This window comes from Brassica rapa, chromosome A05, assembly GCF_000309985.2.
Source record: "Brassica rapa cultivar Chiifu-401-42 chromosome A05, CAAS_Brap_v3.01, whole genome shotgun sequence".
In the NCBI taxonomy this organism is placed as follows: domain Eukaryota; kingdom Viridiplantae; phylum Streptophyta; class Magnoliopsida; order Brassicales; family Brassicaceae; genus Brassica; species Brassica rapa.
Genome location: NC_024799.2, coordinates 3,986,124 through 4,477,350, shown reverse-complemented (window position 1 = coordinate 4,477,350; position 491,227 = coordinate 3,986,124). Strand labels below are relative to the sequence as shown.

The window sequence follows — 491,227 nt, the reverse complement described above, 5'->3', positions numbered from 1 at the left end:
TTCTCTTCTTAATCTAGATTCACTATTTTATTTATTTTTTTTTTTAAAAGGAAAAATCAGTAACAAAAAGTTATTGATGTTTGCTTTTAGTGTAGCACTAAAAGCTAATATTATAATTGAAATACAAAAAAAAGGAGTTTCATGTTTTGAAGCTTTTATACAAGATTCTCTTGAATCTCTTGATTTTTTTTTTTTTTGATCAACCTCTACAACTTCATTTGAATATGGCAACTTCGGTAGATGGAAACCAGCGGAGCTAAAGGGACAACTGAACAATTTTGTTCAAACACTTATTATTCACATGAGCGAACATATAATTTATTTGAATTTTGTCTCATGGCTATGTTACAGAACAATGTTGCTTGTTACAAAACTCCACGACTAACAACTTTCCTACCATTTTTTCCTTTTAGAAACGTATATCTATTCTATTAAAAGGGAAGCAGTTTACATAAATCTACTTATAAATATTGTTTGGACCCTTTCATTAACTTTTTTTTGGCCTCACCTAATTAATAACTATTTATTATATTTTGTACGTTAACTTTATATAATTAATTACTCTAACTGATACGATTAACAGGATTATCTTCTCCAATCTTAACATAATTTTCTTTTCTCTTTTATTGTTTGCTTTCCGATTCGAACTGAATCTTTTGCGTTTGAATCAGATAAAAAATTCCGACTTAGATTTGTTCAAAGTTTGAATCTGTTTTTGTTTTTTTTTTTCGCTTTCGACTTTCCTCTTCACCGATAGCTAAAGCTCTCAAATGTTGGTTAATGAAAATCCTAATGGTTTTATCAACCGGTTTTTCTTCCTCTGTGTTCATGCTCGATCTTCTCTTTCTGAGAAAGTTATATTCTTCACTGTCCCGTTGATGTAGGCGTAATAGGTTAGAAATAGATGAAGCTTTTCTTTGGATCAATAAGATCGAGGTGTTGTTCTTGGAGATTAAACTGGGTTGGTGACTTAAGAAACCATGATTGGCCTTGATTTGTTCCTGTGGAAGGAGTTTTGTGATGGTGATGATGCTCAGGTGAGCCACGCGGCAGTGCTCATGCAGACCGTGTATCTCATGTACTGGATTCTTTTTTTTTCTCACATTGTCAACATTGGTGGGCTTTAGTTCAATCAAAATGTAAATGGGGTCGAATTTTTCTTTTCCGAATCATCAATTATTCACTTTGTATGTTTCATTGAAATAAAACACGTTACAAAACAAGTCGATGACAGAGAAAAAATCAGCTCCCTAAAGGATATTAATTTATTTCGAGAGACCATGTGTTTGTTTCCTATAGTACACAGTGTCTTAGACATATATTTTACGAAGACCTACTGGTTTGTAAAAAATAATAATGTATTTTTAATTAACATAAGGTCATAATACTTATGTTGTCTAATACCATATAAAGTAACTTAATAAGCAAAACAATTTATGGTAAATATAAAAAAAACATTACTTTAATTGTAAAACGTATGAGGTTATATTTGATAGTAGATAAAAATAATTTTAAAAAATTAAGTTATATTTGATAAAAGATATTAATTCAACTGAATAATAAATTTGAATTTTTACATACTATCATATAAGTAAATCTTTATAGTAATAATATCTAATTTAATTTATAAAAAACATTGATAAATTAGGTTACTATGTATTCACATAATAGAGATAAAATTGATTAATATTAACTAATATTAGTTGATTATATATTAGACCGGTTCACATTTGTATTTACAAGTTATTTCATTAAACATGTAATGTGAAAAAAAGAAATATTTCATTTTTATTATACAAATTGATTCATACAAAAAATAACAATGCTAAACATGTTAAATAAATAGATTAGTCTACTTTTCTCTCACATATTTATAATTTCATTTAAGTATAATATTTTTAAAATATAATATTATAAAAAATATATATTATTAAAAAATAATCATTCTAAAACTACTATGAAAGATAATTAGACTTATGTATAACTATTTATTGTTTTATCGTAATATTAATCATTATAGCCACACAATATTTTAAATATTTTAAGTAAATCATATATTACTCTTCATTTTACGTAAGACTTTTTTCTAAATATATTTATCAACGAATATATATTTGGACTTAACTATATATTTGAAATTTTTGGTTAGAATTTGTGTCAGTTCTTTTCGAGTTCAGAGAGGTTTGGGTCAATAATTTAAATACATGTTATTTCAGGTATGTAATGGATCTAGATCGGTTTGGCTATTTAAGACCCGTAGAAAATTCGAAGTACCAAAAAAAACCCTAGAATACCGAAACACGAAAAATACCTAAAACGTAAACAAATATCTGAAAATATTCAAATACCCAAAAACCCCAAAATTTTATCCGTAATCTGTATGAAGAACCAAAAAGTACACAATTCTAAATACTCAAAATATTTCTTACAAATTTGAAATATTACCCAAAACCCGAACTATAACTGAAAACCTGAACCTAAAACTTTTAAAAAAAATTGGTACTACCAAAACATATCTGAAATACCTAATGTTGCATATACACGCAGGTCTCGGATAGCATCCTGACTCGAACACAAACCCGCGGGTTCAAGAAAAACTTAATAGCCATTTTTTCCTGGATCCGGAACCGATCGAACCTGTATTTTTGGGCGGTTTCAGTTTGAATTTTTGGGTCTAGATTAAATATCGAGGCCTAAAAAATCACGTAAGAATGTATGTACAAAATTTCTTTTTCGTTAGTTACAATTTTGTAATATAATAATGTACAAAAATTTCAAAAATACTAATTCATTCCAAAATTTGTTTATAGTTCAGAAAAATCCGCGCTTCAAGCGCGGATCAAAATCTAGTCTAATCTATTAAAATAGAGTCTTATTTTTATCTACTTTTGAAGATTGTCATTTAAATTTGGACCTATTCATCTCTTTTATCAAAACAAAAATATTATGTTGTACCTAACATCTATTTGTGTGTGATATATATATATATATATATATTAATATATAAATTATAATCTACCTAATGAAATCTAACTAAATCATATATTTGATTTTTCTCCCACACACGATTGGTTTGAAAAAATGGGTATTGGTTTGGCAAATGACATACATTCGTATCACTTCAAATATTAACTTAGTTTATTACTTTCATAATGTGTTGCAAATAAAAATAAATTTCACAAAAATACAGGTACATTTTATTTAAATATTTAATAAATATCAACTATATTTCATATTACTTCAGAATTTCTAATATAACTGAAAAAAATTACTTCAAATTTTCTAAACATGTAATCAACAATTTATATAAAATGTGTCTTTTCATAGCATATTAAACAAATTAACCAAATTATAAGAACTTATTCAAAAATTACAACACATCAAATATTTTATACAAGATTATGATCAAAAGAGATAACACTAAATATATTTTTACGAACAATTTAAGTTTTATGAATAAAATCCCGCCAGTTCAGGCGGGTCCGGATCTAGTGATATTTTAAAACAATACTTATCCACATGAAACTAAATTCCAACTCGCTCATATTTAAGTACAATATGTTAGAATAACTTCATTTTAGTATATAAAGTTGCCAAAAGGAAAATATTCCTCGTGTTAGTTTGATGTCAACATCCATTGATACAAAATATGGTTAAGAGACAAATGAAGAAATGAAAATAATAAGGAATAATTTTCTTTGGTAAGCCATAATTAATCATATGATGGTCCAGACTCTAGGTGTCAAATGAAGGAAATTTGGCATATGAGTCAATATAAAAAAAAACTAACATCGAATATATACAAATATAGTAAACTCATACGTAATGCATAAATTACAAAATAATATAAGTATATTGTTACATGTTATAAAAATATAGATATTTCACATGTTATTAAGCAATATATATGTATATATATTTTAAAATATATAAAAAGAAAGAAAATTAATCTTATGAATATGATCAATGATAATAAAAAGATAAATTGAAATTGGCATGCATATACTCTGCCAAAGAAGGATTAAAGGAATTAGTAGGTCACATGTCTAAGAAAGGAAGTTTTAGTTAATATTTTTTTTTTTTGCTAAATGCTAAATATCATTTCAGAAATGAACTGTTGAAACTTACAAGATGCGTTAAACAAACTGGAAACCTCTAAAACTTACTTTCATGGCAAAAAAAAGTAAAAACATGAAAGCAGAAACAATCTAACTTGAAACCGTTCTGATTTGGAATGAACAGGACATCAAGTATCAGTACAAACTTGTAGTAGCCGGATGGAAGGTTGAGCCGAGACAAGCATGAAAGGAGAGACCCGAAGACCTAGAACACGAGGAACACAACGCTAGTGGGAAGTGGATTCAACGGCCGCCTGCACAAATTGCTTTCCTCCGAGGAGCAGAAACAGAACCGCTCAAGGACAGTCCTCTACGTCCGGGGTGGGAAGGAACTAAACCAGGAATTTAGCAATAGACGGGACATCACACACCACGAGTGCTTAATAGCGCTCAACCAAATCGACCGCACTCGCCCTCTAAGTCGGTACAGAGTAAGGGGCGGCATCACCACCTCCCGAGTCTTACTACCTCCTCCAACCGCAAAGTATTACCCGATTCTCCAAGAAAACGAAGAACCTCCACAACCAGCTCGAATAAACCTGCAATTCCAATCTAAACTAACAAGCAATGCCAACACCAATAACAAAGGAGGGGAGAGGAGCTAAATTAATGCATCACTCAATAGTTAATCGACTTATCTTGACTCAGCGGAGTGACAGAGATGACCCTATCGCATCCAGTCCGAGGTCCCGAGACATCTAGCTCAGCCGACACGTACCCGGTTAGCCTTTGGAGGCAGAGACCAAAAGCGACATTTATTTTCCAATACGGTGAGAAGAGTCAGGAGTGACAAAAGCTTTGGTGAAGAGGAGGATGAAGCAGCGGCACAGTCGCTAGAGACACCGCGTCGTGAATCCTTCTCAGCTTCGACGAATTGAACATGTCATCTACGAAGACAACGACCAGAAGCAGAGTCACAACACCAACAGATCTTCACGCTGGAGATGGATTTGGATATGACGGGGTCGGCAAGAGCCCTCTCACAGCGCCAAACGGCACCGGAGAGCCAATCGGGAGAAAGGCGAAGGAAGATGTGAAACTAGGTTTGGGAAAAAAATTGTGGGCGCGTGTAACGCGCAATGATCTTTAATATTCACCCGATTCGTTTTAGTTATTATCATTACACATACTAAGTAGGCTAAAACATGCGCCTTGTAAATTTATATGAAAATTATTTAAGAAAAATCGTATAGAAATTTTTTATATTATTGACGAATTAATATATTTGGCCCTTAAACAAATTTTTAAGAACTTTTTGTTAATTACATAATTTGTTTACTAATGAAATGATCATATTTTTAAAAATATTTTAGGTCAAAAAATTATTTATCGCATAAAAACCTAACGTTTAGGTCGAAGAATCTCATGCCTACTATTTGGTTACAATGAAACTATGTCAGCTCGGTTTTATATCATGATTTAGCAATTTAAAAGTTAATTATGGTTATGAGAAGTTTACATTCACGTGTCAATCTTATCTATCTTTAATATTTTTCTTCTTTTTGTGTCATTTTGGTTATTGCTTGATATAAATATTGATTTTTATTATCTCTTTCTTTTATTTTCGCCTGAGATTTAGAAAATGTTTAAGATTAAAAATTATTAAAGAGATAAATACTTAGGTTAAGATATGCGCCTTGTGCAGAATAAATACTTATTTTATATTTTTCTGCATAATATGAAATAATAAAATAATAATTATATATAAATAACTAAGAAATCTATTACTATTATGTGATAAATTGGCTTGCACATATAAATCAAATGACCGTTCTTGTTTATTCGCCATTTAAGAATAAATAAATAAAAAATATCAATCTTATCTATCGTATATGATATATAATTAAATTTAAATGATATGAAGTATATATATTAACATAAACACCTATTAAAATAAAATTATTTATTTATATGATTTTAGTATCATTGTATCTTATTATAGAAAAAAATTTAAACATTGATCACAAAAGTTATGTGAGACTTTTAACAGTTTTAGTAATTTATACTCGTTTTAAAAAATTCAAAATACAACTTATACAAAAAAACTAAAATTTTAATATATGATTAATGTAATTGTGTAATTTATTTTAATAGTAAAGAATTAAACAAAAATTATAGAAAGCATACAGATTATTAGCAAATCTTCATTATTAAAAATCACTAATTACTATATATATCATAATCACATTAGGTAATTCCGTAGATTTTGATTAAAGAAATAATACATAATAAATAATCACATTACTTTAGTTAATATCATATGATATCTTATAGTTGGTATTAAATGTTTTTAGTGAGATAAAAATCGAATTGGACCAACATGTTTTTCAATTTCAATGTAAGGCTGACACATATGATTAATTAGCTACCTAATTGATTAACACATAAGCAAAAAATATTTTTTAATTATTACAAAATTGAGTTTAATCTTTTCAAATGTTCCTCAATTAATATATAGGGGATCTGTAGCGATCAATTTATATATTTCACGTATCATTTCCAGACGAGTTACCATATAACAAATAATTTTATTGTCTGATAGTTTTTTTAGTGCTTGGCATTTTTAGTCTTATATCATTGTTACTATACACCAAGTAATTTACAAACGTAGTAGTATACAAGCTTTATACCATATAATTTAGTGACATTTGTTCACTTACAAACAAACTATAAATATGGGAAAGCAATATTTAAGCAATCCTTTAAAACCTTATAATTCATTTTTTTCCATCACAAACACATATAGAACTCTTGTAAATATTTAAACTTATTTAAGTTTTGTACACTTTGGATCATTTTAGGTTTTCCATAATATTCTACCAATCAGAAGTTCAAAGTTTTCACTAACCATGGGCGTTTTTTGTTCGGATTCGGATCAATTTTATCAGGTTCATGTTCTTCCGGTTTTAGAGATTTGTACCTATTTAAGTATTTGTAAATATTTATTTATGTATAGAGTCGGTTTCTCTTGGTTCTGGATTGGTTCGACTCTAAATATTTTATACCTATAAATACTCCAAAAAGGAGAATAATTCGCTTTTGGTTCCGGTTCGGTTCTTTGATCCAAAATCGGTTAAAATTTAGTTGAAACCCATAATGTTTATCTAATTTTTTTAAAAATAACCAAAAATAAATTATTAATAATTGAAACAAAACATTTTAAGACACATTATTTTGACATTTCATTTTTTTTTCATATTACTTGAGAATGTTACAACATAATAATAGAGATTGTGAAAAATTCATTACAATTAAATCATAAACTAAAAGGTAGAAAATAAATTACATGGAGTCATAATTTTAGATATTCATGCTTTTAAGTCGGTACAGATCAGTTTTTATTGGGTTAGGTCTACTCGGGTCGGTTCTTATTGGATCGAATCTATTTGGATCGGTTTTTTTTCGGTTCGTATTCTTTCGGGTAGAGGAATTTGAGACTTATTTAGGTACTTGTAAATTTTTGGTTTTATTTCGGATCAGATATTTTTATGCCGGTTCCCGTTTTGGATTTTTGAGTCTGGGTAAAATGTCCATATTTAGTTTTCATTTATCTCAAAGCACCCAAAAGAATAAAAAAAATTGAGCATTTATATATATGTCAGACTAACAAAAAAAAAGTAGAAACTAAAGTAAGATGAGTGGCACATGTATCATGATCAAAACTATACCTATGCAAAAATTATATGGTCCAAAATATAATCTGAAAAGTACAAACTCTCGTTACACTAGTTATCAAAAATAAAAATACATGCTAAGAAGAATAAAGAAAAATTTAAGGTTTATTATAGTCTGTGTAAGCCAAGTATTAATGACATCAATACTAGCTAAAAGTGAGTCAGTCTTATAGAATAAGGTCTTCATTCTCTTACTCTTTGTCATCTTCAAAACCCTCTTCACACTTGACAAATCATTTCTCTGCTTGTTCATCTTGTCTATCTTCATCTTCTTTCTTGTCTTTTTGTCAATGATCTCTCAATCTCAACAAACATTCGACCATGGAAAAGATGATCACAATCCAACCAATTGTGATCACTTATCAAACTTCACAACAAATGGATACCTTGTCTTCAAGGTATCCTCCAAAGGCTGTAGAGATTTTACCAAAGTTCAAGATGCCATAGATGCCATTACTCCGTCAAGACAAGTCAAAAATCTCATCCTAATTGACTTTGGAATCTACATGTAAGTGCATATATTCATTCATGTTCTGTTTATGATAATCTTTGAATTTTTTAACATAAAAGATGCTAATGAAATTCATGAATTTGTTAGGGAAAGAGTCCTTGTTTCCTCAAACAAGATGAACTTATCGGATTTTACTAACATATATAATAATCATGATGCATAGATACAAACAAAAAATATTGAGATATAGATTATTTCTATAAGAAGTCACATTCATGTCTAGTTTCCAAACAAGACCATATTCCTATATACAATAGAGTTCATGTGTTTAATTATCTTCCTCATTCTATACCTATATACTTTAATATTTTTAAAAGTATAGTTAATCTCTGAGAAAATTTTACCAATCTACATAAGTAAAACAAAATTACTTATGTGTCACAAATCGTAGTCACTGCTTAACTAAGACCATGTGTATAGTTAAAATTTTAATACTCTTCGTCTTCTTCACTTATTTGGTATAACTATTATTAGTAAATTATTAGTTTGGTTCTAAGTCTTAAACTTTTGATTTCACCATTTGTTTGCTTATTTTTGCTCATATTTTGCTTATTTTTCTCATTTTTCCTAAATATTTGTTTATTTTATTCAACTTACTTTTTTCATTTTTTCTTATCTATAAGTGACCAACATGGGGATGAAGTATCACACACTTTCCGAGATGAAACAACAAAACAAAAATGTTAATTGGATGATGTTAACAACCAATTTCATGCTTTTCATATTAATAAAATAATTGATTGATTAAATTTGTTAATGCTTTTCTATAAGTTACATCGATCAAGTTCAAAGATTAAGTAGAGTTTCAACTCACTCTTATTATCCAAATTTGGAGACTGAGAGTTTTGTCACTCCAAACAATCTTTAATAATCGCTCTAGATTCACAATCATGATGAAGACCATAATTCATTTTCATTACTTTGTTTTACAATACTTATAAGTATAGTATAGCATTTAAATAAACATGGGGTCCATGATCATAAAACTGAACGAAACAATGCTAGATATAAAATTAACTTTGAACAAATCTTGTCTCTATTCTTACAAAATGTTAAACTTTGAGCCTAAACGAACAAAACTCTCATTTGAATGGTTCATCTGAGTTCTGAAACGAACAGTTCCTTGGAGAGATGATTTCTGATATGTAAGTATTCGAGAATACAACAGTTGATAATTTTGGTATAAGAAGACAAACTATATGGTTTCTACTTTAACATTTGTTATTGGCTTATTGCATGTATTCAAATGTATCTATTAATTATGTTTGGTGGAAAACCTTGATATAAAAAAACAAACTAGACCTGCGAAAATTATTAACTCGTATTAACTCACCTGAAAAGTGATTGTGGCAACTTGATAATCTCACAGGTGTGATATTAGTATGTTATGGTTTTCTAGAAAACTAATACACAATTTCACTACTCAGAATTTAACAATCTTGGTATAGCAATACAGATTTGGCCAGCGAAAATTAAACAAGCTTGCTTAATCGAATAAATAATTTCTATTTTCGGTTAAGGGTTTGCTTTAAGCAATGATTTTTGGTTTGGTTTGAATCGTTTGATGATCGGTTAGTTATATTTTACCTTATAAAAAAATTATAACTAAATCCTACCGGTTTGACTAAACTGAAATCACATTCCAATTTCGAACCAAATTAATTGAATTTAATCTATTACCTAAAGTTATAACCAAATTAAACTAAAATCAAACCGTAATCAGAGTTTGGTAAAATTTAGAGAGAGCAAAAACAAATTAGACTGCTTATCAAACCGAACCGAACCAAATTTCAGTTTGATCAATTTCATTAGATTTTGTGCGAACCGAAATAACCAAAAATCAAATCACTCGAACCGACCTTACCGTCTAAACCGAACTCGCAGCTAATCCCAAGCTCTGCAAGGTTAAATAAACCAAATAGATAGATTATAAATAGCTCTTTAGTTTAGATTCCAACCGCCAAAAGTTATGAGTTCAAGCTTCAAATCCAAGAAACATCAATGCCTTGTCTTCCTCAAACTCTGTTCCTCCATCAAACATCTCTTACAGATCCATGCCCAAGTCCATCTCTCTGCTCTCCAGTCCGACAGCTTTATCATCAGCGAGCTTGTACGTGTTTCTTCACTATCTCACTCCAAAGACCTCACCTTTGCTCGAACCCTTCTCCTTCACTCCTCCGATTCGTCTCCTTCCACTTGGAACATGCTCAGCAGAGGTTACGCTTCAAGTGATTCCCCTGTAGATTCGATTCGGATCTACTCCGAGATGAAACGACGACGAATCAAACCCAACAAGCTCACGTTTCCGTTTCTTCTCAACGCTTGCGCTTCCTTTCTGGGGCTCACGGCGGGGAGACAGATACAAGTCGACGTTTTGAAACATGGGTTTGATTCCGATGTGTATGTCGGGAACAATCTGATTCATTTGTACGGTTCTTGTAAGAAAACTTCGGATGCTAGGAAGGTGTTCGACGAAATGCCTGAGAGAAACGTTGTTTCTTGGAACTCTATTATGACTTCTTTTGTCGAGAATGGTAAGTTTAATTTGGCGAATGCGTGTTTTTTGGAGATGATCGGTGCACGGTTCTGTCCTGATGAGACGACAATGGTGGTTTTGCTCTCTGCTTGTGTCGGTAACTTGAGCTTGGGGAAGTTGGTGCATTCGCAGGTTATGGTGAGAGAGTTGGAGTTGAACTGTAGACTTGGTACTGCGCTTGTCGATATGTATGCAAAGTCTGGTGGGTTAGAGTATGCTAGGTTAGTTTTCGAGAGAATGTGTGACAGAAACGTTTGGACATGGAGTGCGATGATCGTAGGGTTAGCACAAAATGGATTTGCGGAGGAAGCTCTTGAGCTTTTTACCAAGATGAAGAAGGAATCATCGGTGAGACCAAACTACGTGACGTTTCTCGGTGTTCTATGCGCTTGCAGCCACGTGGGATTGGTGGAGGAAGGGTACAGATACTTCAGCGAGATGGAGAGAACACACAAGATCAAACCGATGATGATTCACTACGGGGCGATGGTAGATATCTTGGGACGTGCAGGTAGATTAAACGAGGCGTATGGCTTCATAAAGAAGATGCCTTTTGAGCCTGACGCGGTTGTTTGGAGGACGCTGCTCTCTGCTTGCAGTGTCCATCACGATGAAGATGGGGAAGGGATTGGAGAGAAAGTGAAAGAGAGGTTGATTGAGTTGGAGCCAAAGAGGAGTGGCAATTTGGTGATTGTGGCGAATATGTTTGCGGAAGCGAGGATGTGGGATGAGGCAGCGGAAGTTAGGAGAGTGATGAAGGAGAATAAGTTGAAGAAGATAGCTGGGGAGAGTTGTCTGGCTCTGGGAGGGTCAGTTCATAGATTCTTCTCAGGGTATGATCCTCGTTTTGAGTATGTATCTGTCTATGAGTTACTAGATTTGTTCAAGTTGCATTTGATAAGTGACAATTATATGGTCAGTGATTCAAATTCATTTTCTTGACTTGTAGAGACAAAACTTGTTCAAAATTTAACATTTTGTAAGGATAATGAATGGCTAGGAAAGTTTTTTCTTATAATCTATAAGTTTTATGAAGTACCAACCGTCATGTAAAACTTTCATGTATTTACAAAAATTATTTATCTAATCATAAATTACAAAATATATAATCAGTCACAATGTATTACTTTTCTTTCAGACACGTTATAAATGCAATCACAATGTAATTGAAATCTATAGGAAGTGTAAAATTAAAATTGGAAATATGAATGGATGTGTGATTGGAGCTACAATTAAAAAAAAACGTAAACAATGGAAATATGGTATATCCAACAGAACATTCTCAATTCATGTCTTATATAGTTTCACAAATATATTTTATTTTAAAAAAAAATCAGTTGCAAAAAGTCAAATCAAAAGCATTGTTATTGATTTCTGCTTCTAGTGTTGCATTAGTTTTATAGTGACGTATGAGATACATACTCTTAATTATTGTTTTGGACGAGTTTCAATTATGTAAATTAATACTTTTAGAGCAGTTTTTTCCAACAAGGAACTCCAAATTTTTACTAAGTAATCCATTAGTTTTATCACTTAGGCTAACCAGTCGCTGGTAGGTTTCATTTGACTCAAAAGGATCAAACTGAACTAAACTCAGGATTCATAATGAAAATAATTTCTAAAATGTTATAAACAATCATAAATGAAATACAAAGAGAGTGGTTTACACTAGAGTTCCAAAAGTACTAACGACCAAAGTAAACAAAAATCAGCCACTCTCACATAGAAACATCCACTGATGCATATTAACGTGAATCAACAACATAACAATTGATCATCACCAAAGTAATTAATATGGTGATTATTCTGTGTTTAATAGTTTATGTATCTATCTTAGGTATAGAATACGAACCAGAATAACAAAGACAAAAAATGCATGCCCGATATTTTAGTTATTTGATGGTTTGTAGGCATCGCATACTTATGATCCATCTTAGGATTTATGAACTTCCACACTTGTGTTTTTTTTTTGTTTAATTTCGTAGGTATTGTATTATTAATGTATTCATTAAACAAAATAACTAATGAAATCGGATCCCATTTTCTTAAAGAAGCAAGAAAGTAAAGCAAAATGATTTATGACAAAAAGGTATATTCATGTGAGTGTGATTGAAGCTGAAGTGAAAAGTAGCTGTGGAAATATGGCATATCCCTTGGAAGATTCTCATATTTCTCAACCCATCATTTTGTTTTTCAAATGTAGAGTGAGGATGTAAAATATTGCTGAGACATGCATGTAGACTATGTGTGCGAGTCTATAAAGAGAGCATAAAAGCATCAAAGGAAACCCTCTTCCACAACACCAATATGACGGTGGTGTTGGCTCTTCTATGAAGAACCTAGGGAAGCTGAAACCCGCTGTCTCAGCAAGCGGGTTCTCCTATCTATGTGAATAGGGCAACTCGATCGGATCCTTTGGCATTTCTTTCTAAGTGGGACTGAAGAAGATGATGTGTGTATCTTCTTCCCTTTGAGAGTTCTTTTCAACTTGTGTTGTGGTTTATAGTTTTACTTCCCCTGGTTTGTATTATTTGCCTTTTAATGTTTTTTTTATATTTTCTCTCCAGTCTCCATCTGTGTGCTTGTGCTATATATCTGTTATAAAACTTGATACTATCCTATCGTTTATGAGTGATGCTGAATTTTGATTTGTAATGTTTTCACTGTATTTTATTTTATTGTTGAACTAGTCCCCTCATTAATATAACTTCTCTTCTATGAACCTTTTTGTTGGATTTATTTGTAGAAACACAAATATACTATTTTATCAAAATAAGGTTTGTTTTTAACTTTCATAATAAGTAACCTAATTGGGTTGTAGTGAAAAATACGTTAAACAAATAATCTAATACCTACTATATACAATGATAAGCCTTGTATTGACTGAATCCAAGTAATGGGGGTGATTGGTTGGACTGTAATTTTAGAAAATTTACTTTAGAATTTAGTCTGTAAAATTTTTTGATTTAGCTTTAACGGATGTAGCTTTAAAATTTCCTACAGCTAAAAAGATGAGGCTTTAGAAAATAAGATTTTTACAACCATTTTTTGTATATTTTTGCTGTAGTTTTAGTTTTTTGGTTGTAGCTTTAAAAATTAAGATAAAACATGATTGGTAGTAATTAAGGTTGTAGATAAAAATTAAAGCTAAAGTCATTTCCTAAGCACAACCAATCACCCCCAATATATTCTAAAAAAAATCATTCGATGTTAACATTACATGGATTTTTGCAAAGGTCAACAAAATATAAGAGAGTTACACTCTATCTGGTTCTGTGAAGGTTACAAGATTGTCCTAGGGAAAATCAATTACTAGGAGAGTGTTCTTACCAGTTCATCTCATTTCTGAGTCAAAACATCTCACTTAGCATCTCTGAGCACCAAAACCACTAGATGATATAATACACAGCAGCAGCCGCTAGAGATGTGTTCCAAATGACTGTTAGTTCATGATGATGTTGATTGAAAGTAAAAGCTTTTCCTATACAAGAACCAACCAGGGAATGTCGTTGTTAATCAGAATCAGAATCTGAATCTTCACTCGCTTCTGGAGTCTCCAAATTACAGAAACGAGCCGAGTTTCTGAGGGAAAATGATCTGCTCGCCTTTGGAACCATTGTTCTCTTTCGTTTTAAAGAAAAGCCGTTAGCAGCAGTAAGCGTCTCAAACAACTCCCCCATCTCCATTTTCTTCCTCAAGCCATTGTGTTCGTCCATGAACCTTCACAGAACCAAATTAAACATAAGATTCTACCACAAAAGTAAAAGAGAACGGTGTCTCCCATCTGATTAGAGCAAGAGAATGAGAATCATTTTGATACAGTATGCAACAACATTTGGTATCAAAACAGCACCTTTCTCGTATCGCTTTGAAGGCGTCTAGAGTTGCATAAGCAAGCCCAGTTTTTGGATCTCTGTACCTGTCTCACCCATAAAACAAACATTAGATAATGCTAGTTGTTACAATGCAGAGCTAAAACATAGTTAGCTTCTTTACACAGAGCTAAAAAGAATCTAGTTGTGTTCGTTCCACGAGTTCTTTATGTACAAAGTAGAAGAAGAGAAAAGTTCTCACTTGGCAGGTAATCCAGTAATCACACATACAGCTTTTTCTGGATCTGCAAAAGAGAAACCAAACTAAAGTAAATCTAGAGATCAAATGGATTATAGGTAACAGAACTCACTTCTGTTCATCTACAAACACCACTTACATGGAACAGACTTGGTGGAAATCTCTGAACTGAATGATGCACCATTACAAAACTCTAAATAGTTGCATCCTGCAAGTAAAACCGCTTTCATGATTTCTACTTTTTTCTGAAAAGAACCAAATGAGATGAGAGAACACTATCTTAACAGGAGAGCTTACCATCTTTTGAAAGAAACCGAACCTGAGGACCCTTGTAAACATCTTTATGCACGATAGCTTTCTTTTTCACTTCTTCTTCCCTTGCCAATACACGTTCTAAATTCCTCAAGTTCATGATCTCTGCACAAAAAAAAAATACTTTAACCATCCAAGTCTCTGAATCTGATATAGAAACAGATAATAAAACTCAAACCTGTCTGAGCAGCTTCCAGAAGCATCTCTTCTTGCGTCATCCGCTTCTCCTCTCCTACTTTCTTCCTTATTATCGGCTAAAACAAGCACATAAAACGAGTTCAAACCTTTGTGTAGCCATTAGTGAAAAATAGCTAATGCACAAGAAAAAAAAAAAACCTTTGTTGTGGCTTGTATAGCAGCACGCAATGCATCTCGTTCAGCTTGTCTCACAATCACTGAAGTCCGAGTAGACTTTCTTATGACCTTCTCACTTTCCATATCTTCTTGTGTTTCATTCGGTTCCTTTTCATCTTCTTCTTCCTTGTCTCCCATTTCTTCATCTTCATGAGCGTCTTCGAGCTTCGAAACTAGCTTCTTCTTCTTGTTCTTCTTTGGAGCTGTTTTGCCAGGGTAAATCAACCGCTTCTTTGGCACATCCCTGCAACAAGAGAGATGATATAATACATAATAGCAATCGTAAGATGAACTTTGGAGGATGGTTCAAACTCAAACCTCTCTTCTTTTTCATTTTCTGCTACTGCTTCAGGTTCAGGCTCCTATTCCCCCATAAGGCAAACAAGAAAGGACGTTTTAAGAACACTTTGATGAATAAAAGTACTTAATATTCAACAAGACAAGGAACAAAGTAGTTACATCGTCATTGAAGTCGCTGTCAAACTCATCAGCAACTTCAGCTTCTGCTTCATAGTTATCATCATGCTCTTCCTGCAGATACCAAGATATATAAATACACAATCTGTAGTAGCAACTACACATAAGAGGGTATATAAAGAGAACCTCTTTAAGAGCTTCTTGATTCCAAAACTGTTCATCTTCTTCTACTTCGTCATCGAGCAGCTTGGTCATTCTACAAAAACACAATTAAAGATTCCACACAATCTCAGAGTGAAGTGCAACCCTTTTCTCTAATTAGTTTCGAGTGGGTTGTTCCTTACCGTTTACCCCGTGTAGCTCGGGTTGTACGATCCAAGAACACCATTTGCTCTTCTTCTTTATCGCTTTCCATTGATATAACTAACTTGCTCCTGCAAAGTTCACTACTTTAACGAAATCTGACAACACACAGAAGGGAATCGAGATAAGAGTCTTTAAAGAAGCTTACGGGTTGCGAGTTTCGGATTCAAAGGATGAAACTTTATGAGGTTGGAGGAGTTTCTTCGACGAGCACGTTCCTCGCCGGTGACTCGCCGCAATGTGATTAAACTCTTTCAGATGGTTTGGATCTCGTGCAGCTATAGTTAATGGGCTTTATGTATTATTGGGCCTTCTAATACAGCAATTTAAAAGCCCGTGTTATATTAGTCACCACTATTGAAACTACAAATCTTCTTCGTGCATGTGAAAAACTGTAGGATGTCTAGTTGACAAAAAAAAAAAGAGTTTGTAGGATGTGTAATGGTTGTCATGTTTCTGATTTTCCGATCTTTCATTTATTAGATTAGTCATCACATTTAAAACTAAAAAGTAATGGTTATTGTTGATGAGTTTTCCGCAAGAAACTTGGGAGACAAGGAAATGACAAAAGGTGATGTGTTCTTGACCAAGGAAGAAAAAGAGAGAACAATAACAAATTGCTTTATTCGTTACAAACACACAAAGTACTTAAAATTAATAGTTTTCTATGGACAAAACACACATATGTTGATGAAAAATGAACTCTCACATTGATAGCGATAGTTTGAAAAAAATTAATTAATATAAAATGATGTAACTATCCGCCAATTATCTTTAAACCCATGCTAAATCTGAATTTGACTAGATCCATATTTTTAATCCATCAACTGTCGAGAAACGCCCATAGCATCAAGCGAATCTACAGTCTCTTGTCATTCTGGCAAACCAGCTTCTTGATATGGAATCTTCACATTCTTCAGCCTAATAGGAAACCCGGACTGGGTGGTCCGGCTTACGACATTCTTAAACCTCGCTGTGTTGTGAGGCGTCGAGACAATCGTTACCGCCACACCGCGCTGAGCCAAGAGCCGTGCTATCAACCATGTGGATCATGTGGCCTTGAACATCAACGGGAAGAACAAAGTGAATACTAGGATGGAATTGTTGGGTTATTCTGAAGCCATGAAGAATTCTCTTAAGTGTTTTGGTCTTATTTTGATTTGTCGGGTTTCTCATGAAAAAAGGAAAAAGAAAAGGTTAGAGAGTCAAGGAAAGAGAGAAAGCGATGTTTGAGAGAACATGTAAGCAAATTGGCTTATTGCTTAGGGAGCCACGTTCCGTGGCGGCCCACTCACATGTGTTCTTTTGTACTCATAAACCACAAACAAATAAGAGAATATCTTCATGAGTACGTCGAAAACAAAGTGAAAAGTGTTCACAGCCGCAAAATTAACGAAAAAAATCAAACGTGGGTTCTCTATTTATCTCTTTGGACAACTACATATTCTACATATCAAAATTCAAAAATAACATCTGAAAAACAAAATAAGTGATAAAAACATAACTTATTTTGACAGATAATATTTTGGTAAATCGTTAAAAAATTAAACTAACTAAATAAATGTAAGTAAATTTTTTTTTTGTTTTTTTGATAAGTATGTGAATCTCATTAAACGAATAATGAAGCAGAGAGATACAATCGGCTTTGACGAATCTAATCCTAATGTATCTAAGTCGCTAAGTCAGAAGACAAAGCAGATGTGTGTTAGGTAGCCATAAAAAAAAATAAAAAAGACTAACTAAGACAAAGAAGGTTCAAGCACAACCATACAGAAGCACTGAAGCTTAGCTAGAACATTACAATTTCATGGACAACACTTAGCTAGCAGGAGACCAATGTGTTTCTCTTGAAGCCGGGACCTGCTTCAAAATCACATTGCACATAAGAGAACACAACCGGAGAACGGTCTGAGGGACCGCAGACCATCCCTAAGGCAACTCCGACAGAGGGACAGGCGAAGCAGGGTCGGCAAGTCTTGGTCCGTCCATCGCTACTGGTGAAGTTTACTCCAGACGTTGCAATCTCAAGAAGATGTCAGACCGTCCTCTAGGAATCCAAACTGACACAGAGAAACCGGCTGATGAAGTACAGGTGAAGTACTGGCTGGTGGAAGCGGAGGTTTTAACGGCTCGACTTCGGTCCCACCACACTAGCAGAGCACAAAGGAATCCAGTCGCAGAGCATCAAGAGAGGCAGGGGACAGTAGCAATCTTCCTTCTGAAGCTTGAAAGCGGAGGAGCAGGAAGCCCCTACAAGGATATAGCAGAGTAACAGAATGAAAGCTCCAATCAAACCCGAGACCCCAGACAGTTCAAAGCCCAACATAACACCATGGTGGTTGTCGAGAAATCATACCCAAGAAGAAGTCCCCAACGATAAGCCTTTATATCGTCTTTTCAACTTGAAACAAGTGAGGGAAGTTCTTACCAAAGCAGCCAGATGAGGAGACAGGGGGTGACAGTGGAAGCAGCGAACAGACCAGAACGGCGAAGGCAGCGACGCTACACCACTCCGGCGGGCACTCCGAGAGAGATCTGACCCAGATCTGCTCAAGGTCAAACCCTAGATCTACCATCAAGACGGCGCCTCCTTCTCAGATCCGACTAGCCACGACCTCGCCATCACTCCAGGGAAGCTGTAGACGCCCACAGACTCCAATTTAGGACGCCGGATCCGGCCGCAACCCGACGAAGAACAGAGTAGATGAAGCAAGGAGGAAGGGGCAGAGTCGTAGCTGGAGAAGGGGAAGGCTGGACACACGGGAGACAGGGGTGGCGACCGACGGGTAGAGACCCTCCGTCGGCCACCGGAAACTGGAGACAGAGAGGCTGAGTCGAGAAGAGGAAGTCGGAGATGATATCTTGCATATTTGCATTGTTTTATCCATTCATCCATGAGCATTTTCATCATATAGATTAGGATTCAGACATGTTTAGGTTGCATTTTGCATACATGAGTCTCTATTAGGTACTGGAGTACCACATGAGGTTATTTGGAGCTCAAAAGAGGTGAAAAGAGTGATCTTTGGACGAGCACAGCCGGAGCGACCTCTCGGAGCGACGGCATGAGGTCGCTGTGCACCACATCCCGGAGCGACTCATCCAGAGCGACTGCACAAGGTCGCTCGCATTTTCACGTCTGGAGACACACATTTACACCTCGGAGCGACCTTCCAGAGCGACGTGCTGAAGTCGCTCCCGAAGCTCAGAGCGACCATACCAGAGCGACAGGGAGAAGTCGCTCGCGTTTTCATCACCCGGAGATGCTCAGAACGAGCCCGGAGCGACCACTCGCAGCGACACAGCGAGGTCGCTCCCGAAGCCTGGAGCGACTTGTCGGAGCGACGGGCTGAGGTCGCTCCGTGTTTTGTTTCTGCTCGAACTTGTGATTTCTCAAGGGCATTTTGGTCATTTCATTATGCACGTTTTTATTTTCTAAACCTATGTTTTATTACTCTGTAAGCCACCAGGAGGCAGATGATCTTTTGTTCTGAGAAAAACCACCAAAAACCTTTGGAAAGGGATCTCTTTGAATGAATTGATCAGTTTGTTATTGAAATTCTGTGTTCCTTTTATTTCATGTATTTCTCTACATGATTAATCTGAAATCCAATATGGGTTTAAGAGGAATCATGGAGATTAGTGAGTAATCACCTTTTGAATTCATGGGTTAGGGAGATTAAGGGTGATTAGGTTAGAGCTAGGATGTTTTAGTGTAGATCATTCATATTTCCTTGCTAGTAGAGTAATCATAATGCATCTTCTGAGTTGGCCACTCAGTTGTTGATCCTTAGGCATTTCTCACCCGAAAGGTGTTCGATGAAATGCCCGAGACAACTCTTCTAGGCTTTTAGTATACTTTGCCAAAGACATTTGTTGTTAAAGGTACTAAGATAGCTAATAGACTTGTTAGTAATGATTGCTTTCATATTATTCAACCAAAGACATTTGATGTTTGAGATATGTTAGCAAATGAGCATTCATCTAGACATAGAGCTTGCTTAGAATTGTGTCTAGGCTTAAGGTTGATAGTTTGATTGATCATCTGCCATCCTTAGTTCGATACTTGATCACCCAAGGTCTAATCCCTATACCCATGAGTTCTCTTTTCCTTTAGTCAAGAAAGTATCATTCTGTTATTGCTTTCTAGTTTTAGTCATAGTTTAAAACCCATCTAAATCATTGGTTGCACTTAGATTAAGTGAGTACTTGCATTCTCAGTGATTTGATATCCCTCAGAACTGGTTCGACAATCATCTATACTACAACATTTGTCTTAGGAGCCTTGAAAACTCCTAACATCAAATTGGCGCCGTTGCCAAATTCTGAGTAGATTTGAACATTGAGATTTAGTCACTTGCTTGAGACTAAGTCATTTTTATTTTCTTTTGTTACTGACTCTTCTTCACCTCCCTTTAATCTACAGGTGTATGAACTTGAGGAGCAGGGGTCCATCAAACCTAGTTCCAAGAGCAGCAGACATCAGGGCTTTAGAGAGAGAGTGTACTAGAAAGAGAAGAGAAGAAGAACATCAGGCTCAATTGCAGAGACTGAACACTGACATGGGAGACGTTCATCAAGAAGATGCAGGCGTCAATGGCGCTAACAACAATGGCCCACCTAACCAACAGCGAGCAGCTCGACCCATTGGCACTTACGACCGTCCAAACATTCATGGTCATAGATTGGGAATCCGAGCACCCGCTGTGGCAGCCAACAACTTTGAGATCAAGTCAGGACTCTTCAACGTGATCGAGAACAACAAGTATCATGGCTTGGCTCTAGAGGATCCATTTGATCACTTGGACAGGTTCGACAGCTACTGTGGGTTGTCAAAAACCAATGGTGTGTCCGAAGATGCCTTAAAGCTCAAGCTATTCCCTTTCTCTTTGGGGGATAAGGCACGTCAGTGGGAGAAGTCTCTACCCAGTGACTCCATCACTACTTGGGATGACTGCAAGAAAGCATTCTTGGAGAAGTTCTTCTCTACTTCAAGAACTGCTAAGCTGAGAAACGAGATTTCCAGCTTTCAACAGAAGAACTTGGAAGGCTTCAGTGAAGCCTGGGAGAGATTCAAGGGCTACCAAGCTCAATGCCCACACCATGGCTTTTCTAAGGAGAGCTTGCTAAGCACATTCTACCGTGGTGCTCTTCCTAAGTACAGAGCCAGACTGGATACAGCTAGCAATGGGTTCTTCTTGGGGAGAACTGAGGAGGATGCAGAAGAACTGGTTGACAACATGGTAAAGAGTGATGCAGTCTACAGTGGAGACCACGACAGAAGCAGTAGAACTGAGGATAAGCAAACGAGGAAGGAGTTGAAAGCTCTACAGGATAAGATAGACATCCTCCTTGCTGATAAAGCTACCCAAGAGCAGCTGCACTTTGTCGGCAACCCAAGCCAAGAGACACCAGCTATTGTCCATGAATTTGAGGGTTTGGAAGGTCAGGAAGAGCTGTGTTTCATCAACAACAATGGTAGCTGGTACAAGAAAGAACCCAACTTTCAGTACAACAACTACCAACAGAAGTCCTATTCCAACAACCAGCAGAGTGGCTATCCGCGAAGAAACAACCAGCAAGGCAGCTATCAGCCTCAGCAAAACCCCTCGTCTGGTTCCTCTGCTCCTCAAGAGAGCAGCACTGATACCTTACTGAAGCAAATCTTGGAGTCTCAGACTAGAAGTGAGAAGCAAGTTGGTTATGAGTTGAAGAACCTTCATTCCAAGATTGATGGGAGCTACAATGAGCTCAACAACAAATTCTCACACCTTGCTTCTACAGTCAGGAATTTAGAGAATCAATTTGCTTCCATGAACACTCACCAGAATCGCCAGCAAGGATCTCTACCTGGAAAGTCTGACCAAAATTCCAAGGAGGCCAAAGCTATCACCCTTAGGAGCGGTAAGCAGTTACCTCCTAGAACCCTCACCAAGGATGCTGAGAAATTAGGTGAGGGGGTTGCCATCAACATAGATGATGAAGTGGTGATTGTTGATGAGAAGATCAATGACGAGATCTTGGAGAAGATAGTGGAAGCCAAAGGTAAAGGAAAGGTTGGAGAGGAGAAGAAGACAGTAAAGGATGGTGAAGTTGTTACTCCAGCAAATGAAAGTTCTTTTGTTCCTCCTCCCTATGAACCCAAACTTCCATTCCCTGGTAGATTCAAGAAGCAGCTGCTAGAGAAATACAAAGCCCTGTTTGAGAAGCAAATGAGTGAAGCTCAGGTTGCAATGCCCATCATCGATGCGTTCATGTTGATTCCTCAATACAACAATTTCCTGAAAGATGTTGTAGCTGCAAAGAAGAAGAAGATGGAAAGCATGATGAATCTTACCCATGAGTGCAATGCCATCATCCAGAGGCTTGATATTCCAGAGAAATTAGAGGATCCAGGAAGCTTCACACTACCTTGTGCTCTTGGACCTATGGTATTTGAGAAAAGTCTCTGCGATTTGGGAGCTAGTGTCAGCTTGATGCCTTTGTCTGTTGCAAAGAAGCTTGGATTCACTCAGTACAAGAAGTGTAGACTCTCTTTGGTGTTAGCTGATCGTTCAGTGAAGTACCCTGTGGGCATCTTAGAGGACCTCCCTGTGAAGATTGGAAGGTATGAGATACCTACGGATTTTGTGGTGCTTGAGATGGGTGAGGAGGCTCAAGATCCATTGATTCTAGGAAGGCCATTCTTAGCTACAGCTGGAGCTATTGTTAATGTGAAGGAGGGCACGATTGATCTCCATTTGGGTAAAGAGAACATCCTCTACTTTGACATCAAGAGGAAAATGAGGAAACCAACTGTGTTCGGGCAAGCCTTCTACATTGAAGAGATGGGCACTCCTGCTGATGAGCACCTTGAAGAGTTACCACCTGAGGACGACGAGGAGGGAGCATCTCCCTCTACTCATTCCCTATAGAAGGTAACCCACCACACTCCCTTGTATATACCATTTCATTTTTGCATATTAGTCTTCTTTTTGGTATCTCTCTCTACTTGACGACACAGAGACTATGTAACTCAAGTTTGGGGGAGGTACCAAGTATTTGATCATGTTTGCTTTGATGTTGTTTCATTGAGTCATGCATTGCATACCTATTTGCATAAAAAAAAAACCAATCATTTAGTTTGCATCATTTGCATTTTTAGGAGAGTCTAGAGCATATAGGTTGCATTCACTTGCATTGGGAGCAATGATTTTGAATGCCTTGTAAAGAACACTACGTTGCACCTGAGTAGCTTTTGCACCTCTCAAAAAGACTTGTATGTTTCGAGCCTTGAAAACTCTTCCTGAAACTTGTTGATTGCTGAAACTCAGTCTTTGAAGCCAACTACAACCTTATTAGAAATGAATGAACTTAATGCTTCTTGCTTAGGGTCCCTTGTGTACTGAGTCATGGCTATACACACTGGAGTTGTCACATCTTTTATGCCAATCTTTTTGACAAACTCTAGTGGTAGACCACTCCCAAAACCTTTCCTTCCTTTTAAGCTTTCATTGTTTGATGAGTGAGGCCTTCTTCGGAAAGTCTTACATGCGCATAATGTTGAGAGTATCGGGAACGACAATGCTTGATCTTCATTTTTGCTAGATTGGACACTCTTTTGTCTAGCTATAGGTGGGAGGGTGAGTGTTGTGATCATGATTTGGGAGAAATGAAAAATAAAAAGGATAGACTCTTTGTGCTTAAGTGAATTGATTTTCTGGGATAAGTAGAGAACCTCTAGCTCTAGTTTTGAAAAGTCTTGGCCCCCAACCTAAAAAAAAAAAAAAAAATATATATATAAAAAAAAAAAAGAAATCGAAAAAAAAAAAAGAAAAGAAAGAAAAGGGGGCTAGCAAAGTTGTTAGGAGCTAAGAAATGTTTTGAGGTTGTAGAAAAATCCCTTGTAGATTTCAAAAAGAAAGAGTTAAAGTCCTTAAGATCTTTTGGTGAGAGATGTGAGTTGGGTTTGACATTTGGGAATGATTGTGTAATGATATGTTTGGGAAAAGGGTAGAACAATGGAGATTGAGCATTGTATGCATGAGTTGGTCCCTTTCTTAGATATATTATGTGCAATGTCAAGGCTACTTGTTTTGAGAGTAAACCACCTTAAAGATCATATGTTTTGAACCTCTTGAATCACTTGAATAAAAGCCTTCCCTTACCCAACCAAATGACTTGGACCAACTGACCATTTGCAAGAATTCACCTGATGTTTTGTGCTTAATGAATGTGAGAGTTGGTTGATTTGAATGTGTGGATGCTTGATGATGAGTGTAAGAACAAAAAGAGTTAAGATAGGCCTAGAGAAGCTAGAGTGTAATAAGAGAGTGTGCTAGTTGTGTTTCTTTTGGCTATGTGCTCCCACCTTCAACCTCTCTTCCTATGAGTTCTAGAAAGTTCACTTGTGGACAAGTAAAAGAACAAGTTTGGGGGAGTTGATATCTTGCATATTTGCATTGTTTTATCCATTCATCCATGAGCATTTTCATCATATAGATTAGGATTCAGACATGTTTAGGTTGCATTTTGCATACATGAGTCTCTATTAGGTACTGGAGTACCACATGAGGTTATTTGGAGCTCAAAAGAGGTGAAAAGAGTGATCTTTGGACGAGCACAGCCGGAGCGACCTCTCGGAGCGACGGCATGAGGTCGCTGTGCACCACATCCTGGAGCGACTCATCCAGAGCGACTGCACAAGGTCGCTCGCGTTTTCACGTCTGGAGACACACATTTACACCTCGGAGCGACCTTCCAGAGCGACGTGCTGAAGTCGCTCCCGAAGCTCAGAGCGACCATACCAGAGCGACAGGGAGAAGTCGCTCGCGTTTTCATCACCCGGAGATGCTCAGAACGAGCCCGGAGCGACCACTCGCAGCGACACAGCGAGGTCGCTCCCGAAGCCTGGAGCGACTTGTCGGAGCGACGGGCTGAGGTCGCTCCGTGTTTTGTTTCTGCTCGAACTTGTGATTTCTCAAGGGCATTTTGGTCATTTCATTATGCACGTTTTTATTTTCTAAACCTATGTTTTATTACTCTGTAAGCCACCAGGAGGCAGATGATCTTTTGTTCTGAGAAAAACCACCAAAAACCTTTGGAAAGGGATCTCTTTGAATGAATTGATCAGTTTGTTATTGAAATTCTGTGTTCCTTTTATTTCCTGTATTTCTCTACATGATTAATCTGAAATCCAATATGGGTTTAAGAGGAATCATGGAGATTAGTGAGTAATCACCTTTTGAATTCATGGGTTAGGGAGATTAAGGGTGATTAGGTTAGAGCTAGGATGTTTTAGTGTAGATCATTCATATTTCCTTGCTAGTAGAGTAATCATAATGCATCTTCTGAGTTGGCCACTCAGTTGTTGATCATTAGGCATTTCTCACCCGAAAGGTGTTCGATGAAATGCCCGAGACAACTCTTCTAGGCTTTTAGTATACTTTGCCAAAGACATTTGTTGTTAAAGGTACTAAGATAGCTAATAGACTTGTTAGTAATGATTGCTTTCATATTATTCAACCAAAGACATTTGATGTTTGAGATATGTTAGCAAATGAGCATTCATCTAGACATAGAGCTTGCTTAGAATTGTGTCTAGGCTTAAGGTTGATAGTTTGATTGATCATCTGCCATCCTTAGTTCGATACTTGATCACCCAAGGTCTAATCCCTATATCCATGAGTTCTCTTTTCCTTTAGTCAAGAAAGTATCATTCTGTTATTGCTTTCTAGTTTTAGTCATAGTTTAAAACCCATCTAAATCATTGGTTGCACTTAGATTAAGTGAGTACTTGCATTCTCAGTGATTTGATATCCCTCAGAACTGGTTCGACAATCTTTTATACTACAACATTTGTCTTAGGAGCCTTGAAAACTCCTAACATCAGGAGAGGAAAGAGAAAAGAGAGAAAAAGGACTCTCTCTCACCTCTCTCTACTAAACCATTTAACAAGTGATAACATTTAAAAGCCGTAAGCTAAAATATATATATATATATATATATATATATATATGGTAAGATCACCTCCAATGGTGATTTTTAACAAAATCTTTAACATTAAATTTATTATAATAAACTGTGGAACCCTTTATATTTAAAAATATGTGCCAAATTAATTTTTAGCTAAGGATTAATCTTCCATAGATTTTTTACTGTGCACGAGTTCTATCGCCACGTGGAAACCCATGATTGGTTCTCTTTTTTTTTTTTTAACTGACTAAAAAATAAAAATAATAAACTAATAAAAAAATTTACCTTGGTTATGGAGAGAGAGTATCAGCATTGCTGATGCTCTAATAAAGCTCCACGTTGACGGGGGCGGTGGGGAAATGGGTCCTGTCAAATTCACACGGAAACAAATAATCTGTTGATAAGTCTGAGCTCTGAGGAGCTGCTAGGAGAAATATCAAAGTTGAACTCCTCAGAAGCCAGGACCACCTAAACAGCTGTTTCTACACTCTACTACACTTCAAAATATTTGAAAGAGATCATAATTTAAAAAATAGCAAATAACTTTTAGACAGTTTTACATATTTTCATTGAACTGTTAAGAATACCCTTGGTTTCTTAATATAATGTGTTCTTAACATAGACGTCTACCGTTGTCGCATAAGTTATGCGGCATAACCATGCGATCTAGGTATAACAATGCCTCCCATGCACGCTTACGTAAAATATATACAATATCAAGATAATAAAGCACCTGCTTAGATGATTTAAATAGGAGATTATTGAATCAACTAAATGTCCACATAAAAAATAACATGTTATGGCGGAAAATCACACACGTGACACGTACGATACTAGGATTATAGTGAAAGAAGAAACGACGTTCAATATGTGCTTGTTGTCAACTCATGATTAGCATTTGGCTGGTTAACTCTATCAGAATGTGGGTTTTTTTATTTTCTTTTTTCTAACTGGTTTTCATTATTTTAATACGAGTTTGGTAGCTGAATCTTGAATTCTTGATTAATTAATAACAAACACGTTACATGCATATATATGATCCTATGAAGAGCAAAGATAAAATCAAGTCTTGATTTGTGCTTGTTGCATTATGTCTTCCAAGAGTAATGTGATGTTGAAATGAGAAGAGCCTCCTTCATCAACAGCCTTGTGAGCTAATTCACCAAGCTTTTTGACTCTTTCTTTCCTCTCTTTAGCTTCGTCACTATCACCCATCAATGCTTCCACTGCTTTCTTCACTCCTTCTTTATCCACCAATACTCCAATTTTCTCCTCTTCTCCCCAACTCATGGGATCTTCAACACCTGACTGCACACCTACTTTTAATACCTCCACAGCCAGTTTCTCATTGCAGAATTGGTCTCCAAACAATGGCCATGTGAGCAAAGGAACTCCTGAGGTGATTCCTTCAAGAGTCGAGTTCCATCCACAGTGTGTCAAGAATCCTCCAACGGCAGGATGCGAAAGGATAAGCACTTGTGGCGACCATCCTCTTATGAGAAGACCCCTTTCTTTGATTCTTTCTTTAAATCCGCTCTCTGAGATCCATGTATCTAATTCATTATACTTCTCCAAACTTCTTATGACCCAAATGAAAGGTCTTTGGGATTTCTCAAGGCCAAGCCCTAGTTCTTTGAGCTGAGCCAGAGGAAGATTGCATATACTTCCAAGGCAAACATATAGCACCGACCCTTCTTCTTTAGAATCAAGCCATTTGAAACACTCTTCTTGACCTATGGCCGCCTTATTTCCCCTCTCAGCTTTGTCTAAACCTACCTTGTTGCACAAGGAAACCGGTCCGATGCTCCATACCTTACCTGCCTTAACCTTTTTGTAGTCTCTAACATAAGCTGGTTCAAGCTCTTCAAACGTATTGACAATCACACCATAAGAAGTGTTATCCCCATCAATCATCCCGTCCAAAATCTCTTTCCAATCTCCATCACCAGTTACCAGCGGAAGCTGAGCTTTTGTGAACTCAACTCTGCCTGGAAAATTTGGGATGGGGAAGTACTCCTTATTAGACTCTATAGTTTCCCAAAACTCGTAGTTTTGCCGCATGATGTGCAGACAAAGAAGGTTGAAGCAACACATGCCATGAAAGATGATCTTCGGTATACCAAAGTTCTTGGCGATTCTGTTTGTAAAAGGCAAACACATGTCGGCGATTATGCAGTTTGGCCTTGGTTCAATCTCTTTCAAGAGCTTCTCCACCGGTTCCTCGAGCATATTAATATCTGTAAAGAAAGTTGCTAACGGCACCGATGAATCAAGCAAGTCCACATTCTCGTGTCCTTGTGGTGAACCCGGTTCTTGAGATGGAAACTTCACCTGGACAACGTTGATGGGCAAGCCGGACTGAATGGCCCGGTTAAGAACGTTCTTGAACCGGGAAGCGTTGTGAGGTGTTGTGACAATGGTTATAGTCACACCTCGCTGAGCCAAGAGCCTTGCAATATCGACCATGGGGATCATGTGGCCTTGCGCCATGAAAGGGAAGAGAACAAAGTGAAGATGAGGATGAAATTGTCGGGTTGTTTTGGAAGCCATGAGAAACTCTCTTTAAGTTTTTTTTTTGTTTGCTTTGATTTGGATTGTGTGTGTGTGTTGTGTAATTGCTCTGCTTACATATATGTATATTTATAGACTCATGAAAAGAATGGAATTCAAGAAAAATAAATAAAAAGTGTTGTAAAAGAGAACAATAACAAGTTGGTTTATTCATTACAAAACACAATATGGTTCACAAGTACATTCCTTGGCGGGGACGAATACGTCGTTTTGTATTTATATAACTATATGCCAAAAAGAACTGGAGTAATATTCTTGAGAACTACAACGAAAAGATAGCGTAGAGCTCACAGCCTCAAAAATTGTTAAACTATAATCTAATCTCTCCTTAATACATTTACATAAGTTAGTTATTTATGTTATTACACAAAGAGTTGTAATTCTTCATATTGTGTTCTTTAGTATAAAGTGTTGTGTCTCTTATACTTGTACTGATTCGATCTCTATATAAAGATCAATCATCTGTTGTAAACACATCACCGAATCTCAATAATACAAAAGTATTTTCAGAAAAGTTTATAAGCCTGAAACGTCTATCTTATTCTTTCTCTCGAACTCGTGTGTAACACAATGTGATCGTTATGTAACACAAGCAGTTCGTAAGAGATTAACAAAAATCAAATATTTTCTTCTCATTGTCCTGTCCTTTTGTGACTATTCTGCGTCTCCTAGTGTCCTTTATTTCCCTTGAAAGTTACTAATAGGTAATTAAATCTAGATACTTGATGCGCAAGACACAAAATCAATTTTAACTCTCTGGGACATCACCAAAATCAAATTTTCTTTGAAACTTCAACGTTCATTTCAAAGCCTTCAAATCAAGCTTCTCCCACGGTAATCTCTATAACATTATTTGGATAAAAATATAGAATATATTAGTCCTTGTTTTGGGGTTCAAATTTGGATAAAGATAGCTTTGATATTTACAACCATCAAAGCACCAATAAAAAGGCAGAAGACTTAAGAGTACTCATCTTCAAAAGTATATAGGACAATTACATACTAAGATATTCTGTACTACTATGGTTTTTGCATGCCAAAATCTTCCCAGGGATGGAATATATTAGTCCTTGTTTTTGAGGGTTCATATTCTGTCTAGCTACATAGCTTTACAGACTAATTTCCATATAACTTGTTTATTTTTGTTAACCAGACCTAACTCTAGACTTATCTATTAAGCGCATTGAGTTTTGTCGTTTAAGACATTTATGGTGACAAACTGTTACTGAAATTTTCGTGGGAGATTCTAATCGTTATTTTTTTTTTGCTTAAAAGGGATAAAACACATATGTTACCTATACTACTGAAGCCAAAGCTGTTGTTTACGTAAGTGTTGCGCCTAAGAAGATTGTTCGAATTATGAACGGGAGCAAAGAGTGTTCGAACTCGAATTGGAACGGAAAAAATTGTTGAAACTGGAAAAATGGTGGAACTAAGTATATGTTTCACCCATTTATCATTTTGTTTCATTGATACTACCTCCGTTCCACTAAAAGTTTTGGGGAAAATATTGTTTTGCAAATATATAATTTTGTGTATTCAGTAAATTTTATATTATTTAATGATAATAAATCGTAAAAAATTATATTTATAAAAATTAATACATCTATTATAAATTGAATATGTTTTCTTAATACTATAAACGAAAACAAATATTTTTATGAAGCCGCAGTACTAAAGATTGAAAAAGAAAGATAATCCTCATGAAAAAAAGCCATTCATAATAATATATCATGACCATCAAAAGATAAGTAAATCTACAACACTTTTGTGTATTAAGTCCACAGCCGCCAAATTAAACTTGCCATGTAGAAATACAAATGAAAGCTTCGTCGTATGATAAACTAGTTTACTTGAGATTTTATTTATCTTTAATATTGTTTATCTTTTCTATGATAAACTACATTATTATAGGAATGATAAACTATAGTTTACTTAAGAAAGACATTATTGGTAACTTTATTTTTATAGCTTTAAGAAAATATTGACGTATAATCAATTCCTGGATTGTGCTAACTGCGATATGTCTTGTAAGAGGAATGTGATGTCAGAATGAGAAGAGCCTCCTTCATCCACAGCCCTGTGAGCTAATTCTCCAAGCTCTTTGGCTCTTCTTCTTCTCTCCTTAGCATCATCACCATCACCCATCAACTCTTCAACTGCCTTCTTCACACCTTCATTATCCACCAATACTCCTATCTTCTCCTCTTCACCCCATTTCATAACCTCTTCAATCCCAGCTCCTACACCGACTTTAAGAACTTGCACGATCAGCTTCTGGTTACAAAACTGATCTCCAAACAATGGCCATGTGAGCAATGGAACACCCGAGGTGATTCCTTCTAGAGTTGAGTTCCATCCACAATGTGTCAAGAATCCTCCAACAGAAGGATGTGAAAGGATAAGCACTTGAGGTGCCCATCCTTTTATGAGAAGCCCTCTCTCTTTGACCCTTTCTTCAAAACCGCTCTCTAATAACCACTCAGCGAGCTCATTATACTTTTCCCAACCTCTAATGACCCAGATGAAAGGTCTTTGAGATTTCTCTAGGCCAAGCCCTAGCTCCTTGAGCTGAGAGAGAGGAAGATTGCAGATACTTCCAAGGCAAACATATATCACCGACCCTTTTTCTTTAGAATCAAGCCACTTGATACACTCTTCTTGGCCAATAACCGCCTTGTTTCCCCTCTCAGCTTTGTCTTCTATCTTGTTGCACAAGGAAACAGGTCCAATTGACCATACTTTCCCATCTCTAGCGTCTTTGTACTCTTTGACATAAGCAGGTTCCAGCTCTTGAAATGTGTTGGTGATTACACCGTAAGATGTGTTATCTGCTTCTATCATTGCGTCCAAGATGTCCGTCCAACCTCCCTTTTCATTGGTGCTCACAGGGAACTGAGGCTTTGTGAATTGAACTCTGTCAGGAAAACTAGGAACAAAGAAATACTCTTTGTCAGACTTTAAGTTCTGCAAGATGTCTAGGTTTTGGCGTAAAACATGCATGCACAAAAGACAAAAGCAAGACAATCCATGGAAAACGATCTTTGGTATATTGAACGCCTTGGCGACTTTACTTGTATAAGGCAAACAAAAAGAAGAAACTAGACAGCTTGGTCTAGGTTTCATATCTTCTAGTAGCTTCAGGACCGGCTCTTCTAGCATGTTAGCTGCTTTAAAGAAAGGTACCCTGAACTCTATCGAGTCGAGCAAGTCGAGATTCTCTTTTCCTTCTGGCAGCCCAGCTTCTGCATATGGAAGCTTCACATGCACTACGTTGATGGGCAAACCAGACTCGATGGCACGGTCGAATACATTCTTGAACCTCTCTGCGTTGTGAGGAGTTGTGACAATTGTTATGGTCACACCGCGCTGAGCCAGAAGCCTTGCAATATCAACCATGGGAATCATGTGGCCCTGAGCCATGAAAGGGAAGAGAACAAAGTGAAGAGGAGGATGAAGTTGTTGAGAGTTTTGGGAAGCCATAGTGATTTCAACTTTCAAGTTTGTTTTGCTTGTGTTGTGGGTGTGTGATCGACTGATCGTTGGCTTATATAAGATGTATAAGACCAAACTGATGTAGTACATGACGTCAAGCAACACATAATATTGTTGACATAAAAGACAGATTACTACGTTCAAGAAGACGTTTCTTGGCCAATACTTTCTTCTGTTGTCCTTTTGTGACTATTCTGCGTCTCCTAGTGTCCTTTATTTCCCTTGAAAGTTACTAAGAGGTAATTAAAATTAATTAAGATACTTGATGCGCAAGACGCAAAATCAATTTTAACTCTCTCGGACATTACCAAAATCAAATTGTCTTTGAAACTTCAACGTTCATTTCAAAGCCTTCAAATCAAGCTTCGCCCACGGTAATCTCTATAACTTCGCCCACGGTAATCTCTATAACATTATCTGGATAAACATAGATTTGATATTTACAACCATCAAAGCACCAATAAAAAGGCATAAAACTTAAGAGTACTCATCTTCAAAAGTATATAGGACAATTACATACTAAGATATATGCTGTACCACTATGGTTTTTGCATGCCAAAATCTTCCAAGGGATGGTATATATTAGTCCTTGTTTTGAGGGTTCATATTCTGTCTAGCCACATAGCTTTAAAGACTAATTTGCATATAACGTACGTGTTTCTTTTTGTTAACCAGACCAAATTAACTCTAGACTTATCTATTAAGCACATTGATCAGTTTTCTTGTCATTTAAGACATGAAGACATGTATAGTGACAAACTGTTATTGAAATTTTCGTGGATTCTAATCATGGTCCCCCATATTTTTTTACAAAGAGACAATACCTACTACTGAAGCCAATTATCCAAAGCTGTTGTTTACGTAAGTTTTGCGCCTAAGAAGATTGTTCGAATTTGGAACTGGAGTAAAGAGTGTTAGAACTCGAAGTGGAACTACAAAAATTGTTGGAACTCGAAGAAAATGGTGGAACTAAGTATAGGTTTCACCCATTTATCATTTTGTTTCATTGATACTACCTCCGTTAATTCCACTAAAAAGTTTGGGGAAAATTTTGTTTTGCAAATATAGAATTTTCGTGTATTCTGTAAATTTTATATTATTTAATGATAACAAATCGTAACTTTATTAAAAAAATATATTTATAAAAATTAATACATTTATTATAAATTTAATATGTCTTCTTAATACTATGAACAAAAAAAAAAATTTATGAAACCGAAAAGTACTAATATATATACCATCAAAAGATATATATTAGATAATCCTCATAAAACAAAAAATGAAAAAAAGATCTATTACTTCACGTTCATAATATATCATGACCATCAAAAGATAAGTAAATCACAACACTTGTGTATTAAGTCCACAGCCGCCAAATAAACTTGCCATGCAAAAAAAAAAAAAAAGACTTGCCATGCAAATATATAAATGAAAGCTTCGTCGTACAACATTTTATTTATTTTTTTGCTAAGAATGCTAATATCATATTTAATGATGTTCAGATTTTACAAAGTAGAATCTAAAAAAAACTCTACCTAGGCAAAAACAAATAAAACAAAGGTAGATTAAGTAGAGCAACATTACACAAAGATTAAGTGATCCAAAGAGATCAAGAGGGTACGAAATTGCTTCCTATTTCTTCTTGCCAAGATCGTATTGTTGACATCCTTATAAATCATTTTCGAGATCACAGGAGAAAGAACCACACAGCTGTTGTGATAAGCGGTGTTTCTCTGTTTCCAAAGATGAAAGATAGTCGCTTGAGTCGCCAACATTTTACAACATTTTATTTATCTTTAGTATTGTTTATCTTTTCTGTGATAAACTATATTATTAGAAGAATGATAAACTATATTTTCTTAAGAAAGACATTATTGGTAACATTTTTTTATAGCTTTAAGAAAATATTGACGTAATCAATTCTTGGATTGTGCTAACTACGATATGTCTTGTAAGAGGAATGTGATGTTAGAATAAGAAGAGCCTCCTTCATACATAGCCCTGTGAGACAGCTTTCCAAGCTCTTTGGCTCTTCTTCTTCTCTCCTTAGCATCATCACCATCACCCATCAATTCTTCCACTGCCTTCTTCACACCTTCATTATCCACCAACACGCCTATCTTCTCCTCTTCTCCCCATTTCATAACCTCTTCAATCCCAGCTCCTACACCGGCTTTAAGAACCTGCACGATTGGTATTAGTTTTAGTTATTCATTTATAAAATTTTTAAGATATGTCTAAAAGAAATTTAAGCTGACTTTCGGAATTTGACTTCAGAAAGTGAAAGTTATTATCATTGACTTGTCTTCTGCTGGACTTGCTGACTAAGTCTCCAATTATAAATAAAGCAAGGGAAATAGAGCTGAATGACAAAAAAACATAATTAAGTATATAACCAAAGAAATAAAAAATAAAAAAGCTTTCCTTATATTATCACAACATATACTAATAAATCACTTTTATTAATCGGTTAATGAGAAAGAGCAAACAATATATACTTATTTATAGAAGTTTTCACATATGATGCTTTTAATTAAAAACAAAAATTATTCATTCAAGTCATCAAATATTTCAAAAGATATGTATTATAATATGATATATCATACAAATTACACTAAATATAATGTTATGCAATATTTTTTAATTAGATAGATTATTTTTCAGTTTTCAATATACTATATAATAAAAGTATATTCGTTACATAGAAAGTCTTGTCATATAATAATATGTTAGACACGAATCCTAGAATAACATGTTAGTCCATTGAATTTGATTTTTGCTGCCTCTGATAGTTATTTCCGTGGGCAAAGCTTAGATTAGGAGACTTTGAACTGAACGTTGAATTTTCAAAGACAAATTGATTTTGGTAATGTCCGAGAGAGAGAGAGAGAGTTCAATTTGATTTGTGTCTTCTTGAACGTAATAATCTGTCTTTAAAGTACAGTTTTACGTCATCTACTACATCATTTTGGTTAAGCCATTTTTATTCCCACTCTTCTTATCCTCCATATAGTCAAAAACAAAACTCGAAAGTTCTTCACTGATTTAAAACAAGTATGGCTTCCCAAAAACCTCAACAAGCTCATCCACCTCTTCACTTTGTTCTCTTCCCTTTCATGGCTCAAGGCCACATGATTCCCATGGTCGATATTGCAAGGCTCCTGGCTCAGCGCGGCGTGACCATATAACAATTGTCACGACGCCCCACAACGCAGAGAGGTTCAAGAATGTCTTAAACCGTGCCGTGGAGGCTGGTTTGCCCATCAACGTAGTGCATGTGAAGCTTCCATACCAAGAAGCTGGGCTGCCAGAAGGAAAAGAGAACATGGATTCGCTTGACTCCAAGGATTTGATAGTACCTTTCTTTAAAATGGTTAACATGCTCGAAGAACCGGTCATGAAGCTACTGGAAGAGATGAAGCCTAGACCAAGCTGTCTAATATGTGATTTGTGTTTGCCTTATACAAGCAAAATCGCCAAGGCCTTCAATATACCAAAGATCGTTTTTCATGGATTCTCTTGCTTTTGCCTTTTGTGTATGCATGTTTTACGCCAAAACCTAGAGATCTTGCAGAATTTGAAGTCGGAAAAAGAGTATTTCTTTGTTCCTAATTTTCCTGACAAAGTTGAATTCACAAAGCCTCAAGTTCCAGTGAGAATCAATGCAACTGGAGACTGGAAGGAGTTCTTGGATGCAATGGCAGAAGCAGAAAACACATCATATGGTGTAATAATCAACACATTTCAGGAGTTAGAGGATGCTTATGTCAAAGATTACAAAGAGGCTAGAGATGGGAAAGTATGGTCCATTGGACCTGTTTCCTTGTGCAACAAGAAAGGAGCTGACAAAGCCGAGAGGGGAAACAAGGCGGTCATTGATCAAGAAGAATGTTTTGAATGGCTTGATTCTAAAGAAGAAGGGTCAGTGCTATATGTTTGCCTTGGAAGTATTTGCAATCTTCCTCTGTCTCAGCTAAAGGAGCTAGGGCTAGGCCTAGAGAAATCCCAAAGACCTTTTATTTGGGTCATTAGAGGTTGGGAAAAGTATAATGAGCTAGCTGAGTGGTTCTTAGAGAGTGGTTTTGAAGAAAGGGTCAAAGAGAGAGGGCTTCTCATAAAAGGATGGGCACCACAAGTGCTTATCCTTTCACACCCTTCTGTAGGAGGATTCTTGACTCATTGTGGATGGAACTCGACTCTAGAAGGAATCACCTCAGGTGTTCCATTGCTCACATGGCCATTGTTTGGAGACCAGTTCTGCAACCAGAAACTGGTTGTGCAGGTTCTTAAAGTTGGTGTAGGAGCTGGGATTGAAGAAACTATGAAATGGGGAGAAGAGGATAAAATAGGAGTGTTGGTGGATAACGAAGGAGTGAAGAAGGCAGTTGACGAATTGATGGGTGATGGTGATGATGCAAAAGAGAGAAGACGAGTAGTCAAAGAGCTTGGAAAGGTAGCTCACAGGGCTGTGGATGAAGGAGGCTCTTCTCATTCTAACATCACATTCCTCTTACAAGACATATCGCAATTAGCACAATCCAAGAACTAATTAAGTTATTTTAATATATATTTGTTTAAATTTATAAAATAGATGTTACAAATAATTTTTTTTCTTAAATAAAATACAGTTTAACATGAGTGTATTTTATTATTATAAATGTTGACTCAAAAATGTTTTTCTCGACTTTAAAAGAAAAAATAAAACAAAAAAAAATTGAAAACTGTTAAATCAAGCTTTTACTTATATATTTTCATGACCTCCTCTTTTGAATATGTAGATTTTTGTTGCTTCTTAATAGCCAAGTCTAATGTTAAAAGAAATATAAACATTTGACCAATTTCCCTACAAATAATTACATGATTACACTTCTAAGAATATATCAAACAGATATTAGAAAGGTGAAAGTGAACAAATAAAAGGAAGCTGACAATATCAAATTTTATATGACAATATTGATTACTTGGTTTAGAATCAACCAAAATTCTAGTTGTTCATAAAAGTTTATAGATATGTTTAAAAAGAAGTTTAACCTAACTTCTGAACTTGACTTCAAAAAGGGAAAGTTATTATCACTGACTTGTCTTCTGCTGGACGTGTTGGACTAAGTCTCATATCCTCCAAACAAAGTAAATGAAGAATAATGTATAAATGTCTATTTCTTTTAACAATGACATAAATCAATTATTGGATTGTGCTAGTTGCATTATGTCTTCTAACAGTAATGTGATATTAGAATGCGAAGAGCCTCCTTCTTCCACAGCCTTGTGAGCTAACTCTCCAAGCTCTTTGGCTCTTTTTCTCCTCTCCTTAGCCTCATCATTCTCACCCATTAACTCTTCAACTGCCTTCTTAACACCTTCTTTATCCACCAACACACCTATCTTCTCCTCTTCTCCCCATTTCATAGGCTCCTCAACCCCTACTTTCACACCAGCTTTTAGCACCTCCACCACTAATTTCTCATTACAGAATTGGTCAGCAAATAGCGGCCATGTAAGCAGTGGGAGACCAAAGGTTATCCCCTCAAGAGTTGAGTTCCATCCGCAGTGTGTCAAGAATCCTCCAACAGAAGGGTGTGAAAGGATAAGCACTTGAGGTGCCCATCCTTTAATGAGAAGCCCTCTCTCTTTCACCCTTTCTTCAAAGCCGCTCTCCAAGATCCACACAGCAAGCTCTTTATATTTTTCCCAACCTCTTATGACCCAAATGAAAGGTCTTTGAGATTCTTCTAGGCCTAGGCCAAGCTCCTTGAGCTGAGACAGAGGAAGATTGCAGACACTTCCTAGACAAACGTAGAGCACAGAACCACCTTCCTTAGAATCAAGCCATTTAAGGCATTCATCTTTATCAATATCTGATTTATTTCCTCTCTCAGCTTTATCTTCTCCCACCTTGTTGCACAAGGAAACAGGTCCAATGGACCATGCTTTACCTGACCTTGCTTCCTTGTAGTCTTTGACATAAGCAGGCTCCAGTTCTTGAAATGTGTTGACCACCACTCCATAGGATGTCTTATCAGCTTCTTTAATTCCATCCAAGAACTCCTTCCACTCTCCAGGAACATATGTTTCAACAGGAACTTGAGGTCTTGTGAATTCAACTTTGTCAGGAAAATAAGGAACGGTGAAGTACTCTTTGTCTGACTCCAAACTCTCCAAGATCTCAAGATTTTCGCGTAAAATATGCATACACAGAAGACCAAAGCAACACATGCCATGGAAGAGGATCTTTGGTATATTGAACGTCTTGGCGAGTTTGCTTGTATAAAACAAACACATGTCAGAGATTAAGCAGCTTGGTGGAGGGCTCATCTCTTCCATGAGCTTCTGAACCGGTTCTTCGAGCATGTTAACTGCTTTAAAGAAAGGTATCATCATCTCTATGGAGTCGAGCAAATCTATATTTTCTTTTCCCTCTGGCATACCAGCTTCTTGAGATGGAAACTTCACATGCACTACCTTGATGGGCAAGCCAGCTGACTCAATGGCACGGCTTAGAACATTCTTGAACCTCCCTGCATTGTAAGGCGTTGTGACAATGGTTATGGTCACACCTCGCTGAGCCAAGAGCCTTGCGATATCCACCATGGGAATCATGTGGCCTTGAGCCATGAAAGGGAAGAGAACAAAGTGAAGAGGATAAGATTTTTTAGCTGTTTCAGAACCCATGCTGATGATAAACTCTCAAGTTTTGTCTTGGTTCTGGATTATATTTGTGAGAGCGAGAGAGCTTATATAGAACAAAGATGCGTGGAGAGCAAAAAAAAAACTGAACAGAAGACGTAATACATGACGTAAAATAGATTTTACTTGACAAACACATCCAATACAGTCCACAGATTGTGTATCCATAGTTTGTCCCTTTGCGACCCTATCTTGCATCCTGTAATGACTTTCCCTTACACAAAGAAGATAATTCAGACACAAAAACAACAACTTGGAGGCCTGTTGATAGCTACATGTTCTGTAAATCCTTAAATTGTTACAATAAAGGCACCTAAATTAATAATTTAACCCCAAGGAGAAGTGTTTGAAACTTTAAAGATCGATTAAACTCCAATCCAATATAAACAGTACGAGAAGATAAATCCAACTTTGGACTCTTTTCAAGACAGCTATATGTATCAAGAAGCCTCAAAAATCACAATCAATAAAAAAAAAGAACATAGGTCCAGAGCCTACAACACTTTCGTGTGAATGTTTCTTTCCTGAGTTCGGTAATGGAAAAAGATTCTATAGATAATGAGATGATAAGACTTTTAAGAATTAGATCAAACAAAGATTAGAAAGGTGAATGCAAAAAGGAGCAATATAGAAAATGAGTGAACAAAAACCAAAGGAAGCTGACGATATCAAACTTATATGACAGATTTATATTTGATTTACTTGGTTGAGAATCCACCAAAAATTCTAGTTGTTCATTAAAGTTTTTAGATATGTTTAAAAGAAGTTTAACCTAACTTTATGGACGTGTTGGACTAAGTCTCCTATCCTCCAAATAAAGAATGTATAAATATTTGTATTTCTTTTAACAATGACATAATCAATTATTGGATTGTGCTAGTTGCATTATGTCTTCTAAGAGGGAAGTGATATTAGAATGAGAAGAGCCTCCTTCTTCCACAGCCTTGTGAGCTAACTCTCCAAGCTCTTTGGCTCTTCTTCTTCTCTCCTTTGCATCATCACTCTCACCCATTAACTCTTCAACTGCCTTCTTAACACCTTCTTTATCCACCAACACTCCTATCTTCTCTTCCTCTCCCCATTTCATAGGCTGCTCAACCCCGGCTTTCACACCGGCCTTTAGTACCTGCACAACTAGTTTCTCATTGCAGAATTGGTCTGCAAATAGAGGCCATGTGAGGAGTGGGAGACCAGAGGTTATCCCCTCAAGAGTTGAGTTCCATCCACAATGTGTCAAGAATCCCCCAACAGAAGAATGTGAAAGGATAAGCACTTGAGGTGCCCATCCTTTTATGAGAAGCCCTCTCTCTTTCACCCTTTCTTCAAAGCCGCTCTCTAGGATCCACTCAGCAAGCTCATTATACTTTTCCCAACCTCTTATGACCCAAATGAAAGGTCTTTGGGATTCTTCTAAGCCTAACCCAAGCTCCTTGAGCTGAGACAGAGGAAGATTACAGATACTTCCAAGGCAAACATATAGCACCGACCCTTCTTCTCTAGCATCAAGCCATTTAAAACATTCATCTTGACCAATGACCGCCTTGTTTCCCCTCTCAGCTTTATCTTCTCCTATCTTGTTGCACAAGGAAACAGGTCCAATGGACCATGCTTTACCTGACCTTGCCTCCTTGTAGCCCTTGACATAAGCAGGCTCCAGCTCTTGAAATGTGTTGACCACCACTCCATAGGATGTCTTGTCCGCTTCTTTAATCTCATCCAAGAACTCCTTCCAGTCTCCAGGAACATATGTTTCCACAGGAACCTGAGGTCTTGTGAATTCAACTCTATCAGGAAAATAAGGAACAGTGAAGTACTCTTTGTCTGACTCCAAATTCTCCAAGATCTCAAGATTTTCGCGTAAAACATGCATACACAGAAGACAAAAGCAACACATGCCGTGGAAGAGGATCTTTGGTATATTGAACTTCTTGGCGAGTTTGCTTGTATAAAACAAACACATGTCAGAGATTAAGCAGCTTGGCCTAGGGCTCATCTCTTCCATGAGCTTCTGGACCGGTTCTTCGAGCATGTTAACCGCTTTAAAGAAAGGTATCATCAGCTCCATGGAGTCGAGCATGTCGATATTCTCTTTTCCCTCTGGCATGCCAGCTTCTTGAGATGGGAACTTCACATGCACTACTTTGATGGGCAAGCCAGAGTCAATGGCACGGCTTAGAACATTCTTGAACCTCCCTGCATTGTAAGGCGTTGTGACAATGGTTATGGTCACGCCGCGCTGAGCCAAGAGCCTTGCGATATCCACCATGGGAATCATGTGGCCTTGAGCCATGAAAGGAAAGAGAACAAAGTGAAGAGGAGGACAAGATTTTTGAGCTGTTTCGGAACCCATGCTGATGATTCAGCTAAAAGAGAAGTTTTGTTTTGATTCTTGATTATACTTTGTGAGGAGCTTATATAGAAACAAAGATGCGTGGAGAGCAAAAAGAAACTTAGCTGTAGACGTAAGAGATGACGTAAAACAGATTTTACTTGCCGAACACATCCAACCAAGTCCACACAGATTGATGTTACTACAAGACATTCTTAGCCAATCCATAGTTTGTCTGTTTGTGACCCTATCTTGCATCCTCTATTGTCTTCCCCTTAGACACAAAAGCAAAAACTTGGAGGCTCGCTAGCCACATCTACTGCAACTTTTATGAATTGCTGCAATAAAGGCAGTATATTGATTTGTGTTTGAAACTTTAAAGATTGATTAAAGTCTAATATAAAGCCGTAGTAAGAAGATAAATACAACTTTGGACTCTTCTCAAGACAGCTATATGTACCAAGAAGCCTCAAAAATCACAATCAACAAAAGAGGAGCAAGAGGTCCAGAAGCATACAACACTTTTCGTGTGTATGTTTCTTTCCTGAGTTCGGTAATTTAGATTACCACACTAGTCACAGTTTCCTTCTAAGATAAAAAAAAAAACATAAATCACTTTACGACTCCAAAACTTTTTGGCAGGAACCGTTTTGAACCTCTTTGACGAGGAATAGTAAAGATTCTCTAATAAAAGCTTGAAGAACATTGGATGAAACTTTAAGAATATTATTCTTAAAAAAACAGTAATTCAAACCAATGATTTGATAGCATATAGATTTTTTTCTGTAACAATATTCAAAGGAGATAATCCTCTCTATACACACACCATATTCAACTTTGCTCAGATCATATATCTTTATCTGCCTGTAATAAGTTCCGCAATTCCAAAACTCTAGCCGTAGAAGAACCTTGACAAGTACATAACCAAACCAGTTGTGCTTAACGGTCGATGAAGGACTTATTCATCAGGTCCACAGCATTATCCATGAACTGCAGTATCAGAGGTACAACAGAGAGAATCAATTGTTAAATCAACATGAATGAATAATCTTAAAAGTCTTACAAAACAATAAAATAAGTACAACGTGCTTATGTAACCAATGCGTTCATGCTATGTTCTGAGCACATTTCATTACTACTTACGATAAAGAATCTTAGACCAGAAACAGTCTCAGGGTAACCCCATGGATAGTTTCAGCTTTGCCCAAAGAAACAAGCTAAACCCAAAAAGAAGATGCCAACTATGATCTTGATATAGAAAAACCAAAACTTCAAATCACACACACACTAGCCTTAAGATGTCCTCTGAGATACTGACTAATACTAGAAAAAGTGAATTACATCAAATTCAGACACAAAAGCAATAACATGTCGTGTCTTTTTTTACCTTCCCAAGCATCTTCAGCTCTTTCCCCACAGGTTCCAAGAACTTAAGATCAACTTCAACAGGCCACACCTACACAAACATCAAACAAACATGATGAAAACAACTCTTACACAAATCGAAACCTCATAAACGCAAATAAATAAAAAAGACATTTCCATAAATATAAAGCTAAGTAGTCCTCAAGAGTGTAACCTTAACACCAAGAAGGCGAAGAGGCGTGACTTGACCAGGAACAACGCATTCAGGTCCTGCAGATTCAAGCACTGCTTCCATCGCCAAACCACCTCCTACTGGATTCGGATGCTGCAGAGCAATCAAAACACAATTGAGTCTCTCCAAATATATTAATAATCAATCATAAAGGCAAAACCTTCATGACGGCAATGGCGTAATCGGTCTCTGGGCTTTGAGAGATGGAGAGAACAGGTGAGCGGCTGATTCGAGGGACTGGCTTTACTGAGGAGACTCGCCACGGTGCGTCCTCGGCGAGTGTTGCTCCTCCTCCTCCTCCTTTCTTCGCCATTTTTCACCTAAAACGATTATCTTCTTTCTGGATAGGATTAGAAAGAAAGGTTTATGTGATTGTGAAAGTGAAAGTGAGAAGCTTTGTGGTTAGCTTTCGGATTGTGTTCGTGTGCTTCTTGTTAAAAGAGATGCTCCATTTTTTCGGTTTCTCCTTCAACTATAGACCCCTTGTTAAGAATTTAATTACGGCACTGCCACTTTCGCTATTGGGCTTAAACTTGGCCCATTTAATAGAAGAGAGGAAGATAAAGGGTCCATTCTCAAAGACGTCTCAGCCCCATACAAATACAAAGGACTCGAACCATCTCCTTTTTGCAGGGGAATCTCCTTCGGTTGATTATCTAACCATTAGCTTAGCTTCTTCTTTCTACACTTTCATCTACTAAACTAACAATCAAACTCGAACCATATATTTACATATTAAATCGTTATCGTCACTATCCTACAGTCATATACTCTTGCTATGTGCTGAGGTGAGCTGATGTTTCTCAAGTCTGAATATTTCACTCCCAACCCATCAAAGTACACCTCACTTGTTCCTCTAACTTGTTTCTCTGGACCGGTTAGATATCTTCTTAGTTGATCAACACTTTGTCCACCTTCCAGTTACAGCCTGTTAAACACATTGTTAAGGTCGGTTTTTGCTGTGAGTTTGAATGGTGTGATTGGATTGAGTTATACACCGAGAAGATGTTCTTCGGGGCAAGTGCAATGTGGTGGAAGACGTGTGGCCATCCTTTTCGTGATAAAACTCAACATGGTTTCAGTATCTGGTCCTTGATTCATCATTACCTCTCTCTCAAAGGTTGTTCAAGCTCTGCTCTTAAACAAGTAATCAATGCATCTTCCTTGCAAAATGAATAAGTCCATCACTCAGATATGAGAAAACCAATGCACAAACCTGAATGTTGAAATGCTTGAAGGTTCTTATAAATTCATAGAGTAGGCATTTCTGATCTTTGACAAGTGATTTAAACGCGTGTGTAAGAACACGATTAAGCCAAGTAAAAGAAACCCGTTACACAAAATGAAGTAAGTCATCATCAATCAATGCATAGTCAAAGCCCAGTATCACAACATTCAAGCTAGAGAAAAAAACACACAAACAAGATTCCAAAGAGATTAAAAAAAAATCCAAAAGCGAGCTTTCAATGATGTTCTAACAAACTCTACAAAAGCTCATTTACATTCCCAACAAACAAGTTTCTTCTACTTCCAACACTAAACCTCTCAAGTCTCAACGTTCGCTCTGTTTCCGGCAAGGATGATGGAGATCTCGAGTCCACGACTGAAGGCCTGGTTGAAGAGTAGACGAGACTGGAACGTCGAGATGAACGGGAACCAGGAGAGGAGAGCAATGGGAGCAAAGATGAGCATCCCCATCGCAGCATCATAAATACGTCCAAACTCGCGGACCGTTTCCCACAACCCAAACAGCTTGATCAACCGCTTCCACGTGATGGCTAAAGACAGTATGGCCCAACCTGTCGGGATGAAGCCGAGTACACATGCAAACATGTCTGGAATGGATAGATCTGTCAACGCAATTGCTAAAGCGATGAGGGCGATGACTACGAGAGAAACCACTCCCTGAAGGAAACGCAGAGCCAGCAGGATGTTGCTGGACTTCCTGGGGCTATACCAGAATAGCTGAAGAGACAATGATACAAATGTTAGCGGATGAGTAGGAAAATATAAAATCAAATCTGGAGATGGAAAGATACAATCGAAAATCTTAGCACATACCTTAAACAGGAGCACAACTGCAACCAACACTATCCAGGAGTAGCCATATAACTGCAAAGCAAAAAAGCAAAATTAACTTTCTTGCAATAATAGTAAGGGGTATTGCATAACAATTTGCAAATACTCGATTAAAGTGAATTAAATACAAGCGAATCAAAAGTCAGCTTTACCGCAAGTGAGGTGTCTTTCGCAGTGAGATTGAGCTTGTACACGACGCCATACTGAAACATGAAGAACCTCAAGCTCAAAATGGTCTCCAGAATCCGTCCTCTTAATGTTTGGATATGCATCTGTGAAGGAACCCATGATATTTACAGAAACTTAAGTGAGGTATAGAGTACAATAGCAAATACCCTAAAGCAGAAAAAATATTGAACAAACCTGTTCTTCCTCCCACCACGACTCCCAACTGAGCTCTCCCTTTACTCCTACTCCACCTTTGTACATCAGCCAACTGACCCAATTATCGAAATCCTCAACGGTCCTAACTCAAGCAGGTGAAATTAAATGTCAATATTGAACACAATTTAAGATGTGGCACCACAGGTAATCAAGTGAATACGAAATGAAATGAAGACCAAACAATAGGAATTATACTTACTTTTGCCATTCGAATCCAGATGGGTTGAAGATGTACGGTGCAAACAGCCAGGAGATTACCAGGAACCAACTGCTGATAGTAAGCAGAACGAACGAGACAGCACCTCCATCCGTATACCCGTAGGCAATGTAGACAATCAGCAGTAGAGCTACTTCAAAACTGGATAGAGAAAGAGGTTAACATCAGTCAGTTCACATTGTAACTGATACTGAACTTTGGAAGCTCTTATTACCATTGTGAACATCAAAGAGCATGCCAGAGGACTTACGCTTTCACAAAATGACTTCTGGAATAGAGTCTGTAATTATCCGCAAACTTGATGTGCTGAACCACAAAGCCTCTGCCAGTAGCTCGATACTGTTGTTAAAACAAAAAAAAAAATGAACACGCGTTTGGAAAAGTTAACAAGCAGAAAGAAGTAAATGTTTATTTTCATGTATACAAGGAAAAATACCTTTGCACCACCATGAAGGATAGTACGTCCAAAGTAATGAGTCCTTGTCCCAAGTGAAAATGTGAAAAAGACCGAGCACAGCTGAAATTGCATCGTAATAAAGCTGAAAATAGCCTGTGACATGAAAAACATTACGCTTCATGAGACTTCAGTTGAAGAGCACGCATTCTGAAAGCTATTTCTGTTTTGTAAGCAAAACAAAACATAGAGAATTGGTCGACCAACCTTCAGTAACCCAAGTTCAAGTATGAAACCCATAACCATAGGAACCGCAGTAAAGACTCCAATCTGGACCAAAAACTGTGCATTGAGCGCAGCATCCAGTGCAGTGTTACCAGAGAGTTTGGCTACTCTTGAGATTGCACGATCAGAACCCGAAAAGGCCTGAAAAGACCAAAAAGTATATCATCTCGAATGAAGTATGTCAAAAGCTTCATGACTATAAGAAGTGACTTAACAAATAAAAGAAACACACAAAAGTGAAATCAGTGCACAGATGCTTTCAATTCTCAAAAGGTGGTAGGCCAAGTACTATGGAGTACCCCACATGTACTAAAGCTTACTACATAGACCAGTACGCTCTATAGAGGACAACAAACAAAAATAACAGTATCGATACTAAAAATTGCAGTAAACAAAAATGTTTTAAGAGATTAAGCATTCGCCACTCTCCACATTGGAGAGAGCAATTACTACTCTCATTTCATAATGAAGAAAAAGGCTCTATGACATACCAGATACACTCTTCCGTAGAGAAACACGTACACAGTAAGGACGGTCATCTGCATCAAAGAGAAAGGTTTTACTACATGTGATAATGAAGGAAACAGAAGTATAGAACGCTAGAGAAGGAAAGTACCATTGTGCAGACATAGAACCCAACCGTTGTGAAGTAGAACGACATCATCCTAAAGAAATCAAACAGCTGCCCAATCCTGTAGACATCCCTACTAAGAACTTGTTCTCCATTTCCACCCGCCACCTTCCCTTCAAATAGGGCAATCTGGTTGAGTCCTACATCTCTTCCTTTACCAACCTACATGAAAGAAGATGTATATAGATCACGTTTTCAGATCTACGGGAGATACTAGTAAAGTAAAAATGTATCAAGTGTAAAAAGTCGTTGACCTGAATGTACTCATGGTGGGTGATATTTCCCTGCCTGAGTGTCGAGTTAAATCCTACGAAATATTACAGAGTTGAGCTCAGTCAGAAATGGTAACACCGAGTGTATTACAAACAATTTGCACACACGTTCAAAATATTACAGTAACGACTCAACATTTATGTAATGAATAAACCTATATACAACGCATACCAGCATATATATCTTCACTGATGTTAATAACACGGGATGCTTTGCTGATCCCACCGCGAGTTATATGAAATACTCTATCGAACACATCTGGATGCCCATAGTGCATTCGAACTCTGCAAAAGATTAGTTTTGCACAGATTAAAACTAAGCTGTCACTAAAAAGTGGAAATAGATTGAATTAAAACAATCCAGTAAACCGGAAACAAGTAATAAAATCACGTTAAAACCGGAATCAAGTAATGGAAACAGATGAGAAGAATGCTATAACAAGTACAAGCTACACAACAAAAGATTTAAAATGAAATATGTTCCTATTGGGCAAGTTAAAAGTCTGAAGCGAGTATACTCACTTAAGTGGATATGCTAAGACACGTTGACCCAGAGTCACAAAACTGGTTTCTTGATTGGACATAAACCACGCCAATGATGAAACACTGCAATATAAATTTAACATCAGTGTAAAGGAGATAAACAATAAAATATTAAACATAACAACTAATTTATCAAGGAGACGACTCCAAACCTTCCCGTGAAAACATGCTCTCTAACGCCCAAAATGGTAGGACGTCGAATTCCATGCTTTCCATGAAACTCTTCAAGTAGATTTCTCATTTTGATTGCCTCCTCGAGATAATTGTCCTGAAGACAAAAATAGGAATATAGTGGATCAGCGAAAAGTGCTACAATATGAACGACGCCAGCATATTGCTGCTACTTAATTTTACCAATCCTTGTTATATGGGAGAAGAAAAGTGACAATTGGCCACGTAATGATGGCCAAAAGCGGAACTTAGGAATCTAAGAAAATGAATATCCTAGCATGTACGACAGGTTTAGCTTAATGCCAATACGACTCTCTCACTCAAACACACAACTTTTACAACGCTAAATTTTCATATTGCTAATGCAATGACAGATAAATGATGAATAACCTGATTCATATCTATGGTCTGGATGGCTTCTCCACGAGTGAAAACGATCGCATGATTTTGATTCTCAGGCTTTCCTTCCCCAAGTTTAGGATCTCCGGGAAGTTTAATTGAATAAATTTCCTGTAGAAAAAGTGAGACTTATTGTATGCTGTATATCATTACCCAGATCAGGAAAATAAGCACTATTGGACCAAAATCACTATTGGTTTTTCGTGCATTTCAACATCTAAAACCATCTTTCCAAATTAACCACTGCAAGCCTCGACAGAAATATCATGTACCTGATCTTTTCCGTGAATGTCAGCTTTTACTAACTTAGAATAGAATTCCTTTTTCCCTTCAACACCAACATCCTCTGAGTGTATGAAAGCGACTCGAAGTGCCTCAAATCTAGTTGTGACAGTAAATATGGATTAATAGAATTTCTGTAAGATGATATCACTAAAAGATGTTCCATTGAAGACTGAATATAAAGATAGCAACTGTATCAAACTCATATATTCACTCATACATAAGAAAAAAAAAATGATTGCAGGTAAAATAGAAAATCTGCAAGGTTCCAGGTCAATCTAGTATCTCGGCAACCAAAGAACAATCAACAGAAAATGGGACGAATTGAAAAACTATTTAGCCGTTCCTATAAGACATTGCACTTTATGACAAAACGAATGATTATAGCCTCAAAATTTATAAACAAATATAAATGATTGGCGGGAAAAAAATAACGCATACCTTTGCAACAAAAGTGCGATATCAGTAGCCTCTGGTTTCTTTTGCTGTTTCTGTTGCCCATAAATTTGACATGACACAACATATGTAAATTTCAGGTCTGCTTGAGCTCGTGCTTCAGGTGATGCTTCAAACCCTCGTGGCATGTTGGTCAGAGAAAAATCATCCACTGTAGAAAAAAAAAGTTGCTGTTACAGAACATGCCTTTCCCATGAAGGTAAAACTGCAACAAAAGTTAGAAATCAAGTACCTCCCAAGCCTCGTCTTTCTAAGAAACTCTGGAGCATCAACGCCCTTCGGTAATACATCATTCCTCGCACTTTATGTCCAGACAAACAAATTTGAATCAGGCATTCAAGCGTGAAACACCAAATTTTCACATTAAAACCCAAACGTAATGAGCTTAATTCTATTTGCGAAACTATATTTGGAGTGATGATTAGCATAGATAGTATCTAACCTGTCCTTGCTAAAGTCTGGCCTCGAAAAGACACCCAAAATCGAAGCTCCAAAGCATCAGTTGCACTTTCTTGAAGATCTGCGTCCCCTGTTGAGTCAGACCTACCAATCCTCTCCAAAAAATTCTCCCATTCATCTATATCCAGAAACAAGAGATCTCAGCTAAAGACTATGGACTAAGAAACGACCTAACACGCCCAGAAGTAGTATCTATTTACCAGGAAATATCTTCTGAAGATAAAAGAGAGTAGATATCCCATCTTCATTCTCACTTCGCAGTTCTGAGGAACTATAGATAACTGTCTCACTGTAGTATGGGGTGAAGACACTGTTCACAGAAACAATTTAAGAAAGCTATATTAATCTATTGGAAACAAAACAAAAGAGGCTAAAATGTAAGGCAAGTGCTACCATACATACCTAAACGGTACCATTTCAGCAACGGGCTTTGCTTGGGGCATATCCATAAATAAAGAATTTGTAAAAAACTCCAATCTTCTCCTAGCTTCAAGATTTTTTGGGACATTAGCAGCAGCATCCTTCACAGTAAGAAGAAGGTGTAGCCGCTTGACCTGCTCTATCTGCAAATATACAAAATAATATTATTGCATAAGACCACAAAATCAGTATTTGGAATGAATTTCCGTCTTGCTTCTTCTCGAGGGGCTTACAATTTCTGGATCTCTAGGCCACTCAATATTAGAAAAGAGACTCCCCTCGTTTCTAGCCCGTGCTAGAATATTCCATGTATCGAGCTGATCCCTGGATGCATACATAAGTGAAACCGTAAGATATTTTCTTCAGGACGGTTTCCAATACAGGTTGATATTTGTGTGAGCAAGTAATCGTTCCAATATACCTCAAATTCTCTGCAAGAAGGTCATGCGTGACCACCTCGTAAAAATCAAACATAGCTTTTGCCGCACCTTTTGCAAGAGCTGGAGTTTCGTTTCGAATCTGGGACATGTCATTTATTCCATAGAGAATGTTCAGCAACCAAAGCAAACACGAGGTGAAACAATTGAAATTCTAACAACCAATAGTATATATACATGTGCAGTTACAATTTGAGTATGATTCTAAAATATCAGATGTAAAGACACTTCTACTAAAAACATATATCCGGTAGTACTTATTGACACAATAAGACCACTCTTACCTACGGCTTAAGCTACCTAAACTCCATGATAGAAGGAAAGATATAATTTAAGAGAAGCTTGTTTCGAACCAATAAGAACTGAAAAAGAGAAGTCAGACCTACCAAGTAGACTAAGAAAATTAAACAGCTTACAATATTTGTAAGAAGGATCATAACTCTTTAAGGAAAAGAAAGAAGTTTTGTTGGATACAAACAAAAACAGAGATGAGAAAGGTAAAGAAAGAGTGTCTAAGCGTGCCCGGGTTCCAGTAGGATCAACAGGGAAAATCTTTCTTCTCCACATTTAGTGCTTATTAAACCAACGTCAGAAAATGAAAAACAGTAAAAACAAAAACTGGTTTGGTACATCCAAGCAGCAAGAGATGATTCAATTTGCATGGATATATCTATGAATTTCTGAAAACGGGATTATCTCACAGAAATTAGAACGTTTGGCATAACTGGCTTAGTACATCCAATATGTTTAAACTTTCAAACAAAAGAGTACTAGCCACAGAATTAAGCCAGAGAAGCGTACCAAAAGCCCAGTTAATGCCGTAAATCTGGAAACGACCAACTGAAGCTTCTTAAGATTCAGAGTTATAGCAAGGGAACCCTCCTGTATACTGTTGCTAATTTCCATAAAAACTCTTTCCACCCTATTACCAGTGTGAAAACGAGGCATAAATTGAAGTGACACAAGTATAATTCCAAAAATATCGATCTGTTGAAAATAAACAAATTGAAAGACTGTACCAACGTCGCCCTACACCATCAACCATGGAATTCAATATGTTCTGAACGCTGTAATAGCACTCCTGAACAGCATACGCCATGTATTCATCGTCGCATATTTGTCTCCAAAGTACACCCTGCGTTTCTGTGCACTCCATGGCTAAATCAATGGCTACCAAAATCTGAGAAAAAAAAAACAGAAGGAATTCAGAATAATTCACACAGGAGAGAACAATATCACACCTGATGAAATTTAAAACAAACTGACCTTACTGCAGAGAAGAAACAAGGGCCACTGGACTAGTCCAAGACTTCCCGTGTTACTGGGTATAGAAAGCAAATCCATCTCCCTATAATCACAGTACTCAAAAGTATAACTTAGAGGCCTTGCAGAAAATGGCAAATAAACGAAAGAACAAGAAAGCAAGAAATATGTATTAACCTGTTGCTTATATAATCTTCCTCTCTTAAGCTTTTTATTATCTCATTCCAAAAAGGGGAAAACATTGCAGCATATGCCTTGTTCATGTCTTGACCATCCTGCAAAACAGTCGGAATATATCATTACCCTGAAAAAACAAGTTATAGACTGGTAATCAACATATAAAATTCCACTACACAAAGGAGGAAGCAATAGACAGAGAAACAGTAAGATAACAGTCAGCGCTATGCACAACTACCAATGAAGTATAAAAAAGGGGGAGGGGTACATTTACGGAAAAGTATTAGGAGAGAACGAAACAGTAGGCAAATAAATTTCCAGATACAATCACAAGTATCACCTACTTTATTTTTCCTATTAAGTACAGAGCTAAAAGCACAAGATAGGAAGGAATGTTCAGTACAGCCAAAACAGTTAGTTTAAACATCTACTTTTTGCGAACACATTATCAGTTCTCACTGTCAACAGATACAAAGCCCAAAAACTCAATAGAAGATTGCTGAGCCAATTTTGGAAGAACTAACAATGGAAGGCATGCAAGAATAGTTCTTAAAACGCCAAGTGATGAGACAAATAGTTAAACTTATTACTAACCTGAGAAGTATGTTGGCCGAATGATACTCTGAAATATAAAATTACAACAGAGTTTAGACCTTGAAGTGAGCCCAACAGAAAAAACTTTGCATAAACTAGTAATCATAAAAATTATTTTTTTAGTGTCAAGGAAATTGTAAACTAGTAATCATAATAGATAACCTTTTTACAACAGGAGAGACAAGGTTCTTGGCAAAAGCTTCTGGAAAACTCTCAAAACGCTTATGAACCATCTCAATGGAGCGTATCTAAAATAGACAAACTGAACATGTTTAGTAAAGGGACCAAGATTTTGAAGAGTAGCACATTTCTTAAAAGAATTCCAGTAGACTAGTATTCAACAGTACCTCGCCTAGACGAGCTTTTGCTCCCATCACACCACCAATGATAGCAGACAAGAGTGTGTACCATATATGAATATCCATAAGATATATCTGGACATTAGTATTCCACAATTAGTAACCTTTAAGCCCACAAGTTTATTAAAAATAACTGACGAAAGAAAACCAGGCCTCAAAGAAAAAAATAACAACGAGATCTTAGACCATCAAACCTCTGAAATTATGAGGAACAGTAAGGTAAATACTCACACACACAACTGGAGCCCACAAGCTAACAATGGTCAGCGCATGATCGTTACCTGCCAATTTTATAATCCGCAGAACCATTGATGTCAGCAACATTTTGAAAGACGGCCAAACGGCATTCAACAACAGGTTCTAGTTAGTATTATAGTTGATCATATACAAAACTAATATTCTTCAGTTGAGGTTCCAGAGGCTCGTGTAGCCAATGAAGCAGGCAAATAGGAGTTAAGTGCATGGCTACCTTACCAGGTTACTGAGTTGTATGTTATGGTTTTTGGTCACATCATATTAAGCCAAGTAACAGCCAGCAAATAATTTTGATCGAGTACCTAAGTATACAAGCACTTACTTTTTGAGACAATATCATGCCATGAATATTCAAACGAAGGAAGATCAATGATCGTCTTGGTGGGTTTAACAAGTGGTTTGATCTGCAACATGAAGAAGGTTTAACCGTCAGTGCATTATCATAGATGCGCTTAGTTAGTTAAATATGTACAGTAGCAAAAATATATAGCTGTAGAAACATCCTTGCCTGGAGAAAGTATGCAAACGTGAACTTGGAGGCCAGGACAATCAACCAAAACGCCACATACCTGAATAATATAGGAAAAAGTTCGAATAAACTCTGGAACCGTGCGTGTAAATACGAAATTTTTCTAAGAGTCCAAATCAGTTGTAACCATCTAAAAGCCACTAAATCATTATGTGCAACCTCACGAATTACATCAGGTGAAACTGGTACACAGACATTCAGGATATCTACTCTCAACAGCCAACTCCCCTACTAACTAATCATATATGCCAATAGTTTATTCGAATTCCAAATCTTATTTCAACTAGCCAGTGAGTACCGAATTCTTTTTGGTAATTATCTATAGTTTGAAAAGGCAGGTATTCAAAACCTGCAATAATCGCTAATGTTCTCAAAGAGGCCACGGCCAACGAAGTAACGTTCCTGAAAGAGAGAAGAAACGTCAACAATGTCCTTACTATTTATGATATCTGAAGTCTTACTGAATGAATACCTGATATATCCACTTGAAAAACTGGAAGAAAGATTGATCTGACATTTCTGACAGAGCATGGCATGCTGGAAGCTTGACTAAAAGTCCAAAGATGAGGCGAACAGCGGCATAACTACCCAATACAAGAATGTATAAGCGGTAGAAGAACTCATCTGAGGTTCGTTTATTTCTTTCCTGCAGAACTTGCCTGCAATAATTTTCTCACAATAGTTCAGCTGTTCTGCATACAAATTTTATCAAGAAAAGATACCTCGAAGTAGACAGATTGGATACGTACACATAAACATATACCACAAATACTGAGCCCAAGCCCCACCAGAAAAACTTAATAAACACCCTGGATATAGCCATTCCTCTTGCCATGCTATAGGCGCCATACATAAGTACAACATCAAGAAAACCTGCATAGATCACAAACAAGTAATGCTCAAAAAACAAGGTACAGTAGAACTTTACAATCTGATTCTGAGTTTTCTAATGGTAACAGAGTCCATCAGAGAATTTTACTTTCAATGAAGTTCATTATAGCATATGTAGCTCCAGCACTGAGCAAGATTTTGAAAGTATCTTTATCGAGATGCTCTTTCCTGAAGGCTATAATCGCCAAAGCCTGAAGAAAGGTAAAATAACAATAATAATTAAGTCGAATTATCAAATTAAGCAGAGAATACTGTTCGTAATTGCCACACCAACCTGGAACATTATAACCATGAAGATCCAAAGTCGGTGAAAACTTCTGAAAAGGTGAAGGTATGTCCGATGCTCAACAAAGCTGCTTTTACCAGTCTATCATTGAATTTCAAAAAAATGGATGTCAAAAGATTTTGTAGACACATGGAAATGAAAGAAGAAGATAGAAGAAGAAGCTGAGACATCTTTGGTAGTGAAAATGAAAATGACTCTTGACAAGTATATGCAGTGCTTTATAATTAAAATGGTTGGAAACTAATTCTCATTGGAGAAATGCCCTATATAGACACAGAAGAGAAAAATAACTCTTAAGCAGAGCAGAACTCATAAAAAATGAAGCCGCATGAACAAGACTCACCCTTTTCCGCCCTTTGGGACCAGTTAGAAATTTTGACTCTGTTTTCATAGGCCAGCTTAACTCAAAGCAGCCAGGCGTCCTGAACATAACAACACAATTAGTCGATACTCCTCGAGATGCGATTATACTAACAAATGTAAAAATATTAGCAAACAACAAACCAAAAGTATTCATTGAAGTCATCATAATTCCGCCATTCAGAATGCGCAGCTTTCCCATTGTTGTTTCGAAGAGTTTCCTACATGAATATCAATTTCAAAACCAAGTTAAGTTCTTGCACGACCATGTAGCATATCCATTAAAACACACCCTTAAATCCACCTTTCAAGTTTCAAAGATAGTATGTTACGAATTCCTCAAAAATATAGAAATAAGATCTAAACTTAAACGAAGTAGGGATGTTCTGCAAACACAGAACCAGAAACACTTGGATACTATGTCAAGAACCTGATTAGTTCTGCTAGGAGATACTACAATAAGCATTATAAGTAATATGGAAGTTTAATACACAATCTTGGATACTAAATATACTTAACAATAACAACATACCAATAACTGAGTGAGAAACCGTCAAAAGAAAGCTAATTAAGAAAAAAAAAAAAGTTATGATGCACAGAAATGATTGTAGTAGCAGGGACTCACCGCTGACATTGCTGCATATATAGGGGAGATAACTCGATCAAGAAATGATACAGAACCATTTTCAATTACGCAACTGTCAGCACGGACAGCTTCTCCGTGATCCAATTTTGCATCCAATTCCTTGGCCATCTAACAAACAAAAGCAACTGCGTGTGAAAAGATCTGTCGTTCCAGGATAAGGGTCCTTTCTAAATTAAATCATGTCAGGCTGGTGCTTTAAAAGAAACTAAGAGCCAGATGCAGAGGGAATCAAATGCTACAGCAGTGCTGACAAATCTCTTCTTGGCTTGGTTGTGTGTGTGTGTGGTTTACAGGAGGAAAAAACAACTATGAACAGCATAACAACACTAACAAAAAAAATAAAAATATATATTCACTAAGCAACTAGAAAACAAAATATGAGTACACTGATAGCGGAAAGTCGGTATGTAATTAACACTAAGATGGTATCTTACATTGTGAAAAATATAGCAGATACACTCTGGAAGAAACCGGACATTAGCAGCTTCACCCCAGATTAGGAAGTACAACGAAACAAGAAACAGCTTCCTGTCCCGGTTAATGGCTTCTAACCTAATAGAGAAACTCAAATTTGATCAAATTACATAAATTAAGCCACCATTTCCATATCAGAACTAGACCAAAAAAATTACTTGTTGTAAACAAGGCGTATCCTCAAGTATTTGCACCACTTGATGTAGTTATCCAAAACCTTCAAGAAAACCTCATTGACTGCTTTCTCATCAATTTTCTACACATAAAGGTGAAGATTTTAAGATGACAATCACTACACCAACGAGACAATCATGACTGTTGTCAAAAAGGAAGAACTCACTGGGTCATTCGGGCTGGGTAAACCGAGCTGAGATTGTGCATTTGAAAGTGTGAGAACCAGATGCTCCCTTTGGTTCCTTACATTATCTTTCTGAGATAATGTTCAATAAATAATAGTGTAAGTGACAAGAATCAACAGCAATCAAGGGAAGATTTTGATACAATAATAACAGTATACCTGAAACCCGAAGATGTACTCCAATAAATCAAACATGTCTGCATCACGTTGTCCGGAAATCTCATAATCATCAGGAAGCTTAGGGAAATGTTCAGTGTATCTAATCGCCTGTATCGCACCACGGACCTAAATAAAGACAAAAGACTCTTTCCTGAGCAAGAAAAACTTGGCAGGTAAAAAAATACTAACAAAAAAATGAAAATAATTGCTTTCATTCTTGTTTGACTCACTTCCGGGAAAACACTTATTGCATTGGTCATGGACTGCGCTTCTAGAGGGACAATATTGTAAGGAGTTAGTTCCGCAGACAAAGTTGCATCAGCTTTTTTAATTCGCCCAAGCTGAAAACATAAACAACTCAGTTAGCTCATATAAGATAAGTATATAAGATGACAACTTCCAATGACTGATCTAATGATATTAGGAAACAATTATAACCATTCAGTAAGATCTTTCGAAAGGCATCACCAAAACAGGAAGCGTGAAGCAGATTAAATTTCTTTAGAATTACAAGAGAAGTACCTCCTCTCTGATAGACCTCCCAACACCATTTGGATCTGCATCTCTACTTAACACCTCTAACACTTCAACTAAGGCCCTCAAAGTGGCAAAGACCTTCCTCATCTTCAAGATCCTATGAAAGAGGGAGAGAGAAAGAAAAAAAGTACTGGTCAGTCAAAAAGGACCCAAAGATTTGTCCCAAAATAAGAAAACCACAAGGATTAAGTAAGCACATACTCCCCAACATTAGACGAAAAAGCAGTTCCTGATTCCCTCCATTTTTGCTCTTCCCTTTGGATATCATCCACTCTATGCCGTCTTTTATAAAGTTGGTAAAACTGCCATAGTCGTTCAATATCACGATCACGGTTTATCGAAGCTCCATCTCTCTTGGCAAGTTTTTGCTGCAAAAGTAAACAAACCCCTTCGATTCAGAACAAGTAATCACACCAATTGACATAACATAGAAAAAAAAACGCAAGAAAGAATGATGTTTCCACCTTAAATCTCACATATAATGGTAGCCAGAGAGTAACAATCATACTAAAACCATAGACTACATGTGACCAAAACCAATACACAAAAAGAACAATTGACAAATATATATACAAGTCAAGAAGATGAAAAATACCTTAATGACTGACATCAAACCAGTTTTGAATTGAAGAACACCTCTACCATCACTGTTAGGGTCCAAGTTCTGCGCCATAGAGTACGCTTGCTCACACACTGCATCACACAAAAGCAGAGTCTAATCAATTTGCAAACAATCACAATCACTTTCTCCTCACTCATTCATCCATCATCTCTTCTCCTTAACAACGCTATACTCTCAAAATCAACGAATCCCACACAAAAAACTTACGGATCCTCGCGACGTTAGGATCTTCGGCCTGAATCTCGTCAGCAGCTTGTAAGATAGCATCGATGTTCGTAGCTCGGCCGAGTGACGGCGGAACGGCTCCGGCGAGTCCGCTGTTGACACGCTCATGGCCTTGGCCTGAATCTCGTAACTGCTCTCTTCTCAAGGTGGCTCGAACCAGCCTATCCCAATTGCTGTAAACCCTAGCCATTCTCGATTCAGAATCAAAAGCTCGGGCCCTAAACTCGCTGAGCCAGCATGGGGGTTGAAAGCTTGAAGAAGCTGAAGGAACGAAAACCCGACCCGGGGTATGCGATTCGAACCCGGATGTGGCGGTATTGTGTCGGATCTGTGAATAAACGAGTCGATGAAGATTCCTTCGTATAGTGGTTTTTCAGAAATAAAAGATGTAAAAAGAAAAAAAAAATAAAAGTGGGTTTGACAGAAGAAAAAGGTGGAGCGAATGAAATTACGGTATTGACCCTACGTTTGAAAATGTAACCGTCAGGGTCGAAACACGGATTGACTACTAAACGCTGTCGTTTTTTCCTTTGTGAAACCGCGTGCTTGATGCTTTTTACACGCTACTTTCTATATGTTGACATTTCAGCCCATGATTACAATATTAATAGGGCTCAATAAATTTACAAAACCCAAAACAAATGGAAACTGAAAACAAAGTCTGTGGGCTTCAAATTGACCTAAAGATTATCAGCAACTAACTACGGTCTTTAGAAGATTAACTTCTACCTCTCAGGCCTAGCTATGGACTTATCGGCCCATTATTAAATACAAGATTCATGGCCGTGTGATATTTAGGGAAAAAAAATATATAAAATTAAAATTCCGACCTGCCGGAATCGAACCAGCGACCTAAAGATTACAGCTACAACTACAGTCTTCCGCTCTACCAACTGAGCTAAGGTCGGGATTAATATTTTCCTGCTATAAATTATATATATCCACTATATATGGAAATTTGTGCTTTCTATGCTTTAACTCATGCAAAACGGTTTAAAAATAATTATAGATTAAGTCTCAAATATAAAATTATTACTAATCTTGTATATCATTTGAACTACTCACATCTTATTCTCTCAACCTATCTGATAAACCATTCAAACAAAATTCACTATTTGCTGATTAACTATAACTACTTCAAAAAGAATAGATTGTATGAATTTTTCTATACTCAATGAAAATAATCAAACAAAAAAATGGAAAGACAGAGATATAGAAAAGGACATTGCTTGAAAGGAGACAATGTCTGTCGAAACTCAAAGACAAGGCTAGCCAACCCACTATAATATGCAGATCTCATCAATGCCCAATGAAATCGTTTCGACGTGAAAGTTCGAAAGCCCTTGGCTTTTTGTTTGTTTCCTGATAATAATGTTTCTAGTATTGTCGATAATATTAGTGTTTCTAATGCTTTTCATTAAAAAAAAAAATGTTTCTAATCCTAAGACCATCTCCAATAGCTTACTCTATTTTTTACTCTAAAATAGAGTAACTCTATAATAGAGTTTGAGTTTGCTCCAATGGTACTCTATTTTAGAGTAGAAAATAGAGTGATGAACAAAAAAAAAAACAAATTACTCTATATTTGGAGTAAATCTATTTTTTACTCTATTATAGAGTGAGAAATAGAGTACAATTGAAGCATTTTTTACTCTAAACTCTAAGGGTTACCATGATGATATATTGATGTTCCACAAATTCCATACGATGGACACTATAGACTAGTGTATTGTTTCTAAGATGTTGTATGATAAAGCCTCTCGGTAGTTTAACAACGTATTCTCTACATAGTACTCTGATTGAGTGTTATTAGATTTCTTACGTCGCAATTAGGAAGCACGTGGGAGAAACAATGTAGAGATAGATTTTTATTAGCTTCGAAAGATTGAATCTAGTTTTCAGCAACATTTTCAATGTCTTTAATAAAAAAAATTCAAATCGTTTTGCGTATCTTAACTTTTAATTAAGAATAAAGTATGCCAATTCCGACAATTATCTATCAGAACATAATTTTAATGGAAGATTAGGGTCAGTTCACTTATGAGATATTTGGATCAAAGTTCAATTAATCTTTGATGATGACAGTACTAACGGGAAATTTGATCTGGTATTTTCTAATGAAACTTGAAATATGGTTTCATGTCATTTGGTCGAGCAAATAGTAAATTTTAGCAGAATTTAAATTCACGACATACTGATTTATGCTTTGTCCCAAGTTTTTTTTTTCTTACCACCATTATAGTAATACTTATGAGCTCACAGTGATGTCCCAAAAAAAAAGAGCTCACAGTACTAGTTTTCGCACGGTTCCTACCTTTGATTATGGCTTACTCTGCCACTCGCATAAATGTCCACGGGAAGACATGGACGGATTCCATCTAAACTGCTTACGATCTATTTTATATCTTTTGTTGGAAAAAAATTAGTTCTTAAGAGAATATGAAAAAATCATAATGAAAAAGAAAATAAAGTTACATTCGAACATCTACAACCACATTTGAAGTTATGAATGAATGTCAACGTTCTCATAAAATACCAAAAGAGGAAAAGAGAAGCATGGGTCAGTAGTGCTTGTGGGCTATTTTTGTTAACGAATGTTTGATGTTTTCAATCGTCTTGTACGCATCTACCAAATTCAGATGGAATACTCCTGCTCATTGTTTAGTCGTATTCAACCATCATTCCATTTATTTATAAATAATACGAAAAATATCACAGAAGATATTGTTTTTTTAATATCATGCGATAAAAATTCATTTGACCAGTGAATAATGTTTTCGGATGTCATTCACAGAAATTTATAAAGTGTATAATCTAAACAATGTATCTACTTACCTATCTAAAAAAATCATGAGAAATATATTTCTGTTTAGGGGACTAATTAATCATTAACGGTGATTCCCAAAACACATATAATTCATTTATTTATATGATTCAATATTTACGATATCTTAATTATATATATATATATATATATATATATATATATATATTCAGGAAGATTTACGGCTGACTTAGATTAAATTTCCAAATTGTTTCCAAGAACTTTACTGATAAAAATAGTATTTTGGAAAAATAATTGTGGAATTTTACTATTTTGAAGTTGCTTCTTTTCTATCTAAGGTTTTTGATTGGTGATTATATATTATTTATTAGAATCCAACTATCAAAATATATTATATATTAGGAGCTTGATCGACAAGTGATGTAGATCTTTTCAATCACAACCATAATTTTTATATAGCACTAAATATCTTCCAATCATTTATGGAGATGTTTTTATAAAGATTTTTTTTGGCTACAAAATGCAAAATATATAGGACACAAATATATTGGTATGAGAAATTTATGAATAAAGTATAATTTAATGAAATTTTGATTAGTAAATCCTTGAAAATTTAAGTATTAATAATTTGAAACTAGTTTATTTAATATAATTTATTTTAAAAATAATTATGGATCATGTTTTATAAAATAAATAGATTAAATTTTAATATAAGTATACATATTTATATTTAGTTATTCACATATAATACATATCAACTTTCTATTTTAAAATCGTTTTTGCCATTTTATATGATTCTGTATTTCTCTGCTTAGCTTAGTTTAATTCCACATAGTCAACTGTCCGGAAAGTAAATGTATAAGCCATATTGAATAATATACTCAAATTAATTGAAATAACCTTTCTAAAAATAAAATAAAAGAAAATCGAATTTATATGAAATTAATATTTTCATCTTGATCAGTTGCAGTCTTACTTGTCATTTTGGTCCTGACATTTATTTCTTTGCAATGCATTTGAAACTTTGTCGATTGTTTTCTCTCGATATTTAATGTGGATCTTTTTGTAAATTGTTATTCTTGAAAAAATCACCACATATATACCTATATGCTTGGTTTCATCATAATTTTCTAAGTACAAATTTTCCAGACGATGATAAACAGTTATATATGCTTGGCTTCATCATATTACTCTCAAAGATTCGATGAAGGCCAGAAATTAAAGAATTGGAACCCTTCTCCAAGAGAAAATAATTGGATTTAGAATTATTGGACCGGATAGTTATTAGTGTTTTTATCTATAAAGATTGAACTAGATAGCCTGAAATTTGTTTATAGCCTGATGATGTAAAAAATAATAGTATGTAATATCAAGCAGTCGTTTGAGATCGGTCGATAATAATTTCGTGACGGTTAAATAAGTTGTTAGCTAAAATATATTTTCCTGTAAATTTTGCATCGCTCTAGCTAATAGCCTTGTACCCTCCATTTTATTGACAATTGATATGTAAATTGCTAAGATAAATCTGATCATGTTATGGAATAACGAAACAACATTCAATCTTTTTTTTTGGAACACATTTGACCAACAATATGGTATTGGAAACATTTACATATTCGACAAGATGATAAGCAAAGAGAAAAAAGAAACCTTTATTTTGTGAAACAAAGAAAAAACAGACAATAATGTAGTAGCATAAAACCTTTAGAATTTCCCAATTTTTGCAAAACTTTCTTAATGAAAATTAAAACTTTCAAACCTCAGAACATTTTTCAAATTTTCTTCTAACGCCCACATTCCGGCGTTAAAGAATGATCGCGTTTATAATCTTTGCAATAATTGTATACCATATTATGTGTTTGCACCCATCTCATTGCTTGGTATTGCTTCCGAGTTAATCCGCCAGAACGGTATGGTGAAGCCGACAGTGGATGGCACCGTGCGGATGAGTAGGCGGTGCAACCAATCGCTTTAAAATTGGTGTACTTGGCAGTGAAAGGTTGATATTTATAGTCAGCTTTGTATTTACCATTCTCAGTTGCCCATGAAGAAGCATCCCATATAGAACCATAAAGCCACATTGGTCTTAGTGGAAATGTAGCCGCACTCTTTTTTGGGTATCTTCTTATGGGAATATCATCCACCAAAAATCTGAAAACACAAATGAAACAAAAACAATATTTGTTTGAATACTAAATAAGGAATATATATATCCCCTGATAAAAATATGTATGTTATGTTTTATATAGTAACATTCTGGTAAGAAATTGTGAGATCTAATTCTAAAATAGTTAGAAAATATTTCTATATATTAAATGCTTAGAATGGTAGGTAGATTCTGTATGTCCCATTGATGTGGTCGCACCTCATAGGTGTAAAGGAATCATACTTGGTTAAAGGAACTAAAAATTAGTAAAGCTGGCATTTTGGTTATGCCTAGAAACGAATAACATGAGAAAATCATTAATTATTTGTGACTAACAAAAAAATCAAGTATAGTTGTCCACCGTCGTACGGTCGTTGTCTTTTCTTGTTTGTCTCTAATTATATCTCTCCTTGCACGAATAATGCAACCCTACGGAAGATCTTTTCCATTTATAAAATAAAATTTCAACTATCTTTGTTTACTATATGGCTCTAGATACATCCACCTAGATCTGCGGCCATAAAATAATTTTATAGTTTTCTCTTTTCAGAAAACGGATCTTTTATAACTACACTAGTTATAACGTGTTAGGTTCAACAAAAACAATTTTAAATTAATTTGTTCATAAGACCATTAAGGAGAAGAATGCTTACATGATTTCTCTAGGGTTCCAAAGAATAGCATAATGGTGAAAATCCGAAGTGGGATCAAACCACAAGCGAAACTTCATCTCGCGACCAATGATTTTGCCATCACCACTTCCTCTAATGTACACATTTGTTTGAAGTGTGTAAGGCTTCCCAAATGTTGTCCCCAAGAATTCGATGTCCACCTCATCATGGAATCCTGGATGTGCCTCATTATTTGATAGCTGCAACAATTAATCTTAGTTAGTTTTAATTAAGGTCATTAAATGTAACTAGAGAGCTACTTGAGAGTCTCTAACTCACATATAGAGATGTGATGACTCCAGCAGTGTAGCCAGGTTGGAGTTTGATGGATGCTCCAAAGTAACCTGATCTGAATGGCTTCACTGACTTAAATCCACTTCCTATGCATAGAAAGCCCAAATACATTATCAATAAAAAGAAACAAAAACTTCAAAAAAAAATTTTGAAATATCCACTTGAGAAAATGAAAAGCAGAGTTTAATCACAATACCTGAGGTTCTATCAAGCCAGATGGTGAGGGCATTTTGGTCCATTCTCTGATGCTGAGGACCCCAAAGATTCCTAAAACCTTTGTAGAAGTTCAAGGAGCCAACCTTGGAGCTTGGCCAGTAACCAGGTGATGGTGGCCAATAAGCATTCACTGAGGATCCTAATAACACCAACAAGTGGAAGATTGGGAGAAGAGAGATGAGAGAGTTAGTCATGTTTTGGTTCTCTTCTTTTGTGTGGAGTGGAGCAAAGAAGAGTGCAGTATATAAATGCAGGGAGAGAGATGATGTGGGGATGGATGGACATCAGTATGGCATATATTATAAGCGCTTATGATGGAAACTGGAAATGAAAAAAAAAAAAAAAAAAAAAACTGGAAATGAAATGGTCCCACTCAGAAAATTACATAATGAAAATGGGTGGCCCACTCACCTAAGACTCTGAAACGGTCCAAAAATATATAACATCACTAGCATTATTACGTTGCTCTCGTGAAATATACTTAAATTTATGGAAAAATCTTAGGTTAAGATTACATTCACACAAATTGACCGATCAATTACAAAGGGTTTCAACATCGATTGACATGGCCTACTACAACCATAATCTTGTATTATGAACTCGTTGAGTACATTAATGGAGACCGCAGATTTTTGTTAAAATACACATGGAAGTGATGTTACAAAGTAGTAGATATCGTAATCTTCTCGTTCTCCATTTACCACTCTTGTTCCGCATGTTGAGAGAATTGATGATAATTGTCGAAGCAGCAATGCCAATCAATACAACAAGCTACTAGTAACTTAACGGAAATTAATAAGACGATGATTAGTATGTTTTTCGTCATCTTGATTCTTGCATCAATTTTTTCCCCTTTAATATCATAGTTTTATGGTAATGTTTTTAGAAGCTAAAAAACTTGTGGAAATAGTGCAATAGTAATAAAAACAATTATTACGATAGAGCCAATGAATGTCAGATGTGTGTTTCATTAAAGTGTATATAAATGCATTCATTGGATATCTTTCTTTAGCAAAGTTTCATTATTGTACTTACCATAAATGTAAAAAGGAAAAAACAGTAGAAATTTTTGATGGTACAAAATCACGGTAAAATCTTCTCATGACCGGCCGAGTCGGATAATTAAGCATGGAGCAATACCGTGATACAACGTTACCAAACTAAGTACCGATCACACTAGTAAATTTAGGGGTGGACACTTTACCCGATATTCGAAGTGGCACCCGAACCCGATCCGAAAAACCCGAACCGAAATCCGAACCGAAGTAGCAAAATACCCGAACGGGTATTGAATAAGAAGAGATTGGATACCCGAACCCGAACGGATAATACCCGAACCCGAATGGATATCCGAAGATAACCGAACATATGTATAATTAACCATATATTTCTAGTTTATATCTCTCATTTTATATAAAATATTTATATTGATACTACACATACTTTAAGTTCATATGATATACATACAATTATGGAAAAAATGATTTGTTAATCACTTAAAATGCATGTCAAGTTTTTTATTTCAAAAATTAACAAAAACTTACGTAAAAAAACTAAATTAATGCCTTTTTAGTTTTAAAATGTTATGTCCAAATCTATTAACCATTCAATCTATTAAAAATAGAAAATTAGTTAACTAAAAGTTATATTTTTAAATACAACAAACTTGAGAAATGAAAATTTTAATTTTTTTTTTCAAAATCTAAATATCCGAACCCGATCCGAATTAACCGAATCCGAACTAAAAATACCCGAACCCGACCCGAAGTACAGAAATACCCGAACGGGTTCTAGACCTCTATACCGAAATACCCGAAAATCCGAAATACCCGACCCGAACCCGAACAGGTACCCGAACGCCCACCCCTAAGTAAATTCTTCATTTATAAATTCTTTACTAACTTTACCGCAATATTTTCTTTAAAAAAAAATCATCACCGCAGTATATATATACTAGTATTCTCTCCCGTGCTAAAAGCACGGGCATTGTTTTATGTCCATATATATTTTTAAATTATATAATTTACAATAAAATAAATATTACTTAAAGGTTATTAGTGATAAACTTAATTGATTTCTCTTTTCCATAACCAACAAAAAGTATTTTATATGAAATTCAGGGAAAACATATCACTTGCTCAAAATCAATTAAAACATTAACATTATTTTTGTAGATAAATTAACGTCAATATATCTATAGTTTTTAGTTCCTCTCCATGTGTATTTATTTTTCTTCATTTTCAGCTCTACGAAATTTGGTGACATTATATAAGAAAAAAAAGTGTATGTTACTCTAAGTAAACAAAAACAATATCTCTATACAATTATAAAATCATATATCAAAATTAAGGAAAACCAACCTGAGATGGGAGTCCTTCTCGTTTATTAGGAGGCCTTGTAAATCTTTAAGGTGAGCTTCGTACTTTCTTTTCTCGTATTATCACCACCACAACCAATAAACATTTTCAAGAAAATCGAAAATTAATTTAGTTAATTTCAAAATTGGTTTTAACCTAGTTTATGATGTTTACCTTTTTTAGTCACAGACTGCTTATAAGTATGTCGATTAGCCAAAATCCACAGAGAAAAAGAAAAAAAAAGTAGGTTAGGAAAAAAAAAGTTTCATCAAAAAAATCAACATGACATAACTTAGGATTTGAGTATTGAATAGTTTAACGTATTTAGTCTCACTAATCTGGATTTTAACCTTCATCTTCTAATTTTGAAAATATATTTTCTTAAAAGAGTATTGGTGTGATGCCTTGGCACAAAGACCATGCCGATCTCGATATATAACTGTTGACTTGACAATGTTGATACAATCATCAGAAGTCATCGATCTGTCTTGTTAGAAATTGAAATTTGATCACTCTCATATAGAGAGAGTCAATGGAGCAATTACATGTAGAGAAGAATTCATAGCATCGTAAGATAGAAAAAAGGTTAACGGTTTTAAAGATTGTGGGATCATGATGTTAGTGGGAGAAATAATAAAAAAAATTATTTTATATAGATTTTAATTTGGTACGGAAAATATATATGAATCAGTTATTTTAATAAACGAAACTGTTTTCTCTTAAAAACCTTTTTCAGAATTTACATTTTAAAAAAAAAATTAAATCATATGCCATGTGTCAAAATTTTATTGGGCATGCGACTTGCGCTTTAGTATATAAAGGATTACGAGACTAAATCTGTTTTGGACAAAAGTACGGAGACTGTGGTAGATAACTGTCTTTTGAAACTCTGTAAAAGTATTATTTTGAGTTTTCTGAATTTATTTAAAATATATTTTCTGTTATATGACTTTTTCATTTGTTTCAGAAATATTTAAAATTTTAATTTGACAAGAAGCCCAATACACAAGATGTTTGTGTTGATAGATTATGATTTAATCATAACGTAAAACCATTAAACATGCATAACATGTCAAAGAAAAGTAGAAAACATTACACATCGTGTTTCTTCGATCAACAATGTCAACTAACAATAGTTTTGAACAAATGTCATTTCCACCGATCTACTCTCAGGCTCTCAGCCATCTTTGTAATAATACTTTTTTTTTGTCGACATGACTTTAATATGCCTCACACAACTTTGTCTTCACTTAAGGGTTATCATATATTTAGCTTTTTTATTTTTCTGCAAATCATATATTAGCTTAACTTCAAAAAAATTGGTTGACGAAGAAAATTTATATTTGAGCTCAAGTACTTTATTTAAAATCACATTTTTCATTGTTCTCGAAGAAAAAAACAAATTCTAAATTTTCGGTCATGTTTTTTAGGTAGAAAAACATTAGGATCGCCAGTGATTTAGGTCTCAAATTAATCATTGACTGTTTGTAATTTGTAAACTAGTTTTTAGCTTTTGTTTTTTTAACAAAACTACTTTGTTTATTTACTAATCAAGATTTTGTTAAAAAAGATTTTCTAAAAACTAGAAAACTAGTTTCCAAACAACTATTTAATTCTACACAAAAACCAAAATCTGTATTTTTAGATTTACCAACAATGATTTTTTATTTTTTATTTATCATTTACATTTTTTGAAAGATTTCTTCTTTCATATTTTTCCAATGCTTATTCCCCTTCTCACTCTCATACTTTCACTTCACCAGTCACCATCATGTCATCAAATAAAATAAGTGATTATACATACAATTGGACCAATTATTTTTCATTGATCATATGTTCCCATACTCAATTATGTAAATTCACATTAATAAATAAACTATGCAATAAAATACTAATTTAAAAAAAAAATTAAAAATAATCGGAATTATTCAGAATGACAAAGGGTGGATGATCATATTCATGCAAAACTGGTTTAGAAACAAATTCATCAAATTATTCAGAATGACAAATCCATATTACTATCTTTGAATGTGTGTTTTAGGTAGTATTTTATATTTTTTATTATATTCATAAGATATTTTATTGTTAATATTGATTATTATTCATCAATTTAATCAACTTTTCTTAAAAACATATACTAAAATCCAGAATTTAACATCTAAAATCACCATTCAATTTTTTTTCCAAAAACTAAAAAAAAAGAACTAGAAATCGAAATCCAAAAATAAAATAAAAACTAAAATCTAAAATTTATATAGACAATCATCACCTAAATATCTAATATATTGGTTGATTGGTATGATGTTCAGAGTGAAGTGCTTAGCAATATACATTCTTACACTATAACTATCCTAGCTGTAACAAACATTACATTTAATCACAAAAACTATATTGGAAAATATGATGTTGAATTTTAAAAATCTTAATCAGCATATTTGCTGCTTACAGGAAATTTATGTTAAGAATAAAGATTGATTTATGTAAAATATCTTCTGCCACTTTAGTCATGATTCTTAAGGACTAATTTTGAAAAATCGAAATATTTTTCTTACTAAAATTCAAATATTGTTTAGTATTGATGAGAAATATCCCGCATTGGAAATATAAGAATTAATCTACTACTATATAAAAGGTTAATGTCAATCCACTCATTACCAATTAGTTTTCAGTTGATAACCTATAATCAACCTGAATCTAAAATGGTATCAAAGCGATAAGATCTTTTGACCTAATTTACTACAACTACTACTACTATACCGATGTTGGACCTTCTGTGGATGTTATTCCCACATTGTCCACGCTTCAGACTTAGATGTCTGAGCGTAAGGGAGGGTATTGATGAGAAACATCCTATATTAGAAATATAAGAATTAATCTCAATCTATTCATTACCAATTAGTTTTAAATTGGAAATCCATAATAAATCTGAATCTAACATTTAGAGTATATCTATATATATATAATGTTGCCTAATTCATTGTAACAAAATAGCTTTATATGAATATTTTTTTTTTTGAAGAAAGCTTTATATGAATATTGAACTTAAACCAACACGATCATCAGCCTTAAACTTATATCGATTATAAATGTCAATATTCAGTTTTTCGAGAGATTATATATTGTGTTATTTTAAATTATGAAGTACTTCTGATCCTCTTTTCTTTTACTCGAGCTTGGTAGAAAATTATTTTTTATATTTTAACATAAACAAATTAAATTGGCAGATGTCCCTGAGGACAAGGTTGAAATTCAATAGTATTTTATAATTTAAATTAAATGAATGATTATTATGAAATAAACGAAATTTTATTTAACTGAAAAAAAAAAAAAAGCTTTCACTATATTTGTCGGCAACGGTGATATGAGTCTTGATAGTCGACGGTTGTGGGTCCCTTATGACCGACAAAAAATTCATTAGCTATTTTATTTTTTGTCAACAAAACCAACTTCATTACAGTATTATTTTGCATATTTGATTTTTATAAATTCGTATCAGATCGATCAAGATTACATTATAAAATTTGTCACAGTATCCAGATCATTTAACGCAGTCGTATGATGGTTTAGAGCGAGTTCCTGAGTTTGAGTAATAAACAATGAATCATGCGTTTGGATTTTAGATTTTTAAGATAATTACTTGCATAAATGTTGGTCGAAAATGGGACCGCAATTTTTTTTGTTTTTTTTTTCTAATGAAGTTAAAAATTTACCTAAATTGGATTCGAAATAAGAAGGCTCATTACATTCTGTCGGCTGCTAGACAACTAATGAAAACGTTGACAAAAAAAAAGATAACTAATGAAAACACAAAAACAGTAAAACTTTTTTTATCGGCTGTCACAAGATCCAAAATAAACACAGCGTTACAATTTACAAAATACAGGTGTTTCAATAGAAATTTTCAAAACCAAAACATAGAATCAGTCAACTTTTAACTTTAAATATAATATCAGATGATAACCTCCAACGTGCGTGGATGAATTTTTTATACTAATATTTGTTTATCAAATAGTTTTAACATTTTACAATATTCACATTTTTAACGATCGTAAAATAACGAATATAAATATTAGTTTTTAAATTTATCATTTTTGTTGAAAAATTAATGTATTACATTTCATTTTAATTATTTTAAGATTTGATAAGCAAAAAATAAAATTAAATTTTGAGACTAACACAAATCACCAAAACCAGATAGGTAACATCGATTGAATGACAAAAAAAAATTAGGTTTTCTGCTCTCGATTTGTTTACTATTAATGCTCTATAAGTGATTTCATTTTCTACATCTATAAATTTATGCATTCGTTCTCGTTTATGTTTCACTGATATGAATTTTGTTTCTTTTTTTTAAAAAAAAAATCTGTAAATTGCATAAATGTCAATTTAAAAAGATGCAGATATGTAAAAATTAGTTTATCTCCAGATAAATATCTAAAAATCAAAATTTTGAAAAAAATCACCGACAAATTATATTAACAAGTTAGTGTTCAAATCTAATATATCAAACTGTTATAGAATATAAGTGAAGATTCTAAGTATAAATGTTTGTCTAGTATATATTCACTGTCTGTTCTAAAAATCATCTAATTATAGAAAAACAAATTATTTATTTCCTACGCTTTTTAAGTTTAGTTACTTAAAAGTATACAGATAATATATATATAGTACTTTATCATTCTAGTATATATAAACTATGTATAAAATAAGTGCTATTTGATTTATTAAATGACTAACGAAAAAACCATAATAAATCGTTTAAATCTTTCATTCTTACAATTATAATAACTAGATAGGGTATTACGGAGAAACAAGTATTAGACGAATGATCAAATCTCTTATTCTTTGAACAAACTCAAAAGAAGATGATTAGAATCATGTAATGATATTTTAAAAGCCTTTAAGGAATAAAATCAAGACTAAATTATTTAATATAAATGAAATAATATATATATATATAGTGCTTACAATATTAAAAATCACCTCGATTTGAAAAATTATATTTCTCGGATTGTCAGGATCAAATAACATATTAGAAACCAACTATTTAAAAAATAATTTGTATACATAAAAGTATACACATTAGAGTAAGAACATAAATGAAAATAATCATTTTATTTAATTTATATGGTATATAATTAAACTTTAGTGATATTGACATATATATATTATATTTTAATATAAATACTAATTAGTGACACTTTTTACTCATATGATTTTATTAACATTTGTTTATTTGCTGTAACAAAAATTTAAATCGTTAATCACAAACTTTTTAATGTGAGAGGATACAAAAGTTGTTATCAAATATGATTATTTGTAATCATTAATGGTCATATATATGTTAATCATATTAGATAATTACGTAGCTTTCATTTGAGGAAAGAATTGAAAATATTTTTTTGTACACTACTAAACAATTTGATAGTTAGTTTAGTTAAATGTATAATATAATTTATATGAACTAATTATTTTTCTAAGGATTCTAAGAATCATCATAGTGATAACACGTGGTTACGAAAACATGTTGTAATATTTCAAGATTAATATAAACATGTTTTAATGTTGAAGGATTAATATACAGGAGATAGGTGTTTCAATATGTCAAAAGATAATTTTCTGTTAGAAGTTAGTTAAAAGAAGTGTTTGACCAAAAAAAATGATATTTGGACAAAAAATAACCAGTAGATATTGAAGAGATATAGGCGCACCAAATATTAACAAAAGCTACATCGCAGTCAAGTATTATCCGTTGGGAATCTCCACATTCTAGACACCTCAAAAAATTGCTAAACCACGCAAACACTTTTTCATATATGCAGCCAAACAAGTTAATATATATTAGTCCGACAACCCTGGACCCAAAGACACCAGAGGCATCTATCATCCTTAGCCCGATCGCTTGAGAAGGGTTGTAAGCCAATTCCGTCACTTAGGAAACCTCTCAAGTACTAGTTAAGGTGATTACTTGCTTTGATCTGCTTACTCGTTATTCCTTTTTTTTTGTCACAAAATGATTATAGTCTAAATGTCCAATGGCTCGAATGAATATAACCGGAAATGAACTCAACCACAAACTAAATACAGAAGACCATTACAACAAAAATAGAGATAAATGTGTTTAAAAATTGAAAAGATCCTAAGAGAAGCTTTATTTAAGACTCAAAAATATATTTGAGAAAACAAATGATAGTCGAATAACACGATATTGATACACCAATAAAAACCTGGAATGTTGACCGGCAAAAACTTTTGGTGAGAAATTTCAGAACCGTAGACAACATCGGAAAACCAAAATCTTATCTGACTTGATTTGACACTGAAAAACATCAATGGTGGTCTAGAAGCTGAACGTGAACAGCTCTGCACTTGGCTTTATGAACCCGTAATAACAAAAGTGAAAGGCTCTCGATAGCCCGGTAGAAAAGGTTTTTATCTCGCAAAAGAAATAGTATATGAAAAAAAATATTGTAAGATAAGGTACATATGATTTTTAGTAAGTTAAAATTCAGATAATGTGTAGAAAATTTAAAGAAATTACTTCTATATATGAAGATGAGTCATTTTAAACATTGATAAGAAATCCTATTTAAGTTAAGATTTGTGTTAGTCAATCAAACATAAACTGCTAGGTTAATGCAACTATTTTTTTGACCAAAACAAGTTATCCAACTCCATCAAATCCAAAATTAATTCTCTCGATCTTGATCTTGATCTTATCCATTAGTTACTATGAAATATTAGTTTTTGCCAAAACTATGTTCATAGACAATCTGATTAAAACAATGTTAATATTTTTAGGAAGTTTAGTTATTTACTCTCATTAAAAGAACCTATTTCATGAAAACAAGACCACATACTAACTTTGATCTTCGCAAGCATGTCATAAAGTTTCTAGTTTTGTAAGAATTACTTTATCATAAGTTTCTCCGAAATTGTCCATATTGTAACTACAGAAAAAGGTAATGTTTCTATCGAAGGTGGTTAGGTTGGAGGCTCAAAAGTACAATTAAATTTGATTTTGTACAACAATGACTTGCGCAACAGAAAATTACATTACCGAATTTCAGTGAAATTAATATGCAAAGTGCTTACTCTTTGGCATTCGTATGGTACGAGATCAACATCACAAGTCATCACAACATCCACATTTTTATTTTTTTTGCCAAGAAACGCAAGCTGTGCGCTTGCCTCGTACGGGGAATGTAACAATTAAATTCACTTCCTCCTGCCTTATTGTACTAGGAGAAATGTTTTGAAATCCGATCCGGATCCGCGGTTGAACCGGTAAATCCGGTTTGGATTTTGTTAAAAAAACAATATTTAAAAAATCAATAAAATCTTCAAAAACCAATATTTATAAATATACATTTTTTATTATTTATAGATATTTTATTATTTCTATTTTTGTATAATACTTAAAATAAAATAATTTTAAAACATGATAATCTTTTTTAAATAAAAACCACTATATTTTGATAAATTTTAATGGTAACTTTTTAAAATTTATTGGTATTTATTTATTGTTTCAAAACAATGTATTGATTAACTAAGAATACATCAAAACCAAAATCTAAATACTAAAAACCAAAACAAAAAGCTGAAAACCAGAAACAAAAACCTAAAAGTTAAAGACCAAAAACTAAAATCTAAAATCTAAAACCAAAATCTAAAAACTAAAAACTAAAACTAAAAACTAATAGAAACAATCATCACCTATATTTTTTATATTTTATATGTAAAATGAAAATAAACTATAAAATTAAAGTTAAGTATTTTCTAAATATACAAACTATTATTTTATGTTTTATAGAAGATTTAGAAAAACTTAAATTTAGATTCTATATATTTATTTTCATAAAAATATAATATTATATAGTAAAACTAATTTATTTATTAATCCGTGGTTCACTATATATTTATTTTCATAAAAATATAATATTAGATAGTAAAACTAATTTATTAATTAATCCGTGGTTCGCCCGCGGTTGATCCGATGATCCGATGATCTGGAATGTGTCTGGTTCGTCCGGGTCGGTTTAAAAACATTGACTAGGAGATAACTCTTTGACATCTTTTTCTCATGTTGCCTTTTTTATATGCTCGGTTATGTTTTAAGTGTTCAACCAAAACAAGCTTGAGTTGGATAGAATAGAACAAGTTTCTTACATAGTTTAAATCTTAGACACAATTGTAAGGAGAGGGCGACGCAGGGATCTTTACCAAAAATGAAGATTAAAATGAAGCTTATATGAAATGACAAGTCTCTGATGATAAGTGGTAACAGCCATGCCCAAAGAAAAACGTTGTGGACCGTGGACGTGTCATTGTATATATGTTTGTTATTATTATTTTCCGGTGTTTGATACATATACGTGTATTTTGTACGTATACAACTATTATGAGGTAATAGTTATTAAAATATGGTGTGTAGCGTACGTGGAACTCTGAGAGTGTCTTGATTTACACATACTTGTATGCATATAATAACATATAGAAGAATCATTTTGGATACGCATATAATTGAAGAGCGTTACGTCATTTTTGTTATGATAATAATTTATCAAACTTTGGATGCTTGCACCACAATACATGCCACACGACAAAAGCAATGAGTTGAGTTGAGTGATCGATGGCCTTCTAATCGAATTCATTGCCTATCTTCTTTCTTTTATCTACATTTCATATATATTTTCATATCTTTTCTGTCAATGACTTCTGTGGAGACCAAAAACGATAGAGCTGAAATCTAAACTCCATACTGCACGTAGTAAGTTGTGGGTGAGAAATTTTTGTTTCATACACAAATACATTCCAATAGATTTTTGGCTTACTGAAAAATATGACTTGTGTTTAAATCCTTTTTAGCTTTAGTGAGACTTTTATTCACAATCTGGCTTTAGCAGCAATTATTTGCAAGTTCACCTTGTACCAAATCTTCATTTTCATTAATAAATTTCCATTCATAGAAAAATGACTAAATATTTTGACAAATATATAGTGTCTAGTAGATTTTTTGAGTTACAGTTTCAAAATGATTAACACATATCACTCCGTTCCATATCAGTTATCATTTTAAAATGTATTTCATTTTAAATGTTTTCCTATATTTTCAATGTGTATGTTTATTAATTTTTTAGTTTCATTACTATTATTTTACTTCACTGATTATAAAATTCAAAGAAAATAACACATTAATTAAAAATAAAATAAAATATATAATTATCATTTGATATATGCAAAAAGAAAGTTTAACGACATATAATATGAAATAGAGGTAATCCCTTTCTTATTATTTGAGGAGCATTGTATATAACTAACCTTTCATTCATGTGTTTATTACATGTGTGCCATTTCCTACGTGTCAGCACCACAAGCTATCTCACCTTATATATTCAAAAACTCTTTCTTAACTAGACTAATTACAATATTTACCATTGATCATTACATTAAAAAATTTGAATATACTATAAGCTTATTGAGTATTGACTAACAAAAAAAAATAAACATGCGCCTTACTTGCTAAGCTTCAATTACAAACGGTTGGATCTTTAAATACGCAGAGATTTTATTGCCATAACCTGAGATTCTTTGTAATGATCGATTTTTTTATATAGTCTGACTTAAATATTAATGCCTTTCTATATAGTTAGACTACATAAAATTCATTGTCTACGTATGTATCTACATATCTACTTATATATCTGTTGCTGCAACTCTTCTCCGTATTAGATAAAGATACCAATCACAATCGCAATGTTGAAGAATTACTACATAATGGCAAAATGTAATAGATATATACGTACACTTTTTTTTAAATGACATAAAACGATCTAATATATTATATTTTTAAGAGCTAATAATAGTTTCAAATCTTCTCCATTGCATGTTAACCATGTTTATCGTTTTCATAATTATCAATGCAATTGTAGTCGACGATCATTTTATGATAGTTTAAATTCAAGGCAATACAATTTAATACATTACCATTTTGATTTTTCCCATAACATATGATTCAAATTTGAATTGTCAATCACGGGATCAAATACATTATTGTCAATGGCAATGTTAGCGTGATAATGAAAACAAAATTGACGTGAAAAGAGGAGTTTCCTATATAAGGGATTTAACGGATATTGCATAGTTGTTATTTTTTTTTTTTACAGCAAGAACATTTACAGACTCATATAGACTCTGTAAACCATATTGCATAGTTGTTATTTGAATACGGTTTTATCACGTCAAAGTTATTACGAATACATGTTGTCCATCGTTGATTTATACATATTTTTTGCAACAGAAGATATTTTTACATTAAATTTGCGTGACTAGATCATATATTGCTTAAAAAAACATAACAGATTTATGAAGTGAACAATATTTAATTCAATACTCTTTTTCAAAATACTGTGATAGATATTCGTTGAAGAGATCGTTTGATTTTGTGAAAGACTAAGTGCAACATTTTTACATCAGATTCGGAAAAAAATTCTCAAACATGTAATATATTGCTTTAAAAATATTTATAACAAAGCTATGAAGTGAACAATATAAAAATAAGAATTCTTTAAAATCAATTTTTTTTTTATTTTAATACTTCGAAGATCATGATCAAGTTATGCATAAATCTATGCAATATTTCGACCAATCATAAAACTATGGAATATTTGAAACTACATATATGTTCAAAATTATTAATCTTAGTTAGAAAAGCAATTAAAATCGACAGTAATTTAGGAAAATACATTAAATTTTCGTAAACAATTCATAATATTTGATACAATCAAATTATTAATTATCAAAATCATCGGAAGAAAATCAAAGATTTGGCCAGTTCAGATCTTAAATTCTGGAGTCAAGTGTGGAATCAATTCATAATTGATTTTCTTCCGATGATTTTGAAAATCAAGTCAATATTTTTCCCTTGGCCTACAAACAGTTTAATATTTAGATTGACAAGGTTTACTTCCTCAGATTTCCTTATTTTATACGTCCCAAATTTAAGCTTTTCTATATGGTTTGAATTAATTTCTTATTTCTGGTATAAATATTTGTAATTTATAAGCTATAGGGAATGTGAATATTTGGTCATATACTACAAACATATTAATGCTATCGGCTAACTTTATTTCCTCAGATTTCCTTATTTTACAAATTAAATTTATTTGGGATTACCTAAGAATATGGATACTGAATATTCTCTTTCGCCATAATGCAAACCTTGCTGTACAGTACTATTTATCAAGTTTATAATCAATTCATAATCTTCACTAAATGAATTTTAAAACCATCAAGTAATTTACCTTAGTTATAGTCGTTGAGAAACACGTTTCCATATACGATTCAAGATCCAAATTTTGCCTAATTTGAGAGCTGCGCTTTTTTAAAAAACATGTGAAAAGATCAGTTTTAAAGTAAATTGTACGGCAAGTATAGAAATATTAATTAGTAAATATTTGCGACTATAATTTTGGCTATTTGTTTTCATCATTAAAACTCTATATAAATACGCAGTGTCTGCAACACAGCTCCTCACCACATCACTCTTTCTAAATCATCATTAACAAAACCAGAAGTAAACCAATGGCGGACTTTATAGGATTGTAAACGAAGAGTTTTGAAGACACTTTTCACAGCAGTCGTAGTTTTCTTAGTTTTTTTATTTATTTTGTTTCCTTATTATATAGGATATGCTTTCACATTTTATTTTATTTTATCGCCTATGTTTCGTTTTATCTTATATTCATATTTTATTTCTGAAAGCAATAATTATATTGCATATATTTCGTTTTATCTTTATTTCATAATTAATTTTATATAAGTTTTTGTTTACTCTTATAGATTTATTTTCTCGAACTATACTTCAATCACACAAAACAAATAACACAAGTTTTAAAAAACTTTGAAGCTTACTTTATTTACATATCCACAATTTCGTTGAATCCCTTAATATAAATAACATGTAATATTTGTATCTATGACTTTTACATTTCTAATATCTATATATTCAAACTTATAATTTCTTTAAGTTTCCTCACTCCGCGCATGGCGCAGGTGATCACCTAGTAATTGTTAACTGGATTAATAAGAAAAACCTAATCATTCCCAAAATACGATGTCATCAACCGTGAAGTTACCGGATGATTGTCAGTATACTTTGTGTTGTTATCTTCAGCCCTTTGGACCTTGTGGAATCGAATAATTGAATTCATATACAACTAATGCTTAAACTGGACATACAAAAACGATGTTGTTCAATAGCATCACTATTGCATGCATGTATACAATAGAGAATGTATACATGCATGCTAATAAGACTAATTATTGGGTTCACTCCCTAGGTTCACCAACCAATAGGATTTCATTATTTCAAATTTGATATTTTTTAAAAAAGTAAACAAAATATTGTCAAGTTATATTATGTTTTTAAAATATAAAAAATAAAAAATAAAAATATTAGTAATTACAAAAAAATATTTTTAACGTCGTCAGGAAAAAACTAAACCCTAAATCCTAATCCCTAAACCCTAAATCTAAAACCCTAAACCCTTGGGTAAACCTAGATCCTTGGATAAATCATAAACTCTAAATCAAAAACACTAAACACTAAAACACTCAAGGGTTTAGGATTTTAGTGCTTAGTGTTTTTGATTTAGAATTTATGATTTATCCAAGGGTTTAGGGTTTACCCAAGGGTTTAGGGTTTCAGATTTAGGGTTTAGGGATTAGGATTTAGGGTTTAGTGTTTTGCTGGCGACGTTAACAATATTTTTTTTTTAAATTCTTTGTTTTTGTAACTACTATTTTTTTTTTACCTTTTTATTTTAAAAACATAATATAACTCAACAATATTTTATTTCATTTTTTAAAAGATATCGAAATTGAAATAACGAAATCCTATTGGTTGGTGAATCTAGAAATTCACCCTAGGGGGTGAACCCAATAATAACTCTGCTAATAATTTGAATCAACACATTAAGAGATTCTCCACAATTGACATATCAGCTTTTCAAAAACTTACATGTCAATAAATGAAAAAACTTGAGCAACCAATATATTCATTTCGTTTGTAAAGCTAGCTATTTTTTTCCAGTTGAGCTTTCTCACTGATTTTTAACCTTTGTAGCTATGTTCATAAGTTCCACACAAGGCTAAACAACTCACAGACGAACCTGTTGAGGATATATCCAAAGGACATACAACACGAGTAACCTCCTCCAACTACAAGCCGTTCAACGCTTGGGTATACGGAGCTCAAATAGTTGTTTTCAACATGCAGGTTTGCAGTTTTTTAATTTTATTTTCTCACAGGCCTTTTCAACATTTACCAAAACTCCATCCCACCCGATGCATCCTTTACCTTTGATCTGCAGGGCTATAGAAAAGCCCTCTGGATGATGCAATACATGAAGAAACCAGACTTTATGATGATTAAAGGTTCGGACAGAGAAGTTTTTGACCCAAAAGCAAAGTTACCAACAACTCTGAGAGTGAAAGTATATATGTTTCTCTTCTCCTAACTTCTACACAAGGGTAAGCAACTCATCACACAAGAGTCACTTTGATTTAGATGCTTAATACATTGTGATTCTCTACTCTGAGATCTGTTTCATATGCATTGAAATATTTTGTGTGAAAGCAGGTGGGGATAACAGGAGTAAGAGGTGATAGAGTAATGAAGAAAGCACTTGGGAGCTATTTGGGACGAGGAGCTTGAGTTTCAGCTTACAGTACCAGAGCTGGCGTTGCTCAAAGTGGAAGTTCCCGACACGACATGCTAGTGAAGGACGATTTTTTGGGGTAGGCATGTTTGTATGTGGTGAGCTGAGACATGGTATAAGATCTGTTCCTTTGTATGATCACAAAGCCGAGAGACTTGTGGCGGTTACACTTCTCATGCAGTTTCAGTTTGTTTATAAATCAGAGATTCTTTCTTCATCTTACTGTCATACTTTAAAAGAGTTGTAGTAGATAAGTTTTTACCGCACAAAACAAGACAATTTCCTTACATATAAGATACAACGAATCAAATAATTATATTGAACAGATATATTCTGAAACAATATTAAGCTTTTAGATATACCAATGAGCTTATATTATATGTGTTCGCTTCATAATTTGTGATGCTGAGTTTTGCATATTTTTTTTACGGTTAGATAAATATTATCAGTTTAAAAAAAAAACAACTAAGCAAATTTGGGTCCGTAAAATTTTACATCTTTGTAAAATGAAGTTCATATCATATTAAATTATTTAAATTAAAAAAAATAGATTCCTTCTAACCGAATTTGAACATTGTTTCTTTGAGTTTGCATATTAGTTTGATTATAAATTTATAGTATAAAAATGAAAATGTAAAACAATGCATTATAGGTTGAAGAAAACTCTTAATTTTTTTTTTTTAATTCTTGGTCTTCTATATCTATTTTCAAAATATGTTCTTCTGTGGGTGATTAAGGGATTTGCAGAAAGCAACATGTAATTTCACTACATTAGTTGGCCAAAGAGCATTTGGACCTGTCTACAAAGTTCAAATGTCCACTGGTGACTATTGCTGGAAAAGTTCTCGCCACCGATTTCAAACAGGGCAAAAAAGAGTTTCAGACAGGTAAAAACATAATCAATGAAAATCTGCTTTATGATTCTGTGTGACATACATCTACATCTAAATAATAAAAAATCGTCTCTATGGTAAGCACGGTTCCAACCCTTTTCTTTCCTGTTTAAGACATCTTATGTAACATTCTTTTTGTGCTTAGTCGCGTTACAAGAAAAAACAATCATAAGTGTCATGTTACTCATGTATTATGTCATGGAATTACTGGTAGCTTTTACTTTCCCAAAACCTCCCGTAGACAACAAATCAAGATGCGATGATACAAACAATTTTCAACTACCATTAAATTTGTACCAAAAAAGAAAAGCACCAAAACCAACAGGACAAATCACAAAACATATTTAGTGTTATGCTAAAAATGTGGATCATCCAAACGAAGTAAACATGAAGTCATTAATAGAATCGAAACTATAAATTGTTAAATATTTTATTTTATTTTAGTTCATTTTGTCAGCAAAATTGTTGAATATTTAATAAAAACTTTTAAATATTCACCCGCGGTATTTACCAAGTAAACTATACTAAGGGCATCTCCATCCCTACTCCATTTTTTTTCTCTAAAATGGAGTAAAAGTGAATATGGAGTAAGGAATGCTCCTAACCCAACTTCATATTTAACTCTATAATGAAATATCTATTTTTTGTTTGTTCATCACTCCATTATAAAGTAGAAAATGGAGTAGGATTGAATCAATTTTTCTCCATTTTCACTTTTACTCCATTTTAGAAGAAAAAATGGAGTTATACATTGGAAATGCTCTAAGTGAAGTACTGATCAATCCATGAATTTTCGATTGTTCCTTCAATCTAAGAACCGTTCAAAGCCTACTCAACATTATTCACCACACTAAGTCTTGTAAATCTCCAGTTACTAGGTTCTTTTTTACTCATTGTAAATCTATTCTTGCTCTGAACTTTTTCATTGAGCGTTTCTCTTATCTACTGGCTGTTATTAACTACGGAGCTTCTTGGTAAAACTTCCCTTTCATGTTTAATGTCTCATTCAATGAATCAAACTGTAACACCCAACCGCGCTAATGGACCTTTCACAGCTGGTGTATGGATTCAATTTTCACAGAGACTGAGAGGAAGTAGATGACAAAGATGGACTTCTTGATTACACAATCAAACTTACAATACAAGAGCATAAGAAGAAAGGAAAAAAAAACAGGAAATTCAAAAACATAAAACTCAAATCTTCTGTTCGTTCACTAACACACATGGGCCTTGTGTTCGAACTCCAATAGCAGCAAAAACAAAATGTAAAATGTATAGCATTATTCAAATCTTTCCCAATAACAATGGTATAATAATGGATAAGTCCCCAATAGTGGAGAGGGAGAGAGAGAGAGACAGAGTGTCTCAGCAACTCAAGAGTTCTTGCAACAACCACCTTCTTGTTTAAGCCTTTGGCTTGAGTGGCTTCACCACCTCCCAAGTGAAATCAGGATCATCACGCCCAAAATGCCCATAAGCAGCAGTCTTCTGGAACCTGAAGTTACCTCCTCTCTTCAAATCAAGGTTAATAGCCATCATCCCTGGCCTAAAGTCAAAGGCCTCCTTGATCAACACAAGGATATCCTTATCCGGAATAGTCCCGGTCTTGTACGTGTCAACAAACACCGAGAGAGGCTCAGGGACACCAATGGCGTACGACACCTGGACAATACAGCGGCGCGCGAGTCCAGCAGCCACCACACTCTTCGCAGCTTGCCTGACGATGTAAGCACCGCTTCTGTCAACCTTGGTTGGATCCTTCCCTGAGAAAGCACCACCACCGTGAGCACCCCAACCACCGTAAGTATCAATAATGATCTTCCTCCCCGTGAGTCCAGCATCACCGTGAGGCCCACCGATCACAAAACGACCAGAGGGGTTCAAGTGAAAGATGGTGTTGTCGTCAAGGTACTTAGCGGGAATCACCGGCTTGATCACATGCTCCTTCAAGTCAGCAGCGATCTCATCGTTGGTCACAGTCTCATCATGCTGAGTCGAGATGAGAACGGTGTGGACACGAATCGGAATCATCGCTCCACCGTCGTTCTTATACTCAACGGTGACCTGCGTCTTCCCATCAGGCCTCAACCAAGGACAAGTCTTGTTCTTCCTCACCTCAGTAAGCTTCGCGCCAAGCTTGGTCGCAAGAACATGAGTCAACGGCATCAGCTCAGGAGTCTCATCGGTAGCGTAACCGAACATGTGTCCCTGATCACCAGCTCCAATATCCTCAGGCTTCTTGGTTAAATGACCGTGAACTCCCTGAGCAATGTCGGGGCTCTGCTGCTCGATGTTAACCAAGACGTTGCATTTATCAGCGTCGAGACCAACATCAGCGGAGATGAAACCAATCTCGCGACAAGTGGATCTGACGATCTTCTCGTAATCTACTTTAGCAGCGGTCGTGATCTCGCCGAAGACCATGACCATGTTGGTCTTGGTGCACGTCTCGCAAGCCACCTTGCTCTCGGGGTCTTGCTCTAAACACGCGTCGAGGATCGCGTCGGAGACTTGGTCGCAGAGCTTGTCGGGATGTCCCTCGTTGACGGACTCGGATGTGAATAGGAACGTTTCCATGTCTGAAAAGCTACAAAAGGAAGAAAAAAAAACAATAAAGTCTCAAACTTTATCCACCGAAAGGTTCGAACTTTCGTCAGATCTATCAACACAAACACAAGGGTTCGAACTCCTAGATCTAGAGGAAGAATGGGTCGAAGAGAAACGAACCTGGCGACGGAAGTGTAGAGGTGAGATTCGAGATCTGGAGAAGAGAGATTTTATTGAGGAGAGGAGAGTGAGAGAAACTCGGCGGGTGACTCGGAGTTCGACTCGCTCTGTGTGTGTTTGCCCGCTCTTCTCGTGCGATTATATGGTTGGCGGAGATGCGATCACGTGTTTTGAGTGTAGGGGAGTATGATTCTTTTACGCCGTTGGATCTTGTGTTGAGGAGGAGTAGACGGTGAGATGTGGTTAGAGATTATCCCACCAACCTCCGTGTCGTTGGTGTGGAGTGTGGTTGGTGAGGCGAGGACCCGACCCGGTATCGATATTTTTAATTGGATCGTTTATATTAACTCCGACCCGGATCCTTTAGATTTTTTTGGGAAGACGGGACATATCTTCTGTCAATTGACATGATTTGTCATTTTCATATTTAGATGTTGGTCGGTAGGCTTCAGCGCTCATCAACCAGATATCCAAACCGAAACCCAATAATTTGAACCGTATAAAATATTCCCTGTTCGAAAAACTACGCTAGGCGCTAGTCGGACGGTAATCCTGGGCCTAGCGAGTTACCGAAAAATCGGGGATTAAGCGGGGTATACGCGGAGATTAGTTTTTATATGTTTTAAATTATAAATATATGTGTATATACCAATACATGTGAATGTTTAACGAATAATCAACATAGCTCAGTGGTTTGCTTAGCAATTGTTGCAGTAAGAGGTATGGTGTTCGATTCTACTCTGATGCAACTTTTTTTTTATTATAAATAGCGCAAGTCAGAAAAAAAAAATTAGAAACCAGTGGCATTTGTCCCACATCGACTAATTTCTTTGAAGAGGAGCCTCAAAGTCTTCTATAAATACACAGAGGAGATCTCAGCTCTTCTCAAGCAAATGGGCTGTCTTATAGCCCAAACATTTGTTTTCAAAGTCTAAAATTTTTCTGTTCAAATTGGTCTTTTTGTCCGATTTCTGGGCAATTAGGCGGCGATTAGTCGGGTTTTTAGTGATTTATTGCTTATCCGACTTATAGTAACGATTTGGCTAAAACCGCAGCGGTGCACCACCGTCGAACGCTTATGCGGACGCCTAGGCGGCTGGGCGTCCGCATTTTAGAACAGGGAAAATATTTGATTAGATCTTGTAGGATGATAATTTGGATTACCGAGTATTATCCAAATTCAACCCAGTCTTGAAATAATGAATTAAAATATCTAAATTATTATTCGAAAATAATATTTGAAACCTGTGCTTCAAAAAAAAAAGTTTGAAACCTAAATAACATACATACTTGATTCCATGTTTTATTTTGATATTATCTTGAAGAGAAATAAAATGAAGAGAAAAAGACTAGGATAACACCAAACCAAGTTTATGTTCCCAAAGTAGCACTCAAGGTTCAAAGTCACAAAAATAGGTTTCATTAAAGAAGTAAATATACACTTATACCCCTTGGGTTAATTAATTCAAACCTTAGGGTTTAGAGTTAAGGGGTGGGGTTTTGGAATTAGGGTTTAAAATTTTATAAAAAAAAATATTAAAATAAAAAATAAAAATTTTAAAAACAGTTTTAAAAAGTATTTTTAAATTATAAAAAGAAAATTTGAAAAAAAAATAAAAAAAAAATTTCAAAAAAAAAATTGTAAAAATTTCGAATCTGAAAACATATAATCTGAAACTATAAAAAAAAAATCTTTTTTTCATTTTTTTAATTTTTATTTTATTTATTTTATTTATTTTTGTTTGTTTATTTAATTTTAAACCAAGGATATTAGGGATATTTTTCCCTTTAATGAATGTCATTTTTGTGACTTTCTTCTTCTAGTGCTATTTTTGAGACATAAACTTCAAAAGGTGCTATTATTGACAATTGCCCTAAAATGAATACGGATCTAAATTAGATCTCACAAAAAATTATAAAATTTGTTTTTTAACCCAAAATTTTATTAACCGAAATCAACAAAAACATATAAAACATGAATGAGACCTTGGAAACTAAACCAAAAACCCAAATCACCGCCACGTATTGGTAGGTATATTCGTTCAAAAACAAAAACAAACAAAAATAAGCATAAGTTTATATAGCATAAAAATTATAAACAAGACAAATAATAATGTTCACATTATTTTACAAATTTATTGACTCTACATGGTTGTGGTTGCAGCTCAAGAATACAAAACATATGAGAGGAAGAGATCTAGTAACTGAGACCGAGCTGAAGTCCAAAAGCAGCATGGACTAAGAAAAGCGCCATTATCCCACTACCCAAGATCCCGTGCACGCCTCTCAGCTCAGGCTTGTCCTGCACATATTTCAAAAAAACAACAACAACCAGTTTCTTGATCCCAAAACAAAATCATCAAGATCAGAAACTCCTGCACAAAGCTTTCTTTCTTTTTTTTTACCTTGAACAAAGTTGGTAAGACTGTTTGAATGGTCAAGAGTGCAAGACCTATGAATCCTGTAACAGCGTGTGGGCTACATTGCACCAAATCCACAATCATATTATTATAATCATTGCACTTGGAAAAAAAAAACTCAATACTAAGTTCAAAGATGATACCTTTCGAAGATGGGTTTCTCTGAGGTAAGTAGGGATGTGATACCACCTGTTGCTCCAAGGGAGAAGAAGAAAAACATTCCAGCTAGGAGCTTCGGGTGCAGGTCTTTTGCCTTTGCCTTCTCCTCCTAAACCATTTCAAACAAAACAAAATACTCTCTACTTAACAACAAAGTTTCTTGTAACATTATATATATTTTAGTTTAACATTTATCTTACAATGTCATCTGAATAACGAATCCGGAAGCCTAGGTATGTTCCATATCCACCCATAGCAAAAAGAACCACTGCCTGAGAAGAAACAAGAACAAATTCATCAGCGGAAACAGAACACATGTCTTGCAAATAAGACAAAAGAAGTTACAAAGCTTGAAACTTTGGTAGTGAGGAGGAAGCTTTTACCATGTTACCAGGATGACCCCAATGAACAAGCCAATCAGGTAGATTCAAGGACTTCACAATCTCCACAAAGGGCCCAATAACAGACCTTACAGTTCCAGCTGCCACAAGCAAAGATATACATTAACATAACTTTGTCATCCACTCAACCTTATTGGTCCAAGTGTTCACTAGTGAATTATATATGGATTGACCTCAACATCTGTCACAAGGTCACAACTTGATACAAGTAAAGAATGAATAACTTAATTTTACGATTACTCGCTAATGGGTTACTTAAAGTTCATAACTTTGAGGTGAGGAAGTTGTGTAGGTTTTACCTCCAGGGAGAGTAGCTACGAGGAGGAGAGGCAGAGGAGAGACTGATAGCAGCAGAGTCTCTCTACTCTCCTCCTCATCATCACTTCTTGTTTCTTCAACCACGTCATCTCCGTTGTTAATCGAAGAACAGGCTGGAATCTTTCTCCGGCGAGAGGTGGAGAGTGAGGGAAACGGAGACACGTTGGGGAATCTGGAGAGAGACGGAGGGGAGCTGAGTAAAGGAGACGAAGTAGGAGGAGAGATGGGGCTTGAGAGAGCGGAGAATGCGGTAATGGCAGCCATTGGAGAAGAGCTGGTGAGTGTAGTCTTTGGTGTGTGAGTGTTGGTAAAGGTGAGGGAAGTGGTAGAGAAGGAGATAGTTTTGAGACGATGGAAGAAAGGCAAAGAAAGTGACACGACGTTATGCTCAAACGTTGTCGTTTTACACTTTTTCTCGTGGTCTCAACACGCTCCCATCCCACGTCCCATTTTTTTTTCTTCTTAATTCGATTTTAAGTATTTAAATATAAATATTTTGTGCACAAAAATTTAAAATAAATCTTACAAGTTCCATTTTATAGGGAACTTTTAGAATATCCACATGAAGAAAAATATATATATATATAATTTGATGCACGAAAATATATCAGAATTAATCATTTCATTCATAAAGAATCTTTAAGTGGTTCTTAAAAGAACATATTACGTGTTTGAATTTAAAGTAGCGGCATAACTATTTTTAGTTAATAAAATATCAAATTTTAAAAAAAAATTTGTGCGATTCAAATAATGATTTGACTGATCGCACGATAATCATGTGATAGCACAACAAATACAAATAACAAGCATCGTATAAGACTGCCAAATTTATTCTCAGTTACATTTCATGATTTAAAGAATTTTCGAGGACGTTTTCTATTAGAGATACGTTGGGCCGGAAGATATGTATCTTACGAACCTAGATTGTGAAGCCCGTGAAACTCATGAAAACTTCAAAGATTAAAAGAAAAGATTTGAAGAACAAGTTACTGTCAAGATATTCTAACATATTTACATTAAGTGTTTAGGAAAGTTAGCATTATTTAGTGTTAACATTATGTTAATGTTATCACTATATATAGCATATTGTATTTTCTTATCAAACACAACACAGTAATATATCTATTCTATTATACTTTACCTGGTATATCTTCCGGCCCAACATATCTCTAATATTTTCTTACTTTTCCTTTTTTATATTGCTTCTTTTTTCTTAAATTATGAGAAATCATCTAAGATCAATATCTTTAACAGAGGCGTTCTTATGTCTATGGGCTCTCCAAAGATAAACTACCGCGCATATCCTATAAGACTGCCAAATTTATTCTCCAAATTTATTCTCAGTTTTCTGCCAAGTAGAAATACTCCTACTATCATGTTTCAAATACTACACGTATCTTCTCTCCTGCTCTCATCTCTCACTCAAGAAACTCAATTTTCATATTTTGCATAGGTTTTGAGTTGGACATCGATCCAGCTTGACTTTTGTAGGTCCAACAAACAAAATAAATTCACTCGTGCGTCCCACATGCCTAGCTTAATAAGTAGTGAGCCTTGTAACTTAAAACCCTCTCACGTCAATTGTTTAAGGGCTTCCCACCACACACAAAATGAACAATTCTTCGGAATGAGTCTAAGTGATCATTTCTTCTTGAACCGAGTAGGTTCTTCACAAAACTACACAGCTTAGCTCTGATATTAGGTAAACGAACAGTAACCTTTAGCCTAGCTTCTCTTTTTGTCATCTTCATATATCAAATCACATTTGATCCATAATATGGCTATCCACAAGACTGTAATTACTAAGTAATTATGAATTACAAGAAGAAGAAAATGAAATGTTGTGCTTGCGTTCTTGTCGCAAGAGAATCATCGTAAATATTTAGAGTATCTTTAAAAAGACTCTCTATTTTAGAGTTTTCAAAACTCTATATTTGAAGTTTTAAGATGTTCTTCTCCAAAAGCAAAATTTCAAATGTAACTTCAAAATTACATGTATTTTACACTGTAATCCTTATATTTGTCATTATTAATATAAAACCATAAAAAATATAAATAACTAGCACATATATAAAAATATTACAGTAATACTAACTAATAAAATCTTACACTAAAATATAAAATTATAAATAGAAATAGATAATTAAATATTAAACTACAAGCAAAATACCACATTAATCCATAAATTATTTCCGTTCGATTACACAAAATTTGTCTAGACAATATTTTAGAGATTTTAGAAGTTTTGGAGCAAATTTACTAGACCATTAGTATTGTTGTGATTTTAGAAGTTTTGGAGCAAATTTACTAGACCATTAGTATTGTTGTAATATTTAAATTTGCGTAATAATTATGTTCTCATGTATTTTTTTTTTTTTTTAAAAATAAAGTTTCTTTTGAATTGTCTAATTCTAGTTTTAAAATATTATAAATCTTATTTAAATATTTTTATTTAATTTTATGTGTGTGTATTTATAAAAACAAATTTGAAATATTTATGATATACATAAGTTTTAAAGATTAAAATAATAAATGAGAAAATACTTAATAATTATAAATGTGATGTGTAACTAATTATAAGGACTAAAATACAAATAAAAAGATGAAACTTGAAATTTAGAGTTTTGAGTACTGAAACTTCAGTCCTCAAAACTCAAAATTTGAAGTTTAGAAATTTATTTTTGGAAAACAAAAAATTATATATTTGAAATTATATAGTTTGGTTTATTTTGGAGATACTCTTAGTTCATGCGAGATTAAAGAAAAACTGAATACAACAAACTTGTATTTATTAAATTACAAAAATAGTTTAAGTCTGGCATGAAATACTTTTTATAATGTATATCAGTATATATAGTTGCTTTCATGATATACTGCTGTCTTATTTTCTATTATATTAGATTACATGTCAACAATTCATAATTGTAAGGGTTAACATCTTAAAGAGAATTTCCGTCACCCGTCTACATTCACTAGATAGGCACCTATTTGAGTGGAAAATCGTGGCAGACGCATATTATTGTGACTCCGAATGGTAACAGCGGGTTGAGCGGTGCGGATCAAGTGGAATGCATACTGCGGTGCGGTTTAACTGTGGTTTGTATAAAAGAAACGCATACTGCGGGACAACTGCGGTTCGTCTAAATAAGCGGTTCAAAACAAAATATGAATGGTGACTATATGAATAGTGTAACTGCGGGAGACATATAATATATTTATATTTTAGAAACTAAAAAAATAAGTGATACTAATATAACTTTATATATATATATGAACATATTTTTTTTATTTTTTAAAAATATTGTATTTATCTGAAATATGAAATGTAATATTATATTATTAAGATTTTATGGCCAATATTATATTTTATTACAAAATTAGAATTGCTTTAGTTGGGATATTTAAAAAATTCAGTTCATTTTTTGAGACTCGGTTTGGTTTAGTTTAAAAAGTTAGAAACCGACTAATATCCGACATAATTTTGGATACCATTTGGTTTCGATTCGGTTACAGTTTTTCGGTTAATTCATGCTAAAAGTCATAATTGGTATAATCCAAACCTGAACCGAATCTCTTTTTTGGTTCGATTCTTTAGTGATCAGATTAATGTTCCAGATAATAAAAGTTATTTTCAGCATTATTAGTTTTGTTACCCAAGTATTACTTATTTAAATTTTAGTTAAAAGTAAGTTTATGTATATTATATAGATAAAATATTAGTAGATCTATTTATGTTTTCGACATTTTAATAACTAAAACCTGGAAAATAAATTTATCTACATTAAAATATGTGTAACCACACCCCATTACTTTCTTTTCGGTTTAGGGAGCGGTCCACTAACAATTATGTCCCGCACTTGATTTTTACTTTTTTTATTTATTTAATTTTGACAAAAACAGAAGCAAAATATTTAGGCTGAATGGTAAACAAATTTTCGTCCCGCAGTGCGTCCTACTCGGACCGCTATAAACATTCAAAACCACATGTTACTAAAAGACCGCCTTTATCAATTATTGACCTGTTTAATATAAAACTATTGATTTCGACCTCTCGGTATAACCATGAAGTCACTGCAAAATCTTCTCGTGTAGGGACTCTGTAACAACCCGATCCCCCGGCGTCCGACCGGGGTTATCGAAGGGGCGTTATGGACACGTGTCTACTCATTTAGACAACCCTACGTGTTCCGTTACTGGTCCCGAGAGACGAGCGCATAACCTTCTTTGAAATACCGTCACACCCACATCCATATACTTCTACTTACAGTCCTGCGCACAGGGAAAAATGGAAATGGAGGGGGTGAGCAACAAGTTACTCAGTGAAGTGGCTCTAGACCAGCCTGCCCGCATGACCCTCTATACTACCCTATGCGGGAACTAGGACTGACTAGCCACTACAATCAGTTAATGCATTTTTATCATTTCCTATCACCATCTGTAATTTCTACACACACTTCCATTCATTTCTAACAGCCTAGTAATCAATCGATACAATGATCTCACTCATTGCCACACACGCCATCCCTAGACTTAACCGACTCATCTTACCAGTCCGACTCAATCCTATGACTTCTTTAACTTCCTGTACCCGACCATGAGCTAAAACCCTACAATGCATATCCTTTTCGTCTTTTCCTCTTTTCATCTTTTCCTCTTTTCCTCTTTTCCTCAGTGGGTAGCCCCCCACTAGGCTTCTACCCCATACTCATGTGGATTCGCCACATCTCCTATGGGTGCCTCCATATTCATGTGGATTCGCCACATCTCCTATGGATACCTAGCGTGGACTACTTACCCCACCTACTTTCCTTAGACTCTCTATATGCTTTCCCACCCATGCTTAACCTTAACAACGTTCTTTCATACTTTTACTTATCCTTTCACTTCCTTATCGCTTTCACTTAACCCTTTCCATTCCCAATTACTTCCCCCTTTTCATTTCTACTTGTACTTGGACTCAATCACTAGACGCCACCCGTTATCGGTGTCACACACAATACACATCGCATTCAAGTTCTACTTCAATAACTTTTATAATCATTGTTCATCTATCACCCTAGCATTTATTTCTCTCTAGCATCCTAACTTCAATCGCAACCACACATGGGACATCACAACCAAGCAACCAAGTATCAACTACCAATCAGCCATTACCACAACAATTCAATTCAGTTCATCAAGTCCCATTTATCAATATGAGGGTTCTTATGCATCATGATTCATTCCTCTATCATCCTAGCAATACCATGTACTATCAACCTAACTCCCAAACAGGGTCTAATCAAACCCAACTCCAACATATAGGAGTATACAGAACAATGAAAGAAGGTTGGGTTCGAAACACTCCACCTTAGTCTTAGATCTGGATCTGGATCTGGAAACGAGGATTGAGAAGGTTGAGATCTGGTCAGCACCACCACTTCACGGCGCCGGCGAGAGGGAGAGAGAGAGAGAGAGCGTGCGACGGCAAGGAGAGAGAGAGGGTGACGGCGAGGAGAGAGAGAGAGAGCGACGCGCGGGAGAGAGAGAGAGAGGAGAGAGAGAGGCGGCGCAGGAGAGAAGGAGAGAGAGCTCGACGGCTAGGGTTTTCGACCTCCGGGAATTCTCTGCAGAGCTTCGCTTCAGATTTGTGATGAGGCAGAAAGGGAGACTGCATCTCTTTTTATAGTAAAGGGAAGGGGAAGCCCTAGGGTTTTGCCAAATGGGCCGTAGAGAAGCCCATATTCTTTGGGAAATTTTTATGGGCCAGGAACCGGGCCGTTACAATCCTCCCCCGTTAATCGGAATTCGTCCCCGAATTCCAAAGCCCACATCTTTCAGACCAATCGTTCGTTACCAAAATGGATTCACACATTCACACAACAATCAAGGGAGGCATACATGGCACGATAACTCTACTGGAATCTTTAAAACCAACGAAGGAATGTCATAAATAATAAAAGGAGTAGGACTACAATAGTTTGTAAAAGAAAACTCAGCACATCTGCACAAATACAGAATGCCGTAAATAAGGGAAAAAAAAAACACCAACCCCAATAACCAATAAATGAAATAAAACCAATAGCGGAACACGTGTCCTACTCCTACGAATCGTCCCTAGGATCTCGTCTAGCCACATTGACATGGCGAGGGGCAGCGGGACTCGGATCCCAGGTCTTCCTCGCCCTCTGCGACGCGGTCATCCTCGGCCTCCGCCTCCTTTTCCGCCAACCACTCCTCCGCGTGCAGTGCTTGGTTAGCCATCCTTCTCACCAGTGCAAATTCCAGAGGCTCCAGGACTCCCACGAGTTCTTCACGAATATCCCCACGTAGCCCAGCCCTAAACAGATGACACCACTCCTCAGCTGGCTTCGGTTGACACATCTTGGCCGTATCCAAGAACTCCTCCAGGTAATCTCTCACCTTGCGTGGCTTCTGAACCATCTGGACCAGTACGTCACAATCACATGTCACTGTAGGTAGTTTTCGCAGACGCCCCCGCTTTCCCTTAGCGGGTGCCCCTACCGGCACCTCATGGCCATCAACGTCCCTACCTGGGTTTCCTCCTTCCACGCTCGAGAGAGCGGCCACATCGGCTGCAATCTTCTCTTCTGCCTCCATGGCGAAGCCTGCCATCCGCCTCACTAGCGCGAACTCCAAGGGCTCCAAAACACCCCTCAACTGCGCCTGGAGTTCCTTGCGTAGCCCGTTCTTATACCATATGCACCACGTCTCTGCATTCTTTGGTTTGCACAGCTTGGCTTGGTTGATGAAGTCCTCCGTGTATCCAGCGACTGATCGGTCCTCCTGAGCATTCTTGCTCAGCACTCCACACTGGCACTTCCCGGTGAACACCCTTGAGGGTCCCCCTGCTGCACTTGGCGTCTTGCATGGACGGCCACGCTTCCTCGGGGGTCCCTCTTCGGTTGCCAGCTGGAACCTCGCATTGCCCTGCAGTAGGCGTTCCTCCATAGCCATCCTCTGGAAATGTGGCATCAACACCTTATGCTTCACAGTCTGCTCGTGCAGGTACCTGAATGGAAACTCCCTGTACTGTTCTTCAGGATCCGGAAACATGGGTAGCACCAAGTTACCCTCCCTGTCATAGTGACGCCTTTGGGCGTACTCCCTGGTGTTCCTCCGTCCGTAGTGCATACGCGGCATCCTCCACTCGTAATGGTCAAGCGAAAACATCCTGCAATAAAATTTCAATCAGAACCATAATAGAAGTATGGATATAGTGGGATTTTCAATTAATCTTTCACAATCCGAAAATACTCAGTAATTTTGCAAAGAAATTTTTTTTTTTTTTTTTTTTTTTTTTTTTCCGAAAACGAAATATTTAGAAATGTTTTTTTTTTTTTTTTAAACGTCGGAAATGCCGATCCCTTAGGACAGAACTAAGGGATCTTAACCCGCTCTGATACCAATTGTAACAACCCGATCCCCCGGCGTCCGACCGGGGTTATCGAAGGGGCGTTATGGACACGTGTCTACTCATTTAGACAACCCTACGTGTCCCGTTACTGGTCCCGAGAGACGAGCGCATAACCTTCTTTGAAATACCGTCACACCCACATCCATATACTTCTACTTACAGTCCTGCGCACAGGGAAAAATGGAAATGGAGGGGGTGAGCAACAAGTTACTCAGTGAAGTGGCTCTAGACCAGCCTGCCCGCATGACCCTCTATACTACCCTATGCGGGAACTAGGACTGACTAGCCACTACAATCAGTTAATGCATTTTTATCATTTCCTATCACCATCTGTAATTTCTACACACACTTCCATTCATTTCTAACAGCCTAGTAATCAATCGATACAATGATCTCACTCATTGCCACACACGCCATCCCTAGACTTAACCGACTCATCTTACCAGTCCGACTCAATCCTATGACTTCTTTAACTTCCTGTACCCGACCATGAGCTAAAACCCTACAATGCATATCCTTTTCGTCTTTTCCTCTTTTCATCTTTTCCTCTTTTCCTCTTTTCCTCAGTGGGTAGCCCCCCACTAGGCTTCTACCCCATACTCATGTGGATTCGCCACATCTCCTATGGGTGCCTCCATATTCATGTGGATTCGCCACATCTCCTATGGATACCTAGCGTGGACTACTTACCCCACCTACTTTCCTTAGACTCTCTATATGCTTTCCCACCCATGCTTAACCTTAACAACGTTCTTTCATACTTTTACTTATCCTTTCACTTCCTTATCGCTTTCACTTAACCCTTTCCATTCCCAATTACTTCCCCTTTTCATTTCTACTTGTACTTGGACTCAATCACTAGACGCCACCCGTTATCGGTGTCACACACAATACACATCGCATTCAAGTTCTACTTCAATAACTTTTATAATCATTGTTCATCTATCACCCTAGCATTTATTTCTCTCTAGCATCCTAACTTCAATCGCAACCACACATGGGACATCACAACCAAGCAACCAAGTATCAACTACCAATCAGCCATTACCACAACAATTCAATTCAGTTCATCAAGTCCCATTTATCAATATGAGGGTTCTTATGCATCATGATTCATTCCTCTATCATCCTAGCAATACCATGTACTATCAACCTAACTCCCAAACAGGGTCTAATCAAACCCAACTCCAACATATAGGAGTATACAGAACCATGAAAGAAGGTTGGGTTCGAAACACTCCACCTTAGTCTTAGATCTGGATCTGGATCTGGAAACGAGGATTGAGAAGGTTGAGATCTGGTCAGCACCACCACTTCACGGCGCCGGCGAGAGGGAGAGAGAGAGAGAGAGCGTGCGACGGCAAGGAGAGAGAGAGGGTGACGGCGAGGAGAGAGAGAGAGAGCGACGCGCGGGAGAGAGAGAGAGAGGAGAGAGAGAGGCGGCGCAGGAGAGAAGGAGAGAGAGCTCGACGGCTAGGGTTTTCGACCTCCGGGAATTCTCTGCAGAGCTTCGCTTCAGATTTGTGATGAGGCAGAAAGGGAGACTGCATCTCTTTTTATAGTAAAGGGAAGGGGAAGCCCTAGGGTTTTGCCAAATGGGCCGTAGAGAAGCCCATATTCTTTGGGAAATTTTTATGGGCCAGGAACCGGGCCGTTACAATCCTCCCCCGTTAATCGGAATTCGTCCCCGAATTCCAAAGCCCACATCTTTCAGACCAATCGTTCGTTACCAAAATGGATTCACACATTCACACAACAATCAAGGGAGGCATACATGGCACGATAACTCTACTGGAATCTTTAAAACCAACGAAGGAATGTCATAAATAATAAAAGGAGTAGGACTACAATAGTTTGTAAAAGAAAACTCAGCACATCTGCACAAATACAGAATGCCGTAAATAAGGGAAAAAAAACACCAACCCCAATAACCAATAAATGAAATAAAACCAATAGCGGAACACGTGTCCTACTCCTACGAATCGTCCCTAGGATCTCGTCTAGCCACATTGACATGGCGAGGGGCAGCGGGACTCGGATCCCAGGTCTTCCTCGCCCTCTGCGACGCGGTCATCCTCGGCCTCCGCCTCCTTTTCCGCCAACCACTCCTCCGCGTGTAGTGCTTGGTTAGCCATCCTTCTCACCAGTGCAAATTCCAGAGGCTCCAGGACTCCCACGAGTTCTTCACGAATATCCCCACGTAGCCCAGCCCTAAACAGATGACACCACTCCTCAGCTGGCTTCGGTTGACACATCTTGGCCGTATCCAAGAACTCCTCCAGGTAATCTCTCACCTTGCGTGGCTTCTGAACCATCTGGACCAGTACGTCACAATCACATGTCACTGTAGGTAGTTTTCGCAGACGCCCCCGCTTTCCCTTAGCGGGTGCCCCTACCGGCACCTCATGGCCATCAACGTCCCTACCTGGGTTTCCTCCTTCCATGCTCGAGAGAGCGGCCACATCGGCTGCAATCTTCTCTTCTGCCTCCATGGCGAAGCCTGCCATCCGCCTCACTAGCGCGAACTCCAAGGGCTCCAAAACACCCCTCAACTGCGCCTGGAGTTCCTTGCGTAGCCCGTTCTTATACCATATGCACCACGTCTCTGCATTCTTTGGTTTGCACAGCTTGGCTTGGTTGATGAAGTCCTCCGTGTATCCAGCGACTGATCGGTCCTCCTGAGCATTCTTGCTCAGCACTCCACACTGGCACTTCCCGGTGAACACCCTTGAGGGTCCCCCTGCTGCACTTGGCGTCTTGCATGGACGGCCACGCTTCCTCGGGGGTCCCTCTTCGGTTGCCAGCTGGAACCTCGCATTGCCCTGCAGTAGGCGTTCCTCCATAGCCATCCTCTGGAAATGTGGCATCAACACCTTATGCTTCACAGTCTGCTCGTGCGGGTACCTGAATGGAAACTCCCTGTACTGTTCTTCAGGATCCGGAAACATGGGTAGCACCAAGTTACCCTCCCTGTCATAGTGACGCCTTTGGGCGTACTCCCTGGTGTTCCTCCGTCCGTAGTGCATACGCGGCATCCTCCACTCGTAATGGTCAAGCGAAAACATCCTGCAATAAAATTTCAATCAGAACCATAATAGAAGTATGGATATAGTGGGATTTTCAATTAATCTTTCACAATCCGAAAATACTCAGTAATTTTGCAAAGAAATTTTTTTTTTTTTTTTTTTTTTTTTTCCGAAAACGAAATATTTAGAAATGTTTTTTTTTTTTTTTAAACGTCGGAAATGCCGATCCCTTAGGACAGAACTAAGGGATCTTAACCCGCTCTGATACCAATTGTAACAACCCGATCCCCCGGCGTCCGACCGGGGTTATCGAAGGGGCGTTATGGACACGTGTCTACTCATTTAGACAACCCTACGTGTCCCGTTACTGGTCCCGAGAGACGAGCGCATAACCTTCTTTGAAATACCGTCACACCCACATCCATATACTTCTACTTACAGTCCTGCGCACAGGGAAAAATGGAAATGGAGGGGGTGAGCAACAAGTTACTCAGTGAAGTGGCTCTAGACCAGCCTGCCCGCATGACCCTCTATACTACCCTATGCGGGAACTAGGACTGACTAGCCACTACAATCAGTTAATGCATTTTTATCATTTCCTATCACCATCTGTAATTTCTACACACACTTCCATTCATTTCTAACAGCCTAGTAATCAATCGATACAATGATCTCACTCATTGCCACACACGCCATCCCTAGACTTAACCGACTCATCTTACCAGTCCGACTCAATCCTATGACTTCTTTAACTTCCTGTACCCGACCATGAGCTAAAACCCTACAATGCATATCCTTTTCGTCTTTTCCTCTTTTCATCTTTTCCTCTTTTCCTCTTTTCCTCAGTGGGTAGCCCCCCACTAGGCTTCTACCCCATACTCATGTGGATTCGCCACATCTCCTGTGGGTGCCTCCATATTCATGTGGATTCGCCACATCTCCTATGGATACCTAGCGTGGACTACTTACCCCACCTACTTTCCTTAGACTCTCTATATGCTTTCCCACCCATGCTTAACCTTAACAACGTTCTTTCATACTTTTACTTATCCTTTCACTTCCTTATCGCTTTCACTTAACCCTTTCCATTCCCAATTACTTCCCCCTTTTCATTTCTACTTGTACTTGGACTCAATCACTAGACGCCACCCGTTATCGGTGTCACACACAATACACATCGCATTCAAGTTCTACTTCAATAACTTTTATAATCATTGTTCATCTATCACCCTAGCATTTATTTCTCTCTAGCATCCTAACTTCAATCGCAACCACACATGGGACATCACAACCAAGCAACCAAGTATCAACTACCAATCAGCCATTACCACAACAATTCAATTCAGTTCATCAAGTCCCATTTATCAATATGAGGGTTCTTATGCATCATGATTCATTCCTCTATCATCCTAGCAATACCATGTACTATCAACCTAACTCCCAAACAGGGTCTAATCAAACCCAACTCCAACATATAGGAGTATACAGAACCATGAAAGAAGGTTGGGTTCGAAACACTCCACCTTAGTCTTAGATCTGGATCTGGATCTGGAAACGAGGATTGAGAAGGTTGAGATCTGGTCAGCACCACCACTTCACGGCGCCGGCGAGAGGGAGAGAGAGAGAGAGAGCGTGCGACGGCAAGGAGAGAGAGAGGGTGACGGCGAGGAGAGAGAGAGAGAGCGACGCGCGGGAGAGAGAGAGAGGAGAGAGAGAGGCGGCGCAGGAGAGAAGGAGAGAGAGCTCGACGGCTAGGGTTTTCGACCTCCGGGAATTCTCTGCAGAGCTTCGCTTCAGATTTGTGATGAGGCAGAAAGGGAGACTGCATCTCTTTTTATAGTAAAGGGAAGGGGAAGCCCTAGGGTTTTGCCAAATGGGCCGTAGAGAAGCCCATATTCTTTGGGAAAATTTTATGGGCCAGGAACCGGGCCGTTACAGACTCCATCTCAATAATTAGAAATATACAAATCATGAAATGTAACAATATATAAGAACTTGTTGCAATGCACATTCTGTAAAAACCTATTTCAGATTAGCAAATTATAACTGGAGTCTGGAGGAGTCTTCTGTTGTAACATATTCATACAAAGTTATAACCGTGTTATAGAACTTAAAAACTAGAATCAACAAGTTGATAATTAATATCGCAGATGGATGCATACTAAATTGATAAGTATATATATATAATTATATATCAGTAGTAATGAATCATACATCCATTTTGTAGCAGTGAATGCTCGCCAAGTATACAGCACGCAACTGCTATTTGGTGTATGAAGTGAGGAGTACTCTTAAGCGAATTTGCTGATTTGAGAAGTGTGTAGGCATGTAGCTCTCTCTAAAATAAGAAATGAGTGTAACCAAGTTATATTTTCATTTTCATTTTCGGAAACCCTCTTAAATATGGTTTTGAAAAATGCCAACTTACCAACTTTAACCGCTGCCCCATCAAATCCATTTACTTGTTGCTACTATTTATCTGTACGTATGTGTATATACTATATGCAAACACATACACGTCTTTGTACGAAAACAATAAATGCTTGAATACATATATTCTCCCCCATGAGAATGTATGTAGTATGTATGTATGTGTGGTGTCATCGGGATCAAAACAATCACTTTGACAAAGTCTTGTGGGAAATGACTTTTAGTATGTACGCGTCACTTTCATGCTTTCTCTAATTTTTTGGTTTAATGTCAACTTCTCGTGTTATTTTATCTTATTTTTTTCTTATCACTAGTCACTACCTTTGGGCAGCGGCAGTCCATGAACTATTATTTCCTTCTCTTTTTTATTGGTGAATAGTTTACCAAGAAAATTAATACCATGCATAAATGTTTGACTATAAAATCTACATGCACCATTCTTCTCATTTATGATAGTATTTATTACCATATTCTTAGACCATATATATTTGATTGCTGTTTGAATATGTTAATAGTACTTTTTTTGAAAGAAGTAGGGTTTTTGAATATCAAATAATGTTTATCCTAATGAAAATTATTACTAACCTAAATATGCTGAACTAAAGCTGAAATCATGTTGATTGTGGTTGGTTTGATTCAGTTTAATACAAAGTAGACCATGAACTGGTAAAACTCGGTCGATGAAGGGTGTCTGGTCTCTTCAAAAGACAAACACGTAAGTTAAATTGAAATGGGGATGCAAAGGAAACTTTAAACCATTTGTCCATTTGTTTTATTTCCAGAAACCATTTCAACATTTTTTTTCTAAATACACTAGAAAAGCATTAAGTCACTTGATTAATTAAAATTATTAACAATAATTGCTTTTCTTAAGAATTTTCTCCACTTTCACAACTTAGACCAGCTGTTCTTGTTTTGTTTTGATGACCAAAAAAACACATCTATGTTTTTGATACTCCATTATTTCTCTCTATCTCGCTACATAAATATCCTACTATATAAAAGGGACTAAATTCAAGACTTTTGAGACTATCCACCTCAGCCAAAATATTCTCATCCAAAAAGAATTAAAAATAAATGTCATTTAGAAGATAATTAACTAATATAAAACTTTTGATATTTCTAAAAATTTCAAATTTGTAACTGCTAATTTATTAATAGAATCATATATCTATATTGAATTATGTTCTATTTTTAATCGTTACTTTAAGAGTAAATAAATTATTAATTTATAATATATATATAGTTTATAACTTTATATTGTAGTTATAAATAAAGAGAAAATAACCGGGAAAGGTGAAGAAGCTCATAAAAAATTATGTAATTAAAATGGTAAAATGGTGAATATGATGAAGTGAATCTAAGAAAATTTGTTGTACAAATTATGGTGCTTTCTTCGTCCACTATCCTACTATATAAAAGGGACTAAATTCAAGGCTTTTGAGACTATCCACCTCAGCCAAAATATTCTCATCCAAAAAGAATTAAAAATAAATGTCATTTAGAAGATAATTAACTAATATAAAACTTTTGATATTTCTAAAAATTTCAAATTTGTAACTGCTAATTTATTAATAGAATCATATATCTATATTGAATTATGTTCTATTTTTAATCGTTACTTTAAGAGTAAATAAATTATTAATTTATAATATATATATAGTTTATAACTTTATATTGTAGTTATAAATAAAGAGAAAATAACCGGGAAAGGTGAAGAAGCTCATATAAAATTATGTAATTAAAATGGTATAATGGTGAATATGAAGAAGTGAATCTAAGAAAATTTATTGTACAAATTATGGTGCTTTTTTCGTCCACTATAATGATTTAAAATAATATATATTCATATAAATAAGTCAATATTTGTTGTTTTTTTTGTAAGATGTTAAGATTATCATTTTCTGAAATGTTACACTGATCCAAAGAGATTAGTTTGTGGAGCTAACCAAACGAGGATTATAGTGTTTACTTTGGAAAAAGTAATAGGTTGAACGATAGATGGCGTGCGTGTTTTTTCACATGGAAATCTGCACATATATTAAAATTGTAAGGTTTGAATCATAGAGAAAATATAGTGTATATGACTGAAGTTGATTCATTCCGAAACTAAAGATAGCTAAAATTCTTCTTTGTCAAAATGCATAGATGTGAATCTTATATGAATAGAGTTTTCAATTGCTTATAGCAGTGTAATAAATTCCGTGTGTAAAGAAAAAAAAATGTTATATAAGTGAAAACAAAAATTATGATTTTTTTCTTGTGCCTATAGGCTCTTCGCAATTTGAAGAAGAAAGAACATATTGTGTGAAAATCTTTGGCTCGGTCAAATTTTATCGAGTTGTTTATAAAACTGTTGTTATATGATTCATGTAAATTTTCAGTGTTGATTTAAAAGCCCAAGAAAACTCATCTATACTAACTTTTTGATTTTTTCTGTGATTTAAATTTAAAAAAGATAAAACTTTCGATAAGTTATGTAAACTCAGAACAAGTATTTAACTTTAGAAAGCATTTACATGTTTCAGACTTATAATATATACATATATAATGTTTAAAATTATGTATATAAAACCTGTATAAAATGTGCTTAAATATGTTTCTCTTCTTTAATGTGTTAATTGTACTATATATAACATTATTTTAAAATTTCAAAAAGTTTATGTCACATACAAAAACCATCAATAAAAAATATAATTCTCCATCTACAACCAGAAAAAAGAAAAACTATAAACATATAAATTTAAATTAAGAAAAACTAACATTGGAAAAACAAAAAATTAATGTAAAAGAAACAAACCGACAAATAATATTATAAATAAAATAAATTTATAAGACACAATCCGCGCGAAGCGCGGAAAAAATCTCTAGTATTTTATAATAATGAAGTTAATCCAAATGGGGAGAAGAGGGAAAGGCATAATGGAAAGAAAATAGAAAATAAGTTTTACATTGACTTGGGCGTTTCCAATACATATAGCAATAAATATATGTCTTCCACCTCTGATAATTTTTAGAACCAGAAAACACCTCTTCTTCTCTCTTCAAAATCAAAACTAATATTCCTCAAACAAAACACAGAGTAGCTATAAGGACCGAGAGAGATCGTAGAGAGATGGGAAGGGCTCCATGTTGTGACAAAGCAAACGTCAAGAGAGGTCCATGGTCTCCTGAAGAAGATGCAAAGCTTAAAGATTACATAGAGAAACAAGGCACTGGTGGCAACTGGATTGCTCTCCCTCACAAAGCTGGTATATGTTTATATCTCATGATTCGAATGGGTTGATTTATTGGAGACTTTTTTTGTATGATTGTCTCTTTGGATTTTAAACCCATGGTGGCTCTTGGCTGATTTTTTTTTTATATAATATGATGATTAAAGGTTTAAGAAGATGTGGGAAGAGTTGTAGACTGAGGTGGTTAAACTATTTGAGGCCAAACATAAGACATGGAGATTTCTCTGAGGAAGAAGACAAGATTATCTTCAGCCTCTTTTCCTCCATTGGAAGCAGGTTAAAAATGTCTAGCTTCAACATTTAGTACAAAAAACTGATATGGTTCCAATATTAATAAGTTTGGTTGACATATCTTATCTTATTATGTAAAATGACAACTCTTGTTAAAATTATGGGAAAGAAATGGAGACCTTAAGCGGGTATCAAAAAGCAAGAGACTTTGCATGTTTGAAGGAAATTTTAATCTCTTTTTCTTCTTATGAAAAATAATTGGTTTTAGCTTTTGCATGCCCACATTTAGTGCAGTATAATTGCCTCCTTTTGAGGGTATATCTTTAGTTCATAATCTAGGAAAACAGATGGGAAAAAATTCACTTTGACAACTACTGAAGAAAAAATTAAGCGATAAAGTATATTTTTTATTTAATTATTGTGGTTACATAAAGGAGTAAATCATGTTGATAATGCAGGTGGTCAGTAATTGCAGCTCACCTGCATGGTAGAACTGATAACGACATCAAGAACTATTGGAACACTAAGCTCAAGAAGAAGCTCATTGCCACTATGGCTCCTCCACCACCTCATCATCTCTTAGCCATTGCCTCATCATCATCATCACCATCATCATCACACTACAACATGACCAATAGTCTTCCTCCGTATAACCCATCAATATCTACAAATGAGCTGTTAACACCTCATCAGGAGATGATGATGACAATGATGGACCAACAACAACAACAACTATTATACCAAGAAGCCGTGGACAGTTTGGTAAATTCTCCAAATAGCAACAAGCTTATAATGAGCCATCAAGAAGACAGCCGGGAGCAAAGTACAAACAAAGGAATAATGTTGTTGAGTGATGTAAGAAGTGGGTCAAGTACAACAAGTACAGTAACAAGAGTGAAGATGGAACAACATGATCATCATCATGAAGAGAGATCAATGGAAGATTATGGAATGGAGGAGATCAATCACTTAATAAATAGTAGTTGTACGAGTAGTAGTAGCAACAGCTTGTGGTTTGATGAAAACAAGACCGATGATACGTTCATGTTGTACTATTGATCTCTCTTACCAACATTGACTCACTTCATCTCTTTTCTCTTAAAATTAAAAATAAATAATTGATTACTTGCTTTCTAAAGAGGATTTTAAAATGTTATTCATTAGTTCCAATTTATAATTTATTATGAATTGCCTTTATGTTTTGTCAAACATGTAGCTGTTAAATGTGATTCTTTTAGTGATCAAGAAAGAATTGTGCCAAACAGATCGATTTCTGTATACAGCCAATATTCTTATGATAATTAAGCTACAGTTACATGTTTACCTTTTTGTCTCTTAATAATACGATCGATGCATTAATAGAGAGATAAGGTTTGGATTTATCAGCCTGTAGCAATTGTAACCAAGTGGGTACATTATATGACTCAAGCTTCGGGACTTAAAAGCTAATATGGAGATTACATGTTGTTTACCATGAAATTTTCTTATGGTATCTAGTACCTACTTTGAAAAAGAGACACAAAAATCTGCTCATATCATAATAATCTCACCCCCTTTTGCAAATATTAATCTTAGATTATTTTCCATTTTTGTGATATATATATATCCTTAGACTATATATATTAGCTTTGAGATTTCTTACAAAATGGAAGTCTCAAAATACGCACGAACTTAGAACCAATGATGGTTTGTTGTTCGAACTTGGTTTTATCACCACCACCCACAACACTATTAAGGGATGTCAATCTCAAGGTTAGTTCCAGTTCGATGAGCAATAAGTCAACATATATGTCAATTTGTTTGCTTACCAAATAACTACTTTTTACAGAATCAATCAAACAACTTTGTTAAAACAAATTTCAAAATATTACAGCTTTTTACCAATAACGACTATCTATCCACATCAAATCAATATAATGAATCTAGCAAAATAAACTTTTCAAATAATTTCCAACTAGTCCGCGAACATACTAAAAGAGATATGAAGAGTCTGTGAACAGTTGTGCAAACAACATGAGATGATTTATGATTATGTATGTTAGTATGCCATATTATATATATGGATACACTTGTTATTAGTTTAACTTAGTTTATTATCATTTTACAGCTATCAGATGATAACATTTTATTGTAAGGTATAATTTCGCTTTATAAAATATCAGTGTATTTGGTATGCTACTTTGTATTGTTCCTCTCACCCTCATTAGGCAATCTCAAATCTTATCAATAAACACAAAATAAAACACATGCAAACACTATTCCCACTTGTATTTCTTTAATGTGATACTTTTTTTTAGTTTCACGCTCTCTGCTTATCAAAGACCAACTATATATATGTGTGTTATAATCATATCCCTCATCATCATCTATCATATAGGGGATTTGAAATTTATATGCACGCCAAAAATGTCTAAATCACACTAATTTAAAAATTACAGACTTTAAGAGGTAAATCATATTCCTCCATCGAAACTGGTCAAAGATATATAGTATGAAAACATTAGAAACACTATATATAAAGACATGTATAAGGTTATATCACCCACTTTAACCGCTGAAAGCTTGGATTATATCATCCAAATCTAATACCAAAGAAAAAAAAATTAGATCAACATAACTACAGATAAAGAAGAATGCCCTTTTAAGTTTCAAGATAAAGAAGAGGAATATCCGTTTTTTTTTTTAACTACAGATAAAGAAAGTAAACCATTAGTATTTTCGTACACATGAATAGTATAAATAAAGTTATCCGTCACATTTGTTTTCTTACTCGACCGACGACTTAGAAGAAAACAAAAGAATCTTCACTATTGTTTATTGAAAATTCTCACTAACGTATATACTTTGTGCATGCATCATTACAGATGTGTTATTTTAAATAGTCTGCATTAAGGGAATCAGGCATGAGGAAAGAATGTCTTCTTTGAGTGGAGAGGAAACTGACAAAAATGCGACACTACTGCCTCTCTGTAAAAGATATCTATCAATAAATCATTGAATTATTCAAACACTAATAGACCGACTGATGAATATTAGTGAAAAGAATGTTAGGGCTACAATTAAATTAGTAAGATTGGAATTAAGATACAAGGAATAAAGTAAATAATCTAGTAAATACAAAAACTAAGGTTTATTAAGGAGACTGTATGTTTGAACTTTGACTATTTGCAGTTATCATGAATAGCAAGAGAGATCAGCGTGATAACAGAGCTGAAGCTGAGTCAATTTAGGAAGAATGACCAAAAGTTAAATTATTCATTTGTTCAGAAATCAAAGGTTTCGGCATAACTACAATGATCATAAAAAACTTTGTTCATATGTGCAAAAGCTTGGGCAAAATGTGTATGATACTTGAATTTTCAATAGATATTTTAGAACTTTGGTTTGCCCGCCCCTTTATTCAATTAATGAAATAAAAATCTACACTAACATCGGAAAGAAGAACGTCTAAAATGGACTAAACCCCAAAATAGAGGCTAATGATGGAAAGCTTGTTGTCATAACAGGTGTTAGAATCTCTCGTTGGTATCAAACCAGTTCATTCTCACAGCCAGCTTGCCTCTTTCTGTTCTAGCCACTTAACCAATACATACACAATCCTTCAAGTCTGTTGGTTGTAGAATCTCCCATTGGTAAGAAAATGGTTTATCAATGAATCAGTAAAGTAAATGGAGACATAATTTGACAAACTCAAACTTGATGAACTATATAAGATGCGGGAATTGTCTTTGTAAGAGACAAACCAAAACCAAAAAAAAAAATGCATAGGATCAAGCCACATAACTCTCTACATACAATCTGTGTAACTACATCGTGTTCCAATTTCCTTAGATTCAGCGTGTCCATTTAATGAACAGATACAATATGACAATCGTCGCGATCATACCAGCGTACTTGATCCAAGTGTCAACGCGATTGCGCCTCTCAATGAGCCTGAGTACAGAGTTGGAGAGCCCTACTGTGTTCAGAACATCCAAAGCTTTACGCTGTGCCCTCTGTGAATTCCAAAACAACAATGTTAAATACCAATGCAGATTATCAAAGCGTTGGGTTAGAGGAATTACCTTCAAACGATCCCTTTGCTCAGCATACTTGGCGAGGATGGCAACTCCACTTGAAAACGAATCTTCTAGCAATCTCTTAGAGTTCTTCACAGAGTTCATCGCTTGAGCCTCGTCATCAAATATCTGCAAGATGTGTGCTCCTTCTCCGCTCCCTCTGTTCAACAAATCCGCCCTCTCTTTCGCTTCAGTCATCTTCCTCTGATTCCTCCACATGTATTTCTCCAGACTTTTGTTCAAATACTCAGCCTCTTCTCCAACTTGTTCCGTCTTTCTGCAAATTCGCTTGATGATATCAACAAAGCATAGAAGAATCTAATGAAACTAACCAATTCCTAATTTGATCATCTCAGATCACCAATGACTAATTCGTTAATGCAAAGTCCTTGATCTAAGATTCTCCGATAACTCTAATCAATCTCGAGATTCGATTTTTTGAAATCAGGGATTGATCACCTTCTCCAGAGATCGCGCTGGGATTTAACGGAGATTGAGCGCCAGAGACCATCCATGCTGGCGCATAGAGACTGGACCTCGGTGATGTCGCGTTTCACGGAGGAGGTGAGATCGGAAGAATCCACGAGAGAAGCGGATTCGAACCTCTCCAGCCTCTCGATCCCGTCGCGAGCCCTGAGGAGAATCTTTTTCGCGCTGCTGTATGCCTCCGATAAGGTTCCGCCTCCTCCGACGACTCCAGACGCCATTGTTTACGACTCTAATCGTAGATCTTCTCGTCGACGAAGCGTTCTCTAGAATCAGAGATGCAGACGAAGAAGAAGAAGAAGATTCTTAACTCTTAAGGCTTGTGTTGTGGGCCTTTAAATAATTCTCTTCTGTAAAGCCCATCTAATGATTTATGGGCCTTTAAATAATTCTCTTTTGTTAGGCCCATCTAATGTTCGGCCTTTAATTTGTTTCTGACTGTGCTGGAGCTGGCAAGACTTTAGCCCAAGCGGGTGCGGTTAAAGCTCGGTTAGCCATAGTACCTCAAGAACCGTGATTATTCTGAACCACGATACGGACACGAATGTGCCACCGAAGCAGAGATCATACAAGCTGCGACACTAGCCAACACCCACAAGTTCCATATCCTCACTATCCGACGGTTACAAAACATATGTAGGAGAGCGAGGTGTCCAACTCTCAGGAGGATAGCTATCGCACGTGCACTCGTGAGATCATGCTTTTTGAGGAGGGTACAAGCGCTCTTGATGCAGTGTCAGAGAGGTCGGTGCAAGAAGCGGTGGACCAGGCTTGCTCTGATAGAACGTCTATCTGTCGTGGTGGTTGATAGACGTCATGGTCTAGCTCTAGAGTTAAAGAACATGATGCTTAGCACTTGCTACATTGGTCAGACATCAAACACCAGAACATGTTCTTTTTTACTTATTTTGTAACAACGTTTCAGATTTAATGGTATAGCATTATTATTATTGTGATCTCTAATCTAATTGCTCGCCTCGGTAATATTCACTAATCCATGATCAATCCACAAGCCTTTCTTGTGAAGTAAAGTTGCAAATAATCTCGCAATTGACCATTAGCACTTCAACGTTTGCTAACTTTAAGTTATATCATTGTTAGACAATCAGAAAAAAAAAAAACTTATATCATTAACTTAGGAGTTGTACTAAGGACCATCTTACAACAACAATCCACAGGTTCCATTCACTGTGAACTGTTAAGAAAAGAAAAAAAAAAACTGAAGTAAATTCAAGCAGCCATGAGCTTTGGACCATTGTCTGGCATTCCCATTCCAGCGGCCAAATCAGCATCGAGTTGTGAGTGTGGTGCAGGTCCATTCATTAACTTCACCCTGCAACAATACAAATGGAGAAATCAAATTCACGCACATACACAAGTGATTCAAAACCACATCACTCATTCTCAATTCAAACCACATCAAAGTATTTGTATATTATATAATCAATGAAAGGTGTTTAAAAATAGCAACTGCTCAGAGTATTTTCAGCTTGAAGAAGAGCTTCTCACTTACCGCTTCTTGTGTTTCTTCGTCTTAAAATGATCATCTCTCACCGACACATTACAGAAGTACCGACTGAAACACAGAGACCAGACCAAAGAAAACAATTGAATAGTAGAAACACAGATTCAAACAAAAAAGAAATGAACAATATGGAACACAAAGACAAGAAACATACTCGCAGTGTAAGCAGTAGAACTGTCCCATTCCAGGCAAGTCCTCGCTAAGCTCCAAAGGCTTTGTCTCCGTCTCTGGTTTACGCAGCTCAGTGTACACTAAATCATCTCCTTTGACTTCGAATTTGTCACGACGAGCTGCTTTGTGAGACAAACGCCTCTTCTTCACCTTCCTAGTAGGGCATCTTCCCATCTTTTATATACTCCTGAGTTTGCAGAAATTAAGTGAAATTGAATCATCAATTTGCTATGGATAATCGTAAGAATCTAAAATGGATTTATAAAAGAAAAAACTTACGATTTAGAGTAGAAAACTACACGAGGAGGAGAAGCTGGAGACGACGATGCGGAGGAGAAGCCCTAGAGGAGTCTCACTTTTCATTTTATAAATAAACCTAATTTTGGCGGGTTTGAATGAAACCAAGAGGACTTACGTGAGGCCCATCTTTTGAGTTTTAAAGCTCAAATATTATTTCAGGCCGATGTAAGCCCGCGAAGAGTATTATTAAATCAGTAGGGAGATTAACTCCATATACCCCATACCCCCTTAAATGAATTCTTAGTGCCCCTTCTCTATTCTTCCTACCCTTTTATCCTTGCACTTCCCAAACTAGCCTTTCATTTATTCTCCAATTAAATAAACCAACCATAATTCAACAACCTACATGGCCCACAAAACAACCTTAACCAATCAGATTTCTCCTGACCCACATGTCTCCTTCTTCATCGTACAAGTTTCTTCCTCTCATCCTCCATTAGCGTTTTTTAAAGCTCAAAAATAGGCAATTCAGGTTCGTTTTCGATGATTTTTTTTTGTGATATTACATTTAAAAATCGTGTATATGATGGTTAACGTTAAAAAAGTAAGATTTGATGAAAATTTGAGAGATTAAAAACGATTTCAAAAACTGTGTTTAGGGCTATCGGGTATTTTTAACATCCGTTTTGGATGAATTTTTTTGCTGAAATGTTATTAAAACAAGTGTATATCTCGGCTAGTGTAAAAAAAAAGAAGATCCAATGAAAATTATGAGAGATTTAAAAAGATTTTGAAAACTGTGTTTATAGATTTTGGGTATTTTTATGTGTGTTTCGATGATTTTCTGTGTGTAATTTCATTTAAGATGAATTATACATCATGGTTGATGTAAAATACTAACAATAGGGTCCTAAAAGCGAATTAGTTAGTACAAGGATAAGTTCTGGGTATTACTGGTATAACTAGTTTTACTAAAGAAAAAAGGTTTACTGGAAATACTAGGATTACTATATTGATATTTCTTACTGTGATTTCTAGTATTACTATGTATAGTACTGAATTAAATTAGTATTAGTAAGAGAAGATTGTACGGTGTGATAATTAATTCTAAACATCTTAATAATGAGAATTCTAATGATATTCTATTTTATTTCAGGAAAATGCAAAATCCGAATTGCACAATCATTTGTTTTGATTATGGGGGATATTATATGAAAGATGGGGCTGAAATAAAATGGATCTCGGGAGGTGGTGAAGGAGAAGATGAAATCCACACGATTGTGTTGAGGAAATCAATGGAGGATATCACTTACTATGCTTTGGTTGAGCGTATTTGCAGAAAGATAAGGGTAGATGAATCTAAGGTGCAAGTGAAGATTAGTTACTTTCCAATGGTATTGTATTCGTACAAGCCATCATACATCTGGAATGATGAAGACGTTTTTGGTTATCTACTGCAAGTAAATCATGAGAAGTGTAGAAGTGTTCTACATGTGGAGTTCATCAATGAAAAGTGCAACTTTCAGAAGAGGATGATGAAACTGATAGCTATGTCGGTCTATCTGATAGAGAGGCTACAGAGGCTGGTGATGAGGATGGTACTGAGAATGATGAAACTGATGTCTATGTCGGTCTATCTGATAGAGAGGCTATAGAGGCTGGTGATGAAGATGGTAATGGTGGTGTGCTCACTTTTCACGAAGACATTGAGATGCATGATGGTGTCAATCAGAGACGGGATGATGGTATGGATTTGGTTATAGGTCAAGAATTTATAACCAAGGAGGCAGCAAAAGTTCTTATTCAAGCAGCGTCGTATCAGAAATCTTTTGAATTTGATATAATTAAGTCAGATACTAAGAGATTTGTGGTTAAATGTCGAGGAGCCAAAGATGGGTGCAATTGGTTTGTGCGAGTTGCAATGTTAAAGACGTCAAATATTTGGACGGTTAGAAGTTTCATCAAGCAGCATACATGTTCTGTCGTTACAAGAACACTGCCTGATATAGAGGTTGGTGATGAAGATGGTACTGAGAATGATGCAACTGGTAATGAAGGTACTGGTGGTGTGCTCACTTTTCACGGAGAGATTGAGATGGGTGAGAATGTCACGGAAAGAGATGAGCAAGTGTTTGAAGATACAGAAGTAAGACCAGCAGTTGTCTATCAGCCACGGGATGATGGTACAGGTTTGGTTTTAGGTCAAGAATTTAGAACCAAGGAGGAAGCAAAAGTCCATATTCAGACGGCTTCACATAAGAAATGTTTTGAGTTTGATATAACTAAGTCGGATACTCAGAGATTTGTCGTTAAATGCCGAGGAGCCAAAGACGGTTGCAAGTGGTTTGTGCGAGTTGCAAAGTTAAAGAATACAGATCTTTGGACGGTTAGAAGTTACATCAAGCATCATACATGTTCTGTTGTTACTACAAGAACACTGCCTAATAGAAGGAAAGGCACATCACAAATCGTTGCATCTGTTTTGGCTCAAGATTATCCTGGTACATTTGACACACCAGTTCCCAAAGTTCTGATCGATTTGGTTCATCGAAAGGTTGGTGTGCATGTTTCATACACCTCAGCATGGAGAGGAAAAAGAGAAGCTGCTAATGAAGTGCGAGGAAGTCCAGAAGAGAGTTTTACTTTATTATACTGTTATATGCACATGCTGGAGCAGACAAATTTGGCACAAGAACTCGTGTGGTAGTGGATGAGGCCAACAAATTTAAGTATCTGTTTTTTGCCCTGGGAGCTAGCATAGAAGGGTTCAGTGCGATGAGGAAAGTCCTCATTGTGGATGGAACACACCTGAAGAATGTTTATGGTGGAGTTCTCCTTGTTGCGACTGCTCAGGATCCTGATCATCACCACTACCCAATTGCGTTTGGTGTAGCAGATGGTGAGAATGATGAAAGCTGGATATGGTTTATGGAACAGTTGAAATCAGTGATATCTGATGTCCCGGGATTGGTATTTCTTTCAGATAGAAACAAAAGCTTGATCAAGTCAGTACGTCTAGTGTTCCCTGAGGCCGAACATGGGTATTGTATATGGCATTTGTCTCAGAATGTTAAAGCCCACGTCCATAACAACAAAGATACTTGTGCAAGCAAGTTTAGAGACTGCGCACACGCTTATACGGAGGCTGAGTTCAAGTACCAATATCACGCTTTTCGCCGGAGGTATCCTAGTGCAGCAGCGTATCTTGACAAAAGTGTTGAAGAGAAGAAGTGGGCTAGATGTTACTTCAGAGGAGATAGGTACAATGTTGACACCACCAATTCAGTAGAATCTTTTAATGGTGTTATCAAGGAAGCGAGAAAGTATACCTTACTACCAATGTTTGATGTTATCATTGCGAAAATGTCTGAATGGTTTAACAACCATAGGAAGGAGGTAGCTGAAATACCATACACACTGAAGCTTGTGCCTATTTTGGAAACCGAAATGTCTAAAAGATGTGTTGATGCGGGATTTCTTACAATTGACGAACTAAACAGCTTCCATCTTGAGTACAGTGTGCATGGTACTGACGGCAAGGTTTATACTGTTGACATGGCTAGGAATACTTGCAGTTGTGAGCAATTTGATAAAGACAAATACCCTTGTGTGCATGGAGTGGCTGCTGCCACATTCATGTCTAAGGCAGCGGGAAGGGAACTTCATCTATCTGAGTATTGTTCAAAATACTATTTGGTGGAGCAATGGGCCTTGGCTTATCACAGGACCATATATCCTGTTCCTCATATGTCTGATTGGGTTATACCAGAAGATGTTAAAGCAAAGAAAATATATAGATTAGACTATTTTTGTTAATTATTTTCAATATTTTAAGAAAATCTTAACGGTTTCCCCAAAAACTTCCTTAACTTTCAATGTTAGTATGTGAATGGTAGAGAATATAGTAAGGAGAATTTAACAAAATACATATTTTTGGTATATTGTTTATGTAAATATCTTCTATGACGATAATAATAGGGAAATGTCTTTGGTTCTACTACCAAACATTTATCTCGGAGATGGTTTTACTAGAAAAACGTAAAAATTGCAAAAGTCTTACTATGTGTATGGTAGTATTACTACCACCTTGAGGATTACCATAGGTATTATTAAGTGTTAAAAATAATATTTTGATATTTATGACGGCTGCACGTTTTACATGTGAAATGCATTTTTTAATTCTTTTTTAAATAATATTTTTTCATTTTTAGTGTTTTACATGTGTTTACTAGTTTTTGGTATATCTTTTTTCCTTTTTTTGTGCTTTTGAGGCGTAAGAAACCGAGTAATTCTAGTTATCCATCTTACTCGTTTTTGGACATAGTAACACTTGTAAATCTAGTTTTCCATACCTGTTTCAAACATCCAAATTATGAAGTTCAAACATTCTACTACCAAGTTTCAAACATCCAAAATACTTAACATCCCAAATACATAAAAGCCAAAATACATATCATCCCAAATACATAAAAGCCTAAGGCTTTGTTTTACGCTTCTTCCCCTCCGTGAAAGGAGTCTGCACCCACTGTGATTTCCTCTTTGGTCTGCCACTCTTCTTAGGTGCAGCAACAACGACATTCTCCTTGCACCTATACATGATCCAAGGACTCGGTGCTTCCTTGTAAACGACCATGATCCACCTTTGCTTTTCTTCCTCACTGTATTCCTCAACAACTTCCTCAGCATGTTCCTTCACAACCTCTTCCTTTTTTTTCTCTTCATCCGCAACTTTCTCCCTGCTTTTTTCCTCTGTTTCCACAGCCTCTTTCTTTTGTTTCTCTTCTTCCACAACTTTCTCACCTTTTCCAGGTTCATCCTCCATACGCCTAATTATTGGTCTCCTTGCAGCCATTGCCTTAGTCCTACCACGTGGCGGTGTTGGAGTTCCCGCTGACTGACTCCCACGTGGTGGTGTTGGAGTTTCACCGGTTCTGTTTGTCTCAACCCGAGGCTCATTGTCATCATCTTTGGGAGTTCCCTCTGACTGACTCCCATGTGGTGGTGTTGGAGTTTCACCGGTTCTGTTCGTCTCAACCCGAGGCTCATTGTCATCATCTTTGGGAGTTCCCTCTGTCTGATTCCCACGTGGTGGTGTCGGAGTTCCTTTTTCTATCTCTGTCTCCCGTGCCTCAGATTCCACCTCCTCAGTCTCATTTTTTCTCCTTTTCTTTCTCCCTGGTTTCAGACTCTTTTCCTTCAACTTCTTCTTCTTCATCCTCTTTTCCTTCAACTTCTTCTTCTTGATCCTCTTTCCCTCCAACCTCTACTTGATCATCTTCCCCTTCAGCCTCAGATTCCACCACTTTTTCTTCATCTTTCTCATCATTGTTCTCATTCTCTTCCTCACTGGTTTCAGCCTCTTTCTCTTCACTTTCTTCTTCATCATGTTTCCCTCCAATCTTTTCTTCATTCGCAATTTCCTTCCACAATTTAGCAGCTTGTCTTCTACTTCTCTCCTTCATTTGCTTCAACTCTTCACTTTCACTCTCACTGTCTTCTTCCTCATCAGCCTCACTATTTTCCTTCTCTTTCTCACCCTCTTGCTGAGCATTGTCATCAGCCTCTTTCTCACCCTCTTCCTCAGTATTCTCGATGTTATCCTTTTCTTTCCCAGCCTCGTGCTCAGCATTAGCTTTCTCCTTCTCAGAACAAGCTTTGTCCTTCTCTTCATATGTATCATTGTCCCACTGTCGAAAATCCATGTCTTCACCATGACTCGGCTCCACTTTACTCTCAATAGAAGTTAGCCTGTCTTCTATTTTCTTAGCCCTTCTTCTCAAAAGCCGCTGGTTCTTTTCAAGAACACTCATCCTTGAGCTTTGAGACTCCAACATTGTCTCCACCGTGACGTGAAGTCCAGCAAATCTTTCTCCCATGAACTCCAAAATCCTCTCTTCCAGACCTTGCAACCTCGAATCTAATCCAGAATTAGAGGATGATCCTTCTGCAAACGTCACCTTCTCTTTGTCTTTCTTTTTTGGCAACACTCCTCGTGCAGCTTGATCCAACTCATATAGCTCTTCCCACCAAATATTCTTCTGCTTCACATTTAACCAGTAGTTCCAAGTATCACTTGGGCTGCCCTGACGGTCATACTCTCACTCCTCATCAATGATACGAGCCAGCATAATTTGCTCACCAATAGTTGGAACTAAGACACTGTTGATAACATGAAAATAAAACAAAAGTTAGCTCAAATGAGTTTTTTGTTCTACTAGCTTCTACTATACATATATACATGTACCTTTGTTTCTCCAACCGCAGCATATATGTCTTCCAAAGGATAACCCCTAAGACTGGACTTTGTAAACCGGCTCTTACACATCCTTGGACATTCTTCACTGGCGTCCTCTGAATAGATTCTAAACGTCTTCCCCAGATGCGGAATACACTCAAAAGCCAGAACCTAGAAAATCCATTGTTACAGTGTCAAATTTGAATTATAAAACAATTAAAAATTTTCTAAACTATATGCTTTACCTCTAAAGGGATGATGAAACCAGGAAAGGCGCATGCCTCTTTCACTTCACCCTTCAGATGGTTCATCACGTGCTTAATCTCCTTTATTGCATCCTCAAACGTTAGACGACCCCAGGGAAATGATCTGCAAGCATCTAAATCGTCCATCATCCTTAATATGAAGTCGTCTAAATTTCCAGCATCCTTCGGCTTTCCTCTGATAACCCGACCAAGAAAAAACAAGACTGTCATCTTCAATCTGTCTGGACGCGGCGGCATAGAAAACATCTTCTGCTTCACATCAGTGATGGTGATCTTCTTTCTGTCATGGAAGTAATAATCCACAAACTTATAACCTCCCAACTTCTCATAGTTTGGTGGATAATCACCGCAGTCTAACCCAGAGATGAGGGCATGCTCCCTCATAGAATAGCGGATGGGTACACCATTAACCGCAAACCATGCAACATCATCTTCTGGAGTACAAATGGTGCGCAATAGTAACATCCACATCCCCTGAAGCTTCAGGTTATCTTCGTCTGGCATGTGGAAGAAATGTCGAAACTGAGGATGGCTTGTGAACCACGCAGCCTCAGGCTTATCCCTGATGAGCTTTACTGTCCTGGTCACGAAGCACTTAGTTTGTATCTTCGAACTCTGGGGGAACTCGCTGCTTTTGAAGTAGAACTCAAGGGGTTGATTCGGTTGCATTTCCTGCAATCAAAATAAATTTATACATGTTAGTAATGCTAGTAATACAAAAAGTACTTGTACTACTGCTAATTACTACTCAGCATTTCTCACAAACAATAACAATGAATACAAAATATATACCTCTCTTTCAGACCCCTCCCTATCGGACCCCTTTCTTTCGGACTCATCTGAGACTGAGAGCGATTCTACACTCGGTGCTCTCGCTGGCTCTCTCACTGGCCTACTCTTCTTACTCTTCTTACTGCTTTTCTTGCTCTTCTGAACTCTCGGTTCTGGTTTTTTTGCAGCCGAGTCCGGTTTCCTGACTCTAAGAGACTGACGACGACTTTCATTGGGGACTACCTTTTGATTTTTCTTCATAATTTTCCTGTACAAGACATTACAACACTCAATCACTCTAAATTCAAATCGCAAAACAACAACACAACATCAACTAAGTTTCCCCAATACAATTTTATTAACAAAAATTAAATACAATTTATAACTCAAATCGGAAACAATAGATTCGATGTAATATATACCTAAACAATAGATTTACCAAGTTCTTATCCAATTTCAAAGCCAATATCTAAACATAAGACACATTCAAAGTTTTCCCCAAATTTGTTTTCAAATCTACATACAAATTCGACCAAATAACAACAAAATAAAGGGAAACTAATCACTTACCACAAGGAACGAAGATGGAGCCTCGATTTCGACAAAGGAGGATGAAGAAATGAAGCGGTCTCGACTTTAGGGTTTCAGACAAGAGAGACAAAGAGATAGTTGAGACACGAACCACCAAGGAAGAACGAAGATGGATTTTCGATTTAGATGGAAAACAAACAAGAAAGAACGAAAATGGATACTCTACGATTTCAATCTTCGATTTTGCAATAGAGAGTGTCGCAAGGGGAGGGTTGGGAGATTTTGCAATAGAGAGTGTCGCAAGACAGACCCGATGATTGAAAATTTTGGAGAAGAGAATGTTGAGTAATTCAAAACGACATCGTTTTGGTTTAGATGGGTCGGGTTTTAGGGTTTGTATTGTATGGGTCGGATCTTTCTGGTTGGATCTTGTAAATAACTAAATTATTTTAGGGCAATCCGTCTTTAGCCACATTTTCTATTTAAAAAAAATGAAAAAGAAATTATATTATAATAAAGGGATAAATGGGGATTTTTTTGGAGGGTAGAGGGCATATGGAGTTAATCTCCAATCAGTAGCGCTTCTCGTTTAGAGTCCCACATCGGAAAACTGTTGTAAATAAACAGCAGAACTTGCAGTATAAATGCAGGTCTCCTGCTCTCTTGGCTAATCACGCAGCCATGTGGTGAGCACAAAGCGAACTATTCTTTCGCCTTTTACTAAAGAATACCGTGTGCTCTCCATGCTAAGTGGCATACGCCTATTTTTGGAGGGTCCGGCTCCTGAGCTGGCCCAGCAATAATGAGTTTGAAATATTTTTTTACTGGTCGTGATGTGAAATTCTCAACTTAATTGGCTTTGTTCAGTTGTTTGTTTAAGAAATGGACAATTTCAATATGTTTCTTGTTTTCTTGCATATACATTGTGGTTAAGCATTTCTCAGGAATATTATAACACTAAAGTCGATGAGGATAGTATTTGTTCTTTGAAAATGTAATTTTGTCAGAAGAGGTTCATTATCTTTGCTTTGCATTTGTGAATTATTGTATCGAACATTGTAGTAACACTAAACCATTAGATTATGCGTTCATGCTGTCTTCTAGTATATAATGCCTCCTAATATCTGAGTCTAATGGTTTTGGTAAGTGTTTGTTAAGAGTATCAAAACGGATATTATTAGTTTTGGGACAATCATACGAACAAGTTACAATGTCGCTTAAAACCGTAGTTTCTTCAATTGTCTTCTTACGTTAAGACTAATGTTCCTAGTCTAGCTGAAATTACTTGTACAAATGCTACTTACAAGAACCATCTTTTTGTGTACATTATCACATTTCTCTTATTCCGATTTACAGAAAGGCTTACGTAGGCTCATTTGTTGTTCTTAACTTGCGCCTCATTACATTTAAAAGTCCATTTTGAATCGTCGGTTTCTGTTCATGTTGTATGGTGAATTGTTTCATGGTATGTTACTCCTGAACTTCGCCGTTTTGCCCGCTCATTTTCATTCACTTATGTTATACTTTTTCGGTTTAGGACTCAGTGAAAAGAATAAAGATCGATGATACTTTAATTAAATAATATCGAACTAGATGACATTCTAATGACATTCGTTCCTATGTGATTCAGTAGATGAGCCTTTTTCAGTTTAGATTTTTTCGTTTTCCACTTTTTGTCAGCAAGATGAGTGATTCCACAATTGATTTATAGTAATCTAAAAGTAAGACACACGCATTATTTTGCACCGGTGGAAGTGTATTCGGATCTCAATTAAGGTTAGTTTACCCTTTTTTCTAAAGAACTACGGGAATCGTATTAAGCTATAGATATACAAACTTAACTAGATAGTAACCCGCGCTTTGCGCGGGATAAGATGTCTATATTAATGTTAAAATTATATATTATGATTATGTATGACATTAAGTATATTTTAAGCGATAGAACTAAATGTATGATTGTTATCAGGGATGAAGCGAGAGATTTTTTATAATGGGTGCACTAATATTAAAATTTGATATATGGTGTTTGCAAGTTTGAGAAGAAGCTTTGAAAAATAATTTTTTTTATATTTCGCCTATCATGTTGTAGTAGTTACGGACTTTGGGATTTAACAAATAAAATTGAAAAAAGGTGGATCAATAACATATTATAAGCAAAACAATAACTGTGTGAAATAAAAAAAAGTATAGCTCCTTTAAATTCAGAAAACATAGTTGCGTAATAAATGAAATTGAGGGTTATTCGACCATCAAAATTGTAAAGGTTGTTCCAGATGCGACCAGCACGTGAGACTTGCTGGTGGTTCGTTTCTAGAAGTTTCTTCCCATCTTCAAGGTCGTCTAATGCATAGCTCTCATGGTGGCAAAGGTGGTGGCATTCACATGCTTATATTGCTTAATCGAGAAGACTAATACACTAAGCCGAGACGATTTATAGTGATTCAATCTCATCGAAACAGAGATCACCCCATCGAGTAGTAACAAAACACAATGCGACACATTTATCTAGAAATAGATTCTCAACGTCCTCTTTCAGCAATGAAAGGCGGTTCTCAAGAACGTGAGTGCTCTGCTAAATGCATGAAGGCAGGTACGAAGAAAATGGTTTTTTAATTGATACATGGCATCGTACTAAAGTTTCATTGCTTTGTCGTCTCTACGGATCTGTCGACTTAGTGACAATAGATCAGATGGGTTACCGTTTTTAACAGAAACATATAGAGGAATAAGGAAGCTTTATTGATGCTATGATTATATTGAAAGGATTGATAAATCAACTAATCGAATTTGAAGCTGAAGGTTTATCACGTAAAAGTGTTCGTCGAGAAAAGTGTAGATGGTATGAAGTTCTTTTAAAGGAATGTTAGTGTGAACACATTAAATTCACTGTTTTGGTGAGAAACGTTCTCTGCATGACACCTAAGCGTTTTACTAAATAAAAGCTTCTCGTGAAGCCACGTCACCACGTCATAATCCTTATCAATAACTTTTAAGGTAAGTTTTAAAAATGCTTCTCCTTTAATATATAGGGGATCTCACGTTTAATATTGTTAATCGTTAACTTTATGAAGTAGAAAAGTTTATATAAGAGAAAAAAGAAAGTTATAAAAAAAAAAGAAGTTATCAATCAAACTATATATCTCATCGTAAAATAATATGTGCCCACCTCAGACATTACGTCATCTAATAGGGACCAAATGAAAAATTCAACAAACACACAATAAAATTAAAACCTGATGTTGACAAAATGGACCCGTAAAAGGAGGAACGGAACGCAAATACGCAACTCTTTGAGACATTTTTTCACCATTTGTCACCTTGTTTCTTTTTACTGTTGTTCCAGTTGAAAAGTTATAGTACTGTAGTTAGGTTTACTCACAGAATTCAAAAAGTAAATATGGCCGTTCCTCGTGTCTTTGTCTCTGTTACGCTGCCCACGTTTTTATTGTATATCAAGTGCTTAGCTGCTTCCATCATTCTATAGAGATGAGATACAAATCCAAGTGACTTTATCAAATCAATAATTGCTCTACGATGGACCAAACTAATTATTTTGTAAAAATGAAAACATTAATTATATATGCTATAAGAGCATCTCCAAAAATAAACTCTATTTTGAAGTTCTCAAAACTCTATATTTGAAGTTTCAATGTATTTTCTCCAAAAGTAAAACTTCAAACCTAACTTCAAAATTATTTATATTTATCATAGTTGATGTAAATTCGTAAACTCTATATTTGGAGCAAATTTACCAGACTATTAGTGTTGTTATAATATTTAAATTTGAGTAATAATTATGTTTTCATGTGTCTTTTTAATAAGTTTTTATTATGGTTTTTTGTAATATTCTTGTTGTTTAATTCTAGTTTTAACATATTATAAATCTTTTTTAAATTTTTTATTTAATTTCACGTGTAAAACTTAAATTTATAAAACAAATTTAAAATATTTATGAGATATAAATTTTTTAAGGATTAAAACAATAGACAAAAAAATATTTAAGAATTATAAATATAATTTATAATTATAAGGACCAAAATGCAAATAAAAAAATGAAACTTCAAATTTGAAGTTTTAAAAAGTGAAACTCTATATTTAGAGTTTCACTCTTCAAAACTTCAAATTTAAAACTTTGAAGTTTCTTTTTGGAGAACAAAAAACTCTATATTTGGAGTTATAGAGTTTTTTTTGGAGATGCTCTAAGTGCTGTACGAATTGAGTAAAGTAGTGTATACGCATTGGGCAGGTGAAACGAATAGTATATGAAAACACAACGTGGAGATTACATTCTTAATACATATATACAATTTTCATCGAAATATGCATATAAATATATAGATATTAATTCATGCACATTCTTTTTAGGCAATTTACAAATATATGCATGTTACACACAGATCTATAATTTTTTTATGTACTAGTACAAAGTATACAAATAGGTCAAACTACTTGACAAATTACAACCATGTGCGTTTGTTTCTCCTTGTATTGTAAAATATAAATATGATAAGAGTAAAATGAGCTTATTCCAAAATACCACACATATATATTATAAAAAGTAGCCAAAATTTAAAGAATGAAATGGATTTAATAGTAAACGATTATGTTATTTTTATTATATAAGTATTGTAAACTTTTGAAGTGGTAAAGCTATTTTATTTTCTACAGAATTTACAAACTAATGTGGATTTCTGAAAAGATATTATATATACTTCATTCTATAACAACTGTAAATATTTGGAAAATTAGAAATACCTCAAAAAGAATGCGTGGCTGCTTCAATAGAAAACATAAAAAGAGAGGCTCCACCAACTTCACTTAGAACAAGACAAGACTATACAATTTTAAGAATCAATATCTTGAGTACCATCTTGTAATCATGTTAATGATGAAGAAAGAAAACAAAAACATATTGATTTAGCCTTTATGTAATGTATAATAATTTAGTTCAATAATTCGTTTATGAATTGTAACTCCCTAAACTATCGGTTTTATACTAGATTAGTTAAATAATTTATACTGTATATTTTGATGATATAACATATAAACAAAATGTATTGCTCGTATAGTTACTCCTCTCTTGTTTCCACATGAATTATAATATGTTATGCTTTTAGTGAACTTATTTTTATGATTTGAATATATTTTAAGTATAATTTAACTGTTAACAAAATAACAAAATGACCCCGATACTTCAGATAGGCAAAAACAGCATATACATTTTGCTTATGTGATTAGTTCACATTTAAGACCGTAATTTCTAACTGAAGTTTGTTTCTTATAATAAGGCAGTATATAAATTCGTGTGACACTGGTTGACTGTGTATATATATATTACCTTGAATTGATTCAGACGATTCAGCTAATCTAGACTCTAGTCTTGTAGTAGTCAAAGCTGAGAAATGATACCCTTTTTGTTTTCAAAAGCAATAGAGTACATGACTAATCAATTGATGTTTCGTGAAACCTAAATTTTTTTAAAAAATTAATCAATCTCTTCAGAAACTAGGTGCCTTCGTGTCTCGTACCGTCACTTGTGTTGAACCGGCGTCAAACGCCCACTCTCGCTGACCTCACCCATAACAAATACACACATTATATCAGATATATATGAAACCTTATAATATTCAGTAAAATTAACTATCAAATAATATTATCACAACAACCTCCACGCACAAACCAACCCCCCTCTTCTCTATATATACACACATTTGCCTCCACTTCTTCTCGTTCAAACATTACATAATCCTTTGATTAGTATTAAAAAGTATATCCTTATCTTCAACCAAGAATGGGCGAGGTCAGTTGCTTCCGATCTCTTTTGCTTGATTTTGAATTTTTGTTATCCTAACCTTCTTGATGTGTATTATAATTATGTGCATGTAGAAACAAGAAGGTGCCAAGGTTGAACAAGAGAAGAAGGCAGCCACCGTAGTCTCTACTGAGACAACCGACAACAAGCCAAAGAGCGGCGGAGGAGATGCAGCCGCAGCCCCGGCCGTGGCTGCTGCATCTGCCTTTGTCTACAAAGTGGATATGCACTGCGAAGGTTGCGCAAAGAAGATCAAGCGAATGGTGAAGCACTTCGCCGGAGTGAAAGATGTGACGGTGGATATGGGTGGGAACAAGCTCATGGTGGTCGGGAAGATCGATCCGATAAAACTCCAGGAGAAGTTGGAGGAAAGAATGAAGAGAAAGGTGGTACTGGCCAACCCACCGCCACCATCACCGCCGAAAGTAGACGCATCTACCGCCACCAGTGGAGAGAAGAAAGCCGATGGTGTAGATAAGGCGGCTGCTCCTGCTCCTCCACCCCCGGCCGCTCCTAAAGAGGTATATAGATTTAATTGAATAACAATAGACAGACTATGCAAGCAACTTAAAAAGTGTTTTCGTTTTCAAGAAAAAAAACTTTTAAGTGTTTTACAATAGCTAAAACGTAAAACCACTCTTAACACTTTGTCTATGTAACTGATCGAGCTTTAAATTGTTTATGTTCAGAGCTCGGTTGCTTTGAAGATCAGACTTCATTGCGAAGGATGTATTCAGAAAATCAAGAAAATAATATTGAAAATTAAAGGTAATTATTACTAAACAAATGGAAGTTTATTTACTTTTATTCTTAGCTAAGTTAAAGCCAAAAGCAATTTAATTATGCTCATAAATTAATAATATTAATTTGAACAGGCGTCCAAACGGTGGCTATTGATGCAGCCAAAGACATGGTGACCGTGAAAGGCACTATGGATGTTAAAGAACTTGTGCCTCTACTAGCTAAAAAGCTAAAAAGAACGGTTGAGCCTCTTCTTCCGGCTAAAAAAGACGACGGTGCCGCCCCTCCCGCCGCCAAGAAAGAAGTCCCAGCCGCTGGAGCTAACGAAGCAAAGAAGGAAGGAAGTGAAGTCGTAGAGAAGAAGCAAGAGGGTGGCGATAATAAGAAAGAAGTCGGAGAGAAAAAGAAAGAGGCTGGTGACGGTGGAGACAAGAAGAAAGAGGCCGGAGACGGTGAGAAGAAGGAAGGTGGCGGCGTAGGAGGAGGAGTTGCGCCGGTGGCAAAGGTGAATAAAATGGATTATTATGGATACTCATATCCGACGGCTCCAATGTATTGGCAAGAAGGACACGTGTACGGACAGAGTTATTCGATTGAAGGTCAGACTTATCCGATGGGAGGTCAGAGTTATCCAGGTTCAGGATACAATTACTCGAGTGAAAGTTATGTGCCGTACTCGCATCAGAATATGAACACGCCTCCTGGAATGTTCAGCGATGAGAACCCTAATGGCTGCTCTGTTATGTAAACATGCGCTTGAATTGTAGATACACGATACTTAGTCGAACTCGAAACCTAAAATGTGGAACATTCACAAATGGGTAGCTTTAGATAAATTTTTGAAATTTGAGATAAGATCGTTTTTTTTTTGCGTATTAGTTCTTTTAAATATTTAACTAATTAGTTTCCGTTGATCAAAAAAAAATTAATTAGTTTCTTTACTTTCTTTTCTTGTAGGGCAGCAAACAAATAACAAATAAAAACGTAATGTGATTAAAAAAACAAATAAAAACGTAAATGATGTGGAATATAATAGTAAAATTTTGTTCGATAAGGATTATTTTGTTATATATATCTCGATCATTGTTCTTGACGTTTCAAGACGGATTCTGTGGATGTTTTTTTTCTGAATGAAAAATAAGATCACTAGGAAAATTTTTGGTTGATTGATATAATGTTAAAAAGATAAATTCAAATGATTATATTTGTACGAAATCTTGAAAAGATGAACACCAATTAATGATTTTATTTTTGCTGGAAAGCTAACCAAAGCCTATTTTCTCGATCAACCATGATTATTATGATCTCCATGGTAATTATGCTTTACCCTTTATATAAGTAAAGTTTTTCTTTTGTAAACTTATATATAAGTAAAGTTTTTTTTTTTTTTGAATTTTATAAAGTTTTATGTTTATGGCATTGATTGAATCATTAGCCTTCTCTTCAATAATTCGTTAATGTATTACAGAATTGTATAGCTCGGTTGCCAGCTTACTAAACAACTACCATAAGACATTCGTTTTACGTATAGTAAGTTTATTTATATATATATATTTCAACAATATTTTTATGTATTTGATCATTTTGTTTATACATATACAATTTTATTTGTTATTATATCATTTCTTTCCGATGGACCGCATCAATTGTTATTAAAAATTGTGGAACTAAACTATAATTAATATATCATGGGTTGATCAGATTGGCCATTAAACAAATTAGGACATTAGACATTATTTTTTTCCACCGAACACATTTAAAAAAAAACGAACAGCAATGTTTCCACAGTTGAATTGTTTTAAAATTTATTTCCATATGGTTTTAAAAGGTTTCAGATCAAACATTGAATTGATACATGTCTTTTTAATGTTTTTAGTCGTATGCTTAAAGAAAACTTACATTTTTGTAATTTAAGATCGTTTTAAAAATTTAAAATATAACATATAAGAAAAAATTTAACATATAAGAAAAACATAACATATAGATTTCCTCATTTTTGTAATTTAAAATCATTAAAAAAATATATTAAAATATAACATTCAATGTTTCCTCATTTTCTGTAATTTAAGGTTATTTAAAAAAAAATTCAAATATAACATAGAACAAAAAATCTATTTTTTTATTATAGGGTTAATGTGACTGTTTAATTTTTTTAATAATATAAAATTAAAAAAAAATGAAGAAGGATGTAAAAATTGTTATAAAATTTTTATTATTCATACTCATTAATTGTCATATATATGTTAATTATATTAATTAATTCTATAGCTTTTATTTAAGGAAATAATACATATTTCTTATATTTTGGGTTAATATAATGTTTTCTAGTAAATAGATTTGGACTAACATTTTTTCAATTGATTCTTAAACTGTCACGTAAGCTAAATTGTTATCATAATTAAATGATACCTAAGCAGAATCTTCTTTTTAATTAATACAAATTTAATATTATAACTTTTTAAATGATCATAGATTAATATATAACGGATATCAAATGTTTATTTTCATAAGATATATGTTTCTCTGTATTAAATAGTTGAAAACATAGGAGTACGTAAGACTACAGTTTGAGAAGGGGTTATTTTTGTTTCCACGTAGGATACAATTTAAAATCGAATTAAAGTGATGTAATTCGAATATTTGACCTGAAAGACCCATTATTTCGTAGTGTCTCCATCTCCTTATGCAATATTTTAACATGTTCTTGAGCCATACTTTATTCCAACTAAAAAGCAGAGACGGAAACACACGTACGTCTATATGTGCATTATTGTTTTGTATACAAATTATTTATATAATTAATAACCTGATTTAGCATGATTAATGACTTAGTCTTGACAGGATAAACACAGTGACTTAATCCTTACGTATATCTCTCCTAGAGTGATTAGAACGACAAACCATCTAAAAACAAAGCCATGTTGATAATGATTCCGTAGCTTCCTATTTTGTCTTTTCTAATCTTCTCTTCTTTGTATTGTACCTATGTGTGATTGTATACACATTTAACTCTGAAATTTGAAAGAGTATATTATTATGCACACTATTTTTGTTCTATCTCAATACCATGTAATAAATCAATAATTGTATGTTGAGGATAAATCAAATACGTACTCGATATTTTGAGGTTTATTTTTTGAAACATAGAATACATCCTCTATACCCCATAATCCACTTATTATAAACATTTATCCTGGGAAACATATCGAATTATAATATGTACGTACATATATCTAATCACGACGAATATAATTAGAACATACTCTATAGGAAGATAATTGCATGTGTACATGTACGTGTTGTTAAATTGATCACTTTTTGTTGAAATAGAGATAACATAAAATAAGCAAATAATTGATTTCCCATGCTCCCGTCAACTTTTTGTGTGTGTGTGTGTGTGTATATATGATCCTAGTAGACATCCCACGAAACGATGTATATATAAGAAACTGGGGATATAATAAAAATAACAATACACATAAAGTAAAGAAACAATACAAATAAGTTAAATAAGTTTTATTAATTATATCCTATGATCATGCATGGTTTGATATTTTGGTTTTTCACTCATATGTATAATAAGAAAATCAAATTTGCTAGCTGACTTTTAGATCAGAAACTTTCCTATTCTAAATATCACTTATCATTTTCACCTGAAAATGCAAACATATATATACTGATATGAAATGTTATAGTCAAATCAATGATAAAACTTTGTTTTAGACCAAACACGATTTTTGTTCCAATAGTAGACTGAATAGTACAAATGAAAACGTCATATTTGAAAACCATCAAAAGTTTTGCGAGTGAAGTCTGCCAAAGGCTGGCCAGTGGTGACCGATTTTATCATTCATAGATTTCGTCCTGTTGGATTATTAAACGTTTTTCTTTGGTTATTTTTATTATTAAACTTTGATTTAGCCTAAAACTTATTTGGAATTTTTCGAATCTAACTAAAACTAGAGGAATCGTATTAAATATCTACAAATATATCAGTTTATTTAATTAAATTAGGTATCCTGCTATTGAACGATCAATTAATTTTTTTAATTAAAATGGGAATCCACCTAAGACATATGCTAAGTCATTGCTCACTAGCTACTATTTATGTATTTAAAATATTAGATTGATACCTAATAACAATGGTGATAAATATATGAATTAGGACTAACAATGGTGATAAATATATGAATTAGGTGACAGGTTGCAAATTCCAATCAAAGGCCACCCATGTCTCCTTATTGAGATGGATCTGGCAGCAGAAAATACAAGAAACTCAGCTTTTAAGTAAATGCAAAATAGTGGATATCTATTTTGTGGTTGCAAACCAGTGAGATATATATTATCTTTCTATTTTACTGTGATTGCATATTTGCATTACTATATTGCCATGTAGATACTCACCACGAATCTATAATATTTTTACCAGTAAAAGAATGGAAGAAAGTACGTATGAAATGAACCACTCAGGAATAAAAGTTGGAATAAGTGTCATTACTCATTAGTATATAAGAATTATATAGCAAACATAACATAGCTATATATTATAATGAAATAGTAATTATATAATTACTCTTAATTTATATGATGTCAAATTACTACAATGGTTAAGTAATGATTGAATACGTTAATATGTATTGTCTTATTATTTAGGAAAAATACTTTTTAATAATTACAGTCATTTTTTTTAATTCAATAATTTCCGAGCGTAAACACCTAATCTTTTTGGGTCAGGGACAAAAATTGGTTGTTTAATTCCTTCCCCGCAGCTGCTGAAGCTCTGGAACATGACACCTCTACTTTTTGGGAAGAAGGCTTTACCAGTTGAGCTAGCAAACTCAGGATAATTACAGTTATTTTGACAAAAAATGGTTGTTGACAAAAGGTAAAAGATGAATAATGGTTGTCAGTTATACAAATATAAGTTATATCCTGTATTATACAAATTAGTCATGGTTTTACAAAAAACAACAATTATACTCGACGTTTATGTACGTACGTTAACACGTATGATATGTTAATACGGGATAAATAATAAATGTTAAATGGTGTCCACGCCAAAGTTAGGTATATGTCCACAATCTGAAAAGGGTTTGGGTTTGGAATCTCTCGGTTTGACTTATATGATCCGAGAGATGATGCATCTTCATCAATCATCATCGTAGGGGACATGTCAGATGACTCAGATCCTGACGTTTTGAAAATCTAAACAATAGTAAAAACGGTTAACTTTTATATCATGGCCTTGTGGCCAATTAACTCTCACTATGGTTCTATTTAACAATGAAAGCCGTCAGTAAACCATTATATAAAACTAGTAAGAAAACTGATACGTATATTATAAAATATCATGCAATACTTTTCAGGTCAATACTCAACGCTTTGGCGTAACAAATTGAACTTGTCAAACATTTTGAGCATGAACATCAAAGTCATGCGGATTCATCGCATATTGACTTTCTCCATTCGTTGAACTTTAGTTTTTAACAAAAGGATAAGTCAAACTTTAACAAAAAGTAACAAAAAAATTCAATCCATTTAGTGCTCTTTATCTAAAGACTGCGTATACAAAACTGGTTACATCGGAAGATTTCAACAATACAAGTCGGACTAAATGTGGATCTTATGGACTACTGTCAGGCTTAATAAAAAGCCCATAAATATTTATGTATTGGATCAAACTTGAATCCCTTTATAGGGCCCGAGACGATTTCAGACATAAACAAAACGAAATATGAATATATTACAAAGAAACAAATAAAAATAATTACACGTAAATTTATTTTGCGGACATGCGACTTGCGAGATGCCAACCAGTGCCACGTGCGTTACGATTCAACCAATTTATCTATAGATTTTCTTTAAAAAGAGAAGCAAAATAGTAGAACATTTATTTCTTTTCATTAAATTGTTGAAAAAGATGCCTCCATGATGTTAATTTTCGCAAATTATTATTTTTAAAATTATACTTAGCGTAATGAAGGCAACTAACCGAGGGAACTTTATTTGATTAAAAAACAAGACTAAATCAATTAAAATGTTTTTTATATCGAGTTTTTCCATTTGTTAATAAATAAATTAAAATTCATTGATTCTTCGAAAAGTTAAAAAAACAAGTTTATTAAATAATGGTACAACAACAAAGCAAGGTTAAAAAAGTATTCACATCTTACGAAAAGTAATTAATTATTACATTCTCATTTTATTTTCCTTTTAATTTTATGTGAATGTAAAAAAACAAGAAAAATAAAAATTCCTTTTTTTTTTCTCCCCTCTCTCTCGCTCTCCGTGTTCAACCGTAGATGTTCGTCGGAAAAATATCTTCGCCTTCAGTTTAGTTAGATCTTTCCCTTAATCCTCGACTACAGTTCGCGAATCACAGCCTCTCAAGCTTTGCATCTTCTTCAGGTATATTATTTCTCTATTATTTCTCTATTTTTTTGTTTGGGGTCAAACATGTTTCTCTTTTGATTTTATTTTCTCTATGGAATTGTATGAGTAGTTCTTAATTTTCGAGATTTAGAAGTCGATTGAGCTAATTAGGGTTTCGAATTGGGCGTTTACGATTTGATCTGGTGAAAATTAAAATTTAGGGTTTTTTTAATTCATTGTCGCTTTTCGAAATTAGGGTTTGTGTGTGTTTCGCTGAATTTTCATGAAATTGAGTTGATGATCACCATGATTATGCATTCACATTCGTTCTGATGTTTTTTAATTGTTTAGGAATCAGAGCTCTGTTTTGTTGAAAGGAGGATCTCATAAGCATATGAATGCTTGAAAGATCTTGTGCAATGCAAGGTGAGAAGGAGGTTACATTGAGCAGTCAAGGTTCTGTAGAAGAGGGCCGAGAACCAAACCAGAACAGTAACCCCAATATAGCCTCTTCTGCTTCTATCGCTGTTCCTCAGTTTCCTGGTATGTTGTTTTAATTCATTCAGAGGTTGAGGTGCGTTGATTTACTTATGGTAATGTTATGTATGCAGCTAAGAAGCCTACTAGGCAATGGGCTGCTTGGACGCACCAAGAAGAGGAGAGTTTCTTCACTGCGCTTCGTCAAGTTGGAAAGGTACTAGCTTTTGAAGTTTGAATGGGTTTGGCCTTCTTCTTTCTCTTTTGTGGTGATGTGTGAGTGGCGTTCTCTTTGTGTTGATTTTTCAGAACTTCGCGAAGATTACTTCTCGTGTCCAAAGCAAAAACAAGGACCAGGTTTGTTGATACACCATTGAGTGTTGTTTCCTTGCTGCTGTTTGCTTTTGCTTTCTCATGATTTGGTGGAAACTTGCTGTGCTTTTTCAGGTTAGACATTACTATTATCGTCTAGTCAGGCGTATGAACAAGCTTTTGGGTCCGGAACTGAGTCTTGATGCTAAAAATCCGAAGGATACAAATGCTGCAATGCTACGATGGTACATTTCTTTTTTATGTTATGCGCTTTGGGCTGGTATTGTAGTTTGTTGAAGTACATTATCGTAAACGAATGACTCTTTGTAAGGTTTGTCTAGATAACAAGTTATAGATCTTGCATTGAGAATAACTGCTAGCAACCTTGCACTGTTACACGATTAGATAGTAACAAATGACCTATAGATCTTGAACATCACACTCTTTCTTTGTTCTCCTGGATCATGATCTTAATTGTCATCCGGCTCTTCTGTCTAAAGGAGATATGCTTTTTTCATGTGTCTTGCAGGTGGTCTTTACTGGAAAAGTATAGCTGCAAAGCTTCAAAACTTCACCTTAAACCCCGGAGATTCAAGCTATTCTTAGAGGCCTTGGTTAGTTTGCAAATGAAAATTTTGTTTTATTCTTGGATATCGCAAGAACTGGTTTTCAATCTATTTTCTAACAAACCCTTTATCGTGAAGGAACACCAATTGCTGAAAGACCGCAGAAAAAGCTCAAGAAAACGGGCTTGCCATGGAGAAAGTTTCTCTTCGGCCTCCCTTGGCAACATCTCAAGTCATAGCAGGGAAAGAGGATTGGATAACAGTCCATTTAAACTGATTCTTTGCGACAGCCAAAATGTTAGGCCTGGAAGAGCATCTACCAAACATGGTGAAAGCTTAGGTGTTAGACTTGGTGATGAAAAAGAAGATACAGCCCTAGGGAGAGTTGGAAGACAACGACGAAAACAAGGTACTTTCTCTACTAGTTTTTATGCATGTTCGTTAGATAGGCAGTTTTCTTTGGCCTCATATTCTGTGTTTCTTCAGTGTTCATACAGTTTTGGACATAATCTACGATATTTTAAGTTGCTTTTGAAATACTTGATGTAGTTCCGGTGTCTTACTTGACTCTAAGCAGTTCTTCCATCTTCAGCAGGTTATAGAAAATGGGAAAAGGCTGCAATAGATGGGGTCTCTTTGGTTGCTGATGCTGCAGAACACTTGGAACGAACTTCAATCGACAAAGATGTGAATGGTCAAAAAGGTGTACTAGCTAGTATTGGATGATATTTCATTTTCTTAGATGTAAGTTACAAGTGCGAATTCTAAATGGGATTATCTTCTTATCTCAGACTTAGGTCCCACAAGATACTTAACCGGAAAGTCTCCACTTTCTCTACCCTCCTCTGGTGAGGCTCCTCTCAGTGATGCCAATATGCAGTTTTCTGCCAAGTTGAAACTTCAGTTGTTTCCAATTGATGAATCTACACGAAGATCCTTGGAAGCGGTAAGCTTCGAACTGGAATTATACTGATTAGAGCAATATTATTATGAGACATGATGAAACAGAACTTGGTTTATTAACAGGACAAGCACAATCCGCATCTGGAACTTACTCTAAGTAATCGCAAGAAGATATCTTCTGTACTGGAACATCTCAACCGCAAATGGGGAAGTTCAAGCTGTGCATGTGGAGAGCTAATGCTGTTCCCTTACAATGCAAGGAAAGAAACTGTAGCTTTGCATCAGAGGTGGACCAGTGACTCTTTTCTAAGCGCAGTAGAAGTGTATTCAATGGTTGGAAGTCCCTCGCTTTTCCGCTTAAGGTTTGTGTTCCCATAATCTCCTCGGTAAATTACCAAACCATATATATATATACCAAATTGAAAAAGAAAAAAAATTGCAGGTATGGTTGGTTTGTCCAGGATGCATCAGGTTCTTTTATTTCTCAGGTTCCAACTTCAGCTTCTTATCCTTCACTCGAGGATAACATGAATGTGGATGCGGCGAATGAGGACAACATGCTCCTTACTGAATCAGGGCCCTTATCTAATAAGCATCCAACTTCTGAACCAGAAACATCTGTAGTATGTACTGCTGCAGAAACTAGAGCTAATTATGAACCTGCTTCAGCGACTATTACTCCTTTTGACCATCTGAGCAGCGGTAACACACTATCAGCAGGAGCATGGGCTGATAGTCTTACTAACATAAGTATAGGTGATCTACTCTCTGAAGCGCCTGATTGTGTGGATCCACCCGCCGCTGAGGGTTCACATTGCCTCCTCCGAGATGTCTCATTTGCCTCCGACTCTTTCGATGCTGCAATAGCTGCACATATACTGAGACACCAGAACAAGCCAAGTGGTGGTCTAATACCGGTGACTTCTGGCTCTTCTTCTCTATGGGATGATGAAGATACACGTGATGCCTTCTCCTTCCAAAAGACTCGTCGTGCAAATCTTTCTAAGTTCGCTGATGTTGCTTCTAATGGAGAGCCTTCTCAACTAGTTGAGGTAAACTACATCAATCACAATGTACTATCACAATGGTTTACATAACTACACCATCTGATTTGATAAAACTTTTTCTTAGGCTACATCTGGTGACGAGGGGCCTTGTAACCTTCCTGATCAGCAGGGAGATCCAATGGAAGAGGGTCCAGCAGATCCTCCTACGATGGATTCTCCAGGGAAGACCATTTATGGGCTTGCGGATGTATATTGGGTAAGTGAAATCTCGAAATCTCATATTCTTTTCGTCCAAATGAACAATCCGCACATATTCAAAAACAACAACACTTGTTTCGTTCCTCTTTGCAGCCGGACTCATTAGGACCACTTGATCTAGACATTAGATCTTCAAAGTATGCAGAAGATTTGAACCTCAGTGACAGCCTCGGGGGTTTGAGCCGTCTCATAGCGACCAGCCTTGATGCGTTTCAAAACTGTTCGCTTTTTGGGTTCGACAGCAAGAAGGATAAGTCTAACATGGTCTGAAATATGGAACCAAAGCATGTGGTCTGAGTGTTGATAGTTGAAAAAGAATAGAAGAATCTTTATCATAACTAATAGCGTCACTGTACAAAAATCTGATGTAAGTTTTTAACTCTTTCACACTTTCTTCTGTGTTGATACATATGTTTCTATGTTTACACTTACTGTTGTTTACATGCTTAGTTTCCCTTTTGGTTTCTTCTTTTGTTTATAGAAGTTCCGTGGCTTCATAGCAAATAAGCATGTCGAATAATATAATTTTTTTTTTTAATTTTAACTCTGTAAACCGTTCTAGTAAAAGAACAGTTTAACTTTCTCATCAAAATTTTCTACCGTAAAACTACATTTTAGCGTTCAACGTCTCTTTCAAACCAAACAGTATTAAACCACTAAATCATTTCGACTCTTGAAAATTAAACCAAACAGTATTAAACCACTAAACATCTCGGAGCCATCTAAATTTTCATCTCTGTATTTTCTTCTAAAATAGACAAAAAAAATCCTCTGCATCGGTTATTTTTCTGCAAAACAAAATTTTTTCTGCATCGGTTAATAGAAATTTTTGTTTTACAGAAAAATATAGAGATATAAATTTTCATCTCTAAGTTTGGTTTGAACTAAACTACATCGGTTACCTCACTATAAGAAAAACAACAATTATCCCATTATTCTCACCAAATACCTCAACAAAAAAAGAGTTCTCATAATTGGTTAATAGAAGATTTCTTGAAGTGCCATGTTTCCATGAATAAACATCTAAAGTTATAATTAAAAAAAAAACTATAGTTACAAAACTTACAAAATTGATGTAAGCCAACGATACAAAAATGATGTAACCCCCTTACAAAACTGATGTAAGCCAACTTGTCATAAGATGACAAAGCTGCTTTAGTTACACTGGTCACTCGTTCTTATCATGCCGTCCTCGTGCACGAACAGACTGTCTCTACATGTCCTTTGAAAATTCATCATCCTCATCTTTTCCCCAAAACCAAATTTGACGGCTTCTGTTGTCCCAATATATTTTGGGTTGGGAATTCTAAGTTTGAATTGACATAAGATATAGAATAAACGATAATATAGTTCAAACTATTGCCAGAAGTTGTGTGATCGCTAAGCATAGTTTATTACAATACGACGTTATGCTCATTATATGTTGTTCACCAAGTAGCCAATAGTTGAAACTTTGAAGGGAGATTATCATGTTAAGCTAAAAAAGAATTGGTTTAATTGGCAATTTGTTTTAGTTTTCTTCAAAAGAACATCCTTACAAGTTTTCTATCGACAAAAGAAAAAGAAAAGAAGATCCTTTAAATAAAAAACATCTTACCAAAACAAAACCCATTAAAAACTCGGAAATCTCTTAATCCAGTGGTTAAACCGAGAATTCATTAATACTTATACACCGGCATGTCCATGTTTCAATTCCGGAAAAATCGATTTATTAAATAATTATGGAGATTACGGAAGAAAAAACTTACAAATGATCTTCAACATGGTGCAAGTAAAATCGGCCAGGCGTAGATCTTCATAGGAAGACTCATGATGATGCAGTTAGGCGTAGATTCTCATAAAGAATAATATTATCGGTTGTCGAATCGTCTATGTAATCTTTCTAATAGTTGTAATATCGGAATAAATCAACTTTTAAAAAAAAACTCATTTATACCATATATAAATATGAAGTCCGTATATGCATCTATACCACTCAAAATACCAAGATAATAAAACTCTTCCAAATATAGAAGATCAATGGAGAGAGCAAAGTCGAGAAAGCCTCATGCCATGATGATACCATTCCCACTTCAAGGCCATGTCATCCCTTTTGTCCACTTAGCCATCAAACTAGCTTCACATGGCTTCACCATTACTTTCGTCAACACCGATTCCATCCACCACCACATCTCCACCGCTCGCCAAGGTGACGCCGGAGATATCTTCTCCGCCGCTCGAACCTCCGGAAACCTTGACATACGTTACACCACGGTGAGCGACGGCTTCCCTTTGGAGTTTGACCGGTCGCTTAACCATGACCAATTCTTCGAAGGCCTTTTCCACGTCTTTCCTGCCCACGTTGATGATCTCATCACCAAAATCTCCCGCCGGGGCGATGATCCTCCGGTGACTTGCTTTATCGCCGACACGTTTTACGTTTGGTCATCTATGATTTGTAACAAGCACAACCTCGTTAATGTCTCGTTTTGGACCCAACCTGCCTTGGCCCTTAATATCTATTATCACTTGCATCTCCTCATATCCAACGGCCATTTCAATTCTCTTGGTAACACACTTAAGTACTTAACTAATCCTGCCAGTGATGTGTTTATTACATATTATTTTAACTTAGCTGTATATTAAAATTAAGTCTATACAAAGGCACCAAAATTAGGTATATGACTTCATGATTTGATTATTTTGTAGAAGTGAATTTACGTAGAATTTTTCTTATATATTAAATGGTTTTAGTTTTTTTTTTACTGAACTTTTAATTAAATGGTATTAGTTGCAACATTTATTGAACATTTGTAACTAAATGCTAGATAACCGTGAAGACGTGATCGATTACATACCAGGAGTTAAGGCAATAGATCCAAAGGACTTGATGTCATATCTTCAAGTGAGCGACAAAGACGTCGACACAAACAGAGTGGTCTATAGAATAATATTCGAGGCCTTCACAGACGTCAAGAAAGCAGATTTCGTTTTGTGCAACACCGTACAAGAGCTAGAACCAGACTCTCTCTCTGCTCTACAAGCCAACCAACCTGTTTATGCCATCGGTCCGGTTTTCTCAACCGAATTGGTTGTCCCAACAAGCCTGTGGGCCGAGTCTGATTGTACCGAGTGGCTCAAAGGCCGCCCCACCGGATCAGTCCTCTACGTCTCGTTTGGTAGCTATGCCCATGTTGGTAAGAAGGAGATAGTGGAGATAGCACATGGGCTTTTGCTAAGTGGAGTTAGTTTCATTTGGGTTTTACGTCCAGATATAGTTAGCTCTGACGTGCAGGATTTTCTTCCAACCGGGTTTATGGACCGAGCCCAAAGTCGAGGCATCGTGGTCCAGTGGTGTTGTCAGATGGCAGTAATCTCAAACCCGGCCATTGGAGGGTTTTTGACACAATGCGGGTGGAATTCGGTTCTAGAAAGCGTTTGGTGTGGTTTACCATTGTTGTGTTATCCGCTTTTAAACGATCAGTTCACGAACCGGAAGCTTGTGGTGGATGATTGGCGCACTGGAATTAACCTTTGTGAGAACAAGATGGTCACAAGGGATGAAGTCTCGGTGAATATTAAGCGGTTGATGAACGAAGAAACTTTAAGTGAGCTGAGAAGCAACGTTGAGAAGGTTAATCGTCATATCAAAGATGCGGTTACAACCGTTGGATCTTCAGAGATTAATTTTAACTCATTCGTTAGCGATGTACAAGATAGAATAGAAATTAGAAACTGAAGTGTGTCAAATAAATGGGTTACATTAAGTTGTAGACTAACTGATAGCTTCACTGTACAAAAACCTGATGTAAGTTTTAACCCTTTCACACTTTCTTCTGTGATGCATGTTTCTATGTTTACACTTGTTGTTTTTTATATGCTTAGTTTGCTATGGTTCTCTTTTGATTTCTTCTTTTGTTCATAGAAGTTTCGTGCCTTCATAGCAAATAAGCATGCCAAATAATATTTTTAACTCTTTAAAGCGTTTGAGTAAAAGAACAGAGTAACTTTCTCGTCATTTTTTTTACCGTTATTTTAGTTCAACGTCTCTTTCTTTTTTTTTCCCTCTAATTTTATTAGTCGGCCGAAGTCCTAAAAAGAACAAAGCCCAAGATAAGTAATACAAGAAGCCCCAACGTCTCTTTCAAACCAATCATAATATTAAACCATTTCCACTCTTGAAAATCAAAGTTGATCTATAATGATTTATTTATTGAATTCGGCCACATATTACAGATGTTTTCTGTAGTTTAGTGGTAAACTCATGTTCACATAATCAATAGATCATGGTTCAACAACCAACAGGTATGATTCCACTTCCTATTTTTTCTTTTTATTTTACTTTAAAAAGTGACCACAATTTATTTTTTGCATCCAACCTTTCAAATTCTAAGACCGGCTCTGTACCTCATTATAAGAAAAAAAAATCAAAAATTATCCCATTATCCCCACCAAGTACATCAAGTGAATACGGTTCACAAAATTAATCTCCAAAATATATATCCTCACAAAAAAGTTGTTCTCATAACTTGTTGATAGAAGACTATCTTCTTCCACTGTAAATAAAAGTCTACGGGTCTTCAATTGTTTTCGAGGTAAAATTAGATATATCTCCTTCAATTTTATCTACACATGACAAACACTAACCAGCATCCAATTTCTCGTATTCAGCAATTAGTCCAAGTCAAAGCTGAATATCAACACTAGCTAGACTCTTCATCCTAAGTATAATTCATTTTTAGTAGCTAAGTTTGATTCATTAAACCAAACCATATTGGTTTCCTCATTATGTAGAAAACAACCACTCTTTTTTTTTTTGAATTATACAGAGATATCCTGACTTCACAAAAGTGGTCTAAACTAGTCATATGTTACCATGTGTCGGTTTCCTGTCCCTAGCGATGCCGAAATATTAATTTTTAAAGCACCAGTTTTCAGAACTGATATTATATATACTAGGCAAAGAGCCCGTGCGATATCGCACGGAAACTCATTTTATAAAGAATATATTATAATCTATAATTTATAATTTTATATGCCTGATAAAAAAAATTAAATCATATAAGTTGCAGTACGAGTTAAAAAAACACGGCGATGCAAAAGGCGATTTAGTGATCTAGGGTTTCGATGATTCAAAGGGATTGGGATCCGGGGATTGGAGAGGCATTATCGGATCATTGGGATTCAGAGAGTCGATTTGGAGATGGGATTCTCCAAGATCGGAATGTTGCAGATGGAAGATTGGATTTTCCTTCTGATTCTGGAACGGCTAATTGGATCGAGGGTGCTACAACGATGGAGATTTGGATCTGGCGAAAACAAGGAAGTATGAAGATTGGGTCTTTGATTTTTATTTCGATCATCTTTAAGACGAAATTGAATCAAGGAAGAGGTATATCCTTTCTTTCCTTTCGCTGGTTTTTTCAGAGATGTGGAGATATGGAGAAATTCTGCAAAGGGTTTCATATGGAAAGTTCGATGATATTTGTACAAGATAAGCGGGATTACCGAATAAGTTTGTGGTTATTATGGGCGTTTGATTTTGTTATCACGAATCAAAGCAGAATTAGGGAAATTAAGGAAATTATTGGGATTTTGGATCAGTATAAATGGACGAAGGGTTTCTTTCCTTGGATCATAGACCTTGCAACTTTCTCTCTTGCAATTGATAAAGTTCAAAGTTTTTTTTTTCTTCTTTTCGCTATGTCACAGAGTCAACTTTTGGGAAATGGGGGGGAGGTGAAGAACGGAGAAGGAGTTCGCAAACGTCTGAAGATATCAGTGGCCCACTTTGATAATTCAGCTCTCATCAAGAACTTTTCCAAGACCCTTCTCGGAAGATGTATGAATCCGGAGATGCAGGAGATGCCGGCTCTAATTTCGAATCTCCCGAAGATATGGAAACTGGAAGAGAGGGTTGTTGGTACGGATTTGGGGTTTGGGAAGTTCCAGTTTGATTTCGAAACGGTGGAAGACATGGAAGGGGTTCTCAAGAATCAACCTTTTCATTTTGATTACTGGATGTTGGCTTTGGCACGGTGGCAACCTAAAAAGTCCCTGCTCTATCCGTCGGAAATAACTTTTTGGGTTCGAATCATAGGAGTACCGGTGGAGTTCAAAACGGAAGCCACTTTTGAAAGCATTGGAGACGCCATAGGAAGAACGCTGACGGTAGATTTGGATCATTCTCGAGTGCAAGTGGTGGTTGATGCGTTTAAAGAATTGTGCTTTGAAACCACGATAGATTTCACTGGTGGGGAGTTCTATGATGGAGAGGAAGCTCCGGTATCACTGCGGTATGAGAAGCTGTTTGGATATTGCCAAGTGTGCGGTAGTCTTTGCCACAAGGACGACGTCTGTCCCCTAGATGTGAAGAACACTAAGAAGAGTCCAGAAAAGAAACGTGAGGGAAGAGAAGGTAATGGGGTTTGGCATGATGGAGGGAAGTACGATGATCGTGCAAGGAGTTATAAAGGTGTAGTCATTAATGGAAATGCGAATCAACAGCAAAAAGAAAGAGAGGGCCGTGAGTATTATGGCAAAGGTAAAGGCAAAATGGGGGAAGAAATCGATTCAAAATGGATGAAGGTGCCAGAGAGAGGAAATAAGAGAGCCAACACCAACCGTGGAACATATAGAGGAGATGGGGAGGCTTCTCGATACAGACCTGCAAGGCGAGAGGACTCAAGGTCTGGTGTTCAGAGTGGGCATCTTCGACACTCTTCAGAACAGACTAAGCAACCGTTTCAACAAGAGGTTCGTGAGGAAGTTCGAGAGGAGGGTGAGATTAGGTCCGTTGCGGAGGCTCGCATAATGCCACCCTCTCAAGCGTTTCAAGTGGAACTGGCCAAAACTCAGACTGAGGGAACAACAGTCATCTCGGATCCTACTGACGTGGACCGTGGATTGGCAGAGGTACATGGTATGCAGGAGGATCAAGTTGACTTAGAAGATGAGGATGTGATGGACATGGATGAGATTAAGGCTCATCTACTTGAGAATGGGATTGATATGGATGCAGAGGATTTTTTAGAGGAGATAGCAGAGGAAGAAACTGAGGAAGTGATCAAGGAACAGGCAGAAGATAACAATGCTCATGTGACAGATGGGGGGACTGTGGAAGAGGAGCAAGGCACGTTTGCTGGAAATGCGGAGAAGAAACCAGGACTACGTAAGAGGCTGTTTAAGGCATCAACCGGTACTGCGGGTAGTAGTAAATTGAGAGCGTTTAATGCACTTGCGTCCCCACGTAAGCGAGCTGCAGCGAAGCCAGGAGTGCGTACGGGAGATACCATCAAGCAAGCGGAGAGTAAGGGTGCTTCAAACCTGAAACTTGGGACTCAGAAGATTTGATTTATGGTTAGTAGATGTTCTAAAGGTTTCTTAAGCAGGCCGGGCTTGTCTTATGATTTACTTTGTTTTCTGGTTTTAATAAGCTCTATGAGCAAGTGCGTTTTCTCTGTTTCGAAGTGTTGTAAGAGACGGTTTTTATTTGTGGTTTACTTGGGGGAGAAGCAACGATTTAATACAACAGTCTTTTGTTATTGGCTTTGTAATCGTATTGGTTATTTTGATGGATATTGGATTAGAATAGAGTTTGTTGGGTTGGAATGGAAGCAGTTAAGTAGTAGTTTTATGGGTGAATGGTGCTTAATAAGTCTATCAAATAATAGAAAATGGCTGGGGAGTTTGTTAGTTTGTCAATGGTGGCACTTGAAGTTAGGGGTTTTAGATTGCGTTTTTTTGGCATTGGGAATTTTGGATCAGGTACAAGTTGGATGGAGAGGATCGTATTATGAGGCACATGTAAAGCGAATTGATGGTTCTTACTCAAACCAAGAAGAAAGCGGGTTTGGTTTTTTGGGTGAAAGAAAATCTTTTCACGTGGGGGTAGATGGCTTTGCATATATATTGCATGACTTTGGTGGGTCGAAAAGTTATAGTTTTTATATTATTTATGGAAGCAGCGTTATATCATTATGGAGGCTATATGATAGAATTTGGATTATGTTAGTGGTATCTTTCCCGGTCATTATGGGATGGTCCAGACCACAACGAACGGTTAACAATTGGAGTGTGGAAATCGGGTATCATTACACCCATAGACTCAGCTCTCAAGAGCAAATTAAAATGTTTTTTAAATGCGGGTTTTAAGTTGGAATTGTCGAGGAATGGGAAGTAAGTGGACGCTAAGCTATTTAAAGGAGATAAGGTATAAACATAAACCGGATTTTTTGTTTTTATCAGAGACAAAGCAAGATGCAGAGTTTGTCCAAAAATGGCAAGCTCATTTGGGGTTTGATAATATCGTTACTATAGACCCGGTGGGGAGAAGTGGAGGATTAGCGCTTTTCTATAATAATGAGTATCAAGTTAAGGTATTATTTTCTAGTAATCGAATGATAGATGTGGAAGCGGAAGCTCTGGGTAAAACGGTCTATCTTACCTTTGTATATGGGGATCCAGTTCAAAAATTGCGGGAACAGGTATGGGAACGGTTAACTAGGTATGGACTGGCGAGATCCGATCCCTGGTTTATTATTGGAGATCTTAATGAGATTACTGGAAATCATGAAAAAGATGGTGGGGCTATTAGGAGTGCAGATTCTTTTATTCCTTTTAATAATATGATAAGAAATAGTGGTCTGCTAGAATTTCCAGCTAGGGGAAATAAAATGTCATGGCAAGGGAGAAGAGGAAAAGGGAAAGGGGCTGTGTTGGTTCGATGTCGGTTGGACCGTGCGCTAGCAAATGAAGAATGGCATACCCTATTCCCGTGTTCTTTTACAGAGTATCTTGGGATGGTGGCTTCTGATCACCGTCCTGTGGTAGCTTATATGGAAGATAAAGTTCCCAAACGGAGAGGACAGTTTCGGTTTGATAAAAGGTGGATTGGACAAGAAGGTCTCTTAGAATCAATTTCAATGGGTTGGATAGATTCTAATGAGGAGCGGTTAGGAGGGGGCGCAGCAGGTATAGTGGCAAAAATTAGTAATTGTCGACATGAAATTGCTAGATGGCGGAAAAATAATCCACCTTATGGAAAGGAAAAAATAAATGAACTACAACAGGCACTTGAAGAGGTGCAAACAGATAACTCTAGGTCACAAGAGGATATTCTGGAAGTGTCTAGGAAGTTACAAGAAGCATACAAGGATGAAGAAGATTATTGGCACCAAAAAAGCAGGAACATGTGGTATTCATCTGGGGATCTTAATACGAAATTTTATCATGCTTTAACTAGGCAGCGGAGAGTTCGCAATAGAATTGTTGGATTACACGATGCTAATGGGAATTGGATTACAGATGATAATGGTGTGGAGAAGGTGGCCGTGGACTATTTCGAGGATTTATTTACTACTACTTCCCCATCGGAGTTTGACAGTTTTCTGGCAGAGATTACACCGAGCATTACTTCCCAGATGAATCAACGTCTGGTGAGGTTAGCGACGGAGGAAGAGGTTAAAGAGGCTTTGTTTATGATGCATCCAGAGAAGGCACCAGGGCCGGATGGCATGACAGCACTTTTTTTCCAACATTCTTGGCATCTTATAAAGAATGATTTGGTAGAAATGGTTAATCATTTCTTGGTTTCAGGGACTTTGGATGCACGTTTAAATATTACCAATATTTGTATGATACCAAAAACGGAGAGACCTACACGGATGACGGAATTGAGGCCAATCAGTCTTTGTAATGTTGGATATAAAATCATCTCAAAAGTCTTGTGTCAGCGCTTAAAAAGCTGTCTTCCTTCACTTATTTCCGAAACTCAATCGGCATTTGTGGCGGGAAGATTGATATCTGATAATATTCTTATTGCACAGGAAATGTTTCACGGATTGAGAACCAACAAGGCTTGTAAAGGAAAGTATATGGCAATTAAAACGGATATGAGTAAAGCATATGATAGGGTGGAATGGGGTTTTATTGAGGTTTTATTGGAAAAAATGGGGTTTGATCTTCACTGGATTAAGTTGATGATGGAATGTATTTCTTCGGTTCAATATAGGGTTCTTATAAATGGTCAACCACGTGGCCTTATTGTGCCACATAGGGGTTTACGTCAAGGAGACCCTTTATCACCTTACTTATTTATTCTTTGCACTGAGGCTTTAATTGCAAATATAAAAAAGGCAGAGAGAGAACAACAAATTACAGGAATGAAGGTAGCTCGGGCTTGTCCATCGATTTCTCATCTGCTCTTTGCGGATGATAGTCTTTTCTTTTGTAGAGCCCAAAAAGAAGAGTGTCAAACAATCCTTAGGATTCTAAAGGAATATGAGGCAGTTTCAGGGCAACTCATAAATTTTGATAAGTCTTCTATCCAATTTGGATATAAGATTGAAGAATCTGTCAGACAGGAGTTAAGGGATATCTTGGGTATTCAGAATCTTGGAGGAATGGGATCATATCTTGGCTTACCAGAAAATCTAGGCGGATCCAAGATCCAGGTTTTCAGTTTTGTACAAGAGCGTTTAAATAATAGAGTCAATGGGTGGACTTTCAAGTTTTTCACAAAAGGGGGGAAAGAAGTGGTTATTAAGTCGGTGGTTACGGCATTACCAAATCATACGATGTCATGTTATCGTTTGCCTAAAGCAACGGTGAAAAAGCTGACAAGTGCGGTATCACAATTTTGGTGGAGTCCAGGGGGAAGCACGAGAGGTATGCACTGGAAATCATGGGACAAGGTATGTCTCGATAAGGAAGAAGGAGGGTTGGGTTTTAAAGATATCACTGATTTCAACACGGCAATGCTTGGTAAACAGTTATGGCGTCTGATAGAGAAGCCAAATACCTTATTTTCTCGAGTTTTCAAAGGTCGGTATTTTAGGAATGCTTCACCCTTGGAACCGATTCGTTCATATGCCCCGTCATACGGCTGGCGGAGTATTGTTTCTGCTAGATCTCTGGTTAGCAAAGGACTAATCAAAAGGGTGGGATTAGGGTCTTCTATATCTGTATGGAATGATCCATGGCTCCCAACCACTCGCCCGAGACCAGCAAATAAAAATCAACACAATTTATACCCGGACCTTACAGTAGAGTCTCTCATTGACTCTATCTCGCGAACATGGAATTTAGAGGCAATTCGGACTTTGGTGGATCCTCAGGATGCAAAACTAATAGAAAGTATCCCACTAAGTAGGATTCAGCAGGTGGATAAAGATGGATGGCACTTCACGAAAAATGGTAAATATTCGGTTAAATCAGGATATCAAGTGGAACGGATTTATCCTGACAGAGAAAGGCCACCTTTACTGATTGGGCCAACGGTTGATGTCTTGAAGGCTTACTGCTGGAAAATAAGGTGTCTACCAAAGCTAAAACATTTCTTATGGCAATTGGTGACAGGGTGCATAGCGGTTCGGAAAAATTTACATGCAAGAGGAATACAAGGGGATATTGGTTGTGTACGATGTGGAGCTCCCGAGGAATCTATAAACCATGTGTTTTTTGAATGCCCTCCAGCTGTTCAAGTTTGGGCCCTTTCGAAAATACCATCAAATCCAGATGTTTTTCCAACGAGCGCCCTCTTTACAAACATCGATCATCTATTCTGGCGAGTTTCTCCGCAGATGGAAGATCATCAGTTTGCATGGATACTTTGGTACATTTGGAAAGGTAGAAATAATAAGGTTTTCAGTAATTTGGACATGGATCCTATGGACACGCTAAAACTGGCTGAAACAGAATCCACATTGTGGGCTGAGGCACAAGTAAAGAAGGACCAGAGGATACCATTACCATCAGCAGCTACGGTACTGCCGTCGATCCCAGGAAGATGGTGCTTTACGGATGGCTCGTGGAAGGAGGGTATTAATTTTTCAGGACAAGGTTGGTTCAGTACTCTGGAAGGTTTTGATGGCTTGTTGGGGGCTCGAAATGTGAGGGCTACTCTCTCGCCTCTCCATGCAGAAATGGAAGCATTATTATGGGCAATGGAGTGTATGAAGAACTTGCGTCAATTTCAAGTGACGTTTGCAACGGATTGTTCTCAACTGGTGAAGATGGTTTCGGAACCAGAGGAATGGCCAGCTTTTGCAAATTATTTGGAAGATATCAAGATCCTGAAGGAGAGCTTCACCCGATCAGAGCTCATCTATGTACCACGGACGCACAATTCAAAGGCGGATAGTCTAGCACGCAATGCTCGAAATCAATCGTCTTTCGTCGTTCACATGGATGCAGATCACCCAGTTTGGTTCACAGAGTCGGTATGAGTCTGTATTTTGATGACAAAAAAAAAAAAAAAAAAAATTAAATCATATAAATAATTAAATTTAATTTTGATGATTAAAATATGATTTACAAAGTATTCAAATATATATATATATATATATATATATATATATATATATTTTATAAACCTTAATGTTCCCTTTAATTTTTTATCAAAACACATTTTTTTTTTTTTGATCGAAAACCATACTTGATTAGCTAAAGAAGAAAACATAAGTAGTTTTTACTCATCCACAGACGGAGAGTTGATTAAAGGATAGCAGCGCTGATTTCGCTAGAGTATCAGCTAGAGTATTTCCCACACGCGGGATGAAATGGAAAGATATGTTACTAAAAGAACTAGAAAGATAGTGAATATCGAAGAGTGTTCCTTGAATCCAAGTGTGGTTCTTCTTGGTAACAAGCAGAGAGATGAGGCTTTTGGAATCAGAGAACACTCTAAGAGAATCAATGCTACGGTTGACCGCTTCGGAGATTGCGGTCTTTAACGCCAATGCCTCTGCTACTAGGGCTGAGGGGACTGAGCGGCGTTTTGAGAAGTTACTTCCTGCTGGTGAAGCCATGCTGTCGCTGAAGTGCCAGCCCATACCACAGTTTCCGGTTCTAGAGTCCCAAGCAGCATCAGAGTAGACGCTCCACGAGGATCCCGCAACAAGAGGGAGTTGGGGTACATGGGGGTTAGACACATGGCGAGAGAGATCCACATTCTGTGGCAACGGAATACATTTTTTCGACTCCTGAGCTTCTCTCCAAGCTTTAGAGTCTTTGAGGATTTTCAGAACTGATTCCTCAACAGTGTACTCTTTATTTTCAAAGAGTAACTTATTCCTATTAGTCCAAAGGGTCCACAAGACCCATGGCGAGATCGGAGTTGATCCCAATCCTATCGGAGGCAAGGTTATTACTCTGCTACAGCTATCAAGTAGATCCGGTACCGACATGGGAGGTTGCTGGAGTGAAGATGGAGCATGGAGACAGGGGAGTTTGTTCCACACTTGGGTAGCAAAAGGGCAGTGGAGCAAGACATGTATCTCTGTTTCAACTGCTCCACAACGTTTGCACTTATCATCAATATCAATTCCCCTGCTTTGTAGTGCGGCTCCAACGGGTAGGGCTCCAACGTTTGCCTTCCAGAGTAAATGCTTGAGCTTCGGGGAGGTGTTGAGGGCCCATATCCTCTTCTTCCAGTCGAAATGGTCAGAAGGTTCAGCCTCAGAGTTGATCTTTGCTAATGCGTACCCTGATTTTGTAGTGTAGTTCCCAGATTTATCCTTCAGCCAAACCAACTCATCCTTCATGTTGCAGTCGCTAGGAATAATGGACTTAATAACCTCCTCATATTGAGGCAGATGGTCTCTGATCATTTGAATGTTCCAATCTGTGGAGGAGGGTAGTAATAGGTTGGCTACGCATAGGTTGGAATTTGCTAGGGTAGGCGGTCCTATAGGAGCCGTTGGCCTCTCAAGACTTAGCCAAGGCTCTGACCAGACAGAGATATCCTTCCCGTTTCCCACCACCCAACCCAGGCCCTGCCGGAGAACCTCTCTTCCCGCAAGTATCCCTCTCCAGCCATGGAAGCTGAGGCGGGTGCCGTGCATTCCAAGAAAGAGGAGTTTAAGCAGTATTTACCAAGCAGCGTCTGTGCTAGTAGAGAATGGGGTTCTTTCAGGATCCTCCAAGCAAGTTTTGCCAAGAGAGCGTCGTTGAATTGTTCGATTTCTCTGAAACCCAAACCTCCAGCCCCTTTTGGCCGCGTGAGTCTATTCCACGAGACCCAACAGAGCTTGCGAACTGTTGGCTTTACATCCCACCAAAAGCGCGTTAAGACACTCTGAATCTGCTTGCATATTGAGAGAGGTAGCTTGAAACAGGACATAGTGTACGTTGGCAGAGCCGCTAACACTGCTTGTAGTAGGACTTGCTTTCCCGCCTTTGATAGAAATCTCGTTGTCCAGCCAATTGAACGTTGTCGGATCCTGTCAATGAGATTAGCAAAAATGTCCCTTTTTTTCCTCCCAAAGTGCTCGGGGAGTCCCAAGTATTTGCCAACGCCTCCCTCATTTTGGATGTTAAAGAAAGCTTTTATTCTAGTCTTCACTTCGCTAGATGTCTTTGAGGAAAAGGTAATTGCCGACTTCCCTAGGTTGATGCACTGGCCCGATGCCCCTTCATACACTGTTAAGATGCGTTTTAACGCTTCACAGCTAGACACATTTGTTTTGGTGAAGAACATTGTGTCGTCCGCGAAAAGCAAGTGGTTAATTGGAGGGCAGCCTCGTGCCACTTTAACACCCGCCATTCTCCCATCTTGCAGAGACTTATCGCAGAGCTTCGAAAGAACTTCCGTGCAGAGGATGAAGAGGTAGGGTGAGAGGGGATCTCCTTGTCTTATACCCCTTGTGGGGGTTACTTTTCCCTGAGCTGCTCCATTTACAAGAAAGGAGTAAGACACTGAGCGGATGCATTCCATTATCCACACCACCCAGATTGGGTGAAAGCCCAGCTTCCCTAAGACTCTTTCCAGAAAGTTCCATTCGATTCTGTCGTACGCTTTACTCATGTCGGTTTTCACCGCCATTGAGCTTCGTACACTAGCCTTAGAGGTTTGGAGATAATGGAGGACTTCATGGGTAATGAGTACGTTATCAGATATTGCTCTTCCCTTAACAAAGGCAGATTGGTTCTTGGAGATGATGGCTTGAAGCACAGGTTGTAGTCGCGAGGTGAATACTTTGGCTATGATCTTGTAGTGAGTGCTACACAAGGCGATTGGCCTATAGTCAGCGACTGTCTTTGCTCCTCTGTTTTTTGGAATTAACCTGACATGGGTCTCATTGAAGCGAGCATCAAGGGTGTTCGTCGTGAAGAAGGAGCCGACTTCCTCTGTTATATCATCCCCGATAATGTCCCAAAAGCTCTGGTAAAAGCTTGCAGAGAAACCGTCCGGCCCCGGCGCTTTATCCGGGTTGATAGAGAAGACCGCCTGTTTGATTTCCAGCTTATCCGGTATCTTGACCAAAACCTCATTCATCTCAGGTGTGATGAGAGGGGACAAGACTTCATCCACCACATGGAGCGAGGGTGTTTGCTGCGACGAGAATAGTTCCGTGTAGTAGTCTGAAATGGTCTGAACTATTTGTTCTTCTTCAAACACCGGTTGACCCAATGAGTTTTCTATCACAGAAAACTTATTAATGGTTCTTCTCTCACGGGTAACGGCATGAAAAAAGGCAGAATTACAGTCTCCACTGTGGAGCCATTGAATCCTGCTTCTTTATCAAAACACATATTGCATACAATTATGTCTTCATCATTTTTAAGTTTTTTCATACATTTTTCACATGATAGTTATCTTCAACCACTTTTTGAACAAAATGCAATTTTTTTTTGCATGATATATAATTTTTTTTCCTATTTAAGACATAATATTAAAATTATTAGTTTATAATTTTAAACAATTATAATTTATATGTTGGTAATTGTTATTTTGTATATTTATCTACCTGCTTTATTTATTGAAAATGAATATCCAGAAAATTGAATATTGTAATAAATATATGTTGATTTACGTTAATATAACCTGTCTCATTTATAATATTTTTTTAATTTTTGGGAGAGTTCTTATAAAATACCAACACTTATTATATAAACTAACACATTACTTAAATAAAACCAATATTTTTAAAGCAATCCCACTTTGAGATTAAAAGACACCTTGTTTAGATGAAAAGTTGCAACTTTGACATTATTTTTTTCACCATTTTATTATTAGTAGATTAGTGAAAATTTGATTTGAAAAATGCATGGGAGAGACTATTTATAGATTTTTTTAAAGCCTATTTGAATAGTCACAACCCTTCAATATGAATAGTCGCATTCTTCTAATACTCACAACTTCTCACTTTTTAAAAGATACTAGTGAATAGTCACAACTTTTAGACTATTTTTAGAAGGACACAACCTTACAACATATAACTTTTAGAAAAGACACAACTCTCTACACATATTTTTCAAAAGACACAACCTTTCAACATAATTGAAGTTCACAACCTTAGGAATTAATTGGAAAAGACACAACCTTACAACATAGAACTTTTAGAAAAGACACAACCCTTTACACTACTTTTTCAAAAGACACAACCTTTCAACATAAGTGGATTCACAACCTTAGAAATTAATTGGAAAAGACACAACTTTCCAACATAGAACTTTTAGAAAAGACACAACCATTTACACTTCTTTTTCAAAAGACACAACCTTTCAACATAAGTGGACTCACAATCTTTGGAATTAATTGGGATTGCTATTATTAGTAGAAAAACAATCCCACTTTGAGATGAAAAGACACCTTATTTAGATGAAAAGTTGCAATTTTGACATTATTTTTTTCACCATTTTATTATTAGTAGATTAGTGAAAATTTGATTTGAAAAATGCATGGGAGAGACTATTTATAGATTTTTTAAAGCCTATTTGAATAGTCACAACCCTTCAATATGAATAGTTGCATTCTTCTAATACTCACAACTTCTCACTTTTTAAAAGATACTAGTGAATAGTCACAACTTTTAGACTATTTTTAGAAGGACACAACCTCACAACATATAACTTTTAGAAAAGACACAACTCTCTACACATATTTTTCAAAAGATACAACCTTTCAACATAATTGAAGTTCACAACCTTAGGAATTAATTGGAAAAGACACAACCTTACAACATAGAACTTTTAGAAAAGACACAACCCTTTACACTACTTTTTCAAAAGACACAACCTTTCAACATAAGTGGATTCACAACCTTAGAAATTAATTGGAAAAGATACAACCTTCCAACATAGAACTTTTAGAAAAGACACAACCCTTTACACTTCTTTTTCAAAAGACACAACCTTTCAACATAAGTGGACTCAAAACCTTTGGAATTAATTGGGATTGCTATTATTAGTAGATTAACTGATATTATATATATTAGATATGAGGGTTTGTACTAAATGGTTAGTAGCTTATAACAACTTACTGAAGTGCCATGTTGCCATAAGTAATCATCTAAAGTTATAATTACAAAACTTACAAAATTGATGTAAGCCAATGATACACAAATGATGCAAGCCAACTTGTCATAAAATGACAAATCTGCTTTAGTTACACTTGTCCACTCGTTCTTATCATGTCGTCCTCGTACACGAACAGACTGTCTCTACGTGCCCTTTGAAAATTCATCGTCCTCATCTTTTCCCGAAACCAAATTCGACGGCTTCTGTTGTTTCAATATACTTTCCAAGATAAAAAACAATATAATATCATTCATTATATGTTTATGTACATGCATATTCGAGTTCTAATATATTCACAGTAGAACCTGTATGATTAGTAAGTGTTAGGGATTCTATGTTGGAATTGAGATAAGACCTAGAATAAACGATAAACAAATCAGTCCGTTCATCTGTTAATTGTTAATTGGTTTTAAATTGGAAACTTATATAGCATAACATGATATAGTATTAGTCGTGTGGTCTATATATTGTTTGTTGTCGATCCAGAGCAGTCCAGAGTATATAACTTGAAAGGAGATATGTTAAGCTTAAAAGGAATTGTTTAATTGGTAAACTGTTTACTTTTCTTCAAAAGAATATCCTCTCAAGTTTTCTACGAATGGTGTGGCACGATAACTGGACTTCCTTGGGTCCTCTGATTCAGCTAACAGGCGAGTCAGGTCCGAGATTGACAGGCCTACCAGCTATGGCAGTAGTTCGAGATGCGCTGGTAGGTAACCGTTGGTGGATAAGCTCATCTAGATCAAGAAACCCGACAATATGCTTACTGAAGAACTGCCTCCCCGACCATCAGGAAGTAGTTTCATCAGAAGCAGATGACCGCTTTCTGTGGAAGGTTGGCGACAACGCCCCTGTCAAAGGTTTCTCATCGTCCCTCATGTGGAATCATTTGTATGAACAGGAACCTGAAGTGAACTGGCATAAATCTATCTGGTTCAAGGGAAGGATTCCAAAGCATGCTTTTATTTCATGGTTAGTAGCTCTGGACAGATTATCAACTAGGGACAGGATGAGACAATGGGGTGTATTGGTCTCTCCTACATGTCCTCTATGTGGCACAGCGGATGAGTCTCGCCAGCATATCTTCTTTGACTGTGGGTACAGCAAGGAAGTTTGGTCCTTCTTCTACTCTACCCTCCGTCTTTCTCCTCCTACCTTGATCATGGATGTACTAAGATGGATCAAAGGCCCTACTCGCGACAACAATGTCAATCTTATTCTGAAACTTGCTTTTCAAGCTTGTGTTTATTTGGTCTGGAAAGAAAGGAACTCAAGGTTACACTCTCAGGTTCCCGTCCTTCAGCCTCACTGATTTTGGAGATCAAGCAGCTTCTTCGAATAAAGATGGACATACTCTCCAGAGAGCAGAGGAACCTCCCTTCCACTGTTACTTTTCTCTCTACTTGGCGTCGCTTGTTTGATAGCTAGTAGGTAATTTCTTTTTGGAGTCTTTTTTTGGTAAGCAGATTGGTTTGTGATCTGAACAGAGTGCTGTAATCTGGAGACAATTGTTATATAAATAAAGTTTAAAGTTAAAAAAAAAAAAAAAAAAAAAAAAAAAAAAAAAAAAAAAAAAAAAAAAAAAAAAAAAAAAAAAAAGATCTATTAGAAACTTACTAAACCATGTATAAATATCCAGTCTGCACATCTATGCCACTCAAAATACCAAGAGAATAAATCGTTCCAAATATCGAAGATCAATGGAAAGAGCAAAGTCGAGAAAGCCTCATGCCATGATGATACCATACCCACTTCAAGGCCATGTCATCCCTTTTGTCCACTTAGCCATCAAACTAGCTTCACATGGCTTCACCATCACTTTCGTCAACACTGACTCCATCCACCACCAGATCTCCACCGCTCGCCAAGGTGACGCCGGAGATATCTTCTCCGAAGCTCGCAGCTCCGAGAACCTTGACATACGTTACACCACGGTGAGCGACGGCTTCCCTTTGGAGTTTGACCGGTCGCTTAACCATGACCAATTCTTCGAAGGCATTATCCACGTCTTCCCTGCCCACGTTGACGATCTCATCACCAAAATCTCCCGCCGGGGTGATGATCCTCCGGTGACTTGCTTGATCAACGACACGTTTTACGTTTGGTCATCTATGATTTGCGAGAAACACAACCTTGTTAATGTCTCGTTTTGGACCGAACCTGCCTTGGTCCTTAATCTCTATTATCACATGCATCTCCTCATATCTAACGGTCATTTCAAGTCTCTTGGTAACCCTCTTAATTAATTAATCATGCCACTGATATTTTTGTTACATATTATATTTACGTAGCTGTATATTAAATTAAATCCATAAAAATTCACAAAAATTTGGTGTATGACTTTTCATGATTTGAATATTTCGTGGAAGCGAATTTCGAAGAACTTTTTTTATGTTTTAAATGTTTTTTGTTACATGATTTATTGAACATTTTTTAAACTATATGCTAGATAACCGTGAAGACGTGATCGATTACATACCAGGAGTTAATGCAATAGAACCAAAGGACTTGATGTCATATCTTCAAGTGAGCGACAAAGACGTCGACACAAACACAGTGGTCTATAGAATAATATTCAAGGCCTTCACAGACGTCAAGAAAGCAGATTTCGTTTTATGCAACACCGTACAAGAACTCGAACCAGACTCTCTCTCGGCTCTACAAGCCAACCAACCGGTTTACGCCATCGGCCCGGTTATCTCAAGCGAATCGGTTGTCCCCACAAGCCTGTGGACCGAGTCAGATTGTACCGAGTGGCTCAAAGGCCGCCCCACCGGATCAGTTCTCTATGTTTCGTTTGGTAGCTATGCACATGTTGGTAAGAAGGAGATCGTGGAGATAGCCCATGGGCTTCTTCTTAGCGGGTTTAGTTTTATTTGGGTTTTACGACCAGATATAGTCAGCTCTGACGTGCCGGATTTTCTTCCAACCGGGTTTATGGACCAGGCCGAAGGTCGAGGCATTGTGGTCCAATGGTGCTGTCAGAAGGCAGTAATCTCAAACCCGGTTATTGGAGGATTTTTGACACATTGTGGATGGAATTCGATTCTAGAAAGCGTTTGGTGCGGTTTACCATTGTTGTGTTATCCGCTTTTAACCGATCAGTTCACGAACCGAAAACTTGTGGTTGATGATTGGCAAATTGGAATTAACCTTTGTGATAAGAAGATGGTCACAAGGGATGAAGTCTCAGTGAATATTAAACGGTTGATGAACCAAGAAACTTCCAGTGAGCTGAGAAGCAACGTTGAGAAGGTTAAATGTCATATTAAAGATGCGGTTACTAGCGTTGGATCTTCAGACACAAATTTTAACTCATTCGTTGGTGAGGTCCGAGATAAGATAGAAACTAAACTTTGTCATATAATGGGTTAGAATAAGTCGATTGGCTGAAGCTTATGTAATGGTATGGTCATTTATATATTTTGCATACAAACCCTATTAATCAAATTAAGGATCTTTATGAAAAAACTACCTTAAACATGAATGATAGTTTATCTTAGGCATGTGAAAAATAGTTGGACCCAAGAATCAAACCAAAGCCAACTCGATTAGAAAGCACCAATACACGAACTAAATTCCTATACTTGAAGAACTAAAACCTAATTCAAACCAAATTGAAAATGAATACCAAAAATATATTAAAAACATATAAATATATATATAATATATATATATCCAAAATACATTAGTTATATTAATACGTGTAATATTTTTAATATAAAAATTACAATTATTAATTTAAATATATTAATTATTTTGATATGGGTTTTAAATTTTTAATACAGTTAGATAGTTTAAATATAAATATATAAAGTTAAACTATATATAGTTATTTTTGAATAAAATAATTGATGTAAATTATATTTGATGAATGCTCGTATGAAATATGGTCTCAACCAATTCAAATTAGGGTTAAATTAAACCGATTATAATCCGAAAAATAATTGTAACTAAGCTTCAAAATAATCGATCCAAACTCAAATCAAATGAGTAGAGTGTCCAGACCTAAGGAAAGTGTATTGAATCAAAAATTTAAAATGATCTGATTTTAGTGAGCTTTACATGATTTTAGGTGAATATTATAATTTGATGTGATTTTTGTTAAACAAGTCTAGAATTTCATCTAAAATCATAGGATTTGGATTTAATTTTTATAACTAAGAAATTCCTAAACATTTAAAACATTCTAAAATTTCAAACTTAAATTTTATTCAATAAAAGTGGATTTCAGAATGTTTTTATAAAATGACAAGTTCAATAATACTAAATTTTAAAGTGGTTTTTAAAATCCTCGTTTGAATAACAGTGGATTTATCATTTTAATACAAATCATCTGAAACTCTTAGTTGAATACACGATTTTTCCGTTCCTAAAACATTCACGTTTAAAAAAAACATATTTCAAAAAATATATTTTTTACATTTTCAATGCATAAATTAATTATTAATTATAAATTTTAAAAAACATAATCGTGTTTATTAAAATTCTTTTGGTTAAAACCCTTGTTCTAAAACGCGGCGGCTTGGTCCGAGAACGCGGCGGATAAACGTTAAACGGCTGTGGACCGTGGCGATTTCAATCTAATCGGGTGAAAAAATCGGATGGTAGGATAAATCTCAAGTTTTTGTTCTTTTTAACCCAGAAACCAAATGTTCTACGTAAGATCTATGACATAGGTGCTAAAACAGCAAGAAAAAACAAGGAGAAGATGGAAGATCGAGAAAAAAAATCAGCAGCCGTCGTGATTAAAATTGCAGAGAAATAAACCCTATAGGAAGAAGATAACTGTTAAATGACGAAATTACCCCTCTTTAAATGAAAACTCGAAAATACATTTAATTCGCACTGAATTTGCCTCGAACCAGAGTTGGGAGTTGATAATAAACAACACTAAACCACCACACCACCATGAATCTCTTGTAATCTGTAGCAATATATTAAATATATTCAAAATAATATAAAAATGCCCTAAAATAAATCCCCGATTAATCCCCGTATATTCTCCGATTTATTGATTCGGCGCTAGGCGTCACCCGACCGAACGCGTTACGCCTAGCGTAGTTTCGAACAAGGGTTAAAACATAATCGTGTATATTTTCTTAATAATTGTGAAAATCCTAAAAATATATTTTTTTTTAAGACAGAGGAGTATATAAATTATAGGTTTTCTCATTTATCATTTTATCCAATCTATAAATCCTAAGAATGTTACTCCATCTGCTCAAATCCACTTTTCATCAGCGACAGATATGAACTTCACTGTCTGCTCTGTTTCTCGATCCTACATCATCGCACCGCTGAAACAAAAAAAACAGAAACGATATGATTTCATCGTGATCATATACCCAAATGTCTGTTTTGTTTCGTCTCACTTCAAAGGTCGCGTCTTTGGCCAAATCAGGTCGCATAGCCACCGCCCGCCAAGTGTTCGACGAAATGCCTGAACGAGACACCGTTGCGTGGAACACAATGCTAACGAGCTATTCCCGGTTAGGTCTACATCAGGAAGCTATTTCGATGTTCACCCACTTGAGATTCTCCGACGCTAAGCCTGATGGTTACTCCTTTACAGCGATCTTGAGCACTTGTGCGAGTCTACGTGATGTTAGATTCGGAACACAGATTCACTCTCTTGTTATAAGGTCTAGCTATGGTGCTTCGTTGGAGGTGAACAATTCTCTTATTGACATGTACGGTAAGTGCTCTGACACTCTCAGCGCGAACAAAGTGTTTAGAGATATGGGCAATGATAGTAGAAATGAAGTAACTTGGTGCTCGCTTCTGTCTGCGTATATGAGTTCTGGAGAGTTTGAATCTGGCGTTGATGTTTTTGATGAAATGCCGAAAAGGGTTGTGTATGCGTGGAATATAATGATCTCTGGTCATGCCCAATGTGGAAAGGTTGAATCTTGTTTAAGTTTATTCAGAGAGATGTTGCTGGAGAGTGAGTGTGAACCGGACTGTTATACGTTTAGCTCTCTGATGAACGCTGCTTGTGGTGGTGATTCATCGAGTCTTGTTTATGGACGGATGGTTCATGCTGTTATGGTGAAGAGCGGGTGGGACTCTGCGGTTGAGGCGAAGAACTCTGTTTTGAGCTTCTACGCGAAAGTAGGATGCAAAGATGATGCTCTGAGAGAGTTTGAGTCTATTGAAGTCTTGACTCAGGTGTCTTGGAACTCTGTTATCGACGCGTGTATGAAAACAGGAGATACAGAGAGGGCTCTTGAGGTTTTTAAACTAGCTCCTGAGAGAAATATCATTACTTGGACTACTATGATTGCAGGGTACGGTAAGAACGGCGATGGAGAGCAAGCACTGAGGTTTTTCGTTGAGATGATGAGATCTGAAGTGTATTCTGATCATTTTGCGTATGGTGCTGTTCTTCACGCGTGTTCAGGATTAGCTCTTTTAGGACAGGGGAGAATGATACACGGTTGTTTGATCCATCGTGGCTTTCAAGGCTATGCTTATGTCGGTAACGCTTTGGTTAATTTGTATGCTAAATGTGGAGATATCAACGAATCAAACCGTGCGTTTGGTGATATAGGTAACAAAGATTTGGTCTCTTGGAACACGATGATTTTCGCGTTCGGTGTCCACGGGTTAGCAGAGGAAGCTCTAAAGCTATGTGAAGACATGATAGCGTCAGGGACTAAACCAGACAAAGTGACGTTCATTGGGTTGCTGACAACTTGCAGCCATTCAGGGCTTGTGGAGGAAGGATGCAAAATTTTTAAATCTATGGTTGAAGATTATGGAGTCGCATTGGAAGTAGATCATGTAACATGTATGATAGATATGTTTGGGAGGAGTGGGCATCTAGCAGAAGCAAAGGAGCTGGCTACAGCTTACAACTCACTCGTCAATAACGCTAGTAGTAATAATAATAGTTCATGGGAAGCTCTTTTGGGTGCTTGTTCTACGCATTGGCACACAGAGTTAGGCAGAGAAGTCAGCAAAGTTCTGAAGATAGCGGAGCCAAGCGAGGAGATGAGTTTTGTTCTGTTGTCTAACTTGTACTGCTCTAGTGGGAGGTGGAAGGAAGCAGAAGATGTGAGGAGAGAAATGGTTGAGCGAGGCATGAAGAAAACACCTGGATGTAGCTGGATAGAAGTAGGAAACCAAGTGTCAGCTTTTGTAGTCGGTGACTGTACTTCACACCCACGCATTAATGAGCTTTCGGAAACTTTGAGATGCCTTCAATATGACATGATAAACCCTGTAACGTTTGGACCTTGAGAAATTGTAAGCAGACACAAAAACTGTTCATACACATTCACTATTGTATCGGTAACATGAAAACGAGCTTACCTTCTTTTCATGAAAAACATGAAGTTGTGTTAACTTAAAATCTAATTATTCCAAACAGACAATGTCTACATCTCTCTCACCTACTAGTCAAAATGGTAGATTGAATTTGACTAAGATCACGTGGGCCTTATAGGTCGTACTGAACTTGTTAGTAATGATTTTATATCCCTATTCTCTCTAACTTTATTTTCTTCTTGCGTCAGTCAATGTTTCTCCACTACCATTCTTTGGTTGGAAATTTTCTGTATATTCATATATTTGCAGTCGCACTAATTGATTTGTAAGCTTGTTGGAAAAAAAAAAACAGTACTGCAGAATAGTTTCTTAACTTAATTGCTTTTATGTTTGTCAGCATTACTTAGGTTGCCTTAATCAGAAAGCGTGTAGGAAAAAAGACATTGGGTATGATTTTCTTAATCTTAAGGTGGACTAATAGAGTAATATTATCACTTAGTTTACTTTTTTATTTTGTCAACAATATTTAGTTTGAAACCGTGTAGAAGAAAAAGTACAAAATCTCCTCTTGTTAGATTTAGGTTTATTATGGTCTTTCAACTTAAAACTAATTGGCAATTAGTGGATTGACCCTAACCTTTTATATAATAGTAGATTAATTCTTATATTTCCTATGTGGATGTTTCTCATCATAGCTCTCTTCTTATTTAGTCTCTCTGCCGAGAATCTGTACCAGAAAAGATGGATACCTACAGGTCTGATGTCCAAATTGGTGCTGGAAGGAGCTTGAGGCACCATGACGAGATCTTTCATGGCTGCTCCACCACCGCCATATCGATAATCTGCGGGTACTCTCCCTTTCTTTTCCTAGCCAAATATAAGTTAAACAGAGTGCTTATGGCTTATTCTGATTTGATATGTTCTACGTCATATCATAATGTTTACATATTGAATCCGTTTGTTTAAGAGTAAAATGTACAGTTAGGAAGGTGTTTTGCACTAGGTTCCTCTATTTTTTTTTTTGATAATTTCCTTTTCCTGATTTATAAAAATAGTGTAATTAGGATCCTGATCTGTAAACATAGTATAATTAGAGTTCTGATTTTTTAATTTATAATAATACATTGTTTTTTTTGGCACAAGGCCCATAGTCTAACTGAGCCGGGCCTGAAAGTGGATATACGTGTTTCTATCACATTGTCTTGTCTTTTGATGATCTTCACTACTATGCAATGCATGTGAGGATTAGCTCCCACAGTAATACCACAAACGGTGTTAGTGTCATAGCCGTTCAACCGGATCGCACTGCCTCCTTCTTCAGTTGGATGCGACATGGGTTGACGTTTCCGGTGTCTTCGCCAACTTCCTCCGCAACCCAGCTTGCCGCTTCCTCGGTTTTCATCCGGATCCGGTCCTTGGGAGAAACCTTGCCATCCCCAACTACTACCGCATCATCAATCATGGTTTTGCAGTGCCGGTCTAATGGTTTATACTGCCTGAAACCAAAATAAAAAATTATGCCCTTATAAATATTTGATCAAGAAGACAAAATAATATCAAGCAACAAAGAAAATCAAATTTCATAAACTATTTATATAAGCTATTGAAATTCATGATATTTTTTGTTGAATATAGATTTTATTGCATTTATTTCTTGTAAAATTATCCACCAAATCTATATAGTTAAGTCTTTTAATTATATATGCCTCAATTGATAACATATAAAGTCCACTTGAACTATTTTGTGATATAGTACAATGCAAATAATTTTTATCAGCTTTAACTTTGGAAAACTTCTTCCGGTGTTTGATAGCATAATGATTAATAGTATAGGATAAGCAATTTATGTGTGTATCTCATCATATAATTAGCGACACTAGCTTAATTAAAAATATTGAATATGCTCATGATAATGTCATGATTGCTAATGGTGATAAGATTCCTATTAGAGGAATAGAAAAGCTTAAATTGTTTGATAAAAAGTCAAAAGCCTTTTATATGCTTGAATTTACCTCTAATTTACTTTCAGAAAAGAAATGTGCTACTGATCTAAATTGTAATGTTATATTAAGTCCTAATGATATGAAGTTTCAGGATATTGTGAGTAGCAAAATGATTGGAAACTTCAATAAACTTTGGACCTCCACAGATCTTGATTTTTCGAAAAATCATTAGTTCTATAACTAAATCATCACCATATGTGAATGCGTAATATTCTGTAAATAATTTGTACAAAATATTTTTATAATTAATTCAATATTAACTCTAATTGCATGAACATAATCATTTTAAACTTTGCTAGAATAATCCCCAAAATAAATATTTACCTAGAATCTTGCAAATTCTATTTGTTTAACAGATACATATAAGATTTTTTTTTTTTTAAATATATGCCCAAATCGATGGCTTGAGTGGCCTGTCCTTTGGACCGGCCCTGCGGTATTGAGGAGTTAGTCCTTCGCTTAGACCCTGAGTTGATCCATGATGAGTACGTCCATGACGCTGCTCAGGCGGACACACTTTGGACCAGAACTATTTGATAGCTTTGAACAATAATCAAATTTGGAGCTCGTGAATCATATCATATAAAAATATGAAATGCCAAACCCAAAAAAGATAAATTTCATCAATTTCCCGGCCCAAACCCAAAAACAACTGGGATACTTTAAACCAATATTCAAAAATCGACAACATAGATTTCAAATATTCAAAGATCTTGCTTAGAGCGGAAAAAACTTCGGGAGAGATGGAAAACGGCGAAGATGAGGGCGGCGGCGGCAGCGGCGGCCCCAACCAGCCACCGCTAAACCTGCGAAATCAAATCGTTCAAGACAAATGTATGAATATCGATAAATTGAATCAAAATGTAAGAATAATCTGTCATATATGAGGCGATCGATTGATAAAGCGATTACGAACCCTAGATTAGTCAGTTTTGGAGCATATTATACAAATAATGAGTTCGATTAGTTAATAATAAAGCGATATTAACCCTAGATTATACAGATCTGCAAAATATTTTACACACATCCTAATTAAATTGGTTAAGGGCAGACCAGCTGATATGGTTATTTTACCATGCAGAAGAGTTCCAGATCATAAACACACAACTAATACATATGGAAACTGAGGGTATTTACCGCGTAGACAATGAGTGAAATAGGGATCACAACGTCTGGCTCCTTTCAAGTCTTCAGCGCCAAAGATCAATTGCATGAGTCAGATTATGCATTAGACTGTCTGTTGGTTACCCATTTCTGGTTGATGACGTGTTAATGACAATGTTCAGGAGAGTTATCAAGCTTGCTCCAGATCCAGACGCCTATGATCCAATTAGACCTACATTTGTACATTATTTGTGCAAAATAACTGGACCCAAGAATCAAACCAAAACCAGTTCAACTAATTGGAAGGCTATACTCTAACATGAACTCAATTCCTATATTTAAAGAACTAAAACTTGATTCTGAACCAAACTGAAATTCGAATGAATACCAAAAAAATACATTTTGAAACATAAATATATATCCAAAATACAGTAGTCATATTAATATTTGAAATAATTTAGTTATCCAAAATTACAATTATTAGTTTGAATGTACAAATATAAACATTTGAATTTGATGAATGCTGGGATGACAAATGATCTCAACCAATTAGGTGAAATTATAAACTAATTCTAATCCGAAAAATATAAATGGAACAAAATATCCAAACTTTTAAAAGAATCACTCCTAAACTTGAATGAGTATCCGAATGTCTAGACGTAATTTATCTAACTAAATAGACTTTAATCCGTTATTAAGAAAAGTCTTTGCTAACCGTGTTATCAAACCGAATTTTGTCACTTTACATTAATTTGGCGGCAATGCTACTCTTTCAAAATTCTGGTGATTGTTGTGAAAAGGGACTTTGGCTTATGCAAACTTTCGAGTTCATGATCAGACCCAAATGTCTGTTTTGTTTCGTCTTACTTCAAAGGTCGCGTCTTTAGCGAAATCAGGTCGTATATCAGCCGCCCGCCAAGTGTTCGACGAAATGCCTGAACGAGACACCGTTGCGTGGAACACAATGCTAACGAGCTATTCTCGGTTAGGTCTACATCAGGAAGCTATTTCGATCTTCACCCACTTGAGACTTTCCGACGCTAAGCCTGATGGTTACTCCTTTACAGCGATCTTGAGCACTTGCGCTAGTCGACAGGTTCACTCTCTAGCTGTACGTTCTAGCTATGTTGCTTCGTTAGAGGTGAACAATTCTCTTATTGACATGTACGGTAAGTGTTCTGACACTCTTAGCGCAAAGAAAACGTTTAGAGATATGTGTAGTGATGTTAGAAACGAAGTAACTTGGTGCTCGCTTTTGTTCGCGTATATGAACACCGGAGAGTTTGAAACCGCCCTTGATGTTTTTGTCGAAATGCCGAAAAGGGTTGTGTATGCGTGGAATATAATGATCTCTGGTCATGCCCAATGTGGAAAGGTTGAGTCTTGTTTGAGGCTATTCAAGGCGATGTTGGTAGAGAGTGAGTGTGAACCTGATTGTTATACGTTTAGTTCTCTGATGAATGCTTGTGTTGAGTCATTAAATCTTGTTTATGGTAAAGAACGGGTGGGACTCTGCGGTTGAGGCGAGCAACTCTGTGTTGAGTTTATACGCGAAATTAGGATGTAAAGATGATGTTATGAGAGAGTTTGAGTCTATTGAAGTCTTGACTCAGGTATCTTGGAACTCTGTTATCGACGCGTGTATGAAAACAGGGGAAACAGAGAAGGCTCTTGAGGTTTTTAAACTAGCTCCTGAGAGAAATATTATTACTTGGACTACTATGATTGCAGGGTACGGTAAGAACGGAGATGGAGAGCAAGCTCTGAGGTTTTTCGTTGAGATGATGAGATCTGATGTGTGTTCAGATCATTTTGCGTATGGTTCCGTTCTTCACGCGTGTTCAGGATTAGCTCTTTTGGGACAGGGGAGAATGATTCACGGTTGTTTGATCCATTGTGGGCTTGTGGCTTTCAAGGCTATGCTTATGTTGGTAACGCTTTGGTTAATTTGTATGCTAAATGTGGAGATATCAACGAATCAAACCGTGCGTTTAGTGATATAGGTAACAAAGATTTGGTCTCTTGGAACACGATGATTTTCGCATTCGGTGTGCACGGGTTAGCAGAGGAAGCTCTAAAGCTCTATGAAGACATGATAGCGTCAGTGACTAAACCAGACAAAGTGACGTTCATTGGACTGCTGACAACTTGCAGCCACTCAGCGCGGTTTTTAAATCAATGGTTAATGATTATGGAATCCCATTGGAAGTAGATCATGTGACATGTATGATAGATACGTTTGGGAGAAGTGGACACCTAGCAGAAGCAAAGGAGCTGGCTACATCTTATAATGGTTCATGGGAAGCTCTTCTTGGTGCTTGTTCTACGCATTGGCAGACAGAGTTAGGGAGAGAGGTTAGCAACGTTTTGAAGATGGCTGAACCAAGCGAGGAGATGAGTTTTGTTCTGTTGTCTAACTTGTACTGCTCGTGCTCGAGTGGGAGGTGGAAGGAAGCTGAGGATGTAAGGAGAGAAATGGCTGAACGAGGCATGAAGAAAACGCCTGGATGTAGTTGGATTGAAGTAGGAAACCAAGTTTCAGCTTTTGTAGTCGGTGACTGTACTTCACACTAACGCATTGATGAGCTTTCTGAAACTTTGAGATGCCTTCAATATGACATGATAAACCCTGTAACGTTTGGACCTTGAGAAATTGTAAGCAGACACAAAAACTGTTCATACACATTCACTATTGTATCGGTAACATGAAAACGAGCTTACCTTCTTTTTATGAAGAACATGAAGTTGTGTTAACTTAAAATCTAAGAGCACCCCACCAATAGAAGATTCTAGTGTTGAGATCCTAAAATTACATATGTATGTATGTATATATTATATATGTGTATGTAATTGTGAAGTTCTAAACTTTACGGAAAATCCAATCGAAAGTATTGGAACTCAGATGTATGGTATGTATATATTATGTAATTATCCCAAAATCATGTGTTACTATTTTTTTTCTGCAAACAAGCAGTGTGATACAATCAAAACAAACAATGTCTACATCTCTCTCACCTACTAGTCAAAATGGTAGATTGAATTTGACTAAGATCACGTGGGCTCTTATAACTCGTACTGAACTTGTTCATAATGATTTTCTATTCCTGTTTCTCCACTACAATTCTTTATTTTCTATGGTTGGAAAATTTCAGTATATTCAGAAATTTGGAGCCGCTTAAATGATTTCTAAGCGTGTGAAAACAGTACTGCAGAATAATGTGTAAAGCTTCATTAATAGAATAATATTATCACTTATTTTTGTCAGCATCACTTAAGTTGCCTTTAGATGATCAGAAAGCGTGTAGAAAAAACAGTCATTGAGTATGATTTTCTTAATTTTAACCTCGACTAATAGAGTAGTACTATCACTTAGTTTGCCTTTAATATAGTCTGAAAGCGTGTAGAAAAAAAAACTGTCGTCGAGAGTAATTAGCCGAGTATATGATTGTTTAGTTTGCTTTTTATTTTGTGTGTCGGCGTCATTAAGAGCACCTCCAATAATGAACATGAAAAACGGTTCAAAGTATTTAAAAAAAAATGAAATTAAGAGAAAAAAGACAAAAGTTCTAAATTTAGAGGTTTTTAGTTACTATTAATAACCCCAAAATACATGTCATCATGTAAGAGAAAATTAGTGTTTTTATTGATTTTAAAAAGTAATTTATAATTGATTAACTATAATATTAATATTTTTTTCTTTTAAAAATATATGTTTTTTTATTGTTGGAGTTGCTCTAAGTTTGCTTCTTCTTTTTTCTATTAGTTGTCAACATAATATTAATGCGTTGCATTATTATTGAAGTGGTGAATCTGTATACGCATGCATGGATTCAAGTTGGAGTTATAGCAACTTAAATAGCATATTTTACGACCTTTATAAATGCATGTCCAAATGATTTCTCAGAATATATATATATTCTAGTGGTTATTGTAATGTCATTGCTGCATCAGTATACAAATTCAAACTAACCTGCATGCTGAACATAGACAATAAAAGAAAACTTCAAGGTAAATTTGATTCACTTGTCCTACAGTTTTATATGGTCCCCTTATTGTAATTATATAGAATATGTGGTTAATATCAATCCGATTCAATTTTTTACTGACAAGTGACAGTAACTGATTACTAAATCTGCATGCATGATCATATTATACAGTAGGTCAAGAAATTTAAACAAAAGAACATACGAATGATACATAAATTTTAGAAATAGTAATTATTTATAGAAGGAAAACGTCATTGGCATATATAGCTAGAGAGTTTAAGAAAGGACAAGAATGAAAAACCTCACTCGCAGAAGAGACGGAGTCTGTGCTGTTCATGACTCCGAGTCTGATGATGACTTTGATGTATTATATTTATTCTAAAGCAGAGAATTTTCTATCTTTAGATTATAGGGCAGAGTCTACTTTTACTCTTATTCAGTGATTTAACATAGAAAACAATTATTTAATCCTGAACATTAAATTAACAAAGAAAATACAAAAGGCCAGAATTGTTCCACGTTTAACATCTATTTCCAAGGGCTTCGGGCTGAAGAGCTGATAATTCTTTGGCAGAAAGTTACATCATCGGTTTTTGTCTATCTATTCTCTTGAATTCAAGATGGAAAATTCTCATTCAAGATCAACCGTTGCCAACACATACAAGTACGCCAGTTCCAGTTAATTTCTATACTGCAAATATTGTTTCTTCTAAGAGATACATAAGCTATAGATCTGTCATCTCATAATATACAACTTCTTAACACTAGTTGTGTAACCATATTTATGTAACTCATACATATTGATAAAACGTATTCACGTTAATAATTTTACGAAAAGGCAGATGAGAACCAATATACCAAAAAAAATGTAGCATGCATATTATGCCAAGTTTGAACTCGGATGGTGATACAATGAGTACACAAGTAAAAGCTACTAAAATTGTCTTGAGCGGACAGAAAAGAGACTAAAACGCTATTAGAAAAGCAGGAGGAGTTATCCAAGAGAAAACAAATCAAGAGTCCTTGCGGTCGTGGTTGTTGTCACGCCAGCAGACTAACATGGCGATACAACGGCGAAGAATATAAAACTTGGCCCTTTGTTTCTTCACGACATGACTGCACTTCTGTCCAAAAGTCTTGCAAGGCTCGCACGTTCTATTCTCCTCTGCTGCCATTGATTCGTTTCTTCCCTTAGTGAGTCCGATACAATATACAAACTTTTAAAGAATAAAAAAAAACTGGAAGGTTTGAAGGTTTCTGCTTATGAGCTTTGATTTTTTAGAAGAGAGACAAAGATGGAGGGTTTAGTATATAGTCCTCAAGTGGAGGGGGCAAGTATTATCAAAAGCTCAAAAGTATGTTTTTCACTAAGTAATTGTCCAAACCAACCATACGCGATGAATATTTACTTTGTTTATATAGTAAATATATTTTAACTTGTCTCAAAAATATTGGAGACATTTATAAGTTGTTGTGTGCTTTTGTTTTATTTGCTAGTTGAGAATAAACCAAAGAAACGTAAACCAAACAAAAATACAATGAGCTCATTGTCATTCCTTTTAAGGTTGCAAATGTTTACTTGAATGTTTATATATATATACATGATAAAAATATTTTTGATACTATTTACACCAAAACCAAAATATATATTTTATACTAAAATGTGAATGTTAATATAAAAGCATTTAACAAAAGAGTAAGGTAAAAGCAAATCTGAATATTTAGTTTTTACCAAGATAACCCAATAGAATATATCTTACAAACTCATGAAATAGATGTACTATACAAGGTAAAAGTAAAACATACATGATTACGAAGAAAACAAAACACTGACACTGTTGGAAAAAGAAGAGTTATACTGTTATGTTATGTCGTAAGCGAAAGAAACAAAAACATAGTGACGCACAGTTAAATTTAAATTTTATATTTATTTTTATTCTGGTCGAACTCTATTGTAAGATCAATATTTGAACTACTTAGATCATGATTAACGCAGTCTCTTAAAAAGATTTTTTAGTATAATTAGGAATTAAAAAAAAAAGCTTTTAACCTATATTCGGAATTACTCTAAACGTGAATCGAGCAGTTGATATAGATCTAGCGAGTTAGCAGAAAATCAGAGATTATTCGGAACCTAGTTTTTAATGTTTTTTTTTAATTTCAGATAATATATGTAATACTACATTTTGTTTTGAAAGGATACAATTAAATTCCAATGGTCTAGTGGTAAGAGTTGTTAGTTTAATAGCCAGTTTCCGGGCCCGATGCAACCCATGCTTTTTTTTCTTATTTTATTTAATTTTTCTTTTAGTGAGTGGTATATTTGTAATTTTACAATTTTCCCCACAATTTTTTTTTAGGATTTTGACTCTACAAGGCTTTTCTCATGGCGTCCATCAACTATTTTTCTGTAAAGTGATTTCGTGTTAGTTAGGTCATAGATACATATATTTGCCATTTAACATCTGTTTCGAACATTCAAAACTTCAAAAAAAAAAATTATACTGCAATCTCCAATTTGTTCGCCACCTATGGCGAAATCACCACAGCCAAACACTACCCAACGTTTCAATCGGATGTCTTATCCGCGTTTTCGTACATGATTTTTAACTAAAAGAAACGTATTTTAAATAAGAGGTAGAAGAAACATCTTTTATAAGATATGTGTCTTATACCTAATTAGGATCTTTCCATTGATCATGCTCTTAATCGTTGAGGCAATTGCCGCATTGGCATGCACCTGAACGTGAGTGGTCGTCCGTGTAAGCCGAACCCTACCATGTGTAAGAACTGTCGTCTTCTTTGCAATTTATTGGGTTCGTACTATATTACCTTTTACACGCTTTTCCTGAAAATTTACGTATCCAAATTACCTTTAGATTTTGGAAAAAGTATAAAAATTATACTTATTTGTCTCTATTATAAGGAAATGAAACTTTAAATTATTATTTTCAAAATGAACAAATTGCAAGCTCAATGTTATTAGTCTTTGTAACACTAACACATCAATATTTAAAATTTAAAATATTACATAACATATATAAATACGTTAACTAATTCATGCCGATCCATTAATGATTAAAAGATTCAGATTGTGGGACTATTGTTCGAGTTGTCAGTTTTTTTCATTAAAACTTCAATTTTAGTTCGTCACTTTTTAAATGCTTTCAATTTTAAGAATATCCAGTTAATTCACATACTACGAAGGTCAAACGATATTTCGGTATGAGACCATGTAATATATGCCGATATATTCGAAATGCATAAGAAAATGACCACGTTTTTTTACCAAAAAAAAAAATGACCACGTTTCATATTTGTTAAATATGTTATTCATTTTGTAGAGATTGTATGATTACAAAATATTTAGTAGTAAGTTTTTAAACAAACAAGGCCCTTTCTCAATTTTTTTTTTTTAAATAAACAATATTTGTATATAAATTGAACAAAAAAAATCTATATAAATGTTTTATATAAGATCAGAATGGCAAACTTGAAATAATTATAGTGCGGACCGCGCGGTCATAATAATAAAAACATAGAGATACAATAATATATATAAATATTAATTGTGGTGCGGAGTCATTGTATATTTATCTTCATTTGTATCAGAACAAAAGCGGTGGATGTCAATGTAGAAGTAGGACAGTAGCTAGGTATAGTCGTATAGATATGGTACCAGGAGTATCTGTTTACTTTTTGCATGAACATGTGAAAATGTCTTTTTTTTTGACAAAAGAAAGAGTTAAATCGGAATTTATTAAAGACACATACCTAACCTGGGTGAAAGGTGTAACATACAGATAGATCCTCTTCTGAGTATTCAAATGGGCCGTAAGCATGGGCTCATATCCATGTGGCCACATGTGAAGCTAATAATTTCGCATTAGAAGAAAATCGATTCCTAGTCTGGATCAACAGGACAACTTTTCTCCTATAGAAACCATTAGACCACCACAATGTGGTTAACATGTGAAAATGTTGCGTCACAAGAAAATTCAACCGTGATCTATATGTAATATAGTTTATTAATTTACTCAAGATGGCTTGAGAAATTATATATATGTATACATTATACAATATTGATTGTAAACATTATATATACGACCAGTATATTTGTAACGAACTAATATGATGAGTATATTTGAAAAAAACCATAATGTTGACTTCTATATAGTAATTTATATCAGTATCAGATCATGATCTATCTAGGTGTGTTAATAGTATTAACTTATGTATGTGTTATGTTTTTTTAACACGAGGCTATCAAAATCTATTGAACGACTCAGACTAATCTTCGATATAAAATGCAACTCACATGAATTTTTTTTTCTGAATATTCAAATGAGGCCAAAAGTAGTAAAGTGTAACCCATATCCCCATGGCCACACAAGTAGATTTAGTGCTATATTATATTGCTTCACAATTTAAGTGAATCCATAGTTCTGTCTACTGTAACCTTGACTAATATGACTTACTATAGATTTTTATAAACAAAAATCGTTTTGTCTCGTATTGTAACTACATTAGCTAATATATTAGATTCACCCAGCCTACATATTGCATGATTGGTTTCCGAGACAATTTGACCTAAATTGCTGTATTTATGTTCAAAACGTATAAATGACTTTTCTCCTTACTGATTTTGTTGTTGTTTTGTTATAATGCCTGTTACTAGTTTTGGCAAAAACCTAAGTCAAATCATTGTCGTAGATTAACAAAGAATATTATCGTGCAACACATGCATTCGTGCAACCGAAGCAATCATCAATGTCATGCTTCACCAATATAGAGCTACCCGTTTCTATTTTTGGAAAGCAATTATATATTTAAAGAAAAACCTCTCATTTTTCTCAGCCATTTTTGCATTTGCTACAAACATGGATCTCCTTCCATGGCTCTTACGGTGACTATTCTCAACTCTCTTTTTTCACACAAGTCTCTCATTTTTCGCCTTTCCAACATTGATCTCTAGTCGTTACCATTTCAAGTTTTCTTATTTTGTATTGCAAAAAGCTCGTTAGTTTTTATTTAAATCCTTCCTCTCCCAAAAAAACTTGTTTTTCTCTATCTATTGTCTTTTTATAAGACGACTGAACTTTTGTTCTCAAGACATGATAGAGAGAAACATATTACGTTTCAACAAATATTTCTATTGGTAGCTTCCAATGTATCCATTCTACTGTTTGTTCAAACAATTCAAATATTTTGGCTCGAACAGTTCTGACTTTTTTTCCAAAACTTTGATTGAAAACGATGAGACGCTTTCGGATTGATGTTGGTTGGTTCCAACACATCTTGTTCTTCTTCGTTTGTGGCTTGGGGTTTATATCGCTTGCATCATGTTTAGATGGAGATGATTACAGCAAAACAGGGAATCCAAAAGTTCTTGTTCCCGTTACAAACCTGATATATAACCGACTTCAGAGTCTAAAGAATGTCTTAAAGGCTGACATTGATCGGGATTTAGGATATTGCATCAAAAATTTGTAAGTATATATTCTCAAAAAATTGTAAGTATATTCGATATTTAAGCATATACACACATATTTACACATATATTTTACCTATAATTTATTGATATAATTCAGGAAGGACGATTGGGATGAAGCATTTGATTTTGATAAAAATCTAGACTTCTTAAGCAATTGTATCAAGAAAACCGATGGTAAAAAGGAGAACTGTTTTTTTTAAAACATTTATTACGTCAAACATTTTTTTTTTTTTTGTAACTGGACGTCAAACATTTAAACAATGAAATTTTCATATTCTTGTTTTGCAGGTGACATCACACTTAGACTATGTTCAGCTGCTGAGATAAAATTCTATTTCAGTAGTTTTGTTAGAAGGGATGAAGTAACAACGGTTCATGTAAAACCTAATGTCAACTGCAATTTGGCTAAATGGGTTTCTGGATGCGAACCGGGATGGAGTTGTAATGCAGATGATGATAAAAAGTTTGATATAAAAAATGGAAAAGTTCTTCCATCTAGAACTCGTAAATGCCAACCTTGTTGTGAGGGCTTCTTTTGTCCACAAGGTCTTGCTTGCATGATACGTAAGATATTCATATACATATACATGTTAATGTTATATCAATATTATTACTAAGACTTTAAACTAACATCTTCATTGTTGTTTACTCTTTTGATTTATGTAAATGGAGCGTGTCCACTAGGTGCATATTGCCCACTTGCCAAGCTTAATAAAGCAACAGGAGTTTGCGAGCCGTAAGTTGCTCATTCATTAGGTTAATTTACTACTTTTATTAAAAATAGTATTGCATGGTTGATTAAAGAGTTTTTCATTGCAGATATAATTACCAAATTCCTCCTGGAAAGTTAAACCACACATGTGGTTCTGCAGATAGTTGGGCTGATGCTGAGAGTAGTGGTGATATGTTTTGTTCTCCAGGTTCATATTGCCCAACGACGATTAGAAAGGTCACTTGTGGTAGTGGGTATTGATTCTTTTATCTCACAACTTATGCTTCGATTGATTTGTTCATATATGAAATATTCCTAAAATTTGTTACGTTAAAAATGTAATAACAACACGCACATAGTTTTCCTTTTATATACATAGTTAATGATCTGATCAAACATTTTCATGTGTTATTCAGACATTACTGCAGACAAGGTTCTACTTCACAAAAACGTAAGTTTCTAAAAACCAGAGAAAATTATTTTTTATTATAAACATATGAAGTTTATATAATTATTTATCTTTTCTTGGTATTTTAGCATGCTTCAAGCTCGCAACTTGTAATCCAAATACTGCAAACCAAAATATTCATGCATATGGAGCCATCTTAATCGTAAGTTAGTTGATGAGAAGAAAGTAAACTATATATATTACATTATTATTTATTTTTCCATGTTTAAATTAGAGTTTCTTTATTTATTGTTTATGTAGGCGTCACTAAGTCTTCTTATGATCATGATTTACAACTGCTCCGATCAAGTTCTTGCCACTCGAGAAAAGAGACAAGCCAAATCTAGAGAAGCAGCAGCGAGGCACGCAAAAGAAACAACACAAGCTCGAGAAAGGTGGAAAAGTGCAAGAGATGCTGCCAAAAACCCTAAGATGGGATTAACTGCACAACTATCTCAAACATTTTCTCGCATGACATCTAAGAAAGATACACCTGATAAAGCATCTGGAAAGTCCAAGGACAAGAAAAAAGGACCGAGTAACTTGACCAAGATGATGAAATCAATGGAAGACAACTCGAGTAACCATGAAGGGTTTAATGTTGGAACTGGAGGTAGTAAGCCTGGGAAGAAGCCTCAAGCTCCAAAGGGTAAACAGCTTCATACTCAGAGTCAGATCTTTAAGTACGCGTATGGTCAAATAGAGAAGGAGAAAGCTATGGAGCAAAACAACCAGAACTTGACATTCTCAGGAGTTATCTCCATGGCCCAAGACACTGAGATTAGGTCTAGGCCTGTGATAGAGGTTGCGTTTAAGGATTTAACTCTTACTTTGAAGGGTAAACATAAGCAGATATTGAGATCTGTTACCGGAAAGATCATGCCTGGCCGTGTTTCCGCAGTAATGGGTCCATCAGGAGCTGGAAAAACTACATTTCTTTCTGCCTTGGCAGGAAAGTCAACCGGATGTACTAGGGCTGGTCTAATCCTCATAAATGGTAAAAATGAATCTATAAACTCATACAAGAAGATTACTGGATTTGTACCACAAGATGATGTTGTCCATGGAAATCTTACCGTCGAGGAGAACCTTCGTTTTAGTGCAAGATGCAGGTATGTCTTAGAAGTTAGAACTAGCTTTTATACTAGAATACATGCTGCATAATGTTCTATTGATTCTGGAAGTGAATTAAATTTCAATGCACCAGTAAGAGACCGCATTAATTCATTAAATGTGACTTAAATCTTTAAGTGTTATTGTTTTCTTTGTGCTTGATTAGCGTTGTTCACATATGTTTCTTTTACATGCAGGCTGAGTGCTTATATGCCAAAAGCAGAAAAGGTGTTGATCATTGAAAGAGTGATTGAAAGCTTAGGACTACAACATGTAAGAGACTCATTGGTTGGCACGGTAGAAAAAAGAGGAATCTCCGGAGGACAAAGGAAACGAGTGAACGTTGGTGTTGAAATGGTCATGGAACCTTCTCTACTGATATTAGATGAACCTACCACAGGTTTAGATAGTGCATCTTCTCAGTTGCTACTTAGAGCACTTCGACGTGAAGCAGTTGAAGGGGTCAACATTTGCATGGTCGTGCATCAACCCAGGTACGATATATATGTCCATAATGTATTAGTATTTTCGTTTTAACGTTATAATCACAATGTAAATAACGAGTTCTTTTTTTTTGTTTTATCAGTTATACGATGTACAAAATGTTCGATGACATGATATTACTAGCAAAAGGTGGTCTTACCGCGTACCATGGATCTGTCAAAAAAATCGAAGAGTATTTTGCTGGAATAGGTATCACGGTTCCTGATCGTGTTAATCCTCCTGATCATTATATAGATATTCTTGAAGGCATCGTGAAACCAAATAGTGATATCACTATAGAACAACTTCCTGTGAGATGGATGCTTCACAATGGTTATCCAGTACCACATGATATGTTAAAGTTATGTGATGGACTCCCATCATCATCTGGATCAGCTCAAAATGATTCCACTGACAATTCTTTCAGTAATGATCTATGGCAAGATGTTAAAACCAATGTGGAGATACAAAAAGATCAGCTACAAGACAATTACTCCAATTCTCAAGACAATTCTAATCGAGTAACTCCTACTGTAGGTCGACAGTATAGATATTTTATGGGAAGGTATGGTTTTTATAGACTTCGATAGAATGAAAAAAACTAGTAGTGTTCATCATGTGTACATTAAAGTTTTGTTTATATGTTTCAGGATTGGGAAACAAAGACTTAGAGAAGCAAGACTACAAGCCCTAGATTTGCTAATATTACTAGTTGCAGGAGCTTGTTTAGGAACTCTTGCGAAGGTGAATGATGAGACGATTAATTCACTTGGCTACACATACACGATTATAGCAGTCTGTAAGTTGTAAAAGTACACAAATATTGATTTGTATTCATCAGAACTTGCAATAGTTTTGGAAAATTAACCAAGCTTTATTTTTCTTGTAGCTCTTTTGTGTAAGATTTCAGCGCTGAGATCATTCTCTGTAGATAAAATACAATATTGGAGAGAAAGTGCCGCTGGAATCAGCAGCTTGGCACATTTTATGGCCAAAGACACAATGGATCATCTGAACACAATTATCAAACCTTTAGTGTACTTGTCCATGTTCTACTTCTTCAACAATCCGAGATCTAGTTTCGAGGACAATTATATTGTGCTAGTGTGTTTGGTCTACTGCGTAACGGGCATGGCTTATGTATTTGCCATATTATACAGTGCTAGTGCTGCCCAATTGGTTTGTCCTCACTTTCTAATAACTTATTGAAGTTTCACAACCAAATATTTTACTAACCATATCATATTTGTCTTGCAGATGTCGGTGTTAGTACCTGTTGTATTGACTCTCATCGCGAATCAAGATAGAGATAGCATTGTTCTTAAGTATCTTGGAAGCTTCTGTTACCCTAAATGGACTCTTGAAGCTTTTGTCCTTTCCAATGCTCAAAGGTATAGTTTTAGATTTGTCTTCATCACATAGTATCATTCAAAATTCATAAGAAGATATTAACCTAACATTTTTACCAAAAAAAAAAAAAATCACAAGATTTTGATTTTGGGTTATTTGGTTGGTTTAGGTACTCTGGAGTGTGGGTGGTGACTAGATGCAGCTCGTTGTCTCAATACGGATATGATCTTAGTGATTGGCTCTTATGTCTCATTGTCCTCGTTCTCATGGGTGTTATATGCCGATTCATAGCTTATTTCTGCATGGTTACCTTCAAGAAACTGTAACCTATAATATTCCCTGTTGTTGAAGCCCCCTGTGATTAAAAAGCGTACATATTGTATAAAATCATGTAACAAAGTTCTATTTTTGATAAATTATATGAAATTAAATCAGATAATATAAGTAGTTTATTGAATTTAAAAAAATAGATTTCCAATTATATTCTGTTACAAGTTACAACAGACTTCCAATTTGTAAAGGGATTTCAGCAAATAAATCAGTCAGCACAAAAAAAGGAAAAAAATGGTTAACCTGTAATACATCTCTATCGTCAGCGTATAAATTTTTGAACCCATATACATCTCTATAGAATCAACCTGTAATACATCTCTATCGTCAGCGTATAAATTTTTGAACCCATATAAATCGTCCAAGCCCACTCCGAAGTCTCTTATGACAAGAGGAAAACGGCAAGGAGTGTTATTTTGTAAATTAAAGCGGTACCGTATCAGTTTAGTTTGCGATCCCTGAACTGAAACGGCAAGAGTGTTGGTGGTAAAAGGATAAGGGGGTCAAATTAACGGCGTTCAAAGGAATCCGTATACGTTGATGAAGACTAGCTTCCCATAACTAATAAGTGTTTTTTTGGTAAAGTTTAGATTTTTGTTTGTGATAGATCGCAATGTATGTATGGTCTTGTTGAAGCTGTATGATTCTGTTTGTTGATCATCAGATGGTGTTGTTCATGGTTCTTCAAGAAGCCAAAGTACTTCAAGAAGAAGAGGAGTTGATATTGATAGTCCTTCATAGTAAAGTCAAGATCTACACCAAATAGCTTTGAATGTTTAAGCTATCTTTAGATATCAAACATATCTGCTTGGATAGTCCTTCATTTCCTTATGTGCTCTTTATCCTCCAATGAGAATAATCCATCAAACAGTAGCAACACAGCCACAATAGGCTTGTTTTTGTCTGAACATAAAATGATTTCTTGCAGTGTCAATGTCTACTTTTAGTCTACTGGTACCTTTGGCCTATGTGTAAAGCATTTGGCAAATATTAGGTTCAAGTCCTTGTGCAACAAGAGTAAGTGAATAACAATAGTTTTTTTTTTGTGTGTTGGTTTTGTTGCCCCCAGACAAAAAGAATATAACGAATTTACTATTTCTTGACAGAAGAATCTCATTAATTGAATGAAGCATCATCCTTAATTTAAAGTCTTATTTGTATACAGTAGTTTTAGATACCTAAATACAGACAGAACATTTTCTTAATGATACTGGGTCCGTATTTAAACAAAAGACCCCCCAAGGCTGGAACCATCAGATTCAAAAGTCCAAGTTTAGATATCTTGTTTTTTTAGAATGACCCTTTAATAATGCAAATTTTAGTTTATTTAGATTAATTTACGTACTAATTAATGTTCTTGAATTGATTGTATAAGTGATGATGCAATAGCAAAACCTTATAGGAGATAGTAGATAAGTAAAACTAACTTATTAAACATTGCTTGATTACTGTGAATTGAATCATGAGTTACATACCATTCATGAATCAAAGGCTCTTTTTATGTAACACTGTATCTGTATATAACAGCAAACACTCTCACTACCTTCTTCCGGTCAATTCGATGGGGCAGGATGTTCTGCTTGCTTGAATCCAGTCACCATCCAATATAATAACAATGTCTGTATTTTGCAAGTTTAAACCAAAGACCACCGGCAATGCACGTGTGCTCAGAACAACAATGAAGAGTTGTGTGACTTTTGATGAAAAACAATTTTTTTGGTTTTTCGATATTTTTTTTTTGTTGCTGATTTTTTGGTTTTATTACCGGTCTAAATGCCTCTTGAATATATAATCAATCCAATCAGAATACACATCCGGTTCATGGTTAAACCTGGTCTGAGAAGTGAGAACCCAGCAATACATTGGTTAATTAATCTAAACTTTTGCCTGTTTCTATTTTGAATGGTAATAAAGCTAGTGAATAAAAAAATTTGCATACCACTTTTGGCCATGCAAATAGAAACCAAAACGTTATAATAACTATAATTTTTAAGATTTAAGTACATTGTAAAATGAAGTCCAGACGTTTTTAAATATACATATATACACTAAAATTTGCTAAACTAATAATTTTATACTATAAAATCTAATTGAACTCTAAGGCATTTCTACATGTAACATGTTCTATGGCCAGATATTTTCTCTCTTACAAGAAAGTGAGAAGAGAGACAAGTATAGATAAACAGCATAAGTGCACATGCACGCAATAAATTAAAGGCAGAAGAATCCAGCTTAGTTTTAGAATAGCAGTCGTTGTTACTCAATTTGACAGACTCAAACCAACTTCACAAAACACACACACAACACAAACATTACAGATGGATAGATTTGAGAAAGACATTTTGGAAGAGAAATGGTGTAACAATGAGGTTCTCTCACTCAGTTAGAAGGAAACATATTTGGGATGAGTTCTTAAGGGGGATGAACCTTAATCAATGATACTCTCTTTCTCTCGTATTATGGACCACTCCAACATTGACATCTCCATCTATGTAACCTCCCAAGAGACAATAAGGTTTTCATCATGCCCATCTCTATCTTGTGAACTACATTTCTCCCCGTCTACTTGTACCGTCCTATCTAACCCCTTTTCATCTGTAAAAAATAAAAAAATTTCACCTTTTCAAGTAAGTTTTTACCAAATATGATCAAAGCATTATACAGCAAATGCTGATCATACTTAGCCAACATCATTGCAGGATTCTATGTTAGTCCATGTTTAGAGAATTTAAGAAGTCACTTGAGCTGCTTAGATCCAACACAGCTGTAGGAAAAGTCAAGAAGACAAACATTTCTGCAGATCAAAACTGAATTAATATTTTAGAATATCCAATGCATGAATCATATATAAACCAGGGTCACACTCTCTCCAAGAATATGTAAACCCATACTGGACATTGTCCTTCAGATCTTATCTCTCCATCTCTACTCTTACTGTCTTGTGGGGTCTTAATCCCCCAACTCCCCAAGAACTCTGACAACAATCTGAACTAAGCAAGAAAATAGAGCAATACTTTAATGCACATCTAACCATAGAGTGTGTGTTCGTACAGTTTCGTATGAAGTTGCTACTTTATAAGCAAAAAAAAACAGAACCGCACGATTCAAGTATTGTATTACTTAAAAGTTGCCCCATCTCACCCCTCTGGCTAACTGTCATGTCCAAACATTTATTATGGAGCTTTGATATTTCTACTTCGGCTATATATATATAAACCAGTTCACCTAGCTAGTACTCTCATCACAACACTCTACTCTATAACTTGTGTATTAATCTTCTCCTCCTACTAAGATGAAGAGCAAATTCATCAAGTCTTGTGAAAAGAAACTCAAAGTAATGACAAGCAAAGTCACAACACCTTGTACGTTTTGCGAGACATGCTGCCAAAGATTTTGCTTGGCGTTCAAGAAGGAAGCTCAGACGATACCAAAAGATGTCCCTAAGGGACACTTGGTTGTCTATGTGGGTGAGGAATCAAGGAGGTTTGTTATAAAGATCACCTTGCTTACACACCCACTCTTCAAGGCATTGCTGGATCAAGCACAAGATGCTTACGGTTTCAGTAGTGCTGACTCCAGACTATGGATTCCTTGCGATGTGAGTACCTTCCTCAATGTTGTCCGTTGCGCCGGTGCTCCACAGGACCAGAGCAACTGCATGTGTATCTAGGAAGGTTCTTGTACAGAGGACTCAGAACATTCATTGGATAATGCTAAGCTATCACAGTAATGTAAAACTTTTTGTATTGAATGTGTCAGTAAATTTCGGTGTGAAAATTGTTATTAGCTAAATGGTAAGCAGTAAATACGATTAAAGTTATCTATTAGGCTTCTTTACCTCCAAAGATATACATGAAGCCAGAAAAATAGAGCTAGTTACTTAACAGAAGACACTAAAACATGAAAAAATGACTAAAAGAAACACACAAGAGCTACACTATTTGCAACCAATTCCCAATTGCGTCTATCCAAAGAATGCATAAACATAAATAAAGATCAAAATGGTTGGGACAAATAGGTCACAAGATAGGTACAATTGACATCAACAACTGCAGCAAGATATATACAAAAGAGACACACTCTTGCAAATGAGTATACACAGTAGTCGTATAATGCTTCCTCTCTTTCACAGCTCACAGCGTTACATACATCAAATTGTTGGCAATCACATGAATCAACTGCAACTCTCAAAACCAAAGGAGGCACAGAGATGTAGCCATTGGCATTGACTCCTTCGAAAAACTGAAAGCTTATTCTACAGAGAACCAATCCATTATCATCTTATCCCATCAACCATATTCTCCATCTCTCTCCTCCCAAACCTCCTACCTTCCGCATTTGCATCTTTACACCTAACCGCTAAGTAAAACACTAACCAAACCGCCATGAAGTAAACCTCCAACGCGGACTGAACCACAGAAGCAAACCCTTTCCCCACAACACGAACCAACGCCCATCTGAAGAAAGACCCACACAGAATCGCTTCAAGACACTTGATCTGCACAGCCTGATGCAACAAAAGAGACATCAAGTAAACCCCTTCCTTCACAATCTCCCTCCCCCTCATCCTCGGATCCACAACGGCGACAAAAGCATCAAGCGCCAACACCAAACCAACAAGCGTATCAGTTAAAAACCAAGCGAACAAGAACCCAGAGACCTCCTTCTCAAACCCTCGGATCCACGGCGGCATAACCGTGAAAGGCATCAGCTTTAGCCTCACGAAGAGACGAAAAAACGAGGACTGATCCTCCACCTCGCCAAAGTACCACAAACCAAGAAGCTGCGTCAACGCGTCTCTCACCGCCCACCTCATCAAAACGAAGCCAGTGACTCTCTTAAACCCTAATCTCGAACCACTCCACACAGAGTCGACGAAAGAAGGAAACCTACCGAGCAAATCGTTGACTACAGTAACAAACGTAATCGCTAACACCAAAGAGTACACTGTGGTGAACCCTAGAATCACCCACCCGTAGGCGGCGGATAAGAAGCTGACTAAATAAAACAGAGCCGCCGCGTCGCCGCCGCCGAGGTCTAGCCCTTTGAGGAAGAGCTTCAGATCCACGAAGCTATCATCAAAGTCTTGGTCTTTCTTATCGCTCTCGGGTTTTTGATCGTGCCCAGATTCGTCTTCTTCTTGATCTTTGAGGGAGAGGCCGGAGCGGATGATCTGAGGTAAGGAGAGGCCGTTGTCTCCGATGGGGCGGTGGAAGCCGGGAATGCGATCGAATCCGGAGAGGATAAGGGTCGTGGCGTTGAGGGGAGAGCGAAAGGGGGAGCCTTGGAGGGATCGGCGGGAGGGATCGTGCTCGTCGGTGGAGAAGAAGTCGTCGTCTAAGGTGCCGAGGCGCGTGAGCTGGAGGAAGGGAGCGCGTGGATGAGGGTGATGATGAGGGCGCGTGGGGGAGTTGGGGAGGCGGGAGAGGAGGGAGCGGAGGGAAGGGTCGGTGTCGACGAAGGAGGTGAGGAGGAGGGAGAAGTGGTCGAGGAGGGAGTGGAAGGAGAAGAGGAGGAACGTTAGGAAGATGAAAGTGAGGGGGTGCGAGGAGAAGGATGCGGTGGTTTGGCGGAGGAGCTGGGAGGTTGTGCGGAGGCGGTTCAGCCGCGCGTGGTGGTGGTGGTGATCGGACATGTCGGTGTTGTTTTACTATTCGCTCCCGCGACTTTGGGTAGATCGAAACAGAGAGAGAGAGGAGAGGAGAGATTTTGTGTAACGCATCCTAATCTCTATTGTTGGTAACGACTCTGATGGGCTATATATGGGCTTTAGATTGGGCCTTATCTAATCTCATATATAGTTGTGGAAGTATCTATAAGAAGTATCTATTCAGTGGCCTCTCATGGGTGTTGATGAGTGTATATTTCAGCATTTCAACATTCATGCATTTAGGATGGATTATCAAGATATGATTAAGATGAATTACTAGCATACTTTTTCAGCATAGCTTAAAGAGTGTATGCGATTATGAAAGTGTGCTTTTATCCTTCTTTATCTCATGCATCTCTCGGAATGTTATCTTTTTCTAGATGATTCTTTGGCTAAGATTACTAGATTCGGTCATAAGACATTGTTTATATTGATTGTTTTACTGTGCGGTGTACTTCTCAACTACATTTCAACTACATTTTATGTTTGAATTTTATGCAAAAGAAGAAAAAAATTGTTTAGAAGTTCAAAAAAAAAGTTGTATAATACAAGTTTCGTTGACTTTTTTTATCAAATGAGTATTGTAAGAGCAATTTTAACGGTAAAATATACAAGATGAGGTTCTTGTCAGATTTAAAATTATATGTTAATACTCCTTATTCTTTTGATTAAAGTTTATTATCTTTTTAATAATTTAACTAGTTAGAATTTAGAACATTACATGTGGCATGCAAGAGGTCCGGTAAACATCTCATTTTAGATACAAAGTCTATCTACTCCTATTTTTGTTAATTTTTTATTTTTATAAAATTTGAAAACTCCACTTACATACTGATGTTAGACATGCTCTAACAAACCAAAAACGTACAAAATTAAAAGAAAAACAAGGCAACAATGTAAACATCAACCAAGAAGTTGAATGTCAAATCACTCCTAATTTATGTCCACCTAATTTTTTGGTACTTTGGAGGACCCATCTTCATAATGTGATTGTCTTCAAAATATCAGGTTTGGTGTTCCACATAAACTTGTACCAGAACACAAGTGAAATGGGAGGGCTCTACACAGCTTACAAGAACGTCCACTTAGTGGGATCATCACTATCTTTGATGTGGTTGTAGAGAGTTGCAAGACCCTTCTTTCGTGGATAGTCTACCAGCCACCAAAGTTCCAGCCACAATCTTTGTGTGGCTCTCAAAGAAGCTTCAAGCCTAATTGACCCAAAATTAGGAAACACAAAAACCAATAAGAAAAAAATAAAAAATAAAACTAATGAAATGTCCAGATGTCTCGTTTTTCTCATAGATGTTCTCCTCATTTTGGTAATTAGAAAAACACCATGTTAGTTGAATTTATGTTTTATTATCTTTTACATTATTGCTACATGTCTCCCTCCCACACGAAAATAGTAACACGTCAAACAATAATAAACCTACTTAAGAATACACTCCTATTAAGGGGGTAATACAGAGTAAATGCAAGTTGGATCAAAGGGACAGACCTAACATGCACAAACATAATCTACTCTTGTTACTATAATTCAATACAGTATGGATTAAGGTAACTCAGTATGATAGATTATAATATAGAGTTGAAAAGCATTGTTCTAGTTCTTTTATTGCCACACTATCAACTATCTGGTACGAAAGGAATGGAAGGCGGCATGGAGAGAAGGCTAATTCCCCTGCAGCTCTGATTAAACAGATCGACAAGCTGGTCAGGAACCGTATCTCAAGTTTAAGAATGATGGAAGATCGAAAGTATACAAAAGCCATGGAGATATAGTTCTCCTTTTGATGATCTATTTTTCTTTTTGGATTCTAAGTTTAAGTCTTATTTTTTTAAAACACTCAGGTAAAGTCACAGTCACTGTACAAATGTTTTTTTGAATAAATTTAATATTATTTCAAAAAATATTATAACAATTGTCTGCCTATGTTATATAGTCCATATACCGAAGAAGATTATATCATTCCACATTTTGTAACAAGAAAACTGTTCATTTGAGAACTTACAATGAGTTTTATAAAACAACTTTGGAATTAGACAAATAAATAGGACTTCACAGAGTATCACTTAGTACAAATTATTCAGATATTTAAAGGAAAAAAAAAAGAACTTTTGTAGTAAAAAAACAGAGGACTTCCTCTTAGCAGATTGGAATGGGAGCTCCGTTCCACTCACTGAGACACTCCATCAACGGATCAATGATCTTCCCTTCACATATCGCCGTGAAAACCTTATCAAACTCTTCTCCCGGCGACGTCACCTTCTCTCCGGTCAAAAGCTCTGTTCCAAGCTCCTCCCTCACGAACCTATACAAAGGATACGACCTACACTCCTTGATCCGGTTCGGTATAGCAGATGTCCCGTTATCGTACGCCACTCTAGCTGCCTCCACTTCATCAGGAAGCACCGCCTTGAGCTCCTCCTCGAAAGCACCAATCTTGTGGAAGATCGAAGTCATAGCGTTCTTCTCGCTCTCACCGTTGACCAAAGCATGGTCAACGATAACTTGCCTTAGCTTCTGGATCAACGGGTACGTGGCGCTGCATGGATCGTCCGCGTACGTGTAGACTTGTTCACGGTCAACGACTTTGAGTAAATCTTTCTCGCAGAAGCGAGATGGGTGAAGCTCACCGTTGACTCCAGTGGTTAGAACTTTCTTAGCCACTTGAGAGACCGTGTTCTTCACGGTTTGTTTTAGATTCTCCTCCAAGTGTCTTAGATCTACAGCTTGGCAGATTGCGACAAGGAACGTCGTCGACATGAGTTTGAGAATGTCAACAGCTTCTGCCGTCTTGCGAGACGAGATTAGTCCTAAAGAGTTCACGTCTTGGTTGTGTTGCTCCGCGGATTGAACATGGGTTGTAACTGGATTGGCTAAGTACTGAAGCTCTGAGCAGTAGGAAGCCATAGCGATCTCCGCTCCTTTGAAACCGTAGTCCAAACTAGGGTTCCTCGAAGCGGTTAGGTTAGAAGGAAGACCGTTGTTGTAGAAGTCGTTGACGAGCTCGGAGAACTGAGCGAACATGAGCTTCCCTATCGATGCTATAGCGAGACGCGTGTTGTCCATGGAGACACCGATGGGTGTTCCCTGGAAGTTACCTCCGTGAATCGCCTTGTTTCTTGAAACGTCGATCAAAGGGTTGTCGTTGACGGAGTTAATCTCACGCTCGATGGACTTGGTGGCGTAACGGATCACTTCTATCTGAGGACCTAGCCATTGAGGTGACGTGCGGAGCGCGTAACGGTCTTGTTTAGGTTTTTGTAACGGATCCATCTCGTGTAGCTTCTGAGCTAGCTTCATGTACGAGCTCCCGTCGAGGATGTGTTCCATTATCGCCGCGGCTTCGATCTGGCCGGGATGATGCTTCAGCCTGTGGGTTAAGTGGTCGGTGAACTCCGGCTTGCCGCTCATCACCTCGGCGAAGACAGCTGAGAGAACCTCGGCCAGGACCGAGAGGACGTTCGTCTCGAAGAGCACCATCGAGGCCATGCCGGAGCCAACGGCAGTGCCGTTGACTAGGGCGAGACCTTCCTTGGGCTGCAAGTCAAAGAATCCGGAGGGGATTCCAGCCTTCTTGAAGGCTTCCTCTGCGTTCAAGGCTTCGCCGTTGGGACCGGTGGCTTTGGAGTTGGGACGGCCGGTGAGGAGGCCGGCGATGTAGGAGAGGGGGACGAGGTCTCCGGAGGCGGTGATGGTGCCGCGGAGAGGGAGGGAAGGAGTGATGTTGGTGTTGAGGAAGCTGGTTATGGCCTCGAGGATCTCGAAGCGGATGCCGGAGTATCCTTGGAGGAGAGTGTTGATGCGTACGAGCATGGCGGCTCTCGTGGCGGAGTGTGGTAGTGTGTGGCATGTTTCTTTCGTGCTGCCGAATATTCCGGCGTTCAGGAATCTGAAAACCAACAAAAACATTTGAGTTGCGTGTGGGTTAAGTTACCTGATTTAATTCATCAAGTTTAATTAAAAATAATAATAATTACCCCAAAAGAAACAATAAAGACTAAAAGAAGTTGTTTCCGGTGATTTTAATAATTTGAAATTTATTATTAAAGGTTGTTATTTTATTTAACTATACATATATATTCTTATTAAATAATATTTTGAAATCTAGTTAATTGGAGTATGTATATATTAAATTTAATGAAATCTTTTCATAAATTCATTATTGAAATTTATGTTAATTTACTAAAAGTATACATATATATTCTCATTAAATAATATTTTAAAATCTATTTAATTGGAGTATATTAATGTAAAGAAATCTTTTCATCGTTACCCAAAGCTTCTGATAATTTAATTAAGTATTTATATATATATATATATGTTAAATAATATTTTAAATCAAGTTAATTGCAATATATACAAAATAATCTTAAGAATCTTTCATATATATAAAGAAGATATATCATACCAAATCCAACAATTAATCGCCACGTATCTACCTAAGATACTTACCCTTATATTATTCTAAATTTCCAATTACAGAAACATGCAAAAATATTACAATCCATTAATTACCTTATAAGCTCCTTCTGAAGTGCGACGCCATTTTTGGTTCTACGATGAGAAGTAGCACCAAAACCAGTAGTAACACCATAACTATCAGTGCCTTTGCCCATACTCTCCATCACCCAATCACTGCTCGCCTTCACACCGGCTCTTGCCGTCTCCGACAGCTCCACCTTCACACCATTTCCAACGGTCGAGATCGCTGCTACTTGTCCGATCGTCAGAGTCTCTCCTCCGAGATTCACCACAGGCTTCCTAAACTCCATAACCATTCTCTTCACTTCATCCAAATGGCTCCCTTTCATTTGCTCCGCCGCAGCCCCCCAGTTGAGAGGATCCGCCGCAGCCACCGTGACATTCTTGATCTCTGCGCCGCATAACATAGCGTCGACTTTGTGTGATGATCCGTTAATCTCCATTTGAATATTGAGTTAATTAAATGTAGGAGATTATGGAGGGATCTCTAAGGTGAGAACTGAGAGATGTCGTAATATATATTTTTGTTTGTTTTAGGAGTTTGGTCCTGAGGGAAAAGAGATGAATGAAGGGTGGTTTAAATAGGTGGTAATGTTTGATGGTAGGTAAGCCAAAGAGAGCTAATTATTTTTTATTTATTTTTTTCTGTAGTGACAACATTTCATACATAGAAACAAAAATGGAAATTAGTGAGAAAGGAGTTAGTTGAGAATTAATTATGACCGTTAGATGGAGTGTGGGAGACTTTGGGTGGTGGAGATTATAGTTTGTGGATTTGGTTTAGAGCATTTGTTAGGGTCAGATATGAAAAATAAATCTCTCACTAATAATATATTATCATATATCTTAATATTATTAGATATTGTAATTAATTAAGTTTTGATTTTTTAGTAATAATTAATAATTAAGTTATTTATAAATTGACATATGGAAGAAGAGTATCTCATAATTAAACATCTCATGAATTTCATTTGATTTTTTTTTTTCAAAACTAAAAAACTATTTTATTGAAATTACGTACTCTTAAATCGCAAAAAAAGAGATTTTCTTAACGCGGTGGTCATTTTTATTTGTTCTCGTCAACATCGCGGTGGTAAAAATGGTCGTGGCTGGTGGCTGACGATAGTTGCATTCCGTGGTTGGTGAGACTGTGAGATTTTTTTTTTTTTTTTGGGATTAAAGAGTATTTTTTTGGAGTAAAGCGTTTCATTGTGATGGGAGTAGGTGTATAATGTATGAACGTAATTGACTCAATTAACGTCCCCACCATAACACTCTTTCATTTCTTTTATATTTTCTATAATGTTTTTGAAATTTTGGATATTGTTTCAGTTTAATAAGACATTTCAAAGGGTTTTGTTTTCATTTCAATTATCCTGTTGTGTTTTTTTTGTATTCTTTTATTATATGTTTTGTTTTACTAATTTTTATAAACATGTGTATTTTCTATTTTGTTTCAACTAACGAATCACCCAAATGTGTAATGGCATTTTTCAACTTTGTTTCGTTTGTTTTGAGTGACAGTACATGCACTTACATTCAAAATCCAACGAGACAAATAAAACTTAAAGTTTTGTCACTTGTTTAAATGCATCTACACACCAATCATTAGGTAAAAACCTGAAAAAAATCTAAACAAAATATTTTGAACATTGCAATTTGACACATTATAATCATATTATAGACACAATTTTACATCTTTCATTAATTTTGGTTTGGGTATAAAATTTGTGTTTGAGATAATTCTTACGTGGAAAGATTTCCAACAGGAGTCGACTGACGCAACACGCCGTTTGCATGACAAAAGCAATTGCTTTGTGTAAACACAGCCTCCATTATATTTCGTTTGTTACCCTAATGTCAAGTAATTAAAATATATCAACAAGAATATTATAATGAATTTCTTTGTAATTATCATATTGTTTAGAAAGTTCAAATTTTGCGCTATCATCATCACGAGAGTTTTTCTAATGGTCGTGATTTTTTTTAGTTTATAGATCCTTATCAAACCAAGCATGAATACACATGATTAAATGTGTAGACTTGTAGTCGTACAAAATCTTAATTTTAATGTAAATTAATAATACCCGTAGATAGGAGTGTCTTGCATTTTTCAGGGGGTATGATAAAAGATAATAAATGTATCCGTCTATTTGCTAATATATATAAATTCATTATCAATCTCTTTATTTGGTTTATTTTATGAATTATTACTAATCGAAAGCTAAAATTAAAATAGTAATGGACGGACAAAAAGAAAAAAAAAACAAATAAATGGTAGAGATGATATGGGTGGAAGAATTGGTGGGTTGGTATGGCAAGGCGCCTTAACTAAAACACCTGCATGTGCATGCATTTTTTACTTCCATTCTTAGCATCCGAAAGTCTCCATTTTATTAATACACAAATATCTTTACTTTTAGGTTAATTTCGTTTAGAAGTTATTTTATTTTATTAATTTAACTATCTAGGCAGTCTACCAAATTAGCAGTAACGTTAATTTGTTTGAAATAAATGTTTATTGGACACCTAAAAATATTTTGTTGGCGTTAGAAATATATCTCGTTTTCAGCTGTTGTGACTATTTAGGATAAGGTCCAAACGACGCAGGTGGATGTCGGCCAATGTGAAAGGAAACTTATGCAAATATCCGATTTTCGTTTAGTCGATTGATCGGTTTACTCTTTCTCTCTTTCTTACTCTTTTTATACTCCTGCAATTTAGTTATCTCCAACTCTTTGTAAACAATACACTTTTATTTTGTTGTTAAATATAAACAGTATCGTTTCAAAGATTTGAGCGCATCGCATCTTGTTTTGGCCGATAGGTTTAGAATTTTTTCATTTGGTCGGTATAGTTCAGATTTTGAAGAAAATTATATAAATTATCACTTAAGACGTTTATAATGACAAAAGGGATATTACTGAAAACCGTAGATAAAGTGGTTTAGTTGTGATTCAGGTATATGCTTTAATATATACGGTTAGTGCAAAATGTATACCGATCTACCATACCATTAATCTGGTTAAGTTTTTCCTCACTTCTAGTTCTAAGCGAAAAGGCATAGTACAAATTAAAGGTTTTATATCTTCGTTTCTGAACACGTATTTAAAGTCTGAACACGACTCTATATGTCTATAAATTGGTGGCTCTTATTTTATCCGCCTAGTGGCTAAAATAGATAGTACTAGATAGCGTAGGTAACTGGTTTAACATTAACTATAACTGGTTGCCATATGTTAAGCCAACGCCAGGAACTATTAATGTAGGTGTTTGAAAGATCTTAATTCGTGTATGCGCATTTTCACACCTAGATCTACCAGCAATAGCTAGTTGGTAGTTAGTTTCTTATGCAAAATACTACCTAGCTATTATGTAAGTTACCACAATAAAAAAAACTTCACAATCTAGCGTATTCGGAGAAAACAATTTAATATGAACGACCAATTAAAAAGCGATTTGCACATTATGACTGACACATTAATATAAAACTAAAACATATGGCTGAGTGAAACTACAAAATAGTCTTTCACATTAATTTGGAGTATACAAATCGGAAATAGAGCAAAATACTCGTTCAGTTCTCCTCCTTGGATCTCATTAAGTAGGCCATCATTCCTATGACTCGTTCTCCTACTAAGGGGGATGAACACTTCTTCTGATACTTGCTTTACCACTCCAAGCAGTATCTACTTTTCCTCGTATATGTCCAATATTTAAATTGGAGAAATCCAGCATATATAGTTCCAGTATCACTTTCTAAACCAAGATTTTTCATTTCTTAGCTAAAAATGGAAATTCCAACACAATATATCTAATTATAATGTGGAGTAGTACTAATTTTTGCTTTGTAATTCGATGCATGAAAGTCGTGCTGATTTGTTATCTTGTCCTTTCAGCGTAAAAACAAAAGTGTGGGGGAGAAGAAAAAGAAGAATTGTGTGCGCACTTGATAAGAGTTGTTGCCATCACGACTCAACTAATGTTTTAAGATATTTATGATAAATTTTCACACAACAGTAATTTCCTATATATACTTAGTATTTGAAATGTTAGAGAAAAGAAAGATAGGGAAATGTATGTTTAACTACTTTTTATGATTGAGTTCTTGAACTGTTGAGATTTTACCCAGATCATCCGATCAATTTGAAGTCAGAAACCATCTTTTGGTTTTTTTTGGTCAATTTTGAATTCCCAAACTTTAATCACTAGCTCGCAATTCCTACAACTTTCGGTTAACATTTTTAAATATCCACCTAAGCTATACGATATAAATCCAAATATTAGTCACACCAATGTTTTTCTTCTTATACTGAAAAAATTGGAGTCTTTGAATGAATAGATTGCTTGCTATATAGGTTAATGTTTGAATATTTAAGAATGTGGTAAGTGTACAACAAAAACATTTATTATATAGAACATGGCTGGTCTATATAATTAAATACTTGTGTTTTTATAAACAACCTCAAATCAGAACGAATTTCTTCGATATAACATATCATACCAACCACGTACGTAATAATGTATCATATGAATGATTTCCTGCCCTATATTCATCGCCCTTCATGTAAACTTAAAGATTTTCTTTTGTTTTTGTCATATGTAAATGTGTTATTATTCTTTAGAAGATTACAATACAATAAAACGAAGGAAGCTTTGATTGATATCTAAGGATGGAACTATGTAAAACAAAAACAAAAAAAAAGGATATGTGATAGATTATCATCAAGGAAAAGACAATCTTAGAGAAACATATATATAACTAAAGTTGTTAAGCGAATTATTTGGTGAACTAAATTGTTATTTTACTGATTTTTAGATGTAAAGGATGTGTCATCGTTTTACTTAAGAAATTATGAAAAGGGAATGACTTAAAATTAGGCCACCAAACAACAACAGTAGCAAGGATCCATCGCACACCACTCCTCTCACCTACCCTCTTTTCTTTCTTGAGAGCTCATTTAGGTCCCACTTTACATTTTCACCAAACCCCTTTCCTCTTGCTGTCCAAATCAGACACAACTTCAAAAAAACACACAAACCTAATCAATGCACGTCATCGGATTAGATTATTATATCATAAATATGTGTTACTCGTTAAGAAAGTTTAGAAAGAAAATGGATTCTGCACCACCCCTTCTGAAGCCCACCACATTTTTAGCTCACCAGGTCCAACAAAAGAGAGGAAAACATAAGACTTCAATAACAGGTTAATAAGAAAGCCCAAGAACACTGAAATTTCCGTAAACCAAAATTCACATAAAGCTTCAACTAATGCTTCAATTAAATTTAATCATATCAATGTTATTGATTTGACGTTCATTGTTGTCAGTGCATGTCACTTCATACTTTATATAATTGCAGAGCTGTCAAATAAAGTTCATAATCATATAAATTAACAACAATATAGGCGAACGACCTGGAAATGGCCAGGGAGAGATCACTACATCCTTTCTTTTTTGACGGATCACTACAATCACCGCTGGAATATACTATAAGAGAGAACATTTTAAGGAACCATTAAAATATCCTCTTTGCTTCCATGGACTTTAGGGTTATGAAGACTTCATAATCATCACTACATCTATTCACATCCGGCTTATATTTCTCTTCTTCGTTTTTTTCATCCAGCGTAGACTGCATGCAAATGTACTTTCCTACCATTCATGATGGCTTAACCGGTCTTTGTCTCAAAAAATTGTTTTTATAAGGTGTCATAAAATCCATTAAAACCGTCCAAATATCTCCTTCTATCATTCTTTAGAAGATGTCATGAAATCCGATGAAATCATTACAGTGCATTGAGAAAAGTGTTTAGGAAGAGATATTTCAATTCTTGAAGTGGAAGATGAAGTAATGGTATAAAGTAAATTTTTGCGACCTAATAATGAGAAATCATTTCTGGAATTTGTTGGACGGTTTAAGACTTTAAGTCCTTGTGGTTCGATCAAGTTCGAGTCATGAACTCCCATCTGATGCAATTTTGAATTATCCAAAGTTAAGAGATTGGTACATCATAATAATAAGATTATCTTTCGAAAACCTAAGTCCATCTTTATAGAAAATTGGTTACATAGGAGTATATAATAAGACCCGTTAGTGTTACACACTTTTTCTCTCATATTAATAGCATGTATAGTCTTTATCCAAGATTCTGATCCCCAGTTTTCCCTAAGTTTGTTTTTTTTCTTTCTAACATTCCAGTTTGCCCTAAGCAAGTTATTTAACGAGAATGATAAGATAGTTCCATTTTTGGTTGTTTTGATGATTTAAAACTAAAATGATTTGACCGAAACTTTTCTTAAACTTTATAAATCAAAGTCGACAAAACAATAGAATCCAACAACACTTTACAAAACTTATTAGTTTGTCGGGTTGTTACAAATTGATCCAACTGGAGAAAATACAAATTCAGTTTTAACTAAAAAACGATAATATTATGAGTATAATTAAGTGTGAAACCTACTAAAAAAAGAAAATGAAAAGAAGATTCTACTAAAAACAAAGTATTCCACTTAAGATATCAGAAGGATCATAAATAATATATAATAAATAATATATAAGATAGATGATCATTCTATTTATCACTAATTAGTTTTATGTTGGAAGTTCATCTAACTTAACATGGTATTATAGTCAGTGGCGGATCTATGTACATCAATTGGGTGTCACCTGCAACCCCATAAATCTGTATAAATTTGATTGTGTCCATAATAATAGTGAAAATACAGTAGCTCTCCTGGTTAAGTTCAGCATCTGACCCCCCCTAAACCATGGTTCAAATCCCCTTCAAGACATATTTTAGTTGTTTTTCCTTTTTATTTACATAGTTTAACATAAGTTAAATTTAATTCTCGGTCCGCCACTGATTATAGTCCAATCCAAACAATTCAGCCTAATCCACATTGATACAACCCAAAGCTGGTCCATCGATCATTGTCCGAACATTCCGAAATTAACGTTTAAAGAGCCATCATCTGAAGGGCAACATCAAATCTACTAAAAAAAATGAAAAGAAGATTCTATCAGAAACAAACTCTTCCACATCGAATACTGAAAAACTGTAAATATAAATTTAAAGCCTTTTAATCTATAAATATTCAAATAAGCGGATAGATGTATATGAATAATACCCCTCCCCCCCTCCCCCGAGAAACGTATACGAGGCTTTGGCCTCATACGACTCGAGAAAAAAATGCAATGAGTATAAGTTAACTCTTTTTATAAAATTCAAACATTAAATTAATTAGCCAGTATTGAAACCCTAACTATTTTTTTCACAAAAAGCGTTCGTAACATTCGTATTCTCATAACTCAAGTCGTATGAGTTATTTCAAATCCATATTTCCTGAAATTTTTAAAATTGTTCAAAATTAAAAAAAAATTACAAATCTTTTATAAATAATAAACATGTATTAATAGATATAGTTATAAACATTATATTATAAATGTAAATTATAAATCAGATATCAAAATAATCAATATAATATTCTAGAAAAATGTTCTAACGTATAATCTATCGATAATAATTTAAAATAATTTATTAACTTAACTGTTAATTATGTATATATTACTAACTTAAACTTACTGAATCTGATATTTTTTATATGTAGAATATTTATAAATGATAAAATTATAAACCAAAATGATAACAGAAAAATTAATCTAGTCAACATAGTTATTTGACATTTTAAGGTTCCAACTTTAATTTTTTTATGGGAGTAGATAAAATCTTGCTTATTTTTTTTCTAGGAAATTAAAGCAATCATTTAAAAATATTTGTAATCGAAGGAAAATAATTTTATTGTGTCAACTCCACAAACATTTCTCAAAATATAAATATAATTACTTAAGATATCATATAGAGATAACATCAAATATTATTTTAAGAATTTTAAATTTATTCAAACAAAATCTTACATTTCTATCTATCTGTTGGTAAAATTAGTCAAGTATCTTGACCAAAATCAAATAAAGAATAAAGTCAAGTATATCTGAATAAAAACTGAATTTCGAGGTAATCAAGATATCGATCACATTCATTTTTAGCGTATGATAAACCCGAATCACGTAGTTTTAGAATATTATTATCTTCCCTGGTTAAATAAAACACTATATTTTTTTCTAAAAACAGATCTCATGATTGTGTCACAAAAAAAAAAAAAAAAAAAAAAAAAAAAAACAAACAGATCTCATGATTTAAAAACCGCAGAGATTTAGAGAATGTCGTTTATTAAAATCCGGAAACATAACGACACCGTTTATGATTGATAATCCTCTACAACATGGAAAGTTGACCACACATTAATTGCGCAAGATCTGGACCATTAGATTAAAATTTAAAACCATACGAACCGTTAGATGTAGCTTAATACGCGAAGCTAGTAGAGAGTAAGGTCCAAGATGGACCCCACATTCCACCTTTAACCTCTATCTCTTTCTCCTCCCACTGCTAATGCAAGCTCCTCGCATAAGAAAAAGCAAAAACACAAACAAAACTCATCTCCTCACGCTTCCACACTCGTTTTCTCGTTTATCATTAGATCCCTCTCTTAAGAATTTTAAGACAAGTTAGAGAAGTAGTTTAACTTCAGGTTCTGTCTCTGAGACCACATTCTTTTTTTTTTCTTCCACTTTTCTGAAATCACATTCTTTTTTTCTTTATTTATGTAAAACTGTTGCAAAAGTGTGTTCTTCAGAGCAGGGAGATGGTGAGAGACACACTGCTTCTGTTGTGTCTGCTAGTTTCCATTTCTCTCTTCACTTCTTCATCTGCCCAATCTCCAGGTAATTGTCTGTTTTTGTAGCACTTTCTGATGTATTCTTACTTCTAATGGATGTAAACATAACAAGGGTCTTACAAAACTTTCCTTTGAATCACAAATCACAAATCTCAAGAGCTTTGTTGTTTGTATTTTTAGTTGAATTCAAGTAGAGATAAAGATTGAGTCTTTGTTGGATTTGAAGTCAATTCTATCATAAAGTATGAAACTTTACTTGTTCTTGTTGTTCTTGTTGATAAGAGCAGGTTTTGTGAGCTTGGACTGTGGAGGCGCAGAGCCATTCACCGACGAACTCGGACTCAAATGGTCACCAGACACTCACCTTCTCTTCGGAACAACCGCCACCATCTCTTCCCCTAACCAAACCAAAACACAGTACACAACCTTAAGACACTTCCCCGCCGAGGATTCAAGAAAATACTGCTACACACTCAACGTCACAAGCCGTAACCGTTACCTCATCAGAGCCACTTTCCTCTACGGCAACTTCGACAACAACAACGTGTACCCCAAGTTCGACATCTCCCTTGGCGCCACTCACTGGACCACCATCGTCATCTCAGACGCCAACCTCATCGAAAAGGCAGAGCTTGTGTTCCTCGCTTTATCTCCTAGCGTTAGCGTTTGTCTGTCAAACGCCACTACAGGACAGCCGTTTATCTCAACACTCGAGCTTAGGCAATTGAACGGGTCAATGTACTTAACCGAGTACGAAGACAGGTTCCATCTGAGCGTGGCTGCAAGGATAAACTTCGGTGCAGAGACTGAAGAGCCTGTACGGTATCCAGACGATCCCTACGACAGAATATGGGAGTCTGATCTTGTCAAAAGAGCTAACTACCTTGTCGACGTGGCTGCTGGGACCAAGCGTGTGTCCACCTCATTGCCTATTGAAGCAGGTGGCAATGATAGACCGCCTGAGAAGGTTATGCAGACGGCTGTGGTGGGGACCAACGGGTCCTTGACTTACAGGATGAACCTCGAGGGGTTTCCTGGCTACGGCTGGGCGTTCACTTACTTCGCTGAGATTGAGGATTTGGCTGATGACGAGTCTAGGAAGTTCAGGTTGGTTCTGCCTGACCAGCCTGACTACAGCAAAGCGATTGTTAACATAAGGGAGAACACTCAGAGAGCAGAGACAAGGTCGATTCAGAGCCTGGGTTTACTGATAACTGATGAACCCTTCCTTACATGTGCTCAACTTCCGGTATCGTGCTCAACTTTCGGTTCGCGAAAACGGCTGATTCATCTAGAGGGCCTATTCTGAATGCTATGGAGATTTGTAAGTATCTGGAGAAGAGTGATGGTTCAGTAGATGGTGAGTTTTGCATTTTTTTTTTGTTGGGGGTTTACTCTTTAGTGTTAAGTGTTGTGGTGTTTTGAATTTTGATGAGTCTTTTGACTTGTATTGCAGCGACTGTTATGGCTAATGTGGCGGCTCTATATTCTTCAACCGAATGGGGTCAAGAAGGTGGTGATCCATGTTTACCTTCACCGTGGTCGTGGGTGATATGTAACTCGGATCCACAACCAAGAGTTGTTGCAGTGTAAGGATGCCTATCCCTGTAGGCTGTAGCATTTGCACTCAGTAGAATTTGCACATATGTTTCAACCAATGCTCAAAAAATCATTAGGCAGGCAGTAACAAATTATCATTTGTTATATATATATATTTTACATTTATATAAAATATTTTGGTTTTCGAGTTTAGTTACAAAATTATTTTGATGAATTATCAAAATAAAATACATGTACTTACATTATTTACTTTACTTACTTTAACAAATTTCTACTAATTTAGATGGATTTAAACTGATTCAAACCCCTTTAGAACAGTTTAAACCGATTTAGAAAGGTTTAAAAACGATTTGAGTCGTTATTTTAAGAAAATCGTTTCGGCTAGGAGGGATTTGCCTTCTGGGTGCTGCTTAGATGATTTTTAGAACCATGGTTTTGACTATGTTATGGTTCACTTATTTTCCTTTGCATGTTGTTTAACTGCAGAAAGCTCTCGAATAAGAACATGACAGGAGATATACCATCTGACTTGACAAAGTTAACTGGTTTAGTTGAGTTGTAAGTGTACTTATCTCTTGGGACTCTTGTTGTATCTTTGGGTTTGTTATTGATGTTTCAACTTTTGTCTCTGGCAGGTGGCTTGATGGGAACTCTCTGACGGGTCAAATACCAGATTTCTCTAGGTGCACAAACCTGAAGATAATGTAATAAAAAAAGAAAACAAAACACTCTCTTCCGGATTTTGTATTGTCTATTGGTTTTAATATGAATTGTTTTTATGTGGCAGACACCTCGAGAACAACCGATTAATCGGAAAGATCCCTTCACCGTTGGCTAAACTACCAAATCTGACCGAAGTGTAAGCTACTTAGACTTATTGATATGGTGGAAAATACATTTTTATGCACCTAACCTGCATTGAGTATTGCAGGTACCTGCAGAACAATATGTTAAGTGGGACAATACCATCACGCCTCAAAAACGTGTACTCGAAGTAAGTATCTTGTCCCTTTCAAGTACAGAGTTAAGCTGCTTTCAACACAAATAGTTATTAGTCCTATCTTTGTGTGTTTGCAGCTTAACTGGTAACCTTAACCTTAAAGAACGTGGAGATAAAGGGAAGAAGCTAGGTGTCATCATTGGTGCATCATTTGGTGCTTGTGTTCTTCTTATCGCCACAATCTTTTCTTGCATCTGGTTGTGCAAAGCTAAGAAGAACAACAAGAGTAAAACTTCAGCGGAGTTAACGAACCGTCCCTTGCATGTTCAAAGAGCGTCATCAACCCTGAGTGATGCACACGGAGACGCTGCACAGTGCTTCACACTATATGAGATAGAGGAAGCCACAAAGAAGTTTGAGAAGAGGATTGGTTCAGGAGGTTTTGGGATTGTATACTACGGGAAAACACGAGAGGGGAAGGAGATTGCTGTGAAAGTTCTTGGGAATAACTCTTTCCAGGGAAAGAAAGAGTTCGCAAACGAGGTATACACATGCCTTAAACCACAAGTATCAATGTTTTGTTTTTGCTTAGAATGTAACAAGAGTTTTGTTCAGGTTACATTACTGTCAAGGATACATCATAGAAACCTAGTGCAGTTTCTTGGTTATTGTGAAGAAGAGGGAAGAAACATGCTTGTGTATGAGTTCATGCACAACGGAACTTTGAAGGAGCATCTGTACAGTGTGGTACCACGAGAGAGGAGAATCAGTTGGATTAAACGGCTCGAGATAGCTGAAGATGCAGCCAGAGGGATTGAGTATCTACACACAGGGTGTGTACCAGCGATCATACACAGAGATCTCAAGACAAGTAACATCTTACTTGATAAACACACGAGGGCAAAGGTTTCAGACTTCGGTTTGTCCAAGTTCGCAGTTGATGGAGCCTCACATGTCTCCAGCATTGTCCGTGGCACAGTTGGTTACCTAGACCCTGAGTAAGCTATAGACTTATAACTTAACGCCAATAAACTAATAATTTGGAAAAAATAATAACATAATGTTGTTTTAAGGTACTATATATCGCAACAGTTAACGGAGAAGAGTGACGTATACAGCTTCGGAGTCATTCTTCTTGAGCTTATATCAGGCCAAGAAGCCATATCTAATGAAAACTTCGGTGCTAACTGCAGGAACATAGTCCAATGGGTTAGTTAGTTCACTCTTGTTCCTCCAATCTTTATTAAATTCGGACTTATCATGGGCTTACAACTTAAAACAAACTGGTGATAAGTGGATTGATCCGAGTCTCTTATATATTACATATGTCCAGACGATGTGTGAGCTTATATTCTCACTGCAGTTCGGTTTTTTGGTTCTTGATTATTCGGTTTATGTAGGCCAAGATGCATATAGAGAATGGGGACATAAGAGGGATCATTGATCCAGCACTAGCGGAAGACGATTACAGTCTCCAGTCAATGTGGAAGATCGCAGAGAAGGCGTTGCTGTGTGTGAGACCTCACGGGAACATGAGACCGTCTATGTCTGAGGTGCAGAAAGATATTCAAGACGCGATAAGGATTGAGAAGGAAGCTTTGGCGGCCAGAGGAGGCTTATCAGATGAGTTTTCTAGGAGCTCGGCGCATTCGTCTTCTCTGAACATGGGAATGCATGACTTGGCTGGTTCGCAGAACTTTGTGGCTATTGATGAGTCTGTGTTGCAGCCAAAAGCTAGGTAGTAGCAGGATTCAGCTTTTGTACAGATGCATCACTTTCACTAGTGTTTTTTCTTTAACCTTTGACTTGCTTTTCTATACTATTATTCTGTTTAGGCACGTGGGTTCAGGTAGTTTGGTTCGATCATAATCTTTTGCCGAATTGAACCGGAAAAGTTTTTAAAAAATTTATTGAAACTAACCAAAGTTTTTGGTTTTGATTATATTTTCGGTTGAAAATTTTGTTTAAATTGATTAAATTTGAATAATTTAAGTTGGTTCAGTCAAAAAATTGGTTAATTAGATTCGTTTGATCCCAATTTTTTATTTTCGAAAACTGAACTGACTGATTATCAAACTGAAAACAAAGTTTTTTATAAACCTGTCGAATTGGACCGAACTCGTTGTTGTGTTCCAAGTAAACAACAAAGTTCAGCTTCATAAATGTTGATCAGAGTTTGAGCTTAGTCACATAGACAAAGAAGCTAAAGCAGTTCAGAATACAGCTTAGGGAACTAAAACATGTCTACACATTGAAACTTAAAGAAAAAACAACAAGCGAAAATTAAAGACAACAATGGTAGATTTTTTTTTTTAATCTTACTTCAGTTATCACTTCTGACTCTTCTTAAGTAACACACCAAACTTCTTAAGCATACTCCCATTCTTCTTCTTCGGCGAAGAAGACAAGTCATCATCAGTTTCATCTCTATAAGGAGACAACATGTTCACGTTCCTCCTCAACGGACTCTCCAGCGATCCTGTTCTCTCCACATACTTCCCATTACTGTTATTATTACCACCAGAGAGCATAGAAGCTGCAGCTTCAGCCGCTTTCCTCCACTGATCACACTGAACCTTAAGTCTCCTAAGCTCACCTTCTAGCTCCGTGTTAGTCACTTGCGCTGCTCCTAGCTGTTCCCTCGCGTTCTCCGCTCTCTTCCCGCTCTTCTCAGCTTCCTCACGCAAACTCCCAAACCTCTCCAAGGCTTCCTCCTTCTCCCTCCCCATCTTCTCCATCTCGCTCCTTAGACTCTGCAGCTCCATCTCCTTGTCCATTAGATTCCCTCTCAGCTCCATCATATCACTCTCCACCTCCTCAGCTTCTTTAATCTTCAAGTTGAGTAACTCGTTCTCATCAGCCAGTATCCTCAGCTTAGCTTCTTTATCCATCAACCGTTCATGCAAAGCCTCTCTCTCAGCTTTAATTCTCTTCAGCTCTTCCTCAAACTCAGCTTCTTTCTCCGCGTAACCACACTTAACAACCTCCACTTGCTCATAAGCGCTTCGTATCTGCAACGTGCTTTGTATATACTCTTCGTGATACCTTCTCTCAGTCACTTCCACTGCATTCTTCAGCTGACTAATCTCTTCCCTCGCAGCGTTTATCTCTGAATCATCCTCCTCATTGTCACCTCGTTCTTCCTCCATCTGTCTCACAAGCTCCTCTAACGACTTCACCTCTGACTTACACTGCTCTAGCTCGGTCGTAAGGGCGTTGCAAGCTTCAGACATCTTCATCCCATCAGAACGCAGCATCTCCAGCGTCAAGTTAGCTATCTCCAACTGCTTCTCAGTCGCTGAAACAACCTCATGGGCCTTAGCTTCTCCTTCCTTTGCGTCGTACACCTCAACTCTAAGCTCCTCGACGAGAGACAACGTCTCTTTAAGTTCCATCCTAACTGACTCGGATTCAGACACCTGCGCTTTGAGTTTCTGGACCTCGCTCATCGCAGAAGCTAGCGCGGCGGAGTCCATGGCGTGCTGTCTCTGCATTGCTTCGAGTTCGGACTGCCACGCTTTGTCTCGCTCTTGAGAGAGTTTGCGGAGCTCGTCGATTCTTGAGTCCTCTGAGGCGGTTATCTCTGTTAGCTGCTGTTTTGTTTCGTTTGCTTCGTCTTGAGCTTTGTTCTTGGAAGCTTCTGATGCGCTTAGCTGTTCCTTGGCCTTCTTTAGCTCCTCTTGGAGCTGAGATAGCTGAGATGCTGCTGCTTCTGGTGTTCCCCATGTTCTCCTCTTTTGAATCTTGCATGCATTAAGCAACAACAAATACAAAACAACTCAATCATATATATTTTAATTTTTATAAAAAATATATTTAGTTTTTGGGGTTTAATTATTAAACTATTTTGATAAATTATCAAACTTAGATATACAAAACAAAACAAAAAAGAGAAATTTGTGGACTTATACTAACTTTATTACTTAATTTAATAGATTTGGACTAATTTTGATATATTAAAACTGATTTAACCTGATTTAGAAACTATTTAAACCGATTTAGAATGGTTTAAACCGATTTGAGTTGCATAAGTCCGAAAATTGTATCAGCTAGGACGATTTGCGCCTAGACCGATTTTTAGAACCATACATTATTGTTCCAGACTTAACAACTTTCAAGGTTCAGTTAGTTGTTGTAAGAAAAAATACACACACACCTAAGAGATAGTTTAGCATGAAGCAGCAACAAAATGACTATCAAGCTCTCTACAACAGAAACAAATTTAGTGAAAGGTTCAAAACTGAAACTAGTACCTCATTTACAGGGGCTTTTGGAGAACGGCGATCAGCAACAACTTTTGGGCTCTGAGTTTTCGGTGTCCTCAGTTTTGGGTTGGGAGAAGAAACAGGGTCAGCTTCTGCAGTTTTGAGCTTACGAGCAGTTCTAGGAGTTGCTGTAGGAGATTTCTTCTGAGGCACCTCTAACGACCCAGGCCTATCATAATCACAATGAAGCTACAGCGTTAACAAACAAACAAACGAGAAGAGCAAGTACAATGAAGTGACCATATCAAAGACAGTATAAGAACAGAACAGGGAAAGGTGTGGACAAGAGTGATGATTATTATTATTATTATTACCTTTGTTTTGGAGTCTGCATTGCTTGGGGTTAGAGTTTGAAACACACACCCTTTGAAGAAGAACCTGGTAAAAGAAGAAACTGTGTATGTGTGAGAAAGAAGCAAGAAACACACACACAAATATGTATTATAAGATATTATGATAAGCAGCATATACAACAAACTCAACCGAAGTACAAAACTTAAGCAAGTATACAGAAAAGACCTAACAAACTAAAACTACACTAGCTTCAAAGAGACTCCATCTCAAACTAACTACCACTACCACCAAACCAATGCAACAAGACAAACATTAAAATAAACTGTTCACAGTCAAGATAAGTTTCAATCTAATCACAAAGATAAACCAAGTTACAAGCAAAGAAAGTACGTTTCTAAATCCCACATAAATCTATTTTAGTTGTCAAGTCATAGATTTTTAGATTTTTTTAATGTCTTCAAATTTTGGAATCTTTGGTGGGAGAAAATAACATTATCTGTCATTTAGTTAACGGTGGGTTCTGGTTTTATTAGGTGTATTTTCCCCAAAATAGCATATAACAGATCTTTAAGAAGAGAAAAGAAAAAACAAGAAGAAATTTGAATTTTAAGCCACAGAAAAATAATTTTCTTTAAAAGAAAACAACAGAGAAACGCTTTGCATTTTTCCTGGAAAAATTATTATTAAAAGTTTTTGGCTGAATCTTCAAGCTTAATAACAACACAAAAAGAAACACATGTCTAATTTTCAGAGGAGAGTAAACATGATAATTAAACCAAACTCTAAAAGATTTGTACTTCTGCAGCATAATAATGCATAAAAATCAAATTTTAGGTATTTTAACACACATCAAAAATGAAATCTTTTACCAAATAGTCTGTGAGAGAATCATTTGAAAGCTTAATTCAAAGAAGAGAAAGTAGTGTTCAATGTTCATCACCTGCAAAACTGTAGCTTCAGCTGCTTCTCTCTTTTGGTCCAAAATGCTTTAAGAACAGAGAGAGAGAGAGAGAGAGATCGGAGATGCCAAGATATGGAAATAAAAAAGAGGAAAGGACCAAACTTTGAAGAGTCTTCAGACCAATTGAGCTTCAGACATGAATCTTCTTCTCTCTTTGTCCCTAGTGTTGTTCTCTTACTGGACTCTACTCGTTTCCCCAAGTCTTTTTTTCTTTTCTTTTTTCTTCCACTGAACTGTCTATTTGTTTACATTAATATCCAGAAAGAGAAAATAGAGACCTGTGCAGAAAATTAGATTTTGGTGAAATCATGATTTTACCCCCGGATAATTATATTTCAGATTAGTCCCTAGTTTTATTTACCCCTTCTCTTTCCGACCTCAGTGATATGACATATAAGTTGTTTAGAAGTAATAGTTCCAATTAATGTACTCTTTAATTAATTTGCGAAATTTGTTTTTAATTTGCATGAACAATATCTAGTTTAGTAGTATGTTATTGAGATAAATAATTTAATTTATTTAAAATGATTTAAGTTTGAATGGTGGCTTCAAACCCTACTTTACACCTTTCATGTTGTTAAAATGTGCCTAAATAATAATCTCAAACTAGTGCTCACCAACAAAATTTCCAATGTAACTTTGTCTGAAGGCATTGTATATAGTCTACCAATACAATATGTGGGAACATGTTTTATCACCTTGATCATTAAGGCATTAGCTACACTATTATTTTTGGTCAACGGCATTAGCTATACTTAAATTTTTTTTTCCTCTTTGTTGAACAATCTTCATTCTTGAATATTCACATTGAAAGAATTCAGTTCTCCTGGGATTGATAGTTGCATCAAGTTTAAAAAAACGAGGAGTTATACAGTATAAAGATGTCTTTTATCCGAAAAAAACAGTAAAAAGATGTCCATATATGAAGTGAAAGAAAGTAGTAAAACAGTAAAAAGCTTGAAGACGCGCCAGTCACGTGACATTGTTCGGCCGCATAAGACTCCTTAATTGCCAACGGTAATATTATGAGTCACACGCCCCTATAGTTTATTGTGAATAACTTAAGACTTAGGATGCAATTTTCTATATACTTTATAGTTTTTATACTCCCATCCGCTACCTTTTTGCTAAAAATATACACCTAATCCCTCAGTCCACTTTTTTATAGGGTTTATTTGAATCACATTGTTCTCGCAAAGACTATCTCTCTCTTCTTCATGCATTAGTAACATTGTATTAGATTATGGTTAAGTGATGGTAAACCATCACTTAACCATAATCTAATACATTGAAATAAAAAAAATTAATATAGCAAATCAATTGCACAAAACAAATCCAACTCCACTATAAATGTCAAACTGTTAAGTTAGAATAGACTACCACTGATCCAACAACCACATAACTGCCGTAGAAAGCATCAAAAAGTGGACAGTGGACTCTTATTAAAACCATGTACTAGCTCCTTTTCTGATTTAGATTTTGAATTTCTCTTGAATTGTGTATACTTTGATGGAGAAGTGCTCATAATAATATTAGTAGTTAAGGGAGTCCATGCATTACTGTTTTTTATCTTATCGGGGATCCTAGGAATGCCCAGTTGCCACCGCAATAGGTTACCGGGATATAAATGCAACCTGCATATTTATTATTTTAATACATATATACCATATGGTCATAGTGCGTAATTTTATTTATGGACATTTGATATCCCCAAATTTTGGTCGGTCCACGTCCCTCACATTACATTCAAGAGTTTTATTGGGACTATTATTCCATGTGCACATGCTGCTTTGACGCTATTGACTTTGACAGCCCATATCGAAATTAGATGATCTAATGACCAAAAAGTCTATACATATTATAGATAAGTAGTAGATAACCGATGAAAATGGGATACCTATGCGAGTATAATTATTATGTAGATTCAAATAGCATAGACAAATATATTTGTTTGTATATAGATTGTACAATATAATGATTGATCTCAGACAACTCAAACACGAATATGATGGGCTTAGGTAACAGAACTCACCATACAAAAAGACATTTTTCTAGAGATACAAATGGTATGCTTTACGCGTTAGAGAATTCAAAAACACGTTCATAGTACTTGCCTTCATATCTTTAGGCAAAGCATAATTTTCTTGGAAATTTAATATTGCAATCTGGACATTATATATCAATTCTACGGTTATATGAATCATACAAATTATAAAAAGCGCGTCATAATAAGAAGCTGTTCTTTAAGTTAATTTATTTCCTTTTTTGGTAATCTTTAAGTTATCTCATCTCAATCATTTTGGCAATTGCATACTTGAATAATATATGGACACCCTTGGATCATGTCCTATGAACACGTCAGGATCTGAATCATCGGGTGCGCAAGGCAAAACACTTGTGCATGTGACTTATTTAAAGTAGTCTATGATTCATAATCATGTTTAAGAACGTCTTGCTTCGCTTCAAAGATTCCTATTTTTTTAATATAAGTTTAGTTTCTTTCAGTTTCAATTCATGTGATTAGGAACTCCAAACCAACAAACGACTTCGGTTCTCATTAGAAATAATCCAAAAAGGTAAGATACCCTTTGCGGTTGTTTTTTCATGTATTCCGTGATGAAATCACCAATGGCATGCATGAGTGGTTATCACCGATCATGTTCCGACTCATTCACAATCCGAATATATTTTTCTTTCTTTCTTTCTACTTTACTTTTAAAAAGGAAACGGACTAAATTGGAGGATTATTAGAATAGAATAAAGCAAATCAGGTGCTAAAACGTGTTCTTGTGGGAAAATTGAGACGCCAAAGCATAACCTTGGAACAGTCTTGCGCCGGAAGTCCCTTCAACTTTGTATCGTCTTCCAAAACCACTTGCTTCACATATTTAATCGAATCCTATGCATAATAAAAATAAAAAATTAGTATAACAAAATGTTCATAAGCTATAATCAAAATAGTTGTTACTGTATACATACCGAGACAAATGAGAAATTAATTAAGTCATCCTATGTGTTTTATAGTCTAATGATTAATGGAGTCAATTGGTTTGAATTGTTTAGCTATAAAACAATTATATGACATGTGCTTATTTACCAACCCATGGACTTTCAAATTATCTTCAAGTTCTATTCATTATTTTCCTCAAGAAAATGTTATAGAAAATATGTTAAACAGACAAAATTACTTTGAAGCTCAAGTTAATTACCTGTTTGGTTCCTTCAACAGAAGAAGGACGACCCCATCTCTCAGGGTCCCAAAGTATGGAACTATTGAAAGCAAAGCTTGATATATGAACCGGAGGCTTTGTCTCTGTCTCGTTATTAATTTTTCTCAAATGCCACCCCAATACTTGTGAAGATTCACAAACCGGCCCCTCTACTATTACTCGTTTCCTATTAGCCGATAGCAACGCCATTGGCCACGTCCCAAATACCCTGCCATAGTGAATAGTTAAAAACAATTTATCATTTTTATCATTTGATAATTAAAACTAGTGTAGTTAGACGTAACACTTCATTTAATATACATACTCGATATCTCTAATCTCGTCGAAAAAATCAAGATCATAGATGTTGTTGAGCCCTGCGAAATGAACTATGCCGCTTAATTTGTGATGCTCAATGTGTCTCAGCGCTAGGTTTCTCTGATGATCAAGCTCCGCTTCCAAGCTCGTGAAGTTCTCCTTGAAGACTATACGTCTATACATTAAACCAGTCTTTCTTAACATCGTAGATGAAGAGTTTACGTCAGCTTCCGAGTGTTTCTCCACTACTATCCACAACAAAGGAGGCGGGACTAGCCTCAACGTATTGGCCATTCTCCTTAGAAGAACGTTTTTGTAGCGATCTTTGGTCATTACTGGAGTTACAACAATCACTAGACCTCTTGGTGTAACTTCCTCTTCCGTCTCGGAGAGTGATCTGTTTTCTGGTTCAGCTTCTTGTGACTTCGAAGGACTAGGAGCTTGGACTTGGGAACTGACCAAGGCTTTATCAGCGAGGGAATTGGGTGTATAGGTAGAGTTTTCAGAAGGGTGGGGAGGAATCTGAGATTTGGAGGTAGTAGAGGGAGTGGTTTCAAAATTAGAGAAAAGAGAGGCCTTACCAGCAGGAGCAAAACCAGTGAAGAAACCCATTACAAAACATAGAGAGAAATGGATCACAGCTTTCTTCCATACTTGAGTCTTCTTCTTTGATCTCTCCAGAGACCCCATCAGGACCCAACCTTCCGTCTAAGAAAGAGTGTTTCTTGAGTGATTTTCCTTTCTTTTTTTGGGAAGAACAATGTTTGAAGAGTATGATTTATAAGATTATTATGACAATTGTATAGTTCTTGTCTTTATATCTTTGGTGTGTGATTGAAACCTGTGAGCTACGGTGATAGTATTTTGATGTTTATGATTGCTTGTGTTGGTTGTGTTCTGCAACAACCAGTTGTTGGGATTGGAACTCATTAGCTGAAACATGTTTGGGAAATAAAAGAAAATCATTGCTAGTAGCAAATATACTAAAATAAAAACTTTGCTTACTAATGAATCTTAATGCTACTAACTCTTATTTTAGTGGTTGCGATGAGTATTGTTAATGATCAAAATAAGAACTTGTCATTTTGTAAGATAAATTTTGGCGGTTTGATATATGGAGGAGTTGAATAAAAAATGGGATTACACAAACTTATCAACCATTTTCGTTTACTTGTGATACAACTTGTCTTTGACCACGCATATTCTTATATTGATTGAATCACAAATTCACAATAGTGGTTCGTAACTAGATTACATCATTTTGTATGTGGTCTCTTGCATTATATTGTGTATAAGACCCGCATGCCTTGGGCCAATCTTGGTGTGCCTTAGTTTTAGAATGTTGTGATGGGCCAAGACGATATACTTTATATTCTAAAGTAACAATCTTCTTTCATTTTGAATTTTATTTTAGCATTATTTTATAAACTCTTGATCAGAGTACCTAATATAGAAGATACTCTTTAAGAAGTGAGAAGTGATGAAATTCAAAAATTTGTAAGGAGCAGTCCAACGTCACAGAGTTTTTATAGTTCAGTTGCATAGCAGACCACTTTGATTATAAGCATTTCATTTTATTTTGGTTAATAACACGTTCTTTAGCCCAAAAAAAAATTATAAATAATTTGGGGAGTTATATCATGATATTCAAATACATAATAAAAATATGACATTACCATTAATACAATGCCACTATAGAATGATGCTAAGCTTTTCAATCTCATTGAAACAACTTTTAGTAGGCAAAGGAAAGCAGCAACCTAAAAAACAAAAAGGCAACCACCTAAACTGAGTGAGCAAGTTGTCTGCAGTCATTGAAGGACAAATACATTCGCAAGTTTCTTCTCATTTTGAAATTTTCACAATCAGCTATAATTGTGGTTATATATAATGTACCAAGTTTTTATATGTGGTGTTGTAGCGTAATAATTAAGAGTAACACAGTTACACAAAGAAGAGAAAAAAGAATGAACAATTGAACATAAAATTGAAAGCGAGAGTAAATGTTTACTCTACTCGAAACAAATGAGATCATTTACACTACTTTTTTTTTCATTTACACTACTTTTAGTTGTATTCATCAGCTGAAAGTTAGCTGAAATATTTTTCAACCTGATTGGTAAATGACTATCCGTGCTCTTCATTACTTAAAAAGAGTGTCAGGACATTGATTTTGAACTAAAAGCAAGATGTCCCGGAAAGTGAATCCAACAAGAGATCTTAACAAGCAACTCGAGAGCATACAGACAAAAAGTACAACATCTTATTGTAAGAAAAGGGTTAACCGTGCAGAACCATCGATCTTGTATAGAAGATCTTGACCGTCAACTTTCCCGAACCAAACGTGTGAACATAAAAATATTATTAAAAATACACAAGCTTTCGATCTGAATCATATAGGGACCAGAGAAGAGAAAAACATAAAAAAGAGTGCGAGCTTCAAAAAAAACTAGTCAACAAGAAGATGAGTTTTTCTTCAAGACCCGCTTCGAGTCCGGGTCGAACCGAAAACCCGGCTCTACTTATGCGGTTTTTGCGGACCAGCGCCGGAAGCAGAAGCAGACACCGCTCCCGTTCTCGTCCCCGTTCAAGAAGACCTATATTTTTCCGGCGAAAAAACGCGACGGAGACGCAAGAACCGTCTTCACCTAAAGTCACATGCATGGGCCAAGTAAGGATAAAACGCTCCAAGAAACCCAAACCCGGAACTAGCCGGGTCAACGGAGGTCAGTTGCATGGCGGTGCAACGGAGAGCCGCCGGAGCCGTCGACGGTGTGGATGGGTCAAGAACGCGTTTTCTTGCCACCCTTTCTCCGGGAAACTGAAACCGACTTGCTTTAGCCCCGCTTGGCGCAAGTGGAAGTCGTTTACTAATGTTAGTTTCTCGAGAAAGTCAGAGAAGAGATCAAGCTCGTCGAGGAGCGAGCCTATCTTTAGCCGTTCAACGGTGGAGCCAGAAGAAACGGAGGAGAAACGAAAGAAAGAACGTAAACAAGAAGAGGATGAGGCAGATTCAGATAAGTCATTCCCAGCTACACCGCCGAGAAACGCTTTCTTACTAACTCGATGCAGATCTGCACCGTATAGATCTCCTTCATTGGGTGATAACTTTTTGGAAAAAGAAGAAGAGACAAAGGAATCTCACTTCCAACGACATGGTAATGACGTCATTGCATCGCCGGGAAATGTGTCGGTTTCTAGTGCTACGGAAGAAGTGAAACAGTGCGTTTTGGGGACGCCACGACGACGGTGTATGGTACTCACGCGCTGTAAGTCGGAGCCTGCGAGGCTCGGAGAGAAACTCGTACCGGAGAACCGAAGGTTGGGCTATACGTAATAATGGGTTTTACATTTTATTTTTTTATTTCTTGTATTTTCTTGAGAAAGTTAAATGAATACGAATACTATATTCTTTGTTGGGTTTTTTTACTTTGAAAAAGTTTCGCTGAAGTTCAGGGCATTAAAAGTTTTGTTTACCCTAGAGAATCTTGTGGTTCCCTGCAGGCGATGTAATATTTTTCTAGTGTCCTATTTATGACATGTAACTAAACAAATAATTTCGTTCGTACAATTATATAGAATTATTTTTGTGTGATGATTATAGTTTTGTATTTTTATAGAATCCTAGATCTCTATGAGCATCTTTATAGTTTTCCATACATGGTGTAATACATTAGTGAAATACAAAACCGGGATATTCCAAACCTCCAAAGACATGGCCCAAAACAGGAAAAGCTTAAAGACTAACTTAGAAACAAACCGATTTACTTCAGACTGGATAAAGAGTAGCAAATATTGAGTAACTCACAATAAAAGTCTAAAACAATAACGAAGACATAGACGCAATCCTTGCATAATCTATTAACAAAAAGAGAGATGGAAAACATCTTATTATATTGTTCTATATCTACGGTCTTCTAGAGAGAGTGAGCTACAAGAAAGTAAATTAATTCAATCCAATAACCAATATATGGATGTGTAACAACCAACAACTACATCAACGAGCCATCAAGAGGCGCAGACATAAAATGCAGCTGGACAGTGATACAAGCTCAGGACTATCACAAGTTTTGTAGGATCTCAAACGCAAAAGCAAGGGTGGCTAAAAGTTTGAGCTACTCAAACTAAATCAGCCCAGTGAATTTACCAAAAAAATAATCAGCCCAGTGATTTTTGGGATCATGTGAGATGAAGAGTGGATCAATGTGTACCATACAACTTGTGTGATACTTGTAGTAAACACAAGCTTATTGAACTAATAAGGTATACATGTCTCAAACTAAGTAAAGAGAGGACAAGTTTTATTTCATGGTGAATAAGAAGGTACATAGGGGGAGGGGATTTAATATATTACAACTTCTTAAAACTTAGAAAGCATAAAACTCGGCTTAAGAGAAAATACAAAGAGAGAAGATTTTGGAATTAATCAAGATAGAGTTTATGATGAAAATAATTCAAATGACTCTACGTTTCTTACCTCAGGACTTTACTGGCTTGGTTCAAGAAAAGGAAAACGTGATTATCTCACCTTGACCAGAAGTGTGTGGAATTGGATTTGTCTTGATAAAAGGGACCAGAAGATTTGTTTCTTTGAGATTTGATCAGCAAGGTGGGTGGTTCCAGTTAATTCAATCACTGGGACAATATCATATTAGTTTTGAAAGGAAACCATGTGAACATCATATTAGTTTTGAAAGAAAATCCCTCAAATAATGAAGAGTAAGTGGCTGTTGAAGATGATCTTACACCCTTATTTTGGTCTTGAGCTGCATTTGGATAATCGACTTGTAGATTAAAGAACTTTAGCGGCTTTTAATTATATTTTAAATCGCTCCAAACTTGTGTGTCCATCTTTTTTTTTCTTTTTTTTTTCTTTTTGTTATTTTAGAAGATGACCTTTGTATATTTTTAAGAAAAAGGCACATTGTATGAACCATTACAAAATATAATTGCTTATAGAAATAGCGAATGGGAATGTCAACATAAAAAGTGTTCACTTTCATGTACATTAAACTAGCGTCATCCAACTGGAGATTGTTACGTTCAGTTCGTTTGATATGTCTTACTCCTTTTCATACCATAGAGGCTAACGGGAATCAAATGAAACCTATACGTTCATCAAGTGTTGAACCATTTGTTGATTTTATCTGAAATTGTATTACTTCTAACATTTTATTTTTGAAAATGTTGATGGTAGTAAAAAAAAGTTAAACAAGGCAAAAACAATTTGATTTCATTAATTGTTTTTCCCGAGTACACGAACATTCACATATCCCACAATAAAGCCAGAAATTAGGAAAGACAAAAGGAATAAAACAGAGCATAGATTTTAAAACCAAAGTTGCCAAATTTGTACATACATAATAACAACCATTTTGTAATTGCTATTTTGTTTTGTGTGGCTAAATTCAAACGTTGGCCGCACTTCTGAAGGACCCGAGGGACTTGGAACCAGAGGCCCTTAGGACGAATTGGTGATAAAATGCAGCTATCGCAGCTCCGATGAATGGTCCCACCCAGAAAATCCACTGTAATCAAATGAGACCAAAAATATTCAGTACGATTATCCCACTAAAAAAATATAACAATAATTTGATTAGAACATACGTGGTCATCCCACGGCTTGGACTCGTTGTAGATAACTGCAGCTCCGAAACTCCTGGCCGGGTTAATACCGGTTCCAGTGATTGGAATAGTGGCCAAGTGTACCATGAACACGGCAAATCCAATTGGGAGTGGCGCCAACACCTTTTATTTCATAAATCATAACCACAAATTAATTAGTTAAATGTTCACTTAACTATATCTTGTAACTGGAAGTAACTGATGATTAATACTTACGGGAACGTGGGAGTCTCGTGCGTTTCTTTTGGGGTCAGTGGCGGAGAAAACAGTGTAGACCAGGACGAATGTTCCAATGATCTCTGCAGCGAGTCCAGTCCCTGTGCTGTATCCATCGGCTAGAGAGTTTGCTCCTCCACCGTAACGTACGTAGTAAGCGCTTTGGAAGGCTTTGACGAAACCAACTCCACAAATCGCACCCAAACACTGAGCCACCATGTATAGCACTGCTCTAACCAACGATACCTTCCTTGCCAAGAACAAGCCGAACGTCACCGCAGGGTTTATGTGACCACCTTCATAAAGTTTTGGGGTCAATACCAAATAAACAAGAAACCAAAGAGCACGTTTATTTTAAAAAATCAGAACCGATATTAACCGGACTGGTTCGTTATATTAATACCTGAGATACCGGCGGTGCAGTAGACAAGGATGAAGATCATGCCACCGAAGGCCCATGAGATGCCGAGGATTCCGACGCCTCCGCACTCGTCGCCTCCGGCCTTAGTGTCGGACGAAATCTTGTAGCCGATGACAGTCAAAACAGTGACATACAAGAAGAGGAGAGTGGCTACGAACTCGGCTATGACGGCTCTGTACAACGACCACTTGGTCAGCTCCTCCGCATCGAAAAACGGAGTTGGCGGCGGGTCTTCGTAGTCCCTCGAAGCGAATCCCTCTGCTCCTTCCACTTCTTTCGCCATTTAATTTTTTTTAATATATCAAGAAAATGTGTTTTTGGTTATTGTTCCTGTTTTGTGATTGTGGAGGGATGAAGGAAGGTTGTTTATATAGAGTGAGTTAATAGTGAATGCTCTTATTAATATTGTATATACATGTTAATAATTGTAAGCTGTACGTATTATATTACAAATAATGTTTTCCTTGGTAGGTTAATGGTTATCCTTTTATTCGTTTCACTAAAATGAATATAGAAGTGTGTGTGACGATTATGATTATTTTTTGTGGAAACTACCTTCTACTAATTAATTACCTAGCAAGCTGTCATGATATAACCAATCTAATCATTGCTTCATAATTAACAATACAGTATTGCGTAATATATTCCATTGTATGCATTTGTTATCATAATTCTGATTTTCATCATATATTTAAGCATTTTCATTTCCGATTCATATTTTACTTCAAAATGAAATGGTAAATGGAGTAATGAACAAAAAATAAAAATATCATTTTTTTTTTAAATTAAATTGTAAATCCATATGTTATCTTTTCGTCTAAATTAGAATTTGTCATATAAAAATGATTGTAGTTAAATATGTTTGTTAACCAAGTTATAACTGGAGTTTATTTTTGGCTTTAATTAGTATTATAATCTTATAAACTTAATCTGAATTTACTTGAGATTTGGATAACGTAAAAGAATGGTTGTAAGAACAGGGACCTCTTAATTCTTAAATTTATGATAGATAATGGAGTTTTATGGTTAAATTAACTTAGCCTCGCCGCCCCACACCTAAACGTAGCTTTCATTTGGACCGACGCTAATATACTATATGCGGCTATATTTTCTTTCCTCTTGTCCATATGTCATGAGCCTTGTCCTCCTCCTAGAATAATATAGTCTGTCTCTCTTTTGTGCATAAAAACAGTATATAAATCTTATCAAATTGCAGACTTTAACAAAGTTTTTGAACATTTGGTTTGAATTAGGGTGTCATAATGTTATAAGTTTGAAAACTTTTAGATAGCTAGATAAGATTGATTAAGGGTGAGACTTGGGATATGTATATTCTAAGTTTCTAACATCTTTCAATTGCTACTTCAATCTTGTATCTAAAATACTCTCTTGAAAAAAAGCTAAATAGCCACAGATAAAGCATACTTTTTTTTTTTAAAGCATAAATTATTACATATATGTTTAACCTAGCCCTACCATTACAATAAATAATTATTACATGGATTTGACCAAAAAAAAAAAAAAAAAAAAAAAAAAATTATTACATGGACAGGATAGAAGGTACGGCGTCGTTTTAGTGGTTCTGTTTCCACTAAGGTCGAAATCTAATGGAACTGGGGTAGGTGACGTGGAAGGTGGGGTTCACTGAGCATGAGAAACCGTCCAAAAGCTCCGACAAATACATCGGCACCGTCCGATTAACTCCAACTTAGTCCAGCCGTCGGTTCCACTCAACCACTCTTGTCGTGCCACGTAGTGTGACCCACAAGCCGTCAATAATCATTTCCTATCACTCTCCCTCTATCCTCAATTCCAATTGCAATTTTCTTACGTCCATAATTATAGGCATATGTAATATATGTATTGCCGTAAGAAAATGAATTAGAGAAATATTTTAGGATATCACAATTTTTTGTTCAAAAAAAAAAGGATAGCATAAGTTTTTTGTTTATCAGAAATATAATATACAGTGAGCAAAATGTTGAAAATAAGTTTCAGAAAAAAAGTAAAAGACACTTATAGAGTTAACTAATTTATATTTAAAATTTAGATTGGGAATGAGTTTATGATTAAAAAATATATAATCAAAATTTTAAATAATAATTTTATTAATATTTAAAAAAAAAGCAAAAGTATTCTTTTGATCAGAAAACATTTTTTTTGATTTTTTGAGAGATTCGCCCAAAAAATTATACAGTTCACAAATTATTTATTGAATATGAAATTAAAATACATAAACGTGAACACAGACAAAAGGAGTGTGGCGTATTGTGGTGTTCGTGGCTGTTGTTTTGCCATGTTGCATAACCTTATCGTTTTAGCGACGTCCCTCTGCTTTTATTGGACGAAGTAATATACATTTGCTGACAATGAATCCACGATAACAAAAAATACACTGATTTACGCATATGTGAATGCATATAGTGAATGCATCATAGTCATAATTAACTGATGTAGTGTAACTAGTGTTCTATGACAAAATTTACACTAGTTCGTTTTATGTTTATATTCTGCAGCTTATTGCACAAATAGAGTTTAGGTTCAAAGTACATGTTTATGCTTTTATAACACAAAAATGATTCAAGATTAAGTCTCATTTCATTATAAAAGAAAATTTTCGCTTGTGATATATTTACCACGTGAAAGGTGCAAGAGTAGTCCAGAATGTGCTAGAAACTGTAGGAACACACACGAATATTGTGATGCGATGGAGACAAACACTCTATTTTTTTTTTAATATTCGACAAATACTTTTTCATGCTTAAAAATGATATTATGAATATTTGTCAACAACTTTATAGTAGCAATGCAATTATGAATGTTGGTACAGCTTACAGATCAGCTATATATACTATAATAATATGCATTTTTTAATTTATATATCGCTATTGTTTATGTTCACCACTCTTGTAAATTACTCACGTTTTATTGGTTATTGCTTGGTTTGTCAACGGTCGCATTTTAACCATATGACGTGACTATGGGACGTTGATATATCAGTAGCAATAATGGAGCTATTTGGAAATGTTACCGTATGAGAAAGATAATTTTTCGACCGAAAAAGAGAAAGATATAATTTATTTCCTGTTTTTAGTGTTGACTAAAGGTTAAACAAACTAATATGTTACATGCAAATATAGAATTAGCCAGTAGAATTTTGTTGCACTCAATGGGCTCAAATCACAATTCGTTTTATGTGAATACTGATGACTATATCTAGAAAGATTATTACTATTTTCTTCATTAGATAGTCAAGGTCAATTTTGCTACCAAAAATGCATCCAATAAAAAGAAATTACCAAATTTTATTTCCTTACAAAAAAATCATCTAAATAACAATTGAAATGTACTGATAAAAAAGTGTCAGACATACGCACAGTAGCACAAATCAAGAGCTAACTCTATATAAAGAACCATTTGCTCTAGCTTATTCTCACAACCAGAAGCAAAAGTAAAACAGTTCCTAAGAAGAAACATCCATTACATATAATAATACTACATGGCTAAAGACGTGGAAGGAGCAGAGGGGTTCGCTGCGAGGGACTACGAAGATCCGCCGCCAACACCGTTCTTCGATGCGGAGGAGCTGACCAAGTGGTCTTTGTACAGAGCCGTCATAGCCGAGTTCGTAGCCACTCTCCTCTTCTTGTATGTCACTGTTTTGACTGTCATCGGCTACAAGATTTCGTCCGACACTAAGGCCGGAGGCGACGAGTGCGGAGGCGTCGGAATCCTCGGCATCTCATGGGCCTTCGGTGGCATGATCTTCATCCTTGTCTACTGCACCGCCGGTATCTCAGGTATTAATATAACGAACCAGTCCGGTTAATATCGGTTCTGATTTTTTAAAATAAACGTGCTCTTTGGTTTCTTGTTTATTTGGTATTGACCCCAAAACTTTATGAAGGTGGTCACATAAACCCTGCGGTGACGTTCGGCTTGTTCTTGGCAAGGAAGGTATCGTTGGTTAGAGCAGTGCTATACATGGTGGCTCAGTGTTTGGGTGCGATTTGTGGAGTTGGTTTCGTCAAAGCCTTCCAAAGCGCTTACTACGTACGTTACGGTGGAGGAGCAAACTCTCTAGCCGATGGATACAGCACAGGGACTGGACTCGCTGCAGAGATCATTGGAACATTCGTCCTGGTCTACACTGTTTTCTCCGCCACTGACCCCAAAAGAAACGCACGAGACTCCCACGTTCCCGTAAGTATTAATCATCAGTTACTTCCAGTTACAAGATATAGTTAAGTGAACATTTAACTAATTAATTTGTGGTTATGATTTATGAAATAAAAGGTGTTGGCGCCACTCCCAATTGGATTTGCCGTGTTCATGGTACACTTGGCCACTATTCCAATCACCGGAACCGGTATTAACCCGGCCAGGAGTTTCGGAGCTGCGGTGATCTACAACGAGTCCAAGCCGTGGGATGACCACGTATGTCTCTTAATATAAAAACTAATTAAACTTATTTAATGGGAACATATAACTGAATATTTTTGGTCTGATTTAATTACAGTGGATATTCTGGGTGGGACCATTCATCGGAGCTGCCATAGCTGCATTTTATCACCAATTCGTTCTAAGGGCCTCTGGTTCCAAATCCCTCGGATCCTTCAGAAGTGCAGCCAACGTTTGAGTTTAGCCACACAAAACAAAACAAAAAAAGTGGTTACTGTTATGTATAAATTGGGCACGTGATTTTAAAATGTGTCCTCTTATGTCTTTTCTTTTCATCTGCTTCTATTTGTGTGAATTCCAATTATTGAAGTTTTAGTGTTTTGCGTGTTTTCATCATGGCAATGTCAGTGAGTTTGTTTATTGAGAAAAAGCCGACCACATTGTTTCGCTTATTTGATCTCATCCTCCTCTAAACAATGTCTAAATTGTAACGTTCAATCCTCATCTGATATCTCGACTAACCAGTAAGAAATGAATCTACAATTTAAAACCCGACAATTGTAACGAATATGATACGATAAGACAAGAAAAGAACAGAACCTAACCACTGTCTTAATTTAAGACCATTACTCGGGAGGCTAAATGAGCACAATTTGGGTAATGTAGATAAAGTTGCAGTGACGCAAGACAGGCACTGCCTTTGTTTTTTTTCTTTCTCATTTCTAACACTTGTTTATTCAAAACTACATCATAGTTTGCTCAAGGTTCATTAGACATGTAAAAGACTCATCAACAAATGGAGACGATCCAGCTTTGGTTCTGATGATGATGGCAGGATAGTTCTTATCTGGAAAGATCCAGCTTTGGTTCGTGTTATCTGTCAAACCAAGCAGTCTATCACTTGTGAGGTTGTGATACCACTCTGTCCTGTCTTCCACTACACAGTCATCTATGCCTCCAATGATGCCCCAGAAAGAACAGAATTATGGGTGGATCTTATTAACGTGCAGCAGACGCTATCGTTGGACTCGAAACCTTGGTTGATAGGAGGAGACTTCAATCAAATAAGGAGCCATCATGAGCATTCTCTGTGGAACGTTAATACGAATGATTCTCTGATGACACATTTCAGTGATTGTCTCTTACAACTTGGAGTTTTTGACCTTCGATACCAAGGTCCAACCTTTACTTGGACTAACTCTCGGCCTGAGGAGCCCATTGCAAAGAAACTCGACCGCCTACTTGTCAACAACCTAACCATCTCAGCGATGCCTCATGTTACAGCTGCGTTCCTCCCACCTCTGATATCTGACCACTCCCCCTGCCTCATTGACCTAAACCAACCTCTGCCTATAGCCGGCACAAAACCTTTCCGTTTCCTGAACTACTTAACCAAACACCCCAACTTCATCTCTGTGGTAACTGAGGCATGGTTTCAGGCCGGAAGCACTTGTCTAACATTGACAAACTTGTGTTGGAAGCTGAAGTGTTTGAAAAATGACTTGAGAGTTCTAAACAGAGAAAACTACTCTAACATTCAAGAGAGAGTTTTGGAAGCTAACCGTTTGTTGCAACTTGTGCAGGTAGAAGCGCTCCAAAATCCCACACCATACAACTTCCAACAAGAGAGGGACCTGCATCAAAAATGGATGTTGTTAAGAGATATAGAGGAATGTTACTTCAAGCAAAAATCTAGGATAAATTGGCTAAAAGAAGGGGATCTAAACACTGCCTACTTTTTTCGAATTTGTCAAACTAGAGCGAGTTACAACGCGATTCGTTCCTTTCTCACTCTCTCTGGTATAATTTTGACGGACCCGCTCGAGATGAGCTACCATGCTGTCGCTCACTTCAAGTCCATCCTAGGTCCTAATTATACCAGAGTAACAACGTTCTCTGCTCCTTCTTGGTTCCAGCTTCTGCTTCAATTCACGATCCCTACGGACGATCAAAGATTAATGGTCTCCCTGCCAACAGCTGAGGAAATCAGAAAACTGTTTTTCAAGTTAAACCCCAACAAAGCTTCAGGTCCAGATGGATTAACTTCAGGGTTTTTTAAGAGTTCTTGGGATATCATTGGAGTGGAGGTCACAACAGCCATAGGTCAGTTCTTCACTTCAGGATTCCTTCCAGCTGCAGCCAATGCCACTATTCTCTCGCTTGTTCCGAAAAAACAGGGTGCTTCTGCTGTAACTGACTACCGACCTATCTCTTGTCTCAACACTGTCTATAAGGTCATCTCTCGTCTCCTGGTCCGACGACTAAAGCCAATGCTCCAAGATCTAATTGTTCCGAACCAAACAGCCTTTGTAAAGGGAAGATTGTTGATTGAGAATACAATACTAGCAGGGGAGTTGGTAAATGGATACCACAAGCACACTTCAAGCAAGAGGATAACCATAAAAGTAGACATTGCTAAGGCGTTTGACACTTTGTCTTGGGAGTTTCTCTTCAGCTGCCTTGAAGGCATCGATGTTCCTCCACTCTTCATCCGTTGGCTTCGGGCATGTGTCTGTACTCCTTCCTACATGGTTGGATATAATGGAACAGTTAATGGATATTTCAAGGGAACTAGGGGACTAAGGCAAGGAGATCCGCTCTCACCCTACCTGTTTGTCATCGCGATGAACTGCCTCTCTAAGCTTCTCACGGCAGCTTCTACTAATGGGAGAATTGGATTTCATCCTAAAACAGCTTCAACTAGATTAACGCATTTGAGCTTCGCAGATGATCTTTTAATATTCATTGATGGATCACTATCCTCTGTCCAGAACGTGCTGCAGGTGTTGCATGAGTTCCACCAGAGATCGGGACTCGCCGTTAGTGTTCAAAAATCGAGCTTCTTCAGTTCGGGTCTCTCTGAAGCAGAGATAAATGAAATCCAAGTCTCCACTGGCATGCCTCACGGATCCCTACCGGTTAGATATCTGGGAGTACCTTTATGCACGAAAAAATTGAGCCTCCAAAACTGTGAGTGTCTCATCCAGCAGGTTAAGGCGAAGTTCAACTCCTGGACTGTCAAGACGCTCTCGTTTGCGGGAAGGTTACTCTTGATAAAAACGGTGATTGCGGGAATCACCAACTTCTGGTGCTCATCTTTCGTACTCCCTAAGGCGTGTGTCGACCGCATTAACTCTCTTTGTAGTGTGTTCCTGTGGAAAGGAAACATAGACTCTCACCCTTCAGCGAGAGTGGCCTGGTCAACGGTAACGAAACCAAAGAAAGAAGGAGGCCTAGGTGTAACGGATCTTGCAACCTGGAACAAAGCTACTTGCCTAAAACTAATTTGGCTCCTCTTCTTTAAGGCCGGGTCAGTATGGGTCGCTTGGTATAGGCAAGAAGTACTACATGGAAGTATAAGCAACTTCTGGACAGCAAAGCCTAACCAAACTAATTCTTGGCTAGCCAATAAACTCCTAAAGCTAAGGCCCTTAATTTTCCCTTGGATAAAAATGAGAATTGGGAATGGACTTACTTGCAGGTTTTGGTATGACAATTGGACGCCTTATGGGAGTCTGGAAGAGTACTATGGTGTTGAAGGAAGTTCGAGACTTGGAATCCCGAAACGAGCTGTCATTGCGGATCTCTCACAGAATGGAAATTGGAGAATCCCTCAACCAAGGACGGAGAATCAATTACGAGTGGTTTCCTACATCACTACCATTGAGTTATGTGAAGAGGATGATTACTATGAATGGGAGCTTGATGGAAGAACGAGTACAACTTACTCTACACGTGACGTCTACCACTGTCTGCGTGGTGCTAATCCATTGGTGTCTTGGGCATCTGCGGTATGGATTTCAGGAAACATCCCTAGGCAAGGGTTCCTTACTTGGCTCTTTGTCTTGGATCGTTGCCCAACTCGCGATCGGATGACAAAGTGGGGTCTTCAGGTTAGTCCCAACTGCTTGCTCTGTTCCACAGGAATCGAATCAAGGAATCATCTCCTTTTCGAGTGTGACTTTAGCTACTCAATCTGGTCACCTATTGCGTCCCGTTGTCGGTTCCGCCCTCACAGAGCCTGGAGCCAAACTATCCTCGCCATGGAATCACTACGGGGTCATAAGCTGCTTAGGAGGTTGACGCTTCTAGCTTGGCAAGCGACAATCTACGCGCTTTGGACAGAAAGGAACTCCCGTTTGCACCGTAACACTTTCCGTTCTGCTGATGCGATCACAAAGTCAATTGAGAGGCAGATCACAAACAAGATCTCCTCTCTCAGGCCAACGAATCCAGTTACTGCTTCTACGCTAATGCAAACTTGGTTTTCAACGTCCTAAAGAGATTTCTGGGCAGTTCTCATCTCTACTCTCTCAGCTCTCATCGTTCTTCGACGTAGGGAGACGCTCTCAAACGTTCCTTTAGCTGGGCTGAATGGTCTCTCTCTGTTACTGGATAGTAACTCTTTTTCACTGGACTTTAATCTCTTTTACTGGGCATCCTCTTAAAACTATAGCCTTAGTGCTTGTAACTCTTTTTTCATTCTCCTGCAATTTAAATTTGAAAGCCAGTTTACAAAAAAAAAAAACAAATGGAGACGAATCAAACACCCAATAACCTTATGCATAATCTTGAATAAAAAAAAGAGTTAAATATCATTTGGTGAACATTTACTCAACTAAGGCAAATTGAGATTCCTAGGTAGCAAAGCATTGCATAAAGCTCCACCATTTCATTTTAAAAATGGTCATATGAAAAAGTATCGAAAAGCATTGCATAAGACTGTGATTAAATAAACGCGGCAAAATAACAGACGTTTTTCAACTGAAACGTAACTAAAATATCAAAAACAAAAAAAAATGAAATCTTTAAATCCCCTTTTTATTAATTCTCAGGAATCTCAACTCCACCTTCTTGAATTTCTTGGCGGTTTCTTTCGCGATCTTCTTGGGAGAGAACTCACTGCTCCGACTTCTCCTCCGGTTACGCGGAGGTACACGTCCACGATCTCGCTCGGGTCCAACTTCTCGAATTTCTTGGCGGTTTCTTGCGCGATGTATTCTCCGATCTTCTTGGGAGCAAGAGAACTCGCTGCTCCGGTTACGCGGATGTACACCTCCAAGATCTGGCTCGGGTCAAGCTTTGGCGGCATTGCTGTTTTGCGGAGGTTAATGAGATTTCTTCTTCTCGATCGAGGATGCGCTTTGAAGATGTGTTTTTGAAGGAGGTTGAAGACGAAGTTAGGGTTTATGGAAATGGTGGAAACGACGAATTCACCCTTGGACATATATGGGCCTGATAAGAGTGATCTTTATGGGCTTTTAGTCAAAAGCTGTACAAATTATATCATCGGTTCTGTTACGGTTTAGTTTGTTGTTTTCCCGGTTTGATGGAACCGTTTTTAGATTGTTTGGGAGTTTGGGTATCTACGGATTGTGTTACGGTATATGTTTAAATTGTTTTGGATAAGTTTATAACTTTATCTAAGATCTATTTTCATTCTAACTCATTTCAAATTTCGTTAATAATATCTGATGATATAATTTTAGTTTTTTTATTTTTTTGTCGACAACATTACAGACTCATCAAAATAAGTATGAAAATGAATATTTGACTAGGTTTCAAATACATATTTCTAATACTAATTAAGATTTTCGAATCCAAATTTTATCGTTCGGTGGAAGAAGAGTTCATGCAAAACACTACTTTTCTCTATAGCGGTTGATTTTTGGGGCCTTTCTTGTACATATCAAAGAATTATCTGAAAATGGAAACACTGTTGCATTCAATCAAAAGCTAGAATCATTAAATAAGATGTCATTCCCTTACCAAGAATCCAAACAATCTTTACAAAAAGATTAAATGCTTTGGCTAACGATGTAGTTCTCTGGTATGTTAAGCTCGTATGGTTCTTTTTCTACGGTTGGGTGAAACACAGCTGAGATTGATTGCTATCAATTCATAGCTCCTCTTGGCGACTGATGGGTCCTTTGACATAGGCATTTCTCACGTCATGTGTTGGTCAATTTGGATTTGGGCTGCGGTTTTGATTCTTCAGGTATGAATAAGAATATATCTTTTGTTTTTGCTTACTTTTAATTGAAAGTCATCTTGGTTAAAAAAAATTGTTGTCTGCAGAGCTCAGAAGATGCTTGTCTTGCTGGAGGAGCTTTGTATTTGTTGTCTCAATGTTAGTAAAATGATCACCCGATTGATTTTCTCACTGTCTTTACGCAGGTAAGTGACAATCAGTTGATCATGCATCTAATAATCTATATTATCTTAAATATCACAGATGCAATTGACTTAATTTTTTCTTGTGCATGACTTTGATGGCCAAACTTCTAATCATGATGGATGAAATTAAAGATCTTGTAGGACCATCTGTCTGGTATTGTATCATCTTCTACGTTTACTTTCAGAGAGGTTTGTTACTTATTAGTCATTGAACCTTAATGTGCTTGAAATGTAACTTAAAACTTAATGTGGTTGTTCAATTATTTTTCAGGAAATGAGGAATGTGAAAGAAGCTATGGAAGAAAATAATGCAAAAAGGAAGGAAGATCAAAACAAAGGAAGATGAAGAATAGATTAGAAATGCAAAGGAGGATGGAGGATCGAGCATTGGCGCTAAACTAAACTTTATCATTCTCTTGTGTAATCAGGTTTTATGTGTTACTGTCCCAAGTTTACTCTTATTTTGGCTTACAAGTTTGACATTAAAAGCTCCATCTAGAAAGTATCTTGTTTGTAACACATCAACTTTTGCGTTTGTGCAATTAAGTATTAACTGGATGGTTTGTTTCTGGGAAGTTTGATGTTACTATAGAGCTGCCTTTCTTGGACAAAAAAAATTCAGACATTTCTTATGGCTATTTTGATGTGTTATATATTCTTGTGGCTCATTAGTTTAAATGCTTGTGGCTCATTAGGTTTTTTGTCTCTTGGATTAGGAAAATACAACTCATTTCTTCTTCTTTTTCATCCTCTTTATTTTCTCTATTTCAAATCCCATTATTCTTTTCCTTTGATTTATTTTCTTCTGTAGCTTCTTTCGAGTTCCTCTTTTACTGAAAAATCATTGAACAATGAGTTTTGAGTTTTAGTCTCAAGCATATTAAACAATAAGGTTTAATGACAAATTAAATAACCTCTTACATAGTAAATGTAGAAGATGATAAAAGAGCAGACGGATGGTCATACAACATCTCTAATTTCATCCATGATGATTAGCCGTTCAACCATCAGAATTCTGCATAAAAAAATATCAACTTGCATCTGTGATATTTCAGAGGATATCGCTTATTAGATGCATGACTAACTGACTGTCACTTACCTGCATACAGATTGTGGGAAAATCATTTTGGTGATCTTCCTTAGTACCGACGAGACAACAATTACAAATACCAAAGCTCCTTCAGCAAGCGAAGCATTTCCTGAGCCCCATAAACAATAATTTTGTTTAAACAATTGACTTTCAATTGAGGTTAAGCAAAAACTAAGAGAATATTTCTATTAAATGAAAAAAAAGAATCAAAGCCGCAGCCAAAATCAAATTGGACCAAGACATAAAAAAGATATATGTCAATGTCACTGGAGTCATCATTCGCTGATAGGAGCTGTGTATTGATATCACACAATCCCAGCTGTATTCCAGTCAATTCCAAACACCAAATGCAGCTTGTGCTGCATGGTGATATATATGAGCTTTGCATACGAGAGAATTACATCAGCTGCCAAGTAAATAAAATGTAACTTACAAAAGTGTGGTTTCCATCATTAAATCCAACAGCTTCTTTAATAGCTTCAAACCAACCGAGTATATATGGAGAAATGACAACAGTTAGACCAATATGAGAAAGAAAAAAACTTGTAAAAAAAGGGTTAGAGATTAGATAATGAGAAACAATAAAAGAAACACAAATACATTTATCATGGATGAGTATATGAGCAATGCCGAATAACTCAATTCATTTGGTTGACGCTTCACTACCGCGTACATAAACAAATCAATTATCAAAGCAGATTTTAGCCAAAATGCTCACTTATAACAAGAAAAGATATATTAACGTGGTAGAGTACAAGCTAGTGCTAATAACACCAAATACATAGCAACAGATAGTGAAAGGCAAAACCTGATCTTCTACTTTAGACACTTGCAGAGTGAATTGGTCATTGGATGAGTCATTTCGATATGTTTTATAACTTAATCTAACATTTGCTTTTCATCAAAATTCGGATTTGGTTAATAATAATTTATTTTTAAATAAGAATAAAACTGAACGCTTGAGATATTTATTTTAATTTCAATTACTTATTTCAGATATTAAATTAGATTTTCAAATAAAAAGTTTATGAGTTTTTGGGATTTTCGATATCCATTTGGACTTGGTCAGTTTCTGCATTCTATGAGTCCTTAACTTGTTGGCTCTATGACTGTTAATAACGGTTGTACCTTTAGTTTCATGGAAAATTGCTACGGATTAAGCATCAGTGCAAAACTTGCGGTTGATTTGTTTTTGAGCGTTGCTTGTTCTTGTACAGATCAAAGAGATTTGGGAATGGAAACATCTTTACTCTCAATCAAAAGCTAGATTGACAATCCTTATGAAGATTAAATGCTTGTGGATCATTAGTTCTTTGTCTCTTGGGTTAGGACAATGCGGCGTTTGCTCATGCAGATAAAGACGTTAAAGCAAGAGCTAGAAGCTTCATGGTTCAAGACAGGTTCCTCTTTAGGTTAACTGTCGTGATAAACATCCTCCGACTGCTGTCAAGATATTTAAGAAAATCTTGATCTTTTTTCATTCTGATGTATTATAAATAACAACAGTTGTCTTATATCAAAAAGTTGGACCAATTACGCAATGCATGTTTCTTTAATAGTATTGATTTCCTCAATGTAATAATATATGCTTCAAAACATTGGCTGATTGAGATTCGTAGGATAGTTATACTCCACCCTTTATTTACATTATACTAGGAAAGATAGATCAATAGATTAGATTCCTCTGAACTTTATCTTTGTATGCTAATTAGAAGCTTGCCAAGGACCAGAAGTTGAGAATAAAGGAAGGAGACACCGCAAACCAGCTGATGAAGGCCATTGCTACGGCGGTCTCGAACCTTGTGCAATGGTTGACGTTACATTTATTAAGATCGTTGATGAGTACGGTTATGCCAGCAGACGCAGATGCAGCTGCAAATGTAAGTGTGGATGTGATCTGCAACAACAAAACAATGTTGAGATGAAAAAAGACAGTCAAGTCACTTTGCTGCCTCGTAGTAACTAACTTAAAAGAGACAAGCTCCAACAAGGTACTTACTCCATCTCCAACAGTGAAACATTGAATAATCAAGTGATTCCGAAGGCTTCTTTTGACAAGAAGAGCATAAGCATCGATGATAAAGAGAGACAAGCTCCACAGGCTTTGCAAGCTAACCGCAAGAACCAAGCAACTGTCACACATGAGAGTTGTTTTGGTCAGATTCTAATTCTCTTAAACCAAATTGCTTAAACATATTTGAGCAAAAACATTTCTAAACCCTAATTTATCAAAGGTTGATCAAGAGATCACTGAAGGTCCCTAACTTTTTTTCAGAATCTCAAATCAGACTAGGGGGAGGGAAGCTCTAGAGTATCGATACCAAAAAGCGGTGGCGGAGCGGTAGTCGGAGGTGGTGATCATGACGGAGACGGAGATGAGAGCGGGGACGAATTGAGAGAGGCGGAGGATGAGGCCGCCGGTGGTTCCGGGCATGCCCTGAACATCCTTCATCCTCGCTGGCGGTCTATCGTTAGCGGGAGGAGCTACCGGAACCGTATCCACCGGGTGAACCGCCGGTCGGCTCACGTTCATCATACGCTGAGGCAAAATTTTCGGACCCTATAAAGGCAAGACACTGATACTTGACTAGTTCTGTCTGAAACTGGAATAAATTTGGTGGACTTATCAAAGTTAAATACATTCACTCTTTTTTGGTCAAAAGAAAATACATTTATGTGGTATATAAATGTATTTCATATAGTAAAACTTTAATAAATACATTTTTATACTACTTTTATAATAAACTATTGGAATTATTAGCTTAAGATTCATTATAAATTTTCATTAATTTACATAATTATTAATAAAATTACATTTTGGGAATCAAATCTCAAATTTTCGGATGTAAATATATTAATACACTTTTAACTAAATCATCAGACTGAAAAAATTCCACTAGTAAACTCGTTAAGTTTGAAATAAAATCATATTTTGTTTTTTTCTGTACTGTTTTCCTCTGTTTATTTGTGCCTTTCTCGTAGTATTTACTATTTAGAACTGAGTATACAAAATAAAATATCTGAGACGAAAGTGGGAGACTATTTTTTGTTTGGTTACAGAGAGAGTTGGTGGTTGTCCAAAAAAAAAAAAAAAAAGAAGAGAGTTGGTAATCATACAGAATCAAAAGACATTTAGTTTGGAGTTAAAAAGACAACAACTAATAATAATTTACACAAAATAATTCCTCCGTAGTGGAAATATTTTTTACTTTACCCCAACTAATCAGAATCTATTCCTTCCCTTTTTAGTAAGATTGAAATCTTGAAAATCTCCCACATTTTCATTATCTATATATAAAATATTTAAATAGTTATATAGATAGATATATTAGATCTTGATCTTGATCATTCTTCAATCCGTTATGTCTCCCAACAAAGCTTAGACGCAACACTTTCATGGCAAGGTGCGTATTCCTGCACAAAAACAATAATGTACGAGATTATGCAGAAATTCAGAAACAATTCATCTTTATTTTTACACCAAAAAAATTCATCTTTATTTTTCTAAATTTTTTTTGAACATATCTTTATTTTTATAATTTACCTCTAGCTTTTTAACAAGCTCTTTAGCAGTAGGAGCAGAGACTATTATCTCACGAGCAGTCGTGCTGATGAATCCTTCTTCAACGGCTTTATCGATGAATGATAGCAGAGAGTTGTAGTATCCATCAACATTGAGCAAACCCACCTACAGAACATTTTGTTTTTTTTTTCTATAACGATTTTGGGTTCTTGAATTTTCATTTTAAAATTTGAATATTTATTTAAAAATCTAAGAGGGTTACCGGCTTTTCGTGTATTCCAAGCTGAGCCCAAGTTATGACCTCAAGCAACTCTTCAAGGGTTCCATAGCCACCTGCAATTTTCACACAAAACCTTAGCTTTGTTTTTTAAAAGAGCTGATTAATCTGTTACTATGATATGGTCAAGTCAATAAATGTGTCATGTACAAGAGAAAACCAAATAATAGACTCTTCTCCATCTCTGTTTGTACAATGGTATGAATATGATTGCAAAAGCAGGATCTTCAAACAACTCGACTTTCCATTAATGATTTCAGATTCAGTGTGGTAAAAAATATGCTATTTGTGGGACTGTCTCAGGTTTTTGTCTCTTAACTTGAAATAGGTGAGAAGAAAACTTTGGTCACGGTAAGATTACACAAGCTATACAGAGCGTACCCCCTAAGTTTAAAAGGCAGAGCAATAAACAGAGTAAAGAAAAGAGAAAACAAAAAGGTCTAATTTTAAGTGCCAGATGTTGATGGGTCAAGGCCTTTATCTTAGACTCTGGTGACTTATTATTTTACATTTTTCCATACAAAAATAAAGGAACTTTTCGCAGTAGCTTTCACACTGCAGCTTGACCAAGAAATCATGTTTTTACCAAATTCTTTACTTCTCCCTTTTGCAAAATCAGTCCAAAGACAAAACGAAAAACATTTTCATGAACAAATATATCCCTTCTTTTAAACTTCGATTTCCCCCTTCATTAAGATGCAATAGGCCTAAAATGGTGTTGCTAAGGTTCCTTGTGTCACTAGAGTTTGACAAGTTTTTCCTTATCATTATTACTTTGTTTGAAAGAAAAGCAAAATTCTAAAGTGATAATTATATAAAAATGAAAAAATTGATGATAAATATGGGTGGATGGGGTTTAAAACAAAACCTGGCAAGGCAATAAAAGCATCAGAGTGCTTAGCCATCTCAGCTTTCCTTTGGTGCATATCTGCAACTGCTCTTACTTCTCCTACTGTTTCACCAGTCAACTGCAAAGAGCATCCACCAATTTTTTAAATAAAAGGAAGTAATAATTAAAAGCAGTTAAAGGGAGAAAGCAACTTTGGACTCTTCTACAGGCAAAAGCAATGATGGCAATGCAAGTAGTCGTAATATTTGGATGTTTTTGAAATCTCCTACATTTTTTCACATAACCCTATTCTAGGTAACCACCTCTTTTAATCATTTTCTTCACATATATTTTAGTTAAATTAAGGTAGAAAATGAAGATATTTGTATTTTAGGATAGCTAAAGGAAAGAAGACGAGGCAGAAAAGAGAAACTACAAATAATCATGAGACTGGAGAAAAAGTAATTATAAGTAGGGAGAAGAGTAAAACCTAAGCAAAGACTGGATAAGTGGAGATTAAAATGGGGTTGGATTGGGGATTTGGAGAAAAGAAAACAGAACTTAAACATAAATTAATAAACAAATATCAATGTTTATTCAAAAAAAAAACTCGAAAGTTACCTCTCTAGGCATGAGGGTCTTGGGAATAATTCTGTAGAGTGACAACAAGATGACAAAAAGAGGTTGAATTAGAAGTAATTAACAAGATTACCCAACAGTTTCGTTCCAACCGAAACTTATTAAAAACAGTTTTTTTGAAAGATCTTAAGGCCAAAGATCACAAAGTAGTTAAGTGGAGATTAACAGAGTCAATAGTTTTAAGTGATTTGACTAGAGAAAAATAGCTACCCAATAACATGACGACCACCATCATGAACAGCTTGTGAAACCAAACCCATCAATCCTATGCTCCCACCTCCATAGACTAGATCAATATTCCTTGAAACCTGCAGAACAAAAAGAACAGAGTTACACATGAAGCCTATATTTGGTAGCAAATAACTAGACGAAAAAAAATATCTAAGTTTTGAGATTCAGACCCATTTAACAAAACTCCAACCAGAATATCCTAAAGTTAAATATCATTTGGCACGTTTCAAAGAAGAAAGCAAAAGTTACAGAAACACACATTCAAAAACATCTTGTGACTATGTTTTACTAAAGCTCAAAAAGAATATAGTTTTGCAGAACATAGTGAAAGCAAAGAAGTGCACCATCTTATCTCATATCTACCAGCAGAAAAAATAAAATAAAATAAGTTGAAGTTCATGTAATACCAGTTCGTTGCCAAGCTCAACAGCAGCATCTTGGTAACTACTTTTCTTGCCTTGGCTGCTTCCACAGAAGACACATATTCTTTTGAACCTTGATATTTGCATCTTTTCAGCTGTGATCTCCATTGATTCTGATCAAAAGCCTCTTGAAAAAATCTAAACTTTGTATGGAAAGAGAAAAGGTAAACAGTTTTAAGATATCTTTGAGCACAAGAATCTAAGACAGATATGAGTGTCAAAGAAACCTAATTGAAATTTTAACTCTTTTTTTTTTGGGTGTTGTAGTGTGTATCTTTACCACTAATGCGTCCTGGCTCAAGGCTTCATTGTTATTATATAGTGCGTCTTCTCCTCATGCTGGTCACCGATTTAATTTATTTTTTCATTTAATTAATATTTTAATTAGGTATTTCCGCAAGTACGACATTTAAACTACAATTATTTTTTTAAAAAAAAATTTCTTTGAATACCAAAATATTTCAAAATCATTTACCTAGAATAGAAAAATACATGTAACAAAAATAATTACGAAGATATACCATATTTATGTGAAAAAAGAAGAGCATATAATATTTTTATTTTTCAAAAATTCCCTTTAATTTTTTTTTGTTCAACCCATTTAATTTATATCAATATAAAAATTTGATTTGTTAAATGTTAAGGTCTTCATACGTGAGAGATTAAAGCACGCGCGTCTTTCACAACCCGCACATACAGCTCATGTTGGCACGCCTGACCAAAATCTTTCCTTGTGTTAATTTTCAACAAACTGGTTTTCCTTTCCAAAATATAGACTCGTCAAACAATATAAGATTATAGTACCAAAAACCTTCGTTATGGTCGTAAAACGAAGTTTATGTCCACTCTATTAGATAAGAGGTTGTGTAAATGGCGGTACGAACTCTAGTCCCATTATATATTGAATGACGCAGAACTGACAAAGTTCGATTGTGATTGGTTAAGGTATTTTGACATCAATCTCCTTTGAGTTGTATGCACACATTGCAGTTTGGTAAATGTAACTCAATTTCAGATGAACAGTATTTGAGATGCAATATAAATATACTTTATTGAGGCTAATGGAAGGTTTGTAAAATGCTTTATTAGTTGGATATTTGAACTCTTGTACGTGACTTATTGCATGAGATCTTATTCTTCATTCTAATTTATATTTGAGGATTGATTTTGATTTGGTCATAAGTTAAAAGAGACATATTCACACTATTGGAAGATATAATCATATATGTTGTATTTAGTTGTTTTCTTATTTTATATTTTGGTGATTCATCTTATTGTATAGACTTTTCATTAGGTTTACGTTTGTAGATAGGCAAAGTGACAAGCTTTGAATCAATGGGAAACCACTTAGTAATTCTTAAGTTTTTAAATAATGTTTTGTAACTATATCTGGAAGTATAATAAGATTATTAGAATTGATTCAGTGATAAAGGTTCCTTGCTTTTTTCCCTTTCTCAAGAATAGGACAAATAGTTAATTTTCTGTATAAAAAATAGGACCAGAAAATGGACAGCTTATATCTGGACAGTGTAAGATGGGTACAAACGTTATTTACTGATACTCATGCACAAAAATATGAAAAATGACCAAAAATAACAAAGACAAGAAAAACCCACTAACATAATTTAATGGGAACCATGTAAATGTTATGGGTACACCAATACATATTTACACACAATATTTTTGAGGATATATAGAATAAAGAAGTTAGTGGATGATGATGTCTGGGATATGGAGCAATGTGCCATTGATGATTGAAATAAGAAACACAATGTGAGTTATGGCTTTTATTACCAATGTATCCCAATTCACCCTCCCTATGTAGACAACCTTCTTCTTGTTCTTTGCATAGGAAACATTTATTCTATTTTCTATTCCTCTCTATTCATTTTAACCTTTCTATATTTTTATGAAAATATAGTTCTTAGCTTTTCCCCATCTTCTTGTGTAACTAAGTTGTCGTTCTGATTCCACTTGGTATTATCGATCCATATAATAATACGCCTTAGATGGATATCCATTTGTTTTTAATAATTATTTAAGTCTTGTTTCATTTTGAAATAAAGAGCTCATTCAGTTCATCAGTTCAATTTCTAAAGTTTTGTGTTTTCTTAGAAAGAAATAAATTTTTTAAACAAAAAGAAATACAGTTTTTGTTATATTTTAATTTTCATTAGGATACTAGGTTTGAAATGTAATTTTCGTTTAAAAAAACAAAAATAAAACACTTAAAGGCGATTGCATAAACTAATGAAAAAGACTAGCTTCATACAAAGCTTATATCATAACTCCATTAAATTGTTAGCTTGGAATGCCAGTAACACCCACACTCTTTATACAGTTATACTTAATTGCTAGCAGACACTTTACAATATAATTAAGATCATATTTACTTGTTTATAATATGTGTATAAGCGTGTGAGTATTTAACTAAGAAAAATAAAATGTTAATTGCAATCCCAAGATCTGAGTAGATGCTGCCCATTCCTTTTATGTAGGGTTTTTGAGATTATAAACAAATAAGTAAGTTTGTAAATTAATGTGTACTACTATCTGCATGCTTGCATGCGCATTTATCTCCTTCTCTAGTTTCCCTCCACATTCTTCTTGACTTCTGACCCAATTCTATCTACTCTATTAAAATAGAATCCTAAATTTATCTACCATTGAAACTGTCATTTAAGTTTTGGACTGTTTCAAGTTTGTTAGTGTGTTACATCATTTATGGACCATATCGTGTTAGTTACAATTAATTATAAAATAAAATTAAAACTGGACAACTTAAATTAAACCAACAATCTACTATATTATAAATAAATCAAACGCATTATATTATATTGAATCATGTTCTATCTACTCTATTAAAGTATACCGATTGTATATATACAATTATATTAGCAATTCAATAACTCTCACTTGGACCTCTTTTACTATAGATTAAACTTTGTTGTACATTGATTTATATTTTTTTCTTATCAACATCATATAACCAGACACTGAACATGTATATGTTTGGTTCCTCTTTGCTTCTATAATATATTAGATATGATAACTCTTTTTACACCTCATTTTGTATATATGTTACTTGGCTCTAAGTTGATTAATTCTGTATTAGACTTAGAGATACATCCCATTATGAACGCAATATGTCATTATATAAACTTCAATCATATAATTTCAAAAGTGCCAAATATAATATCTATTTATAAAAATCTAATTTTTTTTGAAGTAGGGTAGAAGTTAGGAATTACATGTATTATTTATTTAAATAATATTTGTAGCTACTAATTTCGAAAATACAATCCTTATCTACAAGAAAATTACAAAGATATTATTCAGAAAATATTTCAAAAATCAAAAATATAATCCTTATCTACAAGATTTTTAACAAGATATTATTCATACTAACTTGACTTGGACACCAAATAATCAATAACAACTTAATACAATTTATTTATTACGAGATTCTCTCAGATTTGAAAGTTTATATTTTAAAATAAATTAAACAATAAAATTAACCATGTAATAAAAATATTAGATTTATTTCTTATATGCTATATTTTGAATTTTTTAAAATGTCTATAAATTACTAAATCTCGATCGATACAACGGAGATTTATTTAAAAGCTATTGAAATCACCTAGCGAGAATATGAATCACACAACAAATTTTCTTTCGTAATCCTAACCCCCTTTCTCTTCGTCACTACCGACAATGAATAATTTGGAAGTGTCAACTAGAAATCTGAAATGGTAACGTTTTTTTAGTTCAGTCCATTGTTTTCCTTAACTAAATGGACCACATACATAGAATAATATTTTGGTCTAAAAAAGATTGCATACCCAAAATCAATACAAATCATCATCAATTTTGTTTAAAATTTTGTTACAATAAAAAAAATATAGGTCTGGGCAAAAAATCTGAATCCAAAACATCGAACCAAATATAATCTGAAAAGGTAGTAATGAACTTTAGCCAAAATTGGTTAGATATCCGAACGGGTTCGAAATTTTGTTATCTAGAGAACCAGAATGGAACCGGATCCGAAACAAATTATTTCGGATATCCAAATATATTCGAACCATATTTATATACTTAAATATATTAATTATTTTTAAATTTAATATTTAAATAATATACAATATATATAAGATGTTTTTAAGTTGTCCAAAATACTTGGAAATATATACAAATAGTTAAAAGTACATGTTTAAAATAGTTAAGCGATACTCAAAATACCAAAATTACTTAAAATATCTATTGATTTCTTATCCAAATATTTAAAGTAAACCAATTTCTATGTTAAATTTAAGTATTTTGGCATATATTATTTAAATTTATATGTTATATGTTATATATTATTTTTATTTTTTGATTTTGAGAAATTTAAAGTATATAGGAACTTTATTTTATTTTTAAATTGAATGGGTTATCTGAATCCAAACTCAAACCAAAACCGCAATGATTCAAACTAAATCAAACTCATAAAGATCGGAACAAACCAAACCGAGCAAATCGAACCGAACTATATAATACCCGAATGCCCACTCCTAAGATTCAAATGTAAAAAAAAAATTATTGATAGCAAAATATACTATTTATAATATTTAAATACAATATATATTTAAGGAATCACTCCACGCAGGGCGCGGATTATCATCTAGTTCTATATTAATTCGATGGTAGTGATATCACAATTTCAGTAGATAATACTTGCAGTCTAATTATTATATTGAAAGGTTATATATGAAAATTGGTAAATACATATACAGTACATGATGTTTCATACTCGATTTTTTAAATAAATATGTACAGAAAAAATAACTTTTAAAAGTGGATATTTGAAATACAAAGTATCTTTTTGAACAAAAAAGGTTAATATTTGTCTTCAATCGATTTTTACATGATGATGTCAAAGACTTATATAGTAACATAGCATTAACGAACACCTATAACGGAATTCAAATCACTAAGTGTTCTGATTATTTTTGTAAAGAGATTATTAGTTGTCATAGAAGTAGTTCATAAATAGTGTTTTGAGTGTTCACCTTTTGTAAGTAGAAAAGGTAAACATTTTTGAATTTCTTTTGAGTATAAGTTTCAGTTGTAAACATATAATCTATATATAGAAAAAAATATAATTTATAAAAGTTCCGAAAGCTGAAGCTTTGATCAATTCGGCGACATATTATTTTTGTTTGTTGGTGAAACATTGACCGTTTTATGATTACTTTCTGTTAACGTAATTCCTTCATATTTCTTGTAACTTCGTTATAAAGCGAGTAAATTATTTTACCGACAAAGTGGCGCGAATGTATTAGTATAATACAAGCTCATCAATTTCTACATATATGAAGGAAAGGTTTCACACTTTCTATCTGACAGAATATTCTTGTCTTGGTTAGAATATTCATCCCTGATTACAAAAATAAGTGCTTAATTAATTTGATTTTAGTTGATCTAATATCAATGGAAAATGAAAATATATAAAATATATATTAGTATCATTTCCCATCTTAAGCTCCGATTAAGAAAAGGCTGAAGATTTGTTTACCATATTAAGTTTTGGGAAATACATCTGAAAAAGAAGACAATATACTTCAGCTATTGCTAGAAAAGTTTTTATGGACCTTTTTAATGAATTTTATTTAGGGCTGGGCAAAAAAACATGTATCCGAAGAACCGAACCGAATCCGATCCAATCCGAAAAAGTAGTACCGAATCCGAAGTGAAATTGATTATATATCCGAACGGGTTCAAAATTTTGGTATTTAAAAAAACAAAACCAATTCCGACCCGAACCGAAGTATTTTAGATACCTGGATATATCTGAAATAGATTTGTATGCCTAAATATATTAATTATTTTTAGAGTCAATGTATATTTAAAATCATCCAAAATATATAATATATTTGTAAGCTGTCTAAAATACTTGAAAAATATATATATATATATATATATATATATATAATAAAAAGTAAATGTATAAAATAGTTAAAATATATGCAAAACACCAAAAATACTTGAAATATCTATTGATTCTCTATCCAAATACTCAAACCATACCAATTTATATGTTAAGTTTAGATGACATATGTTATTCAAATTTATACATAATATATTATTTTTTATAGATTTTGAGAAATTTAAAGTATATAATAAATTTTAAAATTTTAAAATAATTTAAATGGTTATCTGAACCCGCAAAGATATAAACCGAATCCAAACCGAAATTTAGAAATATCCGAATGAGGTTGAAATCTTTGACCCCAAAAACCCGAAACCCAAATAGATCCGAACCGAATCCAAATGGGTACCTGAACGCTCACCCCTAATTTTATCTTGTTTTATCATGGGTTAATAAATATTTTTAGTTGGTTTGTATTATTGTATATTCGATGCAAACGGCATATGTTAATTCGGAGGCACGTGAAAATTCTTGTTGTTGAATGTCTGTCGAGTTATTTATCAAAACATGTTTTTTGAATTTGTTCGGAAAACAAAGAGAGAATAACTGAGAGTTCCAAAAGTGGATTGATTTAGTCATTTAGATGAAATACGTTCACTTACTTGAATGTCCATCGAATTATTTACAGTAAAAACATGTTTGAACCGTCTTGGATAAAGCATAATGAAAATGATGTTGTACGTTTATATCTATTGAGGATAGTGTTTGATACGTTAAAAGTAAAAAGTAGACATGAACGGATGATAGTGTCTACGCTCTACAATCTACATGCATGTGCATTGGAGTTTATGACCTATCGTTATACGGTTTGTTGGTCGACTAAAAACTATAACGTTTTAGAGACTCAAAAACCTACATATATATGTAGTTTTTTTTTTGTTTGTAACTTAAGTGTAGTTTATTCTTTAAATGATCATTTTTAAAGAAAAGGACACACCACGTAGGAGACTATGATTGCCCGGGTAAAAATCTTGAATGCATAAGACGTCAAACTTTTAAAGCATAACCATCAGCAAAGGTTGATATGATTCCGACAATATTTTTTAATTATGGCTTTTACGTGAAATTATTTACCGCTTTAAGTGAAAACAGAACCCCCAAACTTGTTATTTCCCCCCTACGAACCGACGCTAAATCCACAAATTAAGGAATTGAAGAAAAAGGAGACAACAAAACAAGAAGAAAAGGAAAGAACATGGATTTGAACATGGTCAAAAGGGGGCCAGTCAATGGTCACAAAGTGACAAATCCGTTGTGTGGTAGTTATCATAAAGTGTCGGACAGTTAATACCGTTGTCAAATGTCTATGTCGTTATCACGCATCACTAATTAGCAATTAGTAACAAATTAAGTTACCATCCCATCAGTAACTCTATATTTTGGAAAAAAAAAATAGTGGTAATTTGAAAAGTAATATACAGTAATGTTTTTAGTTATTGCCTTTGGTAACCAATTAAGTTACCTTCCCATCAATCAATCTATGTTTTGGAAAAGTAGTGGTAATTTGAAAAGAGATGTACAATATGCTATTTACAGTAAACATTACAGGCTGACATTCTGTTTTTCAAATAAAAATGTGACATGTTCAAGAATTCAGTGGTAATTACTAAAACTAGGTGTTTGTCTGCAATTTGCGGATAATTATATTATACAAAAAATATATATTAAGTTTAATTACGGATAATTAATTCATCTATATTTAAGATGTTTAATTGTATGTTTGGAAACATATTCTCAATTAATATATAGAGAGATTAAAATGTTTATGTACACTTTCTAACAAGGGTCATTTCTTTTAAGTACCAAAAACCAAACGACCATTTGCAATTTTTTTTGGAAAAAACTTGTCACCCAATTAAACTTTGAATTTTCGTGATTTTAGGTTACAACCATTTTTTTGCGTTGGTGTTTTGCATATTATAATTCTTGAGTCACTAATTGGTATGAACAGGTATGGGTTTAATAATAGACGGTGCATAAACGGATTTATCAAAACAATAGCGACCATACGAGACAAAAAGACATAGTCGATGAACATATATGTCTGTAAACGTAATAGATTAATAGGTATGAGCAAAATATGTATACACGTACGTAAGGAGTTGATGAAGACAATATGAGGAAAATAGCTAATTTGCAGGCAAGAAGAGTGGTGAAATTATGATGAAGCCAAGAAGCAAAGAAACATTCATTTGTGTTTTTTTTAATCTTTTGGGAATTAATTTTTTTATGTCCTTAGTTTTTGGGACATTATCTAACATTCATTTCAATTCCCTCAAACTTTCGGCCGTCTCTATACCCCATTTGTTTTACTTTAAGAAAAAAAAAGTTTATGAAGCTCATATTGTGCGCCTACTATTCCAAGTATTTAGTTCGACCTGAGATTTTAAGGATTTTGGATTTATCTTTCTATTTAGAAATGAAATTGAATTGACAAGACTTCGAAAGTATTGGCGTCGACATTAGTTTAATATATATAATGTTAAAATATGGTTACTAAGAGGGTAATGGAATTAATATGATTTTAGCGAAGGAGAAAACAATGAACATGCTCATGTCCAATGTATTGAGGTTTCATAAGTCAAAGTGGGTCTACTTACGCTGACCAAATACAAATCTATGGCCCACCATCACATTACCCTGGTTCAAAGTCCTCCTTCTTGTTATCACAAGATCATTGTTCAGAGTTGGTTAAAAGCTTAAATATACAAGAAAAAATGGATTAAGCAGTATATTAGTAACTTTAGCTCATACATGTGAAGCAACTTTTCTGGAGAATCTCCTCACTGTACAGACTGAATAACAATTGTTCTGTAGTTATTCTTACAACAACCTAGTTACAATAAGGCCATCCGTTGTGAGATAATGATATCCTTAATTACACTTAAATGCAGTTTCAAAATTATATATGTTTTATCACAATCTATACTATTATTTGACAAGTGAGTTTGTTGATTTGTCATGTTCTCCATAATTTTTAAGTAATTTTGCTTATTTGTCATGTTTTATTAGGTTCTAGCTAAATCATCAATTTATTATTAGGTTTTAGCTAAGTTACAATTTATTAATTTAAAAAAATATCCTTACTGAATCCTATATATAATTAAAATGAATTTAATTTTAATAATATTAAACATATATGTTATATCAAGTATTCAATTAGTTTTTCTTATTTGTCATATTTTATTAGGTTTTGGACTTTTAATTAGCTTATTGATTTATTATTAGTTTCTAACTGGTTCACTAATTTATTAACTTAAACAATACACTTAATGAATTTTATATACAATTGAAAAGGAATATTATTTTAATAGTATTAAATTTCTATGTTATATTAAATATTAAATAATTGATTATAAAATAATATAATAAAATTATCAAAAAACATACTTAAAAACAATATTTTTATCATATTTTTTTAAAATTAAGATACAAAACAATTTATAATTAAATATTAGTCAAGCAATAACATTTACATAAAAATATTTTCTGAATTATTTCTAAGTTATGAGTGCTTTAAAATTTTTAACACAATAATAAGTATATATTTGATATATATAAATACTTTGATGATTGATGTAACTATTTGAAAACATAAATAATAATTTATTATGTTGGTTTTAGATTAATAATACATAAACTAATAAGTATTCATAAGAAGATTATGTTCGCCCGTATATACGGACAAAAAACCTAGTATTCAATATATTTTTCTCTTTTCCATAACAATTTTGTATCAGAAACTCATTTCTTACTATATACTTCTTTTTTCCAATTTTTTTAATTCAATCATATGTAACAAAAATGTAGTTTGCTGTAAGAGATTGTACTTACGGAACAACATTTGGAAGATACTAACGTTTCGTGGATAGCATCATTACCAAGAGAAGTACGTCAATTGGCATTGGTAACAAGTGATGCCTTTCATCATCATAAACTACTTCCAAAGTGTTATCTTTCACGTTTCTGCATAAAATATTATTACACCTATATGCTTAGGTATATATGTTAAATTTGAGTTCATCATCAATTTTCAACTTATAAATAATAGGCAATAAGTGAATTAGTCCAAATCCATTACATACTATCTATGTCTCGTGAAAATTCATAGTGTGAGAACACCCCTCAAGATGATAATTTTGTAACCACTTTTTTTTTAACACAAATTTTGTAACCTCTAATCGTGAGAACATTCCACTGCAGTATTAGGGTCAGACCGGCCAGACTCATTTTTGGGTCATACCAGTTCAAGATCAACTGTTTGACCGGCCCTCTTTTGGAGCCACATCTTTGGAGCCTCATCGACTTCGGTTCCAGTTGGACAATGTTTGTTTGGATTTTAATACAATGTTAAATTTGAATTTACTTTAAATTAAACTAATTGACGGTAAGTGAATTAGTCCAAATCTCTTGTATATTATTTTTTTCCGGAAATTTTCGCAGTGGAAATTTATCCACTTTCTAAAGCCAGATTGAATGGCATATACCGCGAGTATTTGGTTATGCTTGAAACTGAAGCAGTAAAACGGTCTTAAGCATTCACTTATCTGGTTAATCTCTTTGACGTTGAGAGCTTTGTATTCAACGTCTTGCAGTTGAACTAACATTTTGTGTAAGACCACTAGAGCTAATTGGACCAAATGCTTTTAAGATTGGGTCCATTCAAACAGTTGGGCTTTGTAAGAACCCATCTCAAGGAATTAACACCGGCTGGGCAGCTTTGCATCGAATCTATTGATCAACTTGGCTTGTACGTCTCAAAGCAAGGAATCTATTGGTCAGATTGCCTGATTTTATTGTTTCAGCGGTTTTGTTTCTTCAAATGTGTTCATATTCATAAACGCAAAAGATAGAACAAACTAGACTGTTAAATAGAGAAGCAATATGAATAGAGATAAAAATGAATCAAACCAAAGCGAAGCAGTCAATGGCAGCATTCAGACATGTTCTTCACTTATATAATCTTAATTATATGTTTCTCAAATAAAATGACCATCCCCGTGCATCCAAGGCACAACAAAACATAAGTGAAGAAGAGCTTAGTACGGGTCCGAAACTGCCATCCTCTCTCACAAAACTCTATATGCTTCGAAGAATATGCGTTTTAGAGAATAGGAAGCCATCGGTTGGGGTGCTCAAAACTGGCGCCTTGGAGGCCTAGCCTCAGCTTCCGACACTCTAATTTGTCTCCCGTCCAAATCCTATAACAAACACCACCGTAAAAAGCATATCAAGAGTTGTTTTTTTTTAATAGCATTGTAAAATGCATATATATTAGCACGAGCCAGAAGGGGAAAGATACTTACAGCACCATTCAAGGTTTGGATAGCGTTTTGAACCTCTTGAGCAGAGTTGTAAGTGACAAATCCAAAACCCTTGGACCGACCACTGTCCCTGTCGTAGATAACTCTAGCCTCAACAACCTTTCCTTGCTCCCCAAACAAACTCTCCAGAGCCATGTCATCGACTCCCCACGAGAGATTACCAACGTAAACACGGTTTCCTGAGCCACCACCACCACCGCCGCCACCTCCAAAGCTGCTTCTTGGTCCTCTGGAGAAGGAGTCTTCCCTCTTTGGTGGTGGAGGACCCGCGTTAACTCTCAATTGTCTACCATCCAACTCCTGCAATTTTAAAAAAAACAACAACACAAAGGTTTTCAACTTTCACATTAAGACACCAGAACCACACACAAGTTTGAAGTCTTTTTATTCATCTAAGCAAAAAAATTTACTTTCCAAGACACAATAAGTAATTACTAGCATACTATATAACGTAACACATTAAGCAACTACCTGATGACCTGGAAATGAATACAAATGCACAAAAACACAAATGCATACCAGCAAGAAAGTATACATCATCTCCTCAGACACATTATAGTTTCATACCAAACAACTAAAGCAAAGAGTAAGGGAGATATATATATATATATATATATATTCTTACATAGCCATTGAACTGCTGAGCAGCTGCCTCAACTTCAGAGACAGAAGACATAGTCACGAACCCAAAACCTCTGCTTCTTCCTGTCACCTTGTCATAGATTACCTAACAAAGACAAAAGAACTAATCTCAACTCAACTAAACTCAACAACAACAAAAACATTATCTTTTTGTCTCTTGTCGGAATCGCTACAAAGCATAAAAGATAGTTCTTTCGTACCTCAACCATCTCAACGTTCCCTGCGCTCTCGAACAGCTGAGCGAGCTGAGCACTGTCGACGTTAAACGGAAGGTTACCGACGAAGAGTTTGAGGTCAGCGGAGAAGGACTGCTCCTGCGGCGGCGGCGGTGCGTCGTCGGCGAAACTGCCGTCTTCTTCTTCGACAGAGAAGTCTTCCGTGACGGCGACGTTACGGAGGAAGCGAGAGGCGGGAGAGGTGCATTTGGCGGAGGAGGAGGAAGAGAAGACGGAGTTGAGTTTGAAGGAGACGGAAGGAGGTAAGAGGGAGGAGGGTCTGGAGACGGAGAAAGGAAGGGAGTTGGGGTTGAAGGTGGAGAGAGCGAGAGAGGAAGCTGAAGCTGCCATGGTGAATGAGAGGAGAAGAGATAAGGTTTTTGGCTTTGGGGATGGATGCAGAGTGTTTGATATTTATGGCGAAATGAAATCTTTTTCGCTTGCACAAAATATCTTATATGATTTTTCTTTACAAATTTAACCTGTAACTGTTTTTCTGCTAATTTATGACCAGCTTTGTGAATTATTTTTAATTTCTTAAAGAGAAAAAGACTAGGATAGCACCAAAGCAAGTTTTTGTTACCAAAGTAACACTCAAGACTCAAAGTCACAAAAATAAGTTTCATTAAAGAGGTAAATATACACTTATACCCCTTGGGTTAATTAATCCAAACCTTAAGGTTTAGATTTAAGGGGTGGGGTTTTGGAATTAGGGTTTAAAATTTTATAAAAAAAAATACTAAAATAAAAAATAAAAATTTTAAAAACAGTTTCAAAAAGTATTTTTAAATTATAAAAAGAAAATTTGAAAAAAAAATAAAAAAAAATTTCAAAAAAAAATTTCAAAAAAAAAATTATAAAAATTTCGAATCTGAAAACATATAATCTGAATCTATAAAAAAAATTTCTTTTTTTTATTTATTTTTATTTTATTTATTTTTATTTTTATTTTATTTATTTTTGTTTGTTTATTTAATTTAAAACTAAGGGTATTAGAGATATTTTATCCTTTAATGAATGTCATTTTTGTGACTTTCTCTTTCTAGTGCTATTTTTGAGACATAAACTTCAAAAGGTGCTATTATTGACAATTGCCCTTTCTTAAATCTCAACTTAGGGAAATAATATTCCGAAATGACATTCTTTTAAAAAGTATAATTAAAAACTAAATATGTGAAAACTCTCTTAATCCACCAATTTAACTAAAAGTTTATTAGTACTTTACATTTATGAAATTTGAGTTTCTAATTCCTAAAAAAATGATTTGTTAATCATAACCAAAAAATTAGAAAATCATAATTTCATTCAGGGTGTAGCAAATAGAATTAGGATTGACCATAAAACATATCTGGTTGTAAAATCATTTATGAAATATTTTCTAATTTGTAACAAAATAATAAATTAGTGTCGAAAGTGTTTATTATGAAGAATTATGTTGGTCTTATTTAATTTGCTTTTCTAATTTAGTTTTTTTTTCTTCATAATTTCCAAATATTTTGTGATTATGTGCTTTTAGTTGGTTGTGTTTGGTTATGGTTTCATTGGACGGTCCCTACTAACTACTTGTCATAATATGAAGTAAAGTGATGGGCGAGAAGAGATCTGAGGCGTCGAACTTTTGAATGGACAGTGGAGATGGCACGTCTCGTACCAAGGCAAAAACAAAAATCTATAGAGAAGATAAGATCTTCCCCTCAACTTGCTCCAGCAAAAAAAAAGTGAAAATCCTCATCAAATCATCTTTTAACTACTACAGGAACTTTTTTTTATGGTGGTCAAAAAGACGATCAGATAACGATACAGAGATTCACCTCTTTAAGTTTTCTATAGAGAGACAGTGTTCTGTTTCTTCTGTTTCTTGCTTCCTTGTCCCGTTTTGACCATTCTATAAAACAACCTTCTTTGGGTAAAGCTCTTGATCAACGACAAGGATATATATATACAGTACACCATCTGCATTGGGTTTATGTCTTACAAATACCAAATGAACACGTTTTATTGAACGAAGCATATCAAGTTTATGTCCCCTATGAATGAATGGATTGGAGTTTTGATTCATTGTGTAGGAGAGGAGAGTCTGACTCTACTATTAAGAACAATGATGTCTTTTAAGCTTTGCTTGTGATTCCATTTAAGCGCAACACGCTTTTAGGATCTCTTCAACAGGCGGGTCATCTCCAGCTTCTTTGTCCTGAAATGGTTCCCAACAAACAAATTGTTGAATACAAAGTTGTGATTCTTTACTACCTCTCTGATCACATGAGTATAACACGAAGAAGAGAGACAAGAGTACCTTGCGGATGTAAGAGATGTTATCTTTCCCAGGACCAGCAACTACGATTCCACCTTGTTGCCTGCACCGAGGTCCAAGACCAATGTTTCAAACACATTATTAGTAAGGAAACATGAAGGAATGATTCAAACACTCTTTATAACTTACCAGCCGCCTCTTTCCACAGTATCTTTCATAAACGAGAGTTTCCAATCTTGGCGGTATCCTTCCATGTAAGACTCTATTATCTTCATAGCAGCCTATAATAACAACAATAACACCACATAGTCACAGATACCACAAAGACACGTAACGTTTTGGTAAAACCTAGTTAAGTAGAGAAGAAGTCACTCTACTTTGGGAGTAAATGTCACAGAAACCCCTGAAGCAAACTTAAGCGCCTCGTAAGATGCATGGTTAGGATCTGCATACACCTCTGAGAGAAAAAAAACTTGTTTATAGATTAGAATGAGATCTCAAAGAAAAAAAATTCACAGCATACCTCCTTCAAATTTCGTCTGTTCCACAAAAGTTTTGGCCTGCATAGATGAGTTTATATCATTACAAATCTGTAACAATCTAAATGGTTGGTTACAATAAGTGTGTGTGTGTGAGACGTTACCTGATCGATACTTCCAGGTCCGATGAGAACAAGAGTAACACCAGATGCATCCATCACATCCTAACCAAAAAAAAAAAAAAAGAGTAAAATATATCACTCAGTGACCAATGGATGACACGGTGTAAACATTACCTTCTTTTCCGCAAGATAAGCTGCTCGTTTCCGACAAAGCACGCATCTGAAAAACATGACAAAAGCTTTTTGATACTTCTTCTTACACATAGTAACCAGACTCATTCGAAGCTTGTCTGAAAAGATATTAATCACCCGAAATGACGAGCGAATGCAACAACGGCTTTTCTATCCTTCCATAAATCAGAGATCGGAATCTCGTTTCCGTTCAAGTCCGAGACTTTCACCGTCTCTAGCAAATCGGCAGTTTCAGTTCCTGTCGGAGAATTCGATACAATCTTGTCAAACATCTGGAATCTCCAAAACGGAACAGAAGAGAAGGTGTTTAAGCTTTACCTGAAGCGCCGGTAATGGCAGACGCGACGACGGCGCTACGCCGGAGAGAGATACCGTGAGAATTGAACGAATAACCGAAGTTTACTGTCCCTATGGCATGAATCGGTTTCAGCCTCGGCTGGAGCGTTATGGGAGTGATCGTCGACGACGAGGAGAGAGAAACCGCCATTGTTGGTTGCTACTGCTCCGGGGGAAGCTGAATAAAAAATCCTAATGTAACTCAAACCGTTGGTGAATCTCGTGGAGGTTGTTTATTACACGTGGTAGATGATGTAAGCATGACCTGAAAGAGCAAATAAACGCCACGTCAGCTCAGTTTGGTAACACCATTAGGCATTAGCTTAATTTAATTAGTCGAAAAGTGCCACGTAGATGTCGGAGAAGATAAATACTACTCCCTCCATTTTTTTATATATGACGTTTTAGAATTGTGCACATAGATTAAAAAATATTTAATTTTTAAACAAAAACATCATTAATTGTTTACCTAACCACAATTTAACCAATAATAAAATAAAAACTATAATATCATTGGTTATCTAGTATTAATTAGTAATAAATTTTACATAAAAAATTAAAAACGTCAAATAATTTAGAACAAAAAGTTTCTTCTAAAACGTCATATATAAAAAAACAAAGAGAGTATGTAATTAGCCATTTGATAAATTAAAATTTGAGACCGACCCAAATTAAAAAAAATACCAACCTAACCCAATGAAATACAACTATATTCCAATCCAGTTACTTCCTTCCTCATTCTCTTTACTGAAGAAAACCAGAGAACGAAATCAAAAGATATTGAAGTGAAGGGACACCATTCGATAGAGATAAACATGTAAGATTCATTAAACCCAGTAGAAAGATGTTTTGGTTTTCTCCGATTGTGAGTGATTGACTGGTTCTTCGATAGATGGATCTAAAATCGGGATCATCAAGAAACAGTAGGAACAGAAGTTATGATGGTCGGAAATTATGTGTTTGTCGGTTGCCAATAAAGGTTTTCACGGCTTGGACATACAAGAGTCACGGTCGAAGGTTCTTTGGGTGTGAATTGTACAAGGTGTAGATCGAACAAATGATATTTGGATGTTGTTGGTAATGGGATGGGTTTGTAACATGTTTTGTTGTGTCATTAGGAAGGATGATCGAAACTAACCGGTTTTTTTTCCTTATACTAAGTGAGAGTGAGAGAGGTGAAATCGAAACTAACCGGTTTTATTTTCGGTACGATCATTTTTGGTTCAGTTCTGCGCGTGTCAACAAACCACTAGTCCCTTTTATGTTGCTGGCTGGCGCTTAAAAATAAGGAAACGACGCCGTTCCGTTGGCCGTGTTTTTCCAACTAACATTCAAAGAGCTTCCTCTAAACTCAGCTAACGTTCAACGAAACAATTGGTCTCCTCTCCTCTCTTTCCTTTTCATCGCCTTCTTCATCACTACAGACAAGCTCATCTTAAGCACGGACCTTGATCCATCCAACGTACCCTACTTTGACACGTGTCTCTTTTAGTGTCAACGAGTCTCAGCGAACTGATCTGATACGACGGATACACCAACGAGCCACAACCATAAACCGGATTCAGACAATCACCGGATCTTCTTAACTCATTAGAAAGGGTACCTTCCTAAAATCATTTTCAGAACTTCAGGTTTTGCTTGAACTCTCTCACCGTGAGTACTACTTTACCATCTTCTTTGTCTCTCTTTTGTCTTATCACAAGTGTATGTCACATTGGTATCATAAAGTTTCGATCAATATCGTTATTATATCAAGATCATCATGTATGATGGAATTGATGTTGAATACTTATTATTATTTTTAATCCGTGGAGTTTTCTTTCAGGTTGATTACTTTTTTTATTGAGAATAATGGATGTGAAAGAGAGTGAAAGAAAGGTAGTAGCAAAACCAGTGGCTTCAAGGCCTTCATGCTCTAGCGTCAGGACATTCACTGACCTTCTGGCTGATTCAGTTACCGTCTCTCCACAATCGAACTGTCACGAGACTGTAGACGCTTCTATAATACCAAAGACTGAGAGGTTTAAACAGCCAGCTTCAGCTTCTGTCTCATCTCCGCGGGTGATTCATCTAAGTCTAACTGGTCGTGTTATCTTCTTTCTGAATCTTCCGCATTGGGTCCTTGACACTTTTCAGTCGATATGATAATCTTAGGTGGAAGGAAGTGGCGATGTAAAGTCTTGTGATGATTCAGAGAGCAAAAGTTACGTCATTTATAAACCTAAAGCAAAGCTTGTCTCCCAAGCAACCGTCTCTGCGTTGGCTAATATGGTAAGTTGCTTTCTCAAGCCTACAAGCCTACGAGATCACGACAGTTTTTCGAACCTCATCTTTTAACTCTTTATTTTTTAGCTTCCAGGAAATTGTCAACAGGCTTGGATAAAAAGAGAAGCAGTAGCGTACGGGAAGCGTGTGAACCAAGGCACGCATCGAGCGGTTCCTAACCTAGTCCCGAGAGTTCCAACCTTTAAAGAATCAGAGACATCCACTGGGGACAGATCTTACGTGGACGGATACAACTGGAGGAAATACGGACAGAAGCAAGTCAAAGGAAGTGACTCTCCAAGGGGTTACTACAAATGCACACACCCCAAATGTCCTGTTAAGAAGAGCGTAGAGAGATCATCAATGGGAGGTCATGTTTCAGAGATTGTGTATCAAGGTGAGCATAATCACTCTAAACCCTCTTGTCCTCTTCTGCGGCGGGCTTCATCTTCATCCTCTTCAGGGTTTCAGACACCATCTGAAGGATCAATGGGGGAAGAACCTAACCCTCTTTGGAGTAATCAAGAGAAGATGAATGAAGGGTGTGTTATAACACCATTCGAGTTCGCTGTTCCAAGAACAGCGAACTCAACTGGTGGAACTTCAGACTCCGGTTGTAGAAGTAGCCAGTGTGATGAAAGAGAGCTTGATGATCCAAGCAGAAGCAAGACAAGGTAAAAAAATATTATTAGGGTTTTGGATTGTTTTCAAACACCAGTTTCTGCATCTACAGTTAAACATTTGAGTTTGTTGATAATAGCATGAAGAACGAGACGCAATCAAGTGAAGCTGGAGTATCGCAAAGCTCAGGGGAATCAGACAGTCTCGAAGATGGATTCAAGTGGAGAAAGTACGGACAGAAAGCGGTTGGAGGGAATGCGTATCCGAGAAGTTATTACAGGTGCACGAGCGTGAATTGTAGAGCAAGGAAACGCGTGGAGAGAGCGAATGATGATCCAAAAGCTTTCATTACAACCTACGAAGGTAAACACAATCATCACCATTTGCAACTGAGGCCTCCAACTTCTTCTACTCTTCCTTTTAGCTCCCCACAACATTCTAATCAAGCCATTTAATGATCTCCACTTGTCTTCTTCAATCTTCATTGCAAGTTTACTTACATTATCTTTCTTGTTAACCATTGTGGATTTGTTTATTTACATCAATGTTTCAATGACAACAAGACATTAATGACATTTGTCATGTAACAAACAAAAGAAAAGCAAATAGAAAGAGTGATGAAAGTCAAACTTAATTTGTTTATTGCTTCCATTTACTATAATTGATTTTGGTTAATATGCAAACAAGAATACCTCAAGATAGAAGCCATATTGCCATTGTAACCAACCAACTTTTACATTAGTAACATACTCCATTTCCTTCTGTTTCATAATACAAGTAGTTTTACAAGTTTTTTTTGTTTCAAAATGTAAATAGTTTTAGTATTTATTGAATATCATATAACCAATTAAATTATGTAGACTTCTTTGAAATTGTTTAAAGTACTTATTAAATGTTACATTTTTAATATCATTGGTGCTTTTCACAAAAATTACTTTCAAGTTGAAAGAGGGAGTATAAATGAAAAGATTATTAAATATGGAACTGTTTGATCAAAGATCCCAAGGTCGATTAAAGCGTCAAAACTTTCATTAAAAGATAAGAGAAATCTTCTGATACATAACCAAAGCTAAACGAAAACAGCACAAAGCTCTTTGAAATATAATGCAAAAAGAACCCTTAACGGTTGGCCTTAGCAACTCTCTCAATCTCATCTTTCTTCTTGATTGCATAGCTGCAGAGAGAAGACAAGATACAATTATTAGCTAACACAAATGCGAAGAGACAACAAGACAATGTAGAGAGTTTTGTTTTTAATACCTGTTGGAAGATCCTTTAGCAGCATTGATGAGCTCATCAGCAAGGCACTCAGCGATAGTCTTGATGTTTCTGAACGCAGCTTCACGTGCACCAGTGGTGAGCAAGAAGATGGCTTGGTTCACACGTCTCAGAGGAGAGATATCAACTGCCTGCCTCCTAACCACACCAGCAGATCCAATCCTGGTCGCATCTTCACGTGGACCACTGGCTCCACCCGATAAAACAAACACGATCAGAATACTTTTCAAACTAGTAATCAAGAAAGTAGTACCAAGATTCGCTTACCTGTTAACAATGGCATCGATGATGACCTGAATAGGGTTAGCGTCAGTCAAGAGGTGGATAATCTCCATGGCGTGCTTGATGATCCTGACAGCCATCAGCTTCTTACCGTTGTTCCTCCCGTGCATCATAAGAGAGTTGGTGAGCCTCTCGACGATAGGGCACTGAGCCTTCCTGAACCTCTTCACAGAGTATCTTCCAGCAGTGTGGGGAACAAAGGTTGCGTGTTTCGCAGGCTGAACACCAATGTAGTCAACAAGACTAATGTCTGTGACCTACATTACACAAAATACAAAAAAAAAAAAACAAATGTTACCGTAATCATTAGAAACATTTGAGAAAAATGTAACTATTGTAACGTAATTATTCATCTCTAGGATTTACATGTAATTCACACAATGGAGTTAATGTAACAATTGTATAATATTAGACCAATAAGTAAATTGAGAAAAAAATAAAGGACTAGATTGCAAATAAGCAGAACCGGCGGAACATAAAGTAGAAACTGAAGAGTGGAAGACAATTACAAAAACTAACAAGAAGAACAAAAAGGTAACACCTTTTGAAACAGTAGACTATATATTATTCATCTCTAGGATTTACATGTAATTCACACAATGGAGTTAATGTAACAATTGTATAATATTAGACCAATAAGTAAATTTGAGAAAAAATAAAGGGCTAGATTGCAAATAAGCAGAACCGATGGAACAAAACACAAGTAGAAAGAAACTGAAGAGTGGAAGACAATTACAAGACACGAATCACACTTTGATTAGTGAAATTAGTAAACGAATGAATGAGGGGATTACCGAAACGTCGTCGAAGCTCCAACGGTTGAAGAGCTTGACCTCGTTGGTGAGCTGCTGCTGAATCTCAGCGTCGATTTCTACGGCGGCGGCCATGGCTGAGAGGCGAACAGAGGATTAGCTATAAAACAAGCGAGGGAATAGAGAGAATCGAAGAAGAAAGGAATACCTCAAACTCTAAAGCGTCGTGTGGAGAATGAGAAGTAAGGTTATCTTGCTAGCCGCGGCTTGAAGAAGGGTAGGTCTAAAATGAAGAAATCAAAACCCTAAAATTTTATGCTGCTTAGAGTGTTTTATTGGGCCCATATGTGGTGCAATAATGGGCTTTTGAGATTTATTCTTTCGCTTGTTAATGGGTTTGGTTTTTGTTTCTCTCCGACTTGGATATAGGTTGACTAGAGGCGTAAACCGGGTAAAAAAAAACCCATTATCTATTTACAGTCAAGACGGTAAATAAGGCCAGTCAAGACGGTAAATAAGGCAACGACCGACTTAAAATTATTTACAGTCAACGGTCCAAGACGTTCTGCCATAAAACATGTATGAATGGAGCTTAAAACTTTAGACCCACTTTTCTTTTTATTTGTTGGAGAAAGTTCATACCGAAATCCCTGGTAATCTTCAAAAAGTCATATATATTCGAGGTTCTTTATTGGGTTATCAATAACAACATTTACTTAATACATTAATAGAAAATTCTGCTTTATGATAAGATATTTAGTGTTTGATCAAACTGTATTTTATTGGGTTAGGAAACCCGAGAGTAGGTTAGGTTTATAGGCATTAAGTTAAAGAGCTCTTTTCGACTTCTCGTGCACGTTTTTTATCTCTTCTATGTAAATATATCATCATACTTTGCGTTGAATTTGTTCTCAAATTTGCCCACCAACTTCTTTCTTACAATCTTACGTGACAATTATATCATTCTTAAAACGCGAGCAATACATTTTCTTTGAAATATGACTACACACTCATCAATCATCATACAACTTTTGTCACTCAACTAGGGGTGGGCGTTCGGGTACCCGTTCGGGTTCGGATCGGGTATTTCGGATTTTCGGGTATTTCGGTATAGAGGTGTAGAACCCGTTCGGGTATTTCTGTACTTCGGGTCGGGTTCGGGTATTTTTAGTTCGGTTTCGGTTATTTCGGATCGGGTTCGGATATTTAGATTTTGAAAAAAAAAATTAAAATTTTCATTTTTCAAATTTCTTGTATTTAAATATATAACTTTCACTTAACTATTTTTTGTATTTTAATAGATTGAATGGTTATTAGATTTGGACATAACATTTTCAAACTAAAAAGACATTAATTTGGTTATTGTTTTTAAATTTTGGATGTAACTTTTTGTTAATTGTTGAAATAAAAAGTTTGACATGTATTTTAAGTGCATAGCAAATCATCTTCTACGTAATTGTATGTATATCATATGAATTTAAAGTATGTGTAGTATCAATATAAATATTTTATATAAAATGAAAGATGTAAATTAAAAATATAAGGTTAATTATACATATGTTCGGTTATCTTCGGATATCCATTCGGGTTCGGATATTACCCGTTCGGGTTCGGATATCCAATCTCTCCTAATTTAATACCCGTTCGGATATTTTGCTACTTCGGTTCAGATTTCGGTTCGGGTTTTTCGGATCGGGTTCGGGTGCCACTTCGGATTTCGGGTAAAGTGCCCACCCCTACTGACTCAACCATCATACTTTTTTTAATATACTAACTATTTCTATATTACTACCGACACAACAACGCATTAATTGGGCCCGTTAACTAATGCTTTTGATCGCTCTAAACTATATGACTTGCGTTTTGGTGACTTGTATTTAATAATACAAGGAAGGAGCGTATCATCGAGAAGCTAACACATCATTAGGTTTACGATACACGTTACATTAGAGTAAATATAGTACAAACACTCTAAAGACTTTTGATACAAATCCGTGGTCCCATACAATAGAAAACTGCTACCAAGAAGACTATCAAACCATCTCCAATGGTTAGAACCCATCATGAGTTCATATGATTAATTTAAGAGATCCTTAATTTAATTGTAAATTTTGTAATTTGTGAAGTTTAAAATTTTTTATAATTTATTATATGATTATATCCAATGGTATAATATTTTTGAAGTTCTTAAAAAAGAAAAAGACAATAAAGCGAAAAAAATATGGGAAAGAGAAAGACATATAAAAGGAGCCGATAAAAAATGATATTTTAGAGGTTCTTACCAATTCTAAAATCTCTATTTTAAGAATTTATCCTTAACTTTTTGTTTTTTTTTTAATTTATTTTTTTGAGGTTTTTTCTATTGGAAGTGTTCTTATATTGGACTAATAAGACAGATTATCGTATTTTTTTTTCAAATGTGAATAGACGCAGGAAAGGCTAAAAAAAGTGATCAAAAGAAAGACAGAAAAACATCGATCATCTAGCTTTAGTTTGATGCAATGGTAACATATAATTAAACTTCTAATATCTGAAATAATCTTTGCTCAAACTATCAACTATTAACATTCGCCGTAAAATACACAACCCCTGAGCCTTTCCTGCGTCTATTCACATTTGAAAAAAAAAAAAAGACTTCACGACGTTAACCATAACTCAATAATCTTATATACAGACTGATTATTGCATTAATCAAACAAAGACTATTTCTTAATACACTTTAGAACATTAACCATCTCAATATTTTCTATCCATTCCCGATCCATAGTTTGTTCATCCATCACTCTTTCCTTTGCTACACTAGAATATATATAGAATATGTATATGGACAATCGATATAATTGTACACATGCGTAATAGAAGTACTAGCTCGAAATAAAATAAAATGATCACTTTTTCAACAAAGTGATCATTCAATTTACGATTTCATTTTCAAAAAGTTAGGTAATATTTTCACACTTTGTTGACCACACAAAAATGCAGTCTAATAATAATTTAAATTGATTTGCTTTCCGACAGTTCGAATTAATTTGATGGTTTAAAAACAAAATGGAATAAACGACGAAAATAACCTAAAAGAGAACAAACATAATGATGTGAAGAATTTTAGATAGATTTACGTAACAATACTTTTAGGAAGAGTTATGATGTATAAACTCTACCACTCATCACCTAACTATTTGTAAATGTGAAAAGCACAATTATATATATTTTATTTTATTTTTGGTCAAAACATATATTTTATTATATTACTAGGGATTAACCCGGGCTACGCCCGGGATTTTTATTTTTTTCTAATTTAAGTTGTTAAATTATTTATATTTAGGTTATGATATATATTTTTTATAAATCTTAAGATGCATGTCATAATTAAAATTTATTTTAAATTTTAACACGTTCTATTAACATATTTTTACTATTTAAATATTTTTTTGTAATTTTGTTGGCTATCTAATTATCATATTTAGCAAAACCATCTGTTGAGTGTTGGAATAAATGTTTTAGATATTTAATTAAACTGCAGAGTATTTTCGGATCGATCACATGCTCAACAATCGATTGATCCGTAAAAAGATGGTCGATCTCCTTGGCCAGGTAAGTACAATTTTAGCAAAAATATCTTTGATTTTCAAATATTAAGTATATAACTATTCTTTTGAATATTCTCTTTTTGAATTGTATTTTTTGATTAAATTATTGTATTATAATATTTATGTAAATATTTTTTTGTGATGTTTGAATTTGTTTTGTTCGTATACTTAACCTTGATGATATTGATGTTTAACAATTTATTGTTTTCTGGAAATAGAAAATAATGATATATCAAAACGTATCTAATACTTGTTAAATGATAGTATAATGTAAATTACATCCATTATTTAAAAATAACCATTTGTTGTTTTTATTTAAATCAGAAATTATTTTTATTTAAAAACATTATCCATATATAATATAATAGTTTAAGTTTGGAAGATTAATCTATATATATAAATTATGTGTATGTTTTAAAAAATAATTTAAGATGTTATATATTGAGTAACTGAATAAAAGCTGAATTTCTTATCTTGAAAATCAAATAATTATATTTTTGTCTTCATATTATACTCATCAATCCATCATTGATATTTATAACTCAGTATGTCTAAAAAAAAAACTTAGTTTGAAGTAATAAATGAATTTGATAAATTAAATTCATCACCTATAATGTTCTGTAAACTATATTTGAAAACTCTCTACAATTATATTTTAAGCATAATTACTACTATTTAATTTAAGTTATTTTAAGCATAATATATGCTAAATCAACTTAAATTATATTTACAATAGGACCATCCTAAACCTGTTAATAAACCAAAAACAATACTAAACCAACATGAACTAATACCTGATTCGGCGAGAAAGGAAGTGTTCCGGGATAAACGCTTAAATGGATATTAACAGTAATGGTTTGATCATGAAAGAGTTAGTATGAATATTAACAATAAAATTATGGATTAAATTAATTTAAATTTGTAAGAATACCTTTGAGTCTATGAAAAACAATTCAATTCCCATGAATAAGTTTGCTTTTGGAAGTTGGAGGGTTCCCAACAATGAATCCACCTAATAAAAAGTTCGTTCTTATAAAAAATCTCCTTCAAGGTCATTAAAAGTTTTTGAGACGGTAAAAGTTAATGGTGGAACCATTTTTTTGCTCGAGTGCTTTGAAGCTTTCCTTGATAGTGTGAGGTTGATGTTGATGGTATAATGGGTTTTATAGAGACTTTCTTGATGTAAAACTATACTTTTTTTTAATGTGATAATTTCATTTTTATATAATTTATTACCATTTTAAGATAGATGTACATTTTAAGATATATGTTTAAATCTTAATATACTTTTTCCATTTTTTAAAATGTTTATTTCCATTTCTTATTTTTTTTACGTAATATCTATATTTTATATTTTAAAATAGATATTTAAATCTTAATGTACTTTTTCCATTTTTTTAAATTGTGTATTTCCTTATATTATATATTTTACATTTTAAGATAGATGATTAATGCTTAATGAACTTTTTCCATTTTTTAAATTTTGTTGTGTATTTACTTATTATTATATATATAATTCATATATTATATATTTACATTATTTACTTATTATTTATTTTCCTGTATATGTATTTCTATTTCTTGTACTTTTTATTTACTTAATATCTCTATTTTACATTTTAATATAGATGTTTAAATCTTAATGTACATTTTCATTTTTTTTAAATTGTATATTTTCATTTGTTATACTTTCTATTTACGTAATATCTATATTTTAAATTTTAAGATATATTTTTAAAACTTAATGTAATTTTCCATTTTTTAAATTGGGTATTTACTTATATTATATATTTACTTATTTTTTTATATTGTGTATTTCTATTTCTTATACTTTCTATTTACTAATAATTTTATATTTTAAGATAGATTTACATTTTAAGATAGATGTTTAAATACTAATGTACTTTGTCCATTTTTTAAATTGTGTATTTCCTTTTCTTATACTTTCTATTTGCGTAATATCTATATTTTACATTTTAAGATGGATGCTTAAATCTTAATATACTTTTTCCATTGTTTTTAAGTTGTGTATTTCTTTTTCTTATACTTTCTATTTACTTAATATCTATATTTTACATTTTAAGATAGATGTTTAATATTTAATATACTCTTTCAATTTTTTATAAATTGTGCATTTACTTATTATTGTATATATAATTTGTATATTTATAATATTTACTTATTATTTATTTTTCTATATATTGAGTATTTCTCTTTATTATACTTTATATTTAGTTAATTTAGTTAATTTATATATTTTATATTTTAAGATAGATGTTTAAATCTTAATGTATTTTTTTCATTTTTAGTGTAAAGCGGAAAGGTTTAATAGAAGAACTTGGACAAATAGTCAAATAGTTATATTTATGTTTTTTTTCTTTTTTTATATAATGGTAATGTTACATTATGGAGATAAGCCGTTTTTTTAGTGAAAATTGTAATCTTACATATGTTTAATGTAGTTTTTCTATTTTTTTTATGTTGAGTGTTTACATATTATTGTTATTTTTAAATGTAAAATGGTAATCTTACATATGTTTAATGTAGTATTTCCATTTTTATGTTGTATGTTTACATATTATTTATTATTTTCGAAATTATATATAATGTTTTTTTACTAATATTACATTATGGAGATAAGCCGTCTTTTTTTAGTGAAAAATGGTAATCTTACATATGTTTAATTAATGTAGTTTTTCCATTTTTTATGTTGTATGTTTACATATTATTATTTTTAAATAAAAATGTAAAATGGTAATCTTACATATGTTTAATGTAGTATTTCTATTTTTTATGTTGTATGTTTACATATATTTATTATTTTTGAAATTATATATAATGGTTTTTGTTTTTTTTTATAAAACGGTAATGTTACATTATGGAGATAAGCCATCAATTTTAAGATATATTTTTAAAACTTAATGTAATTTTCCATTTTTTAAATTGGGTATTTACTTATATTATATATTTACTTATTTTTTTATATTGTGTATTTCTATTTCTTATACTTTCTATTTACTAATAATTTTATATTTTAAGATAGATTTACATTTTAAGATAGATGTTTAAATACTAATGTACTTTGTCCATTTTTTAAATTGTGTATTTCCTTTTCTTATACTTTCTATTTGCGTAATATCTATATTTTACATTTTAAGATGGATGCTTAAATCTTAATATACTTTTTCCATTGTTTTTAAGTTGTGTATTTCTTTTTCTTATACTTTCTATTTACTTAATATCTATATTTTACATTTTAAGATAGATGTTTAATATTTAATATACTCTTTCAATTTTTATAAATTGTGCATTTACTTATTATTGTATATATAATTTGTATATTTATAATATTTACTTATTATTTATTTTTCTATATATTGAGTATTTCTCTTTATTATACTTTATATTTAGTTAATTTAGTTAATTTATATATTTTATATTTTAAGATAGATGTTTAAATCTTAATGTATTTTTTTCATTTTTAGTGTAAAGCGGAAATGTTTAATAGAAGAACTTGGACAAATAGTCAAATAGTTATATTTATGTTTTTTTTCTTTTTTTATATAATGGTAATGTTACATTATGGAGATAAGCCGTTTTTTTAGTGAAAATTGTAATCTTACATATGTTTAATGTAGTTTTTCTATTTTTTTTATGTTGAGTGTTTACATATTATTGTTATTTTTAAATGTAAAATGGTAATCTTACATATGTTTAATGTAGTATTTCCATTTTTATGTTGTATGTTTACATATTATTTATTATTTTCGAAATTATATATAATGTTTTTTACTAATATTACATTATGGAGATAAGCCGTCTTTTTTTAGTGAAAAATGGTAATCTTACATATGTTTAATTAATGTAGTTTTTCCATTTTTTATGTTGTATGTTTACATATTATTATTTTTAAATAAAAATGTAAAATGGTAATCTTACATATGTTTAATGTAGTATTTCTATTTTTTATGTTGTATGTTTACATATATTTATTATTTTTGAAATTATATATAATGGTTTTTGTTTTTTTTTTATAAAACGGTAATGTTACATTATGGAGATAAGCCATCTTTTTTTTTAAGTGAAAAATGGTAATCTTACATATGTTTAATGTAGTTTTTCAATTTTTTGTATTGTATGTTTACATATTATTTATAATTTTCAAAAATTAGTAATATTAAAATGTAAAACTATATTTTATGCCACGTGTCATCTTTCGAGAGAAGTTTTTTTTGCTGATGTGGACGCTTTATGGAGCCTCAAAAGGTCCCTTTTATTAGTAGTGTAGTTTTTCAATTTTTTGTATTGTATGTTTACATATTATTTATAATTTTCAAAAATTAGTAATATTAAAATGTAAAACTATATTTTATGCCACGTGTCATCTTTCGAGAGAAGTTTTTTTTGCTGATGTGGACGCTTTATGGAGCCTCAAAAGGTCCCTTTTATTAGTAGAGATTATAGACGTTACATTATAAGTATACGATAAATGCCATATCTCATAATTGAGCTCATCTCATTAAGAGAAGACGCCAAGAAACTCACTGAGGCAGGGATGGAGAAGAGTTGAGAATGGAGCTTTCAGAGATTAAAAAGAGTACGGGAACTAGTTTCAGGAGCAACTCTTCGTCAAGTAATGAGCATGAGGCTGAGGCTGAGCATGCTCTGCAATGGGCTGAGATCCAGAGGTTACCCACTTTCAAACGGCTGAGATCATCTCTGGTCGATGAAGATGGTGAGGCTGTGAAGAAAGGGAAAAAGGTGGCTGATGTCACCAAGCTTGGAGCCATGGAACGTCATCTAATGATTGAGAATCTGATCAAACACATTGAGAATGATAATCTCAAGCTGCTCAAGAAGATTAGAAAAAGAATGGACAGGTGAAAGATGAGATCAGGAAACAAACCTTGTGAATCTTGAACTTGTGGCTTTAACTGAAGTTTCTTACATGCAGGGTTGGTGTAGCGTTTCCGAACATAGAGGTGAGGTATGAGCATTTAAGTGTTGAAGCAGAGTGTGAGGTCGTTGAAGGGAAGGCCCTTCCAACTCTATGGAACTCCTTAAAGCGTGTTTTCTTGGTGAGTATACTCCAGAACATGATGCATATTTATTGCGAACAAACGCGTATTAAACAAAAATAAATTCAAGAACACAGAGAGAAAACACTATTGAAGTAAATATCTATTTTACAGTTTGTGTATTGATTATATGAATGAATAATTTACAATATTTTAGACAGTATTTACAGCTTCAAAATCCGATATTTCTTTCTTTTTAAAGAAAAATTTCATAACTAGTTCAATCGATATAATTATGTGTATTTTTTTACTGGTGCATAGAGATTTTACTCAGAATCAACAAAATTGCAACATGGCAGTAGCTAGTGTAGATAACTCTACTCTTTTTCATCTTCAGGAACTGGTGAAGCTGAGTGGTGTAAGAACACGCGAAGCAAAAATAAGAATACTCAATGATGTTAATGGCATCATTAACCCGGGAAGGTTAGTTGCAAGAGGATCTCTCCTTTGATCCAAGCTTTGGATTGTGTGTAATGCATCTTCTTGTTGCTCAAGGCTAACCCTGCTGCTTGGTCCTCCTGGATGTGGGAAAACTACTCTGCTTAAGGCTTTGTCTGGAAACTTGGACAAAAATCTTAAGGTTTCAGATTCTGTTTCTCAAGTCCCTTTCAGATGCTTTTGCAGCACATGTGTATATCATGTCTCTTTATCTTCCACAGCGTTCTGGTGAAATCTCCTACAATGGACACGCACTGAACGAGTTTGTCCCTCAGAAGACATCAGCGTACATAAGTCAACAAGATCTACACATTGCAGAGATGACAGTGAGGGAGACAATTGACTTCTCAGCTCGTTGTCAAGGTGTCGCTAGCCGAACAGGTACATGTCTTCATAGAACAACTCTCTTTATAAAGCACTCTCTAAATGGATCTTATCTCTCTGCTGAAAAAGACATAATGATGGAGGTCAGTAAAAGAGAAAAGGATGGTGGAATCATTCCTGACCCTGAAGTAGATGCTTACATGAAGGTCCAGCCCTGAAGCTATTGCTGAAACTGATATTTTAACTCAGTTGGTTTATTACAAAACCTTTATTTTTGTAATGTCATTGTGCAGGCAATATCGGTTAAAGGACTTAAAAAAAATCTGCAAACAGATTACATCTTGAAGGTATCTTCTATGACACTCCTCAGATTTGTAGTCCTGGACCTTGATTAGCTTCTTGATTATGTCTTGTATTACATTTTCAGGTCCTAGGGCTTGACCTTTGTGCAGAAACACTGGTTGGTAATGCAATGAAAAGAGGCATATCCGGTGGTCAAAAGAAGCGTCTTACCACAGGTTTGTTTCATTAGAAGCTTGCAAAATGGTCATAGTTTTGGTGGCATGGCATGTTTTCTAATGATTTGTTATTACAGCCGAGATGATCGTTGGTCCAACAAAAGCTCTATTCATGGATGAGATTACAAACGGCTTAGATAGTTCCACTGCGTTTCAGATAGTGAAGTCTCTTCAGCAACTAGCTCACATTACTGATGCAACCGTGCTTGTTTCCCTTCTTCAACCTGCTCCAGAATCATATGACCTCTTTGATGATATTGTGCTGATGGCTGAAGGAAAAATAGTGTACCACGGTCCACGCGGCGAGGTCTTAAACTTCTTTGAGGAATGTGGATTTAGATGCCCGGAAAGGAAAGGTGTTGCAGACTTTCTACAAGAGGTAAGAAGCCAAACATCTGTTTAGGCCGGTCTTGAACATAGCAAGTGAAGCATTGGCATATAGCTCCAAAACTTTAGAAAAAGTTATATATAGGCCTCCAAATTTGATTTTTTTTTAAAAAATCATAAACTGTTATTAAATCATCTATAGCCTCCAAAATCTTAGGACGGGCCTTCTGACACTGACCTTGCAGGTTATATCTAAAAAGGACCAAAGACAGTACTGGATGCACCAGGACTTACCTTATAGGTTTGTCTCAGTAGATACATTTTCGAAGAGATTCAAGGACTTAGAGATTGGGAGGAAGCTTGAGGAAGCTATGTCTAAGCCATATGATAAATCAAAACCACACAAGGATGCTCTTTCTTCCAATGCATATTCACTTCCAAAATGGGAGCTGTTTAGAGCATGCATCTCAAGAGAGTTTCTTCTCATGAAGAGAAACTACTTTGTCTATCTCTTCAAGACGTTTCAGGTTACATTCTTAGTTTCTTGAGACATATCTCTCCTTAATTCTTAACAACCCTTCTTGTTGTGCAGCTTGTTCTGTCTGCAATCATCACTATGACTGTGTTTATACGAACAAGGATGGGCATAGACATTGTTCATGGGAATTCTTACATGAGCTGTCTCTTTTTTGGAATAACTGTACTTTTGATTGATGGTATTCCAGAGATTTCTATGACTGTTCAACGCCTTGCCGTGTTTTACAAGCAAAAGCAACTGTGTTTTTATCCAGCTTGGGCTTATGCAATCCCAGCAACTGTATTGAAGGTCCCTCTCTCCTTCATTGAATCTCTAGTTTGGACTTGCCTTACTTACTATGTCATCGGATACACCCCTGAAGTCTCCAGGTGAGAGCTTTTTAAACCATCTCTTGCTTGCTCCTTACTCACATAACATGTCAGAAGAAAGTAATGTTTGACTGATGTTTTAGGTTCCTCCGGCAATTCATTATGCTCTTTGCTGTTCACTTCACATCAATATCGATGTTTCGGTGTATAGCTTCAATCTTTCAGACAGGAGTTGCTTCAATGGCAGCTGGTAGTTTTGCCATATTAGCCACCTTTGTCTTTGCTGGTTTTGCCATCCCATACAGTAAGACATTTGAGGCTGTGCTCTTCATTTCAATCTTGTTCCAAAGTTCTATTTATTAAGTTACATAACCTAAAACCAACTGGTTATAATTCATCTCTTTTATATATTTATATATTCCTTCCAATTTCCGATGTGGGAGACTGCCTCTGATACTATCAACATGACACTGGTTTGGTGCAGCTGATATGCCAGGGTGGCTGAAGTGGGGTTTTTGGGTGAATCCTGTTAGCTACGCAGAGATTGGACTCTCTGTAAACGAGTTTCTTGCTCCAAGATGGCAGCAAGTGAGTCTTTCTTCACCTACTTATCCTTCGCTTCATCCTCCAAAGACTAATCAGTTGTCCGGTTATGTTTGTAGATGCAACCTACAAATGTTACATTAGGGAGAACCATACTTGAAAGCCGAGGGCTGAACTATGATGATTACATGTATTGGGTCTCATTAGGTGCCTTGCTGGGTCAGACCATTATCTTCAACATCATTTTCACTCTAGCTTTGAGTTTCTTGAAATGTAAGTTTCCAAAATACCTAAAAATGCCAAGGACATGAGCACATACTGAAGAGGTTAATCTTAACACATGACAGCTCCAACAACATCTCGTGCCATGATCTCCCAAGAGAAGCTACTTGAGCTGCAAGGAACAAAAGATTCACCAGTCAAGCAGAACAAGTCAACAGAGACTAACGAGGATTCAGGTGGGACATATTTGTCTTTCTTGTGAAACAAGCAAACTATTTTTTTCTCAGGTTTCATAAACTCTAATTCGTTCAACAGGGAAGATGGTGTTACCTTTTAAGCCCCTTACCATAACATTTCAAGACTTGAACTATTATGTGGATGTTCCTGCGATGAGAGGTCAAGGGTACGCTGAGAAGAAACTGCAGCTTCTCTCGAACATCACCGGAGCTTTCAGGCCTGGAGTTCTAACGGCGTTGATGGGAATCAGTGGAGCAGGGAAAACCACTCTACTGGACGTTCTCGCCGGGAGAAAAACAAGCGGATACATAGAAGGAGACATCAAGATAAGTGGATACCGTAAAGTCCAAGAAACGTTTGCAAGAGTCTCAGGCTACTGCGAGCAAACGGATATACACTCACCGAACATCACCGTCGAAGAGTCTCTCATTTACTCCGCTTGGCTCCGTCTAGTTCCAGAGATAGAGCCTGAAACCAAAATAGTAAGCCCTAATGATTCTAACAATCAACAATGACCTAGAAATTAAATCGACTGAAAAAAACCGTTGCAGAGATTTGTAAAGCAAGTTCTGGAGACGATCGAGCTGGAGGAGATCAAGGACGCGATGGTGGGAGTCGCCGGCCAGAGCGGACTGTCGACGGAGCAGAGGAAGCGTTTGACGGTGGCGGTGGAGTTGGTGGCGAACCCCTCCATCATTTTCATGGACGAACCAACGACGGGGCTAGACGCAAGAGCAGCTGCCATAGTGATGAGAGCTGTCAAGAACGTAGCAGAGACTGGAAGAACCATTGTCTGCACTATTCATCAGCCTAGCATTGACATCTTTGAAGCTTTTGACGAGGTATAAATACAAGTTGCAAAGTTTTTTACCAAAATAAAAAAAGGTTGCAGAGTTTATTTATAAGTGGCTTTCTTTGCTCATTTTCTAATAAAATGTTTGGCAAAGTTATAAGTAACATTTTTAGTTTTTGTTATAAAGTAGCATTTTAAAAGAAAAATCTCCGCAATAATATTTATTAATCAATAAAAACATTAAATATTTTACATTGTAAACTCTAAACTTCAAATTTTAATTCCTGAAATCTAAAGCCAGTTGATTTTTTAATGTGCTATTTTAGGGATTTTACCTGCTATCTTTTGGACAAGAATTTGATTTAATGATATTTGAGGGTATTTTAAAAAAAAATATATTTGTTTTTATGATGTATAGTTGGTGCTTCTTAAGAGAGGCGGTCGCATGATTTACACTGGACCACTTGGACAGCATTCTTCTCATGTCATTAAGTACTTTGAGGTTAGCGTGCTACACAAGACACAACATGTCAGTTTAGTTTCTATAATTTTTTAAATCTTTGTGCTAAAAAAACAGAGTATCCCTGGAGTTACTAAGATTAAAGACAACTACAATCCCGCAACATGGATGCTTGAGGTCACCTCACAGTCCATAGAGACTGAGCTCAACATTGATTTCGCAAAAATCTACAACGAATCAGATCTTTACAAGTAAGTTAAAAAGCTAAAGACTGACTCATTCATTCATGGTTATTGATCTCATGTGCTCTTTCCTTAGGAGCAACTCCGAGCTCGCTGCAGAGCTGAGCAAACCGGATACCGGTTCAACCGATTTGCATTTCGACAGAACTTTTGCTCAGAGCTGGTGGGGACAGTTCAAGTCTTGTCTCTGGAAGATGAGCTTGTCTTACTGGAGAAGCCCTTCTTACAACTTGATGCGTATAGGCCACACTTTAATCTCTTCTTTGATCTTCGGTGTACTCTTCTGGAAGCAAGGACAAAAGATGTAAGTTTCATTTGTTTTAAAAATGAGTTTAATTACTTTATTTGTGTTTATTTTTATTTTTTTTGTATGTTTTTTTTTGGCAGAGATACTCAACAGAACTTGTTCACAGTCCTTGGTGCAATCTATGGACTTGTCCTCTTCTTAGGGGTTAACAACTGCACTTCAGCGTTACAGTATTTTGAGACAGAACGTAACGTTATGTACCGTGAAAGATTCGCGGGAATGTACTCTGCGTTTGCGTATGCGTTGGCTCAAGTTGTGACCGAGGTTCCTTACATTTTCATCCAAAGCGCAGAGTTTGTGATCGTGATATATCCTATGATGGGTTTATACGCATCTGCTTACAAAGTCTTTTGGAGTCTATACTCAATGTTCTGTAACCTACTATGCCTCAACTACCTTGCAATGTTCCTCATCTCCGTGACACCAAACTTCATGGTCGCAGCTATTCTCCAGTCTCTTTTCTTCGTTGCTTTCAACCTTTTTGCTGGTTTCTTGATTCCACTTCCGGTAAGATCTTTAAAACCAGTCATGACCATCTTTATCTTTTTTTTTTTGAAATATTATATTATTAATATTTAAATGAGTTTATTAATATTAATACCTTACCATTTTGACCTATGGTTAATAGTGTTTTCTTGATGTTGAAACAATGCAGCAAATACCAAAGTGGTGGGTATGGCTTTACTATCTAGCTCCAACCTCTTGGACGCTCAACGTGTTTTTCTCGTCTCAGTACGGTGACATACATGAAACGATCGATGCATTTGGAGAGTCCACGACCGTTGCAAGATTCTTAGAGGACTACTTTGGATTCCATCATGATCGTTTGATCTTTTCAGCCATTATTCTCATCGCATTTCCCATTGCACTAGCTTCTATGTTTGCTTTCTTTGTCGCCAAGCTTAACTTTCAAAAACGATAGATGCATCATCAAAACAACTCAAGCTTTTCTTTATGTATTTTTTTATGTTAGAATACTTATCAACTAGTCAAAAATATATTGATGAGAATGTATAACCAAGGACACATGCTGCCAACATAAGGCCAAACCAATAATAACCTATTAGTAGTGGCTTTTTTTATACAAGAAGCGTATCAACGACAAGCCAAAGCAATAATAACCGTTCGTACAAGTTTTGATAATTTTTGTCATACCCGTGGACCCACACGATCGAAAACTGCTAAAGAAAGAACATTCTCTGTAGATGGGCCGGCCCATTGGCTCCCCACCTAAGCACTGGAAAGTGGGAGGAAACTACAAAAGAAGAATAAAATTCCAACCACATGAAAGCAACATCAGGCATCCACCTTTAGATAGAGGCAAACACACCATGTCATATATCACCTACTGAGATTGCTAGGATTTGAAGTTATCCATAAAATATGATGAAACTATCAACTAATAGTAGTTCATTTTTGAAATATGAAACTTACATTAATTTACTTTTAGTGGCTTATAGATTACCAGTATAACTGAATCAAAGTGTTTGCTAATCTCACTTTCAGTAAATAAAAGGAACTTCAATACAAGCTGGTTGTGTCTTATAATATATTTTTCATTAGAACTTTTTAACACCTTTATATCTTCCACCACCTCACTATTCTAAGTCTGAAAAGTACAATTACATATGTATTATTAATAGAATAAAAAGGTATACCTCATATTTGATCAGAAAACTTGGGACTCTTTGAGGCTTGACTCAGATGGGTGGAGAAGAAATGAGAGTGGAGCTTTCAGAGATTGGAAGAAATATGGGAACTAGTTTCAGGAGAAGCTCTTCAAGAAGTGAGCCTGAGGATGAGGCAGAGTATGCTCTCCAATGGGCTGAGATCCAGAGATTGCCAACTTTTGAGCGGCTGAGATCATCTCTGGTCGATGAAGAAGGTGAGTCTGAGGAGAATGGGAAGAGGGTGGCTGATGTCACCAAGCTAGGAGCCATGGAACGTCATCTGATGATTGAGAAGCTGATCAAACACATTGAGAATGATAATCTCAAGCTGCTCAAGAAGATCAGAAAAAGAATAGACAGGTGAAAATTACTAGATAAGGAAACAAACCTTGTGAATCTTGAACTTGAGCTTGAAACTGAATTGCTTACTTGCAGGGTTGGGGTGGAGTTTCCGAGCATAGAAGTGAGGTATGAGAATTTAAGTGTTGAAGCTGAGTGCGAGGTCGTTGAAGGGAAGGCGCTTCCAACTTTATGGAACTCCTTGAAGCACGTTTTCATAGTGAGTATACTATAATGCATATTGCAACATGGAAGTAAGCTCGTGTTGAGTTATATACTCTTTTTCTCTTTCAGGAACTGGTGAAGCTGAGTGGTGTAAGAACACAAGAAGCCAAGATAAGCATACTTAATGATGTTAGCGGCATCATTAACCCGGGGAGGTAGTATCTCTCTTTTGATCCAACCCTTGAGATTTGTGTAATGAAACATAACTAATGCTTCTTCTTGTTGCTCAAGGCTAACACTGCTGCTAGGTCCTCCTGGATGTGGGAAAACTACTTTGCTTAAGGCTTTGTCTGGAAACTTAGACAAAAATCTTAAGGTTTCTGGTGAAATATCCTACAATGGACAAGGGCTGAACAAGTTTGTTCCTCAGAAAACATCAGCATACATAAGTCAAAACGATCTGCACATTGCAGAGATGACAGTGAGGGAGACAATTGACTTCTCAGCTCGTTGTCAAGGTGTTGCTAGCCGAACAGGTAGATTTTGTCATAAAGAAAGCATTCTCTAAACGGTTTTGGTGACAAACATAACTCTAGGATTAAACAGATATTATGATGGAGGTCATTAAAAGAGAAAAGGATGGTGGAATCATTCCTGACCCTGAAGTAGATGCTTACATGAAGGTTCACTTCTGAAACTGATCTTTTAACTCAGCCAGTTTATTATAAACGTCTTGTAAATCCAACTGTGCAGGCAATATCGGTTGAAGGACTTAAAAGAAGTCTACAAACAGATTACATCTTGAAGGTAGCTTCTCTAATACAGTTTGTCCTTCTTGATTAGCTTCTTAATTAGGTCTTGTATTGCATGTTTCAGATCCTAGGGCTTGACATTTGTGCAGAAACATTGTTTGGTAATGCAATGAGAAGAGGCATATCCGGAGGGCAAAAGAAACGTCTTACAACAGGTTTGGTTCATAGCTAAGAAACATGCGAAAACCGTCAGCTGTTTACTGTCTGAGAAGTTCCAAACTGTTTTCAGCTGAGATGATCGTTGGTCCAACAAAAGCTCTCTTCATGGATGAAATAACAAATGGCTTAGACAGCTCCACCGCTCTTCAGATTGTTAAGTCTCTTCAGCAGCTAGCTCACATTACCAATGCAACAGTGCTTGTTTCACTTCTTCAACCTGCTCCAGAATCATATGACCTCTTTGATGATATTGTGCTGATGGATCAAGGAATAATAGTGTACCACGGTCCAAGAGACCAGGTCTTAAGCTTTTTTGAGGAATGTGGATTTAGATGCCCGGAAAGGAAAGGTGTTGCAGACTTTCTACAAGAGGTAAGAAACAAAAACTTCTGTTTCCTTGAACACTGACATGGTCATGAGTTGTTTTGCCTTGCCAGGTTATATCTAGAAAGGACCAAGGACAGTACTGGCTGCACCAGGCCTTGCCTTATAGCTTTGTCTCTGTCGAAACGTTTTCAAAGAGATTCAAGGACTTAGAGATTGGGAGAAAGCTTGAGGAAGCTCTCTCTAAGCCATATGATAGATCAAAACACCAGAATGATTCTCTTTCTTTCAATGCATACTCTCTTCCAAACTGGGAGCTGTTCAGAGCATGCCTCTCAAGAGAGTTTCTTCTCATGAAGAGAAACTACTTTGTCTACCTCTTTGACACGTTTCTGGTTATTATTACACATCTCTTTCCTTTTTTTATAAAAGATTATAGTGTTAATCCTGAAGAATCTTTATATTGGACAGCTTCTTCTGTCTGCAATCCTCACTATGACTGTGTTTATTCGAACACGGATGGGCGTAGACATCGTTCATGGAAACTCTTACATGAGCTGCCTCTTTTTCGCAACCGTTGTGCTTCTGGTTAATGGTGCTCCAGAGCTTAATATGACTGTTGAACGCCTTGCCGTGTTTTACAAGCAAAAGCAACTTTGTTTCTATCCAGCTTGGGCTTATGCAATCCCAGCAACAGTGTTGAAGGTCCCCCTCTCTTTCTTTCAGTCTCTAGTTTGGACTTGTCTCACTTACTATGTCATCGGATACACTCCTAAAGCCTCCAGGTGAGTCCTTGAAACCTTCTTTTCACATCTATTGGCATTATGTAGAGATTAATGGGTCATAAACTTAATCTCTAAAGAGTATGTGACTATATAAGGAGTTTGGACCATTTCAGTTACCGCCAGTTGGTTTTAAATTGGAAACGAAAGAAACTTAACAACGATCAAGTGTGAAGTAATGATCTGTGATGTTTCAGGTTCTTAAGGCAGTTCATTATGCTATTTGCTGTTCACTTCACAACGATATCTATGTTCCGGTGTATAGCTGGAATCTTTCAGACAGGAGTTGCTTCAATGGCAGCTGGTGGTTTTGCTGTGTTAATCACCTTTGTATTTGCCGGTTTCGCCATCCCATATAGTAAGACTTTTTGTGCTTCATTCATTTCATTACAATCTTGTTCCAAAGCTTGAAACATGACCTTGGTCTGTTGCAGCTGATATGCCAGGGTGGTTGAAGTGGGGTTTCTGGGTGAATCCTATAAGTTATGCTGAGATTGGACTCTCTGTGAACGAGTTTCATGCTCCAAGATGGCAGCAAGTAACTTCTCTCTTCCCTTACTTGTTTAGAATGTCATTTAATTTTCCAAAGACTAATTAGTATTCTGGTTATGTTTGGAGATGCTACCTACAAATGTTACACTGGGGAGAACCATACTCGAAAGCCGAGGACTGAACTATGATGATTACATGTATTGGGTCTGCTTATCTGCATTGTTTGGTCTAGCCCTTATCTATAACACCATTTTCACTCTTGCTTTGAGTTTCTTGAAATGTAAGTTTCAACCTATTAGGGCAAATAAATGCCACATACCAAATACTAATTAAAGAGCTTATGTTAACACAATGACAGCTCCAACGTCATCTCGTGCCATGATTTCCCATGACAAGCTCTCTGAGCTGCAAGGAACAAAAGATTCATCAGACAAGAAGCAAAACAAGTCAACAGAGAGAAAAGAGGATTCAGGTGAAACATATTTGTCTTTCTTGTCAGACAAGCAAACTATTTCTTTCTAAATTTTCCCTCAAACCCTAATTAATTCAACAGGGAAGATGGTGTTACCTTTTAAGCCACTCACCATAACATTTCAAGACTTGAACTATTACGTCGACGTTCCTATGGTAATAGTTTCATTCATATAACTTAGCATTACCACTGAATGACCATCAAAGGTTATAAAAATCCATGGATCTTTGCCAATATCAGGAGATGAGAGGTCAAGGGTACACTGAGAAGAAACTTCAGCTTCTCTCAAACATCACCGGAGCTTTCAGGCCCGGCGTTCTAACGGCATTGATGGGAATCAGTGGAGCCGGAAAAACAACTCTACTGGACGTTCTCGCCGGAAGAAAAACAAGCGGATACATCGAAGGAGACATCAAGATCAGTGGATACCGTAAGGTCCAAGAAACGTTTGCAAGAGTTTCAGGCTACTGCGAGCAAACGGATATACACTCACCGAACATCACAGTCGAAGAGTCTCTCATTTACTCAGCTTGGCTCCGTCTAGTTCCAGAAATAGAACCTGAAACCAAAATAGTAAGCCCTAATAGTGATTCTAAGAATCAAACACTGTGACCTAGAAATGACCTAAAAATTCGCTGCAGAGATTCGTGAAGCAAGTTCTGGAGACGATCGAGCTGGAGGAGATCAAGGACGCGATGGTGGGAGTCGCCGGCCAGAGCGGACTGTCGACGGAGCAGAGGAAGCGTTTGACGGTGGCGGTGGAGTTGGTGGCGAACCCCTCCATCATATTCATGGACGAACCAACGACGGGGCTAGACGCAAGAGCAGCCGCCATAGTGATGAGAGCTGTGAAGAACGTAGCTGACACTGGACGAACCATCGTCTGCACTATTCATCAGCCCAGCATTGACATCTTCGAAGCTTTCGATGAGGTTTAAAGTGTTCCAAACTTTATTTATAATGTTTTCTTTTATGTAATTTCTTTTATCAAATTTTTTTTTTCTTACAATATCGTTTTCATGTTCAGTTGGTGCTTCTGAAGACAGGAGGTCGTATGATTTATACTGGACCTCTTGGACAACATTCTTCTCATGTTATTAAATATTTTGAGGTTAGCGTGTTACACAAGAAACAACAATATAGTTACGCTACAGACATTTTAGTTTCTATATTTGTGTTCTTTGGTGGGGTTAAATAAGCAGAGTATCCATGGAGTTGCTAAGATTAAAGACAACTACAATCCCGCAACATGGATGCTAGAAGTTACTTCACAGTCCATAGAGACTGAACTCAACATTGATTTCGCTAAAATCTACAACGACTCAGATCTCTACACGTGAGTAGAACTAGTACAATCTCTCTTACACGGTCATAAACTGTATAAGGCTGATGAGATCATGTCTTGTTTCCGCAGAACCAACTCCGAACTTGTTAAAGAGCTGAGCAAACCGGATCCCGGGTCAACCGACTTGCATTTCAACAGAACCTTTGCGCAGAGCTGGTGGGAACAGTTCAAATCTTGTCTATGGAAGATGAGCTTGTCTTACTGGAGAAGCCCTTCTTACAACCTGATGCGAATCTTTCACACTTTATTCTCCTCTTTGATATTTGGTCTACTCTTCTGGAAGCAAGGCCACAAGATGTAATGTAACTAACTTACCAAAAGTTCCCTACAAACCCTAACTTTCATCATACTATTTTTAGTATTTAACTTTCCTTTTTTGGCAGAGATACTCAACAGAACTTGTTCACAGTCCTCGGAGCTATCTACGGTCTTGTCCTCTTCTTGGGAGTAAACAACTGCGCCACAGCGTTACAGTATTTTGAGACAGAACGTAATGTTATGTACCGCGAAAGATTCGCGGGAATGTACTCTGCCTTTGCCTACGCATTGGCTCAGCTTGTGACCGAGGTTCCTTACATATTCATCCAAAGCGCAGAGTTTGTGATCATAATATATCCAATGATCGGTTTCTACGCTTCTTACTCTAAAGTCCTTTGGTGTCTCTACTCAATGTTCTGCAACTTGCTATGCTTCAACTACGTCGCCTTGTTCCTCATCTCCGTGACTCCGAACTTCATGGTCGCAGCTATTCTCCAGTCTCTTTTCTTCGTTGCTTTCAACCTTTTTGCTGGTTTCTTGATTCCAAAACCGGTAAAGATCTTTTAAATCAAGTCAGCATCAACATTTTCTTTTGATATTTGATTAGTTGATTGTGTTTTCTTGATGTTGGAAACAATGCAGCAAATACCAAAGTGGTGGGTGTGGCTTTACTATCTAACCCCAACCTCTTGGACTCTCAACGTGTTCTTCACGTCTCAGTACGGTGATATTCATGAAGAGATCAATGCCTTTGGCGAATCCACGACCGTTGCAAGGTTCTTAGAGGAGTATTTTGGGTTTCATCATGACCGTTTGGTGATTACAGCCATTGTTCTTATTGCGTTTCCAGTTGCATTGGCTTCTATGTTTGCCTTTTTTGTTGCCAAACTCAACTTTCAAAAACGTTGATGGATCACACACAAAAGACCACAAGGATATGTCAACAATGAACTATACTATTATGCCAACAAGAAGATATTTTAGCAGGTTCTTGTTTTCTATATGAATTCTATCAAAATAATTGTAAAATGTACTTAAAGTGAACTGCTCTTTTGTGCAGAGTGTTAAACTATTCTAGTCAAAATTAATAAAGAAACATTGAGCAAAAGTTTGCAGGTAAGCTCTTGAAGTTGAAAGCCTTGAAAAAAAAGCTTAAGAGTGTGACTTCATCAGAAAAATGAATTTCCGGCAAATCTTGAGCCCTCTTCAACGACCTGTGTAGACAGAATCTGCAAGAAGATTTTATAGCAGGTTCAGGATCTTCAGAACACCAATGTGTTTAGGACTCCACAGACACCACAATCTCATCTCTTACTGTAACTAACGGCTAAGCAGAATAGAAGTTAAATATGGGCAGAGAACTCACAGGAAGGTGCATGTGATGCTAGGAGAGATTTGAAAAATTACATAAATGTTATAGCAGTAAAGAATCTTTGTAGGTTAGCGTTTTATCTCCGGATTTAAAAGATCTTCTGATTTGCTTTCTTCAGGTGATTTGGCTTCAGATGTTGCATTACTAGTGCTATCACCATTTGTTTCTTCAGGCTCTTTTGCCTAATATTTAAAACATTGTATTAGTAAGTACCCAGAGCTCATAATATTTTAAACCAGATAGATGCAGAGACAAAATAATGATATATCCTAAGCTGAATATTTCATCATGCTAGAGGGTGTTAAGTACTTCACCTTGTTCCTCTCTCGCCAGCCAAGCCCAAATGATAGGAAGCCTGTCTTCTTTTTAAGAGTCTCTTGTGGAGCAAACCTATACAGCATAGAAGAAAATAATTGTCATCAATCATATGGACCTGGGCAGTGGTACCTAGATACTTATGAAGGTACATAACTCACTAAGCATGTTATAAAGAAAAAAAGAGAAAAGAGAGAGCTATGTGGTTTCCTGTATAAGTTTTGGAAGATCTATAAAAGGTAAGAGCTGAGTTATGATGTACCTTGGAGATGATAGTGCTTTATTTTGGCCTGACTCATATTGCAAAGTAGCTTCTAGAGTTGTTTCTGCTGTAACTACTCTCTTCTCCATTTGAGCTAGTTGAGCCGCAAGCTTCTCATTCTTTTCCTGTATAATGAAGACATTGTGCATATAAGACTTGTCATTTTTTGAGGTAACAGCCGCAAAATAGTCATGTAATGTAATGAGTTTGAAGTAACCAAATCACCTGAAGGACGTGTACTGCATATTTTTGTGCAGCTGCATCCTGCTCTGCACTCACCCGAGCATCTTCAGTGAGCTTTTGGTCTTGCTCAACTTTCATCAGGACCTGAAGTATCCACCGAACAAACAAGTAAGCAAGGATAACACTTGTGGGAGTAACAACTATATGGAACAGACCTGAAGCATGGCTGTTTCTTGTTCTTTTTTATCAGAAAGTGCTTGCTTTAGATCTCTAACATCCTTCTCCAGTTCTTCTATCTGCAACATGTAAAGGTTTTAGTTTTATATGACTTCCTCTGCCACCTGATAACAACTTCTGGAGGTGGTCTATAAAAGATTTACCCGTGCACTTAGTTCAAGTCTGTTATCTTCTTTGACCATCTCCATCAAAGCAATCTCTAGCTCCTCAGCTCTGTACAGAGGCATAACACAAGATTAGTACCGGCTTGTTGCAACGAATGAGGTAACAATAAGTCAATAACCTTAACACAGCTGATCTTTTCTCCTCCAACAATCTGCATAGTTCAACCTTCAACCATACCGCCTGCACAATAACTGTTATGGATGAAATTTAAAAGGAGTTGCATATTATATAATAGATTTCTCATACTAATCAGCTACACAAGATCTTCCTTGATGAAACTCAACCATGTTATCAAAACAAAAAAGTCACCTGCTCTTGAAGATCTGGTAAAGAGTCTAATTCTAAATCAACATTTGACCCATCTTCTAGATTCTCACCCTCTTGCTTTAGAGTCTGTTCATCTACTAAGATAGAGCCTTCATGTTTAAAGCTATATAACTTAGAAGCCAACCCCTTCTTGTCTTTCCAGACACGACCTTTCTGCATTCTTTCCTCAACAATCTCTAACACCGCCGGTCTATGTATTACTCTAAGCTCCTCTAGTCTAGCCTCATTCGTCGATAAGTACCCCATGCATGCGGTCAGAACAAGCTGACTGCTATCAAATGTTGAACTAGCAAGTGCTTGTAGTGAAGTAATAGCATCTCCTGCATCTTGTGTCGCAATAATTGCAGGACCTAAGGAGATAAAAGATAAATGAAAATCATCACAACACTTATGAGTGTCACAGTTGATATATACAGAAAGTGTTAGTAATATACCATATAGTTCCATTAATGCAAATGCTGTTCTGAACAAGACTACACGGTTGCCTTCAAAGAGAAGAACATCCCACATCCTCAAAACTATGACCAGAAGAAACATACAAGATGAAAACACAACTTTAGTTAAAGAAAGGATGAGAAAGGAAACTTTCTGAGTTCTCACCACATTCCCAAGGAAGTATATTTACAAAAATAGATAGAAACCATGGCCCAGAGATCCATGCTACCTGCACTCCCAAGTAATCCAGATGATTAACTGCACCAGGAGCATTATTGGAATCACATTGCTCTGTATAAAGAGGGAAAATGAAATTTAGATGAAGAGATCAAGAAGAAAAAAACTAACCGAGTTTTGGGAATCTTTCTCTCATCAACTCTTCAAAAACTAGTTGATCAACCTAAGAGTAAAAGTGGTTACAATACATCTTCTTACACAAAAGGTTGTTTACAAGGAAACAATCAAAGTCCATTTCCATGAACTGGCACCTGAGATTCTATCATCTCCTCTGTATAGTAGCCATCAAAATACTCATCAATGACTCCAACCAAAGTCCTGAAATTTTTTCAGTAACACATAAGTCAGCTCACAGTAACATACCAATGCATGCCATAATGTTTGTATCAACCTACCAAAATGCATTTTCCTCTGGCATCAATAGAAGCAACAGGCCAGCAAAGAAGTTCATGGCCTGCATATTTCCAAAGGGTCATTGTTGGCTTAGACAAGAACAATTAACTGCTAACTGTAATGATATTAGAGGTGCATTACAATTAACATATCTTTTGAGATTATGTACTCAGTTAAAATAGAAGCTTAAGTCACCTGGCAGTACCCAACAGATGGGTTATGACAAGCATAAGCTAGAAGTATCCGCCTTAAGGAGTCTCGACCATTCTCATTTAAAGCAGGGTGGCCTGGGAACGTCCTAGGTATATCCTGAAGAATAAAAAAAAACAAAAATAATAAGCAAGAAGAGTGATCATGATCACCACTTTCAAAACCAAAAAAAAAAAAAAATAAGCAACAAGAAAAACCTTTTCAATTTGTTTCTTCCACTTTCTTTGAACATCATGCTCCTTGCTTTCATCAAAGTTAGTTATGTGAGCCAACAAATCATGATAGTAATTATCCACTCGTCTTGCCTTCACACCTACAAAGGCTTGCCAAACCTCTCCTCTGAGATCCTTTGGCACTCCTAAACGAACAAGCACCTCAAGCTCTTCAAACCAAGGGAAGAATGGCTTTGGAGTAACACTACTACTTTGAGCATCGTTTTCTTCTTTTATTGAATCACTGTCATCATGGTCAGTTTCTTCTCCGACTGATTCTCCAATGGAAGACAGTGCTTTGTTTATCCGTGAAGCACGGTGGCTCCGACTGTTTTTTATATTCATTATGTTCTTAACACGAGTGCACATCATATCCTCTATGGAGGAAAGACAAGGTCTAATGTCAGCCCATTCTATTACTGAACGGGACTTCTTGTGTTGTTGTCCTTTTTCATGACATTTATCTGCTTCTGCCACAGGATTTTCTGGTTCGTTCTCTTGTTGAATGTGTGCATGATCTTCGGTTTGTTTTACTGGTTGAGATTGTTTATCTTCATCAGATTCACTTTTGTCTGAATGCTCCTTGTCCTTGTCCTTTTCAGATTCAATTTGCTCCTTATCATCCTCCACAGGTTTGCTGTCCTTTTCAAGACTCTTCACTCTCAAATACTGTGCCTCCTTGTCTGGTTCACTATCTTTTGAAACCTCATCAACTGTTTCAGGGCTACCTTGTTGCTGCACTTCTTTATCAGCAAGTTCAGATTCATGTTTCACGTTTCTTGAACCCTCCCCTGAAGCAGGACTCTCCTCTTCAGATTCAAGTTGCTCCTTATCATCCTCCACAGGTTTGCTGTCTTTTTCAAGAACCTGTGCCTCCTTGTCTGGTTCAAGTTGCTCCTTATCATCCTTCACAGGTTTGCTGTCTTTTTCAAGAACCTGTGCATCCTTGTCTAATTCACTCTCTTTTGAAAGCTCATCAACTGTTTCTGAGGTACATTGTTCAAACTGCTGCACTTCTTCATCACCAAGTTCAGATTCATGTTTCTCCTTTATTGAACCTTCCCCTGAAGCAGCACTCTCCTCTCCAGACTCCGAACCATCATCAGCAGGCAATGTATCCTGGAACTCTTCTTCAGAGGAACAAGGTTCAGGGGACTGGTCAAGCCGGTCTAGAAAGTTTTTCCATTTCTCTCCCCTCTCTGTCTCTTCCTCCTATTCCAGTAAGTAGTAGTATTTCAATTAGCTTAGCTCATATATTATGAGTAGCAGGGAAGATTGTACAGAGCTTACTAGTGAGAGAAATCAAGAACCATTCACCAGCTTCCTAAACTATTTAACAAAAACTGATTACTAAAAAAAGCAACTCACTACATTTCCTGCTCTCTCTTACATTCTTGCATGTTGCTATAAGTTAACAGTTTTATTACATGAAACCATTATGTAACAACATAAACATGACATTCATAACACTAGTGATGATACCACAGAGATTCATTTACTATATTTATCTGAGACGACAGCCAATGTAACATGAGAAGAAATAACTCACCGTATAGATGCTAAGGTACTCGTGATATCTTTGAACGTGTTGAGGTCTCAAGGCAAATCCATAGGCGTCCCTGCAAACAATATCAATCCATCTTCATTTCTTTGTAATATTAATCACAAATTACAAAATTAATCAAGAAACAACAAAGCTTACCTGGAATCTACCTCCAGTGAGCGCTTGCTCACCAAAGATAACAACATATTTCACAAACAATACTATTTCTAATTCCCATAGCTTTCTTTTACTTTAACATTTCGCCAATCTCACAAATTTCAAACCAGTTTTCTTTAATTAATCTACACAAAGCTTTAATCATGTAACATATAACCACCGATATCAACAACAAACCATTTTGGAAAATACGACGATAAGATCAGAAGAATAAAATAAAGTTTAGAATAATTGATTTGGTGCTTGGAGAAAATTTGAGAACAACCCTCAACCCGCAAATGGCAGATCAAGAAATGGTCAATGTTAGATTATCGATTATTCAGGAGATAATTAAATATTGATTTAAAAACAAAAACAAAACAAAAAATGTCGAGTCACCTGTCTTTGAGATAGTTGTGGACGACAATCAAGTGTTTCTCCGCCATGATCGGTCACGATCACAATTATTTTTTATTTTATTATTATCTTCCATCAAACATTAATTAAAAACAGATGATCTTCTCATTTTCAAATTCAGCAAATAAAGAAATGATTATGGAAAAAAATCTCCGTAATTTCATAACATCTATATATTAATTTTGAAGATTTGTTTTTTTTTAATAAAAAACTGAAATTGACCTAAACAAATAAATTGAGATAGGTTTCATCATTATAGTATTCAGTAATCTCTCCAAATTCTGGAAATGGGCGCCTTAATTAATTATACTACTATTCGTATCTCGTTACATCTAATTGAGATTTAACTATGATCATCATATATGACATGCAGATGGGTTTAAGCCCGCTCTATTGCGATATATAATACTTATCGACAATGTTTGGATTTACATATTGCTGTACTGACATGCTATACGTACTTTTGTCACACTATTTGTAACCTGATTTAGTGTTATAAGAAAGTTAGATATATACTTCATTCGTTGTCGTCCATTAAACACATTTGTTATGTTTCAAAAAATTATTTCATAAAACTCGTAAGTTAGATATACTAATGCTTAGTATCGCAAGTCACAACCAATAGGTTTACAGCTGATAATGTCACCGCTGACTCATAATAATTAGGATAACTACCACTTGTACTGAAATGAAACACAACATATAACATGCTACTAGCTTCGGTCCTGAACTTCTTGGTTTTAAAGATATGGAACTATCTTAAGATGTATCTGAGCCCTTAGAAAAATCATTACCAGCCTGTGATTCTCCTTCCTGACTTGACGCTGAAGCAATAACACTTACATCACCAGAAGAAACAACTATGACCTTTGAACTTAACTCTTTTACCATGGAGACAACATTTTCAGTTGCTTGATATACTTTTCCTTCCTCCAAAAATCCATTTCCATGAGTTTCTTGTTCTTCTACTTCTTCTTCATTGGATGCTGAAGTGGAAACCGATGACAAACAAGAAGCTTCAGATGAACTTGATTGCTCTGAGCTCTCAGAACTGTGTGACCCTTTTATGAACTCAAGCTTTTTAATCAGAACTTTTAGTCTCTTCTCTGCTTTTTCTCTTAATCTGATCTCTTCTTTCAGATGTTTCTCCAGCTCTTCCATCTGTTTCCAAGAGATTAGTATTTGAAAACAAAAATCATATTTGACCAAAAAAAATCATGCTTTTAACCAAACTCAAACGAAAGTAAATACTGAAAACAGCTCCTCTTATTAAGTCTAATGTTATATCACACTAATGAAGAATAGACAGAGAGAGAGAGAGCAAGCGAATCTTTCTTTGTACTTGAGTAACAAGAGTGAATATTTCATGGTTCTTGATCATACAGATCTAGAAAAGGTGGGGAAAAGATATTTCCTAAACAAGAAGTTTACCCTTCTGGTAATGAGCTCTGCTTCTTCTTTAGCAGACCTTGAAACTTGCCTCTCTGCAAGTAGTCTCCCTCTTAGACACTCCACAGTTCTCAGATCAATCGTCATATGGTTCTTTATTTATTCAACAACGAGAACGTAATTTGTTAAAGCTTATAAAGCTCAACTCACAACTAGCTGCAAAAAGGTAAACTAACAATGGTAAGACCAATGTGTTGCTAGATCATGTCATTATGATTTACAATACATTCATTTAATAAAGAACATATCAACATCATACCTTTAAAAAATCAACTTACCACGACACTCTTCCAAAGAAAAACTCAAGAATATTCTGAAGTTCAAATTGAAAAACAGATTCAAATCCATTCACTTCAGGAGAGGAGTGAAATGAACCTAAAACCCTCCTGTGATGTAGGGACAGTAAATAACTCTGATTGTTAGCAAAAGGACAGTGTGGTGTGTGTAAGCAAAACGACAATATGGGATTGAATAACTTAAAGAGACAGAAATCTGCAGTTTTCGTGCGTGGTAATCACTCACATCAAGAAGACCTTTTCAAGAAAAAAAAGTATAAAATCAACTTTTTACTGCAAGGTTTTGTTTATATTATATGATTTGACAAATATTCATGTGAGTGAACAGGAGGAATCATCCTATTTGTTAAATTAATGACATAAACATATCCCTAATCTTCTTTGACGTTAATTCCAAAGGAAAATTAATTACTATACCGTATTGGTTTTGATTGGTGACCTTGTGGAATGGCGGAATCACGTTTCAAACGTAATTCTACAAATCTTTTACCAATCAAAAAAAATTACGGAATGAAAAAGAAAAAAAAACGCAAATTTGTATTTTTGCTGACAAAAATATAAAGAGAATTTTCATTAGGTGGAAAAGTGAGTTTTAGTATATTATTGTGAATTTTTTTACAAAATTAACACTTTTATATTATTAAATTATACGCTAATAGTATTTTAAAATTTTAAATAAATAGAAATAGTTTTTGTAGTGGTAAATAGTTATGTTGTAAATAAAGTTATATTATAAACTGTTTTGTGGTATTATAAAATGTCAATCTATTATTAAAACATATTAAAAGATAAGATATATATTTATAATAAGAACTAAAGTATTTTTAATAAATTTTAATTATTTTCACATTTTTTTTATAACAAAGTAAATACCATATAAATATTTTGATCAGTTTAACATGTATTCTATCATTCCGCAAATTTTAAAAAAATTTGCAGTTTAATTAATTTTTTTTGCAGGTTAAGATTCACGCGATTACGATATGGTTACCGATTGGAGCCATTGTTATACGATTACAGCTTCACCAAGTGTCACAGAAGTCATTTTGTCATAGACATCACAACAAGAGGTAATTTAGTGGGCTTTTAAATTGGGCTTACGGCCCATATGTAATTGTATCTATTTATCCAAAGGGAAGTGAAGTATCGGAATCGACAAGACTTGTCAAGTTTGGGACATCACCTCCAATGCCCAATCTCCTCCTCAATCAATCTCCTATGCACCATAAAATATACTATACCCATCAAGCATTAATGAATATGTGAAAAGACCAAAAGGACATATTTTAATTGGAACCAAGAATGTCCCAAACCAAAATCGGCATCTAACATAACTCGGGTTTGGTCGGATCTGAATTGGATTGGTCTGTAAAAAAAAATTAAAAGTGGTTCTTATGTTTGTTGGTTTGGTCTAAAAAAAAAGAAAAAAAGTGAATCCCCCATCCGGAGCTCCCCCCAGACCAAACCTACAGCTCCTCCCGCAGCAGCTCCTCCTGCAGCTCCTCCTCCACTCCTCCTCCACTCCTCTCTCTCTCAGCTTCTCGAACGCTGCCGTCTGTTGCCGTCGGGGCCGATAAAGTTGCAGCCGGTAAGTTATGCTCTGTTCGAGCATTATTTCGGAAGTAGGTTTTGGGGGTTTTAATAGATTTGTAATTGTGACAAGTTTTGTTTAGTTTCGGGGTGAATTTCGGTATAATGAATTTCGGTAGGTGAATTGGAGTTGAGGGATAGGGATAAACCCTAGATTATTCAATTGTTCTTGATAAATTGTAGTAAAACTGAATAACTGGGTACAACTGGTAGAATTAGGAAAACAGGAAAAATTCGAATAACTGGTAAAACTGTAGCAGGATAATAGTAGGGGAAATTGTAGTGAGTTTCTTTTGTTTGTTCCTTTTGGCAGGACATAATGAGCAATCACGTCAGAGATATACCTGGTAGTCCGAAAGAGAGCTACAAGATGTTGTATAGCTATTTGTACATGTTAGAGCAAGTGAATCCGGGGACAAAAACCTGTTTGAAATTGGATGATAAAAGTAAATTTGAGTACCTTTTCATAGCTTTGGGAGCTTGCATTGAAGGGTTTGCAGTTATGAGGAAGGTGATAGCTGTGGAGGGGATACGTCTGAAGAACGGTGGTGTTTTAGTTTTCGCGAAAGCTCAGGATCCTAATGGTCAGAATTATCCACTTGCGTTTGCAGTAGTAGATGGTGAGAATCTTGCTAGTTGGACTTGGTTTTTCGAGATGCTTAAAAGTGTTATACCAGACTCTTCTGAACTGGTTTTCATTAGTACTCTTCATCAGAGCTTGATCTTCGCCATAGGAAACGTGTTTCCACAGGCTCACCATGGTCATTGTTTATGGCATTTGAAGGAAAAGGTGAAATTGCATGCTTGTAACGTCAACAAGAATATAGTCGGGCAAAAACTTATGGAGTTGGGCAGATATTACACGGTTGATGACTTCAATTCTGCTTACGACTCATTTAAGATAAGATGTCCAGCTGCGTACAAGTATGTGGAGGAATGTGGTATTGAAAAGGACAAATGGGCAAGGTTTTTTTCCCACGTGATAGGTACAACTTGGATACAAGCAACACTCTGGGATCAATGAAGAACGTGTTTAAAGAGGCAACAAGGTGGGCCTTAATACCAATGCTGGATTGTATCATTAGGAAATTCTCTGATTGGTTCACTCAACGGAAGGATGTTGTTTCTACATCAATGAATACAAGACTGGTGCCTCGGGTTGAGAACTACTTGCACGATTTATGGGCTGTTGCACATAAGTTACCTGTGTGGGAACTTGATAGTTACGAGCTTAAGTACGCGATCACTGACACTGCAGGAAAGGTGTTTTGGGCGACCTTGGTTGGAAAAACTTGTACTTGCAAGGTGTGGGACTATGAAAAGTTCCCTTGTCTGCATGGACTGGCAGCTTATATCTATTTCGCTAGGAATGTTGATGGCAGGCGCCTTGATATCCATGAGTTGTGCTCAAAATACTACTGGACGGAAATGTGGCATTTGGCGTATTCCAGAACACTTAATGTTGTGCCCGACATGGCTTCTTGGAATGCACCAGATCAGATCAAGGAGGTGAAGATCATACCTCCATATCGCATCAAGCGGCAAGGAAGGAAAAGAGTTTAAATTTGGATGAATTTGGAGTAATGCATATTTCGAGTAATGCATTTGGGTACTTGATTTTGTGTTGTAAGCTCTGGAACTTTGTTTCATTTCGTGTTGTATCGTGTTGTATGACTTGGAAAACTGCGTAAAACTTGAAATCTACTTTGTTTTGTAATGACATTAGTATTATCTATATCAAAACTCGAATCTCATAGTTTTTTCTCTATCAAAACCCGAATATCATAGTTTTATATTTGTTTTCGCAACTCTAACATATATTTATAATAAAACTCGGTTATCAATTTCTGAAATTTAGGAAAAAAACTCTCATGTATCCCTTACGAGACCTTGCAATTCCAATAACACTTTGTTGGCCAAAGACATCTTACAAACGAAACTTTCGAGTTATATCTATTCGCTAAATATAATTGCACGGAACTATATATATAACAATTTAAACTAGTAATATTGAAGTTAAAACTAGATAACCAATTTAAATAGATTAGTAACACTAAATAAATTAGAAACCGACAAAAATATAACTAAGACCAAAGTTGGGAATACTAGTATCTTGGATATAACTATGAACAAATTTTTTTTGGGCAATTATCTCATTTTAATATTAAAATCGTCTAAATTATCTCAACCACACAAATTTATTCCCCTCCCAAAGCCTTTCAAGTACTTTCAGTTTGACTTTTTATCCCTTTTTCATCTCTCCCTCTCTCTCTCTCTCTCTCTCTCTATTTCTCCCATTTCCTCTCCCTCCCCTCTCTCGTGTCTCTCGTCTCTCTTCTCTATTTTGAGAATCGAATTCTCTTCCCCCCTCGCCGAGCAAGTGAGATGGAAAAAGTGAAGATGGAAGTGGGTTCGGGTTCGGGTTCGTCTTTATCGCAAAGGAGCCGCCGCCGATTTTTTTGTCTGAGGTTGTGTCACTGTGGCTTGCCGGCGAAAATAAGGCAAGCTTGGACTGAGAAAAATCCTGGTCGACACTTTTATGGCTGTCCGCGTTTTAAGGTATGAATATATGATGGAATCTGGATATAATGGAATCTGAATTTGAATTGGGTTTGAATTTTGACCTTATTGCAGCTTGGAAATGAATGCAATTACTTCTCTTGGTTCGATGAAGAGGATGGTACAGAATGGCAAAGGAGAGCATTGCTTCAAGCCCGTGATGAAATCCAGGAGAAGGATAAAGTGATTGAGCAATTACAGAAGACCATTTCTGAAATGAAAAGTCACTTGGAGAAGAAGAAGACAGGGAAGGGCGGGGGCGGGAATGACGAAAATGAAGAAGATGACATTGTTAGGAAGTTTGAAGAATTGTATGCTTAGTTTAAGTGTGGTGTTGAAGAATTAGTTTTCCTAGTATTTCTAGTTTTCCTAGTTTTCCTAGTATTTCTAGTTTTCCTAGTTTTCCTAGTTTTCCTAGTTTTCATTAAGTTCTCCTAGTTCTCCTAGTTGTCCTAGTTTTCATTAAGTTCTCCTAGTTCTCCTAGTTGTCCTAGTTTTCCTTAAGAGGCACATTCAAAATATAATCATAAGAACTTCCATGATAACAAGATTGCAACATCCATGATAACAAGAACAAGTTCCATCCAACATACCTAATAAGTCAAGAGGTTTCCAACATCCACACAACAACAAAATAATGGGTCCAACTTCCCACAAAATACATAACCGAGTTTACAAAATACATAACCGAGTTCTTCACTCCCTGCTTCCTTTCCCTTCATCCATAGCTTTCTTCATAAACGCCTCAAACGGAACCACCATCCTTTCCTCAAACTTGTCCATTGTCTTCTTAACTCTCTTTAGCTGAGTGCCAAACATTTTCACTTGTTTGATCAACTCCTCCATCATCTTCTTCTGGTTTGCGCCTCCTTCCTCTCCACCTTCTTCGTCATCCTGATCTTCGTCGACAGCCTCTTGTGCATTTGGATCACGCGCAGCAACGTCTACATCATACATCTCTTCAAAAAAGACTGAATGTCCTTCTGCAAGACGCTTTACCCAACTGTCAACAGAAATATCATCGACATCAACGTCGTCCTCCTCTTCAGTCAGCTCTTCCAAAAGAGCTACTTCTTCTTCTGTCTTGGTAGGAAGGATGCTGTGGATATCCCGTGACTGATACCAAAAAATTAAAACCAAAAAATAATCACATGTTAGTATAATGCTACAACATTTTCAAAGTTTGCAGGGGAAGAAACATACCGTTATTTTGTCCAGTTTGCCCAGTTCCCGATTCAATTTTGAAAGTGAAAACCCTTTCATCCCTGCAGATTTAAAGACTGATCTGCACATCCTAGGACAGTCTACATCGACGTCTTCAACCTCTTGTCTGAACTTCAATCCCAACTTGGGAATTGCCTCAAAAGCAAGCAACTACATACCAATCATGTACAAACACTTAACACAATAATATTAACAAATGATAAGGTGAGTATCTTCAATTGCTTACCTCCAGTGGCAGACAGAAACCTGGAAGTGGCCATAAAGTCTTCTCTCTAACCCGACCTCCAAAATGATCTATGATGTGCGATATCTCCTTAACCATGTAATCAAACGAGTACCTCCCCCATGGAAAGTTTTCGTAGAACTCGAGATCGTCCACAGCTCTTTGGAAGAATTCCAAAACATCTCTGGCGCCTTTTCCTACTTTCGTTTGCGCACAGATAACACTTCCTAAAAAGAACAAAACCATCATCTTCAGCCGGTCTCTGTGTTCTCCCATAGCCAACAGCTTCGCTTTGACATCCTCAAGCCTTATTGATTCTCCCTTCTTGAAATGGCACTTCACGAACTTTCTATCACCAAACTCCTTATACCCAAGTGGATAGTTGCGGCAACTAAGACCTGAGATCAAAACGTGTTCTCTCAGGCCATAGCGGATGGGAACACTATTCACAATGAACCACACTTCCTTCCTCTTCGAGCTATCCACTGTCCGCAATAGCAACATCCACATTCCTTGGACCATGTGGTTTGAGTCCTTCTCCAGGTGGAACACGTGACAGAATTGTGGATGCTCCTCAAACCACTTCCTCTCAGTATCACTCATCGGCGGTTCCAGATTGTCAAATGTAACTATAACGTCTTTGACGAAACATTTGGTCGCTAGCTTTATTTGTTTCTTGTACTCCGACTCATAGAAGTACATCCTCAACGGTTTGATTGCCTCGGTTGCCTCTAATTCCTGCAAGTAACATTGTGTTCTACATCAGTTATGCAAGTACTAAAACATAGTTCTCCTAAGTTATCCGAGCCTTTCCTAGTATATCTAGTTAAACCCTATTCAAGTTCCACACTTATTACCTCTTCTCCTTGCCCGAGAACCCCTTCACCATCACCATCAACATTTCCTAATTCCGCTTCCAATGGGGGTTCTCCTTGTTCTTGATTTTCATTTTCATTTTGACCTATGTTCTCTTCGGGAGTCTCGTTCTCTTCTTCTCCGGTGTCTTCCTCCTCTTGTATTTTTTCTTCATCTTTGCTCTCTACTTCTTCATCGCTATTTTCTTCTTCCTCTTCATCTTTGTCTCCATTTTCGTCTTTCTCTTCTTGAGATTCATCGCTATTTCCTTCTTCCTTTTCATCTTCGTCTCCATTTTCTTCTTCCCTTTATTTCTCCTTCTCCGATTCTTCTTTCTCTTTCTCCCGATCTTCTACATCCTTAGCCGGTTCTTCTACTTCATTCTCCTCCGCAACTCCCACGGTTCCAACAAAATCAACCGCCGGTGATTCCTCATCCGTCGTTTTTCTCTTCTTGGAACTCTTCTTCGGTTTGTTCTTCTTCGAGGTCCCGCTCTTTTGCGGAGGAGGATCCGTTGGAGGAGGCCTATCCTTTCTCTTACCCAGCCTAGTTTCAACTATGATTCACACGTTTTCGGTGAATAATCGAAGGGAAATCGAAGGAATCGAAGGGGAGTGGGATGTTCTAGGGTTACGTTTTCGAATTTGGGAGAAACCGTTGAGAGAGAGGGGAAATGGAAATAAAGGAGAAATTGGAGAGACTCGACTTGGTTTAAATCGAAATTGAGTGGTTATTTGGATTCGGGTTCGAGATGGTTAAAATCGAGATTGGATCGGAGGGTTTAAGTTGGATTGGAGACGGTTAAGTCTAATTTATGATCTTTGGTTCGTATTTCAATTCGATTCGGTTTTCTCTTCGGTTAAACTTGGTAAAACCCGTAAATAGTTTACCTTCCTTAGGGTTAACTGTAAATTCCAGCAATTTACCATTTTATATTTTTTCCTTTTTGTTTCATGTCCTTCAAAGATCGACCGATAAGGAGGGTGGGTATAGGAGATGATGTCCCGTCAAGTTTCATGTCTTGTCTGAGAAAATATCATTCTCGAGTTCGTTCACTGAATCGTGCTATATCGAACGACGCAAGTGAAGTCGACAAACGAGCTCGCGCTCTGAGAGTTCTAAACATCATATCTTCGAAACCAGATGAAGCTTCGAGTCGCCAGAACCATCTTGGACTCGTTAAGGACTTTCTGCGAACAGATTCGAAGCATCTCAGAGATGATTTTGGCCTCGCAAGAACCAAACATGGAGTCTCAAGCGTTCTGGAAGAAGTTCTGCTCGAGAATTCTTCAACTCTCAAGTGTAGTTTCGATGCTTATGGTTTGTCTTCCGCCGTGAGCTCTTGCGGGTCGGATCGTGACTTTCGAAATGGTTATGGGTTTCACTGCTTAGCGTTAAAAAGTGGGTTTACCTCAGATGTGTACGTAGGAAGCTCTTTAGTCGTTTTGTACAGAGATTCTGGTGAGGTAGATAATGCACGTAAAGTGTTCGTTGAAATGCCTGAGAAGAATGTTGTTTCGTGGACGGCTATGATCTCCGGGTTTGCGCAGGAGTGGCGTGTGGATATCTGCTTGAAACTTTATTCAAAGATGAGAAACTCAACCTCTGAACAACCGAATGATTACACCTTCACGGCTCTCTTGAACGCTTGCACTGGAAGCGGAGCGTTAGGGCAAGGAAGAAGCGTTCATTGCCAGACGCTTAAGACGGGTTTCAAGTCTTGTCTCCATATCTCAAACGCTCTCATCTCGATGTACTGTAAATGCGGAGACTTGAAGGATGCTTTCCGTGTCTTTGACCAGTTTATAGACAAAGATGTCGTCTCTTGGAACTCTATGATTGCTGGTTACGCGCAGCACGGACTTGCGACGCAAGCTATCGAGCTTTTCGAAGTAGTGATGCCCAAAAGTGGGACAAAGCCTGATGCAATCACTTACCTTGGAGTCCTCTCATCGTGCAGACACGCTGGTATGGTAAAAGAAGGAAGAGAGTTCTTCAATTCGATGTCTGAACGCGGCTTGAAACCACAACTCAACCATTACTCTTGTCTAATAGATCTTCTCGGGAGGTTTGGTCTGCTGCAAGAAGCATTAGAGCTGATCGAAACCATGCCGATGGAACCAAACGCAGTGATATGGGGATCTCTGCTGTTCTCTTGCCGTGTTCACGGAGATGTATGGATGGGAATCAGAGCTGCTGAGGAACGGTTGATGCTTGAACCTGAATGTGCAGCCACGCATGTCCAGCTGGCTAATCTTTACGCTAGTGTGAGGTACTATAAAGAGGCGGCGATGGTGAGGAAAGCGATGAAAGATAAAGGGCTGAAGACGAGTCCAGGTTGTAGTTGGATTGAGATTGATAACGATGTTTACATGTTTAAAGCTGAAGATGGTAGTAACTGTAGAATGGTAGAGATTGTTTATGTTCTTCATTGTCTTGTAGATCACATGGAGTTCCTCTAATACAACGCCTAACAGATAAGTCGATAATTATACAATAGATTTTTTCTTTTACACACATCGGCATCTTTTTTACTTTTAACGTTTTCAACTGTACCTCTATAATACGAAAAGACTTTGAATTAGTTTATTAATCAAGACGAAATCAAATGAATATAGCTGTATAGTGTGGTAAAATGCACCCTGACCCAAGAGTTGTAAAATAAAATAAAATAAAATAATGGAAAGTGGAGTCACTCTTACAATAACTTTTTTGGTTTATAATTTAACTTCGAAGTATGAGTGTGCACAATTGATATTTTATTTAATTCATGTTTGGATCACGGTCGTTTTTAAAAGTCATCTTCTCTGCAATGCAAAGCTGTTTGACCAATCCATCACTAGTTCTTGCTTAACACGTAATCAGTTAACTTTTTTAAATAGAGAAACATATCAACTGTATTACTTATTGTAGGCGGCAATTGAACTTGTTCTATTTTATATTCTATTCGTTTTTATTACATTATTTTCTTCATATTTTAGCTATTTACTGTTAAGTGGTCGCTTGAATTTTCAGTGTTTGAAAATCGTTCTAGACGGTCTAGTTCACATGGTCGGCAAATTGAACTTAAACGAAATAACTTTGAAAAAAATCTGTTTAGATGTACAAAAAACGATCAAAACTCTAGTTAAGTCTTGCGGTTTCTTAAATATTGAGAAGCATTGAATAAACATCGAATTTTAAATTATTTATCTGATAATGCAGAAGCAAATATATCTTCAACTAAAGTGACCGAATCCAACACATGACTACATGAGTCGATGTATTAAAAGATGAGTGGAAAGTGTCTGCTTTTTCCACTCCTTTGTAACTTGTTGTCCACTATTATTCCCACCTCTCCACCACTACCAAAACGACAAAAGAGAGAGAGAGAGACATGGATCTAGACTGGGTAGCAACTTTCCTCAAGGACTACGAATGGCTGATCGAGTATCTCAAAAACATGGTGAAGCCAGCGGCAGCACTCGCCGTGGTGCTTCTAGCCGTGGCTCTCTCCTACTCACAGAACCTCTCTTTGGAAGGAGAAATGATTTACTCTGTTTTCAGATCGTTTCTTCAGCTCTCTATTATCGGATTCGTTCTTCAGTTCATCTTTAACCAAGAAAACGCAGGCTGGATCATCCTCGCTTACCTCTTCATGGTCTTCGTCGCTGGCTACACCGCCGGACAACGTGCCAAGCACGTTCCACGTGGAAAGTACGTGGCGGGGGTTTCTATCCTCGTCGGAACAGGTATAACGATGTTCCTGCTCGTTGTCCTCAACGTCTTTCCTTTCACTCCGAGGTATATGATCCCTGTTGCGGGGATGATGGTTGGGAACGCCATGACTGTCATTGGAGTTACAATGAAACAGCTACGAGATGATATCAAGATGCAACTTAACCTGGTACATATTTTACTTTTTACGTTTTACCAAACTTACCCGAACCAAGTTCAAAAAGTTGTTAGATGGTAACTAGGAGCTTTTTATCAACTATACGGATTGTTTGTAAGTCTGGGCAGAGCATAATTGTTAACAATTGATTTATTTTTATATATTTTATATATATATTTTAGTTTTTAAGTTATATTATAAAATATTTTTTTAAGAATCATAAAAATTAGATATACAAAAAACGAAGAAAATAAATTAGACAGATTTGTGGTTTTTAATGAAAATTATTGCTTGATTTAAGAGATTTAGACTAATTTATCTTGATTTAAACAGATTTAGATTGTTTTAAATCAATTTATAAAGCTTTAAATCGATTTAAATCATATAAATCAGATTTTAAGAAAATTGTTTGTGCTATGACCAATTTTTAGAAAATTGATTTTACCAAACTTAATCGAACCAAGTTTCCGGTTTAATTGATGTGCGGAAAACCATAGGTGGAGACGGCATTAGCACTAGGAGCAACACCACGACAAGCTACGCTGCAACAGGTGAAGAGAGCTTTGGTGACATCTCTATCTCCGGTTCTGGATAGCTGCAAAACCGTTGGTTTGATCTCTCTACCAGGGGCGATGACCGGTATGATAATGGGCGGAGCGTCGCCTCTTGAGGCTATTCAGCTACAGATCGTTGTGATGAACATGATTGTTGGAGCAGCCACGGTTAGTAGCATCATGTGTACGTATCTTTGTTGGCCATCTTTCTTCACTAAAGCATATCAGTTACAAACTCATGTCTTCTCAAGTTGAAGTTCTAATCATCTTTGTACTTTCAACAACCTTTGACAATTGTCTGAAATTGAAAACCAAACCATTATGTCTTAAAAATATATTGTTTAACATGAACTAAAAAGATTCAAAACAATCAAATAGTACAACATGCTGGAGTGCCAACCTGAGGCGGTGAGCTATTAGAGTCAAGGTGACTTACGCTTCGGTCCTCTCTCAGATTGTCACATGTCACCATTGCGTCCCACAACTGGACTAACAACATTGTCTCTGTCATTTCTATTGTCTTGAGGCCTACCACCATCATGGTCTGATCCGCATCGCTTTTATTGAGATAAAATATCTCACCTCGGGAATTCAAGGGAACTTTAACCTTCTTGACCGGGTGTAATCGGACTACGTCTAAGGATCATTGAAAGACATAGATATTAGTAGGGTTTAGAGTAAAGTAGGATGTATCATAATCAATGCTCAGAAGTTGAAATCATAATTACTGAAAAAGAAAAACATGTAGCAAACATTTTATGACCGAGTCACATTAACTGCTTGCAACATGCCGTTTTAAGCATGTGTTAGTATGCCTAGTCTTGAAAACTGAATTGCATGTCGTCATTTTCAATCCCTATCAAATTTAAACATATATTTATGGATTTTCTTTTTTTATAAAATTATAACATGTTGCTCTGATTGAAACATTCAGCAGATTTTTGAAGTGTGCTAAGGTTAACGCAGACGAAGAGCATATTTTATAAATAGTCACGCAGGTCTTCTTTGATTTAGGTAGACTTTTTCGTAAATATGCTATATGATTAAGAGAACTTCCCACTCAAAGACGTTATGATTACGTCAGGTTAACATCAACCTATAGGAATTAGGAAATTAGCAAAGATACGCGATAGCAAAGACTTCGCTATTGATAATTCGTCATGGATGAAACCGCTGATTTGCTGTAGAGATGGCTAGGGAATGAATATAAATATTAGCTAGCTAAATACACGAACACAACCAGCGGCCTTGGGCTAGTGGTACTTGAGGGGAAACCCCCAATACGGTATCCGCAGTTCGAGTCCCGCTGGCCACCCAGGCTAGCGTTAAATCGCAAGAATACGTGGAATGCCGTGGGCCTCGCGGGAATAGTCCGTTGACCACGGTCGTCGGAAACCCGCGGTTAACGAAAAAAAAAAAATACACGAATACACAGTTACATGACAATAATTTATCCTAAATTTTGGAAATTATAATCCCTACTTGATTCCTAATTTAAAAAAAAAAAATCTATGAAAATAAGTCTATCTACATAGATCTATAATCCCTAAATTTAGATTTATCCACATAAAAACAATTTTACAAGTTTTGAAGTTGTGGATAAAATCAACATAAATAATTAATTATTGAAAACATAAATCTTAATGATAGATCCTATATTCAGGAATCAGGACTATATTTAATTTTTTCATCTAAATCAGTAACATATTATAATTTTGAAATTATACCAAAAAGGGATATTTCATAAAAACTACATTTTCACTATTTTTAATCAGTGGGGATTTGTGCAAGAAAAATCAGGTTACATCATAAAATTAGAGATAAATGTTGGAAAAACAAAAAAAAAACAAAAGCTATTTGGCCTTGAAATAATCTTGTAATTGCATAATTAATTAATAATAAAATAAAGACCATCGGTCATCACCCGGGAAAAAATATTGAAGGAGAAGGGCACGGCACGTACGTACACGGTGCGTCTGACTTGTTCTCTCCCCTCTCTCGAATCGCACTCCGTTTAATTTTCTCTCCATTGCCATCTTTGTTTTATTTACTTTTTCTAAATTTCGAAATTTCGAAAATCCAGCTTTGTAAAGGAGAATCAATAATAACATGTCGTGGTTGAGATCGGCGGTGCACAAAGCAGTCGAAGTCGGCGGGCAGAACCCCATCACCCGCACCGTTCGCGGTTACGCCGGTTCCGTCGTCCTCACCGCCGGCAATGCCGTCTCCGGAGGCGCCAAACTGATCCAGGATCGCATCGTAATATATAATCCTCTTCTTCAAACTCTTCCTTCCCCTCTCGAAAATTCAAATTAGTTTCTAATGTGTTTGGTTTTCAGGGATCGAGGAACGTCAAGAGCTTTACCCTCGCGGTGAAGAGATTAGAAGAGGTCTCGGTCTCGTCCCGAGGCGGCGAGAGAGTGCAGTTGCTGAGAAGGTGGCTTGTCGCTCTTAGAGAGATCGAGAGGATGACGTCGTCAGAGAATGTAGAAGATCAGAACCAACCTAGTTCCGAAGAAGCCAAGGATTCTCCCAAAACGTTAACCACCGTGAGTGATTCAATCCCACATTGTCTTTGGTTCATCGTGGCTTTCACTTATGACCGGTGTTTGTGAAATTTGAATAGGTTTACTACGTTGATCCTGGTCTTCCCGGTGAGCCAATGACTTTTAGAGATGTGTTTCTTCACAGTGAGGCTCTTGAAGGAATGGTTTTATCTATGGTAAGTTAGACTCTTCGTGTTGCTTCTGCTGTGGTTTGGTTCTGAAACATTGCTATAGGAACTACCAAATGTGGTAGACTAGTCGTGCCATGCTTTGGTATTAGAGCATGATTATTAAGAACCGGTTCTTAGCTTTTTTAGTTAAAAGTTTAGAGACGGTTATATTAATCATGCTCTTAGGGTCCAACAGTCAAATTCTTCTTTATTTACATTTTAAAAAAAACTTGCAACAGAAGAAACACCAAGCTGAGTTTTTATTGGTGAGATACACTGAGTTTAACCTTAGTTTTTTAAACATTGCTATAGGAACTACCAAATGTGGTAGACTAGTTGTGCCATGCTTTTGTATTAGAGCATGATTATTAAGAACCGGTTCCTAACTTTTTTAGTTAAAAGTTTAGAGACGGTTATATTACGCTAAGAACCTCCACCCTAAGAACTCCCCATTAATCATGCTCTTAGGGTCCAACGCTCAAATTCTTCTTTATTTACATTTAAAAATAAAACTTGCAACAGAAGAAACACCAAGCTGAGTTTTAATTGGTGAGATACACTGAGTTTAACCGTAGTTTTTTTTTTAACTCTTTTTTCTTTAAATCAGATTCTGGAAGCACCAAACGAAGAAGAAGTCCAGCTGCTTCTGGAACTGTTTGGGTGATGCTTTATTTCCCACTGAAACTATTACTTTAGTTATTTTTCGAGTATTGACATTGGTTGATACATACAGGCTCTGTTTGTCAGGAGAGAAGGAAGTTCACGAAGCAGTAATTCAAAATGTGCAGGAGTTAGCTACTGTGTTTTCGAAATACAAGGATGAAGTTTTGGTAAGGATGTGTTTTGTCACCTAGGCTATCTTCCTTTCCAGTCTTGATAAATCTCATAGGACACGTGTTTTGTCTAGCAAATTGAACAAGCTCACTGGATTTAAATGTTATTGAACAAACCATTAGAAATCTTGCACTCTGTAATGCCTCTTTCTGGAATTATTTTTTGTTTCTAGGCAAAGCGTGAGGAACTTCTTCAATATGTCCAAAGTGCAATCGGAGGGCTAAAAATCAGTGCTGATCTTGCAAGGTATTATTGGATCATAACCCTTTTTTACACACACTCTAAATATTCATGTGTGTCTATGTCTTATTTACTAATCTCGTTTCAAATTCTCATTTGTGACTGGCTCAGAATAGATATCGAATCCCATGCTCTGATGGAGAAACTTGATAAGACGAAGGTCAAGGTTCTTGAGCAGGCTTCAAATGACGATAGTTCAAAAACCGCTGGAACCAATGCTGCATCAACCGAGGTGAGATTGTCTCTCCTACTTTACACTGCCTCGTTGTTCGCTCTAAGTCTCACATTAGATCTGGTCTCAATGATGCTTTTACCTATCTTGTTTAGAACGGTTTGGGAGAATCTTTATTGCACTATTTTATTTTCTAAGTATTTTAATATATTTCTGGATCAATCTCTGTGGGATGCACTAAAACCTTGGGGTTGCTGCTGCAGGCTCTCCGAGAAATTCTTGAGCAAGTTCGCACTTTTTCTAAGCTAGAAGCACTCTTGCTAAAGAAAAAATCACTAAGAAATGGTGACACCCTTCAACTCCACAGTGAGAAGGTGAAAAACTGCACACAACTCAGAACCGAACTCCGTTTTTTTTACTATTATTGCACTGACCTCATGTACCTAATTTCGCATTTAAATGTGTAACTTATAGGTTGATAAACTAAAAGTTCTGTCAGAATCTTTACTCAGTTCTACCTCTAAAGCTGAAGACAGAATCGTGGATCATAGGTGAGAGAGCAAATGTAACCTGGTAGTCTAAACTGCTACCTGCTTCCTATACTATCATAGTACATTCACATCTATCTTTATTTCCATATCTAAAAGCAGAAGTCAGAAAGAAGAAGCTCTTAGTTTCCGACTTTCCAAAACTACTGAAGTCAGCCAACAAGAGAAGGTTTGCAACCCATAATCTCCTTAACCTTGCTAATGAAATGTTAGCCACTTTGGATGTTTTCTTTTTCAGTTTCTTGTACGTTATTTTTCAGGATGTAGAGGCAGAACTAAAAAAACTTGAGATCTTGAAGGATGATCTTGAAACTGAGCTGCAAAGGGTAACTTCCATAAGAACTCATTACCTAGCAAATTTACTGAACTGGTAGAGTTTTAGATTTGTAGGTCATAATTTGTTTTTTTTGAAGGTCAACACCTCAATAACATCTGTCCGGGCTCGCCTTCGCAATGCTAGAGAAGAAAGAGAGCAGTTTGATAATGCAAGTAATGAAATTCTTTTGCACCTCAAGTCAAAGGTAACTTAACTACTTACTTGTTCTAATCAGCTTAGATGGAACATAAGCAATATGATAACATATTAAGTAGCCAATAAGAATAGTTCTTGATGTTTGGCTGGCTAACCTTTTAGGAAGACGAGCTAACTCGTTCGATATGTTCATGCCGAGTAGAGGCAGATGTTGTAAATAAGTGGATCAAATTTTTGGAAGATACCTGGATTATACAGTCTAGATTTGATCAACAAAAGGAAATGCAAGTGAGGTATGTCTTATCTCCACTATTCAAAGAACTCAGCAATTATGTTGCTTCCTTAATTACTTTGCATGTGATCTGTATTTTTGCCATGGATTGATACTCAAGTGGGGAGATGGAGAGATATGGTGACCATTTCATCGACCTGATTGTTCAACTCCTCTCTTTCTACAAGGTACTTCTAAATGGTTAACCCAAAATTAGTGCAAATTTTATCATGACACAGTACATAATTGTCTACCGTTTAATTTAAATATTTGATTCCACTTCCTATCATGTCAGACCTTAGACTGTAAATCAAACATTAATCTCACATTCAGATTTTTAATATCAACTCAGGAACAGTTGGATCCTTCTATACCCAAGATCCGAAGAGTTATTGAAAATTTGGAACCAAATAAAGGGTAACATATCACTTACCTGTTCCTATAGATTATTTTTAACCAAGTTTAGGACAGCTGATAGCTTTGTTTGGTCTGTTTATGGGGAAATACCAGGTTAGAGGCAGAAAAAAAAATAGACGATAAGGATGCAAAGCCAATTGATTCTAGAAAACAGCTTGAGAAGGAGTATCTGGACCTAGAAGCTAAGGTAAGTGGCTTTGTAAAATAGATATCTAGGACACTTTTCTTTATTTGAATAATGAAACAGAACATTCCTAAGCTTGATTTCAACCGCGGAGACAAGAAAGTGTGCAACCTTTCTTCATAACCCCTATTTATGATTCTTCTTTATTAACCTTTTCAGTTTGTAACAACATTAAGTGTGGTGGATGCTATGAAAAAGCCATTCTATTCACAGACGGAAGGTATCTCCAGGTAAAGTTACAAAAACATGTCCATTCATTTTTAGTCATTATAGTCATATTCATTTATGGATGGATATGAAAGCATGAGTTAAAAAACTTCACTCTCCATGGTTTGGTGTTGTTTGGTCCAGGAAAGACGATAAAAGAGTGAAAGAACTATTTGAGGCATTAGACAAAACAAAAGAAGAGTTTGAGTCTATCGAACGCCCGCTTCTAGATATTGAATCTCCTGCGAGAACATCTTCTTCTTCACGCTCACCCTCCCTGAAAACGACGCTTGACACTCCACTTTCCGACACAGTCCCGAAAAAACTTGCTGATGTTGATTCTCCAGACAGTAAAAAAGTGTCTTCAGAGAAAGAAGACCTGGCGAAGAATCAGCTGGAGTTGGAACTGGACGATGGAGAAGATTTATTGGCAGATGAAATCAATGACTGGGAGTTCGATGCTCTTGATGACACTCATCTCAAAAACCAATAGCTGTTCCATAACTTTTTTCAAAGGTAAGCGACTTGAACTCGTGCTTAGACACAAGAAGATTTCAAAGGGAATATACATTATTGAATATATCACTCGTTAAAAATAATGTTAATTAACAGTTGATATTAGGGTATAATGTCAACTTAATGTTAGTAAAGAGTTATTTGATATTACATTTCGTTATGTTGTTGTTTATGCCGCAGATGATAGAGGAAGATGGAGGGAGTACATAGTAATCTGACTTTTCGGAGTTTTATATAAAACATATAAAGGAATGATTTTGTAAGGTTTTTTCTTCTTTTTGAATTTCTAATTCTGAAATATGATCAAATGTAGATAATATATTATAGCTTCCCAATAAGTTTAAAGTGAATTTGTCTTTCTTCGCCGGAGTTAAGATTTTTTTTCTTTATCTGGATTTTTTCTTTCACTTTCGTCCCTATGTGATGTATATATTTTTGATGTCGTTGTCGTAAAAGTATATTCCTGGAAAACTATGAGGGCAAATGTGCTTGCCTTGTTGGTAAATTTGTTCCAAATTAAAAGTTTGAATTGAGAAATGCATTCATTGTGGTTGTTACGTTCTAACGAACTAAATGCACTTTGTTACCTTCACACAGAACAACGTGTTTATTGCACACTGAACCCACCAAAGGAGTTTGAACCTTTTTTGGTCTTGTTGCCAGTGCCATCGCCAGGCCACGACATGAGAATATATATGGAGTATTTGTAAACAATATAATCTGAAGTTTAACTTGAATCCAATTGTTTCAGACGTAAATGTTTATGTCCGTTTTATAAGAAAAAAATGTACACAGTTTACATTTTACAAAGAAACATAAGATTTTGCCCTTACATTAAACATGTAAAAAATGCTGTAGCTACAACTGAAAGAAAGCAAACAAATAAATACTACAACAATTTACAAAATAAATATCAATGGAGAGCAAACAAAACAAGCGATCAAACCATTATCCTCTATTGTAATTTTATGATCCAGTATCCTTTTTCTTTTGTATGCATTGATACATGGGTTGTTTGCTTCCACTGGATCACAAAACAAAGCTATAGAAAATTATTAAAAGAAAAGTTAGACAACTCATGAGATCCAATTTGATTTGATTGACATGTATTTGGTAGAAACTGCAAAAGCAGTCGAATGGTTTTTTGTTGTTATCATTCAGTGTCTTGGCGTAGTCCTACCTGAACAGTTCGATTTCCATATTACATTTTTTTACAATATGTTCAAATTCGAATTACGTGGTAGCTAAAGATACGGCTGCTCATTCACAATTTCAAATCGACTTATTTTTTATTCCAAGTAACAAAAGAAAGAAAAAAGTTAGGTCCACTTTTATATGAAGTGTGGTTGTTTTATGGTGTGCATTTGGATTGACTGCGAGGCTTGAAAAGGCTTCCCACTACTCTCACTCCATTAACTCAACAGTGGGATATAAACTAATTAATGATTTGTTTATAATATGTGTGTCGTTGGCATTATCATTTCCTTATTTTCTAAAACATTTTGGGATATTTGCTCTTCCAATATAAAACTCTATTTTTTTTCCAAAATAGAGTAAAAATGATTATAGAATGAAAATGCTCTAACTCTACTGCATTTTTTACTCCATAATGGAGTGATGAACAAAAAAATAGATTACTCCATTTATGAAGTAAACTTCATTATGGTGTGAGAAATGGAATGGGGTTGAAACATTTTCTACTTCATATTCACTTTTACTTTATTTTGAATAAAAAATGAAATTGGATTGGAGATGTCCTAAGAACAAATCCCCATAGGATTTCTCAACATAAGATTGTAAAATACATATATATATATATATGTATATAAATCTTAATATTTAATTGTGAGTATCTACATTTTACGAAAAATCTAACAGAAAGTTTATAAACGAATATACTTTCGGTTGGATTTCCCTAAAAAATTAGATACTCATAATTAAATATTTATATATATATATATACATGTATTTTTAGAATTTTATCCTCAAAATTTCCCATTGGAGTTGCTAAAGACATTATGTTCTTCCTGGAGAATGAGAGAAAATATTTAACAAAAAAAAAAGATCGGAAGTGGTGAGCATTTACTTTGTGAGTTGTTTCAATGATTGAAACAGAGAAGAAGTCACCCTGCTTTTTAAGTACTTCGCTGTGTACGACAGAGTTCCCACTCCACTTCTCTCCAACACACACTAAGACGTAATTTGCACGGAATTATCAACTATATGGTACAATTAACTAAACCTTCCTTTCTATTAAAATTTATAAATACATTTTCTTTTCATGGTTATTTGGTGAAAGAAATTGTAGCCGGTTTGACAAAAATTACAAGTTACAACTGCAACGAAATATAAATACGAAGTACAAAGTGAATACATCCATTTATCTTATTTCGAAGTTCCTGCACTCCGTAAAAAGGAACAGTACTAATGTTACATGTGATTATTTTATAAAATAAAGAAAGTAGAAAGCGAAAAGACTTGAAAAAAATATTATAGGAGTGTGGGGATGAAAGGAGGTATCCACTTTCTCACAAGTCCTGCAACAATTATTACACTTCGTAGCTTAAAAAGATAACTTTTTGATATCTGGAAACAAGAGCTATGCATTTTGTAAAACAGAAATATATTGTGATCTTCTTCTTTCTTTATAAAAGATTACGACTTCTGTCAGCTACCGTTAGTGCTTTTTTACCATTCACGTGACATTGTTACTGTGGCCAATGAGACACGAAGGAAATGATATAATAAATATATTTTGCTTGTTCCAGGCATGGCTATGACCGTGAGCTGTGTGGTGCGGACTGCGGAGTTATAGCCGTTTTGTATCTCTCTGTCTCTCTTTGACTGTCGTCTGCAGCTTGGTATGGTTGGTTAGTCATAATTGTGTTATTTTTAGCTGGTATTGCATGCTATGCTACAATGTATATTCAGTTCATGAACATTTTCTGTGTAATCAACTTGTGCTAATAGTTTGGTGTTGATAAGTTTTTTCAGTTCATGAACTAATGTTACATGTGATTATTTTATAAGTATTGCTTCAGCAATTTTCAAAGATTTAATAATATAATTTAGATCTACGTAGTTGGAATATTAGGTTTAGTAATCGTGTGGATCAAGGTGGATAGTTTAGTCTTCAAGTTGAAATCCAAACTTTGGTTTTAGTGAAGTTACTAGCAAAATGTGTTTTTTTTTTTTTTTGTAACACTCTTTCAAATGTTACTAGCAAAATGTGTATATATCGGATTTAGAGAGAACACAAATTTAAGGTTATAAAGGAGGAAATAAAGTGCGAGGAATGGGAACATAATCTGTGGAGAACATCAAAATAGATCAACAAACTCATTAGTCTTTTTGTCACCAGTCGATTTAATTATTTATTTCATAATTTTATTGCAGCATTAAATCCAGTTTATGTGTACTGGAGTTTGTATCATAATTTCATAATGGTTAAATTCGTGTAGCATATTTAACTATGATAGTGTGCTTAGATAAAAAAAAAAAAAACCAAATTCATGTGATTCTAACATAATACTAACTGAGCGTCCTACCATATACTATTATTCAACAAATTTAACGTGAAATTATTCATCACTGTCCAGTACTGGTTTCATCACCAGATTCATATGATTCTTAAATAATATTATTCTCGCATAGTTTCATCACCATTCTGCTTTTCTACTGATATTACTCTGTTACACGCCACTAATCATACATGTAATAATAACTTAATATCCAAAATGCAAATTCCCACGCTGCATAACACAAATGGTTGGTCTGATTAATTAAAAATGCAGGCAACGGTAAAGTTCGAGATCGTGATATCAAAACAAGGAACCACTAAAGAAACTGGTGGCCATATAGACACAAATCTTTTCGAAAAGATAAAAGAATTACGTAGTTTGGATGTATTAACAAACTATTTGCAACAAAAAAAAAACTCAAATGTTATAAATCAGGGGGAAAAAAGTAATACTTTACAAAATTTAAAATGTATTACAACTTTACATGGCGTTTTATTTATATTTATCTAAATAAAATAAATAAAAAGGAAGGAAAAAAAAACAATAAATTAAAGAAAGACCACTTTAAAAAGATGCTCTTTCCCTCCTCCCAACCTCCCATGAGCTCTTTCTCAGTCCCTCTTGAAGTAAGTAAACCACACAAAGACAGAGAGAGAGAGAGAGAGAGAGAGATTTTCAGACACACATACACAGTTACATACACAGTTACATACACACACTATGGATTTGCATGGAACCGAATCAAGAACACAAGCTATGTCCAGCGACTGCGACGACGATTACATAGACATGGAAGTCAACCTCTCCTCCTCCTCCTCTTCTTCCCGCTTCATCAGCTTCGCCGTCACATCCTCTCCGCCGCACAGCAGAGAGTTCGAGTTCCAAATGTGCTCCTCCGCCGCAGCTTCCGGCGAGTCCACCACCTCTCCGGCCGACGAGCTCTTCTACAAAGGCCAGCTCCTCCCTCTCCACCTCCCTCCTCGTCTCCAAATGGTCCAAAAGCTCCTCGCCTCCTCCTCCGTGGCAATATCCACTCCCATCTCCCCACGCGCCGCCGCATCCGCATCCTCGCCGCGGAGATTCAGCAGCAGCGAGATCGAGCACTGTTACATCGAGATTTCAACGGAGCTGAAGAGCAAGAAGATGAAACAGTCGTCGATCACTCAAAAGCTCAAAGCTTCACGCGCTTACTTAAGATCTCTCTTCTCGAGACCAGGATGCTCAGATTCGTCGGAGATCCACACAAACCTCAAATCGTCGAAAAAGAAGAACCCTCTCGTCAAAACAGAGTCTTTAAACACAAAGAGTCCTCCACTGATTCATAGAAGATCGTTCTCCGGTGTGATGATACAGAGACACTCTCAGCCAAAGTGCTCTGTTTCTTCTTCTTCTTCCTCTTCTTCCTCTTCGCTTTCGTCTTCGTTTAGTTTCGGGTCAAACGGGTCTTTGGATCTGCAGACGCTGATGAGAAGCAGCAACGCGGGGTCGGAGATAGATAACTCCATCGAAGGAGCGATTGAGCATTGTAAGCAGTCGTTTACGACGAGGAAGAGCAATGTGGGTGACTCTGAGAACTCTTCTTCGAGAACATCTGTTTCTACTTGTGGTGATATTGAAAAAGGTTGAGACTTTACAAGAAACGTGACGTTCTTTGGCTCTGATTCTCGTTCCAAAATGAAAAAGGACATAGAAAGTTCAAAAAGGGAACTTTTTTGTTATACTGTTTTTTTTTTCTTTTTGTATTTTTAGATTCTTTTGTGTGTGTTTTTTGTTTGTAGAAGTTTGCTGAAAACTGAGATTTTTTTCTGTGTTAATGTTATAAAAAGTTACTAATTTTAATGTTCTTGGATTTAAATTTGGCTTGTGAACAGATTCTTCTTCAGTTTAGACGTTAATTCGTTAACTTTTAGTTTAGAATTAGTAACAACGACATACCTGGTTAATGATAATTGTCTCGTTTTTTGTAACCTTGTTCTTAATATAAACTATTTAATCATTTAGTATGATATTTCAAAAGATAATGACAGTTACCAAAAACATTCTGTGAAGAAATTTTTTTTTACTTAAGATGGACTGTTTTGACTGTTAAAAAAAGACTATTTTACGTTTTGATGAGATTGTAGAAAATCTCCAATAGAAAAATATGCTAAAAGATATTTTAAAACTAAAATATTACTATTTACAAAATATTTTATTTAATCATCAATTTTAATTTTTAAAAGAATTATAATTTGATACATTGAAAAGAGTTTTTAGTATCTCATGGATTTTCATTTGAAATAATCTTCCTTTTTCTGCTTTGATATTGGAAAAACTCTTTGATATGTTTGTTTCCTTAGAGTTGCTTTTATGTTCCGTTAATGCATTTATGACATAGTGGAAGATTTTAGGTAAACATCATTGCATCAACGTGTAATTGAACAAATTTCAATTCCCTGGATGGATTCAATTTCAATTATTTCGGATTTATTAGCAATAGTAATTTCGTGTTGCTTTGACCCAAAAAAAGGGTAATTTCGTGTTGTTGATCTATGGTGCTAAACTCTACGACCTTCTGCATTTATGTAACTCATCAGCTAGAGCGTAGTGATCACATGTCACTAGTTTTCCTTTGGCATTTATTATGCTATTATTATCTACTATCTTATAAACCATTACAAATGCATTAAATTCTTATCGAATTATACAATTGCGTATAATCTAATGGTTTGACTCAGTAATTAGTTAATTATACCACCAATCGAGTTTAGATTTAGTAGTATAAAAACGTCTTGACAAACAAACAAATACCATCACAAAAATAATACTCCCTCAGTTTTACAAAAATAGATTTTTTTTTTGTGTTTTCACACATATTAAAAAAACACATAAAATCACTATAATAAATGCATTATTTTTTGTAATTTTCAATTTTCAAAATTTTTTAACTAATAGTAACTCAATAAAATCAATTAATTTTTTTGAAAATCACGATTTGTTTATAGAAAATACAAAAAATTATATTTGTGAAACAATTTTTTTTAAAACATTTAACTTAATGAAATGGAGAGAATAGTATGTACTACTGAATATTTACAAACCAAAAAATAATAGTAATTTATATGTACGTCACTCAGTGCTCAAATGTTTCAAACGAGTTATAGTTGTCATCCCAAATCCTACACTATCAAATACTCCTCATCCCAAAATCATGAATGGGACCATATCTCTTGTAGTGATAAACTTCAAGAAGCTCACAATCATTGAAATCTTTATACATATTTGTTCTGTTAAAGAAATATTTATATTTTTGACCCCCAAAAAAGAAGAAATATTTATATTTGAAATTTTATTTTTAATAAAAGATACTTTTAAGTTTGTGTGTGGGGTTAGATTTAAGATTTATATGAATGTAAAGCTGGACCCTAAAAAAATGGGCCTGTTTTCGCTTTTCTCCTTCTATCTGTACTCACAAGACCATTTAAATAACGATTTATTAAAATAATTATAGTATATGGCCTAAATTTTTAAAAATATTTTCAGAGAGAAATCGAGATATCTCACTATTGCTGTAAAGTGACTTCTATTCAGTTTGTTTCCTCCTTTTTCTTTTGAGTCCACTCATTTATAACTTATACCCCAAAAACAAACTCCACTTCAGTGTCAAAATTTTCATGGAATTTGTTAATGGAGTTATAAGTTTGAATAAAGTCTGAAATAAAGGATAATCTTAAGTTTGAATACCATAAACCATAAAACCTTATATGATGTTTTTTTTGTCATTCAAAGCTTTCTAGCTATGCTGTTAAATAGTAAAAAGGTGATAATATAATTATATATCGTGAAACTTAAACTGATATAGTGATGTATCATGAAGGTAGTCAATGATTTATTATGAAACCTCACTATTGTTTATTCAGTTCATTGAATTCATAACGTAAAATTGTATTCCATCTCTTTCAAATTTTTATGTGTTTTGGATTTTTTTGTTTTGTTTCACAACGTTATACTTTCCTGTTTTCTATCTATAAGTTAACATATTCTCAACATATTTCTATAGTGATTTTTAAAACTCAAAACTTCAATAAAATTAATATATATGAGATTCTTTAAAATGAGTGGAGGAATTGCATCTATAATTAGAAACTTGAAGAGAATAAATGTGATTAAACAGAACAAGTGTTACCAGAATTTCCAATTTCCAGAAAGAAAAAAATGCTAGGTACCACATAAATAGATTTCAAAAGTTGCTCTAAGTCTAAAGTTTACCCAACGCTATAAAAACTTGAATTTTCTAATATACTTCGATTTCACTATCATTGGAGACATTCCGGTCTGCTGATCTATTATTTGTTCATTTGTTTCCATAACTGGTATCTGCTTTCCATATTTTAAGTTTTGGTATTAAGCCCGAAAGCTCGTCGAACTAAAGTAATATCGGGGATTTAATATTAAACCCTAATTTCTCAAACCTAGCATTCCACTTATATTCAAAATTTAATATATCCAAGTTGTATCCTCTGATGTCGCCTTTTGTAATTCGCTCGACTAGTTTAGAGATAGCCAGAATTATTAGCTATAAGGATACCATATTAAAGGTGCGGTCCTTGCATCCTTGGTCCAGAGCCAGTTGGCCTTGCTACCATATTTGAGTTTTATAGGATGGCTTTGGGAAAATGCATGGGTCTTCGTTATTCAATCCCAACTTCACCAAGTAATATACAACATTTATGTGTTAATTTAAATTGCAAAAAGAGAATAAAATACACACCACTCTTACTTACTCTCGTAGCAACAAAAACGAAGCTTCGCAGCAAAGAGATCATAGTGTACTGTATTTTCGATTAATCAAATAGATTAACAAAACTCCGCGTGGTGAAAAAATCTCGTTGAAAATCTTAAGTCCATGGAAAGCATGATGAGTGTCAGGTCCCTGAAAGTGAGTATTTTTCGTTTTCCATGCATCAAAATATCACTGAAACGATTAAAGTAGCTTGTAATTATCAAAAAGTAAACACATGACTTTAATTGCTACTAACGTGCGACTAATTATTAACAACAAAATCAAAAACACTAATACTTTAACCAAAAAACAACACAAAGAGTATTATAAACTTCCAGCTCAAGATCGATGACTATGAGTCCATAGAATTTAAACTGTAAAACAAAACATACACTATATTATACCATAAAATTCATTAAACCAAAAAAACATATAAACACTACACATGTTCGAAATCATTGTCAAATATAATTTGAAGTTTTAGAAGTATGTTAAACAAAACAATCATTTACAACGTAAAATAAAATACAATTTCATGATAATATTAATAATAAAGTACCATTCGTATCCCTGCATATCAGTAAACTGTTCCCCTTGTAGTAAAGTCCAAAATCCACATGATATGATCTACAACAGGAGTCAGAAGGTGAAGTGAGCCTTTCCACAGTTTGAGCTTTGACCCATTCTAAAGTTTCAGTTGACGACTAAATCTTGTCAGTCTATTCGTACGATTAATATAAATAAAATAAAATTGCAAGATTCAGAACATGTGACAAAGAACTGTAGAAACTACGATAAATAAATCTAATAATTAAATTTATTTTGGGGACAATTCAGAAAAGCTATAAGATTCAAAGAGTTATCCTGTGTCTCCAACTAAAATGGAAATAAAGCAACAACATCAATTATATATGTACATGGAACCCACTTCGCTTATCACATAACTGGTTTCAACTGTTTATACACTTCTCAACTCTCTGAATAGTAAACGCTAACTACTAAAATCCATCGCATTTTGTACAATAACTCTTTGTGTACTCCTCATCAATCAAGAATTCATCTAACAAGCATGAACCTAACTCTTTAGATCAATTACAAGCCACATTCAAGTAAATGAGACACAAGTGAGATGGAAGCAAATGGACAGATAGACAATGACAAAAAGAAAGTCTTTTCGTAATCACAAGCAAGCATGAATCTTCGGACCACTTAACTTGTCTGTGGATAGCTTGTCTTCTTCCCTAACTCGGAAAGCTTTTCAGAGATTACTCCGTTTGATACTGTTTACATGTAGCTTTTGTCAAGAGTCCCGACCCAACACATACCTAACTAAAGAAAGAAAGAGCATTGAACATGGATTGCAATCATAAAGTTTCCATTTAATCTTGTCATCCTCAAAGCTGTATTGTGAAAGCAACCATTTGAATATCACTAAGGTATAATGTTTCAATAATGAATTGACAAAATTAATTGTCTGTAGGCAAACATTCCTCAACAAGCGATGTATTGGGGGCAAAGAAGAGATATAAAAGATTCAAAGTAACACGATGCTTAAACGTCACATCATTTCTTTTTCTTTTTTTGCCAAAAATATGCATCAATAAGCTATCCAAAAAGAACAAACATACTACGTGAATGTAGGTGTTGATTGAATATTTGCCTAACATTTTCTGTTGCAATCACAAGTACAAGCAAACCTGGTGCTTTGTGAGCTGTTTGAATGTAGATCAAAGAGAACATACTTTTGCCTCAGCTGAAACATTGCAGTTATTATTAGTGGTTAGATTGTTCAAAAACCACAAAATCATTATTGAAAACCAATAAGATCAACTTGCATGGCTTGAAAGAGAGATCATCACTTTTTCAAAAAAAAAAAAAAAGAGAGATCATCACTTTTTCAAAAAAAAAAAAAAAGAGAGAGATCATCTCCATGATACCAAGTTCAGCTCTCAAATCAAAGTTTATAATGAGCATTCAAAACCAAATGTAACTCTGTAATGAAACCCTTTAACAAAAATTCAACAACTATACAAATCATGGAGCTATATGGAATCAAAAACGCAAACTCCAACACGTAAATGCATTAAAGCCACAGAGAGAACAACTTATTTCAAGAAACCAAGAGGCAGCTATAATTGGAAACATCACTTCTGGAGTCCTACAACAACTGTTGTCATTGGCTCCGGCGCCGACTAGTTCTCTTTTCTCTTGGCGGCTCTCTCCGGCTGAAACCTTAGAACGGTTATTGGGGCTAAGCGGGAAAGTCACAAGTAGTTTAATGGGCTTAACTCGAAGGTTAGCCCTAACTGTGAATAACCATTGTGTCCAACAAATAAAGCTCATATTTATAAAGCCCATATGTATAAAGCCTGGAAGGATTCTGTAGAAAGAAAAACTTAAAACTCAAATAAATGTCTGCATTCCTTCATAAAAAGGAAAAAAGTGACAGTTGTTCAGATATTATTACCATGTTAGGATTTAGACCAGGATTGTCGGGGGGATATTAGAGGGTTTTTAGTGGTATGGATCCTACTTTTTTGTAAAAACCGGTCACACAAACCACAAAATAAGATCGATTTTTTTAAAATTTTTTTGCACTATTCGCGGATCCCACTGACACATGGCAATCTATGATTGGTGTGCCTTTTATTTTTTTTAATTTTATTTTAATCAAACAATAAGAAAACAAACAAAAATACTTACTATGAAAATGTGCATGCGTTAATCATGCTCTTACAATGATAGTTTGGTAACCAAGACATTAATAGTTGACAGCGAAAAGAATATTATTTTATTTTCAGTCATATAATAAAAAGTAATTGGCGTAGATGCACCCAGAAACCCATGTAATTTACTATATAACCTTGTTTTTTTTAATATTTTTAATGACTATAATACCCTCATCTCTATCTCTCTCTTCTCCATTTTATGTGTTCTAATCTCTTTATCTCTCTTACAAATTCTTCAAATCATCTTCTAATTCAACACAAATCTTTATTTTTTTATTCTGATTCTTTTGACACTCATAATGCTAATCTTATTATCTCATCTCAATTCCAATGTTTCCAATTTCGAATCAAAATCAACTTTTAGATAATATATACGTTAGTAGATATTTTATTACTTACCTGCTATATATTATTTAGATTTTAATGGATTCTTAATCGATACATGAAGTGTTAGCTGTTACAAATATATTTGGAGCTATTTAATAGATAACTAATTAATTGTTAATAGTTTCATTAACTGATATATGATTTGTTAGTCGATACATTTGTTTGATACATAGATTGTTAGATGATACTGAAATTATTAGCGGATATGTTAGTTGGTATGTAGATTGTTACCTGCTATGTAAATATTTAGCTGCTAGATCTAGAGTTACTTGTTTTCGACAAAGCATAAAGACATTTTCGTCCGCACAGTGTCAAAAAATTACTCATTTTTGGGTTATCCATAATTATGAGCATTTAGCAAATTTGGACCTTAATTGGGGATATTCCACACATTGTCTCTATAATAAACCATGTTTCGTAGGTTTTACGGTTTTAGGTAACTAAATACACTTCAATTTTGATCCAACCTAATCTAAATTACATAAGATGATAGATGTTGAAAGATCGATCTAAAGTTCTTCCGATTAACATATTTATCCTATAGAGTATCATGTTAAACTTGATTTTAGCTAAGGATTAAGAGCAAGATGATAAGAGTTTATAATTCAGTGAAAAATCAAAGGTTAAAACCGGATATACCCTACATCCAAGTGATCCAAACGTAGATCATATTCCTTGTGATCCTAATTGTTACAAATCTCAATAAAAGATCAATACAATTTTAGTTGATCTGTGAAAAAGCTGAACGAAGGTTAGATGAATTGTTGTAATGATGCAAAAGCTCTGTCCGGCTCTAACATTCAAGCATCACGGTGTCCATCTACAAGGAAAGAGCTCCATTACTACTCTTTTCTCAAGATTTTATTTTCTTATATGTTTTTCTCGACCGTTGGCCATATGTCTCGTCTCTTTCTGACACAGATTCAGTGTTTCATTTATCATATAAATAAACAAAACAGACAAACAAACAAAAATGAAATAAATAAGATTGAAGTAGGATATGGAAAATGTCTCGTGAAGAGGATGTCCCACGGTCCACGCCCGGCATTATGCATCCAGTGACAGTGAGCATGCAATAAATTAACAAATAATAATTGTGCTTAACTGTTGCCTTCAGAGAATATGTGTTTATTGTGTTAATCTATAAAATTTGTCTAGATACTAGTTTTTTCTCATAAAATTCAGTAGCGAAATATACTAACATAAGTTGTTGGAATGAGTCGTTCAAAAAAAAAAAGTTTTTGGAATGCAAATAGTTTGAGGGTCAACGAAGAAAACAAACGTACACTCTCTTAACTCGCACGTGAAAAGTAGCTTATTAATAAGTTACTGAAAGTAATTTATTATCCCAAGTTGTGCTTCGGGCTACGATCATATCATCATGCCATGAAATGAAACAAGCCATTGAGTACTTGTTCGGAAACTCGCTAGGCGTAACGCGTGCGGTTGGGCAGGGCCTAGCGCCGAATCATAAATCAGAGATAAAGCGGACGAGTACTCGGCGATTTATTTTTATTATATATAAAAGATTTCTGTTATTACCCATAATGTAGACATGGTGTAGTGGTTTATTGTCTATAACTAAACGTATTAACCAAGGTTCGATGTTTGGGAGTTGGGCTTTTTAACATTTTTTTACACTTTTTCTTTAATGAAGGGCAGAAATGTCATTTACTTTTTTTCTTCTTCCTTCCGTTTCTGATTTTCTGCAGTTGCAGACGCGAAAAGCTAGGTACTTTTATGGTTTCAGAAGCAATTTTCATAGGTTTTCTTCATGTTTTTGCTAGAACTTCATAGATATTAGAGAGATTATTCGATTTCTAGGTTAAAATGAGCAAAAACTCAATTTTTTTTTTCAGATCCGATTTTTTGACCGCATAGCTTCAATCCGCCACGCTTGGTCACCGTTGAGAGTTTACTCGGCCGCTAAATCGGCTAGGCGGCCGAGTTTTAGAACAGAATACTATAGCTTGTTAATATATTATAGTACTTAACAAAACTACTATTACCCTTGTTCATTTTGAATTTTGAAAAATGCATTAATATCCCAATTGTTATCAGGAATCCAAACGTGTAAGTTTAAAGTGAAATAGAATCTAAAATAAGACAAAACAAGAACCATTCCGCTAATTGTTAATTGAATTTGTGCTGGAAATTCATAAAATTGACAATTGTGAAAGATAATAAAAACCAGAATATAGGACATTCCATCTAATCTATTAAAAGAGGAGTACAAAATTAGATTATCCCTTAGTTTTCCACTATATTTACAATGACATGCCACTGGAGTTATTAATTAACCTACCTTTTAGGATTTTTGTCTTTTCTCTTCAATTAATGTATTTCCAAATCAAATTCTAGCTAAAAATAATGGCAACAATAATTAATAAACCTAGATTTTAGTATTCTTTGTCTTTTCCTATTTAATATGTGTGTTTTAAAATAATTAATTCCATATATACATTTCGCAATTACATACATTATATGTAATTATTTTACTAATTCCACATATACATAATAAATAGTACTCTCTCTGTTTTTTATATAAGTCGTTTAGAAGAATTTTTATGTTCCAAATTATATGACGTTTTCGGTTTTCTATATAAAATTTATTAACACTTAATGTTATATGACCAATGATAATATACTTTCTATTTTATTTTTGGTTGATTTGTGTTTAGATAAATAATTTAATGATGTTTTTGTTTAGAAAATATAAAAAAATTAATGATTTCTTAATCTATGTACACAATTCTAAAATGACTTATATTAAAAAACATAGGGAGTATACAACAATTTTCTTATACATAATCATAAAATTTTGAAATGTCATATTAAAAAAAATTATTGTGTTTAGAAATGTCATATTAAAAAAAAAAATAAACGGGTAAATTTTAAAATATATATTATCACTTATACAAATATATATTCATTTATGAAAAAAACTAACATCCGCGCGGGTGCGCGGGTCAAGCTCTAGTTTAACTTTGAAATAAAGGACGCTTGGTAAGTTCTTTTTGTTCAGTTTAGATTATACTGTGTTTTTTGTTTAGATTATATAACGTAGTATTCCAAGACATATTTGTAGTTTTGATATGAAAGGTTCCATCCAAATATAAATAGTCTTTTGTTTTTATCCAGATATGTAACAATTAGTGTCTTGTCTCTAACATGTTTGGTCACGTAGTTATCATAATTAGTGAACTAAGTATTGGCTGCGGCTGGATCCGAACACTAAAACACACATAATTTTAAGGCTCAAAACATGATTAATGGGAGGTTCTTAAGGTGGAGTTCTTATCGGAATATAAAAAACCGTCTTTTAAAAAAGTTAAGAGACGGTTTTTTATATTCCGCTAAGAACTCCACCTTAAGAACGCTCTCAACCATCGAAATTATAATATAACAACTCTAGTATTGCTGATGTAACCAAGTATAAACATTTGAGTAGTATTGCTTTTTTATTTTTTTAGTTATAATGATCGGTGAATGCAACGCAGTATATATTTCAAAAGAAGATATATAGGGAAATGTCTCAACAACTATAGATTATATATATATATATGGACAAATAACTCATATATATGAACGTTACACTCCTTATAACTTCTTTTGTCTCTATTCCAATTCAATCCTCTCTCTACATGAATAAAGATATCCTCCTATGATATGATGCACATATACACATTCTAGCTTCAACGTTTCCTTCAAGTTCTTACAACATTTCGGTAATTTTTATTTCTTTAAAAACAAAATGAAGGGACCTATGTTCTGCGCTTCTCAAGCATCAACAGCCATATGTTCAAGCATGGACCACATTCACAAACCAACCACCGTCACCGTCGCCGACAAAGATGACAAAAGCAGCGGCCGAGCTATCGACCGTCACAACCCCATCATTAAAGATGGCCGGAGATCCACTGCGGACGACTACATCAGAATACCTGCTTCTCCCGCAGACGGAGAGATCAGTAACAAAGCACTAGAAAACTCCAAGGGAAGGAGGAGCTTCACTGGCCGTAAAAGCACCGGCGGTGGAGGTGGAGCGGCGGCGTTGTTGAAGCTCATAACAAGTGACATGAGCTTGGCGAGGAAGAGTTTCAGCTGTGTTGCGAGACCCGCATGTGATCTTACCAAAACCCCTCCCGGTTCTACAAGGTATCTTTTGGGATCCGACCCGGTTGCTCTTAACGGGTCTGCGGGTCAGGATCCGGTTAAGGCAGAAGCTTCTAGTCCTAAACCTCCTCCTAGTGAAGAGATAGAGCCAGTGTCGTCAATGACGGAAGAGAAGTCTTGTGGTGGTTCGGACCAGGTAAGTTGTTTTTGTTGGCATGACAACTAACAAGTGGCATGAATGTAATAAATGGTGATATGAGGGTAATGATTAGAGTTGCATTATCAGGAGGAGAAGCAGGTTGTTGTTCTCAAAGTGTCTCTCCATTGCAGAGGTTGTGAAGCAAAAGTTAGGAAACATCTGTCCAGAATGCAAGGTATTAGATTATTCATTTATTTACGTTAATGCCACTTTGTTATTCCTTATATGGTTAGAGACCGGTTTATTTTCAAATAGTTCCGGTTTATAAATCAAATTTGGTTCTTATTTTGTTTAGAAAAAACCATATAAGAAAGCTTAGATGAGATGATCTTCCAGTGCTCATACATAGATATAAATAGTTATAAAATAATCAAATCATAATAATTAATTAATGTTATTTTGCGCTTACTTGATTTGGTTGTTTTTTCAGGTATACCTGAGCATGTCTCTAGTTCATCACTAAAACCGGTTTTGGTCTAAAGCTGGTTAATAAGTACTAATGAATAATGATTCATTTGTAGGTGTGACATCATTCAACATAGATTTTGCTGCAAAGAAAGTGACAGTGACTGGAAACATCACTCCCTTGGAAATATTGGATAGCATCTCAAAGGTTAAAAATGCTCAGTTTTGTACTACTCCAACAGTACTCCCATTGCCAAATCTGCAAACTCCAAAGCCTTAATTTACCCATTTTTTTAACTGTCTTCTCTCTCTGTTGTTGTGAAATCAGTCGGTAAAGTTTCAGAATTTACCGCACCTATCTTCCAATAGATTCCACTTTTGAACTTTGTCATATAACTATCATCACAAACTCTATATCCAACCGCCTCTTATGAATTATGATAAATTAAACTTGTTAGAAACGTTTGCATTTTTTTCTCACAAATGTTTTAGTATAACTGATAGATATTAGATGCTATGTAACTTTTCTAGAGCAATCAAAGACCTCTGCTATGAGTTCATGTGTCAACAACTCTTCAATCTCCTTGCCTATCACTTCAATGCCATCTTCCAAGCTTGGCAACTGGATCTTCTTCTCCTTTGTATCTCTCCTGTGTTTTCTAGTAATGAGCTCAGAGAGAGTTTCATCTATCCTGCTTATATCCCATGTTGGGCTGACCTTTGTGGGTTTAAGATCAGTGAACTGCTCAAAGAACTCGAGAATCTCACTGTTGACCCTATCAAACACGAACTTCCTTTCTAACCGGGTTGAGGTTTTTAGACCGGAGTACTTCTTCTCAAGGTCCTTAAACAAGGATGGATCTAGAGGTGATTCAGAGGAGTGCCATGACGCCATGAAGCTTGCCGGGTTCAAGTCACTAAACCTGGAGTTTGCTAAGATATCAGCCAAGTATAGAGACTTCCACTCATGGATGATCATCGTCTCATCTGTTACTAAGGATGATGATTCCTCTTCTTCTTCTTCACTTGAAACGAGCATTTCGCCTTCGTTGTAAGTATCTGACTCCCGTTTTAGTAGCTGAAGTTTCATTCTGAGCCCTGGAAAATAAAGAAAACCCCTTAAACACATTTCACTTAACTAAAACTGTGAAAGAATCAAGAAGATATGATTGGGATTACCTTGGAGATCAGCGCTAAGACTCTCAAAGCACTCAGAGTTAGATGAAAACTCATCGTGTAAAGAAGCTTGTGGACTTGGTTGATCTCCTTCCTCTGCACTCTCCTGAGTCTGTGGTTGGAGGACAGAAGAGTAGAACATCTGTCAGTACAACAGCCTATAGAGTGGGATCTAGAACACAAACCAATGATGTTTTAGCATTACTTCACAGTATACACTTACATGGTGAGTTAACGAGGTAACTGCTGACAAATCGATTTGTTCCAAGGATGGATTACTCTTGGCATCCTCATAGTCCGATGAACCACTTTCAGTGTCTGAATCTGCATGAACTGATAAGCTTCTCTGTGTTTTAAGAGCAGGAAGCTTCTCTTTGGATAACTCACCATCCAGTTTAAGACTTTCACTTGAACTTGGCCTGTTGTGAAAAGAACACCCCTTCACTAATCCATCTCGAGTGTTTAGCTTCTTAGGAAGCACAATGGTGTGACTACAAGCTCTCTCCTTATGCATGGTTGTTCTACTTCTACCAGTACCTTTCCAACCATCTCTACTACTAATCCCAAGCGGATCTGGCAACTCAGACTCTCCAACATTGCTCTCAAACCTTTTACTCCTCCCATTAAAACTTGCTAGCCTCGCTTCTCTATCTGAGGTTGCAAGCATGTCAGCCAATGTGTTTCTTCTTCTAATCTCTATCTCTCTCTCAGAGTTGTGTGCCAGCTTCCACCTCTCTGACATTCTCCTCATGGCCTCCTTACTCGCAGACTCCGGTGACCTGGAAGACAGAGACCGAGTGTGATTCTTGCGGCTAAAGTCGTCAGTTCTTGGTCTTGAAGAATCACTCCCGGATGAGCTTTCATCCCCTGCGTAACCTCTGAACCTTGACATATCAAAGTTTGTGAAACTCTCATTGCCACAACTTGCCTTTAACTGTCTAGATACTATTCTAGCAATCTCTCTGGAGTCTCTCAAAGGAAAGACATCTTCATTACCTAACGAACTGCCAAATGCTTTAGACAGTTTGAGATCTTCCCTGGCCTCATCACAAGAAGAGCTCTGTGCACAAGTCTGTGGCTTACCAAGATTAGGTTTCAGAACAACAATCTCAGTTGGTTTCAAACCACTTCTCTTTTTCCACTGCTTCTTTGATAGGTCAACACCATCACCGTGCCATTGAGGTGATCTGTGACTGCACTGTGGTTTTGTAACAATGCTTTGAAGATCAGAGAAATGTTTTGTGAATAATGAATCTGGATGATGAAGAAACTTGAACAAGAGGTCCTTGTTGGAGTCTAGAGCCTCAAGAGTCTCATTAAACTCTTTAGAGTAACGGAGTTCCTCATCCGTGGACAGACGTTTAGCCTCCATGAACTTGTGGCGTATAAAAGCCATCTCTGCCTCGGTTAAGTTAGCATTCACACTCCTCCTCTTCTGAAACAAACTAGTACTGCTCTTCCCTTCATCTGCGTCCATAACTTCAAAGACGTCTTTGAATCTCTGCTCATCCATTGACCTCTTCCTAAGAGATTCATGATCACCATACGTTTGCTTCCCACGAGCTTTAGTCATGCGCTGTTGATTCACCAAAGGCTTGGGTTCTCTGTGTGGAGGAGGGAGACCATCAAGACCCATCAATCTTGCTATGATGCTAGGTGAACTCCTTTTAGATCCATTTTGCATTGACATTTTCTTGCGTTATTTACTACAAACACCAAAGAAGGCAAAGCCAAATCAAGACACTACCAAACTAATAAAGACATGAGCTTTCTCAACAGAAACAAATTTTCTAACAACTGGGTTTGTCTCTGAGTTTAACACACAATGAACAAGACAAGAGAGGTTATGTTTGTGTCTGTTCTTCAGAATCAAAGCTTATAATAAAAAAAAAGTTTTAACTTTGAGTAGTCGTTGGAAAAATAAAAGATCAATGAAAGCAATTAGATTAGATGATGAGCCTGCATTACTCAGAAAAGATTAAAAAAAAATGCACATGAGTTCAAAGTTATAACCTTTGACAAGAAGTGGCTTGCTGCTACTGTGTGGAAACGAATCGGTCCTGAATTAGATTTGCCAAGAGACGAAAAGCCTTCATCTTTCACTCAGGATAAGATATTACGAAAGAGGGTCAACTAGATCGGAAGCAGATACGTTTCCCAGAAACCATTAAGGAAGAGAGAGAGAGAGAAAGAGAGAAAGCAGACGAGACGACGACTCCTGCGTGAGAGAGAGAGAGAGAAGAGTGGGTTGGTTGATTTACTCTTTTCCATTTTGAAATTTCAAACTAATAAATAAATAATACTAATATTAATTTTTTTCTTTCTTTCTTTATATGCCTTCCCCCATAGCTTACTGAACCGGCCGGTTTGATTTTGAAATTATAGTACCATTGGATTTGGAACCCCTGCACTCCCTATATAAACGACATTATTACTACTAGATTTCCTGGCAGATACGTAATGGAGATGCAGACAACCAGTTACTATTACAGTCCCAAAGCAATCAAAAGATATCCGAATCACTATTGCCATTAAATTTCAACCTGTTAATAACACTCAAAACCAGAGGAGGAGGCAATTGTGAAGGAGTGGAGGTTTTTTTGTCAACTAGTTGTATTTCATTTCATTGAAATGAAAAGGCCCAAATGTTCTTTTTTTTTTACCTAAATTATATTTTTAATTGGTTTTACCTAAAATTTTTTTATTACAGTTTGTTTTTATTTTAAAAATGTATCGACTCTACTAAAAAATACTCCCTCCGTTTTTTAATGTAAGTCGTTTTAGAGAAACATTTTTATTCCAAATTATATGTCGTTTTCGGTTTTCTATGTAAAATTTATTAATAATTAATAATATCTGACCAATGATAATATATCTTCTATTTTTCTATTGGTTGAATTGTGGTTATGTAAATAATTAATGATGTTTTTGTTTAGAAAATACAAAGTTAATCATTTTCTTAATCTATATGCATAGCTGTAAAACGACTTATATTAAAAAAACGGAGGGAGTAAACATTTATCTCCACTAAAATTGTTTCTGACTCCTGCTCACAACAAAGAATACATCATGTTCCCTATTTATTTCATGCAAAGTACTATAAACTAATATCATGATTTCACCTCGTTTTCACCTACAAAAACCAAAGAGGATTGAAAGAAAGAAAAAAAAAAGCTTTGGCAAATCACTGTGCTTTTGTGCCTTTGTCTAGCAGCGTCCAAGTAAAATCTTGTTCTTACAGTGTTTGATGAGGTTTCCTAGAGCTTAACAGTATCAACTACATGAGTGACAGTGTTTTGAGTTGTTGGGTAAAGAAAACCCTGAAAGAGTGACTCTAAGAAGAGACAGAGAGTGCTCCAAATGAATTCATTTTCATTACTCAAACATTCCCTCTTATGAATATCTAATACTACTACATTATTCAAAAAACCCAACAATAAATAGTTGCGTGAATGGTTTCACAGTAGTAAGCACAAATAACTTTAAAAAAAAACATAAAACTTTAAGCCAAAGAAGAGAGACTCATTCTTCCAAGAACAAGTATATAATTCTGCTGAAAACAAATGAGGATAGATCGACTACCACAAAACAGAACAGACTGCTAAACACCAGTAGGCAACTTTCCGATCCACACAAGCTTCACTTGTACTCAAATGATGGCACCGGAGGCGCATCAAAACTCTCCAACACCTTCGTTTCACTTCCACTACTCGTCTGCCCCTGCGCCTCATCATTCTTCTTACCAAATAGCCCTCCCAACCATGACGACGACGACGAAGAAGTATCCTCCGGTATCGCCTGCGCCTGAACCTGACTCGGCATCTGCATCCCAGGCACCTGCCCCATCTGCATCCCCGGCATTCCAGGCATCATCCCCTCCTCCATCTGCATATGCTGAGGCTGAGCCAACATCTTATTCAACGCAATCCCGGCTCCTTCAATCAACGCAAGCAAAACCCCACCGAAAAGCGCAGACCTCACCGCCGAGCTAGGCCCCTGCCTCATAGCCAGAAACCCACCAGTCGCAGCGCCTGCAAATATCGAGTTCCAAGGATCCTCCTTCTGCCTAAGGTACACCATGGAGCAATCAAACGTCGAGAATAACCCTCCCCAAACAGCGAAGCTACCTCCCAAGCGAGGAGCGTTCATCGTCACCGCTTGTCTCCCTCCCATAAAGCGACTTCCTTTGGGGGAGTTGTAAGTTCCTTTGATGAAATGAAAGGCTCCTCCTCCGACAGCTCCCATGCCGAAGGCCCCACCGATGTCGTCGAGGATACGGTCGGGGCAGGGCTCTCGGGAAGATTCTGGAGTTCCCATCAGACCTGTTTAAGAGGAAGATTGACTGATTCAGTTCAGATAGGATCTATAGAGTTGTAAAGGTTAAAGCTTTTTATACGATTAGGGTTTATCGAAACTTAGGAAAAAGTTGAGGACTTTGTGGATTAGAAATGAATCTACGAAAAGGGTTTAACAAGAGGAACATCGAAAAGCTTATTACCTGGGTAATTGAAAGGATGTGCGAGTTTGAGAGAGAGAGAGTGAAGGAACCGTGACGGAGGCGCGAGCGAGGAAGAAGAAGAAGAGGAGGAGACGGCGTTCAAGGGTTTTTATTAGGGTTGTGCGGAAATTAGAAAAATAAAATAGAAACTTTTAAAGTTTTTTTATTTTCCAGACATAGTTAAAACGTTTCACCGGTTAGACCCGGTCGGCCGATGATCGGGAATTATTTAGATTTAATACTATCATTTAAAATATATTTTGAATTTAAAATTAGAAGTTAATAATATCTCTAATTCTAAAATGAAATTTAGTCTTTGAAATAATTAGTAAGTTTAAAATTAAATACTATATTAAAAACATGTAATTAAATATTTGAAATAAGTATTTTACATTTTAAATATTTATTTCATTTACTAATTTGGATTATTGAACTTTGATGAATTATTCTTTTTTTTTTTGTTTTTACAATACCTGTTTGGATTTTATTAATAATGTTTCAGATTTATATACATTTTACCAAATTTCATTCATGTATTTTTGCAATTCAAATTGGGTATGGGTTTAAGTTTTTCGGTTTGGATCTTGGTTTTCTGATTTTATTTTGAGTTTTTTTTTTATTTGTGGCGTTGCGTTTTAAACGTTTTTTATTTTGCCTCGACCCGGTTGACCCGTGATCCGAAAGGGCCAAAACACAGACCTTTACAGAGAGTTCAGACAAGAAACAAAAGAAGCCGAAGCATCGATGGAGATAGCCGCCACGAACACTGTCACTCTTGCTTCGCCGCAATCACGCCAATTCTCACATACCTTCTCTAGATCGTTACCTTCTCTTCGTTTCAACCTCTCCGGTAGAAACCTTTCCTTCAAAAGCACTAACCTTCGCGTCTCAGCGACCTCCATGAGCGCCTTCGCCGCCGAGAAACTCTCGCCGGAAACCTTCCTCGACAAAAAGGAAACCGGAATCCTCCACTTCGTCAAGTACCACGGCCTTGGAAACGATTTCATTCTGGTAGACAATAGGGACTCGTCAGAGCCTAAGATCACTCAGGAGCAAGCTGTGAAGCTCTGTGATCGAAACTTCGGCGTTGGTGCTGACGGAGTCATTTTTGCGATGCCTGGCGTTAATGGTGCTGATTACACTATGAGGATATTCAACTCAGATGGTAGTGAACCTGAGGTACGAAGTGTTTTGATTAATCCTCTGTTTTTGTTAGAAAATACTCTGTTTTTGGTGTTAAAGACTCTGTTTTTGTTAGAAAATACTCTGTTTTTGTTAGAAAAGACTCTGTTTTTGTTAGAAAAGACTCTGTTTTTGTTATTAAAGACTCTGTTTTTGTTATAAAAGCCTCTGTTTTTTTATTAGAAACTATAAAGACTCTGTTTTTTTGTTAGATGTGTGGAAATGGAGTTAGATGCTTTGCAAGATTCATTGCTGAGATTGAGAATCTACAGGGAAAGCATAGGTATTGTAATCAGAAATAATGATTAAAAAGTGTCACACTTGCTCATGCTTTTGTTCATTGCAGTTTTACAATACATACTGGTGCTGGCCTGATCATTCCAGAGATTCAAGATGATGGGCAGGTAAAAAGTTATATTCCTGAGAAAGTTTTGTTTTTTTTTTCTCTGTTTTAACTGGATTGGTGTTGATACAGGTTAAGGTTGATATGGGGGAACCGATCCTTAGAGCAGAGGATGTGCCTACGAAGTTGCAAGGTAACAAAGGTGAGTCTGTTGTTGCGGCGGAGCTGGTTGTTGATGGAGTGAGCTGGAATGTGACGTGTGTAAGCATGGGGAACCCTCACTGTATCACATTTGGCACTAAGGACGGACAGGTACATACTTAGAAAGAAGGAGATTCTGTATGTAAGCAAATTGAGTTTGTGATTTGCTGTTTTGCATCGGTCCAGGATCTGAGAGTTGATGAGCTGAAGTTGTCAGAGATTGGTCCTAAGTTCGAGCATCATGAGATGTTCCCTGCTAGAACCAACACAGGTTGGTGGAGATTTACATAGAAGTGTCACTGGCGGTTACATTGCCATTGTCTGTTCTCATATCTCTTTGAACTTTATCTGCAGAGTTCGTGGAGGTCTTGTCACGTTCACATTTAAAAATGCGTGTCTGGGAGCGTGGGGCAGGTTAGCTAAGTCCAAAATCTATTTTTTAGTTATATATCCTTATCATATAGTACTAAAATGTATTCAAACTGCAGGAGCAACTTTGGCTTGTGGAACAGGAGCTTGTGCTTTAGTTGTTGCAGCGGTCCTTGAAGGTCGAACAGACAGGGTAAGTTTGAATAACTTTTTCATTTTAAAGTATGATGATGAATCCCATAGTTATTAATTACAATTTTGGTTCAGTAGCAATATCTCATACATGTTTGTATTTATGGTGGAACAGAAATGCACGGTGGATCTACCTGGTGGACCGTTGGAGATAGAGTGGAAAGAGGAAGACAACCATATTTACATGACTGGTCCTGCGGATTTGGTGTTCTACGGTTCAGCTCTTCTTTAATGGAAGAGGTAGCTACTGTGTTGTTGTGATCTTGAGTCTTAATATGCCCATCTTGATCTCTGTTGTCTTCTGCATTGTGTATCACGAAACATTTGATGCACTTCTCTTATTGTTTCTGCTAATTGTGTTTTCCTTTTGTTAAAACAGATTACTCTATATGATTTGTTATAAACTTACCACAAAGGTTATTTTGTGTATTATGTATTTCGTAAAACGAAACCACTTTTCATTTCATGTTAAATCTTTAACTAATGGAGAATTATAACAGCTCGATTATTGGACATTTCTTCAATAATATGTCTGTATAATAGTAAAGCTTTTCGTGTTTCAAAAAAAAAAAAAAAATAGTAAAGCTTTTCAATACAGCATGGAGAAAAGATCAACTAAACAGGGAGTTAGGGACAATAATCTAACAACAGAACAGCATTCTTGGAAGTAAACATGTGATTGGTTAGACCCAAAAAAAAATAGCTTCACGCTTTGGCAGTTAAGTTGATTAACTAGATTAGCCTAGAAGATTAAGAGTGTGAAGGTTATATGCCGTACGCAACCTTATGTTGCTATGAATTAGTTGGTTATCTATATTCTTGCATAAGACCGATCAACCAAATATGAAAAGGAAAAGTAAAGAGAGAGACAGAACGAAAACACCCAAGAATCGAAGACTTTGTTTGCTTTTCCAGAAAACATAATAAAGTCAAAATAAGCACATGTGTATATATATCCAATCCACCACTTTTGCTTTGACTTGCTCATATCTCTCACGTACTATTGATGTCATCACACCATTACATCACTGATGACGTTCTCAATGATAAAATTAAGTATAGAGAGAAAATTATTGAACTCTTACCATCTAGATAGACAATGACTTAATAGTTAATACAATGTATCCAAGGATCTAAACTGGTCTCCATACTCCACTGCATGTGTTTGAACAAATGAATTTTCTCTTCAAATATAGTTATGATGATTGTATTCAAATTTTGATCTGATTTTAGATTAACTTGTTTACGTAATTAAACGTCATCCAAGTTTAAAACAATATAAGCAATTCCATTGGATGTATTTTTAACTTCAACCATTGTATTAATATACATGACGGCTGGATTTTCCAATGATTACTCTATGTTTCTTCTTGGAAACCTTAGATTAAAGAAAACAGAAGATAATGAGTGTGTGTTAAAGTATGTATTAATATGGTAAGATGTTCATATTAAATTAATGACCGTGGCAAGCAAGTCCATGAGAAACCAAGTTGCTGGATTTATTCTGTGTTGTGTATATTTGTTGACTCTAACTCTTTTTTTTTTAAATAAGGTTCACATTTTTAGTAGCAGTTTCTAAGAACCACGTATGTGATGATACATCACTAAAGACAATACTACCCTTGATGTTCAACCCTCGTGGTATGCATTGCGTCCGGCGGTCAAAGGGTGAAACTGAAAATGTCAATTTGCCCCAAAGTCAAACAATCAGTGCTGATTGTTGTTAGAATATTGGTTTAGTGTATACTTCTTTTGTTCAAAGTTCAAACTACAAAAAGTCGACTTTTAGGTATAGCGTTTGTATATATACGTGACTCCTATGTTCTCAACTTTCATTACAAACTTTCCCATTCCATTTTCCTTTTCTCTAAAAAAACAAAAATATACTTTTGCTTTCTTATTCTGAAAAGCTTACCAACCCAAAAAAGTATGAAGAGAGAAAGATCTGAGTTCGAAGAATCCATCAAGATGTCTGATGACATTGCTAGATGTCTGATGATATTATCACAGACCTCCATGGTCAAACAAGTCGATGTGAACCAATATACCGAGCGCGATACAAGTAACCGGTTCGAATGCAAAACGTGTAACAAGAGATTCTCTTCGTTTCAAGCCCTAGGTGGCCACCGGGCAAGCCATAAGAAGCCAAAGCTATCCGTCGACCAGAAAGAGGTGAAACATGTTACCAACAATTATAATGGAACTCATATACACGAGTGTTCGATATGCAGTCAGAGTTTTGGGACCGGACAGGCTTTAGGTGGTCACATGAGACGGCATAGGTCAAGCGTGACAGTGGAGCCATTGCAGACCATCTCTCCCGTGAATTCTACCGTACCGGTTCTGAAACGATGCAGTAGTAGCAAGAGGGTTTTGTCTTTGGATTTGAATCTAACTCCCTTAGAGAATGATCTTGAAACTATTTTTGGGAAGACGTTTTTCCCGAACATAGATATGAAGTTCGTTGTTTAGTTCTTTTTTTGTTTTTTCGATCGTTAGGTTATCGTAATTCTTTTGTATCGTAAGCCTCCATTCTTTTTATTAATTCTTTCAAACGTTATGTTCATTGTTGGTTGTCATGTATAAGAAATATTTAGCTGAATTGTTTCACTTTCTGCAACGAGTACAAAATAATCATTACTGGGCCAAAAGGTAGGCTCAACCAACCCAAGTAGGAATAAGAAACATGGTCCATCCACCCAAATTGTGATGAACAAATACTGATTTTGTCATTCACAATTTCTTATTTTAGGAGAAACTTTTCTTTTTTGGAAGAGTATTCAATCATTCTTCGTATTATATTATACTTGTAGATTTATTTCATAACCAAACATACTTAGGAGAAACTTTTGTTTTTTGGAAGAGTATTCAATCATTCTTTGATTAAAAAAAAAACCAACCAACCTATATACATCGAATCATACTTAACTTTTATTTCCACACCATCATGTATTCCGCTCTCTAACAGGACAAAACGAATCCATTTTATGTAAAAACAAAAAAAATGATAAAAATTTCAGTTATATTACAAACTAGGATAAGATCCGCGCCTTGCGCGGGATTAAGTTATTATTTTTATTATATTTTGGAGAATGAAACAATAGTTTGGCTTCATTTGGATTACGGGTGTTCAATCCGAATATCGGGTTGGTTTCGGTTCGGTTCGGTTTTTTCGGTATTTGGTTAGTAAAATATAACTACTATTCTAAATCCATATTTACTTTGACTTTAGTCTTTCACATACTTTTGAAAGATTTCAACTGGACGACTAAATTGATCAGCCAATCTTATTGCTTTAAATCATTAGTGTTTATATATATATATATATTATTTAGTTTGAATATTTATTAAATAAAAATTCATATGCGTTATATTTTATGATCATTTGTAACTTATTATAACAAAAAAATAATCTATTGATCACAAAATTTTCAGAGTGGGAATATTCAAATTTCTAATAATATATAAACGTTTTGAAAAATTCAAATATAACATATAAGAAAAAATATAAATGTTTTTATTATATATTTAATGTGATTTTTTAATATCTTTCAATAATATAAAATTAAAAAAAAAGAACTAAGATACCAAAATTGTTATCAAATATTTATTATTCATAATAATTAATTTTCATATATACGTTAATCATATTAGGTAATTTCGTAGCTTCTAATTAAGAAAAGTGCAAAAAAAAAATTGGTAGATTATTTATCAATTCGATAGTTAGTTTAATAAAAAATATAATGTAAGTCAAGATGGACCAACTTATTTTTCTAAGAATAGTATATTTTATATAGTCATTTATTAAATGAGAATTTATAATCATACAGTTCTATGATCATTCATATCATTTTATAACTGAATATTTAAATCATCGATAATAAAATTTTCAATGTGAAATCTTTAATAAGTTTATAATTTATAAATTTTTTTTGAAAATTCATTGAAAGTTTTAATATTAAAATATTTATGTAATCTTATGGTATATAGTATAATATATATATATATATAAATATATATGTTTTATTATTAAAAGATATTTTTTACTCATATGGTTTTAAAATAATGTGTATCTTCTTATAATATTAAATAAAAGTTCATATTAATACAATTTTATGATCATTTGTAACTTATTATGACAAAAAAATAATCTATTGATCACAAAATTTTCAGAGTGGGGATCTTCAAATTTCTAATAATTTATAGACGTTTTGAAAAAATCAAAATATAACATATAAGAAAAATTATAAATGTTTTTATTATATATTTAATGTGATTTTTAAAGATATTTTAATAATATAAAATTAAAAAAAAGAACTAAGATACAAAAATTGTTATCAAATATTTATTATTCATTATAATTAATTTTCACATATACGTTAATCATATTAGGTAATTTCGTAGCTTTTATTTAAGGAAAGTGCAAAACATTTTTTGATACGTTATTTATCAATTTGATAGTTAGTTTAATAAAAAGTGTAATATAAGTTAAGATGGACCAACCTATTTTTCTAGGAATAGTATATTTTGTATAGTTATTTATTAAATAAGAATTTATAATCATACGGTTCTATGATCGTTCATATCGTTTTATAACAAAATATTTAAATCATCGATAACAAAATTTTCAATCTGAAATCTTTAATAAGTTTATAATTTATAAATGTTCTTGAAAATTCACTGAAAGTTTAAATATTAAAATATTTATGTAATCTTATGGTATATAGTGTTTAATATATATATATATATATATATATATATATATATATTTTTATTTATTTATTATTAAATGATATTTTTTACTCATATGGTTTTAAAATCATGTGTATCTTCTTATAATAAAAATGTTAAACCATTGATCATTAATTTTTAACATAATAATTTTAATAGTTTTAGTCATTTATTGTCGTTTTTAAAAATTCAAAATATAACATATACGAAAAAATCTAAATTTTATTTTTATAGCTAATTTGATTGTTTAATTTATTTTAATAATATAAAATTAAACAAAAAATGATGGAGGAGATACACATTTTTATCAAATCTTTATTATTAAACTCATTAATTGTCATATATATATTAGTCATTTATGGTAATTCCGTAGGTTTTATTTAAGGAAAGAAAATATCATATCATATCATTATATCATATAGTTTGACCAACTTATATATCTAACAACATATAAAAATCGAATGTGGACCTACTTATTTTTCAATTGAATGTAATTGACTACCTAATTGAGTGCCACCTATGCATTGGGGCCTCTTTCAATTAATACAAAATTGAGGTTACATCTTTTCAAATGTTCCTCAATTAATATATAAGGGATATTAATATTAGCTTTCACCGGAACCTAATGTGACCAGATGAATTCGATTAACAATAGAGCCTTATATTTTTATTTTCTTATACAGCCTTGATCTCCTGTATATTAATTGAGGATCATTTAAAATTTTGTAACTTTAAATTTGTATTAATTAAAAAGGGATATTCCTTAGGTGTCACTTAATTAGGATGCCAAATTAATTTACGCGACATCTTAAGAATCAATTGAAAAAAAAATATTTATTCAAATTCAATTACTAGGAAACATTATATTAACCCATAATATAAGAAGCATGTATTTTTTCTTTAAATAAAAGCTACGGAATTACCTAATATGATTAACATATATATGTCAATTAATGACTATGAATAATAAAGATTTGATAACAATTTTTGTATTTTTTTTTCATTTTTGTTTAATTTTATATTATTAAAAAATTAAACAATCACATTAACCATATAATAAAAAAAATTAGATTTTTTCTTATACGTTATACTTTGAATTTTTTAAAGTTATTTTAAATTACAAAAATGAGGAAACCTTATATGTTATATTGTAAAAATTTTAAAACGACTTTAAATTACAAAATGAGAAAATTTTATATGTTATTTTTTTATATTAGATTTTTTCTTATAGGTTATATTTTAAAAATTTTAAAACGATTTTAAATTACAAAAATATAAGTTTTCCTTAAGCAAACGACTAAAAGCATTAAAATGACATGTATCAATTCGATGGTTGATCTGAAACCTTTCAAAATTATATGGAAGATAAATGTCAAAATAATTCAACTGTGGAAACAATATTGTTTACTTTTTTCAAGAATGTGTTCGCTGAAAAAAATAAAGTTTTTGTGTCATAATTTATTTAATGTCCAATCCGATCAACCCATAATATATTAATTATAGTTTAATTCTAAATTTTTTAATAAAAATTAATCCGGTCTATCAGAAAGATATTATATAATAACAAAAAAAAAATTGAATATGTATAAATAAAATGATCAAATATAAAAAAAATTATCGATAATATATACAAATAAACTCACCTTACGCAAGTTTTATCCTATTATTAGTTATAGCTCAATCATTATATATGTACCCATAGTTTCTTTTCTTTTTTGATAAAATGTACCCAGAGTTTTAACGGTGTACCTCTAAGGTTTTTAATTTTCTCTATAAATTCATTATAGAGCTCTCTCTATGGAGAGACATCAAAAGAGAACAAAATAAATTTGTGGTTAATCTTCAAGTTAAGAAAAATAAGGAAGATAATCGTTGTAGTATTAGCATAATGACTTTTAAAAATTATTCAGTTTCGCTCCTAGACAAATCCTGCGTATATATACTAGCTTCAGAGATTATTAGTTGTTTTTTTTGTCAAGTACGTGAGATTATTAGTTGTTTTGCTACAAGTTCATAAGGTAATATCCAAATTCTGAAATATTTAATTAATTCCATATTTGTTTCAATGGTGTTCAGGGTTTGAATTGGCACGATAAACATAAACAAAATCAAGCATAGTCCACGTAAACGTTTCCCACTCCATACAAAGGATAGACATTTCTTCATTCCTAAAGATTGGACTTGGTTTGGTTTTGACTTCTTCTTTTCTAAATTTCAACTGACATTATTATAAGCAAATGTTAACTCACCCCTAAATATGACGGTGGTATGTAATAGAAAGCATTACAATAAGTAGTACTGTAATACGAATAAAAGAGCACTGACTCACTGTTATATTTTTTGAGAAAAAAAAACTCACTAATATAGTTGCTCTGAATCTGTAAAGGTTTTCTAATTTAGCGAGCGCACACAATTAATTGCTAATTCTAGCGACCAATTAAAAAGAGCTTTGTTAACATGTGCTAGCCACCACTTGTCATCGACCACGACCATCACATGATTCACATGGTCCACATCTGCAGTTTACAAAATATATTCATGCGAACAAGTACAAACATATAAAAGACAAACATGTAGTATATGCATGCGCGCCTTTAAAAATGAACAATACTTTTAACTTTTATAATAATGTAGAATTTAGTTCGATGTATCGAGTTTTGGTTCTGAAAATTGGGAGACTGTATTTGAAAGTCTATATTTTGCATGTGACCCATCGGTTCAGTTCAGCATATATGTACGTAAATGCGTATCAATCCATTAATCGGGGCATTGGGTACTCGCTAAATTTGGGCACTCCATTCTGTGTGTTTAACCTAACAAATTACTAAGGGATATACAATTCCAAGATCATTTTATATATCGCAGATTAGTTTCATGATGAAATGATTATATATATATATATATATATACAACTGTACATATATAGCCAAACATGGATTCATCGTCCATGCATATGAGATAACACACTTGCTTTCTCAGCATCCTATGCATAATGCACTATTTGGGATGAGATGAGTATATTCTCCACTCATCTATCATATGCTGGTTATTGCTCAACTCTATTGGCGCTATTAATGGTTCAGTTTTGCGTTTGATCACTAAAATTGCAATTTTAAACTAGTTAAAGGTAAATGATGCATGATAATGATACACATTAACGTGATATATTATTATTATTTTTTGGGGGGAAAATTAACTAATTGGTTCCTAGAAAACAAATTAATATGTTTTGGTTGTATTCTTCTGTAATTTGGGCCGGTGGTGGTGCTTTCCAACATTTTAGGACACTGGACACTAAAAAAGACTGAAATTAATACCAACGAACCCGATGGTCCAAATTCGACTAATATCAGCATTTAGAGATCGTAAAAGCATTAATTATTGGTCTAAGTGGAATGTTGAGTCATCAAAAGAGTTAAATTAATAAGATCAATGTCATGTCATTTACTAAATATAATACTCTATGATTAATATCAGTATAATGCGTAATTATGTTAATAATAAGACAGTTTCACATTCTGCTATGGCGTGAAGTGCAGCATTGCATGTTATTCTCGTGAATTAGCAAATGAAAAATAGATTATTCACGTCATTGCTTAGCTAATTACTAGTATTAAGCAAATGTTAAATTATGTCTCATTAAAACTCCTAAAATTATTTTGCCAAATCAATAGAACTGTACATAGGCTGTATAATATAGCATATAGTATGTGTTGTCTGAAATATTTCCTATACTAGAAACTTCTAAGAAAAAGGTGAACTTAGACTCTTAATTCACTGTTGTCAACAACGAAAAATATTAACCAATAATATTACGAAAACACCGCTAATTATTTTCAGATGGAAACTTCTATCAATATTTTGTATTAATAATTAATATCGTAATTAACTATGATGAGAGCGATATTCCACGCAGATTAAAAAGAGCATAATTATAGTTAAGAATCATGGGTCACTTGCCTGCCAAAGCTGGCCATATGAGAGCACTTTCTAGGAGAATAGTGGTACCAACTTCCCCTCTTCATACAATATTACGATCCAAATCATTGATCTCTCGACTATATCATCCAAAGTAACATTCATAAATTAGCTTGGTTTAGAAAAACGATAAGAATTGGAAATTGTGAGCTTTACAGAAATGTTATGAAGCCTTAAGCGAAAAACAAACTAAATAAGCGATTGCATTATTCTTTTAAAGGAAAAGAAGAAAACGAAAAGATTTGGAACAAAGTAATAGAACGAGAGTATTGCGAGTATGCATGTCTTTCGAATGATTACTTAGTTTAGCAATCATTTGCTAAAATTTATTTCTAACAAGAAATAGCTAGTATTCATTGGTTGTTTATTTTGTAGCTGGTTAATCTCTCAAATTTATTGATCAACAAAAGTACACATTAACAAAAATGAAACGTTCATCAAAGAATAAATCAATTCTGTAGGAAACTGAAAAAAAAACCAGCCATGTCCTCAAGATCAGAACCATTTTTTGAAAAGTATTTGCAAAGCATGAAACTGGAACTCCCCTCGGTCACGTTCATGTCTGATTGCACAACGCTCATCAGAGCAATCTCTACCCCGAATCAGCTTAAGAAAATTTATGGTGTGTTCCAGGACATCAAGAGTCTCTCAACCAGCTTTGATTCTATCGTCTTCAATCACATCTCCCGTTCCCAGAAGAGCGATGCTGATTTTCTAGCTAAGCAGGTCCTTAAGAGCATCTCCAATGTAAAACTCCATTTTTTTCTCCAAAATGGAATAAAAGTGAAAATGGAGTAAAATTGCTCCAACCCTATTTCATGAACAAACAAAAAATAGATTACTCCATTTATGGAGTAAATTTTATTATGGAGTGAGATATAGAGTTGGGTTGGAGCATTTCTTACTCCATATTCATTTTTATTCCATTTTAGAGGAAAAAATGAAGTAGGGATGGAGATGCCCTAAAGCCCATGTTTTATCTCTTTGTTTACCCACGGACTAGCCCATCTGGGGCCTGAACCTTATGTTTCTGCTTTTCGATTTTTCTTATATAAAGTATCCAGTTGTTCAAAAAAAAAAGTATTTGCAAAGCAAGGTGATTTCTGATATTTGCAAGCAAATCATTACATACATTTCTACTTAACTGTATATATATATATATATAATCATATACTAAAATCAAGTCTTATTCTTTTATTTTTTAGATACTGAGTTTTATGTTCACATCGTCAACATTGATTTACAATATAATACCAAGTCTATCATGCATGCATAGAATGTTATATAAGTATTTGATATTTCCTTTTTTTTGTGCAATATGTTTGATATATCCCAAGATCATCATTACCATTGATTAATATTTTTCATTCTCTCGTTTAAAGAATATAGATGGGCATGTGCATCTTTTGGGAACTTAGCTTTTCGCAAGTGAGTTTAATTATTAGAACACTTGATTGTACTCACTAATCAGTAATCACTAAATCACTAATGACTAATCATATCGTTACAACTCAAATAATATGACAACACTTTAGTTCTTTAGCCTTTTTCTGATTTTTATTCGCCGTTTGTAGATTAACTAACCAACTCCACTTACATTTTTCCATTCCATCTCAAAGGGTCGTTGGCTTTTTCGATATTTAATTCATTAACATATTCTTCCAATCATATTTTTATAGATTTCGTTGATGTAGCAAAATAAACATATATAGATTTGGTAGTGTCTCTTAAGAAAACTTGAGAACTCGTAATTTAGAAGTCGAGTGCAAGAATCGTTTTAAAACCCAGTTCAGTGTCACCGAATAGCTTTTCCAGTTTCCTTAATGATTGATATCGAGTTTTGATATTTTACCAATCAACATTAGTATATGGAAATTAAATCACTGAACATAAAATATAGATGATGATTAACTCAAGTTTATGAATCATTTCAGAACTCAACTGAGCTTAATTTCAGAAATGTATTCCTTTTATATTACGAGTGTGTGTATCATTTTCACTTGATCACATTTCTAATTAAGTATTCTATCGATCTGTAATAGAAATTTTTAATCTTACGAGTTCAAGATCTTCATATAGCCTACTAAAGAGAGTACGAAGCTCACATAATTATCCAAAATATAATTGAGCGGATCCATTAACATTTTATCAAGTCCTTTTTCTAACCAACATTATTCAAATGTGTTAAACTATAACCCTGGAGTCATTTCATGATTTAATCAGCATAAGCTCACAATCTATTGTTTTTAACTCTATGATTCCGTGTGCTTATTAATGGCCATATACTCATGTAGTCTTGTAACTCGGATCTAAAATTTCGTTTCAAATTTAGGACTAAATGACACCTAGGTGAAATCTGTGATCACGATTCAATATGATCTTCCCTAAATTGTAAACTTGAGTAATCCTCAACTAAGCTTGTAGTATTAATTTGACTTATTATGAACTTTACGTGTTTAATCCCTTTTCATTTTATGCACAACCACTTTGTGTTTATTACTTAATGGCCGAAAGTATGACTTTATTGACACATCACACATGTTTGTGTAACATTTAACTTTTCTTACTAAGCTTATAATATTAAAAACATTTTCTTATCAAATATCATGTCTGTACGTTAAGGACAGCTAAATTATTCACACGACGTTGTTATCCGCATAAAGTCAATTACAAATTATAGATAATTACAAACATTATATCTAATAATATATGTACATAAGATCATTTCGAAAATATGAATCTAAATATATCCTAATGAGAAGAAATCATTATTTATTAATAGAACCAGTTATAATCTCTGATAAGTTAGGGCAGATCATCCATAAGTCAGTTTATAAAACATTACTTTTGTTATATTTTTGCGGGGAAGATAAGTGGTGCATTAGATTGTGTTTAAATGTATAGTGATACGGCTTAGGTCATTTTGATTTTTCACAATAACTAACTATTTTTTTAAAAAAATCACTTTTAAGCCAATATATAGCATATATACATACATTTACATCTTTATATAGAAAATAAAATTTCATCGGTATTTATAGATGTTAGATGTCTTAATCCTTTACCTCGAAAATGTCCGGTGAAAAGTAAACTAATACAATTTCTAAAGATAACGGCCATCATAGTCATATCTAATCCTTTCTTTTATTCTTACAAGGGAGTCATTGTATTACTGAGCCTCGGATGAAAACGAAATGTACGTGTATGTAATGATTTGTAGAATTGCTCTAATTAGAGAAATATGTCTAGTGATGACATTTACAATAATCTAATTCTAAGAATCAAAAATTGGACAATGTGACGTATAGGATTTCAAGAGGTTTAAGACAACTAAACATTACTCACTTGTCGTTTGTTGTGAGTCTAAATTTCGACGTGCATGTTAGGCCGCCCGTATCTTTTTCAATTAGTATACGTAGACCCGTAAAACAAAGCCAGAGATGCAAAAGGCTAAAATCTTTTAATAGTTGATTAACCAAAGGGAGATATAAATAAGCGATAAAATACACACATTGGAAGCTTCTTCGACTAGTCAAACATCTAAAACTCCGAAAGAAGAAAATAGAATAATAAGCTCATCCGCATTAGAGGAGAGGTTACCTTGGGGAGCATGAATCTTCATCTTTCCTTTTGAATGGATCGGTAAGATCATATGATTCATATCAATGGTGAAAAGGACATGAGATCAAGAAATGCGAGAATTTAACCTACCTCATCTATAAATGTTGGGTTAACATTGGGACCGTGGATAAACCAGGACGTGTCGTCTGCGATTATGTGATTCAGTTATATTAAAGTGCTAGTTTTGTGGGATTCTGATTTGTACTCGAGACTATAATAATAAAGGAGTTGGAACACATGTCCGAGTTTGAAGCACGATGACGATTAATTCGTAGGTTTTTTTTGTGGATTAGTCAAAAAGGGGCCTTCAAAATTATTATTTCTCCGAGGTTTTTCGATCAACACACACATATAGCTCTTTGTGTATGGCTCTAATAAAATTTAACAATAAAATGTTTAAAACGTTCTAATTAATATCATTCTTTTTATTTTTGTTGTTAATGGTGCATAATTATACTCCATCTCCATCTGTTTCAAAAAGATAAATGTTTTAGAGAAAAAAAATTGTTTCACAAAGATATATATTTTGTGTTTTCTATGAAAAAAATGGTAAACTTCAAGAAAATTGATTTTATTGAATTACTATTGGTTAAAAATTATCAAAAATTAAAAATTGTAAAAAGTAATATATTTATTATAGTGATTTAATGTGTTTTCTTAATATGTGTGAAGACGTTAGAAAATCTATCTTCATGAAACGCAGGAGTATATATTAACGTTTTTAATTGTGAAGGACAGTCCACTAGCATCGTATATTGGGTGTAAAGATAATAATTGGCTTAACCTAAAAATTCCTTAAGATCCTTGTTCGTACACGTTTTAAGTATGCAAACAATCCCATAATGTGATTTATTTCTTCTACTTAAACTACTCCTTGTTTTATTGAACACTTGAACAATTTCATCAGAGATGTTAATATTTTTTTCCGTTTGTATATAATCAATGCAGTTCTTTTATCAATCCTCAACTAACAATGGTTCCAATTCTATTGAATGTCACAAATGAACACTTTTACTACAGTATACCTCTTAACTTTTAGTCATTTATGTCAGTAAATATGTGAATACTGTATGCTGATTGCTGTGTAAGTTCAAAGAAAATCTTTGTGGACAAAGTGGTTCTATTTGGAAAAAAGTGGTTCTGGTTGTTATCATATATGGAAAAATAGCAAGTTGCAAGTTTCATTTTGTTTGTGCAACAGCAAGTTTGAAGATAAAGGTAGAATAGAACACACTTTCAAAAGAACTGAACTGATTTGACCAAGACATGTACCGTGTCAATTTGCAGTTTAATTTGAGGTTTTTTACCACGTCAGAACAAAAAGCACCTTGTTTTCTTTTCTTTTTTGAGTAAAAAAAAACTAAAGCTTTGTTCGTATTTGTAAATCCAAAATTTTGTGAGTCGAAATGTCACATGTTAGATTGTGCTGAAAGGGTTAGCTAATTCGTTTGATCTCTATTTTCATCCATTCAAATCTCTAGTTTTGAAAGAGTATTTGAGCTCATAGTTAGTCGTAGAACTAGTTAATTTCTTATTTTAAGTAAATTCTAGGCATGTCCAATATGGTAAAACCGAACCGTACCGAACCGAACCGAACTGAACCGAACTGAAATAGACAATATGATGTAGTTTTGGTATATACCATATAAACCGAATGGATATGATTTTATAAAAACCGTAGGATTTGGATATGGTTTGGTTTATAACCGATTAAACCAAATAAACCGAATAAAACCGATTAAAAGTAGAAACATGTAACATATTTCATAACATCACATGAAAATCTATTTGTTATATAAGTTATTATTTTGTTAATAATTATTTCCATATTTTTTATAGTAATATAGAATTCTAATTTGAAAAACACTTAAAATTTAATTAAATAACAATTCATCGGACCTGATGCTTCTTATTTTCTTAGTCTTCTTATTTTTAATCATTTGCTTTCTTTTAGCATTGATTAAATTGAAGTGAAAATTATAAATTTGATGGATAATAACTAAAAAAAATTATTTACAATTTTTTTCTTATTTATAAACGAACAGTGTTTCACTCAAAGAAGCATGACTTTGATGAACACTAAATATGGAAGAGTGGAAAAACTTTTCTTTTATGCTTCTCTTTTGTTTTTTTTTTATTTTTTTTTTCAAAATTTCGAGCTTTGATTTTAATTCTAGATTTGATTATTTCATCTGAAGGGATAAACATTTTTATTTTTTTGTTCTTTTATTTGAAAATATAATATTTTTTAATAAATGACTGCGGTGACAATATGACTCTAAAATTTATATAATATGATCTCAAACTAGATAATTATGTTTTCATATAAAACCAAATAAATCGAAAACCGAAACGAAGTAAATATGAATTTAGAATGATAATTATATTTTACTAACCGAAATACCAAAAAACCAAAAAAACAAACCAAAACCAAACCAATATCCGGATTGAACGCCCCTAGTAAATTTTAATAGTTTTATTATATTCATAAATTCAATGCTAATACAAAACCGTGGGCTTAATGTGAAACTAGCTTGTTCTAAGAATTCAACCATACAAACCGCTGCTCGATATCTTAGGAGATCCACTCTATTACATAAGTAGATTCCTAAATTTCTATCATATTATGATAAAAATGTAATTTACGTACACTAGAAATAACTTAGGTTCTGTGATTTAAAGCGACTCACAATCACGAATTGAAACTTACTAGCGATTGACCGTTCATTTAAAACTATTAGCTTTTTAATTCTTTTTTTCATATATGATTCAAATATTAGGTCAATATTTTGTATCCAAACCATGCTGCTAATGCTTTGTGAAACTCAAAGTAGTACCGCAAAAGCCTACAAGCTCTTAAAATACAAAGTGATTTTTTAATCGGCTAGGGCTTACCGTGCCAAGATATTATTATAAATCAAGAGAAAATTACCTTAAGAGACACATTCTAAGTTGTCAATTACGCTAACAGACACATTGAGCCTACAAGACACTTTCTCTTGATAAATTTACCAAGATAACCTCTAACTAAAGAATCTCTCTTCTTGTTAGACTATCTAACTAGACATCCATCCCTAACAAATACTATTAATGTAAAACAAATAAAATAAATTAAAAATCAAAGTGATAAAGTGTCCATCGGGTCAGTTCCACTTGCAAATTAAATCCCTAATTTGAGAAAAGTATGCAATGACGAAACCCTAACCCCTTTCTCCTGTGCGACATCTCATCCACCTAGATCTCAGTCGTCTCTCTCGACATCTTACCCCTTTCCACCGTTCGATTTCAGTCTCTCTCTCGTTCTGCCGCCCGGCGTCTTATTCGCTCTCGCCGATCTGCTCTCGCTGAATCCATGTTTTTGTTTCTCTAATTCTGTTCCATACAACTTTTTGTGTTCTCTTCAGCCGCCTGTTCTTCTCCCCCTATTCGTTTCACAGACAACTATTGATATGGAAGGTTAGATTCTGATTTCAAAATCAACAACTTAAGTCTAGTTTATCTTCTCGTTCAAAATCAACCACCGACATGGAAAGTGATAATCCAGATTTTAGAAGGATTAGAAAGTTATCCTTCGGGAAGCTTTTTGATCTTAATTGTAGAGATCTCCTGACCACAAATCTCCTGAACACAAATCTCTTGACCAAGACTACCCTGACCACTACTCGACTGACCACAGCTCACATGTTCACAACTCATCTAACCAAGTCTCCGCTGACAGCTGACCACGACTCGCCTAACCACAACTCTTCTAGCCACAAGTCACATGACCACAACTCACCTGACCACAACTCACGTGACCACAACTCACCTGTCAAGTCTGTTCAAAACTCTCTTACTGACCAAGTCTTCGCTGACCACGACAACTGAGAAGTCATCTCATCCTTAGGTTTTCTTGTTCGGGAGGCACCTTTTGTTGTACTACTAATGTGCCCTTTGGGCTATGTCTTCTCATATATTCTAATGTCACCAATTGAGAGAGTTGTTCTTTTGGTAGTTAATTAATCTATTGCTTTCTGTTTGTTTACTTTTCTCTACTTTTTGATATCCATCAGAGCTTACTTTTACCCTCTTAATTCGTAAATTCAATGTAAGCCGAAAATTTAATATCACTCACAATAACTAAACAAAAAAACAGCAAGAAAAACCTTAGGGTCTTTTGTGGACGAGCCTTTATGTTAGTCTAACCACAATAGCATATCCACATGAATCCAGCAGTAACAAACAAATATTATCCATCCACCGCTACACTTCCATGAACACATCTACGTTTTGAGCTCGAGAAGAGCATCCCCACCTATTAATAAATAAATATATTTTTCTTCATCTTCTTCGTTAAGACGAAGAACATCCATCTTAACTGCACAATCTACCAAACACTATCAACAGTCGTTAGATCTTATGCTTATAAACAAATTCAACGCTCCAAAACAATTAACTTTTTTTCTGATATATACCTACCTTTTAATTTAAACATTTATCATTAATTACAACTGAACACAAACTTGATTACAACTCACTTACCTTACGGTTATCTTGTTAAAGGAAACAAACTTTTCATTACAAAAAAGCAGGGTCAATTCTGTCTAGGAAAAAACAGCTGGCAAGGAAAAGTGTGTGAAGTTGACAAAGTGTCTCTCAGCGAAAACTAAAGACAGAATGTGTCCTTTTACGTAACTCTCTCATAAATCAATAGGGTAATACATGGAAGCTAGTTTCCTTTTTTTTTTCCACAGCTTAGTTATCTTTCTTAATCATAGCCTGTTTTGTGGATTTTTTTTTTCTTATCTTCACGTTGATGACAGCCTATTTTGAAACCTCTAGATATAAATCTCTTTACAAATAATATTTTAAAACAAATATTTTAGAGCAAACCGCATTTTCCAGAAAGCATTCTAATTCAAATTTGAATTAGTAATTATTTCAAAGATAAATTTTACAATTTGTCTGATACAACTTTCTATCATTAAATGATAAATCTACGAGTATAGCAAAATTAAGCTTTTAACTTGAATTGATGGATACATTAAAGTTGTAGTCTGGTCAATACTTGTATTTTCGTATCCACTTTCATATTTATACAAATAATTGCTTATTATCTATACTAGAGCCGGTGTCCGCGCTTCGCGCGGATTACATGTATAATTAAAATAATGTTTTATTAAAATTTGGAGTTTTAGTTTCTGAAAATGTGAGTTAAATTTTGTTTTTTTTTTAATGTGAAGACGTAGGAACAAAATAGTTTGACAGTAAAAATAAGTAATTGTCCAAAGAAAATAGAATCTGGTAGATAACGAAAAAGAAATAAAATAAGATAAGACGTAGATGATGTCTGCGAGGTATATGTGAATAGTCTTGTAAAGCGGCCACTTTCTTTCGCCATGATTAGGGTATAGAGCTAACGATCTGAGGTAAGAGAGATAAAGGTATGATCTGAGGTAAGAGAGATAAGGGTATAAATAGGGATCTAGATATAAGGCGGAGGGGGGGATGTGGAAGGTCCGTAGGGATCTTGAATGGAGGCTTTAAGGGAGAACATTGAAGTTCCAGCCCTTTCATCGGAGGCGTTTTGCGGGAAGATTTGGAGGAGACGAAGAGAATCGCCATGCGGGAAGAGAAATGGGGGAGACAGCAATTAGGGTTACTGAAAGGATGAGAAAGCTTTAGCTTTAGTTTTACCAATACGGCGATTAGGGTTAATGGACTGGGCTGCGAGAAAGTTATTTACCTGGCCCACCGGCAAGTGTTGTGCACATCTATACTATTATTTGCGAAGTAAATTTTTAAAATCGAGATCTCACGTTAAAAGTTAGAGTAGTTAATATTGTTTATACCCTTAATGAATAAAATGTATAAATAAATTAAAAAATAAAAAACGAAATTTTAATTGATTTGATTATATTATTGATTAATATTAATAATAGTAAGAATTATCCAAAATCTGAAAATATAATTTAAAATGGAGATAATTTATGTATATATTGTATTGTTATCTGAAAATGTATTTTAGTAAAACGTTAAAAACATAAATTATATAACTAAATATTAATCAAATAAAAGTTTTTAATTATATAATTAAAAATATAATATTGAGTTATTTTAAAATTTATTTTAGTAATGAATATAGTGTACAAAAAACTTTTCAAAAATTTATGAAAATATTTAAGTCCGCGTCGCAGGCAAAACACCTAGTTTATTAAATTAAACATTTATTTAATTGTTCTGTACTGTTTTACTGTTGTCGTCGTTTAGCTACAAATCGAATAAATATTTAGTAATTAAATTCTTCATTACAGAACACAGGCGTGTAATCAACACCTTGAATCTAACCATGCTATATTGCTTCAATCGTCCAATATTGTTCTATAAATTTTTAAGTACAATACTTTATCATCAAAATAACAGTTTATAAATTGTGTAATCGTACTCTTTCCTTTCTTGGGACATGGGTGGTGCCAACAATTGTGTAATCTCCACAACTTGTGAGATTTTAGCTTCTTTTTTTTTTTACTTTTGACTCAATAGTTAAAAGCCGCCTAGTGAGAGTACGATATACCTGATGCTCCGCGTTTTGCCCGAAATGTGATTATTAATTTCATTATTTAATAAGAAAATATTAATCTGTTTAATCTGGATATCGGTTCAGTTTTAGATTATTTTTTAGTTTTTAATCTCCTAAAATATAACTATCATTTTAAATTAATATTTATTTGGTTTGTTTAGTTAAAATGTTTGATGTTTTTGTTTTTTTTTTCGTGATAATCAAAAATTACTATTATTTTTTTGTTTTCATGTTATGAATCTTTGATAGTCGTGATGTCGAACCAATGGTTTCATATTATAGTTTTTAAACGGGTAATAGTTAAAAAAAAGAAAAAAAATTATTAAGACAAATCATTTTACTACAATTTGGTTGATAGTGAAAGAAGTATTAAGAAAAAAAATATTTTAACTTCCAAAAAATTAGATATTTCAGTGGTGGTAAATACTTAGTTATAAGGTGCTCACGTCAATGTGCATATGTATGTGTATGTAAAAGTATATAAAGATGGTTGATAAATATATAAAGATACTGTTAATTAAATATTAAATGAAATTTTTTAAAAAATAATACATGAAAAATAAAATTCTTAAAATGAAATTATTTAAAACAAAAATATTATAAAATTTATATAAACTATAATATATAACTTATATATAATTCTTTAAATATATATATGCATATAACAGATTAAATTGGATATCCGTTCCTATAAATATTGATATTTGTGATTTGCTTTTTTTTTTAACGGATATTGCATTTTAGTATTTGATTTGTTTCGTAGAGTAATGGATATTCGGTTCAAATCAAAACGGATAATGAATCGAATCAAAATTTATGAATAATTTGTCCAGCTTTATTTGTAAACAGTAAAAATAACGTAAAAAAAACTATGCATATGAGTTTTATATTAAAAACGTAAAGTAAATAGTGTGAATATATTTATGTAGAGTTTTGCTGAAAAGTTCTCTACATGTGATATGTGTTCATTTTAGTGTGCACGCATTTATTACAATGTTTCTACACGTAATATGTGTACAGTTTAGTATGATCGCATTTATTACAGTGATTTTCCTCTAATATATAAGGTATTAAAATACAGAATGTAGAAATAAATCCTTATAATATAACCGAGTATTATTTACATGGACCATAATTCTTTGATGTTTTTTTTTTGTTATATGGTCATATAATTTGTGTATGTGGCTCTGCCGAACTCAGTATAGAAAAATTAAATTAAATATTTGATAAAGTAATAACCACATGATGTAATTATGTGAAGAGGAAATTGTGCACATGTGGCATGCTTTGATATGGGGAAAGCCTACGTGAGGAAGAACAACGGTGGTATGAAGAATCAAAGGAAGATGAGATGTCAAGATGAGAACCACCAGAATGCACGAAGTTTGTGGTGTGTGGTCGTTTGCTTATTTACTGTTGTTTCTTTTTCTTATTCTTTACATGTGTGGATAAGAACTTCGGAACAATTCAGAACTTTGGCGAATGAACATAATTTATATAAATTTTTTAAAAATCTGGCCCAACTGCAAAATGACGGAGACATCAGTTTCGCAAACGAAACCGATTAACGGGCTGGGCTGCATTTATGATTTCTTGATCTGGATTGCCAGTGACGTGGCAGAATGAATGGCTGAGAATATTTTGCCTATGTGGCATCCTTTATAACATCTAAAATTAGTCCCTATTATATAGTGGGATTTTTTCTTTCTTTCTTTTTTTTTGTTCAACTAAGAAAAATCAATTATATTTTCTTTCTTTCTTAACCTGATTTTGCAAATATATTTTGTAAATTATGATTTTACAAATTTACCGTAATCAATACAAACGTTAAGACAATGCAATATGCATTCAGTTTTTTTTTTGGCAAATAAAAGAAAATATGGAAGCTTTGAATAATCAATGTGGATCCGATTGGTAATGGTTGTAACTTTAAACTTTATGATGTCGAAAAAAATCTGTAAATTTTTTTGTTGTGGTTTTAGATTTTATTGCTGTAGAATTTTATGGAAAATATTAAAAATTGTTTTTGATATTTGGCTCTGCAGAGCATTTGTACAACTTATTTTAAGAGCTGTGATTTTGAAAAAAAAAATTAAAACTTAACTGCTCTGAATTTGATGTTGTAGAAATAAATAGGTTTGTGAACATCAACTACAACAACTATCAATCACCTTCTATATCGTGGGAGGTAGTACGTAACTTTTTCTTGATATCCACAATATAGATCTCCCAAAAGCTAAGAATATATATATGGGTATCCAAATCAAATGCAAAATTGACTCGCCTGCTAATGTAGTTAGATCTATATTTGAACCAATATAAAATTAAAATAAATTTGCATAAAAAAATTTCTTGCAACCTTGCTAATTAACACAATTACATAACTTTCTTCTAATCATCCATCCCTTTTCACTTTTGTATAAACCTTGTTTAGGTTGTTAATGGAAAGTATCATTAAATATTAAAATATCACACATTAAATATTGAATAAATTGGTCCAATCAGTCCACCTCGCACCATAACACATCTTTTTATAAATTCCATAGACAGACCACCGCCTATTTGCACTCGTTCTTCTTCTCCACAGACCACGACCCTTCAAAACGTCGCCGTATAAGTGCATAACGTCTCTCTTTCATCCTTCACAACTTTTCTCTGACAACTTTCTCTTTTCAAAAGATAAAACACCTAAAGTTAAACTGGCCCTCCTCCATTTTCGTTCACAAAATCTTGCTTTATACAGCACATACTCATGTAAGTATAGTCTTCACTTCAAGCCTACAATTATTTACTGTGGCTTATAACTCGTGCAGTTTTTGGATTTTGTTCGTTGACGAAGTCGTTTTCAGACAAGCTGTTTGTTGTCTGCACTCACTAATGTCTTCGCTTGAATTTTCAGCGTGCTTTCGTCTACCTTACTTGCTCTGTTTTTTCCTTCTTCATGACAGCTCTGTTTCCTTATTTTCTCCTTCACCACCTTACCACATAAAAATGACTTTAAACAAGTGTTTTTCATTTCATTATTCTTCCCTCTCATTTATCAAAATTATCAAATTCATCTCGTTATTGCAAATATGAGTTCTTCCTATTATACTTAGGTACACACACATGTGAACATGGCTTCTTCCTCTTCTTGACATGTGTTTATTATATTATACAACATGGTTCTATAATTTTCTCCTTAATTAAGAGTTTAAGACTTTACAACATGATTATTTTTCTGGTTGTTTAATATGTGTCTCAGATTCTCCTGCAACTAGGTTTATTTATATTTCCCGTTGAACTTCTTTGCTACTAGTATTATTTTTGGGTTCATTTTGTCTGTGTTTTCTTATTTTATGATTTGGTTTTTGTCTTTCTTGATATTTGATTGGATCCAAATTGCTCAACAAGTAATATTCTTATTTTTTCAGTCATTTTTTGTCGTTTAATTTCGTTTTCTCTTACGCGTACCAATATCTTGCTTGTCTTTTAATTACCAGATCCTCATCCTATATCATCCTCTGATTCTGGCTCTTGACTTTGTACAAACAACGGTGGCGCAAAAAACGGCAGAGCGTTCGTTTATAGAAATATGGGGAAGATTTTAAAATCTAAGGTATGTTCTTGAACTACCTTTGGTCTCCTTTATGACTCTTATCGTGTATCGCTTTTGCTAAAAACGGTTGTGTTTTACAGTCTTCTTGGCCAAGAACCGTCGTTAGGAAGTGGCTAAACTTACGTAGCGGCGCTTACGAGTTTCACTCCGATTACCCAGTCAAAGGTCAGAGATTGACTCGTGCCGTTTTGGATCTTTGACTCTGAACACCGTGACGTTTTAGATGTTTGTTTCTAGACATCCCGCCTTTTTCTTTAATTTCTCATGGACTTAACGGAGGTTCTATTTGTTCCAGGGAAGATGGAGCCAACTCAGTCGAGGAGAAAAAGTTGCTCCGACGGTGATTATTACAAGATCATGCCGGAGAAGTTCCCAGGTAAAAATAGTTATTAATATTAAACAGCTCATGAATTTTATTTTTAATATAGTTTTGGGGCATCGAAAATGGCGTCGTATCTATTGTACTCGACTTGGTACAGTCTCCGTACCAAGGCCTTGGTTCATTGCTAGCCGTAGGATTAGTCATCTGTGTTAAACAACAAGGGCATATAAACGTTGAAAATGAACCGAGATTTCCCCTTGAAAATCGTGGTAGAAAGTAAGTAAAAAATGAGATTAGTTGTAACGTGTAGTGTAAGAGATTAGGTTTAGGATGTTAAGTAAAAAAAGTCTTCAGTTTTAGGTGTACTTGCTATTCTCAATTCACCAGTTTCTGTTTTATACATACCTATCTTTGTTTGATTATAATTTTTGTAAGACTAATTATTCACGTAATTAATTGATTTTGTTTATGTTTTATGGTTGGAATAGGTTTGCTGGGACAAGGAAATGGGGATTTAAAACAATCAACCGGTGAACAGCATGTGACACGTGTCGATGACAAACTTGATCTCAAGTAATAAATTATTTTAATGATTAACCTATATATATACATTTATGTTTATAATTAGCTATGGTTATTCACTTTGTTATTTTTTAATTGTTGATGATTAGAATGTTCGTCGGGACATGGAACGTGGGAGGGAAGTCGCCACATGATGGATTAGACTTAAAAGATTGGCTTCAATCTCCCGCAGATGCCGACATTTACGTGCTAGGGTATGCATATAATCATGTTAATTACACTTTTCACTTTTTAATATATTGTTTTGTACTATAATCAATTATATCATCTTTTTGTTTTGTTTTGTTTTGTTTTGTTTAGGTTTCAAGAAATCGTCCCGCTAAATGCTGGTAACGTACTAGGAGCCGAGGATAATGGTCCTGTGGCCAAGTGGCTGTCTCTTATCCGAGAAGCCTTGAACAATAACAACCACAACTTATCACAAAATGACCTCAAACTTTCTAAAAACCACAGAACCTCCTTCGAACTTACGAAATCATCACAACAGCCCCGTCTCAGCTTCTCCAATATTTCGGATGATAACCCAGCTTCATGCAACTCGACCACGCCTCAAGGCTATTCCCTTGCAGCGAGTAAACAGATGGTGGGGATCTTTTTGTGTGTTTGGGTTAGAGATGATCTCCGGAAACGTATTACCAACCTCAAGGTTTCATGCGTTGGTCGTGGCATCATGGGATATCTTGGAAACAAGGTCAGTCTAATATCTGAAAATAACAAACTAAAACTTTAACGCTGGTTACAGACTATATTTTGATAAATGTGTATGCTCAAATAGCTAACGATGCAACCTTGTACGTAGGGCTCGATATCTATCAGCATGTCAGTGCATGAGACGAGTCTATGCTTTGTTTGTACGCATCTTACGTCTGGAGAAAAAGAAGGCGACGAGGTCAGAAGAAACTTAGATGTGACCGAGATATTAAAGAGGACAAGATTTTCGCGCTCTTCTAAAGATTCTCGTCCCGAGACAATAATGGACCATGAGTAAGTAAAGTCCGAAATGAATTGTTATTTTATTTTTAACATGGAGTTCCATTATTAACTTGTTTATTGCTTTGTGTTACAGTAAAGTAATATGGCTAGGCGATTTGAATTATCGGCTAAGGGCCAGCAGTGACGTGCATGAACAGCTTAATAATAATGATTGGGAAGCACTTCTAGAGAAAGATCAGGTTAATAATAATTATTTTTTGTTTATATAATTACTTGTTTAATTAAGAGGATTTGAGCTAACACATGTTTTTTCCTTTGCAGCTAAAGATAGAACAAAGAGCTGGTAGAGTTTTTCAAGGATGGGAAGAAGGAAAGATTTATTTTGCACCAACATATAAGTACCTTATAAATTCTGATAATTACGTTGCCCAAACCGAAAAATCAAAGGAAAAGCGCAGAACACCAGCTTGGTAAGCTTTCATCTATGAAATAAATACATGAATTTGATAATTTGTGATTTAACGTTATGTTTATGTAGCTTTAACCTTATTGTTCATACTCATTTGTTTCAGGTGTGATCGAATATTGTGGAAAGGTGACGGGATGAAACAAATTTGGTACACAAGGGGAGAGTCAAGATTCTCGGACCACAGACCGGTTCAATCTCTATTCTCGGTTCATATCGATTTAACTCTAAATCAATCAAACCGGAAAACTAAACCGAACAACGAGAACCATCGTCCAAACCCGGTGTTGCCATACACATGCCACGGGAAAGTCCAGGCTGAAGAGATCTTATTGCTCACACGAGCACAAAGTTGTATAGACACACAACCTAGACTCATATCATCTGTTTCTTGATTTATTATTACCCTTTGGATGTTTTCATGTTGCCAAAGAAGAGATGACACGTGGGTTTCTACGATTGGATGGTGGAACTTTCATATGTGCAAAAGCAAGATTGTTAATTTAATTTTAATATTGGGTTAACTTTGTTTATAGTTTCCCTATATTAGCTAAATTTTGTGTAAAAGAATAGAGAATTTTTTTTACTGTTTGTTAATTTTGTTTATAAAAGTTTTTAAAAGGAATATAACAATATTATTTTCTCTGTTTGTAAGACAAGTTCAAGATGGGCCCAAACATGAAAGCCCAAATCAGTTGAGCTTCTCTAATTAATAATAGTCGTGCAGAGCAGTTAATAAACCTCTGAGAGCCAAGAAAATAAAGTCAAAAAGGTTATTATTCCAAGACAGAGACGACTCATCGAAAATTATAAAAACTATTTAAAATCGCAGTGGTGGTTTGGTCACACTTCGCCGGCGATATTTCCGATCGTTCTCTCTCCCCCCTCTCTCTCTCTCTCTACAGTTAAGCAACCCTATAACCAGTTTTAGCTCTCTCGTTTTTTCTTCGCTTTTTTAGGGTTGCTTAACTGTGTCTGTGTCACTGTTTCGGAGTTCTAAAAGAGTCGGTATGAGTTGATGATTCTGGTTATGTTCTCTGTATGATATTAAAAATGTTAACTCTGATTATATACTCTATGTTAGCCGCATGTGTGCTTCAAGTTATTGGAACTATGATTAGCTAGCTGGTTTTCTCTCTATTTGTTTTTTTTTTGTTTGAAGTTGAATCAACTCTAGTTTGGATTCTGAAGGTCTGCATTGCTGCTTCGAGGACAGGCTTGTAGTGACTTTAGAAGAAAGCTTCAGAGAACAGCTGAGAGATATGGTATGGCCTTTTTATACTCAACTTTGTAGTAGGTTCTTGTTTAAGATATTTAACTTCTGTGGGGGCAGAAACTTTACTGAAAATGAATTATAATATAAGAGAGAAGCTCTTCTATGATTGGCGCCAGTGAATCATGTGGGTATCAGAGTTTCACCCGGGGTCCACAGTTCGTAGTTTTGTTAATGGAAAGCTTTTTTTTTTTTTTTTTTTGCTTTTTGTATCATCAATTTCAAAACTGATAAGTTCTTTGTTACAGTCTTTTTCTAATCAAAGTTTTTGGATGGCTAAGAGCTCTGAGATTCCTAGTGATGGGGAGACGGCGTCTTATGGTAATGCTTCTAAGCGTCCTCATCAGTGGCTTTTGGATGGCTCTGAGTTACTTCCAAACAAGAAACATGCAATGGAAGCTCCTACCAGCAACTTGTTCTCTGAAGTGATCCACTCGAATGTCCCGGCTTGGGGAAACACTTTCTGTTTCCAGTCTAGTCCTCCTGGTCAGTTTACTGAACGGTTGTTTGACACTGTAACTGCAAGCTCACCTGATATTAATGATAAAAGCGTTCATCCGGTTAACACTGATCACTCTTTTGGTTTGTCAATGGCACACACACTCGAGGACGATCCTCAGAGTGGAGTTAGCTACGGTGGAATCAGAAAAGTGAAAGTAAGCCAGGTGAAGGACTCTGATAGTTTTGTATCCACGACTAATGCGTATAGGGTTGATGAGAATGCCATGTGCATGGGTCTTGCATTTGGTAAAGAAGAGGAGAATATGATCGCTGAAAGCTACGAGAGGGAGAACATCGTCTTTATATCAATGGGGCAACCATATAATGATAATAACAGTTTTGCTTCTGATCTTGGTTTCGACAAAGTTGACACTAATTTAATATCCATGGGTCAAGGTAGCATAAGCACACTAGTAGGTAGGGATGGTGTATATAACAGGAGCAGTAACGCTGTGCAAGAGTCTTGTAATAAGGGACAGAGTACACTCATATCTTTTGGTGGTTCCAGTGACGTTGTTGATGCTAATAACTCTGGCTACGAGTTCTTGATGTCTCAATCCACACCTCAGTTATCTGAAACTCCAACCAACGTGCTTGGTAAAGATGCTACATTCTCTAGTATTGATGTCTCCGTGAAGAAAGAAGAAACAAAAGCGTCAAAGAAACTTCAGAGCAATAGTTTCCCTTCTAATGTAAGGAGTCTGCTGTCTACCGGTATGCTTGATGGAGTTCCAGTGAAATACATTGCTTGGTCACGTGAGGTATATAGCTGATTCACTTATTATATGCAATCAATGGCATTGGCTTATAACTCTTGTTACGGGTTCTCAGAAGGAGCTTCATGGTGTTATCAAGGGCTCTGGGTATCAATGTGGATGCGACTCGTGTAACTCCTCTAAGGTGAGCTACATTTTATTAGAGTAAGCAGATTACAAATGGAACCTGCCTGTTGATAGAAAATGTTTTTTTTTTACTCCAGGTGGTGAATGCATATGAGTTTGAACGGCACGCTGGTTGCAAGACGAAGCATCCTAATAACCATATATACTTTGAGAACGGGAAAACCATCTACGGGATAGTTCAAGAGCTTAGAAACACACCGCAAGATTTGCTGTTCAATGTTATCCCAACAATGACTGGCTCCACCATCAACCAAAAGTCTTTCCGTCTATGGAAAGGTATATAGTTCAATTGCTTAAACTAAAGCAGCTGGTCTTCTTGATTCTAATGCTATGTGATTACATCTTTATCTTCAGAATCCTACTTAGCTGCTACACGGGAACTTCAGCGTATCTACGGGAAGGAAGAAGGATACCTGCTCTGAATAGTCTTTGCAAGGTCTTGTACTCATTGTTGGTAAAATTCAAAACCAATGGAGAATTAATGTTTTTCCCCCTTTCCATTGGATAAATAATATGAGAACTGTTTCTATTTTATATTTTACATTCATCATAAACTAAAAAGATGAATGAAATATATATGTATATATTCACAACTATTCACCATTATCATTATCCTAGAGATGAAGTTAATTTTCAGTTCTCATGGATAGTATGTCAGAGTCTTTACTCTGTTTCTTAGTTTGTTCACTATATATGCTCCTTACCTCTTGTGATTATCACGTCTTGTTTAGATAACATTGTAGGCCATCAAGTCAGCTCCAAAGCAACTATTGTGTTCTTGTTCCTAGACAATGGTAACCAGAATGATTGTGTCTAGTATGTGCTGAATTTTGCCATTATTAATCTCTTTAGTGAAATAGTGAAATAGTGAAGCACTAAGTTCCTTTTTTAGGATAATGGTAACTTCATGATCTATAGTGAAGACACTGTAACAAATCATATTCATTGTCTATTGCATGAATCCAAATAGTTCCATCATTTTTTTTCCACCTCTATGACAATTATTTTCCTCCCATGGTAGTTAGCAAATTCTATTCTACAATTGATCTGGAAACATAGTGGATACCATCTGAAACTGGTGAGCGTTCTAACTCCTCCAAACAAAACATGTGTGTCCCCATATAGTACAGTTAGACTGTTTCTACAAACGTTCTTCTTTGCTCTCCTTGATTGTTGATAGTAATGGCTTCATGACCAACACTATCTTTCACGTTTCTGCTTAGTTCCAGCTTTGGTTGTGTTGATTCATCACCTACTTGTGGCGTTGAAGGATATTCAATATCTTTGCCTTTGCCCCATATCACAAGGTAGAGTCCTGCACATATAACCACCGCACCAAGAACCCTGCCAAATAAAAAGATTATAGTTAAATCCTGATTAGTAAAACTAGTGCCTGGTGTTATTGTTTGGTGTCTTGCTTACCTTCCCAAGTACATCTGCTCAGCAAAGATGACCGTCGACATAATCGCCACTATGATCATGCAGAGAGGACTAAAAGCTGTTACAAACACTGGACCTCTAGTTTTCATCACCATTCCTCCAACATAGTAAGCGATAGCTGAGCACACTATCCCCTGCATCCATTTTATTACCATAATTAATCTACAAGAAAGTATGTGAGTCACTGAGTTACTTAGACATGTCTGAATCTTACACTGTATGCGGCTGTAAGAAGTTCAGTGTCCCAACCAATGGCCCATGCGCCAGGGTTTCCTTTCTCCATCACTAATGCCACGGCTGTTCCTTCTATTGTTCCCATTAGGCATATCCATGCTGTTAGTGAGAGTTCTGCTTGGTAAGTCCTCAACGTGACAGCCTGAAAAGAAATAACTTATTTGTAAAAATCAATCGATAAATATCTTATTATTATTATTTTTAAAGATTGCCTTACTTGGAGAATCATGAAACATGCATAGCTGAAACAACCAATAGTGACCAGAACTGCGCCTTTGATGGCACTGTGAATATCAGTCCCAGTTGTGTTTGGTGCAGAGACTCCTTTGGTCCAGAAAAGGTCAAGAACCGGGCCTTTTACAAGAGTCATGATCATAGCTCCTCCTACTGTAGCCAGTGTCCCAATTATCTTACCGGCGCTCCTGATGCAACGTAGGTTCACTCTTTCAAGCCCAAATAAATAGGCAAGGACGAACGTGATTGCAGGTAGGACATTGTACATGGCCGTTGCAAATGTAGCCGTCGTGTATTTCATCCCTAAGTAGTATAAGTTCTGATCGATAACTGGCCTATTATATTGCAAAAATACATGATACGAAATATAAATCAGATTCAAGTGAATAAGAAGATAGATTTGTGGGACAATTAAAGAATAAAAATAAAATTATTACTCAAGTAATCCAAGAAGTGTTATCTTGCCAAATATCATCCACGTCATCTTTGGTCTCACCTTCCTGTTTTTCACATCATAACCATTAAATTACATTAGAAAGTTGCAATTTTTTTTCAATCATGAAAACAATATTTTTAACCATTTTGACACATTTTGTATCATTGTTATCTTTTTAAGAAGGAGCTTGTGCTTATTTGAGAATCGTGGTTAAAAAATATCTCATACGAAGTGGTTTGTGTCAAAGTTACGTGTTTACAATCATAATTACTGAAGCATTCATGTCCAAGAGAGACATTAAGACCATTTCCAACAAGACACTAAAACACCAAATTTGTTGTCATTTCATCTCCAACAAGATACTAAATTTCACACTATTTCACCAAATTTGGTGTAATGTAAATAGTGTTACACCAAATTTGGTGTCACACTATTCATCACACCAAATCTTTAAAATACATATTTTATTATGTTTCATTTAATAATATAGGTCTATTGCTATCAAATTTGTAATTAAAAATAAATATATTATGTTATTTGTATTTTTAATTTATTTTCATATAATCAAAATTTTAAAATTTTATTTTTATAATTCAAAATAAATCACTAAATGACTATTATTATTTATCAATTACAAATAATAAATAATAAAAAATAAGTATATTATGTTATTTTTATTTTTAATTTATTTTCATATAATCAAAAATATAAAAAATTTATTTTTATTTCCAAAATAAATCACTAAATAATTATTATTATTATTTATCACTTACAAATAATAAAATATAAATAATAATATAAATGTGACTAAATAATTAGTTATCAATTACAAATAATAAAAATATAAAATTTTAGAAACTGAAAACATCAAATAATATATAATATTACATTTGGTGTCATTATTGGGGATGAGAAAAAAGATTATGACACTAAAACACCAAATTTGGTGTAATTTCAACACTAAATTTGAGGTAATTTCAACACTAAATTTGGTGTCATTGTTGGAAATGCCTTAAAGAAATGGGAAGTACTCACATTCTATGCATGACAGTGACACAAGCCACACAAAAAAAAACAAAGATAGAACCGTTACAAGTGTTTTGTCTTTGACACCATCTTATCGTATAGTTACGTCACAAACCTCATTCTTTCTTTTACTACTTTCATCTTTTCAACACACTAAACGTCTATGCACAACCACACAAATAATATTAAATAGGTATCATATAGCATGGAAACACAAACGTCAAAAAACTTTAGTAATGCATTGCAGACTCGATTTCCATTTTCCAATATAAGATCAAATTAAACTAGATGATAATTTATTACCATGGTTTTAAAATTACAAGCCAAACGTTTGTGTTTGTCAAATAAGCTGATCTAAAGAAGGGAAAGTAGAAAGTACTTGTCGAAATAGAAGGCGAAAGGGGCCATAACCACGGTAGCAACCGCATGACGGTAAACAACAAGCACGTAATTGCTCATGCCTTTGTTTAGGACAGCTTTTGAGAGAATGTCCATTCCTGCTAACCCTACTTGCAACAATACTACTGAAATGAATGGCCTTGCCTTCTCCATGCAATCCCTCTTCCTTATTTCCTCCATCTTAATAGCTTAAGATCAACAATCTCCTCTTTCTCTTTTTTGATTATGTTTAAAAGTAGTAGCAATAGAGAAACAGGGAGGTTTGTTTTCAATTGAATGATGTGTTATGATGGTCTTGGTTATCTCTCTTTATATAGGCCTAACAATAAAGGATGTGATGTGAACATTCTTCTCTACGGAAACTTATACGTGTATGTTTGTGTAAATATTTATGATATAAATATGTATATAATGTTTTTGTTTTTTTTTGTTTGTCAAGTTGGCATACCCTACCCTGAATTCATGGGCCCTATTTCTCTATCTTATCAACTAGAACCAAAGAGGATGCACAAAAGATTTACAAATTTGAGAATATGCGTATGATCTACATAACCTAACTAAATGAACAAAACACTTTTATATTTATGGTTGCCTAACTCCAGGAGAGGTGTTGATGCATCGAGTTCTTTCCAAATGTAAATTACTATAAAGTATAAACTATGTAAATGATTAACGAGTCACGATATACCGACACTGTTGAGTAGAGAGACTATTGGTTAGATTTTTACTTTTTTCCTTTTTATTAAGTAATTTTCTTATTTGTTTTAGTTCATGGAATAATTATTGATGTAAGTGCGTATAATTGCCAATATTTTGGGTCCTTTGCACTGTTCCCATTTGCCACTTTGTTTCTGGTGGACTTACTTTAATTATTTTCTTTGCTATAATTTTGTTTTCTAAAAGAGAAGGATCGGTTCTCTGTCAACATAATGTTCTGATTCATTATTCTGTAGTTGGCATTTGGCAGGTATGAATATCTCACGATATCTCATAAAAAAAAATATCGCCCCCAAAAATATATCTCCAACTATACAAATTTTAATTAATTACAATCATAAAATAAAGTAACTCAACATAGAATACGCATATCCTAATTAAAGACATTTGTAACATCTTTTTATTGATTAACCGAAATTAAACATTGAAATATATTATAGTTCATGAAATGACATAACTTATTTCTTCACTGGATTTAAATCTATTCTATTAAAAGAGAAGCAGTTTTGAGAAATCTACTTATAAAGTTTGTTGGACCCCTTCATTAATAATATGTTTTATTTAATGTTTGCCTTAATCAATCAAAATATATACTCCTATTTATAAGGAACATTATTTGGTCCAAAAAAGAACATTACCTTAATTACTTTTATTAATCATTATTAACCAATTTAAAAGAAACACTACAACCAATCAATAATTAATCTGATACTAAATGGCATCTCACAAAACAAATCGATTATTATTATAATATATACACTATATATGAATTATATTATTTCTAGAGTTTAATGAAAGAAGTACTATCACGATGCACATAGTGTATTATATGTTTGAGAACCATAACTATATATATTTTTTACTACAACATAATTATTTATGCTTTTACCTTGCTTTTGTTTTTTGATATGAGATATAAATAAAACAATTATTATGCTACTACGATATTTGCAAAGATTAATTATTTATTTGCCTAAATAAAACATAATTATTTTTTTTTTAAATTTTAGAACTATTTCTTTTCAAAGATTACTATAGCTAGAATAGATATTTGCATAACGTGAATAAACCAATTCCAATATTTTTTTTGGACACAAAACTAATTTCAATATATTCACTATTGTGAGTATATATAAACTAGTTTCTAGTTAAAAAGAATGGACTCCTAATTTCAAAGTTGAGACAAGCAACCACATACATAAATATATATGTTAATAAGCTACTATCTGCATACAGATACGTTAACATATACATAATATTCTATACATTTGTGACGTATGCTTACGAAACAGATCTTATTCATATAATTATAGTTTCAATTAGACCAAAACCTTAAATGTGCTTTGTAAGAGCCAATAGGAGACGTGCAAGATAACATTGGGAATTCTATAAATACATCTTCTTTCCCTTTTGGGCTGACAAAAAGTAAGATTCCGTGTGGTGCACCATTTTTTTTTCTTTAAAAAGGCAAGAGATTGGGGATGAATTACTTGCAATGATTTTGAAGAAAATTCGTGAGCGCTTCCATTATTAAAGGTAATATGATTTTTGATGAGTGTAAATAAATATGGTTCAATTTTATTGATTGGGGCTATCTGGACCGAAGCCAAACTAAGCTTCTAGAAAGACAATAGTTTTTTGGTGTAAATCAGAAAGACAATATTGGCATCTAGTCCGATCCAGATTATTAATGAGGTCTAAGATATGGATCCAACTTCAACTAGCCAAACAACAGTAACTTGATTTATAACCGACAAATTTATGTCTATCACCCTAAATTTTCTTTTTATCAACATACTACGTACCACAATTTAATTCATACAGTTTAGTTAGGCCCTGTTCGTTTGCTCACCCAGGTGATCCATCTGGGTGAAGATGCAAATTGATGTTCGTTTTGTGCATTATAATGATACATCCAGATGGATCACCCAGCTGAATTTTTCAAAACTCATCTCAAATTCTCACCCAAATGAAGGTGAGTCTTGATGGTGCATCTGGATGCAGATGCATCTAGTTCAGTCCAAAATGATAAATGACAAAAATGACCTTTTAAAATCAAAATATTATTTTCAAATCGTAAATTCTATTTTTTGCATATACATTTTTCCGTTATAACCAAAAAATACATTTTCTCGCAAAAACTGAAAAACACACTTTCCCGCCAAAACCGCAAGATGCGGTTTTCCGCAAAAAAACATAAAACACACATTTTCATAAAAAAACATGTTTCGGTTAAACCAGTAAAACCGCACTTTTCGAACAAAACCGAAAAAACGCATTTTCCCGCCAACACCAAAAAACGCATATTCCCGCCAAAACTCCAAAAAGCATTTTCCGGCCAAAACCGCAAAAAGCATTTTCCCGCCAAAACAGGAAAAAAACGCATTTTCTCACCAAAACCGAAAAAACACAATTTCCCGCCAAAACCGGAAAACCGAATTTTTCCACCAAAACCGAAAAACGAAAATTTTTCCGCCAAAACCGGTAAACGAAATTTTCCCCGCCAAAACCGGAGAAACGCATTTTCCCGCTAAAACCGGAAAAACGCATTTTCCCGCTAAAACCGGAAAAAAGCATTTTCCCGCCAAAACCGGAAAAACGCATTTTCCCGCCAAAACTGAAAAACACAATTTTACCGCCAAAACCGGAAAATGAAATTTTCCCGCCAAAACCGGAAAAACGTATTTTCCCGCCAAAATCGGAAAACGTATTTTCCCGCTAAAACCGGAAAAACGCATTTTCCCGCCAAAACCGGAAAAACGCATTTTCCCGCCAAAACCGAAAAATGAATTTTCCCGCCAAAACCGGAAAACGAATTTTCCCGCCAAAACCGGAAAAAGTATATTCCCGCCAAAACCGGAAAAACGCATTTTCCCGCAAAAACCGGAAAAGAGTATTTTTCCCGCCAAAACCGGAAAACTGAATTTTCCCGCCAAAACCGGAAAAATGTATTTTCCCGCCAAAAAAAAAAATACTTTTCCGCAAAAACCGCCAAAATGATTTTCCAAGCCAAAGTCGCAAAAAATAACTTTTCCCTCCAAAATCGTGAAAAAATACTTTTCCCGCCAAAACTTCAAACACACACTTTTTCCATCCAAACCGCAAAAACGTATTTTCCGCCAAACCCATAAAACGTATTTTCCGTCAAAACCATAAAAATGCATTTTTCGCGAAAAACACATATTTCCTCAAAAACCGCAAATATATTTTCAGCCAAAACCGTTAAAATGCTATTTTTCCGCCGAAACATTAAAAATTATATTTTAGTTATTTTATTAACAAGTTCACCTGGATGCAGATGGAAGTTAAAAAATGAAAATCAAACGAACATAGTTGCATTCAGATGATTCATCTGGATGCATGGACGAAATGAAGAAACAAACAACACCCAGATGGAGCATCTGGATAGGACATCTAGATGGACCATCTGGATGCATCTTCTAGATGTACAAACGAACAGGGCCTTATAGAAAAAACTAGAATGCATGTAAGACTTAATTTGTTTTGAAAATTACTAACAAGCTAATAAGAATGTTATCTTAATGACCAAACCTTAACAAGGACACAAATCCCGTGAACCAAAGTTCATTTTCTAAACTTTTAAAACATGGGTTATCTTGCAAAAATCTACAATAAACAAGATAAGAACTCATAAGATCCTATACATAACTCAATATAGGATTGTAAAATCTAAATGCGAGTTTTGTCCACCAAACCACACATGTCTAAAATCTACAACGACCTATAATATCTACTAGATATATATATATATGTGTGGACGTACGATACGAAACCGCTTAATTTAGGCTTTTTGAAAGCTCCATATTGAACGTAGTCGTCAAAAGAAAAGGTGAAGAATGGGATCCATTAATTTATATGGTCAAAGATACAACAAACGAAAAGACGTAGTGATCGTCTTCTGCTGATTAAGTCTCCCAATTGCTCCTTTTCTTTTAACTTATTTTCCAATGCTTTCTTTCGCATTATTGTCTATTAATGCTTTTCTCTGCATTATTGTGTGCTAATGCTTTGGGCGGTCCTCATTTTAATACATATGCGCAGTGTCTTTTATTTAAACACTTTCTCTTTAAATTATACAATGATTATGGATTTTGTATTCTTCTAAAAATGAAGTTTGTGAACATCTATTTAATTAGTGGAGTTATATTAAGTATTTTATCATTTCCCTAAGTTATACGTACATAGGTATCATGAATATATATTTGGAGGGGCATGCTTAGTGCGATTATATATGGTGTTCTTGGAGAGTATCAGAATATAGAACTCTCTAATAGTGCTTTCGAAGTTTCGAGTGCGATTGTAACGATTAGCCTTTATTTAACCTTTTCTTTATTAGCTTTTTCCTTAGATAGGAATTTTTAAAGATACTAATCTGCAATTATTGATCATAATCTTCTTAGTTTGTGTTGAAACATACATAAAAATATGTACCACCTTTTTTTTGTTTACATTTTCCTGGTGTAAACTATAAACAGCTTTTCTGATTTCTTGTCTTGTTGTCAACTTGTTTCATATTCTTGCAATTATAAGGAATTTGACATATGATACAATAACATATTCTAGTTCACATAATTCCATTTAGTTTGGACTGAAAAATTAAGTACATTAACATAGTGTTAATTAGTGTTGAAAACCAATTACTTCACTACGTGTATGTTGCATTTGATGGCTTAGTTTGTCCAATAATAGCATTCGGTCGATATCAAACGATAAAATATTTCATCTAAAAATGCATGTTGGAAACATCACATCTAATGATGATATAATAAGGTATCAAGGAAATATGTGAACATGAGACAAGACTAAGAGGAGAGCCCGAAACATACTGAGCTTTGAGACTGCCAGATGCTAGATGTTGCGGCTATGGGGATAATGACTTATGAGATGGTATGTGGGTAGCTCAAGACTTACTTTTATATATAATATAAGGAGAAACATCTACAATATTGATCTGCCACTGCCATATTTTTCATAATTATTTATCTTCATAAAATTCGTCGAGTTTAAAAACCCTCTAGTCTTTAGAAACTAGTACTTCCTAATAAAATGAAGTTATTTTAGAGTAGTTGAAATGAAGTTACAAATTAAAATACGGTAGAAAAAAGCCCAATTTTAGTAAGTAGAAGGATGAGAGAAGACGAAAATGTGTGAGATATGGCGAACAGATCTAAGTGAAGTAGTTGGTGATTGGTCGGAACACTACTTTGGAATGTGTCTATCGATATATAAATGGTGTAAGTCGACTCAGACATCAGTCTTATGGCCACTTGCAGCTTTATTTCTTCGGTGCGTTCTTCATCAGATGTAATTAACCTTCATGCTTCTTTCGCTCTTATCTATAATCACCACGCATTATCATTTTTGATAAATAATGAATAATCTTAATTATGACACAAGAGATTCCTTATAGATTTATGTTGTAGCACTAATCATGAGAAAAGCTCATTCATAATTTTTTAAGATATATAGATTCTAATTGGTTTATTCGTGTTTAAAAAGAAATGGATATTGTGTGAAAGTAATTTATGCTCATCTAAATGCTAATAAATATTTAGCTTTGCTTAATATATGTATATATATATATATATATATATATATATATATATATATATATATATATATATATATATATATATATATAACTGGCAAAAATAAAAGAGAATTAGGAGATGCAAGTAACTCAAGATCTTCGTGGTCTTGATCCAGGAACTATAAAGCAACGAATAGGCATCACTTATTAATGCATTGTGACAAAATTAAAAGGTGGACCCATCACAGGAGACGTACAAATCATTTCCAATCACATACCAAAAGAAGTTTCAACAATCCTAACCTGTCTACTTTTTATTTTTTACTGAATCATTAGGTATGGTTAAAGAAAAACATAGATATGGACGAAACTAGTAGTTGTTATCGTAAATCCCCAATGCCTAGGTGAAAAAATTGGCATAATTGGTGATTTATGGATCGTCTGATTTTTGCTTGGACGTCAACTAACGCAATCAAAGAAAATAGTTCTAATAATACTTATGGGAAACAATTTTTTTAGCAAATCATATTTGTTTGGTTCGTATACACTAATTGCCTATACTACTTTTAGGCATCACTCATCAGCGAGGATGAGAGAGACTCGTATAGGTTTAAACACAGTAAGAATAGTTGATAATAATCCCAGACTTACTCTTAGTAAAACTGTAGCATCCCGACTTATGATATATGAAAATGTTTAAGAAACTTGATTTGATTACCTATGTCATCAAAATTGATTTATCTTTTTCTTCACACATCCGTTTAGAACTCTAAAATTAAGCGTGCTTAGAATGCAGTAGTGAAAGGATGGGTGAAAAAAAAAAAAAAAAAAGATGGGTGACCTATCGGAAAGTGATTCGTGATACTGTGCGAGTGAAGCCAAAATACAGGAGAAAGTCATATGTTGATTGCAGGGACAGTAAACACGAGATGGGACCCACGGGTCCAGAGAGCAAGCGTAGGTGGCCCATTAGGCGTGGACAGTCGGGCGTTATAAAAACTTGACGTCCTCTAGAAATTGGATGCTTTAAAACCTCCCTGAGCCTTAAGTGTACCGCGTGATAAGACTGCATCTGCAATCATTTAATAAATATATTTAGCAGTTGAAAAGAATAAAATTCCTCTACGTTCAGAGTCGTCTTGGTACTTTGTAAGAGAAATCCATAAAAGTCAGCCAATGAAATTGATCAACGCTGCGTATATTCCAGAGCCATGACATACGGTCTCACGAAACTTTGATTCCATATTTATCTGCAAGAGCTTAAGCCTCTGGCACATCCTAAAAATGAGAAATAAAGTGACGCTTAACAAACTCACGTGGAGAAACAAGTAAAAATACAACACATATGGAAGAAGAAGGTAGATATACTGTTTTGGTTGCGTCCATATCATAATTGCTAACTAATCTACTAATAATAGCAATCCCAATTAATTCCAAAGGTTGTGAGTTTCACTTATGTTGAAAAGTTGTGTCTTTTGTAACACATGTCAAAAAGGTTGTGTCTTTTCAAAAATTCAATGTTGGAAGGTTGTGTCTTTTCTAAAAATTCATATAAGTATCTTTTAAAAATTGAAAAGTTGTGACTATTCTTATAAGTATCTTTTCAAAATATATACTTTGAAATTGGAAGAATGTGACAATTAAGTTTTGTTTATCATACATAGATTCGTCATTCATAAATCCAGCATCTCTTAAGTATAAAAAGCAATACATATAATCCAATTGAAGTTAATAAATAAATAAATATTAACATAGCAGAGAAAAATAACGCTTAAAACATCACTAAACCATTAAATAAATAAAATAAGCATATGTATATTAGTATTTGTATGTGTATATGCCCATCTTTCACATTCTACTCTTATTCTTAAATCTAATATAGTAACAATGTTAAATAATGTGTAAGCAGAATATATTCATCTAGATTATGTTAAGAATTCTATAGTCTAATTATTATGGTTTTCCTGTCAGTTAAAATATATAATGTATTTGAAAAACAGTAAAACATGGTATAAATTTTCATATTTGTAACTGAATTGGTTCCTACTGATGATAGTTTTATATTATTTTTATTACAAATAATTTGAATTTTAAGTAATGTAAAGATAAAAATTGTTTGTTTTGCATCTAATTTTTTTAATAATTGAAATACAATGTTTATATATGTATTATTAAATTAAAAATAGTCTTTGTATAACAAGTCAGATACAAAGAATAACCACATATTTGAATAATCATCTATGCCAACTACATTAAGTCAATAAAAAAAAATTATATTCATGGTTAAAGTTATGTTTCAAATTTATATCACTTTTTGTGGTTTCGTATGAAATTACATTAAATGTAGAGTACACCAAAATCAGTTACTTCAAAAACAAAATGAACGTCGCAAAGCGTAAGACCAGCAGTTGCGTCCCATCCCAAATGATTGCAATGCTTCGGAAATCTTTGCAATGCTTCGACTATTATTTAAGTGATTAATCATTGACATTTTCCTTTCACTCAAAACTCTAAACAACAATAAACTACTGTGACACTGTTTTGAATATTTGAATAATTCACTCCACAACAAAACTAATTTTGTTCATAGACACTCGCAATAACATGGTTGCAACCAGTTTTTTCTCAAACCAATTTAAAATCCTAAAAGGGTCAGACATGGCTATCTTAGAGTATTCATATTCTGTAAACAAAGATCTGGAGAAAGATAATTGTAAACGCAAAATAATATTCACTTGATTCGAAAATGGGGAAAAAATTGAAGAAGGGGGCACTTTTCTCTGAGACAAACAAAAGTAGCTTTTGAATGAAACTGTAAGCCTTTAGTTGTTACTACAAATTTTTTTTAATATATTTTCAAAAAACATCCATTTTATTTATGTGAAAGGAGAACAAATAAAAGGTTCAATGAATAATCGTCTTATTTATTACAAGGATTTCATCAAAGAATGATCTATTCATATTAGTAACTTTGATGTTGATGAAAAAATGACTACTAATGAACACAGACTTTCTGTTCAACTCACTCATCATACAATTGCATCAGAAGTATTAGACGATGTGCCTCAAATTGAGAAAAAAAAATTTAGAATCCATGGGTATGAAAAAGTTGCTAATGTTAACCAACACAAATCATATTTTACCAGTTATTTCTTTTCTTTTTTGAAGTGTCAAAGTTTTGTTTAGTTGTTATCATATTAATGGCAATAACAATGAAGCAGATGTTGTTGAAAGCGTTACTTATGTTTGGGGATCAAAAGTACGAAAAAATAACTCAATACGTAAGATTATGGCCAGCTACGTTCTTCAAGAGTAAGTGTTCTATCATATACATTTTAAAATTATTATTTCTTTAACAAAATAATTTTATCTTATCTTCAGTTACAGCGGAACAAAAATTCGAGTATCAATTAAATTCGAGTATCAATTTGGGACAATATTGCTGCAGATTTTTGGTCAGTGCTATCCAAAACCCAAAGGAAGAAACATATTGTCGTCAGTTAGACCAAAATGGTTAACTATTTTTTCCCAAAAATTTAAATGATTTTTGTTTGAATAGAATCACATTATTTAATTAGACACTTCACTTGCTACAAAATTTTATAAAAACACCGATTTAAAGAAGATTCGTAATTTCAGGTTTGTAATATAATGATAATAAGTTGTCTTACTAATGATAATACATAATGTTCGGACCTATAGTCAAATTTCTGACTGTTTACACGTAGTCAAATAGTGAATGAGAATCATAATTCTCCTCTTAAAGAACATGATTTAAATGTGGAACTAGACTCTTACCCGCGTTAAACGCGAGTTATATTTTTTTATTTTAAATTATCTGAATTTTTAATTTCTTTTTGTATAATCAAATAAATTATTATTTTGATTATTTTATTGAAAGTATTTAAATTTTGTGACAGATAATATATTAAACATATCATTTTATTTTGATTATATTTTAAGTTTTGATTTTCTATTTTCTATTTGTAACTATATACTGAAATATATTTTAAAATGTTAAATAAATTAATTTTTGAACATATGAAGAGTAGACATTAGAAAATTTTATTATAGCACATATTATGTTTTAACTTATAACACAAATTTTAAATTTGAAATCATAATTTAAGTAATGCAGGTTTAATGTACTTTTTTTTTAATAAAACTTGTCACTGAGACGATTTTGTTGATTTTTATTTAAAATTTACAAACTAAATATATATATATATATATATATTACAATTGCGTAGTGGATAATGTATCTTCTTATATTGCTTTGTTAAGATTTGAATTCTGAAAGACAAATTGAAATGTCTGATAAGGAAAATAACACATGTAAACGTGTATACACTTAGAAATGTTAAAACTATATATTTTTATTAAATTATATAAATTTTTAGTGTTGATTAAATAGTTGGATCAGATGTATTAAAATCTATTGAATTATATAACTCAACGTCTAAGAAAAGTTTGACATATAAAATATATTGAGTTAAATGTTTTTTTGGACCATATAATAAAAATGGAATAAAAATGAAATTATAACAAATGAACACATTTGCAAATATTTATTGGTTCACTTCTCAAAATAATAGATCATGTGGAACATATCAAATCACTATAGTGATTAGTATTTTATTTGGTTAGAATTGGTTAGGGATAATAATTTTGATCTGTGAATTATGGTTACGTTTGTTAGAATCATTTTGAAGTATAGTTTTGATAAATTATCAAACTGAAGGGTAAAATTTAAGAATATACTTTTTAAAACTGGAGTTATATTGTATAAACAAATAATAGAGAATGTTATAATTATTTCTAAGGAGTTATGAATTGGTCCAAACTTAAAAGACAATTTTTTGAGTAGATAAAAAGTAGGATTCTAAATTAATAGAGTAGATATATGTCAATTTTAGTATAATCATTTTAAACTGAATGAAAACCTTTTATTAGTTTATTAAGTATGAAATCATGATTAATATAAATACAATACAACATGTTATAGAAATATTTAAATGAAATACGGTTGTTACAAAAGTGGAATGTCAAATATAAACAAATGTCCTATATAGCAGGGGAAGGATTTTAATCATCTACGTAAAAATATTTTTTTTGTTACTTAATAGGCCACTATTTTAGTTTATTATATGCTGAAAACTAAATTAGTATATTAACCTAAGAAAACATATTAATAATTCAGATTTGGTCTTCTAACATAGACTTTTTTATAGTAGATAAAAATAATGACTCTATTTTAATAGAGTAGACTAGATTTTGACCCGCGCTTTCGAAGCGCGGGATTATTTTCGAAACATTCCAAATTTATTTGATATAAATTTATATTTTAATTGTATCTACACTTAAATATTACAAATGAAAAATTATATTCAATGTTTTGAAATTCGACTCGACCCCGCAGTTAAATTTCCAAATTCGGTGGTTCATATGTAATCCATTTTAGTTTTCAGAAAAAAAAACTGTTATTTAAAAATTCTCTAAAACCCATAACAACCGCTAAAACCCGAGATCTGGTTATCGGTTGAACTGATAGATGACCCAATATGTAATCCGGTTTAATTTATTAGTATATTTAGAGTATTGTAATATATATTCATGAACGTTCAGATGAATAGTGAATATATTATGAAATTGATATTCTAATTTTAATACAATTTTAGTCCAACTAAAATTCCATCTTGTTAATGGATTAATATTTGAGTGGATGCATACTAAAAATAAAATAGATTTGAGCATCAATAATGTGTATCTGTCTATTACAAATTAATGATTTACGTTTGTAAAAAAAAATATAATTGTTTTAATTAGTTAGTTTACTTTTGTTATTCACATATTATTAGATACTTTTTGATGTTTTGTCTATGGCTTATTTTAAATTTAAAAGTTAATTTCATTATTCGCATTAGAAATGTAAATATTTATTATTTTAATTTTGATATATATTTTTATTATATTTAGTTCTTAATTTTTATAATTTATAGATATAATTATATTTTAAAACAATTAAAATATTGACCCTTACTCTCTGGCTTCGATTTATGTTAATGTAATGTTTTATGATATATTTGTTCAATTGGTTTATATTTGATATATACATGTCTGTTTGAGTAACCCGTAAAAAATATATTCATTAAACTATCAATAGTAACATGTTTCATCATATAATTACTATTAATATTTATTTAATAATATATATTTATATATATTAATACTCTTACTATAAGAATTATATTTTTATGTATTTGGTGAGGGTTTTGAACAATTTGTTTTTTTTTTTGCATTTGGATTAATATATAGTTGTATATATACGAATAAATAGATATATATATATATATAATTATTTATTACATTAATAACTAAAATATAATTGATTAGTTATTTGAATTTCGAATTAATATAAATTAAATTCATTAGTTTAAAAAATAATAGATTAGATAGTTAGTTCCTTAATTTTAGGTATGATGTATATTTAACAGTTAAATTAGATATGAGTAGAAATAATAGGAAATATAATTAAATATAATGGTCCAACCTAGACTATTTGTAAGTAGATAAAAATTGCTTCTGTTTTAATAGTATTGATAAAATCCTTTTCCCAAATATTGACATTTACAGACGTTGAAGTTCCTCAGGTATTAATACTCAATAATAAACACAAAACTATATATGTGGTTTTCTAATAATTCAACTTATATTGCAAAGTTGTCAAATTATGAAATGATGTGTCTTTCTATAATTATGTGTCTTTATAATTCATTGAAGTTGTTAGTGATGAAAGTCTTTGGTGATGAGCTATTGCAACTATGATAAATCCGTGCATTGGTAATAGTAGACTTTTATGATGAGTTTTTGCAAATTTTTGTGTTAACCACTATAACTCTGGGTTAACCTTTTGAATATGTGAAATGACGTGTCTTTTCAACCTAAATATTACATTAGTTTTTTTAAAATGGTTAAAAAGTACAACTATGGCGATTGTAACGGCGATTTAGGGTTTCCATGATTCTTCGTCGATGGGATCCGGGAATTGATTCAAAATCTCCGATACATGTGGTCTGTTCTCCGAAGGTTGATGTGGGGAAGAAAGGAAAACAAGATCGAGATCTGACAAGATCGAGTTCAGAGGATTTACACGGTTCTGGTTTGGATAAAGGAAGGAAACGATCTGGAAGATGGAGGAAATCATCAATACTCTCGAATTGGATTTGGATCTGGATATCTGTCACCATCAAGGCAATATCACAGATCCGCAGGGGTGTGTCTCCAGTTGACCTCAAAACGAGATCTCGAAGGATTGTAAAGTATCTTCAAAGGAACTTTAGGAATTTCTCTTCTATTGGCATAAGGAAAGTTAGGATTCAATTTAGGGCTTCGTTCAGATTTTTAGAGATTTCTGATTATGTGATTGTTGGCTGGGTAGAGATTTTTGGAATCAATTTCCAGAGATTTGGTAATAATGGTATTGTAGTAAATATAGTTACGGTATTTGTTGAAGAGAGGAAGGTTTTGGTAGTTGAGGATGGGATGGATTTGGATGAGACTGATAATATGGTTCATACGGGTAAGGGTATTGAGGAGTTTGAGAATGATTCTCAGAAGGTCTCTGATGAAGAGATTGGAGAGGACGACAGGGTCAAGGAGGATGGGGTTGATACCATAGCGGAGGAAAAGCAGGGTGATGAGGCAGAAGAGAATGATCAGGTTGCTGGAGAATTGGTGAAGAAACAGGGTGCAAGCAAGAGGCAGTTCAAATCAACGGTTGGAGCAGGAGGTTCATATGTGCTGAGCAGCCAACGCAAGGCACTCGCCAAGGAGATAGTTCTAACCAGTTGGAGGAGAAGGGTACATCAAACCCCAAACAAGGGCCACCAAAAACCTAGTTTTATGAATCAAGTCAATAAGACTTGGAATAATAATGGTTTCTTGAGTTTATGGTGGTTCCTTGATGTATACGTAAAAGTTTTATATTACGGAGAAGGCTTGGCTTTTTTGGTTTGGCATCATGGATGTGTGTGGTGGCCTATTACTGGTCTCCTGTTTACTGTCCTGAATCTGCATTGGTGTGGAAAGCTGGTAGACGTATGGGAGTTGAAAGGTATAGTTGGGAATATAGTAAATGCATTTGGTTTCTTTGCTTTGGGGATTACATATGGTTTATCAGATCAATATAAAGAACACTACATAGCATTTGTTACGAATGGTGGGTTATATTTATTGGTGGCACAAATCTTTCTAGAACACAAGTATTTTCTAATTTTAATCTATCCTTTTGATTACTTGAAATGGTGCTGGGGAAACATTAGGCAAAATATTGGTTCAGGATTAAATGGGCTTAATAAATCATACTTTCAAGTTAATGGGTATGCAAAGAAGCTATATGTGTACTTTAAAGCTAACCACAAAGTTGGGTTTAGAAATTGTACGTATTATGGTTCGATAGACATTTTGTATGTCCGTATTCTGATGATTGAAAAAAGGAATAATGGGTTTCAATGGTGCAATGGTGTTCCTCATGGGATTGATCGTATCTCTCACAAGATTGATTGTAATTTTACTGGTTTTCGGAACCTTGAGATTCTAAGATTGCTGGGTATCATTAAACCCCAATCTTCCGGCTCGGTAGAGCAATACAAGCAGGTTTATATATGAAAATATTAAGTTGGAATTGCAGAGGTCTTGGAAGTCATTGGACAATAAGTTATCTTCGGGAAACATGGCATAAACATAAACCAGATTTTATGTTTTTATCAGAAACGAAACAGGATTTTGGATTCGTACAAAGGTTTCAATCACATTTTGGTTATGATAGTCTGGTTACAGTGGATCCAATTGGGAGAAGTGGTGGTTTAGCCCTTTTTTATAATAATGAGTACCAAGTTAAAATATTATATTCTAGCAATAGAATGATAGATGTCGAGGCAATGGCCAAAGGGAAACAAGTATTCCTTACTTTTGTATATGGAGAGCCGGATCAAAGTTTGAGAGATCATGTATGGGAAAGGTTAACCCGATATGGTTTAGCTAGATCGGAGCCCTGGTTTATTATAGGAGATCTAAACGAAATTACCGGGAATCACGAAAAAGATGGGGGAACTCTAAGGTGTGCGACGTCCTTTATCCCTTTCAACAATATGATAAGGAATAGTGGACTATTAGAATTTCCGGCTCGTGGTAATAAAATGTCATGGCAGGGACGGAGAGGGAAAGGAAAAGGAGCTGTAACGGTTAGATGTCGACTGGATAGAGCCTTGGCGAATGAGGAATGGCATACACTCTTTCCATTTTCTTACACAGAATATTTGAGGATGGTGGGATCGGATCATCGACCGGTGATCGCTTTTCTGGAAGATAAATTATCAAGGAAAAAAAGAGGTCAGTTCAGGTTTGATAAGCGGTGGATAGGTCAGGAGGGGCTTATGGAATCAATTGTGTCGGGTTGGACAGAAAATCAGGAGGGCCAACCAGGGGATTTTATTACCAAAATTAATAATTGTCGACATGAAATATCTTCATGGCGGAAAGACAATCAACCTTATGGGAAGGAAAAAATTCAGAATCTTCAACAAGCTTTGGAAGATGTACAAACAGATAACAATAGATCCCAAGAGGATATTATTGAGATTTCCAGGAAATTACAGGAGGCCTATAAGGATGAGGAGGAGTATTGGCATCAGAAAAGTCGAAATATGTGGTACTCATCCGGGGATTTGAATACTAAGTTTTATCATGCTTTAACAAAACAACGGCGGATCCGAAATAAAATAGTGGGCCTCTATGATGATGCGGGTAATTGGATCACAGATGAGAACGGTGTTGAGAAGGTGGCGGTAGATTATTTTGATGGTTTGTTTAATTCTACTAACCCTACGGAGTTTGATAGTTTCTTGGAGGAGATAGGACCATCAATTTCTCCTCAGATGAATCAAAGGCTATTGAAGTTAGCAACAGAGGAAGAAGTGAGACAAGCTTTATTTATGATGCATCCGGAGAAAGCGCCAGGTCCGGATGGAATGACAGCTCTTTTTTTTCAGCATTCCTGGCATGTTATTAAAAAGGATGTGGTCGAGCTGGTGAATAATTTTTTGAGATCAGGTGATTTGGATCCAAGGCTGAATATAACTAATATTTGTATGATACCAAAAGTGGAGAGACCGACAAGGATGACGGAACTGAGACCAATAAGTCTTTGTAATGTGGGCTATAAAATAATTTCGAAGGTTTTGTGTCAAAGGCTGAAAAGTTGTCTTCCCAGACTAATCTCAGAGACACAATCGGCTTTTGTGACAGGAAGGTTAATTTCAGATAATATTCTTATCGCGCAGGAAATGTTTCATGGTTTGAGAGCCAATAAGTCTTGTCAAAATAAGTTTATGGCAATAAAAACAGATATGAGTAAGGCATATGATCGGATAGAGTGGAATTTTATTGCGGCTCTCCTTCAAAAAATGGGTTTTGATCCTCATTGGATTAAATTAATGCGAGAGTGTGTCTCTTCGGTTCAATATAGGGTGCTTCTCAATGGGCAGCCACGAGGTGTAATTATTCCCCAGCGTGGATTACGTCAAGGAGATCCTTTATCCCCTTACTTATTTATTATGTGTACGGAGGCGTTAATTTCAAATATTAAAAAGGCGGAGCGGATGAAACAATTAACCGGTATGAAAGTGGCAAGAGCTTGCCCTGCAATCTCTCATTTGTTATTCGCAGATGATAGTTTGTTCTTTTGTAAGGCAAACAAGGAAGAGTGTCAAACTATACTCAGGATTCTAAAGGAATATGAGACCGTCTCTGGACAACAAATTAATTTCCAGAAATCCTCAATTCAATTTGGACATAAGATTGATGAAGATAGTCGTCAAGAATTGAGGGATATCTTAGGAATTCAGAATTTAGGTGGAATGGGATCTTATTTAGGCCTGCCCGAAAGCCTAGGAGGTTCTAAGGTACAAGTGTTTGGATTCGTACAAGAACGGTTAAATAATAGGGTTAATGGATGGAGTTTAAGATTTTTTACTAAGGGCGGCAAGGAGGTGATTATTAAATCGGTGATTACGGCTCTGCCAAACCATGTGATGTCTGTATATCGGTTACCGAAAACGACTGTGAAGAAGCTAACGGGTGCTGTTGCGCAGTTTTGGTGGAGTCCAGGAGGTAGTACAAGAGGTATGCATTGGAAATCATGGGATAAATTGTGTGTCCATAAAGATAATGGTGGGTTAGGTTTTAAGGACTTGACTGATTTTAATACGGCCATGCTTGGGAAGCAACTGTGGCGGCTGCTCGAGAAGCCAAATTCTCTTTTTTCTCGAGTTTTTAAAGGACGGTATTACAGGAATGCTTCACCCCTGGATCCGATTCGCTCATATTCCCCGTCATATGGCTGGAGGAGTATTACTTCTGCTAGATCTCTGGTTTGTAAAGGACTAATTAAAAGGGTGGGAACAGGATCATCTATTTCAGTATGGAATGATCCATGGCTCCCATCCACTCGCCCGAGACCAGCTAACAAAAACCTTCATAATAGTTACCCGGAGCTCACAGTGGATTCTCTCATTAATTCGGAATCCCGCACATGGAATTTACAGGCAATTAGGGATTTGGTGGATCCACACGATGCAAAAATAATCGAAAGTATACCATTGTGTAGAAATCGGATGGAAGATAGGAATGGATGGCATTTCACCAAGAATGGGAAATATACAGTACAATCAGGGTACCAAGTGGAAAGGATTTATCCTGATAAGGAAAAGCCACCAGAATTTTATGGGCCCAATGTTGATATACTTAAAGCTTTCTGCTGGAAAGTGAGGTGTCCTCCAAAGTTAAAGCATTTTTTATGGCAGTTGATATCAGGATGTATGGCGGTAACGAAAAATCTAAGGGCAAGAGGAATACAAGGAGATACGTGCTGTGCACGGTGTGGTGATCCTGAAGAATCAATAAACCATGTGTTTTTTGAATGTCCCCCAGCTCGTCAAGTCTGGGCACTATCTAAAATTCCATCAAATCCGAATATTTTTCCTATTGGCTCTCTTTTTGCTAATATGGACCATCTATTTTGGAGAGTTAATCCAAAGATGGAGGATCATCAGTTTGCATGGATACTATGGTACATTTGGAAGGGTCGAAACAATAAAGTATTCAGTAATCTTGATATTGATCCCAGGGAAACACTTCGATTAGCAGAACTAGAATCAACACTTTGGGCTGAGGCACAGGTTAGTAACAACAGGTGTGCACAAGAAGTACAAGTTAGGCCTAACGTAGGAACCACAGGAAGATGGTGTTTCACAGATGGTTCTTGGAAAGATAACGACCTATTTTCAGGACAAGGTTGGCTCAGTACATTATCAGGGTTTGATGGTTTACTAGGAGCAAGGAATGTAAGGGCTTGTCTTTCACCGCTTCATTCGGAGATGGAGGCATTAATTTGGGCAATGGAATGCATGAGAAACTTAAGACAGTTTCAGGTTACGTTTGCAACGGATTGTTCTCAATTGGTGAAGATGGTTTCAGAACCAGAAGAATGGCCAGCATTTGAAAGCTACCTGGAAGATATTAAGCTGTTGAGAAGAAGTTTCGTCAACTCAGATATTGTTCATGTACCTAGGACGGAGAATACAAGGGCGGATAGTTTGGCACGTAGTGCTCGGTAACAACCGTCTTTCGTCGTACACATGGATTCAGAGTTACCACTTTGGTTTACAGGGTCTATATGAGTCTGTAATCTTTTTGCTGTCAAAAAAAAAAAAAATGGTTAAAAAGTATTAAGGATATATGTCTTTTCATAATTATGTGTGTTTTCATGTTAAAATTGCATAAATTTCAAGAGATTATCAAAAATGCCTAAATATGTGTCTATTCATTCTAAAGGTTGCGTAGGTTTTCAATGAGATATTTCTTTTATTTTCATATATATAATATATATTTAAAATAATCTTAAAATTATTTTAAAATTATTTGGTTAATTTGTTGTTGGCTAAGTTAATTACTTTATAACATTATATATTTATAGTTTTCCAATTATATTTTATGGTTTAAAATTCTGATGCTGGTTTTTTTCTTTGATTTGGTATTGTCTATTCGGATTTTAGATAAAATACCCTGTCATATTTAGACAATTTTATATATTAATAGATAAGTATTAAACAAATTAAATCAAAATAATTTTTTTTATATGCACATTTTAATTTATGAGTTTTTACTATTTATTAACTGAATCTATAATTATACATAAATGAGGACGGATTGTTGGAGATTTAAGCAAAATTTTGAAATTGTTTAAGTGCACGATTATAATTGTCTTTATGAACCATTGTAATTGTTGGTAAATGTAGCAAGTGGTGATTAGTCATTACAACTTTTGATTCTAACCATTACAACTATTAGCTAGCTGGTGCAATGTTTGGTTGTCAACCATTGCAACTATTAATCTCTTATTTAATAAATTTGTGGACAAGAAAAATCACAATTAGAATAATAATCCATAAAAAATCACAACAGAAAAACATAAATTATGAAATGAAAATATTCATTGTCCAAAATTCATCAAATATTTTGAAAAATATATAAATATAGAAAATTTCATTTGTTTGAAAAAATTTGTCAAAAGATCTAAAAATTTTATCTTTTCATCCTAAATGTTATTTATATTTTAAAGATTGTCTTTTCATTCATTATATATATATATTTTATATAAATTTTAAACTATATGGAAATTATATTTGTTGAGTAATTTAGTTATTTTCACAATATTATATATTTACAATTAGATATATTAATAAGTGTATTTTTAGACCTCACATGTATTTGTGTCAGTTAAATCCTTGTTTTTACTCAAGCACAAAATAACTAATAAAATAAATTATTACATTGCGTTTAATTGTTATTGATTAATAGTTTAAGTAAAAAGGAGATTGACATTTGTGTATCTTAAATCACGTTCTTACCACTTGAAACTGAAATATTGAGTTAGCTTTTGATTTTGATCATTATATATCAAGTAAGCAAAATATGTATGATAAAAAGAGATCTTTCCCCTTTTTCATAGAATCACTAATACTAAATTACTAAAAACATATAAGGATATGAATTTTCATCTTTAAAATACATTTGTTTTTTTAGACGTTCTTTTGTAATTTTCTTATTTCCATTATATTATAGCTTTAAAGAATGTAAATAAATGTTTAGAGAATTTAAGTAAAAGTATATATGTATTCAGTGAATACTTGGAAGGAACAAACGATTTAATATTATTTCAATTTATGGAATGATATGCTAAAACATACTTCTTTGGAAACAGTTAATATTTAAAAATAAATTGAATGACTTAGCTTTACATACGATATAAATAATTAAGAAAAAAAAAGAAATGTGTGTGTGCTTTACAAAGAAAATATGTTATTAAACAAGATCTCATAAAATTATCATGCAATCATGTTTTCGACGATATATGTATTTTACATAATCATATGTCCTACTTATCTTTATAAATTACCTTATTAAACTAGTAATTTATTAGATTTAAATGTGTTTGTTTATCTTAATTAGTTTAAAAATATTAAGTTGTATTCAAAATTTCTGAATAATTTATCTAAACTAATATAAGAGATATATCTTAATTAGTATTGACATATTTTTATTTTAGTTATAATTTAAAACAATAAATTATACATTTTAATATTATCTATAAATAAATATAAATACATGTAAATGTTTATTTTTATAAAATGAGTTCCCGCGCGATATCGCGGGGTTTTTTTACCTAGTCATAATAAAAGTAAAGCAAACATAGAAAATACTGAATCATAACGGAAGCAAAAGAAAAGAAGAGAGTACTCGTTGCAAAAGTTTCTTACGTTGCACATGGGCTAAGAATCCTTTAAAAAGCCATAAGAGACTCAAGCGTCATATAGAAGAGTTTTCTATTAAGACCAAACCATGAATAAAGAACAGAACGTATCAACAAGTATACCAATTGCATGAATGGCAAGCATACCAAAAGTATGATGGCCTAGTGATTAGTGGTAGAATATTCTGTTTCAAAACGTCGAAGTTATATAAATAAATACACACTTTAAACATCAACAAAACCTAAGAAAACTAATACTCCCCTATCTAGCATATACATTACTGGAAACTCGTCGAGAGAAATGGTGTATACGAAGTGGCGGTGACTACTAGCTATCTCTTGAGCTTGGTGTATATCCACATCAGTTCTGAATTTGATTCTTTATGTAATATGGCTACTTAGTCTACTATGTAGCACTAAGTGTGTTCTTTCCGGGGAAAACTAGACCAGCCGATAGTGTAGCAATTTATTTCAAGAAAAAAACATGCCGGTAAAGTAGCAATTGCTAATAGTTATTTAAAAAAAAAATAACAGTCAATAGCGTAGCAATGGTGTAGCAATTTGTCTTCCCGGGGCATATAAAAGAAAAAAAAGAATAATGGTGTAGCAATTTATTTCCTCCAACGGCCCATTAGTGTATAACATGCCTCAAGACCCAATATAAAAATATCAAGGCCCAAAAGCCTTCACTCAGAACGCGTGTACGGTCGTGATTTTGTCTAAACACATCAATCAACCGTTGATTCAACTTTTCTTTTTAAGACGTCATCTTCTTCGTCTTCTCAAATTAGCTTCTCTTCCTTGTCGTCTTCCTCCTCACACGCAAAATCTCTCGTCCGTGATTTTCCTTCTGGTTTCCATGATCCGATTCTAAAGGCTTCTTGGGTATCTATCTAGAGCTGTTCGGAGAATCATCCCTCTCTCTCTCTCTCTCTTTCCGCATCAAAGCTTCTGAGAACTCTTCTGGATTCGAAATTAGAGAATTAGGGCTTTTCCGTTGGGTTAAAAGGGTTACGAAGAGCATAAGATATAATGCCTTCGCTGCCCTCTAAGCTTCTCCTTTTGGTTCCTTCTCTGACTCCTTATCATTCCGGTTTGTCTTCGCATCGTCTTAAACCTCTTCAAAAGTCTGATTGGCGTGGTAACCTTAGTTAACATCTCTCCTTCTCCTTCTCCTTCTCCTTCTTCTGCTCTCTTCTCATCGAAAGACACAAACTTTACTTGAACCCACGAAGGTATGAACATTTTGTAGCTTTTTTTTTTATCTCAAAGGTGATAACTTTGAGCTTGTTTTGTGGCAGTTGGATATGAGCTCTGTTTCTGGTAAAGATTCAGACTTTGAGATCTTGCCTTCTTCCAGTCCCACCCAATGCTCTGATGGATCTGAAGATTCTCTGGAACCTGATGGAGATGAGACTGGTTATATAAACCAAACTGTGAATGGAGAATCAGATACCAAATCTTCTTTAGGTTCTTTACCTCTCAAGTGTTCAGATGATGAAGACAAGGATGAGAACCTTACTACTGTAAGTCATTGTTTATACTTCAATAAGAGTCTTAAGTGTCCTTGGGATTGAGCTTTGTCATTTTCAACAGGCACCGGTTGTTGTTCTCATCCCTGCTATAAAAGGTAGCCGGGAGAAGCATGGCTTGACACTGAGGAAGACGAGTGTTTCATGGGCGGATGACGTGTATGATCCTCCTCCTTCTATAGCTTCCCACACGAGAAACAAGAAGCAACAGCAGCAGAAATCGAAGAGCAAAGACAGCCACAGGAAGAACGGGAAGAAAGGACAGAAGGGCAAAGACAGCTCTAGTTCCTCTCGTAGTGGCAAGGACAACAAGAAGCAAGCTTCTCGCGGCAAACACAGTCGCGACAAGTTTGATTGGGTTACTCAGATGCCTATAGTTGCTGCATCTTCTTGAATGGCATTGGCACATCTTCACACATCAATGAGATGTGCTCTTCCTCTTTGTCTAATAAATAATCAAATCACTTTGTGTGTTCGTTTTCTTTCTTATGTGTAACGGTTGATCCTAAGTACTGTTGTGAAGAACTCAATATAGCTTTGTTATTTGAAATGATGTTTTCTTATTTGAAGCAAATGTAGTTTATAAATTGAGAATATAACACTACATTACATGAATCTCTGCATTTTGGTCTCAGGAGGTATACTCAGCGTTGATCTTGACATAGTCATAGCTAAGATCACACCCCCACGCCTTACCTGTGGCTGCACCTTCACCTACGGATAGATCGATTGTGACAGTTCCGTGAACCTCTCCAGCTTTCTTGAGGTAGTTACTGGCTCCATCCCTGTTACATTTGTGTAAGAGCATGATTTAACTTCATCTTGTCATTGAGACAAAACCAGTTGTAAGATAAGAAACCTGTCAAAAGGAAGAGGTTGACCACTCTCCATGAGTGAAAACTCGCCGAGTGATATCTCAAGCTTATCCATCTGGAATGAAACTCCAGCGTAGCCAGCAGCTGCAGCTATGCGTCCCCAGTTAGGATCTCTCCCATAAACAGCTGTCTGTTCACAACCAGCAATGACAGACGTTAGAAACAAGAAGAATGTCATTCATGTGTCTGTCTATTTCAGCTCTCGTACTTTGACCAGTGAAGATGAAGCCACCGAGCGTGCAATTCTCGCTGCTTCTGCTTCAGTTTCTGTTCCTTTTACCGTTACCTCAATGAGACATGTTGCGCCTTCGCCATCCCAAGCTATTGATTTGGCAAGTCCTTGCATCACCTATTAGACTTCCATGTTAAGTCCAGCTTATAAACTACACTTAGAAAAAGATAGCAAGAACATACATACCGCATCAAGGCAAGCCTGAAGCTGTAGAGCTTCCTTACAGTTCAAAGAAGATATAAAAGGTGATCCAGATAGCCCACTCGCCAAAGCAATGACTGTGTCGTTGGTACTCGTGTCCCCATCTACCTGTAAGACCATGCTTTTTCATTAACCATAGCCTGGAGACTGAAAAATAATCAATGTTTGAGATTGTGTAACTTACAGTGATCTGATTAAAGCTTCGGTTGACTGCAACCTTTACCATCTTTCTCCAGATATCACTTTCAACTAGAGCGTCTGTTGTGATGACCTGAGAAACATAAATCAACATCAATGCCTATGTCTTTAAGGCTATGCGGCCAAAAGAAAGGAACATACGCCTAGCATAGTTGCCATATTTGGATGAATCATCCCTGAGCCTTTTGCCATGCCACCAACTCGAATAGTGGTTCCTCCTACCTGTGATTCAACTGCGACGCTCTTGCTTACAAGATCCGTTGTTGTGATTGCGATAGCAGCAGAATCTGCCCTGTTATATCAAATATTATTTGGTTCCAGTGGCTGAGATAGTTTCAGTGAAGATTGAGCTGAAAGAGACAGAGAAGATTACTGTTCAACAAAGTTTGACATCGAGTTGACTAGTGTTGGAAGTGCTTGTAGAAGCTCTTTCTGCAAAAAAAAACATCATTGAGAAACACAAGAGATGCAAAGTTACATAAACACTTGCAGTTGTACCTTCTTTATCCTGTGACCAATAACCCCAGTTGACTCGATCAATACTTCCTCTGGTTTCACTTTAAGTAGCTGCAACAATGAAGGAAAATACTGAAATACATAAGGTTTGCGGAGGGAGGGAGACAAGGGCTCATAATCAAGACGTACCGTTGCTAGTGAACCAACACAATCTAACATATCTTGGTAACCAGCATCGCCCTGAAATAGCAATGATCTCAGATTCTCAATCCTCCTAACATATATATAACCATAATGAGTGTGCATCGCTATAGCTACTTATTGAAAGCAACAGAGATATATATATATATCTTTACCGTAGCTGCATTGGCCTGACCGGCATTGATCAACACTGCACGCGCCTGAAACATTTCAATAAGCCTCAGAAGAAGGCTACAAAATGCTTTGGTTAATCCAAATAAGGAGGTAAGAGGATTTATTTACCGTATTGGAAGTCTCAAGAACCTTTTTGCAGTAAACAACAGGAGCAGCAGCAACCACATTCATAGTAAACACTCCTGCAGCAACAGCGTCGACATCACAGGTAACAAGAGCGAGATCAGGCTTCTTCCCTGAAGCACGTAATCCAGCATACATACCAGCAGCTTTAAACCCTTTCGCAGCTGTCACTCCACCACCTATCTAAACAAGATTCCAAATTCTCAATCCTTGAAGCAAACTCAATAAGCCACAACAATGCAAAGTTTTTTTAAAAAAAAAACCTGTTTCCATGAGCCTTCAGGTAGAGAAATTGGAGCCGCTGGTATGTTACTAAACGCCTCTTCGGTTGCCACTGCGAACACTCTTAACTCTCTCCGTGAAGACGCCACAAAATTCTGATACATACAAAAGTTTCAAACTTTTCGTCTTAGTCTCGGGAGCTATCAGCTAATAAATAATGAGAGAAAGACCTTCGGCGCAAAGAAATGTGGAAGCTTGAGGGAGGAGAAGTGCGTATGATAACAAGAATGCATCTTTCTTGAGAACAATCGCCAAAACTCGAGTTCACGAAGCTGCAGATTTTGATTGGTTGTTCTTTTTGTACTTGTGTCTGAAAAAAATCTAACTCCTTCAACCCTAGAGAGAGAAACCAAAAGGCTGTTTTGTCTGATTGTACAGTGAAAACAGAATGGTGTTTAGTCTTTTCCGGTTTTGTTAACCTATTGCATGATCTGATTGTCTCAAAAAAAACATAAGTTAAGGTCTAAAATGAATTTGAAGAAGCTGTTTTTTTTTTCATTTGGTACAAATATAGCAAAAGTGTTTGGCTTTTTTTTTCTTGTTCATTTACACCAGCCAATGGTTTTGTTAGTAGTGAAACCGGATCCAGAGGAAGAAGACTGAGGATGATCTTGATGGAGAGGCCGTCTTGGTTCTCTAGGTCTCGCAGGATCAACAAAAATCACCCAACCGTCCAAGAACTTTGCATTCATTCCTTCCTTAGCCTTCTCTGCATCTTGTATTGTTGCGTATGTCACAAAACCGAAACCCTTTGATCTTCCAGTCTCCCTGTCTGTGATCACTCTAGCTACAGTATGAAAAAAAAAATGCGGCTGAGTGATTTTGATGATGTATAACTTGCTGGATCAGGAAGGAGGGAGGGAGAGAGAGTGGTGTTACCATCAACGAGCTCGCCAAAAGGAGCAAAGGCATCCTGAAGCTTTTCATTGGTTGTGAGTCTGGAGAGACCTATTCAAAATGCACAAAGATACAAAGAGTTTCATTCATGTAATGGAATAACATTCTCTTCTTATCTATAGCCCATTCAGACATATTAAAAAGGAGGTCTTTAAAAGCAAGACACAACTCAAAGAAACATAGTAAACTTGCATGTTGATTCTAGAGACACAAGTTGGATACCTATCAATCAGAACATGGCAAAGATCACCAAAGCTTGCTTATCAAATCTATAGCATCTCTGAGTTTTGTTTCCTAAAGTTTTTATCTTTTTTTGTTTTTTGGGTGAAACTGAATGAGAATTTGAATTCAGAGAAAGAAATAATACCGCTGACGAAGAGCTTGGGAGATGAAAGAGTTGAACAGTGGCGAGCCCAGGAGAATGATGACGACGAGAGGCTGTTGTTGGATCCGGCTAAGATACGGCGAAAAGTGGAAACAAACGCCATTGTTGTTGTAGAAGCAAGTGAGAGATGAAAATCCGATTGAGGAAACACGCCAGTGTGAGCCAGAGTATTAAGGGTTCGGTTCCTACTTATTAGTCGAAAGGGAAGCCCAAATCAGAGCAAACAAAGCCCAATCGTTACCATCAAAACGATGTCGTTCTGTCTGGATCTACACATCACTTGCACTTTTTTTCTTTCTTTTTTTTTTGACCAAAAAAAAAGAAAGAAATACTTTGAAATAAACTTGAAATAATCTTTTTTTTTGTTTATATCCTCTGTTAGCTTGATCCGATCGGCCTAAAAAAAAAACGTATTCAGTATTACATAATAAACTATCTCGAAAGGGTACTATCTAAATCAAATTTGAATATCTTCCAACTAAGCTAATGCTAAGAGGTGTATCAATTGTCTGATAGAACTTGCCATATTAACCATGTATGTTGAAGTCTAAAATGAAATCGATCGACTAGTAATAATTTAGTTCCTAAAAAAGATCAAACTCCAAAACTGATGTGAATATCCATCTATTTTATATAAGTTAACAGTCTACAAATCCTCCTTGTGGGTTATATGGCTTTTCTATAAATATTTTTTAAATTTCTCTTTGGTTTTTTTTTACAAACGTAGGATTATTGTGGAACTCTTTTCTCAACCTACGACCTATTTTCTTTAAAAAAATCAAAATTGTCTTTGGATACTAATTTAAATATTCAAAATCAATATGTTCAATTTTAGTACTGATCCGAATTTGGATCAGGTTCGGATGAAAAATATTATAGATTATAAATTGGTTAAGGATTAAGATTGTTCAGTTTATATATGTTCGGTTGGGACTTTTGGTTACATCACAAATGCTATTGTTTATAATATGTATGTTGTTAATTACATTCGGATAACAAGTTGATATATTATTTAGACATCTAGTTACATTTCATTTTATTTTTCCAATGGTGTTTCTGATTATAATATTAGTTCCATAAACAAATATGTGGTCATAAAAATTAATGGAAAACATTATCGAGTACAAATATGTGGTGATAAAAATTAATGGAAAACATTATCGAGTACAAATTTGTTTAGATATATAGTTAGGGAAGGGAATCGACGAGTTTTATACTGAAATCCCAAAGTTTATCGGCGAGGGTAGTGTCGGTGGCGAAGTTACTTGGAGTGGTGACGTTACAGTCCGTGAAGTACTTCCCGGTGACGCCTTTTAAGTCAGGATGAAGTGCCACGTAGCATGTCGTTGCTGCTCCCTGGACCATTATTGCCGCCAAAATAATAACAGAATTTCAGTTTAAGAAAAGACCAATAAAATAAATAATAACTAAAAATGGAGGGAATTTAATTCACCTGTGGTATGTTTTTCCATAAGAAGAAACTCATAGCCTTGAGGACCGCTGAATAATGTAAAAATGTCGATTTTGATAAGAAAGTAACGAAAATGTTGGAATATAAAAATAGATAACCGGTACGTACCCATTCCTAAACCGGAGTGACGAAAGAGATTAGTGGTTATAAGTCCAGGGTGTACCGAGTTTATTGTGATGTTCACACCTTCCTCCTACGCCCCATCATGTTAAGATATATTGTAATATAACTAATATTGATATCGTAAAATAGTTTTGGTTTATAAATTTTTTTTAAATAGTTGTGGTTACTTAACAATGAAACTTGTTTACCTGTAGTTTACGAGAGAGTGCATTGGAGTGCAATAAGTTTGCCAGTTTTGACTGTCCATAAGCTTTTTTTCTCAGAATATCTAAAATAAGAATGGCCTAGAATAAGGTTTTACATAAAAATTTTGATTAGTCATCTCATTTCAAAGTATTAAAACTTACCGATCAGGGTCGTTGATGTAATCGAACATTATGCCTTCGGTGTAAGTATAAGTATGAGCGATAGATGACAGATTCACGATCCTTCCTTCGATCCCACTTTCTCTTGCACTACTCTTCATTTTGTCCAGAAGGAGATTCGTCAACAGAAAATGACCTGAATTGCATACTAAATAAATTAATGATATATAATACTACTAATATAAATGGTTTTATTTATCACCATCTTAAAATTAATTATGTTTTGATAAGATTATTACCTTTTCGAGATTTGTTTATCTAGATCATATGGGAACCAATTGTTGACTCAAGGCAGTACATATGCTAAGATAGTGATAATCTAGTACATGTATATGACCTTTTTAGAAATTCATGTACAGTTTTTTGGTAATATAATTTACTTTTGGTAATATGACGTACTATAGATATGATTTAATTTGTGTCATACATAATGTAGTTTTATTATAAAGAAACAAAGAAGATGATATTTTACCTCTTAACATGTTTACCAAAAAAAAAAAGATGATATTTTACCAATGTGGTTTGTTGCGAATTGTGATTCAATCCCATCTTCACTGAGCTGGAAAGGACAGAACATAACACCTGCATTGTTTCTAACATAATCATAGACAAAACAAAGTTAGACATGAAAAACCTCAAAATCTTATTCACTGCATAAGAAAGACAAAATAATTATACATACATGAGTATGTTGAGAGGGACATTAAGGGCAAGAAACTGATGGATGAAGGATCTGACGGATTTGATGGAAGAGAGATCAAGCTGAAGACAGTCGATGCGTGCATTAGGGTACATCTGAAGAATCATCTCTTTAGAATCGTTAGCTGCTTTTGTGTTTCTTGCGGCGATAATGACATGAGCTCCTCTCATTCCCAACACTCTTGCTGCTTCTAATCCAATCCCACTTGTTCCACCTTATTTTTGTTGTTTCATTTTCATATTTTTGTGTAAGGATATTGAAGGCATAAAGAATAATGGTACAAAACTATAAATAACTCTACAATATGCGTAGAATGAGTCTAGAAATGGCTTATACATGCATAAAATTAAGTAGCTGAAACAATTGTAAATAAATTTATACCTTGACTCAAATATACTATATAACAAAGAATATCTATGTTTTTCTTTTAACTAAAAAAAGATATATATCTAAGTTGCTTTATTGTTTCACTTTGTTTTAAAACATGATTTTCATACCAAAAATTAAAAGCATTAGAAAGAAAAAAAATTAGAATCCTGCTGGGTTATATTATTCATGCTTTTGATATAAAGCATGGTTAAAATAGAACAATAAGCAACATCTTACATAAGCTCGGTTTTGATGGTATAATATATGAGTATGTAAGCTTCAAGTTTCATTGTATAAACCCTCCAAAACAAACTGAGTTATTTTGCTAAATATTAGCTAGAATACTGATATATATATATATATATATATATATATATATATATATATATATATAGGCTTCTGATTCTAGTTTTAGTCCTAATCAAAGACAAGATAAAAAATTACTGATATTCACGATAAAAGGAAAAAAAATTGGTGTTTGTATAGCCTTTTAAATTTTTTAAAAAAAAAAGAAATGAAGGAAAGAAAAAATTTGATGATTGGATGGCTGTTATAATTTGAAAAAAAAAAATCAAAGCTTAACTCGAAATGCTAACTTTAGCTTAACCTTTTGAAATTTGACTTTCTCTTCCGTATTTAAGGAGCGATTGGTGTAGAAAGAAGTTGAATGGTTTTCTTTTGTGGGAAGATTTCAACTCATAAAAAGTCATTTGATAAACCTAAAGAAAATCCTCACTGAGATGGCAAAGGAAGACTGGGGGGAGTAGGTCACAGAGGAAATTATCCCTCCTCTTACTACACCAATCACACCATAAAATATGTCATGTTACATTCACTGAGTTTATACTAAATTTGAATAAACTTAGTAGTATTATTATCCTTTCGGCGGAATAGAAAAGTCGATCACGTCACGGGAAACGTAAGATAGTTTTCTCCATGGCCATAATGGATTTGTTTTGTTATTTCTTTCACGATTAGTAAAAGATATCAGATGGAAAAGAAAAGAAGAACCTGTGATGATAGCAGTGAGATGTTTGGCATCAATGGAGTGAGTGACATCTTCAGCTGTTGATGCTGATCCGTATCCACTCTTTCCTGCTTTTCCTGTAACCATTCCATATATCTCCATGATGTCTCTCAGAACTAAGAAACCCTAATTAAAAATGTCGTTGCAGATTGTGAAGAAGAACAATGTACAGGAGAGAAGATAAATTGAGAGTTTTACAGATAAAGAACAAGGAAGAGTTTGCTTGGCTTTAAATAGTCTCACGCGTGAGCCGATAGAAGTGTTGCTGTTGACAGGTGGTCCACAAAGTTTTTAGCGGACAGCTAATCTAATTTGATGCTAAGATATTTTGTTGAGTAATTAGAAAAGAAACATACATTTTACTAATAAAGTAAAGACTAAAAGGAATCTCAAATTTCTCTATTCTACAGTTTTCATCCGATTCCATTCCATTTACAAAATTATGTTTTCATTTAATCTATATAAAATTATTGTAACCATGATCATTTTACGCATGCATCATATAACATTATAACATACTTTGATGCCTTTACAATTTTTTGAATAGTATTTTGTATCTTACTACCAAATTTTTGGTCTAATTATATGATCTTTTTATTAAGACTTACCATACAATTAATACATAGTTGTCGGTAATTACCTACGTCTAATTGCATCCTTGTATAACTCTGTTATTTTTTTAGTTTTTAGTTTTTAGTTATTGATTTAAATTTTGTTACACCACTAAACTAGTATACTCGTTAAATCAAATACGAAAAGAAAAAAAATCAGATTTTAAAAATATTTTATATGAATCTCAATATTGTAAATTATTCATTTAACGCAATTAATATAAAATGAATGTTTGTCTCAATCATGCATTTCATAAATTTATTTTGAGGCATTTTACTACAAATTTCATGGGATTTGCCACTTATCTTATACTACTACTTTATTTCTTTGTCAAGTCCATCATCGGCTCATCAAATGCCGTCTACGTTAGTAGGTACCGATTTATGATTAGATTGACAAATTGTTCTTAGCAGTACAACTTTAGCATAACATATTTTATGAAATATGTTAATGGATTTGAATAAATATATATATATGTATATATATATGTATTTGTTTGTGCTGAAGCCATATTATCATTGTAAACACGCTCCGAATGGTAACAGCGGATTGAGCGGTGCGGGATAAGCGGTTTGACTGCGGTGCGGTTCTGACAGTTACAAAAACGTATAGATATATGGTATATGTAGAGATTTTTGTTATATTCGGAGCCTAAAGTATAATGATATGTACGTATATATCATGAACTATGGCATGATAACGGAGTAGAGGCTACGATTGATAAAAGGTTGACATGTAAATCATAAGAAATATATATATAATAAAATAATAACACAAGGGGAAATAAAATCGATTGCAAAGGTAGACCAACATTCTCGGGGTAGGCATTCAGAAGAAGGAATACAAGAAGAAGAACCTTTGTTTGAGAAAATGCCAAAAGCTTAGATTGATATCTGTTTCTTTCACTAACTACACAAGTTTCCAACGTCGAGATATGAATTATGAATTAATGTTTGAGTAATTAATTTTGATCCTGATAATGCGTAATGTCCTTTTTGCTTTGATGCTGATATGTAGTGCAAAAAAATGTTTAGCTGGTTCATACATGAACTAGATAAAATACTCATTATAAACTAATGATTCAGAAAGTTGATTAGATTAATTGGAACAGACAAATACTATTTAATATTTCTTTCCATTGTTTGGATCCAATGCATTGCCATCTTTTTAAGTGTGTATGTATAAAATTATTGATCAGACCCGGTTCAAGATGCGAAACTATTGAATTGAAGCGTGAATTGATCCGGTTCCTGCGACAGAGCCATGAATGATGAATCCATGACAACATTCCACATAGCACATCGTTGTCCGGTGGTGTATATAAAACGTCCGGAATGATCTTATCCCATTTGGATTATATGTCGGTTTGGCGTGTCAAGTGCTGATTATGGTTTTTAAATGATAAATGTATCTTCTGATAAGAAAATTCTGACGATAGCATTCTACTCTTTTTTTTCGACAAAGACGATAGCATATAACTTGCATTTTATAATATAGTTTTTGATAAATTAAAATGTACAAAGAGAACCTCCAAACTGTAAAACATATACTAAAAAAATAATGGTACCGTACATATAAACACTAGCAATAAATGAAAAATGTTAATAGGCAAACATGAAACATATATATACACCCAAGATGAACGCACATGCGAATTCATCTTGGGTGTATATATATGTTTCATGTTCTCTTTTCGACTAAAACATGAAATGAGACGTAAAAAATGAAAATGTGAACTTATAAAAACCAAGCTGAATCGCATACGTTAAGCAAACTTAGCTAACCATTTATTATTAGTCTTCCTTACGTTTCAAATGTCTAATGAGTCCACGAATAATATAGACAGAGAATGTTTTCCACCTCTATCATCTATTTATTTTTCTTCCAAGGACTAAGGAAATGTCAATAGAATATCTTTCAAAAGACTAAAACTGTGGAAAATGTCATTACAAATTTTCAAAAAAAAAAAAAATCAAAGTTCGAACATCGAAAAAGAGCTGAAGATAACCCGAATTGATTAGCAAGCAATCCCCTATAAAGCTTGTACAAATATAATGAAGATAAAATAATTTAAGAAAAAACTATATTGTAGAAGAGCAAATGACGCTCACTAGTTCATGAACGCCAAGCAATCGATAATGTGAAAAAAAAAAAACAGACATGCAATGGCTTACAATGGTTGAGATTACCACTCGATGCTCTCTCTCTCTCTCTCTTTTTGACAGATCACAACAACCACAAGTCTTTGCTTTTTCCTTAATTGTACAACTTCATTTCCATTTCTCACGAAACACCTGTGGACTAAGAGAATAGTGTTATTGCCATTAAATCAAATATTAAAATGTTCAATTAGTTTTTTTACTTGATTCGTGCTTACCGCTAGAGAAAACCTCCACCAGTCCAAGCAGTGTCTGGTTTCCCATTGTGGCCTACAGATTTCTTATCCCCTGCACCACTCTGATAGTAACCATCATCATCATCTTTAGCATCATTATCATCATCCCAACCAGCCCAACCATCATCATCATCATCCTTAGAAGTCGACACCTTTGGTGCTGCTTCCTTTTTGGTAGTACTCTTCTCTTCTCCCCAGTCATCCCAAGAGTTCGAGTTACCATAACTGTTGTGGTGACCACCTGATGATGATTGTGACACTTTTGGCGCCGCTTCCTTTTTGGTAGTACTGTTCTCTTCCCCCCAATTATCCCAAGAGTTCGAGTTACTACAATAATTGTTTTGGTAACTTGATGATGATTGCGACCCTCCAAGAGATGAATTAGTGTAACCATTGCCCTCACTCTTATTCTGTTGATTCCAGGTCGATGCTTCTTCTTTAGTGAACTCTTCAACCTTTTGTGAAGCAATTGCCATAACTCCTCTCATGATCCCCCACGTCCTCTGTCCTATCTCCGTTGTCTTACTCGCAACAACATTAACAGTCTCGCTCACCGTGTTATCTAAGCCACCTTCTTTGACCTACAACGAACAAAGGTTTGTTTTAATCTCAATTTGACATCGCTAAACAAGATTCACGCACGTATTTGGCACAGGAAACATAACATAGACTTAGAGAGCAGCCAGCATTACCCTCTAACCAGAGCTTTAGTTGATCTTATTACGCAGCTAAAACAAGACACTAACTTTATGTTACATTACGTTCTCGAAAATGTGAGTATACGCCAATGAGACAAGAACACTACTACAGATTTGCTACCAAGAAAGTGTCTTAACATTAAATCAAATGCAGATTTCAAGAGCTACTGAAGCACATGATAGAACAGAGTGATAAAGTAGCTTGAAAGTAAACTCCATGGTTCCTGTCTGAATAACATTACGCTCTAACCATAGTTTTAGTAATCTAACTATAAGATAATGCAGCTATCAATTCAAATGCGGCTTTCAAGGGCTATTGGATACAACCTAAGCCAACCAAGCACATGACAGAACAGAGTGATAAAAGAAGTACCTTTGAAGTGAAATCCATGGTTCCTGTCTGAACAACATTCGCAGCAGATGCAGCAACAAGAGACAATCTCCCGAATCCCTATTTTCAAACAAACAGAGAGAAGTCTCACTCAACACAACACAACATCCACACTCAAAAAAGCACCAAACTTTACCTCAGACACAACAGAGAAAACATCACCACCACTCTGCTGATTACTTCTGGGAGCAGGACCAGGACTCGATCCAAACCCCACATACTTCCCTCCTCGCGAAGGAGGAAGCCCCTCAGGCTTAGACTCATTCTCCGCCATCCTCTTCGCGAAAAAACTCTCTTTATTCGCAGCTGACGCCTCTAGCTGCGTCCTCGAGTATATATCCTCCGACGACTTCGACTTCGCCGGAGCCCCACCACCACCACCACCTCCATATCCCCTAAAATCACTCGCAGATTGGTTCCTCCTCGGAGACCTAAACGAATCATCGTTATCCCAATCATCCCATCCCCCATTGCTCCCCTAAGAGGACAAAACAAAAGTATGGGGCACATTGTATAACTTTTATATAGTTTAGGGACCAATATGTAAATAAATTTTAGATTAAATAAAAAATGAGAGTGGGGCCCAGTGCCACGCACCTGCAACGGAGGCTTCTTATTAACCACCACCTCCTTAACAACCGCCGGATCTCTCCACTGCCTCCCTTCAGCTACGGCCTGGATCCGATCGCGATACACCGAGGCGGCGTTTGAATTGTACTTTGCGACGATCTCCGTCTCCTTAGCGATCCCGTATTGCGCGAGGAAGCCGTTGAGCCTCTCGTTGCCTCCGGATTCCATTTTCTTGATCTGGATCTCGGACCATGAGTCCATGGTGACGGATCTGACGAAGGAGATGTGGACGCCTAAGCCTCGGTGCTTCCCGGAGCATTCTAAGCACATGAAGATGCCGTAGGAGATTGACGCCCATTGGGGGTTCTTTTGGGAGCAGTCGACGCAGACTTTGTTCTCCGGTTGGGATTGGAGCGTGCGGAGTCGTATGGCTGCCGCCATGGTGGGATTGTGACGTCTCTACGATCTGAGGTTTGACCCGACCCGAGTAGATCTGGTCCAGTGGGGGAGAGAGTCTGATGAGACGAGGCTGATGCGTTTTTTTTTTTTTTTTACATTCTCTCGTTTAGTATTGGTAAGAGCATCCACATCAATGAACCCCTCTTGGGGTTCATCTTTTTAGTTTTTTATTATTAAAATTTGTTTTTTTTTTCTTTTTGGTTCTTTTAAAAAAAAAAAAAAAAAAAAAAAAGTTAGACCAATCGCGGGCCGCCACGACACGTGGGGCCCGCGCTACAGTGATGAACTTTAGGAGAGAGGGGTTCAACCAAGAGAACTTTAGGAGAGAGAGGGTTCATGGGATTGAATTATTTTATTATTTTTTTTTCTTGGTTTTTGTGTGAACTCCCCCCATGAACCCTCAATGGGGGTGCTCTAAGTGGTAACCCGCGTTTTCTTTGTACGTGTTTTGAGGCACGTGCGGGTTTCTGTTTACATGTTTTAGGCACGTGTGGGATGTTCACTAAAACATTTACACCTATGACATGAACATTCTTTTAGTTAGGTTCAGGTTCAATTTTTTTTGGGTTTTGGTTCTTTTGCATGTAGAGATATGGAAACCATTCAAAAAATTAGTTTTATTAAGGTTTAATTATTTTGGTTTTTCGGTTCTGTTCTCATAAAAGTATCGGAAACAAGTCAATACCTGAAATAGTTCGAGTTTAGTTTAGATCTAATTTAATTTCGGTTTTGCTTAGAGTTTTTATGTAATTTCATATAATTCAAAGAAAAATATCAAATAATTCGAATGTTTTGGATAAAGGATCAGATATTTTAGATTATTTAAATTAAACTATCAAATAATCCGGATAGTTTCGTATTATATAATTCAATATAATATTTTATAATTTATATATTTGTGAACTGAAATTTGGATTTATAGGTTGTAATTTTAGATATATGGTTATTTTGATACTAAACATATCTAATATTTTTCTGGTCCATGAATTATATTATGGATATTCATATATATTTTCAGTTTTCATTTTGATTTCAATATAATTTTGATTTTTTGTTATAGAAGCACAATAACTGTTAAAATGAATTTCAATTCAGTTTGATTTGGTTGGATTCCTCGAGTTTCATCTAAAATGCTCAGGCGTTCATCCACTAGAAATTTGAGAAACTGTCAACATTTATTGAGAAGCAACATTGTAAATTAAAAGTTCTCCAGCAAATTATTTTACAGTGGTATTTAGAGAGGATCATTATATTTACATAAGGTTCATCTCCTCTTCCCTAGTCTCAAACATTATCTCCCACAAAAGTTTTAGCTCTATCATTTTCACTGCATCCATGAATGACAAGTGTTGAAACCTCGACTCGTCCCATCTCATAGTAACTTGTTAAAACTTGTCGATTTCCAATTATCACAAGCTCATACTCCTTCCTTCCCATTGCCTCTATAATCTTTGCTATATTTCCCTCAACTGCTATATCTTCATACTCTACCACTACACCTTCACATTGTTTCTTGAATTCTTCCACTGCTACTTCATCAATATCCTGTATCATCCACAAACTTTAGTTAGGTATTATCAGAGTGTAACCACCGAGTCTAGAATATAAAATTGTTATCAATTAATTAATGGTAAATGATTTTGTCACCTTCTCACAATATGGAGAAGCTTTGGTGTTATCAGAGAATAGCAAAAGTGTTACTATAATCTTGGGGTTTTGAGCCATTCTACTTCCAATCTTAAGTGCTTTTCTATCGTTTGGTCCACCAATGAACACAACTCCTACCCTTTTTGGCGCCTGGCCGCTACTAATACTGCTTTCTCCAGCCTCTTGATGGCTTAGAACCGTGACCGAGCATTTAGCATTTTCCATCACTCTTTGGTTGACCACTCGCCATCCAGTAACCATATACGGTAATACGACCATCCACACCTTCTTACGTTCCGCAACATTGCATATGTCCTCGTGCATAGTCCCCAACGCCGACACACTTTTCAAGTGGCGTATCTTTATCTTCTGCTTCTGGTCCCTGGCCTGTTCGTAAATACTGAAAGCATCTTCTATCTCGTTACGTGACCTCCCTTTACACAACTTGTGTATGAACGGCACACCGTTTCTCCTCGTTCGTTGGACCATTGAGATGGAGGATGGTCGGTCAGTAAGTTCCATCAAGTGCATCACATATAGTGTGACTGATCCGTCGGACGTACCAAAAGACTCGACGAGTTTGATTATACAAGGGACGTCTCGGGGGCTACGTACGCATGCTAGTATGCGTAACTTCCCCTTACCTTCAGATGTAGTACTGTCTAAACCGCCATTGTTCATTGGTTTGTATATAGCCACGACTGAGGGAGTCGTCATGAAGGTTGTGACGAGAGCCATCACTACTAGGATTGCGAACATCTCCTCGTTTAATACCTGATCGATGATATTAATTATCGCAAGAAGGTCCATTTAAAACATAATGAGTAAAAATAATTCTCAGTAATTTTATATCCTATGAGAATTTGTTTTTTTGGGGGGTAAAATATTCTATGAAAAATTAACTTGGCATGTTGAAGAATTTTGAAACCACACATTGTAGTTGGATCACTCATGTATACATAGCAACAATTAAATATCATCTGTTAAATTTTACTTTTTAGTATAGATTGTATTTTGACATGTGCTCTAAGATATAAGAGATTATTAATTATGATCTATAATCAACTAAAAGTGCAATAATCGTAGAAAAAATATTAAGATGATGTGTAGTAAACTAGTAGGTTACCTTCTTCTCCCTACCGATGTTAAGTACAACTAGCTCAACTAGCCCTTTAGTGTTCATCAAAAAACCTAAAGTGAGGGATTCACGCGCCGGTATGGTGCACATCATCGCCATGAGGAAGGTACCAATGATCTTGCCTGCGCAAGCCGTGGATATGACCAAGGCCAGTATCCCCCACGCCTCTGCACCTATGATCTTATTCACATCCGTCTTCAGTCCACTAGATGCAAAGTAGAGTGGAAGCAGCAGCCCGGAAACAAAGTCATCTATCCTCTCTACAAGCCGGTCGCTGAAAGATCCACTTTTAGGGATGATTAGGCCAAATACGAACGCTCCAAAAATGGAGTGTAGTCCGATTAGGTCTGTGATGAAACCGAAGACCAGAACACCAGCTAGTGTTAGGTATATGCAAGCCTCGTGCATGGTCCCGTCATAGTACCGGATGATCCATCTCATGGTAGGTTGGATCAGAAAAAACATGAAGATTACAAAGGCTACACCCGAGAGGAGGGCCCATATGGATATCAATGGGGAGACATGTTTTTGATGGTCGTGGCTACCGGGGAGAGCCACGGCTAGGGCAAGGAGGATCCATGCGGCTATGTCGTTGAAGGCTGCGGCCGCTAACGCTGTTTGGCCAACGCTTGTGGTTAAGAGCTTGAGCTCGGCTAAGATACTGGCAAGGACTGGGAAAGCTGTGATGGAAAGAGCAACTCCAATAAAGAGAAGGAACTGCCAGTACCCAGCTGAGCCATGATCCTCCTCCACGGCTGTACGGAGGAAGAGAGAAATGGCCGCGCCTAAAGCAAATGGCAGACAGATTCCAGCGAGTGATATAGCAAAAGCTTTCTTTCCTGTTTGGCCTATAGCTGCGAAGTCCAGCTCTAGACCGACTAGGAAGAGGCAGAAAAGGAGACCAATACTTGCCACTGACTCAAGTATTGGTGTGCTCCATTTAGGAAAAAATAGTTCAAGAAATTCTTTGTTTCTTCCCAATGCTGAAGGTCCCAACAATATCCCTCCCTATAAGAATGTAACGATAAACTCGACGTTAATGTGACACTTTTTACGTATAAAATAGAGGCATATGCACATGTATAGTGTGTATAGAGCTTATAAACATAAAGGCATGTGCATGTATAGCGTGTATAGTATAGAGCTTACGAGGATCTCGGCCACGACTTTGGGTTGACGTAGAGGTCTGAGGAGGAAGGCAAGGAAGCGGCTGCTGAAGAGGACAAGTATGACTTGTACTATTAAAAGAGGAAAGGCACACTTGAGAGGATTGTCTCCTTCCCATATTCCATCTGACGCCGCTTTGATATTTGTTACATTTACAACCATTTTCTTTTAACTAAATTCAGTAGCTCAATCAGAACCGCTAACTCAAAATGATCTTAATTTTTTTTTCTATCTTTGCATGTGAAGAACGAAACTAAAATACTTCTTTTTTTTTTGCTTTATAGATTTTGTTTTTGTTTGGGTAAATAAGTGAGAAGTTGTGACAAGTTAGGAAAGACGGATTACACCTTTTATAGCCGAGAAAGGAGAGGAGTGGTTGATGACAAGCCAATAATTTTTACAACAAAAGTTTTTTGAAGATTATTCGTATTTCATTATAAACATTTTTAAACATCATGCAAAACGTTCCTTTTCTTTTGGTCAACAACATTCATGTTTTCTTCTGATTTTGTTTGTCGTTACTATCGATCGTGCTCACTGACATACTTTAAAAACATTACTTTAAAAGATTGTCACTCGCTGTCAAAAAAGAAGAAGATGTCACTCACATTAATTAAGAGAATACCGCATAGCTGGTGTTTGTAGAATTTTTTTTTTTTTTTTTTTTTTTGATAAGTATGTGAATTTTCATTAATCAAAATGACACAAGGAGATACAAGGTTTTGATGAATCAAATCCTAGATATCTAAGAGGCTAATCAAAGCTTTGATGCTGTAGAGAGCCACAAAAAAAGGTAAAAAAGACTCTCTAGAACAATGAAGGTTTAGCCACAATCTCTAGATATATGACTAAAGCTTAGCAAGTTTAAGATATCAGAACAACCAATAAGCTGCAGTAGATCACGTCATGAAACTCATTACCGGAACCTGTAACAAAAGAAGGGATCAGTAGAGTAGACAACCGGAGAACAGTCAGAGGCACCGCGGACTGTCCCAAAGGCGACTTCAAATGGAGGACAGGCGAAGCAGGAGTGACCAAGTCCTGGTCCGGCCACCACAACCGTTTAAAGTCCACTCCAGACGCTGCACACACTCCAGAAAGGCAACGAGCCAGATCCCTGTTGACCCAACCCAACGCGAGGAAGCTAGTAGAATAAGCATTGGTGAGTACTGGCTGAAGGAAGCGGAGGTTCTATCGGCTCGACTCCGGTCCCCACACACGAGCAGAGCACTAAAAGGTTCCAGTTTCTAAGCATCGAGTCGGCAGGAAACAGGCGGTCTCCTTTCTTCTGAAGCTTTGAAGTATGAAGAAGCTAGAGCTCCCATCAACAGGCAGAAACGATAAAAGACCCGTCACATGGACCAGAGATAGAACAGAGCAACGGCACGAAGCCCATGGCCATCTCAAGCCACAGAGACAGGACCAAACATACCCAATCGCCATGGTGGTTGTTTAGAAATCAAGACGGAGAAGAAGTCCCCAGCGAATGCCTCTGATTCGCCTTTACATCTTGGACCGAAGGTTAGATGGGGAAGTTCCTTACAAAGCAGTCGAAGGAGGAGGCAGGGGAGGACAGAGGAGGCAGAAATTAACCCAGAGGAGAGAAGGCAGCGACGCTCATCCACCCCGGTGAGCCTCCGTAACAGATCTGACCCAGATCCGTTTAAGTCAAACCCTAGATCTACCAACAAATCGACGCCTCCTGACAAGATCGGACCACCCAGAACCTCGCTATCACTCCGGAGTTGCTGAGTACACGCTCAGAAACCTTTTTGTTCGATAGATCCGGCCGCTATCCTCGAAAACCAGAGGTGATACGCAAAGAGGAAAAGGGAAGAGAGAGAGCTTAACAGGGAGGAGGCTGGACACGGGAGAAAATGGGGTGGTGACCGACGGGTAGAGACCCTCCGCCGGCCACCGGAATCAAAGGCAAAAGAAGATGTGACGAGTGAACGGCGAACGGTAGGGGAGAGAAGAAAAGAGAGAATCCACTCTCTCACCTCTCTCTACTTGTCACTTGTTTTTTTTGTGTTTGTAGAATCAATCGATCAATCATCAAAATTTAGGAAAATAACGAAACACGTAAACATAATGAGGTCATAATTATTCGTTAAGCTCGTACGAATGTGAATATGTATGTTAAAATGAAGAGCAAACGCATAAATTTTTATATAGTAAATACCTAAACCCGAGTGGATAAAAATCATCTGATGGCGCATTTTCATACGCATTGGTTTGCATCATAGATAACTTCAAATGTAGTTTAACTGCAAGCGTCGCGTACATGTATCATGAGATGATACATAATCATATTTCCTAAATCAAATTTTTCCACACTGGTGTCTCGTTGGATGTTCTCTCGAAGCCTAGAAACACATACAAAACAGACATGTTAAGTACCAAAAAAGAAATTTGAGCGCCGTACGTCAGACAACCGTTTATAGCTGTGGCTCTCCCCGATAGTCTTGCAACGGCTAGGGCAATGTGAATTCAAAATGGATCAGACTTCGAATTTATAATGAGATGATATATTGATATCGGGTTAACCATGAACTTAATGTGCAACAAAATTATATCACCGAAACTATTTTTTTATCAAAGCTTCCTTTTCTTTCAAAAAGATTATATAAATAAACTAGGTGCAAAAATCTTTCACTCCTCGATAGAGTTTTACTCGCATAGATTTATAAAAAGTTAAAAACACTCCAACTTGAGGCTCGAGGTTATTCGTTTTGAAAAACATTGAACTCTTTAGCAAAAAAAAAAAAAAGACTATGAAGAAAAGTTTCCAAACTATATGTCATAGTGTTTGAACTTTGAAACACAAAGAACAAAACATGAATATAATAAAATAAAACCAATTCTTTGATAAATAAACTTCGAGAATTGAAATATATTATGAAAGTGTGTATTTATTCATCCATCAAGGATAGAGTATAAGTATATATACAACATAGGAAAAGGTACACAATAGATAATATCAAATCCCTTTGAAATATGGAACTATCTAAGGTATCTTATCTCAATAGATATTTCGGGTGACATTCTACTATTTGAGAATTTTTTTTCTTCAAGAATCTCCCACAGTTACACTTACAACTTTAACAATCACAATTCATGACAATCATAACTTGTCAAGGATATGATTTACATCCTATTCATCTTTTCTGTTTTTTGGTCAAATTTTCTTCTTACAAACGAGTTATTAAACTTCAATCCGTGAAGTTTTCTTTTCTACAATCCTAAGATTGAAGCGATTCGCTAAACTCGTAATAAAAATGTTCATCTCACTAATTGCAACTACATAGGTTAGCTAATAGCTAAACCACATTATCAATGGACCACGAAAATGATCTCAACTCAGAAGAGTATCACATGCTGTCACGAGTTTAAAATAAAGGGATATAAAACTTTGATTATATTTATCATTCAACCCAAGAGATCCACATGTCTTGTAGTGGAACATAGTGCACACTAGCTTCGGATCAGTGATACGATTACGAAAGCTATATGATGACTGCAAAGAAAACAAAGTAGCTATACTATGATTTATAATCGACTGGGTCCCTATTTCTTAATTTAAAACCCATAATAGTGATAGAAAGATATGGTTGGTGTCATATGCTTCACTAATGAATACTTTAACGTATTATATTGTAGACTTAGCTTGTAGATACCATTTTTCTTCCGGTTTCTAACCCATTATTTATTTTAGGCGATTTATTATGATCCACTCATACACTCTAGTAGGATCGACCGTTTAGTTTATTACAAAGTTACAAACGTCAAAATCATTATGTGGGTGCGTAGATCATTGATTCTTTTTATTTTATTTGTTTGGCGTAACGTAGGTCACGATTCCTGAAACCTGAACATAATCATCTATCGTGTACATGACTCATGGTCATGGCACATAGAAGATTTACAAATCTACCCACCTAGCCTGTCTACACATGACCACAAGACTGAGCTGACCGAGAGGAGTAAGGACACATTGTCCTATCATCGACTCAAACCCTGCCAATTTTAACTAGTCATTAAAACATTAATGTGAAAGCTTATTGGCGTCTAAATGCTCCATTAGAATGGAACGAATTTGCTCTAGCCACTACATATGTATATTTTAAACACTCATGGCTTTTAATGGCAACGTGTCGAACCTGAAATATCACAAACCACAAAACAAAAATGATTATGGCAGGAAAGGGCTTGTAGAAATAGTTAGACTAAACACTAAAGAGAGCCGTGCGTTGTTTGTAATTCGAACATGGCTCTCACTTTCAGGGGATATTTTCCAAAAATATATAGTTAATCACATAATTAGTTCATTGGCAACATAATATTAATAACTAAGAAAATATTCAAAGTTAAAAAGAAAACAAATAAGTGTTTATATTAAAACTATTTAAAGATGAGCTTTAAGGAACAAGGTTTTTTAAAAATATTTAACCAATAATAATGGATGTTACTGATGGTCCTTCTAGATTAGTAACACCCAGTAATAATAGATGTTACTAACGGTCCTTCTAAGCTACTAACCAAAGACAACAAAAACAAAGGTATGTATTTTCACGACAATGTTTGAGGGGAAGCAGCTGAAACCCTAACTTTGGCGGGACATAATGTTTATTTCTGCAACTTAGACCATCTCCAATGGTTGAGACCCATCAAAAATTTTAATGTTTAATTTAATAATAAATTTTGTAATTTGTGAAGTTTTGAACATCTTATAATTTGTTATGTTCATTGGTAGAATCTTTTTAAAAATTTTAAAAAGGAAAAAGACAACAAATAGAAAAAAAGAGGAGAGAAAAAGACAAACACAAAAAGAGCCAATGAAAAAAAAAACACCTTAGAAGTTCTTACCACCTCGCTTTTAGTTTTTTTTTTTTTTTTTTGGTTTCTTTTTTGAAATAACCTCTCTTAATTACGGGTCTGGTAAGAAAAATTCTAAACCTAACCAGTTATATGGGCCTAGACATAAAACAAAGATGGGCCAAAATAAGAACTTATGATAATGCCTTTGACCATTACTATAATATAAAGCCCAGATGGCAACTATACCGAGGTTTTGCAATTAGCAACTAAGAGCACCTCCATCGGTGACTCTAAACACGGGTTTCAAAGAAAATGTGTAATAAAAATAAATCAAAAAGGATAAAAAGAAGCAGAACCGGTGTTAAATGAAGGCGTTTTAGAATTGGTAAGAACCTGTACGTGGCACGTTCCTACTGGACATATCATTAATGGCTCTCTCTCTTTGTCGGGATATTGGACCGAAAATCATTCTTTCTCTTCCTCCTCCATCTCGATCTCTCTCTCGATTCTGCTCTGGCGATCCTGCTCTCAATCTTCGTCGGGGTTATGATTGATGTTACAAAGGCGATCCTCGATCGATCACTTCATCTTCTCTCTCTGGGTTGAAAGACGATTCTTTTTTGTTTCACCGAGAAGCCTCAAAAAAGAAGGAAAGATAAAGACAGAGAAGAAGTCGAAGATGGATTGAAAGACGAAGCAGAAGATCATATCGGGTCTCTGTAAACATTTCTCCTTCGACCATGTAAGCGAAGAAAGATCTCACCCTTTTTTTTGACTGATTTCGTTTAGGGAATTGCTTAGAAGCTACGTTTGTTGTATATCAGTGTTTAGACTTGTATTGTTCTTGCATGCATCATCGATCGTTGGGTATTGCTTAGTAGCTGAGTTTTTTTATGGTTTTGTTCTCCACTAATTGGGTATAGAATCGATTAATCAAACATTTTTTCTTGATCAGTGTTTATTAATTTGATTAGGCACCTTCTCTGTCGAGATTCTCTTCTCCTTTATGGTTACGTTTCTTTTTTTTTGTGTTGTGGTTTCAGGAATGATCTCGAGAAGGTGTATCCGGGGAGACAAAGGTTCTCGTGGAGACGTTTCTATCCTCCCAACACTTATGGTACTACTCAGAGCGACACTAGAAGGTAATTTGTTTCTTCTAGACTCTGTATGATAAGGATGGGTGTAGTTTGTTTGTGTTTCAATGCACTGTCTTCTGTGTGCTGGTCGTATGATAAGGATGGCTGTAGCTTGTTTGAGTTTCAATATAATGTTGGCTTTAGTTAGTTTGTTTCCTCTAGTTTCGTTTGTCTCTTTAGAGTATGCGGTTTAGTTCAATGTTGGCTTGAAATGACTCGGACAGAAATTGCTTGTTCCCTGTCTTTGTGTCTCAGAGTATACGATTTAGTTTAATGTTAGCTTCTTCTCACACTTGCTTATTGTATCTTCTTGTCTTGCTTCCTTATTGTATCTTCTTGACTCGCTTGCTGGTATCTTCTTTTCTTCTGCAGGTGGACCCAATGTTACATAAGAAGACAGCAGAGTGTAATATGGTCTTAGATGAAAGCAAGACATGTGACAGAAGAAGAACCTCAATTAATCAGCTTTTTCTCGTTTACGATTTATATTTGTATTTTTAATAAGTTTTTATGTCATCTCTATTTCAATTTTTATGTATGCTTTTCTTTAATGTTATGATATCTACTCTTTCAAACTTAAAAAAAAAAAAAAAAATTAAGAACCTCAATGAGGTTCTCCCATTGGACGCTCCAAAAATTAATTAGACCAAAAGGGGTTCTAAACTAATCAAATCACAATATTAATGACTAATTTATTCATTAGAACCTTAAAGGGTCTCTAACCAATGGAGGTGGTCTAACCCTCACATTTTTATCCATTCATATCAAATTGGCTTCATTTCGAACGTATTATCATATCAAAAACAAATTTCCAAACATAGGTTATACGCAGATCACTGATGCTTATAGTTGAATTGCAAAAAAAAAAAATCTTAGCTAAAAAATTCCGACATTTCAATAATTCATGGAATATCGAAGGTGTCGAAATATGAAAAAGGTATCGAGTTCTCACCAACATTCGAACCGGCGAAGTTAATAACGAAACCAGTTAATGAAGACAATAAGTTGTTTAATTTGTTCTTAATCAGCACCGTTCAGCTTATCAAACTCTAAAGACACCGTAAATTTGTTAAAAGCGTTTTCATTAACTTCAGATCACCGAAACATTCGAAAAGAAACCATAACAACAGCTTAAAGCTCTTAACAAACCCTAAAAACAACCAAACGAGATTTACAAAAACCCTAATCCAATCCCCTCAGCCGCCGAACCCATACAGAGTCCTCCCCTGCCTCTTCAACGCGTACACAACATCCATCGCCGTCACAGTCTTCCTCCTCGCGTGCTCAGTGTAAGTCACAGCGTCGCGAATCACATTCTCGAGAAAGATCTTGAGAACGCCGCGAGTCTCCTCGTAGATCAACCCGCTGATACGCTTCACGCCGCCTCTTCTCGCTAAACGGCGAATCGCCGGCTTGGTGATGCCCTGGATGTTGTCGCGGAGAACCTTCCTGTGCCTCTTGGCTCCTCCCTTTCCAAGTCCCTTTCCTCCCTTACCACGCCCAGACATTTTCTTTTTCTCGGGAAAGTTTTTAAAATCAGAGAAAAAAAAAAGGAAGTAGTTTTTTCACACGTGTGGAGGAGAGTGCGATGTGTGGATCTGAGAGGGTGGTGAGATGGTTATATAGGAGGGAGCATACAACTTTGTGTTTTCTGTTTTTCCATTTCTCGGGGACGATATGATCCGTTGGATTGTATTTTTAATCTACGGTTGCTAATCTCGATCCGCGTGATTTAATTTTATTGGCTAACGTCTTTGACATATCATAAGAACCGTTGGATTCATTTTTCCCGTGTGATACGGGTATTGGGAGCCTGTGAACCGTAGATTTTATATTACTAAAACGGCGTCGTTGTACTTTAACCGGGAAGATGAAGAAAAAGGCGCGGGAAAATAAAAAACGGCATCGTTTATCAATTCGTAGGGGATAATACTAATTCGCCGCCGGTTGCTTCCATCTTCTCGTCGGAGTCTCACCGACTTGAATCCTCCTAACTTCATCAACTCACTTCGCTGGAAACTGAAAAGCACAATTGAATTTACGATTCTGTGAAGGTAAATTCACGTTCTGTTGATTGCGTCTGATCTCATTTGTTATCAGAATAGTTCCAGTGATGATGATGATCCTAGGAAGTTGTATTGCGTCTAAGTTATTCATTGAACTGTTTCGATACTAATTTGAATGTGTTTTGTTAATTTTGATTGAAGTTATAAGACAAAAGCCTCTTTAAAAATCAGAACTTTAGTTTGTTAGTTCAGAACTCAAACTTGTCTGATGAATTGTTATATTAATATTTTCTGATGGCTGTTGTCTCAGTAGAATCTTGAGTCATTGTTTCTTTACGACAATGGAGGACATAGACAACATGTAGCGATGCTAATTTGGGTATGTTTGGTTAATTTTGATTAAAAGAGTGTTCAAGTGAAGTTATATGGTTTGGGTAAATAAGACAAAGGTCTCTTTAAAAATCAGAACTTTTAGTTTGTTATTTCAGAACTCAAGCTTGTCTGATGAACTTAATTGTTATAGAAAATATCAGTACTATATGTTCTGATGTTTGTTGTTTCAGGAGACTCTTGAGTTAAGGTTCTTTACGACAATGGAGGACATAGACAACATAGAGGAAGATGAATTTGGTTTCTCAAGAAACTATTTTCTGGCGAAAGAGTTGGGTGGGTCAAGTAAGCGGTCAGCGCGCAAGCTCTCTGATATTAGTCTCGTTGATGAACAGGTGATTTTGGGTTTTTGTCTCCGTAATATATGTTTAATGTGAAACATTGCTTTCCTTTGACAAGTTGATTGTGTCTCAGGAGCTTAGAGAAACAGCGTTTAATATTGAAACAAAGCATGAGAAAGAGATTGATGAGCTTCTGAACGAGTACAAGACTATGTACCCGAAGTGGGTCTTTGAACTCAGGTAAGAAAGGCTCTTGCTTTCCTATAAAACTTTGGTCTTAGAGATGAGGTTAGAACCATGGTAATCTGTTTAGAAAGATATAACATGGTTTGAATCTATTTCTGGTGCTCCTGTAATTAATAAAGACATTGATGGCTCCTGCTATGTGATCTTCTCCCATCAGTCACCATGCTGTTGTGTCTTCTCATTTCATTGTGCTGATTCCAGGTGTGGCTTTGGCCTTCTTATGTACGGCTTTGGATCTAAAAAAGGTTTGCTTGAAGATTTTGCTTCATCTTCTTTGACTGAGTATTCTGTTGTTGTCATCAATGGCTACCTTCCTTCAGTAAATCTAAAACAGGTACACTTACGTTAGTTTGGATGTAGACTATCTTGCTGTAAAGAAAATGGTTTTACAAGTCATCTATGGTTTGCAAATTCAGGTTCTTTTAGCAATAGCTGAACTTCTCTCTGAGCAGTTAAAATCTAGAAGGAAGAGTTCTGGGAGCTTGGCTAAAGGTCAAGAAGCATTCCCTTCACGCTCCGTTGATGATATACTTTCCTTTATAAATGGCTCACAGTCCGAAGACAAAGACTGCTTCATATGCGTTGTTGTTCATAACATTGACGGCCCTGCTCTAAGAGATCCTGAGTCCCAACAAACTCTCGCCCAGCTTGCTGCCTGTTCGCACATACGCATTATTGCCTCCATCGACCATGTCAACGCTCCCTTATGTAAGCGTTGTTCTCCACCTCTCTAGTCTCTTGATGATCTTTTGCACGACTTCTTTGTCCTGAGGCGATGTTTCTTGTTCTCATTGCAGTGTGGGACAAGAAAATGGTGCACAAACAGTTTAACTGGCTATGGCACCACGTTCCAACATTTGCACCATACAAGGTCGAAGGCGTATTCTTCCCACTGGTTCTTGCACAGGGAAGCACCGCTCAAACCGCTAAAACAGCGGCCATTGTCTTGCAGAGTTTGACACCAAACGCTCAGAACGTCTTCAAGATTCTCGCTGACTACCAACTTTCTCACCCGGATGAAGACGGCATGCCCACTGAAGATCTGTATTCAGCCTCACGTGAACGCTTCTTTGTGAGCAGTCAAGTGACTCTCAACTCTCATCTCACGGAGTTTAAAGATCATGAGCTGGTTAAGACCAAGAGAAACTCTGATGGACAAGAGTGTTTGAACATACCTCTCTCTTCGGATGCACTCCGACAGCTCTTGCTTGATCTCAGTCAGTAAGCCTCAGTTGTATCAAATTCTCCTGTGGTATGATTCATCTTTTTTGCTTGAACGAATGAGTGTAATGTATTACACATTTGATTGAAAGTTATAATCAGCACTCAAAATTAATACAGTAGATTGGTACAATCTGAGATCACAACATTTTTTTCTTTGTACAAACTAGTTATGGGCACATTTATTTCGAACCGAAAAACTGAACTAACAAACAAGTTCAGTTCGGGTTTGGATATTATGAATTATCTGAGTATGTTTTCTATCTCTATGATCAAAAAATTGAGACCGAACTATAATCAAATGTCTATAATATAGTTTATATTGTTGCAAATACTAATCATATTTAGTTTTATAAAATCAAATGTTTTAAAATACTATCTATAAATCAAAAACCTAAATACTTTTCATCCAAAGTATTTAAAATTATTTCATATTAGCTGGTTCTTAACTTTTTTTACCTGAACCAAATCTAAAACTGAAGTAACCAAACCAAACCGAAAACTAAAATAACCGAACCATTAAACCAAATTTTCTAATATACAGAACCGAAAACTGAGAATAAACCAAACCAAACCGATACCCGAAATTCCAAGGCCTAGTACAAACCCAACTTCAATCTAGGGTAAGGTTGATTCAACCATAACGTACACAAGATTGCAATGTGTTGAATAATCTCATTAAAACAGTGAAAAACGTCTATATATATCAAATGGCAAACATCAATGAGATATATATGATGACTCCTATAAGCTTCTACATACGAGAAACATGTAACAGAACGTCCTCTCTTTTTTATGTCAACATAAGATCGTTTCCTCCAAGATGCGGACGCAGACACACCCTCACCTCATGCTCTTCCGGACCAGCTCTAAGCTTCGGGACGAGTATCTCAAGAACCGAACCAGGCCCATCGTAATACGCTTCAATATTCGCATCTTCAGGGATACGAGTCGATAACGCTACCTCTCTCACAAACTCTCCCGGTGGGCAATGCTCGGAAGCTGGATCAGTCAGCTTAAACGTCCTGTCATGTCTCTTGATGAAAGGCACGCGCGACGTGCTGACGCACGAGACTTTAATGATACCGTGCGTGAGAGTGTTCCTCCACGAGACTTTCACGCTGTTCAGATCCACGAAAGGAAGGGTGATTATAATCAAGTAGCCTTCCTCGTCTTCGTATATGGTCTTTGCAGCTGTAACAGGCCCGTGAACATTTTTCATGGCTCCGGTGAAATCGTTAGACCAGTTCGGTAGCTCACTCTGGTGAGCTTCTATAGCAGGAGGTAAGCAAGACTCTTCTTCATTGATCCCATTCGAGAACATGTCTTTCCTCTTCTTGTGACTAGAGGGAGATACATCGGTTCCTTCACCATTGGATGGCTGAGTCGAAAGATTGAGACCCGAACCATTGAGTAACTTCTTAGAGTTGTTGTTCTTCAACGCAGGTGGCTGCCTCTCGAGCTCAAACTCAGTGTTCGGAAGGTTCCTCCACGAGCCAAAGTCGCTAGCTTCAGGCGGGATCGCGAAGTTCAAGTCCCTACCCGTAAGCTCCATCCATCTCTTCCTCTCTTCCTCATCGAGACAAGCGAGGTTCGGGGAAGGAACAAGCTCAATCCCATGAACACACTGCGGATTCGACAACCCTCTATATTGCTTCCTCTGCATCCTATGAGACCTCGCGAACCCTTTCTCAGAACTAAACGGAAACAAACGGTCCCCTTGCCTCGAGTGCCCGTTCATGTAACTCCTAAGCTGCATCTTCCCTAGAGCATTCTCGGGTCTCTCTTTAAACACCCACATGTACATGTTCTCCATGTCGTGCTGGACTAAAAACACATCAAGCTTCAGATCGGTTTTATCGAAACCAGACATCCCGTTGCTGTCGCGGACGATCTTGGCCTTCGACTTGTCGTTCAACGCGGGCTTGAAGTAGAAGCTGAAGAAGAACCAAGCTCCCCAGACGCTGTCCACACGCTTAGCGCATTTCCGACCGGCTTTGGGGACGACGCTCATGTAGTTCTCGGTCTCGTAGGCTTGCGAGCCTAACCCGACATCGAGAATGTCGCAGGAATCTAAGTTCCACGGCTGAGGAGGAGGGCTTCGCTCGGCGGAGAGAGGGAGGTTGATGTCGGGAGGGCCGGAGAGGAGAGATTGGCGGTTGTTGTTCATCTCCAAATCAAGCTCCTCGTGTGAAGAAGCACTTGAGTCCATTGATAACAGAGTCGAAGGGTGATGATTCTCCATGGATAAGACGTTAATCCAGGAATCTACCATTGACCCTCATCTCCAATAACGATCTTCTCTAATAAAGACGCCTCCTTTATCTCAAAGGTGTCAACTTTGAAACTCCTAACAGTGAATTACAACAGAGATCGGATTAAGTCTTTGTGTAATAGATAAGGACAGACGAGAGAGAAAGAGAAAGTAAACCCTTTTGTGAAGATAAGCTCCAGAAGCTGCTAAGAGGGTATCGTCGTCATCATCAATTACTCTCTTTTGGGTATTGACCGGACGGACACAAGAACAAATCTAAGTTTTCTTCTTCTTCTTGTTCCTCTTTTTGGTCTAGAGAGAGAGGAAACGCCTGCCCTGGATGAAACCGTGGAAAGGTTCTGCCGTTACTTAACGGTGACGTTTAATGTATTGGCTGTCTGTTTACACACCGTTAAATAGATTCTTTTTTTTGCGCGTTAGTAATGCATGTGGCCTAAGCCTCATATTCTGTGGGCTTAGTCTTTAATAAACAACCTGAAAGCTCAATTCACTGGCCCATTAACATACGACCCAAACCCGAAGATTTTGGTGGCACCGACAAGTGACAACCACCAAATGAAGATTTTTTTGTTCATTATAACATGTCTTACTTGTCGGAAATAATCCGGTCTTGTAATGAGAGAATCGCACCGGTGGCGGAAAACGCCGAGTTTCGGCAACCAATAGAGATGACAATTGGCATCACGGTCTACCTGATGCTTCTAGCTTAGGCTTCCAATGTTTACAACTGTTACGTCCCGCACCGCAGTTAACAGTAACAAAAATCTTTACATATACCATATATCTATACATTTATATAATTGTTAAAACCGCACCGCAGTTGAACCGCTTGTCCCGCACTGCTCAAACCGCAGTCACCTTTCAGAACCTTAGGCTCCGAATGGTAACTGCAAGTTTAGCGGTGCGGGATAAGCGGTTCAACTGCGGTTACAGTTATAAAAACCTATAGATATATGGTATATGTAAAGATTTTTGTTACTGTTAACTGCGGTACGGTGCGGTTTATAACATTCAAAGCTTTAGTTTAGTTTGAATTTTTCTTTTATTTTTTTAATTTATTTATGATTTGTAAATATTTATTGTGACTGTAAGCAATTTATGTCAATTTATTTGATGTAACATTCTTCTGTTGCTTCGTAACTCCGTAAGCAACAGACAACAGTGAGTATGTCTGACGTTGACTCTTCTCCATAGCAAGCTCATCCAACGGTGTACAACGATCCCATTATAATCGTTCGGTTCAAATTCATTCATGTCTTCCAATTAAAACGACATCGTTTAACCATGACAAAACGTTTTTTAAATAATTAAAACACCAAACTTTCGTCTTCTTCCCGGCTTTACCTTCTCTCTCTCTCCACCACCGTCGAGCTCAGATCTGACTTCTCATGTCCCGGAGAATCTTAAACTCACGATCATGAAAAGATCTCACATTTCTTCTCCTCGCTCTTGCTCTTTCTCTCGCCCAGCGATCTCGCTGCTCTTTGTCATCCTCCTGTTCCTCCTGGGTTTAACACTAACCTCCCGAAAACCATCCGGTTCACTCCCAAACCGGATCCTAACCGGGAAACCCAACATCCCCAAGCTCGCATACCTGGTAACAGGCACGAAAGGAGATGCGAAACGAGTGAAGCGTCTCCTCAGAGCGATACACCATCCTCGAAACTACTATCTTCTCCATCTCGACCTTCAAGCCTCCGACGAAGAAAGGATGGATCTTGCCAAGTACGTGAGGTCGGAGAAGGAGAAGATGAGGAACGTTATGGTGATGGGTTTGGCCGACTTGGTGACGGAGAAAGGTCCGACTATGTTAGCTAGCACGCTCCACGGTGTTGCGATTCTGTTGAAGAAGGCTGAGGATTGGGATTGGTTTATTAATCTTGGTTCCTCTGATTATCCTCTCATGCCTCAAGATGGTACAGCTTTTACTCAAATCTTAAACCGGTTTTATTGTAATTGATTGGCTTGAACCGGTTTTATTGGTTTGTGAATTTTGTTTATGGTGTGTGGTTGGTTCTCTTTTAGACAATGTTGAATTGTATAGAATTGGTGTTTTGTTATCCAACATCAAATGAATATGAGCTTAGGAGTTGATTGGCTCATGTGTGTTGGCTTGAACCGGTTTTATTGGTTCATGAATCTAATATATGGTGTAATTGATTCTCTTGTAGATTATTATATTGAATTGTATGGTTTTGATTGTCCCCTTCATCTTTTGTAGACAAGAATTTGGAAGAAATGTATTTGATTGGCTTCTGTGTGTTGACTTTAATTAGCCTTGGACTTGAGTGTAAAACATAAGAGTGTGTCTGAAATGTTTTGTCTTGGCTTCGACTTATTGTACTTTTGGTTATTTTTGTCGGTTACAGATATTTTGCATATCTTCTCATACTTGCCTCGTTACCTGAACTTCATTGAGCACACAAGCAACATCGGTTGGAAAGAGTGAGTGCTAATATTACGTATACCAACATGGAATGTTCTCTGTTTTATATTTAGAAACACATCATTTGTGTAAACAGCTCTAACTGTAAATTTTGCAGGAACCAGAGGGCAAGACCTATCATTATAGATCCTGGCTTTTACCATTCGAAGAAATCTGGTGTCTTTTGGGCTAAAGAACGAAGATCATTGCCTGCTTCCTTCAAACTTTTCATGGGTGCAAAAAAAAAACATTTCCTATTATTCCTTGTTCATTCTTATTCTAAGTGTATGATTATTTTCTAATAGGGTCAACAAGTGTAGCTCTAACAAGACCGTTCCTCGAGTTCTGCATATGGGGATGGGACAACCTCCCAAGAACGCTATTAATGTACTACACCAACTTCCTTCTGTCATCAGAAGGCTATTTTCAGACAGTTGTGTGCAACAACAAAGATTATCAGAACACAACTGTTAACCACGACTTGCACTACACGCACTGGGATACTGTTCTGCAGCAGCGAGCCCTGAATCTAACGGTTGAGGATTTTCATGACATGGTCCAAAGCGGGGCGCCGTTTGCAAGGGAGTTTCGAGAGGATGATCTCGTACTTGATAAGATTGACGCCGAGCTGCTTAGTCAAACGGACGGTGGATTGGGGTTGAAGACTCAGGAGGTTGTAAAACCAACGGTGGCTTGGAAGAGGCTAGAGAAGCTCATGGTTAAGCTTCTTGATCATGAGAATTTCAGGGCTAAGCAATGTAAATAGTTTTCTATTTTCTCTTGGTTATTGATTTTATTCTTCCAATCATTGTTTTTCATGTGAAGTTTCTTTGGCCTTTGTAATATATTTGTAGTATTTACTTATATATGGTCAATCAATCTCATCAACATATAATCAAATTGTCTTTACCAGATCACTTTCGTTTAGCTGGAAAATGACAAAATACAGATATTTAAATATTTACTTATATATGGTTAATCGCATCAACTTACAAATGTTTTTAGCTGATTAGTTTTGTTTAGCTGCAAAATGACAAAATATAGAAAATCAAATATGCGGAGATAAATAAAAGAAAAGTATTGTAAACTTGCAGAATGATTGCTGAAAAACTGCATTGGTAAAAATCGTTGAACTGCATAACGATTCTATTGTGATTCTGAGCTTACAAAATCAAAGCCATTCATTTAAGTTATTTGTCAGTGTAACTCTAAAGTCTTAAGCCATTCTATTTTATCACTGTCTTTTGTTTGTTACACATCTCAAAATGATTAAGCTGCAAAATCACAAAATAGTAGTAGAAAATTGTGCCTACAAAACAAAAGCCATTTATTGAAGTGTTCGGCTTTTTCTGTTTTACCTAAAATCATTGCATATTTGTCAGTCTATCAAATTGGTTTAACCAAAACGGCTTTATTTGTGATATATGGCTCAGATTGGTATAACCAAAATAGTTTTTTTTTTGTTTAAACCAAAATAGTTTCTTTGTTACACATAAGCTCAGATTGGTGCAAAATGACAAAACAGTTATAAATAAAATATGAAATCTATCAAAGTTTGTGAGGAATATTTTGCAGAATGTTAAGTTAAACTTAGAAAAGAAGCCTTGGGAAATGAACCGAAGGTCCAAACTTCAATGTATAGGGAGATGGAGAGAGTAAGAGTCACGCTGTTCGAGGGAGCGTGAAGATCAATCACATCTACGAGAGAGATATTGCCATGCAGAGAAAAAAAGCAAAGCAAGAGGGAACATGATGGACCGGTCACGATGCTTCGACTGTCTTCCAACGACCAAAGCACCCATTCTACTCACTTTTCCTAATTTCAATCTCTTTGATCTTCTTTTCTGTTTTTCAAATAATTATACTAAATCATTATATGATCAACGATCCTATTAACAATCATTATGTAACACCTCGAAGTTCGGTCTACATAACACCTTTGTCTCCTAAATTCACTCCATATATTCTACTCAGATCAATCTAGACAGAAATCAACTATCTAATCACTCTTACCGAGAGATACTTCATTCTTTAAGTTGATCAATCTATACCAAAAAAACACCTCGTAGTCATTATTTTAAGGGACAAGGGTTAACTTTACAAGTTTACATAGGGACAGCATCCAATTCGATTACATATTGTCTTTGAATGGGTTTCTAATTAATAACAAAAGCAAAATATTTTTTTAGTTATCATGGGTTCATACTAATCAGAGTTGATTTTGTCTCTATAGACATCATATATCAAGAATATACTTCTATTTATAACATGACAATTCAACATTAGTCAAATAATAACGAGGTATATATCTGTGGATCTATTAAGCGATGACCATCACAAGGCAACAAAATAAAAGCAAATGTACTAATATATATTTGTGTATGAAACTATTGATAAGAAATTTAAACCCTAACTAAAGCAAGAAAACAAAAAGAATCATGTCAGTCCCACCCCATATGGAACACAAACCCTAATAATTACATATATAACAATTATTTTCGTATACCCCCACACAAAATATTGTATAAGCATATGCATATATATATATGGACATAAATATATATAAAGGTTCGTACCCACTTTTAATTTTAGCCATCTTCATTCTCACACTCAACCTCCTCCTCTTTCCCTTCATTCTCTTTGTGTTTTTTTTTCCTTCGATCTGATTCCTCTAGTAGATCTAGTTCCAATATCACCCACCAAGAAAAAAAAAGACAAGAATATAACTTTACTTTAAGAATTTTGAAGAATAAAATCAAAAGAGAGAGTATAACCATGGTTTTCTCCTCCATCCAGGCTTATCTTGATTCATCCAACTGGCAACAAGTAAGTTCTGTACAATTCCATATATACGAACTTTTTATATATGAGACCAAAAAAAAATTTTAGTATAATACATGCTAAAATTTGTGAATCAAACTCTTCTTGCTTAGCATGTTCTTGAATATTATTGTTCACTTTCAATATAATTCCTTATTCTTTTTTCACATTTGTTTAAATTATTTTAGGCTCCTCCGAGTAATTATAATCAGGGAGGCGCAGGAGCCTCAGCAACCGGAGGTCATGATCTTCCTCCTCAGCTGCAGCCACAATCCCACCCGCTGTCTAACGGTAGCGGAGGCAGCGGCTCGATCCGACCAGGATCGATGGTGGACAGAGCAAGACAAGCAAACGTAGCCATGCCCGAAGCGGCACTAAAATGTCCAAGATGCGAATCCACCAACACCAAGTTCTGCTACTTCAACAACTACAGCCTCACTCAGCCACGCCACTTTTGCAAAACCTGCCGGAGATACTGGACACGTGGCGGTGCCCTCCGCAACGTCCCCGTGGGCGGTGGCTGCCGGAGAAACAGGCGTACTAAAAGCAGCAGCAACAACAATAGCAGCACCGCCACTAGCAACAACACAAGCTTCTCCTCCGCTGCCTCAGGGAATGCATCCACCATCAGCGCGATTCTCTCCTCGAACTATGGAGGAACCCATGAGAATATCTTGAGTCAGATTTTGTCTCCAGGGAGGTTAATGAATCATAACTATAATCATCATCTAGGAGATCTCACAGATAATACAAAAACAGACAACAACATGAGCTTGTTGAACTATGGAGGATTGAGTCAAGACTTGAGGTCAATCCACATGGGAGCTTCTGGTGGCTCTCTTATGAGCTGTGTTGATGAGTGGAGAACGGCGTCGCATCATCAGCAGCCGCAGATTTTGGGAGGTGGAAACTTGGAGGACTCTAATCCTAACCCATCTTCAAATGGGTTTTACCCTTTTGAGTCACCGAGGATAACTTCTGCGTCGATATCATCTGCTTTAGCGTCGCAGTTTTCTTCGGTTAAAGTTGAAGATAATAATCCTTACAAATGGGTTAATGTCAATGGTAATTGCTCTTCCTGGACTGATCTTTCTACGTTTGGCTCTTCTCGTTGAGTTCAACCAACAACAAAAAGAAACAAAAAAAGAAACTAGAGGGTACTTATTGATGAAAAACCCTAGTTACTAATTATTAGGTTTCTTTTATCTTGTTTTACGTTTTTTTGTTTAGTTTATGATATTGGTGTTTACGACTTCCCTTGTTCTCTATATATGGTTCTAGGTGTGTAGCTTAAGTTACTAGGTGTGTCTGAGACTGTTCCTATGTTGTATCAGCACTTCCGTTGTTACATTTGAGTTTGATGTCTTAGATGGCTATCTATATATTTGTCAATCGTATTAAAGTCATGATATGTTGAATGAGCTAGTTTTATTTCTCACTAGTATAGTCAAAATATTATATATTGTTCTAAACCTTATATGGCGTTTTTTTTTTTTTGGGGTCAATAATTTCTCTGGACTTCCTTACAATTCAGTCAATTATGTTTAGTTACTTAGTAAACTACATTGTTCTCAACCGAACTGCCAAACACTATTTTGGTCTAAATGACTCTTCCTGAGTTGATCTCCTCTCTTCTCTCCAATTTGAATAAAATATAGAATTGAAAGAAAATTGACCAAAAAGATAAACGACATATTAATCTTTAACGAGCTAATCAACCTCCTTTCATTATGATAGATAGAGTTTAATCTCGCCAGAAACTGTCTTGAAAGTATCACTAGGACTTGATTCTGAAGGTTCTCACCATAGCTAATAGTACATCTCCAGCTGAACCTCTGTTTATATGGAATTTTTATTTAAATATAAAAGTAAGAATGATTTTTTGTAAAAAACGAAAGTCACCAAATAATCTATTAGATGAAACTCTGTTAAAAGAGAGCATTAGAACCACGCAAATTGCCAGTGAGAGACTTGTCATGTGGATGAAGAGAAAGGTTTTAGGAACCAAATCTGAAGACGTAGGCTTGATAGGCAAGGTGAGGTTTGGCGGAAAGATCTTTAGAAAGGAACAATAGACGTGCCTATGGATGTTTTAATGTCTCACATAAACATTTTAATGAACCACTAAGAATATAACATTTCTAATTTTTATGTTTAAACGTATGTTTTATAGAATTCAAATTTTTCTGTTGAAAAGATTTCTTTAGAATTGAGATGACGGCTGTATTTTCTTACATGTGACTATGAAACATTTGAGAAGGACAGAAGCAGAGAATCAATGTCGGGGTGAGAATTTTAATCTTTGGAAGGCGTGGACACAACTCACTAGGCGACAGATTTGCTTTTTTGTCAGTTTGTGTGGACCTCGTCTTCCATTTTTCACTGTTAAGTGTTAGAAGAGGTCATTCTCAAGTCTCTGCTGATTTGGTCATTATTGGAGTTTCTCTCCTCTAGTCCCATTGTCCCATTTACCGGAGATTACTGGCTACTTTTTTACATCAATTTTTACGTTATAAACGGTAATACGTAACCGTTAAAAGAATGATAATTTAGCAAAAAAAGTTTTCCCACACTTAACTTTATCCTATTAATTGAATTTATAAATTTAAACAAGATTTTCTTTTGTCAATTGAGAGTAAATTAGAATTTGAAACAATATAAAGGAAAACATTCATTTTCTTTTAACAATCTAAACAAAATATAAATAGCTATAACAAGTTTACCAAAAAAAATATTTTGTTTTGGGACCCAAAAGAGGAGGGATTGGTTCACAATGAAAGAAAAGAATCAAAATTAGATGATTGCTCTGCTTTTGCAAGTACCAATGTCTGCTCACCAATATGGAATAAAGCACATTCAAACCTATAAAGCTACGCCACATCATAAAAACCTGTCCGATCTCCTAATAGTTGAGTTATTTTGATTTAAATAGTAGTACTAAACATAATCATCACCATAGTATTCAAAGTTGCCTGTTTTTACTTGTTATCATATTGACATCATCACAGTTTGAATTAACTGATAGTATCCAGTTTTCGACTAGAATGAAATTAAAATAATTACAAATTGTTCATAATATAAAAGAAATGTAAAGGAACGTAAAATCAAGATATATAGGATATTGTAACTTGTAAGGCAGGGTTACTATATATGATAATATGAGAATCCTCAACAGAAGAATTGTAGCATGGGGCTCAGAAATCCAAGCTAAATTTTGTCACCTTATAATGTATGTATCTCTGTGCATATGTGCAGGTCTAGCATATATAGACGACGACCAGCATATTTGTGTACTTTGGATACATCAGCCTTCACTTTACAGCATGTACATAATAAAGCAACATTTATACATAATCTCAAAATTTGTTTTTTCACAGATACAATTTCTTTTTAACCAATACTTTCTTTATAAAAACATTCCCCCAAAACAAAATCATAATTTTGGAATTTGTATGGTTATATTAGAAAAAACATGAGTTGAAATTGTTCGACTGCAAAGGTGCCCGTTTTGTAAGAAATTTATCAACCTTCTCAAACATGCTCTTGCTTTACTGTTTCTTAATATTTTAACACCTGCACTAGGTCCCAAGGGCCCTCCCAGATCAAATAATGCGGTGTGTTATTCAAAACTGAAGATCTTGGTCATTTACTAATCACGTCCATTTTGGCCAACGTAAGTGAACTAATCAATCCAACACTAGATGAGACAGCCCACTGATAAATCGAGACTGGAGATAAGACATAAAAAGAGTAGAGATGTTATATTGGTTCCTAAAAGTACTAAAACATCTGATAAAAACATGTCTATCCAAATAATATTTAGAACTTTATGATACTAATAAAACAAATGACGTTGCATTTCTTACAAGACAATTACAATAATTTTAATTATTCATAACGATAACATTAACATCTAGCTATAATGAATGTGGTACAACCGTACAAGAGAATGTAGGAATCAAATATAAAAGGCTTGATTCAGACCACATCAAGCCAATATTTTGAGACCTTACAAAAGATGGCTTGATTTTGACCCGGCCTGTATAGGACTAGTTCCACTAGGTCGGATCAAACCATGATCAAACCATGCTGAAACATCAGAAGACGATATTTTGTATGGTTTTATGGTTAACCATATGCAGTTTGATCTGTACAAAATTACATAGTGGAACCGATTAACCTTTCTCTCCTAAAAGATTAAAATTATTTCCTGACGGTTTAGGCAGGGTCGTTATACTAAACTTGCTCTATTATAGTGTAATTGTTACCAATTGAAATGAGAGCAATATTGTATTATATTTGCCGATTTTGAGAAAAAGAAAAATCATGTGCAGCATTTGCATTTCTATATCAAAACTGCATCTTATTGCTTTGTAGTGGAGTTATTTTGTGGCTTGTACATAAGGATATTGTGAGGGATTAGACAATAGCATTTATAGTATGTAGATGCCACAAGTTTCCAAAGGAAGATATCCTAAAGATTAAACTGAACTTTGAGTAACAAGAAAAGTTTATAAAAAAATTTAATTCACAACAAAACATTTTCAACTGAATTAAATTTCTTTATCTACCACCGCGAGTTGAACATGACTACATGGAAATATACTTACGTTCATAAATAAATAAAAAATACAAAAGGATCTAGAGTCTCTATCATCTTTTAGGTGTTTGAAATTGATCTAGAGTCTCTATAAGGATCATACAAGTGGAAATAAAGTGGTGAAGGGATTATAATCTCTTAGATTACTCTGTCACGTTTCTTCCTCGCGGCGTCATCAACCACACACGTTCTTCAATTTTAAACCAAAGATTCCTGATTAGCCAGCCACACTTTTAAAAAGTACACTAACGTTTTTCTGTGTTTTACATAATCATGCATAAGCTTATATTACCTAACTTTAGGACATGTAAATCCACATCAGCCGAGTTTACATACCAGAAAGATGAAATGAAAACATCAGTTTACAACCCATGCTCTTTCTTGGTAAATATTATGTGGCATGCGTGAGTAAAAATTATTCGATAACAAGAGCTTAGTAGAAACATAATGTGTGTGCAATGCATCAAAGTGAATGGATCTTAAGAAACTAGCTTGGTCTATGTTGCTTCTGTTGTTTCCAGAAGTTATAAAGATCCATTACCAGAAACAGTTTTTGAAACATTAGGTTGCGACAAGTAAGGTCGTTTTGGTTGTTATTTGGGCTATTGAGTTTCAGGCCTACTTTAACAAATGGCACAGGGAGTAAAACAATTGCATAAAAGTAATTAACAAGTTCAAAAAAGCTTTAATAGAACATAGTGAAGCAAACATTAAATCCATATTTCTAACAAAACACAACATAAAGGTCTTTTGAGCATATAAAGCTGATTGGCAAGAGCGAACAAAATGACTTAATACTCCGATAACATAGAAGACTTAACATGTTTATTTCTTCTTCTCAGTAACACCACCACCACCAGACCTGCAAGACAAAAACCAAAGTTCAGTAAACCTTACTTCAGTAGAAAAAAACACAACTAAATATCTTCGAGAAATGAAAAGACAAGTCAACAAGAGATTCTTGTAAGAAACGCAAAGAATCGTTTAATGACTGGGGGTTGAACAGTGTACCTCATCTTACGGAGAACACTAGACATCTCCTCTCTCTTTCGCTTGGCTCTCTTGTGGGTACCCAACTTCCTCTTAGCGACCTTGAGAGCCCTCTTGTCCTTACCAACCTTGAGAAGCTCAGTGATTCTCTTCTCGTAAGGAGCAAATCCAGCAACCTCCCTGATCAGTGATCTGATGAACAATGTCCTCTTGCTCGTTTTCTACAAAGATCCAAAACGAACACCTCAATACAACATCATTTCTCAATCACTGTATTGAATCTAACTAAATATTCAATCAAAACTATGAATCCACATGCTCAACTATTATTCAACAAGAAGTATCAAACATAGATTCAGTCAAAACTAAGCATATCATTCAGACAAGACATTATTTGTCTGAAAGAAGTAAGAGATGGAGAGATGCATACCCCTTTGCGAGAGTTGGGACGAGGAGCCAACTCGCGTCTGGTGACGACGTGACCTTTGTTCAGACCAACGAACAGACCAGTCTTCACTTGAGGTGTTGCCATTTTTTTCTCTCTCAGCAGCCGCTACAAACACTTAAGAGAAAGGCAAATTTATTATATACAGCGAGAAATTGGAAAACCCTAGCATTTTCTTATAAGTGGGCCTAATTACTTATTGGGCTAGATTGTTCTAAGATAGTGGGCCTAAGTATTTATTGAGGTTCTTAGATTTACTTGGGTAACATTAGAACCGGTTTAATAATATGCTGGGATAAGCCACAGGTCCAAATAAGCTTTTATAATTTCTTATCGGGCTTTGATTGTGTTTGTCACACTGTGAATGATTTAAGCAAGTTTTATTTGGGCCGCTTCTTAATGTTTCATGTTGTTGTTGCAGGTTAATTCATTTGGAAATATCATGTTTAGGCAAGTGTTGTAACTTGTAAGTCCGTAAAAAGTTCACAGTTGAAGCGAACTACATGTATGTGCCATTACTGACTTATTATTGGTAGTGTTTTAGTAAAGAAAAATAGCACATACACAGAGAAACGTGCTTCCTTTTAAAGATGCACCAAAGAAAATTTAGGATCATCTAATACTTGTTTCACTGCATCACTGTCACTATGTAACCACATTTAGAGCATTTGACTTAAGAGACACATGTAACCATTGATTTGCGAATTGTGTCGTAAATGAGTTGCAAAATTTTTCTTCATGAGCATTTCATAAGAAAACAGATTGTAGGATTTTATTGAAAAATGTTTGTATCAAAATACGTCGTCCCAGTGTTCTTTTATGTATGATATAGTCTTCTTAATTATCATAATCCCTTATAGGCCAATTATCAGTGTGCCCTACTTATATTAAATTCCTTTCCCACATACATATGTACCCGAAACTTTGCTATTTCTAGAAATTTGAGTTTCTAATAACCCTTTTTATCTTGTAAAAAACGTGTTCCCTCGCCTAAGAATGCATGTCACAAAATTTTCGGTGAAATGATATATATAAATACAATACATAGCTCTATATGTCTCATAATTTTAAAGAAGATAGCATAGGTGTAAGCTATAAAAACATAAAGCATCTCCAACTTCATTCTATTTTTTTCTCAAAATAGAATAAAAATGGGTATGGAGTAAAAATACTCCAATCTTATTTTATTTCTCACTCCATAATAGAATGTACTTCATAAATTGAATAATCTATTTTTTGTTTGTTCATTACTCCTGGAGTAGGATTGAAGTATTTTTACTGCATACTAGAGGGTTTTCCGGGCTACGCCCGGATTTTTCCTATAATATTATTAAATTAAATTAAACTTGTGTATTTTTATTTTGAGATAGTAATTTCTGGTAAAATTGTATTGTAACTCTTTTTATATTTAAAGAGTAATGCATCTAATTTTTAAAGAATGGTTATTGTTGATGTTATTGGATTCAAATGTTGTTATATTATTTTGGTAAATGATGCTATGCGCGGTTAGTACATCTGAATTTTTAGTTTTTATCCTATTACTATATAAATTATTTTGTTTGAACTTGAATTTATTTTGCATATTTTTTTTTGTATTTAAGCAGTTTTACTAAATAGTTCATTTACTATTTTCTTTGCTTGTTCCAATAAATTTAAAAGATAATTTGTTATTTCTTATGGTATACCACATATCTTAGAGTAAATATTTATTTACTACGGGCGGGATGAATATTTAAAAATAGTTTAAATTGTTAGAGTAAATATTAATATAATTTTTTATTAATTAAAAATAAATATATTAGTTAAATTTTATACATGTTTTTTAAGACTAAATAAACCATGCTATGTTGATAATTAGTTATGTTTTTTTCTTAGGGTGGCATTACATCTTTTCTTTCTGAGTATTCATGCTGTTGTACTGGAAGTTATTATCATATAATAACTTATGTGGTGCATTTTATATTTATAATAATTTATTATTTATATATATATATATAAGTGAGATAGTATTTTGTAAGTTGTGATTGAGATGTAACAGTAAATTGTAGGCTAAAAATCTATTATTATGTTTAATATTTATTTTGTTTCAAATTATAAGTATTTTGGGTTAAAAATACAAATATTAAGAAACATATCTTTATATATTTAGCATTTAATTAAATAGTAAAATTGACCAATGATAAATTATAGAGAATGATCTCAAATAGACATTTTTAAGTTAAAAGTGATAAACTGGTGATAAATTATAGGTAAATAAATCTAAACAATCATTTTTATATATTTTGTGTAGATATAAATAAATTTAAATGATAGTAACATAAATTACTTTTTTAGGAAATTGTTTTTGGGGAAAAAATGATATTAACATAAATATATAATGTATTTTAATATAGATATCTATTAAATGAAAATTATTAATCGTATGGTTTTATGATTTTATGCATCTTTTATAACAAAAATTGTAAGCTTATGATAACAAAAGAAATTAATGTGAGACTTTTAATAATTTTAGTAATTTATAACAGCTCTTGAATATTCACTGCAAATCATCAATGAAAATTTTGAAATAAAAATATTTTTATATTTTTATATGGTATATACTTTAATATATATATATATATATATATTGAATATCTATTAAATGAAAATTTTCACTCATATGTTTTACGATTATTTATATTTTCTACAATACAATTTTTAAACCCTTGATCACAACCTTTAATGTGGGAATTTGAATAGTATTAGTAATTTATAGTCATTTTCTAAAATTCAAATAATAAAATATACGAAAAAATGTAACTTTTTGTTATATGGTCAATATGATATGTTTATTTTATGTTAATAATTAAACATAGATGATGGAAGATACAAAAAACTGTTATTAAGGTTTTGAAACAATTTACAAAAATGTGAATTATATTTATATCATGTTTTGTGATTATCACTAAAGATCTTCAGACTAAAATTAATAAACGTGTATAAACTCCAGAACATTTCAGTTTTCTTTTGTGATTTCCAGTACACATTTTCTCTTAATTCTTTATTCACCTCTTCTTTATTATCTTAGAACTTTATCATCTCCATAGCCCTTGCAGACAACCTCTTCCGTACGTAGCAACACTAAAAATGATTTAATACTTTTTTGTCACAAATATATAGGTTCTGATGAGTCCTCTGACGCAAGTATGTGGATAACAGAAGTAGATGCACTTGTTGTAATTCTTATTAAATGTGTATCTGCATGTGTGTTGTGTGAAAGCACCCATTGATGAAAGCTCACATGATATTGGATTCTCTGATTAGTATAAAATAGTTCGATGTTTCTAGTTAATAAACATGAGCAATCAGAAAGAATCAGATCAAGAAACTGGGAGCTTGAAGATGGATTTCTTCATATCCTCCTCCCCTCTAGAAGAAGCATTTCTCAATTTATATCAGATGATTCCCATATTTGGACATTACAACAAACAATCTCAAAATATTATTAACAAAAAGTTTTTTTTGGGTTGTTGGTTCCAAACCCCAAACGTTCAAACTTTAGGGAAGGTGGTTGACTTATCCGTCAAACACATTGAGACAGAGGGTCGAATCAATGAGCAGTTGAGAAGATGCACTATGCAAAGAAGCTGCATGCTAGAAGAGCCGCAAAAGAGTTTGACATGAAGTTATTAAAAAATAAATAAACTTTTTAGCCATTCCGCATTGGACCAGCACTTCCCGTTCTTTATTTTAGAACTGGCTTTTGGAACTTCCCACGAACCCAAACTCTGTACATGTTCTTATTCTTTCTCCGGTTTACTGCTTTGACACAACAATTTTCAAGCTCGAACTGCACTCAAGATAGAAATATTAATAAGACGTGATCCATTCAAATGTTTTTGTCCCTATTCATATTTTGAAGCTACTTATAGAGAGGACTGTGGTAGAGACACCATGTAATTGTAGAATCCCAAATACTGCAAAGATTGTGCCTGGAAACGCACATGATAAAAAGAAAGTGAAGCAGAGTCATTAAATAAATATTCTAAAGCTGTAACTTCAGGGATTCAGCCAGAGCTTAGTAGTTGTGTGTCTAGGTCCGCAGAAAGGCCATCAACAACACTGAGGCAGACAGGCTTGTCCCTGAAATGGTTGGAAAGAGGTATCTTATCGTACACTAAACTTCGCACAAACATATAAGTTACACGTTAAAAGTTTATGGAAGCAAAATATCAAATACCTATCATCAAACTTTATGGTTTCCTTGCGGCGTTGAGTGCTCTGGGTGTCTTCGTTGTACATGGTTTTGTTGCTCCTAATTTCTCCAACTATATCTGTTAACCAAGATAAACATAAATGCTACTTATTATATAGTGTGCTTGTAGTGAAGCTTTAGCTATTCAAACCTGAAAAATGAGTGCTGGTATTGGCAAGTGACATGAGCTACTCGTATTGCGGAACCTGAAGCTCTCCCTCGGGATTCAGGATCAGCTTAGTTATGTCTGTGACCTCCACGAAAGCTGTATGGTCCGTGAATTTAATAGAAACGGCTGCGTCAGCAAAGAAGGTTGGATTGCTTCTCGGAATCAAACCATTTAACTCATAAACTGGGCCTTCTTGCAACGGTAAAAGGTGATTGATCCTTAGATGAGCGTTGCCTGCAAGAGGCCTCGAGTAGATGAAACAAATTACAACAAATATTAAATCGATTAATCGGTTCTAACAGCATCATCTTACATCATAAACCTTAAATAAAATCAATAAAGGAACACAAAATCATATAAACTAAAACTTTCTAAATCAATAAAACGAAACCAGAATCATCTGAACTCAAGCTTTTAAAAAAAAATAGATTGATGATTGAAGAGAAGATAAGTTCAAGGAGAGGGATCTCACAAGTCACATCTATTTATACTGTTTACACACCGCCTTTCACATCTAAACCAAACATTGAAGATGAATCGTGGAGAGGTGAATCAATTCGAGTAATCACACAGCCATTAATAACACCGTTTCAGTTCGAAAGAAGAATCGCGAAAGGTCATCACAGTCGCGTGACTCGCGTCGAAGAAGAAAGACAGATTTCGTTTTTCGTTGAAGCCAAGAGAAGCTAAAAAAAATTAAGCAAAAGTAAGAGAAAAAGCCCAAATAAAACACGAAGCCCAAATCAAGATTAATCAAAATGACATGGATGATTGCTGCAATATTAGTGGCTGATTTTTTTATTTGATGTGGACAGCTTTAGAGTTGAGTATATCTCCCTTTTAATATAGTATAGATTTCATTTTACTCTATTTGAAGGAAAAAAAAATGAAATTATGCTCTAAAGAAAGAAGAGTTTAAGGTACTTAGGTGGTTACTGTTTGATTTTATCAGCATTCAGCGGAACTATTTATATCATGATTAATTATAACAGAGTTAAACTGTTTTAAGATTAAGTTTCTGATATATCAACATTAACTTGTATTTATATGTGTGAAATTTATAGTCTGATACATTTAGTTATAAGCTTCCACAATCTTTATTTATCTATTAGGTAAAGTGCAGATATTGATCTCTTTCCCATCTCTTTTTTATTTGTTAATTAATTATATAATCATAACGTTTCATTCAAGCTGCAATCAAATTAATAAAATAAATGGTCAATTAATTAACAAATTACAAGTCAGGTCAACAAAACCGAAAGCCACATAAAGGGAAGAGAGTAACATAGACGAAACGAACATAACGGCAACAAAAATAAAAGAATGAGAAAGAAGAAAACATTAAACAAAAAAAGATTTTGAAGATCCATAAGAAAAAGGAAGAAGCTTAAGACATGAGACGATTGAGTGTTTCACGAGATAGCCTTTTTTAGCATTGGATGTTCCAACTTTAGAAGTCGAAGGAACTTAAATAAGGCCTCGATCCCTAAAGCGTTTATAAAATTCTCTATCATATTTCTAGTCATGTCTTCTTCTTCATGTTTCTCCTCCTTTTTTCACTTTGGTTTGCTTAACTTTAACTTTACAGTATCATCCTTCGTTCATTGTGACTGATCAATATTGTCAACAAATATGTTATGTAGCTTCCGTTATCACAAGGTTACTTGTTTTGTTCCATCCTTGACTAATGCAACCTGAATGTACACTTATAAATTTGAGCTCTTATGTCATACAAGCAATTTGAGGTTAATATATCATGAAAAAAACATATTTGAGAAATTATATGGTACTGTAAACTATTAAAAAGAAAACAACATATACATATTAATCAAACGTAACAAAAAAAAAGAAAATAACAATGCACAAATAATCATCATCTCGAAACATATATCTATATTCGAGAGTGAAGCAACTTAAAAACAAAATACCAGTTTAATCAACTATTTTCTTGTTATCTATCTGCGGGAAAAAAACGTTCAGATATTTTCCGAACGTGACCTAAAAATGGTCATAATAAAATATAAAAAACTAACTTTAGTATCTCTCTCTATTAATTATTTCTTGATCGTCATTGACGTTGTCATCCACTGCAAGTCCGTTATAAACGAGCCGACGGCATTTTCCGGCGAGAAACTCAACCGTCTACGGCACCACATTGTGTTACCTCTGCGCATCGCCAAGTATTCCGTTTCCCCCTTCCTCGGCGCCGGTGGGCATTCTCTGACCTCAGGGATTCTATTTTCCGGACGGGTCGGTGTTTTGAACCCGTCGTTGTCTTCCTCCACAAGTTCTTGTTCTTCTTCATCTGATCTCTTTCTTTTCCGACAAATATCCAACACATGATTATTGTCCGCAAATGCGTCTTCTCTCGTCTCTGAAACCTCACCTAACGTTACCTCTTCTTGCATCAAGCTTGTAATCTTTGACATACTTATAGATTTTCAGAACTCAACAAACTAAAAACAAAGTGCACCAACAAAAAAATCTCTTATTCTTGAGAGAGAGAGAAGATAATGAGAAGAAGAGGAAGAAAGAAAATAAATGATTGATGGATGTAGATAGATCCAACGTGGTAAAGAATATAAATCAGGAAAACTGTCAGCTTTTATATTATTATTTTTTTCTTTAGCATATTTTCAGGTTTGTTTAGAGATGGAGACTGGAGCGAGTTTATAGTGTGTTGTTGGTTGGTTGTGGTCCTTGTGGAAGGAGAGTCTAAAGGCATACATAACGTATTGGAACCCTCTTACTGATTCAGAAGTAACACCGTTACTATATAGTAGTAATGTAGTATATACTATATACTATATATAAAAATCGTTTATTATCTCGGCGATAAATTAATAAAGGTATTGCCGATGCCTTTCTGCTTCTCGCAAGTTAAGCACCAAACTTAACGTCTGCCTTTACGTTTCCAAACTCCATGTGCGCTTTTTGCACTCATCTTTTATTCCCCTGAAAAAAAAGCATTGTTGCCGTTAAGACTTTAGTTTCGTATATAATTCTTATTTATTACCACCTAATCTTATTGTGTTAGCAATTTTTGTGTAACTGATACTGTGGAGTATAATTTATAGTTTTAAACCCGTATATATAAATTTTTCTTATGGAAATATAAAATCATATGGTTTAAGCTTTTTCTATTATTTAGATCTTACTGCATTTTAGTCAGAGATCTAAATAAAATGATATCTTACAGATTTTTTAAAATTTAGGAAACAAAAAATAAATTTAAAATGACAATGACACAGCGATAGAAAAAAAAATCAAGTAAATATAAATATCTACTGTATGTTTATATGTGAAATACATTTAGGGAAAGAAATTTGAAGAGCATTAATTGTAAGTTTTTTTGCGTTTTTCATATCTAATAATAAAAATGTTAGAATATTCACCTAGTAAAGAAATCGTGTGGTGCTTAAGAAAAGAAATGATGGAGATAAATAAATTACTTGTTATGTAATTTTGACCAAATATATACTTTTGATAGCATAATATTTTTAGGCAGCCGTTTTATTTACCAAATAGAGTTATCGCTGGAAAATTTTGGTCTATAATGAAGTTTTGTTATAACATTCATTGTAATCAAATGAAACCAGAAGAATGAATATATCTATTTGCTTTTATCATCATTAACTTTATTTTCTTTATCTCATTGCTATTTTTCTAGTTAATCACGAATTTTCTCTAAATAATATAAAGTTAATAACCTCGATTCATGTTTGTAATTTAAAACTGGTAAAGGTAATAAAAATTGGTAGAAAAAGCTATTTCTTGTCAGTAAAAACGGTTAAAGAACAGAAATTATAGATACTCTTTCACTTCTATATATTATAAGATAAAAATACTATATTATCTCCAGAGGCGGACCTATGGTGGAGGTGCAATTGACACAGGTTAAAAATAAAAAATTAATTTGTAAGCTTGTTTATGTATTGGATATTGGCTCAGTTGGTTATAGTTTGAACCCAGTGACCCCCCTTTTTCTGGTTCGAACCTCAGCACTCACAGATATATGTCATCTTTTTTTTTAATATAAAATCATTATTTGTTTTAATTGGGTTTAATGTTTAAATGAATTTTAATTATGACCCAGGTAAAAAAATTTCCTGGGTCCGCCACTGTATAGGTACAATTATATTTGTAATTTAGAATGGTTACTTTGATAAGAGGTCTCCTACAAGTTACAAGCATTACACATACACATTTATATTTATACACATGTAACAGTTTGTTTTATGTCAAGTTAATGTAACCTATTCTACTATCAACTTTCACAATTATTATTTGCACACTTTATATACAGTAAGCATGCATGTTACCTAGTAAGCATCTCCAACCAACACCACTTCATATTTTACTCCAAAACTGATAAAATGAAGTGGAAAATGGAATAATGAACAAAAAATAAAAAGATTACTCCATTTATAGAGTAATGATTTTATTTTTTGTTTATCACTCCATTTTTTCCATTTTGAAGTAAAATATGGAGTGTGGTTAAAAATGATCTTACTAAGTACACTCATGGAAACAAAATAAAATACTGAAATACAAGACACAATAGGAATATGGTGAAGTTAAATTTCAGAAGGAAGAAATTTGATAAAAGAAAATAAAAGAAACACAATAATTAGTTGAATGAAAGGGAATTGTCTTTCCTATTTGTTTTATTTTTAAAAGCAGGCATTAGTAAGTTATGGTATTCCTTTCAATTATAATATAAAATCTCATGTGATAACAAATTAGTAATAAGGGGGAATAACAAATTTCTCCATTTATAATGATGATATAAACACTAAAAGGTTCTTGAATGATTAAAATATTCTTAGAACCGTGAGGCCTGGTTAATGGCCTGTTGACTCGAGATGCCATCGACGATAATTATACTTCCGTACATAATTTGCTTCTTGAAAAGTATATTAAACAACAGATTATCGAATTGAGACATAACCTCAAATCAATTCAAGAAATTAAAAAGAAAAACAAATACACAAATGAAATGATAAACCTTTAAATTATAATTATTGATTTCTTCTTAATTTAAGCTAACTGAAAAAATGGAATCAGATTGGGAACATAGGCACAATGGCTAAACTGATTATCAGAAAATCCTAATTGAATCTTCTTGAGGGTGCACTGCACGGATTCTATGCCATCAAAACCGTTCTAAAATCAAAATTTAATTCAAAAGTTTAAACAAAACTCGAATTCCAGCTTAATTAGTCATGTCCAATTACCAAATCTAATTGTATTAGATTAAGTTCTATTTTTGGATATCAAATATATAAAAACTGAAAAAACCTAAATTTAGACTAAAACGAATCTGAAACTCATATGTACATTGACCGTGAAAAAGGTGTGGTTAAAAATAATAATTGATAATTGGAAAACAAGGTAAGCCGAATTCGAAGCCTTTGGACCCGTTTCTGTTCCATTCTTTCTTCTCTGCCTCATTTAAGCTTCTCCTTCCATTGTTTCTTTCTTCTCCTTCAAAATATAATCTTTTGGTTTGCAGAAACGTACCAAAAAATGGCTGACGGTGAAGACATTCAACCTCTTGTTTGCGACAATGGAACTGGAATGGTTAAGGTACGTTCATTTTCAGTCATTAGATAATGTTTATTGGTCCTATTCATAATGTTTCATCTTGTTTCTATATTGAATAAGGCTGGTTTTGCTGGGGATGATGCACCTCGAGCTGTGTTTCCCAGCATTGTTGGTCGTCCACGTCACACCGGCGTGATGGTTGGTATGGGACAAAAGGATGCTTACGTTGGAGATGAAGCTCAATCCAAACGTGGTATTCTAACTCTCAAGTACCCTATTGAGCACGGCATTGTCAACAACTGGGACGACATGGAGAAGATCTGGCATCACACTTTCTACAACGAGCTCCGTGTTGCTCCCGAAGAGCATCCCGTTCTCCTCACCGAAGCACCTCTCAACCCTAAAGCTAACCGTGAGAAGATGACCCAAATCATGTTTGAGACATTCAATGCCCCGGCCATGTACGTGGCTATTCAGGCTGTGCTCTCCCTTTACGCCAGTGGTCGTACAACCGGTCAGTGACAAACTTTTTTTTGCCTCCTTGTCCGAGCATATACAAATGAAATATTGACTTATAAACACCAAAATAAAATACTATTTTTTATAATCATAGGTTCCTAAATTTCAAGAGTGTTCAATCCTGTAAAATCGAACTAAATCAAAATAGAAAAAATGGTTTGGATTTAGTAATACCGAATAAATCGAATAAAAGTTATTTTAAGAATATATAGATATGGTTTGGTATATAAAAGATCAAACCGAAAAACCAACAAATCCGAATAATTAAAAATATTAGTATACTTATAAACGTATTAAAAAATATTGTATTAAGGGTATGACTGGTTTTCCCGCTACCACCCGCAAACGCAGCTTTTGCGGTTGGTAGCGGTTGCTGGCGTTTTGCAACAATCGCTCAAACCGCTCTAAACCGCTCCAAATCGCTCCAAATCGCTCTGAACCTCATAAATTCAAAAGCTGGTTCCAGCTAGCGTTTGCGGTTGCGGGCGTTTGCGGGAGGATAAAAAAAATTATTTTTTTTCCAAAACAATATAAATACAAAAATAAAAAAATTCAATAAAAAAATTAAACTGAAATTATAAAAATGCTAAAATATATCAATTAAATTTTAATTAATATTATAAAACTTTAAAATAAAAATATTTTCTATATTTTTAAAAAATTTAAACTATAACTTTCTAAATATAAATTTTATATTTATTATAATATTATTATTTTTGATATTTTTATAATTGTATAAAATGTAAATATTGTTAATTTATTATTTAACTGCTGCTGCATTTGGTAGTTAACCAGTCATAAGTATCCCGCAAACGCACAAATTTCTAACCGCATAACCAGTCGTACAAATCTCTTAAAACCGCTAGAAACCGCAACCACCCGCATCCGCAAACTCCCGCAACCGCAACCGCAACCGCTGCGGTTAAACCAGTCAGGCCCTAAAAAGTATTGTATTTCTTGGAACTCTTACTAAATTGTTTATAGCCACGAAAATCTTAGAACCTGTTTTATACTTAAATCTTTTTACGTAAAGCCTTTCTTGGATTATTTTGGTATATGTGTAGGTATCGTGCTTGACTCTGGAGATGGTGTGAGCCACACGGTTCCTATCTACGAGGGCTATGCACTTCCACATGCCATCCTACGTCTTGATCTTGCGGGTCGTGACCTTACGGACGCGTTTATGAAGATCCTAACCGAGCGTGGCTACTCTTTCACCACCACAGCAGAGCGTGAAATTGTCAGAGACATAAAGGAGAAGCTCTGCTACATTGCTCTTGACTACGAGCAGGAGCTAGAGACATCCAACACAAACTCGTCTGTTGAGAAGAACTACGAGATGCCTGATGGACAAGTGATCACCATCGGTGCTGAGCGGTTCCGTTGCCCTGAGGTTCTTTACCAGCCGTCTATGATTGGTATGGAGAATCCAGGTATCCATGAAACAACCTATAACTCCATAATGAAGTGTGATGTCGACATCAGAAAGGACTTGTATGGTAACATCGTCCTCAGTGGTGGAACAACAATGTTCCCTGGAATTGCTGATAGAATGAGTAAGGAGATCACTGCTTTGGCTCCAAGCAGCATGAAGATCAAAGTTGTTGCACCTCCTGAGAGGAAATACTCTGTCTGGATTGGAGGGTCCATCTTGGCTTCACTCAGTACCTTCCAGCAGGTACGCAACAGTCTCATCTGTCTCTTGTTATCATGCAGCTTGACTAAAACAAGTTAACCATGAACTTTTTGTTTTAACTTGTGCAGATGTGGATTGCAAAGGCTGAGTATGATGAGTCAGGCCCATCTATTGTTCACAGGAAGTGCTTCTAAGTATGAACTTCATCATTTTTCAGACAAGAAGCGAGTTACTCTTTGTTTTTCTGTTCTTTTATTTTCATCTTATTGAGTTCAACTGTCTTTTGAGTTAATAATGATTTTTTGTTTTTTGGAACAAAAGAAGAGAGTTAATAATGATTAATGAACATCTTTCTCTTTATAAATTATAACAGCAATGTGTTTCAAGTGCTCTATATGTGTTTTATATTTTCTACACTTTTATCAATTAAAGTTGTGAACTATGGAAAGTTTTTCATGCCTACATTCAACACCAAGCTTGAGAAAAAACATTGGAGATGCCAAATGATTAAAGAAGAGAAACCAACACATACATTAAAAGCTGAGTTAAGGAACCCAAAAGTCTGATTAACATTGGAGACACCAAATGATGAAAATAAAAACAAAAAGCTTACATTACATTACAAAACAAAGAGGAGAAGAGATCATAGTAGGTGTTTGGTGGTTTGGTTCATGTGTCAAGGCCGGTCTAATAGTCTCTGCCTGCAGCCCATGTGTTGTTCAAGAAACTTGGTGAGCCTGATATGCTTAGAGGTCCACTGATCAGCTAGTTTCTGGTCCTTGGCCTCAGCATCTCTCCTCAACCCAACAAGCTGTTCCCTATACTCTCCTTCAATCTTCTCCATTGCCATCTTCTGCTCTTCCCTCAGAGCCTTCATCTTTGTCTCAATCTCCTCTGTCTTCTCCCTTTGTCTACTTGTCTTCTCTGACTCTAGCTGCAGCTCTAATCTCCTTAGCCTCCAAGCCGCCTCCTTCTTATGCTCCGCCCAAGCTCTGTGCCCTTCCTCCACCTCTCTACAACACTCCACTAGCTCTGACATGAACACACTCTCATTACTACCGCTACAAGACGGTATCATACTCCCTAACACTAGACCTCCCGGGCTGGCCTCAGGCTGCTGCTGCTGCAGCCATGGGATAGGCTGCTGTTGAGGAGGAGGTGTTGCAGCCACTGAAGGCGATAGAGTAAGAGTCACCGAGGGAGGTCTTGCAACAACATTGTTACCGTTGTTAGAAGTAGCTAACCAAGGCGGGATCACATGATTATTATTATTATTAGGAGGAGGAGCTTGTTGAAACCCTCCGTTTGAACTAGCCATCACCGCAGAAGGAACAGAGGATCTCTCTTTCACAAGCTTCTCAGCGAAACTCTCGAGGATCCGATCGTACTTACTCTCGTCAATAGGCTCGACTCTCTTGTTACTCTCTTTCTCTTCTCTCTGCTGCTTCTCCTTGAACACTTCCCACCACTTCCCTAACCGCTTCGCCGTCCTCCCCGGAACCTCCGCGGCGATCTTCTTCCACTTGTTGCCGTGTTTCTCCTGCAAACGGATCACGAGCCTCTGCTCTTCCTCGGTTAAAGACCCTTTCTTGATCCCTGGCTTGAGATAGTTCTTCCACCGTTCGAGACAAGACTTTGCGTCGCGGTTCAGAGGCTTGTTCATACGCTCAGAGACGAGATGCCATTCTCTCGGACCGAACTGTCTCACGTAGGCACGTAACAATGCATCTTCTTCACCACTCCAACGTTGCCTCTCCTTCATCTCGAGACATCACCACTCCTTCCCATCTCAACACCATCCCTTCTTCATCTGCGTCCAAAATTCTCCAGAAAAATTAAAACTTTCTCTAAAAAGACCCAAAAACAGAGCAACAAATCTACCGTCTTTAAGAAAAACAGAGCATCCAAAAACAGAGTCTTTTAAAAAAACAGAGCAACCAAAAACAGTCTTTTAAAAACAGAGCAACCAAAAACAGAGCAACCAATCTAGAATCTTTTAAAAACAGAGAGATCTGAAACTTGAAACACCCAATTCAACTTCAAGAATCATCAAAGAGATAAGAGAATGACAAAAGGCAAGACTTTTGCAAATGATCTCTTATCATAACACTATACAGGGGAGTTAATGCTGACCTCAAAACACTAATTAGCATACACAATTAAAGATAAGAGAGAGAGAGAGTGTGTGTGTGAAGGAAGGAAGAGATATTAAATTCAAGAAATGCTCACCAAATAATATTGCAAAGAGCAACTTCTTCCATCACACATAGGTGTGTTATTATTATATCTAACTTCGTCGGCGTGATGGAAGAGAAACTCAAAGAGGAGACCAAAGAGAGAGGCTTTAAAAACCAGGCAACGTACGTGATTAGACTACAGAGACGGCAAATAAATAAATAAAGGATTAAAAGGAGAAAGAAAATTGAGAAAAGGGTTTTAGCGACTGCGACACTGGCTTCTTTCCTTTTTTACGCACAAGTGGGGAAGAAAAATCTTTCTGACAGTGGCGCGTGGAGGTAAAAGTTTAAATTCCACTAAATATGATTTTTTTTTTTTGGTATGAATATGATTTTTATTTTATTTTACATAGGGATCTTTATTTTATTTTCTACTCACATTGGGATCTCAGATTCTTTTCTGATTTCATTATGTAAAATTTTAAATTTATGATTCTAGATTATTAAGTAGTTGGTAAAAAGAACAATAAAAAGTAAATTTGCTAAAAATGTACTATTATGCTTTTTTAAAAAATTAATTAGTTTCTCTTTTAATATTTAGGCGTGTGACATTGTTTATAAAACACTCAAAAAATTGATGTTGTAATTGCAATTCTATTCCTTGACTTGAGAGCTCATTTCACTCAAAAATAATTTACATTTTAATCCCGGATATATTTTGTTCATATTTGTTCCTGTCAATTTATTAATTAGTAGACTGACACTTTACTGAATTAGAGTGTTCCAACAATGATGCAGACATGTTCCCTGCTATCGACTATTTCTTAGGTCAAATTTATTTATTAGTAGATTATTATTTTTATCAAATTTTAAAAAAGTTTGGTAAAAAAGTAGATTAAAATTCAAATGTTATTTCTTTAATATAACTTTATAGGTTAGTTCTATAATTACTTAAATAATTAGGTAGATAAAGCACATAGTTTTATAATGGAAATCTCTAAAAAAAAAAAAAATAGAAATGAGAATTTTGCTCTAATATGTTTTTTTTGAGCAATTTCTAATGTGTTCATCTATATATATGTGTGTGTTCATTTGTAATAGAAGAATATTATATTTGATTCTATAGATAGAATAATGCTATAGAGGAAACAATAATATTCATTTGTTTATAGATGAAAATATAGTATTACTTTATTATAGAAAAAACACACTGAAGCGAAACGTTTATCTCGAATTTTTTTTCTACTTTAGAATACTTTTTTTAAAAAGGGCAGGGTTTATAAAATTTTAGGTTGGTTTTATGAATTCTTAGACTGCTGTAATTACTTACATAATCCGATAGATAAGCTATGTGGCTTTGACTCTTCTAAGATTTGACAATGTGACCATACTGCTAGACTCAGGACCAAGGGATGGAACTTCGCATAAACCTGTTTTTGTGCACTGTCGTCTAAGTGAATGGTGTTAGGAAATGATGGTCATATATGAAAATTTAGGCGAATCTATTCAAAGAGAAGAAATTCACAGTCATCATCTTTAGTCAAAAATTCAGATTAAGTGTCGCATTTTCAAATTTAGTTCATAACTGATATATAATTTAGTTCATAACTGATATATAACTACTAAAAAGTTAACTTAATATTTTAAATTTCATTAATTGATCATATATATAAAAGCATATAAAATTAATTATATTGAGTAGTTTAGTATTTTATTTGTGACTAATGATTTAATTTAAGTTTTTTTCAGTTATTATTTATCATAACATAGTGTTTTATTAATCAATATTGTCAATAATATTACTTTAATATATTATATATAAAAGTTTTGATAACTTTAATCAGTTTTGATTAATATCAAAGGCAAAAATGCAAATATATATTTTTCTAAGGTTAGATTTAAAGTTTTGGAGAGAAACACCCTCAAACCTCAAATTTGAGGTTCTTCCAATCTTAAAAATAAAATTGATTTTGGAGATAAGATTACTTTTGGAAATGCTTTTAGTTTTTTTAAACTTTATCTAATGAACAAAAATAAATCAAAACTAAAAGTGCTAAACTTTTTTTTTTTGATCAACAAGTACTAAACTTTTATAACTGGTTTTTTTCTCTAAACTATATCGCTAAACTTAGTAGCTAGTTTTTTTTTTTTTTTTTTTTTTTTTTTTTTTTTTTTAACAGGAGGTTCAAAGGTGACCCGTAATCCGCACGTGGTTTCCGTTTGCCCAAAGGCCCGTAATCCGCACATGGTTTCCTGGTAGTCTATATATCTGCTTCTTTTAAAAAGTGTTTTTGAAGTTAATAAAATGAAGATTTTTCCGATTGATTATCTATATGGTTAACTGTAAATCAATTTTTTTTATAATTAAAAGTTTAAAACCCTTTTCACCTTTTTAACATTCTTTTACAAATTTGATTTTGTTGGTAAATAAACAAGATTTGACGTATGAGTAATTGTGGTTGAGTTGGACACGTTTTGAGAACGGTATCTTTTGGGAAAGCTTGTAAAGAGTAATGGTCCCTCCTCCACTCTCGCTTTCTCACTCCATAACCCTACCAAAAAATCCTCTGTTCCATCACATCTGACTACCACTACTCACTATTACTTGTTTTGGCTACCATGCACCAAAACCTCCAGCGTATATTAGAGTCTCCCAGCACTATAATCAGGCAGACATAACTTTCACGCTCTTATGATTGACGCTTGTCACTCTCTACCACCCCCAATATCTTAGCTTATACAAATTAGGCAACCGCATACATGTACACATCTTTTTGATGTAATACATGTGCACATCTTACATGGGACGTCGCTATGCTCTTACAATATTTTGTTATTGCCCTGTTCGTCTTGAGATCGCCACGACTGACGTCAGCGACTAAAAATTAGGCATGATTTTTTTTCTTTTCTGGTCGTCGGAGTGTAAAACAGAAAACGCAGTGGCAAAATAATGAAAGAATTTGGTGGTTCCGGTGTCGCTAATTAAAACAGCAGCTTATTTATATGTTTTTCTCTTTTTCCAGCGTCAAAAAACTCAAAGTTTCCTTCACCAAATCTTTTACTTTTGCCTTATGAATTCTGTTTTTGTTTCTTTAGTTTTGAACGCTCGTCACCGCGTCAGCAATCGCAAAACGAACAGGGTCTATAAAATTCATTATTGTAATAGTAATAGTAATAGTAATACCAATAATGCATTGGACAGTTCAGAGTTGTAGTGTAAATAATAGTTGAAATGAGGAGTTTCGTGAGAGATGTAACAGAGACATATCATTATTAAGTCAATGCATCTTATCTAAACACACAATTATTTTTCTTTAAGAAGTTTGCAATGGGTTGCATTTTCTACTATTACATTTCTTCATTCAGACTAATCGTTACAAGTTGTTTCCAAAAAAATTGAATGTTTTTTTTTTTTTTAAACGCCAAAAAAAATTGAATGTTAACTACAAAATTAACTGAGAGATTTTGTTTCGTTTTGTTTTGTAAAAGGTTACATCATTTGTTTTTGTTTCTGAGCTTGCTTAAGAAAATCGAAACACATAACTTAAAATTTTAAAACTATAAGGTCTGCCAGAGAATCAAACAAATCTACTACATTCGCTGTCTTCTTTTCTGATTTTAAGTTGCTTTGCGGTATCAGCCACTCTTGTAAGAAAAATAGAAAATAAATGATTCTCAAAAGAATGTACAATAAATAATGCGGTAGTGTGAGTTTAGTCAGATAAGAAAACAGCCATCATGAGAGTCTAGGGTGGGCCTTGGATGGGGCTGCTATGTAAATCAGCTGGATCGAGGGTGAATTATCAATCAATTTTATACATACTTACATACAAAAGATGAATAAATAAAAATTCATTTAGCACACTCGATTACAATTGTAATCGGTTCATAGTTTTCTCATGTCTAAACATAACGTATGATCATAATACGTGTTCATGCACAAATATACAAGATTAAACACAATATCCATACCCGGCACGAACTTTTTGGTACCACAGCATAATCCAAATATCGGCAAACATTTGTATTCGAGTCTATATTCTAAGAAATTGTTTTAATATTTCTTTTCATGCATTAATGTTTTATTTGTGTACACGTCTTATAGTATCTTTTCTTCTTCGTGCAGTGTTCACGATTGCTGATAACAACTTGTTAATATTAGAAAGTTCTTCACAAACGAACTGCAATAATGTTTTATTTGTGTACACGTCTTATAGTATCTTTTCTTCTTCGTGCAGTGTTCACGATTGCTGATAACAACTTGTTAATATTAGAAAGTTCTTCACAAACGAACTAATCCGCAGCTATAGCTTATATCATTCAAAGTAGTAGTGATTGATAATTGTGAGTTTATTTGAATTTCGACTGCTAGGCAATAACAGCACTAGCACATATTACTAAACTATGTAAATTGAAGTTCGAAAAGTTTAGAACGACTCTGCACTTGAATAGTCTTAAAAGCAATACATTACTTAATATTTCCCACCCCCTAACATTAATGATCCAAACATAACTTCAAAACTTTTAATTCTAGGGGAAACATCAATAAAAACAGTGTTATATAAATAGAATGTGAAACAGAGCAAAGACAGTAGTAAATAAAAAAGTTAATTCTGATGCAATCAGAGAAAAAGTGGGTTATGAAACAGATAAATAATTGTGAGCGCAATGACATGACATATGAGTTGTCAAATTGAGGCAGATCCTTTCTCTGATCCTCCCTCTGCCACTTCTTGCCTTTTACCTCATGTGCTCCATCACTTCCGGCTTTTTTTGTCTGTTTTTTTTTCTTTTCTTTTCTCTTTTTACTATTTATGATACTTTTTTCCATATGACAGTTAATATTTTCCATTTTGTATTCATTCCTTAGTTTCAGGGAAATGGGCTGAAAAACAAATTCTGTCTTTAGTGTTTAAATTTTATTTATTTACTACAGTTGAGCTAGTTTAATATTATAACTACTGTAAATTCTTAAAGTTGAATATGAATATCTCATGTACGAATTATCAACTTTTTACTATGGAAGGATTGTTGACAAAAAAATACTATGTAAGGATTTGTGGGAACTGTTAAGAAAAATCATCGGAGATCTAATTTTATAATTGATACATGTGTGGTTGATGTCATTCTCGTAGCTGAATATTGATAGAAGATATGTACGGTCGGTGTGGATATCCAAACTATTAGATAGAGACGAATACGTAACCGATATTTTACCTTGTTATATTATGAAGTGGACTTAAGAATGATTCAAATAGTCTTGTGTGTTTGATATGATTACTGGAAGATTAAGAACATGGGAGGAAGACAAACCCATGTGATTAAATATTTTTGTCTAATTAAGGTTATAAGAAAAGTAGCGCCTAATGATTAATTATTCGAAGCTTAGTTACATTTTAGATTAGAAGACTATTTCTCGCTGAACCAGAACCATTTCTTCCACATTTGAAACTTCTGACAATGTAATCCTCTATGAACTTATTGGCACTTCAACTTCACCATCACCGTCAAATCATATGGATAATTGATGATGCTGCCGTATGACACTTCTACGAGACAAGTTTGAACGTTCTATAACACGTGCGTCAATATCTATCCGTCGACCTATACGATGAGACCAGCTCAATAATTGTAATTTCTTTGGATCTCCACAATCATTGGTTCTATTTCCCGTGTGCTAGGTTAATGTCATGTAAGTTTACTGAAAACATGTCATAAAAACGTCTTCACACAGTCCTACATGGTCGTAAAACATTCACTACAACATAAAATTAATATACGTAATTTCAGACTTCTTTCGCTTTTTACTGGACTTCTTGAGCTTCGCTGCTTGCGACCACTGGATCATCCTGATCATTCAACGAACAACAGGCGATGCTAATTTGCCAAGTAGTAAATGGTAAAAAAAAAGAATAAAGTCAAAAGTAAAGCATAGTATCTTCCAAACCAGCACATGCACTAAATAAATCACAAGTACAAATACAACCAGTCTTCACTTTAAAATATGCAATCGCATGCATTGATTACATAACATCCCAGACTCAAATCCATCTCTTTTGGGCCAATAAACCTTTAAAATCGCAACCTTAATGAAAATTACTACTGATTTACTCAAAGCACGGGGTCACATAGTAGCCGTGGTTTCAAAAATTATAAATATTTCAGATATTATAACACTATAGAAGAAACTTAGCCCAATGGTCCATTACATATTGGGTTGAGTGGATCACGGTCCATCCGACTCGAACATCGACTGTTTCCACCTCGTGTGTAACGTAAAAAACGAAAAAAAAAAAAAAATTCGCTTATTAGCAGAAAATGCCACCAACGAAACAATAAAAAGAAAAATAAACAAACAAAAACAAATCACTCGTAATCGCAAACATTAAAAGGGAAATAATTTCCCAAAGCCACCAGAATTTTCCCAAGAAAATTAAGAGAAAACCCAGGGCTGGAAAATGTCTGATGATCTCTCTTTTTCTTCTTCTGTCTCTCATACAAAAATTAAAAATAGCATGCAAGTATTATTGTAAATAAACTTCATCTTTTGGGTTCAGACTCGGAAGTTTTTGCCGGAGAAGGTCTGACCAAACTGCCACGAGGGAGGAGCAACGTTCCATGAGGTGGACGAACGGCGATCAGAGGCGGTGACTCTGAAAGAAAGAGCTTGGCCAATGAGGACAGCGTTGGACTGCCAGTTCTGTCCCCAGTTCCTACTCATCCTCACCCAATCCGTCTTCGATCCCTTCACGCTCACTCCATTAATATCTCCGGCACCAGCGACGTTGGTTACTAAAACGAGGTTGAAGTATCTGAAACCGTTAATAGTGAATCTTATCCCTCCTAGCTTCCGACAAGGTACCCTGATGAGGAACAGCCAGATTCAGACAAAATAATTAACAACAAAACAAGAGAAGAAAGAGATAGATGGATCTCTAGATTACTGTGCACACATGTCCTGCTTGTTTTCCCGAAAAGATAACGAAAATAATATAAATAAATCTCACTTATAAATTTATAATAAATTGATATTTAATTTGTTTATAGCAAGAAAACAGAACTGAGAGTTATGTTCTCAGTTTCTGACGACTGAAAACATAAGAGTTTTCCAGAAGTGACATAAGCCTAGAGAAAAAAAAAACACATTATAAAAACACTGCTATATATTTTTTGATTTTAACACGATTTTTCTGGTTTTATCAACATTATATGTTACATTTCCCCGAGTTTTTAGTTTAATAATCAGGTTTTAAACCTCCCATTTTAAGGATGTAAGATTATAGTATTGCACTAAAATTGTGTAATTTTTAGTGTTGGGTTAGAGAAGTTTAGTTTAAAAATCACACTAAAATAGTGTTTTGAAGTTGGATTGAAAATGAAAAAAAAACTTAATGTTGAAACCAGACTAAAATGGTAAGTGTAATCTTGACACTATAACAGTGTTTTGAATCTGAGATGCTCTTACAATAAACACACAATTTATCTTCTAACCATCTTCCTACCACGATTTTTTTTTTGTCAATCCTAACACGATTTACATGCAGTAATTGTTGTATAGTTTGTGCATTCTATTATTTTTATTTGTTTATCTAAATTCTTATCGAGTCCCCAACAATTATGGAAGCCGACAAAACCCTAACAGTACGGACAGGAACAGAAGAGAGATACCTGCGATAGGAGACGGGGACAATGCCGGCTCGGTACAGACCAATCTTGAGGAACATCGGCATGGCGAGATCGAAGTGCTCTCGCGGCGGATTGCACCATCCTCCGTCGTCACTAGGCTGAGCGAAATTCGGTGGACAAAAGTTCGTCGCCGTCACGAGAATCGAGGGATTCCCGGGGACACACCATCTCGGGTCGTCAGTACACTTAAGCTCGAAGCAAGCGCCACAGCTGAAACCGTTGTTGAACAGGGCAGTGCTCAGAGCCGCCGTGTTCACACCGTATCCTTGGCTGTATAAGTTCCCGTACCCACACGCACCGCCTTTTATAACACCACGCCAAACACAAAAACAGAGAACAGAAAAATCAAAGTTCGAAATCATTTTTATGGTTTATGTACATATTTAACGAAAATGATAATGGTGGGTTTAATAAGGTTTGAATAATATTATTGAAAAAAAAGTGAATAATACCCATGGTGCCGGAAGCGTCACTGCCCCCGTAGAAGGTGGCGTGTGCGTTCTGCCACGGTCCACCGGTATAAACGCCAGGAATTTTTGCGTTTGTAACGGTTAACATTAAGGAAGCCGTAACAGCTAACCACATGAAGCGGATTCCAAACGCAGTCGCCGCCATTGGGATGATAAGAGAGAAAAGGAGGGGGAGTTGTGTATTGGATATGGCTGAGAGAAAGCGGGAAGGTCTAATGGTATTTATTGGGAGTGATGCTGGTTGGATCTTTTTATCTTACAATAAATTTTGGGTAAATTTTCTGTAGTTTTCAAGATTTACAGGATCGGAAAGTAAATGCTGCCCCATCTCGCTGGTTTTATGGGCCGTCCCATCGAAACCAAACCGAGCTACCGTTACTTAACCAAACCAAGCGGTGATCAATTATCTTTGTAACAGATATAATCCAACCAAAATTAAATATAATAAACCGGGACTCAATACCAAATTCATATTTTTATTGTACCAGATTTATACCAGAATTTTAAAATCTGGTTGCATATATAGTTTAAACCAAAAACGTCGAAACCAAAATGAATGCCCAACACAGTCACGTAAAGTTTTCTCGCTTTGTTACAGTTACAGAGCATATATGGCTTATGTTTTTATTTGCCATTATCTACGCATGCACGCTTGTTTTTAGTTTGTTTAATGAGTCGCACCGCAGGTTAATATACGTGAATGGATTTTCCTGTATATGTATTATTTTGTGAACACATCTTATAAATGAGCCAAACGAATCAAGCATCACATTAAGAGCATGTGGGTAGAAGAGGTCGACATGATAATATATTAGGTTTGCAGCAAATATATATTGTTTATTATTTTCCTTTCTGAACAATAATAAAGTATTAAATTTATGAGATAGGGCCGCAAAGATTGAATGCCATGCTTCTTAATTATCGTGTTACATGAGCATGTGGGATTGTCTATGATATATAACTGTTACAAACTTATATTTGCCCATGTGAGCTGTAAGTTTAAGTCTCTAGATAGATGATTTTAGAGCAGCTCTGTGTTACTCTTTACAATAATTGAGGTCACTAGTTTCCATTTGAACTTCCATTTTCCATGTGGGATCGAGTACGCTCCAAAAATAGTACACCTTTTGTTTTTTCAGGACTACGACGTGATATGCTGAAATGGAAAGTAAAAAAAAAAGGTTTACGTATATAAATTTGGAAGGCTATATGCCAAAATACATTTACCTATAGAAATTGTAAGAGCAAACGCATTATTAGATCAGTTAGTAACTCTAGATAATAAGTGGACAGAAAATTTGTAAATCATTCAATCCTAATCTAATTTGTAAGTTCCAACTCAAAAGAACTAAACTCTTAAAACCATGATTCGTCAGAATCTATTTAATTCTTGATTTTTGAATTTTAGAAATTGTAGGCTGAAACTCATAATCTTTTTAAGTTATAATTTATGAATTATAATAACAGATTGATAAACCATCTCTTCGCATCTGATGAAATTCGAACAAGACACATTTATCCTTAAGGAGAAAGACTTTACCATTAAAACTAAAAAGCCTAGGTAATATATTTAGCTCTCGAGAAGTTTATAAAAAAAAGAAGAGAAAGTCTATAAATATTTTTATATATATATATATATCGAATTATAGTTAATACATTATAACACTAAATATGATATAGATAAAGAAATTTTGAATTTGGGCAAAATTTATATAAATAAATTGGTAAATATTTTTGTCCGTCTAAAGTTAAAATAAAAAGTGACTTGGGATTTGATTGGTAGAACATTAGCATTAGCAGTAGCAATACGCTATACAAGCAGTATGCTGCAGGAACTGTATGTTTTTGCTAAACTATTTAATAAGATGATTGGTATAGCAGTATGAGTATGTTATTTAAAATTATTATAAAAATTAGTATATAACATATAATATTTTTATTTTTAATAAATATATTTCTAATATATATATATATATATGAATATATTAACATATAAAATTAAAAATATAAATAATTAATTTATTTTATTAATAATCTAAAAATTATGTTTATATCGAAAACTATTATTTAAAAATAAATTTTATAATTAAAATATCTATTTTTAGAAAATAATTTTCACATTTAAAATAAGTTAAATTATATAAACTAAATTATATTTTAAATGTGAAATACTATTTAAAAAAATATATTTTTATTGTAAATTAATTTTAGAAATCAAAATTTTATTTTCTAGATATAAAAATAATTTTACGATATTATTAAATAAAATAAATAAATAAATTATATATTTTCTTTAATTTTATACATTATAAATACAAATGCTCTTCTAAAAGTTTCATATGAAAGCATTGATTAGAAAACATTTGAAAAACATTAACATTTAGTAAATGCTTTTCTAACAATTATTGATTAGATAACGTAAAGAATAATGCTAATACTCTACTAATCAAGACCTATGACATAATATTTTTCGTCGTTTTATCGCCACCCGAATTCATATTGCATGTGTTATTCGATACACAAAAATAACGATCCAAATATCCAATAAAAACCCGAGTTCACAAAAATGAAAGACATGGAAACACAAAGAAGACCTTTCATTTCATGGCATCAGCTATTGTAAAATAAGAATAAAAGCGACCTTCTCTTTTGTCACACTTTTAACGATAGGCCGAATAATTGACTTAACTTTACTGACACCATCAAGAACTTAAAAGATTCGAATCTTGTTTATCGCAAGTTGTAGAATTACCAAATTAGGAAGCCGTTTAAATATGTAAATGTCATTGGGAGCTTACCAAATTTCATTCCAAGATTAAGGGAGTATTGGGAGGAGACTGAGGTTCTATTTCATTCAACGTCTGCAATGTTTAGGTTCTCTAAAAAATTGAAGAATCTAAAGTCTCTAATTAGAGAGCTGGGAAGAGAAGAGTTGGGGAATTTAACAAAGAGGACGCAAGAAGCATATGGTATTTTGTGTGAGAAGCAACAGAATACTTTGGTCTCTCCATCTGAAGAAAATGTCCGTGTGGAAGCTGAAGCTTATGAGAAATGGTTGTTTGTCGCTGGATTAGAAGAAGAACATATTAAGCAGAAGGCTAAGTTGCATTGGTTGGAAGTGGGTGATCTCAACAACAAGACGTTCCATAATTCTATTAGAGCTCGCAAATCACAAAATGTCATCAGAGAGATACGGTGCTCTAATGGTAATAGGCTTGTGAACCATAAGGATATTAAGCTGGAGGCTGAAAGACACTTCTCAAAGTTTTTAAATCAGACACCTACTAACTATCAAGGAGCAACTGTGGATGAGCTAAAAGATCTTCTGCAATATAGATGTTCTGAAGAGGAGGGTAGATGCTTGGACGCGGAGGTCTCTGCAGAGGAAATAAAAAAGGTGTTATTTTCGATGGCTTCTCACAAGTCTCCAGGGCCGGATGGGTATCCATGTGAGTTTTTTCATGCTGCTTGGCCTGTGATTGGAAGAGATTTCATTGTGGCGGTTCAGTCAGTTTTCAGGTATAGTTTTCTTCCTAAAGGAGTAAACTCTACTATACTAGCTTTGGTCCCGAAGAAGGTTGATTCGTTGGAGATGTCAGACTTTAGGCCTATAGCTTGTTGTAATGTGCTGTATAAAGTGGTCTCGAAGATATTGGCAAATAGACTGAAGAGGGTTCTGCCTAAGATAATATCTGAGAACCAATCGGCTTTCATCAAAGGGCGTTTATTGATGGAGAATGTTTTGCTAGCTTCTGAACTGGTGAAAGATTATCACAAAGACTCTATTTCACAAAGGGGAGTGATGAAGATTGATATCTCAAAGGCATTTGACTCGGTACAATGGTCCTTTGTTTTGAAGAGTTTGGAGGCGCTAGGTTTCTCGGAGAAGTTCATCAGTTTGATCAGATTGTGTATAACGACGGCTTCCTTTTCAGTGCAAGTCAACGGTGATTTGGCTGGATATTTTCAAAGCTCTAGAGGTCTGCGACAAGGGTGCTCACTTTCCCCCTATCTTTTTGTTTTATGCATGAATGTGCTTTCAAAAAGGATAGATAAAGCAGCAAAAGACAAGGTGTTCAAGTATCATCCTCGATGTAAGTCACTTGATATTACACATCTTTGTTTTGCGGATGACTTGATGGTTTTTGTGGAGGGGTCGAAAGAGTCTGTTCAGGGTGCTCTAGCGGTGTTTGATACTTTTGAGAAGTGGTCAGGTCTGAAGATAAGTATCGAGAAGTCCACTTTGTATTTGGCGGGTGTAGCAGAGGAAGATGAGAATAGGATTCTGTCAAATTTCCCGTTTGCTAAAGGAGAGCTTCCAGTACGTTATCTGGGATTACCATTGATGACCAAAGCTATGAGGCAGCAAGACTACTTCCCGTTAGTTGAGAAGATAAGAGGTAGAATCAGTACTTGGACGAGCAGATTTCTTTCTTATGCTGGAAGACTTCAACTGTTGAAAGCAGTGATAATGAGTTTGGTCAACTTCTGGGCTTCAGTTTACCTCCTCCCTAGTAAGTGTATTCAAGAGATTGAGAGTATATGTGGAGCCTTTCTTTGGACGGGACCAGAGCTGAAAACTACAGGTGCTAAGGTTGCCTGGTCTACTGTCTGTCAGGTGAAGAGTGAGGGCGGGTTGGGAATCAGAGACCTCAGAGTGGTGAACAGAATAAATGTTTTAAAGCTAATATGGAGATTGCTTTCGGGAACATCTTTATGGGGAAAATGGATCAAGAGCAATCTGTTAAAGCAGAAAAGCTTTTGGGAGATTAGTGAGACAACACAAGTGGGCTCTTGGATGTGGAAAAAGATAATAAAGATGAGAGATATTGCTAGGAGGTTTCATAAGAAAGAACTGGGAAATGGTAGACATTCTTCTTTCTGGTTTGATAACTGGTCGGAGAGAGGAGCTCTAATCTCAGTACTAGGTGAACGGGGCATTGTTGATATGGGAATTAGGCGGGAAGCTACGGTGGAAGAAGAACTTAAAAGAAATAGAAGAAGAAGGAGACACCGTACGCTGTTACTTAATGAAATTGAGATTGAGTTAGCAGTGGCAAAAGAAAAGCTGAAAGAGGAAGTAGAGGATAAGGATGTTTGGAGACAAGGTTCAGGTTACAAGCAAAGTTTCTCCACAGCTGAAACCTGGGCATTAATGAGAACGAATGAGGAAAGATGTGATTGGGCTAAGGGGATCTGGTTTTCACAAGCAACTCCAAAGTTTGCTTTTGTGGCGTGGCTTGCGGCTAGAGATAGATTGTCGACTATGGATCGTATATCTAAGTGGGATCATGGGATTGATGTAACCTGTGTTCTATGCAAGCGTGAACCGGAGTCCAGAAACCATCTTTTCTTTGAGTGTGGGTTCTCTTCTCAAATTTGGGAACATCTCACAAAGGGTATCTTGATCAGTAACCATTCCAATGTCTGGCAGGACATTTTGTCCATAATCTTGGATGAGCGACTGGAAAGAAAGAAGAGATTCTGCTTGCGCTATGCTTTCCAAGCAGCTATACATGCCATATGGAGAGAGAGGAATAAGATAAGGCATAATGAGACAGCGCTGCCTATTGCTACTGTGATGAAGTTGGTTGAGAAGGGAATCAGAAACAAACTGAGTGTGCTGAGAAGAAAGCAAGTGAAGGGGTGGGAGAGTGGACTTCAATTTTGGTTTAGTACTCGATTTTAAACAAAGATTGTAGTAGCTTAAATTTGTAGGAGAATATGAAGGTTGAAACAGAGGTTCACACTTGATGTAATAAGGGTTTTTTGATGAATAAATTTAATATTCATTCAAAAAAAAAAAAAAAAAAAAAAAGTTGTAGATTAGCCACAATGGTGCGTTATCCGTTGGCTAATCTCTTGGTGTCTTGATTGCTCGAAAGAGTGCTGAATCATTTAAAACTATCTCTACCCTAGTGATGTAAATATCAATCCAATCTTGTAGTTATTGGAGATCATACGCAATCAATGTAGGAGAAGTTTGTTTGGGATTATTGCTAAGATGTATTACATGCTTAAACTATCTACCACTAGTTGATATATCGGGCCTTTCACGTGAACATGTTGAAATCGTATCATAAAGACGAAAAAACTCTAGCATTATGAAGACATCGCTGCATGCATAAGGTCCACACATTCTACCACAATGATTTTGTGATCGATCAAGATAACCAGAGTCCAAGGCTTGACCTTGTAGTAACATAAAAGGACCATCTAGTTCAGATGATATCTGTTACTATTCAGCTTGGAATCTAAGCTAGTTGTGGTCCCCCATTACTATTTGGGAGTTTCGATGATCCCTAAATATATTCAAAGGCTTTTGATGTTATCTCGGGCAAGACCCCTTCAGATATAGAATAAGCCGGTTCAGTCACACAAAGAACTCACTCCTCTTAGTGTCTAATCATACGACTCTACTAGAAGAACAAAGATAAAAGAAACACTAAACGAACGAAAGATCAGAACCGAGTAGTTACTTGAGCGAAAAGCGCCTTGAAATCCGTTGTTGGAGTGCCTGTTCCTTCAGGCTTTGAGGCCAGATCAAGTGCTTTGAATTTCGCCTCCTCAAGCTGCAACGCCTGAACGCAGACTTCTGCAACATCAGCTCTTGCAATTGTTCTTGTTTCAGTCTCAAGAAGCTCGTCATCTTTTCCGACAAGTAACTCTCGAATGCCACCTTCCTTGTCCTGCAAACCACCCGCCCTGATTTCACAAGCAGCATATGAGAATCCGCCATAGCAACCTGAATCATAAGCCTAGCTTCAAAAAAGTACCTGATGATGGTGTATGGAATACCGGAATCAGCTAAGTACTGCTCTGCTTTCCTCTTCCAAACCTATGAATTTTCAGAATGATGCTTAAGGATTATGAAACATTTTGTTGTGAAACTCATTTTCTCTGTTCAAGAAAGCAAAGAAAGAAGAGAGAGAGAGAGATCACCAGAATGTTCGCATTGCCAATACTATTCAAGGGGTGGTTAATGTTCGTTCCTCCCATCGACCCGACCAAAACAATCTGCTTAACTCCTGCTGCCTTAGCTGGTTTAAGAAAGACAAGATCATCATCAACTCTTTGACTAAAAACACTCAAACAAAAAACTCGATAGAGATGAATACAAACCTGCATCTATCTGATTCTTCTGACCAATCCAATCAACCTGAAAAAAGATATAAGGAATAAAACTATTGTAAAAAAGCTGCGAATTAAACTCAATAATACTCTAAAAAAGATAGAGAGAAAACTCAATTAAAGTAAACACCCGTTCTAGATTTACTTACAAACATTTAGACCCGTATTTATCTACTTAAAAACCGATAATCAAACTCAAGAATACTAAAAAAACTAGAGAAAAAACTCGATTGAATCAAACACGCCTTATAATATTTTTCTATAAGTAACGGGAATGATTAATTTACAAATTCTTAAACCCATATTTATACACTTAAAAAAACAATATTTCTTTTATGCCATAAGCCCTGTTCGTTACGCTACCGCTGCGATAGCTTTCAGCGATAAAAAAAATAGACATTAACTGAAGCAATTGAATTGATGAAAAATGAAGAAGGTGACGCTGCGACTGTTTTCATATGTGTTTGCCGGTGCCATTGGTGTCGCTGAAAAAAAACAGCGGCAGTTAGAATGAACGCTGCGGTTACTTTTTACGGTGCTTCCGTCATTGTTCTTCACACGCGCGTGTAAAGAGTATAAGAAAGTAGTTATATTTTTAGTCGCCGGTCGCTAACACAGCGGTTCTAAAACGAACAGGGCTATAGGAGGTTTTTATAAACCAAAATATAAAACTCTACCGCATGAATTTCTTATTGATGCACCGAGATTTAACTGTTAGGAATAACAAAAGCTAAGTATAATAATGTAGTCACCTGTTCAGGATAAGCTCCTTCATCAAAGTAAAACTCAGGTCTCCCTCCTTTGCTAGGATCAAAACCAGGTTTCATCTGCGGCACAGCACTCGTAAGAATGACCAAAGCATCGATCCCTTGAACAGCAGGAGCGATGGCTGAAGGATCTCTGATGTCTCCGATGAACACCTCATCCTCTCCACCGATCTTCTCCTTGCTCTCTTTCGTCCTCACTAAACCTCTCGCCACAAACTCATCCGACCTCTCTTTCAACTTCTTGTACACAATTTGCCCTGCCATGTTTCAACACAAACTCATCAAACCACTGAACAGTCTGAGAGATAGAGGTCAGAGAGAGAGAACCTGTTCTTCCACCGGCACCGGTAACGAGTACGGTGAGAGGTTCAGTTGTTGCGGCGGCGGAAACAATGACTGATACTCGGAGCTTTCCGTTAGACTTTCTCCGATCATCCGAAACAAGCGAGCGGAGCTGGAGAGAAGGCGAAGAAGACGGGATGGAGGAGCGAGGAACTGAGACAAACGGTGAGTCTACTACAGCTCTGGATTTGTAACTGTTGGAAGGAAGTAATGGACGGAAGAATGTAGTCGTCGCCGCCATTTGAGTGGAGTTTGGTAGACGGTGACGAGAGAGTGAGTGAGAGACGCACCTTATCGTTTCTCTGATTCTCGCCACGTCACCTTTTAGCTTTTGAATTAATATTTTTTTATTCCCATGCAAGCTTGAAATGGGCTTGATTTTAACATGGGCCACGGACAATCTATTAAAAAGTGCGATTTCATGTATTAATATATAGCCCGATGGTATTTCTTTTGCCAAAAATATAATCAATATTTATTAAAACGATTGTTGATCAAAAAAAAAAATTTTATTAAAACGATTGAAACTGAATTCACCATTACTATATGAAGGTCGTGATTACTCCATGCTAATTGATCCATCTTTGTATGCAATGTGTTATGTTTAATAAAAAAATTATTAAACATTCTCTGAAATTCATAAATATGAAAGGAGAAAACATGTCACTATATTTGTATAGACACTGCCTTCACCAAAATAGTACTATATATATATATATATAAATTGTAAACACTAAAGTCTGATATGTTTTCATACATTCTATGGTTTATTATATAAGGACATTGAATTTCACATGCAGGAGTGTGTGCGAGACTGCTTCATATATTTCTTCCTCGTTAAATCATCCTTGTCTTAAATATATATATATATATATATATATATATCTTTGTTTTCCTATATCCATTTGCATAACATCTCATTTAGATTTTCTTATTTAATATTTATTAATTAACTCATAATAATATAAGATGAAGATGCTATTTACAAAACAAAAGGCAGAGATTATTACAAAAGAGAAACTATAACAATCAATTCTCTGCCGGAACCTTCTAAATAAGGAAATGCGTGTTGATTACGCTATAACCGGAGTTTCAACGGCAAGCTTGCCGGAGTACCTAACTGTTTCAGGCTTAGCCTCAGATTCCCAGAGCTCAGGCAAAGCTTCTTTCAGGTTATGAATGTTCTCAACCGCATAATCTGCACACTTCACTCTCTGCGAAGTCCCCACCTATTCATTTGTTCAAATAATCACTCCATTAATCTCGACCATTCACTCTCCATGATTGAAATATTTAGAGGAATAAACGTTTAATTAACTCACCAGAACGGTACTTAGACCGACGCGTTTACCGGCTTGAATGTTTCGAACACTGTCTTCGAAGAACAACTACAAGACAAAAAACCCGGTTAATGTCCAAGTAAACAAACGGGTCTCTACAGGATCCAAAGCTTGACACTCACGGTTCTTTTAGGGTCAATGTTGGCGATTTCAATAGCCTTTACTATCGCGGTTTCAGACGGTTTGCAGATAATTGGTGTTTTAGGCAAACCGGAGAATGAATGTTCATGATCAGACGATAAGTATGTGATGATGTCGAAGATCTCATTGTTGTCATGAATGTTGTCGCGGTTAGTAGAGTTCAATGATTCAAAACAAACTATTCCTTCGAAACAGTCTTCTAACCCTAGCCTCTCTAGGGCTCTAACTGCGTGTAACTTATCAGCGTTCGTGAAGATCTGCAAAAATGGGACAGATTCACAAATCTGTTTGTGTAACTTTTGTAGGCATGAATAGAGGTAGAAGAAACATTACGATCTTTCGAAGAGGCAGGCTAAGTAAAATAGTTCTTAAAATGGGATCTGGCTTGATGTTATCATAAGGTAGCCTCCCGTGCACGTAACTGCTCAAAACAAGTAAGATAAATTGTAGAATCAATATATGATTTGTTATATTATTGAAGCTTACCTGTGATACTCGTCATAGTCGAAGTCATAACCTATGGCCTGAAAATGATTATGTTCAAACATGATTAAAAATCAACCTATGGGATAGTTAAAGTGGTTTAATTGAAGTAAAAGATAGAAGCAAGGTTTACTCGGAGACCGGCCATGGTAGTTCCATAATTCTTGTAAAGTGAATTAGACAACTCTAAGATCTTACTCTTGTCGATTCCAAGTTTCTCCACCATGTAATCTACCAAAAAGGTCAATCCCAAAGCCTTAATACTCGTATGATTTGTGGCACAAAGAAATTTATATGGAAAGAAGAAAGTCACCTTTGATGTTCTGTCCACATTCTCTAGCAATCCCAGAGCTCAATGGATAAAGGGTATCATCAAGATCTGCAAAATTCACACAAAATATTACATATTTTCGAGAAAAGAAAAACAGAGTAATTTTCTTGAGGAAAAAAACAAAAACAGAGGAATTTGCCTCTTACCAAATAAAAGAGTATCATATTTGGGGTACTCAATCTCCATTTTAAGTTGATAAGTCGCTGGTTTTACTCACTCCTCTAGAACCTTTATAACAGATAATCATAAGTCAGTGACATCATGCTTATTAAGGAAGGGGAAGAAAAAGAGATTCAGACAAAAATGATGGGAGTAAAACAGCCAAAGTATTCAAGTTTAACTCTCAATGGGTTTGGGGATTATGTTTTGATTGACTGGTTTCAGTTTCACACTAATTAAATCAAAACATGATTGGAACGTTTAAATAAAGCAAAAGAATGAAAGAATAATATATTTCATTTTTGTAAAATTAATATATTTCATGAGAAGTCTTTTTTTTTTAACTGAGGCTTTCTTTTTTTTTTTGTAACACTAACTGAGGCTTTCTATTAAAATTATTTCATGAGAAGTTAAAAACGTTAGGAAACAAAATGATATGTTTTGACTCAGGAAAATAAAGAAAGAGAAAATAATCAATACGTAACGAAATAGTAAAGCTAAAACTAAAGTTGGTCTAATATATAGTGGCGTGGTTGGGAACTTATGTATATCAATTAACAAAGGCTAGTCACAATGTAGTTCTATCATCTGGACGATGAAGAGAAATAGAAACAATAATTACTCTTGAATAAATGCATATAACCTGTTGTTTCATAAAATGTAGAAAAAACGTATCAAAGGAAAGGGAAGAAGCATATATATTATCGGACCTGATGCAAGAGAGACACAGCTAATGAAAACGCAGATGACAAATGGTGAGAGCCAAACAAGGCAGTTAGGCAGAAGAAAGGGAAGGAGAAAGATTAGAGGCAACATGCTTTATATAGAGGAGAAAGCCAAACGCAGTTTTCGACTTTTTCACGTCCATAACATGTTACGTGCTTCCCATTTCTTATTTTTCTTTTAAGTTACAGAATGCTTCTCATTTTTGTATTTCTCATAATTTCTGTAATATAAATACTAATTTTATATACAGAGTTACGTAACGTGTTCAATTTGAAACGAAATTTTCTTTGCTTCAACCGGAACTAGACGATACCTTTTACAAAAATTAGCTTATCATCTATTTTTCAACTATAATATACATACTTTATCTAATAAAGTATGTAATATGCAAAAGTTACAGTTTAAGCCGAACACTGAACACAAATACCTACCTTTAAATTATCGGTTCGTCGCTGGCTCGATGCCATCATAAATTATTCTCAGAAATGTATTTATGAAATTTATATCCTAAATTTTTACTTCGTATCAGTATATTTTTTTTTTGAACACAACATACTTTCATTCAATCTCAACTCGTTCGGTTACAATAAACAGAGGGAATAAACCATCCTCTTTGATTAAAATGATAAACTACAATCACAAAAGCAGATAAGTAGGATAGTTCTTCATAGAAGATGACAGCGAATTCAAGACCAAGCTCAAATGCGTCGATAAAACCTTCACGACCGGAAAGCTGAGAAATAGTCACAAGTGACGTTAACATCCAATCTTCACCTCGGAGAATCGCCGAAACGAAACCCGTTGCATCTTCAGGCCCCAAACGAACCGCTACGCAAGATAGCAAAACGGATATAGATATGGATGGACACTTCCATTTAATGTTTGGAAGGGAAACACTCCTTAACAAGGAGGTAGTGGTTTGCTTCTCCAAGGAGAAGGCTGCTAGTGATGATGAAGTCGAACTCGATGAATCCACCGGCAAATGAGTGAATAATAAACTCTTCGCACAAGAGAGATAAGACCATATTTGCACATCTGTTTTGGTAAAGACCCCAAGGAGATAAGAAACCTGACCTCTTCGGAAAGATGACAGTACAGCGGTTGAAGTGCAGCGACAGGTGACTGGATGGGATACATTTGGTGAGTGGTGAGTCATCGGCTCAGGCCTCAGACCAACAGATGGAGAGATGAGACACAGCGTAGGAAGATAGCTGAAGCTTTTCCTATTTTTCCTATTTCGGTGCGGAGATGGCGGCGGATCTGGCTTGTGAGGCTCAACTTGGAGAAGATGAATGGCTTCAACCCCAACTAGGGGTGGGTATTCGTCGAGGGGGAGGTGAGCATAGCAGCACGATGATGGTGATGGAAAACGGGAACTGAAACCGGCGAGAATCTCGACGGGTTGGGGAATCCCCCATGAGAAGTCAGATCCGGTGGAACCAGATCTGTAATGAGACAGCCAAGATCTGCGACTCACAAGGACAAGCTTTCTACGGGGAGGAAACTTGGCGTGAGCAGAGATGTTGACAGAGACAGAGAACCAGGTCGGAGGGCTAACGTAAACGGTGGAAACGAAACGGAAACGAGAAAGATGAGAAGAGCTAAAACGGAGGACCCGACGCCAGCGGCCAGAGGGCTCACCGGCGTCGAGAGGCGGCGGCTGCAATCGAGTCTCGATACTCGTGTCTGGGAGCTCTAAGTATTAACTTATAACTAGCCAGACTTCGTATCAGTATATATTTAAAAGAATAGTTGGAGAGAGTAACAACAGAATTACAAATTTTAAAAGGCAACAAGTACTTTAGTTTATGATATTTTTTAATGAAATTTTAAATTTATTGATCACCGCAAAAGCTTTTATAGTTTAAAGAATAGAAACAGAGCCCAAATTTTTTTAAAATGATACGTGCTTCCAACCATCTTCTCATCAGACCCTGTAGGTTTGGCTTCAAAATATATCCAGTGGAGGAAATACGGTTCCTGACCATTTTGTCCACCAATTTAGCAATATGATCGACCGGCCTTGATGAGTTATTGTGTTTCATGTCATTCGGCTTGCGCTATATATAGTAGATGGTAACCTGCAGCACAAGACGCAGTAGTATGAATGTTAGTCTGTCAAAAGATCCCGTCAGGAGGCGCACCAGAGTTATATCCCAGTCGGGATTAGGTTCTTGTCCAATCAGGTTCCCAACCACCTTAATGCAGAGCGTGAAAGTGTAAAGATACACAAAAAATAAGTGATTTCTTGTCTCGTCAGGTTCACCACAAAAGAGACTTAGTTTACGATCTTGCTTCTTGCGACTAGTACTTAACAACTTTTGCTATACTTTATTTGATTGTTTATATGAATTGAGAACAGTAACACAGCTATAAAGTATATACTCCATCGGAATCATGTGTGTGGTGGTGTAGCTAGATACAGCTAGCTATTGATCAATGACCAAAATTGAACAAAAGAAACATGTGATGATTGATGAGAGACCAATACAAAAAAAATTAAGGCGATGAGCTGTCATCTTCGCATTCTCTATTATTCTTGATTAGTATTTGTGTGTGTTTGTTATCGAACAAACGATTCAATAATTGATCAACAAAGCTATCAAAATATAATTGATCAATAAGAAGACTTGTACCACACGGTTTTGTTTCCTATGATAAGTTATTTTTATAGAACTCGGATAGTACAAATAACATTCATCACTCACTCCCAATTAGTTATTGTTTTGACTTTCCGGTATACTAGTAATCATTCTCTTACAAATCAATAAGTACATTTTATGAACATTAAAATATAAAATTTTGATCGGAATCCGAATATAGAAATATCTGAAATATAGATAACTGAGCATGAATGTCACGGGGTGTTAAAAATAAGGAACATTATGTTTCAAAATATCCTGTCAGTTTTCACTACTAATATGTACCATCTAGGTACAACATATCATTATATAGTTTTGGTGACACACGTGGCGTGTGGAACGAGTTAATTCATTTCCATTGTTATCATAACTCACAAGTTCATGAATACGTGTATGTGTAATTACGCTTCTCGAAAATGACCATTATGTTCCTTTCGCATCAATAATTTCTTTCCTTCCTTTACAATGGCGACTTGTGTAACTTCTACATGATTGATGAAAAGGAAAAAAAGATAGAGAAGAAATGCATACACACTTCTTTATATTAGAAAGTACGATTACAAGGCTATGATTACGTACATGTGTGATTACGCTTCTCGAATATGACCATTGTGTCGCTTTCAAATCATTAATTTCATAATTTTTACAGAATCAAAATCTTGCAAGTTTGAGAATAGAGTTGCAAAGGGTTATTGACTTATTTTTTTTTTTTGGTAAAAGGTTATTGACTTATTTCTTATCGATCATCAACACAATCAAAGTATATGGTTTTAGGCTTTTAGCTAGCATACCCTAATAAAGAAAAACCATATATATGGTTGATCAGGAGAACAGATAGCCAGATAGGAGTAGCCATTTGGATATTCGTACCCATTAGGTTTTGAGTTCAGTTTCTTGGTTCTATTATGGTCTTATCTATATTCAAATTGAGTTCGGTTAACAATACTTCGGTGAATTTTAGTTTGATTTCATGTACTTTTAGATTTTATATCAAAATAAACGTAGGATTGATTATTTGAAACACAAAGCCCAACTGGACTTTCACAAGAAAGGACCCAAAATATTGACTCGAGGTTGATTATATTCATGGTGAAGGTGCAATGAAAGTTTGACCAAGCACCTTTCTTGAGATACTAGTGATACAACAGTGTTTTTATGTTCTTACTATTATCTGTATCCTGTTTACAAACATTTCAAAAAACCTCTCTAATCACTTTGAAATGAAGGTTTTATTGTTCACAAGAATCAAAATGACAAGAGACTACATAATCAAAATAGCTCTCTGTACACATCTTCACTTAAGTTTTTGAGTCTAAAATCATTTTGTCACAGCATTAGCGTTGAGAAGTATTGCTCGAATTCTTGATCGATCGTAGGCTTCTTTGTGCCATGCTGAGTAGAATCTGCACACATGAAACAAAGTTAGTGAGTACCCGGTTCAGAAAACCGGTATGGAGAAAACCAAAAACCAGTTTTCACCTTGGTCAACAGTCCATCTCCCAGAGGACAGAACAAATTTAGCAGTGTTACTACATCCTTTAGCTTCTTCTTCTCCTACTTCTTCTTCTTCTTCATCAAGATAGATAATATTTTCAATGTCTTTGTCTGAAAAATAGATGATATCGAGATGGCTTTCGAAAGAGATCATCTTGTCTTCACTGCACGATCCAGATGATTCCTCTTTCATCTCCACCTCATCTTCACATTCCATAGAAGTCGAGTTCACACAAGACATTGAATATTCTGAATTAAGCTCGGATCTCCCATTGATACTGTCGGAAGAAGCGGCATTGTCAAAACAAGCATGCTTCGACAGAGGTAATAATGATAACTCCGATTGATCTGTCTGAAACTTCCTCTTCTTGCTCATCTCAACCACTTCCATATTCAACGCATGTTTACTACTGATCATGTCATGAAAACTGCAAGAAACCAAACAACAACAAATGATCAAAATATAAGAAGTTCATTATAAATATAAATATTTAGTGGATCTTAATCACCAATATTGAATCGAGTTTCTTGTTACTCTGTCACAAATCCGAAAATGGTAAATATACTTAATATTTTTACCAAAAGGTGTTTACTGATCTTGAACTTGATAAGGGTTTAGAGAAAAATCTCTAAATCACGTTTATAAAAATAAAGCTAACAGACGGCAATACTCTCAATCACAACAGTTCGCATGAATACCTATACAATGATACAAGTTATAAATCAGTAAGTTCTTGAAGAACTGAGAAGAGGAAGATATTTGATCTCTAAATTGCAGACTAGTTTAATAATTAATAGTAAGATTATATAATACATAGAGATCTAATATCTGGAAAGCTCAAAGTAGGAAAATACCTGAGTCTTGCATATTCATGTGACAAAACAATAAGAGAAAAAGATTCAGAAACCAAGACCTGTTAACCCCAGATTGCTTCTTGTTAACCACTACCTCTTCAGGCATAGATCGCTTAAAGAGTTTTTTGCCTCGTTAATTTTTTAAAGTGACGAAATAAATTGCTCTTTCCCCTTTCGGAGGTTCGTAATATCTCGAACCGGAAACTTTTTTAATATTAATGAGTCATAAAAAACTCCAAACTTCGCGTAGGTGCGTGTCTTCTACGTAGATAATATAAACCGTCGATTCCGTTTATACGGTGTTTGATTCCGCGCGTGTACCATACACTAAGAGAAGAATCCAGGCGCCGGAGAGGTGTCCCATCTCTTTTCACGGGATCCTTTCTTTTTAACTTTGTCCATACGGTTTTGTAATTTTTCTTTTACAACTGGCCCATAACGATCTTAACGGGCTTTGGATAATGTCTAATACTTTTATAAAATTGTTCAGGGAATTTTTTTTTTTAACACTTTTTTTTTCGGAAAAACACCAGACTATAACTGGGAAGGTCTCGAGAATTAATTCTCGGAAAGAGTACCAATATGGAATCGAACCGTGGTGGGGAGTTGTAATTGCGGTAACACTCAACCACCTTTGAACGGGTTCGAATTGGCCTTCAATGTTCTTTTTCTAAATACTACGTACTGTTGTTTACAACTTGTTTTTGTAAAATCGTTTTATAAAGAACTTAATCCATCTAATATGCAGTGTACAAGTCATAGTCTGATACATGAAATGTCTTCCATTAAAGTATTTTTATGAAAAACATTTCAAATATTTTCTAGAGTAATTGGCGTAGATACACTCAGAAACCCATGTAATTTGCCATATAACTTTGTTTCTTTTTAATATTTTTAATGACTATAATACTCTTATCTATATTTCTTTCTCTTCTCCTTTTTATGTGTTCTAATCTCTTTATCTCTCGTACAAATTCTTCAAATCATCTTCTAATTCAACACAAATCTTTATTTTTTTATTCTAATTCTTTTGACACCCATAATACTAATTTTATTATCTCATCTCAATTCCAATGTTTCCAATTTCGAATCACAATCAACTTTTAGATAATATATACGTTAGTAGGTATTTTATTACTTACCTGCTATTATTTAGATTTTAATAGATTCTTAATCGATACATGAAGTGTTAGCTGTTACAAATAGATTTGGAGCTATTTAATAGATAACTAATTAATTGATAATAGTTTCATTAACTAATATATGATTTGTTAGTCGATACATTTGTTTGATACATAGATTGTTAGATGATACTGAAATTATTAGCGGATATGTTAGTTGGTATGTAGATTGTTACCTGCTATGTAAATATTTAGCTGATAGATCTAGAGTTACTTGTTTTCAACAAAGCATAAGGGTATTTTCGTCCGCACAGTGTCAAAATATTACTCTTTTTTGGGTTATCCATAATTATGGGCATTCAACAAATTTGGATCTTAATTGGGGATATTCCACACATTATCTCTATTTTCTATTACTTTTGGACTATATTTTCTGTCAAGAATGTGGTAATATCTTCCAATGATAGCTTGCATTATAATAATAAAGTAGAATCTTAGTTTCTATTGGTCTGGTTTAATAATTAGAGAGATATGTCCTACTAATTAATCATAATTCTAAAAAATGAAAATTCGGAAAGCTTAGATTTTCAAGTCATACTGCTCTTGTGTTTTTGTGTGAGTATTGCTGTTGAATGTGTTGTCGAAGTTGTTGAGAATTGAGTGTATTATATTCTTCATGTTTTTCTTTTACTTTTATCCATATATACGAGAACAATGGATAATGAGGTTATGCATTCTTTGGAAGAAGATTGCAACCGTGGTATGCTTCATGATGATTATGATGGTGACCTAGTTCAAAATGATCATAATTATGGTATAATCAGGGCCGACCCTTAGATTTTGAAGGCTTGTGGCGGTGTCTATGTAAATTTTTTTTTTTATAAATTTGGGGGCCTAAAATTTTTTTTCGGGAACCATTCGTATGTAATTTTTAAAAAAAAAATTGGAGGTTTGTTGCAAATGTTTCACTACGTATTCCCCAAGGCCGGCCCTGGGTATAATTCAAAACATAGATGATGTTGGCACTAATTTTAAATTAAGATAAAATACCATGAATATGGAAAATCTTCATCATATTGGTGGAAGTTAATTGTATGACAAAAAAAAAGGATAATGTGTTGTTGTTGGCATGCAGGGGCGGAGCTAGTTAAGAGGGAGTGGGGTCAGCTGACCCCACTAGATTTCCATAAATATTGTAATTAGTAAGGAAATTTGAAAAGTTATATTGGTTTTGCTGGTAAATGACCCCCTTTAATTATCTTGTTTGATTCTTTCCTTTTTCTATTTCTTTGATTTCTTCTTATTGCATGATGTATCTTTATGACTTGATTTCTTATTCATATTCTCAGTTACTAATATTTTCTTTTATGATAATGTACTGTATAGTTTTCAAAACATAATTTATTTTAATTACTTTCTTTTTCTTTTATCATTTACTTTCTCTAAATAATCTTTTAAATAAATTATGCAAATTAATGAAATAAAAATTATCATGCAACGTGAAATTTATATAAATAGTATTTTATATGGTACCATTTAAAATTAGTGTTTGCTTATTTTGCATACACATATGATTTTTATAATTTATTTCATATTTATTTTAATATATATATATATTTCATATTTATGTTTCTGGCTCCGCCAGTTCGCCACTATTGGCATGTAATGTGTTGTTGATAGCTATTCAAACATTGCAAATATTAACTCTTAAGATAATTGAAGAAGCAAATAAAACTTTTGTCATTTATGATAATAAATGTGAAATAAGTAATAAAACTGAAATGATGGATATGTGGGATGTTAATACAAACAAAATATTAATATTTCATTGGTTTAATACTATAGAGTTATATGTATGAGTGTCTTGAAAAAAATTCAGTAGTCATTTATTTCTATTTTAGTTGATTATTTTTTAATTTTTTTAATTCATTTAATGATTTTGCTTTTCCATTTAAAATGTTCAAGTTGTATGTGTCGCATGAAATTTCCCTTGACTTTTGTTATGATTTGGTGAAAATGCAGGGGAATTTCACAACAAAAATATGAGAATCGATTTGTTTTCAAAGCCATTAGCAGAATCACACTTTTTCCAAGAACAATGAAGAGTCAATTTTGAGTTCTTAGATGTAAATGCCAGAATTCTCAAAAAATATATCATGCTCTACATTTTTTCTATGCAATGATCTTACGTTACCAAAATCTTTTTGGAAAGCTGTATTAAATCATTTGGAAAATAAAATTGAGGATGTTTCTCAAAATCAATATTTAAATAGTGACTGTCGCGATCATTTACTTACAAAGCTTAACATATATAAGAATTATGAAATGAATCTATATCTCCGATGATATGTATAATTTTTATTTAAATTTATTTGCGTAAAAAAGTCATTAATAAAATTTTAAACAGTTTTATAAAAAAAAATACTTATAGTTTAACTCTTGTACACTAGCGGAACTTTTCTCCAATTGACAGTCTAATTAGGAACATTTCTCCAGAAGCTAACATTTGTCCCTGTAAGCTTGAGTGTAACCAAGCATTGTTATCCCACATCCATTCGTTGTCTATGTGGTAGAGTCCTTTTGTTTCAAGGGGAATAAGTGAAGGATTCAGTAGTTGAAATGATTTTGCATTTAGAACTCCACAATATTCAAGCACCTTTCTACTGATTCATATAGAATGTTTTGTATATCTGTCTTTCAAAATGAAATTTTATTTAAAGTTTAGATCATCTTTAAATTACGTTTCCAATTTAACCAATTGAGCTATTTTCACTATTGATCACAGCTAACAATTTAACCAGTTGAACTATTTTCACTACATTTTTACAAATTTAATTGTTAGCTGCGACGAACATAATCAATTGAGCTATTTTCACTACTGATCGGAGCTAACAAATTACGTTTTTATATTTTAATTTGTGGCACTTGACACCCTTTTATTGTGTATGGGTCTACCTATGCTCTTGTACAATATGAAAAGGCATAAAAACTTTACTTTTAAATGATTTTTATGTAGAGAATAATAAAACTATAAAAAAAAACGAGTGAAATATGCAAATGAAAGAAATTTTATTCCATTATTATTTTTCTCATCTAAAATATTTTCTAATAAACATGTTTTACTATTATTTTAAGTTTTTGAATTAATAACTAAACCGGTAATTCTTGCGAACCGGCAAAATTAGGAGGTTTGTAATTTTGTATTATCTAAACCGAATTGTAAAGTATAAAGATGGACCTTACCTTTTCTCTTGTCAATCCACTTCTGCAATAGCTCGAAACCAGGTTAGTCTAGCATTCTCCTTCTTGTCACTTATTTGCATGCATATCTCTATGTATGTTAATTTCTCTAAAGTTTTTGTCTTTCATGGTAATATTGCGCGCCTATATTCTAGATGTTGCATCTGAAACAGAGGTCAGTTTCTGTTCTATCCAACTCCAGTCCTCCACAGTTCTCGCTTCACTTGCAGAGTTGGATCTCTTCCAGTTAGCAAACCGTATTCAGAAGCTTCCCACTTCTTCACACTCCGTTGCTCTCACGAGGCTTCTCCAATCAGGTACCTATGCCTCCCTGTAATGTTAAATCTTGGATATAGGGCGTCTTCATGTTCATGTATACACATAAGAAGTAAGCTGCAAAATTTTGTCTTTGGGGTATAATGAATGGTGTGTCACATCATGACAATTCGTCTCAAGTCCATTTCTTGAATGCTATAGATTATATCACACCAACTGTAATGAAAAGAAGAGTGACTAAAGCAGCTGTGCTGACTTGTAGTTCTGAAGATTTGAAGTTAGTGTAGTTGGAGAAGGTCGACAGTTGGGTCGTATGCTTTGCCAAGCTGATTCCCAAATGACTATCAAGGTTATGATTTTAGATCCTTCAGAGAATTGCTCAGCAAGTTCCTTGTCCTACGGTCACATGGTTCATAGCTTTGACGATAGTGCTACTGTAGAAGAGTTTGCTACAAGGTCCCTTCTTTTCTTCTCTTTCTTGAATGTTTCCTATTGTTAGTGACAAATTTGATGTTTATTGTCGTCGTTAGATGTGGAGTCTTGACCGTGGAAATTGAACATGTTGACGTGGAAACGTTAGAGAAGCTTGAGAAACAATGAGTAGATTGCCAAGCAAAAGTCTCTACTATCAGGCTGATAATACAGGTTTCCTAATCTCCCAAATCTTTTCAGCAACTGAAGAATGTCAAGCAATGTGATTTATATCAGGCACTTTTGATGTTTTCAGGATAAATACATATGCAAAAGGATCATTTCTCTCAGCATGGCATCCCACTTCCAGAGTTTATGGAGGTTAGGCCTTTGTTTCTGCTTTGGAGAAAGAATCTCTCACTAAGTTCTACATGAATGAATCATGAGGAGTTTGTTACATATTTTTAACCACTTAAGCCTTGACATGACAGATGGGCGATTTTGCAGGAGCGGAAAGAGCAGGTGAACTTTTCGGCTACCCTCTTATGATCAAGAGCAAGCGATGGACGCAGAAATGCAGTTGCCAATAGCCAAGACGGCCTTTCTTCTGCTGTAACGGGTAATAACATTACCAAGTATAAACTGTCATTATTGATATAACCTTTGTCCAGCTCTTGGAGGTTTCAGGTATGGTTGCTTCACTCACTCCTTTGCCTGTGATTGGACTTGTTTGGATGGTGTTGATTCAGTTCTCTCTATCGTTCAGGTAAGCACTCATTGCTTCATGTTTCACTTGAGCTATTAATTGCTTGCAGTTTTTCAAACATTTATCTTTCTTTTGGGGGTGTTCCTGTGGCGACAGTTGCAATAAACAACTCCACCCATGCAGCATTGCTCTCTATCCGGATGCTTGGGATCTCTGATACTGACCTTCTCTCAAGGTTCTTTTACCTTCCTTGTTTCTTTAACATAGATTCAAACTGAACAAGACTAAATTAGGGTTGTGGGTTTTGCTTGGTTGGTCAGGAATCAGGATGAGCCAGTACCGGGAAGACATGAGAGAAGAGAACATGGTTAAAGGAGGTTGAGTGATTGATTTTGCTGACAAGAAGTTCCTACTGAGAGCATTCTTGAGTTGTTGTCACAAGTAATTCCGGTTTAGCTTCTTTTTTTTTTTTTGGAACAACCATCCGGTTTAGCTTCTTGAAGTTAAGGCACAGCTGAATTTGTCTCCACAGAGATGTCAATGTAAACCGATATATATATCATTATCAAGTATAACTAAAAGACTGCCATATTGAACCGGTTAAGCCAGTAGATTCGATGTACATTCATTAACTAATATAAAAGTGACCTTAACAAAACCAAAAAACAATCCATAACCTTATTTTTTTTTTTTTAATAAAAGAGGTCAAGTGAAATGACAAACGCAACCGGTCGCCAAGTTACGAAACTTACGGTTTACTTCTTACAAAGTCTTTTGGTCTTTAGTACAACATTTATTTAATAAATTACTAGTAACCATTGCTCAATCCTTTGGTCTCTACAGATGGCAAAACCAGAGGTTTAAAACCATTTCGAAGAGCAGCTTCCCAAACTCTAGGAGGGTTAACAACTGGACCGTCAAGACCACACTCGTGTTCCTCCCATCCTTCAAGCGCATGCACTATCCCACCAACTCTCCACGCGCTCATCACTCTCCTCCCCAGCCAATTCTATATGTATAGAAACGTGTCATACAGCATAACTAGTTGTAATATAGTTTCTCTAGAGTTCAAGGACTTGTGCATACCTCACAAGAGTCGATGTTTTGAGCAGAGTCAGGGATGATCATAGCTGGAGTGGTATGGTAAAAGCAGTCTTTTCGAAGTTGGGTAGGAGGAAACTGAGAGAAAGGAAGAAAACGAGTTCCTTTTGTTGCCATCTTCTGCTCTTCTTTGCTTAGCCCATCTCCCACCAACCAAATCTACATGCGTCATATATATATATATATTACATGGTTTTGTAAATAAAACTTAGGTATGAGTTGATTAGTATGTTAATATTTATTAATGCCATTTGCAATTTTCACATATACCATTGGGGAGTAATTGGTTGTGAGCACCAGATTTTCTTTACAATGCCCGCCAAGGTATCCGGCTAGCGTGCAATGCTCTTCCTCACGTAACACCATCACCTATTTATTGAAATAGTTTATTACCTTTTTGTAAGAGAATTGAAATAGTTATTAATTGGGTCCCTATTAATTTGGACCAAAGCGAATATTTTTAAAATATGAACTTAACTATTACAGTCAAAGGTATCTATACTATTATTTGCGAAGTAAATTTTTGGAATCGAGCTCTCATGTTAAAAGTTAGAGTGGTTAATATCGTTTTTACCCTTAATGAATAAAATATATAACTAAATTAAAAAATAAAAACGAAATTTTAATTTATTTGATTAGATAATTGATTAAAATTAATAATAGTAAGAATTATCCCAAATCTGAAAATATAATTTTAAAAAGAGATAATTTATGTATATATTGTATTGTTATCTGAAAAAGTCTTTTAGTAAAAAGTTAAAAACATGAATTATATAACTAAATATTAATCAAATAAAATTCTTAATTATATAATTAAAAATAGAATATTGAATTATCCAAAATCTAAAAATATAATTAAAAAAAAAAGATAATTTCTATATATATTGTATTGTTATCTGAAAAAGTATTTTAGTAAAAAGTTAAAACATAAATTATATAATAAAATATTAATCACATAATTTTTTTAATTATATAATTAAAAATATAATATTAAGATTTATTTTAGTATAATGAATTTAGTGTACAAAAAAACTTTCCAAAAATTATGAAAATGTTTAAGCCCGCATTGCGGGCAAAACACCTAGTAAAACATTAATTATGAATATATTCTGTAACCTGAAACCAAAAATGCTAGATTGATTTGGACTTAAAGTAGGCCATGTGACATTGTTTAGGTGTAAAAAATAAGCATTTTTTGTCAATTATGTAAACAAACAAGCTATCAAGGGATTTGATTACGAAATTTCTTTTGACTGAATTCTCAAAAAGAAAAAACTTATGAATTTATAAAAATGTACGTGCTACATGCAGAGCCAGACGCGGTGCAACCGTATGGACCACCTGCCCCTATTAATTTTTGTTTTTTTTTGTAAAAAAAAAAAAAAAAACCAAATTGGTTTTTGGTTTTTGGTTTTCTTAAATACTTTTAAGTTCACTCAGCTCAATAAAATTGTTTTAGTAATAAAAAAAATTGTTTTAGTGAAGAAAACTGAAAAATATATATTCTTAATTAACCTATGTTTTGTTACTTTTAAATTGTACTCCTAACGAAAAACATTTTTGATACTCCCCTAGTTGCATGTTCAAGTTGCAATATCAATCTACGTTTTTATTTACGTTCGATCATATTAATTTTTACAAGCAATGTATCATTGTACTGTATAATTTACCACTTTTTTTTTTTTGGTTCAAAATACTGTATAATTTACCACAAGGTAACAATATATAAATATTTTCTTGGGTCAAAATATTCTATAAATATTTAGTACTGAAAACTAGAGAAAATAAAACATATAGTTATATATATGTACGTAGTTACCTTGATGCCATTTTGGCAAAGAGAAATGACAATGGCACGAGCAACTTTTGTGACTTGGCCTCGAAAGAGAACTTCTCTCGTGCCAACAGGAATACTATGAACCACCACCTCAGCTGCAAGACTGCTTCCATCTACTATCCTTATCTTTAGCTTTGGATGCTTCCTTACGTACATTTCTCCATACCCATTTAAATCTTCTCCCTAATCATATTATAGTGTCAATTAGGGTTTACGTATAGAGCCTATCTCTCGTCAGAATTGCAAAACATAAGAATAAATAATTGCATGCCTGGTTCAATAGCCCCAAACTCATTACTTTCACACCCTTCTTGTTCGCTTCAATGATAGCCGTCTCTATCATTTTGTTGATAGATTCTTTACACTGCTGCGATATGTACTGTTAATTAACAAACAAAGGTTATTAGAAAACGTGAAGTTATTTGATATATTGTAAAGACTGGAGAAGAGAGAGTAGATGCCAACATGAGATGAGAACTTGGGAAGGAGGTGGGAGTGAATGGTGAGATCACCGAAGCGGTTTCTCTCAAAGACAAAGGTTCGAGAAGAGAAGGAAATTAGTATTGAAGACAGGATTTGAGTAAAGGGTCTCATGAGTAATAGGTAACACCGAGAAGATAGAGGGTGCGAGGAGAGGGAAGCAAAGCCAAGCCGGAGTTGGTAAATAGAGTCGAGTGATGTTAGGTGAGTTAGATGAATTGCGTCAGGCTTCTCTTCTTCTTTTTCTAATGACGTTTCGTACAATGAGTCACTGCACTTGTCGTTGGTACCGTAAATGTAGTCGTACATTGGCATGAATAGAGAGTAGTTCGTCCTGAATTGTGTGTGGTGGAGCGAGTGAAATCTGCAATCATTACATATTTAGTCTCAAAGTTGTTTTAATCATTTTTTTTTAACTTTTGTGATTACATTCTACAAGTGAAGCTTGACTAAAACACTAAATTTTGGTTCCTAAACACAGAACATAAACATTAATACACTATGTTAAGATTCTCATTAATGGTTAAACATATACTATTCTAGAGAATTGTCAAGTACTTACGAAGGCGTATAGCAGATGAACTTGAGAGGAGGGAAAAGAGAGAAGAAAGGTTTTGGAATGAGCTCGAAGTTGCAGTGACCCAAGTTGTTCATGAAATCTATGTAAGTTAAATAGAGGAAGAGCGAGGCTACAGAGACCGTTCCACATAGCAAACACGTTATTAGAGGTATCCCCAAGATTAATGTATAGCCAATGTGTTCGGCAAACGGATGTACCACCGCTGCAATCAAAACCATACATAATATTATTGGTGTGTTGTATGCAAGTCTTACTTTTATTCAAGAAAAGTAATTTTTTTTGAAAGAATTCTGTTATTTTACCCACACTAAATACACTATATTAAATGGTTATAAAAATTTATGAGAAAAATCGTGTTTTATTGAAAATCAACACCACTTATATATATACGATTTTGCTATTACATTTATTTTATAAATAAGATTCCAGAATTTAGCTATGTAGTACACATACCCTTCAAAGAAATTGTTCTTTTGAATTTTCAATGTAAAAGTATAATTAAAAATCATTTGCCGAATTAATAGTACTGCTCAATTAAATAAAGTAAAAAGTAATACAAAAGTAGTAAAGTGAGCATAATCCAAGAGTTTACTTGTTTCCAAAGGACTAGAAACATTTTTTATTTCTTTTGAAAAGGTATGGACATTTAAATGGAGAAAGAGTAATAGGTAATGCGTTTTATTGTTTTATTGTTTTATGTGCTGTAAGTATATATAAGTTATATGTGGACGTACAAGTTATGGGTTCGGTGACAATGGAGGAGTGGTGGTGTGAATGGTATCGAGAATAGAGGTAGTGATGGTGAAGGGCTCGGTGAAACCAGTAGTAGATGAACTCAACAGGACCCGCATGGAGGAGAACGGTTAGAACCACACCATCAAGTCGCCAAAAGGGAACGGGGTTGTTTCTTATGACGTACGCTTTGACTAAGTAAACAATGATAGTGTTGAAGATGATCTGATCGTCCCAGGTCCGTTCTCTGTCGACTTGCTCAAACTCTATGGACTTGTTCACGATCCGTGTGGTTCCCTTGGCAGTTCGGTAACGGGAGAAACTTATCCAAGCCTGGCTATGAACAATACGCCACACCATTAGCGCCACGACCAAAAGTTTATCGTGATCTCGCAGTGTCGCGTATGAGTAGATGCTATCGATAACAAGCGGCGCCAACACCAAGTACTGAAATATTTATTCATATTATATACAAACGTTAAGGCTAACAGTTGATATAAAAAACGGATTATAAGTGCATATATAAAGATGTTATGAAGCAATGACCTTAAAGCTTCCAAGAGGTGTCCATGGCCAGTCCGTGAGAAAACCTGGTCTCGACGCCATTCTTCTCCGTAAGATAGCTGATAATGATGACTACTCGGTCACGTCCTTCCAATGGGCAACTTTGTGTGTGTGGGTCTGTGTATTTATACACAAACACATTACACATGCATAGATATAATAGAGGGCATCACATTCACATGCGGTGCACATGTGAGAGTTTCTTTTTTCCGAAAGTTTTTTAAAAAGATTCTTAAACCAAACTATGTTTAAGTTAACAGATGAGAGAACCAGTTTTATTGGTGGGGAGTTAGGAGGCTTTATTAAATGGCCTTGAATTTGCACGATTCCCCAATACTAAGCTATTGAATTGACTAGACAAACTTAGCACCATATTTTATTTGAGAATTCCTTGCTGTTTTGTTTTGTTTTTGTTTTTGTTTTCGTTAAAATAAGAATTAATCCCAACTAGCACGAGCAAACATGTAAAGAGTCTTGTACCCATCTCTCATAAATTGTTTCTTGTTAAAATTAAAGGAGCTACTTTTCCACAGAAACTGGGGTCTTTGTTTAATACGTTATCACAGTGCTCGAAGTGATAAAACCATGGGAGGGACAGCCGAAAGCGAATCACTAACTGTGAATATGTAAGAGCATGCTTGCTGGTAATTTTTTTACAAAGTATCTCAAACAAAATAAATATTGATATTTTAAAATAATGTTGTTGTATATTTTTTAAAATAAATTACTAAAGAAGAGATAAATGGTATTTGTGGGGGTTTATGAGTACTTTAAAAAGTTCCAAATAAGAATATTTTTCCTTTTTCTGAAACACAACTTATATTAATGCACAGAAGCAAAGTTAGGTACCAGTCATAAATTAAGTTTCAAGTAAGATTATTTTTCCTTTTATCTCATGCATTTTTTCTTATCATTTTTCTAGTTGTAAGATACTTTTTAAAACTGATGAATAAAAATGATTTAAGAGCCAATTGATTGAAGGTATTTTTAATAATTAAGAAAATAAGAATACTAATTAAATATTGTTTGGTTAAAAAATATAATAGTTTCTCATCTGAGATGAGATTGAATGAATTTCTTACATGTTGACATATCCAAATGATATCTAATTAATATTTTTATTTTATCAACTGTTCACAAATTTTGTGAAAATAACATTTTGCAGTCAATAAACAAGTCAATGATAAATTAATAGTAGTAGTATATTGTATAAACAATTGTATGAATTTGAAATGTACCTCACAATAATAGATGTTTAGGGTCAGTTGTGGGGTAGAGTATACAATTTGCTTACCTATTTTGTTTAAGAATTCAAAAAATATTTTGAGAGCGAATTATTACTTCATAAAATTACAACGCAAAAAAACAAACTCTGCTTATTAGTTCCCAAAGCAAAATAACAAAGTAAGTCTTATACTTGGTTTAGATAGAGAATTCTTCCAAATCACAAACGGACTTAGAAAAAGAAATTATTAGCTATTTCTTTTCTTTTTTTTTGATCAAATATTAGCTATTTCTTAAAAAGAATAAAAATAAATCGAATAGTTAAAATAATAAGAAATAGCAAATCAAAACCATTATCCAAAAGGGAATAAGAAATTGTTAGGTTGATGCTCCATCATGTTGGGGATGATGTGTTATGTGGTAAAGACATTCTCTCGGGAATTTGTTAGTTGGAAATCGAGAAATATAAGCAAAGATGAATTTTTCATCTCTTGCCATCATCTAGTCTTCGTTGCTTAGCCCACCTCCCACCAATAAGCTTGCAACTTCTATCATATTGTCACCAAACTGAATCGTATAAATTTAATGATGGATGATGATACCAACAACATTAGAACACCCAATAAATTGTAGCTCATGGTCATATAAAATTAGGTGACTATTAATACCATATGTACAGCTTTTAATAGTAGATGCCAGTGTATCTGCTTCGGTCAAGTAATTGCAACTAGATGTATTTACTCACGTGGCGAGATAATCATTAACTGCTTGTGAGCTCAATTTAGGCTTCCTTCTCTTTGTGGCATATTTTTCCTTTTCCATTCATAACTTATTAAAGTCGAGAAATTATGGCCACAGAACACAAGTACACTTATTAAATGATTTCTATGTTCATTACAATACAATACAAACAAAACAAAATAAAATATATTTTATTATAAATATCATCATGAAGAGAGTCATTTAAACATGCCAAATTGGAATTACAAGTTTGTACGACAACAGAAGTTGTGTTTTCCTCATTTTTATGTAACATCTACACTTAAAAGACAAATTTTAAAGTAACAAAAGCTCCAATTAGAGAGTATTTTATGTAAACTAATAAGTTTGAAACGGTTCTAAGTACAACACGAAGAGATTATACCATTTTGATAGAAACACTAATCAAAGAAAGAAAAGCCTAAAACAGTAACAAACTAATCATTAAAGACCAAAGACAAGCACCTATCAGTTCTCCATAGTTTTTCCAGCTTGCAACCATTAATCACCTATCAATTCTCCATAGTTACTCGTCGTATTATTATACAGAACACGCCAACTACATAGTACTATAATAGTATGCAAGTTGTGAAAATGCGAATACAAAAATCATCCAAACTGCTACAATTTATATATCTCTGAGTTATACAATTTGTATTTGTTTTAATTGTTAATAGAAATTAATTCAATATATCTGACCTGTATTTCTCTTAAAAGGACGTATTCAATAAAAAGTTTAAAAGTGATTTGTACTAAAATGACAAATCCACTATTATGCAAATATAATTTTTATGAAAATTACCATCTTATAAAATATTCTGAAATTTACTATTATTGGAAAAAAATAACTTGTAGAGTTTATAATAATTCAAGTGTTTTTAGAGTGTTTGAGTAGAAATTAAAAATTAAATCTCATAGTTTTAGATGAAAATTTAGGATAATTTAACAAAAATCATATCAAATTTTCAAATTCACCTAAAATATTTTAAGAACTCGCTAAAATATGAATCACTCCAACCACATAGTTGAACTACACCCCCATTGGACTCTTCGAGCGAACTGACAATTTTTTATGAATTATTTTTCATAATTTTGTATTTCAAACCAAAAAGAAATATAAATGACACTATTTATTTTTTTGGCCCAGAATACGTATTTTTAAATGAATTATCTTATAACGTACAATTTGATTTAATGTAACAAAATCATATTATATACTAAAAGCCAAATGAAACTAGTTCTTTAAATAATGTTTGGTTGGAATATTTTACACGATTTAGTTTTGGTTTCTTTCAGACAAGCTTCACGACTTATTCTTAGGTCCACTCCCTAGGGTAAACCTCTAGGTTCACCAACCAATAAAATTGTCTTATTTTATATTCGATATATTTTAAAAAAGGAAACAAAATATTGTCAAATTATATTTTGTTTTTAAAATTAAAAGGTAAAAAAATAATAATAATTACAAAAAAAATATTTTACGTCATCAGCATAACATTAAACCCTAAACCCTAAATTCTAATCCCTAAACCTTTAATCCTAAACCCTAAACCCTTGAATAAACCCTAAACTCTATGAAAAATCCTAAACTCTAGGATAAATCCTTAACTCTAAATCAAAATCACTATACACTAAAACATTCAAGCGTTTAGGGTTTAGGATTTTAGTCGTTTTTTATTTAGAGTTTAGGATTTATCCAAGGGTTTAGGGTTTATCCAAGGGTTTAGGGTTTATCCAAGGGTTTACGGTTTACCCAAGGGTTTAGGGTTTACCCAAGGATTTAGGGTTTAGGATTTAGGGTTTAGGGATTAGAATTTAGGGTTTAGTGTTTTGTTGACAACATTAAAAATATATTTTTTTAATTCTTTTTTCTGTAACTATTATCTTTTTTTACTTTTTTATTTTAAAAACATAATATAATTTGAAAATATTTTGTTTCTTTTTTTAAAAGATATCAAATTTGAAATAATGAAATCCTATTGGTTGGTGAACCTAGAGGTGACTTTAATGGAATGACTTTAACGGAATTAAGTTAAATAAATAAATGGTATTTACGATGAAATAAAATAAACACCCATATAGTGCATCAAGATTGCGAATTAATGTAGCACTTCCGGCTTTCGGTGAAGTCCATCGGATTTAAAACTGGTAACTTTCATCTCCTCTTATATAATGTCGTACTTGATCGCATACTTGATCTCATACTTGATCCTAGCCCGTGGGCTGGAATGAGAGTACACGAAACCTAGTTTAACCCCATTTTGATCTCTTTGGGCCAAACTCAAGACCCATATTCAGATCTTTAACTTTCCCTGCACTAACAAGATGTTGCTGGCTTTGACGTCCCAGAAGAAGAGACCCCCAAAAGAGCTTTGGTTGTCACCAAACAACACATTTTTCTAAACACAAAAGTGAAGACTTTCTGAACAGAATGATGAGTTCCCTAAATAGTAAATATGTCAGAAGCAGAAGCACATTGCACAAAGAACATTTCCTAAGGCTAGATAATTACATGGTCACTGGATCGAATCTATTTACTTATTTTAGATTCTATATCTAATGCATGTATGTATCATCTTGAAGACCTTGGTCTAAAACCTTCTTTAAAGAAAAGCTAAAGTTATTTGAAACAGGGGAAAGAATAAAACGATGGAACCCACGGGGCGATGCTACTTGTGTTCTTTGCAAAGGCCCATTGGAAACGAGTGACCATTTATTCTTTGGCTGCACTTATTCTGAAACGAATTGGCGTGGGTTGGCAAAAAAACTCATAGGAACGAGCTATACAAGTAACTGGAATCAGCTTCTGATTCTTATTACTGACACGACTCGGGACAGTATGACGCTGTTTCTCATTCAATATACCTTCCAAGCGGTTCTTTATTCAGTTTGGAGAGAAAGGAATGGTAGGAGACATGGTGAGCAGCCGCAGGCATATGATAACAGAAGATATAGCAAAGCCATGGGAATTTGGTTTGCTACAAGATGAAAGTGATGGAGAAGATGGAAGAAAAGTTCTAAAGTAGCTCAAAAATATCTATTTTTCATCGAACAATGGCACGTACAAAAGTGTTTATTTGTCTTGAATAAATTTATTATTCATTAAAAAAGAAAAGGTTATTTGACATTATCATATATACTCATTTACATTATCACATATCGTCCGAAAAGTCTCCAGTTACATATGAAATACAAACACACAAAAACCATACTAGTATTCAAAACACTCACCTCCCACCAGAGAGTAGAGAATCAGCTATAGAAGATCCACCAGTAAACCCTTTAAAGGCTGAAGACGAATACGACATTCCTAATTCACTAAACCCATCTTGGACCCCCAACATCATCCCACTCCCGGACAGATCCAAAGGAGACAAATCCGGTAACTTTGCATCTCCTCTTAGATATTGTAACACTTGTCTCATACCCGGTCTAGCCCTTGGGTCAGGGTGAGAGCACAAGAGACCTAGCTTCAACACCATTTCAACCTCTTTTTGATCATACTCAGAACCCATATTAGGATCTACAGAATCCAAGATGTTACCCTTGTTCCACAACCCGAACACCCAATCCACAAGCAAGAACGTCTCGTCCGTCTCGTGCTGAATCTCAATAGGACGTCTACCACATCCAACTTCTAGTAAGAACGCCCCAAACGCAAAAACATCGGTCGCTGTCGTGGCACGTCCCGTCCTAGTGTGTTCAGGAGCTAAGTATCCCAACGTCCCGACAACGTGAGTGGTCTGAGGATCCGACCCGTGATCATACAACCTAGCTAAACCGAAATCTCCGAGTCTACCGTTGAGATCTCCATCTAACAAGACGTTACTCGCTTTAACATCTCGATGAATCACCACTTGCTCCCACTCCTCATGAAGGTAGAACAATCCAGAAGCAACGCCGAGAATCACATTGATCCTCTGTTTCCAGTTGAGCGTCACCTCTGGCTTGTTGTACAAGTACCTATCCAAACTACCATTAGGCATGAAGTCATAGACGAGAAGAAGCTCACCTTTACGTCGACAATACCCCAAGAGAGGTACCAAGTTCCGATGACTCATCCGACCAATACTCACTATCTCAGCAACAAACTGTTTCATCCCTTGCCTAGACTCGTGAGACACTTTCTTCACAGCGATCTCCAGCTTCGTCCCAGGCATCACACCTTTGTAAACGCTCCCGAACCCGCCGGACCCAAGAAGGTCCTTCTCCTTGAACCCTTTGGTGGCGTAGTACAAGTCCTTGTACCTGAACCTGTTCTTACCAAACTCCTTCTCCCACTCCTCGTGCTCCTCCGCGAACTTCCTCCTCCGCCTCACGATGAAGCAGACGAGGAAGATCACGGAGAAGATCAAAAACAGAGAGATCAAAGGCATACCGATCTTGAAAAAATCCGAAATCTTCCTCGGCACGAACCGAGGAAGCTTCGGAAGCCTCGATAAGGGCAAAGAAGGAGCGTCCATGTTCACACCGAAACTCCACCCGAGGATATAATGCTCCGACAGAACAGAACCGGTCGCGGAAGAGAACCCCACGTACATGTCGGGGAGCAGAACATTAGAAAGATCTCTCACAGCCGACACGAGCACCCTCCTAGGTTTATCCTCGTTGAAGGGAGCCATCCTCACGTCGATCTTATGCGTCCGACCGTCGTAGTCAACCCAAACTTGCATCGGCTTGCGACTGATCAAGGTCAGGTTCTTGTACTCTCCCTTCTCGTCCCACCACCCAGCGTGCGCAGCGCTCTCTGACTGTAAGCTATTGATATCGATCCCCACGTGGTTGTCGTCTGTGTCGTTAAACTCAGTGCTCCTGATCGTGTCCAGCTCGACGGCGAAGACGTTGTTTGTGGCGTTGCCGTTGTTTAAGATGTTGAAGAGACCGATGTACTGGCTCGCCGTTGCGTCGGGGAGGCTCGGTTGAGGAGCGATGGTGAAGGCGATGCCGTGGCCGCTGAGTATGGGGATCTGAGAGTGGATGGCGAAGACGAAGGTTGTGGAGAAGGAGAAGGCGGAGGCGTTTGGTGAGTCTTTGAACCGGATTGGTTTGGTTAGGAAGGCGTGGCCGGTTTTTTGGACGGTGAAGTTGGTTAGGAGGAGGAGACCGTTTTGTGTGACGGTGGTGATCCCTTGGAGGGATAAGTCAGTGGGTAGTGGAGAGAAGCCGTTGTAAGTGAAGTTGGTTCTTTGAGAAGATGTTTCTTGGAAGAGGAGGTTCAAGAAGAAGATGGTGAGAAGCTTCAAGAACATGGCTTCCTCTGTGTTTTTGTTGCTCTGTTTCAGATTCCCTTTGGATATTTTTTTTTAGTGAAGAAAGAAAGATAATTTATGGTGGGAGAGAGTGGAAAAGTCGTCTTTTTATTATTGTTTTTCTTTATTTCTAGAAAATCACTTTGTTTTTTTTTCTTTGTGGGGGAATGCTCGTGATTGAGAAATTTAATCAAGGTAGGTGATATGTGTTTCATCTTCCAAGATTTAAAGCTTGTTTGAAATTTAAATAACATTTTAATGCCATCTATCAGGCTCGTGATGCCGTAACAATAAGGATGTTTTGTTTAAAATATTGAAGGTATTATGCACCATTGTTTTATCAACCTATCTATTTATGGCTGGTGATAGAAGATTCGACTATTAGAGTCAGCAGTTTTTTTTAAAGAGTTTCTAGTTGTAACTTGTAAGCTAACGTCACATGAGGATCAGTAGTTTGTTTGTGTGTGTCAACGTGAAAGCTCACATCACTTGGTAGTATGTTTCATACGATGTCATAATTCAACTAATAGTATGTGTAATCATTATGAAGTAATTTGCCCATTTAAATTTGATCTTTACCTAGATAAACATACAAATGGATGATTAGGTAAGGATGACATCAGAATAATTTAATTTGGTTTTGGATACACAGTACACTGCACTGCATCTATTATTTGAGTTGATATCACATGCTATCACAGACTCACAGTCGTCTAATATGCCAAAATAGAACGACTTACTTTCAAGTCTCAACATTTCCAGAAATTGTAATGTGAAAGTGATAATGGAACACACGTAGTAATTGGGCAAACAACGTTATCTGGGAATATAATTCTACTCGAACATTTATGTGGACACAAACATGTTCTCAATTTTCCTGCCGACGACATAACTCCACACCTCTTTTTTCTTGTGGTTGATGAAACAAATCTTTTACTTTTAATTTGTAACTAGATTTTGACCCGCGCTTAATTTAAATTAGATAAGAACAATATTTTTATATTCAGTGCGTCTATTATTTTAAAATAAATTATTTTCAATTAGATAAGAACAATATTTTTATATTAAGTTTGGACCCGTCGTCGAACCAGTAAACACGATGACTTGTGCATAAGTTGGTTTAGATTTAATGAAAACTCGTTAATTTAAAGCATGCAAACTTCGAAAAAACATGCAATCAAGTGTGACCCGGCATTTGGTTTACATGGTAGGAAAAAAATAATCTTCAATAATATTTTAAGAGATGAATGAAACTTCTAATATATTAATGTAATAAAAAATAATTTAACGTAAATATATATAATTTTGTTTTAACAAATGATTTGCTAAAGTATTTTTTTATTAAATTTGATTTTGTAAATATTTAGAATTATATAATCTAAGATGACATGATATAATATGCTGTATGATATATGCTTTCATTTTAATAATTGATATCTAAATATTATATATCCATCTTTGAGCATAATATATGATGTATATAACGTTATTGAACAACAACAATAACATTGGATGATAATAAGAAAAATAATTAGAGAAGTGTATCATACAAAATGAAAAATAATAATAGGATTTATTTAAATTATTTAAATTATTTATAGTTATTGTAGTTAATGGTAGAATAAAAAATAAAGAGTTTTATATAGATGTTATAAATTCTTTTATAAATATTTTTAAAAATATTTTCTTTTAATAATATAAATTTTCAATCGCATCTATAATATATTCTTATCAAAAATCATCATAACAATATATTTAGAATATATTGTTAAACTAAATTAGAGAAATATAAGGTAATTGATTATTGCATAGTTAGAGAAATATAAGGTAATTGACTATTGTATAGTTAGAGAAATATAAGGTGAGATAAAAAAATAGTTAAGCTTAATGAAAGGGTCCAACAACTTTTCATAGGTTGATTTTTTAAAACTCTTTCCCTTTTAATATTATAGATGAATTACTAGTGTAGAGGAAAACCGAATGGTTTGAAGACATGTGATACTTACCGCAACTAAACAGTTGAAATATACGCACCTACAAAAAGGTTTAACTCTTTTAATAATATTATCGATCACGAGAAGGTTTAAGTGGAGATTATATTTTTTTTAAATAACAATTGGTAATAAGTTATGATATGATTATATATAGCACCTTGAAAGGCTACGATGATTCTTAAATTATACTTATATATAATTGCCAACCTTTTTACTTTAAAATCATTGTACCATACTACCATGTGAATCTGTTCTTTTCTATTTTATGCCAACTTTTTATTTTAGTATTTTAGGGTGTAGCATTTTACCATAATGATGAATTAGGTGGGATGGAAATGACCTTAATGACAGATTGGGACCCACGAGGTTATTGCACAACAGGTCAAAATATATAGACTAGACAGGGGTCCACTCCAGTCTTGGAAGCTTCTGAGTTCTGATGACTAGATAAGCGTTGATTTTGTAAATCCAGTTAAGAAAACAAAGTCGTCTCTCATCAGCCTTGTGTTATGGTTAGAACGCTTCTGAGTTCTGATGACTAGATAAGCTTCTAAGTCAACTATGCGAATCTTTTCTTTTGATCTACTGGAGTCTAGCGTTAGATTGTCCGAATGCAAACAAAGACGTCTCTCATCAGCCTTGTGTTATGGTTTGAACTTTGGAGACAAGAGTTTATCACGCCGGTTGTGCTAGAAAGATGTTAAAATAGAGATAAGAATGAATTTTTTCAAAACATTTATTGTTCTTTTGTAACGGAAATGCAGTACAGTATGTTTTAAATATGACTATAAGCGAGTCATCTGGACTAATTCTTCCAGTGTTGACGAGTCTGCTACCGTAGACGCTCGAATCACGGGGAAATAGTGAACTTGAAGAGATAAGATTGGTGTTAATTTATGCCCTTTTACAAAAAAAGAAACAAAAGATTGGTGTTAAACTGTTAACGTACGTGGAGGTTTGTGCCAAGCTAAGGGAATGATTAACCCCGGTCTGTTAGCCGGGATTATTAACTTATAATTTGATATTTTTTTGTTTTTTTATACTTTTCGATCAATAGACGGTTCTTATATCTCTTATTTAAGAGACAGTTTTTAGTTTTTCTTAGTTAAAATCTAAATCCAGTTAAAAAAACTAAGGTTAATCATGGTCTAAATCGTTGCACTAAAGATATCAACAAGGGAAAAGACTTTCTACGTCTCTCAATATATACTTATTTTTTTCTTTAATTTTTAGATAAAGGGAATATAAGCCTCAAATAAGCTGTCTACGTAAGATAGGAAAATCAATCAATCAGAAAGTCCGAAGTTTTCACGTCATCTCATTTATTTTTTCGTAAAAAGTGAAAAAATAATGCGAAAGAAATGATCGAACCCGGATTAGTATGACATAAATATAATGCAGTTACCACTAAGCCATTGAAATTTTTTTGGACACATATACAAGAATCACTAAGTATGTAATCACAAACTCTTATGTACAATTACCATAATATGAATTCAACTTTCAAGACTCCGATACTTTGTTTTGTAAAAAAAAAAATAAGTAAGTGACTAAGCTAATATATTCTTTGAAAGTGTGAGAACATTGACAAATATGAAAAATCATAGATTTTTTGTTTTCGTGACAAAGTTAATAATTTTGTAAAAGTAAGTTTAACATATAAATTTTCCAGTTACCACTAATCCATTGAAACTTTCTTGGACACATACACAAGAATCACTAAGTATATAATCACAAAGTCTTATGTACAGTTACAATAATATGAATTCAACTTTCAAGACTCCGATACTTTGTTTTGTAAAAACAAATAAGTAAGTGACTAAGCTAATATATTCTTTGAAAGTATAAGAACATTGACAAATATGAAAAATCATAGATTTTTTTTTGTGACAAAGTTAAGAATTTTGTAAAAGTAAGTTTAACAGATAAATTTTCGTGACAAATATGAAAAATCATAGATTTTTGTACAATTTTGACAAAACAACTCAAAACATAGTTCTCTAATGTCTTAATAAAATATTATTTAAGGATGCAATAATTAAATATATCAATTCAATAAATTTTGTAATTTATAGATAAAACAATAACACAACAAATTTTGAAACATTTGTTTAACCTATCAATTTATTTTCATGAGAATCTAACTAAACAAGATAAAAAAACAATTAGATTTACAAATATTTAATTACCATTTTATTCAATTTTGATTAATTTCAAATTGTAATAATGTATCTTTTGAAGTTACAAAAAAAATAATGTTTTTTCTTTATTACACTAGCATTATATATAGATTCTATATACACAAATAAATATAATATAACAACATAAGCTTGCTTTCCCCGATTCATATGAAATTTGTTTAAGTTATCCACCAAAAAAATTAATTAAATCAATCAAATTGTTAGAATACAACAAATTAATATATAATTTTATTTTAAATTGAATTATTTGAAAAGTGTATTTTCTAAAAACAAAATAATAAATAAGTAAAACTGATTTGATGGTAATTTTTATGATATATATATCAATTTTGTGAAAAAAAATAAAAACTTAATATGGCAAAAAATCTTAAATACAAAAAACTCTTAAAATTAACAAAAAAACTAATAAAAATTAAACTATGATATCACTTGAAAGCTTCTTAGACAATATAAATAAAATATTTAAGAGATAATTAGACAAATTTGATTTTTTTTTTGCTAGCCAAAAATTTATTATTAATTAGCATCAGTTATTTCAAGATGTTTAAAAAATGATAGACAAAAAAATAGGATGGACATAAATGATATATGAACTGTGAATAGTATTTTGTAAAACTGACTTAGATAACACATCTGCATATCCATTTCCAGTCCTTTTAGAGACCTAAATTCAATTTTTTCAGAACAATTATTTCACAAAGAGATCGTATGAGATATTGTTTTGATATTTAGATTTGTTTCTTGACTGTTAAAAAGATTGATAACTGTAAAACTGTCTCCTTCGAATATAATATGTCTATAACCGAGTCCCCAACATAAGACAAGTTTGTTTAAAAATTAAATAATTTCATTTTTCTTATATTATATAATAAATATATATTATTTAATGATAATAAAAATATAGTTATTCATCTATCACAAATATCTATGTAAATATATGAATCAAGTACAACAATAAAAAAACATAGTGATTTCGAGAATTTTTTTTTAAAAATATATTTATGTTATGTAGTCTTATTTTATATTCTTTAAATAATATAATATAATATTATACATTATTTTTTAGAATTGAGAAATACATATAATATTTTATCCGCGGTTAAAAAATCTAGTTAGAGTAATAGATTCGTCACAGCAGTCTCTTACAACTCTAACCTTATTTTTTCTCGAACAATCGTCTCTCTCCTCTCTCATATGTTTTTCCATTTCTTACTCCGAATGGTGACTGCGGTTTGAGCGGTGCGGAACAAGCGGTTCAACTGCGGTGCCGTTCTAACAGTTATAAAAATGTATAGATATATAATATATGTAGAGATTTTTGTTACTGTTAACTGCGGGGCGGTGCAAGACGAATGTCACTATTCGAAGCGTTAGACTACTTTATTACTGAGTTGAACAAAAAAAAAGACTACTTTATTACTGAGAAACAGTGAAAATACCGCCCACTGCGGATGGCATGTGTTTGAACTTTGAAGCAAGTGGACAAACTCTTTATGGGCTTTGCAGTAAGTTGTTGCAATAATGTTTTAAAGCAATATAACTTACTTTTTAGTGGGCTATGCACTAAGCTGTTGCAATAGTGAGTTTATAAATAAATACATTCTGCCAAATCCTGTGTTCATTATGTTTAAGATAAAATGCTAAACACTAATAATCCGTGTGCCTTTGACTTTATCCAAGTTCGGACTGTAGGTTAGATAATAATTACATAAACTTTGAGAAAACTGTCGGTCATTTCCTCTTGAGGTGAGACGATAGAGTCGATCCACTTTGTCAAACTTCAAAACCTTTAGATCATTTTCGCTCGGATGCTAGGACTGAGGAGATACACTTTCGAAAGGATTAAAATGCCGTATCTTGACATTGATTACGTATTCCGAGTCTTCTTTGCCGTTGATAATTTCACAAGATTGCCTACGTGGTGCCTGCAAACCCCCATCACGTAAGAATATATAAGATAATCAAATATATTTTAAATAAAAAACTAATGCAGAAGTTATACTAACTATAAGTCAAGACGCATCTTCTCAAACACTACTACGACTAGGAATAAATCACGATTATAATTTTTCGCAATTAATGTATGGCTCATACTATATCTTTGAAAGTTATTTGATCGGTCATTTTATATCTAATACTCTCTTTTTGGTTCTATCACGGTTTTAATCTCTATAATCTTGTTATAGACAATGCATGGACTTATATGTTATGTATATATATATATATGCGAATTTTAAATTTGTACTCACCATTTTCCAGAGAGCAGGCATCCATTTAGCAAGAGAGATGTCGATGAACTCGACGGAACTTACACGAGAATACTCGGGAGATTCACATTGCGCGTCGCTCACTTCAACATGCTTCCGATAAGTCGTAAGAGTCTGATTCGACCCTACTTCATATACTCGGTCTAGGAAATAAACAATTGGTCTCTCGCAAGGATCTTCGCTGATGGGTCGGGTATCGAACGTGAAAGGCTCGGAACTCGACGTCCGCCACGACTTGAACGTAAGGAACGGCGTCTCAAGCTCTCTAGCAGTGACTAGAGACGGATAAATCTGAATAGTGTAGCCCCAAGAAACGGAGACAGACCAGTTCCGGGTCTGGTCATGGCAGAAGCTGTGCTGGAGGATCCGACTTGGATCCGTTTTGTAGGAGGATATGAGTCTTCTTAGGGCGTCGATTTGTGTTGACGCCGGGAAAATTGGGTCAACGTAGTCGAGGTGGTGGAGCGATACCAGTGGAGCCACTGGATGCGCAGCCAGTATACCGTACGGATTGCCACGTATGTCAATCTGGATTTGACCATGCAAAGAAAATCATTAAATCCCGATATTGTGGTATCAAAATTATAGAAATTTAACATATATAGTTACACCAAATATGGCACGAGTAATTTATTATGGAACTAAAATGATTAGTGTATTATACGATTCCCATAATCGGTATATTATATTTCTAAATCTAGCAAGGAATTATTACTTAACGAAAAAATATATGGACTTTCTCAACTATTGCAAATTTAAATTTCAAATTATCGAGCTGATGAAATCTTTAGTTGGCTATTTTAAAAGTTTTAAATAAGATATTTGAACATTTGAAATTTGAAACTGAGAATATTCAAATCAAGAAACTGCAGTCTTTGACGGGGAATATAATTTTAATTTCATAGCTAAAAGCCTAAAATTTAGGTTGTAAATAAGTGAATTTCCATTAGGTTATTTATTAAATTTCAAGTAACTAGAAAAAAGGAAAATTGCCAAACGTACCTGATGAAACCCTAGTTCCTTGGTCAATGGAACACCAATCCCACTAATACAAGCTTCTATTTTCTGGTCAGATCCATATAACGATGCGTACCGATCAATACATCCGTCGAGTATTTTTACAAGCTCGACAGCCAATGGGTAGCTAATTGCAATCCCTCCGCCACCGTAAGCCATGGCGTAGGAGTGAACTATGGATTGTTCAACACTCTCCGAATTTCCTCCGATGTAATACATTTGATTGTGGTCGTACTTACTGAGAACTGTTATAAGATTGTCTACAAAGAAAACGGTGTCGTCGTCACCCATCACGAACCATCTTACGTTCGTTAACCCTAGGTCAAAACTCTCTTTGATGATTCTCGCCATTCGTATAGCTGATCTTGTACCATACCTTTTAAACCAAGGAAAAAATCAGATCAATAAAATTAATATTCATTCTAATAGATTGTCACAATTTCAACTGATTAAGGATCTACCTCAGTAAAAAAAAATCTAATTTATCCCAAACCTATATCCACGGCCGGTTTAGTTGGTTTAATATACTACTTTGACTAAAAACAATTGGTTTACATGATTAGGTTAATAATTGAAGTAGTCGTAGCTTATACCAGCAAGTGTAATTGAAACGGGAGGTGTCCTCCGAGACTTTGTACGGTGGATAAGTCGGGAGCCATGTCATGTTAAGAGGCGGTTCCTCGTCAAGCCAGACAAATCCGCGAGTGTCGTTTGGTCGCCACCAGAGCTCAGTGTAGCGGCTGCGTTCTCTCCACGTTTGAATGGAGCCACCAATCCCGAAAAATATGTGGGAGATATCGGTAGCTTCTGAGGACTGATTTTTCTGGCCGATGGCCGAAGAGGAGGAGTTGGTAGTTGAGATCACATTGTCACGGCCAAAGCGGCGGTGGTCGGCAATACGTTGGTAATCGGAGCAACCGGAGAAGATGATGTATGAGAAGATCATAGCAACGGATATTAAGGTGCATATGGTAAAAAAGAACTTGGCCACGACGGAAAAAACATGACCTGTTTTAACAGTCGTCGGGAAAATTGACGGTGGTTTGTGGCGGAGCTTAAACGGGTCGAAGATGGCCATCGTTTTTTTGGTGAAGGTATAAGATTGAGTTATTGTGTATGAATGTTGTTATGTGGGTTGATATTACAACGCGAGGCTGGATATTACTTTTGTTCTTTATAAGTATGATACGAATAGGGTTTAGTTAAAAATAGCTCAGACTTTATCTTTACCTGTTGAGATATAAAGCGAGAAAGTCCATATTCAACGAATATTCTTACTCCTTTATTTTAGTTAATCAAATATATGATCTCGGGTAACCAAATCTTGTTAGTTAAGATGCTGTCATCAAATTTTTCTTAAGAGAAAAATAAAATACTTTTATCGAACAAGAAAAACATTGTTTTTGTGTGTGGATAAATTGTGAATTTGATTTACGCAAAAAGCCTAGTGTCAACCAAATAATTTTAGAAAAAAGAATGTGGATAAACCTAAATTTATTTCACCAGAACATCGCACAAAGTTGACAAGTATACAAAAAGCTAATTAGAGCAGGGAGATTGCATTTCATATATATGAACAAGAGACTAGAGAGATATGGTTTTGCAGCTTTTACGGTCTTGAAGTATTACGCATTGTTAAGATTTTTAGAAGGACGCGTGCAGACCACTTCTGTACGGTCAAACTCTCTCAAGCTGCGAACCCTTTCTTTTCTCCTCCGTCGCCGTTCTCGGCGGCGGCCCCACCCCTCCGGCGACATGACCAGAAAAAAACGCCAGAAAAATAAACCTCCGGTCCGTATCCCCACTGGATCGACCAAACCTATCACCTCAGATACTCCCGCAAAATCGAAAACGCCTGATTCTTTTCAGCCGTTAAACAAAAGGATCTCTCCGATTCTTCTCTGGCCGGCGTTGCCGCTCAGTCAACCCACTCCTCTGTACCAGACAAGACTATTTCTAGTTCAGATCTGGTTGAGAAAGTCGAAACCCCCAATTCAAAAACTCTAGCTACAGAAACTCCTTCTGTACCTAGCGCCCAAAAACAGAGCAATATTCCTGCGGAAAGTAAAAATCATGCTTCCTCAGACAGAACCTCATCTCCTCCACCAACGGAGCAGAAAAACCCGGCGGAAATCTGGAAAGGTTTCGTAAAAAACTCGACTGTAAAACTTCAACCTAAGGAGACTCCATACTACCTGGATTCTGGAGAGAGGTGTGTTACAATACCAAACTCTGTTGTCGAGAAGAACAAAAGAGCATGGGAATACTTCATCCTTGGCCAGTTTTACGATGAACCACCAGCTCGTGCTGCCGTCCACGCCATTGTTAATGGTATCTGGAGTCGACAAAAGCGAGATATAACGGTGAATAAAATGGAAGGCAATGCCTTTCTATTCCGTGTCCCAGACCCTAATGCTCGACGTCGGATACTGAGCCAGAGCCTATGGCAAATTGATGGCCAGACCATGTTTGTGGCCAAGTGGTCACCTGGAATTCAGCAAGCAAAACCTGAGCTAGATATGGTCCCTGTATGGCTGGAACTCACTGGAGTTCCTCTCCAGTTCTTCAACGGTGACGCCCTTCAAGAGATAGCTGGAATTGTTGGCCATCCAGTGTGCTTACACCCTTCCACTGAAAATCTTACCAACATAGAAGTTGCTAAGGTTTACACTGTGATTGACCCGCGCAAGCCGCTCCCAGAATTTGTCAACGCCCGTTTTGAGAGTGGAGACACAAGGAGAATTGGAGTCTCGAGCCCTTGGCTACCTTCCTTATGCTCCTACTGCAAGAAATTTGGTCACACAATCTTGCGATGTAAGGCAGCACCAAAAACATGTACAACTTGCAATTCAGTTAGACATGAAACAACTGCTTGTCCGAGAACAAATCATGTCTCTCACGGGAATGAGAAGCGCAAAGGTAAAGCACCTATAAAAAGCTTATTGCCCATCGTCCCTCAGCCAAATTTGGTATACAGACAAGTTGGTATCAAGGCACGGGACAACCCAATCATGCCTTCTCAGACAAATGATACTCCTCACAAGCAACAAATTGTCACTCAACCTCCTACTGATACCCTTGTCCAGCAGCCTGGCACCGGTAAAGTTGCTCATACGACAACAGTGGAGTATGATCTGCGTGAGGGTAGCATTTACGTTGATCTAACATGTTCACCTCGCCCTACAGACATTGAGAAATCTAGTAATGGCTCTTCATCATATACTTCTATCTCTGGAGACGAAAGTAACTCTGATGATAGCAGTGATCAATTCATAGAGGTATTCTCTAAGAGAATGCTGAAACAGTCAAAAGCGAAGGAAAAAGCTAGGGGCAGGGGCCCTCTAATCCTCTGAATTTTTCTCCCTCTTATGGATATTTTTTGTTGGAATATAAGAGGAATAAATGACCCTGTAAAGCGGCGTGGTTTTAGGAAATGGGTTCGGAAGAATAATCCTAGTTTTGGATGTCTCGTTGAGACTCATGTACAGCAGGATAAATCATTATCTATTAGTAATAGTATTCTACCGGGTTGGTCTCTTGAGGGGAACTATGATTTCTCCAGCCTCGGGAAGATATGGATAGTCTGGAAGGCTCCTGTCCAAGTCAAAATTATCAGGAAAACTCTCCAAATGGTCTCTTGTTCTGTGAAACTCCCTCATCAGCATGAATTTGGAGTATCGTTTGTCTACGGCTCAAATTGTAAAAAAGAAAGAAGATTACTATGGGAAGAGATTGAGGCAGCTGCTTGCTCTCCACCTTACAACAGTCTCCCTTGGTTAGTAATGGGTGATTTTAACGAAATCATATATCCCACAGAACACTCCACTGCTGATCAGTTCTCTTCTAAAAGGGGAATGCGAGATTTCCGCGATTGTATTCAGAGATGTTCGTTGTCTGACCTTCAATTCTGTGGTAATAGCTTCACTTGGTCCAACTCTCATGTATCCAAAAAATTGGACAGGATCTTGTGTAACGAAGAATGGATGGATAAATACCCGGAGTCTATTGGAGTCTTTGGTGATCCCGGAATTTCAGACCATAGCTCTTGCTGCGTTTTCTTAGACCAGCACAAACCTCCTCAGAAAAGACCATTCAAGTTCTTTGCTCACTTAAACAGTCACCCTGATTTCGAGAAACTCATATCCTCTTCCTGGAATGCTCTGCCATTTCATGGGTCGAGACAGCTATGCGTCTCAAAGAAGATGAAAGAACTGAAGGGTATTATTCGCTCATTCAGTAAAGAAAATTTTTCTGGCATTGAAACTCGAGTGCAAGAAGCTTTTGATGATCTTACAAGATGCCAGCAAGTAACCTTATCAGCCCCATCTACTGTATCCTCAGAAGCTGAGCGCAAAGCACACTTTAAATGGCTTTGCTTGGCAAAAGCCGAGGATAAATTCTTGAGGCAACACTCCAGGATTCAGTGGAATGTTGAGGGAGATGCACCCACAGCTTTCTATCATAGAGTCATAAAGACAAGACAAGCTCAGAACCATATCGCTTTCCTTCTGGATGATAGTGATTACGTCATTGACTCTCTGCCGGAAATAAAACAGCATGCTGTAAACTACTTCAAGGAACTCCTAGGCGGCATGAATACTCCAACTACTTCTTCGCCATCTGCTATTGCATCGGTGATACAAGCAAGATGTTCCATAGATGCTATCGCTTCTCTCTCAGCTCCTTTCTCAGACCAAGAAATTCAAGGGGCGTTCTTATCCCTACCAAAGAACAAATCACCGGGCCCTGATGGGTATCCAGCGGAGTTCTTCACAGGTAACTGGAAATCAGTGGGGCGTGATATGATTGAAGCTGTAAAGGAATTTCTAACTTCAGGTGAACTCCTTCAACAGTGGAATGCAACTATCCTAACTCTTGTTCCAAAAAAGGCAAATGCCAATCGTCTGAAAGAGTTTAGGCCAATATCATGTTGCAATACAGTCTACAAAGTGGCATCAAAGCTCCTTGCAAACAGACTAAAGGCTCTTCTCCCGTCCCTGGTCTCCAACTCCCAGTCAGCCTTCGTACCGGGCCGTTTATTGGTTGAGAACGTGCTGTTAGCCACAGAACTTGTAGCAGGTTACAACTGGAAAAAAATATCTAAGCGATGTATGCTCAAGGTCGATCTTCAGAAGGCTTTCGACACTTTAGACTGGGATTTTGTCTTATTCACGCTAGAAGCTCTGGATTTCCCTCCATTTTTCAGAACTCTTATCAAAAAATGCTTGACAACGACTCACTTCTCTGTGGCAATCAACGGAGAGTTATGTGGATACTTCAAGGGAACTAGAGGGCTTAGACAAGGTGATCCGTTATCTCCCTATCTCTTTGTCTTGGCTCTGGAAGTGTTTACACAAATGCTGAAGAGTAAATATGAAGAGGGGTCCATTGGATATCACCCGCATACTTCGACAGTAAAGGTTACTCATCTATCTTTTGCTGATGATTTAATGATATTCTCGGACGGTACTGTCAACTCTGTCAAATGCATTGCGGACACAATGGAAGCTTTTGCTCAGTGGTCGGGTCTGAGAATGAATAGAAGCAAGACGGAAATGTTTACAGCTGGCTTGAACAATGTTGAAACCTTAAGCCTCTCCAGCCTTGGTTTCACCATAGGTTCAATGCCTATCCGCTACTTAGGCTTGCCCCTGATGCATCGAAAGTTGAGGTTATCTGATTACAGGCCATTGCTCGAAAAGATCTCAGGTAATTTTAATTGCTGGTCTGCCAAGGCTTTGACGTTTGCAGGGCGAAGACAGCTTATCTCTTCTGTTATTTATGGGATGATAAACTTTTGGGCATCAGCTTTCATTCTCCCAAAAGGTTGCATAAAAAAAATTGAAGGTCTATGCTCTCGCTTCCTGTGGGGTGGCAGTGAAACGAAAAAATGTATCTCAAAGGTCTCATGGAACATTGTTTGTCTTCCAAAGACTGAAGGGGGTCTTGGCCTGCGAGACATTGGTAGATGGAACAAAACATTATGTCTGAAGCTGATATGGTTCTTGTTCTCAAATGCTGATTCACTTTGGGCAGAATGGACCCGTGAATACCGTCTGAAAGGAGAAAACTTCTGGACCATTGACGAAAGCAAGACTACTTCCTCAACATGGAAATCAATTCTTTCTCTACGAGGTCTTGCTTCCCATTTTCTCAGACCGAAGTTGGGAAACGGCAGGATCATAAGCTTCTGGTATGATTGTTGGACTCCATTAGGGCCACTCTTTCACAGATTTGGGGATCGCGGGCCAAGAGAGCTCCAAATCCCAGTAACTGCAACTGTATCTGATGCTTGCAACAGAGCAGGATGGATTATCCGGGGTGCCCGTTCTGAGGCAGCTGAGGAACTTCACATCTACTTGACTTCCCTGCAACTACCTTCGCTATCTACAACAGAAGACGCATACGTTTGGGTTGTTGACGGTAAAGAACTCACAGATTTTTCCTCTACCAAGACATGGAACGAGGTCAGAAATAGAGGACAAATCCAACAATGGACAAATAATATCTTGTTCAAAGGCCATGTACCGAAGCATGCTTTCACTTCTTGGATAGCACATCAGGATCGCCTCCCTACCAGGTCTCGCTTGGCCAGATGGGGTATGAACGTATCACACCTTTGCTGTCTCTGCAACTTGCAAGAGGAAAACAGAGATCATCTCTTCCTGCGCTGTGAGATCAGTGAAGAAATATGGGATTTGGTGATGCAGAGACTCGGGTATCATCCTCTAGCATTCCACACGTGGACTGCTCTCTCTGATTGGTTTTCTATGCGAGATGCAGTCACAAGCCGAACGCTCAAGCGACTCGTCGCTCAAGCAACAATATCAAGCATCTGGACTGAGAGGAATAGACGTCTACATGATGGTGAAACTCGAAGTCCAGCAGCTATTTTCAAAATCCTTGATCGCTTCATAAGGGATACAATCCTGGGAAAAAGGAAACTAAAGCCCTTTATCCCACTTATGCAGCAATGGCTACGGTTTGAATAACATCCCGGTTTTTTAAATGCTTATGTTGACTCAGCTTTGTTTTATTTTTTGTCCAAGGCTGACTCAAGCTTTTATCTAAAACTTTTTGTAAGCAATTACAAACTCTTCTCATATTAATATGAAATTCACATTTTGGCAAAAAAAAAAGCTTTTACGGTCTTGACAAGGAATGAGCGTGTCCCTAATGCTACAATCAATTTATATAAACATAGTATACATGTCAAAGCAGAGCCATTCCTACGTCTTTTCAAAGCCACAGACCCACAAGCCCCAAAACAAAAAGAATGGCTGGAAATTTTTTTGAAAAAGAAACTTTGTACTTAATGGATTTTGAACCTTAGACTCTGACATAGTGCTAGTGCATAAATAACCATTAGACCAGTGGCAGTTTTAACCATGGCCGGTTAAATACTTGATAAAATGACGGCTGGAAACATGAACTTGTTTCGCTTGGGCCCATGACGGCTCTGTCTAAAGAAGTCATGGGTAAACTATTGTGCACCTTAATTAAGGTTACTTTTTTTCCAAAGCTAGAAATATTAACTATACAAGTGTGGTCAAGTTGGGGGTTTGAAAATGTGTTAATCGTCTTGGACTCGAAATTTTTCAAACTCAGATTTATCCGCTTGTGTGGCCAGACGACATGAATATCTAATTTCCATTGCGAACAGCTGGGTCTATCTAACGTTGGTGGATAGATCCCAAAAAATTAATCGGTTGAGGTTCGGCCCTTGGGATACTCCATATTATCAAAAGAAAAAAGTTAGACAAGCAATTGACTTCTGCATGTGCAATTCTGAGGAATTAGTTAACAAGTTGACGAGGGTGTCTGTTCAAAAAAGGTGAAGTTTGGTAATGCTGACCAGCTTCCATACTTCCTCGCAGAACTCACAATCTTCCATATTTTTATAGATATATAGTAAAAACTCTATAAATTAACAATATCAAGAGTTTGGTATTATTAATTTATAAAGTTATTAATTTACAAAAAAAAAATTAGATTTTTTATTTTAAGATATATTTTTTTCTAAAATAAAAAAAATATATATTTGATTTTAGTATATATACATTAATTAACTTTTTGAAATTCGACATTTATATTAGATTAATTATATTATTTGGTGTGTATAAAATATATTTCATAGAATTTGAATGTGTTTTTAGATATAATTTTACTAAATCCTATAAAAATATATTAAATATAAAGATAATTCTATTTTGAATATAAAACAAACAATATAATGGTTGATTTGTACTTATATAAAAAATTTATACATAGAAATAATAATTTATAGTTTTAATGGGTCCTTATATTTATATAAAATTTTCTAAAAAGTTATTATCTTGTTATTTTATCGATTTGTATTATATTTTGAACCAGTCAATTTGAGACTAGAGAAAATTATTAATTTATAGTGTTTATTAATTTATAGAGTTTCTAGTATATGTTAATGAACGACTATGGTAGTAAAGTTGTGTAATTCATTTCTGTAAGTAGCTACTTCACAATATATATAACCTATATTTCAAAAACAGAAGTAATACCACAAAAAGCTTCGGCTTATTTTTTTATGAATTTTAATAAACAGTTCCTCCTTCCTACAACAGGAGATAGAAAAACGTTTATAAGATTTAAGGAACTCTTCTACTTTATGGTATTTTTCTAGATCTCATTGCCTTTTTATAGATTCTAGCTAGTCTTATATTCGTGCACAAAAAAAGAAGGTCTTATACTCCAATGCATTAAACGCATAATAATGTTTTTGATGAATATGCTTACTTAGGTTTTTATAAAATAATAGAATATAATATATTTATACAATTATTTACGAAATAATTTTTTATCAAGATTTTATGCTAAAATTAGAACGGCTAAATGGGTTAAGATCCTTATAATAAATTATTATATATATATATATATATATATATTACTTATTATATAGCTAAACATGATTATTTTACATATGGGCCAATAGTACTGATTTTATTTATTATATAATTAAACATGAATTTTATATAAATATTTTGTTAAATTAAAATTTATTTATTAGACTATATAATTAATTATAAAAAAATTAGTTAAATATTAGTCAAAATCGAAAATAAACTTATTTTTAATATAAAAAAATAATTTCTAAACTGTTTGGAAGTGCCATTACTCATGACTGGACTGATACTGTAGCATCTCTTATGCTTCCTGCTCGACTGCTCGTACTCGACTGGATCAAATGCTTAAGAGGATGGTGTTCCAGACAGTCCTATACTATGTCCGGAAAGAACACAACTCACGGAGGCATGGAGGTGTTTGGGTCATGACGGAGAAGCTCACTCGAACCACTGGTAAGCAAATTAGGAACCAGATATCATCTCTTTGCTACATCAAGGACCATTCGCTAGCGGGACTGATGAAAATTTGAAGTTTCCTAACCATTGGAGGGAAATAACGTTTTATTCTTTTATTCATTCATAGGTGATTAGAGTACATAATCATCCACATGTAAATGAGTTATTAAGATCAATAAATTTGATATTCAATAAAAAAAAAAAGACAATTTCTATATATATATATGTGTTGTTAAGAATATCATTCAGTTACAAAATGTTAAAAAATTTAAAACAAAAGATCAATAACTAAATATTCAATGAAAATAAAATATTGAGTAATTTTAAAGATTTATTTATTATCAATGAGTGTAATGCATATATGGATTTTTGAAATATTTATAATACATATTTCTAAACAATTTAACGTAATAACGACTATATATATTTTGATGAACTTTTTGTCTTGCACGGAATTCAAACTCCACAACAGAATAATGATAATAAGATAAAAAGGCAAGCAATGTCCAAAGTTTTGCCAATTTGCTACCGAAGATAAACAAAATAAAATGGGTATGATCATTTTAATCGTAATTTCATTGTATTTGAACGTTATATTTCATTGTCTTTTAATAATTTTTGCTGTTTTCTGGGTTTTCATTTTTTTTTATCAATGATTTTTCTGTTAATATATTATATTATTGTATTTGTTATATCAGTTCATCATTTATATCAGTTCACAATCGATCACTTATATAATTTTAATTAAAACTTTACTATATAGTTTTGTATCTTCACTAAAATTAATGTATATAAAAAGTTTTGATGTATTTTATTGTATATTAATGATATTTCACTAATATTTTTATAGTAAAATTTTGAAATGTTTGCTTTGTGCCCCTAAAATGTTAAGCACGACATTCGCTTCCATAAAAATTAATATGATCTGGTCCTTGGTTTGAAGTGACTAGAGGATAAGACTCGTTGGTTAGTTGAGGAGAATTGAAGATTTGTGCATTCCCATAAGAGGAAGAGCCCGCTTCAGCCATAGCAATTGGTGTCACAGCAGTGGCCATAGCCATTGGGAAGACGCCGGTTTCAAGATGCGTGCGGATTGTTTAGGGTTACGTTTCTATGATGATAAAGCTTCTTGAGATATTCATCAATAAACTCACACAAGTTACCACGAGCA

At 35.2% G+C, this 491,227-nt stretch overlaps 82 protein-coding genes, 7 long non-coding RNA genes, 3 other non-coding genes and 1 pseudogene across 134 annotated transcripts in view; 41 read left to right on the top strand and 52 right to left on the bottom strand.

Annotated features, from left to right (window-relative positions):
* Nucleotides 1-6,186: 6,186 nt before the first annotated feature.
* LOC103867260 (pentatricopeptide repeat-containing protein At2g36730) lies at nt 6,187-13,561 on the top strand. Its single transcript, XM_033290920.1, has one exon. The coding sequence runs from the start codon at nt 10,273-10,275 to the stop codon at nt 11,779-11,781; it is 1,509 nt and encodes a 502-aa protein (XP_033146811.1). The 5' UTR covers nt 6,187-10,272; the 3' UTR covers nt 11,782-13,561.
* A 464-nt stretch (nt 13,562-14,025) lies between these two features.
* On the bottom strand, nt 14,026-16,645 carry LOC103867259 (SWR1 complex subunit 2). 2 transcript variants are annotated; one of them, XM_009145311.3, is made up of 12 exons: nt 16,505-16,645; nt 16,338-16,427; nt 16,180-16,249; nt 16,036-16,107; nt 15,895-15,938; nt 15,559-15,820; nt 15,401-15,476; nt 15,208-15,327; nt 15,050-15,118; nt 14,914-14,956; nt 14,693-14,758; nt 14,026-14,559 (listed from the first exon to the last, which is right to left on the bottom strand). In XM_009145311.3, the coding sequence occupies exons 2-12, from the start codon at nt 16,406-16,408 to the stop codon at nt 14,352-14,354; spliced, it is 1,101 nt and encodes a 366-aa protein (XP_009143559.1). In that variant the 5' UTR covers nt 16,409-16,427; nt 16,505-16,645; the 3' UTR covers nt 14,026-14,351. The 2 variants fall into 2 exon arrangements, with proteins under 2 accessions (XP_009143559.1, XP_033146812.1); XM_033290921.1 differs by having other exon boundaries at nt 16,338-16,438; nt 16,485-16,588.
* LOC117133887 lies at nt 16,217-18,109 on the top strand. The gene is made up of 2 exons (XR_004457929.1): nt 16,217-16,434; nt 16,486-18,109. It is a non-coding gene; the product is annotated as an uncharacterized LOC117133887 (long non-coding RNA).
* A 3,250-nt stretch (nt 18,110-21,359) lies between these two features.
* Nucleotides 21,360-21,466, bottom strand: LOC117134550. The gene has a single exon (XR_004458734.1). It is a non-coding gene; the product is annotated as a small nucleolar RNA R71 (small nucleolar RNA).
* A 5,795-nt stretch (nt 21,467-27,261) lies between these two features.
* Nucleotides 27,262-30,478, bottom strand: LOC103839663 (UDP-glycosyltransferase 73C1). Its single transcript, XM_009116163.2, has one exon. It carries the CDS (start codon nt 28,858-28,860, stop codon nt 27,373-27,375), a length of 1,488 nt encoding a protein of 495 aa, XP_009114411.2. The 5' UTR covers nt 28,861-30,478; the 3' UTR covers nt 27,262-27,372.
* Nucleotides 30,479-30,716: 238 nt separating this feature from the next.
* On the bottom strand, nt 30,717-32,723 carry LOC103867252 (UDP-glycosyltransferase 73C3). The gene has a single exon (XM_009145306.3). It carries the CDS (start codon nt 32,464-32,466, stop codon nt 30,877-30,879), a length of 1,590 nt encoding a protein of 529 aa, XP_009143554.2. The 5' UTR covers nt 32,467-32,723; the 3' UTR covers nt 30,717-30,876.
* Nucleotides 32,724-33,318: 595 nt separating this feature from the next.
* LOC103867254 (UDP-glycosyltransferase 73C3-like) lies at nt 33,319-37,060 on the top strand. The gene is given in 2 exon segments (XM_009145307.3): nt 33,319-35,558; nt 35,561-37,060. Coding segments are annotated over 2 exon segments (1,491 nt in total). The 5' UTR covers nt 33,319-35,432; the 3' UTR covers nt 36,926-37,060.
* A 444-nt stretch (nt 37,061-37,504) lies between these two features.
* On the bottom strand, nt 37,505-39,425 carry LOC103867256 (UDP-glycosyltransferase 73C5). The gene has a single exon (XM_009145308.3). It carries the CDS (start codon nt 39,043-39,045, stop codon nt 37,555-37,557), a length of 1,491 nt encoding a protein of 496 aa, XP_009143556.1. The 5' UTR covers nt 39,046-39,425; the 3' UTR covers nt 37,505-37,554.
* A 441-nt stretch (nt 39,426-39,866) lies between these two features.
* On the bottom strand, nt 39,867-41,479 carry LOC103867257 (UDP-glycosyltransferase 73C5). The gene has a single exon (XM_009145309.3). The coding sequence runs from the start codon at nt 41,408-41,410 to the stop codon at nt 39,920-39,922; it is 1,491 nt and encodes a 496-aa protein (XP_009143557.1). The 5' UTR covers nt 41,411-41,479; the 3' UTR covers nt 39,867-39,919.
* A 598-nt stretch (nt 41,480-42,077) lies between these two features.
* LOC103867251 lies at nt 42,078-43,422 on the bottom strand. The gene is made up of 4 exons (XM_009145305.3): nt 43,147-43,422; nt 42,969-43,079; nt 42,777-42,845; nt 42,078-42,379 (listed from the first exon to the last, which is right to left on the bottom strand). Exons 1-4 carry the CDS (start codon nt 43,297-43,299, stop codon nt 42,329-42,331), a joined length of 384 nt encoding a protein of 127 aa, XP_009143553.1. The 5' UTR covers nt 43,300-43,422; the 3' UTR covers nt 42,078-42,328.
* Nucleotides 43,423-44,319: 897 nt separating this feature from the next.
* On the bottom strand, nt 44,320-58,544 carry LOC103867250 (callose synthase 10). Its single transcript, XM_009145304.3, has 50 exons — nt 58,133-58,544; nt 57,899-57,996; nt 57,505-57,671; nt 57,289-57,400; nt 56,997-57,107; nt 56,767-56,892; nt 56,590-56,679; nt 56,408-56,505; nt 56,210-56,327; nt 55,755-55,883; nt 55,274-55,350; nt 55,113-55,191; nt 54,758-54,850; nt 54,572-54,674; nt 54,342-54,465; nt 54,065-54,251; nt 53,942-53,994; nt 53,572-53,632; nt 53,386-53,467; nt 53,040-53,089; nt 52,797-52,883; nt 52,612-52,697; nt 52,450-52,477; nt 51,856-51,953; nt 51,682-51,763; nt 51,435-51,595; nt 51,217-51,337; nt 50,400-50,497; nt 50,212-50,302; nt 49,961-50,121; nt 49,759-49,868; nt 49,542-49,676; nt 49,332-49,400; nt 49,085-49,250; nt 48,634-48,742; nt 48,353-48,472; nt 47,944-48,059; nt 47,771-47,854; nt 47,421-47,533; nt 47,231-47,283; nt 46,962-47,138; nt 46,837-46,884; nt 46,328-46,486; nt 46,103-46,216; nt 45,917-46,005; nt 45,649-45,807; nt 45,429-45,531; nt 45,218-45,337; nt 45,048-45,098; nt 44,320-44,951 (listed from the first exon to the last, which is right to left on the bottom strand). The coding sequence occupies exons 1-50, from the start codon at nt 58,338-58,340 to the stop codon at nt 44,532-44,534; spliced, it is 5,694 nt and encodes a 1,897-aa protein (XP_009143552.2). The 5' UTR covers nt 58,341-58,544; the 3' UTR covers nt 44,320-44,531.
* Nucleotides 58,545-58,974: 430 nt separating this feature from the next.
* Nucleotides 58,975-59,058, bottom strand: TRNAY-GUA. Its single transcript is given in 2 exon segments — nt 58,975-59,010; nt 59,022-59,058. It is a non-coding gene; the product is annotated as a tRNA-Tyr (tRNA).
* Nucleotides 59,059-62,472: 3,414 nt separating this feature from the next.
* On the bottom strand, nt 62,473-64,546 carry LOC103867249 (probable xyloglucan endotransglucosylase/hydrolase protein 32). Its single transcript, XM_009145303.3, has 4 exons — nt 64,243-64,546; nt 64,032-64,132; nt 63,735-63,952; nt 62,473-63,086 (listed from the first exon to the last, which is right to left on the bottom strand). Exons 1-4 carry the CDS (start codon nt 64,454-64,456, stop codon nt 62,720-62,722), a joined length of 900 nt encoding a protein of 299 aa, XP_009143551.1. The 5' UTR covers nt 64,457-64,546; the 3' UTR covers nt 62,473-62,719.
* A 17,786-nt stretch (nt 64,547-82,332) lies between these two features.
* On the bottom strand, nt 82,333-84,221 carry LOC103867247 (S-adenosylmethionine synthase 3). The gene is made up of 2 exons (XM_033291090.1): nt 83,961-84,221; nt 82,333-83,820 (listed from the first exon to the last, which is right to left on the bottom strand). The coding sequence occupies exon 2, from the start codon at nt 83,808-83,810 to the stop codon at nt 82,638-82,640; it is 1,173 nt and encodes a 390-aa protein (XP_033146981.1). The 5' UTR covers nt 83,811-83,820; nt 83,961-84,221; the 3' UTR covers nt 82,333-82,637.
* Nucleotides 84,222-86,017: 1,796 nt separating this feature from the next.
* On the bottom strand, nt 86,018-87,633 carry LOC103867246. Its single transcript, XM_009145300.3, has 6 exons — nt 87,240-87,633; nt 86,923-87,020; nt 86,740-86,811; nt 86,524-86,648; nt 86,366-86,438; nt 86,018-86,262 (listed from the first exon to the last, which is right to left on the bottom strand). Exons 1-6 carry the CDS (start codon nt 87,520-87,522, stop codon nt 86,158-86,160), a joined length of 756 nt encoding a protein of 251 aa, XP_009143548.1. The 5' UTR covers nt 87,523-87,633; the 3' UTR covers nt 86,018-86,157.
* Nucleotides 87,634-93,161: 5,528 nt separating this feature from the next.
* On the bottom strand, nt 93,162-100,007 carry LOC117134242. Its single transcript, XM_033292347.1, has 3 exons — nt 99,225-100,007; nt 95,919-97,741; nt 93,162-94,432 (listed from the first exon to the last, which is right to left on the bottom strand). Exons 1-2 carry the CDS (start codon nt 99,527-99,529, stop codon nt 96,676-96,678), a joined length of 1,371 nt encoding a protein of 456 aa, XP_033148238.1. The 5' UTR covers nt 99,530-100,007; the 3' UTR covers nt 93,162-94,432; nt 95,919-96,675.
* A 2,918-nt stretch (nt 100,008-102,925) lies between these two features.
* LOC103867245 (transcription factor RAX2) lies at nt 102,926-106,118 on the top strand. Its single transcript, XM_009145299.3, has 3 exons — nt 102,926-103,382; nt 103,514-103,643; nt 104,057-106,118. Exons 1-3 carry the CDS (start codon nt 103,247-103,249, stop codon nt 104,655-104,657), a joined length of 867 nt encoding a protein of 288 aa, XP_009143547.1. The 5' UTR covers nt 102,926-103,246; the 3' UTR covers nt 104,658-106,118.
* Nucleotides 106,119-107,246: 1,128 nt separating this feature from the next.
* On the bottom strand, nt 107,247-108,436 carry LOC103867243 (membrin-12). Its single transcript, XM_009145298.3, has 3 exons — nt 108,116-108,436; nt 107,663-107,933; nt 107,247-107,593 (listed from the first exon to the last, which is right to left on the bottom strand). Exons 1-3 carry the CDS (start codon nt 108,361-108,363, stop codon nt 107,432-107,434), a joined length of 681 nt encoding a protein of 226 aa, XP_009143546.1. The 5' UTR covers nt 108,364-108,436; the 3' UTR covers nt 107,247-107,431.
* Nucleotides 108,437-109,140: 704 nt separating this feature from the next.
* Nucleotides 109,141-110,350, bottom strand: LOC103867242 (zinc finger protein 593 homolog). 2 transcript variants are annotated; one of them, XM_033292102.1, is made up of 5 exons: nt 110,118-110,350; nt 109,822-110,025; nt 109,656-109,718; nt 109,352-109,475; nt 109,141-109,316 (listed from the first exon to the last, which is right to left on the bottom strand). In XM_033292102.1, exons 2-4 carry the CDS (start codon nt 110,010-110,012, stop codon nt 109,373-109,375), a joined length of 357 nt encoding a protein of 118 aa, XP_033147993.1. In that variant the 5' UTR covers nt 110,013-110,025; nt 110,118-110,350; the 3' UTR covers nt 109,141-109,316; nt 109,352-109,372. The 2 variants fall into 2 exon arrangements, with proteins under 2 accessions (XP_033147993.1, XP_009143545.1); XM_009145297.3 differs by having other exon boundaries at nt 109,240-109,475.
* A 4,202-nt stretch (nt 110,351-114,552) lies between these two features.
* On the bottom strand, nt 114,553-114,930 carry LOC117134115 (inner centromere protein A-like). The gene has a single exon (XM_033291881.1). It carries the CDS (start codon nt 114,928-114,930, stop codon nt 114,553-114,555), a length of 378 nt encoding a protein of 125 aa, XP_033147772.1.
* Nucleotides 114,931-118,558: 3,628 nt separating this feature from the next.
* On the top strand, nt 118,559-118,671 carry LOC117134480. The gene has a single exon (XR_004458665.1). It is a non-coding gene; the product is annotated as a U5 spliceosomal RNA (small nuclear RNA).
* Nucleotides 118,672-122,034: 3,363 nt separating this feature from the next.
* On the top strand, nt 122,035-125,341 carry LOC103867241 (heavy metal-associated isoprenylated plant protein 5). Of its 2 annotated transcripts, XM_033292376.1 has the most exons (5): nt 122,035-123,681; nt 123,768-124,214; nt 124,383-124,461; nt 124,569-124,825; nt 124,877-125,341. In XM_033292376.1, exons 1-5 carry the CDS (start codon nt 123,673-123,675, stop codon nt 125,180-125,182), a joined length of 1,098 nt encoding a protein of 365 aa, XP_033148267.1. In that variant the 5' UTR covers nt 122,035-123,672; the 3' UTR covers nt 125,183-125,341. The 2 variants fall into 2 exon arrangements, with proteins under 2 accessions (XP_033148267.1, XP_009143544.1); XM_009145296.3 differs by having other exon boundaries at nt 122,044-123,681; nt 124,569-125,341.
* Nucleotides 125,342-130,408: 5,067 nt separating this feature from the next.
* On the top strand, nt 130,409-134,796 carry LOC103867240 (TSL-kinase interacting protein 1). 3 transcript variants are annotated; one of them, XM_018659380.2, is made up of 13 exons: nt 130,409-130,842; nt 131,158-131,349; nt 131,418-131,500; nt 131,593-131,640; nt 131,731-131,840; nt 132,125-132,209; nt 132,300-132,570; nt 132,739-132,864; nt 132,953-133,107; nt 133,188-133,426; nt 133,507-134,116; nt 134,196-134,327; nt 134,423-134,796. In XM_018659380.2, the coding sequence occupies exons 2-13, from the start codon at nt 131,205-131,207 to the stop codon at nt 134,597-134,599; spliced, it is 2,181 nt and encodes a 726-aa protein (XP_018514896.1). In that variant the 5' UTR covers nt 130,409-130,842; nt 131,158-131,204; the 3' UTR covers nt 134,600-134,796. The 3 variants fall into 3 exon arrangements, with proteins under 3 accessions (XP_018514896.1, XP_009143542.1, XP_009143543.1); XM_009145294.3 differs by having other exon boundaries at nt 130,422-130,842; nt 132,754-132,864; XM_009145295.3 differs by having other exon boundaries at nt 130,425-130,842; nt 132,757-132,864.
* LOC117134057 lies at nt 134,556-138,938 on the bottom strand. Its single transcript, XR_004458168.1, has 2 exons — nt 138,716-138,938; nt 134,556-135,231 (listed from the first exon to the last, which is right to left on the bottom strand). It is a non-coding gene; the product is annotated as an uncharacterized LOC117134057 (long non-coding RNA).
* LOC103867239 (UDP-glycosyltransferase 86A1) lies at nt 136,258-138,212 on the top strand. The gene is made up of 2 exons (XM_009145293.3): nt 136,258-136,877; nt 137,137-138,212. Exons 1-2 carry the CDS (start codon nt 136,349-136,351, stop codon nt 138,045-138,047), a joined length of 1,440 nt encoding a protein of 479 aa, XP_009143541.2. The 5' UTR covers nt 136,258-136,348; the 3' UTR covers nt 138,048-138,212.
* Nucleotides 138,939-139,367: 429 nt separating the features above from the next.
* On the top strand, nt 139,368-141,719 carry LOC103867783. The gene is made up of 2 exons (XM_009145871.2): nt 139,368-139,700; nt 140,021-141,719. Exon 2 carries the CDS (start codon nt 140,153-140,155, stop codon nt 141,659-141,661), a length of 1,509 nt encoding a protein of 502 aa, XP_009144119.1. The 5' UTR covers nt 139,368-139,700; nt 140,021-140,152; the 3' UTR covers nt 141,662-141,719.
* Nucleotides 141,720-152,207: 10,488 nt separating this feature from the next.
* Nucleotides 152,208-152,921, top strand: LOC103867782. The gene has a single exon (XM_009145870.3). It carries the CDS (start codon nt 152,208-152,210, stop codon nt 152,919-152,921), a length of 714 nt encoding a protein of 237 aa, XP_009144118.2.
* Nucleotides 152,902-155,111, top strand: LOC103867238 (UDP-glycosyltransferase 86A1). Its single transcript, XM_009145292.3, has 2 exons — nt 152,902-153,838; nt 154,059-155,111. Exons 1-2 carry the CDS (start codon nt 153,310-153,312, stop codon nt 154,982-154,984), a joined length of 1,455 nt encoding a protein of 484 aa, XP_009143540.1. The 5' UTR covers nt 152,902-153,309; the 3' UTR covers nt 154,985-155,111.
* A 225-nt stretch (nt 155,112-155,336) lies between these two features.
* On the top strand, nt 155,337-160,497 carry LOC103867237 (pentatricopeptide repeat-containing protein At2g36980, mitochondrial). The gene has a single exon (XM_009145290.3). It carries the CDS (start codon nt 156,962-156,964, stop codon nt 158,852-158,854), a length of 1,893 nt encoding a protein of 630 aa, XP_009143538.1. The 5' UTR covers nt 155,337-156,961; the 3' UTR covers nt 158,855-160,497.
* Nucleotides 160,498-161,934: 1,437 nt separating this feature from the next.
* LOC117134212 lies at nt 161,935-167,788 on the top strand (annotated as a pseudogene).
* Nucleotides 164,935-170,626, bottom strand: LOC103867235. Its single transcript, XM_033292265.1, has one exon. The coding sequence runs from the start codon at nt 167,147-167,149 to the stop codon at nt 166,988-166,990; it is 162 nt and encodes a 53-aa protein (XP_033148156.1). The 5' UTR covers nt 167,150-170,626; the 3' UTR covers nt 164,935-166,987.
* Nucleotides 170,627-170,916: 290 nt separating this feature from the next.
* LOC103867233 (putative white-brown complex homolog protein 30) lies at nt 170,917-176,954 on the top strand. The gene is made up of 14 exons (XM_009145288.3): nt 170,917-171,463; nt 171,566-171,642; nt 171,757-172,032; nt 172,141-172,204; nt 172,288-172,434; nt 172,597-172,631; nt 172,718-172,791; nt 172,890-173,740; nt 173,939-174,235; nt 174,328-174,789; nt 174,875-175,023; nt 175,114-175,403; nt 175,482-175,615; nt 175,744-176,954. Exons 1-14 carry the CDS (start codon nt 171,231-171,233, stop codon nt 175,898-175,900), a joined length of 3,246 nt encoding a protein of 1,081 aa, XP_009143536.1. The 5' UTR covers nt 170,917-171,230; the 3' UTR covers nt 175,901-176,954.
* A 2,013-nt stretch (nt 176,955-178,967) lies between these two features.
* Nucleotides 178,968-179,724, top strand: LOC103867231 (indole-3-acetic acid-induced protein ARG7). Its single transcript, XM_009145287.3, has one exon. The coding sequence runs from the start codon at nt 179,197-179,199 to the stop codon at nt 179,572-179,574; it is 378 nt and encodes a 125-aa protein (XP_009143535.1). The 5' UTR covers nt 178,968-179,196; the 3' UTR covers nt 179,575-179,724.
* Nucleotides 179,725-179,878: 154 nt separating this feature from the next.
* On the bottom strand, nt 179,879-181,730 carry LOC103867230. The gene has a single exon (XM_009145286.3). It carries the CDS (start codon nt 181,537-181,539, stop codon nt 180,181-180,183), a length of 1,359 nt encoding a protein of 452 aa, XP_009143534.1. The 5' UTR covers nt 181,540-181,730; the 3' UTR covers nt 179,879-180,180.
* Nucleotides 181,731-183,506: 1,776 nt separating this feature from the next.
* LOC103867229 (phenylalanine ammonia-lyase 1) lies at nt 183,507-186,613 on the bottom strand. The gene is made up of 2 exons (XM_009145285.3): nt 186,080-186,613; nt 183,507-185,453 (listed from the first exon to the last, which is right to left on the bottom strand). Exons 1-2 carry the CDS (start codon nt 186,487-186,489, stop codon nt 183,704-183,706), a joined length of 2,160 nt encoding a protein of 719 aa, XP_009143533.1. The 5' UTR covers nt 186,490-186,613; the 3' UTR covers nt 183,507-183,703.
* A 231-nt stretch (nt 186,614-186,844) lies between these two features.
* Nucleotides 186,845-188,806, top strand: LOC117134213. The gene is made up of 2 exons (XR_004458406.1): nt 186,845-187,658; nt 187,816-188,806. It is a non-coding gene; the product is annotated as an uncharacterized LOC117134213 (long non-coding RNA).
* A 5,115-nt stretch (nt 188,807-193,921) lies between these two features.
* Nucleotides 193,922-199,229, top strand: LOC103867228 (probable LRR receptor-like serine/threonine-protein kinase At1g67720). Its single transcript, XM_033292266.1, has 12 exons — nt 193,922-194,833; nt 195,075-195,961; nt 196,015-196,147; nt 196,244-196,376; nt 196,834-196,905; nt 196,983-197,051; nt 197,135-197,206; nt 197,279-197,341; nt 197,425-197,830; nt 197,903-198,285; nt 198,361-198,496; nt 198,688-199,229. The coding sequence occupies exons 1-12, from the start codon at nt 194,755-194,757 to the stop codon at nt 199,027-199,029; spliced, it is 2,775 nt and encodes a 924-aa protein (XP_033148157.1). The 5' UTR covers nt 193,922-194,754; the 3' UTR covers nt 199,030-199,229.
* A 195-nt stretch (nt 199,230-199,424) lies between these two features.
* LOC103867227 (interactor of constitutive active ROPs 2, chloroplastic) lies at nt 199,425-203,071 on the bottom strand. 2 transcript variants are annotated; one of them, XM_033292263.1, is made up of 4 exons: nt 202,787-203,071; nt 201,867-201,948; nt 201,541-201,721; nt 199,425-201,030 (listed from the first exon to the last, which is right to left on the bottom strand). In XM_033292263.1, the coding sequence occupies exons 2-4, from the start codon at nt 201,884-201,886 to the stop codon at nt 199,618-199,620; spliced, it is 1,614 nt and encodes a 537-aa protein (XP_033148154.1). In that variant the 5' UTR covers nt 201,887-201,948; nt 202,787-203,071; the 3' UTR covers nt 199,425-199,617. The 2 variants fall into 2 exon arrangements, with proteins under 2 accessions (XP_033148154.1, XP_009143528.1); XM_009145280.2 differs by having other exon boundaries at nt 201,867-201,930; nt 202,787-203,070.
* A 2,264-nt stretch (nt 203,072-205,335) lies between these two features.
* LOC103867226 (probable beta-1,4-xylosyltransferase IRX9) lies at nt 205,336-207,251 on the bottom strand. The gene is made up of 3 exons (XM_009145279.3): nt 206,342-207,251; nt 206,017-206,245; nt 205,336-205,706 (listed from the first exon to the last, which is right to left on the bottom strand). The coding sequence occupies exons 1-3, from the start codon at nt 207,022-207,024 to the stop codon at nt 205,575-205,577; spliced, it is 1,044 nt and encodes a 347-aa protein (XP_009143527.1). The 5' UTR covers nt 207,025-207,251; the 3' UTR covers nt 205,336-205,574.
* Nucleotides 207,252-208,536: 1,285 nt separating this feature from the next.
* LOC103867225 lies at nt 208,537-209,935 on the top strand. Its single transcript, XM_009145278.3, has one exon. The coding sequence runs from the start codon at nt 208,799-208,801 to the stop codon at nt 209,669-209,671; it is 873 nt and encodes a 290-aa protein (XP_009143526.1). The 5' UTR covers nt 208,537-208,798; the 3' UTR covers nt 209,672-209,935.
* A 1,606-nt stretch (nt 209,936-211,541) lies between these two features.
* LOC103867221 (aquaporin PIP2-2) lies at nt 211,542-212,953 on the bottom strand. The gene is made up of 4 exons (XM_033292264.1): nt 212,579-212,953; nt 212,176-212,471; nt 211,942-212,082; nt 211,542-211,862 (listed from the first exon to the last, which is right to left on the bottom strand). Exons 1-4 carry the CDS (start codon nt 212,877-212,879, stop codon nt 211,743-211,745), a joined length of 858 nt encoding a protein of 285 aa, XP_033148155.1. The 5' UTR covers nt 212,880-212,953; the 3' UTR covers nt 211,542-211,742.
* A 3,031-nt stretch (nt 212,954-215,984) lies between these two features.
* Nucleotides 215,985-217,449, top strand: LOC103867220 (aquaporin PIP2-2). Its single transcript, XM_009145276.2, has 4 exons — nt 215,985-216,396; nt 216,504-216,799; nt 216,893-217,033; nt 217,116-217,449. Exons 1-4 carry the CDS (start codon nt 216,096-216,098, stop codon nt 217,233-217,235), a joined length of 858 nt encoding a protein of 285 aa, XP_009143524.1. The 5' UTR covers nt 215,985-216,095; the 3' UTR covers nt 217,236-217,449.
* A 2,585-nt stretch (nt 217,450-220,034) lies between these two features.
* On the top strand, nt 220,035-224,846 carry LOC103867219. Of its 2 annotated transcripts, none has more exons than XM_033292569.1 (2): nt 220,035-222,995; nt 223,076-224,846. In XM_033292569.1, the coding sequence occupies exon 1, from the start codon at nt 220,450-220,452 to the stop codon at nt 221,275-221,277; it is 828 nt and encodes a 275-aa protein (XP_033148460.1). In that variant the 5' UTR covers nt 220,035-220,449; the 3' UTR covers nt 221,278-222,995; nt 223,076-224,846. The 2 variants fall into 2 exon arrangements, with proteins under 2 accessions (XP_033148460.1, XP_033148459.1); XM_033292568.1 differs by having other exon boundaries at nt 220,035-223,363; nt 223,446-224,846.
* Nucleotides 224,847-225,718: 872 nt separating this feature from the next.
* Nucleotides 225,719-226,918, bottom strand: LOC103867218 (CASP-like protein 5A1). Its single transcript, XM_009145275.3, has 3 exons — nt 226,586-226,918; nt 226,264-226,396; nt 225,719-226,161 (listed from the first exon to the last, which is right to left on the bottom strand). Exons 1-3 carry the CDS (start codon nt 226,798-226,800, stop codon nt 225,973-225,975), a joined length of 537 nt encoding a protein of 178 aa, XP_009143523.2. The 5' UTR covers nt 226,801-226,918; the 3' UTR covers nt 225,719-225,972.
* Nucleotides 226,919-227,214: 296 nt separating this feature from the next.
* On the bottom strand, nt 227,215-238,536 carry LOC103867217 (cytokinin riboside 5'-monophosphate phosphoribohydrolase LOG3-like). Its single transcript, XM_009145274.2, has 7 exons — nt 230,171-238,536; nt 229,743-229,840; nt 229,515-229,545; nt 228,933-229,032; nt 228,050-228,120; nt 227,809-227,952; nt 227,215-227,678 (listed from the first exon to the last, which is right to left on the bottom strand). The coding sequence occupies exons 1-7, from the start codon at nt 230,291-230,293 to the stop codon at nt 227,625-227,627; spliced, it is 621 nt and encodes a 206-aa protein (XP_009143522.2). The 5' UTR covers nt 230,294-238,536; the 3' UTR covers nt 227,215-227,624.
* Nucleotides 238,537-241,020: 2,484 nt separating this feature from the next.
* Nucleotides 241,021-242,769, bottom strand: LOC103867216 (RNA-binding protein CP29B, chloroplastic). The gene is made up of 4 exons (XM_009145273.3): nt 242,320-242,769; nt 242,103-242,204; nt 241,460-241,777; nt 241,021-241,354 (listed from the first exon to the last, which is right to left on the bottom strand). The coding sequence occupies exons 1-4, from the start codon at nt 242,683-242,685 to the stop codon at nt 241,289-241,291; spliced, it is 852 nt and encodes a 283-aa protein (XP_009143521.1). The 5' UTR covers nt 242,686-242,769; the 3' UTR covers nt 241,021-241,288.
* Nucleotides 242,770-244,235: 1,466 nt separating this feature from the next.
* On the bottom strand, nt 244,236-245,966 carry LOC103867215 (thioredoxin-like protein AAED1, chloroplastic). The gene is made up of 9 exons (XM_009145272.3): nt 245,697-245,966; nt 245,496-245,616; nt 245,361-245,406; nt 245,229-245,288; nt 245,109-245,145; nt 244,963-245,042; nt 244,775-244,866; nt 244,628-244,688; nt 244,236-244,525 (listed from the first exon to the last, which is right to left on the bottom strand). Exons 1-9 carry the CDS (start codon nt 245,863-245,865, stop codon nt 244,466-244,468), a joined length of 726 nt encoding a protein of 241 aa, XP_009143520.1. The 5' UTR covers nt 245,866-245,966; the 3' UTR covers nt 244,236-244,465.
* A 233-nt stretch (nt 245,967-246,199) lies between these two features.
* Nucleotides 246,200-249,669, top strand: WRKY44 (WRKY transcription factor 44-like). Of its 4 annotated transcripts, XM_009145270.3 has the most exons (6): nt 246,200-247,367; nt 247,540-247,775; nt 247,869-247,985; nt 248,067-248,376; nt 248,443-248,653; nt 248,740-249,669. In XM_009145270.3, the coding sequence occupies exons 2-6, from the start codon at nt 247,566-247,568 to the stop codon at nt 249,053-249,055; spliced, it is 1,164 nt and encodes a 387-aa protein (XP_009143518.1). In that variant the 5' UTR covers nt 246,200-247,367; nt 247,540-247,565; the 3' UTR covers nt 249,056-249,669. The 4 variants fall into 4 exon arrangements, with proteins under 4 accessions (XP_009143518.1, XP_033146771.1, XP_009143517.1 ...); XM_033290880.1 differs by having other exon boundaries at nt 246,200-247,313; nt 248,067-248,653; XM_009145269.3 differs by having other exon boundaries at nt 248,067-248,653.
* On the bottom strand, nt 249,558-251,307 carry LOC103867779 (40S ribosomal protein S5-1). The gene is made up of 5 exons (XM_033292570.1): nt 251,121-251,307; nt 250,955-251,049; nt 250,146-250,417; nt 249,861-250,064; nt 249,558-249,774 (listed from the first exon to the last, which is right to left on the bottom strand). The coding sequence occupies exons 2-5, from the start codon at nt 251,045-251,047 to the stop codon at nt 249,720-249,722; spliced, it is 624 nt and encodes a 207-aa protein (XP_033148461.1). The 5' UTR covers nt 251,048-251,049; nt 251,121-251,307; the 3' UTR covers nt 249,558-249,719.
* Nucleotides 251,308-258,984: 7,677 nt separating this feature from the next.
* On the top strand, nt 258,985-265,858 carry LOC103867211 (ABC transporter G family member 33). The gene is given in 22 exon segments (XM_033292561.1): nt 258,985-259,382; nt 259,457-259,580; nt 259,918-260,003; nt 260,076-260,225; nt 260,227-260,399; nt 260,472-260,548; nt 260,636-260,689; nt 260,770-260,860; nt 260,938-261,239; nt 261,433-261,714; nt 261,780-262,093; nt 262,177-262,337; nt 262,518-262,621; nt 262,696-262,849; nt 262,924-263,034; nt 263,114-263,517; nt 263,587-263,877; nt 264,247-264,330; nt 264,406-264,539; nt 264,607-264,834; nt 264,918-265,344; nt 265,493-265,858. Coding segments are annotated over 22 exon segments (4,326 nt in total). The 5' UTR covers nt 258,985-259,074; the 3' UTR covers nt 265,760-265,858.
* Nucleotides 265,859-266,102: 244 nt separating this feature from the next.
* LOC103867209 (ABC transporter G family member 33) lies at nt 266,103-272,747 on the top strand. 3 transcript variants are annotated; one of them, XR_632614.3, is made up of 23 exons: nt 266,103-266,867; nt 266,943-267,066; nt 267,141-267,226; nt 267,303-267,547; nt 267,618-267,694; nt 267,765-267,818; nt 267,888-267,978; nt 268,053-268,354; nt 268,420-268,701; nt 268,778-269,091; nt 269,286-269,446; nt 269,523-269,626; nt 269,707-269,860; nt 269,939-270,052; nt 270,134-270,207; nt 270,293-270,625; nt 270,694-270,984; nt 271,080-271,163; nt 271,255-271,388; nt 271,467-271,694; nt 271,781-272,207; nt 272,298-272,642; nt 272,716-272,747. XR_632614.3 is itself a non-coding variant. In XM_009145264.3 (22 exons), exons 1-22 carry the CDS (start codon nt 266,542-266,544, stop codon nt 272,562-272,564), a joined length of 4,272 nt encoding a protein of 1,423 aa, XP_009143512.2. In that variant the 5' UTR covers nt 266,103-266,541; the 3' UTR covers nt 272,565-272,645. The 3 variants fall into 3 exon arrangements, 2 of the variants coding, with proteins under 2 accessions (XP_009143512.2, XP_009143513.2); XM_009145264.3 differs by lacking the exon at nt 272,716-272,747 and having other exon boundaries at nt 272,298-272,645; XM_009145265.3 differs by lacking the exons at nt 272,298-272,642; nt 272,716-272,747 and having other exon boundaries at nt 271,467-271,699; nt 271,781-272,088.
* LOC103867210 (ecotropic viral integration site 5 protein homolog) lies at nt 272,635-278,425 on the bottom strand. Of its 3 annotated transcripts, none has more exons than XM_033292564.1 (17): nt 278,102-278,425; nt 277,553-277,622; nt 275,989-277,215; nt 275,777-275,890; nt 275,584-275,642; nt 275,440-275,506; nt 275,300-275,351; nt 275,117-275,209; nt 274,951-275,034; nt 274,499-274,866; nt 274,308-274,369; nt 274,168-274,237; nt 274,003-274,083; nt 273,830-273,931; nt 273,605-273,729; nt 273,342-273,417; nt 272,635-273,209 (listed from the first exon to the last, which is right to left on the bottom strand). In XM_033292564.1, exons 1-17 carry the CDS (start codon nt 278,146-278,148, stop codon nt 273,096-273,098), a joined length of 2,811 nt encoding a protein of 936 aa, XP_033148455.1. In that variant the 5' UTR covers nt 278,149-278,425; the 3' UTR covers nt 272,635-273,095. The 3 variants fall into 3 exon arrangements, with proteins under 3 accessions (XP_033148455.1, XP_018514649.1, XP_033148454.1); XM_018659133.2 differs by lacking the exon at nt 278,102-278,425 and adding an exon at nt 277,706-278,085; XM_033292563.1 differs by lacking the exons at nt 275,300-275,351; nt 278,102-278,425 and adding an exon at nt 277,706-278,085 and having other exon boundaries at nt 275,117-275,180.
* A 244-nt stretch (nt 278,426-278,669) lies between these two features.
* On the bottom strand, nt 278,670-279,945 carry LOC103867208. Of its 2 annotated transcripts, none has more exons than XM_009145263.3 (3): nt 279,847-279,945; nt 279,551-279,724; nt 278,670-279,280 (listed from the first exon to the last, which is right to left on the bottom strand). In XM_009145263.3, exons 2-3 carry the CDS (start codon nt 279,653-279,655, stop codon nt 278,879-278,881), a joined length of 507 nt encoding a protein of 168 aa, XP_009143511.1. In that variant the 5' UTR covers nt 279,656-279,724; nt 279,847-279,945; the 3' UTR covers nt 278,670-278,878. The 2 variants fall into 2 exon arrangements, with proteins under 2 accessions (XP_009143511.1, XP_009143510.1); XM_009145262.3 differs by having other exon boundaries at nt 279,828-279,921.
* A 1,828-nt stretch (nt 279,946-281,773) lies between these two features.
* Nucleotides 281,774-284,334, top strand: LOC103867207. Its single transcript, XM_033291867.1, has 3 exons — nt 281,774-282,420; nt 282,540-283,011; nt 284,089-284,334. Exons 1-3 carry the CDS (start codon nt 281,774-281,776, stop codon nt 284,332-284,334), a joined length of 1,365 nt encoding a protein of 454 aa, XP_033147758.1.
* On the top strand, nt 283,760-288,832 carry LOC103867206 (pentatricopeptide repeat-containing protein At2g37320). Of its 2 annotated transcripts, XM_009145260.3 has the most exons (2): nt 283,760-288,283; nt 288,371-288,832. In XM_009145260.3, exons 1-2 carry the CDS (start codon nt 287,269-287,271, stop codon nt 288,775-288,777), a joined length of 1,422 nt encoding a protein of 473 aa, XP_009143508.2. In that variant the 5' UTR covers nt 283,760-287,268; the 3' UTR covers nt 288,778-288,832. The 2 variants fall into 2 exon arrangements, with proteins under 2 accessions (XP_009143508.2, XP_009143507.2); XM_009145259.3 differs by having other exon boundaries at nt 283,760-288,832.
* A 248-nt stretch (nt 288,833-289,080) lies between these two features.
* On the top strand, nt 289,081-291,076 carry LOC103867205 (protein ALUMINUM SENSITIVE 3). The gene is made up of 2 exons (XM_009145258.3): nt 289,081-290,201; nt 290,687-291,076. The coding sequence occupies exons 1-2, from the start codon at nt 289,692-289,694 to the stop codon at nt 290,996-290,998; spliced, it is 822 nt and encodes a 273-aa protein (XP_009143506.1). The 5' UTR covers nt 289,081-289,691; the 3' UTR covers nt 290,999-291,076.
* Nucleotides 291,077-291,111: 35 nt separating this feature from the next.
* On the top strand, nt 291,112-301,367 carry LOC103867204 (polyamine-modulated factor 1-binding protein 1). Its single transcript, XM_033292565.1, is given in 19 exon segments — nt 291,112-293,002; nt 293,083-293,292; nt 293,370-293,465; nt 294,067-294,119; nt 294,193-294,289; nt 294,466-294,539; nt 294,645-294,765; nt 294,969-295,079; nt 295,180-295,256; nt 295,356-295,422; nt 295,514-295,579; nt 295,667-295,774; nt 295,888-296,018; nt 296,118-296,184; nt 296,349-296,413; nt 296,507-296,600; nt 296,757-296,827; nt 296,949-297,272; nt 297,274-301,367. Coding segments are annotated over 19 exon segments (2,106 nt in total). The 5' UTR covers nt 291,112-292,852; the 3' UTR covers nt 297,398-301,367.
* LOC103867203 (probable membrane-associated kinase regulator 3) lies at nt 301,124-307,517 on the top strand. The gene has a single exon (XM_033292566.1). The coding sequence runs from the start codon at nt 301,562-301,564 to the stop codon at nt 302,465-302,467; it is 906 nt and encodes a 301-aa protein (XP_033148457.1). The 5' UTR covers nt 301,124-301,561; the 3' UTR covers nt 302,468-307,517.
* A 4,746-nt stretch (nt 307,518-312,263) lies between these two features.
* On the top strand, nt 312,264-313,902 carry LOC103867202 (protein SODIUM POTASSIUM ROOT DEFECTIVE 2). Its single transcript, XM_009145255.3, has 3 exons — nt 312,264-313,031; nt 313,122-313,209; nt 313,556-313,902. The coding sequence occupies exons 1-3, from the start codon at nt 312,474-312,476 to the stop codon at nt 313,717-313,719; spliced, it is 810 nt and encodes a 269-aa protein (XP_009143503.1). The 5' UTR covers nt 312,264-312,473; the 3' UTR covers nt 313,720-313,902.
* Nucleotides 313,868-317,370, bottom strand: LOC103867201. The gene is made up of 4 exons (XM_009145254.3): nt 316,629-317,370; nt 314,839-316,321; nt 314,619-314,727; nt 313,868-314,537 (listed from the first exon to the last, which is right to left on the bottom strand). The coding sequence occupies exons 2-4, from the start codon at nt 316,303-316,305 to the stop codon at nt 313,954-313,956; spliced, it is 2,160 nt and encodes a 719-aa protein (XP_009143502.1). The 5' UTR covers nt 316,306-316,321; nt 316,629-317,370; the 3' UTR covers nt 313,868-313,953.
* On the top strand, nt 316,280-318,204 carry LOC117134026. Its single transcript, XR_004458132.1, has 2 exons — nt 316,280-316,463; nt 316,561-318,204. It is a non-coding gene; the product is annotated as an uncharacterized LOC117134026 (long non-coding RNA).
* On the bottom strand, nt 318,012-319,316 carry LOC103867200 (mitochondrial import inner membrane translocase subunit TIM17-2). Its single transcript, XM_009145253.3, has 2 exons — nt 319,114-319,316; nt 318,012-318,937 (listed from the first exon to the last, which is right to left on the bottom strand). The coding sequence occupies exon 2, from the start codon at nt 318,930-318,932 to the stop codon at nt 318,255-318,257; it is 678 nt and encodes a 225-aa protein (XP_009143501.1). The 5' UTR covers nt 318,933-318,937; nt 319,114-319,316; the 3' UTR covers nt 318,012-318,254.
* Nucleotides 319,317-319,551: 235 nt separating this feature from the next.
* Nucleotides 319,552-321,864, top strand: LOC103867199 (diaminopimelate epimerase, chloroplastic). Its single transcript, XM_009145252.3, has 8 exons — nt 319,552-320,292; nt 320,508-320,578; nt 320,642-320,699; nt 320,771-320,950; nt 321,026-321,110; nt 321,194-321,253; nt 321,328-321,401; nt 321,516-321,864. The coding sequence occupies exons 1-8, from the start codon at nt 319,858-319,860 to the stop codon at nt 321,630-321,632; spliced, it is 1,080 nt and encodes a 359-aa protein (XP_009143500.1). The 5' UTR covers nt 319,552-319,857; the 3' UTR covers nt 321,633-321,864.
* Nucleotides 321,865-322,095: 231 nt separating this feature from the next.
* On the top strand, nt 322,096-324,013 carry LOC103867198 (zinc finger protein ZAT11). The gene has a single exon (XM_009145251.3). It carries the CDS (start codon nt 323,330-323,332, stop codon nt 323,870-323,872), a length of 543 nt encoding a protein of 180 aa, XP_009143499.1. The 5' UTR covers nt 322,096-323,329; the 3' UTR covers nt 323,873-324,013.
* Nucleotides 324,014-340,466: 16,453 nt separating this feature from the next.
* On the top strand, nt 340,467-346,787 carry LOC103867197 (type I inositol polyphosphate 5-phosphatase 8). 4 transcript variants are annotated; one of them, XM_009145248.3, is made up of 11 exons: nt 340,467-343,043; nt 343,772-343,887; nt 343,968-344,052; nt 344,183-344,263; nt 344,698-344,782; nt 344,881-344,985; nt 345,092-345,482; nt 345,591-345,775; nt 345,858-345,963; nt 346,046-346,194; nt 346,297-346,787. In XM_009145248.3, exons 2-11 carry the CDS (start codon nt 343,864-343,866, stop codon nt 346,583-346,585), a joined length of 1,500 nt encoding a protein of 499 aa, XP_009143496.1. In that variant the 5' UTR covers nt 340,467-343,043; nt 343,772-343,863; the 3' UTR covers nt 346,586-346,787. The 4 variants fall into 4 exon arrangements, with proteins under 4 accessions (XP_009143496.1, XP_009143495.1, XP_009143498.1 ...); XM_009145247.3 differs by lacking the exon at nt 340,467-343,043 and adding an exon at nt 343,066-343,387; XM_009145250.3 differs by lacking the exon at nt 340,467-343,043 and adding an exon at nt 343,531-343,549.
* A 162-nt stretch (nt 346,788-346,949) lies between these two features.
* Nucleotides 346,950-349,507, top strand: LOC103867196. Of its 6 annotated transcripts, none has more exons than XM_033291935.1 (6): nt 346,950-347,094; nt 347,382-347,455; nt 347,745-348,725; nt 348,796-348,864; nt 348,944-349,142; nt 349,221-349,507. In XM_033291935.1, the coding sequence occupies exons 2-6, from the start codon at nt 347,453-347,455 to the stop codon at nt 349,286-349,288; spliced, it is 1,320 nt and encodes a 439-aa protein (XP_033147826.1). In that variant the 5' UTR covers nt 346,950-347,094; nt 347,382-347,452; the 3' UTR covers nt 349,289-349,507. The 6 variants fall into 6 exon arrangements, with proteins under 6 accessions (XP_033147826.1, XP_009143493.1, XP_033147827.1 ...); XM_009145245.3 differs by having other exon boundaries at nt 347,712-348,725; XM_033291936.1 differs by having other exon boundaries at nt 346,987-347,198.
* A 279-nt stretch (nt 349,508-349,786) lies between these two features.
* Nucleotides 349,787-352,931, bottom strand: LOC103867195 (WAT1-related protein At2g37460). Its single transcript, XM_009145242.3, has 6 exons — nt 352,616-352,931; nt 351,212-351,274; nt 350,758-351,109; nt 350,521-350,682; nt 350,289-350,440; nt 349,787-350,210 (listed from the first exon to the last, which is right to left on the bottom strand). Exons 1-6 carry the CDS (start codon nt 352,813-352,815, stop codon nt 349,997-349,999), a joined length of 1,143 nt encoding a protein of 380 aa, XP_009143490.1. The 5' UTR covers nt 352,816-352,931; the 3' UTR covers nt 349,787-349,996.
* A 5,369-nt stretch (nt 352,932-358,300) lies between these two features.
* Nucleotides 358,301-374,322, bottom strand: LOC117134177. Its single transcript, XR_004458353.1, has 2 exons — nt 373,686-374,322; nt 358,301-360,303 (listed from the first exon to the last, which is right to left on the bottom strand). It is a non-coding gene; the product is annotated as an uncharacterized LOC117134177 (long non-coding RNA).
* Nucleotides 374,323-374,561: 239 nt separating this feature from the next.
* On the top strand, nt 374,562-375,878 carry LOC103867191. 2 transcript variants are annotated; one of them, XM_009145237.3, is made up of 3 exons: nt 374,562-375,007; nt 375,074-375,298; nt 375,369-375,878. In XM_009145237.3, the coding sequence occupies exons 2-3, from the start codon at nt 375,080-375,082 to the stop codon at nt 375,696-375,698; spliced, it is 549 nt and encodes a 182-aa protein (XP_009143485.1). In that variant the 5' UTR covers nt 374,562-375,007; nt 375,074-375,079; the 3' UTR covers nt 375,699-375,878. The 2 variants fall into 2 exon arrangements, with proteins under 2 accessions (XP_009143485.1, XP_033147984.1); XM_033292093.1 differs by having other exon boundaries at nt 374,581-375,010; nt 375,071-375,298.
* LOC103867192 (arginine biosynthesis bifunctional protein ArgJ, chloroplastic) lies at nt 375,828-378,432 on the bottom strand. Of its 2 annotated transcripts, XM_009145238.3 has the most exons (13): nt 378,217-378,432; nt 378,028-378,141; nt 377,750-377,947; nt 377,623-377,667; nt 377,456-377,506; nt 377,309-377,377; nt 377,184-377,242; nt 376,952-377,102; nt 376,797-376,883; nt 376,598-376,720; nt 376,388-376,528; nt 376,164-376,309; nt 375,828-376,089 (listed from the first exon to the last, which is right to left on the bottom strand). In XM_009145238.3, the coding sequence occupies exons 1-13, from the start codon at nt 378,277-378,279 to the stop codon at nt 375,936-375,938; spliced, it is 1,401 nt and encodes a 466-aa protein (XP_009143486.1). In that variant the 5' UTR covers nt 378,280-378,432; the 3' UTR covers nt 375,828-375,935. The 2 variants fall into 2 exon arrangements, with proteins under 2 accessions (XP_009143486.1, XP_033147981.1); XM_033292090.1 differs by having other exon boundaries at nt 377,309-377,506.
* A 49-nt stretch (nt 378,433-378,481) lies between these two features.
* On the bottom strand, nt 378,482-379,569 carry LOC103867194 (organelle RRM domain-containing protein 2, mitochondrial). Its single transcript, XM_009145241.3, has 3 exons — nt 379,311-379,569; nt 378,926-378,994; nt 378,482-378,833 (listed from the first exon to the last, which is right to left on the bottom strand). The coding sequence occupies exons 1-3, from the start codon at nt 379,429-379,431 to the stop codon at nt 378,589-378,591; spliced, it is 435 nt and encodes a 144-aa protein (XP_009143489.1). The 5' UTR covers nt 379,432-379,569; the 3' UTR covers nt 378,482-378,588.
* An 827-nt stretch (nt 379,570-380,396) lies between these two features.
* On the bottom strand, nt 380,397-385,671 carry LOC103867188 (short-chain dehydrogenase TIC 32 B, chloroplastic). Its single transcript, XM_009145235.3, has 8 exons — nt 383,368-385,671; nt 381,970-382,201; nt 381,801-381,880; nt 381,270-381,423; nt 381,111-381,180; nt 380,908-380,992; nt 380,782-380,828; nt 380,397-380,684 (listed from the first exon to the last, which is right to left on the bottom strand). The coding sequence occupies exons 1-8, from the start codon at nt 383,483-383,485 to the stop codon at nt 380,517-380,519; spliced, it is 954 nt and encodes a 317-aa protein (XP_009143483.1). The 5' UTR covers nt 383,486-385,671; the 3' UTR covers nt 380,397-380,516.
* A 318-nt stretch (nt 385,672-385,989) lies between these two features.
* On the bottom strand, nt 385,990-388,725 carry LOC103867187 (ADP-ribosylation factor GTPase-activating protein AGD7). 2 transcript variants are annotated; one of them, XM_009145234.3, is made up of 5 exons: nt 388,077-388,725; nt 387,616-387,957; nt 387,462-387,539; nt 386,373-386,971; nt 385,990-386,296 (listed from the first exon to the last, which is right to left on the bottom strand). In XM_009145234.3, the coding sequence occupies exons 1-4, from the start codon at nt 388,488-388,490 to the stop codon at nt 386,375-386,377; spliced, it is 1,431 nt and encodes a 476-aa protein (XP_009143482.1). In that variant the 5' UTR covers nt 388,491-388,725; the 3' UTR covers nt 385,990-386,296; nt 386,373-386,374. The 2 variants fall into 2 exon arrangements, with proteins under 2 accessions (XP_009143482.1, XP_009143481.1); XM_009145233.3 differs by having other exon boundaries at nt 385,990-386,289; nt 388,077-388,693.
* LOC103867775 (cation/H(+) antiporter 20-like) lies at nt 388,725-394,505 on the bottom strand. The gene is made up of 4 exons (XM_009145863.3): nt 392,443-394,505; nt 391,282-392,301; nt 390,156-390,929; nt 388,725-390,053 (listed from the first exon to the last, which is right to left on the bottom strand). Exons 1-4 carry the CDS (start codon nt 392,620-392,622, stop codon nt 389,793-389,795), a joined length of 2,235 nt encoding a protein of 744 aa, XP_009144111.1. The 5' UTR covers nt 392,623-394,505; the 3' UTR covers nt 388,725-389,792.
* Nucleotides 394,506-399,479: 4,974 nt separating this feature from the next.
* LOC103867185 (histone H4) lies at nt 399,480-400,020 on the bottom strand. Its single transcript, XM_009145232.3, has one exon. The coding sequence runs from the start codon at nt 399,920-399,922 to the stop codon at nt 399,611-399,613; it is 312 nt and encodes a 103-aa protein (XP_009143480.1). The 5' UTR covers nt 399,923-400,020; the 3' UTR covers nt 399,480-399,610.
* A 242-nt stretch (nt 400,021-400,262) lies between these two features.
* LOC103867184 (origin of replication complex subunit 2) lies at nt 400,263-402,801 on the top strand. Its single transcript, XM_009145231.3, has 6 exons — nt 400,263-400,468; nt 400,984-401,145; nt 401,225-401,331; nt 401,539-401,671; nt 401,754-402,045; nt 402,135-402,801. The coding sequence occupies exons 2-6, from the start codon at nt 401,014-401,016 to the stop codon at nt 402,560-402,562; spliced, it is 1,092 nt and encodes a 363-aa protein (XP_009143479.1). The 5' UTR covers nt 400,263-400,468; nt 400,984-401,013; the 3' UTR covers nt 402,563-402,801.
* Nucleotides 402,802-403,066: 265 nt separating this feature from the next.
* Nucleotides 403,067-405,215, bottom strand: LOC103867183. Its single transcript, XM_009145230.3, has 2 exons — nt 404,990-405,215; nt 403,067-404,908 (listed from the first exon to the last, which is right to left on the bottom strand). The coding sequence occupies exon 2, from the start codon at nt 404,831-404,833 to the stop codon at nt 403,352-403,354; it is 1,482 nt and encodes a 493-aa protein (XP_009143478.1). The 5' UTR covers nt 404,834-404,908; nt 404,990-405,215; the 3' UTR covers nt 403,067-403,351.
* Nucleotides 405,216-405,934: 719 nt separating this feature from the next.
* LOC103867182 (beta-glucuronosyltransferase GlcAT14C) lies at nt 405,935-408,170 on the top strand. Of its 2 annotated transcripts, none has more exons than XM_009145228.3 (4): nt 405,935-406,749; nt 407,203-407,278; nt 407,377-407,492; nt 407,579-408,170. In XM_009145228.3, the coding sequence occupies exons 1-4, from the start codon at nt 406,251-406,253 to the stop codon at nt 408,022-408,024; spliced, it is 1,137 nt and encodes a 378-aa protein (XP_009143476.1). In that variant the 5' UTR covers nt 405,935-406,250; the 3' UTR covers nt 408,025-408,170. The 2 variants fall into 2 exon arrangements, with proteins under 2 accessions (XP_009143476.1, XP_009143475.1); XM_009145227.3 differs by having other exon boundaries at nt 406,251-406,749; nt 407,564-408,170.
* A 239-nt stretch (nt 408,171-408,409) lies between these two features.
* On the top strand, nt 408,410-411,516 carry LOC103867181 (dof zinc finger protein DOF2.4). The gene is made up of 2 exons (XM_009145225.2): nt 408,410-410,084; nt 410,267-411,516. Exons 1-2 carry the CDS (start codon nt 410,034-410,036, stop codon nt 411,191-411,193), a joined length of 978 nt encoding a protein of 325 aa, XP_009143473.1. The 5' UTR covers nt 408,410-410,033; the 3' UTR covers nt 411,194-411,516.
* A 3,800-nt stretch (nt 411,517-415,316) lies between these two features.
* LOC103867179 (60S ribosomal protein L36-2) lies at nt 415,317-416,292 on the bottom strand. Its single transcript, XM_009145224.3, has 3 exons — nt 416,099-416,292; nt 415,690-415,889; nt 415,317-415,540 (listed from the first exon to the last, which is right to left on the bottom strand). The coding sequence occupies exons 1-3, from the start codon at nt 416,198-416,200 to the stop codon at nt 415,504-415,506; spliced, it is 339 nt and encodes a 112-aa protein (XP_009143472.1). The 5' UTR covers nt 416,201-416,292; the 3' UTR covers nt 415,317-415,503.
* Nucleotides 416,293-417,964: 1,672 nt separating this feature from the next.
* Nucleotides 417,965-424,915, bottom strand: LOC103867178 (cyclin-dependent protein kinase inhibitor SMR12). Its single transcript, XM_033292094.1, is given in 3 exon segments — nt 417,965-422,946; nt 423,322-423,410; nt 423,412-424,915. Coding segments are annotated over 3 exon segments (495 nt in total). The 5' UTR covers nt 423,442-424,915; the 3' UTR covers nt 417,965-422,570.
* An 888-nt stretch (nt 424,916-425,803) lies between these two features.
* Nucleotides 425,804-428,610, top strand: LOC103867177 (actin-1). 2 transcript variants are annotated; one of them, XM_009145222.3, is made up of 4 exons: nt 425,804-426,105; nt 426,184-426,577; nt 427,647-428,260; nt 428,347-428,610. In XM_009145222.3, exons 1-4 carry the CDS (start codon nt 426,046-426,048, stop codon nt 428,410-428,412), a joined length of 1,134 nt encoding a protein of 377 aa, XP_009143470.2. In that variant the 5' UTR covers nt 425,804-426,045; the 3' UTR covers nt 428,413-428,610. The 2 variants fall into 2 exon arrangements, with proteins under 2 accessions (XP_009143470.2, XP_033147982.1); XM_033292091.1 differs by having other exon boundaries at nt 427,647-428,286.
* An 85-nt stretch (nt 428,611-428,695) lies between these two features.
* On the bottom strand, nt 428,696-430,876 carry LOC103867176 (transcription factor AS1). Of its 3 annotated transcripts, none has more exons than XM_009145221.2 (2): nt 430,352-430,876; nt 428,696-430,028 (listed from the first exon to the last, which is right to left on the bottom strand). In XM_009145221.2, the coding sequence occupies exon 2, from the start codon at nt 429,978-429,980 to the stop codon at nt 428,895-428,897; it is 1,086 nt and encodes a 361-aa protein (XP_009143469.1). In that variant the 5' UTR covers nt 429,981-430,028; nt 430,352-430,876; the 3' UTR covers nt 428,696-428,894. The 3 variants fall into 3 exon arrangements, with proteins under 3 accessions (XP_009143469.1, XP_009143468.1, XP_033147983.1); XM_009145220.3 differs by having other exon boundaries at nt 430,448-430,854; XM_033292092.1 differs by having other exon boundaries at nt 428,696-430,090; nt 430,124-430,359.
* A 6,072-nt stretch (nt 430,877-436,948) lies between these two features.
* Nucleotides 436,949-438,696, bottom strand: EXPA3 (expansin-A3). Its single transcript, NM_001301923.1, has 3 exons — nt 438,534-438,696; nt 438,064-438,382; nt 436,949-437,258 (listed from the first exon to the last, which is right to left on the bottom strand). Exons 1-3 carry the CDS (start codon nt 438,694-438,696, stop codon nt 436,949-436,951), a joined length of 792 nt encoding a protein of 263 aa, NP_001288852.1.
* Nucleotides 438,697-444,841: 6,145 nt separating this feature from the next.
* Nucleotides 444,842-447,117, bottom strand: LOC103867174 (uncharacterized protein At2g37660, chloroplastic). Of its 2 annotated transcripts, XM_018659342.2 has the most exons (7): nt 446,777-447,117; nt 446,435-446,706; nt 446,087-446,167; nt 445,674-445,710; nt 445,494-445,591; nt 445,328-445,389; nt 444,842-445,256 (listed from the first exon to the last, which is right to left on the bottom strand). In XM_018659342.2, the coding sequence occupies exons 1-7, from the start codon at nt 447,030-447,032 to the stop codon at nt 445,013-445,015; spliced, it is 1,050 nt and encodes a 349-aa protein (XP_018514858.1). In that variant the 5' UTR covers nt 447,033-447,117; the 3' UTR covers nt 444,842-445,012. The 2 variants fall into 2 exon arrangements, with proteins under 2 accessions (XP_018514858.1, XP_009143466.1); XM_009145218.3 differs by lacking the exon at nt 446,087-446,167 and having other exon boundaries at nt 446,777-447,114.
* A 584-nt stretch (nt 447,118-447,701) lies between these two features.
* Nucleotides 447,702-450,195, bottom strand: LOC103867173 (uncharacterized protein C24B11.05). The gene is made up of 9 exons (XM_009145215.3): nt 449,956-450,195; nt 449,233-449,314; nt 449,069-449,134; nt 448,889-448,986; nt 448,759-448,796; nt 448,606-448,693; nt 448,254-448,529; nt 448,114-448,179; nt 447,702-448,020 (listed from the first exon to the last, which is right to left on the bottom strand). The coding sequence occupies exons 2-9, from the start codon at nt 449,270-449,272 to the stop codon at nt 447,865-447,867; spliced, it is 828 nt and encodes a 275-aa protein (XP_009143463.1). The 5' UTR covers nt 449,273-449,314; nt 449,956-450,195; the 3' UTR covers nt 447,702-447,864.
* Nucleotides 450,196-453,720: 3,525 nt separating this feature from the next.
* LOC103867171 (protein FAR-RED ELONGATED HYPOCOTYL 1) lies at nt 453,721-455,158 on the bottom strand. 6 transcript variants are annotated; one of them, XM_033292087.1, is made up of 4 exons: nt 454,963-455,123; nt 454,687-454,806; nt 454,093-454,535; nt 453,745-454,016 (listed from the first exon to the last, which is right to left on the bottom strand). In XM_033292087.1, the coding sequence occupies exons 3-4, from the start codon at nt 454,523-454,525 to the stop codon at nt 453,940-453,942; spliced, it is 510 nt and encodes a 169-aa protein (XP_033147978.1). In that variant the 5' UTR covers nt 454,526-454,535; nt 454,687-454,806; nt 454,963-455,123; the 3' UTR covers nt 453,745-453,939. The 6 variants fall into 6 exon arrangements, with proteins under 6 accessions (XP_009143458.1, XP_033147978.1, XP_033147979.1 ...); XM_033292088.1 differs by having other exon boundaries at nt 455,022-455,122; XM_009145210.2 differs by lacking the exon at nt 454,687-454,806 and having other exon boundaries at nt 453,721-454,016; nt 455,022-455,158.
* Nucleotides 455,159-455,403: 245 nt separating this feature from the next.
* Nucleotides 455,404-461,399, top strand: LOC103867169. 6 transcript variants are annotated; one of them, XR_004458352.1, is made up of 5 exons: nt 455,404-459,640; nt 459,862-460,055; nt 460,130-460,244; nt 460,327-460,391; nt 460,502-461,399. It is a non-coding gene; the product is annotated as an uncharacterized LOC103867169 (long non-coding RNA). The 6 variants fall into 6 exon arrangements; XR_004458351.1 differs by having other exon boundaries at nt 459,862-460,776; nt 460,873-460,951; nt 461,037-461,399; XR_004458348.1 differs by having other exon boundaries at nt 460,130-461,399.
* On the bottom strand, nt 461,254-466,239 carry LOC103867170 (protein CER1-like 2). The gene is made up of 9 exons (XM_009145209.3): nt 465,993-466,239; nt 465,449-465,893; nt 464,697-464,916; nt 464,120-464,498; nt 463,926-464,033; nt 463,637-463,837; nt 462,088-462,186; nt 461,803-461,976; nt 461,254-461,725 (listed from the first exon to the last, which is right to left on the bottom strand). Exons 1-9 carry the CDS (start codon nt 466,050-466,052, stop codon nt 461,525-461,527), a joined length of 1,887 nt encoding a protein of 628 aa, XP_009143457.1. The 5' UTR covers nt 466,053-466,239; the 3' UTR covers nt 461,254-461,524.
* Nucleotides 466,240-471,069: 4,830 nt separating this feature from the next.
* LOC103867168 (L-type lectin-domain containing receptor kinase IV.1) lies at nt 471,070-473,613 on the bottom strand. The gene has a single exon (XM_009145208.3). It carries the CDS (start codon nt 473,240-473,242, stop codon nt 471,221-471,223), a length of 2,022 nt encoding a protein of 673 aa, XP_009143456.1. The 5' UTR covers nt 473,243-473,613; the 3' UTR covers nt 471,070-471,220.
* Nucleotides 473,614-479,073: 5,460 nt separating this feature from the next.
* Nucleotides 479,074-482,010, bottom strand: LOC103867167. Its single transcript, XM_033292098.1, has 4 exons — nt 481,315-482,010; nt 480,707-481,097; nt 479,687-480,232; nt 479,074-479,362 (listed from the first exon to the last, which is right to left on the bottom strand). Exons 1-4 carry the CDS (start codon nt 481,797-481,799, stop codon nt 479,249-479,251), a joined length of 1,536 nt encoding a protein of 511 aa, XP_033147989.1. The 5' UTR covers nt 481,800-482,010; the 3' UTR covers nt 479,074-479,248.
* Nucleotides 482,011-482,476: 466 nt separating this feature from the next.
* Nucleotides 482,477-487,713, top strand: LOC117134107. The gene is made up of 3 exons (XM_033291866.1): nt 482,477-482,512; nt 482,605-483,999; nt 484,213-487,713. The coding sequence occupies exons 1-3, from the start codon at nt 482,477-482,479 to the stop codon at nt 487,711-487,713; spliced, it is 4,932 nt and encodes a 1,643-aa protein (XP_033147757.1).
* Nucleotides 487,714-490,156: 2,443 nt separating this feature from the next.
* Nucleotides 490,157-491,227, bottom strand: part of LOC103867774 — a 3,224-nt gene continuing 2,153 nt past the window's right edge. Inside the window, exon 2 of the long non-coding RNA XR_004458558.1 lies at nt 490,157-491,227. This exon is cut by the window's right edge and continues 400 nt beyond it. This is a non-coding gene — a long non-coding RNA (uncharacterized LOC103867774).

What these genes read in the sequence shown, in the direction of transcription:
- LOC103867239 (XM_009145293.3), top strand. Translation starts at nt 136,349, where the DNA reads ATGGAGAGAGCAAAGTCGAGAAAGCCTCATGCCATGATGATACCATTC. An exon ending in CGGCCATTTCAATTCTCTTG is followed by an intron (nt 136,878 to 137,136) that starts GTAACACACTTA and finishes ACTAAATGCTAG; the next exon opens with ATAACCGTGAAGACGTGATC.
- LOC103867260 (XM_033290920.1), top strand. Translation starts at nt 10,273, where the DNA reads ATGAGTTCAAGCTTCAAATCCAAGAAACATCAATGCCTTGTCTTCCTC.
- LOC103867201 (XM_009145254.3), bottom strand. Translation starts at nt 316,305, where the DNA reads ATGTCAATGCAAAATGGATCTAAAAGGAGTTCACCTAGCATCATAGCA. An exon ending in TTACCTCGTTAACTCACCAT is followed by an intron (nt 314,728 to 314,838) that starts GTAAGTGTATAC and finishes CTCCAACCACAG; the next exon opens with ACTCAGGAGAGTGCAGAGGA. An exon ending in TCTTAGCGCTGATCTCCAAG is followed by an intron (nt 314,538 to 314,618) that starts GTAATCCCAATC and finishes TTTATTTTCCAG; the next exon opens with GGCTCAGAATGAAACTTCAG.
- LOC103867173 (XM_009145215.3), bottom strand. Translation starts at nt 449,272, where the DNA reads ATGGAGATTGAGTACCCCAAATATGATACTCTTTTATTTG. An exon ending in CTACCATGGCCGGTCTCCGA is followed by an intron (nt 448,797 to 448,888) that starts GTAAACCTTGCT and finishes AATCATTTTCAG; the next exon opens with GCCATAGGTTATGACTTCGA. An exon ending in GACTATGACGAGTATCACAG is followed by an intron (nt 448,694 to 448,758) that starts GTAAGCTTCAAT and finishes TGTTTTGAGCAG; the next exon opens with TTACGTGCACGGGAGGCTAC.
- LOC103867233 (XM_009145288.3), top strand. Translation starts at nt 171,231, where the DNA reads ATGAGACGCTTTCGGATTGATGTTGGTTGGTTCCAACACATCTTGTTC. An exon ending in GGATATTGCATCAAAAATTT is followed by an intron (nt 171,464 to 171,565) that starts GTAAGTATATAT and finishes GATATAATTCAG; the next exon opens with GAAGGACGATTGGGATGAAG. An exon ending in GTGCTAGTGCTGCCCAATTG is followed by an intron (nt 175,404 to 175,481) that starts GTTTGTCCTCAC and finishes TTTGTCTTGCAG; the next exon opens with ATGTCGGTGTTAGTACCTGT.
- LOC103867191 (XM_009145237.3), top strand. Translation starts at nt 375,080, where the DNA reads ATGAGCTCTGTTTCTGGTAAAGATTCAGACTTTGAGATCTTGCCTTCT. An exon ending in AGGATGAGAACCTTACTACT is followed by an intron (nt 375,299 to 375,368) that starts GTAAGTCATTGT and finishes CATTTTCAACAG; the next exon opens with GCACCGGTTGTTGTTCTCAT.
- LOC103867783 (XM_009145871.2), top strand. Translation starts at nt 140,153, where the DNA reads ATGAATCCGGAGATGCAGGAGATGCCGGCTCTAATTTCGAATCTCCCG.
- LOC103867210 (XM_033292564.1), bottom strand. Translation starts at nt 278,148, where the DNA reads ATGGCGGAGAAACACTTGATTGTCGTCCACAACTATCTCAAAGACAG. An exon ending in GGAAGAAACAAATTGAAAAG is followed by an intron (nt 275,891 to 275,988) that starts GTTTTTCTTGTT and finishes TTTATTCTTCAG; the next exon opens with GATATACCTAGGACGTTCCC. An exon ending in AAAAGATCAGCTGTGTTAAG is followed by an intron (nt 274,238 to 274,307) that starts GTTATTGACTTA and finishes GCCTCTGTACAG; the next exon opens with AGCTGAGGAGCTAGAGATTG.
- LOC103867231 (XM_009145287.3), top strand. Translation starts at nt 179,197, where the DNA reads ATGAAGAGCAAATTCATCAAGTCTTGTGAAAAGAAACTCAAAGTAATG.
- LOC103867227 (XM_033292263.1), bottom strand. Translation starts at nt 201,886, where the DNA reads ATGCAGACTCCAAAACAAAG. An exon ending in ATGCAGACTCCAAAACAAAG is followed by an intron (nt 201,722 to 201,866) that starts GTAATAATAATA and finishes TGATTATGATAG; the next exon opens with GCCTGGGTCGTTAGAGGTGC. An exon ending in CAAAAGCCCCTGTAAATGAG is followed by an intron (nt 201,031 to 201,540) that starts GTACTAGTTTCA and finishes AATGCATGCAAG; the next exon opens with ATTCAAAAGAGGAGAACATG.
- LOC103867246 (XM_009145300.3), bottom strand. Translation starts at nt 87,522, where the DNA reads ATGGCTGCCATTACCGCATTCTCCGCTCTCTCAAGCCCCATCTCTCCT. An exon ending in CGTAGCTACTCTCCCTGGAG is followed by an intron (nt 87,021 to 87,239) that starts GTAAAACCTACA and finishes TGCTTGTGGCAG; the next exon opens with CTGGAACTGTAAGGTCTGTT. An exon ending in GAGAAACCCATCTTCGAAAG is followed by an intron (nt 86,439 to 86,523) that starts GTATCATCTTTG and finishes GGTGCAATGTAG; the next exon opens with CCCACACGCTGTTACAGGAT.
- LOC103867775 (XM_009145863.3), bottom strand. Translation starts at nt 392,622, where the DNA reads ATGGTTGTAAATGTAACAAATATCAAAGCGGCGTCAGATGGAATATGG. An exon ending in AAGTCGTGGCCGAGATCCTC is followed by an intron (nt 392,302 to 392,442) that starts GTAAGCTCTATA and finishes ACATTCTTATAG; the next exon opens with GGAGGGATATTGTTGGGACC. An exon ending in ACATCGGTAGGGAGAAGAAG is followed by an intron (nt 390,930 to 391,281) that starts GTAACCTACTAG and finishes ATCATCGATCAG; the next exon opens with GTATTAAACGAGGAGATGTT.
- LOC103867240 (XM_018659380.2), top strand. Translation starts at nt 131,205, where the DNA reads ATGCTTGAAAGATCTTGTGCAATGCAAGGTGAGAAGGAGGTTACATTG. An exon ending in CGCTGTTCCTCAGTTTCCTG is followed by an intron (nt 131,350 to 131,417) that starts GTATGTTGTTTT and finishes TTATGTATGCAG; the next exon opens with CTAAGAAGCCTACTAGGCAA. An exon ending in AAAGCAAAAACAAGGACCAG is followed by an intron (nt 131,641 to 131,730) that starts GTTTGTTGATAC and finishes GTGCTTTTTCAG; the next exon opens with GTTAGACATTACTATTATCG.
- LOC103867170 (XM_009145209.3), bottom strand. Translation starts at nt 466,052, where the DNA reads ATGGCGTCGAGACCAGGTTTTCTCACGGACTGGCCATGGACACCTCTT. An exon ending in TTCCCAAGTTCTCATCTCAT is followed by an intron (nt 464,034 to 464,119) that starts GTTGGCATCTAC and finishes GTTAATTAACAG; the next exon opens with TACATATCGCAGCAGTGTAA. An exon ending in GTTTGGGGCTATTGAACCAG is followed by an intron (nt 463,838 to 463,925) that starts GCATGCAATTAT and finishes TAATATGATTAG; the next exon opens with GGAGAAGATTTAAATGGGTA.
- LOC103867196 (XM_033291933.1), top strand. Translation starts at nt 347,589, where the DNA reads ATGTGGGTATCAGAGTTTCACCCGGGGTCCACAGTTCGTAGTTTTGTT. An exon ending in ACTCGTGTAACTCCTCTAAG is followed by an intron (nt 348,865 to 348,943) that starts GTGAGCTACATT and finishes TTTTTACTCCAG; the next exon opens with GTGGTGAATGCATATGAGTT. An exon ending in GTCTTTCCGTCTATGGAAAG is followed by an intron (nt 349,143 to 349,220) that starts GTATATAGTTCA and finishes CTTTATCTTCAG; the next exon opens with AATCCTACTTAGCTGCTACA.
- LOC103867249 (XM_009145303.3), bottom strand. Translation starts at nt 64,456, where the DNA reads ATGACTAACTCTCTCATCTCTCTTCTCCCAATCTTCCACTTGTTGGTG. An exon ending in CTGGCTTGATAGAACCTCAG is followed by an intron (nt 64,133 to 64,242) that starts GTATTGTGATTA and finishes TTCTATGCATAG; the next exon opens with GAAGTGGATTTAAGTCAGTG. An exon ending in GAGTCATCACATCTCTATAT is followed by an intron (nt 63,953 to 64,031) that starts GTGAGTTAGAGA and finishes TAATTGTTGCAG; the next exon opens with CTATCAAATAATGAGGCACA.
- LOC103867221 (XM_033292264.1), bottom strand. Translation starts at nt 212,879, where the DNA reads ATGGCGAAAGAAGTGGAAGGAGCAGAGGGATTCGCTTCGAGGGACTAC. An exon ending in CTGCACCGCCGGTATCTCAG is followed by an intron (nt 212,472 to 212,578) that starts GTATTAATATAA and finishes AACTTTATGAAG; the next exon opens with GTGGTCACATAAACCCTGCG. An exon ending in CCAAGCCGTGGGATGACCAC is followed by an intron (nt 211,863 to 211,941) that starts GTATGTTCTAAT and finishes ATTTGATTACAG; the next exon opens with TGGATTTTCTGGGTGGGACC.
- LOC103867174 (XM_018659342.2), bottom strand. Translation starts at nt 447,032, where the DNA reads ATGGCGGCGACGACTACATTCTTCCGTCCATTACTTCCTTCCAACAGT. An exon ending in AAGGAGCTTATCCTGAACAG is followed by an intron (nt 446,168 to 446,434) that starts GTGACTACATTA and finishes GTTTTTTTTCAG; the next exon opens with CGACACCAATGGCACCGGCA. An exon ending in TCATCAATTCAATTGCTTCA is followed by an intron (nt 445,711 to 446,086) that starts GTTAATGTCTAT and finishes ATCTTTTTTCAG; the next exon opens with GTTGATTGGATTGGTCAGAA.
- LOC103867252 (XM_009145306.3), bottom strand. Translation starts at nt 32,466, where the DNA reads ATGTACTACATCAGTTTGGTCTTATACATCTTATATAAGCCAACGATC.
- LOC103867217 (XM_009145274.2), bottom strand. Translation starts at nt 230,293, where the DNA reads ATGGAGATCACAGCTGAAAAGATGCAAATATCAAGGTTCAAAAGAATA. An exon ending in GGTGGTCGTCATGTTATTGG is followed by an intron (nt 229,546 to 229,742) that starts GTAGCTATTTTT and finishes GTCACTCTACAG; the next exon opens with AATTATTCCCAAGACCCTCA. An exon ending in AGCTTGTTAAAAAGCTAGAG is followed by an intron (nt 227,679 to 227,808) that starts GTAAATTATAAA and finishes GTTTTTGTGCAG; the next exon opens with GAATACGCACCTTGCCATGA.
- LOC103867782 (XM_009145870.3), top strand. Translation starts at nt 152,208, where the DNA reads ATGGTGTGGCACGATAACTGGACTTCCTTGGGTCCTCTGATTCAGCTA.
- LOC103867179 (XM_009145224.3), bottom strand. Translation starts at nt 416,200, where the DNA reads ATGGCAACACCTCAAGTGAAGACTGGTCTGTTCGTTGGTCTGAACAAA. An exon ending in GTCCCAACTCTCGCAAAGGG is followed by an intron (nt 415,890 to 416,098) that starts GTATGCATCTCT and finishes GGATCTTTGTAG; the next exon opens with AAAACGAGCAAGAGGACATT. An exon ending in AGTGTTCTCCGTAAGATGAG is followed by an intron (nt 415,541 to 415,689) that starts GTACACTGTTCA and finishes TTTGTCTTGCAG; the next exon opens with GTCTGGTGGTGGTGGTGTTA.
- LOC103867216 (XM_009145273.3), bottom strand. Translation starts at nt 242,685, where the DNA reads ATGGCAGCTTCAGCTTCCTCTCTCGCTCTCTCCACCTTCAACCCCAAC. An exon ending in GGAACGTTGAGATGGTTGAG is followed by an intron (nt 242,205 to 242,319) that starts GTACGAAAGAAC and finishes TGTCTTTGTTAG; the next exon opens with GTAATCTATGACAAGGTGAC. An exon ending in TCCAAACCTTGAATGGTGCT is followed by an intron (nt 241,355 to 241,459) that starts GTAAGTATCTTT and finishes TGTTTGTTATAG; the next exon opens with GATTTGGACGGGAGACAAAT.
- LOC103867219 (XM_033292569.1), top strand. Translation starts at nt 220,450, where the DNA reads ATGAGAATTGGGAATGGACTTACTTGCAGGTTTTGGTATGACAATTGG.
- LOC103867215 (XM_009145272.3), bottom strand. Translation starts at nt 245,865, where the DNA reads ATGGCGGTTTCTCTCTCCTCGTCGTCGACGATCACTCCCATAACGCTC. An exon ending in GACCTGGAAGTATCGATCAG is followed by an intron (nt 245,146 to 245,228) that starts GTAACGTCTCAC and finishes TCATCTATGCAG; the next exon opens with GCCAAAACTTTTGTGGAACA. An exon ending in ACAGACGAAATTTGAAGGAG is followed by an intron (nt 245,043 to 245,108) that starts GTATGCTGTGAA and finishes TTTTTCTCTCAG; the next exon opens with AGGTGTATGCAGATCCTAAC.
- LOC103867209 (XM_009145264.3), top strand. Translation starts at nt 266,542, where the DNA reads ATGGGTGGAGAAGAAATGAGAGTGGAGCTTTCAGAGATTGGAAGAAAT. An exon ending in CCTTGAAGCACGTTTTCATA is followed by an intron (nt 267,067 to 267,140) that starts GTGAGTATACTA and finishes TTTCTCTTTCAG; the next exon opens with GAACTGGTGAAGCTGAGTGG. An exon ending in AACGACTCAGATCTCTACAC is followed by an intron (nt 271,389 to 271,466) that starts GTGAGTAGAACT and finishes TTGTTTCCGCAG; the next exon opens with AACCAACTCCGAACTTGTTA.
- LOC103867247 (XM_033291090.1), bottom strand. Translation starts at nt 83,810, where the DNA reads ATGGAAACGTTCCTATTCACATCCGAGTCCGTCAACGAGGGACATCCC.
- LOC103867229 (XM_009145285.3), bottom strand. Translation starts at nt 186,489, where the DNA reads ATGGAGATTAACGGATCATCACACAAAGTCGACGCTATGTTATGCGGC. An exon ending in CTTCAGAAGGAGCTTATAAG is followed by an intron (nt 185,454 to 186,079) that starts GTAATTAATGGA and finishes GTTGGTTTTCAG; the next exon opens with ATTCCTGAACGCCGGAATAT.
- LOC103867218 (XM_009145275.3), bottom strand. Translation starts at nt 226,800, where the DNA reads ATGATGAACGTGAGCCGACCGGCGGTTCACCCGGTGGATACGGTTCCG. An exon ending in CGCTCCGCCACCGCTTTTTG is followed by an intron (nt 226,397 to 226,585) that starts GTATCGATACTC and finishes CATGTGTGACAG; the next exon opens with TTGCTTGGTTCTTGCGGTTA. An exon ending in GTTTCACTGTTGGAGATGGA is followed by an intron (nt 226,162 to 226,263) that starts GTAAGTACCTTG and finishes TTGTTGTTGCAG; the next exon opens with ATCACATCCACACTTACATT.
- LOC103867238 (XM_009145292.3), top strand. Translation starts at nt 153,310, where the DNA reads ATGGAAAGAGCAAAGTCGAGAAAGCCTCATGCCATGATGATACCATAC. An exon ending in CGGTCATTTCAAGTCTCTTG is followed by an intron (nt 153,839 to 154,058) that starts GTAACCCTCTTA and finishes ACTATATGCTAG; the next exon opens with ATAACCGTGAAGACGTGATC.
- LOC103867183 (XM_009145230.3), bottom strand. Translation starts at nt 404,833, where the DNA reads ATGGTAGATTCCTGGATTAACGTCTTATCCATGGAGAATCATCACCCT.
- LOC103867167 (XM_033292098.1), bottom strand. Translation starts at nt 481,799, where the DNA reads ATGGCCATCTTCGACCCGTTTAAGCTCCGCCACAAACCACCGTCAATT. An exon ending in AGGAACTAGGGTTTCATCAG is followed by an intron (nt 480,233 to 480,706) that starts GTACGTTTGGCA and finishes GGTCAAATCCAG; the next exon opens with ATTGACATACGTGGCAATCC. An exon ending in TGCCTGCTCTCTGGAAAATG is followed by an intron (nt 479,363 to 479,686) that starts GTGAGTACAAAT and finishes GGGGGTTTGCAG; the next exon opens with GCACCACGTAGGCAATCTTG.
- LOC103867194 (XM_009145241.3), bottom strand. Translation starts at nt 379,431, where the DNA reads ATGGCGTTTGTTTCCACTTTTCGCCGTATCTTAGCCGGATCCAACAAC. An exon ending in TCCCAAGCTCTTCGTCAGCG is followed by an intron (nt 378,995 to 379,310) that starts GTATTATTTCTT and finishes CATTTTGAATAG; the next exon opens with GTCTCTCCAGACTCACAACC. An exon ending in TTTTGGCGAGCTCGTTGATG is followed by an intron (nt 378,834 to 378,925) that starts GTAACACCACTC and finishes TTCATACTGTAG; the next exon opens with CTAGAGTGATCACAGACAGG.
- LOC103867198 (XM_009145251.3), top strand. Translation starts at nt 323,330, where the DNA reads ATGAAGAGAGAAAGATCTGAGTTCGAAGAATCCATCAAGATGTCTGAT.
- LOC103867257 (XM_009145309.3), bottom strand. Translation starts at nt 41,410, where the DNA reads ATGGGTTCCGAAACAGCTCAAAAATCTTGTCCTCCTCTTCACTTTGTT.
- LOC103867251 (XM_009145305.3), bottom strand. Translation starts at nt 43,299, where the DNA reads ATGGCGAAGAAAGGAGGAGGAGGAGGAGCAACACTCGCCGAGGACGCA. An exon ending in ACGCCATTGCCGTCATGAAG is followed by an intron (nt 43,080 to 43,146) that starts GTTTTGCCTTTA and finishes ATTGCTCTGCAG; the next exon opens with CATCCGAATCCAGTAGGAGG. An exon ending in AGCTGAAGATGCTTGGGAAG is followed by an intron (nt 42,380 to 42,776) that starts GTAAAAAAAGAC and finishes CTGATACTGCAG; the next exon opens with TTCATGGATAATGCTGTGGA.
- LOC103867199 (XM_009145252.3), top strand. Translation starts at nt 319,858, where the DNA reads ATGGAGATAGCCGCCACGAACACTGTCACTCTTGCTTCGCCGCAATCA. An exon ending in TTGGCACTAAGGACGGACAG is followed by an intron (nt 320,951 to 321,025) that starts GTACATACTTAG and finishes GCATCGGTCCAG; the next exon opens with GATCTGAGAGTTGATGAGCT. An exon ending in CCCTGCTAGAACCAACACAG is followed by an intron (nt 321,111 to 321,193) that starts GTTGGTGGAGAT and finishes CTTTATCTGCAG; the next exon opens with AGTTCGTGGAGGTCTTGTCA.
- LOC103867206 (XM_009145259.3), top strand. Translation starts at nt 287,269, where the DNA reads ATGTCCTTCAAAGATCGACCGATAAGGAGGGTGGGTATAGGAGATGAT.
- LOC117134107 (XM_033291866.1), top strand. Translation starts at nt 482,477, where the DNA reads ATGACCAGAAAAAAACGCCAGAAAAATAAACCTCCG. An exon ending in GCCAGAAAAATAAACCTCCG is followed by an intron (nt 482,513 to 482,604) that starts GTCCGTATCCCC and finishes GTTAAACAAAAG; the next exon opens with GATCTCTCCGATTCTTCTCT. An exon ending in GCAGTGATCAATTCATAGAG is followed by an intron (nt 484,000 to 484,212) that starts GTATTCTCTAAG and finishes CATGTACAGCAG; the next exon opens with GATAAATCATTATCTATTAG.
- LOC103867225 (XM_009145278.3), top strand. Translation starts at nt 208,799, where the DNA reads ATGAGTTTTTCTTCAAGACCCGCTTCGAGTCCGGGTCGAACCGAAAAC.
- LOC103867779 (XM_033292570.1), bottom strand. Translation starts at nt 251,047, where the DNA reads ATGGCCGCCGCCGTAGAAATCGACGCTGAGATTCAGCAGCAGCTCACC. An exon ending in GGAGCTTCGACGACGTTTCG is followed by an intron (nt 250,418 to 250,954) that starts GTAATCCCCTCA and finishes TGTGTAATGTAG; the next exon opens with GTCACAGACATTAGTCTTGT. An exon ending in GCTAAAGGATCTTCCAACAG is followed by an intron (nt 249,775 to 249,860) that starts GTATTAAAAACA and finishes TTCTCTCTGCAG; the next exon opens with CTATGCAATCAAGAAGAAAG.
- LOC103867188 (XM_009145235.3), bottom strand. Translation starts at nt 383,485, where the DNA reads ATGGAGATATATGGAATGGTTACAGGAAAAGCAGGAAAGAGTGGATAC. An exon ending in ATTCGCAACAAACCACATTG is followed by an intron (nt 381,424 to 381,800) that starts GTAAAATATCAT and finishes TATGCAATTCAG; the next exon opens with GTCATTTTCTGTTGACGAAT. An exon ending in CACTCTCTCGTAAACTACAG is followed by an intron (nt 380,993 to 381,110) that starts GTAAACAAGTTT and finishes GATGGGGCGTAG; the next exon opens with GAGGAAGGTGTGAACATCAC.
- LOC103867200 (XM_009145253.3), bottom strand. Translation starts at nt 318,932, where the DNA reads ATGGGAACTCCAGAATCTTCCCGAGAGCCCTGCCCCGACCGTATCCTC.
- LOC103867205 (XM_009145258.3), top strand. Translation starts at nt 289,692, where the DNA reads ATGGATCTAGACTGGGTAGCAACTTTCCTCAAGGACTACGAATGGCTG. An exon ending in TCAAGATGCAACTTAACCTG is followed by an intron (nt 290,202 to 290,686) that starts GTACATATTTTA and finishes GGAAAACCATAG; the next exon opens with GTGGAGACGGCATTAGCACT.
- LOC103867259 (XM_009145311.3), bottom strand. Translation starts at nt 16,408, where the DNA reads ATGGAAAGCGATAAAGAAGAAGAGCAAATGGTGTTCTTGGATCGTACA. An exon ending in GAAAATGAAAAAGAAGAGAG is followed by an intron (nt 15,821 to 15,894) that starts GTTTGAGTTTGA and finishes CTCTTGTTGCAG; the next exon opens with GGATGTGCCAAAGAAGCGGT. An exon ending in ATTACTGGATTACCTGCCAA is followed by an intron (nt 14,759 to 14,913) that starts GTGAGAACTTTT and finishes TGGGTGAGACAG; the next exon opens with GTACAGAGATCCAAAAACTG.
- LOC103867237 (XM_009145290.3), top strand. Translation starts at nt 156,962, where the DNA reads ATGTCTGTTTTGTTTCGTCTCACTTCAAAGGTCGCGTCTTTGGCCAAA.
- LOC103867181 (XM_009145225.2), top strand. Translation starts at nt 410,034, where the DNA reads ATGGTTTTCTCCTCCATCCAGGCTTATCTTGATTCATCCAACTGGCAA. An exon ending in ATTCATCCAACTGGCAACAA is followed by an intron (nt 410,085 to 410,266) that starts GTAAGTTCTGTA and finishes AAATTATTTTAG; the next exon opens with GCTCCTCCGAGTAATTATAA.
- LOC103867192 (XM_033292090.1), bottom strand. Translation starts at nt 378,279, where the DNA reads ATGCATTCTTGTTATCATACGCACTTCTCCTCCCTCAAGCTTCCACAT. An exon ending in TTCTTGAGACTTCCAATACG is followed by an intron (nt 377,668 to 377,749) that starts GTAAATAAATCC and finishes GAAATGTTTCAG; the next exon opens with GCGCGTGCAGTGTTGATCAA. An exon ending in TTCAGGCTTGCCTTGATGCG is followed by an intron (nt 376,529 to 376,597) that starts GTATGTATGTTC and finishes GAAGTCTAATAG; the next exon opens with GTGATGCAAGGACTTGCCAA.
- LOC103839663 (XM_009116163.2), bottom strand. Translation starts at nt 28,860, where the DNA reads ATGGCTTCCAAAACAACCCGACAATTTCATCCTCATCTTCACTTTGTT.
- EXPA3 (NM_001301923.1), bottom strand. Translation starts at nt 438,696, where the DNA reads ATGGCGGCGACTGCGTTTGGAATCCGCTTCATGTGGTTAGCTGTTACG. An exon ending in TGACGCTTCCGGCACCATGG is followed by an intron (nt 438,383 to 438,533) that starts GTATTATTCACT and finishes GTGTTATAAAAG; the next exon opens with GCGGTGCGTGTGGGTACGGG. An exon ending in GTCCCCGTCTCCTATCGCAG is followed by an intron (nt 437,259 to 438,063) that starts GTATCTCTCTTC and finishes GTTCCTCATCAG; the next exon opens with GGTACCTTGTCGGAAGCTAG.
- LOC103867184 (XM_009145231.3), top strand. Translation starts at nt 401,014, where the DNA reads ATGGAGGACATAGACAACATAGAGGAAGATGAATTTGGTTTCTCAAGA. An exon ending in TTAGTCTCGTTGATGAACAG is followed by an intron (nt 401,146 to 401,224) that starts GTGATTTTGGGT and finishes ATTGTGTCTCAG; the next exon opens with GAGCTTAGAGAAACAGCGTT. An exon ending in CCATGTCAACGCTCCCTTAT is followed by an intron (nt 402,046 to 402,134) that starts GTAAGCGTTGTT and finishes TTCTCATTGCAG; the next exon opens with TGTGGGACAAGAAAATGGTG.
- LOC103867220 (XM_009145276.2), top strand. Translation starts at nt 216,096, where the DNA reads ATGGCTAAAGACGTGGAAGGAGCAGAGGGGTTCGCTGCGAGGGACTAC. An exon ending in CTGCACCGCCGGTATCTCAG is followed by an intron (nt 216,397 to 216,503) that starts GTATTAATATAA and finishes AACTTTATGAAG; the next exon opens with GTGGTCACATAAACCCTGCG. An exon ending in CACGAGACTCCCACGTTCCC is followed by an intron (nt 216,800 to 216,892) that starts GTAAGTATTAAT and finishes ATGAAATAAAAG; the next exon opens with GTGTTGGCGCCACTCCCAAT.
- LOC103867241 (XM_009145296.3), top strand. An exon ending in CCCCGGCCGCTCCTAAAGAG is followed by an intron (nt 124,215 to 124,382) that starts GTATATAGATTT and finishes GTTTATGTTCAG; the next exon opens with AGCTCGGTTGCTTTGAAGAT. An exon ending in AATAATATTGAAAATTAAAG is followed by an intron (nt 124,462 to 124,568) that starts GTAATTATTACT and finishes TAATTTGAACAG; the next exon opens with GCGTCCAAACGGTGGCTATT.
- LOC103867176 (XM_009145221.2), bottom strand. Translation starts at nt 429,980, where the DNA reads ATGAAGGAGAGGCAACGTTGGAGTGGTGAAGAAGATGCATTGTTACGT.
- LOC103867228 (XM_033292266.1), top strand. Translation starts at nt 194,755, where the DNA reads ATGGTGAGAGACACACTGCTTCTGTTGTGTCTGCTAGTTTCCATTTCT. An exon ending in GAGTGATGGTTCAGTAGATG is followed by an intron (nt 196,148 to 196,243) that starts GTGAGTTTTGCA and finishes CTTGTATTGCAG; the next exon opens with CGACTGTTATGGCTAATGTG. An exon ending in GTTGGTTACCTAGACCCTGA is followed by an intron (nt 198,286 to 198,360) that starts GTAAGCTATAGA and finishes TGTTGTTTTAAG; the next exon opens with GTACTATATATCGCAACAGT.
- LOC117134115 (XM_033291881.1), bottom strand. Translation starts at nt 114,930, where the DNA reads ATGGCTGCAAGGAGACCAATAATTAGGCGTATGGAGGATGAACCTGGA.
- LOC103867243 (XM_009145298.3), bottom strand. Translation starts at nt 108,363, where the DNA reads ATGGCGTCTGGAGTCGTCGGAGGAGGCGGAACCTTATCGGAGGCATAC. An exon ending in CAGCGCGATCTCTGGAGAAG is followed by an intron (nt 107,934 to 108,115) that starts GTGATCAATCCC and finishes GCGAATTTGCAG; the next exon opens with AAAGACGGAACAAGTTGGAG. An exon ending in AGCAAAGGGATCGTTTGAAG is followed by an intron (nt 107,594 to 107,662) that starts GTAATTCCTCTA and finishes TGGAATTCACAG; the next exon opens with AGGGCACAGCGTAAAGCTTT.
- LOC103867171 (XM_009145210.2), bottom strand. Translation starts at nt 455,068, where the DNA reads ATGCCTGAAGAGGTAGTGGTTAACAAGAAGCAATCTGGGGTTAACAG. An exon ending in AAGCAATCTGGGGTTAACAG is followed by an intron (nt 454,536 to 455,021) that starts GTCTTGGTTTCT and finishes GGTTTCTTGCAG; the next exon opens with TTTTCATGACATGATCAGTA. An exon ending in GAGATGGACTGTTGACCAAG is followed by an intron (nt 454,017 to 454,092) that starts GTGAAAACTGGT and finishes TCATGTGTGCAG; the next exon opens with ATTCTACTCAGCATGGCACA.
- LOC103867235 (XM_033292265.1), bottom strand. Translation starts at nt 167,149, where the DNA reads ATGGCAGCAGAGGAGAATAGAACGTGCGAGCCTTGCAAGACTTTTGGA.
- LOC103867245 (XM_009145299.3), top strand. Translation starts at nt 103,247, where the DNA reads ATGGGAAGGGCTCCATGTTGTGACAAAGCAAACGTCAAGAGAGGTCCA. An exon ending in TGCTCTCCCTCACAAAGCTG is followed by an intron (nt 103,383 to 103,513) that starts GTATATGTTTAT and finishes TGATGATTAAAG; the next exon opens with GTTTAAGAAGATGTGGGAAG. An exon ending in TTTTCCTCCATTGGAAGCAG is followed by an intron (nt 103,644 to 104,056) that starts GTTAAAAATGTC and finishes TTGATAATGCAG; the next exon opens with GTGGTCAGTAATTGCAGCTC.
- WRKY44 (XM_033290880.1), top strand. Translation starts at nt 247,566, where the DNA reads ATGGATGTGAAAGAGAGTGAAAGAAAGGTAGTAGCAAAACCAGTGGCT. An exon ending in CTTCTGTCTCATCTCCGCGG is followed by an intron (nt 247,776 to 247,868) that starts GTGATTCATCTA and finishes TGATAATCTTAG; the next exon opens with GTGGAAGGAAGTGGCGATGT. An exon ending in CCAAGCAGAAGCAAGACAAG is followed by an intron (nt 248,654 to 248,739) that starts GTAAAAAAATAT and finishes TGTTGATAATAG; the next exon opens with CATGAAGAACGAGACGCAAT.
- LOC103867177 (XM_033292091.1), top strand. Translation starts at nt 426,046, where the DNA reads ATGGCTGACGGTGAAGACATTCAACCTCTTGTTTGCGACAATGGAACT. An exon ending in ATGGAACTGGAATGGTTAAG is followed by an intron (nt 426,106 to 426,183) that starts GTACGTTCATTT and finishes ATATTGAATAAG; the next exon opens with GCTGGTTTTGCTGGGGATGA. An exon ending in CGCCAGTGGTCGTACAACCG is followed by an intron (nt 426,578 to 427,646) that starts GTCAGTGACAAA and finishes GTATATGTGTAG; the next exon opens with GTATCGTGCTTGACTCTGGA.
- LOC103867203 (XM_033292566.1), top strand. Translation starts at nt 301,562, where the DNA reads ATGGATTTGCATGGAACCGAATCAAGAACACAAGCTATGTCCAGCGAC.
- LOC103867208 (XM_009145263.3), bottom strand. Translation starts at nt 279,655, where the DNA reads ATGACGATTGATCTGAGAACTGTGGAGTGTCTAAGAGGGAGACTACTT. An exon ending in CAGAGCTCATTACCAGAAGG is followed by an intron (nt 279,281 to 279,550) that starts GTAAACTTCTTG and finishes TCTTGGAAACAG; the next exon opens with ATGGAAGAGCTGGAGAAACA.
- LOC103867256 (XM_009145308.3), bottom strand. Translation starts at nt 39,045, where the DNA reads ATGGGTTCTGAAACAGCTAAAAAATCTTATCCTCTTCACTTTGTTCTC.
- LOC103867185 (XM_009145232.3), bottom strand. Translation starts at nt 399,922, where the DNA reads ATGTCTGGGCGTGGTAAGGGAGGAAAGGGACTTGGAAAGGGAGGAGCC.
- LOC103867202 (XM_009145255.3), top strand. Translation starts at nt 312,474, where the DNA reads ATGAAGGGACCTATGTTCTGCGCTTCTCAAGCATCAACAGCCATATGT. An exon ending in CTTGTGGTGGTTCGGACCAG is followed by an intron (nt 313,032 to 313,121) that starts GTAAGTTGTTTT and finishes TTGCATTATCAG; the next exon opens with GAGGAGAAGCAGGTTGTTGT. An exon ending in ACATCTGTCCAGAATGCAAG is followed by an intron (nt 313,210 to 313,555) that starts GTATTAGATTAT and finishes ATTCATTTGTAG; the next exon opens with GTGTGACATCATTCAACATA.
- LOC103867230 (XM_009145286.3), bottom strand. Translation starts at nt 181,539, where the DNA reads ATGTCCGATCACCACCACCACCACGCGCGGCTGAACCGCCTCCGCACA.
- LOC103867182 (XM_009145227.3), top strand. Translation starts at nt 406,251, where the DNA reads ATGAAAAGATCTCACATTTCTTCTCCTCGCTCTTGCTCTTTCTCTCGC. An exon ending in AGCAACATCGGTTGGAAAGA is followed by an intron (nt 407,279 to 407,376) that starts GTGAGTGCTAAT and finishes TAAATTTTGCAG; the next exon opens with GAACCAGAGGGCAAGACCTA. An exon ending in TTCCTTCAAACTTTTCATGG is followed by an intron (nt 407,493 to 407,563) that starts GTGCAAAAAAAA and finishes ATTTTCTAATAG; the next exon opens with GGTCAACAAGTGTAGCTCTA.
- LOC103867195 (XM_009145242.3), bottom strand. Translation starts at nt 352,815, where the DNA reads ATGGAGGAAATAAGGAAGAGGGATTGCATGGAGAAGGCAAGGCCATTC. An exon ending in ACACTTCTTGGATTACTTGA is followed by an intron (nt 351,110 to 351,211) that starts GTAATAATTTTA and finishes GCAATATAATAG; the next exon opens with GCCAGTTATCGATCAGAACT. An exon ending in GAGCAGATGTACTTGGGAAG is followed by an intron (nt 350,211 to 350,288) that starts GTAAGCAAGACA and finishes TTTATTTGGCAG; the next exon opens with GGTTCTTGGTGCGGTGGTTA.
- LOC103867197 (XM_009145248.3), top strand. Translation starts at nt 343,864, where the DNA reads ATGGGGAAGATTTTAAAATCTAAG. An exon ending in GATGACAAACTTGATCTCAA is followed by an intron (nt 344,783 to 344,880) that starts GTAATAAATTAT and finishes GTTGATGATTAG; the next exon opens with AATGTTCGTCGGGACATGGA. An exon ending in CACTTCTAGAGAAAGATCAG is followed by an intron (nt 345,964 to 346,045) that starts GTTAATAATAAT and finishes TTTCCTTTGCAG; the next exon opens with CTAAAGATAGAACAAAGAGC.
- LOC103867187 (XM_009145234.3), bottom strand. Translation starts at nt 388,490, where the DNA reads ATGGCGGCAGCCATACGACTCCGCACGCTCCAATCCCAACCGGAGAAC. An exon ending in ATAAGAAGCCTCCGTTGCAG is followed by an intron (nt 387,958 to 388,076) that starts GTGCGTGGCACT and finishes TTGTCCTCTTAG; the next exon opens with GGGAGCAATGGGGGATGGGA. An exon ending in TTTTCTCTGTTGTGTCTGAG is followed by an intron (nt 387,540 to 387,615) that starts GTAAAGTTTGGT and finishes GTTTGAAAATAG; the next exon opens with GGATTCGGGAGATTGTCTCT.
- LOC103867207 (XM_033291867.1), top strand. Translation starts at nt 281,774, where the DNA reads ATGAGCAATCACGTCAGAGATATACCTGGTAGTCCGAAAGAGAGCTAC. An exon ending in GAAAAGGACAAATGGGCAAG is followed by an intron (nt 282,421 to 282,539) that starts GTTTTTTTCCCA and finishes TTGTATCATTAG; the next exon opens with GAAATTCTCTGATTGGTTCA. An exon ending in AGCGGCAAGGAAGGAAAAGA is followed by an intron (nt 283,012 to 284,088) that starts GTTTAAATTTGG and finishes ACCTTATTGCAG; the next exon opens with CTTGGAAATGAATGCAATTA.
- LOC103867250 (XM_009145304.3), bottom strand. Translation starts at nt 58,340, where the DNA reads ATGGCTAGGGTTTACAGCAATTGGGATAGGCTGGTTCGAGCCACCTTG. An exon ending in TATATGCAGCAATGTCAGCG is followed by an intron (nt 55,351 to 55,754) that starts GTGAGTCCCTGC and finishes ATATTCATGTAG; the next exon opens with GAAACTCTTCGAAACAACAA. An exon ending in GGTTCTATGTCTGCACAATG is followed by an intron (nt 46,885 to 46,961) that starts GTACTTTCCTTC and finishes TCTTTGATGCAG; the next exon opens with ATGACCGTCCTTACTGTGTA.
- LOC103867226 (XM_009145279.3), bottom strand. Translation starts at nt 207,024, where the DNA reads ATGGGGTCTCTGGAGAGATCAAAGAAGAAGACTCAAGTATGGAAGAAA. An exon ending in GACGAGATTAGAGATATCGA is followed by an intron (nt 206,246 to 206,341) that starts GTATGTATATTA and finishes TCACTATGGCAG; the next exon opens with GGTATTTGGGACGTGGCCAA. An exon ending in CTGTTGAAGGAACCAAACAG is followed by an intron (nt 205,707 to 206,016) that starts GTAATTAACTTG and finishes TATTATGCATAG; the next exon opens with GATTCGATTAAATATGTGAA.
- LOC103867242 (XM_033292102.1), bottom strand. Translation starts at nt 110,012, where the DNA reads ATGGGAAGATGCCCTACTAGGAAGGTGAAGAAGAGGCGTTTGTCTCAC. An exon ending in TTCTACTGCTTACACTGCGA is followed by an intron (nt 109,719 to 109,821) that starts GTATGTTTCTTG and finishes TCTGTGTTTCAG; the next exon opens with TCGGTACTTCTGTAATGTGT. An exon ending in ACGAAGAAACACAAGAAGCG is followed by an intron (nt 109,476 to 109,655) that starts GTAAGTGAGAAG and finishes GTATTGTTGCAG; the next exon opens with GGTGAAGTTAATGAATGGAC.
- LOC117134242 (XM_033292347.1), bottom strand. Translation starts at nt 99,529, where the DNA reads ATGCAGTCTCCCTTTCTGCCTCATCACAAATCTGAAGCGAAGCTCTGC. An exon ending in GATCCAGATCTAAGACTAAG is followed by an intron (nt 97,742 to 99,224) that starts GTGGAGTGTTTC and finishes ATTTTATTGCAG; the next exon opens with GATGTTTTCGCTTGACCATT.
- LOC103867168 (XM_009145208.3), bottom strand. Translation starts at nt 473,242, where the DNA reads ATGTTCTTGAAGCTTCTCACCATCTTCTTCTTGAACCTCCTCTTCCAA.